We start from the raw sequence: 576,716 nt of genomic DNA, 5'->3' as shown, positions 1-576,716 counted from the left end.
TCTTATCTTACTTTTTCTTTCTTTGGGGATAGTACACTGCAGTATCTGTCAAAAAGCCACATGAGCATGTGACAAAGACATAAAACAGATAACATACACATGCTTTGACAATATTTTCCTGTGTGTGGCCAAAACTGATGGTTAAATAGGGTCCCTCCAATACTATGACACTATGCAAGGGTCTAGAGATGAATGATAAACCAACAAGAAAGAGGCTTCCTTGTTTGTGCTCAAAATCTGAAGCAAGAATTCCCTTGATGCAGTTATCCTTGATCTGTTGTCCCTGGGGCTGCTGAATTTAATGCATTGCCAGATGGTAAATTCCACATAGAGGTATGTTGTAGCAAACAAATTCCAACGAAACAAAATCTTGCAATCACAAAAGGGGTTATTCATTCTGCAGCTCTAGACATTCCAGAGTACTGTAAGAGAAGAACTGCTCTCTACAATACTTTGGGAGCTTCAAACATGTGAGGAATTGGTAAGATACTTCAGGCAGAACACTACGACCTCAGAATTCTCTCTTAATGCCTGCAATCAAAGACAAAAGTGCAGTTCTGTGTAGCAATGTGCAAACTCTCCCATCTACATTTCTGTTTACTTTTTTCAATCTTTCCCAGCTCTTCAAGAAACCAAAACCAAAAAGACAACAAGCCCTCAGGTTCTGGGGGGCTGCTTTGCAAAAAAAAGAGAGAATGAATTGTTTTGTTGTTGTTTAGTTGTTTAGTCGTGTCCAACTCTTTGTGACCCATGGACCAAAGATGGAGGGCACAAGGAGAAGGGGACGACAGAGGACGAGATGGTTGGATAGTGTTCTCGAAGCTACCAGCATGAATTTGACCAAACTGAGGGAGGCAGTGGAAGACAGGGGTGCCTGGCGTGCTCTGGTCCATGGGGTCACAAAGAGTCGGACATGACTAAACGACTAAACAACAACAACAACAATCACAACTATTTGATACATCCTACATTCTTTGTTTCATTGTATACATAACTTTGGGTACGTTACGGAGAAAATGCCAGCTAACTTTAATAATTAAACTTTTTCAGTTTTGACTGTGCCATATTTCACCGAAGAGGTCCTGCAACTCTACTATAGTTGTTTGTTACTTCTCTGGGGCTTTGTCATTGGATAGGCTTCTTTAGCGATTATGTATTTTTATTGCAATGCGATAGTTTTATGCTTATGCCAGCATGCCATTCTCAGTGGTTCATGGGGAGAGATGACAAGGGAAGAAGCATATTATGTTATAAGTTTTGAAAAGCCTTTTGAGAGGAGCTGCTTACTTTCCCCTACATAATAAAGCTGATCTGAGCGAACTAATTTCTTCTAGGTAAATAGCAACTGGAACATCAATTTCCTGTCAACAGCAGCAGCTTCAACAGTTTCAGACCTTCATTCAAATGTGTGAATGCTTTGCCTAAATTGCACATTTTTCATTTAGCGCACCTTGAAGGAGTTTTCTGTCATTCACTCATAAGCTCAGCAAAGGATATTTGGCTGTACACTGGATGACCCTAGGAAGGATCTGCAAAGTAGCTAACTGGAGACATTAAAACATACCTAAGTCTGGCACTCGTAGGGGCTCTATTTTTGATAATAAAACACCCAGCAACTTAATTTGGGTGGGCTACTAAACTTGGACGAAAAACCATATCTTAAGCTTCTCCAATTTTTATAATTCCCACACAGCTCCAAGCATCTTTCTCAGTATGAAAAGTTCCATCTAAAAACAATTTGGAGAAAATTTAAATTAGAAAGCCCCAGGAAAGGCTCTAAAGTGAAGGTGTGGAAACTACAAACATTTTATTCCTTGTAGAACGGGCCTAATTTCCCCTACCCACTGTCATGAACTAGCAGGACGATGGGGTAGATCCCAGAGAGGGGTGTAGTGGGGACTGGGACACACCAGGGAAAGCAGAGGATGGGGAAGGAAGTACTCACAGAGTGATGGAGGTCAATGTACAGCAACCAGAGCAGCAAGCAGGACGCATCAGCAGAGCCAGAGGGGCCCCTGCTCCACGAACACAGTGGGCTCTGAGGCATAGGGGGCAGCAGGAGTGGTGCTCTAGGAGGCTGAGGCAGGCAAGGGTCCACAGCCCAGCTCCCTAGTTCCCCAGGTGGGGCTCACCAGCTCTAGGAGGAGAGATGTGATTCCTCAGCTGGAGAAGGCCTGCAACAGCATGCAAAACGCAAAAGGGAAGCAGAGCTGAGGTGCTGTGTCTGCTCAAGTGCCCATATTGATAGGCATTAGCTTGCATGCTACTGGACTTAATATGGGACTGTGCTTCGGGTTTGACTCTGGATTGGATTCCAACTGCTAGACTTCAGACTTGGCTACTTGGATTGATCCTCGTTTGTGTTTCCTGATCTTTGGACTTTGCTTGTGTTGCTTGACCCCCAAACTTTGGGCTTGATGTGCAATGCAAGCTACCATCTCTAATCTTCACTACAGTTCTCTGTCAAGGGATCAGGTAAATTATTTCCCATCACGCATCAAAAAGTATTAATGTTTTTGTTTTTCTTGCTACCTTTTTGTTTGCTTTTTTCCTACTTTGTTTTTTGCTTAGTGTACATTTTCTCTCTTTTTTAAAATAGACTGCAGAGCAAACACACACAAAATCACAGAAACTTGTATTGCAGGTCACACATTGAAACTCATAGTTTGCAGGCCTCCGGAGACTGATTTTGCCAGACAGAGCCTAGTAATGGCTTTGATATGCCTACCATGCATTCACATTATTTCTAAATACATACACATAATCTTTTCTAAACTGATTCCGCCCCCACTCAAAAAGAAGTAGTCACTAGTGTCCAAGTCACTTAGGATATTCAGGAGGGTGTTCCTAACTTACCACTAATGATCTCACCTAGGGAAAGGAAATTCCAGTGGAGAATAGTTTGACAGGTAGGGCTTCTTTTTAATGAAATTTTTAGTATTCAGTCTTGTGCACTTGACAGTGAAATTGCTCATCCTTTATTTATTCTACAAAACAATGAGAAGAAAAGCATGAGGGTAGTAGAGTCCTGGGATTAATTATTAGGTTCTTTATCAACAGTACATCAATGGAACCAATCAACTTGAACAGTGCAAAGTATTTCTGCCAAGAAACTGGTATGAATAGCATGGCATTGATAGTCTTTGATTCACTAGCAGTAAACATTCCAAACTGATAGAAGCCAAACTGGGAATCCTTAAACTGGAATTCTTAATTCTATTTTTAAATATGTGGGATATAGATTGATCAGTACCTATTAGGCATGATAGCTAAGTGGAATCTCCCATCTTCAGAGGAAGTATTCCACTGCTCAACAGTTGCTCAGGGGAAACTATGTGGGATAGTTGTTTTGTTCAAGCCCTGTTTGTGGATTTCCTGGAGGCATGTGCTTCGCCACAGTGGAAAACAGGATGTTAGACTAGAAGGCCTCATCCAGGAAGGCTTTCCTCATGTTCTTATGCTGTTAATTAGCAGCCAAAAAATAGGCATGTTTGTGGAAAGTCAGTGAGGCAAAGCATCCAGGATCACAGAGAAAACAAAAAACTGAAGCAGAGAAAACTGGTTATACTTAAAATATTAAGGACTGTTCTTTCCTGAAGGGGAAAAAACCCTCCTCCACTACAACTTGTGGGACTGCAAGTGGCTGTTGAGGCTGGCAGTGTGGAAGGCCGGGATGCCAACAGTATGCGGACCTAGAACCAATGACAGGCAAAGCTGACTCGTTCTGGGTTAGCCCCCCTCCTCCTCCTGAGTCCTTTCCACAAGGGCAACAATGGGAGTAAGGAGATGCAAAAAAATTCATTCAGCTTCTCTGCAATCTCCTTATCCTCATTTTGCACATCATTGACTCCCTTGTCATCCAAGGGTCCAACAGCCTCCTTTGATGGTCTGCTGCTACTAAGGCATTTCAGCAGTTTTTTGTTGCTGGCCTTAATGTTTTTAGCAATGCACGCCTCATTTTTGTTATTGTCCACATGCATTTTTTTATTTGGTCAAATTCTGTGTTCCTTTTTCTTCTCCTCATTTGGTCAAAACTTCAATTTTTTTTGGGGGGGAGGAGAAACCTTCTTGCCTCTAATAGAGGCTTTGACTATGTAAACTGCCCAGGGAGCTCTTCTTAGAGCAGAACTAATTTATAAATAAAATGTTTAAAAACCTTCAGTATTCCTGCCATAGTTGTTGGCAAGTAGTAAATGAATCAATACAAGCAAGGGGGAAGAAAGTAGAGCAGGAAAAGCTTTGAACACAAGATGCCACATCCCCCCTCCCCTTGCCTGCCCACTGTTGCTATTGATACAAGATAGGTGTTGAGGATATCCAAGCAAGTTATTCCACTTGGGAGGGACAAAGGTCAAGCAGTTTAAGTGTAAAAGATCAATGAAGTGTTTTATAAGAATGCATAGGGGGATGGAAAACGAGTTTGAAGTTTAACAGCCCTGGTGTCAAAGAAATCCCTGATGCTAAGACATTACACTTCAGACATATATGTTCATGTCACAACAACTCTTATTCCCAGTGGGAAGTAGCTTCAGCTGACTGTAAAATCAGTAAAGTATCACCCTCTTGGTGCTAATCGGCACACAAAATGAATGACCGCAGATACAAGCCAGTTAGGAGAAATGAAAATGCCTTGGTTCAAGTGGCAAAATATTCCATAACAGAATTTCATAGAATTGTAGAGTTCGAAGTGAAGCCAGGGGTCTCCTAGCCCAACCCCCTGCAATGCTGGAATCTCAACTAAAGCATCCATGACAGATGGCCATCCAACTTCTGCTTAAAAAGGAAGGAGAGCCCACTATTTCCTGAAGGAGTCCATTCTACTGTTCAACAGCTCTTGCTGTCAGAATTTTGTTCTTGATACTTAGTATCTCCTTTATTGTAACTTTAATCCACGAATTTGAGTTTTACCCTCTGGAGCAAGAGAAAACAAGCTTGCTCCATCTTCCATGTGACAGCCCTTTAGATATTTCAAGATGGCTATCACATCTCTTCTCAGTCTCCTCTTTTCCAGGCTAAACATACCCAGCTCCATCAACCGTTCCTCATAAGGCTTGGTTTCCAGGCCCTTGATCATCTTGGTCGCTCTCCTCTGCATACCCTCATGCTTGTCAATATCCTCCTTAAATTGTAGTGTGCAGAACTTGACATATTATGCCAGATGTTGGCTGACCAAGGGAAAATAGAGTAGTACTATGACTTCTCTTGATATGGATAATAGACCTCTGTTGATGCAGCCTAGATTAGCATTCAATTTTCCAGGTCACTAAAACCAGCTAAGGTAAGCTGCAATTCTAAGCAGAGTGTTCTCTGTGGCCACAAGTCACTGAAATCACTAAAGATTTATATGTGTATAACAGTGTGCAGTGTTGCTACTATAAAATTCATTATTTCATTAATAATTCCAGATCCAATGCAAGATTTAGTTGCTGTGAAATAAAGTACATAAAGCAGAGCTGTGACAGTTACTAACCTTAATTTACTACACTTATGAGTATTGTACTGAGTGTGCTCACTAAGACAAGCCAGCAGCTCATGTGACCTTCCACTGTGTTCCGTAACATTATCAGTGGACACTGGAGGGCCACAACAAACGTGACACTGTTAATTTTCAGGAACTGACAGCTTGCATTTTATGAGTCTCACAGGGGATCAGAAATGGCAGCAGCTTTCTGTGGGATGGAGAATGGAAGAGAAAACAGCAGAGGTACCAAGGATAGAGCAGGAAGAAGGAAAAAGCAGCCAAACAGATAGTTCTCGAGATAGGATGGACAGAGGCAGGATCTGATGTGAACAACTCTTAAGTGTTTATGATTCCAGGAGGAAGCTGGACTGGACTTACTTAACTCTGGGCTCATCCACACTTCTGCTTGGTCCATATTTTGATTGTATTGCGTACCGACTAATTCCCCTGGATCTGAGAGCTTTACTTGTTGTTCCATGGCTGTGTCTTGCAAAAATCTTATCTTAACTCACTGAATTGAAGCTTGCTTTAGCAAAATCTCTCATTGGATTTTCCATGCATCTGATAAGATCAGATTCAGCAGATAAGATCGGATTTTCAAGGGCACAGTTGCAGAACAAGGGGGGGGGGAGCAAAAAAAGCTCCCAGACCCAGGAGATTTAATTCGTACACAATACGATCAAAATACAGGTCAAGCAGAAGTAATAATAATGTATTAGTTATACCCTGCCCATCTGACTGGGTTTCCCCAGCCACACTGGGCGACTCCCAACAGAATATTAAAAACACAATAAAACATCAAACATTAAACTTCCCTAAACAGGGTTGCCTTCAAATGTCTTCTAAAAGTCAGATAGTTGTTGATTTCTTTGACATCTGATGGGAGGGCGTTCCACAGGGCGGGCACCACTACCGAGAAGGTGTGGATGGCCCTCTTTGAAATTCACATATGATCATACACACCAATGGCTGCTTTGATTTCTTTCCATCCACTTCTGAAGACTTTCCCAAAACTGCTTCCAGTGGTGCTGTCCCTGTATTAATCTGGCTTCTGCTCCAACTATTCAGCTGAGACTATTCATATTCATAGCCGTTACTCAAGTCTTTTTTTTTAATCCTCCTTCAGCTTTTCATACAGTTGATTACTCTATTATTCTCACCTCCTTGAACTCTTTGCATTTTCATGGCCAAGTGCTTTCATAGTTTGTATCCTCTCCAATCACTTCGAAGCAGTAAGTTTTCAGGAATTGGTGTGGTTTTGCCACTTGCATCAACACAGGTAACTAGACCAAGATGTTAATTCTGGCCTGATGCTTCCATCCTATCTTCATAAGAGAGATCTAGAGAATATTCCTTGTGCTGGAAACAAGTTTTGGATCATGGGGCACCTAGAGGAGGCCACGCTAAAGCCCACAGGATGTATACAAGCCCAAACTTCAATTAGAACAGTGTTTCCCAACCACTGTTCCGCGGCACACTAGTGTGCCGCGAGATGTTGCCTGGTGTGCCGTGGGAAAATTTAAAAAAATTGAAAGATTTTTTTTTTAAGTCAAATTTTCGATTGGGGCGCCATCACTAGATGACCCCTGGGGTTCCCTCCCTCCCTCCCGCTCTGCGCCTCCCTCCTCCTCCTCCTCCGGGGAGGCCCTTCCTGGCTCTCGACCAAGGCTTGGCGGCTGCCACTCACTCACTCGCTCGCCCACCCGTCCTTCCATCCCTGCACCCGACCTCTCCCCTTCCGTCCCCGGCGCGGGGGCTGCCGGGATCCGTAGTCCCCTCGCCCTTGGGCTCCGCGCCCGCGCGGGGTGCACAAGCTACGTTTCCCAGCGTGGCCTGGCGGGCCGGGCGTTTTGTTTGAAGCGCTCTTCTCCCGGCCATGGAATGAGCGCGGCGGCGGCGGCCGGGCGGGCAGGGGCTCTTCTGCGCAGACCCCGCGCAGCCTGCCTGCGCCCCCGCGGAGATCGGGCGGCAGGATGGAGCCCGGGGATCCCCGCGGAGGCGGGGGCGGAGGCTGCCCCCCAGGTAGGGCTGCGTCGGGGGGGTTTTATTTTTGCAATGCTGCATCCGCGCCGGAGGGGACGCATCGGACCGCGGGGAGACCCCTTGGTGGACGTGCAAGGCAATGCATGCGTGCAGGCGTTGCATGGAGTGCAGTGCAATGCAACGGCAACACGGCGCCCTGCATGCATGCATGCAACTTCCACCGGCGCTCCGGACTTGGCAGGTGAGGGGGGTCCCCAGTGGGCGGCAGAGAGAGCCGGGAGGGCGAAGGGGAGCTGGGGGGGAGCAGCGCTGCTCCCCGAGCCGAGCCCCGGGGGAAACTTCGGCGTCGTTGCGCCGGGTGTTGGAAGCGGAGGCTGGCGGGGGCCCCTCACCTGCAAAACCTGGTCGCCTCTCATATATTTCATGCATTGCATTCATCACCTGCTTTCTCCTCCAAGGAGCACCTGGGGGCGCGCGTGGTTCTCCCCGTGTTATCCTCGCAACAACAGCCCTGCGAGGTGGGTCAGGCGAGTGGCCCAAGGGAGCACCCAGGGATTGTCCTGGCCAGGTGGGGTGATTTGAACCCTGCTCTCTCCCCGGTCTTCGTCCTCATTTAGCCCCCCACATGTGCATGACTGTGCATGACTGAGGTTTCCCCCCCTCGTCTTGGCTATGGTGTGAGTCTGTGCTGTTAATTAATGGGGTTCTGCCTTCGGAGAAGATGAGCCAGCCCTCAAGGAGGTGATTATGTAATTTGCTAGCAATTCATGTCCCTCCCGGCGTGACGCTGCGCGCTGACGTCACGGGGCTGTAATGGTGGTGTGCCTCGAGATTTTTTTCATGAAACAAGTGTGCCTTTGCCCAAAAAAGGTTGGGAAACACTGAATTAGAACAGTGATTGCAGTGACACATGTTACGATATGAGTGCAACGCAGCTGTAAACCAGTAGCTCGATGTTGACATCACATGATGTGACTAGTCCTGGTATCTATATCTTGCATCAATACATACCCATCTTATATAATCTTTGAGTCACTTTACATAATTTTTATGAATTTCCTTTGGGCCTGCATGTAGAGGCACATGTAAGTTATTCTCATTAATATTAAATAAAAATATTCAACTAGGTTTTAGTTGCAGTGAGCACTTGTTTTTTTCCTCTCGTTGCATATTCCATTTGGTTTCTCTTGCTGATGTCTGTGTTTGCATCAGCTCCTTCTGTTCAGCAGGCAGAAAGAGAGAACATTTTGCTTTGAAGCTGGTGCGAACACTATTCCATAAATCATTCAGTGGAGGCTATAGCAAAGCTGCTCTATCATCCCACGGCCCATGCTAGAACTCGACTCTGGAATCCATTGCCAAAAATGTGAACAGTACAATATGTCTCTTTAGCCAAGATAAGCAAGGGGTTGGTGAAGCTTACAGTGAAATATCCTATAACCTAATCTGATCTACACTATAATAAACCCTACTTAATATTCACAAGGTTCCATTTTAAACACAGTTAATAAATTGAAATCACAGATTTATCTCTCTAGAGAGCCTAAAAATATTTTCCTCCATTGTACTGCAAATGGAAAATAATCCTCCAGTGTCCAGGCACATTCCACTGGAGATTTTCTCTGCTTTAAATCAAAGCAGCAAAAACAAGACTTTTATTGTAGCTGCCCACAAGGGAAGCATCATTTCCAATATCATGATTCTTTGCAGCTGCTCACACCCTACGGATATAGGCTGGGCATAATGCAGTAACAAAACAATCCCACCAATTCTTGCTTCCCCCCACCAAAAAAAAAAATGATCTATGGATCTTTAAACCCCACACTTTATGTTCTAAGAGAGTGAAGATTAGACATCCACAGCAACCTATTAACATATTTTATGAATCAGAACAGCACCTTTCCAGTGACATTTATTTCCACTCTCTGAAACTGAATGCTTTGCAGTTCATCTATATGAGCATTACACACACACACACACACACACACACACACACACACACACACACACACATATTCTACTAAGGATAAGACAGAACTTCAAATAAGGGAAAGTTAGAAAGCAAGTGATGGGAACTTTGCTCAGAGTTTAGAAAATTATACAACCAGCAGCACAAACATAAGCGTATTTATTCAGCAGTAAGACCCACTGAGTCCAATTGGATTTCCTCTCTAGTACACATGTGTGGGATTGAAGTTCCAGGGACAAGTTTGGTGTAGCTATTAAACTGTTGGATTCCGTAGTGTAGTTTGGGAGTAGTTATTAAAATGCTGGATTTGAAGATGTGGCTTCAAATTCACACCCTGCCATTAAGATCACTGGATGACCTTGAGTCAGTGACTCTTAACTGCACCCCCCCCCAAACAATGTCAAGATAAAATGGGTGAGCTGAGGAAACCATTGTGCCACAGTGAGCTCCTTGGAAGCGTAAAACTGTAATAAATAACATGTATACATTAAATTAATGCTGATTTATTTCTGAGTAAACATGTGCAAAGGGATGCGGGTGGCGCTGTGGGTAAAACCTCAGCGCCTAGGACTTGCCGATCGCATGGTCGGTGGTTCGAATCCCTGCGGCGGGGTGCGCTCCCATTGTTCGGTCCCAGCGCCTGCAAACCTAGCAGTTCGAAAGCACCCCCGGGTGCAAGTAGATAAATAGGGACCGCTTACCAGCGGGAAGGTAAACGGCGTTCCGTGTACTGCGCTGGCTCGCCAGTTGCAGCTTGTCACGCTGGCCACGTGACCCGGAAGTGTCTCCGGACAGCGCTGGCCCCCGGCCTATAGAGTGAGATGAGCACACAACCCTAGAGTCTGGCAAGACTGGCCCGTACGGGCAGGGGTACCTTTACCTTTACCTTACCAAACATGTGCAAACATAACACATTGTATAGTTCCATGCTTTTAGTTTAACCTCTAGAGAACTTTTACTTTGGAAACTTCAACTTTAGATTTTCTCCTGGAGCAAATTATCCTGGAGGTTTGTTGTACTTTCACAAACATTTCAGCAGAGATGTTGTCAGGTGAAAGCATAAATAAATACCATAGCATCTGTGTGGATATTATATATATATATATATATATGCAGGTTTTGGTGTCTTCGGGTGTCTTCCCGTGTAAGAGTCGGGGTGTCTGTGCGACGTTTCGACGAGGTCTCACTCGTCATCTTCAGGCTGGTGCTTTCGGCTTCTTGTTACTGTTCCAGTAACAAGAAGCCGAAAGCACCAGCCTGAAGATGACGAGTGAGACCTCGTCGAAACGTCGCACAGACACCCCGACTCTTACACGGGAAGACACCCGAAGACACCAAAACCTGCATTCCTGTACCCGTGAAAATCTACGAAAGCATATATATATATATATATATATATATATATATATATATATATATATATCACTGTGTCATGCTTTTTGAGGAGAACATTATCAGCAGTGCTGGAGGCCTTGTCCCAAAGCAAAGAGAGACGTGGGTGAGAACATGGACTTACTGAAATCAATGGGAGGGAAATTTTGTGCACCAGGTCTAGGGGGCTGGAGTAAAACTGAACTATTGATAAATACAGTGGTACCTCGGGTTAGTACTTAATTCGTTCCAGAGGTCCATACTTAACCTGAAACTGTTCTTAACCTGAAGCACCACTTTAGCTAATGGGGCCTCCCGCTTCTGCCACGCTGCCAGACCACGATTTCTGTTCTCATCCTGAAGCAAAGTTCTTAACCTGAAGTACTATTTCTGGGTTAGCGGAGTCTGTAACCTGAAGCGTATGTAACCTGAAGCGTATGTAACCCGAGGTACCACTGTACAAATACCTCAAGTGTCCCGGAAAAATTGGGACACCCCGTTTGTTTATTGTGAGAGAACAGTAGCCATTTTGATTGTCGCGATCTCGTGTGGTTCCCCCTCTGAAACAGCACTTTTTGGGGGGCCACAGTCATGCCCAGCCCCCCAAAATGCATGTTTTGGGGTGCCGTGCCCCCAAATGTGCACCACGGTGTGAAATCACATGGGATCATGGCAACCAAAATGGTCACTGTGTTCTCACAATAAAAAAACAGGAAGATGGTGTCCAGGAAGATTTTGCCCCGGATTTTGGCTTCAAAGTGTTGGAGGGTTTGGATATGTGAATGTGGAAAGGGATATAGGATGCAGATTAAGTGTGGTCCTCTCCTGTCAATCCCTATACCACTCAGTATTTCACCCAATTTAAGCTATTCTGCCATGGGCATATTCCACTGGATTTAATTTTTTTTAATGGCAGTGGCATATATAGCATTCAGATGATTTAGTTGTACTCCTATAGCCCCTCAGCCAGCAGATCTTCAGTATAGCATCACACCCAAAGAGGTCTCAAGGTAGCTGTACACATATCTGATAGCATACCTCAAATATGAATCAAACTACCTTTCAAAAAGTTCAGTTATGTCTTGTTAAAGATTTACAGGTAGTCTCTGCAAGTGAGATTCCCCACCACCACCCGTACATCTAAAATATGAATGTTGACAATAACTAAGAAGCATTCATAAAACATGCCTTGGAGTGATTACATTGTCACAAGTTGGGAGGAGCAGGCGATGAAGAGTGGATTCAAACCGTGTTTCCAAGTCTCAGTCAAGTATTATTTGTTTAAATCCCTTAGAAATCATAATGAAATATATATATAGAGAGAGAGAACAGGATTTGGAATGTGCTCAGCATAACTGCTGGACCCACCAGACCTTTACTTACATCCTGAAGCATTTTATCTCATTATATGGTCCGATTTTCATTCCTCACAAAGCTCCTTGCATCTTATGAAAACACCCCATTGGAGTTTTTAAATAGATGTTCAAGCCCATATTCTTTTATTTATTTCAATTATTTATATGCTGCATTTCAGGATACAAATCCTTCAAAGGAGGCTTACAAATAACATTACCAGTAAATTGCTTTTTAAAAAAGAGAGGAAGAGGACACAACAAACAAGTAATACATAAGTGTTATCAAGATGTTTCTCTCAGGACAGTTACTGGTATAAAACGTTGGGGCAGGTGGAATCATTCTGTGGAGGCAGGACTGAGGTGCTCTTCACATGCACCCTTCTCTCTACTGGAATTCTTTCTATGGGGCAGCAGGGGGCAGATGAGCTCGTGGAGCCAGGGAATCCAGCTAGCACAGGCACTGAGGTTTGGGGTTTTGTATTATTATCAGTTACCATTGCATCCCATCCTTCCTTAAAGGAACCAAGTTTGACATTCGTGGCATTTCTCAGTCTTGCCAATAAAACACCCCATTTTGGTTAGATCAAGAGAATGACTAATCTTAGGTCACCTGTCAGGGAACTGACATCAGAGGAAAGGGAGTTGGTAGGGCTCCCAGAGACTGGGAGAGAGTCAGCAGCTAAAGCAGGGACAAGGAGGGGGAGCGAGGGGTCTCTGGAGGAGGATCTCAGTAATGCTGAGAGAGACGCAGCAGCCCAGGCAGGAAACAGCAGGGGAGAGAAAGGGGTGAGAGACACATCCAGCGAAAATAGCGGGGAGGTGTCAGAAGCAACTGCAGGGAGACCCATGCTTCGCCGGAAGCTGCCACGTCGTGAGTCCAGGAGACGCGTTTCCGTTAAGGAACTTCTTTGCTGGAAGCGCTTCCGCAGGCAGCCACTGTCAGACTCTACTAGTGACTAGAGCAGACATGTCTGAGGAGCTCTGTCACACACAGAGGTTTGTGGGGCCGCACAAACTCTGAAGGGGCACAATTTTAAGCACAAGCAGCTAATCATCCCCTGACAGCAGTCTGACAGTCTTTGTACGCTGCCTGTGCAGGAGAAAGCATCATGAGCAACCCAGCCGGAACCGGAGAGGCAGGGGTTGGAGCTGGTCCAAGCTTGGAAGAAAGGTATCAAGCTCTGGAGGTCCAACTTGCGCTGCAGACGGCGAGGCTCGAGGAGAGAAGGGCTCAGGATGCTGACAAAAAGGGGAGAACCACTCAGTTCCCCAGAAAGGTACCAGGATTGGTGCAGAAGTTTGGGGGGGACCCCAAGGATTACCATGCCTTTAGGACCGAGATGCAATATGCCCTGAATGTGCAGTTTGATGAGTTCCCTGATGAGGAATCGCGAGTTGCTTTCGTAATTGGGCATCTTGAGAAGGGGGCGCGGGACTGGGTTCGACCCCTGATGGCAACGCACAACGATATCCTAAAGGACACTATGAAATTCTTTCGTGCAATGGATATCATGTTTTCCAGCGATATTGAGGAAGGGGTGGTGCGCAGACAGCTAATGGCTTGCAAGCAGGGAAGCAGATCTGTCCGTGAGTACTGGACTGAATTTACCATGCTGATTCACAGATTGGGGTGGGATTTATCGGCAGCACCCATTCAGATGCTATTTGAAGAAGGTCTTTCTTCGGCTGTGAAAGACGAGCTGTCCAGGAGCCCCAGGGCGGTGTCTATGGATTAGCTGACCAAATCTGCGCTGACCATTGGAGCGCGCCAGGAGGCAAGAGCCTTGGAGAGGCGGGAAGGGAGAGGGGAACGTTGGAAGGAGTTACGCATTCCAGACATTCCTGAGCCAGCTTTCCCGCCGGCAGAGCCGATGGAAATCGGAACAGCCCGCGCGCGCGCAGTTTCAAAGCCCAGTGAGGGGGCGAAGAAGGAGGGAAAGGGAGCCTGGAAATGCTATCTCTGCCAACAGCCAGGCCACTTTGCCAGAGTCTGCCCCCAGAGGAAGGAATGGCAAGGGATGGTGGGAGCAGTTGAGGGGGGAGAGCAGGGAGAAACGGAGCAGGTAAAAGCCAACGCCTGGTTGACAACGTCAGGGCACTGCAGCCAGGCCAAAGAGCAGTGAAAGTGCCCGTGCCAGAAGCTCCTCGACCTGCTCTAGTGATTGAAGTGTCGCTAGAGCTGCAAAATGGACACCCCCTAAAAATAAAGGCGCTGTTGGACTCAGGCAGCTCCTGCAATTTTATGAGCAAGGAGTTTGCTGCTGAACATCAGATACAGACTATCCCTTTAAGCAACCCCCTGCAGGTGACCACGATCGATGGCAGGGAACTGTTGGGAGGAGGAGTTAGCTTGCAGACCGTCCCAATGATAATGAGGGTGGCAAGGCACACAGAACTGATAGCGTTTAATGTGGCCACCTTGGGAGGCGCTCCCATTATTTTGGGAATGAGCTGGCTAGCCTTACATGATCCGCTGGTGGGCTGGCATCAAAGAGTGGTTTCCTTCGGTTCAGCACATTGCTTAGAACACTGCAGGGGGGAAAAGGGGTCAGCAGGGGCCCAAGCCACCCTGGCAGGGACTGAAGTAATGGGGAAGGGGAAGGTGCCACCACAGTATGCTGATCTCAGCGACGTGTTCAGCGAGAAGGAAGCTGACCAACTACCCCCGCATAGGCCCTTTGATTGCCAGATCAATTTACTCCCTGGAGCACAGCTTCCTGTAGGCAAGTTGTATGCCATGTCAGACAGGGAAATGCAGGAGTTGCGAGCGTTCATTGACAAGAACCTGAAGAGAGGCTTCATCAGAGAGTCCAAGGCAGCGGGGGGTAGCCCAGTGTTTTTTGTGGATAAAAAAAACACGGACAAGCCGAGGCTGGTATGTGACTTTCGGCGGTTAAATGCAGTGACAGAGCCGGCGGCTTTTCCTATGCCCAGGATTGATGATATTTTGACCAGGGTGCGAAAAGGAAAGATTTTCACAAAGCTGGACCTAAGGGGGGCGTACAACCTGATACGTATAAGGAAAGGGGATGAATGGAAGACCACCATGTTCACCCCTTTGGGGGCATTTGAATACCTCGTTATGCCTTTTGGATTACAAACAGGCTCCGCGTGTTTTCAAGCCTTCATGAACCACGTACTGGGGCCTTTGCTCTACAAGAATTGCGTGGCCTTCTTAGATGACGTGTTGGTGTATTCGGAGAATGAGGAGCAACATGTGAGAGACGTCAGAGAAGTGTTGAGCAGGCTGCAAGCCAACAGACTGTGGGTGAAACTGGAGAAGTGTCAGTTTCATACCAAGGAGGTGGAATTCCTGGGGTACCGCTTGTCAGACAAGGGGTTGGCCATGGACCCCGGCAAGGTTCAAGCGGTGCTGGAATGGAAAACACCCAAGACCAAGAAGGATGTGCAGAGGTTCCTAGGGTTTGGAAACTTTTATCGTAAGTTCATCCGAAACTTCGCCCACCTGACGGCGCCCATCACGGACTGTCTCAGCAGTAAAAAGAAGTTTGTTTGGACGGGGGAGGCGGAGCGAGCGTTTGAGGAACTGAAAAGGGCCTTCGCCTCTGATGAACAACTTCTACATGTGGATTTACAAAAAAAGCTGAGGGTCGAAACAGACGCTTCTGACAGAGCCATAGGGGCGGTGCTTCTTCTGCAGCCGGGGAAGGAGGGGTCAGAGTGGCGACCGTGTGCCTTCTTTTCGCGAAAGCTGAACAAATCTGAGAGGAACTACACGGTGTACGACCGGGAACTTCTTGCGATTCATGAGGCCTTCCGGAGATGGAGGCACCTGCTAATTGGTGCACAACAGAAGGTGCAAGTGTGCACGGACCATAAGAATCTAGAGTATTGGAGAACTGCGCGAGTGCTCAACCAACGGCAGTTGAGATGGGCCCAGGAGTTCTCCAAATTTAACTTTGAGATTTGTTACGTACCAGGCCCGGAGAACGTTAGGGCGGATGCTCTCTCACGCAAACCTGAATATTTGGAGGGAGAGGGTGCACCCGAAGAGACCCATGTCATTCCCGAGGACCGCTGGGTGTGTGGGGCGGCATTGGTGGGGCAAAGGGAACTGGTAGAGGGAACGGTTCAGGATGAATACGCCCAGGACAAACTCAGGGGTCTCAGGAGGGAGGGAGACAAACCCGGGGGTTTTGAGGAGAGAAACGGGGCGTTGTACTACAAGGGAGCGTTATACATACCTGAAGGGGAATTGAGGGAAAAGGTACTCAAGCAACTGCACGATAGCCCCACAGCAGGGCATTTTGGGCAACACAAAACCATGTGGCTGGTTACCAGGGAATTCTGGTGGCCCAAGGTCAGGGAAGATGTGCGGGAATATGTGAGAGGGTGTGACCAATGCCAACGAGCCAAGGGGGAGAGGCGGGCACCGGCAGGTTTATTAGAACCACTACCCACGCCGGAAAGGCCATGGGAGGCAGTGGCAATAGATTTCATGACTGATCTGCCCAGGTCCAAAGGGAAAACAGCCATCATGGTTGTGGTAGACCTGTTAACCAAGATGGCCCACTTTATAGCCTGCTCACATGCGGTCACAGCGGAAGAAACCGCTAAATTGTTTGTGGAAAATGTGTTTAGGCTGCATGGCGCCCCCTTGAGGGTGGTTTCTGACCGAGGGAAACAATTTACTTCCAGGTTCTGGAGGAAGCTCATGAGCTTATTGCATGTAGAGGTGAATTTCTCTACTGCCCGTCATCCAGAAACCAACGGGCAGGCGGAAAGAGCTAATGGTGTCCTCCAGCAATATTTGAGGTGTTATGTGAATGACAGAGAGAATGATTGGGTGGAGAAGCTGGCGTTGGCAGAATTTGCCTACAACAATGCAGAGAACGTGTCCACGGGGATGAGCCCTTTTTTGGCTAATCACGGGTGTCATCCCCGAGCCTTCCCAGGGGGGGAAGGGGAGAACTGGAGCGTTCCAGCCGCAGAACAGTTCGTTGAAGAAATGGAAGCGATCCATCGCCAGCTCCAACTTAATTTAAACAGGGCGAAGGAGGAATATAAGAGGCAGGCAGACAAAACCAGAAGGGAAGGGGAAAGCATTAGGGTGGGGGACCAGGTGTGGCTGTCCACCCAAGGGTTACCATTCAAAGGAGGTTGTAAGAAGTTAAGACCCAAAAGGCTGGGCCCATTTGAAGTCACGCAACAGGTCAACCCAGTGGCTTTCAGACTCCGGTTACCGAACCACATGAAGTTGCACCCAGTGTTCCACAGGTCGTTGCTGTCACCGTATATAGGGGACAGAGAGGGGAGGGTCAATAGGGGACCAGCTATGGAGGAAAAAGAACACAGCTACCATGTAGCGGAGATTCTCGATTCCAGGTGGAAGGGAGAGCAAGTAGAGTATTTGGTAATGTGGGAAGGGGAGCCGGAGTCGGAAAACACCTGGGTCAGGGCAGAGGATGTAGATGACGAGGTTTTGATTGAAACTTTTCATCAGAGATTCCCTCGTAAACCCCAGCCAGTGGCGAGGTTCCGGAGGGAATACTTCGCCACCACCGACGAAGAAGAAGAGTTGGAGGGGTTCTCTGATTCCGAGGTGGAGGAGGATTCAGCGAGTCGGAACGAAGACCGATGGAGGGAAATGTTCGAGACGTCTGAAGATGAAGAGGATTCTTTTCGGGGTTTCAGCTCCTCACCGCCCAGAGGAGAGAGTAGGGGCGGGGGAGAAGGGGGCCCTGGAGGGGAGGTGGATGTCAGGGAACTGACATCAGAGGAAAGGGAGTTGGTAGGGCTCCCAGAGACTGGGAGAGAGTCAGCAGCTAAAGCAGGGACAAGGAGGGGGAGCGAGGGGTCTCTGGAGGAGGATCTCAGTAATGCTGAGAGAGACGCAGCAGCCCAGGCAGGAAACAGCAGGGGAGAGAAAGGGGTGAGAGACACATCCAGCGAAAATAGCGGGGAGGTGTCAGAAGCAACTGCAGGGAGACCCATGCTTCGCCGGAAGCTGCCACGTCGTGAGTCCAGGAGACGCGTTTCCGTTAAGGAACTTCTTTGCTGGAAGCGCTTCCGCAGGCAGCCACTGTCAGACTCTACTAGTGACTAGAGCAGACATGTCTGAGGAGCTCTGTCACACACAGAGGTTTGTGGGGCCGCACAAACTCTGAAGGGGCACAATTTTAAGCACAAGCAGCTAATCATCCCCTGACATCACCCAAAAGACTTAGGTTGGGATTTTCACTCAGCTCCACCAGTCAACCACCACCACTTTATCTACTAAATCCAATTGGCTTCCTCATATCTGTAGAGTGTTCCTGGACAAATGTATTTCTAACTCAGTTTCTCTTATGGTCTCCTTGGCCAGACTGAAAACCTGAAAAATTGCCTCATTCACCATTTCACTGCCCCTTCACCCAGCCTGTGGAGAGTTTTTTAATGGTCCTTTAGTGGTGTAGTGCTTAGAGTGTTGGAGTAGGACCTGGGAGAGCAGGGTTCAAATCTGGTCTCTCAGCCAGGGTCTATGGCTCCTAGCGGCCGAGCCCTTTGCGCCCAACAATATTTTTGGGGTGGGGGTCAGGGCCCCCAGTGTACAAAAAGCACAGAGGCAAAGCGCAGAGCCAAGCACAGAATGGCTCCAGTGACCAGTTCCTTCTCCTCCTCCTGCTGCTGTGGCAGGGAAGGGGGCCAAAATCACCACCTGTCTGTGGCAGTGCCAGTGGGCAGTAGAGGAGGACCTGCCAGCCAACAGAACTGTGCAGCTGTCACTTTCGGCTCTGACCCCATGGCTCCTGATGTCATACGCACATTGGGACTGTGATGTCACACACGTGGCGTTGGGTCCCTCAATCACCCCCACAAGCTGGCGCCTCTGTTCTACCAAACAAGGTTGTTGTTGTGAGGCTAAAACAAGGAGGTAAAGAACCAATTCTGCCACTTTGAGCTGCTTGTTGGAAGGGTGGGATCTCTCTTGAGTTTACAAGGAAGGTAATGTCACCAGGATGTTGAGCGTATTGTTTTCTCATTACTGGTTCCAGTGCTCGGAGCCACTGGCTTAACATTGGCCCTCAGGGAGCTGAATCAACTGGCTGAGTTCCAGTTTGTTTATATAGAAGAGCTCATTCAATATAAAAAGCAATGTGATCTTCAATTATATTTTCCTTCCCAGAATGTTTGGGAGAGGTATTACAAGTATGTAATGCAGATCAGATTCAGAAGGAGGCAATGTGTTGCCAACGCCCCATGGTAAATTCACTATTAGTAATGGCATCTGGAATAAACTCAGGATGAACTGAAGTACCTTTGCATTGCCAGCACTCTCTCTCCTGTGGGTTAAAGGATATGGCTTACGGTAAATTATTTAAGTAGCTTTAATAATTCTAGAGCATTGTTGTTATGTTAATAAATTATTCAACAGATTTAAATGCTTTGGAACTTTTAAAAATATCTGCTATCCATTTAGGAAAGGAAAGGAAAAATAAGCAGATCACTGCAAGCTAGACAGAATTAATTTCACTGCGAAGGCTTGTGGCAAAGATACTGAAATGTCTTGGTGAAATGGTTACAATACAGCTTCCCAAAATGCCTGCATTTTCTCTGTGTAAAATATCAATTTTCAAAGGATTCACAGTACACCAATAAACAAGATAAAGGGGTCTGTTAGTATCGATGCAACTCTGCGCAGTATTATTAGTATTGAATATGGCATATTGATAGAACTAACTTGCTTGAAATATTAACAGTGAAAGAATCCCCGGGTTCACCTTAGACATAAATGTAGCATTCAACACTGCTAAGTAAATATAGAGCCAGCTCAGCAGAAATACTCCAGAACTGGGCATTTTCAGTGATCACATTTACACACACATTCATGGACGGTCATGCATAGACTTTCCTCAAAGAGATGATGACTAATGTTATGCAATTATCATACCTACAGGCACTAAAAGTAAAGCAGTGGTGTATAAACTGTGATTACTGTCTAGAGATAAAGATAGATTTCCTTTTAAATTACATGTTTTGCTTTTAGATTCTGCACACAGTAATTGTCAGGGATGTTAGGGTCATGATTCAGTGCTGTGCAAGCAAAATCAGTAGGAAAGGAAAGATGTTGAGGAGTAGTAGCACATAAGAACATCAGAAGAAACCTGCTAGATGAGGCCAAAGGTCCATCTAGTTCAGTATTCTGTTCTCACAGTGGCCAACCAGATTTCAGTGGGAATCCCTAAAGTAGAACGTGAGTGCAATAATACTCATATCAACCACAGTTCAGCTAGGATCCAGAGAGATCAGAGGACATCAGAAACGGACTCAACTGAATGCAAAATTCAGAACTGAGTACAGGCATCCCTCACAGGCGGGAGAGAGCTGGAGAGTCCTCATGGCTCATGAGGAGACCCTTCCCAGAATCCAAAGAGGATGTCAATGAGGGGGAAGAAGCCCCAAAGAGACTGGAGGCACAGTGGGGCTTTGTTTGGCTGTTCATCCTCCCTGCTCAGCCATTTTCCCATGTGTACTCCAGCCTCCAGGAGGCTCCAGAGCTTCAATTCTAGTTGTGGATATTTTTGGATAGAGTATTTTTGATATGGATTGTAGAGAGAAAGTGGCAGAGAGGGCATTTAAAGGGTTTTTAGAGGGTGCTCTCCAACAACACGATTTTTGCTTATGCTCATGTGGGCCTGGAACATAACAGGGGGCGTGCCTGTACAATACACAGGAAACTATATTAAACCAGGTACCAGGAGGCTATGGGAACATTGGATACATACAGTAAGAGGCATTCAGGAATAAGGAGATAAGGTAATATAAGACAGAGGCACAGTGGGCCTAGAGGAGGTAGATATGATGAAATTACCCAGATATGAATCATTTTTGGTTTGTGGCATCGTCTTGCTTCGGGTACCATTCAATACAAGGCTGTTGTCAAGAGGCAAACAGCTGCAGTTATTTAGCTGGTTTCTGTAATGCTGTGAACCACTTGTGGGCAGTGGCGTAGCGTGGGGGGTGCCAGGGGTGCCGGCCGCACCGGGCACAACATTTTGGGGGGCGCGTTTGGCCGGCCCTCCTCGAGGAAGCAGGAACCCCACTGTCCTCGGACCTCCTCCGAAGCCTGGCGGTGGGGCAGAGAGACCTTCTCCCCGCGCCAGCCTTCGGATGGCTGTCCTGAAGACTTGTGGTGGGAGCAGTGGCGTAGCGTGGGGGGTGCAGGGGGGCCTGCTGCACCTGGCGCAGCTTCTGGGGGGGGCGCGGAAGAGACTCGAGTGCTAAAATCCACGGGTTAGGGGGCGCAAATTACTTGCCTTGCCCCGGGTTAGGGGGCGCAAATTACTTGCCTTGCCCCGGGTGCTGACAACCCACGCTACGCCACTGCTTGTGGGACAGGCAAAGTGATTGTAGAGAGCTCTAGAGAGGCAACAAGTAACAGGAGGCCATAGATCAGGCATAGGCAAACCCTCCAGATGTTTTGGGACCACAACTCCCATAATCCCTGACCACTAGTTCTGTTAGCTAGGGATGGTGGGAGTTGTAGTCCCAAAACATCTGGAGGGCCGAGTTTACCTATGCCTGCCATAGATGCAAGAAGGGTACATATTACACATTGTGCCCACTGTATGCGTATTTCTCTGGCTAAGCAGAGAATTCAGACACTTGGAAAAGACTCAGGAGATCATGGCAGGTGGACCTGAGGGAAGGCTGCCTCCCTCAGGTCAGGTCCCCATGCCCTGTCCCCCCGGCAACTGCTGCAGATTGGGTCATTTGGGTGGACAGGTTTTGGCGGGAACCCGTGAGCCGCTGAGGGGGACGGGGAGACAGGCAAAGATGGTGTGTGTGGCACACCCGAGGGGAGAGGAGGGGCCACGTTAGGCCACAACCACTGCTCTCCAGGAAGGGCAGTAAACGGCCATTATTGTATACTGCCTAGAAACATATGGCAAGGCAACTCAAATAATAATAAAATAATTTGCCTTTGTCCCTTATAGCACAAAATTAAGTTCTACAATGTATTATTGGTGGGGAGAGAAAAATCTCTTGACAGCCACTCTTACTGCTTATAAAGTGCAGAACCAGCTGCTGCTTAATGATATAAATGGTCCATCCCACAAACATCAGCTACTCCTTCCATAATATAAACCAAGTATATCACGCCATTCTTACGTACCTCTCAGGCCTCCCCTGTTCTGCCCTTCCCTTAGCTCATCTTTCAACCGCTTCTTCATTCTCTCAGTGCCTCAGCCAAGGGATTTGCCCACGTTCCTAACCAACATATGGTGGGGATGGCGGGTAGCAGTTTTCCCATGCTTTCCCCTGTTCCATCTGCCTCGGTGGATGCCACCATTTGCATGAGGGAACTAAATAATGGAAGCAGCTGCGAGAGATCTAATACAGACATCAGAGGGCTTTAGCAGTGGCTGAGAGACGTCCCCCCCCCTGTCCTCTTACTCCTCATGCTCATCTGTAGATTCCTTCATCCTCTGCACAAGACAAATAGTGAAAACATTCCCAGTTTTCATAGTTATAAAGCAGGGCATGTATTTACACTCATTTGCTTTCAAAAGCTTACGCAGCTCATGTTTATGCTGTTGTGTGACAAATAGCGTTCTGTAGCAAAATCACCCAAAAAGTTCTATAGCAAGACTTGACAGGAACTGTGCAGCTCCTTGTGACACAGACATTGAAACCACAATTACGACAATGGTGGCACCCATCTCTAATTATGCAAATCAGCAGTGCAGTGCTGCCACAGTAGTTTGTTTAGAGAGGATGGACAATAATAGAATTATGACCCCTGCTCAGCTACTCAGTGTGACACAACAAAATGCTTACAGCAAAACACCATTATGTATCTGGCCTTTGAGATTCATCCCAGGCCTACTCCCACCCTGCCCAGGCCACCACCTGCTTGCTGGTTGTCCTCCACACCTTCCTCAAGTGCTTTTGCTTGGATGGAATATGTATTTGAACTGTAAGAACTGCAATTACATCTTTGTGTACATAAAAATTGACTTTTAAAGGCTCCTATATAGACTATTGCACCAAGTCACATCTCTTGCTTTGGCCACTTTTGCCTCTGGCAAGGTGAGACAAACACCTCAGGCAGTAGGGTCCACCCAGGACAGTGGATCCAGATGTAGATCTTTCTTTTCTCCCTTGTTCCCAGTCTAGATCTTCCCTGACCCTTTCTTTCCTGGTGGAGAAGAGGGCAGCACCATTTTGTGGTCTATCTCAGGAGCCAAAATATATTGGGCCTGCCATGCCCTGCACTCCACTGGCAGGTACGCCCCGTAAAGTAGTGCACGAGACTGATGGAGACTTCCCTTTTCACTTAATGTGTACTTACGTTGAAATACTTTTTTAAAAAAGGAGAGAGAAATTTGTAAACCATAATTTTTGGGAAAGCCATCTCTGCTGGTCAGCCATCTCTTTTGTTACATATATTTTGGGTTAATAACCCCAAGTGGTCCTGGTGATAGCTAACCGTGAAGAGATTGTTTAGCTATTTCTCAGCATGTGTAGGAATAAAATATTCATCAGAGCTTGTGGAAGCAGATACATGCACACAAATCCCAGGTAAGAGGAAGGAGCAGGTGTTTATGTAGAAACACAGAGGCAGACAGAATATGTGAGTTGGGTAAAGCCTCCTTGAGGGCTTTTCTCTGAGACTGATGTGGGGCAGCAAATCTGCTGCCCTGTAGGAGTGCCAGCTAAGCACCACCACTTATGATCTGCTTGTATATTTGTAAATCAAGCAAATATTGGAGAAACACCAGTGATATTTCAGTCAGTGCAAACCAAACCTTACAGGTTGCATCTGAAATGCCTCACCTCTCAGGGAGGTGAGAAGCAATAGACCATAAGCCTCATATATGTAGCTCCACACATTGAACAATGTGTGTGCAACAGCTCACAATCTGGGTCAGTCACTGCCACACAGTTTTCCTACAAGCCAGTGCAAGGTATACAAGTTAGAGATGTGCAGGGGAAAAGGTTGAATGGCATGTGGTACATCATTACACATGAATGGCTTGCTGTATGGTGCTACGCAGAATGTAGCTTCAAGTGACCTCCATTGGGGAACCATGGCATATGATGCAGGATCTCGACTCAATTCATCACCTTTCAAGACCCTCTTGTCTGAAGGGCAGACTCTGTAGGCCAGTCATACACTCTGTAAGCCTGTGACCCACCAGTCATAAGTGCAGATGCAGCAGTGAGCAGTGCTGAAATATTACTTGAAGGATGAAGAAGTTACCTAAATTGTAAAATTATGTTCATTAATTCATGACCTTCTAAAATGCTCTATGACTTCAGCTGGATTATTCATGAGTGTGGAGAGATTGAGGTCAATATTTGCTAGTTATGCCAATGCTTCTTGTACTGTGATCTATTGCAGGGTACCTTTTACTTTTTAAAAGACGTGATTAACTGATTTTTCCTGATATCGCCATGTGAAATTGGAAGTGAATAAAAAATGTTGTTTCAGCTAGAATGAAGAGAGAGAAATTAAACTGGGCAATAAATTATAAATTGTGCCTCGTTTTAAGGACAATAACTGTGAAATAAGTCTCACAGACCTGAAATTGTGCAGAGATTATGCTGCAATACCTACACTATAACTGGAATTAACATCACATGGTGTGCATTTTTTTAATGTATTAAACTAATTTAGGAATGTTTGCAAAGTAAGTTATTGGTGCAAAAAATAAAATAAAATTCAATCTCCAGCAGTTCCAGTTGTAGAAAGTATTATTTCAGACTGATGCTGAGAACTGATATAGTAAATAAACCCTGCCCCTTATTCCCAGCTGGGATAGTACAGTTGGTAGAGCTGGAGACTCTTAATCTCAGGATTGTGGGTTTGAGCCCTATGTTGGGTGAAAGGTTCCTTCATTGCAGGGGGTTGGACTAGATGATCCTCGTGGTCCCTTCCAGCTCTAAAGTTCTATGATTCTCTTGCCTTAAATAGGCAGCTATGGAATGAATATTGATTCTCACCATTGGTAGTCAAGCCCCTGACCTACCCTTGTATGTCTTTATCATGACCTAGGAAACATTAGTTTGTTTTTAACCAGCCCATTAAGTAATCTAACCTGGAAAATGAAAATGATTGATTTGCAAAACACACCAGTCAGATCCTGGAAATGCCGCTGGGCAATGAAACAATTGCTAAGCTAATAAAATGTGAGTTCAAACAAACAAGAAGGAGCCTGCTGCCTGGAGCATGTCAGTTATTAAGCTTTGTGTCTTCGAACTTCAGCCCCCGCCCCCCCCGCGCGCATTGCTAAATAGTGACATCCTGCTAGCACTACTAACTCCCCTTATGCGCAATCCCGAAAAGGGGGGAAATAACTCTGCAGCATTTCCAATAGTTACAATTTGGTTACAGAGACACTCCAAATAGTTTTATGATCATAAGGTCCATATATCACAAGGCTTTATATCAAGTCAGGCAGTTGGTCCATCTAGCTTGTGTATTTAATGGCAATGTAAACTTCATGTCCTGTGCCTCAATCAGTATGCCATTAATTTTGTGATATAGTAAGTTCTTTGAACGAGCCATTAGTTAGCAGGGACTAATTTATATGAAAACGGCCATTTCAGGAAAATGCTGCTCAAGTTGGTATAGATCACAGTGACAGATGGCAGAGTTCTTCAGTGAAGAAACTTCCTCAGGGTTTGGTGGCATGACCACAGAAGTGAGCAATGTAGTGAGTTGCCTTTTGAAGGCTCTGTGGTGGAAATCATCCATCTAGCCCTTCCTGTATGAACATGCATGCAAAACTGCCTAGCTCTTTCGGAGTTAATGGAGAGCCATCTGGTTCCTAGAGGTGTTTGGGGAGTAGAATCTGCTAGAAACATTCTAAAATGGTTGTCTGTGTTGGAGTGTGTGAAATGCCATAGTGTAGCGGTCATACCCCGACCCACGCTACTTCCCATGGCTTTCAACCCTCTGACAATTCCCACTTAAAGTTAAAAAGTAATCACTGTCTCCCTGATGATAGTTGTTGTCACTTGCCACTATCGCCACGGATAGGACACTGCCTTTTCTAGCAATGTTTCACTTTCACATCTAAATCCCACTCCTACTCCCGGCTAAGCTTAGCAGTCATGGAATAAGAGGAGAGGTCCTCTTGTGGATTGGTAACTGGTTGAGAAATAAGAAGCCGGAGTAAAAGGGCAGCTCTCCCAATGTAGGAATGAAGTAAGTGGAATGAATCATCCCCTGAGGATGATTGTTGTTGTTGTTGTTTAGTCATTTAGTCGTGTCCGACTCTTCGTGACCCCATGGACCGGAGCACGCCAGGATGATTATTAGGACTTGTAATTTTTAACTCATTAACAAATCAGCTAAAGTTAGGAGTGAACCTGTAATGGAGCTAGGTTTGCAGACCATAACAAATTGCTCAGGGTGGTTAAAACAGAATGGGGTTATGAAGAGCTCCAGCCAGGGCCAGCCCAGCCATGAGGAAGAGTGAAGCAGCGCTCCTCAGGCAGTGGAATCTCATGAGGTGGTGCTTCTACAGGTACGCTCCATGCCCCTGCTGCCTCCGGGGTTGTGTGGTTGCGGCAGCTGCTTCCGGAGAGATCTTGCTTGATTTCAAATCTCACAAGCTCTTCCTAGCACCCACAACAGCAGTGCAACCCATGTAAGCGAAGCTTCGACGGGGTGGGGTGTCTGTGTGCCCCATGGCCAGAACCTTTCTGCTTTGCCTCAGGCGGCAAAATGGGACAGGGTGCCCCTGGCTTCAGCTGGGACCACAGCGGAGGGCAAGGCCTTGAAATTCCTGCGTTGGATCTAGACACGTCAAAGCAGCATTTCAGTTCAATGCTTTGTAAACTCATACAGAGAAATCAGTAGGGAAAGATGGGACTCCACAGCACCATCTGGTGTCACAGTGTTATATTGCGTATACAATGCATATAAAATGCTTTTTCTTTACAAATCTAGCTGAGTCCCTGTCCTCTCCTCACATGGGTTCCAGTTTAGTTCAGCACCCATGCAATTTGTAATTGCCAGTCATACAACTGGTGTCTTGTCTAGATATCCACATTTTTTTACTGCACCAAATGGCTTCTAATAATGCCAACACATAAACATAGAGGTTGAAAAGTTTGGTGTGAGAATATTGATGGAACCAAACTTTTTAAAAAGAGACACACACAGGGAGAGAGAGAGACTCAGCTAAAGAACACCTACAAAAGGAATAGCAAATGATTCACTGACCTCCTCTCTGTCTGAGGTTATTTCCCTTTCTGTCTGAAGGATAGACATATGTGCTGGGGCATCATGACAAAACTCAGTGGGTTCGAGAATGGGATGTCTCAAGGCCATCTTCTGGAAACCTTACTGCAGTATCTGAAGTCTAATATTTCCCTATTAGAAATAAATTTCCAGGCCTTACTGCCTGCTGATAATCTGAAGACATTACTTCAGAAGACAGTGTGAAAGTTTGGTGTGGAAGGATTTTATGAGTGGAAAATGAGAAATTTAGGTACCACATCTGAAAGAAGCCCATGCATATGGGTAAAGCAAGCTGTGCAAATAGAGAATACTAAATACTTTAAAACTGAATAAGGCCACGTGATTGATGGAGTGTCATGACCGATATATTTGCTTATGCTCTACTATTTACTGGTTAAGTACTTTTGTTAAGTACTTTGTTAAGCACATTGACAATTGAGACTGGTTGATATTATCCCAGTTTTAAATATAGGAAACTGAGGCACAGTAGACATTTGCACAATATTATCCCAATTTTACATATGGAAAACTGAGGCGGACATAGAAATTTGACTAAGGCAGAAGACTGGGAATGAGTAAAAAATGAGAAGTCATATAACACTTGTAAGATGATTTACATGAGAAATGTATGGCCTTGGTTTCAACGAATGGCATAAAAAAGCCCCCAAACAGCTAGCACCTACCTAGGAATTAGAGGTCACTTTCTAGCAAAGAAGGTCCTACAAAGATTTGGTGCTGCTAATCAAATCTGGTTACTTAGTCATTCATTTATTTAAGGAATCCATTCAGTGCTATTCTCTTGCACAACCTCAGGTTTATTACTAAAAAGCTTCAAAATCATTTTATGCAGACAAGAATGTACAGCAAAATCAAAGTGAAGCAGAACAACAGTCACGTTAAGACAATTATGTGGGATAACATTTCTTCAGCTTTTGCATTAACTGGATTAAATGTGGCTGTCCTTCCTCGCTCTCTCTTTTAAGCTGCCTTACAATTTTAGACCACTTTTGCGTAACTTTCTGAGACTTGCCTCTACATGCCCAAAGCTAGTTAACATTACTGTCCCCAAACCATTTCTCTGTATTATAAAATGCAAGATAAGCTGCAGACTTTAGTGGGGAACGAATTTTCCATTTACCCTAATTTTGGCATGGGCCTAGCTAGCTAGACCAGTTTGGAGTGGGAGGTAATGACCTGGATTGCCCAGGCCCAGCATGATGACGGAATTTCAAAAAATAATTACTTTTCCCTTCCCTTTCCATTTTTTTTAACACTGTACCAAATCATCTCACTTTCCAGGGGGGAGTCAAGTGGTGACTATACATATTTGGCAGCTCTTTCTATTCATGATATGCGGTTGAGCATATCCACAAAGGATATATAAAGGTACAAGATGGGAACCATTAAAGAGAAAGCACCATATAACACTGAGCTGGAACCTGTAAAAAAGAGAAAAGAGGATTCAGTCAGGAGAAATGGTCCGCTGACTGAAAATTCAAAGCTGACAAAAATATACAATCTTTGAGACAAATGTATAGTAGGGAGAGAGGAATCTAAAGAAAAGAGATGGGCAAACAGAGCCTCTAATAAAAGGAAATGAATCCAGTACCTTGGTAGGACTGGGATTTTTTTCCACGGTATGTTAGGCTCATTGCCAATGGTAATAACTTTCACTGAAGATCAGCCTTCAATTCACTGACTCATACAAATAAGAACAGTAGTGACTTGGCACTACAAGGCCATAAATTCAAAATAGAAGAAAAGAGCATTCACAAGAGGTCAGTTTAGAATATATTTTCAGATGATGCAAAGGCATATTCTAATTAAAAGACTGCAGGAGGGGAGCGGGGACTCTGAGGCTCCATGTTTTGAACATTTAACCTGGAGGGTGTTAAGCAACAATTGAGAATTAAAAAATTATTTAAAAATATGTAAAAAAATATATATGACTGCCTCAAAGAAAAGCTCTCTCCTTGAAAAAGGAGAACAGAAAGAGAAAAGCATAGCAGCTGCAGAAACAGAACCATTTCCCTTGGCTGAACTACAGCGTAACAAAATTGCCCCCTTAGTCTGAAAGACAGGTGACCTTTTTCAGGGCACATCTGGGCCATTTTGATTGGCCACATTTTAGAGACTATATAATACTAACCAGATATAAGCACCTGGAATACCAATGAATCATATAGAACTTGGCAGGGGGTTGGACCCGATGGCCCTTGTGGTCTATTCCAACTCTATGATTCTATGAACTTAAGTCTTCAAGAAGAAGAAAAAGAAATAGTGATAAACCTGAGAACAACAAATCGTGTCCTCACTAAAAGAGGGCATGTGTTGTGGTGAGACCTGGAGAATGACTTCCTGTGTTGTGGGTGGGTTGCATTGGTTTGCCACAACACCTGACTGGTAGGTCCCTCAATGTTGGGTTCAATCTGACCAATGGGGCACAGTCCAGACGGATCGAGGGACCTATTTATACCCATGCATGTGACCCAGAGCTTCCTCTTTCAGCTCGTGCATTTGGTACTCCATCCCACCTCTCCCTGATTTTAGGGATTTGTGCAATTGACCTTGCTATGCTGTCGTGTGTCTGTCATTGGGACAGGGGCAGGGTAGGAATTTCCCCACTTGGCTGATTGGCTGTTGCCATTTGGGTTTTGCCTGCCGCATAGCAAATTGTCACAACTTGTAAGGTTGCGGATAGGCACTGGTTCAGATGATAGGGATGGGGGAGCGGTCTCGCCATCCCTATGTGAAGGGTATTCCGTTAAAGGAATCCAGGGACTCAACTGGTTTGGTCAACCCCTGAGAGGGGGTTGTGCCCGTACCTGAGTCCAGGGGGGCTTCTGGGTGGTGAACAGTCTGTTCCTGGCTTTTCACCTTCCCAGGTGTTCACCCTTGGCTGACCTATGCTGGTGCCCTGGGTCAGCGCTGCCTGCAAGAGTTCAGGAAGCTAGTCGAACCTATTCAACCACTCACTTTCTGTAATCAATAAAATTGTGGCCTAAATTCTGCCAAAAACCAAAACTAAAATTTGAGTCATGTGTGAATTTATTTAGGGGGGAGGTTTTTGGGTCTGAACACGCAAATAAGGAAATCTATGAAAATCCACTCTTGCCAGTTCAAATAAAGCTGCTGTCTTGAATGGGACTTGTAATAGCTCAACGGTGTGCTGCATTAATTTATTTTATGGTCCTTGGAAATGGGTTGAAGGAGTGGGTTCTGTTTATCTCTCCTACGCCAAGATAAACTTGGCTGTATTTCACCATAATTTCATCATTCTCAGGAAATACAGAAAGCAGTCATCTTCTGTGAATCTGCATTTAGCCCTGTTATTGGCAAGTGTCTAAAACATGTAGAAACGGCATTGAAAAGATATGAAGGCAGACTGACTCATACACTGTGATTAAAAGGCAGACTGCAGCTTACTCTGCATTTTCTGAAAAGTGGCAGACAGTAGTGATTGTCCAGCCAGCTGCATTCATTTGGTGTGCATGAGAAGTCATGAGAGTCTCATAATTTCTCAAAACTTGATTTTGGCAATGCAGCAAACAACAGTTTGCTGGAGATGCCTGTGCTAGCTCTGTGAGTAGCTTATGATAAACAACAACAACAGAGCTATCTTTGCTCATCATGTGCACTCTCATTTTATTTTGTCCACCAATAGAGCCTGGTCAAATGGTTTTTCCAACTCTGTCCCAAAGTTATGACCCAATGGAGCCTTGCCCACATCACAGTGCCTATTGAATCAAACTCCTGTTTATGCCCAAGTTATTCATGCATTGTGAGTTGTGTGTGTTTTAATATCCTGGTTAATTATATGCAAAAAATTGTGGAGGTATTTGATAGTCCTGCTTTGTCAGCTTTGTACATGGCGACTGAAATCAAGAAAATAATTAGATTTCAGATTCTGGTTTAATTGCAGTGGTATGAAACTGCTTTGGACATCATCGCTGGAGAGAATTCTATCCCTATGCCTTATTTCATAAACTAGGATGTTCCTATTGACTTGAAATATGAGTATTCATTTCTATTTGGCTCCTCGGGAACAGAATCCAATATGGTGCAGAAGTGTGCAGTATGTGTGTGGGAGGCAGTGCAAATCAGATGTCTTGAACTATGTCAGCAGAAACATTTTCTACCAAGGCAAATTTAGCACTGGATGTAACCTATGGTATCTATGTCACTGAATTTACAAAAAGGAAGGAAAGAGCAATGATTCAGTCTGTCCATTTACAATAAAATACATACAAATGTTTTCCAAAGGGGGGGGAGAGATGTATGTTGCCACCTAATATATTATATGCTTTTGCCTTGGACATCATGATAGAAAGAAATAAGTACAGAGCAGACATAACCAATGAGAAAGAGGTCTCTGAAAGGTCATGTACTTCATGAAAAAATTAGTTTCAAACTTAGGGGGGGAAAAAGCATTGCAACCGAGTAAAATCAAAGATAGCATATATTCTGGCCAGTTAAATGTCAACATTCAATAAGCCTAGATGAGAAGTAGCTCAAAGACCTGCTCACTAAAGACCAAATAAACAAAACAAAGTATTTTAAAATTTTCATTGGAAGCATGAAGCTTGTCAGAAAATTGGTGGGGCCATTAAACATCCAAGATGTAAAAGGAGTCTTCAAGGACAAAGGTATTGCAGGGAAACTAAATGAATTCTTTTCATGGTTCTTCATTCCGGAGACTTTTGGGAATTTATCCTCATGTAAGCTTTCCTTTTAAAGTGATAAATCTGAATAATTGCTTGAAGTTGAAATGCCGGTTGAAAACGTTTTAAAGAAAATTGATAGATTAAACAGTGATAACTCATTCAGAATTACTGTGGGTAAATGTAAAAGAATGGTAATCTGTCCTGAATATGGTACCAACCAGCATAGCTTCACTTCTTACTGTAGAGGGAAATCTTCAATGTGGGATTAACAAGAGAAGAGAAGTGGGTCCGTCTCTGTCATTTAAAGGAGTTCAGGCAGAGAACCTGGTATGCTAATTGTAAGTAAGACAAGTAATACTGAAGACATTTGTTCAGTAGAGGGTCTCCGCATATCATCAAACTAACATAGTGCCCTACGGATGTTGTTGGACAAACTTCCATTGGTTCCAGTCAATGGTGAGAAAGAGTGGAATGACTGACGTCTAGCAATGTCTGGCCAGCTCCAAGTTGGCTACCCCTAATTTCAACCAATGTTCACAGTAGAACTACAACATTAATCCAAACTCTAGAAACGACAAAAAGTATACATGCCCATTCTAATAGGGAACCTTCCCTGCTGCTTTTTCACTGGCAGTATGTAATGGAGGACAAAAAACAATAGCACGGTACCCCAATGTTGCACGTGGCAGCAGGGCATTTTTTCCAGTGGGAATTCCCAGAACTCAGTTCCTGCACCTCTCAGGTGGGTGCCATTGCCAATCTAAGTTCCGGAACCTCTTTTTCTAGAAAAATAGCACTGTGTGATAGTACAGTGGTACCTCGGGTTACAAACACCTCAGGTTACAAACACTTCGAGTTACAGACTCCGCTAACCCAGATGTAGTACCTCAGGTTAAGAACTTTACCTCAGGATGAGAACAGAAATCGCGCGGCAGCAGTGGGAGGCCCCATTAGCTAAAGTTGTACCTCAGGTTAAGAATGGTTTCAGGTTAAGAACGGACCTCCGGAACGAATTAAGTTCTTAACTAGAGGTACCACTGTATTACTTTCCCCAGCTCAAGTTTGCTACTGCTACATTTGATGGGCTGGGCTAGACACACTGATATATTAACAGGAAAGCAGTATTTCAGAATTTCTTCTGGGCACTATGCTTCACATCCCAACTCATCTCTAAATCTACTGTTGGTAAACAGAGTTGACAAAGGAAAAATTAAGCTTCTAACTTTCCCTAAGCATAAATGCTCTTTCTTGGTTGCCTAGAGTGTATCCATAGTACACATTTAAACTGGGTTGAAACAGGTTAATTGTTACAAAATCTTTCAAAGCCCCTCAGGTATCGACACTTTGCAGGCCTTCAGAGGATTCTTGTTACAGATCCCTAGTCCTTCACAAAATTACAATTCTCAGAGTACCTTAGTTGAAAATCGCATTAGGCTTCAAATAGGCTTAACGGTCCTATGCTCGTAAACAAAGCACTTTACTAATAAGATAGTAGGGTCAACCCTGTGGGATCAATGCCAAATTGTTACAGTTTGGGGTGTTCCTGGTTAGGGTTCCAGCTAGCCATGCCTCCCCTCCCCTCACAATTCTCCATTCCATTCCCTCTTTCACTCCAGGTTTTCCATTCCTCACCCCAACATACACTCCGATTCTGTGGCTACTGGATCAGTCCACATTGGGTTGTTTGGGGAAAGTTTGCCACTTCAGTCCTCCCCCTCAATATATTGTTTCTACTTCTACAAATTATGCAGTTTCCCGGGCCATACTTGTTTATAAGTAGCCACATTTGGGCTAGACAGCTGTCATAACTCAACATTTGAATTTGCTATATATCAGGGGTATCAATCTAGTGCTTTTATTCATTTATTTTTCCAAGCAGTCTGCCATCAGTTGCCACTGGGAGGACTGCTGCTGCTGCTGCTGCTGCTGCCACTGGTGAGTTTCACTTCACCTCCAGCTTTGCACATATTATTTCCTCCTCACCCAACTGATGGGGGTTTCATGTAAGAACTTATCTCCTACACAGTCCTTTAAAATAATAATAATACTGAACCGCTAACATCTCCTTATCTTAATTACATACTCTACTGTGTTGTTAAATGAGAGTTTTCATCCTGTATTACCTAATATCTTCTGTGTTGTCTGTTGAATCTGACTCAGGCATTTGCGTTCCACATAATTTAATGGGCTTAATAATGGAGTTTTATACAACCTTTGTGGCAGGGCCTCTCAATGCCAGGAATGCTGCAGTTTCTTACTGGGCAGAGAGGGAATGGCAATCTGGGTTTCTATCTATTTATTTATAAAAGTGTTTATGTACCACCATCTTATAAAATAGCAGGGCAGTGTCTGTTTGTAATAAAACACAAAACACCATTTAAAAACAGTACAAAACAATCATTAAAATAACTGGCTTATCAAGGTTTTCATCAACTGTGAAAGCCTGTGAAGATAAAAAAAAGCCTTCCAATGATGCCTGAAAGTCAAAAGCCTGTCAGCTCTATGATTCTATAACTTTTTGCAGCCAGTGTTCTACATTATGGTGATACATGGCAATACTTATTGCATGGCTTCAAGAAAACAGCTCTGAGCATGCTCAGCTCCTGAGTCCGCCAGATCAGTTAACCTCATAGGTCCTGGTTGGATTGACATCATGACAAGAGAAGGGGGTGGGAAAGCTGCACAGTTGGAGCAAACTGGATATGGAACAACTGATTGGTTCAAAATTGGGAAAGGAGTACGACAAGGCTGAATATTGTCTCCCTGCTTATTTAACTTATATGCTGAATTCATCATGCGAAAGGCTGGGCTGGATGAATCCCAAGCCGGAATTAATATCGCCGGAAGAAATATCAACAACCTCAGATATGCAGATGGCACAACCTTGATGGCAGAAAGTGAGGAGGAATTAAAGAACCTTTTAATGAGGGTGAAAGAGGAGAGCGCAAAATATGGTCTGAAGCTCAACATCAAAAAACCGAAGATCATGGCCACTTGTCCCATCACCTCCTGGCAAGTAGAAGGGGAAGAAATGGAGGCAGTGAGAGATTTTACTTTCTTGGGCTCCATGATCACTGCAGATGGTGACAGCAGCCACGAAATTAAAAGATGCCTGCTTCTTCGGAGAAAAGCAATGACAAACCTAGACAGCATCTTAAAAAGCAGAGACATCACCTTGCCAACAAAGGTCCATATAGTTAAAGCTATGGTTTTCCCAGTAGTGATGTATTGAAGTGAGAGCTGGACCATAAAGAAGGCTGATCGCCGAAGAATTGATGCTTTTGAATTATGGTGCTGGAGGAGACTCTTGAGAGTCCCATGGACTGCAAGAAGATCAAACCTCTCCATTCTTAAGGAAATCAGCGCTGAGTGCTCACTGGAAGGACAGATCGTGAAGCTGAGGCTCCAATACTTTGGCCACCTCATGAGAAGAGAAGACTCCCTGGAAAAGACCCTGATGTTGGGAAAGATGGAGGGCACAAGGAGAAGGGGACGACAGATGACGAGATGGTTGGACAGTGTTCTCGAAGCTACCAGCATGAGTTTGACTAAACTGCAGGAGGCAGTGGAAGACAGAAGTGCCTGGCGTGCTCTGGTCCATGAGGTCACGAAGAGTCAGACATGACTAAACGACTAAACAACAACAAAAACAACAAAATAAAAATTGGAGGCTGATGGGTGGCACCTCCTGGCTGCAGCAATGCTTTTGGACTGAGTGGTGCAGAGAGCTGGTTGGCCAGAGAATGGGAGATTGACAGAAAATATATCCAGGACTCTCTCCACATGTATATTATAGAAGGACCTGTGGAACAGAAAAGAACAGGGCTTTGAGATTGGGGGCAGGCTTTAAAATAAATTGCTGGGCGTTTCACTTAGTAGGGCTCAGCCTTAATAGATCAGCCTCTGCTGATGTGGTCACATTGGGGAATAAACTGAAGCAGAATAAATCTACCAAGGATGCATTATTATGTTGCAGAAAACACCTGGGATAAAATACCTGTCCTGGGGGCGGGGGCTTTTAGTGTTTCATTCCACCTCCCTTCATTGGGGTCTGAGCAACGCAAATCCATTTTCATGAAATCTTCAAATTAAATCGAACATCTGCCCCCCCCCGCCCCAAAATATGTGGAAGTGGCATTGCACTTATGAGAGTGGTAAGAAGCAAAGGTTGTCCAGAGGATAACACCAAAAGGAGGGAGAAGTCCTGTGCTCTTCACTTTCCTTTTGCCATGCAAGGAGGCAGGGGATCCACTGAACCACCTTCCCACCTTGCAGCGTACAATTATCTACAAAGAGGGGGGGAAACATTTAGTATTTGGCCAGGAGCAACAGAGCCAAGGAGGTATTTTTATTCATACTAAATGTGTCTATTTCACTATTTGTGTGCGATTAAGGTGAGATTCTCAGCTGCTTGATGCATGGTTTTAAAAAACAAGAAAAGATTTCTCTTTCTCTTTTTCTTTTTGGCAATGGAGGGTGTCTTTGATGTAGGACTCCACTGTACTTTCCAAAGGAGTAAGAATGTCAGTGGGAGGATTTACAGCTGTTTGAAGTATTCCTCCACCCCTGCGATTGATTTTAATGGAAACAAGTGAAATAATATCCTGTACACATGCAAGGGCTGTTCTGAATTGCTGGCCTCTGTACGGAAGGAAGGTGCTTTTATTAAAGTAAAAATAGGTTGCGATGATATCTGTTTCGGAGGGTCTGCTGAATTTAAAACTTGCTAAGGGGAAGAAGGAAAATCCGCTTGTTCAGAAAAAAAGAAAAAAGACAAAAGGGGCCACTCTAAAGTGGTTTCCAGTCATGCATGAGATTATTGCCTTTTTGTTGTTCTGGAACAACTCTTCATTGAGTGGAATGGTGATTTCTGGGGACCTTGTGCTGGTTAAGTATTTCTGCAGGAATATAGCAGTGGTTTTAATGTGCAGTGTTCCATTTTAATAGCCAATTGAAATTACTATTAAGCTGCAGCATTGCACATTTAGTTTCTATGGCCCAAGTAAATAAGACTGCCGAATGTGTGTAGTCTCCAAAAAGCACTATTCATCTTAATGGAGAGGTGCTGCCTGTAACAAAGGGAGGAAGAAGAAAAACCCTTAATAAAAACGGAAAATGGGGAGGAGAAAGTCAGCAAACTAGCGAGACTGTGCCCTGTTTGCAAGAGAAAATTCTATTTGCTCTGCATTCCTAGCTGCTGAAACCTCTTCACATTGGCCTTAGCCTGCTATTTTATTGTGTTTTCTATTGAGGAAAATGGTAGTCTATAGCTGCAAGGTTTCAGCGCCCTATAGTGCTCAAGTTACACTCTAGTTGGAGTACAGAAGGTAATAAAATGTGATACTTGTCTTAGCTGATATTTCTGGAATACTAATGTGTTTGTGTGTCTCCAAGACCAGTATCTATGGGGTTCTGTTTTGGTTTCATTGCCTGCACAACGATACCACATCCTAGAGCAGAGGTGATACTTCCTCTCCAGTCAAGGCAAAGACCTGGTTTCTAATATTATACAAAAGTCAAGTCTCTGGTTAGCTATTCGCAGACATCAAGCAGATATTTGTAATTCTAGCCAGCTGCTAATAGTTTAAAGGAATGAAGATGTGAGAGGTGTAGCTAAAAACCTGGACTCTGATATTACAAGAAGACAGTTCTGGATGCCATTAATGTGCAACACAGTTTCCTACTGAGTAGAATCGATATGGTCCAACTGAGTCCTGTAAAAGTTGCTTTCAACCATTTTACAGCAGTTCTTATTTTCTGTATGCACACACATGAATGGAGAAAACTAGTAAGTCTTCTTTTTTTTTAACCACAAGAGCAGAGGCATTTTTGAATGTTAAAAGCAGCTTCACATATATTATCTCAGTAATCCTTACAGCAGTGCTGTAAAATAGATAGGTTTGTTATTCACAAACTGAGGACAAGAGTGATTTCCAGCTAATGATTTCGTGGTTGAATGTAAGATTCGAATGCAGGACTTTAAAGCAAACAGTCCACACTCTGGCAGTGGAACCCGATGGGCTTATTCTCAGGTAAGTGTAGATGGGGTTGCAGCCTTAGTCACTATAACTAAGCAGTGTTTCGATTATTTGGAGTTGGTGCAGATGTTACTGTTACCATAAAGCACCAATGCTGCAGCAAGCAAAGGCTCCAGCAGCTCAGTCAGCTGCTTGTGGCTGGAAAGCCAGACAGGATGTTTGTGACTGTTGCCATGGAAACAAAGGGGCAGTCCATTCTGTACTGAGCACCGGATGTTAGCTCAGTGTGTGTGTCATATGACCCGTACTGGAAGTACATGGGAGGAGTTTCTTCTTGCTGTTGTCGAGTGCAGACATGTTTCTCTGTACTGATATGAGAGACAGAAATAAAAGATGTAAATAGTTTTCTGTCTGCTTCTTTCCCCTCCTGGGGGACACCAAAGGGGAGAGAGGATGAACGGTGTGTTCCTCTCACATATCTGAGATGAATCGCCGGGACCTCGCCTGCTTATCAGCAGAGTGGAGACGCGGGGAGGTCGACAGGAATATCTGCCGGTGCCTACGCTGTGGCACATTCCTCTGACCCAGGCAGAATTCCAACAGTGGTAGCAGAGGATGGTTGCTGTCCATCGGACATCTGCATGAGAGGCTGGTGAATTGTCCTCCTCTGCTCCATGGAAGCCTGAAGTGAGAGGCTGATTCTCTGCAGCCAGAAGCTGACCAGAAGAAGCTGACAGCTAAGCCGATGCTCAAGGTATGAGACTTTAAGGGCTTAAAAGTGTGAATGCAGCTTGATTCATTCTCTGCTTCACGGAGGAGCGAGTGTGGGAAAGCAGCTCCAACTTAGAAGAGGCCTGCATACCAGGCATTTTTGTGGTTTCCTGTCCGAGGAAAGGAATGCACTGTTGCTAGGCAACGTCCTTCAGAAGGCTGTGCCTCAGAGAGGAGAAATGGAAAGTTACTCGAGAGGGCTGGACAGTCAGACTATGCTTCAGAGAAGCGAAAGCAAAGTTTTGTTATGACTAGGTCCTCACGAACTGCTGGAAGGGATTTTCCAACGCAGCCAGTGTCAGAGTTGCCAGGTGTCAAGAGTGTAAACAAGCCAGCTATTGGATTTTAGAGGCTTGTGTTTTGAGAGTCGAGGCAAGGACTCAAAATGGATGCCAAGAAGGGGGGAGGCTTGCCTTCTCCACCCCTCCTGACCAATGACAATTATTCATCTTGGTCTGTAAAGATGAAGGCGTCAAGCAAAAGCCGTACCAACTGCCAGGTGAAACCTGCAAAGGCTATGATGGCGAAAGGAACCACGCCAGATGTTGGGAACGCATTCATAATCGACACGGGCGCCACGAAGCATCTATGCCCACACAGAGAACTGTTTTCGACGTTGAAGAAGCAAAGCTTCACAGTGAAACAAGCCAACGGTCAAGAACTAGAAGCGACCGGAATTGGAACTGTGTATCTTGAGAGTCTGAACTTGACTATAAGCGATGTTTACCTGGTTCCAGAACTGAGATTTAATTTGCTGAGTGTGTCGCAGATTGCAAAGAAGGGACTGAAACTGTACTATGATGCTAAAAGATGCAAGATCTACAAAGATGGAGAACTGTTTCTTACTGCCAAAGAGAAAGATGGACTATATTTGTTGACTTTTGATCAAAGTGATTACATGAAATGTAATACTTCTGATTCTAACGAATTTTCTCTTACAGGTGTGACCAGTGTGAACACCAGGAAGGTGTCTAAGAAGGTCCACAGAGCTTTTCAGCGGGTGTATGCTGATGTGATTGGTCCTTTAGAACCATCTAGAGGCGGTGCAAAATATTACCTTGTGTGTGTTGATTGTTACACAAATTATTCTTGGGTTTATATGATGAAGAAACCGCAGGAAACTTTAGAAAAGTTTCAAGAGTTTTGTGACAAGGTTAAAAGTATGCATGATGCTAACATTGATTGTCTTTTCACAGATGACAAGCCAGTTTTTCTTTTACAGGATTTCCAGAGGTTCCTGGATGAGAAAGGGATAAGACACAAACTTGCTAGTTCCGAAGAAGCATGGAAGAAATGTGTCTGTGTTAGGGTGAACAAAGAATTGCAAAAAGGGATGCATGCGCAATTGCTAAGTTCACATTTGCCACATGATTATTGGGCCGAATCTTTAGCGTCCTATCTTCATGTGTGGTTGAGGAAAGTCTCAACAGAGTTGGGATGTTCTCCTTTTGAGAAGCTGTTTAATAGAAAACCTTCTGTTGCCTACTTCAAGGTTTTCGGGTCTCATGTGAGAACAGAAACTCCAAGTGGGGTAAAGAATGCCAGAGGCATCTTTGTAGGTTATGAAAAAGGTCTCTACAGAGTAATTTTGTCTGAATCTGGTCAGGTGATTCTCACAAAATTTCTAGAGAGTGTTCCTGAAAAGGAAAGAGTGATAGTTCAAACTTTTTCCACAGATGATTCTGATGATGATGATGATGAGTTTGATCTTATTGAGTTCAGTGGTACTGATGATGATGACACTGATAGCTCAGACAGCTCAGTTGTCACAGTCATTGAGAGGAAATCTCAAATAATGACTAAACCCTCAGAAAAGGAGGATAAACCACAGATTAAGCTTAGTACTGGTTCTCCAGAGAGTTCAGAGGCTGAACCAGAAAGCAGAGAAGAGCAGCAGCTCTTAAGAAGGTCTGAGAGAGCAACGAAGGGTGTACCACCCAAGAGGTATTCAGAGGAGTTTGCTAACCTTGCATATGTTGCTGTTGTAAACGATCAAGGACAGATTGAAGCTGTGTCTGAGTCAGAGACAAAGGCACAACAGAAAGTTGTTAACCAAGGAAATGTGAAGTCACACAACCAGAGAGGTACATTGGTTAAACCAGTGGCGGGTAGTTCCAAGGGTGGAACTGAAACAACAGGGGAATGTTATAAGTATAACAACTGTTTGTTTTCTTCTCTGGATGACGCTTTGCTCGCAGCACGCATTGATACTTTAGGGGGAGTATGTTACCATAAAGCACCAATGCTGCAGCAAGCAAAGGCTCCAGCAGCTCAGTCAGCTGCTTGTGGCTGGAAAGCCAGACAGGATGTTTGTGACTGTTGCCATGGAAACAAAGGGGCAGTCCATTCTGTACTGAGCACCGGATGTTAGCTCAGTGTGTGTGTCATATGACCCGTACTGGAAGTACATGGGAGGAGTTTCTTCTTGCTGTTGTCGAGTGCAGACATGTTTCTCTGTACTGATATGAGAGACAGAAATAAAAGATGTAAATAGTTTTCTGTCTGCTTCTTTCCCCTCCTGGGGGACACCAAAGGGGAGAGAGGATGAACGGTGTGTTCCTCTCACATATCTGAGATGAATCGCCGGGACCTCGCCTGCTTATCAGCAGAGTGGAGACGCGGGGAGGTCGACAGGAATATCTGCCGGTGCCTACGCTGTGGCACATTCCTCTGACCCAGGCAGAATTCCAACAGTTACCACAGCTAGTTTAGCTACATAAATAATGATTCACACAAGTCAGGAGTGGTGAATCAGGCCCAGGGCAGAATGTGACTCTCCAAGGCTCTCTCTGAACCTTGGAACTTCAGGCCAAGCCTCCTTGCAAAGGTACACTCCTCATCACCTCTGCTCCACACACTCCCCAAGTCATAGGTGTCAACTCCTAGGGGTTCAGCTCTTGCCAATTTTGGGGGGGGGGAGCCAGCCCCCATAATGTTCAGGCGGTGGAGGAGGCTGAGCATGGCACAGCTTCAGTGACCAGTGGCTGATCCTTCTGTTAGTGCTATGGAGGAGAAGGAGGGGAAAGCCGCTCTCAGCCAGTAGCAGCAGCAGCAGGAGGAGGAAGAGGAACTGAGCACGGTACAGCTTCAGTTGCTGGTGGCTCCTTCTCCTTTATAAGAGAAAAACAAGGGAAGCAGTCCCCAGCTGGTGGCAGCAGCAGGAGGAGGCCAGGAGTGTCATAGGCCCCCTCAATCTTAGGTTCAAGTTGGTGCCTCTGTCCCTAATGCTTTTGTTTGCCTGGGTGGAACCCTGGTATTGCTTCTTGTTTGCCTGGATAGAGGATAAACTCAGGGGTGCAGCCCTGCTGTGACAAAGTGGGAGGCTGTTCAGAGGTGTCTCTGAGTAAAGAGAAGAGGGGAGACTTATCCCCAAAGATGAGTGCCTGACTACAGGTCAGGAATTCCCACAAGGACAGGGATTCTCACAAGGAGCTGAACTTTCTCTGCCTCTGCTTAAAAGCTTGGCAGATAGGTGGGGAAACTTGCTGGAACAACTTTCAGTCTAAATACGCTTTCTACCAATTTGGATTCCTGAACCTTGGCCTTTGCTCTAAGACTGGCTATGAAGTTGATACTCCTTGCCTTGTAAGATCACTTGGATTAGATTCTACGACTTCCTCATCACCGGATTTGTACTATTAGACTGCTGTAATAAAAGTTTACTGCTTTACTTACACATAAACACCTCTGTGGTGTGGCCTTGGCCTTTGGCAGGGGGTTGGACTCGATGGCCCTTGTGGTCTCTTCCAACTCTATGATTCTAAGAGCCAGTACAGTATCTGGAATCCCAGATGGAACTACACTTGCATTTAGGTCAACATCTGCTCTGTGTTTCCACACCAATTGGGACATGGTGGTCTGACATTTGAGAGCAACAGAGCCTTTCTGGTTGCGGCACCTAAACAATGGAGCATGAGGGACCGATCTGACCGCATCAGTGCTGGTCTTCATTGGCAGGCAATGAAGATGTGGCTCTTTCAGCTGACATTGGGGTTGTAAATTAATTGACACAGGATTTGTTTGCTCCATTATGGTTTCATCATTGTTTTTAATTGGGTTGTTAATTGGCTTTGATAGCCTTTTTAGCTAAGAAACATGGGTATTTCAAGTAGAAATAAACAAACAGAAAAAACTCTGTCATGTGGTTAATCTCTAATTGCACGATGTGAGAGCACTTTCTGAACAAATACTTATGCAAAAATGATGAAGTTGTCTCAGGGTTGCTCTACCATGACAGAAATAAAAGTGAGAATTGGGTCTAAGACAATGTTCTTAAAATGAGATGGCCTTGGCTGTGTCTCAAGAAGTGAACTAATTAGCAGAGAGCAGTGGAATGAGGGTTAAAGAAATGTTACAGATCTGCCTTGCTCCTACAAGTGCACATTAAAATAGCAGATGGTGGGCATTTTGAAACAGGGTCAATTGCTTCTATTGCAAGGTTCCATTTTTAAAGTGCCTATTTTTATTATATGGGTTTGTTCATTCTTACTAATTAAATATTATATATATATATATAGAGAGAGAGAGAGAGAGACATTAAATGGCTGTCTAGAAATTAATTCGCATTCTGAAATTAGGCAAACATGAGACAATGTGACCTCTGTCTTTATTATTATTATTATCTAGCAACTTCCCAGGAATAATTTACTTTTTGCTTCTGGCTTCTTCTTGCAGTTGGGCTTCATATTGATTCTGCTGTACATGACCATTGATATTCAACATAACAGATTCAAAATGTGGGTGTGATCAATAGGTACTTGGAAGTTCTTGCTCCTCTGTGGTATATGGGAAAGAGGGAAACAGGGCAAATGATTGCTTTTCTTTTGAGCTTTAAAAACAAAAATGTTTTGAATGAGTTTCAAAAAATAGAGCAGAAAGAAGCCCCTTTTTTAAAAAATAAAAAAGGCACAACTCTCTCCTTATCTAGCTCCTCTGGGAGAACTCTTGTGACAGTTTGTCAGGTGTGAGTATCCTGTATGCATATTAAAAGTGCCTGACTCATCCTACTAAGCAGAACTGCCAGGCAATAGTATTTAAAACACAGGGATATGATAAACAAGCTGCAGACTCTGCAAGAGGCTCAGAGAAAAAGAAGGGGGCAGAGGTTCTTGCAAAGCGTGTCCTCCCTAAAAGAGGTGAGACCTGGAGACTGACCTCCTGGTTGTGGGTGGGTATACTGGATAGCCACAACCCCTGACTGGTAGGTCCCTCATTGCTGGGTTTAATCTGGTCAATGGCGAGCTGTCTAAACAGACCTATATATACCTATGCACGTGACCCAGAGCTTCCTCTTTAGGCTCATGCATCGGAACAGTTAACAGTGTGTCCTCTGTGCAGCCGAGAGACTTGCCTTTGACGATCGTCTTGGTGATATCTTTCTGTTATCCCCTTCTTTTTCTTTGTTAATTCATTTCTTTAATTTCCTTCCTCCCCCCACCCCATCTCAGCCCAGCCACCATTTTGGGTTCCCTTTTGCTTGGGAGAGGTCCCCCCCCCACTGCGTGTGGGCGAAGTGGTGCCTGAGTCAGCACAAGGAGGGTTCTCCAGGGGCTTGTTATTGCAGGATGTTCAGCTTTCTGAGGGGGAGCTATTTCTCACCATCCGAAATTCCAAAATGGACCAGTTGGGCAGGGGTGCCTTGATGAGCCTGCCTGCCACTGGTAAGCCCAGCCCTTGTCCAGTCAAAGATGCCAGGAAGTATTTGTCACGTCGTCCCTTCCTGGAGATGGTCCCTTCCTGATTCACAAGGATAGGAACCCATTAAGGAGGCATCAATTTGCTGCAGTAATGCACAAGGCGCTGGGAGCGTGTGGCCTGCTGGGCAGTGATATTGCACCTCATTCTTTCCGCATTGGCGCAGCTACTACCACTGTGCACTGGGGTCTTTTTTTTTTAAATAATATTTATTAAGAATTTAATAATTACATAAAGAAGAAAAAGAGTTAAACAAAGCAAAACAATACAATACATAAAAAGCAAAAAAAGAAAAACACTGCTTATCTTAACAAAACAAAAACAAAAGCAAAGACAAAAACAATTAAAAACACATCCAATATTTTCATATCTTGCCTTTCATTTACTTGTTTCAACGACCTCCTCACACCTCCCTTTTTTGTATTCTAGTTCAATTAGCTATTTAAGCAAATCCTTTCCATCTTTCCCAAACATATGTTTGCAAGCAATTTTCTCTGCTATAAAGTCTTGTGTATGTTTTCACTAACATGCATGTTTTTTAATGCACACTTTTATCTAATATAGGCTAAGTAAAACTATTCCTTACCTCCTACCCTCCATCTTCAGGATACAGCAAACCATGCAGGAAGAAATTCTACCCTTATCCTCCAAAGGTACAGCCAAACATTTCAATATTACCACTAACAGTGGTGTTATCAGTAGCAGTAGCAGCTGTAGTACATCTCACTGCAGGTTTTTTTTTTTTTTTACCTTACTGCTTTAATTGTGTCTAAGGTGTAAATGTTTACAGCAAAATCGATATCATCCATACTGCTCTAATCTGGTGACCATAAATTTTTAGATATGGTTTGTAAACCTGTCTGAAATTTATATCCCTCTGTTTGGGTTTATTCCATATCCTTAGCTGGTGTGGATGTATGAGAAATATCCTGTTAGCTCTGTTGTCAGCATGTTAGGACACTCTGGCACAGGAAAAAATAGATCCTCATTCTTCCTCAAAGGCCAAATATAGGGCATTTTGTTTATTACAGAAATGCTACGGAGCCATATGCATAATGGTAGAAAAGATAAATTGGATGATGTTTTCATTCTGCTGCTCATGAAAATCTTTTTCTGACTGCAGAGTATTTTTCCAGTGTTTTGTTGCGCTGGCTTAAATTATAGTCATTGAGGTTTCTAGTACTGCCCTTGGAATGTGTTTCCTTCATTTAACCAATCTGTTGGCTGTAGAATATTTCCAAACATTAAATTCTGAACTCATATTTTTCAGTCTGATGCTGCTCTTCAAGTAATTCCACATAATCAGCAGTACAGATGTAGTCTCTCTGGCTATTGCTACAAACACTTGAAGAGTGAGCGTCAGGTCTGTATTAAACATTTGAACTGCTGCATCTCTGCAGCACCAGCCCAAAGCTACATTTTGTGACATTTGGCTGAAGTCAGTGGGAAGCTACTATAGACATGTTTGAATTGTTCCCAGTTTAGGGATATATTGACTAGCTCATTTCGTTAATTGTTGTTTAAATCGTTTTAGTAAACATGTCTGTTTTTAATAATAAAACTCATTTTCCTTAATATAGCCCACTGGTGTCTCTAAAAGTCAACAAAAACCCTTAGACAACTTTCCCTCTGCATTACAGATGGAAATGAATATTCACAGATGAACGTCATTTTCAATTAATTCATTCATTTACATTTGATGATTGGACAAAGTAAACAAGTATGGAAAGTAAAGTTCAATTTGGCTCTAATTATAATGGTGACAGTTTCCTATTAACTTAAGAGGAGATTGTTAGACCTTGTTTGTATATTGACAGAACTACTTTGCTGTGAGGATATGATTTATTTTATCTTAAATTCCTTTGCTGCAAACACTGTCATAGATTAGATTCTATACATGCAGACCAAATACCCTTTCTTTTAGTAGCAAAGGAATGAGAAATATGTGCATGTAGTAAGGCTATTTCAACTATGGGCTAAAACGAGTATAGTTAACATTTGTGTCAAAACAGGAGAGAGTTTAGACTTTTAATTTTTACAGGGAAATGTCACTGCAAGATGAAAAACTCCTGCTGATTCTGCCATGGTTGCTTCTTCCTATAAATGAAGAAATAATAGGTGACACTTATTTCACAAAAGTTGGTGACAGAGAACAAATTCAAACGAATGAGTAAGCAAATGAATTGCAGATATTTCCTACCTCCTGGTGACACTTTCTTGTAAAAAGAGATAGTTTGAAGGTAGAGAGCAACACCAACCTGGCAGAGTTAAACAAATCATGGCTAAACAAAGATGTCAATATATAAAGGCAATGCCTGGTTGAATTACAAACCTGGGATAGCAAAGCTCATGGATATGCCAGCCAGACTTTCTTGGCACCATTGCTAATGAGGTGGTTGTTGGGTCGGCCTTTGTGCCAAGTGAGTCTGTTATTCTACCAACACTATTTCAGTTTTCTTATCTGCTGGGACACAGGCCTGCTCTCTTCCTTGGGAACAAACCCTTCCAGTTCTGAAGCGAATGTTATTCTTCTCGCATTAGTGCCATGTGCAGAAGGCAGAGGTTTTCCACCTTTAATAGTTGTGTAGAAGGATCTCAACTATTAAAGGTGCCTGCAGGTGCACTGTCATCTTGTATCTGGCTTAAAGTCTCTGAAAATCCCAGATGGAAATTATAAAAATAACTAATGGCATTCAGCCATACATCTTTTTTTAGCTGGTGACAAAGTGAAGGCTACATTGCATTGTGGCATATTCCATTATGGCTGCATACAGAGTCACTGGGCTTGCCTCCTCTCCCAGGACACCTCCATCCTTGATTCGGCCTCATTTCGGAGAGCATAAAGTTTCCCCACTTGACAAGGTGTCCAGGCAACAAGCAAATCAGGCAAAGTGTATGTTCAGCACCAGTATGACCTAACAAATCCCAAGCTCCCCAAACCTCTCAGAAAAATAATAATTGTAATAATAACCAATTTAAAAAGGTAAAGGGACCCCTGACTGTTAGGTCCAGTCACGGACGACTCTGGGGTTGCGGCGCTCATCTCGCTTTAATGGCCAAGGGAGCCAGCATACAGCTTCCGGGTCATGTGGCCAGCATGACCAAGCCGCTTCCGGAAACACCGTTTACTTTCCCGCCAGAGCAGTACCTATTTATCTACTTGCACTTTGACGTGCTTTTGAACTGCTAGGTGGGCAGGAGCTGGGACCGAACAACGGAAGCTCACCCCATCGTGGGGATTTGAACCTCCCACCGTCTGATTGGCAAGCCCAAGAGGCTCAGTGGTTTAGACCACAGCGCCACCCGCATCCCTAATAAATAACCAGTTTAGATGGTGTTAAAAAGAGGATAAGACAACTTTGCGCAGGATGAAGCTATCAGTGGCAGCTACTGCAACAATATTATTTATATTTATTAGTCACTTTTATTCAGAATAAAGAACTCCAACCAACTTACAAAAACCATTTAAGTGTAAAAACAAGAATGAAATGCCCTAAAATACATATGCAATATTATGCTGGATGGATGTGTTTTACCTCCATAGCTGGAGACAGTATGCTTCTGAATACCATTTGCTGGGTACCACAGGAGGGGAGAGTGCTGTTGTTCTCATATCTTGCTTGTGGGCTTCACTGGTTGGCCGCTGTGAAAACAGGATGCTGCAATAGATGGACCACTGGCCTGATTCAGCAGGCTTTTCTTACATTTGCAGTTATACGAAGGGTGCAACCCTATCCTTAGGTGGGAGTTGAACACCACATTGAACCAGAGCTTTTTTTCCCCCTGAGGGTACTCAATGGTACAAAGTGGTACCGACACATTTTTATTCTAAAAGAAAAGCACTGCATTAAACATAGTAGTACTTCTAAGTAAGTATGCATAGGCTTGTGCTGTAAGGTTACCTTTAATGAAAGAAGCAAATAATACATGATTTTTGAAAATGTCCATGCTGTGTAGGATTTTTAGTGATACTTGGTTAGACATCTATAAATATATTATACCCTTGGAATACTTTGTAAATTATTATTATTATTATTATTATTATTATTATTATTATTATTATTATTATTAATTCTTGCATTTCTATACTGCCCCTCATCCGAGGATCACAGGATGGCTTACAATATATACATATATGTCTATACACATGTAATTTTTAAACTAGATTAATTTTAATGATTGATCTCTTTCTGAGATTACCCCGATGAAGCATGTTTATGTTAAAATATTCTGAGATCTGACATTTCCTGAGAATAACCCTCCAGACCAGCTCATTGAAAAACCATGCAGTTTTTTGTTTTTGTTTTGGGAGGCCTATAAAAGTTTTTGAATATATATATTTAAGTGCTAATCCTATTCCCAAGATTGCTTTTTGACAATCATTTCTGCTTTCCTTTCCATCCATTTATTTTTCCTGGGCCATTTTGTACCATGCTCCTTCAAAAAGGGATTTGCCACCAGCTGCATGATGACAAGCTCCTATGGATACACATTTTTTCTATATATATAAAGAAAACCTCCCACTTCCTTGGCATTTTAGCAGCGAACAATGACTAGCTCTCAGAAGGCAGGAAACTGTTACATAGCTGGATGAAATCCTCTTGTCCTTGAATAGGAAAATATAGCAATACAAATATGATGTGTTTAGTACATAGTCAAAGCCACTTTCATTCTCTCACTCTTTGACATGATCTAACCCAAAACCTTCTACTTCAATAAATAAAGTAAGAGAATGTTGTGGCTTTTGCTGCAACACACTAGCACAGCTACTCTCAAAGAAATGTTACTTTTTTGAAACCCCAGAGCCTTTAACTTCATTGTTATAAAGTTTCTGGCTCCTTCATCTTACGGCTCATCAACATTTCTGCTTGTCCTGTGCCTAAAGAGCGTGCCTCTGATCGGTTTTCCCTTTGTCCAGCTCCTTTCCCAGCGAAACCCAACTCTTTAGCTCTAAACTGGAGCATACAGCAACCCCTGGAAAACCCGATTGCAGTTTGATCTGATTGAACGCAAAGTAGCAGTTTTACCCAGGGGAAAGCAGCGGGGCAAGAGAAAATGTGGATAAGCCCTTAACACTGGAATGTGAGATGTGTAATTAATTGATTATTTATAAAGGTTTATTGATGGTTAGCATTGATTTGTTTGTGGGGCAAAAAAGACCAAAATAAAAATAAAAATTAGGGCTCTGAGGCAGAGAACCTATGGCCCTCCATATGTTCTTGGACTCCCAGTTCCCTTCAGCTCTAGCCAGCACGACTAATATGCTGAGAGTTATGGTCCAAAACATTATCGGGTGGGGGGTGAGTCTTGTATCCCTGCTTTAAACTACATATTAAGCACAGAAACTACTTTGGTCACCCTGTACAATTACCTATATCAGGAGAGAGACAGATGTGTGACCCCAATGATTTTCCTTGATCTCTCAACAGCTGCAATACCATCGTTGATGGTATTCTTCTGAGGTGATTGTTTGAACTAAACACACTATTCTGTGGTGGTTCAGCTCCAGTCTGGATAGTGTAGGAAGAGGTTTTTTTGGGGAGAAATCCTGAGTCAACACAGGCCATCATCCCCCATGCAATTTAACATCTCATTGTGTAGAATCACCCAGCGGTTGGGTGTGTTGTGTCATCAATATACTAATGAGGTGCAACTGTGTTTCTCCTTTTCATCTTCAGCAGGTATGGCAAGCTCAACCAGGGCTTGCTTGAAGTAATGGACTCGGCATTTCATGGAATTTGAAAAGTTTTTAAACTTGATTTTTCCACACATGTATCTGTTTATCCACAGATACATTTGAAGCACATTTAAAATATGTGGCTTTCCCCCAAAGACTCTTGGGAACTGTAGGAGGAGTTTGGATTTGATATCCCGCCTTTCACTCCCCTTCAGGAGTCTCAAAGCGGCTAACATTGTCCTTTCCATTCCTCCCCCACAACAAACACTCTGTGAGGTGAGTGGGGCTGAGAGACTTCAAAGAAGTGTGACTAGCCCAAGGTCACCCAGCAGCTGCATGTGGAGGAGCGGAGACGTGAACCTGGTTCCCCAGATTACGTGACTACCACTCTTAACCACTACACCGCACTGGCTCCTGTAGTTTGTTGAGGGTGCCAGGACTCTGTGGCATCCCATTCTTGGAGTGTGTTGAACTCTGAACAAGGCAGACCCAATGACCAGAAGAACATAGCTCCCAGTCTCTTATGAAACAATAAAGAAATGTCTGTGGTAGTAAATCTGGCCAGTAAAAAAGATAAAGGGACCCCTGACCATTAGGTCCAGTTGTGGCTGACCCTGGGGTTGTGGCCCTCATCTCGCTTTATTGGCCTAGGGAGCTGGCGTACAGCTTCCGGGTCATGTGGCCAGCATGACTAAGCCACTTCTGGCAAACCAGAGCAGCACACGGAAACACCATTTACCTTCCCGCCAGAACAGTACCTATTTATCTACTTGCACTTTGACGTGCTTTTGAACTGCTAGGTTGGCAGGAGCTGGGACCGAGCAACAGGAGCTCACCCCGTCGCAGAGATTTGAACCACCAACCTTCTGATCAGCAAGTCCTAGGCTCTGTGGTTTAACCCCCAGCGCCACCTCTGGCCAGTACCCATTCATAAATAACAAATAAGGAGAACGCAGCCCACCCAGGAAGATTTCTTTCACCCTTTTCCTCTTCCAGGTATATTCATAACTGCCCATTATCACTTGTACTATGAAGGCCAGTCACAAAGTCAAAAGTGAGTAGAGCCTGTCCAAGTCAGATTACTTAAGGAGTCAAGACCTGCTTCCAAACTGAGAGCAGCATTGGCACCACATCAAGGCATGCCAAATATAGATCTGAGAAAGAAGGACTGAACTTCTAAAGAGACTTTAAGGCCTGGAAACCATATAGGAGCTCCAAAGAGAATATGAGATACAATGTTGGCTCTGAAAACCGAGGGGAGGGATTTCTTGCCCTTTGCAAATAAAAAATACTATTGCTGCAGTACTTTGGCTTTAGCATTTCCCAATTTCACTAGGACTCCAGTTATCTGAGTCATGATACCAAACAACCAAATATGTATATGGATTAACTTTATTGAGTCTATAGTCAGGCAAGACCCAAGAACATCTAACCTTCTTCTTATAAAATGTTGTAACCAAATTTCTAGCAAACAATGGTTAGAGATTCAAATCCAGTCAGTGAATGCTTAAGACCCAGGTGTGTCTGTGAGATCAGAACTGCATCTTCTGCATAAATCTTTCATTCAAAGTAAGCAGGTGAGCAGATCTGGGAGCACAGAGAGGGCAGGTCAAGCAGAGTCCCACTTGTGGCTTGTGGTTACTGTGAGAGTGTTCCACACACAAGCAGAATTCTATACCCAGTTGCATCTGCTGCTATCCTATTAAACTGTCTTTGTCTGGCAACCTTGTTGGCAATCTCTGGAAAGAATCAGCTACTGAAAGGACATGGGGGGCAAACCACATTCTTGTTCTCTAAGTGATCCTGCTAAATCAGAACTGAAAAAGGAAGCTTGCAAGAAGTTTAAATTGTCAGAGTCAAATGCAACACAGATTTTGCAATCTTTAGTGGTGTCAAAATTGATCTGCTTTAAGTTTTTACTATAAAATAATTCATGTTGATTTCCTACCCCATCAAGCCTGTTTTGAATGTGTTAGCTATTTGGATACTGTTAGGAGGGTACTGCTTAAGGAGACATGGGACTGGTCATAATTGTTTTTTCTGTCTTTCTGTCTGCATTTGGCTATTTTCCCTGACAACAAATATTTCTGCAGTTATTGCTGTAAACAATTAAATTAGCAAAAATGTTTCAGTTTTATATGTTGTACAGTGGTACCTTGGGTTAAGAACTTAATTCATTCTGGGGGTCCGTTCTTAACCTAAACATTAGGTAGAACTTCCTGACAGTAAGAGCTGTTCGACAGTGGAATTTGCTGCCAAGGAGTGTGGTGGAGTCTCCTTCTTTGGAGGTCTTTAAGCAGAGGCTTGAAACCATATGTCAGGAGTGCTCTGATGGTGTTTCCTGCTTGGCAGGGGGTTGGACTCGATGGCCCTTGTGGTCTCTTCCAACTCTATGATTCTATGAACCTGAAACTGTTCTTAACCTGAAGCACCACTTTAGCTAATGGGGTCTCCTGTTGCTGCCACGCCGGTGGAGCATGATTTCTGTTCTAATCCTGAAGCAAAGTGCTTAACCTGAGGTCCTATTTCTGGGTTAGCGGAGACTGTAACCTGAAGCGTCTGTAACCCGAGGTACCTCTGTATTCATGTTCATTACATGTTCATTCAAGCTACAAAATACTGGGAAACTAAAACTCTTAAGGGCTATGCCTTAAAGGTTATGCCCTTTAGAGATGTGCCATTTAGGCAAAATTGATGTGATAAGGTTTTATGCCCTGTGGTTAGTTCAAGCTTCACCAATACTTTGTAGCTGGATGACTCTGTGTAGAGTGGTAAAACAAATTTGCCTGGTCATTGCAAAGGACACCTGAAGACTATACAACTTAAACCTACACTAAATAACATGTCAGTGCAACAGCTGTACCCTATAACTGAATGGGTTCAAATTTTTCCTCTTTAAAAAAAGTGATTATTTGACCTATTGATAACATTGCTGTAGTTATCAAAAGGTAATCACAAAACAGCTCTTAAATCTTCCACCCTCCAGAATTTTCATGGGCTGCAACTTTCATTAGCCTGAGGCAGCATGACAACAGTCAGGGATGATGGGAGTTGTGGTCCAACAATATCTGGAAGCCACTACATTGGCAGCTCCTGCTTTTATGCCTTGCTGTTAATAATGTGCTGCCACCACTAACAGGGAAGGTAAAATGTGATCTGGAATGGAATCTTTGAAAGTTACAGGATAGGGTTTTCTTAGAGGGTCTGAAGTCATGAGGATACTATTCTTCCTAGCGGAGTCCTCCTACCTGTTAGTTTTGTCTAACTAGATTTTCAGTGGACCTTTTGAATTGAAACATTTTTTAAAGGACTTCTGCTTGTCTGAGTCACTTAGCATGCAGTGTGGAAACATCCCACACTCTGTTAATAGAAGCACGGGAGTAGACCAAACTGCACAATGATTCTTGAAGAGCCTGACAATAGCTACAAAATGAAATTATGCTTTTGTGTTGCCTTATGCATTCATCCCATTTGTCTTAATTGCATGTTTTCAGCATGTTAATTATCAACGCACTATACTGTACAGTTGGTCTCTGGTGAGACAGAGATTTGACTATGAAACTATTGTCTTGCAGACAATTTGAAGTAGATGCGATTTTTCTTTTGGCAATAAATAAAATGAAATTCCAGTATTTTACACATTTTACAAATATCATTTTGCAACCCAATAAAATATTTAATAAAAATTATAAAAAAATAAAAATATATCATTTTGTAAAAACAATACATCATTGTGCAGCTTCAGGGGCTGTCCCTTGAATTCTACCATTGATTTGTCAGCAGGTAGATCACTGAAACCAGGGAGGTTTTTTTCCAGCTGTCAGTGAAGCAGTAAGATCCAAAATAAGAGCAGTAGAAGTCATTCAGATACTGGATTCTTATCAGATTTCTGTGAACAGGGATATCACTGGGGAACTGATATTCCCTTGCCCCCTTTTCAGGAAAGCCTTGCAGACTTCAGTGTTGATAGCACACAATATTCATGTGGTGTGTCCTCATGGGAGTTAAGATGGCCTAATAGGGTGATGGTTAAATGAGATGGCTCATCTTTATTCCTCTCCCCCATCTAGCCTGGGTGTGTATAGAGTTATGTCTGCAGTCTGTGAGTCAGACAGAGTTAGGGCTTAGTATGCAAGGATGTGAGTTGTTTGTCTGGAGAGCTGGTGTGGGAGCAGTGGCTACTAACTGTATGCTGGTGTATTCAAACAGTTCCTCTACTTATGCTCAGCCTGCATATTTGTAAATAAACCCAAATACAAAATGCCAAGAAGTCTCTGTGCCTTCATTCCAACAGGTCCTAAGTCCAGGCAAGTGTGCTTCTCTGAATTTCTTACTGCTCAGAGAAGTGTACTTAGCATAGCCGTACATCTGTAGGGCTGCTTGGTTTTTCTTTTCTTTTTAAAAATGGTATTCAAAATTCCCTCACATCATCTTCTCCATATAATCCTCTGGGGGAGGGGTGCATCCTGTTAGAATTGTCTCCAAAAGGCTCAGCAGAAGAGAAACTTAAATGAAGGAGTAACTGTGCTCACACACTCCTTAGGAATTATAACACATCATTACAGCAAAATGAGCAGCAAAGCTGGCGAAGTCAATCAGTAGGATACCCTTAGGTAACGTAGCAGCTCCTATTGATTTTTACCTCTTGTGCAGAAGCTGTGAGGTGCTGAGAGCCCACTTCAGATTAAAGCAGCTACGAGCTGGATATGCTTTTGCTTCTACCAGATCTGGCTCAGCATCTCTCAGGATCCACAGCCCTCTTGTATAAATGGGATGGAAAGTGTTTAAAGAAAAGATAAGCATGGAGGAGGATGAAGCCTGAATATTTATATCTTCCTAATTAAGCAAGTGCTTGAGGAGAAGCAGATGTACATGTTTTCGACATTTGTAGCCAGTTAAATCTGTGCTGCTGCTAATCAGAATCCGACTGGTTTCAACCCTGAAGATATGTGATGCAAAAGATAGCATTGAATAATTCAACAAACAGTAGTCCTGAACTCACGTTTTGTTTCATAAGGAAACACCTCAGGCAAAAAGTTTCAGTCTATCAGGCCTTGGTTATTCTTTTCACGCCTCTGCTCCTAAGTGTAATGTAAGCGTGAAAGGCTGTATTACTGTATAATTTTGCTGGGATCCAGCTTCCAGGTGCCTGTTTTTGCTTCACTTCCATACAAACAGACACACCCAAATCGGAATCCTTTTCATTTCCCGACAATAGACAATTTTGCTCTAATTATTCCCAAAGTGTGAAATTTCAAAGAATGGTGCTCAAGTGATTTCTGATATTTCTCTTATCTACACATGAATAAAATAGCAATGCATTTTCCCATAATGAACTTTGAGATAAACAACTGAAAAAAGTAATTTGTTTTTTTGACAATGCTGAACCTTTGAATAGAGAAAATCACAGAGTCGAACACAAGAGTGCAGTCCTGTGTGGTAAGTGGTCTCCATAGCAACCAATAGATTTTATGCTAAGTCTGGCCTTTAAAAACATTTCACGTTTACCACTGAGAAAAAGATGGCCTTGATTTAAAAATGATACAAGTATCTCGAATGAGCATGCTCCCCTGTTTTCTGCCGCAAATAAAATTAACAGCCATCTCTTTAGCGTGGAAGCATCTCAGTGCTCGTGTGTGTCACCACTGATGCCCATGTGTGGCCAGTTTTAAAACAATAAATTGGCTTTTTCTTCTTCTTTTGCTGATGACTGCATGATAGTAAGTGTGCTTTTGAAATGAAAACGAAAACATTGCATTCTGAGCAAAAATAATCAGCTCTAATCTTACTCTGTGGGCAACTATAAAAAATATAATTTGCTTATTGATTTACTTACTTTGCAAGATTTATATACTGCTTGATTGTAAGAAAATCTCAAAGCAGTTTACAAAAAAACCAGTAAAATTATCTGTAAAAAAAAGTTTAAAACAACTATTTAAAGTTTTCCAAAAAAAATTATTAAAATCAACAATAAACTGTGGTGGTCTTGTAGCAAGGTTAAAGCTTACTGGGAAATGATATATAATGAATTAAAAAGGATGTTCAAAATAACTTTTATTTTTGGAATAAATAAGCTTTTCTTTTTGGAAGGGACAGAACTACCTAAATTGTATAGAAATTTATTTATGTATGCTACTACAGCAGCAAGAATGTTACTTGCCCCAAAATGGAAAGAAGCAGAAGTCCCAGTAAAGGAAGAATGGATACAAAAACTTATGGCAGAAACGGCAAAACTTACTGGAAGAATAAGAAATCAAGATAACACACTTTTTATAAAAGAAAGGAAATGGCATATTGAATATTTACAGATAAACTGTAAACAGATAAAAGCATCAGTAAGATTATTGTAACAATCTGCAGTTTTATAAGACTATATATTTACAGTAGATAATTAAATGAGCAAGTTAAATTAATTTGGATATGTAGAAGATATGAAAAAATAAATTTAAGGAACCTCAGAAAGAGGGGGAAGGAAGTCAGATTTCGAAATGTTAAATGGATGGTAAAATTAATGAAATGTATATATTTGAAAAGTATAAATAAAAACCTAAAAATAAAAAAATCAACAATAAGCTAAAAACCAGATTAAAACACATGTCAACTTTTTACATGTCCAGATAGGCTTGCCTAAACAAAAATATTTTTAGCAGGTTCTGAAAAGAGTACAGTACAGGCACTTGCTTGACATCTATAGGCAGGCAGTTCCAAAGTGTGGTTGCTCCCACAATGAAAGATGGATGTCTTACAAATGCAGAATGAGTATTATGGAGCAGTTGTAACAGCCCCAGTTCCACAGATCAAAGTGGTCAAGTGGGCATATGCGACGTGAGGTGATCTCACAAGTAAACTGGTCCCATCTTACTGCAGTTCCATTCCTCAAGGCTTATAGTAACTGGCAATAATAGACGCAGCAGTAGTAACTATAGCTACAGAGCCTGTGACTGCCTAAGCATCCCAATTCACTTTCTCTCCACATCCAAATAACAGAGTGCCAAGAAAATGAAATGTGTTTTTAATAAGGGAGTCCATCTTGAAAATTAATTGATATATAATTACTGATAGTGCATGTAACAGCTAACCGCAGTGATAATAATGATTAGCACTTAAGCAGGAAGTAAAAGGGTTTGATCAGCACTACAGTAGGATAGAAAATCCGTGACTTAACCAAGCTTGATTTGCTATTTAAAACACAGCTTTCTTTGATCAGTTGTCTCTTGGGGGAAGTGTTCTCCTAGGTCGTTTTATTTTGGACAGCTCAAATCTGTAAGCTGAAGATTCTGAAACTGAAGGATCCACTATCAAGAGATTTGTGAATGTAAGGGCCCCATCCACACCATGCATTTAAAGCACTCTTATACCAGTTTAACAGCAGAGAATTCTGGGAACCCAAGTTCATTAAGGATTATGGAAACTGTAGCTCTGTGAGATCAGCACCCTAAACAAACTACAGTTCCCAGATTTCCCCATTGTTAAGGTAGCATAAGACTACTTCAAATGTTTGGTGTGGATGTGAACATAATGTTATTTTACTGCTATTGTTATGAAGGCAGCTGACCAACACCAAAGGAGACCTAGCACACAATCATGTATATTTATTCTAACTTCGACAATTTAAGCAAAAGCAGCTTTGGGAGGCTGCCAGTTAAGGCGGAGAGAAGGCTAGAAGCAGAGGTATTTAACTGTTTCCTCCTTGCTGTTGTACTTCTCAATTACCTCCCCATAGTTGCTTTTTATCATGTGGGAAAATCACATCCAGTTCTTCCTCCTGTCAAAGTCTCTTCTTGTGCATGCAGGGTACATGAGGGGAAAGTCCAGCCTAAAACCATTCCCTCATGCGCTGGCCTTTTAAATACAGAGCATGCTTGATGTGTATCTGCCCAGTGTGGTGTAGTGGTTAAGAGCGGTAGACGCGTAATCTGGTGAACCGGGTTCGCGTCTCCGCTCCTCCACATGCAGCTGCTGGGTGACCTTGGATTAGTCACACTTCTCTGAAGTCTCTCAGTCTCACTCGCCTCACAGAGTGTTTGTTGTGGGGGAGGAAGGGAAAGGAGATTGTTAGCCGCTTTGAGACTCCTTAGGGTAGTGATTAAGCAGGATATCAAATCCAAACTACTACTCTTCTTCTTCTTCTTCTTCTTCTTCTTCTTCTTCTTCTTCTTCCCACCACCATCACCACCACCTTCTGAAGTGTTGCAGTCCAGAGAGACTGGGATATATGCATTTTTTAGATAAACAAAAGTTGGGTCTGATTACATAGAAGGAACATAGGAAGCTTTCTTATGGCCGTTGGCCCATCTAACTCTGTACTGTTGACACTGGCTGACAGCAGCAGCTCTCCACGGCTTCAGGCAAAGTCTTCCCAGCCCTACCTGGAGATGCCAGGAATTCAACCTGGTATGTGCTATGGCCCTTTTCATATTATGCAGTGGGAAAGTTAAACTGAACATAGCAATCCTGTTAAAAATATGGAAGCATTTAGGTTAATTTTATCCATACTAACATAAAGAAGGCTGATCACCGAAGAATTGATGCTTTTGAATTATGGTGCTGGAGGAGACTCTTGAGAATCCCATGGACTGCAAGAAGACCAAACCTCTCCATTCTGAAGGAAATCAGCCCTGAGTGCTCACTGGAAGGACAGATCCTGAAGCTGAGGCTCCAATACTTTGGCCACCTCATGAGAAGAGAAGACTCTGGAAAAGACCCTGATGTTGGGAAAGATGGAGGGCACAAGGAGAAGGGGACGACAGAGGACGAGATGGTTGGACGGTGCTCTCGAGGCTACCAGCATGAGTTTGACCAAGCTGCGGGAGGCGGTGGAAGACAGGGGTGCCTGGTGTGCTCTGGTCCATGGGGTCATGAAGAGTCGGACATGACTAAACAACAACAAATTATATTCACCCATCTCTTAGAATAAACAGTTTCAGGATTAGTTTTTAATGCTAAAAACAGAGGATGGAGAGAGATGACGAGAAGTCATAGAAAGCATAGTATAGTGGTTAGAATTTTATACTAGGGCCCAAGATACCTGCATTCTATTTCCTATTCAACCATGAAGCTTATGGGATTAATCTTGGATCTACCATTACATCTTTGCCTAACCTACCTGCCAGGCAAGTGAGGTGGTACCACTCTCAGTGCAGCCAGTGCACTCTCTGGTGCATGACTGGACCAGAAATGGTGGGGTGGTTGAGGCATCAGTGGATGCTCTCCTGCTTCCACTGCAGCTGTGTAAAAGGTAGCCTGTTGAAATGGAAAAGGAGCACAGCAGAATTTCAGTCAAAGAAGATGCTAGAGGTATGTTCATAAATGCTAGCTGATACATTTGGCGAGGGATACAGGTTTGGAAAGCCTGGCTGCTACTTTTGCCCTGCACAGCTACTGATGTACAGTAGAGACCCAATGGAATGCTTACTCCTCCCCATGTTTAGTACTTCCCTTCCAGTGGTATTCTCAGTTCTTTGTTTCTCCTTGTCCATGCAGATCAGGAGTGGAAAAACTACGGTCATCCAGATGATGTTGGACTTCAACTCCCATCTGCTCTGGCCAGCATGATGAGGGATGATCCACAAGTCCCCCATACCTGATGTAGATTGGCAGTGTCTCCACAGCTCATGAACTGTAGGACACATCATAATAGGCAATAGATATAGTACTTCCTGCCCTTGTTCTTCCTCAGCTTTGACTGAAGGAAAGAATGCTAATGCAACAATATGAGTGTCTTCTGTTATGCCAAACCTCATGCAAGAATTGGGTCACTACCCAAAGGTACCCGGTGTTCCATATTATATGCACCTGACAGCTCTACCTGGACTTATTAGTCATGAACTTACTAGTTCAATATGGAGTCTTGGGGCAGATTCACACCTTGCAGGTGCTGCCCCATAACAAACTATAGGTCCCAGGATTCTTTGGTGGGGAGTCGGGTGCTTGAAATATGCACTGGGTGTGCTTTAAATGTTTGGTGTGGTTCTGCACACAGTTCCTCCCCCCTCCATTCATTCCAAATTAACGTGAGAAAATAAAACTTTCCCAAGTATAATAATGAAACTGCCACCAGTAGACAATAAAAACTACTAGCCCCAAACAGAACTTTCATAAACTATTTTTACATGACCAAACACTTTGGATCATGTGACCCTGTGCTATAAAAACAGTGTCATCATAAAAACAGTCAAGTCAGATTCAATATACCAGTACATAAATTCCGTGTTAAGTGTTGCTCTTCAAAGGCAAGCAAATAGCTCTCTTTGCCCAGTGGTGTGAAAGTTGATTGTTTCACACTGTGAATCATAAATCCTTCAGCCTTAAGATTCTGTTAACTTTTACTTATAAACTGTTTTAATGTAGAAATGTCAGGAACCTGTGAAAATAATATGTAGTGACAGGTTTAGGATTAAAACATTCTCTGGCAGTTAGGATGCTGAGTTAGACTGCAAGCTAAGTACAAAGAGCAAAACCATGATACAACAGGAGCCTCAGAAGGTTCCTAAAACCCGACACCCAGCATGGCAGCTGAATGCTAGTAATTCATCTTAATTATTTGTCAGCAAAGCTGCCTTAATAGGATGTGTCTTTCATTTTGATTAAAATGACCCACACAAATGCAGTCTTCATACAAAGCTGTCAGCCAGAAGTAGAAGGTTGAGCCTCCTGGCACTACCAATTTTATGTCAAGAAACCAATAAATGAGTTTCTAAATATGCATATCTAACTAGTCATTCTTGCTTTGCTTAGTTTGGTGGATTTCTGCCCTGTGACATTAGAAGAGTTTTGCTGTCTCTTCAGTGACTGAAAACTCACATGACAAACTGAGGCTTATTTGACACCCATCTGATTTCTACTAGTATCCCTTTCTGCAGCATCACTGCCTGGCCTTGTCAGTGTACGCTCAATGGTTCCATAGAGTTTGACGCTATTTAAGTGCACTTAAGATTCAACATTTTATTTAGCAATGCTTATGTTTCTGTGTATCCCCTGCCCCCGCTGGATGGATTCTTTTTTTTGGGGGGGTCACATTTTGTGTTAAGTCAGTCCCTCATGCAAGAACAGAGTGCGTCCTCTTATCAACAGTGCCACCTCATTGACAGTCAGTGCTGGGTGTGATCTCAACTCTCTAAAAACAGTGGACTACAAAGGGTCACTTCTCACACATTGTTCCAGCCAAAAACTATAGTGTTGATCTTTGCCATTGCTTCCTCATTCCTTCTTCTCCAGCTTCAGCCATTTCTCCTCCTTCTTCTTCTTAGCACTGTGCCCTTGTGCAATCACATGGGCAAATCCAAGTCAGTTCAGAATTATATAGTAAAGGGGACAATGCAACTTGTCAATAGCCAAGCAGCTTTGGTTACTGTACAATGTCACTAAGGGCTAATAAAGCCAGTGTGGAGTGATAGCAATGCTTCTTACATTAGTCACTTTGCTGATTCCAGCCTATTAGAGGTGTTGTCCTCATTCTGAATAGGCTTTGTTTGTTTTCAGTGACAGTGTCAGATCTGATAGTCACATTCATCATCTTAATTTTTGCAGACAGAAAAGTAGGAGACCACTGCTGAATTCCAGCAGTTGAGGCAGTTCCTCAGCTGTAACTCCCCTCTAAATGTGGAGTCTTCCATGTCAACCATTGTGCAGATTTTCCACCCAGATTTTCAGTTCAGAAGCCTGATAACTCTCCTCGGATTCCCTTCTTCTGTCACAAAAGGCCTTCTATGACAGAAGCCTTTCTTTATATTTCAAATAGCCCTTTCCTCAGCTAACACTTCCTTACTTCCTCCTTAAATTCCTCCCTGGGGCATTTTTACTCTCTTTCCTGAGTCCTCTGGTTTCCATGACAACCTGTTGCATTTCTCACTATAACTTCTAGATGGCCGCTATTTATACAGAGTCTACTGGGCCCCACTTAGAATCTGTGGTTAGCAATGTCCAGTTAGTCTTACAACCTATCTAGATGAAGCAGAAATACATTTATGAGGTAAAACCTCAAGATCATATTGTAGCTGGAACAGATATACTGTATGAACTAAGCCTGTGCTGGTCAGGGCCCCTGTAGCTTTTCACAGTTGCAGCTGAAGCAATTTCAGCAGCTTGTCATGTTACAGCGCTGCCAGGGTTGAGAATATGCACCTGCAAAAATCACTCTTCTAATAATATAGAGGCACAGGAACTGTAGTGTTGACAGGATGGACTTACCTGCTCTGAGCAGAACCTTTAGTTGCAATGTGTCAGTTTTCCTCCCCATGAATTTTCCAGAATTTAGTGAGACCGCTCAAAACACTCTTGTCAGTAACCGAGGCTCTATTTGGTTCTCTGTCCTTCACTCTTTCTTCCTGATTGGTGTTTTCAAACATCTTTACACCCTGTTGATTTGAGATCATGATTTGACTTAAAGGATAACAATTCTGACAGCTACTTGGTGGTAGAATTGTATCTGCTCTTTGCCTATTTTATTATTCAGAATAACAGTAGTGTTTTTATTCTGGTAGACTAAAATGTTCACCGATTTTCTTTTAACTGTCCCCCCCTCCCATTTCTACTCAGAGCTTTTTATTGCCTGTGTGCTTTTGCTTCACTGCCATTTCATGGCTGTTTTTTTGTTTTGTTTTTTATCTTGGAGGGATCCCAGTCTGTGATGAATCATAATGAAGTCATGAAGCTATGTAGACAATGTCACTGAGGGCAAGAAAAGTCAATTCAGAGTGAATGCAATGTTATAAAATAAGCATTGACCTCATTCTGAATGAACTTTGTTTACTGCCACCCATCATGTCATCAGGTGGCACTATAATTCTGAAGGCAAATATTTTCATTTCCTTTTATCCTGACATTCAAAAAAATTACCAGTGGACGAGTATTTTCACAAAGTGTCCACCTTGTAGTTTAAAATATTGTTTCTCCTGTTTCCTGAGACAAGTTCTGCCATGGTGCATGTATCAATGTTACTTAACAATATCATTCCTGTTCCAAGAAATCAAAATTGCCAATTATTGTGTCTTCAGGCAGCATGGATAGTGTAATGCAGAGACCACAAATTGACCACTGTGTAATTCTTCCAGCTAGTGCTTAATATCTGGAGAGAGAGACATTCATTGCTGCAGTTTTTCTGGAAGATATACCCACAGTTAATCAGAGATATGGCTGTCCTGTGAGAGTGCTTCATTCAGCAGTTATGTTTTCTTCCTCTTGACTCCATGTATTGTGACTTTACCTTATTCTTCCAATCTGGGGCCTGCAGTCTTAAAATTATTTACAACTGTTGCATTAGTGGCTTAACTACTCCCCCCCCCCGGTAATAATTATAGATGTGAGAAACAGTTGCACATTAGTGTTCCTTTGTACCATCTGGTAAGTTATTTCTAGGTCTACTGAAAACACAATATAGTTTCCAATTATAACCTTTTAAAAATTGTGGAAAAGAATCTGTTCAGACTTCTTAAAATAGAATATATTTCTTAAGCACTGACAGCCACTCGACCTGATTTTAAACTTTAGATCCCACCTTTTCCAGTTTTTTGAAGTGGGATATAGTTTAAATAATTGTAAGCGTGCTATGAGCACTTCCAAAGCACAGCATAAGTTTAAAGGCCTCACTGGTTCCAAGATAGGCAGTGTCCTATGGCCCTTCAGAAAAACATCACAACTGCAGGAATGACCTCTCACCCTCCTTTGTTTCCAAGCTCAAGAGAAGGGTTGGGGCTTCCACTGTATTTTAAATGCATTCCAAGCACCTCAAGGGTGACATTCCTCCTGCCCCACTCCTCCTGCCAGCTCCAAAATCAAGAAGGCAAAGGGACACTATCCCATGATGAACAAACTTGTACACCACCTCACAGAATTTATATACGTATACAAGTATAGGGTTGTATTCAAGCAAGACCTACTTTGAGTAGACCCATTGAAACTAATGAACCTAAGTTGATCATGTCAATTGACTTCAATGTGTCTAATCTGAATAGTACTAGCATTGTTCTACCATTGTTCATAGATCTTACCGATGCTTGAGGGGGCGGGGAGATTAGAGAAAAAGCATGTGCAGAAATAGTAGCATAGAAGTGTAAATTCCATAGATGAGGCAGATTGTGTTGGGTCTTTTGACCACTGCTGGTGGCAGGATGGAGAAGCTGCCTGGTATTCTTAAAGATACAGCTAGACAGGAAGGGGGGGGAGAGAGAGAGAGAGAGAGAGAGAGAGAGAGAGAGAGAGAGAGAGGTTAAATAAAGCGAAACATGGTTACCCTCAAGTATTGAATGACAGAATTCAAAAGAGGGAAATTTTCGTGTGAAGTAGAAAAAGACAGGCAATAGATTGGCACGAGGGAAGTTTTCAAACACACTGTTCTTCAGCTTTGACCACTTTCGTTAAATTGATGATACAGGTAAAGTGACGAATGGGGCAAGACTAAAAAGTACCAATTTCTGCGGCACATTCAATTATTTCTCATCCTGTGCAACTTTTGAGGTTCTCTGTACTATAAAACCAACTTCAGTCAACAGAGGAAGTTTCAGGGCTATTGTCAGCCCATTATAATTCAGAGCATATTCTTCTTCTGCATACCCAAGAAGCTTCAATATTCTTTTATTCCCTTGTTTTCAGTATTCTCCTTCCTCAAGCATCAAAGAGAATCCTGATGGTGAATATTGTTTTTTAGATTACAATGCTGAGCATACGTATTTGATAGCAAATTCCTTTGGAATGCATTTTGGAGCCTCAAGTTTGTTTAGATGGTTATTGAAATAAATATTGCACTGAGCTTGAGTGGCAATATAAGAAAAAATATTCCGGGCAACTTTTCTATGCACGTAAAAAGCAGCAAATTTAGCTTCTTGTGTTCCAGTATTCCTTTTGCCAGCTGTTGTTGGCAAGATTGAGCTCCATGTATGAAACTAAATCTCCCCGCCCCCTCCAAGGACAATAAGAACGAAGCCAGAAATGTTTCAGTGAACTTCAGGTTTTGATGTGCTTACTGTTTATGAAATTTGTCATTTTGCTGCTTTTCATATCTGAGAGGTTGAAGGTAGAAGCTCTGTATCCTCAGCAGTTTATATACATGTTGATAAGCTAAGTTCCTCAGAGATTCCCCCATGGTGCTGCAGAGCAGAAACACTACTTGTGTAACAGCCTGTTTTCATTTACAGCAGCAGAAAATTCAACATTCTCCATGGAACTTCCATCTATCTATTTTACAATTAGGTAGAAAAAGATCAAAGAATTCCAGAATATTGAATTAGCAATGCTGAATACTGATTGCTGTGTTAATGCATTATCACATCTCTTCTGATGAGTTTTTATCCTTAACATAAAGTACCCAAGGACATAGCATAAGTGAAGTAGTGTGTGGGGTGGCGCTCATACACTTATCACAGACTAGGTTCATCACTGAGCTCATGCACAAGGTTCATACTGGGTTACAGAGGGAAATGCCTGGGGGGTCACTTGGGACATGGACAGGTACCATCCAAGAAGCATTCCTGTTAAATCAAGAGTCACTTGAATGTTCACAGATATGCCAAAGAACCGCTAGGGCAGGGAATGTGCATTGTCGGAGCCAAATTTGTCATACTTCTGTGCAAAGAAAGCTCTGTTCTGCAGCTTCTCGTGCAACACAAACCTATGCATATTTACTTGGAAATACAGCCCAATGATTTACACGGCACATAGTCCCCAGTAGTAAGTGCACAAGCTGCAGCAGTGATGGAGAACTTGTAGTCCTTCAGAAGTTCCTAGACTTCAACCACCATCAGCCTCAGCCAACATGGCGTGGGTAGGAGTGGTAGTCCAGCAATATTGGGGAGGCGTGGTGGTACAGACTAAAGGCTTGTTTATCTTATAACTGATTATGTCCTTTCTAACCATGGAATGACAAGAAGTGACAAAGGGCACCAAAACTTTCCTCTGCTGTTTCCCAGCCTTTGTACTGGTTTCTGAGTTTCCCAATTTATTGCCTATAAATTTCTAAACCAAATTTGCAGCCATGACAACTAGCATTTGAAAGCTGAAACTCCCTGGATGCTTAATATCACAAGGAGTATCCTGTGATTTTATTTATTTTTTGGCAATGTGTATGAAAAGACAGAATAGGCAAAATCAGTATAGTTACACAGAAGCAGAAGAGTCCTACCATCTCAGAAGATGTCTGGCTGCAGAACTAAGTACATTTCCTTGGAAATAAATTCCATTTAAATAAGTAGAGCTTACTTTGAATTAAATTATTTCTGCCTTTTACAAATAACACAGATTTATTCATTTTATCTAGCCAAACAGTGTGGGCCTAGACTCATTTTTTTGTGAAGCACTGAAAGGAAGAATTATAATTCCTGAGATTTACCAAAAGGTGCCGAAAGCAGCTTACTTTTTCTCTTTTGACAAGAGAAAACAGTTTTTTAAGAAAGAGAAGAAGCACTAATAGATTCCCATTTATTTCATTTTAGTGGGTTTGGGGTTTTTTGCCTTCATTCTTTTTCTGTTGTATCTTTATCAAGGGATAAGGAATGGTTTTCAAAGAAGGAGGTGGATTTTCAAGGCAACACAATAAGAGAAGAATGGGAAGCGCTCAGTGGGGCCCCTCTCATTTTGTACAGCTTTGGACATTTAAAAAAGGCTGCCTGAACAGCCTGTGCTATGTGTTCATTGTTATAAATCACATGCAGACATTCAAGACACTAAATCAATACTGTTTCTAAATTCTGAAAGAGAAGCCTGCAGTCAGCGAGGAGGGAGAAATGTGCCTGCTGCCCACACTGCCTGTCCTAAATAGGCTTCCTAGTGAGGAGGATCACCCTCCTTTGCACAGACATTCATAGAGCAGGGAAGTGGAGGGGGAGATTCCACAAGTTATTGACACCCGCTTTCCTGACAGTACACAGCAGAAGCAAAAGATTCACCTTCCAGTAATGATTGATTTGAAGATTATGCTTGGAGCCGTATAATTGGCATTTCTCTAGCAAACACGTTCTTGCTTTCCAGGAAAGACACTGAAATGGGGGAAGACTAGAAAATCCCAAAGAGCAAGTGACTTGGATCCTAAGATAGTTAAACTTAAGGAAGCAAAGGAATGAAAAATCCCCTCCCCTTCCTTCTCCTACAGTCAGTTGCAGGCCCCCCAAAAGCCTTTCCATGGCATTGAGGGCCTTTCCTGAACTATGTGGGATGGAGCAGGGGACAGGCTGCCAAAGGAGGATAATATGAAAAACTTATCTTTTGTTAACTTTTGCATTTTCCTTCTTAAAATGTTAAAAATTAAAAAAAATACGTCCACCCTGTTTTTCAGATGAAATACATGGTGAGTTGCATTTTTCTTAAAAAAAGGAATAATACAATACTCAACAGTTCAACCAAATCGCAAACAAAATATTAGCATTTTAAAAGCCTCAAAATACAGTTACAAAGCAGCTACCAAAATTCAGACATCAAAATATCCAAAAGAGGAAACGTTCGTCTGAAGGCCTTTTAAAATGGCCAAGTCTTAAAGACAGCGTAGACTGGTGGCCTGATGCAGATCACTAGCCAAGGTGTGTGCCATTAAAGACAGGACCCTAGCCCTGGTCACCACCACGTGCCTCAGGATATTGAAGGAGCAGGATCCAAGGTGATAACTGGAGCATGAAGAAGGGGGGGGTTCCTATAGAAAAAGGTGCCCAGTTCCCAGGTTGCTTTGGAACCTTGAATTGACCCAAGAAACAAACTGGCAGCCTGTGGAGATCACACGAAACTGGTATGATAAACTCAAAGCAGTAACATTCATCAGCATCTTAGCTGCAGCATTTCACATTAGCTGCAGTTTATAGATCTTCAAAGGCAGCCCTGCATAGAGTGCACATAGGATTCAAGTTAATAATCCTTCCAATCTGGGGTGGGGGAGGATGGACGAGTTATTGACATAAGACCAGTTATTGATGGAATATAGCTCAGCATAGCAAGAAGCCCCATTGACAAGTATGGTCACTTGGATACAACATGTGCTATGGCTGGTGATCATTGGATGGTAGGGGCTTATCTAGCTGACCTCAGCTCCAAATAAGCATTGTGTGAAGTGCTTTTTGCGAGCAACCCTAGAGGCCAAACTAAGTGTGCAAGAGAAATTCAAAATATTCCCAAGGGAAGCATGTTGGGTGGGAGGGACAAGCCCGCCTCATTTCTTAAGTGTTTAGAAACTGCTGATGAAAAGTTTTTCTCCTAACTTCCAGTCTTAAGATGCTCAACCTTCACAATCTACTGAAACAATCCAGACATAAAAGTATTGAGATAAAAACATTTGCATTTAGATATACTTAACCTCACCACAAAAATGAATAGTATTTTAATGTGTGCCATGGTTATAAGATGTTCAAGGTGAGTTGTGACTCATGGGACATTATGTGCTGGCTTTTAAAAAACTTTTTTTGTACATCAGTAACTGATATTGCTGCTATTTTCCCCCCCTAACTGCTTAACTGGAACAAGTACATAAATGAAGCAAAGCTATAAAGGCTGGAGGATGAAAGAGATAAAACTGGGCATTAATGTACTCACATAAAAAAGCGGGGGAGACCCAGACAAAAATGGTATATCCAATAAGTGTGTTAACTTGCTCTAAAATGTTCAACTTGGATTACTTTATGGCTTCGATCACAAACCTATTTACCCGTAAGCGTTCCTAGTAAAGTAAACAAGGCCATTTTGCTATAAGTAAATGATGGTTAGTGGTATGATATGGTCATGGTCCACAAAGCAGCTAAACTAAAATGTTTGACAAGTGCTATAGCAAACATACTGTAGCACACCACCTCAATCTCTGAACAGGACGAGATTCCAGTGGTTCCAGGCGATTACCCAGGGTTCTTGTTTCCTTTGGAATGAGATACAACAGAGACTGCGGTGTCTTTGTAATATATGGTTTATTTACACACATATACAACCTGAGTTATACCCCAAAAAGGTCTTACTTCTTCCATAGCTGCAGCCTATGGATTCAGGCAGAAATCAAGCATCACTCTTACTCTCTGCCTTCCCAACCTACCGCTTTCCCGCTTCTAGCTTCTAGCTCACACCAATCAACTCTCAGCTCTGGTCTTTGTCTTTCTAACTACCAGCAGATTGAAGATGGGGGTCATTTGCTGTCTGGCACAGAGTCACCACCAGTGTGGTGTAGTGGTTAAGAGCAGTGGACTCGTAATCTGGTGAACCGGGTTCGCGTCTCCGCTCCTCCACATGCAGCTGCTGGGTAACCTTGGGCTAGTCACACTTCTCTGAAGTCTCTCAGCCCCACTCACCTCACAGAGTGTTTGTTGTGGGGGAGGAAGGGAAAGGAGATTGTTAGCTGCTTTGAGACTCCTTAGGGTAGTGATAAAGCGGGATATCAAATTCAAACTATTCTTCTTCTTCTTCTTAATGGTCCTAGGCTATCACCTCACCAGGAAGCTAGCCTTGCTATTCCAGGAATTTGAATCCTTTCTTATATTTTAACAGGTGCTGGATCCAGGAGTTTGAAGGGTCTTGGCATACAGCCTGTCCCCCCCCCCAACCTGCCAAACTCATAACAATACAGTGGGGCACTGGGATAGCACCCAGCCACCTACAGCACCTCTGACCTCTTCATACTTGTCATATAATCTACAAGTGTGTACAAATGGCACTTTATTGGATCTGCATGTGTAGGACTATACACACACCAATGCAGCCAATGTAAGAACAGATTTGATCAGAGTGAATATGGGAAATTACAGACCTGTCAGTCTAGCTTTTGTCTCAGATACATTGATAGATAGCAGTATTCAAGTTGAAATTGTTTTTAAAAAAACTTCCAAGAACAAGCCTTGCTAATGACAAATCAGCAAGATTGTGCAAAGCAAAGTCCTGCCTTGCCAAACCTTTTAGAATTTGTTGAGAATGACTGTCAACAAACAAGTTAATGGGGCAAACTGGTAGTTAATATATACTCTAGTTCCTAAAAGCTTGTTAACAAAGTGCTTGATCAAAGTCTTCTTGGTAACTTAACAAACTATCTAATGGTTTAAAGGGGCAGAGTATAAGAATACTCGGTAAATGGACAGCTGCTGAGACTGCTGCTTTTCAACATACTTAAATGATAATCCACAGTCAGAGGGGAGTCATGGAATATGCAGATTAGCAGATGGCATCAAATTAATCAGGATGGTGAAAACTGAAGCTGCCTGCGAGGAGCTCCAAAATGATCTCTCCTACCTGGGTGAATGTGGAATGCAATGGCAAATGAGATTCCATTGGAATGAATTTAAAGTGATGGACCATTGGGACAAAATCTCCTCTCTTTCGCTTTCTCCATCTCTCTCTCTCTCTCTCTCTCTCTCTCTCTCTCTCTCTGTGTGTGTGTGTGTGTGATCTGAATTGGCTTTGACTACCCAGAAAAGACATTTTGAGGTCAAGGTGGACAGCTCACTGAAATGAGCAGCAGCAATACAAAATGCGATACTGTTTCAGGAATTATTAGGCAACCAGCTAAAAACAAAATTGCCAGTATTATAATGCCTTCATAAATATATATGGTACAGCCACATCTGGAATACTGTGTACACCTACTGTTGCCGGGTCTCAAAAATAGTATCTTAGCATTGGAAAATAGATAGAAAATTGCATCTAAAGATATGAGGAAAAGCTAAAGCAATTGGGGCTTTGTGCAGGAAAATGATAAGGGCGTCTGCATAGTAGAAGTTTATGATGTTATGAATGGTACAAAAAGACTGGGTAGCAATAGATTTTTCTCCATGTCATCATAATAGAACGTAAGGTCACCCAAGGAAAATTATTCAAATTAGAGAGACCATCTACTTGTGAGTCCTGCAAGACCTGATCCCTATTCTTTTCTACCTAGCGTGGCAGGGTAGGACTCTGAGTCCAGCTACAAAGATCCTTTCCGCTGCTCAAAGAGTCTAAAGTTTGTCATGATGTGGTCTTCTTTGTGGGATGCTGCTGGGGCAACATATAGTTTTGGAGTGGTGTAATTTGTGCTGTTCTTTAGAGCATGTTTTTGTATTTCCAGTGTTAGTTCTTATAATACATTATTAGTGGATTTTTGATATTTGTAGATGCCTATGAATATCAGATGTTCTTATTAGCCAAATAAGACTTGTATGACTATTTAATTTTTTCCTCTTGTAACTCTCCATGCATTGGCTTGAATTTGTTGCGTAAAGTCTTCTAATGTTGGGAGATGCTTTGAGAAGAATTGACTGTGGAAAACTGATATATAAATAAACGATGGTGGTGATTCAGAATAGATAAAAGAAAGTACTATTCCATACAACAGAGAGCTAATTTATGGAATTCATAGCCACAGGATGTTGGGACGAGCTTAGAGCACTTTTCAGAAGATCCATTAATACCCTTCTTAAAGCCTTTACCATTGATAGTCTTTCTACTCCTTTGATCACATATAAAAACATTAGACACATTCGTGGAGTGTAGGTCTATTAGCAGCTATGAGTCATGATATTTAAATGGAAGCAACATGGTCAGAGGGAGTAGATTCTTTCTACCAGATGCTCTCAAGGAAGGTATACAATGATAAGGTATCTTCACAGACTGCTAGGAGGGTTCCCGGCAGTCTTTAACTCACTCTTGCTGCAAACAGGATGCTAGGCAAGATGTAATCTTGGCAGGGTGGTCATGTGTCCTTTTTTAGAAAGGATATCCCTTTATTTGGAAGAGCCCTCTAGCCCAACTTAAAAATAAACACAAATCAGATCAAAGACCTATCTAGCATAACATTTTGTTTTCACAGTGGCCAACCAGATGCCTATGGGACGGCCACACTCTTGCTGCTGTTCCCAGTAACTGATATTCAGAGGTATGCTGCCCTATCTTCCATTAATTTGCTAATCTACTTTGAAATACATCAATGATGTGGCCATCGTTACATTCTGTAATGTAGAATTAGGGCTGCCATATGTCTGGATTTCCCCAGACATTACTGGGATTTCAAAGGTGGAATTGACATCCGGGGGAAATTTCCAAAAGGTGATGCTCAAAAATTTTGGGATCTTCCTAAAAAAAAAGCTTGGGATGTCCTGGTTTTTACTATTTGAAATACGGCAACCCTATATGGAATTCCATAATGACAAAGGAAATACAATTTCCTTTTGTATTGTCTTGCATTTCTCATTATTCAGTCTCATGGGATGATCCCAGGTTCTTGTATTATGGGAGAGGAAGAAATATATTTTTCTATCCACCTTCTCCACAGCATGCATAATGCAATGCACTTCTGTCACGTCTCCTCTTACTTGTATTTTCTCTGAATGAAAATGTCCTAAACATTGTATCCTTTCCTCAAAAGGGAGCTACTCCATCCCCTTGATCACTGGCTTTTCCAGCATCTTTTCCCTCTCTCCGGTTTCCTTTTTGAGATGAAATGACCAGAACTGAGGACGGTATTCCAAGTGTGATTGCACCATAGATCTGTATAAAGTCATTACAATATTGGCAATTTTGTTTTTTGATCCCTTTCCTAAAGAAAGGAATTTTACTTATTTCACAACCACTACACATTTTCACTGATAAAGATAAGACAAGAGCCTTGAAGCTGCTCATCAACAATTTGAACTTCCACCTAGTCACAGTCTTCCTCACTAGGAATAGTGAGGAAGTAATATAGTTCTATTTAAATCATAGCAATTATATCTAATTTTGTGCCTATACATGTAAAGGAGCATATGTAACTCTGGGTCCTCATTGTCTCGTTTTCGGGTGCTATATAAGTGGCCATCCTAACTCTGATCTAATAGGATTCTTGTTGCATATGTTCTTATATTCTTGCAATGTAGAAAATAGATGCACAAGGCTGGAAACCGGGCAGCCTGGCCCATGGCCCATATGCATTTACAATATTCCATATGTCAAACATGTTTATACGTCCTCTGTATGAGATTTAAAACTTTCACAGCTCAATACTTACTGACTTACAAATAAGTTCTTTTCAAGATGATCCAGCTGCCAAGAAAATATTTTTAGGCTCCTAGTGTTAGCCTGCATGGGAATTATATCTTAAGTGCTTAACTGCATATTCCTTCATGAAATGTGTTCATTTTTAATTCGATGAAACACAAGTGTTATTCCCTGAACAACTGGTCCGATTTATTTCTTTTTCAAATTTGTATCACATTTTAAAGATTGTAGCAGCAAAAGAACCTACAGAGCATATCACCAGGCCACAAACTTCCTCCTTGGCTTCCAGTGAAATCAACACATTTGAAGTTGGGCTGCAGTCAAACATTTGAAAACTAGCCGTGAAATTTCCTGGTCACTTTTAGCCCATTGGAAAGTACTTCTATTTTATGTTTTCTGATTAATCTGAATAGCCTTTGAATGCTTTTCACCCAACTGTAAAATACTATTAAAAGTCTTTCTGCTCCATTTGTAGCATATCGTTGCAGTGACGCCACCCCAATCTCCGAGCAGTGCGAGATTCCAGGGGTTCCAGGCATTTACCCAGGGTTTGTGTTTCCTTTGGGAATGAGGCAAAGCGGAATCTGTGGTGTCTTTATGATATATGGCTTATTTACACATATATACCATCTGAGCCCACAGTGGAGGGGTTCACAGCATCAACACCCCAAAAGGGTATTGTTTCTCCCATAGCTGCAGTCTTGGATTCAAACAGAAATCAAACATGGGTCTCCAACATTGCTTTAAGACACACACTCTCTCTCCAGCTTGCTGCTTTACTTCTAGGTCACATTCTGCAGTCTTATCTGCAGAATTTAGAATTTTTAGGGGAAGAATGTCCAAACTCAGTCTGACTGTTTAAGTTGAATGAGTAGATGCCATTCAAAGTAGGGGAGTTAGCAGGGCTTCAGCTTCATGAAAATTGGATGCCAATCCACCATAATAGAGATGGACCATGGAGAGGCAAGGGCTAAGGCCAAAATAGCTGGGATCCAAGGCAACAGAACTTGTCAAACTGGTGAGGCTTAAGGTTGAAGTAGTTTGGATTTAATAGAGCCCTAGTAGTTAAGAGTGTTGGGCTTAAACTAAGGAGACCTGTCTAATCCTTCCTAGGCCACAAATCTCCTAAGTGGCTGTGGGCCAGTTACTGTCTCTCAGTCTAACCCTTCCTCACAGGATTATTGTGGGTATCATGCACATTACCCTGAGCATTGCCAAACAAAAACTAAGTGTAACATGTAGTTTCCCCCTGAGATCATGGAACAAATGTTTTGGATATAGCAGTACCACTTAGGTGCCAACTGTGAATAATCTCCACCAGAAATACCATGAGAATACAGTATTGTGGGGAACAGGCCTGGAGGCACCGGAACCAAGTAATGAATTCATCCGGAAACAGCATTTGTCAGTCACAAAATAGCCCTGGTCATTGGCTAGAGCTTAGGCAGCTTATGGCAAGTCTATAAGAAACACTGTACCAATTCCTTCCCCTTAGGCAAAAAATGCCTCTTGCCCCTGATGGATGATTATACACTGTGCTGTCTGTTTAAAAGGAAGCATTGTTCCGCTTGGAGAAACCCAAATAGTTTTAATGAGCATACACATGAAAAGGTACTGTGTTTCGTAGCATAGTTCTAACTGAAACCCCTTGAGCCCTTTCCTCAGACACACATGCCTCTGTTGTTTAAGTATTGGCATGCTGGAGTCCAACAAATTTTCATTTTTGTCGCCTGGAGTTACACATGTCCCATTCCAAATGCTTCCTTGGAATGCATCCCAAACTGATTTCTCTACTGTTTATTTTCTTTCTCCGCTACTTTGCAAGCCCACCCACTCCCCTTCCCTCTCCCAGAGATCTTTGCACTTGGAATTTCACATTGGTGATTTTCAGGTCCAATTAAGGCCCAAGGGACAGCCTTCCTGTTTGCCCCACCACCAATCGCTGCTGCTAAGAGGCATAAATTTTGGGAAAGAGAAAAGACTGGGAGCAGCTAGGAATGGGCTGAACTTATTTACAAGTCTAGTCATGTTTCTAAAGGATTTTGACTGAAATCAGAAAAAGCTTATTATTTCTGAAATGTGTTTTGTTATTCCAAAACTTGGCAACAACACTATTATAAATGCAGACTTGGAAAGACTCTGTGAGGCAAAATTTGCCCACTCCAGAAAAGATTCAAATAGTGCCCATGAAAGTCCAGTTTAGCAGTTGAGTATCAAATATGTACTACAGTAGATACCAGAGTACTATATGTACTTTAGTACCGCACAAATTCTTGTGTGTCCACTCTTATGCCACCAAAACAACACTACTGGCTCAAAAGAGTGAAGTGGCTGGAACCCCCCCCCCCTTCTCTCACGCACATACACACAAACAAACAAACAAACAAAAAATAAAGAGGGGAATAAAAATTAAACATAAAAGCAACCCAGTGATTCAACATAATTACACTGAGGAATAATGAATGGGTGAGCCTGTCAGTTTTGGTTTCTCTCATTTTCTCAGCTCTGCTCTCCACATTTTCACATCAGTTTGTCCTTTCTAAAAAAAAAAAAAATTAAAATCCTCAAAATTCATTAGCATTGTAGTGTGAATTTCTCATAATACACCCATTATTATTGCAGTTTCCCTTAATATAACATTTTGCATTATTATGCTCACTAATGTGTACATTTTCATGCACACTTGAACCTAGTACATGCATGTTTGTACACACTACTTGGCCGGAGAACTGCATTATAAAATTCAGAGAAGTGTGAATTTTGAATAATCACTATGTTTTGGTTTGCATATTCCTTTGAAAGTGAGGATTTGGTAGGTGAACCTTTAGTTGTGAAACAAATCAAATTTCTCCTGTATCCCTTGCATGATCAGGACTGATAATGATTATTGTGGGGAAATGTTGTAGTGGGGAAACCAAAACCCAGTGGGGCGGATGGAGAATAGTGGCTGAACTCTGCAAGGCCCCATTTGTCTATAATATCAGTTTAGTTGGATGCTGGTCTATTAAGTGGAATAACATAATACCTTTCAGTTCAAAATTCAGCAACAAACAGGTTCATTTCTGTGGGTTGCTTCAAAATGTCAGATATATATAAATATAAAACCTGAAGAAAAACATTTTTTTTCAAAAATCTTAAAGTTCACTTGCTTCCCTCCTCACAGAATTATTAAAAGGTTAAAATGCCCAACTGATGTGTGAAACCTTTCCTGACTCAGAATGACATTTAAATGAATTGTCCTTACTGCTTTTATACGAAACAAAACAATGTGGTTTGGCAGGTCCTTTACAAATGTTCGCTCATCTGATTTACAATATACTATCTCATTCTGATTATTTGGATAGGGGCATTTTAAATCGTTTACATGCATGACACGAGTAATATAACAGCAACACCTATCTAGAGACACCTTTTAAGTCACAGTAATGGTGCGATATGGTAGTTTTACAAAGCATTATTTGACGGCTCACTTTAAATTCAAAGCCATTCTAAGTCTAGAATTGTATGCTGAATCAAACCCGATGTCCTTCGAATGTTCCCTCAGTTGGAAAACTGCAATGTATTGTGAACATCTAAGAAGCTCATGAGCATGAAAATAGATATTAGATAGGGATGAGAAGATGAGAAACAAGGAAATTCTAATGCCTGAGGCTGACTCCTTTCTGGGAAACTTACAGCCTGCTAAAATGTTCGACTGTAGTTTGGAAAACACTCATTCATATGAAAAGGTATCATCTCTATGGCATAGCTAAAAGAACAGGGGAACAAGCTGTACCACAAAAGTCTGTTTGTATCTATGGAGAGAAAGAAATTGCATGCCCTTGCCATGAAGTAGAATTGTATAAATTCCATATTTGAAAAGAGCAAGAGCAAGATAGTAGAACACCCTCATGGGTCCTGACACAATGGAGTAGGAAATTTGTGGTGCCTGGAACCTGGCTAGTTTTACCAAGGCCTGATAGTTATTGGTTTGTGCTAACATGGAAGTAGGCTTTTTAACTGGTAGCACCAGTGTCATGGTATGCCCTCCCTGAAATATGAGGTGCCTCATCTGTATTGGCATTCCACCGGCTCTTGAAGACACACTTGTAGAGGCAAGCATTCTCTGAACTTGAACTTTTTGATCTGTTTTCATTGTTTGTTTTAACCATTTAAAATTGTTGTGCTTTTTAACAGACCTATTTTATAGTATATTTTAGATATTGGTGTTTTTATTATTTAATATAGTATATTTTAGATATTGGTGTTTTTATTATGTATGAATTTTATAAATGATTTTATGCTTGTAAACCACTTAGAAGACATTATGACATTTAAGTGGTATATAAATCAAATGATGGTGATAGTGATACAATCTAGTCTGCCCAGACGTGTGCATGTTATTCAAATGCCTATTTAAATGTCTGCAGTTTTTTTCAATCACAATTTGGAGAAAACAAAATATGAAACAGGAAGCTTGTGAATGTTCCTGCCCCTTATCTTTTTCTTTAAAAGGTAGATCCAATTTGAACTGGGGCTTTGGTAGTAGAGAAAGCAGGGGGTCTATCCTCCCTTTGCGCTGCAGCTCTGATTTTGATTTGCTGTTACTGTAGCTATGTAGGGGAAAACAAAAAATCTCTGACAAGAGAATAGAGGAATAAGAACTATTTGTAGGGCAGTGTGGTGATCACGCAGGGTCCCCGGACGTTTAACGGTCTGTTGAGACCTGTGCCACCATTGTGCTCACTTCCCGGCTGCCACCAACCAGGTACTCTCTGGTAAAACACTGAGTCCAGTCAGTTGAGTCCAGTGAACAAAAAACCCCAAGTTTATTTTACAAACATTAACAAGTTTATGGTTTCTCAGATAATATTCTTGTCAGTATCTTAACTTTAGTTTCTTTACTGGCCTATGCCTTCCTAATACCTTCTGACTGATTATCTCAACTATTTGACTGACTCCTCTTAACAAATTGTCTCACTCTCTCACACCAGACTAGCCCAACCCACAGACTTATCTTCTCTGTCTCTTCTAACTCCAGACTGTCTTCTCAACCATCCTAACTCTAACTCCTAACTCCTCCAAAAAACCCTCTGTGCTTAAACCTTATACACAGTTAACTCTGCCCCCTGGGTTCCCATGGGTTAGTCATTTTACAATTAGTTAACCCTTTCCTTATGAACCCAGTATGATGTCACACACCTAGGAGGGCAAACGCCACAGGCAGTAAAAATGAAGAAGTCCAATAGGTGATCCTTGGAGATACCCGTGTTTTCTGGGGAATGAATGGTTGCCAGCCTCAGAAGTTCAAAATGGCAACCGCTGCTACTCTCAGTAATGAATCTACATAATAATAATAATAAAAATTATTTATATCTCGCCCTCCGCAGCCGAAGCCGGGCTCAGGGCGGCTAAGAACAATAAAGTAAATATATCAAGGGTGGTTTAAAAAACAACAACCCTGTAACAATATAAGTCACTCTAAATGACATTTAGCTAACCATGCAGGTGTTGGCTTCAAGAATCTGCAAAAAAACCATGCGAAAATAATCAGTGAAAATGGCAGGGATTTCTATCCATGCAAAATGCATATCACATTAATTTGGGTCTTGGCTGATTCTGAGACAGCTTCTATTTTTCAGTGAAACTATAATCAACATAATTAAAAGCTATGCATCAGACCGTGATCATCTTCAAAGCCAGCATGGACTACTGCAGCCACGGCAGAGCCATATCCTGTCTTTTGCTTAATCTAATCAGTGACTACTCTCAGAATATTGGCAGTTTGTTAGGATGGGTACCTAAGTCAATCTGTTGCTCACCTGAATAAATGTTCTCATATTGTTAGACTTTCAATATATGCCATTCGCTTTTCCTGTGGTTGCTTAAGACAGCACATTTCCTTGTAACGCTGTCTTGCTTTTCATGCTTTTTTCTCCACCATCACCCTCCACCCCAGTATTTTCACATTAGGTCAGTGTACTGAATGCTGATGAGATCATAGCTAGTCTGTCTCCAACCTTGACTTTATGTGCTGAATATCTGCCTTTTTTATTTTCTAGTTTCAGGGAAATTGCCTTGGGGCAAATCACATATCTCAGTGTGCACAAAGAGTTCAATAGTTTAATTGGGAAGTCTGGTGTCCAAAATTCTAAACATTGGTGCTGGCATGTCTGTATTCAAAACAAAAGAAAATTAGGAGGGCTGGATTGGATGCTGTTTCTCCCTGATCTGGCCATTATGCACAGAAGGGAATGAGATTGTTGCTGACCTCTCTATTCATACCAAATACTCGCACCACTTCCAGTATTCTCAGGCAACCACTTCAAATGCAATCTGCCTATGCATGTGAAATCCAGCACATCTTAGCTCAGAATACTCAGGGTTCTTCAAGGTGGGACCTTAATATGCCAACCGGTTGTTGGGAACAGGTAGATAGATAGATATGATTTCACTGGAAAGGTTCGATGTGGATTAAATGAGGTTGGGTGAGAAATACAGGTTGGCATTTTGAAGTCAACAATGCTATATGGATACGGCAAGAAGCACGACTCCATAAGGAACATCAATCTCACAATAAATACCAGTCCAGAAGCATTTGCAAGATTATCAGATCAATTACCTGATTTTCTCATTATATTTATAAGGTGAGTTGCAATTGAACTGCATTATCTTTTAGACTGAGGTGGCTAACCCCTGGTCCAAGAGCCTCAGTGAGTCCATCAAAACCCCACAGTAGCAAAAGAAAAAGAAAAAGCCGGGGTGGGGGAGAGTTATAGAAGACACAGCACCTTTCCACCCAACCCAGCACCATGATGAAGAAGCAAATTGTCTCTTCACGGGTCATCAGACTGATCTACATGGATCAGCAGTCCTGTGTCCTGTGTGTGGTGTGTGCATGAGACTGTGAAGTAGCCATGTCCACCACTGGCATGAAGTAATTAATGAATGCAACTACGGATGTGGAAGCAATTTGATTTAGTCCGCCATTATAAGCAAACCTACCTAACTCACACTTTCCAAAACAGTATGTGAACTGAAATGTGTGTGTGGTAAAGAGTGCATAAAGTGCATATATTTGTGAAAACAACATGCAAACCTGCATGACGCAAGGGGAAAATGCTTTGCAAAAGAAAAAAGCCGTGCATTAGACAAAATTGCATAGAAGCACTGCATAATAGGAGCAAACCACATTGAAATGCTGGTGAATTTTCAATAGGCCTTTAAAAATTAGACTCAAATCTAATGTGGGAATGTGGAGAAATTGACACATCGGCTGATCACTAAATGCAGTCCTCTGGTTCCAAAAAAGGCACCCCTGGTTTAGAGATATACATTTATTTTGTATTGATTGTGTCGTACAGGTTTCAGCCTGTACTTTGGGCTTCTATTCAGAGGGGAAAGTAGGGTACAAATCTTAAATGAAAAGAAAGGAAATGACCACACAAATGATGGGCCGGTGCAGCTAGGCTGCATCCATTCAATGCCCTTTTCTATGTGTTGTGGGACAAGGGATTATTGGTTGGTTTTTCTTCTCATTTTTATGATATATTTTGTGTTCTTTACGTTGTAATTTTATATTGTGAACTGCCCTGAGATCTATGAATATAGCCCAGTACACAAATGTAGTAAATAATAGAAATAACAAAATTCAAGGAAGAATCAGTGAACTGGATGCAGTCTTTACCATAGTTAAATAACACAGTACCCACTGAAATGAATAGGGTTTAGGTTAGTCCCATTTGTTGCAGTGGGTCTGCTCTAGGTATTGCTAAGTCTCCCTTCCATCTGTATTTAAGATATTCCTGATTTAGTGTATTTGACCAACACAGCTATTCAGCCTGTATGCTGCTGTCGTGAAGCCAGTCTGCCACACACTTAAGGTCCTGTAGATTTGTTTTCTACCACCTTGAAAGTCAAAAAGGCATTCTGTCACTGGTTTCAATGACAAGATCAGCTCCTTACGCTGATCAGAGAGAATCCAAGGAATCCCCCTCCTGACCCTCAGCAATCCTCCTCCTCCTCTTTGCATTCATGAGTTAAGCTCATTCTTTCCATGCCAGACATATCTGCAAATCAAGCAAAGCTGATAAACATTGCCTCCGGATTTTTTCCCCCTTTGGCACAAAATAAAAACTACACTCTCTGAATGTGAGTTGGAAAGATAACTAACAGGAAAATAAAGCCTGATTGCTAAGGCACCTTAGATCTGGCAGGATGTGCATAAGATTAAAAGAGAAATTAGCTGACAAGTATCTGCTCCACTCCATGCACAATCAAACATCAAACAGATCTGAAAAGTTATTAGAGCTATGCTTTGTGGAAAGAGTGTATAATATGCCACTTTAAAACATGCTTTCATTACTCAGTAGCTCATTTTGTGGCCTTGTGTCATTATAATATTCTCTCAGAATCCATATGCCAAACATTGGGAAGAACAGGAAAGAGGACTGATTGGGGACATTAGTGTTTGGGTTGTCTTTAAGAAGTTGCCCAAAATGGTTGCTGCAACTCCGCAACTGCTCCCTGCTCCCTGCAATACCCAGTGGGAGGCACTTTGGCCCACTGTTCCATTCCATTCTGCCTCCCATCTGATTTTCCAGGTACCTCCCAACAGTCAGGATGCCATGACACCTGATTGCACTTATCCCTTCTCATTGGCTGTTTTGAGGTTCTTCATCCAAGCAGAGTCCCCTCCCCCAGCCAAGTTACCTGCTGATGCCTTTCTCTTGTGTCTGGATGATGGGGCAATTACATTGTTCTCTTCAGAGCCCATGTCTTCTTCATACAGTGATCAGGGTGGCCAGAAGTTACTTATCCTGCACAACACAAACCCTTTTCTGAGTGGTCAGGCTCTTTGATAAAGTTGAGCCAGCTTGCTGTAAGGGCTTTACAGTTATTATGCAAAACACTAAATCTGCCAACTTATATTTGGAGTATAAAACTGAAGGAGAAAGATATAACATCAAATTGGGGACAATTGCTTTATTAAAATTTGGCGGAGACCTAGCGTGGCAAGGTGGGACGCGCAGATGCACTTGCCTCATGGATCACTATTTGGCCATCCCTGATTGCTATCATACTGCACATTTTGTAAAAAGTTCCCCATGTCTTTGTGGTATGCCACAAAGAAAGCAGTCTAGGCATACAATCGTTTCGATCCAAGTATAACACATGGCAAAACAAAACATTCCAGAATATGGATAATTGCATAGTTTGACCATATCAACTATCCATTTTAAAGCTGTTAATAAGCCCTAATGAACAAAAATCTTAATGACCTTACATTTCATCAAAAGACTTGGAAACATCTAAAAGGTCAAGTAGAAACATTTCCTCTTCGTTTTATTAGATTAAGGGCAAGCAAAGGAAATAGTAATCAAATTACAAGATGATTACAAAAACTGTAACTAGAGAAATCATGAATACCAAGTGACATTTGTTACAAGGAGCCTTGATGTAGTCTCTTTATGAAGACAAATAAACATAAAACAAGATTAGGTGACTAGTAACCCAGGGAAGTAATTTGCATCTGCTGAAATTGCTCTTTCATTTTACTATATATTTAGCTGTACTGTTCATTTATAAACTGATGAAATGTTATCCAAATAAAAGAATGTTGCTTCCACCAAAGCAGTGTTCTGGATAAATACCCAAGGATACTATAGCCCAGAATCATATCATGTGTCCTGTTTGCTACATTATGTAGACAAAATTACAGGTCTTGGAATTTCAGCTGGTTAAAAGATGTCTTAAGAATTTTCCCATGCCTTCTTGCAACTTAAGGAGTAGTCCTTGGAGCTATTATATCAAGCCATCAGGCTAGTCACTCATCACTGGAGCACCATTGTCCTCTGCAGCCCCCACATCGACTCCCTTCCACTCCCGTTATCTGCATACATTGTGTCTGAGAAAAATCTATCAAACTGGATGAACTGTCTTCCCTGCTATTTATGTATCCAGAGGAAATTAAAAAGCGTTGCTCACTGCAATATATTCAAGATGGTCTGTATTCAAATAGGAAGGTTAAATACCATAAACTTTTGTAGTAATGACTAAAGCCCCTAATTTCAGTCACATAGGTCATATGACCATTATAATTCTGTGTCAGATTGCGGGCAACCAAAATGAGAATACCCCAGATTCAGGAGGAGCTTGTGTGGAGAGGGCAGTTTCCATGAGTGGGTGCTTATCCAGGCAAGGCTAGTGAAATTCAGTGATACAGCTTGGTAATTTTAGACCAGGAGTGGAGAACCTCAGGGTCAGGGCCTGAATGCAGCCCTCCTGGCCTTTCTGTGTAGCTCTTGAAACTCTTCCCAGGCCACAGATGGCTTTAGCCTGGCTTCAATAAGAACACAAGAACATAATAAGAGCCTGTTGGGTCAAGTCAATGACTCGTCTAGTCCAGTGTTTCCCAACCACTGTTCCGTGGCACACTAGTGTGCCGCGAGATGTTGCCTGGTGTGCCGCAGGAAAAATTAAAAAATTTGAAAGATTTTTTTTTAAAGTCAAATTTTTGATTGGGGCGCCGTCACTAGATCAGTGTTTCCCAACCTTTTTTGGGCAAAGGCACACTTGTTTCATGAAAAAAATCTCGAGGCACACCACCATTACAGTCCCGTGACGTCAGCGCGCAGCGTCACGCCGGGAGGGACATGAATTGCTAGCAAATTACATAATCACCTCCTTGAGGGCTGGCTCATCTTCTCCGAAGGCAGAACCCCATTAATTAACAGCACAGACTCACACCATAGCCAAGACGAGGGGGGAAAACCTCAGTCATGCACAGTCATGCACATGTGGGGGCTAAATGAGGACGAAGACCGGGCAGAGAGCAGGGTTCAAATCACCCCACCTGGCCAGGACAATCCCTGGGTGCTCCCTTGGGCCACTCGCCTGACCCACCTCGCAGGGCTGTTGTTGCGAGGATAACACGGGGAGAACCACGCGCGCCCCCGGGAGCTCCTTGGAGGAGAAAGCGGGCGATGAATGCAATGCACGAAATATATGAGAGGCGACCAGGTTTTGCAGGTGAGGGGCCCCCGCCAGCCTCCGCTTCCAACACCCGGCGCAACGACGCCAAAGTTTCCCCCCGGGCTCGGCTCGGGGAGCAGCGCTGCTCCCCCCTGGCTCCCCTTCGCCCTCCCGGCTCTCTCTGCCGCCCACTGGGGACCCCCCTCACCTGCCAAGTCCGGAGCGCCGGTGGAAGTTGCATGCATGCATGCAGGGCGCCGCGTTGCCATTGCATTGCACTGCACTCCATGCAACGCCTGCACGCATGCATTGCCTTGCACGCCCGCCAAGGGGTCTCCCCGCGGTCCGATGCGTCCCCTCCGGCGCGGATGCAGCATTGCAAAAATAAAAAAACCCCGACGCAGCCCTACCTGGGGGGCAGCCTCCGCCTCCGCCGCTCCGCCTCCGCGGGGATCCCCAGGCTCCATCCTGCCGCCCGATCTCCGTGGGGGCGCAGGCAGGCTGCGCGGGGTCTGCGCGGAAGAGCCCATGCCCGCCCGGCCGCCGCCGCCGCGCTCATTCCATGGCCGGGAGAAGAGCGCTTCAAACAAAAAGCCCGGCCCTCCAGGCCACGCTGGGAAACGTAGTTCGCGCACCCCGCGCGGGCGCGGAGCCCAAGGGCGAGGGGACTACGGATCCCGGCAGCCCCCGCGCCGGGGACGGAGGGGGAGAGGCCGGGTGCAAGGATGGAGGGATGGGTGGGCGAGCGAGTGAGTGAGTGGCAGCCACCAAGCCTTGGCCGAGAGCCAGGAAGGATGGGCGGCTGCATCCGCGCCGGAGGGGACGCATCGGACCGCGGGGAGACCCCTTGGCGGGCGTGCAAGGCAATGCATGCGTGCAGGCGTTGCATGGAGTGCAGTGCAATGCAATGGCAACGCGGCGCCCTGCATGCATGCATGCAACTTCCACCAGCGCTCCGGACTTGGCAGGTGAGGGGGGTCCCCAGTGGGCGGCAGAGAGAGCCGGGAGGGCGAAGGGGAGCCAGGGGGGAGCAGCGCTGCTCCCCGAGCCGAGCCCGGGGGGAAACTTTGGCGTCGTTGCGCCGGGTGTTGGAAGCGGAGGCTGGCGGAGGCTGGCAATTCATGTCCCTCCCGGCGTGACGCTGTGCGCTGACGTCACGGGGCTGTAATGGTGGTGTGCCTCGAGATTTTTTTCATGAAACAAGTGTGCCTTTGCCCAAAAAAGGTTGGGAAACACTGGTCTAGTCCAGCATCCTGTTTTCACAGTGGCTGACCAGATGCCTGTGGGAAGCCTGAAAGCTGGACCTGAGCACTCTGCCCACCTGCGATTCCAGAGGCATACACAGTGAAGGCAGAACATAGCCATTGTGGGGCACTGCTCCATGGCCAGCCTCCCAGCATCAGTATTGGTGCCATTGATCGAGATGGAATGGAGATGGGTCAGTGGCAAGGTTGGGAATCTGCAGGTTCACTGACAGGAGTGCTGAATTGCATTCCTTGGTAGCAGCGCAGTCCCAATCACTCTGCAACCCTGCCCCAGCTCTGCACCATCTTGTAAGCAAGAGTGATACTGCTTTTAGGAAGGTGGTGGTATTGCTCTGCCCCATCACACCAGCTGCTGCTGCTGCTGCTGCTTCTGGGCAGATGACTTCTCTTGCACAGGCTAAGCTATATAGAGCATGAGAAAACATATTTATTTATAGAACTGTACCTGAATTCAAGATGTCAAAAATGTAGGCTGAGCATGCAGAACAGGGTCAAGAGGTAGCAATATCTTAGTGCAGCAGTTCTGCAGAGGCAATAGTTTGAAAACATTTCCCAAAGATAACAAGTCTGGTTCTCTTGACAAAACACTTATAAACAGACAGGTTGTGTGATGGGCTGCCTAAAGTTTAGAAATCCCAGATGCATTCATTTCATTTATTAAGTGCTTCCCATGAAACATCCTGAAGCAATTAACGATAAAAACATTGACAATGAAACACATAAAAATTTCAAATCCAATGCAGCTACAATCTGCATTTAAAATGTTTGTTGGAGAATGAGACATTTTCAAATATACTAAGGCTGCAGTCTGACAACACTTTTTTCCCATTTCCCCAACATTTCCTTGTCTGACTTATTTCCACTTATTTGCTTTGCCAGTGAGCAGCAGTTGCAGCCCTATGTGATGCCTCCTCTACCAGCTCGGGTGCACCACACTATATTGCTGCGGCGGAGGCTCACAGGTTCCCGCCAAACCCGGTTTCAAATTGGGCCAATCCTTGGTGACCTTGGGTGGGCGTGGCTTGGCAAACGGGCCTGAGTTAGGCAGGCTTCACTCAGGTCCTCCCACCAACTATATATCCCAGCCGACGCTGTGCTCTTCATCCAGTCCGCTGGGAGCATCACCCACCCTTTCCCTCTCTACGTTAATATCTTGCTGCTTTAACCATTTTCCTTTTCTTATAGGAGGACTTTGCTTTGGTCTTATGATGGCTGCCAAATTCGGGGCTGGGAAAGTGTTATGGACTAAGCTTGGATCCTAGAACAATAGGCAACTAGTATCCTAGAATGCAACGACTGATTGGCTTGCAGGAAAAGACCAATCAGGCTATGGAAGGGAAGCAGAATCAGCCAATCAGACGGGACTCATTGTGTAAATAATGTATATAAAGGCCTGAGGTTTTTGGGGGGGGGGCAATTCAATCACTGTTTTACAAGCTGCAATAAAGAACATGAAATCACTACAGGGCTCCGAGTATATTTCAAAAGGAATTTTTGCCTTCCCCTTAACACTAGTCACAACTTGGCGGTTTAGACTTTGGTCAGAATCCTTTAGTCTTTCATCCAAAGAGTGTGGTGAAGTGGTGACACACCTACCCCTCTGCGGCAGCAATAACAGGGTATCCCATTAGAGGAGTCTGGAGAGAAGTCTCTGTCGAAGGACCCAGTTGCGTAGGCCATAGTGGGCCATAGAACTTCCCTCCACATTTCGGCAGTGGCGAGCTTCATGCTCCAGCACCGGGGGGCAGAAAGCAGGCAGTGGCGATTGGTATGAATACTCCTATAAAGTTTTCATACCAATCAACCACTGTTTTGTGACTGTAAGACCATTGCCCTTGGGGCAAGGCAAGGTTGCAAGCAAATGTTCATTGGCAAACAATATTATAATGTGTGTGCACGATATGGACTCCAAGTTGTTGACATACCATTCCTGTCTCATTAAGGCAATGTAGTTAAAAGCACACTGGTTTTATGGCTTTAAAAAGGAAGGGGGGTGTCCTTAGCAAAACAGTCTAAGAACACTGTCTCCAATCAGGAATGTGATTAATTAAGAATACCAGCTTTGTTTATCAGGAGAATCTCTTATCATATCTTAATTCTAATAGAGTTCAGGCTGCAAAATGGATCTAAGAAATTAATTATCCTTTATGCATCAGGAGGCAATGAAGAGCTAATAAGAATCTCTCTACTGTTCAACTTGTTAAATCCAAGTTGTTCGTCCATATCATTTCAATTTGAACAGCTCTTCAAAGGTTATCTCTGGGTCTTTCCCCTTGTGTTTATCCATAACTTTCCAATATATCTTCAAAGGCTGAAGTACCACAAAGCCGCCAAATTTAGTTTTTATATATTTATTTTGTTCTGCTATTATAAACAGCTGGTCAATAAATAATTCAATTGGAACTATAAAACAAATTCTCAAATGTTTTTTAAAAAATCAAAAATCCACCCAAACTTCTTTTCTTGCTTCTTTCTTTGATTGAGAATCCAACTGCCAAACCAAATTTTTAATTAAACGATGTTCTATTTCTAGAAGTGGTCATTGTAGATTTTATCTGCTGTGATATTACTTCTATTAGTTTTAATTATTTTTAGTCATCTCAGAGTCTTCATAGCAGGGGTGAAACCTGTGACCGTCTGGATGCTATGGACTGAAACTCTCAGCAACCCTGAGGACTGTCTGGCCTATCTAGGACTGATGGAGATGGAATTCAACAGCTCCTGGAGGGTCACTAGTTCCCTATGCCTGCTTTATGGAAAGGCTCATCAAACAACCAGAATCTTTTGTGGAAAGTTCAAAGCAAGATAATATTTCAGAAACTGAATGCTAGTATCTGGTCACCTCTGGTATTCACAGAATGGGAAATCTCTCTTAAGGGAAATCACAAAAAAACAGAAGCAAAGGATGCCTAGGCCTACTTTCACAAATATTTATGTCAAAAAACATTTTGATCAACAAACAGCAATCTCTTCTCCAATTGTTGAATGTCTAGGTTTTCATTACCTTCAATGTTTTTTTTTAATCTGAGCTAAGGCTATTATCTTCCCAATACACGTAATAAGCTAAATCTAAAGCTAAAGAGATTGAGTGTTAGCTTTGTTGACAATCCCTTAATCATTTTTTCCATGAGTTGGAATGAAGATGAATGTGCATGTCTATGCGGTGGAGTGGGGGGGGGGAGGTTAGTATTTATTGCCTTGTCTCAGCACATATATTATAAGTTTTTCTGAACCTTTATCCCTTCTCCCCTTCATAACTTCCATTTATGAGGTTATTCACCTTAGTATTCACAACAGTGCAAAGAAGGTGGCTTGTCCATCTTTTCCCTTTCTAATTAATCCCACTGTTCACTCTACAGAACTAAGTTTTTCCTACAACAAGCTGTGTGCTGAAATGCAACATGACCCTGTCACAGGTATGCATTATTAAGAAAGCTTTGTTATTGTGTGAAAGCAACCAGCACCAACGGAGGTGGGCTTACTAACTACCTTGGAAGTGAGTGAGTGAGTGAGTGAGTGAGTAAGTAAGTAAGTAAATAGCTAGTTGATAAGTGCTAGGAAATGGAAGAAGTGGTGGTTAAATCTATATTAATAAGTTATGTCATGATTGTTTGATTTGTAAATAATAAGAGGGAGAGAGAGAGAGAGACTAAGGACTGCACACCTGCTTTCTTTGCTCACCAACCCCACCAACCACCAATCCTGTCTACTCATCAACCACCACCCACCCTACTTGTCAAAGTCACCCACCCCTATTTACACTTCACCACGGCCACCTCTCATTCCTCCTCGTACTCCTCACCAAAGTGACCCCTTCATCTTACTCCCCCCCCCAGCTTCCTGCTCCCCACCTGCCTGCCTCCATCTCTGTTGCCCAGGGCAACCCAAAGTGACTCACAACCAAACAGACAATAAACACCACATTAAAAGGAAAAGGAAAGAGAAATACGTCAAAAACATCCCACCCATTTCTAAAAGGCTGGTAGATGGCTGAAAGCCGAAAGCCCGGTTACAGAGGAAATATTTTGCCTGCTGCACCTAAAGATGGCGCCTGGTGAGGCTGCCTGGGAAGAGCATTCCACAAACAGTGAACTGCTGCAGAAAAATACATTTCTTGTGATGCCACCCTCTGGACCTCTCATGGAGGAGGCACACAAAGTTAGGTTTCAGATGATGACTGCAGGGTCTGGGTTGGTTCCTACTGGGAGATGCAGTCCTCCAGGTATTGTGGTCCTGAGCCATTGAAGGTTGTGCAGACAAGGTCACCTTGAGAGTGCAAAAATATAGAAACAGAGGTGTACGTAGCTTTGACCCAAAACATTTTGGCATGAAGCAGCAACTGGGTTACATAAAGTGATGGGGAAATGTATTCTGTTAATTGAGCCTGTGGAACTGGTGTTTCCCCAAACCTGCTGGAGATTTTTGGGATTGTACAACCAGCCATGGTCTGAGTAAAGGGGACTGTACCTTGAAGGACTGTTTGGCTGCACTTGATCTAGATGCAAGTTCATACCGAGTTTTCCCCTTCCCGTCTTTTCTGAGCAGCATTTAAAATGAAGCAATAATGGGCATTATAGTAGCCATTTATCTGTCAAATAAAGAGCAAGTATAGTAGTTATGATCCTCAGGCAAGGCTGATGGTGCAATTCATTCTTATCTGACTTCTAAAGAATTGCCATCAAAATCTTTACTGGTATTATAAAACTGAATTTTTGAAAAGAAGTTAGGATTTCTTTTAAAGATCTCAAAAGACAAAGCTGCCATTTCTCAAGTGCAAGCCTGTTTTTTCTTTTTCTTTTAGAGTTGCCTAAAGAAACCAACTTGTTATTGACCCAAAGCGTGGACTGCTAGAAGCCATAAGCAAAGGGCTAACCATTTGTCCACATAGCTCCTGTCTCTAGATACAGACTAGCATGCATGAACTATTTATTGAAGGACTAGCGTAAATCCCAGTAGAGTTTTGGAGGAACCATATGTCTAGGGTAAGTGGTTTGCTGATTGCATCTGAACCACAGGAAGCACATCTAACCAGTAAGGCATGTGTTCCTATAAAGTATTCAAGAGATTAGCACTTCAGGCTAGGAGTACATGACAAAACGCCTACTCGGAACAATGTGAGAAGAACTGTGCACACATTAGAAAATGGTGTGGTAGCAGCTTCCCTGAGGCAGCTTTCCACACTGGTCTGGTAAGATAGTAATGGAGAAACCACATGGGATGGATAGAATCACATTGTAAGAGTTAACTAAACCTTAGCTATCATAGCCATTATTGGACAGATTCAATCCAATCATCAAAGAAAAATGGTTCTGTTTGTGTCTGGAGCTCTTCAACATCCAAGAAGTAATGTATAAAATAATACATATTATGTCATATTTACATTAATTCTATATTGTATGTATGATTGCAGAGTTGCATACAAGGGCACAGCTCTATATAACAAAAAGTGCTGAAAGGTGTGCACGACTTTAACAAAAATACGTTAATGATGAGAATATATTTACAATAAAGTGGAAAAATATAATTACAATTGCGAAGTGTACATTTCAGCAAGGCTGGCAGCACAGTCCTAAATATTTCTGCTAATGCATTCTTGGGGTTGGTTTAATGTAATTTGCTGGTACAGGTTTTTGTGCCCTCCTAATACATACCCTACCCAAATATAAGTGCTGGTGGTTGGGCAGGGCAGGCAGGGCAGAGAGAGAGAGAAAAAGAACTGATACATTCTCTTTGTCACCTGCCTGTGAATCAGCAAAGAAATATTCATGCTGTAAAATAGTCAGGATTGTTTCTCTTCCTCACTGCATCCCCTCCGAGGCATCACCTGAATTCTGAAGAGGAAGCACTAAACAAATTTAGAACCTTAAATTAAAACCATGCTCAGTAAACTCTAGGAGCAGCCAGACATTAATTTTGTCTTGGAGGAGGGGGGAAACAGTTCTCACTTGAAATACAAGAAATACAAGACATTTCATTATTAGAAGCTGTCTGCAACCCTTGTGCCACTTGGCTTAACTATCATTTAATTAATTTAACATTACGAGGAAAAACCCAACCTAGAGGACAGTCAAAGAACATGAAGTTGGAATGGAAATAAATAGAAGTATGTTTTATTTACTTCCATCCCTCCCTAACCACTGACCCACCCACCCAAGAAATTTGTCAAATACACTGGTACCTCGGGTTAAGTACTTAATTCGTTCCGGAGGTCCGTACTTAACCTGAAACTGTTCTTAACCTGAAGCACCACTTTAGCTAATGGGGCCTCCTGCTGTTGCCACGCCGCCGGAGCCCGATTTCTGTTCTCATCCTGAAGCAAAGTTCTTAACCTGAAGCACTATTTCTGGCTTAGTGGAATCTGTAACCTGAAGTGTATGTAACCTGAGGTACCACTGTACAGCTTATTTTAGTCAATACATCTGCACTAATTAAGAGCATCTGGAAGCAAGAGGAAAGGCCTCTTCTGCTGTAGTGCCACTTGGTAGATGTGTCTCTGCTTCCAGGGCACAGAAGGAGTGAAGGAAAGATTATTTTAAATTATTTCATTGATTTCAAAGATTGGTATGAGGTACCTCAAAGCAATCTAGAGCCTGTACATAACCAGAATGTAATTCAAAACAGGACAATTCTTCAGAATATGGGATATGTCCATTTGTAATCACAACTTTATGAAGAACAACTTTTCTTCTCTCCTACATGTATAAATGAAACATAAAATGGACTCTTCTTATCATCTAGGTTTGTAGCTCCATAAAAAGACATATCTTCCAACTGTTGAAAACCACTATCTTGAAGCTACAACAATAGGAATTTGAATTTGAACTATGTCAGCAGTGTTGTGCCCCATTTTAGAAGCGATCTTGAGCCTCAAACTTTATTTAACAGTAGCTGGGATTATTTTTGTTTCTGCATGAAAACTGATGGGTGCACACAAGCAACATGTACGATCAGCCATTATGTCAGAGAGCATGGTTTACTGCTGCACCTGAAGTAAACAACATAGGTGATAAAATATCCCTGCCTTTATAAAGACCTGAGGAATGAGATTATCACCCCTTTTTTATTGTCCATTCTGGGTCGCCCACAGTGTCTTTCCTCCTGGCAGATCAAGAGGAACAGATGACAGCAAAAGTTGCAAGGTTTCTAGCTGGGGCAACCAGAATAAGGTCCACTATTTGGCTGCTGATTCAGGACCCTAAACAGTGTTTTATAATTGACTTTTTATTTTGTTTTGTGTATATCACAATGTTCTTTTGTTGCTATGGCTGACGCAAATAAACTTTCATTCATTCATTCATTCATTCATATCCCTGCCATGTGTTCCTCTACAAAAGTAGAATATATCTGAATCTGCCCCATCTAGGCTACACACACTCACCTGGGAGCAGATTCTGGTGAAGTCAGTGGATCTTACTTATGAGTAGACAGGTACTAGATTGCACTGTTAATGAGATTAATGAAATTGGATTAGCAACTAAAATCTTGATCCATTTCATGCCATACCTATTTTACTTAAAACCTGACAGATGATCACACTCTAAATTTCTGAAAGCTTTTTCCACATAAAGGAATAATAGCTCAAATGCCTTTTTAAAAAACTTCCTTTTTATGTGAATTATGACCAAGAGGTTTTGTATGTACAGTGATAATTTATGATTTCTAATAAAGCTTGCCTGATCTTCTGGAAATATATTCATCATTAATTACATTCAGCTATGCCCTGTTTCAGAATATCAATTATTTTTGCATCTTCCCAAGTTTTTTTTGGGGGGGGATATGCTTTTGCATTGTTTATTCAGTGCAGTTAAGCAGAGATGTGATAATAAATTTAGGAATACTTTTAAAAAATTGAGCAGAACACCCACAGGCTTGCTTCCCCCCCAAATGCTATGATGATTTAGCAATTCCTCTGTTGTGATTGGATCTGGCAAATTTTCAGTGTCCTCTGTAGTTAGAGGTGGGCATTCAAATTAATTTTCTCTCAGAAATATTTATTTCCTTCTTTGTGTAGGTTCTCTAAAGTATAGTTATACATACTTAGAGGCCGTAACACAGTAAGTACAGTGGTGCCTCGCAAGACGAAATTAATCCGTTATGCGAGTCTCTTCGTCTTGCGGTTTTTTCGTCTTGCAAAGCACGGCTATTAGCGGCTTAGCGGCTATTAGCAGCTTAGCGGCTATTAACGGCTTAGCGACCATTAACGGCTTAGCGGCTTTAAGAAAAAGGAAACAAACTCGCAAGAACTCGCAAGACGTTTCGTCTTGCGAAACAAGCCCATAGGGAAATTCGTCTTGCGGAAAGACTCAAAAAATGGAAAACTCTTTCGTCTTGCGCGTTTTTCGTCTTGCGAGGCATTCGTCTTGCGAGGTACCACTGTATCTTATTTCCCTCCTTCAGCCCAATTATTGTGTGTGTGTTTTAGCAATGATACTAAAAGCCTACCTAGTTTATTGTCTCTCTCAAACGTTCATTGTTTTAAGACAAATGTAGGTAATTTGGAGTCCCATCAGCCCCAGCCAGCATAGTTAATGGTTAGGAATGATGGGCACTGTAGTCGAAAAACTTCTGAAGAGTATCCCACTGGATACTCCTGTTTCAAAAAATGTAAACTCTCCCATCTGTTTCCATCTGAGTACAATTAATTAAGTCCAATTATTTCCTTACAGCCTTAAATGTTTTATATATATTTTCACTGAGCATGCTTCTTCATGCTCTAGCTCCAGCTGGTAAATTTGTGTAGGGAGATCATTTATATTCCACCACCAGCAGCAGCCATTCCGGCTCTTTTTTTTTCTTCTTCTTCTTTTGTATAACTTGATTCTATTTGAAACGTAATGTCTCCTTTATGAGGCCTCCCATATCATAACATTGTCTGTGTTGGGGGAATAATTAATTTGAAGTGTTTTAATATGTGTTTTAATATGTAATATGTACACAACTTCTTAGTTTCATAAAAGTACATTGTCCCTAACCCTAGCAGGTTTCTCCCTGCCATGTGGTCATTCCAGATTTTCTTCACCAAATGTGTTAAACATAGTGAGGTAAAAAAAAGGTTTCTTCTTGCTATAGAAGAGCATTTAACATGAGATCTGGTTGAGTTCTGGTTCATGGTGCTGCAGTAAAAAAAAATAATAATTAAGGCTGAGAAGGAGCAAAGCAGCTCTAAGCTCCTCTCCAAGAGGCATAATATGGGAGTTGTGTGGACCACCATGTATCAATAAAATGTTTCTGTTATAATTGTTTTCATAAAAAAACCCTGTACATAAATATCCATCTTGACGAGCACATCTTCAACTTTCTAACTTAGTTGATTCTTCACTGTTAAATGATCCATGCTATCCGGCAGTCAGAGGGCATGGCATAGTTGATGCAACATCTAAAAGATCAGGAAAAGCAGTACAGTGGTACCTCAGGTTACATATGCTTCAGGTTACACACTCCGCTAACCCAGAAATAGTGCTTCAGGTTAAGAACTTTGCTTCAGGATGACAACAGAAATCATGCTCCGGTGGCGCAGCGGCAGCAGGAGGCCCCCATTAGCTAAAGTGGTGCTTCAGGTTAAGAATAGTTTCAGGTTAAGAACGGACCTCCGGAACGAATTAAGTACTTAACCCGAGGTACCACTGTATCAGCTATTCCATCAGTGGAAGAAAGCCATGTGCCACATTAGCCACTGCGACAGAGAAAATCTCTTTGTTCTTCATCTCTGTCTAGGATGAAAGGGATGGGGGGCATCTAATCATTCAGTGAAAGGTGGGATGTTTAAGGGGGCAATTTAAATGAAGGAGAGGCTGAGATAGTGCAGAAAGGAACTGAGCAGGAATGCAGTCTATTCTGTATTGTGGGTTTTTGAGGTGATATTTATTTAGACTTTTCACAGGCACCATAAGTGGTATAAGTGGGCACAAGCACCCACAGGTGTCATGTTGGTGATTCCTGCCATAGTAGACGTGCACCCATAAGACATTTTTACACACGAAGCAATAAATTCCACTCCCTAAGCCATGTAACTACAAAACCTACATTGGCTAGAATGCTGCTTCAAATTATGCATGCCTCCTTTCCATGTTTTAACCTCTGCTATCAATAATCACAATAGCACTGGAGAGGCTAAACAGTAATTTAAACTTCTTGTCTGAAAACATCCATTCGTGCAGAATTTCCCTTCATGCTGCTTTAAAAACCCAAAATATGATGACTTAGAGCTCTGTGTGGGGAGTATAAACATATTCCAGTCTCCAAAAGAATATGTGAAAAATATGTTTTCCTATTGACCTCAAAAAATGAAACACCTTAAAAGCCCTGCTGTGATATTAAAACACACACACACTGAGGCAGCTAAAATGCCTTCTCAATAAGTGAAACAGGTTTCCAGTTCACCTGTATGCTGCCATTGGTATGTATTACACACTTCCACCAAATTTTAGTCTTGTAGGTAAATAGGTTGGGTAGAGCTGGAAGCAGAGCAATGCAGACAACTGCAGAATTTTTTTTAATATAAATGCTTTCAGGTGATTTGAAGTCAGGTCACTAATTGCATTCATTCTGTAGACAATAGAAGTGTGGGGTGGAAGCTGAGAAGGCAATGAGAAATCAAAGTATATTTAACAGAGTGCCTGGAGAATTGACAGAGTAAAGGGAAGTCAGCATTTATGCTAGGTGTGTGCAATGACTACAACATTCCTCCAGTATCTGTAGCATTTGGGAGCAGTCCGATCTGTTTCAGATCTATATTGTGTTGCTACAGTTCAATTTGCTATTCAGGTCTGAATCTGATCTGTTAAATCCAGAGTTCCATTCTGCCTCAGGTTACATACGCTTCAGGTTACATACGCTTCAGGTTAAAGACTCCACTAAGCCAGAAATAGTGCTTCAGGTTAAGAACTTTGCTTCAGGATGGGAACAGAAATTGTGCTCTGGTGGCACAGCGGCAGCAGGAGGCCCCATTAGCTAAAGTGGTGCTTTAGGTTAAGAACAGTTTCAGGTTAAGTACGGCCCTCCGGAACGAATTAAGTACTTAACCCAAGGTACCACTGTAATGAGCAAACTAAAAAAGTGGCTATACCTTTTTTTCCTTTCTGTCTAAGTAGTTGTAATTTTCAAAGGAGGCCTTCCAGAGTGGATTAAGCCCCTCAGTTTTTCTTGCAGAGACTTGCGGTGTGTGTTTGTGTGTGTGTGTGTGTGTGTGTGTGTGTGAAGGAAGTCTGAAACTTTTTTGCCAGAATTGGCTGCAAATTGCAGGCATGGGCACTTCTGAGGGGACGAGGCCTGGCATGTTTCAGAAAGATGGGTGCAGAGGTTTTTCCAGAAGGACAGTCTTTACTGCTTAGGAAGGTTTGCCATATTTAAAAAAGTAAAAACCAGGACACCCCGAAAGTTGTTTAGCTTTTTAAAGGAAAATGCAAAAAAGAAAGAAAGAAAGAAAGAAAGAAAGAAAGAAAGAAAGAAAGAAAAAGTGAAAAGGAGACAAAGAGGACCCGGAGTTAAATATGCTCCTTTACATGTATAGTCACCCCATAGTCTAAATCTATTCATTACACTCTACTGTCATGGCCTGAACTTGGAGAATGATGATCCACATAGAATCATGGAATTGTAGAGCTGGAAGAGACCCTGAGGATTGTCCAGTCCAACCCCCTGCAATGCAGGAATATTCAGCTGCCCCATAAGGGGATTGAACCTGCCACCTTGGTGTCATCAGCACCGTGCTCTCACCAGCTGAGCTATCCAGAAGCTGATAAGTGTGAAGAACAACTCTATTTAATTCAACATCGCTCGCCCAAATCACTTTGACTGGAGTGGCCTCAGAAAATGTGAGTAAAAGCCTGACTTGTCTGTCAAAATGAAAGGTGCTCACACCCACGCTCCCATCTACTCTACCTCTCAGAAAATAAAATGTGGGAATGACATGTGTTTAACTTTTTTTTTGGGGGGGGGAACAAGGCCAGAGTGCCTTGGAAGCATAGGGGGATACGTGATCCACCTAGGCATGCCTTGTTAATAGTATGATTTGAGGTAGGGATGTGAAATCATTACTTGAATCATTCATTTCACCTCTTTATTCAGAGTACAAACAAAGCTGATGCGCACCCCTAATATGTACTTCATTCAACCTAGGTCTTCCCAGTAGAAAACCTCTGACATGTATCCAGCACCTGCCACCACAGATTTAAGTGTGCCAGGGAGCCACATATGTATATGTGGTTGTGGACAGTGTCTGCACTGCTTCAAGAACTGGCAAGTATTCACTGGTGTGATGTAAAATCCAGTGGCTTTTGTTGAAGGCATGTTTTGATCCTAATAGAAGTATGCTTCGCTCAATGAACAAAACTCTCCCCCTCCTGATTCCAGCACAAAGTGTCCCATTAACTAAAAAGTACATTTTAAATGTAGAAAGGGAAGTAAAAGACTTTAAATTTTGCTTCGTTCAATGAAGGGAAAGGTTTCTTTTATCCCTTTGATGAATATGCCTTGCAGGGGATGGTTGCGAGCAGATATCTGAGAAATTCTAGCCTGTTTGTTGGTTTACTGTCAGGGATTTTATTTTATTTTTCATTTTCACTGTGCCCTTGTATCTCCAAATAATAACTATGCATCTTTGCTGTTGATGAAATGTACACCCTGTCTTCCCAGGAGATCACAGTTATATAACTGCATTTTGCTCTCAATGATGTTTTACTACAGGATGTGTGTAGATGTCAGGGCAAATTGTGATCCAACCCTGCAATGGAAAAAGCAAGCGTGAATTGACTAACAATGGACCAAGTAAAGCTGTAGGCACCCTTTACAGAATGGAAGATTCTCCTCATGAACAATCTTTTGCACGCTGCATCTCCCACACTGGGAACAACCACACTTTGATCACAAAACAAGTTGTTCAGTTTGGCGTGTATTTTCCCCACCCAAAGCTCACACCATTTCCACAGATGTGGATAGGAATGGGGGAGAAACTCATTCAGTGTGGAGTTTACTTCAAACCTACAAAATTCATGCTTCATTAACCACCATGCAAACCAAACCAGAGCACTCATTTGAAATTGAAGTTCTTCTAATTTTGTGATCTAATTTTTAGGTCGTCAGTTAAAATACACATACAAAAATGATTTCTACTGAGGAGAAATTGGATACAAACTAGGCAAAATTGTGTGTATATTAAGAGGAACACACATGAAAATGCTACAAATTCTCATGTGAACTTTTTTTCCTAAATCAGACATGTATGCAGAAGTTGGGCAAACTTAAGATGGGGGCGGGGGGACGGAGAAACTGTGAAAAGCTATGACTGGCAAGATTCATTCATCACTAAGTGTAGAAAGCCCATTTTGCAGTTGTTCTGTGAGATTTAAGTGAGTTATGGCCACTGCCAATCACTCTTGGTATCTTCTTCACATGGTCCCTCTTGCTTCTCTAGAAAGCAACTCTAACCCATTTCCAAGTAGGAAAAGGTATAGGCCTTATATCAGTTTCTTTTCTCTCTCCCCTCCCCCCTCCCCTTAATTGTAGTGAACAGAAAATCATGATCAGGAGTTCAGCAAGTAGAGAGGGATGTTTTTTATCCTTTCACCCCCCAGGCCCATTGAAAATCACCACCTCAACATTTGGTATTAGAGAAGTTGGCTACAGATTGTTATCTGAATCCCAGAAGTCTAGAATAATTGCTGTTTCAGTTACAGCTTACACCAGTAGAGCAATGATGGATGCTACTAAATCATCCATACCTGGAAGCATTACTTTGCATATTGGGGACCCTTTCTGTACAATTATGCCATCACATTTTCAACTACATTAGAGTAGGAAATCATAAATGACATATATTGCAAAAGATGAATGGCAGCCTGGATTTCAGCGCAGAAAACATTACCAAGCTATATAGAAGTTCAATCGTCTGAAATTGATTAAGAAAAATATTTAGGACCTAACAATAGCAAGACAAAACAAAAAGTATGATCTAAAATATGACCAAAAATAAAAAGGACAAGTACAAATATTCCATATTTTCCCAAAAAATAATGATAATTATAAATGGGAAATGAAAGATGAAGAAGAAAATAGAAACTCAAAGCAGAATTAGCAAGAGGCGAAGGGAAAGTGATCTTCATGTGGAGAAGGTTGGGACAGCTCCAGACCTTGTGAGGAAGACCTATAAATGCTAATCCTTGAGACACTATACCCAAAGTATAACTGTGAACATCATGCGGTTGTAACCTGAGAGAATAAATCAGACCTAACAGAGAGGGAATTGTTTTATAGACCAGCTGTCTCACCATGACTTCAAAAGATGAGAGTAATGAGCCAGCATATGAAATGCTTGTGAGAGCACCCATAAACTATGATGAGTGGTTTATGCCTTGATCCCTGAATTCTCTTCCCTAAAGGCCAGCTCACATGACCTTTCAGTCTATGGAGTGAATGCAAGTACTTGCAAATCAACTTGGAAGTGGAAGAGACATGGTAAAAGTGCAAAGGCATTATCTAGGAAGTCCTCAGTTCAAATTCTACCATAGCTATGAACTCCTTAGGTGACCTTAGGCAAGATTCTATCTCTAAACCTCAGGCCCAAACTTAAGAACAGGGATTTTAAGTTTGACTTACCTTAAAAGATTATTGTAAGGTAGGGTTGCCGTATTTCAACAAGTAAAACGCTAGGACACCCCAAGCAGAGTTTTTTCCTTATTTATTATATCTATATCATCTAGATCTACAGTATATATGGCTTCTTTTCTGAGCTGGCAGGAGTCAATCATCCAGCTACAGCTATTAGGGCTAGGGGCTGAGCATAGTAAGAGTACCCAGTCTAGATCAACCATACTCCTAAGAGGCTTCAGGAGTCTTCCCTCAATATCTCAGTGTTGTAGTTGGGGCTCACCTTGTCATTGTCAGCTGTTCATTTACCGTCTATAAATGAAGGTCAAAAGACCACTGTGACCCTTGGCTGGCTGTTAGGTCCTCCTAGATTGCATTCAATGTAGTGCTACAGCTAAGCTGAAGATTTTCCTCCTGCTGTGCATCCCCTAAATCTGCATAGGGCAGTGGTGGCCAAACTTGGCCCTCCAGCTGTTTCTGGACTGCAACTCCCATCATCCCTAGCTAACAGGACCAGTGGTCAGGGATGGTGTGAACTGTAGTCCCAAAACAGCTGGAGGGCCAAGTTTGGCCATCACTGGCATTGGGGAAGGAGAGATGTCCAGTTGTATGTGCAACTGTTTTGTTGAATACCACCTCCTGGATTGTCTCTATTGAGGTCTAGCTCAGTGTCCCTCATTGGCCCTAACTCTCTGTCTGGGTCTTCACATTGTCAGCTACCATTGTTGGAATCAAGGGTCATAGTTCATGTTGGGATAAATATAGAAGAAATCACAAATTGGAGTGAGCCATTTCCTTTCCTGTTGAAGAGCAATTTTCTTGAAATCTTGTGGAATTTATATAATTGGCATTAATTTATTCATTGGATTTATGTTTTCTTCCTACCTAATTAATATATTCCATATGATGGTAGCAGAAACTCCAGTCACAGGATGAAGTGAATTATGTTTCCTTGACCAAATCATACTTTGTTTATACTTTCATGAGTGATGCTTACTTTAGTAATGCCCACATACCGGGGATTAAAGGAATTAAATGAGATTCTCTTCTGATTAGACATGTCTTGCAGAGTGGCCACTTACACATCATCAAAAAAGAGGAACATCAGAGGGCACAAAATTGCAGAACATTTGCATATACTATTTTTAATCTATAGAAATAATTATTCAAATCATTTTGCCTGGAAAACAAAGGAAGGGTCACTGGTTGAACTGTACTGATCGCCTGCCGTTTGACATTGTTATTCAGAGGAATTTTTAAAGTAAGTAAATACTTGGGAAATGTTCTTTATCTTCTTGAATATATCTGAGAGTGGTCTTTAGATCCCAGATCTCTCGTCTCCTCTCCAGATATGAAACGACAGCCCTGGTTGGTTTGGGCTTCAGCTGTGCAATCTATTGGTGACAACAGCACAGCATGGGATCTTTGAGGAGGTTTACCTCTTATCAGGATGGAGGTAAACATACGTTGGAGTGTTGTCTCCATCATACCCTGCTTTTGAGTTAAGCACATTTGAATAGCCAGTGCCGTACAGAGAGTTCTGATATGCTTAGTCCTGAGGTTCATTAAACTCAAACAGCGTGTATTTATTGCAGGGGTACTTTAATTCCATTCCTGTCTGTTGCCTTGTGTTACAGGAATTGCCTTATCTTCTGCGCAAAGGAAGCATTTCACTGCCGTGACTCAGCAAGATTCCAAGAGCAAATAAATTTTGTGACGACTTCAAGCCAGCGAAAAGTGTGTTTGCAAGATGGAAGGGGAAAACAAGAAAGTGACAGAACCTATCACTCCATTCCCTCAGTGTATGTGCATGTGCATCCCTGAAAAAGATGCTGTAGCCACAGTATGATCGAAATTTCAAAGTGTTGATCTAGTGAATAAACACTTATCCATCTATGATAGCTGCCTATGTGGTGTTATTCTCATTTCTATTAAAAGCAGTAAATGTGTGTTATAATTTACACACTATTATCCAACAAGTAAATTACTGTCCTCAAGGAGGCTCCTGGGTAATGGATCAGAGGATCTGTGTAGTAACAAAATTTAATCTGTTTAATACCGAACTGTAGAAACAAATTGGAATAGGCATACCTTGGAAAGATACACTACTTTGTACCTCCTAAACATTTACACCAAAGGCTGTTTAGATTATGTCTGAGCACAAAAAAGAAGGAATGTATTTGCAACAAGATGAAACCTAGCCAAGCCAGCTTCCTTCTTTTGCTGCAGAGGTCAAGCTAGACATTAACTTCAGAGAGCCATGACCAGATCTCCCTTGGTTTATTTAAAACTTAAAACAACCAGGGAAAGAGGAATCAAACTGGTGTTGATGTGTTGGGGGAGGCAGAGTTAACTCTTCTGTCCCACACCATTTTCTTGATCTAAATTGCCCTCCTCTCAAAACTGTTGTTTACCTCAGATGGAAAATATAGAAGTTGCCTGCTTTGTATGATAACTGGCATATCAAATGTTTTTAACAAATATTCTTTTTAGTTTAACAGAACAATTGTCTTAAAAATCTTCACTTCTGAATCACCCAGTCTTCCTTTCATCTGGAAATCTTAATTTGTGATTCACTTTTCTGGAAAATGACCAAATGGAGGGAAAGGATGCAGACCTCTTTATCTATATGAAAGCAAATGATGTTAACTCAACTACTAAATACTGAATTGTAAAAAGTGTAGATTTGTAGAGTAAAAGTGAAGTTCCCCCATACAGTCAGACCACATTTGTGTTGAATGGCACCTTTAAAATAAGATATACTCTTATCCTAGCCAAACAGGTTCAATGATTTGCAAATTACTATTGTATTCCAGACCCCATCTAATTAATTGAAACTTAAAGTCATCACATCCTTTTAAAGGATGCCATTTTTCTGGCATTAAAACATCTGTCATCTTGTCATGGTTAGGAACATTTTTTTTTCCTAATGGTCAACTTGTCATAGTTAATTACTTTTTAGACATATGAGCAGTCATAAACCAATGTGACTTTGAAAACCCTGTTTCTAAATAACTATAACATCAAACACTACAGGAGGAAAGAAGACATGTGATTGAGTCTTTTGTAGAGTCCTGATGTTTTATGGTAGTGATAGCCCGCTACAGCTACTCAAACATGGCTCCAATAGAGCGAATAGGTTATTCTGTTTGGGATCAGGAATGGTCTTGTTTTCCTTCTGCTTTTTACATCCTTCCTACGGAGCACCACCAATTATTTCAACCAAAAACAGGAGTTTGTTTGTACCTTGAATCATCCCATACTATTTCCTGCACATAACATGATTTGTTTTGTTCTTTTTCAAGGTTTGATTGAGCCTGTGTGCACACCATACATTTAAAACACTTTTGAAACACATGGCTCCCTGCAAAGAATCCTGGGAAGCTCTCAACGAGCTACAACTCCTAGCACCCTTAACAAACTACAGAGTGGTATCCAGTGAAGTTTTATTCATATTAGATCATTGAAATTAATGGACCTAACTTAGTCATGTTCCTTCATTTCAATGGGTCTATGCTGAGTAAAAAAAAAAAAAAAGCTGTCTACCACACAGTTTTCAACATTGTTTTGGGGAAGTCATGTGCTTTAAATTTATTATGTGTACACAGCATGACTGGTGGTGGTCCAGAAGATATTTCCTCCCCAGTTCAGATTGGCTAGAAGAGATTCTGGAAGGTTTTGTTGTGTATTGGTTGTTGCTGCTTTGTTCACTTGCTGAGTCATTTTGGAACTCACAACCTATAGCAGTCCCTGGTGCAGCATCTTTTTGCCTGTGAGTCACTGAGTTGCTTAGATGATAGGATAAGTGAATATATGCTGCAGCCTTTGGGTCGATACTGTTCAATCAGCGTCCTTTGGGCTTGTGCTCTGTCCAGCACTACAGCTCTATGTCTTGCCTTCATTGCCTACCACATCCCTGTTCCAAAAAGGATGGCAAGAACCCCTCGCACTATGATCCATCTCAAAAGAAAGAGATTTTAAGCTGGGTGGTTGGGCAAACCATTCTATTCCACAACAAAGAGGACTGTCAATAATACTCAGGAGCAAGATTCCAGCCAGGGCAGCTAACTCAGCAATGCATCTGCTGCTTGGGAGGCCTCCAGCCTCCCTCTTGAAACAGAGTAGGCTGACCCATCTGCTGAACCAGTTGATCTGCCAGATGAGGAGAGCTCCAGCTGAAGCAGAAGACTGGAGCCCTCCCGGACAGCAGATCTGCTTAAGATTGAATGTCTCTTCACGCACCACCATTGCAGGGATAGCGAGTTCATATTTTAAAGGGAGACTAAGGAGTCTTCACACATTCAAAATTGGTGCACTGAACACATGTGAAAAGTCAGGATCACAATGGAGGGCCATTGACAAAACATACGTACTTTCATCTGAAGACAGGAAGTGTCCTTACAGGAGTACAGTTTTCACAGTTCCCCACCTTATGCACTGAGCCCACAGGTACACACACAGTTTGTACACATGGAGGGTCATTTCTTACCTTCAACAAAACGCATGTAGGTTGTGGGCAGGACTTTCAATCACAATCCAGTTCCCATACACACACATTCAATGTCCCTACCTACATTAAGAGGGGTGTATGGGGTGTAGTATATCGGGGGGGACATGTCATGCTCTTTCTGGGGTAGTTTGTCCACCTTTGGTCCCCACCCTGTACTTAGCAATCACCTGTGGCTCCTAGAAGCTGTCAGCATGAGACAGCAGCCACACCCTGGGAAACAGCTTCAACTGGCCACTAAATGAGGTGAGGGTAGTCTCAAACCCTTAGTGCATTAGGGACTTCCCCTACATGTGAAGACAGGCTCCAGTGGATTGAGTAGACAAGTAGGTCCAACAGTCAAGAAGCTTTCTGCACATGCTGTAGAGCAGGCTTCCTCAACCTCGGCCCTCCAGATGTTTCTGGCCTACAACTCCCATGATCCCTAGCTAGCAGGGCCAGTAGTCAGGGATGATGGGAATTGTGGTCTCAAAACATCTGGAGGGCTGAGATTGAGGAAGCCTGCTGTAGAGGGAAGTTAGGGGCAGATGGGGCTTATCAACCTGAGAAGGTAGCCAATCAAGGGGAAGGAAAACTCTGATCCTAAACCCCTGCTCCCTTGCTGGATATCTTTGGCAGGAGAAAAGGCTAAGGAGTAAATCCTACACAATTTCAGAGTGGAGTCCTTAAGACAGTTGAATGGCACCTTGTACACCTCCTTCCAGCAATTACTGCAGCCAAACTGGTGCCAAATGTATTGCTCTGCTTTCCTTCAGACCATATCAGCGAGGCTGAGAGGAGGGGCTTACCATCTGGGACCCCCATACACTGCCCAGGCTTGCACTTCAGTGCTACTAATGCAGCAATTTGATTTCACCCCCAGAGGCACACGACATTATCTCTTAAGACAGATGGATGCCAACAACATTGAAAGTGTGGTGAGTTTTTATTTTTCTCTCCAAGCCTGGAAAGGAGTCATTGATGCAAAAATATTTTTAATGGTGCCCTTCCACTTTCCATCCCACAATACTATTCACTAGTGCCTCATTGCACACTCAAAGGCATTCTAAGCCACTTGTGAAAATAAACCTTGGGTCAGATTTCCTGCTCATTCCACGAATTTTTCATCCATATGATGAACGAACAGAAAACGAGTGATCCCCGCACCCCCCACTTTCCTGCTGGTCTTCCTCAGGCAGCATTTAATTCACACAAAAGTCCCCAAAGATGGAGTTATCAAATCTTTTAGAGGACAAAATGGGATATTTCCCTATAACCACGATTCAGTTTTGTATGGAGCTGCAGTCGCTTTAACAGCATTTCCCAGTCCTGCCTTGCAGCAAACTCTCACTTCCAAATCAGACATTCTGCATGTAGCCCAGCTGCTATAGATGAGAGATCACCAACAGAATTGCATCCTCAAAACAAGTTTTATGAATCAAGCGCTGACTTCTGCTAAAGCTTCACATACACTTAACCACAGATTACATTAAATATTTGGATTCTAGAATGGGTTGCCAAATGCTGGGATAACATAACAAAATGAGGAGCATTAATAAAATGGAAGCACAGTGCTGAGAAATGCATACGCAATGGGACATCTGAAATTGAAATCTAATGGATGTATCCTCATCTGGTGTAAGTCACTTTAGTTCGTTTTACTTCTGTTAACTTTTGCTGACAGCATCCAAGCATCTAGCCTGCCTTTTCCATGTTCCCCCCACCTTGTTCACTTACTCACTCACCTGGTGATGCATTTATTATTAGTTAGACACCATCCTTCAGTATTCTGCTCTCAATGTAGCTATCAGTTAATAAAAGCAATGTAAGACATCAAAAATATACTGGAACGGCAGAAGCAGTAAGAGCATCTTAGTGGTAGGAAAAGTTAGTTAGGTTGTCGATATGCCCTACTGTATGGAAGGCAGTCTATTTGAAAGAGTTCTCAGTCTGAAGAACTGTCTGGTCCAAGTTGAGATTTAAAGATAAAGAACTACAAGAAGGAAGGGTGGAATGGGCTTTGAAGTTGCCCATCGACAGTTAGATTCTGTAAGCCGACTGAGCAGGCACTACAGGCCAGAGTTTTTCCTCACTGTGGTAAGATGTATTTAAATTGCAGTAATTATAACTACAGTGGTACCTCAGGTTAAGTACTTAATTCATTCCGGAGGTCCGTTCTTAATCTGAAACTGTTCTTAACCTGAAGCACCACTCTAGCTAATGGGGCCTTCTGCTGCTGCCACGCCGCCGGAGCATGATTTCTGTTCTCATCCTGAAGCAAAGTTCTTAACCTGAAGCACTATTTCTGGGTTACCGGAGTCTGTAACCTGAAGCGTATGTAACCTGAAGCGTATGTAACCCAAGGTACCACTGTACTGGACTCCATATGATAAAACTTGTAGTCCAACAATATTTTGAAAGCCACAGCTTTCCCACACTTTTGCACAGGTAATTGTTGAAATATCTCTTTTGCCCTTCTTACCTGCACAGTACATCTAAATAACTTAGTTGAAGGGGTGCAGATTTGTATCCAACTGCATTGGATTTTTAAAGTTTGTCAGCCAAACAAGCTTCTACTTCTCACAGTCTGTCTCGATCCCAGTTTCAAAACTGGAAGGGTAAAGGAAAAGATTAATCTCATCATCTGGTTCCACAGTACATGTTAAAGAGAGTTTTTTTTATTAATCTTTTCCCTTTTGTCTCTCTCTTTTTTTACAGTAATGCCCAGGTTTCTAAAGAAGCTTTTCATGGGGGTTACATAACTGGTACCATTCTAGTCTGCCACAGTAGAACCCTCTTCAGCTTTCTTTCTGCCCCGATTTCAATAGACTCAATGAGAATTTTCTCCAGGGGGGAAATGAGTGACTTTTGAATAAGATCCACACCTTCCCTCGCCACCCCCTCTTCCGACTCCTTCCTTGTCAGTGGGTTACTGGATGCTGCTATTGCAGGGATTTTGCAGTATTATCGAAGCCCTGCTGAAGTAAATGTGATACTTTCAATTTGCATTGATGCAAGATGAATGAAGGCCCTAAAGTACTAGGTTCTTATAAAACTCATGGCTGTATGTTCTTTTCAAACAGTCTTCTGATCCATTCTTTCTATATTTGTGATGCATTTGTGATGCACTTAAGATGACTTTCACCGTAACTCCCTTTATTCCAGCTGCCATTGTTTCCTCCTAGTTGAAGAACAAAGAGTTGTCTATCAAACTAATGTACTTTGCTCACACAGCAGGCCTTAAAAACTTCCTTTTTCACAGATATATATGCATTGTGGGCTAGTCACAAGTACTGCATTCCACTGGTAGCAGGGGTGGTACAGGCCTCCCCCTCCTCTTCTGCTTAACAAGCATACCTGCCAACTCTCAGCTTTTGAATGCTTTTATTTCTATTTCAAGGCATAAAATCTCATTGATGGGGCTTCCAGAAGATGTTTCTAAACATATTTCTGCCCTCAGCTTCCCCTGTACTTGCATCACATCAGTTCAGTAAGCAATGGCACAGTATGCATCTTTAACCTAAAAGTTGTGGTGGGGAATAAGCTTTGTGTCAGAGGAGGGCCACAAGGGGAGAGAGAGAGACTGAGAGAAAGAAAGAGGGACGCCTTAGTAGCATGGGATGAAAACCCTAGAAAAAGTTGCTGAAAGGATGTGGCAGTTTGGTCCATTTCAATTTCAGGGCTCATCATCTTTTGTCTCCTGAATCACGGGGCAGGAGTGGGCGGGAAATTGAGGTCATTGTAGATAACTCGATGAAGATGTCGACCCATGTAGTGGTTGTGAAAAGGCAAAATCCATGCTTGGGATCATTAGGAAAGGCATTGAAAATAAAACTGCCAATATCATGTCATTATACAAATCTATAGTGCGAATGTATTTGGGGTACTGCGTACAGTTCTGGTTGCCTCACCTCACAAAGGATATTGCTGAGTTGTCAAAGGTTCTGAAAGGGCCACCCAAATGATCTAGGGTGGCCCTCACCCCGCTGCCCCACAATAAGGAAAGGTTGCTGCATTTGAGACTTTTTGTGAAAACATGATAGAACTTTATGGAATTCTGCATGGCATGGAGGAAGTGGATAGAGCAAAACCAGAAACACGTTGTTCATGGTTCAGCCTTTCCATTCTCAGCTGTAGGCTGTTTACCACCTCACTGTTCGCACCTTAACTCTTGGCACAGTTTCTTCATTCAGAACTAAGCTCTTCTCCCAGGTACAACAGGTGAGATGATGCTGCCAGTTGCTGGGTCCTAGTGTTGTACCTCTCCCTCTCTTCTGTCAAATAGTCTTCCATGACTCATCCTTGAATAGCTTCCCCTTGGGGAAAGGATGTAGTTCAGTAGTAGAACATCTTCTCATTCAGAAGGTCCCAGATTCAATCCCAGTATCTCCAGCTAAGTCTAGGAGGGACAGCTGTGTGGTGGTGGGTTCTTCTGCCTACTCATTATAGGGGGCCCCTTCAACAGCCTTATGGTGGGGAGCTCTAGCTCCCTCTGTCCCCACTTTTGTGGAGTCGCTGCTATCATGGGCTACACTGGTCAACAACAAATTTGTTGTCTGCATTTTTTTCAGTTGATTTAGGATGAATCTGATGCACTGAATCCAGAAATCACATTGGTTTTGCTCAATCAGGTCAAGTTTTTGAGCTATGGCCACATGTCGTTTTTTTAGGTTTTTGTTCACATGTACGCTTGTGTGGAGCATTTTAGAAGAAGTTGGTGGGGGTAAAATGCCATGTCGAATAATTGTTTTGATTGGAAATGATTATTTTAATGACAAGAAGTATTCAGGTACGATAGTTCTGGGTGATTATGTCGAAAAGGGATCAGTTTGAAGTCATAAAACCTCGAAATCTTCCATAAATTGGTGAGGGAAAGCATAAAGTTGGGGGATCAAAACTAAGTTAATGGGGCAGCCGCCCCACGAAGTATCCTGATCTTCAATCAGCACGTCGTCCTGTAGCTCATTGTGATGAAATTCCAGTGCCTATCTTAGGAGAACTTCCTGACATTAGTGAGGAAGATGCCTCCAGTGTTGAAGGACATGAAGAAGAAGAAGTGGTTCTTGAAGATGATGCTCCACATCCATTTTCCCAAAAGAAGTTGAATGATCTAGTTCGTGACCTCAGCTTGTCAAAGGACTCTGCCGAACTGTTGGCATCCAGATTGAAGAAAAAAAACCTCCTCTCTGACAGTGTTCGCATCAGCTTCTTCCGCAACAGGCATCAAGAATACCTCCGTTTTTTCTCAGAAGAGAAGGACTTGGTGTACTGTGCAGATATTGCGCAGCTTCTGCTCAAGCTTGGAGTGCCACAGTACGAACCCAAAGATTGGAGACTGTTCATTGACAGCAGCAAGCGATCACTGAAATGTGTTCTGCTACACAACGACAACCAGTTTGCCTCTATACCCCTGGCTAACTCAAGTACACTGAAGAAGAACTATGAAGCGGTGAAGTATGTGCTGGAGAAAATTGGTTATGATCAGCATAAGTGGTTTATTTGTATTGACCTGAAGATGGTGAACTTTTTGTTGGGACAACAGTCTGGCTTCACCAAGTACCCATGTTTTCTGTGCATGTGGGATAGTAGAGACCGTGCTCAGAGATACACGAAGAAGGACTGGCCTGTGCGGGAGGAATTGGTGCCTTGCAAAGAAAGGAACGTCATCAACGACCCTCTGGTGGACAGAGACAGAATACTCTTCCCACTGCTGCACATCAAGCTCGGCTTAATCAAGCAGTTCACCAAGGCTCTGGACAAGGATGGTGACTGCTTCACTTACTTGTGCCAGGCTTTTCCAGGATTGACCATGGAGAAGTTGAAAGCTGGCATCTTTGAGTCTTCAGGTCCGTCAGCTCATCAGAGATCCAGAGTTCGGAAACTCAATGAATGAAGCGGAACTGGAAGCGTGGAAGGCATTTGTTCTGGTAGTGAAGAACTTTCTTGGCAACAATAAGGCCAGAAACTACGCAGAACTTGTCAACAACATGCTGACTGCTTTCAGAAACCTGGGCTGCAACACGAGCATCAAGATGCACTACCTATTTTCACATCTGGACCGGTTTCCTGAGAACCTGGGTTCAATGAGTGATGAGCAGGGGGAGAGATTCCATCAGGACATGAAAGAGATGGAGACCAGGTATCAGGGTCGCTGGGACGCAGTCATGATGGCTGACAACTGTTGGACTCTGAAGAGAGACCTCCCTGCCGCTGAGCATTCCAGGAGTTCCAAGAAACAGAAGTTCAAGCCCTGAAGTTTGAAAAATGGTGAAGCAACATGCAATTTACGTGTACTTACCTTTATCAATGCCCACCATTCAGTGTACAGCAAACCTGACCTGATGGAGAGAAACGGATGCCATTTCCTGATTCAGCAGTGCAAAAATACCCTAAATCAGTTGTAGAAATCTAGACAACATTCAAAAACTGTTGCCCAGTGCTATCTATTCAACCACTGAGGGGGGGTCACAATAGTTCATTTTCACTTGTAATGTTGGCAACACTGACCTGCTTAGCCAGCTTTGTGCTAACCTTCTTTTTCATCATTTGCAGGAAAAAATCATATAATCAGTGCGCATTCAGCAAGTGGTATATGTCTGAGTGATGGATCCATGTGTGCAAATTTATCACAGTACATGACAGGGATAAATCACAGATGGAAATTGTACATCAAAACCATTCTATAGGTAAAATTTTAAAAACAAGGTATTCAATAGTTAAACAAATGGGGGAGGGGGGTGGCAAAGATTCTCTGCAGCCAGAGCACCATTTGGTCTGGAACTGGCCTTGCACATCATCATTACCTATTAGTTTCTCACTACAAAAAAGTCTCTGACTTACCAAAAATGTAGTACAGTCATACCTTGGAATGGAATCCATTTGACTTCCAAAACTTTCGGAAACCAAAGGACAGCTTCTGAATGGCTGCAAGAAGCTCCTGCAGCCATTCGGAAGCCACAGAAGCCCTGTCGGAAGTTTGGCTTCCAAAAATAGTTCGCAAACCAGAACAGTCACTTCCAGGTTTGCGGCGTTCGGGAACCAAAACATTCGAGAACTAAGCTGTTCGAAAACCAAGGTACAACCGTATTACACATAAAGGGAAGAACTGTGCTGGTAATCACTGGCAATGATACAGGAACTATCTAAGTTCAAAGATGAAGCTTTGATGGTTTTGATGACCTAGAGAGCCCCATCCAACTTACTTTATTTATTCATTCATTCATTCATTCATTCATTCATACAAACATACATATATACATACCCCGCCCATCTGGCTGGGTTTCCTCAGCCACTCTGGGCGGCTTTCAACAAAAGATAAAAAATACATTAAAACATCAGTCATTAAAAACTTCCCTAAACAGGGCTGCCTTCAGATGTCTTCTGAACATCAGATAGTTGTTTATTTCTTTGACATCTGATTGGAGAGCGTTCCACAAGGCAAGCGCCACTACCGAGAAGGCCCTCTTCCTGGTTCTTCACTTCACTTCACTTCTCACAGTGAGAGAACCGCCAGAAGGCCCTTGGCGCTGGATCTCAGTGTCCGGGCAGAACAATGGGAGTAGAGATGCTCCTTCAGGTATACTGAGCCGAGGCCATTTAGGGCTTTAAAGGTCCGCACCAACACTTTGAATTGTGCTTGGAAACGTACTCAGAGCCATTGTAGGTCTTTCAAGACCGGTGTTATGTGGTCTCGACAGCCTTTCCCAGTCACCAGTCTAGTACAACACAACACAACACAATATATAATAGATGCCTGAGACTCCCTTGCACCCAAGTTCCATGCAGTGATGGAACAGTAGAACAGTGATGGAACACTCAAGATCTCATTATCCTAGCAGCATAAATTTGAGTGCTGGGAAAATAAGAAGTCTCAGAAACAAAAGTTCTACCTTGATGGAATATGCATTTCATGCATAAAAAAAGCAGCAGTTATCATTTATTATTGATAAAAGTTCCTAAGCACTCCAAGTAATAAATTGAAGAGGTCCCTGTGCAAGTGGGTTATAAACTGTTATTGTGAAATACACATTTCATTATTTTTATTTGTTTCATTATGTGAACCACCTTGTGTTGTAAGCTGTGTGTAAATGCAAAAAAATAGGGAATCTTCTCTTTCAGAAAGGATCTGGCACACTTTCCTATATATTTGCTGCTCTATAATTACTCAGGCTGAACTCGAGAAATGCCTGGTTCTCCAGCCTGCGCTGCTCACCCTGTCCTTTGTGTTTCAAGCACAGTAGGTCTGGTAACTGCTTCTAGAAGTGATTCCCTCCACTAGTCATTAACAAGGTCTTCTATTAAGTGTGACTATTCAAGTCAGCAAGAAGCCAGCTGTCTGTCAAGTAATTCTTGTTCAATAAGATGTGAATGCTTTCTGCAAATCCCACTATCCTGATCAAATATGAAGAGGTTAAAAATGAGACGTAAAGAAAACGTTGCACTGTAAAAACATCTAATCATCGTACAGACCCTGACCTTCTGTGGTATTTTTTTGTGGCTGAATGATGTTCTAAACTAGGAATGCCTTCAACCTATTTCCTTTTCTCATTTTTGTTCCTGTTTTGCTCTACCATTCTCTTCTAGCGCTATTCAGAACCTCTGATTTTTCATGCTTTGCCTAATCCAATTTCCCTTTAAATCACATTAAGCCCTTAAGTATGTCTTACAGAGATCGACAGGGAAGAATGGTCACCTTGCTAATAATACAGCAGAATGGGTCTCTCCCATCAGGAAATGTGACTTGGTTGACATCCCAAGGTACAACTTTTTTCATTTTTTATATAGTAAGCAGATAGTTGCCTTAACTATTTTGATTTTCTGAAGTAACTTGCTGGAAAACTGCACATTGCTTGTGTTATCTTGTCATTTGTTTAGAGACCACACATAGAACAAAAACAGGGATAGGATGAAGTATTTATAGCATTAGTGAGTGACATCAAGGTAGGACTTGGGGGGCAGAAGTACCATATTTTCCCATGTATAAGACGACCTTTTTCTGATTATTATTATTTTTTAGATAAATTGAGGGTCATCTTATACACGAGCCAGTGTGGTGTAGTGGTTAAGAGCAGCAGACTTGTAATCTGGTGAACCGGGTTCACGTCTCCGCTCCTCCACATGCAGCTGCTGGGTGACCTTGGGCTAGTCACATTTCTCTAAAGTCTCTCAGCCCCACTCACCTCACAGAGTGTTTGTTGTGGGGGAGGAAGGGAAAGGAGAATGGTAGCTGCTTTGAGACTCCTTTGGGTAGTGATAAAGTGGGATATCAAATCCAAACTACTACTACTACTACTACTACTACTACTACTACTATTCTTCTTCTTCTTCTTCTTCTTCTTCTTCTTCTTCTTCACATGCTAAGTATGCAAGGGCTGGTGCGGTGGCGGTAGCAGGGAAATGTCAGAGAGGAGGCTGCTTACCCACTCTTCCCAGCTTAGGAGGAATATTAGATGAGTGCCAGTATGTGGTGTATTACGGCACCAATTCCATCAGCCAGAGTAGGAGGTCAAGGAAAAGCTGCCCAACAGCTCAGCGAACTTCCAAAGGAAGCTCAACAACGTGGGGTCATGTTATACACGGAAAAATACGGTATATGGCACCACTCAGCAGAATGAACAGGGGGCAGGAGAGGTGTTAAGATCCAGATCATTTCTCTTTCCCCCTCCACACACATGCACACCTAGTTTGTCTTTGAATGCCCAGAGCTGCAGGCCTTTGGGCATCTGTGAACATCCCTCCTCCCCAACTCCACAATGCAAAATGGCTCACCAGCACCATTTGGTACAGAATAATTTGTCTTTGTGATACAGCAGCATCACCTTGGCAACATAAATATAACTTAATAAAATCATGTTTGTACTCATGCAAGGGGAGATACTGGCCACATGAAATACTGACAAACACCAGGCAGTTCCAAAACAAACCTGATACCAATTTTATCTCAATTTCGCCATGGTAGTGTTGTTCTCACTCTAGGCTCCATTTTGCCTAAGTAGTTCTTGGCAGTAGTATTGTGCCAGCTGGAATGTTTATGGGAAATGATGTGAGAGCAGCAATTCACTTCATACAGACCATTGAGCATCATGGTCATCAAATGCCCACAAGTCCATTATTTCCTTGACCAGCTCTGAATTTCAACCCATATTGTGTTTTTTTAAAAAAATAATCAGGTAAATACGAGTGATGTTTATACAGGGCATCTTTGACATGGAGCTTTGCAAGGGCACATACTAAGCTATAATTAATATTTTAGAGAAAACTCCCCCTCTACTTATTTTGGGAAGGGGGGGAAGTGTTAAGCTTTTTTCTTATGTGGTGCACAACTTGAAATATTTCCTTTGCATTTGAAGCATATGACATCTTGCACATAGAAAACGTGACATGTCTCCCAGATGAATATTCATAACTTTCGTAAGTGTGTGCATTGCAGATGTGCCAGGATCATCTTCAAAATGTTTTGTGCAGCGTTTTCCATAGGATGCTTGCTTCCTTGTTATTAAACTTATTGGTGGAGGGAGGGAAACAGACATTTTGTGAAACTGACTTTTTGGTTTAAACAACAGCATGACCATTTTCTTTCAGCTAGGCTTTGGGACATACTCCTACTATGAATGTAGAGATGGTCAGTGGAGAATTGGACTTCTGTATGTACCATACTGTGGACTCATCTACACCTGTTGTTTCACAACGTTAAGGGATTGTTAAGGAATGTTTATAACATGCATAAGGGCAAACTATGTTCTGCTATACCTTGTCTTATTGTGTTATTGTGTTATTACCTTGTCTGTTATATCACTTCATTTTAATAATTTTGTAGTGTTTTACCTTTTTTTCTGCATTCAAACACTGATCACCATCCAATGGTATTCAAGGGGCAGTGTTAAGTTTCTCCTCCTGCCCTTTGCTTCCTATGTTCTAGCCATTAGTTCTCACTTCCAGTTTCTCTTTTATAGTCTCTCTCTCTGTGTGCTGTGTGTCTGACCTCTATGGGAGCTGTGTGTGTGTCTGTAATTTTTTATGCGAAGCGGATGTCTGCCCCGCGCTTGGGGTGCTCTGCTTCAGGGTGCAGTCTAGGGAGCCACAAGCTCGGGGGACAGCGGGGAGGTGGAGCGCCGCCATACCGCTGTTCCCCGACCTGTTTTGGTTTCCCCGACCTGGTTTGCGGGGGGGAAATAAAGGGGGGGGAATTTCCTTTATTTCCCCCCAAAAAAACTAGGTGCGTCCTATGGAACGGAGCGTCCTATGGGACGAAAAATATGGTAAGTTGAGAGGTAGAAGGCTGCCCCTGAGCCGAAATATGGCATGACCATGAACAAAATGCAGCCTACATAAAAATATGAGGAATTGGCCCTAAATACTGCCTTTGAAAGTGCTGCAATTCTGCCAATGTGCTTAGAGAAAGCTGCTTGTCATCCATCCTTATAAACCTGTATATTCTACATGTGAATCAGTGAACTGTACATTTTCTTAGACTACCCTTTCCTCTGCACTTCCCAGATGGTGCAGCTTGTTCAATTTCTCGAGATAGATGTTAGCCTTGTTTCTGAATAACTCACTGGTGTAGGCTAACCTGCCATTAATTTTTCAGGGTCTCTGAAAAACTAATTTTCCTGGTGATATTTTTCCCCTCCCAGGCAAGAAAGTTCAGAGTGTAAATGTGTTCCCTGCATTTCCGTGGTCAAGTAATGAATATGTTTCTCACAGCCCAATTCGCCGTAATGCTACTTTTATACCATTCAAGATTATAAATACCTCTCTTTTGGACCACAAATCATTGCATGCAGGGCGGGGGGGGGAGCATTTGGCAGAGTATATTGGGATAGACAGATGACTTATCTTTTAAATCACTTTCATTGTATGGCACTTAGCCTGGAAATCTTAAAAAGAGGAGAGTAGAACGTAATTAGTGATGCTACTGTTTTACCCTCAAAAAGCAGAGTCATTATCTTTTTCATTATCTAATGTGAAAACTCCAGTGCTCTCATTAATGATGGCTTGAGAGAAACCACCATATTTAACTTTGTTCTACAGGATGGGTTTCCAAATACAAGAATAAAACCAACATTATTTGTTAAGATTGCAAGCTGATAGATACTTATGTGAGAGGAAGCCCCACTGAACTCAACTGTACTTCCTTCAGAGTGCACATGTATAGGGCAACAATGTCGAACTCATCTTCAAGACCAACCATTACATGAGAGATAAAGAACTTGTGACCCCCCAAAATGTTGCTGGACTTTGTCCCGTCAGCCCTGGCCAGCATGGCCAATGGTGAGGGATGGTGAGACCTGGAATCCAACAACATCTGGAATTCCACAGGCTCCCCACCCCTGTAGAGAATTAAAACTAAACCAAATGCTACTGATGTCCTGAAGAGTTGGGTTGCCAACTTTCTTTCTGGAAGGGCTCCTGTGTCTTTATTGGGACCAAAGTATACTTTATGTTAACATGCCACTCCCGCCCCGCCCCCCCTCCCAAAAAAGAAGAAGAAGCAGTTGAGCAATATGAATCACAATCGTGGTCCAGACTAGCTCTGCCCCCCACATGTTTCTTCTCAAATATCATACGCACCTGATATTTGTCCCCAAGATTCTGTTTGCAGGAACTCCAGTAACACTAGAATGCATAGGGTTGATAACAATAACATTGCCAGATGCTTTGAAATAAGTGAATAAACAAAGGAACTCCTCCAGACTGGTTCATTTAGCTTTCATTCTGGTTTGCTTGCGCAAAGATTACATGGAGGTTATACGATGTCCACGGTTTACTGAGCATTTGTTCATATTTGTTTGCAGAGATATTATACAACAATGAACATTCATCTTGATTTGCTTGCACATAGGTCATACGTCTTTCCATCAATCTATTGTTTATCCCACTCATTTTAGTGTATTTCCCTGTAGGTCCAGTTTAAAAAAGAGAGAGAGAGAGTAGATTTGTTGCTGCAAAATGCTTTAATGCACTGTACTTGCAAAACCCTAATTTTTTTGTATGCAACGAAATTCTTCCCATAAAGTACTGAAAGTCTCAAGATGACCAATGATGGTATTTCAAAACCAAAGGAAACTAAACTAAACTAAAAATAAGCATATAAGGAAACCATGCTTAATGGGTGCAATTTCCCCATTTGTGTGTGTTTATTTGTTTTTGTTTTTTAAAGCCAAAATTAGCCTGTACAGGCTGCAATGTGAGGTGGGAAGAAGGTAGATGGACTGAGGCTGTGCACCTTTTCCACTATGGCTGCTCAGACATGTACATTTCTCCCCGCTTCCATCAAGCACCACCACCATCAAATTGAAAGTCAATATTCTCTCTTCCATTTAATCAAAATCTGTATTTTTCATAGAAAAACCTATACAGTACTTTTAAAAAGGAGGCATGAAGAAATCCTGTTACCAACAACTTGTTCTCATTATTAAGCCCGCATGTGGAATATCATAGTCAATCAACACGCTATTTCCCTAAAAAGGATATGGCTGGTGTAAGGGGAATCTGCTAATTCCCCTTACCAGACAGTATTAAGATGTGTCAAGAATGTTTGTGCAGGAAATGCTCAGCCTGATAAGAGTCAGTATCCTGTTTGCCTCTCTGAATCAGGCACCTTCCTGTGAACGTGACTTAATTTCTACACCTGTGTAAAGCCAAGGCGAAGTGATGCTTCTGTATAAATCTGTGTCATCTCTAGGACTGTGATGGGTTGGGTTCCTCAATGGCCATTGGTCTTTTGTCAAATACTGTGCATTTCCTGTGATGGTGGAACTTTTTCACTTCACTGGCAAGCATTCACAGCAGCATTTACTCGACAAAGCATGCAAAACAACAACAACAACAACCCAACCCAAAACCCTCCACAAGGAACTCACCAAGTCATCTATCTAGAGCAAACATATCCTAAATCGGAGCCAATTTTTTTCCTGAGTCATTGTGTCTTTATGCCTTCTTCAAAGTATATCAGGGGAACAGCTCCAGGTCTCACTAATATGCAGATATAATTAACAGACACAACATTTGAAATGCATAGTATGATTATTTGGAATCAGAGGAGATGCATTCCTGGAAGTCAGACAGGTTTTCCCTGGGAGATCATCTGTCAAAAGCAAACAATATGCATCGTTCACATTTATACAGAGTGACAGTGAGCAGACTGAGGGTGTAGCCCTGCAAAGTGTTTCCTGTTCTCACCTCACGTGGAAACACTGAGTTGCAGGTGTTCCTGACCTCATAATGCTGAAGTGAAAGAAATAATTTAGGATTTAAAGATACGACTCATGATGCCGTCCAAATAGTGACATGTTTTATTTTTAAGAAGGCAAATTAGTTAACAAGGTTTAATTAACGACCATATGTAGGCTTAATTATTGGCTTCCATATCCTGTCGGCAAAGGCTACACAACAGGCTACAAACAGCAGCAGTCTTTGCCTGATCCTGTCATACGCAATCAGGACACCACTTTCTGGAAGGCCTTGTCACCATGGGCGTCCAGTGATGGAGGGCAAAAGGGAATCATGCCTTCAGAGGGAATCTGTGGGCCCCCTTGACAATATATGTGGCTCACACAAGGAGAAAATAGGATGAGGACTCTTGTACATATGTTTGCTCATTTTTGAATGGGGTTGATGGTGTGCGCAAGTACAAATATATATTTAAAATCTAAGCATCAAGCAGGGAGCAATCATATTCACCAGAAGCAGGGCCAGCCCTAGCATTAGGCAGAGTGGGGAGATTGTTTCAGGCATTGGATACTGGGAAGATGTGGCAGCAGCCCCCTCCCTCTCCAGCCATTCAACTCCAGCCTCCCCACCACCACCACTTCCCGTCCTCCTAAGCCAACCTTCCAGCAATGGTGACATTTGCGTGTTTGCTGAGCTGACCAGGTTGCTTCGCCTAGTTGAATTCTCCCAACATTTCACACTTGGTCCTTATTGACCAAGCGGTCCATGAGGAGCTCCTCTGCTCCTTTCTACTTTCTCCTCTAACAACAAACTTCCAGGGGGAGGGATAATCCTGGGAACACTAGATACTGAGGCTACTACTACTACACACACACCACACATGTATACACACCGTACAATTGAAACAATTCCTCCAAAGAATCCTGGGAACTGTAGTTGACCTCCACACAGAACAACAGTTCACAGCACCTTAACAAGGCACAGTTCCCAGGATTCTTTGGGGTGTTTGTTTCAATCGCATGGTGTGTGTATGCAGCCTAAGTCTAAGGCTTCTCTCCTATTGCATCTGCAGCATGTTTATGCATGGATGGGAAAGGCAGGGCCTGCTTTCCCTTTTCTAGATCTGCCTCACTAGATCAGGGCAAATAGTATTAGACTGCAATGCTCTGAAGAAAGCTAATTTGAAAGTATGCCCCCCACCCCACCCCTGAATGCAGCATTTTTCATTTAATCCCATTACTTACCATGGAAGAAATACCTTCAACTTCCCTACTGCCTCCAGCACATCACTGTCATAATATTGCATGCCACCCACTTTCATCCCCAGCAACATGGAAGACGTCCCATTTGCACAGAGGCTGTGTTGCAGTAAAGATACACTGGAAGTTTTTATGCATCCCTGAAGCTCCCTTGAAGCTTTTGCTCTGCTTTTGGGAAAGCAAGCTCCAAAATGATCCTGAGTTTAGCATGCATTGTGCCTCCTTCCCTAATTATATAATAGATTATATGAATAATTGGCATATAATTGTCACTCAATCCCTTCTTACAAATTCCTGATGACACCAAAGCATTTTGATTGATTCATTCTTATTTTCTTTATGAAAGAAAATGGGTTTTTGAGAAACTACAAATGGATTTAAACGCTGTGGGAATCAAACAACACACCAGTAATGGAAATTTAACTTGGATGAATTAAAGAACTTCACACTGGTGAAAAGTAAAATAATAATAATAATAAACTAAGCAACTCGCATACATTGACGAGTGCTGAATTTGCATGCTTCTCGAAAGGAAAATAAAAAGCAGCAGCCAACATCATGAGGAGAGGGAATAGCAGCCGGTGAATGCCTTGGAGGAGGAAATTAATTAGAGTAAGTTAGATGTTTAAAGGTGACCAAATTCATTATTTTTTTTTAAAAAAGTAAAGTAATTCTAGAATTATGATCTGCATACACAACTTAGCTAGGGGAAGATGGCATCCAAGTATATGTGTACTGGGATAAGTTACAGCTATGGTAGAAAGTAATTACAGTGGTACCTCAGGTTAAGTACTTAATTCGTTCTGGAGGTCCATTCTTAACCTTGAAACTGTTCTTAACCTGAAGCACCACTTTAGCTAATGGGGCCTCCTGCTGCCGCTGCGCTGCCGGAGCATGATTTCTGTTCTCATCCTGAAGCAAAGTTCTTAACCTGAAGCACTATTTCTGGTTAGTGAAGTCTGTAACCTGAAGTGTATGTAACCTGAAGCATATGTAACCTGAGGTACCACTGTATTTCATGCTTTAGGAAAGCAACCCTTCCACAACAAAATGAGGCGAACCAAACTACAGCATATAGTTGAGCCAGATGATATATACACACTGGGAAACATACATGAGCACAAAACATTAGATATCCTGTAACTAAAATGTCCCATTCTGAGGGGCAGAAAGTGGCTAGAAATGTGTGCCATCTGGTCTGCCCTGCAGCCTCTATAAGATAGCTTGCTGCCCTAAGGGTGTGATGGAGGGCTCTGTTCTGACACTAGTGCTGGTGTAAAATTCAACTACCTGTCTAGTCAGATTTTGTTCACTGAAAGGGGAATAAAAATAAAAATAAAATTTTCTTTATATCCCGCCCTCCCCAGCCGAAGCTGGGCTCAGAGCGGCTAACAACAATAAAAGTAACACAGTTTACATAAAATCACAATCAATTAATTGAAATACATTCTAAAATCAATTCATTCTAAAACCAATGCATCTTGTCCTTCACTTCAGCCAGCAAAATAGCTTGGGCTGCTCCTGGATTTAAGGGTAGGGGGTAGTCCTTTGCATAGCCAGGGCCCCAAACAAGATCAAACTTGCACATTGGATTGAACTCAGAAAGTAAACACAACCCACTGAAGTAGATATATTTTGATATGGCCATAAACAAGATGGTTTTGTTGATTTTGGAATGGTTTTAATATGCATTTTGGGTTGCTGTCCATCGATCCCATCCTCGTCGCCAGTGTTGAATAGTGGGTAGACATAGCAGACGACACAGTAATTTCTCCAAAGCAGCTCTTTATTTGTAAGCTGTCACAGAACTGAACAGCAAACAGCTCAGCCGGCCTGTCAACATTGTAGCAACAACCACCCAGGGTTTCCCACCTAAAATAACTGACGTGGACCTGAGTGAAAACTACATACACAATACTCCTGGTGGCCAGGGTGAGAACTTCAATACATAACAGGTTGGGTTTCATTGTATGTATATTTTGTTATTGTAAGCCATTTTGAGCAATTTTTGAGGAAAGAATAAGCAAGTTTTTAAAATAAATTATGCATGTGTATCTGTGGCAAGATTTGTTTTCTCCAGAAAACCTGAAGTAGGCCTTGGCTGCCATCTTATATCCAGGAGCAAAGCCTGACAGAGAAGAGCTCTGAAGCCCTGCCCCTAAGCAAACTGTGTAGAAAATACAAATGATATTAAAGTACAGCACTTCAAATGGTAAAGTGGGGGCTACAAAACATTTAGAGAAATGAGACTCATTTTGAGATGGAGTGTGTAATATTTATTTGAATAACCAAGAAATTCAGAGAACAAGTTCACATTGTAACGGTATACCGCATTTGAACTCTGTTGCTGGAATTTAATATATTGGCATTCTAATTGCTTGGCAATTGCTGCTACTTACATTTGGGGAAGTATAGGAAGCAGTAATGGAACCAGTCATCATATTTTGTAACAAATAGCTTTATGCTTTTTCTTTGAATTTGCCCAGAAGAATCTCTTGCCTAAGGCAAAATAAAAATAAAAAAAATGTCTTGGGAATATAGCAGAATTGAACATCAAACAGCAAAACATGTTGGTATTTCAGGAGTGAGAGAAGTGAAAAAAATAGCAAGAAGCTGATGGCAAAAGGGAGAAAAATAACTTGAGATTGCTAAGAGATGTACAGTGAGTACCTTCTCAGTTTTAGAACATTATTTATGTTGATACTAGAGCTGCAATAAATGTTTCCCTGTATTGATTCTGCGAAGGAAAGTAGTGCTTTTGGAGCAAGACAAAAAATCCACAATCACCCCACCTTGTTTATCGTCCATCCCCCGATCAGCTGCTACTTTGGCCCTATTTTTGCTTGAAAACTTGAAAGTTTTATTCCAGCGAACAATTGTTGTACCCAAATCAATGATCACATATGTGCCATCCAAATCTTATTCCACACATTCAGTGAAAATGCATAGAGCAGGCAGAAGTGGGGTTGCACCATTTGTTCTGCACTTGGTGGTGTCCTCTGCATGTAGAACTGAAGGCTGAAAAGAGATCCCATGCACATATACCTGTGCACATGTTGGACTCCTACTCCCATGAAGTGCATGGGTTCACAGGTGTATGTGCACTGACACCCCCTTTCAGACCTTCAGCTCAATACACAAGGGTCTGGACGGGGCCAGGAGATGCAATCCTGGCTTCTACCGCCACCTCCACCCATTCACTGTTAGCAGGGGGAGGTCTGAAAGAGGCTAAATTGAGTGCAACGGCATCAACATACAGTGGTACCTCAGGTTAAGTACTTAATTCATTCCGGAGGTCCGTTCTTAACCTGAAACTGTTCTTAACCTGAAGCACCACTTTAGCTAATGGGGCCTCCTGCTGCTGCTGCCGCGCTGCAGGAAAACAATTTCTGTTCTCATCCTGAAGCAAAGTTCTTAACCTATTTCTGGGTTAGCGGAGTCTGCAACCTGAAGCGTATGTAACCCAAGTTACCACTGTACTAGGTAGCAAGTCAGATTTGGCTGTGTGGCAATGTCTTAAAGCCACCTGAGAATAAGGTCAATAATGAAAAGTTTCCAAATGGAAGGATACTTTTCATTGCTACTGAATTGGTTGTTTTCCCCCAAAGCAGCTTCCCATTGAGTTCATCACTAGTTGATGCATAGCAAGTTCAATTATTTCAAACTAAGCTCCAGATGCTTTATGCAGGCTCCATAAAATGGGCCTGCTCTGCAATGGACACAGCCTGGACTTGGAAAAGCAAGCCATTTCCCAGCTCAGCTATTAACTCACTCAGCCCCAGTACAGCTTCACTGACTCAGTTCCCTCTCCTGCAACGTGGGAATGATTGTGGCTAAACACATTTCTAATGTTATTTGACTAAGAGAAACTACCAATGGGATGTTTCCTTTGCTTGAGTTCCATCCATGCATCTTCATTAGAGCCGCTTACCACTTTATCAGGAGCATCTACTTCCAACAAGTTGATACCCACCCATTTACATCTTCTTCCAACCCAGGAGTATGGAAATTGCTGGTTTATAAAGCAAATCAACCATCACCAGTCAACTTTTATAGTGCACATCTGTTTCATGCTGCCTTTTGAACTAGAACCCATTTTTCACAGAAGGCACTAAATAAAGCTATTACTTTTACCATTTCATATATTATAGGAGACAAAATGAAGTCAACCTAATCCATGTACTATGCCACTTATAATGTATATACTAGGTCTCTCTCTCTCTCTCTCTCTCTCTCTCTCTCTCTCTCTTTCACACACACACACACACACACACACACACACACGGTTGTGAATTCAGATGCTTCATTTGTAAATATTATTAGCCTACCTAAGTTACTACAGTGATTCTTTGCTGAAGCTCCCAAGGAAAAGTGGTCTTATTAAAATAACAAAAGCTATGCTTACAAGTTTGATACATTTTTATTTTATGTGTTCTGTAATCTGTCATCTTTGCTCTGCTCAAGATTTTTCAGCACCCCTGCCTCCAACAACTTTTCATTTGCTCCATCACGGGTGGTTGGGCATATGTAAATTCCTTATGTAGATCATTCCTTCAGGCATTACAGTACAGTCCACAATTCAGCTCTGAATAATAATGTCAGGAATTACATTGTTAGATACAAAGAACAAATGAACAGTGGTCCATGTTCAACCACGTCAAATGTCTATCTCTATCTTCTTCAGGGATAGGGAACCTGCAGTCCTTCAGCTATTGTTGAACTCCAGTTCCCATTATCCCTGACCAATAATCATACTATCTGGGGGCTGATGAGAGTGGAGTCCAATAACATCCAGAAAGCCACATGTTCCTCATCCCAGAACTATCTTATTCAGTGTACTGACAGGAGACCACAGGGAAGTTCAGAATCAGGGTATGACGACAACATCAGTGTCCTGCTATTAGTCCCCAGCATTTATTAGTAGTCAGGGACATACCCTCTCTTAAAACAGACATTTCAGTTTTGATTATTATGGGCAATAGCCACTGACACAAATACCTTCCATACATTTACCTACACTCTTTATTATAACGCAACTTAAATTGTGATCTCCCTTTTTCTTCTTCTACATTCCCTAATTTGCTTGCATAAATAGAATCAACATGTGCAAGCACAAGACAAGTGATGCTTGAGACATATCATTCATATCTCCTAAGTCATCAGAGAAATGAGCTGGAATGCACAAGGCCCACATACTTGCATCCCTTATAATAGCAGCAATTTTTCTTCCTGTGTTGTTATTTTCATCTACCTGTTGGCAGAATCAATCTGCCACAAATGCAATGTCCCTCTCTCATCCTTGCATCAAATATGCTAACCCCAAATGTGAGTGCAAGTTAACTTGTTTTTTATCTTTCTTCCTAAAGATAGCAATATCAGAATTTCCCTGAAACCAGTAGAGAAAACATGACAGACAGAATGATTTGCAAGGCGCCTTAACATAATCTGACAACAATCGAGATAGTAGTGCTACTAATCACTTCTGTATGTTTAATAAAGAGGACTTTCCTCTCAACAGTTAAAGGACCCCTGAAGTTCAAAATAAAATGTATTCTAATTAAGCTTATCTAATTTAAACAAAACATAAATTATGAAAATTATACTTGGAATATAATATGCAATTATTAGTACTCATTAATGATAAATCAGGAAACTACAGTGCACTGGGTAGTGTTTCCTCTGGTCACAAAGGTTTGCAGCTCATTGACCTGTTTCTGCTCATTAGTCTAGGGCTTCAAACAGCAAGTGGAAAATGAATGGGATCTCAGCTATAGTGTGGAATTGGGCAGGAATAGAATAATATGATAGAAAAATAGCAAAATTCGAGCTTTTGGGCTGAGACTGTAAGGTAAACATTTAACTCAAGCACACAAAATGTTTGATGCTTTGAAGCATTAAGAACTTTAGCCAACTATTATTTATATTTATTATGTCCTCAAAAGAATTTTGTGTAGTGCTGTTACTGACAACTGAGGCCACAGCTGTTGCAGACAGTGGCAGTCAGTCAACATATTGAACCAGGCAGAGGACCTTCTTGGTGGTGTTGCCCACCTTGTGGAACACCCTCCCATTAGACGTCAAGGAGACAAACAGCTGCAGTATCTGACCTTTAGGAGACATCTGAAGGCAGCCCTGTTTAGGGAAGTTTTTAATGTTTTATTCTGTTAAATCTTCTGTTGGGAGCCGCCCAGAAGGGCTAGGGAAACCCAGCCAGATGGGTGAGGTATTATTAATAATAAATAATAGATAATAGATAATAAATTATATTACTGCCACATGTGCATTGCTCGTCTCTAATACCTCATAATGTTCTGTATATTGGACACTAGAATATTATGTCCTTTAACCTGTAACTTACGGGGCTGACATGCCATGATATGCATGGCATTGCTTCTTTATCAGCTCTTGTTGTGGTCATGCATCACAACGATATGAAACAGATTACTGACATTATTAAATGCTGCAAAACTAAACTAACATAGGTAATGGCTAGCACAGGGAACCTGAGAGAGGTTTAGGAGAGAAGAAGTGGCTTATTACTATGTATGTGAACAAAGTATGTGAACAAAACAAAATAGTTTGCATTCTTTAGACTAACCCTTCCTGTTGTGATCCATAAGATTTTATTTCATTTATATTTTTTTGTATTTAGAGCAATTTAAAGAGCACCTAACCAGAAGACTCTCCAAATATAATTATCAGTAAAACACAGGTAAAATCAACAAAACCTAACAAACATAGGTAACTAAATTACACAGCTGGGTAGTTGGTTTGAGCACACCCTTTCAGAATCTACCTGGATCCAACTTTGAATCGTCAAGTGGGGAAAACTTTATGGGTCTCCTTCTGAAAAAGTGTTGTCAAAAAGAAGCAACTGGATTTAGGGGCCTGTATGGAGGTGCACAAGGGACGCAGGTGGCACTGTGGGTTAAACCACAGAGCCTAGGACTTGCCAATCAGAAGGTCGGCGGTTCGAATCCCCACGAAGGGGTGAGCTCCCATTGCTTGGTCCCAGCTCCTGCCAACCTAGCAGTTCGAAAGCACATCAAAGTGCAAGTAGATAAATAGATACCACTCTGGCAGGAAGGTCAATGGCATTTCCGTGCACTGCTCTGGTTCGCCAGAAGCGGCTTAGTCATGCTGGCCACATGACCCAGAAGCTGTACGCCGGCTCCCTCGGCCAATAAAGCGAGATGAGCGCCGCAACCCCAGAGTTGGTCACAACTGGACCTAATGGTCAGAGGTCCCTTTACCTTTACGGAGGTGCACATTTTTACCTCTTGCAAGGTGGCCAGTCTTCAGGTGGAAGGTATTTGCATTCCCACAGCCATGTTAGACACTAGCTTCCTCACTTCCTCCAGTGTTACACATCACTTGGGAAGACAGGCAAACTAATACCAGTGTACTGGAAGAAGCAAAGATCACCAGTGTTGAAGCAATGATTCTTCAACATCAACTTTGTTGGACTGGTCATGTTGTGCAGATGCCTGATGATCGTCTTCCAAAGCAACTACTCTATTCCGAACTTTAAAATGGAAAGCGTAATGCTGGTGGTCAACAAAAGAGGTTTAAAGACTGTCTCAAGGCAAATCTTTCAAAATGTAGTATAAACACAGACAACTGGGAAACACTGGCCTGCGAGTGCTCCAGTTGAAGAACAGCCTTTACCAAAGGTGTCATGGGCTTGGAAGACACTCGAACTCAGTATGCAAGGGAGAAACGTGCTAGGAGGAAGGCACACTTGGCAAATCCACACCGTGATGAACTCCCGCCCGGAAACCAATGTTTCACTGTGGAAGGACGTGTGCATCCAGAATTGGCCTCCACAGTCACTTACGGACTCATTGTTAAAACCATTTTTATGTAAGACAATCTTACTCAGCTACGAGTGATCGCCAAAGAAGAAAGAAGAAGAAGCCTCAAAGAAAACTGTTTAAGGCTGCAATCCTAACCCCACTTGCCTGGAAGTAAACCACACTGGATTCAACAGAACTTACTTCCAAGTAGACATGGTTAGCATTGTGCTGTTAATCTTTTTCTTTTCGTTAAGATTAGATTTCTAAAATGACTTATTTGGATACTACAATTGCATAATTCCCTACAACTTCAAACCCCTGTGTGGTAATGGGTACTGACAAAGTTAAATATTGTCTCCAGTTAATATTGGTTTGGAACTAAGTCTTTGTTCATGCTATCATATACTGTGCACTCACTGCAGTTTCCAATGCTGGATTTTTAATCTTCATGTGATGCTATCCAAAATGCATATGCATTCTGTTCTTTGTTATATGCTACTACTGTCAGATGCATTGTTTCTCAAACCAGTTTCGCATTAATTGGAGTTATTAAGCTTTTCATTTTAGCCAAGGTGCGAACACCTTTGCATAGCGTAAAGACATCCCTGCCCTGCCACATCAATGTTGTGTACACAAACAGAAATAAATCGACGCTGTGTTGCTGTGAACAGCTAGGGGACAAAGGGTTCTGAAATGCACCAGTGGGTGAGGAACTTCACTTCGCTTCACTTCACTCTTAAGGCAGTAATGTGAACACACTCTAAGACTGCACCCTTTAGTTTGTCCTGGTAATTACTTTGTTTCCTATGCAGTTGTGTGATGACTTGTTCTTCAATAAACAGCCTCTTGTTCTGGACCTACAAAGTGATTAACCCTGTTATATTAGATAAGAACTTAACAACTTAACAATTGCTGTAAAATTACAATAGTAATATGCCAAATTAATCACTGTGTCCCAGATATCATTCTTCTTAGACCTATGACTCAGTTATTTTTTTAAAAAATTTTTTTTTGCATATTACTGAAATGATTCTCTATTCTTAGGGCCACATCTAATCAGAGAACTGGAATGATGAGCAGTTCTCAGCTCTAGACTATGAATGCTGTATGATTAGTTTATCTCCTTTTAAAGCTGCAGACACCTAGAATATGTCACTACTGGGGTGGGTAAAGCAACGTGTGTGTGTGTGTGTGTGTGTGTGTGTGTGTGTGTGTGTGTGTGTGTTTTCATTTTATTACTGTGAGGGGAAAATTAAAAACAGATAAATTGCTAAACACAGGGAGAGTGCATTATTTACAGAAAACACATAAATCATTCCCATCACATAAACATCCTTTTTGTTTTGTACTTGGCATGCATGAAAGATTCATAAACTCTCCGTGACTTTTGTACTCTCATTAGACAACAAAATACTCATCAGATATTTCATGTGCAACTAGAAGCCTCAGCTGGCTTTGTGGTGTGAATACCCTGTTCTGCTATAAATTAGAAATCAATCCATCTTGATAGAATTTTGCAAGCTAAGTGCTATATCCATCCACCCACACCTGGGGCAGCTCAAAACTGGTTATACAATTTTATTGTATGTAGAACACTTTACACAGAGTCACAGCAATGAACAAACTATACAAGAGGGCTAAATGTTATCCAGGCTATCTATAGGATTGTACATACTTAAAGAACTGAAGCTTAGCAGGTCCATATACCCAACACACAAGAGAAACCTCTTTTCCTTTAATTTTTTTCTCAAGCAAGTTTTCTAAATTTTCAAAATAAATATATAACAGTGTTTAAAGGAGAAAGCACTCCTATATTTTTTGTGATTCTGGGTGTTGAGTTTCTCAGGCTACTCCCAGGGCAACATCTAGCACTGCAGCCTTTGGGTGGCAAGATCTTCAACGTCTGCCCCACAAAAAAGGTCATTCACTAGCATTTTCCACAATGGGTGATCTTAAAGAGTAAGCAGTGATAGGTCCCTTGGAGCTACAGGGGGAAAGAGTTTATCCACTTCTTGCAGAAAGAATGTCTCTGGGCTGACCTCTACCTTCTGGACCGACAGGGCCAAACTCTTCAGTGTACCTCTCCATTAATGGTCCTGAACAACAGTTCAATATGGTGTTACCATGAAAAGAATATAGTCATTGGGACATGCAACTATGAAATCACAACTCTTTTTCTTAACAGTGACTTGTTTATGCATGATGCAGGGTATTTACATACATTTATAGTAAGGTTACCAGATTTTTTTTCAATGAATCCAGGGACACTTTTCAACTTCAATTGATTTACAACTTATTTGTAAATCCGGGAACTGTCCCTGGGAAATGGGGACATCTGGTAACCTTAATTTATAGAGCAATCCTATCTCACGCCACGAGATTGTGCTGTTAGTCTTTTTATTTATTGCATTTATACCCCAGTAATTCCATCGAAGGAGATCAAGGTGGCATGCATCATTCTGCCCCTCACCAAATTATCATCACAACAACCCTGTGAAGTAAACTAAATTGAGGGACAGGGTCTGGTCCCAATGAGCGTCAGCAGATGAGTGGATATTTGAACCCTGGTACCCCAAGTCCTGGTCCACCACTAAGCACTAGACCATGTTGTCTCTCTCTGGGTAGGACAGCCCTTAATGAAAGATTCGTGTCAAAACTCTTAACTGCATGTATTAACCAGTAGATGTAAAGCACCACTTCTTCATCTTGAAGGGGAATTCTATTGGAAAATACAGAAAACTGAAAGATTAGCAAGTAGAAATAGGAGCTTAATCAAAGGCTGTTTAGTGTATTGCAATTATTAAAAAATATAAGAGAGCTATTCAGATGCAATTACTTTCTGCTCACATTTTATTCCTGGATATTGGATAAATGTTTATGTGTTAACAAGTGTAGATATACTGCCACCCTACAAAATAGCTGATTCTGCTATTCTGCTCCACGAAGCAGTCCGATTTTCTATTGGCTAACAGCTTGATTCGTGAAAGGCGATTCCTTAAATGTAGGAGACTCGGTGACTCCTTTCCTGTAACAACACAACAGAAACCTCCCACTGACACTCCATATCGATTTATAGCTTTGATGACTATGAGCCAGTAGGAAGAATAAGGCAATAAGGAGAAAAGCTGATCTTCCCAGCAGCTACAGCTGAAGTTTAATATCTGAGAAGATAAGGATAATTTCTTAGGATTGCTTTATCGTTTTTTAAAATCCCCTTTGAGGATTTTCGGGGCAATACATCTAGGATAAGAATATATTGTACAACCTTCCCTACCTCTGTCATATATACCTATTGCAGTGTAAGAACTTTTAAAAATAATTTAAAAAGATTTTTCTTCTAATCAAAAATAAGCTTGCCCTGTACCTTTTGTAGATGGATGCTTAAACCAAACAAGGACATTCAGCCCATAAGCAGAGGGTATATCAGTGTGTGTGTGTAATTGTGGGTGGTGGAGACAGGTGGCAAGTTATCTCCCAACTACAGGACTTTGCAGGAAGCAGGCTGAGGGATGAATAACAGCAGGAATCACCCAGCAGTTTTCTGATATGTGTCTGAGCCAGCCAATCCATGCAAGGAGATGGACCTGCCCAGCCAATAAGGAAGCAGCATTTGCAGACCAAGGGTGTGTGTTTTTATCCTCAAATATACAACTGCATTATCTTGGATTTGGGTCTTTTTGCACCTTTAAACTGCAGATCTCTTTGTTGCATGCTGCCAACAGAAATATTTGGCCACTCTCACTCAGTGTTTTGGGAGACTATTTCATCCTGTGCCATGCTTTGCCTGGTTGGCTGTGTCATTTGGCAAGCTCTGGGAAGCTGCTTTCAAAATCCCAATTATAATGGAATATTTATCAGTGAGACCCCAGTCTGAAACTCTTGAGAGCCACAGCCCGTTATTGTAGACAATATGGAGCTAGATGGACCTATAGTCAGACTCAGTATAAGGCAGCTGCCTATAGTTCTTAGTGAACTAGTTCAGTGTTCCCAAACCTGGTGCCCTCCACCTTTTGGTCTATAACTCCCATCAGCCTCAGCGAATGCAACAATGCTCGTTGGGGCTGATGGGAATTGTAGTCCAAACTATCTTGCGGTCACCAGGTTGGGAAGACTGAACTATCTGGACCATTAGTTTTACTTGATATAAGGCTGCCATGTTCCTATACCCAGGCAAAAGTCCCACTGAAGTCTATGAAGTCATCTCTTGGTGAAATGAAAGACAGGCGCAGGAAAAAGTAAGACAGAAGATTTGTACCTCAGGTCCAAACCATCAGCCTTGACTCAACAATTAACCTCTTCCATTATCTCTGCCATTTGTGTATTTCAGTGTATTCAGATTAGGTGAAAGTGTAAACAAATATGGAATAAAATTCAGCAAAGGTCACCGTCTTTAAAATATAGCTTGCTGGGACGTCAAAAACAAATAACTATAAAAAAAATAATTTTCTTACACAGCTACAAAGAAATGCAAAAGGTTTGCATAGCTGGAATATGTTCAAAGCATTAATTTTGAATTTCTGAAGATCAAGAAAGATAGGTTCCCCCACACACAACGGTGAATAACATGCTGGAGGCTTGAGGATGCATCCCTTTTGATTAAAGATATGCTTTTCTGTTCACCATGTGTTCCTTGCTTTTATGTAAAGGGAATTTTAATCATATTCTCACTGGACCCAGGGAAAGCCAAAGAAAATATCATTTCTACTTACCAGCCTGAAAGAGGATATCATTAGACTGTTCAGTTGAAGCTTATCTATTGCTACTACTTAAGCAGCTAGTCACGGCACTATTCATTCAAAACAAAATAGCAGATTGTAATGTGCAGGCAGAGATCTGAAGGCATTTCATGTGCACATTCATATGAAAGCCTAAATTTCACACGATAACTAAAGGGATTATCTTTGAACTAGTTACCACATTGTTTCCCCCCTTTTTTATTCTGTTTGTAGATTGTGAAGAAACTGAAAAGCTTCCGTCTTGTGAGTTCCCCACAAACCCTGGTCTCCTTTGTTGTTATAGGTATATCAGCTGTAATATACCTGAAAAGCAATATGCAAAATTAAGATCCTTTGCAAGCTGTGAGAAAACAAATACTTGTTCAATCCCTGTAACAAGGGGAGAAATCACAGATCAAGCAAATCAAATTACCAGGCTTTCAGGTCTGCCAGCCGGCAGCCAAGGATATTATAAATGACAATTATGTCTGTCCTTATTCTGTTACAGTAGGATTGTGAGCTCCCCCCTGCCCCCCACTCTTTTTCTACACAGATCCAAGAGGAGCAACACTTGAATATGCTGAAAGATGAAAAATTTAATTTGACACTTGTCACTACATCTTAAGCTTGAAAACAAGTGTTGTTCCTAATCGGAACTGACAAAAGTGGTGTAGCAACTGATGAATATTACAGTTTCTAACAGGTCTGTGTAGGACCATTCTAACAGCCAAATTTCCAGGTCCTTGTTGACAGCAAGAGCTTCTGGAAAATATTGCTGGGCACCCCCATGCATGTAGGCGCTTAATTATGACTTCACCAGAGAGCCATTCATGAGATTATGTACTGTTGCAACAGAATTAACTCTCTTGTCTTTCCTTCAAGATTTATCTGCAATGTCAGTGTGTTTGGGCACCACGGGATTCCCTTAACACCGCTCCTTTTCCAGGTCTGCTGTGTGGCAGTTCTTAGAATCGTACAGAATGCTCTGTGATTTGATGTATTTTGGTACCATCTAATTTGCTATAAATGAGTGAAAGGGTAGACTGCTTATTATCAAAATTTCCCCCTTTCAGAGTAAGCCTCATCTATATAATTAATTAGATATCTGCATACTTTAGCCACCTGCTGAAACTTCCAAACCAAATCTAGAACTGTAATTGGTAATACAAAAGCAATGGCTCTGATGTTGCAGCATGCTGTCTCCCGTGCTTGCTGGTGCAGCATTCTTTAGATGTGGTTTCTGCCAGTGGGTGCATGCCTGCAGAGTTAGTAAGAAAACAAAATTACATTTCCTCTCCAAATACCCACAAAGTTGTGGACCTTTTAAATGTGCTGCTCAGTTGCTTCTTCAGAGCACATAAGCATCATTCCATGCTGTTTGAAGGGAATAACCAGAACTAAAGCATGTTAACTTTAATATATCCAAGGCATGAGAGACAAGATAGAGAGGCAAGACAGAGAGAAGAAACTGTAAGTAGAAGAGAAACAAACAGTCAGACTTCATGCCTAGACTTCCAGAAAGGTTGTTTGTTTGTCTTTGTTTTCTTTTGGTTCCACTGATTGCAATGTAAAAGAGCGGTATAAAAGCAATGTTCTGATATTCTTGTTTTAATGTTTTTGTTTTAATTTTGTTGTGTTGCAATTGAACTTTTTGCAAGCCATCTGCAAGCAAATTTAACTCCCTCCCCCGACCTGTTAAAGCACAGAGTATAACTCAAATAAACAAGCAAACCATGAAACTTAACATATTCTGAATATTCTGGGGTTCTTATGCACACACTTTCTGAAGTCATATCATGAGGACTTGAAAGCTTGGGATGATGTCCCCCTCGGGCAGGTTTATGGGGTTAGAACTTAAAGGCTGAAGTGAAAATTACATGAGAAAAAATCTCAGGAAAATGGCTTGGTCTTCCCAGTCTCTCTGGATGAAAGACAGAACGCTGCATGGCACCCACCCCATCTCTCTGATCCATATTTCATATGAAGTCTAACTCAGATATCATACACAGTACATGCACCCCTTACCTATCATTTCCACAAAAGGAAGAAACCCACCCATATCCCACTTAATCTTGTTGGGATACTGCCAGGGAGACAAAGTCCATCATGGCCCCCAAGCCGGCTGCCGGACGATCCATCGATCTCCTGTAGATACAGTATCAGCAATTAGCGACACGAGCTTCCAGAAATAGCTTGCCACATTCCAGAGCTCATGCACACTCTATCAGCAGATAATGCACAGCAAAAGTCGCACTCAGGAGAGCATTATTTACAAGTTTTATTCAGCGTTGATCAGAACAAAAAAAACATGACTGCCTGCTTCAGTGTCTCCAGACACACAGAGAGAAACGAAAGCAATAGAAAACATAAACATCCTGTGAACAGGAAATGCGCAGACTCTGTGACTCACAAAGCCTGCTCCCTTTTAAGGTGGAACAGAAATATCCTAACACCCCTTACCTATCATTTCCACAAAAGGAAGAAGCCCACCCATATCCCACTTAATCTTGACATGAATCTTCCTCAGTATATAAAGTGATAAAACACCATTGGCAAGACTATGTTTATTATGTGATTTTTTACATAAGGTGGTACCACAGGTTAAGTACTTAATTCATTCCGGAGGTCCATTCTTAACCTGAAACTGTTCTTAACCTGAAGCACCACTTTAGCTAATGGGGCCTCCCGCTGCTGCCGCGCCGCCGGAGCATGATTTCTGTTCTCATCCTGAAGCAAAGTTCTTAACCTGAAGCACTATTTCTGGGTTAGCGGAATCTGTAACCTGAAGTGTATGTAACCCGAGGTACCACTGTATACAAAAAAAAAAGTTTAGAAAGTGGCATGGCTGTTAAATTTAGCTTGTGAAGGATTATTATGAGGGGAGGACTAATTTCCGCACCTTAGTACTATGCTTGAATATGTATAGGTAACATCCACTAAATTGTAGAAGATGGTTGAATGACATTTCCAGGGTCTCAGGTTTACATCCACTGCTGTATGCACAAAGTTCCACTCAAGGAAGAGGACTTCATTTACTCTCCTCTCTCTGTGTGTCCTAAAAATCTCTTCCAGAAGGTCTTCCTAACCTCTAGATCATATTTTGAGTGTGCAGGGGCCTGCAGTGGCAAGGAGGTAAAAGTTCTGTTGTGTCAACTGAACTCTACTGCGCTAGTGGATCAGCAGATTGGATATGGCTCTCATTGTCTTGCATAGTTCATTTCCTTTCCCCGTGGATATCGTAAGTTCATAGAATTATGCAAAACAAGCAAACACTTTTAATTAGCTATACAGAATCCAACTCTTTTCAACAGAGAATTTGTGCCATCTTTAAGCCAAATCTTGATGTTTTCTCAAGAACCATGACAACTAAATCCTTGAACTGAACACAAGGCTTCTGTCCCATTTTGTCATCAGAGAATGGCTAACACACAATTTTCCCAGTTCCCTAATAAGAAGCTAGATATTGCCTGTAAGAAATCCACTACACATCAATCTGTCCCTGCATCCAGCTGTTGTAGATGTAAATATATCAAATGTACTTTGAACAGGCAATTCGTAGACAGAGCTCCTTGTTTGGGGGTCCAGAAAGACTTTGTTTTACCTATATTTTCATGGGAACAAATATACTTGCTCTTCTTTAAACTGGTATAATGCATGGCTTCAGACAACCCCCTCATGCAATGAGAAGACAAGTGAAGGACATTAAGGCATTGAAGAAAGGGCTCTATGAATCTATATCCATTAGTGTATGGGAGTAGGGCCCTTTCTCACATGCTCCAAGCACATTTGGTAAGGCATAGCTGCTGGACATGGTAGCGGGGTCTTACCCACTCAGACTTGTGATCCCGTTCAGGTCATCCCAAGCAGATGGCTGCGGGTTCAGTCTCTGCTTGAAGACCTCCAGGAAGAGAGAGGGCACCCCACCAGGCATCTAAGCCCCATCTGGACATTGCATTTAAAGCAGTATCATGCTAGATTAGTCATGGCTTCCTCCAAAGAATTCTGGGAACTGTAGTTTCTTAAAAGTGCTGAGAGTTGTTTGGCGATCCCTATTTCCTTCACAGAACTACAATTCTCAGAGTGGTTTAACAAAGTGGTTTAGGGAACTTTGTGAATTGAAGGTCTGTGAGTAATAGTTACCAGGATTCTTTGGGGGAAGTCATGATTGTTTAAAGGAGTACGATACAAGCTTTAAATGTATGGGGCAAAATGGGCCACAGTAACTATTTCATTTGTTATGTTTCTGACTAGAAATGTTTGATTTATCAAGATGTACCTCACAACAATCAAACTGACAGTGTTATGAACGCTGTTATAAGAAGCAAGTAGTATGGCTTACAACTGTGAGAAAAATACCAGTCTCTGGAGAAAGTTTAGAGACATTGATTTGAGACTAATGTGGCAACACTAAACGAATTCTTCACATTTTGGCTTCACCACTACTCAATATGACGCTTAATATAATGTCTAATCAGTCCCAGTGTTACTAGAAGGCCATTGGGATTTACTGAACCAATGTCATAAGAGGCATAAATTCTACAGAAACCCCTTAAAGCCCTTGCCGCTACACAAGGGCAACACATACTCAAGCAATCTCAGGCAGTTCTGTGGTGTTGCGCAAGGAGAGAGGCAGTCTCTGAGGTAACAATACTGGGTTTTGAAAACACCCTTGAATGCCTAGCAAGACAGCCAGCGCAATGTTGCACATTATGACAGTGTGCTAGCACAGCAGTTGTCATTGTCCCCACCCCCCAGCCCCCCAAACCCATTTTAAATTCATACATGCTAGTACAACAGCTTGTGCTACTGGACATGAGTTTCATACTGAGCACAACAATAAACTTCATTGAGTATTCAATACCTTCTCTAATTATTTAGGAGAAATTTAATGGGCACACTTGCAAATAAGCCTCAGTGAATTCAGCAGGACCTATACGTAATTGCACTGAAAGTGCATTTGCAAATGTACCTAAAGAAATATGAAGGAAATATCTCTGTTTGCTTTCATTACAGAGGGAGGACTCACACTTACAGTTGCTAGGGCCACACAGAGAGTTGATTATCTTCTTTCATGGCTAAGAGAGTTTCACTTATCCTCTGGTTACCTGGTATTGTGACTGGGTGTAAGCGTGGAAGAAAATTCTCCTCACAACATGAGAGGACACTACGAATGCGATGACTGTATTGTCCCTCATGTTAACTCAACACTTGGTAAACGTTCATCTGTATTTATCCTATATTCTAACACAAGGACTGATCCAATACATTTTATTTTATTTTATTTTTACTGCTTAAAGTGGAACTCTGCCCCCTGCTCCCACAGTACCCAGATCCAGCCAAGTTGTTTTAACAGCAGAGGCAGAATAAAACATTTTCTCCGCTCCCTAGCAGTAAAAACAAAACAGACGACGATTTGCTGCCCCAAATCAGCAAAAACACTTGTTTTGAGTAGCCATTATTTTCTTCTGCGCACATTAGAACATCTGCTTCCATTAACTTTAGATTATGCATTCTCATGCTGGCTTTCCTTCATATGACCAGGAGTATTTTCAGTCTGGGTAAATCTTTGAGATTATCTTAATTCTTTCTACCAACCATAAAGTGATTCATTCACAATAGCTTTTATAGCCCATGTTTTCAAATACAGGAGAGGGTGTTTTCCATAAATCACTGCAAACCGTAGTTTATGTATTTCAGAGGCTGGCTTTGATTTAAAACATTGGGGTTTTTTGCACAATATTTCACTTAATTATTTCATTATATTAGCATTCATTATTATTTTGACTACTGCTGTTACATTGCAGGGTTAATGAGAAGGAATGGCCCCACCAACCCACCATGGGCTCCAGCTCCATCCACTTTGAGCTCCAGAGATTACCACTGAGAGAATGCAGCCCAAACAGGACAGGAAGGGTGCAGAGGTTGTTCACCCCTAGTTTAGAACCTGGGGCCTTATCTGTTCTATACATTTAAAGCCATATTGTACCACTTTAAGCAGTCATGGCTCCTCTGGAAGAATCCTAGGAACTACAGTTTGTTAAGGGTGCTGTCATGATGATGTCAGTGGCTCCCAGCTGGTTGCCCAGGAAATTATAAATACAAGTTTCTTACAGTCCTTTTTTATTTCAATCTTTACAGAGAAAGGCTATAGAACCCAGCCTCTTGTATAATGGCATTGTCCCGAATGAATCTCCACCCACCCATCCCGTCTCTCCCACTTCCTCATTCGTCATTCTCATCATCTCCTCTACGGGTGCTGCTATGAGCCCTTTGTCTTTGAGCTCTTTGCTCTCCTACTTTTAAGGCTCAACAGGTTCTGGGAGATGGAGGGTCTGGAATGTTTTCTAATGACAACATGTCAGCCAGCTGTTCTGGCTCTCCCACGAATTCCCAACTTTCCCCCTCATCTGCCTCTGTGACCTCCTGCAAACCACTGTTATAGATCTATATTGTCTTCCTGTCCCCACCATTCTTCCTCTGCCCAGTCCCTGTCAGGTGCTGGGACATGCTAGGAGGTCCCTAGTCCCCTCACAGAGCTACAGTTTGCATGGTGGTTTGGCAATCAATCCCTCTTCCCCGGAATGTGTAGCTCGCTGATGGGAATATGGGTCTCCGAACAACTCTCAGTATCCTTAACAAATTACGATTTGCAGGATTCTTTGGAGAAGTCAGGGCTTTTTAAAAGTGGTATGATGCTGCGTTAAAGTGCAGATGGTGCCTGAATAGTCAACTGAATAACCAACCAATAAAGAAAACATTAGGAAACCCAAGACAAAAGTGTTTCTGTAACGGGAATCATTTTAAAACTTTGTTGTTCTTTCTACTGCTCCTAACAGATGTTTGGGCTTCGCTCGTGTTTTGTTCTGATGATTCTTAGCCTCTCTTGTAATGCGCATTTGCTGCTTCACTGCCACAGATGCTGTGGGCAATAAGTGTAGATAAATAAATAAATGGAAAGGGGGTAAGGGGAGTTTATGAACCATTCTTCTTTTGGAAATGCCAGCTTAGGTTTGCCTGCAGCCGTGTTTCACATACACGTTTCACATAATCTTTGCTTTAGAGGGGGTGGGGAGCTTTAAAGGGAAATGGAAAAAGGAAAACAAAAGCAACTCAAAGGAATTAAGGCCCTAAATTTTTGAAATTAGAAACATTGTAAGAAAATAGAATTCAATTATTTATTTGAACTATTTTATGCTCCCACCTCTCCAGGCTCTCAAAGTGTCTCTGGCAACAGCTTAAAATGAAATCTGTCTTAAAGATGAGAAATCAAAAGAAGGGAGACCAGGGACCCCACCAACAGTAGAACAACAGATTGAGCAAGCAGATTGACCATGGTCCTCCCCACTATGGGTGAGCTGCATTGAATTTATATTTAAATTTAGTAGGGTCTGTAGGCAGCACAGTGGACGCTCGGGTTGCGAATGTGATCTGTGCGGGAGGCACATTCGCAACCCACAGCACCGCGTCTGCGCACACACGGGTCGCGATTTGACGCTCCTGTGCAAAGCGCAATTTAGCACTTCTGCGCATGTGCGAGTGCCGAAACCCAGAAGTAACCCGTTCCAGTACTTTTGGGTTCAGCGCGGTGCACAATCCAAAAACGCGCAACCTGAAGGGTCTGTAACCCGAGATATGACTGTATTTCAGATATTTGGGGTCTAAGTTCTTTAGCACTTTGAACACTAATACAAATTGGGCCTGAAAATTAACTGGCAAGGAGTGCAGCTGTTGTCAAAGAGGGGTTGTGTGATGTGGCTTCTAAATTGAACCCCATACAATAATCTGGCTAGTGAATTTCAGAACAGTTGAAATTTCTGAGTTGTCTTCAAAGGCAGCCTCACACAGAGCATGCTGCAATAATCCAATCTGGATGTCGCCTGAGCATGGAGTACAATGGCATAGTACTCTCTGCCCAAACAGAGCCACATCTGGTGAGCTAACTGGAGCTGGAAATAAGCATTCCTAGATGCTGGGCATCCAGTGACAATAAACCAAATACAAAATACTGTAGCACCATTTAACTGATAACTGGAATGCTAATTTCATCTGATGTAGAAGCAACCTACAGCTACATTAGTCAAAAAAGTGTTTTGAATGCAAAACTAAATGGCGCTGGAGAGCAAAAAAAAATTCTTTGCAGTTTTTCCATGGCATTTTTTTCTTTTGTTATAACGATTTAATTTCTGACTTCTTTATAGTTTTTTTCCCCTGTGTGTAGATCTACCCATAGACTACCTGGAATGTCTTTCTTTGACGTCTCTCACTTGATGTTCCTTTTTGAGTTTTAGTTTGGACAAGCTGGTCAAGGGCTATAATAGGTTTTGTTTGTTTGTTTTGGCTGGCCCTGACTTAGATATTTTGTCTACCAAACAGGTTCAGGAGAGAACAGGAATGCCAACTGTCAAGGCCTTTTTTTCAGCTATATTTCAGTTAATCTGGTTTTGTAGGCAACTCACTATGAATCACTACAGAGTGATTGCTCATGTGAATAGCTTCAAGTATGGGCAGAGATGCAACAGCATAGACTTAACATCTAACAATGGCTGCGACTGAAGAGTTTACAGAGCTCACTAATGAACAGTACGGTAAGTTGTCTTAAGAATGAACACATTTGCACAACCAGTTGCCATGTGCTGAATCAAACCAAGCTAACACACACACACACAAATAACAACCTGGTTTGGAGCCATCCTAGAATACGACTTTGTCTCCTGGGTCTTAAATCTGAAGCAAGGACTCATAGCAAAAAAATTGTCAGAACTCACATACCAAAACTTTGAAAATATATTTAAATAGAGAATTTGTTAGAAAGAAAGAAAAATACAGAACAATTTTTAATTTCTCTATCCCCTTTTGTAGCTTTAGAGACATGCAGGCAGAAGAAAAGTTGATCCTTAGAAAATGAATAACTCAATACTAAACAGTAGTTTTATATTAAGTTCAAACAACCTGCAATCCACCATGCATCAGTAAATAAAGCATGACAAATGTTCATTCAAAAGGAATCTCAAATTAAATTCCAATCTGATAAAGGTCATTTGTCTTCCCCATGACTCATATCCTGGAATGAAAGGAATATAATATAAATTCTCTTTGTCGTGAACCTTTCTTGTTTCTCATTTGGGGATGTACATCAGATTACTGAGTACGGAAACACGACAGAAAGAAATTTTGCCAAATGCATCACCCCAATCTGCTATCACAAACTGAGCTCTGAATAAAATTGAAATTTTAATTAAGCCACTTAGGTAGCAGAAAACTAAACAAAAGAAGAATCAAAGCCAATCTAATTTATAGGTTTTTCCATCATAATATTACCAACCACCTGTCCTAGCTTCTGCCCAGCATATGCAGGCAGAAGCTTTTACTTATGAGTAAGAAAGATAGCTCCACTCAGGCAAGTAACAGTAGATGCTTGGCAGCTGAAACAATGCTTAGAAGTTGGGAACTCAGGAGGAAGGGAAGAAGTTCAGATCTGGATGGAAGTGAAAGAGAAGGTTTCCCACCACTTCTACCATGCTTTTAAAGATGTGGCCTGCTTAGTCGTGAGGCTGTCTCACCTTGTGGAAATGCCAAGATTGCAAGTGTGTGCTGTGTCAGGGCAGATGGTTCCAGGTGACAAGACTGCACCTTCTTCCTGTTCTGGCTCCAGTTCAGACACCTCTTTCTGTTCAGCCTGCTCAAAGTCCTCCCCAGCTTCCACTGAGACTCTACAGTCTGCAGGAAGATTGTATTGGGAGAGCCAGCAAACTTAGCTCTCTCTTCCAAACCGAATGAAGTTGGGACCAGGGAACAGAAGGTTCACTGCTGTGGAAGCCTCACACAGCTGGCTTTTCAAGCCTCGCTGCCATGTTGGGAAAGGCAGCAGCAAATGTCTGGCCAGCCATCCAATTGACCCAATCAAAGTTGCACCTTTTTGCGAGAAGACTGCCCCTTAATACCACCGGCTGAAGAGAATTTCCCAACAACAGCCTGCGGGTGAGCACGTTCTGACTGCCAGGGATGAAGGCAGAGCACGAGGGGCAGCAATTGTTACCCCCCCCCCCTGGAAGCGGTGAGCGGCCATTCCCACCATCCAGTCCCCCACCCCTCTATTTCTTCCTTCTCCTCTTTCGTCAGAGCCAGCTAACCCAAGAGCAAAAGGGAAGCACTTTAGACAAAGCAAAATAGAACCAAATAAACCAAAGCACGTGAACTCTCACTAACTATGCTGCTCTTTTATACTAATTATTACTGGGTGTTTTGTCTTGTACTTGTTTTTAATGTTTATTTCCCCACTGCTTCCCCCCGGGGATTGCCATTTGTTCCAATCTATCACTAAAGAGCAGATTTTCCCTTGGAAAGGAGCAGGCCAAAGGAGATATCACTCAGACCCATGCCTAGAAAATGTGGGTCAAGCAGAAAACCACTTGGCCCCATGCTTTCTAGGCATGGCACAAGTATCGAAGAACCCTAAGTCACTGTGAGTTCACCTTTGTGGAGAGGAAAGCAAGCAGTAAATATAAATAACAACACCAGCACCCCAGGAAGGGGGGGGGACCATCAGCCAATCAGGACCAGGACAAAAGTCCCTTCCCAGTTAGAAAAATGACCACCCAAAGTCCAACGTGCTCCTCAGTCCAAAAAGTAGCAGGAAAATGGGTTGTGATGTTCTTTGGCCTGCCCAGGCAACACCCTTTAGCTGTGACTACTGCATTGTACAGGGTGAACTAGATGGTGCTTTGAGCCTCTTTCAACTCTACAATTTGTGGTTCTGTTATTCTGAGCCTCATTGCCGCCTCTCTTGCACAGCCCTGAAATACCCTAAAACGATGCAGTCCAGCGTCTTCCCTGCCACAAGGCATCCTATGCTGCCTTTTTCCTGCCCCAGCAATCTCTCCCACACTGCATTCAATGTTGTGGTGCTTAGGGGACCTTTTTCCTTTACTGTTCAGCTGGCATGGACCACCAGCTTTCTAGGAAAGGGATGTACGTGTGTGTGCTTTCTGTATAGTATCCATCACATTGCAAGTACAACAGATGCTTTTTTAAATAAAAAAAAGTAAAAGTATTTTTATTGCTATTATAGTAATAATAAAAGAAGGGTACTAGGAAGACCTTACTGAAGAAGCCACTTCAAACTTCCTCATCAAAAGATCAGGACCACTATAGCATGTTTGGGGAAATGTAGGATGCTTTGATATAAAATTTTAAGATCAATTTTGCTAGGTCATGCTCAGCAGGAATTGTAAAGTTCTTCAGAACTGAAATGGTGGGTGTGGACCTTCAGTGTCCCAGGCCAGGTTGGTTTTGGATGAAAGAAGAGTGGGTGACATAAAGACTCAATACCAAATGCTATTACTGATGACCTATGCCTGTGATTGCAATAATAGCAGGGTGGGGAATAACACCATCAAATTCATTGCTGATACTTAGAGCAAATGATGACAAGTAATGTAAATGGATTCAGGAGGATTTGGATAATTTAGGTAATTAAGCTGGCAGATGGCTAATGCAATTTAGTGGAAAAGAATGTTAAATAATTGGTTTGGGAAACTGTACCAAATGGAACAATCATATAGTACAATGATTAGAAGGGGAAAGATTCTAGATTACCGAGAAACAAAACCAGAAACCACGTACAGACAAGTGATTTATTTTCAGGAGAACAATATCTAAAATGGAGGAACTGCGGCTGAATTGCTTTATTACTTTCTCTCCAATAAAGGTGTATCAGCTGCAGCCCCCAAGGACAAATACCATCCAGATGAAATTCACAGTTGAAGTGAAACCCCAGCCAAGGGCTCATCCCAGTTATCATGTGCCTAGAAAACACGAGTCAGCGCGGTTTTCTGCTTGTCGCATGCTTTCTAGGCATGGGTCCAAGTGATTTTATGTTGCCCAAAGTGGACGGGCAGAAGCTACTGCTGGTTGTGTCCCTGCTGGAAGTGCCAATCAGAAACTACCAAAATGGGGCATTTAGGGGACAAGAGCAGAGTCTGTACAGGATCCTGCTGCTGTCATGTGTTAGCAGTGGGCCCAATCTGAACCTCTTCTCTGCACCGGCCCAGAAGCTGGTCTAGTGCAAGAGCATTTCCAAGCCTGTCTAGTGAGGTAGTGGCTGCTCCATTAAGCCCAGTCCCTGCCAGCCAGGGATTGATAAATACTATGTAAACAACGTTTGAGGCTGTAAGCACAAAGGAGGGAAAGGAGTCACTGACAAAACCATCTCCACGCTTGCTATGAAGGGGGTTTTTATAGCCGCAGAATAGAATGACCTTTGGACAAAGATGATTTATCAAGATTCACATCTCCTCTCTTCCTTTTCCTTGCTCACATTTCTATCACCTCATTTTTTACAGAGAGATTTTATTTTCTGATCAAGACTCCGACTCTTCTCTCACGTGCCTTTCCAAGGATGCTGGCTACGGAGAAAAAGAATTGACAATTTGAAATAAAGGTAATGATAGGTAATGGCTCACCTAACTGCACCAATGCAATCAGAGAAAAGCACTTAGAGTACTTACGAATAATATATCTAGTTGAAAATATAATTAGCAGGGTAGAATGAAAAAGGGGTATTAATGGTTATGGGGCAGATCCTTCCTGTTGTAGTATAAGAATCGGCAGCATTACCATGAGTAACATTATGTCTTTTGTTATGCATTATTCTCATAATCTCGTCTCCCCTTTTTCACCATGTCGTTAATCAGCCTCATTCTTTTACATCACGGGGGCGGAGGTGATCTGCTTATTCGAGCATGGAGGGCCACAGCAAATGTTCACATATTTCTCTGCATTTAAGTGGCAAAATCTGCACGCAATTTGCATGCTTATGGGACAAGCTTTAACACAATGGCACCGGAGCTTTCGCCCCTTGAATCCCCGCTTTGGGTGTCATTTTTTATTCTAGAAAACAATTCCTGGAATATAGAGAAGCATGTATGCTATTCCTCTTGGGCCTTCTGGCTAGCTGGGTTGTTGTCGACACATTATATTTGAAATAATGAGATGTTACCAAATGTTGAGTAGAGAGCTTCATTTCCGAGTCTTGATTGAAATGTTCTATAAACTCTACAAATGCTGGAGATCAGTGCTGGAGCTTCACATCATGTGTGGCCATATAATCATTCCAGAAAACCTTGCTTTCTGGAATGTTGATTTTAAAGGGCCCTGCACTACTGAAGGAAAGCACTGGAGGTGTTGTTTTTCATTGAAATAAATAAAAACAGCTCTCAAACACCTTTGTATAGTTCCTAAGCTCATGGATAGGGAGCAGAGGCATATTTAGGGTAGAGAGATTGGTTTCACCACATTGGGTGCTGAGCCTAGAGGGTGCTGCAAGGCACCACAAGTATGACATATAGTGAATTGAGTAGAACAGAGGGTGGGGGGCACTGAATTTGGGCCTTGCACTGGGGCCATTGAAATTTGAAAGACCAAACTCCACCCCTGCAGAGAGCCAATGGTCCTCCAAATATTATTGGACTCCAACTCACATTAGCCACAGCCAGCATGAAAAATGGTCAGGGATGATTCCCCATCCTTGTCTTAAGGTCAGCCCACTCTCCCCTGCTCCTTCCATCAAAATGTATCCTTTAAAAACAAAGTTCTATTCCCTCCTTTGCAACTTTTGCTCCCATCACCTTTGAAGGGTTTAATTAAAAATCATCTGAAGCATCAGCACAGCCCTTAGCACTCAGTGCCTCAGTTCACTATTCAAAGGCGAGATTGGTCCACATTTTACTGGTTTTTAAGTGCTGAACTGATCTCGTGAAGGGCTGAAGCCACATCTGTCACATGATCCATCGCATCCTGGAAATTCTTCCCAAAACCTAAGACTCAGCGTGATGTAGAGGGGATACATTATAGACTATAGAGTTTGTATTGAGGAATCCTGACTTCAAATCGCTAGATGGCCTTGGGCTAGTCATTGTTTTCAGCCTCAGTTACAGTTAAAATGGAGAGTGTCTATAAGAGAAGTGCAGATGAATGGCTTAATCACAGTTACCTGGGAGACAGTTCCATTTACTATATGGGATACTGAATGTAAAAAACCCCACACTGTTTCCACACTTTCTGTGCAGTTTAGGAGTTTACTTTTTTTTAATTGAATAGCAGCAGAATAGAATAGTGTTTGAACAAACATGATTGATTGAGATTTACAACTTCTCCCTTCCTCTTCCTTTTTCACATTTCTTTCAGCTTATCTTTATAAGTGAAATTTTATTTACTGAATAAACACAGTCAGGATTGTACTGCACAGCACTTCACATACTAAAAAGGTGCTATTTTTAAACCAGGATACAACTAACTAGTCACACATTGGCACATTTATAAGACCTGTTAAACACATCCGTAGCCATTGAAAAAGACAACTTGTGTTCTCTCAGCCCTATTGACAGTGGCCATTTGAATTGGCCATAAGTGTTATATTTGGAATTAGAAGGAAGTTTCCTCAGATCACATTGTCCAGTAGCTTGAGGCAAATGGATGTATTTTTCTATATCAGTCTTGCACAACTGGTGAGCTTTCAAGCCAAGGATGGGTTAGACAGCAAACTAATAGCTGGGGATGAACATATGTATCAGTTTCAGTTTCTCATTTTTCCAATCTTAAAGTTCCGTTCCCTACATTTCCACACCAGTTTGCAATTTTTGTTATAAAAAACTTCTCATGAAAATTCATCAACATTTTAGTTCGATTTTCTCCTAATAGCCACATTTTGTATGCAGTTTTGCCTGATCTACACATTGAAAAGGATTTTCTTCTAATATAATTCTGTATGCTATTTTCAATATTATGCGCATTCATATGCATTTTTGTACATATTACATGGCTAGAAAACTGCTTTGAAAAATTCAGAGAAGAAGGGGGGGAATCAAAGGATGACTGTATTTTGGTTTTTATATTGTTTCAATAAGTGCAAATTAGTAAGTTCATCTTTAAATGTGAACTGAATCAAATTTCTCCCCCTTATTAGCGGCCTGCCTTATGTTACAAAACCTGTATGCTGGTGGCAAGTAAGAAAGAAACAAGGTTGGTTCACTGTGATTAACTTGATGGGTTGCAGGTTATGCAAACCTGTCCAGTTTGGCTGTCTCATTCCATATTGAATCCCCTTGCCCTTAGGGGTGGGCTTTGGTCTTTGAAATTTCAGCGGCACCTTGCACGAGGCCAAACTTCAGCGCGCACACCCGCCTCTCACCTTCCGTTCTGCTCAATTCACTACATCATAGTTGTGATACTCTGCGATGCCCCCTAGGTTCAGTACCCAGAGTAGTGGAAATGGCTGCACTGCCCTAAATCTGCCTCTGCTGCTTTCCAATCTTGGGAGCACCACTCTTGACCACCACCACTCCTTGGTGTTTCTCTGCAGATGCTTAAATGATGTGTGATATGAGATGAGGAAATGGGTTAATCAGTGGTGCAGTTAGGTAATTTTAGACCCTACACTTACTGGTCTTTGGTGGGGGGCACTTTTGAGATGGTAATGTGCATTACTTCACTTACTTCAAAATGTGGTAAATCAGTCCTGCTGTGTTTTGGGGGCTCCTGTTACTCTTTCTCCTTGATGGGACCCTGGATATATGCCCCAAAGTCCTACTTTGATGGTGCCACTGAGCTTAATGTATTGAATATGTTTTAATCCAGAAGGCTGGGTAAAATGACCTTCAGGAATATAGCTCTGTGACTATACTGAAGAAGAGGAAGAAAACAGATCTCCACAACATTTTAGCTCATGAGACATGTCATCCTAAAATCTTTTTTTTTTTACAAAAAAAAGACAGGAGTTATGTTTTATCTGTCAAATTCTTTTACGAGCCATTGAATGAGTTGTGAGCAATTGATGTTAATTGAATGGTATCTTCTAGCTGAGCTGCTACTGGTGACACTTTGATGACCTCAAAGTGATCTTATATTTGAATTTTTTTTCAGGGTGTGTGCCAGAATGCCTAACCTATGCCGATGTCTGGCATGCTTCAGCTGCTGCTGTACGTGTATGGAATACCATTCAAATTTGTAGTAACATACACTAGGTAGCTAAACAATGTGGGAAATTAGCAGATACAGAGAACAGTGCAGAAATAGATTAGAGACTAAAATGTGCCGCAGCCCCAATTTGGCTGTCTGATACAGCCAAGGAAGCTAACGGTGACTGCAAATTGATAGGGGCATTGACAGATGGACGATCGTGAAGGGGAGCAAAGTGAGTGCAGCAGAAATATGTACTCCAGAAGTCTGCTTTTTATACACAGTGGCCAAGGTTAGAAAGTCTGTACTGCCAATGCAAAGACTAGGGACACAATTCTTCCTCGTGTAAGCTGCAATAAAGACGGGAATGGCACACAGTGCATAGAACTGTTGTTGACAATCACAAGGAGGGAGAGCACTGTTGCACTTGGATACTGCTTTCACACTTCCCATTGGCCACTGTGGGAATAGGGCACTGGATGATATGGACATAGGCCTGATCTAGCAGGGCTGTTCTTACGTTCATATCACTTCCTGTTTATGACTTAATACACTCTCAGTAGGCATGTGCTCATTGGCCATACTGCAGAACTTGGTGCCTTTGTGAATCTTCCAGACCTAATCTTCTTGCTCTTCTTCCTTGGAGATTTTTAAGCAGAGGTTGGATGGCCATCTATTATGGATGCTTTAGCTGAAATTCCTGCATTGCAGGGGGTTGGAACAGAAGACCCTCGGGGTCCCTTCCAACAATTCTATTCTGTGATTCTTCCGAAATAGCACTTCTGGCTTTCAAACAAGCATTACTCTGCAGCTACCTGCACTGTTCTATAAGGTGTTGCTATAGGCCTTTCATGAAACCTTCCAGTGGCTTTTCCAGTTTTTCTATTGTCACAATGCTTTATTCTACTCAGGCTTAAGCCTACATATGTCCTATGAAAGAGGGAGTTCCAGTACTGCATGGCAACCGCCCATAACAACTCTTTGTTTAATCTGTCCCTTCTAACTTGCCAGAGAGAGCAAGAGACTCTGTTTGAACTGTCAGTCTGTACTTTTTGCATTTCGTTTCCCTCTGACCTCACTGCTTACAACTCCTCACCATGTGTCAGCTGCAACTGAGAGTAACACTTCAGGCATCTAATGAAGTGGACTCTAATGCACAAAAGCTTGTGCCACAACAAAATTTGTTACTCTTTTAAGATGCCAAAAGGTTCTTTGTCGTTTTGCTGCAAACAAGGGCCTACCGTTGGCTGACTGCACAGACTGCAACTGAATAATGGAGAATTGTCTCAATCTTTCACACTTTGCATGTGCATCTGCAAAAACAAAACTTGTGCAGAAGCAGAATTCCTACCTAGGGATTGGACAATGGGGGTGGTTTTTTTACTCACATATTAATGCAGATCTACCTAATTTACACTACCAAAACCAATAGAGACCCCCCCAAAAAAGTTATCATTCAAAATTTGCACTTTGCATTTCATGATGCCGTTCTCCAACCAAAAACAGAGCAGGAAAAAATGCACACATGGGACACTGTAAATATATTATGGGACATGGTACCCAAGACGTATATATTAGTGAAAATAACGTAACATTATATTAGCAGAAATTGCCCTTTAAATTGTGTACAAAAACACATGTGAAAAAATCACAGCATGGGACAAATTGACAGATTTCTCCACTCCTCCTTCTACCTATGCATGGACTTTCCTGCTCATTTCAGCAGAAGGGGCTGCTCTGCACAAATATTCTTTTGAATTGAGCTCTCCCCTTCACTGAATGAAGAATATTGCTAACTTGGAATCACAGAGTGCTCAACAAATAGGGAGAACTATATTTGAAAGCAAGCAGAATACATGGTATTTTGCAAAGTATTCCACTGAAAGCTTGGCTAAAATTGCCTAGCTGTTCAAGTCTGAAGACTGTAGTGGTAGAAGAGATTTGAAAAAATAGTCCCATCTTTGATCTGTGTTTTCAGTCCAATGCACAAATGTGTTCAGCCACAGCTATATTCCTCTTTTCATACTACAAAAGGCCTGGATAGATATCTGAAGTCTTTTTTTCTTTTTTTACAAAATGTTATCTGTTACTAATACCAGAATACAAAGTAATCAGTGAAAGCTACAGGGAGTAATATACCCACACAGAGAGAGCCAAAGGAAAACATCTTGGAGAGATGAGAATGTCAGTGAAAGGAACAAGGAAAGGGGAGATCTGAAAATATTATTGTAGCTAATAACATTGTACATTAGCCACCACTATGTGAAAGATCCCACACTTGAATAAAAGCACATCATTATTTTAAAATCACATTGGGTAATAATCCACCATTGAACAAGCTTTCACTCACATAAAGAGACTTCACTTTCTTCACTTCTCCCCTGAAGCCCTCTGCACACCCTATAATCAGCTTCGGGGGGGGGGTGTCCCAACATTCAAGAGCAGGTTGGGGGAGCAGGGAATTGCATAAGGGAGGAGAGGGAGGCGAAGTCCCCTTGTGTGAGTAGGAGTGCATTCTACTCATGCACTGACAGCTTTGCATACAACCTATTCACTGGATATGGTGAGAGTGCAAATTCATCCACCATCTGTGAAATTTGAAGTGCTGCGCTTTGACATTTGTTCTAGCTTTTGTATCCGAACACTTAAGTACAGAACCTAGATGGTGGTCTTGTTTTGAATTATATCTCTTCTATACTTCACACGCTTTTGAATATAATAAAAATGGTTTCAAATTATAACAAGTAGGACTTCTGAAAAACTTCCAAGCCACCTGACTTCACTTTTATACTCCCTAATCATAATAACTAAGGCTTACTTCAGTCTTGTTCCCTGGAGTTGTAACCTGCTTGCCCCCTGTGTTGTATGATGGCTAATTTTATTCATCATCACCCCAGCAATGAAAAGCTGGAATTCAGGCACTGTCTGGGCAGGGAATACAAATCTAGCACTGGTATTTTGAGCAGCCATCAAACAATTATATATTAGCCACACAAACACCCCAGAACCTTCCCTTGTTTTCACCAGCTAGAACAAGCATGTTTTTAAAATAGCAATAAAATACACCAAACCAAAATTATAGCTGCAGAGAAACATCAGTTAACTACAGATGACTAGAGATAATAAAAAGAATTCTAAATTATTCATCATCAAATTTCTATCTTGCCCTTCCAAATGGAGCTCAAAGTGTCAAACAGCAAAGTAGTAAAACAATGCAATTAAAAATAAGAAATCCATTTAAAACCTTTTTTCAAAACAATTAAAGACAATCTAAAAATAATTAATAACAGCCACATACCCTCATAACAAATAACTTCAAGAGCAGTATTTTCCAGTTATCAAATGCCTGGGTAAACAGGAATGTTTATACATTCCTCCTGAATGTTAATATTTAGTGACAGATACACCTCAGTAGGTGAGCATTCCACAAAAAGAGAACCACCACTGAGATGGATCTGTCATTGGTCAGCACCACCCAGAGAGCCCCCATGGCAGCAGCACCAACAGGGCCACCTCTGCTCATCCTAGGGCATAGATGGTTGTGTTTCAGTTACTCAAGGCTCAAGGATGTGGACAAGGTGCTTGGATTGGTTAGGGTGACCACTTGCACTCGGACCCTTGCCCCTCTTGGCTGATAAAATCAAGCAGGGAGGGGACAGCTGGCTGGGCCAGAGTGGCGATTAACGCCTACTTACTAGTGCGGGTGGTCCCTGTCTGCTTAAAGGAGGCACTGGTAAAACTATTCCTCAAGAAACTCTCCCTGGATTTAGAAAATCTAAGTAATTACTGGCCAGTTGTCAATCTCCCCTTCTTGGGCAAGGTTCCTGAGTGGGTGGTCAGAAACAAGATCCAGGCGCTCTTGAAGGAAACTGATTTTCTAGATCCATTTGAAATGGGGTTTAGGTCTGGTTTTGGCATAGAAATTGCTTTGGTTTCCTTGTATGAGGATGAGAGACAGAAGAAATATGTCCTTATTAATTCTCAAACTCTCAGCGGCTTTTGTTTTGTGGTGGTTCTGGTCCTACTTGGATGGTCATTTCCAGAGGGTGATGCTTGGGCCCCATGGAGCCTTCAATGTTGGGTTCTTCAGGATTCAATTTTACTCCCCAAGCTGTTTAACCTCTACATGAAATGGCTGGGTGGGATTATCCAGAGGTTTGGAGTGTGATGTCAGCAATATGCTGATGTCACACAGCTCTACTTCTCCTTTACATATGCAGGTGAGGCAGTGGCTGTGCTGAACTGTTGCCTTGCCTTGGTATTTATTTATTTATTTATTTATTTATTTATTTATTTATTTATTTATTTACGGCTATTAGCCCATAAATTATGTACAAACATAAAAAAAGCACAAAGGCTTAAAAACCGAAATATCTGACAACAGAAGGTGAACACTGCGATGCAAGGGTGGGTCATTGGGCAGAGCCAAATAACAGGATGTGGCCCAGGATGTTGCCTTGGTAAAGGACTGGGTGAGAACCAACAAACCGAAGTTCAATCCAGATAAGACCGATGTACTGAGGAAAGAAAGGGGAAGAACAGAGGGAAGAACAGGGCGGAACGGGGCCAAAATAGAACGCGGACAGAATGGGTGGTGTAGGCTTATGCAATGTGTGCATTGACCTAAAACGCAACACCCATGGAAATGGGGAGTAGCCTGTAGGCCTTTGAACATGCACAGCAAAAGGAAAACTTCTGGAATCACTGAAAACCATCAGATTCCAATCGATGCATCACCAGCATTGGAATCTAGAACAATTTCTGTATACATCCCGCAAATTTAACAGAATCCAGATTGGAATATCCAGGTCTGTCATACTTATTTCTGGCTGAAATCTGTGGGTCTGGACTACAGTAGGGGAGAAAAAAATCCAGAAAGCAACACTTTATTTCCAACTCTGACAGACTTGAATTCCTATAGGATGTGTAGCATTGAGGTAAACAGTAAGTAAGGTGAGCCTACAAAGAACCACCTCTACTGTCCCTCCCTCCCAGGCATCCTCATGTCAGCTGATGAAAGAAGTAGCTCAAGTCCTCCTATTTGTAGTTAAACTATATAGCTTTAGTAAGACTGAAACATCTAAATTCCTATGTAAACAGGTGCATATTTTAGCTCTCCTTCCCAGGGGCATAGTAAGTGTTATTAAATATAGCGCAGGCAGCAGATTTTCTTTTATGAAGATTTAGTTATATCAACAGAACTCTGAAAAGATTTGCAGTAGAAAGCAGTGAAGTACTAAAATATCATAGTTCTCTGAACTGACACGTTGTTATCAGTCTTACGACGGCTTTCTTTAGGGCTGTCATTGGATTATGGTAATTTTTCTAAGTAATGGATCTCATCAGTGTAGAAACCTGTAAACTATTGAGAGCTCAGGAGAAGCAGAAAGAGAGTGTGTGGGAGAGAGCACTGTGGTATAAATAGCTGTGCACTCAAGAAATTCCAAACTGGGTTAGAAATTCTGCTCTCTTCCATACACCCCATTCGCCCTACCCAGGAGAAAATAAGGAAACAACTTCCAAACACAATTCTTTTCTACACCTTCAGCAAAGAGTGAAAAAGACAGGAGTCCCCACCTCCAGCAATTTAAGCAAGAAAAAAATATGCTCTCAGAAGATATCTGTCTTTATGCGTTTTCTGTATCTTGGTTAAAGATGCCAACTGGGAACACAATGTGAATTGTATTTTGTGCTGGCTTTAACCTTGACAGAAACATAGGATTGGTTCAAAAACTGTTATTTTGCTGTCTCCATGGAAGCGTCTGAAGCTTGCGGTGTGAACTGGGCTGTGCACAGATACAGCCTGCAACAACGTCTACAAGTCTGAAACCACTCCCCCCCCCAGCTACCACAAACATGGGGTTGGTTATTTCTGCCAGTAGGGAAGCTTCCTCTAACACGAACTTTCTCCACTGTTGTGTAGAAGGGAACCTTTGGATCCCACTTGTGGGAAATGCTGTAGCTTTAACTTTTCTTCATGTGGTTGTGGATTGGGGAGTGAAGCTGTGGCTCCTTACATGAAGAAGCCCATAACTGCATGATCAAACCCACAGCCTTTCCGAAATCAGTTTTTAGCACAACAAATGCACATTTATTTCCCATTTGTAGTTCAAAGTCTAGATATCTTCCCTCTGCATTGCAATTCTGTTAAGCACCCCATATATGATTTTTTTTCTAGCAATAGATGCACTCTATTTTGTAGCTAGGAAACATGGACAGTTCTGCCATTAGACAGGGTGAGATCACTCACTTCAGGGGTACCATTAAATTTCCAATTATTTAGCTATTATAATATTTTTACCATTATGGAAGAACATTTGGATGTTATATCTCAGGCAGCAAAATCTCCTGGGTCATCACTTGTGGAAAAATGTGATTATTTCCCCAGGTATCACAACCATTTATATTGAAATTGCTGGGTGGAACTTAGCTGCTTGAGTGTCATAAGTGCTTAATGGATAATGCCAATGATGTGAATAATATTAAGCAGCACACAGTATCTTTATCACCTACGCTCAAAGGACCTAACTAAACATGACACAGGAGATATGCCAGTGGATCTCCCAAAACCTTGTCCTCTTCCTAAAACCAGCTGCAATATGAGTGCCTGTATGTTTTTTCCCTGCACAGTTCCAGTGCAGGCAATTCTGATCATCATGGAAGGAGAGGGTTAAGTGCACCCCATCATGTCACAACTCCAATTTAAATCCCCCCAGCAGCTTCTTTTAGCAAAATTTAAAATGTTGGAAGGTGCATTCATGCATCTTTTGTGCCATTTCATTCAGCCCATAGGAAGTTTTTTCAGGTATTTTGTATCTTAAAGCAATACTTGACGGGTTCCAGCATCCTGTCCCTCTTCATTTTCATCCTAAGGAAATGGTTGCTTAGCTGGAGTTGTCATATCACCACTCTGATGCTGTGCTAGAGAAGCCAAGCTGGTATTGACTGAACTGTGACAGGGAAGATTGCCTGCACATGTACTGGACTCTGTGACTTAAGACATATTTGGGCACTCAGCTCAGATGCCTGAAGTGCTATTACCCTTCTTTGGCCCAAAGGAAAATGCCAGACACAGATGCAGGAAAATCTCCAGACATAGTAATGTAAGACTTGTCATGGACCAGGAGTCAGCTTCACCTGCTGAGCAGCAGCCTGAAGGAGCAGAAATCAAAGTGACTCCACCTGCTGTTGATCAGCCTTCTTGCTCCTGATGAGAACCAGCTGGCTCCAGCTTTCTTAAGCAGGGCTTCCAGCTTCAGTCAGTTGCTGGAAACAATATGGTAATTGTCATTCTTGACCAGAACTTGTTGCTTCTTGCAACCCTGGACCCTCAGCTTTCTTGACCCCTGAATCATCTGACTACTGAACTGAGATACTTCTGGTCTTAAGACTGGACTGGTCCTTGTATATGGACTCTGCCTCCAGGCAAGTACCCCCCTGAAATTTGGCAGGCTGGCTGGCTTCTCCCTCCACTGAGCTCTGCAATGGTTGGCAGCACAGACCCACGGCAAGACTGCCAGAGCCATACAAACAAAGCTTCAGATTTGCAGTCTGAATGATACTCTGGGTTTAACTGGCAATGATGAAGGTAAAATAATTTCCTTTATCTTAAACTTGGATAAATTATTCAATTATAAAATATCCTTCCTTTATCTTAAACTTGGAGAAATTTTTTAGAAACCAAGCATAAGACGATTCAACATTTCACTTCATCGTTCCATTTAATGAATAAATGGAAGATGACATATTGCCCTTAAGCAAACTATTGTCTTACCACTACTACTGAGCAATCCAGACATTGTAACAAGGGTAAAAATACACAGCCTAGAGGTGTCACGCACCAGGGAAACCCAAACTGTTTCATAAATGGGGGCCATTCCAAATGTTCCAAAATACAGAAAAGCACTTTCACATAACGTGAGACTACACGCTCCGGCCCCCCATGGTTTTGTCTCATCTTATGGGCGCACATGAATGCATTTTGGAGAATCTGTGTATTCCAGGGAACAATAACTTCCCAGGATATTTTATTTATTTGCTTACCCACTGAATACATATCTATCCTGCTTTTAAGCAGAGTTAATTTGCGAGGATATTTCAGTGAGAAACCCAGAAACCACAACAAATATTAATACAGTAAATCAAAACAGACGTCGGCAATAAAGCACAGAAATCCTTTCTTACAGATAGGTTGGCGAAATAAAACAGTTTTAACCTGGCACCTGAAACTCAACAGCTTCATTTGCAGGCAAAACTGTGAGGAGAGTATTCCATAACAGTGGTGCCACCATATTAAAGGTTCTGTTTTTGGTTATTGCCTGTGAAGGCACCTGAAGAAGGGCCTTTGAAGATTATCTTAATAGGCAGCCAAGTTCCTATGGAAGCAGACAATCATTTACAGAGCCCAGTCAAAACCAACACTTTGAATTGAACCCAGAAATGCACAAGAACATGTGCACTCCTGGTGCTGGTTATTACTTTTAAATTGTGGTGCTTGGTGTCCATTGGGAGTGGTAAGGTGGAAGGCAGGGATACCAACAGTAAGAGAAGCCAGAGTGAATCGTAGGCAGAGCCAACTACGGTAGTTCCAGATTTGTTCCCATCTTCCGTCATCCTTAGTTCTATGACATGCGTAGGCAAACTAAGGCCCAGGGGCCGGATCAGACCCAATCGCCTTCTAAATCCGACCCGCAGAAGGTCTGGGAATCAGCGTGTTTTTACATGAGTAGAATGTGTCCTTTTATTTAAAATGCATCTCTGGGTTCTTTGTGGGGCATAGAAATTCATTATTTTTTTTCAAAATATAGTCCGGTCCCCCACAAGGTCTGAGGGACAGTAGACCAGCCCCCTGCTGAAAAAGTTTGCTGACCCCTGTTCTATAATGTCAACACTGAGAATAAGGAAGGAAAAGCCAATAGGCAATGTTGCCCTCTGACTGGTTGAAAGAAGGCAGGCAAGCAGGGGCTGGCTGAAGGCCAACTGAGGTTGGTGTGGCAGTGTCTGATTCACCCTCGTGCTGCTTTAAAGCCCTGAATGGGTTTGGACTAGAATATCTACAGAACTGCCCATCTTCTCCTGCCCATATCTTAACATCAGTGTCAGAGAGTCTGTTGCAGTGCCGACAACTGACTGATGGGCACACAAAATTTGGCCTTTTTCAGCATTGAAAATTCACTTCCAACAGAGATCAGGATAACTCTTGTCATTTGAATCTTTTCAAAAAGCATTAAAAAGTTATCTTTTCACTTTGGCTTTAAATGCAGAATAAGGGTGAGGGTCATAGCTGAAAAGTTTGCTGGATTTATTAATGGTGGGGTTTTTTTTATTAATGTTGGTTTATCTGTTAAGTGCATTGTATTTGTCATTGTTTGGTTAGGAGGCATTGGTTTTATTGTAAGCCACACTATGGAGGAAGTTCCTAAAAAAAACACACCACCCAAAGTATAAATGTTTAAATAAATTAATTTAAATGTGGCTGCATATTGCAAAATTATATGCGCAGTTGTCACATGTGATTATCTACATTGCGAGGCTTGCAAGCTAATGCCTTCATATCAGTGCTTTCAGTGTTTTTAGTTGTGGGTTTTTGTTTTTTTACAAGTCACCTTAAGAGAAAGCACTGGCAATATAAGCCTGTTGACATGGTCTGCTGCTGTTTGTGTATTGGACCATGCTGCCCAACCGCTCAAGGCCTATATCAGATGGCAGGCAGCATTCCTGCCAGTAGATGTGTCCTACTTCCTTCTTAATATGGAAGCAATCTTGCATGGCAAACAATATACAAAGACTTACTTTAAAAACCTATAAATCTGTATAATCCCCATTTGCCTTCAAACTCAGAATGTGTTTATAAAAAATACCTATAGATCATGTAAGCAGAGAGGTAAACATACAAAACACAAAAAGTAAAAAGACAAGTAATGGACAATTTAAATCAATGAATAACACCACCAACATTAGATACTACTGTATTTAAACTGAGGGGGGTGGAGGGACTACATAAAAATTGCAAAAAATATACAATGAAATTTACAAGTAGCAACATTTTCATTCAATTTTTTCTTTAATTTAAAATCGGCAGTTATAGAATGATTTGGTATCATTCATAGTTTGAAGTTAGTCCTTACCCAGAGGCACAAAGTGGTATCTAAGGAAAAATACCACTTGCAATAGAAACATTTGTAATTACAACGGTTAAATAAAATTGTAAAAAAATTTTGGGTTATAATTGTAACACACATACAGACCACCACATTGTGATCTCAGTTCATTAAGTTCCAGTCCTTACGTAGAGCCAAAATAGCATTTTCCATGCATAAGAGGGTATAAGCTTGGCCAGCAGCATGGAATGGACAGCGGCAGAAAATTGGGAGCAGGGCGGAATGGATTATTCTGGAAAAGGAGGACAGAGGAACAGACACATTGATACAAAAAAGTAGGTGTATTTTATTTTTTAAAAAATACAATGAAGAGAGTCTTCTCATTGTTTGGGCAGGTCATTTCTGGTTCATACTGAGAAGCTATTTTTAAATGTCACCGGGGATGGAAATGAGAGCTGTCCATGGAAATAAAACATAAACTGATGTGTATCTCTGAGTAAGGGGTGTGTGTGTGTGCGCGCACACACGCACGTTATAAGGATCATGACAAGGGATAGGGGAAATTTGATTCACTTTACATCTAAATCTGGATTGATCAAATGTACAATTTCCAGGAAATATGAGGACTGAAACGCCACCATCTTTCAAAAGTCACACTTAATCTGAACTTTGCAATGTTATTCACCAATAAACCAATGTTTACGAACAATGCATACATTAGAGGGAAAGGTGTATAAAAATGAATATTATTTGTGAAAATAACACACAAAGATACATTATGTTAAGAGAAGCAGATTGCAAAAATGTGTGCATTAGCTAAAGCCGCATACTAAATCTATTTATTAAGAGAAATTCCCACTAAAATTAGGATTTTTATTTTTAAAAAAATTGCTGCAGACATGTGAAGAATGAACTGAAGACTGGAAAAAATGAGGAATTGAGGGGACCAAAACTTCTATCCCTAATCAGGACCATAAAGCATGAGGGAGCAGTTAACCCTTTCCTTCCCTGTAATGGCCCCAACAAATTTTACTCTATTACCTCCATCCTCCATCTACCATGCTTCCAGTTATGATCAGGGCCTCCATAGCTGCTATTTAGAGAGAAATGTTGATTCACATAACTTGAACGGACACTTTTAGCATCCATGTGTACTTTGGCCCTTAGTCCAAGACCATTGAAAACCGATAGATAATTTTCTACTAAACTGAGCACTGCACTGATTTTTAGAATGGTTCCCAGTGTTAAGTCTTTGAGGGACAAAGGCCCAAAAATGTTCTACCGTTGTTTTTAAAACTTAAAAATAAATGTTACATGAAAGATGTCTAGAATAATTTACTGTTCTATATAATGTTTCACTGAACAATTTACTAGTTCAGTTCTGCTATACAAAGAGATGCTATCTTTAATAAGGATTCCTGTAAGAGCCTTCGTATTTTCATTCTGGTCATTCAAGTCTTTGATCTTATTATACAGATTTTGCGCTATGTCATCCATTCCTTTGAAAAACAGAACAGTTTCAGATTCAGTTTTCAAGCTTAGATTCAAGTAAGTCCAATGGTGACCTGAGGGCATAAACAGAAGAAAGTATGCTCCTAATAAAATTCTGGAAGATTTTGTCAAATAAGACAGATAACAATTTTGTAGCTGAATAAAAAATACGCCCCCAAAAGAGAAGAAAAATGAATTACAATAATGAAATGGGATTTCAAGTGATGGGTGAACAGCCAAAAAAAACAACAAAAAGCCGTGTCACCTTAAAGATGAGGAAATTTAACGAATTTTGCTTTTTCTTGCTACCACTGGCTACCACAGCTATCCCTCTGGAAATTGTTACAATGGAAAATTACAAAAAATACTTTTTTCTGATTAATAAAGTCAGTGGTATTTATAGCTACATGAATACTTTAGGACTAAGAAGTTGTCTGCCTCAGTTAAGAATGCATATACTTCATTTAGTCTGACCATTGTCAACAACTCTGGAGACATTTCATGAAGGAATAATTGTGAATACAGTAATCAATAACCTAACCAATCCTCAACCACAAAGAATGCATTTCTATTTACTGATAATATTTATTCAACAATTACAACTGCATTATTTTCTCACAAGTAGCGGATGGTTGGTTTTCCTTTACTGAAAAGAGATGGAGTGGAGGTTTTTGTGTATGTGTGCCAAAAGTAGGATTCTGGGGGCGGGGGGGGGAGTTTTAATCCCTTTTGACATCGCTCTCCTTTGAAGAGGGGATAATGGCAAATCCTGGGATAATGGGAACATACTGCTTCTCCTTTTTTGTGCTTTATCCCAGGATGTCACTGTTGGCATGGGAAAGGCACTGAGTCAAGAAAAGTGTAAATCCATCACTTCAAGCTTCTCTTGGCATATGCCTTTTAACTAAATTGTTTTCAAGAACTTGAAATCTCACAGCAGCTAAACAGGGAGTACCCTACAATGTCTATATAATCCAGTTGCCGCTCCAGTTTGGCTATAAACAGCATGCATTCATAATTACTCACATATTTGTATGGGTGCATATATGAATTGGTCAGGCTGTCTCATTTATTTGGAATATAAGAGCTATAATCTCTTTATGCAATACTGCTAGAGCTGCCTCTGGTTATTTTAAACCAATCAATAGGCCCATTTATATTTTGGCTTCAGAATTTGGCATTGTAAAAGGTGTTTGCATTGGAATGAATTAACACTTGCATATGAGCAATGTAGACAGGACCCCAGGACAGGAAATATTGCTGCAGGCAGGAATACAAGGACATCATGAGGGGAAGCAGAAGGAATCCAAGAGCCGAAAGAATAGCCGTAATATCCGAACTACATGCAACCTTAACCGTGTAGTTAAACGCGCTGAGTGGTTGTTTCCAAATAGTCAGTCCTGGATTCAGTCTTTAGGGTGGTGTGTGGGTAGGGAAGCGTTAACCATTGTCCTCAGAGTAGTCCTAATGTGAATCCCCACACATGCATAAACACACAGTCAATTTGCATTGGGAAAAAGTCCCATTCATTTCCATCAAACTTTTCTTCTTTTTTTTTGCAATGCAAACAGCTCATGGGGGGCATACAGAGTGGGAAAGAAAGGGTTAAAGCCCCCCACTACCTTTACACTAGAGTACCAATCTGAATTAGATTCCCTGTTCTGGCAATCTATGGGTAAGAAGACAGAACTATGCCATTAACTCGGTGGTTCTCAAGCTTTTTTTCTCTGGGCCACACTTTCAGAATAAAAATTTCCTCATGCCTCACCACAATCATAGGACATGAAGTACAAAACAATGCAGCTACATAAGAACAGGAATCATTCCCAAAATATACTGATAATTATAAATGAGCTTCACAATATGTACCTTAAGGATGTATACAAACTCAGTGTGAGCTTGCGGTATCACTCTTGCTCTCATTTTGAAAAGATACCTATCCATATTCTGCAAATAAATAAAAAAATTGATACTATACTATACTGAAATTTTTAAATGTTTCTCTGATGTCTTTGAATCTTCCTACTACACTTACCATCCCCTTCTGCCACACCCTTTGAGAACCACTGAGTTAACTTCATGTAGACTGACCCTCTTTGTTGTTGCTTTCTCTCCCAGAATTTCAGTTTACATTAAATACTAAATAGATGTCACAGATACGATAATGGATCTGTTAGGCCATTCTAGGAAATATTTCAAAGTATGATTGATAGTTACATTCCTGGCAATTGCAACCTCATTAGTCTAATGTCCGTCCTTGGCAATTTGGTGGAAAGCATTATAAAAACTAAAATTATTCAGCTTATCAAAGACTTGCTGAAGAAGGAACAGCATAGTTTCTGCAAATGCAAGTCCTGCCTCAGCAACCTTCTAGGTTTATTTAAGAGTGCCAATAAGCACGTAAATATCCAGTAGACACAACATACCTGAACTTCCCAAAAGCTTGTGACAAAAACAGTAGAGTTTCCTGATTAAACCAAGGTGATAAATGGCCTTTCCCCTTATGAACTGGTAACTCATTAAAGAACAGAAAGCAGAGGGGCAGTTCTCACAATGGAGGGAAGTAAGCTGAAGGATGATCCCACAAGGTTCTGCATTGAGAATATTGCTATTTAATTATTCCATTGATTTTGAGTCAGGGGTGAGCAGTGAGGTAGCCAAGGTTGACTCCTAATTATTCAGGATTGTGTAAACCCAAACAGGCTGTAAAGAACTCCAGAGATCTGTATAAACCAAGTGAGCAGGCAGCAAAAGAGTGCAAAATCATTTACCGTATTTTTTGCACCATAACACTCACTTTTTTCCTCCTAAAAAGTAAGGGAAAATGTCTGTGCGTGTTATGGAGGGAATGCCTACGGGTAGCATGCCTACGGATTTTCCTCCTCTAAAAACTACGTGCGTGTTATGGTCGGGTGCGTGTTATAGAGCGAAAAATACGGTAATTTGGATTGTCCCTCTCAAGATGGCTCCCAACATGTTAAAGGCAATCTAACAACATCAGACAATAAGACTGTAGGTGCAGTCCTGTGCTTGTGTATTCAGAAGGAAGCCCTTCCTATTCTCAGCTATGTGTGTATAGGATTGCAGCCTTAATGTAAATACTTGTAAAATCCCAAGAGTTTTCAGCTGGCCTCTACCGGAGGCAGGATGCTGGACTAGACAGACTACATGTTTGTTCCAGCAGGGCTCTTCTTACATGCTTAATCTGATTCCTGTGAAGTTGAAACTGATTCAGTTGAACTCATTTATGCAGCTGACATTAGAAGCTCATTTACCTCCTCCTGTGGTGTTTCCCCTGCAAAACTGGCACATAACAGGCACTCTACCTCGGAGTGATTTCAGGCAGCTCAAAAGAAAAGGGAGGGAGTGCATTGGTGGGGGAAACACACATAATCAGCAAGAGACATGTACAGAGCAAGCCCAGGTTCTCCAGTACAATCTTACCACTGGGCAGAGATCAAGTAGCAAGCAGAGTCAATTAGCCCTTTGGTAGCCAGAGCAGGGTGTCATAGTGTGATTGGAACACTGAAAATAGAGAAGGAGATTTGAGGAGGGGTGGGGCCGGTGGGTTTCTTCCTTTCTGCTACATTCCCTGTGCAAAACAGCTGAAGCATACTGGCGTGTAAATGCATATGCTGGTGAAAATAGCATTTAATAATTATTATTTATATTTATATATATACAGTATACTGTTTGGCGAAATTGGTTTGCAAAAAGGGGCATACAGTGGAACCTCGGTTCTCGAACATCTCCATTGACGAACGTTTTGGAACCCGAACACCGAAAAGCCGGAAGTAACTGCTTTGGTTTTCGAACGATTTTCAGAAGCTGAACGTGTTATGCAGCTTCCATTTTGAGTTTCCCTATTGAATTGAGGCTCCAGCTTTCAGTTTTGGGACGTTTCAGAAGTCAAACGGTCTTCCAGAACAGATTACTTTCAAAAACCAAGGTTCCACTGTATTGAGTAAAAAAATGCATATTAAAATAACAATCACAAACTCATCCGGAAATGTCCAGTCACAGGCAAGACCCAGGGTTGCTTAGCTTTAGCAATGTGGTGACCTCATGTACCTTCCTACATATCCTGGGGCCCTTACTGTGGAGCAGGTTTTGTGGGGTATGCTGGGGTAAGAAGGATATTTCGAAAATTGATTCTTGTTCTTCTGTTCCAAGAAGCCTCCACTGAAACAAAGAGCCTTCTGTGAATGGAAGGACAACATATATAACTCATTGTATTGTGCAGCATTCCTCTCAGCAAAAGCCATTTAATAAGGAAGAATCTGTCTTCTTGCTGCGTTCTGGTGTGTATTTCTTTGTCATTCATTTCTCCCACTTTTTCCTTCCAGAAGTTTAGGACAATGTTCTTGGGTTTTTGTTTTCTTATTTTACCCCGACCACCACATTGTAAGGTAGGCAGTTTTATTCGTTCGTTCGTTCATTTACTTAGGGGAAAATCTATGCCACCCTTCAGAATCATGGTTCCCCAGGTGGCTAACAAAATGAAAACCATTAAAACAGTCATATCAATTATCAGATTAACCACAGTAAAACAGCAGGTGATGAACGCCGGAAAATTACAGTGGTGGCGAAAAACAAATTCAGCGGAGATGTAACAACTGTGTGCTTCTCTGTCAAATGGAAAAGACAGTGTGATTTGGTACAGACAAACCTTGGCCTCAAATGTGAGTGGCTCACCTATGAAGAAAAGGTTGCAGCATTCAGGACTTTTTAGTTTAGAGAAAAGGTGACCAATAGGAGTAGCATATAATTATGCATGGTGTGGGGAACGTGGAGAGAGGAAAACAAGTTCTTCCTCTCTCATAACACTATAAGTCGTGGACATTGTTGTTGTTAAAATTATGTACAGTGGTACCTCTGGATGCGAATGGGATCCGTTCCGGAGCCCCGTTCACATCCTGAAGCGAACACAACCCACGTCTGCGCAAGCCACGATTTGCCGCTTCCGCGCATGTGCGTGACATCATTTTGAGCACCTGTGCATGCGCGAGCAGTGAAACCCAGAAGGAACGCGTTCTGTTATTTCCGGGTCGCCGTGGAGCACAACCCGAAAACACTCAACCTGAAGCTACTTCAACCCGAGGTATGAGTGTGCCGTCCTATATCCACAGGTCTCAGGGCAGTTCACAGGATAAAATCAGAATATAAAACCACAAAATACATAATCAAAATAAGAACAAAAACAACCAAGTAACACACACACCCAACACATTTTAAAAGGGCATAGGATGTCAATCAACCCAAGGCCTGGTTAAAGAGGAGCGTTTTCGCCTGCAGCCTAAAGGTATATAATGAAGGCACCAGGTGAACCTCCTTGGGGAGGAGCATTATTCCACAGGCGGGAGCCACTGCAGAAAAGGCCTGTTCTCCTGTTGCCACCCTCTGGACCTTTCATGAAAGAGGCCCACAAAGGGTCAATGAAGCTGAATGTTGGAAGATTCAGGACAGATAAAAGAGAGTTTCTTCTTCATGCAGTGCATAGTTGGAACTGACTCCCACAGGAGACAGTGATGGCTTTAAAAGAGGATTAGGCAAATTCATGGAGGTAAAGGCTATGAATGGCTACTGGCCATTATGGCTATGCTCAACCTTCATGGCCAGAGGCAATAATGCTTCTGGACATGTTGCTGGAAGCTGTAGGAGGGGAGAGTGCTCTTGTTTTTGGGTCCTGCTTGAGTTTCCCACAGCCACCTGGGTGGCCACTGTGAGAACAGGACGCTGCCCTATGCAGAGCATTACCTCCTTCAGCAGGCTATTATGTTTTTATGTTCTCGGCACTTACGGTTCACTTACCATGTGATCTTATGCATGCCAACTCAGAAGCAAAGCTCCTACTGTCTTCAGTGAGCCTTCATCCCAGATAAGTGTGTATAGGATTGCAATCTTAACTATAGTATTTGGAACAGATTTCTTGTAATGGTAAATACCTTTTTAAAATATATATATATAACTCCCTTTAGCATATGCCTCTGATAACAACAAGGAGTAGGGAAGGAGCACACATTTCCACTTGTTCCATTTAAATGAGACAAGGAACTGTTGTGATGCAGTAAAGAGAAGATGAGTGGTCTAAAATGTCATTCTGCTCCAGAAAACTCTTTTAAAAAGACCAGTTGCTCATCTGCTATTGCAATTTCAACAGTTATTTAAAAGAACAGTAATTGGTTATTGAGTCACCATTATTATATAGTGGATATCTGGCTTACTACTTTAAAGAAAACTCCACACTGTTGCTAAAAAAAACCCCAAACACCCCACTCAGCTAATTACAGACCAAAGCAAAACACACACACTTGAATCCCCAATATAGGAATTAACCATTGCTGCACTTCTACACTGCATTTAATACATCTTACACACAAGCAGTGCTTTTTCTTGGGTAAAAAGCCCGTAAACATTTTGTGAATCTTTGTACTTTTGTTCATTTACTGTATTTATTTTCCCCGATCTGAACTGTAAAATGCTGGTTTTCTTGAGTCAAAATGAGAGTATCCCCTAAACATTTTTTAAGAAAAAAAAAAAACATGAGAAGCACTTTTGTACTTCAGGGGAATGAAAAACTTATGCAATTAATCATGGCTTATAAGTCCAGGTATACCCTTCATATACACATGAAATACCAAACCGTGGCTTCCCGTTGTGTGAGTGAGACTTGGGCATTTGCACCTCTTTTTACCTTACCACTCCCTCCTCCCTTGGCATAGTCCTATTTTCTCCCTTTCGTGGCAAACCAAAGTTTTACATTACATCTATAATGGCAAAATATGCTTTGAGCTCTCCCTTCAAACCAGGATTGAAAAACCATGGTTTGTCACACAAGGAGTGTGCACAATGTGGAGGAAGTACATAAGCCCCAGGCTCCCACCTGTTACTCCAAACCATGTGTAACCTGGTTCTTCTGAACTGACCTATCAGTGGTGGAGGAAGGGGGTGTGGTAGGGCGAGTCACCCCAGATGTCATCACTGAGGGGGTGACGAAATGACAAAAAATATGAGATAAAATGGGCTCATGAAACTTTTTAGTTCAGTCAACAAACTCAGTGAAACATGGCTGGCACTGGGTGCCACACTGCAGGGGCTGGCACTTACCATGGGGCCTGCAGCGTGCCTGAGCTACGCGTCTCTCCTGGGAGTGACGTGGTGGCTTGAGCACCTGCAGGCTTGGCACAGCCTTAAACGGCAGCATGGAGCTTGCGTCTGTCCACAGCTTCTCCCTCAGCCACCCTACAGCTGAGGGGGGAGGCTGTGGAGAGGCTCCACATAGCCCGCCCTGCCCCCATGGGGCGCACTGGGCACCCAAGCGGCTAGCTATGCCACTGCCTTAAAGGTAAAGGTAAACGGACCTCTGACCATTAGGTCCAGTCATGGCTGACTCTGGGGTTGCGGCACTCATCTTGCTTTATTAGCCGAGGGAGCCGGCATACAGCTTCCAGGTCATGTGGCCAACATGACTAAGCTGCTTCTGGCGAACCAGAGCAGCGCACGGAAACGCCGTTTACCTTCCTGCCGGAGTGGTACCTATTTATCTACTTGCACTCTGACGTGCTTTCGAACTGCAAGGTTGGCAGGAGCTGGGACTGAGCAACGGGAGCTCACCCCGTCGCAGGGATTCGAACCACCAACCTTCTGATCGGCAAGTCCTAGGCTTTGTGGTTTAACCCACAGCGCCACCCGTGTTTCTTGCCTTCTATGTAGAAGCTGCCAAAACCACCTTTTCTCCAGAAAAATTAAGAATTGCATTTATCTTCAGTGGTATTCTGCTTAGTTTCCATTTATACTTATGTACAGGATGTGATGCTGGAGTCTGCACACTCTTTTTTCCTTGTTTGCTATCATTAAGTGCTCTTACAGTGCACAATGTGGGACTGATGCTTTAATAACAGCATACTAAAAGAATGAAGAGAAAGTGCAGTGCATCAATTGAAGTTTCTGAGGAATATTCTTTGTGAGTTAGCTGCTGCTCCTGCTGCACAACAGCCCTGATTAACCCCTTACTGTTTTAACTTTAGTTATTTTTCACTTCAGTAGCGATTTTGCTCAAAATGTTGCCTGCAGGTTCTATTAAGCATGAAGATAATGAGATCTGATGTTACTAAATTGGACCCACATAAACTAGAGTATGTTCACCAATGCACTGTATTACTGTCACTTAGATTCTTTGGAGGTGAGGGGGAAGGGAAATAAATACAAACATATATTTAAACATATATTCTAAATAATGTTGACAGTCTTGAATTAAATCATGTAACAAAAATCAGTACCCATATCCTGGGGGACAGATGGAAATGAATCCAAGAATATTGCAGCCCCTAAGTAATGTCTGGAAAGTCAGGACAGGTTTGAGCAATATCTGTAATCCCATATTGGAAGAGTCTTTGTGGACCCAGTTGCAGGAAGCACAAAGAAGAGGTGAAATAAGACGCATTACATCAGTGTTTGGGTTGAAACAGGCTGCAACTTCAGGGGTGGCCAACTCCCAAGAGACTGTGATCTACTCACAGAATTAAAAACTGGCAGTGATCTACCCCCCCCCCCATCATATCTACTTTGCCACTGCTAATGTTCTAGGCGTTTGTCCGGTCTTCCAATAGGAACCTGACATAGTGAGCCTCTGATTTTCCCGGGAAAGGTACCAGCAAGGGTAATATCAGTTCAGCCCTGGCTTGCTCATATTTTGCACAGTGCAACAAAATATGTTTTATGGAATTGATGTCTTGAGCACATGAGCAAAGTCTGTCCTGGTAGAGAACTCCTCTCAACCTGCCATCCAACACTGCAGAAGGAAAGACGTTTCATAGAATCATAGAATCATAGAATCATAGAATCATAGAGTTGGAAGAGACCACAAGGGCCATCGAGTCCAACCCCCTGCCAAGCAGGAAACACCATCAGAGCACTCCTGACATATGGTTGTCAAGCCTCTGCTTAAAGACCTCCAAAGTAGGAGACTCCACCACACTCCTTGGCAGCAAATTCCACTGTCGAACAGCTCTTACTGTCAGGAAGTTCTTCCTAATGTTTAGGTGGAATCTTCTTTCTTGTAGTTTGGATCCATTGCTCCGTGTCCGCTTCTCTGGAGCAGTAGAAAACAACCTTTCTCCCTCCTCTATGTGACATCCTTTTATATATTTGAACATGGCTATCATATCACCCCTTAACCTCCTCTTCTCCAGGCTAAACATGCCCAGCTCCCTTAGCCGTTCCTCATAAGGCATCGTTTCCAGGCCTTTGACCATTTTGGTTGCCCTCTTCTGGACACGTTCCAGTTTGTCAGTGTCCTTCTTGAATTGTGGTGCCCAGAACTGGACACAGTACTCCAGGTGTGGTCTGACCAGAGCAGAATACAGTGGCACTATTACTTCCCTTGATCTAGATGCTATACTCCTATTGATGCAGCCCAGAATTGCATTGGCTTTTTTAGCTGCCGCGTCACACTGTTGGCTCATGTCAAGTTTGTGGTCAACCAAGACTCCTAGATCCTTTTCACATGTACTGCTCTCAAGCCAGGTGTCACCCATCTTGTATTTGTGCCTCTCATTTTTTTTGCCCAAGTGCAATACTTTACATTTCTCCCTGTTAAAATTCATCTTGTTTGTTTTGGCCCAGTTCTCTAATCTGTCAAGGTCGTTTTGAAGTGTGATCCTGTCCTCTGGGGTGTTAGCCACCCCTCCCAGTTTGGTGTCATCTGCAAATTTGATCAGGATGCCCTTGAGTCCATCATCCAAGTCGTTGATAAAGATGTTGAATAAGACCGGGCCCAAGACAGAACCCTGTGGCACCCCACTAGTCACTCTTCTCCAGGATGAAGAGGAACCATTGATGAGCACTCTTTGGGTTCGGTCAGTCAGCCAGTTACAAATCCACTGAGTGGTAGCATAGTCAAGACCGCATTTTACCAGCTTCTTTACAAGAATATCATGGGGCACCTTGTCAAATGCTTTGCTGAAATCAAGGTAGGCTACATCCACTGCGTTCCCTTCATCTACCAGGCTTGTAATTCTGTCAAAAAACGAGATCAGGTTAGTCTGACATGACTTATTTTTCAGAAATCCATGCTGACTATTGGTGATCACAGCATTCCTTTCTAGGTGCTCACAGACTGTTTGCTTAATGATCTGCTCCAGAATCTTCCCTGCTATTGATGTCAGACTGACTGGGCGGTAATTATTTGGGTCCTCTCTTTTCCCCTTTTTGAAAATAGGAACAACATTTGCCCTCCTCCAGTCTGCCGGGACTTCGCCTGTTCTCCAGGAATTCTCAAAGATGACTGCCAGTGGTTCTGAGATCACATCTGCCAGTTCTTTTAATACTCTTGGATGCAGTTCATCTGGCCCTGGAGACTTGAATACATCTAATCTAGCCAAATATTCTTGTACTATCTCCTTAGTTATTCTGAGCTGTGTTTCCTTTGCTGAATCATTTGCTTCAAATTCTTCAGGTCGGGCATTGTCTTCTTTATCGGAGAAGACTGAGGCAAAGAAGGCATTGAGGAGTTCAGCCCTTTCTGTGTCCCCTGTTTGCATTTCACCATCTTCTCCTCTGAGTGCCCCCACTGTTTCTTTGTTCTTCCTTTTGCTACGAACATACCCATAAAAGCCTTTTTTGTTGCTTTTAACCTCTCTAGCAAGCCTGAGTTCATTCTGTGCTTTAGCTTTTCTGACTTTGTGTCTACACGTGCTGGCTATTTGTTTGAATTCCTCTTTGGTGGTTTCCCCCCTTTTCCATTTTTTGTACACATCCTTTTTTAATCTTAATTCAGTTAAAAGTTCTTTAGATAGCCACCCTGGTTTCTTTAGGCACCTTCCATGTTTTCGTCTCATTGGTATTGCCTGACGTTGTGCTTTTACTATCTCCGTCTTAACAAACTCCCAGCCATCATGAACTCCCTTTCCTTTTAGTATTGCTGTCCATGGGATCTCACCCAGCACTTCCCTAAGTTTTATGAAGTCGGCTTTCTTAAAGTCAAGAAATTGAGTCCTAGTATGCTTGGCTGCTACTGTCCGCTGTATAGTAAACTTCAGAAGAGCATGATCACTCGCGCCTAATGATCCTTCCACATCTACCCCACTAACCAGGTCATCAACATTGGTTAGGACCAGGTCTAAAATGGCTGTTCCTCTTGTTGCTTCTCCCACTTTCTGGACAATGAAGTTGTCTGCAAGGCCAGTGAGGAATCTGTTTGACCTTATGCTCTTGGCTGAGTTTGACGTCCAACAAATATCCGGGTAATTGAAGTCCCCCATTACTACTATCTCCCTTCCTTTTGCATGCTTGGCCATCTGTTCCAGGAAGGCATCATCTATGTCCTCCGTTTGGCTTGGGGATCTATAGTAAACTCCCACAATGAGGTCTCTGTTATTCTTCTCTCCCTTAATTTTGACCCAAATGCTCTCACTTTGGCTTTGAGGTTCTAAATCTTGGATCTCTTCACAGGTATACACACCCCTGACATATAACGCCACTCCTCCTCCTTTCTTGTCTGGTCTGTTTCTCTGAAATAGATTGTATCCCTCCATTATTACATTCCAATCGTGGGACTTATCCCACCAGGTTTCAGTGATGCCTATTATGTCATATTTAGTTTGCTGTACCAAGAGCTCAAGCTCATCTTGTTTATTTCCCATGCTTTGCGCATTAGTGTACAGACATTGAAGTCCATTAATCATTCCCCCGTGTCTCTTATTTAAGGATTTTTTCCTCCCTCCACTAGGTCCGCGTGCTGTTTGCTCCATTTGGTCTATGACATTTGGATGATCATCTTCATTAATTGATAGACTCCTACCTTCAGGAGCACTGTCTCCCTCCCCCACATTAGTCAGTTTAAAGCCCTCCTGATGAGGTTTCTGAGATTTTTGGCAAAAACATTTCTCCCAACCGTTGTGAGGTGCAGCCCATCACTTGCCAGATGTCCATCTTCAAGAAACTGCAGTCCGTGATCTAAGAATCCAAACCGTTCCTGTTTACACCATTTGCGAAGCCAGCTGTTCACTTCCACTATTTTCCCCTCTCTCCCTGGGCCACGTCGTTCAACTGGGAGGACAGACGAGATGACAATTTGTGCATTTAGTTGCTTCAATTTCCTGCCGAGAGCCTCGTAGTCTCTTTTGATCTTCTGGAGGCTATTGCTTGCAGTGTCATTGGTTCCCACATGAACCAAGAGGAAGGGGTATTCGTCAGTGGGTTTTATGATTCCTTGCAGTCGTTCAGTTACATCTTGGATCTTAGCCCCGGGGAGACAGCACACTTCCCGAGACATCTTGTCAGGCCCACAGATCACTGCTTCTGTTCCCCTCAGTAGGGAATCCCCTATCACCACTACACGCCTCCTCTTAGGTTTGGTCGGGGTTCTTCCGTGAGCTGTCCGTTCCAAGGTCGCCTGCACATTCCCTGAGGACTGACTTTGCTGCTCGTCTTCATATACCTGATCGACTGTAATGAGGGAGAGATCCTCAAATGGAGTCTGCTCTTCGTCTTCCATGCTAGGGGAGAGGACCTCAAAGCGATTGTGTATTTCTAAACAATCAGAGTGAACCCTGGGCCTCCTACTTCTTTGAGTCACGTTTCTCCATATATCTGGCTCCTGTGTTGGTGAACTAGCCTCCTTCTCAGGGGAGTCCCCTGTCTCCTCCCTGGTGGAGACGGTGGTGGAGTCTGGCTTTGGTGAAAAGCCTTTGATAATTTGGTACTGCCAGGTTTTTAATGTAAGATGTTAACTTAAAGACATGCCCATATTGTACTCCTACTGCCAGCGGACTACAGACTTTGTGTGATCGAGATAGCAAGTCACTGTGTGCATTATCCCATAATCTTTGCTTTAACGTCTTTAGGGCGCCTTCATAACCCAGGTAATACAGTTGGGGGGCGTGACAGACCAATAGAGGTGGCTTTTTTAGCCATGGTTTTCTGCCATTTGCTGACAAATTCCTCATTGGTCAGGTGTTGGTGCAAACCCTTCCCTAGATCAAACACTTTTATTAAGGAGTTCGAGGCTAAGCTGTTGGCCATTTTTAGGGAGAAAGGGGAACAGCCACTCACCAACAGATCACTGGGGAAACAGACAGCCTCACTGAGTAAACAACTCTTTCCATTCTGCAGATCGTGCAACAATGGAGGGCAGGCTGAGGGGGCAATCTGCTCCTCCCAATCTGCTTCCTCTTCTCTCTCTGACCACTTCTTGTCATCCCACCACCAGTCCCCTGGCCCTGAGCCACCTTCCCTCGAGGGTTCCCTTGGAGGTTTTCCCCGCTGGTGGCTCCCAACACTCCTCTGCATCCGGCCAGTCCATGACACCCCACAATGGAGACATGGAGAACAAAGTCCCCAGTCTGGGCTGCACCTGCACCAGGATGCAAATCACCCCTGCCCAGGACTGTCTAGATGAGTGGCCATTGTGCAGGTACATATGGGGACCCTACAGGAGTTTGTGAATTTTCATGTGGACTTGGGAACACCTGCTCAATTACTTAAGATGCATGCATACATGTGAAATGTATGGTCAAATTGCATGGCCTGTATGCTCAGCAAAAATCTCCCATTGATTTCAGCAGGGCTTGCTCCAAAGCAAGTGTGCATACAATCGCAATGCTACTACTTTAAAAATGTATACCATTAATGTTAAGGTATATCCAAAAGATTCTCATTGTTCCAGTGTGAGTCAGAACATGGTGGTCATAGAATCATAGAATTGTAGGGTTGGATTGGACACCAAAGGTCATCTTTTCCAGCCCCTGCAATGCAGGTCGTTTGACTATAACTCCTTGAAGTGTATTCCTGAGACACCCAGTAATGCACATACACTGCCATGTACTGAATTCAGCACACATTGTCAAATGCTCAAAACAAGTCTGCAGTGGTGTGAAAAATCAATGGGACTTATTAGTCATGCCTTAGTTCTCCTATTGATTTCAATGGAACTAAAGTGTGAGTGAATCTGCATCCACTGTATGCAACATTGCTGTACGAATCAGTCCTGTGGGGCTGTAAGGACATGTTCCTTAGGAAGCCAGGCAAATAGGTTGCCTAAACCACACCAGTCTGTCCAGGAAAATGCTAAAGCACCTACTTTCATGTTCTCCAGGGACTGGATGCATTGAAGCAGCATGTGCAGTTTGCCAAAAGCAGACCAGTCTGAAATCTCTGCTAGTATTCAATTAATGTTAATTTATTATTATAAATTATATAATTATAATTATTTGAGTTAATTCAAGCTTTTTGGTTTCAGGAAACCAAACACTTCCAATGGACTGAGGCTCAGATTTTGATGAACATCTGGGGAAAGATGCTTCTGAACCTGCAGACTAACAGTGCAATCCTAAACATATGTACTCAGAAAGGGAGTCCCGTTGGTCTTAATGGGACTTACTCCTAGGTAGGTGGGTATAGGGCTGGAGCCAAATGATAGCCCTAGTCACTTGAGTGCACTGTAGGATATTTCTGGGCTGGCTGAGGATAAAGGTGGGCTTTTAGCCCCACCTGCAACAACTGTGCTTCAAGAGTGTCCCAGCATAGGCGCCGACTCCATGGGGCTTGAGGGGGCTTGAGCCCCCTCAAAAAAAATTTTGGGGGGGCTCAGCCCCCCCAATAATCTCGGGCGCCGCCGCCGTCCCCCGCCTCCTCCCCACCTGCTCCCTCGCCAGCCAGCCAGCCGCGCGCCCTAGCCAGAGAGCCCCGGCCGTCCCCCGCGAGATTAGGGAATCCCCGGGGGCGGGGGCTCCAGCCTCTAGCCCCAGGTTTCCCGCCTATCAGCTGTTCCGGAGCTGATTAATAGGCAGCAGCACGCTCTCCCCTATTCGCTCACGAGGGGGCGATGCCACTTTATTTGCATATTCATGAGCTTATTTGCATATTCATGAGCTTATTTACATTTCACGAGCTTTCCCGGGCCCCCCCAATATTTTTTATAAGTCCGCGTCCCTGTGTCCCAGTCACATGAAGCGCCTATAGATTTCTCTGCAGAGAACCAGGCATAAGACAATGTTGGGATGAGGCTAAAAGTATGGCCCTGCTCTGCAGTCAACATATAAATGTCCCACTCTTGACTAATGTGTGAATAAGTCATAAGTAATGCAAAGGAAACTCGGTGCAAATGGTGGCAGTGGGAGGGAAACGTAATCAATTACATAATGCCTGCAGACTGAAAGCACCGACAGCGAATACTGCATTTTCTGGATTGATTTCCATTCCAGACATGGGACAAATAAGTAAACATTGGCAATTTCTGCTCCTGCTCTCCATTTTCATTGAAATTTCCCAACACCCCTACCGGGAAGTGAGCCCAACTCAATTCATTTTGGTTTACTTCTGAGTAGGCATTTGCAGGATTGCATTATGTGAATCTTTAATTTAGATACCTTTAAATTAATTGTGATTTAACAGATGCAGTTCAAGTCCTTTCCCCTGCCTGGTTTGTCTGCATCTCTGCCCCGGCTCCCAGTCCTCTCTGAGAATGACAGTCACATTCCCAAGAGCGTCAAATAGTGATATAGTGTGGAGGTGAGAATTATACTTTGCCTGACTTAAATACACTCACGAAATGCTTTACTCACATGGAAATCATTACTCCTTCCATTACATGGACAACGAATCCAGCCTGGGATATTTATATATGCTAATGATTATTTAACTAACAAATTGCTGATTAATTAGTCAAATGCTTGTGCTGTGCTTTGAAGCTGTAAAGTGCTGTGGAAGTGCTAAATATTATTATTGTATATAAGGGAACGTGTGACTAAACTGTGAAAACTGATATTCAAGCGGCCGGGGGCGGGGAGGGGAAGGAGAGAACTTTGCATAGGAAAGGGCTGCAAATTCTTGCTCCTGAAACAGCAGCCATTGCCATTGCTTGGCTGCAGCTGTGTTAGTATTGTATTATTGCATTGCAAGTCTGCAATCCAACTGGGTGTGACCCAAAGTTTAAGGGAACCAGCTGTTGCCGAGCTGGCACCAGATTTTATAGCAGGTGTAAGTACTGAGATGGAATCCCTTACCCCATAACTGGCTTCCCTGGGCCTGCTTGAGGTTGAGCACACACATGTTTTATATGGGCGTTGTTTCGCTGACTTTGCCGGAGGCTCTCCTAAATTACGTCAATTTCACTCAAGTCGGAATCTGTGGGTTAAATCCTCAGCTGCTTCGGGGCATTAAACTACTTTCCACTCTCTAGGGTGCTAAAGGGCAGGTTGAGGTTCAGTACAACATGCAGTAGCCCAAGGCCTCTTCTAAGTTTCACCTTCCCGCAAGGCCTCTTAAAGAGCTGCTAAAATCATGATGTGCCAGGGGATTATACATATATAGCACCTGTGTGTTGCCAAGGCAATCCCAGAATTTAGGCACTGGTATCTCTGGTATAGATTTCTTAGTGCTTGCGACTTAGGAATAGATTTCTCAATATAAAATTGTTGGGTTTTAAAAAAATTTTGAGGTGACTTGCAGGAGCAGTCCTGTGATTTGTGGAGGTGTTCTCAGCAGATTTCAACAAATGGAACCTGCTTAGTTTGGCCATGCATGCACTGGGGATTATCTGATTTTTCACAGTTCTATCTGTCGAAACACAAGAGGAGCCAATCGGCTTGGTATTCTGCCAGCTCCTGAAGACATGCCTGTTTAGAGCAGCATTCCCTGATCTCCTTACCTAAAACTGCAGGAGAAAACATTTCTCTATAACCAGGCCCTGGGCTGGTTAACATTATATGGCTTTTTAAATGTGCTTGTGGGAGGTGGGGTGTTAATGGTTTGTTTGTGCTAAATTATGTGTTTTGTGTTGTAGACCCGCTCGCATTGACCCCTCCCAAAGGAGCAAGGCCTAGCCTGTGAGGGAGAACAAACTGGACAGGACAAAGTTGTGTGACTTAAAATTGGCCACAACTTTGATTCCAGATGTAGGAAGGTTTGGGCTTGGGCATTGGGTGTGTTTCCCTCTCAGACCCCTTGGTGGAAGGCTCATGCATGACAGCGTTGAGGCTAGGATTAATGGGTCCTTTGTAAGATGCAGGTTTAAATGGACAGCTTTCCCAAGCCGCTGAAGGAAGCTCTATGGCCCATCTGCTGCACGCTTCGGCTTGGGGACAGACTTCCAACGAGACTCCTCTAACGGGGTACCCTGTTATTGCACTGTTCTGAGGTGGGGTGATGCACCACCACACACACACACACACACACACACACCACACCTGATGTTAGACTAGAAGGATTCCACCCAATGCCTTATTTGCCAAAGTTGTGACCATTGCTATGGGAAAGGCAAAACCTGCAAACAGGCCAATCTGTTTGCCGGCAAATTCCTTGCCAGCTCTGAATACGGCAACCATTCTAGAACCACAGCAAAGCCAATAAGCACAATGCCCTAGGAAGGAAAAGGTTAGCAGACAAAAACCCACAGCATTACTAAATAGGGTGGGAAGGGAGGACTGCAGTCCCTGGGGTTGGGCACAGCTTGCCTTTAGGGGTCCCAAACCTCACCCACCCAATCAAGCAGCTGGCGGGAAAGCCCACCAATCCCAATGGCCAGTCAGGGAATTTCCCAGTCTGCTGGCTGTTTAACCCAAGAGCCACTCCTGGGAGATGGGAGCCACCCACCCTGTGACTGGATAAGCAGCAATTCTAATTTTTCAAGCTTGTTATTTGATGAAGCTATTCCAGTGCTTGGACTGGGATTGTACAAACTCCCCAATCCCATAGGTTCCTATATCATAGCAACTCACGTTGTTAAGCATAGAATATATGCTGTTCAGGCCAAAGGCCATATGCTGTTATTTGTGGCATGTCCCCTTAGCCCACATCTCCTGTCTCAGCTGCTGGACATATCTATACTGCAGTTCAGCTATTACTGATACTTCCACAGAACCCTGTAAATTCCAGCCAATTCCAGTTCCCACGGTTGCTTGTGGGAACCATGACATTTAAACCAGAAAAGCTTGTCGGATAGACACATCTGTTGTCTCAAATGCAATCTGCTTTTGCCTGTACTGTGGTATTTTGTCTTTTGTCCTGTATTAGTTCACAACTAAGTACACAACACCAACAGTAGCAATAATACAGTTTACAGCAGAACTTGTACGTGGGACATCTGCACATTGCAGAAAAGCTCCAGGAGTTAGGTGCAAGTCATGAGAAACTTCATCACCTGCTGTGAGGCTCTTTGATTTGTTAATGGAGTTGGTTGTAAGTCTAAAGCCTATAGAAGCATATTAGCCTTGTTCCAAAACCATCAGTTTCAGACCCTATACTGTGAGCCATAGAATTCTTAATTCACTCACACCATGCTGCACACTTATTTCAACTGATGGTGGCTTTGAGAAATGCTTTGGGGCTTAAAAACTGCCATGAGGCTAAAGCCCTAAATGGCTTAGGTTCAGGATACGAAAGGGACTGCTGTCTCCTGTACCAGCCTGCCCTCTTTCTAAGATAATGGAGAGAGGCCTTTCTCTGTATCCCATTGAATGGGAAGGACCATTTTGTTGGCATGAGTGAGCGCCTTCTTGGTGGCTGTACCCAAATTGTAGAACTTGGATGGCCTGATGTCATCTTTCACTTACTTGTAAAGATGTCTCTATCATGGAATACTTTTGCTTTACAGAGCACAATTGATCTTTCCTCTAAAGGTACGATCTGTGCTGCCATTCTCTTGCCTCTTGTATTTTACTGATTTCCAACACTCGTGACTGTATATTATGTATTGATCCTGGGGTTGTATGGCGTTTTTAGGGTGCTATGCCCTCAAAGTGCTTTTTCCGGGGCCAATATATCATGCAGGTGACATGAAAACACACAGGATTTCAGACTGGGAAGATGGTGTCCAGTGGTTGCTGGATCCAGGAGTTAAGAGGGATCTTGCATACAACCTACTTCCTCCCACCCCCAAAATTCATAACAGTATTATAGAAACAAAATGGGAAACTATGTTGGATTGCAGAGTATATATGGGAAAGCTGTTAATTTTTTCTTGTTAACAATAAATATGAGTTACATGATCTTTATGTGGCCATCTGATTTTGGTTGATCTATTTTGTCTCCCATAAATTGCTAATGGCTTGGCTGTCTGAAAGAAAAAATAATGAGTTATTTGTTCTGCTCAATGCAGACAGAAAAGAGTGAGTATATGGCACTGTGCAGGGGAGCGGTGTTTCATGGTGTTTTGATTCTATTTGTTCTCTTGTATTCTTAATGTATACTGATTTTTTAATTTTTCCTGCATATGGAGAAATCAGCAGCATAAAAATAATCCAAACCAATAGATTTTTTTACCGGCTACATGGAAATAAAGGAGCCAGAAGCATTAATATTTCATTGTGACCCTTATTTTTGTAAAGTAATTGTTCTTTTCCAGTCTTCCTGAATGATCATTCCATCCAGTACATTTCTCACCATGATTACCAGAGACCTGATTTCACAATAAAAAAAAATATAGCTTCAAATTAAGTAGGGTTGCAGTGTTTAATTGATTAAAATATCTTGATCAACTAAAAGGTGCCACCAATTAATCATACAGCACATTTTAAATTATATTTAATAAGTGTGCCCTTCACCTAAAGGTCCCAGGGCTGGTTACATAAAATCTACAACAATACAAAATTGAGCATCGCAACAATGAGTACAGTGCATCAGGACCAGTGGCGTAGCGTGGGTTGTCAGCACCCGGGGCAAGGCAAGTAATTTGCGCCCCCTACCCCCTAACCTGCCGCCGCTGCCAGCTTCTTCTTGCTGCTGCCTGGGCTGGGCTGGTGTGGTTCTCTCCTGCGCTCAGCGCTGCGCAGGGCGGCCGCTGCACTGTCCCTCCCCCAGATAGTCCCTCGCTCTCTCTCCGCACCGCACACCTGGCACCCCCCTCCACAGTGGGCGGCGACCCGGCGGCTCAGATCAGATTCGCACAGCCAGCACTGCAGTGAGAGAGAGTGAGTGAGCCAGGTAGGGACAGAGAGCTGAGAGTGCGAGCGCCCCCCCCCCAGATGTTGCGCTCAGTGCGGCTGGCCCCCCTGCACCCCCCACGCTACGCCACTGATCAGGACAATAGAGTCACTGACTAAATATCACTTTAACCCACTCCTCCAAAAGCCTAGTGAAAGAGGTGTGCCTTGGTCAACCAATGGAAGCCCCTCAGAGGGGAGGGCATTTCACAACGATGAGGGCTGGGGCTGCCACTCAGAAGGTCCTTCCACTCAAACAAAACTGTACGTACATGCCATTCTAAGAGGCATTCCCTCCACTGTGATGGTGAAGGGGACCGTCTCTCCTAACAAACTTCTGCAACAACATACAGCTGTCCCCACACCAGTTCATGGCTGGCATTCAGAAACACTCCTCCCCCCACCATCTAACCAGAACAGAAGAGAGTGTACATAGGCGGTGCTTCAGAGTAAAAAAAAAGCTCCCAATTTGAACTCCATTTCTTCACTTCTAAACTCAAGCCTTTTTGACCTGGGAGAAATGATTCAAAATGGTGGGTGGCATCCAAACTTTGGCAAAGACTGCCACTCCCACCTCAGGAAACCTTGTGTCCAGATTAGCACTTGAAAGATGACTGAACAAATGGACAGACCACTTTCCAAAACATATAGTAGATACAATATATCATTTATGTGGTGTTATTCACATTTCTTGTAGAAAATTGTTTTGGTCAAGCCTACATGACTCAAGTCTTGATCCAAACTTGTTTCATATCTGTTTTGATAGAATCCATTTTTTTCTCAACCAATATAGACATTAAATCATCATAAAATACATATGTAATGACCAATACTGAGTTAAATACTCCAAGAGGTTCTGGTGATTTTTGCTATGCCATTAGAAACAGGCTATCAAAGGTTTGCAGTGTGTATGCTAAAAATCAATGGAACAGTGTGGAAAGCAACTTTCCAAAGAAACTTGTTATGTGAAGCATTTAAGTTGCCGCCTACTCTACTGTTTTCATGAGCGAATTAGGCTTTCCTGTATAAAACACACAAAGCAAAATGCATACCAGCATGCTTTCTTTTATATCACTTAGGATAGTTACAATCAGTCTTATTTCAGTGTAAGTTGAGATTCCTCCTTAAATCTCCTTTTATGGGTCCCTGCGTAGAAAAATTTATTTACCTATTAATCAAAGATAGTATGGAATTTCTTTCAGCACCACTAACTGGTTAGTAAATTGCCATTTATATCTACACATTTAAAAGCTTCCTGCCAGCTTTGCATATGCCAAGACCCTGGATCATAAAATTTTAATAAATTGGATAATCTCTTAAATTTAGACTGGCTCTTTCTTTTTTTTTAACTGCAGCATGGGAAAGGAATTCAGTATGAGTGGCAAACAGCATAAAGGTAAAGGTAAAGGTACCCCTGCCCGAACGGGCCAGTCTTGACAGACTGTGGGGTTTGTGCGCCCATCTCACATTTATTGGCCGGGGGCCAGCGCTGTCCGGGGACACTTCCGGGTCACGTGGCCAGCGTGACATCGCTGCTCTGGCGAGCCAGAGCCGCACACGGAACGCCGTTTACCTTCCCGCTGGTAAGTGGTACCTATTTATCTACTTGCACCCGGGGGTGCTTTCGAACTGCTAGGTGGGCAGGCGCTGGGACCGAACAGCGGGAGCGCACCCCGCCGCGGGGATTCGAACCGCCGACCTTTCGATCGGCAAGCCCTAGGCGTTGAGGCTTTAGCCCACAGCGCCACCCGCGTCGGTGGCAAACAGCATAGGCTCTGCAAAAGGATTGCTTTATCTTTCTCCAGTTATCTCCAGTGAGGTATTTTTCATGGCATTGTTATGTACTGGGTCAGTAACAGGACTGAGCTGTAGGACCAGGTCTGCCTGCTGGTAAAGACCAGGTGGGGATGAAGTCAAAAGGAGCACCAAGTGCCCAGGGGTCAAGCTAACTTCAGAATATGTATGCAGGGATTATTACAGAAGTTCAGGTAAGGATAAGACACCTCACCAAAGGGTTCAAGTCCAGAGAAGCTGATTGCACTAGATACAAGCAGACACTAGGGATACCCAAATTAGAGTAGAAATAAGGTGGGAAACTGATGGAAGCAGTGCAGGCAGTTGCTAAGAAACAAAGGATGCAGAGATTCTTAATGCAAAAAAGGCAAAGAAGATCAAGGCTGGTAAATATGAGTAGGTCAGATGCCATGGACCCAAAGGAGCTTTGAAAATAATTAGTCTCCGTGGCAAGGAGAACAATAGGAGACATACAAAACAGGGAATTACTGCTATATGAAGGGCTTGAATGTGGTTTGTACAGTCAGGTGTTTGTGTGGGGGACAAAAGAATCAGCTTAATAATGCTTAATCGTTGGATAGAGAAATTTCCCCGACTGTTTTAATAGCTCTGTGGCCTCGAAAGTAAGGTGTTTGCGTCACCCCCAGTAGGAAAAAGGCTAAAAACCAAGCATATGTGAAAGAAAATGCCACACTCATTGGGGCTGTAAACCCGAGATTATTTGCCAGTGACTAGAATCCGCATTTGGCCACTGTAATATGATAGTTCCTGTACTATTTTAACAGGGGCAAAAATCATTGTTTTCCTGCTGTTTTCCAGGGGCTTATGGTGGTGGGCCATTTTAACTGCCTCCACATTGCTGGAGAAATTGGAGGACAGAGATCTGTCATGGCCCAATTGCAGTCACACGTCTTATGGGACTATGTTGACAAGTTTCTTTTTTGCAGCCTGCAGCATGTATTAATTCCAAGAAATGTTCATCAGTGCATTAGTCTAACCTGAAGGAATAGACCCATTGCGTAGAGTCAGAAATAATAGAGGTACCACAAGCCTTCTGTCCACACACTTTATTTCTTCCGCTGCATTGTTTTGCCGAAAAGCTGCAAAAACCCATAAAACGTGATAGTTGGAAGTGATTGTTGTATGAACAAGCTGCAATCAACAGAACTTAGGTGTTGCATTTGCCCTGAAAACAATGCAGAGTGCAGACCAGAACATGCCTTTTCATTCTTTCTACAAGGGAACACAATAGCCACTCATACCCTATACGCAAGGGTGAAAAGTGTTCTGTGCAGTATTTTGTATATTTATGAAGTCCCCCCCCCCAGTTCTCCCGTTTCAGCATCAATTCCTGAGATGTGCCCCTCAAAGGTCAAAAGCCCTCCTGAGCATCACGCTATAGCAGTTTGAAGCACACCAGTGCAAGTAGATAAATAGGTACCACTGTGTCGGGAAGGTAAACTTTGTTTCTGTGCGCTCTGGCACTTGTCACGGCCCTTCATGCACCAATAGTGGTTTCATCATGCTGGCTATGTGACCCAGAAAGCTGTCTGTGTGTGGACAAACGCCGGCTCCCTCAGCCTGAAAAGCGAGATGAGCACTGCATGCCATAGTCACCTTTGATGGGACTTAACTGTCCAGGGGTCCTTTGCCTTATCTTTTTATTAGCAGCAAAGCGTTGCCATGGGGAAGAAGCACATTACGTGGGCATATCTGGATCATGGCATGTAACTAGAATTATGAACGGGCAAAGAAACTGAGCAGATTCTTCCATCAATTATTCTGGCTTTACACATACAAGATTGTATCTAATGCCTAACAATGCATAAGTATCTGTTGCTTAACCATGCAGGCCGCATCAATTGCAAAAAGGCAATTGAGAGACCTGAGTTTGTTGTAATTTGGTTTATTATATTTGATGTATTCAAGATACTGGAGCAACAATGCAATTAAACATTCAGCACCTCTTGAGGTACGGTGTGACATTACCTCAAATTTGTCAATCTCTCTATGCATGAGAAACGTTGTTCCCTGGGTTTGACCTTTTTCGTAATTTAATTTAGTGCAGCCTAGGAATTGTTTTGCTTAGGGTCCTATTTATTACAGGTTTCAGAATAACTGGGAGATATAAACTTCCTACCTCTTGTGAGTTCTTTAAGAGAAATGCTTACTGCTAAAGTTTTCCTTTTAACCAAGTTATTTCCCTCTCAACAATGAATCTAAGCAGGGATGGATGCTGGCGGGAGCATCTTCTAGTTCACACAGTAGCCTTTTAAATCAAGAATTATTACTGCTGGGATTATTAGGTACCAAATGTATCATGATACTTGGAGTGTTCATAATATTCTGCACTTTCTTCTCTCAATTAACAGATAAAGCACAGCCAGAACAGACTGCTTTGGGAGGTAGTGGGCTCTCCATCACCAGAGGTATTTAAGCAGAGACTGGACCATCATCTGCCACGGATGCTGTGGTTGAATCCTGAAGTGCAGTTCCTGCATTGGCCAGGAGACTGGACAACAGAACCTCACTCAACTCCTGTGATAAGTAGTGTAGTGGCAAATTCAGAAGTGCGGGACTCCTTTACAGCCATGTCTGCTCACTGCCATACTCTCTTCTGAGATTATGCAACCTTCTAAGACCCTAGGACTTGCCAATCAGAAGGTCGGTGGTTCGAATCCCCGCGACAGGGTGAGTTCCCGTTGCTTGGTCCCTGCTCCTGCCAACTTAGCAGTTCGAAAGCACGTCAAAGTGCTTCCCAGCGGGAAGGTAAACAGCGTTTCTATGCGCTGCTCTGGTTCGCCAGAAGCGGCTTAGTTATGCTGGCCACATGACCCGGAAGCTGTACGCCGACTCCCTCGGCCAATAAAACGAGATGAACGCTGCAACCCCAGAGTCGGCCACAACTGGACCTAATGGTCAGGGGTCCCTTTACCTTTACCTAAGGTTATACAATAATACTTTATTCAATAATAGTGATGAAAGATGCATAGCAATGATCAATGTGCTGCCTTTCAGCTGGACCAACTGTTTTCTGTGCGTGTACATGGGCAAATGCTTTTGGAGCGCTCCAGTATTTATCTTCCAGAGTTACTTAAGTAGGGATCAAGAAGGTATGTGGTCAGCCCAAAGCCACAAGTCTTCTCTCCTCCTATGACAGGGCCAGCCCTGCCTAAGAGCCAGCATCGTATCTCTCTTTGCCTTCATGCATCTTTGTTCCACCCAAGCTCAGCAAAAACAACTGAACAGCTATCGGACGAGACCTTTTAACTCACAACTCTTGTTGCTTCAGAAGATTAAAAGCAATCTGCTGTGTGGGGAGCTCAGCAATGGCGGCTCTGAACCACACAGCACTAAAGCTCTGGAGTATCATTTTCTTTTATAATGTAACCTCATTAAATTGCTGGTAACCTATAAATAATCCTGCATTTTGCAGAAATCCCGCTATGAAAAACAGTGCCCTGCTGGAATTTAACACTTGAGACTATTTTTAAAATGTGTTTGATTAAAGAATTAATTTTAGACTAACATTATAATGGCCTTAATACAAGCTTTATATTGTTCAACACCATTCTCGATCAGTTCCTCTCACTGAAGCTTCTCATATGATTTGAGTGTCAATGTTAATTGAAAAATGTGGCTGATCATTAATGTTGTGGCATTCAGACAAATCACTTTGATGTGTGCGTCACAGATCAGATAATTCCGCACCCCTTTAAACAATCTTCTTTGTATCTATTTTTGCTTTTGGTGGATTTGCCAGCTGGAATCTTAAAACTGCCAATGAATCTGTGGAACTGAAGCATCATACTAGGAAAGGGATACCTTTATGAGCAACTTCTGTGTCTGATGTAACTTTTACATCGTAAGTGAATTCTCACAGTGAACCACAACAGTACGACGCATTGGCTTTAGAAACAATAAATGAACAATATAGGCTCTTAGCATGCCCTCTGAATTTGGAGTCATGGTAATTAAGTTCTCAATCTGGACCCATGTTATGTGAAACTATACACAGAGGAAATTTGATAGCTCTGACCTTACATATGCAGTCATAGATAGTCTGAAACAAGAGTTGTAACAAGAGGTGATGCTCTTAACTTAGGAAATATTAGATCTCTGCCACATAGCCTGTTCCGAAATAACGTTTTATATCCATAGAATAATTTCTGTGGATTCACAACATACCGACTTTCCACTAGAACATGTTATCTGTGCAACCAGAATCAGATTATTAAAATCAAAAGATTTTGACAAAATACAAATGTCTGAGCCCTAAAACAGCAAGAAATCCATGCCCATTTTTAAAGATAGTTAAATCCTCTAAAATCAAGGGGAACCATAAAAACTGTTAGTTACAAACTCAGATATGAACTATTGATGCTTACCTATAACAACTTAAAAACACAACTTTTTCAAAAACAGATCTATCATTGCTGAGCAGTACCATAATGCATAGCTGAGCCATGAAATTCACTCCCAGAGGGACTGATGGTCACCAACTTGAATGGCCTTCAGTGTAGGCTGTTCCATTAAGGCAAACAGGGCACTGCCCCACCAACCTCAGTTTCAGTAAACACTCCCCCATTACATACAACCAACCCATGGAGTGGCCCTGGCTATCAGCTTCCTCCCCCTTAGTCTCAGTTTTGCCCTTGTGTAGAACTCAGCACGGAGGAGGATAACGCCAGGACTAGAGTTAGTTTTCTCCATTTTTCATCGGTTTTGGCTCCACCTATTGTTGGCCTCCCTGGTCCTCATGGGCACCAGTCTCCGCTGCTGATCTTGTAGTAGAGAGCTCTTCTAAATCGGAATGTACAACCTCATTTTGTCTATTTTTGAGCGGGGTTTAACCACTGATATTCTAGCCCTGTTAAAGTAAACTAATTAAAAGCCATATGACTGAATTAAATGCTTCATTTTAAGCAGTCAGGTGTCCTTTAATTATTACCCCTTAGCCATTAGTTCTTGAAAACACAATTTAGGTAGTATGCTGTGTATCATACATTGAATTTTAATTCAACAAGTATGCTGTGTATCATACATTGAATTTTAATTCAACAGTTTAAAATACATATGTGAACTCTCACTTTAACTGGTATGTTACCTGTTCAGACCAAACTAACACCATAGGAGTATACTAAGGTAGATGAATGTGATTTTCTTCTGAAGTCTTTGCAGTTCTGCGGCACCAATGGTGTCCACATATGTCCATATATTTGTAGGTACAGTTTACCTTTTAATATTTTCATTTTGGGGAAAACTTTGATTCCAAGACTTAAGAAAACCATTTGGTAGTTAGATCTTTTTTATCTATTTCATAAATTGTAAGTTATTCTCTCAACCACAAGTTTCAGAAAATATTGTTTCCAGGTAACAATAAGATTTAGTCTACATCTGATTTAGTCTACAATCCCATAATTAGTAGCAAGCCCCTCAGAGCTCAAAAAGGACATACTGTATTGTGTATACTTATACAGGGTTTTGCAGTTAGTGATCTATAACTCATCAGGTAGGTTTCTTAGGTCTGCTTCTGAATATAAATGCTTGTTTTGTCATCATTCATTGACAGCAATTTGTAAATTTCCTAAGGCTGCCAACAAACACCGCAAGTCCTTTTGGGATTAAGATAACATAGTATAAGTATGTATGGTATTGGCAACAGAAATGAAGGACTGGTTGGATTCTGTAACTTAAAATAAAAAATTACAAAGAAAAGGTGGCCAAATACATCACTGTTTCAGGCTGTCATCATAACTGAACAATGGTATCACAATATTTGATATCATGGCCAAGTCTATGATCTGAATTTACTCTGCAGAGTTCGTATCATCCTACTGATTCAACTATTAGCTTCAGATCCGCAAAGGCAGGATAGAGATGTCATTACTCTGCCTTGAGCCTTTTTGCAAATTAAATGCTCTAAAATGAGAATAGTTAATTGTGAAGCATCCTGACCTAAATTTACCTGGATCTTAGCAAAATAATAAAACGGTTATTTGCACCCCAATTTCCCAGCATGTATCATTAAAAAAACGCATTAAAGTTGCATTAACTGATGGGGCAATAGCTGCAAGGTTAGTTTGGGTTCCCTTTCATACAGATTAGAATAATAATTTGAGAATTCCAACCCCTTAAGAATACAGTCACCAGAACTAGTGGAAGCAAAAAGCTTAGGAAATTGCCTTGTTAAAGGGGGGTGGGGATTTTATTAGTGTCACTATCTGCTAGAAATGGCTAGGATTCAAACATATTAAAGTCCTCATTAATACCTAGGTTAGCACTTAGCTAATTAACAAACATTTTTCTCAACTGCAGTTTGGAAGATTGGGCATTGAACAGCAACCAGCCTACTGTTGATTACCTAAAATGGATTTCAGAGGGATGCAGGGGGATTGAAAATATGCTGCATTTAGTAGCCCAGGTAAGAAGCGCTTGCAGAATTGTTCATCAAGCCTGTATCTCCCTTCCCTATTGCAGCCCAATTGCAAACCTTCCCTTCTCCCCACTTATTTGAATAGGGTTCCCACCTGCATCTTAAAAAGCTGAGACATCACCTTGTCAACAAAGGTCCGTATAGTTAAAGCTATGGTTTTCCCAGTAGTGATGTACAGAAGTGAGAGCTGGACCATAAAGGCTGATCACCGAAGAATTGATGCTTTTGAATTATGGTGCTGGAGGAGACTCTTGAGAGTCCCATGGACTGCAAGAAGATTGAGGGCACAAGGAGAAGGGGATGATGGAGGACAAGATGGTTGGACAGTGTTCTCGAAGCTACCAGCATGAGTTTGACCAAACTGCGGGAGGCAGTGGAAGACAGGAGTGCCTGGCGTGCTCTGGTCCATGGGGTCACGAAGAGTCAGACACGACTAAAGGACTAAACAACAACCCACCTGCAGAAATCCAGCAATTTTTTTTTATAATAATATTTATTACTTTTACAACAATTTAAACACTTACAAAAGGAAAAAAAGCAATACATTATAGTACAAAAACACTACATAAAATTTAAAAAACAAAACAAAAACACTTTAAAAACACATCCAAAAAATAAAAGGAAAAGAAAAAACTTCCAATATCTTATCTTTCTTTCCCATATTTCCACGGCCTCCTCACACCTCCCTTTTTGTATTCCACTTCTATTAATTATTTCAGCAATTCCTTACCATCTACCCCTGTTTTCTATCCTATAATTATCTTAACACCTTTTAACCTTATTTTCCTTTATTACTCTATTAGTCTATTTATAATTAATTCCTTATAACATTTCTACTGAAGCCATATAATTTCATTCCAACATTCTTCTAACATTCACTAATTTTACAATATTTCTATAAATAGTCTTTAAACTTTTCCCAGTCTTCTTCCACCGACTCTTCTCCCTGGTCTCGGATCTTGCCAGTCTTTTCCGCCAATTCCGTCTAGTCCATCAACTTCATCTGCCATTATCCAACACTTCAGTGCTTTTAAAAAACAGCCATTCTCTCAGCCAGCAAAAAACAGATGATTCACAACAAAGTTTAGGTGTCTGGCAGAGCAGGTCCACCTCCTTCTTTAGCATCTGTCAATATCTTAAGTTTTACTCGAGGCTTCCTGCCCTGCCAAACCAATCCAGGAACATCCCTCTGCCACCTCCTGAAACAATCCCTTGCACTTTTTGGCACAAAAGCAACATCCCCGGCAACACAGCAACCCTCATCCCCACCACAACAGCTCGGCCCAACCATAACAACTTCAGATTTGTCCATATTTCCCAATCCCCCTTCTCTTCAATCCAACATTCTTCACAGTTACCCTTAAGTAAATTCACATTTTTGGCAGTCCTATTGACCCCCAAAAATCTCTCTTTCTCAGCCGATGTTGATCCTATCTCCTCCTGAAGCTCTGTCAAGCTTTCCTTTCCCAGTTCTGGTGGGGTTCTGATCCTCAAATTCATCTGTTTTTCTTTAAACTCCATCCTAGCAAATGTCAGCTTATATTCGGCAAGTTGCTTTTGAATGTATGGGGCTCTCTCACACTCCAATTGTGTTGTTTTACATTCAGCAGCAAAGGTTTTCTCCCTGACTTCATCCGCAGTTTGCCGTATTAAAGTAGATTCCTGTGTCAATTTCTGGGTGGTTTCTGTGTTGGTGTTCACCTTTTGTCCCAGATTATTTAAACTTTCTACAATTAAATCAATTTTATTATTTGCAGCGTCCGCTTTCACTTTCATCACTTCTGTTTTCTTGTGAAGCTGTTCCAGCGAGTCATTTATTTTCAATAATGCGACCACTAAGGCCTCTTCTGTTGACATTTCATTTGTTCTTTCCTTTTCGTTTGCCATAACACTTAAGAGATTCAAGGTCAATCCCAGAGTCAGACAGTTTTTATCTTGCAGCTGGAAACTCCCCTAGCCCAGCTCTTATGAAGTAACCATTTTCAGAAACTTCCACTAGGGGAAAACAGTTTCTATTTATAATAGCAAGAATGTCACCTTTAAGCACAACTCGTACAATCCAAAGTTAGTTTCAGTTTTCAGTTACTTTATTATTCCTTTTTAGAAGCAGCCGGAGACAGTAGAAACAATATCTCTCTCTTATTCTTCTAGCTGTCAAGGAACGTTCTAAGTGCTGTCAATGGACATTCCAAAACGTCAGTCCTACTAGCAGCCCGTTTCCAGGGTCAGAGCGGCAGTATTTTAACTCTCTTTACTCTCTCCTGCAGGCATACTCAGTCCACAGCTTCCCCCCCCCATCTTCTCCTGCCTCCAAGAGGGATTTTATACTCTTTACCGATGGAAATTTAATCTTTTACAAAAGGCTTTCCAAGACTTCAGCTTACAGACTCCTTGCCTCAGTCTATTTACAAATAGGGAAGGCGGACTTCCTGTTTTGAACCTCCCCGTTTCAATGCCAAATTAAACTTTTAAAATCCGATTCTCCCGTATCAGCTCTACTCACAGGTAATTACTTTAGAGTCCAATTGTCCACAGGAAAAAGTCAGTGCTCTCCGGCAACAGCTATGCGGCTTCGCTCCGTGGAAAAAGCAGACGATTCGAAGCACTGCGCCACTCACCCCATGTTGCTCCGGGTCCCTGAAATCGGGTTCCCCCGCGAGTAGGGGAGGCGCAAAAGGTGCCCGCCGAATCCCACGTTCACAGGCTTCTCCCGCCTGTGATTTTTATGGGTCTCCACCTTCGTCACAGCAGTACAGACCCAAATTCCCACGGGGCAAGTTCCTCCCGATCAGAGGAACTCCACCATTGCCGGAGGCACCAACCCGGAAGTCCAGAAATCCAGCAATTTACCATGACCCTCCAGGCAAATCCACGCCAATTATTCGAAGTGCATTCAACGCACATTTAAAGCACATGCCTTCCCCCAAAGAATCTTCAGTTTCCCTCTCACAGATTTACAATTGCCAACATCCTGATCAAACCGCAGTTTCCAGGATTCTGTGGGGGAAGTCATGTGCTTTAAGTGTATGACACAAATCTGCCCTGAGACGGAACAATGAAGAAAGCTTCATTTGTTAAGCTTCTACGGTATATATGATCGTTGTCCGGACGTGTCTCTGTGACTGGGTATTTTTAAGGAATGCAATAGCAGGCACTGTGAGATAAAGAAATCTTGCTTAGATTAACATTCTCCTAGTGATCCCAGGATAGCTCCTTGTCTTAATCTCTTCCTTGCTTCTGTTGGTTTGCTACATTTTTTGTGTATTTTGTGCCGCATAATTTGATGGGTAATATACTTTTATTCGATTTTTGAGGAGCAATTGAGCTTGAATATTTTTATGATCAGTGATATTACTTGGATTAAATAGAAACAAAATCAGTAGCAAGCAACAACCCAATAAATAATAGACTTTTGCTTCTTGCTATTCAGATTGCTGTACTTTAATAGCATATTGGCCAAGAAGGGCCTCTCTTAAAAGGTATGCATTCCTCCCTGACTGTCGCAGGTTCCTGTTTGTGTTTATAGAAAATTAGGTGGCCCAGTGGAGTCATTCTCTGCTTATAATTGGGCTATGCTGTATTCCTGGAAAAAATGTTTTTTTCAGTTTAGAGCCATAAAGTGCACATCATGACGCTGAACTTTTGTTTTTGGTATTGGGCTGGATATGGAGAAAAAGCTGAAACTATCCAGAAAATATGGAGGCACTATTGGAGGGGGGATTCCGTAGATACAAGTGCATTTGGCCTATTTCAGACAAGGTTGCATTTTCTCTAAAGGATCAGGTAGGCAGCTTGGCAGCACATCTGAATTCCAGGTCTCCTAGAGACCCAGATAGTGGCAATGCCCAGGAACACTTTTCAGCAGCTAGAGCTGATTCACCCCTCTCATTCCTTCGTAGCCAAATTGGACCTTGCTACAGTCACTCAGGGAAGTGGGTGGTGCTGTGGTCTAAACTACTGAACCTAGGGCTTGCCAATCGGAAGGTCAGTGGTTTGAATCCCTGTGACGGGTGAGCTCCCGTTGCTCAGTTCCAGCTCCTGCCAACCTAGCAGTTCGAAAGCATGTCAAAGTGCAAGTAGATAAATAGGTACCGCTCCGATGGGAAGGGAAACGGCATTTCCATGTGCTGCTCTGGTTTTGCCAGAAGCGGCTTAGTCATGACCTGGACAAAATTGTCTGTGGACAAACGTCGGCTCCCTTGGCCAGTAAAGCAAGATGTGTGCTGCAACCCCAGAGTTGTTTGTGACTGGACTTAACTGTCAGGGGTCCTTTACCTTTTTTTTACAGTCACTCATGCACTTTTTACATGTACCTTTGTGACTCAGACTATAAACAAGGTAGCCAACATTGTGTCCTCTAGGTGTTATTGGGCTCTAACTCCCATCAGCCCTAGCTAGCAAGTCCAACGGTGAGAAATGATGGGAATTGTAGTCCAACAACATCTAGAGAAGAGGCTGACTACCACTTGTCTACAGCCTTGAGCAAGTCACTAACAGTGTGATAAGTCCTATACATGACTACTACTCAGAAATAAACCCCACTGAGATGAATAGGATTTACTCCCAGGTGTACAGAAACTGTGACTCAAGTTGAGCTGAGATTTAAAGGTCAGTGGCAACTTACAGCTGTTAAACCACACCCATTGCATTTGTTTTGTTTTGTTTTACATTGGGAAGCCAAAATGTTTGTTTGTTTGGTTGGCTTTTATTTTTGCTTCTCTTGGTGAGAAGCATCAAATCAGGCTATCAATTTTATTGCTTGCCTTTTCCTTGCCATGTACAAATCTAATACTGGGATCGAGGAAGGCTGTCAATTGAAAGGACAAAAAAGGGGCCATCTACATGATATCATCAGACAACCTCATATTTGTCTTTTCAGTCAAGCAAAGTTGGTTGCCATATTCTGAAGAGCCAATATTTGCCATGAGTAAAAGGCTGTTACAGAAGCCAGGAGACTGGCCTCATCTGCCTTTTTGTTGTTGCCTGCAATGTTTGACTTGGCTCTCAAATTGCATCACCAGGAGTGATCTGCTCTGCAAACAACCTTAGTGTCTCGCCCCCACTATCTCTGCTTGTCCTGGAATAAGAAGTTGATGAGAAAGAGGTGGGGTGGGGGCAAAGGAAAGAAGATGGCAGGTGGTGCTGTTTTGGGAAATAGTTGGCTTTTTAACATTTTCCCAGTCTACAATCTCATACATGTACTAATGATTAAAAGAATACAGACATAACAGTAGAATAATCTGGTACATTCTTTTCATTAATGCTGTTATTGCAATTAAAACAATTAATGGTTTTAATAAATACTAATCATCTAGGAGCTTGAAAACATCTCTTAATGTTTAAAAACAGTCCCCATTATTCTTCCTTAAAAGACACACACACACACACACACACACACACACACATTTGGCTTTTAATATGATGGGATTTGTCCCAAAGCCATACTCTCCCTTTCAAAATCTAACAGAGGTCCAAGCCTATCCTTATCCCATATGCTGAAACAAAACACTCAGGAAGCATACCTTACACTCTGAATGCTGCACACAGAACTCCCACAAAAAAAGGATAAGTATGTGTGCTAAACATAGCTTTCAAGAAACATGACTTTAGAGGTTTCTCCCTAACACCATCGAGTGAAATTCAAGGTCTTCTTTCATATGAATGAGACCGTATGGTTTAAACCATTACATTAAATAACAGAACTTTCGTCCTACATCAAATCCCAATTTACCTCTTAGGCATTTTTGTGAAATCCTAAACCAACCAGCTCAGATTCACTACAACATGCACTTTGTACCCTGCCCAAGTAGTTATGCCTACAGTTTCCACATATTTCATAATAGTCCTCCTACAATATTTGAAACCGCCTGCTGTTCCTGGAAAGAACTCCAGTTATGTGCATCTTTGTCACCTAAAACTCCACGCTAATCCTATTTCACGATATATCCTCGTGTGACCCCCATCTTAAAGTTGACAACATTCCCTTTTATCCAGACATCCCGTTATCTACAGCTATAACAGGAGTGTGCTCACTGAGTTTTTAGTTGGGTATTTAGTATCTCTGGGAATGATCCTAGCATTGAAAGGTTTACACATCTCCAGTTCTAAAATAGGATTTAAAGCTTTCTAACAGATGCTTAGTGGTATCTCCAACCACAACCCCCGCTAAACGCACACAGACACTGATCAAATGCATTGGCCTAATTTGATAATTCATTAGCAGGACCAATTAGTACAATCGGCCAGGGCAGAAATTTGTAAGTAGATCTCTGTCCTCTCCGCCCCTTCTATTTCTAAGGCTTTCCTAAGACTAACAGCTGACAAGAATGTGGGCAATCTTGACTATTTGCTTTAGTACTGCTGCATTCCATTCACATTTTTCTCATAGCACATTATTCTTCAGGAGCACACTTAGAGAGGCTCCACCAGTCCCAAGATACTGCTCTCAGGAGTGAGGTGGTCTTCCCACTAATCTATGACTATAACACTACTCTAGTTGCAATTAATTACATTACAAATATTGATCCTTTGCTAGTCCAATGTAATCTATGTATTTCTTTTACAAACATGCTGCTCTCTTCTTGAATTGCATGCTTGGAATGGTTTTTATGAATACACTCTGAATTTTCAAAATGACACCCAAGCATCTAACATTCGGTTTTATGAAGTATACTGTAGAAGGGAGGAATCTCTCTCTCTCTCTCTCGCTCATTTGCCCTAACCCTAACGCAAAGGAGGAACCTTGAGATGATGGCAACCAGTGGGTTCAAATCACAAGAAAACAGATTTTGACTAAATATCAAGAAGAACTTTCTGACAGTCAGAGCTCTTTGACAGTGGAATGGACTTTCCTCAGAAGGTGGACTCTCCTTCACTAGAGGTTTTTAAACAGAGGTTGACTGGCCATCTGTCAGGAATTCTTTAATTGTGATTCCTGCATTGCAGGGCGTTGGCTTATGAGGCAACTTTTTGGTATTTAGTATCGTTGGGGAAACAAGAGAAGAAATATAAATCACTTTTTAGAGGAACTAAAATTACATCTTGATGTTATTAAGTATCCTGAGAAGATGCTCTAAAAAAATAAATCCCCGCAACAGTAGAAACAATACTACCAAGCAAATCCCAGTTTAGCCCCAAATTTAAAGTTATGTTGAAAACAATAATTTGAAAAATACATTTCATACATTTCCTAATGCCCAACACTTGGGAGGTCTATTATATATGTTAATGTATAAGGGTTTATGCATGGAGAGAAAAGGACAGGAAAGGGTTAAGTGAGCCGGCATTTGGCCTTTACTTGAAGTGTTCTCCTTTAGTGGGTTGGATGTGTTACTGTGCCTTCTGTGCATATGAATGTTTTCAGCTTTTGTTTTAGTTTTATATTGGCTAGCTTTTTGTATTCTGTGTATAATCTGCTCTGAGTTCACTTTTCATTAAAAAGTGACTATTAAGTGCAATAAATTATAATAAGGATTGTTATTAGAAAATGCTTTCCCAATGAGGAAAAGCCACCATAGGATTCAATGTAGATACACAGAATACAGATAATACCAGTTCTCCTTTGGAAGTAGCTGAACCAGCTGTGTCCTAGTTTGTTAGGTGCTTGACTAACTCATCTCCCTGCAAATCCCATTGGCTTTAACTCATCCCCCCCCCCTATTTTGATTTTAAATTGTCATAAACCACCCTTAGTGGTGCAGAGACACTAGGACTGCGGAATAGAAACATTTTACATAAATAAATAAAATAAATGCCTAACATTCCTCACCACCTGACCTAAACTGACAGAAGACCCCCATACCTTGGCAAAGAAAGTTTCTGCTCCAGTTGGTAGACTTCATCCAGCAGTAGTTGAACCCTAAGTTATTTCCAATGTTGAAATAGATGCAGTAGATTACTGTTTGCCAATCTAGTCCCTGGTGGCTGGGACTGATGGGAGACGCAGACCAAATCAGCTAAGGATACAGGCTGGCAAAGGCTAACATACATACTGGGCCTCTTTTGTGATGAACGCACAAACACAGCCCTGTCCCTATGCTGAATAAATGTGTTTGTGCATATCTTGTAGAACTGATTCACAACACAATGCAAAAGGCACACATCATCTGATGCAACACTAACCCAGACACAGGAAAGAACAGGGCAAATACCATGTAGAATTTAGGAAATACAGCTTTATGATTTCTTCTGCATTCCCCAATAATATTCTACTGCAGAACCTCTGTGGTTGCAATGTAATATTAAACTTGAAAAGAAAGTGATAGTTTCCCATTCTATACATTATGCTGCCTAAATTAAAATGAAGAACAATGGCTGCAGTTCTATACACATTTACCCAAGAGTAACTCCTATTGAACTCAGTGCAGCTTACCTCCAAGTAGAAATGCATAGGATTGCCCTGCATATTTATGAATGTGTTGGTTTTACTTGTATCTCCCTACACAATGCTAATTTCATGTTTACAATTGGCAAAGGATTTTTTTTTATCAGAATAACATATTTTTACACTAATACTCAATCCTGTGATAAACTGGATGTGATGAGACCTGGATGCTGTATAGATGTCTCTGCTGTGCTGGACACAGAGCTTTTCGCACAATAAAAAAAAACAAAAACCCAGAAACTCTAATAAACCTTTCAAGGCTCTGCAACAGCAGATGATATAAGATCCAAAATGGCCCTTTTTTCCCTTCCAGAAGTGTCACTGAGGGATTGCTTCCAATCCTTTTATTGCTGCAAGAACAGTTTGGTTCATCCTGCGCAGGATGAGAGAATTTCAGAAAACAAACAATCATCAACTTGAAGTCTGGATGGAACAGTTAAATGTAAACAAGTATCTGCTGCATTTAACTCCCGGTCTGGTAAGGAGCACCAGTAATTTATAGAGAATTATAAGCATACATTTATCATTTCTATAGCACTTTTAATATGAAGAATGCTTTACAATCCATACCTTATGTCCCTTGCTTTCTACACGCCACGTTAATTTCATATACTTCATAATTATTTGCAGCCAAAAGCAAAAAACTTGGGCTATTATTCTATAGAGCACTGTGCCCTTTTCTAAAGGGGGGGAAAAGTGTCCTACCCTGTTTCTGCAGCTTTTTTATGGTTCGGGGAATGTAAAATATTGGCTGGGGCCTTGTGTACTCCACTGTCCTCTACTGGATAATATCACAGCTACTGACTCAAAGTGCCCATGACTCATCATCTTTTCAAGCAAGTGTCCTACAAAGATGACACAAACAGCATCTAGTGCACATTCAAGTGAAGCCTCAGGGGGCTGGGAATGTAGATCACAGGCCTGTTTGTTCTGTTCTTTATGCCATTTACCTGTTCAGCTGGCACCTGTGGTATATGCTTGCACATTTGTTTGTACAATATTAAAGTAGTGTCTATAACTGCCTTCAGTCCCAACTGTGAAACCGCAACCCCGTTTTGCCAAGTACATTCTAGACACTGATCCAGGTGCTAGCCAAAATCTTCACAATCAAGTCTAGTCAATATATATGTTATACATGCCACAGAATTATTTGTGGGACACCTGGGGGGGGTATTTAGTGTGGGCTGTACCACCACTTTGGGCTGCAGGTAGAGTATGTCATTTCTTATTATTATCCTACATTTGATGACAACAAAAAGTTCATTGCAGGTAAAAAGCTAGCCTATCAGGGAGCAAGGTTCTAACCGAGTTGTTCTAGTTTTCTTCTTACATTATTTGTTCACACAAGGGAGCATTACAAAATGTGATTTCCAATCTGCTGTCTGAAGTCACACAGTCCAGGCAGACCTCCCACCTCATTCTGCTGCATATGTAGACCCAGCCTCATCCTGGTGTTTTGAACTGAGATAAGGTCCACAAGCTCTTTCGTTTGCATGTGGTCTTGGGGGGGAAAGTCTCAGGGTAGCAAATAGGCAAGAAATAAGTTAACAACGGCAATACAGCAATAGTATAATAAACTGTGTAATATAATGAGAGTGTAATAGCTGTGTAACAGACTGAGAGAGGAAACGCTAGCACAACTTGTACCTTACCTATTGAATGTCCATCTTTTCAAGGACATACAAGAGATCAAGCCTCAAGATATCCACTTACGGAAAAGAAACAGCGATTCACTCCCTTAGGGTAAATGACAGAGAGAATAATGTATTTCATTTATAGGAGCCTGCCTATTAAAGTATCCCAGCTGCTCCTATAATAAAACACCTACAAGTGACTGACAACATACCACAATGATTATGCACATATTTTTGTGATGGAACAGACACTTCCACCATGAAACAATACCAGGCCAAACCCTGATAAGATTTAAACAAAAATGAAATCATCCCACAACAGCTATAAATAATCTTGAGCATATCACCATTTCAGCATGAAATTGTTTTGCTCACATTACAGGGAGATGCTCCGGTGCTAAAGAATAGAATTTCCAGATAAATTACTGAACTTTCCATTGCATGATTTTTTGTGCAAGCCGGACTCGTCTGGTGCATGCATCTTAAAAAGTATAATTTCCGTGCTTTCACGTTTACTGAGTACCTTGTAAGATTATATCTCACTTGAAAAATAAATGCACAGTCAGATAAGGAGCAACGGACATAGGAAAGAGGATTCTGTACGTGAACTGGGTACAGAGAGAGAGGTGAACCAGTGGAACAGGCAGACTACTTTACAGAATACTGTACTGCCCTAGGTTCCTTTTGATGCCAGACCACAGGCACCTAATTTTGCACCCCACCCGCCCACCTGCCACCAGAGGGAGCGTGAACCATCGGCCTATATCCACCGGCAGGAATGGCTGCAACAGATCAGCTCGCCCTCTCTCCGTACTACTCTCCCCATTGGACTTGGAAGGGATCCGTCCCGGTGCACCACGGGAAATGTTTTTTTGCTTCCCTTCGTTTCCTCTAGTCCGCGCGCGGTCGGGACTGCATTTCCCAGGAGGCGCCGGAAGAGGAGGTGGGTCACCTGACGCCTCACAAACTCCGAGCAAAATGGCGGCGCCCGTGCTGCGGCGCTGCCGGGTTTGGCTCGGGACTGGGCATCGCAGCGTCGGGAATGTCGCCGAACTGCGCGGCCCGGAGGGTCCGGTGGCCGCTAGCGCGCTCTGCCGGAGTGCGAAAGAGATGACAGAGAAGCAGAAACGGTACGACAGGGAGGAGTAGTAACCGGGCTGGGTAGAGGAAGGACTCCTGCCGCATATGCTCGCCTCCATCCCTTGCAATGTTTATTTGTGCTTCATGCAGTTCGTCTCCCTAGGGTGATAGTCTACGTTTTTGTCAGCCTTCCCCGTTCTCTTTTTTTCCCCTTTCACGACGCAGAGCAATTTTTAATCTGACTGTCGCAAAGGTCTGGATAGGAGCGGTAGTAGAATAAGGTAGCTAACAAACCGCAATCCCTGGCCCCCCACCCCACCCACTGCTCCACACAAAAAAAAGCTTGTTTCTCCAAGTTTAAAATAAAATGAAGGTTTATACAAATAGACTGAGGACCGTGTCAAAAAGTATACATTTCTTACCCATTTTTAAAAACCCAATACTATGGTTTTTTTAAAAGTGCAAGTGTTCCTTTTACCAGTGGCACAAGTTTGGGGAGGGCGAAATGTGCATCACCTGGCCTAGAGGAGACGGTTCTTAACTCAGTGGTAGAGCAACTGCTTTGCATGCAGAAGGTATTGGCTTCAAGTCTCCAGGTAGGACTGGGAATACCCCATTAGAAACCCTAGAGGACCACTACCAATTAATGAAAGTAGTACTGACCTAGATGAAGCAATTGTCCGATTCAGTGTAAGGTTCCTATGTTCCTATGCATGCATCACACAAAAATAAATATACAGCACGTGCACATTGGATTATTATGTCTGTACATCTACACTGCCTTCTTTTCCTATAACTGTATAATAAATGACATGTTTGGAGCAGCCTTTAATTGCAGTTTCAAGCACACATGAGAAACTGTTTCATTAAAACCAGCTTGTTGTAGTTTTTAAGCCATCAACAATACAACAAAGAGTCTTGTGGCATATTTAAAGATTAAAATACAAGCACCAGTTTTTTGTGGACTAGAGTTTACTTCATCAGATGTGTCACCAGAGTATCATTCAGTCAATAAAGTCAACTCCAGTCCACAAAAGCTAATAAAACAATAAATTTGTTGGTCTTCAAAGTGCCATGAGAGTCTTAGTTGATGTTGCAGTAGAAACCACAAGCGTAGCTATCCCTTTGGAAATTACACTAAGACAGACATCATGCCAAGATCATGGTGCTCTTTTACAGAAGGTACAATTTGGGATTCCCACCCCAACCTGTAACCCATGGGTAGGCACAGACGGTCTGGGAATCAGCGTGTTTTGAATGTGTCCTTTTATTTAAAATGCATCTCTGGGTTATTTGTGGGGCGTAGGAATTCATTCTCCCCCCCCAAAAAAAAAATATAGTCTGGCCCCCCACAAGGGGGGGGGGAGCTCTGAGGGACAGTGGACCGGCCCCCTGCTGGAAAAGTTTGCTGACTCCTGTGTAACCTTTGTGGCAAAATATGCCATTTTAGTTCTAATGTTTTCTAAATGCATGTTGTTCCATAATTTATTCTGTGAAGTTCCGTTGAATAAATATCCCAGGGAAGGGGAACCTGTGGCCCTCCAGCTATTGTTGGATTTCAGCTCCTATAAATCTGAGCCAGCCTGGTCAGTAGTCAGGGGTAATGGGAGTGAGAATCTGGTAACACCTGTAGGGCCACAGGTACCCCACCCAGATATATATCTTTTGCATCCTTTTCCCCCACCAATATGTTTTGAATTTAAGCAGAATAGTAACTTAAAACAATATTCAACAATAACTCCTAATTACTTTTCCTAATAAATGAGATGAGAATGGGAAGCTCACTTTGTTTGAATAATTCCATTATAGAGAAACAGAACTTTGGTCTTGGTTGGGGTTTTTTAAGTGTTTTAATGTTTGAAAGAAGCACTATATTTGATGTATTTGCTTAGAGCTTTTCTGCTTTCCTAATCTCCCATCTTGATCTAAGTACTTCTGTCATAGCTACGGCGTAAGCTTGACTTCACCAGTGAAATATGATATTTGTGTCTTTTCTTTGTACAAGTCCAGATAATTACTTCCAGAACCTGTCAAGCGGTTCAGGCAGTAAAGGTGACTGTTCTCTTGCTCATATAAAGATTATGGATGTGAGAGCTGCAATTACTTTTCAGCAGATAGGAAGGTGCTTGTTCTTCCTGTTCAGAGAACCATCTCTTGAGTTGAAAAGATGATTTCTCTATTGCCAGACTACTGATGTTTATGCTAATCCAGTACTAATAGTGCTCTGTAGACCCACCTTTCCCAGCTTGAAAGTGACCATCTGACAGCATATGCATAATTGAATATGCCACCTGTCTGTTGGAGAGTTCTCATACATAGAAGGATATCAATTAATATTTATTTTCTATTTCATAATCTCCGCTGGGTACAAAATTGGATACCTGTCCAACAAACCCTTTCTGGATAAAATTAACTTCTGAAATGCACTTTAAATCAATGTAAGGCTTTCAGGATGTGGGTTTCTTTTTGCCTTCTAACATGCTGCTTTTTGTACAATTTTCAGCTGTTTATGAAAACATTTCACAACATCTTTCAATGTTCATTATGCAGCAGTTGTGGGCATGTAGTGTGCTCCAGCATACTGTTGAACTCTGATACTTTTGACATTTGTATTCTCCACCACACCACACCCCAGCTGTTTTAGAAATTTGAATTGCATCAACCCAGCTAGTGAATATTTCTTTTGACTTTCTTTTAGGAATGTTCCCTGGGCAGCAGTGGTAGGCCTGGAAATTCACGCACAGATCTGCTCCAACTCAAAGCTTTTCTCTGGTTCACAAGTCCAGTTTGCAGCAGCACCTAACTCCTTAGTATCTTTTTTTGATGCTTCTCTACCAGGAACTCTACCTGTAAGTTTGAATTGAATTCTTATATTAGTATTGAATTTTCAACAACAAAGTCTGTCTTATCAAACAGGAACAGGTAGCCACCATTAATTCTTCAGGTAATGTTTAAAAGGGATACTAGACGGTTGAAACACTTCTATCTAAGAAGGAACAAGCAGCTTGCAACTGGCCACTTAATTTCCCTCTACCTTTTCCCTCCACATTGATTCCTTTTTGTGTAATCTTGCCTTTTTAAATTTGTAAACTAGAGGGCAGTGCCTCTTGTCTCACTTTCTTTTTTTAAATATTAGTATGAGCTGGTTTGGCATACAATATTTGTCTAAAAAGCAGGATACAAATATAACCACTTCAGATAAATGACCATTATTTAACAGAGCACGATCCATGTTACATGTACTTATAAGAAGCTTAATAACAAAAAAAGGACAACTGTCCTTGCAGCTGACTCACATGCACCCCCAAGACTTAATAGAAGTTGTTCCTTTGCTTCTCCTCCTACAACAGGGAAAGTAATATGGGTTTGGTTCTCTGGACTTGGTAGAGCCACTGTCTCCACATCAGGCTCTGATTTTCCTTCAGCTTTAAACACTGCTGGCCTTTTACGGCAAGGTGGTGTTTCCCTGCTGCCATAGCACTCTACAACGTGAGCTTCGGGTAGTTTGCCATCTGAATGCTTACTTCGAAACTTGCCCTATGCCTGCAAGTGAGTGGAAGATTGTGAGCCTTCCTGGCTGATTTCCTAACCAAAGTATAGAATTTGGCCAAGCAGTTTGAAATTATTGACTTATTTAAATACGCAATATTAGGTTCTGGCCTTTTAGTGCTCCAGCATAGGTTCTTTGGTGGGATGCAGTAAGATTACATCTGCTTGTGTTTATCTGTAGGTATGTATAGAAACATAGGAAACTGCCTTACACCAAGTCAGACCATTGAGCCAGCTAGCTCACCATTGTCTGCTTGGCCTACTTTTCCCCAGTCCTTACTGGAGGTGCTGGGAGTTGAACTTGGAACCTTTTGCATACAAAACATGTGCTGTACTGCTGAGCCATGTCCCTCAACAAGAGACTGGCATCTGCTGCAATGAGATTATTGGATATTGAACAAGTTGCATGTGGAGAGAGATACTGCTAGGTGTGGCCAAGCAGCTTTCAGCATAGTGTAGTATTGTTATATTGGACATATATACTGTTATTTTGGACAGACTAAGTATGCATGAAGAAAAAGCCTTAACCCTCCTGGGTGGTATCCAATGGTGCCTTTTGCCTTTGCATAAAGTGCTTCCATTCACGTAAATTGGGACACCCCCATCTTTAGCCGTCTCCCCCTAACCCAATTAAGCCAACTGTTCTCTCCCTTCTAGTTGCTAATGATGGTTGAACCCAGAATGGGATACAGCAGAGAGGGCTGCAGTAAGTAGGAGGGATTGGCAAGAAATTGGTATCATTTTCCACTAAGGGTATAAATGGATAAAACCCATTGATGGTTTTGTTGTACGTGTATGACAGTTAAATGTAGTTGGACCTCTTCTGGGAAGCAAAGATGACCTTTATGCTATTTTTTATTTGTAACAGAGCCTGTGCTATACAAACAAAAATTCCTGGATGCAGCTGTTGATGTGTCTTGTAGCAGGGTCCTGGGTTATAACTGAGGAACACCCCATCTGAAGTGTTGTAGAGCTGTTGTCCATCAGAATTGCCTACATCGGTCAAAAATGAGTGTGTGTTGTGGTACAGTCTATTTTTGCTGTATCTATACCAATAAAGTTGTATGTTGTGAGCTACCTTGGGAGGGTTAGCCCTGATAAATATAAACGTACACAACACCTTAGAAGTGCCTAGATAAAGAAATAAAACAAAATAAAGTTACGTGTGAAGATTGTCCCTAAGCACACACGGGATATGTGTGAGAGCAGCCTGCATGCATCTTGCCATATTCTTCTGGATTTCTGTACATTTTAAGGAGAAATGGTTGTTCCTTTTACAGCTTTTCCCTAGTGAGAAATCTTGAGCCTAAGCTGAAACAGCCTTCCTTTGAGATAAGAGTTCCTGATTAGTAGTCAGCTTGATGGCTAACCTAATGAAAAATTCGTGATCTGCTCTTGTTCACCTCCAGCAGAGGCTTTTATCTGTGCAAGGAGAGGGAAAGAAAAAAATATATTTTCCTTTGCAGTTTTTGGTAGATAAGTTGAAAGTGGATATTTAAAAATGTTAGTACTTGAGTGTCAGAATGTGATACGGAATTCTATTTTTATTTATTAGTATTACTGCTTCATAGGTTTTATTTTATTTTATGGTTTTAGGCAAGAGTAATGGTACCTTCCTCGTTTTAACAGGGTACTTTAGTGTGCATGAACATCTTAATGGTTGCACAATTTAGTTAATGGAGTATTATTCCAGATGTGATTTGGCATCTGTTTTAGGCTTAAAATTCTGTCTGCTTGAAAGTTAACAGATGGAAGAAGTAGTCCTTTAGATACTTTATCTGCATATGAAAATTTCAGTTGTTTTAAACACAAGACTGTTTATATTTATGCAGTAATTGCTAAACTTTCTTATAGCAGATTCAAATAACATGTTTCCCAGCACTGTTGAAGGTTGGAAAACAGACACCAGGAGATCTTCTAACTAATCACTTTTGGGGAGGTGGGCATTAAAAGCAGTCATGCAGGAGAGGCAATTGAGACTGATGCTGGAAAAGATGAGATTTAACACTTTACCTGCATCATTGTCCTAATCTAGATCACTCATTCAAAGCTATTATCCCCATAGGAGGGGTGAGTGGTGAGAGAACATACATCGTGCCATCTTTTCTGCTTTGAACTTCATTGTACTCTCAGACAGACCGAAACAAAATGGAGAACTCAAGGACACACAAGAAGGGATTGTTTTAAGTGATTTTAATGCCTTTAATGTTATGTTATGTTTTGCTTTATATGGGTCTTGGGAGGCATTTTTGCCAGAAGGACAGCCCGTATGTTTCCCAAAAAGTCATACAGCTCACACAGAGATATATGCCCACTGGTTGGGCATTAGTAGCAATGGTACACTGACGACGCCTGATGCACACAAAGTGAGAGAGTGCTACAGATTGGGGTGTCTCCAGCTTGAATTTCGCTATACCATGAAATTAATCCCTTGTTTGGCTACACTTTACCAAGTTGGCTGTTTTGCTTTTTAAAAATTGCATATGGCCACTGGGCATTTGCTGGAATGAGAGTTTGGTCATTCGTGCCATGGATTTGATGTTCCTGCTTGAAGTAGCAAGCAGGGTCTTTCATGAAATGGGTGTATAATATTTAGCCAGCTTAAATCTACTCGCTCGGTTACTATGAATTTTATATTGATTTCAACTTCAGTAGGTGCCAAATGAGGTCAACACTGAGACTTTTGCAATCCTAGTTGTGTGCCAACATTTTTTATAGCTGGGGAAAAGTTAAACCAGGAGAGTGAAGAGCTTAATTATTTTGAACCTGAAGTTCCATATCAATAGTTAATTAATTTAGATTAATCTGTCACCTGGGGAATGATGTCTACAGCTGAACGCCGAGGAAGAATCATTTTGTTTACTGGAAAAGGTCTTGTGTCTGCATAGGGATTTTTTGTGGTCTTCATTATTCTGTACTACAGCATCTAAATATTTCTTTGATCTGTCTTAAATTAGTTTTGCATTGGCAGAATAAAAAATAAAGAGGACAGTTCATTATTAACTTTGGCAAATCCCTTATGTAATTATTAATGGCACCTCATTTGAGGTAGCAAGGGATTGAATGTGATGGGTTATTTATCTGGAAGAAGGATCCAGCCCATTCACTGAACTAAACCAATACATGCACATTGGTGATTAGCACTGAGAACATCTCTTTTTCCAATTTGTGCTGGTAATGCAGGACTGCCTTTATTGAATTTCTCTTTTCCACAAACGCCAATATTTGAGGGCTTTATTATGCAAGAGCTGCTTTCTAACAACACAGTTGTGGTAGATTAGTGAATCAATAAACTTGTAATAGCTCCTAAACATCTATATTAGATTTAAGTTTCCTTTTTTTTTTTTTTGGTGTTTTAGTTTTTTTTTCCTGTAAAACCGTGGATTTTGGGAATCCCAAATTGGAAGTTCATCCAGTCTGGGATTAAAGATCTCATCTCCTCTCCTCTCCACAGATACACAAACACACACGTTTGGCATCAAGCTACTTTGCCAAAATAACCCATTGGCCTACCCTAAACACACACATGTATAAACAATTGCATATTGTTGTCCTTCTTTTCTTGTAGGATCAGTATAGCAGCTGCCCAAATGTGCTTGCTTGTGCCACTAGCAGACATATTGTTTACATACCTTTTACTGCTTAAAGGTAAAGGTAAAGGTACCCCTGCCCGTACGGGCCAGTCTTGCCAGACTCTAGGGTTGTGCGCCCATCTCACTCAAGAGGCCGGGGGCCAGCGCTGTCCGAAGACACTTCCGGGTCACGTGGCCAGCGTGACATCGCTGCTCTGGCGAGCCAGAGCCGCACACGGAAACGCCGTTTACCTTCCCGCTAGTAAGCGGTCCCTATTTATCTACTTGCACCCGAGGGTGCTTTCGAACTGCTAGGTTGGCAGGCGCTGGGACCGAACGACGGGAGCGCACCCCGCCGCAGGGATTCGAACCGCCGACCTTTCGATCGGCAAGCCCTAGGCGCTGAGGCTTTTACCCACAGCGCCACCTGGGTCCTTCAAGGGCTACTGAGAGTGGGGGCTTGAACCCCCATGTGGGCAGAACACAACAGATTAGCAATTCACCACTCAGGCTCCTCATTGCAGGCAGATTTCCAGCAGCCGTCCCTGCTTACTTCCCCCCAAATTAATAAATTATGGTTCCCAGGGATGTGTGCTGTTGGTGTGGAAGCACTGTTTTCACTGAAACCCACAAAAGTGGTCAGAAGCTTTCAGCTAAGTTCTACATAAGTTTTACCCTTTACAACTCTAGAAATACTTTTAAATAGAACAGTGATGAAACCCAAGTGGCAAAAAAAAGGCTCCAGTTTCATGCAGATACTTAAGATAGCTGAACAGTTAAAAACCAATGTAAAATGCCAGGAGAGAGACAATTATGGATATTCTTTTATTTTGTAGAAGAGAAAATTTACAACTGACACCAGAAACACTTCCTGCATAGGAAACTATTATTTTGACACTAAAACAATTTAATACTTCAACAGTGTTGGCAATCTCTCATTTTGGTCTACAAGTCAGGACTAATTGGATCCTGTTCTGCTGCTCTTTAAACATTTCTGCTGTATTTTACACATTTTTATTTTAGGCTCAACAGTTTTCTCAAATGTATAGCGAACACCCAAGAAGCCATACCAGTTACACAAAAGGTTTAACAGCATCCTAGTTATTTGTTTGTTTGTTTGTTTGTTTGTTATATGCCATCTTTCCTTCAAGTGTATGTCTGTATCTCATTACCTTACTAGATTCAGATTTTGGGTTGCTTCTGTTGTTGTTAGTCGTTTAGTCATGTCCGACTCTTCGTGACCCCATGGACAAGAGCACTCCAGGCACTCCTGTCTTCCACTGCCTCCTGCAGTTTGGTGAAATTCATGCTGGTAGCTTCGAGAACACTGTCCAACCATCTCGTCCTCTGTCGTCCCCTTCTCCTTCTGCCCTCAATCTTTCCCAACATCAGGGTCTTTTCCAGGGAGTCTTCTCTTCTCATGAGGTGGCCAAAGTATTGGAGCCTCAGCTTCAGGATCTGTCCTTCCAGTGAGCACTCAGGGCTGATCTCCTTAAGAATGGAGAGGTTTGATCTTTTTGCAGTCCATGGGACTCTCAAGAGTCTCCTCCAGCACCATAATTCAAAAGCATCAATTCTTCGGCGATCAGCCTTCTTGATGGTCCAGCTCTCACTTCCATACATCACTACTGGGAAAACCATAGCTTTAACTATACGGACCTTGCTTCTAGGACTGAGTTAATTCTAAAGCCAAATCATTGAATTCCTTGGGGCAGGGGACTAAGACTTGACACATATAATAGCCAAGTGGTATATATCTCGGGAAAGATTTGGAACTGTGCATCCTATTTACAGACTGGCTTTTTGTTTGGAAAGGGCCATTGCTCAGTGGTAGAGCATCTGCTTTGCATATGCAGAAAATCCCAGGTTCAATCCTCAGTGCCACTGAGTACGGCTGCAAAAGTCTAAAACTCCGAAGAACCACTGCAAGTCAGTGTAGACATTATTTTATTATATGGACCAATGATCTGACTAAATACAACACAGCTTCTTACATTTCTACACATTGACACTCCTGTCCTAGAAAGCACGGGCATTACATCCTCCACAAAGAAAGCCATGGCAGAGGGGAGGAGGAAAGAAAATGTTTGAAGTGGAGGAAGTTCCTTGCAGAACAGCAATAATTTCTTCATCTTGCTATTCCAGACACCTATACTATGATGGAGCACAGAATAATGGCAGTTCAGTTGCCATTTGAAATCGGTGACAATAGGCACACGTTGAAGCTCCATGTTAAAGGAAGCTTGGTGATTTCTTTCCGTTTAATTTAAGGGAAGGATGGAGAACTTATGGCCCTCCGGATACAACGGCAACAGCGCTGGACCATTGACCATGTCGGCTGGGGCCGACAACAGAATTGGAGCGCAACAACATCTGGAGGGCCGCAGGTTCCCCAAGCCTGACTTAAAGCTGTATTAACCTGGCCTGAACAAATAAATACCCCTGTCCTTATATTAGAAGAATTTTGGAAATCTGATTTTGAGCGTTATCAAATAGTCAGTCTGAGTGTCCCCCTCCCCTTCCACTCCAAATCATGAGGATTTGGAAGGTGAGCATTATCAAATAGTCAGTCTGAGTGTCCCCCTCCCCTTCCACTCCAAATCATGAGGATTTGGAAGGTGAGTTGGCACATAAATAAATTGACATCCCTTGGCATGAGAATGGAGAGTAGGGCCATGCCCACAGCATACACTGAAAGCACTGTTATACAACTCATGGCTTCCCTCCGAGAATCCCAGAAACTGTACTTTAAGGGTGCTGAGAGTTGTCAGGAGCCCCTCACAGAGCTACAGTTCCCATCACCCTTAACAGCTACATTTCACAGAATTCTTTGGAGGAAGCCGTGCTTGATAAAACGGCTTTAAATATATGGTGTGGATAAGACCTAGGTTTCGACGCTGGATTTCACTTTTATTTATTGCGTGATGTGAGGCTTATCTGTGCCCCATGATCAGAAATGATTTTGTGCAGTGTCAGAAATTACACTTGCTTGCCTCTTACCCTCTGTGTATCCACACTTTTCCTTGGTCTTTCAAATCCAAATGGCACAAAGAGAATGCCTGGAAAGATGTCCCATGTTGCTCTGGTCCTCAATTGCCTTCTGAAGCATTTGGGCTTTACTGTAGCGCTATAGGAACCCCTTCCTGCGAGTTGACTCTTGCCTGTTTTTCACTTACATCAGTAACTGGCAAGGGTGGGAACCAAAACCTTAAACCTGGGATGTGCCATATGTTCAAAGCATGTTTCTGTCCCTGAGCAGCCGCTTCCACCCCACTCACTCTGGCATGGGAAGATACATGCATAATGCTCCAGCGTCTTGCTGCTGAGGCTGAGCTTCCCACGCACGAAAAAGACAGATAATGCTTCTTGAAGGCAAGCAAAGTGGAATGTGCGCTGTTTAAAAGGCAATGTGTGGGAGAGGCATTTGTTTCATACTGGGTATCTGAGTGAAGTCATCTGTCATGTTTCTTTAGGTTCTCAACAGGAGATGTGTAGAAGCCGCAGTGATGACAGGCCTTGCGCTGAACTGCACCATAAACAAGAAGTCCTTGTTTGACAGGAAACACTATTTCTATGCAGATCTGCCTGTGAGTATGTATTGAGCTTTGTCCCTCGGCAAATCGGATGAGGGGCAAGCCTGGAGAACTGATGGGGAAAACAGGCTGGGAGAAGAGATGGTTTTTTGTTCTCTGCCACTGTTTTGCCCATCCAAGCACTGAGCCCTGATGAATAGGCAGCTGTAGCCAGGCTCTTTCTGATTGAAGGTGATTGTCCTGATTGCTGACTGCAGTCCTGCGCCTCATGTTTCCAATGGCTTTGGATAATTAAATTGAGAGAAGGCGCTGCTAGGGCCAGACTTCCTCTATTCCCTCTAATTGTCTGTTAGGGTTAAGACAAACAGTCTGATATTGATATTTGCGTTTGAAACAAATGTATTACAAATCTGCATTATGGTCCTGTAGACATCACAGGCATTGGTTCTCATTACTTTAAAGGATCTGAAATGCAACATCCTGTTTTTACATGTCGCTGATCGCAAAAGCAAATGAGGAAGACTTTAAAAAATCATGCAGTATTACCTGCTGATATTACAGATGACGCTTATATTAGGACCAGACTTGCTTTTTCAAACGTAATGAGGCAAAGCTCAGATCTAAAGTGAAACCCGTCCATTCACATTCATCAAACACTCAGGATTTATCGTTTTAGAATTTAAATAGGGGCCTTTGTTTTTCCTTGAAGGCACAATTGTAATGCTAAAGATCCGTGATAGTTTTTTCTGCTCTCTGCAGAAAATACCTGCATCAGGAGTGGAGAACCTCCAGCCAGCCTGTGCCCACCTGGCCATTTTGGGGAAGCCATGACCCACCTAATATCATGCATCCATTTGAAGAAGCAGTTTGGATATGTGCACTGCAGTGTGCCTTTAAACCTCCATTTTGTGGAAGTTTGAAGGAAGAGCACAAGGGCTCTTTGAAAGCCCTTTGTAAACATTCCTGCGAGCAGTGTGGATTGTTTACTAAGGACTGTTTGAAAGTCCTACCAATATGGTATTCAGAGGGCAACATCACCTGATATCACTATAAGGTGAGATGATTGACAAGTGGTTGGCCTCACCTACTTGGCAAATTTGGCCAGGATAGGTCATAGAATCATAGAATCATAGAATCATAGAATCATAGAGTTGGAATAGACCACAAGGGCCATCGAGTCCAACCCCCTGCCAAGCAGGAAACACCATCAGAGCACTCCTGACATATGGTTGTCAAGCCTCTGCTTAAAGACCTCCAAAGTAGGAGATTCCACCACACTCCTTGGCAGCAAATTCCACTGTCGAACAGCTCTTATTGTCAGGAAGTTCTTCCTAATGTTTAGGTGGAATCTTCTTTCTTGTAGTTTGGATCCATTGCTCCGTGTCCGCTTCTCCGGAGCAGCAGAAAACAACCTTTCTCCCTCCTCTATGTGATAGGTTCCGCACCCCTGCCCCATATTCTGGGGATGGGATGCAATGGCAGGAAGGGAGTATCTCCTTAGTTCGAAAACCCCCTACTAAGTAAGTTGCTGTCATTGTTCACTTCAACACCTGTAAATAAACCAAGGTAGATTAGATTAAGAGATAGAGGTTGCCAAAGGTCACCTAGGCCAAACTAAACATGATGTGGGAGATCTCTAATCAAATCACCTGGCCTTTTTAAAAGTATAAAATCTGCCATGGGGAAGAGTTGTGGAGCTGGGGAGAAGGTGATTAGCCTTTCTTGCTATGCTGTTTTCTCAGTCAGAACTACTGGTCCTGAGGCTGATGAGGGCTCCACTGGGAAGAGGTGCAGTATGCACATGCAGAGACCACAAGTGGTTTTTAGCCTAAAAACAACGGGGGGCGGGAAGCCATGCGGTTCCTCTTAAACCTTAGCAAGTGGGTGGGGGGTCCATGATTGTCTACTTTGACTGTTGCAAGTTTATATGTGAGTGGGAATTTGAAAGTGTGCTCATGGTACCGTATACAAAGACCATATGAAAATAAACAACAAAATTCCATTCTGGGTGTTGATTAAAGAGCGGTTGACTGCCAATTCTGTTTGTTATTTTTTGAGCATTTTAAAAGGGGTTCTGCTTGTGGTTCAACTTGAAATAGAAGAACTATCAAGCCATTCATTAGGGTTTGGAGTTTCCCTTTGAGGTTCACACACACAAGCCTTAATTTTAGCCAGGGCTCCCTATAATTTAGCCCCACAATCTATATTCAGTACATTCACATATGACACACAAAAGGATAATAAAGTATTATTACACTGTAACAAAACAATAGAAGTCACATTTTGTTAGCTCAAAACACATGCAGTCTGCCCCTTTTCTCTTGCCAGACAGTGTGTTAAGTGTGCAATGCCCAGTTTGTTATGACGCAGGGTGTGACTTATGTGAAGGGGAGAGATAGCAGGCGGGACAGGATACTTGACCCTTCTGTCAGCCAGTTCAATCCTACTCCCCAAGGTGGTTTTTCTCATGCAAAACTGCCCTAAGCTAGCATTATCAGAGCCTGTAATGAGATTCATAGTTTTATTACACATGTAGATAAGATAAATGCTACTTTGGAGATCTTTGGACGGTTGGATATGAAAAATGGGGCTTCAGACAGAAAATGGAATGCCTGTTTCTTCTTGTCACTTGTCATCTGTTAGGTTTAAAAAGTAATCATTTTAATGGGGAATGGTGGAGGGGAAAGCAAAGGGGAAAGATTACACTGAGTCTTTAATGTGTATTGCATGAATTTGTTGTTAATAATTGCTTAGAGAAAAGGGCCATCTACTGGAATATAAAGTTGATATATGACCATTTTAAAATTGTTGATTGCTACAATTTTAAATGCAGGCTGGCTATCAGATCACTCAGCAAAGGCTTCCCATTGCTGTGAATGGGAACTTGTCATACATTCTGCGCATGGGGAAAAACCAGAATGAAATGGTAACCAGGAGTGTGAGGATCAAGCAGATACAGTTGGAGCAAGACAGTGGAAAGAGTCTTCATGATGATTTAAGGAGCCAGACCCTTGTGGATTTGAACAGGGCAGGTAGGTTTGATACTCTTTTGTCTATGTAACTGTTATTTATCTTTTTTTAAAGGGAAAAGGCAGCAGCATTCTGTGCTTCTATCTGGGGCTGTCAGTGTAACCTCCTGATGCAAGTTGTTCTACACACACAAACACAAACTGAAAGGCTGGCTTGATCAAGGCTGGTCTGCATGTCTGGCAGTAAATCCAGGGATGGGACTCTGGCTGATAGTTGTGTTTGCCATTTTCTAAGGTGAATCTGGATCCTTCATACACGCTCAGGCACACACAGAGAGAGCTTTTCTTCAAGCCCAGGTTCTTCCAGACATTAGTGTGAATGGAAGAATGTGGCTTTAGACATGAACTGAATGGAAAGTGTGAGATGACAGATTGATACAATATCTTGAGTGTGACACGATATGGCCTAGATGCTGAACCATAACATCTCAGCCCATACATACATGCTTACTATTTTGAGTAGGGGAAAGATTGAGGTTTGTTGGGGGAAGTTTAAGCACCTTCCACCTGCTGGGTCTTGCTGCCAATTCTGTTTTTCAGTGGCCTGTGCTGCTAGGCCTGATTTATTTTATTTTATTTTTTGCCAAACACATTAGAGAGGATTTGCTGTCTCAGAACCTTCTCCTAGCCCAAATTAGGAAGTGTCTTGGCAATACTATGGGTTGCTGACTTTTTTGAATTTTATTACTTGATGAATTTGTTCTCGTCATTTGCTTTTACATGCCAATGTGTTTGATTTTACAGTGACTGCAATGTTTGTTTGTTTGTTTTAATGCTACTGCGATTATTGCAAGCCTCTTTGTGCTCAATATTTTGTTGCTGGAAAAGCGGGATACAAATATTAAATCAACTCAACACTGCTTTTGAGCTGTCTGCTTTCCCCTTGAAAAATGTTGGACCTCGTTTTTTCTCTTGGTGATAGAGGGAAATGAGCGTTCGTGTGCCGGTTCTGCAGATCCAAGCGTTTTGACAGTGATTAAATAATAAATGGTTACTAGTTTCTCCTGACACAAAAGCTTAAGCACTTTTCACGTGGGCTCTTCATTTTTAATGTCTGAACTGTTTGCATGAGATCAAAAGCTGCTGTTCAGAATTTCTTGTCTGTCTCTGGTAGGAGTTGGCCTCATGGAGGTTGTCATGGAGCCCGACATGCGCTGTGGGGAAGAGGCAGCTGCAGCCGTGAGAGAGCTTCAGCTTATCCTGCAGGCTCTTGGGAGCAGCCAAGCAAACATGGCAGGTAGAAGAGACCTAGGAGGGCATGTTTATCATTCCTCAGCTGTAATTTTCCTCTCACAAAGGCACTTTCACGGCATCTTACTTACTTTGCCTTCCAGCTGCTTATCGTTCGGTATTGTTGTGGTGCCGTGTTGTGTTTTGGTTCCTTTTTTCCTTCGTCAAAATCTTCTGATTCTGAATTAAGGTCACTTGCGCCTCTGGTGCCTGAGAGGGGCCCAGCTGCCTCATCTTCAGCTCAGATTCTTTTGTACTCCTAGGCCTTTCTAAATTTTACATAATAAATCTTAGCAGGAAGGGAATGACTGATGGCTTCTGTGCTGCTTCTCCCTCCCCCCTCCCCTTGTCTGCTTGCCTTCCTTCCAAGTGATGCTGTGATGCAGAATCTTTGGAAGAACTGCAGTTGCAACCCGACTATTAATCTCAGGGCTCACCTCAGCTATGTGGGAGCAATCCTGGGAGGAGTTTGGAGGGAGGATCAAGCGATGCGGGTAGCAGTGGATGTTTGATATCAAACACTTAACATGGCAGGGTATACAGTGGTGCCCCGCAAGACGAAAAACTCGCTAGACGAAAGGGTTTTTCGGTTTTGCGTTGCTTCACTAGACGAATTTCCCTATGGGCTTGCTTCGCAAGACGAAAACGTCTTGCGCTTTTTTTTTTTAAGCCGCTTGAAGAGGTGCAGTTGCGACAGACCGTGCTTCGCAAGACGAAAAACATTGCAAGACATAAAGACTCGCGGAACGAATTATTTTCGTCTTGCGAGGCACCACTGTATGTGTATGTATACATATGCCAATTTCATATTAGGATTCGTCCAGCACCTCAGAATTAATTCTAGATCAAGGTCCCCACAAACTACTATAGTGGAGCTCATGAATAGGCATCAACATCTCTCACACTCAATTCCTCATTATATTGTGTGCATCTTGGCACCTCCCCTTTTCCTTCATACTCTCGTCTTAGCATGCAGCCTCACAGTTGCTGAAAGCAGCAATAATTATTTAGGAGGAAACACACTGTCTGCTGTGGGCTCTGTGCTTCTGAACAGTGGTCAGCAGCGTTGCTTATTTCTGCCCCTCCTCTTCAGAAATCATCAGCAAAGAAAAATTGTAGCCACTTAAATAGGCCAGCTGCCTTCCAAATAAACCCTCAGTGGGGCATGGAGTGGATGATGGCGTCTGCCACTCCTTGTCAGTTTACTTGAGGTTTCCATTGCTGTCTGCTGCCTTCCCCAACACCAATTCCTCTGCTTACAGTTGCAATAGTTCCTGTTGCTGATGGTGTCAGTTGCTTCTAAGAACTTTTTCAGGAAAGCAGCCTTAACCTCGAAGAGGTTTCATTGATTTTTATCCTTTTTTATTATTTATTTGTTTCCATTTGTTTCCTGCTTTGGTATTGAATGGTGCCCAAGGCGTCTTTTTAGGTATTCTTTGTGATGGCTTCTTTTTTTATTTTCAACACTTCACTGAAGTACCAAGCACCCATAAGCCTTGACACGGAGCATATTCCTTAAGATATAATTTTCAGGGAATGCACATTAATTTGCATCCCTTTTTTCCAATGGTGGATTTTTAGCTGTGAAATTCTTGTGGGGCTTGCACCATTTGCTCCTCTGTCTGCTAGTGGTATTTTTTTCCTGCAGTCTTATCAGATTCAGCCACATTCATTTTTCAGCCAGTGATACAGAGGCTACTTTTGTATTATCTGAGCTATTTCTCATTGAGGATAAGTTTGCCCCTTCCTGCCTTATCTATCTTCCAATTGAGTGTGGAGACAAAGGCTGAATTCAACATCCATCCTTTCAGTAGCAAGTACCTGCAGTGTGCCTAGATCAGGTACATGACTTCATTGCAAGATAATCAGGAAAGGTGAAGGCATTTGGGGGGAGATGCTAGCTGTCTGATTGCCATGCCGTGCCCTTGGGTCTAGGAGAGTCTCCAGGAGTAGATTGAGCACATGGTTGCTACCTACAAGAGTGGGACTTTGAAGTCAACTAAAAATGAAAGTGAAGGTATGACCTGTCAAAGGGTAAGCAATAAGTAGTTCATCTGTAGCTAGGAGTCTAAGAACATGCAATTGCTTAATGGACACTTAATCCAGAAAGAGCATTGTGATAAAGGACATAGCAGAACCACAAATGAGCTGTGGGCCAAGGGAACAGGTAGTAGAGATTCACTTCCACTCAATACAAATACAATTTCAAGTCTTAGGGAATGCAGGCAGAGTTTCAGTTACTCTACAGTTTCATTATTGCCCTGTGGAATTTGGTCCTGGGCATAGAATATCTGACAATATTTGCCTTTTTTTTAAAGAGAAATATTTCTAGTCCTCAGGATTTGGGGAAATGTACTTACATATAGCTCTTGCCAACCTAGCAGTTCGAAAGCACGAAGTGCAAGTAGATAAATAGGTACCACTCCGGCGAAAAGGTAAACGGCGTTTTCGTGCACTGCTCTGGTTTGCCAGAAGCGGCTTAGTCATGCTGGACACATGACCTGGAAGCTGTACACCAGTTCCCTCGGCCAATAAAGCAAGATGAGCACCGCAACCCCGCGACTGGACCTAACGGTCAGGGGTCCCTTTACCTTTATCTTTACTTACATATAGATATTTTGTAGAATCATAGGAGTATGAAATGTGTCTCAAGGACAAGATGCAGATTTTTTTGTTTGCTTGGTTGGTGCTGAGTTTGGGTTCCTGCACTTGTGCAATACATACACAACCACAGATTTGGTTGTGTATATAGCTCTCAATATAAGCAAGAGGTCCAATGGCTTCAGTCAGTGATGTTCAGGCCTTCTGTCTTGAGGGAACCCTTTTTACATTAACAAGCCTACCAAGGAACTCGTGTATGTGTTGGCTCATGAACATCTCCAGATAGGTCTGCCTGAAACTATGTTGAGTGGACAATACTGAGCTAGGTGAAACTTCATATCTTCCTTTATTCATAAATTAGCCAATCAATTTATTGAGCCAATCAGTTTATTAAGCAGTCTAGCTCTCTGACAAATGTGCTTGTTTGATAGACGTGCTTGCAAACACAAGTTTGTTGTATTCATGCAATTTCATACTTCACACTTACAGTATTCATACTTTACTATAATATAAAAATTGCCATGTGTGAAGTATGCCAGAAGCTGTTGATCAGAGGGGAAACAGATCCATACCCACAACTAAGCCAGCAGCATGCAGTCATCCATCATTCTGGCAATGAGATTTCCTTGCATCCATGCAGTTTTTTCCCCCCCTGGGGGTACGCATGCCCCTAAACATTTTGTGAATATTTGTACTTTTTTCCATTTACTGTATTTATTTTCCCCCAGTTTGAAGTATAAAATGGTGATTTTCTTGAGTCAAAATGAGAGTACCCCCTAAACATTTTTAAAGAAAAAAACACACTGCATCCATGTGCATGTGCTTTGTGAGAACGCCTTAAAAGGAAGGGTGCTGTCCTCCAGCACTTTCCTGCCTAGTGTTCTTCACAAAAATTTAGAATGGGAGCACTCGTGTTTTTGGAAAGTGCCCTTGAGAAGACTTAGCTCTGGCTGGACAATCAGTTTTTATCCTTTACAAATGCAATTCCAGTGCTGTTTACTGCTTTGTGTAAATATCCAATATTTGCTTCACTTTAAAGGGCATTAACTTAAGTGTTGATAAGAAGGAAGATGCAAAAGTGTGTGTTCTGTGTCATTTAGCAGGATGGCATTTATTGGGGAGGGTGTTATATTGGTTGCCCGACTGTTAGATACCTGTTTTTAAAAGGATGTGGAAAAGCAAAGAATAATAACTCGAAAAGGCTTGTTGTGGTGTTTCTACCCCAGCTTTCTCTTTTGCAGGAGATTGCCCTCTGCATCACTTTCTACAGGGCTATATGTATGACACTTTTTGGCAGCTGGGAAGGCTTTGAAATTGTATTTGTGGCAAAGATTACAGATCCTTGCAGGGAAGGCAAAAACAGGTTTCTGACACCTGTCCTTGAGGCGTAAATTTTCAAGGACACTTCAGTAAATCTGCCCTGAGCAGTAATTGGCTTTGTGACAGAGCCATGTGAACTCCTCAAATGATAGTTTCATACTAGACAAAAGCCATATTCTGTCTTGACGTTTTGTGGTTTCACTGCTTGCCGTTAGGGACTTTGGTCAGATTTCTCTTCTCTTCCTAGAGAGGATCATCAAAGGACCTTCATGTACAACTATTAGTTTGGTTAAAACCTCAAGAAACAAAGTCTGATTAAAGGAGGTGTCGCATTGCACAAAGTTTGCACAGTAGATTCCAAATGTTGTGCCGCAGTTCTCTGTGCTATGCAGTCTTGCCAGGAATTTGTATCTGAGCTACAAAACCTTAATGGGGGGCATGTCCTCTATTTTTTATATTAAAAAAATAGGCTATGGCTGCACAAATCCCATATAGCTCTGAAGCAATGACTTGAAGTCTATTCAAAATGAGTCTAGAAGCTTGGAAATGATGTAAGAGCATCATTCCATTTGATTTCTGAAATGGTTGGGTATTCTCTCAATTGCTTCTGTGTCTTAAGATGTATGCATCTGCTATCTTGAGAGGAATGTCCATGTACTTGTTTCACAGATAAGAAATGTCGACTTGGGACAAATCTCTAGAAGAGATTCCAGTGTGTGTGTGTGTTGCCTCTGACAGAACTGTCAATCCCTTCTTGTTAGATCTTCAGGTGTAGAAGGATGCAGGCATGAAGGAAGAAATGGCCCTTTGATTCTCTTCAGGGACAGCTAATCCATGTCCCTGTCCCAAACTTTTTACTGGAAGCCCTGTACAAACCAATTGCAGATAATGTCGGATTAATTCCATTTGATGAAATCTCATTCTACTGCTGATATCGCTTTAGAGGGTCAACTGAGAGTAGATGCCAATGTATCCGTGCATCGCCCTGGAGAACATCTTGGAGTGAGGACTGAAGTGAAGAATATCAACAGTGCCCGATTTCTTGCCAAGGCCATAGGTAAGTGAAGCGCTTCCTCCCAAATGAAGATCTGGGCAGGGAGTTTGGAATCCCATGCCAGAAAAAAACCACATCAGTTTCTGTTACTGGGCAGGTTATGCTAATAATATATACAAACCTGCTACCTCCAAGTTGCATGCATTGTTTTGATGTTTTTAGCCTAGCTGAAATCCATCATTGTGAACTGTAATAATGTTTTGCGTTAATAGCGGTCTCTGTGTGTAGAAACCTTTGGCTTTTGTGTGACTGGGGTGTAGCTTTTGCCCCTGGCCACAGATGGTCTAGAAATACAGTGATTGGAATGAGCCTTTGGGGGAGGAGACCTTGACCAGGAATATAACTTCTTTGCTGCCTTTCTTGTTTGGAATGGCTGCTTGTACCGTCACTTCTGTAATCAATAGGACCAGGTGCCTGCAAACTACTTAAACGGTACTTAATTGGCTGAAATGCAAGCATGCTGGTTTAATTTGTTCTTCTTAATTCTGTTTTCCTTGTTTTAAGTTATTACCTTATATTGCATGTTAGCCCATTAGGTGTGCGCACATGCATGAAATGTGGTGTTATAATACAGGGAAAGTATAATTTCTTGGCTGGCAATTGATTGGTGGGTTTTTGTTAGCGGGGCCTCCTCTGCAACAAAGAAAGCAAAATGTAATGGCTTGCTGTTTAGCCCATGACAGTTTTAGTTCCATAGTAGCACAGCCACATTCTCTTAGATGACACAAGAGACGCAGTTGGGGGGGGGAGTGTGTGATCCACAGAGAATGTGTATCTACAATGTGAGTGTCACATGGATGTTGCTGTGTTTCTATGCAAGAGAATTATTGGGCTCAGAATAGAGAAAGGAAACATTTACATAGAATCATAGAGTTGGGAGGGAGCCCAAATATTGTCTAGTCAAAACCCCTACAATGCAGGGATATACATACAGTGGTATCTTGGGTTACAAATGCTTCGGGTTACGTGTTTTCAGGTTGTGGACTGAAGGAAACCCGGAAGTACTGGAAAGGGTTACTTCTGGGTTTTGCTGCTCGCGCATGCGCAGATGCGCCAAATCGCATCACGAGCATGCGCAGAGACGTAGCTGCAGGTTAAGAATGCTGCTGGTGTCTCCGTCACGGATTACATACGCAACCTGAGGTTCCACTGTACATCATTTTGTTCGTATGCTGCCTTTCCATAGATACAACCATGCTCAAGGCCACTTACAACATGGGGGGGAAACCATAATCACAAAACGTAACAAAAATAGTCATAAACAATCAATAAAACATCAAAAAGTACACCACCAAATTGCTCAGTTTCCACATAAATCATAGTAAGATCTGAAACAAAGACTCAAAAATAGTAATATAACAGCAACAACCCCCCCCCACACACAACAAAAACCCCTAAACAATACCTCAGCCCAAGAGTCTGTTCAGCAGCCTAAGCTTTTGTAGCTGGAGTCAGTCCCAGGCCAGGTGCGGAAGCATGTCTTCTAGGACTCAGTCAAGATTTATGAGTGCCACTATATGTTAGAGGAAGGGCTGTAGCTGAGTGGTAGAGCGCATGCTTTGCATACATAAAGGTCAGTCTGTGGCATCTCCAGGGAGAACCAGAAGGACTGTAGTTTAATCCTGGATTGTAACTGCCAGGTGGACCAGTGGTTTCACTTGGAGTAAGGCAGATTTATTATATTTCTGTATATGCGGGTTATTTTTGCATCTCGGGGTGAGTCAAAAAACACAGAACTTGCTCTTGATCTCTAAAAGAAATTAGTCCAACAAAGGCCCTTTTGAATAAAGGTGGAGATAAAAGTGTGCAGTCAGTCTTATTCTGTATGAGAGCGGAATGACTGTTTCAGCTGTATGTCTTCAGGGTGTTTTGGAATGTGTTGAAAATTTATGCCTTCCAAAAACGGTATAAATTAAATGTCAGAAAGCAATTCAGTTTATTTGTGATTCTCTAATATTTCTGTTAGGCTTACTTTGGCATTGATAAGCGTTTTAAAGTGTGTGTCTCCCCCCTTCCCCCCGGTTTGAAAATTTTAAATAGGCAAAGGTGCATCAGAACTAAGCTTAATTTATTTGTTTTGTTCAGACTATGAAATACAAAGGCAAATTGAAGAGCTGGAGAATGGAGGAACTATTTTGAATGAAACCAGAGCCTTTGACTTTAAACATGGGTACGTTTTTCATTCTACCGTTGGTGGGGATTGTTTGTTACATATTGGAAGGACATACCCACCCCCACCCCCAAAAAAATCTCAACTGAGAGGAAGGCAACATTATTAGCCACAGAGCCACCCTGAACATATCTGATGCTCAGTTCCTAAACAAAATTATTTTGAATTATGGACCCATGGCCTGTTCATACAGCCACTGGACATGTGGTAGCTATGAGGAAAGTACTTTGAAATTCTGTGTGATGGTTCTTGCCTGTAGCAATCTGACTTTCTGCCATATTTGTAGTTTTGGTTTTCTACACATTCTCCTTTTTGTGTTTAAATGCTGAAAGTCAAATTCTACAGAGGGTGGACTTGGCATACAACCACCAAAGCGCCTAGGTTTCTTCCCCCCGCCCCCTGCTACCTGTTACATACTGAGATAATTGTGTGATTATGCCTCTGTGAGTGGGAAGATTCCCATGTAAAGACGCTGAAGTCGGCAGAATAATAATAATAATAATAATAATAATAATAATAATAATAATAATTTATACCCCGCCCATCTGGCTGGGTTTCCCCAGCCACTCTGGGCAGCTTCCAACAAAATATTAAAATACAATAGTCTATTAAACATGAAAAGCTTCCCTAAACAGCGCTGCCTGTTCAGGAGATAAGCATTTAAATTGCTAAGAGCACAGTAAATATGCCAAACTATCTGTTAGGGTGGCCATGAGGAACCCATGGCCAAATTAGATCCAGCAGGCTGTTTTTCCAAGCCATGGCCACCTGCCCCCACACCTGACATCAGGTAACCATGAAGCTGCAAAGACGAATTTGAAGCTTAAAATGTCAGTGAACCCGACTTGTCAAGGAGCAGTCAGCTAGGTTGGCGGCAGGAGGGGATTCCTCACTGTCGGCACCAGTCAACCAACCTAACTTCTTGTCCTTATTTTTTTTAGGCGCACCATAGCAATGAGAGACAAAGAAGGAAAACAAGACTATCGGTAATTATCTTTAGATTGTTTCTGAAGGAAGCTCTTCGTTGAGCACCTGCAAGTTGTGATTCCCTTTTGGCTTCCTCAGACCTGACAAGTCATTGGTGATGGTAATTACCTCACAGAGTGATTCCTCGGAGTTGAGAGGAAGCTGAACAGAATTAGTCACCTGCTGCCCTCCGGTTTGGCTTACATCGGGTGCGGGGAGGGAGGGTATTGCTCTGATGCATTTATTAATATTTTAACAGTGAAGTTTATAATTTGTAATGCTGCCATGTTCCACTGCCAAATCACATTGAGACTAGCAGGTAGCATGAGAGAGGGCCTTCTCTATAGCAGCAACCCTCCTTCTCCCAAGACAGGGTCAACTGGCCTATTCAGTAATGGCCTTTAGTCAAGATATGTTGGCTTCTGCAGGCTTCTGGTGGATTTTTATTGTCGGTTTTCTTTGGAACCATAGAACTGTAGGGTTGGAAGGAAACCCAAGGGTCATCTAGTCCAACAGGCAGGTGGCCCGTATGAACTCACAACCTTGATGTTATCAGCACCATGCTCTAACTGTTTTACTGTTCTCATTTTTATTGTACCAAGACTATAGTGTTTTGTTACTATAAATGTAAACAAGCTTGGAGGGCCCAGAGGGCTGAAAGGCAAACCAGAAAATTTTCTATAAATGATCCCAAGACAGACCACTGCTAAAAATAACATTCATTCTTGTTTGCTGGTCATCAGTCAGGACTTTGCAATCTATCCCTGGCTGCTAGAAGACAGAGTTGTATTCCCGAAAGTAAACCCATTGAAATTAATGGAACTAAGTTAGCCATGACCTATGGGTCTACTGAGTAAAAGTGAGTTGAGAATATATCACACTCCAAGCTGGTCTGTTCTACTGTCGGATTGCTCATACCATCATGAAGTTCTTTCTAATGTTTACTCTTTAAATAATTTTTTTCTTTTTAAAAAAATCTTTCTTTTTCTTTTACTTTGAACCAATGGGTTTTGCTCCTACCCTCTGGAGCAACAGAAAATAAATCTGATTTGTTGTTTTCTGACAGCCCTTCAAATATTTGAAATAGCTGCCACCTCCTTAGTATTCTGTGCTACAAATTTTTATTACCAGCTGAAATTTGTTAAAAGCCCACTTCCAGGTATGTTCAAAGCTGCATAAATAGCACTTCCAGTTGTCCATCATCATTTGATCATAATATCCTTGCTACATGGATAAAAGTGGGTGTACTTTTTTCAATAGAGTTTTGATTTTTCCACAGCTAATGCAGTTGAACACTGTAGCTAATGCAGTGCTAACCTCTTTAGACCTCATTTTCCTATATCGCAGGATACTGTGTGAGGAGAGGGCTGTGGCTATTTCATTAGTTCTTTCCACATCTGCTAGCCTCAGCCTGTTTCACTGCTACAACTGATGAACTTGAATGTTTTATTTAAAATAAAATAAAAACGGGGAGAAACAAAGCATGGATAAATCAATTCAAAACCTATAGTGAAATTTGCTTTTTAAACTGTGCTTTTGTTTATTGAAATCTGGATTTGAAAGCAGTGGGTGTAGCTTAAGTCTAACGTCTTCAAGGAATGCATCTCAGCTGTTTGCAAAGAGACATGGCAACACTTTAATTGTGTTTGCAAATCCATCATTTGTTCGTGCAAGGCAGGAGTTGGCTCTTTAATCGCCATGTTTTTGTGGTGGCTTGAATCAGCCCCTTCTTCGGCGCAGCCCTTGTCATTTGATGTTGTCACTCAGATTTATTTGCCATGGCACCCCACTGAAGATGGCAACTTGGCTTTTAGCGCGGTTTCCTCCTTTCATTGAAACTCCTCTGACTAATACGAGGGAGGTTGCAACCTGCGTGGAACACTGCTAGCATCTGGCTGTCACTCTTCCTTTTCCCCTTTGCCAGATTGTACTCCCAGTTGGTCTGAAATCACAGGTCCTGTTTGGCACCGAGGACGATAAGCGACATCTGCATTTTGTTTGTGTTTTTTGGGCGTAAAATGGCTTAAATTTATTCCTTCTCCCCGTTGCTGGCTGTTGACAGCCAGTGGCGGATCATCAAAAAAGAAAGGCCGCTTGAGGCTATGCACCTCGGCACAGGAGCTTATCTGTTGCTGCTGAGAGGACTTGCACTCAGCTGTGGACTCCATTTGGTTTCCTTACGTTAAGTCCCATAATTGTTCGGAGAAGGAGCAACTTCATGACAGGTGGCTGGGATGCGGCTCAAGGGTTGAAGTGAAAAGGACAGCAGAGGAGCCTCCCTTTGTTTTCTCCCAGGTTTATGCCGGAGCCGAACCTTCCTCCATTGATTCTTCGTGATTCTAAATCTCCGCCTGCTCACACAAGCGACCGGCAAGTGGTGAATATTGATTGGCTTCGGGAGAGGCTTCCTGACCTCCCCAGTGCGAAGAGAGCAAAGCTTGTTGAATGTTATGGGATTCAGCCTCAGCACAGTTTCACCTTATTGGTAGGTCTATTGACTGAACATTCAAGTAAACCAAGAAACATCAAAAGATTCAGTGCTTCAGAAAACACTCCTAAAAATGTCATATTAGCCAGCTGTCAGTTCTCATAGATTTTTCTTACGTACAAAATGAGTTCAACACGCTTGGCTGTTTCTGCTCAGATAATGTACACAAGAGGGTCTCTGAAACTATACCTGCTTTTTTTTTTTGGCATGCATCCATCAGCATCATAGTAAATTGAAATATATAGCTAGTTATTGTAGCCTCAAAACCCTTTTTGTCTTAAAAACATTCCTGTATTGTAATTTTTTCAGTGTATTTGCCTACAACACTGCTCTCTCTGGAATGCTGGCATTAAAGTATGTGCTCTGTGAGCCCAGTTGGTGCATCTCATCCTAATGTACCAGCTCAATCAATCTTAAGAGCTGGGCCAGTAGGGCTTTTTCCACATTATTCTTCAGCTTGTGGCTATATTCCGTGGAGTATCGCTGTCTGTAACATTGAAAAGTCGCACGCCAAGCAGTTTTAAATTTTTTGTTAACCTTCTCTTGGATGCATGACCTTTGGACCACCCTTGTAGCTTAAAGGGGGAGAAATTCATAGAAAAGAACAGCACCATATGGCTTTATGACATTTGATCCATTATTCTACCATAAACGTACGTTAATGCACTCTAAATACTAGAAAGAAACTGTGACACTTTTCTGGAATTTAATCATGCATGTATCTGTCATAAGCCTACTATATGAACAAGCCCTTTCGTGTAACATATATGCTGGCTCCAGGGCTTCTTTTTAGCAGTGGAAATAAATGAGACTGCCTAGCCTAACCTTAGATTCCTTTCATTCTGCTGAGTACTCAGCTTTGACTAATGTTAGCCTTTTCTCCTGTGTTTTTTTTCTTCCTCATCTCTTTCTGTCTAATGTGTCTTTCTGACACTTGGACACCAGGCCTATTCTGGAAGCCTGTATACTTGAGCAGAAAGTAACAGGTGCTTATTCTGAAGATGGTACCAACCCACTGAGCCAATTGAGCCAACCCATTGAGTACTATCAATGTTTTTGGTCCAATAATGACTCCCTGCCATCCATTCTCTCTACATTTAGGTCTTGGGGAGGGGGCGGGGTATTGTTCTACAAACACTATTTCTTTTCTTTTGATTTACTGGGAGTCCAGCTAATCTAAATTCACCTGAGACATCTAGTTTCCGTTGGTGTTTTAAGCTGACATCAGGAATACAAACAGATTGCTAATGGGGAGGATGCATAAATCTAATGAGCAGTCTTTCAAGTTAAGAGTGCCCAAGCGTGCTCATTAAATAAATGGCATAGGTACTGGGACACCTTCAAAATGCAAGATCCACACTCCCTGCCAACTTGTTAGCGGAAGCATTGTGGAGGGGAAATTGCATTAAAATAAAGTCATACTTCAGTAATGAAATATTATTATTATTCTTTGGTTAGTTTGTGTTGCATTAATCCTTAGGGGGATTTTGAAGTATGTATTCTAAATTTCCACCAGGCTACATTATCTGTAACAAGCCCCCAAAAATAAAAATAAAAATAAAATAATTAGAGCCTGCGCATAAAACAAACAAACAATATGCAGCAAAGGCAATAAATTCAGTGTTGTACATGTAGCTGAAGCAGGTATGAATAAGGCATTGTATGGTGAAACACAGATCTAAATAAGGGTTAAAGTTATAAGGCTTTAATGTATGTATATAGTTTGGTATCCTTTGGACTAGGTTGCTGTTCCACCAAGACCTCTAGCATATTCAGTGAATATAAAAAATAAAAGGAGCTCTGGTTTTGCTCTGCTCACAGTAAGTAATTTGGCTCCCAGTATTTTCAGCAGTGAGAAAATCCCACACTTCCCCAAACCACTGAAAAATAGCACATTTCGCTAGTGAAAAGTGATACCTACTTTCTGAAGTTTAGCTTATATTGCTAAAATTTCACCAAATGCTTTTAATTTCACTGAGCTGTTCACATACTTTTGCCTCTGCTTCAACAATAACAGCTTTTTATACATTACATATGATAGTTACAGCCTTATGGGACGCATTGGGTGTCTAAATGTGAGGCCCCCTTTGATCTCAAGGCCCTGGACCAAATGGCCCCCCTTCCAATTGGTTCTGCCTGCACACTGCTGGTAATTGCTCTGAGCTCCTGCTGAAATCTCTCCTTCGACTGAATGGACACTAGGCATGTTAGTGTTGCTGTGGGTCCAGGGTGTTATTTCCGATACATCCCGAGTATTCTCCCCAAACATCTCCTGACATCTTTGACTTGCATGCAAGTGTGTGTATGAAATTTAAAATGGCAGCAGTAGTAGACAGATCCACATCGGTGTACTTGTTAAATATGTAGGCTTTCTACCAGACTGAACATCTCATCAAGCTCTTAGGAATATGTGTATAATGTATGCAGTAAGAAAATTGAATCTCCTGACAAACTTGCTTTGAACTGAATGGGACTGGATAAGGGTTAGGATTTTGGAGACGATTGCACTTGGCACTGGATATAAGCAAGTTCCGTTCAAGGGTTGCCTTGTGTGTGAGCTTATTCCCTAAGCTGACAAACTGTCTGAGAGAAAAATATTCCTCCTATGAGTCATAGGATTACTCCAGCCTTCTGTGCTGAGTGAGTGCTAGTTTGAGTCTGCCATGCATTTTGATCAACTTTCCGGCAGTAAAAGCTGTCTGGAAGCAAACGACTGCTCGAGTCTTGCTTGCAATACAAAAACTGCAAGAACTAGAAGGCAAGGATTCAGCTTGTCACTCAGGAGGAGTTTTGATTCAACTTAAAACACACACTCTCATTTGACAGAAGCATTTACATTGTGACTAATGATGCTTGCTGATCTGCCTTTAATTACCGGATCTCTATATAATCTGTTTAAAGATTATAGAGTTGTGTGTTTTCCTCTTGCTTTGTGTTTGTCTGAAATTTATTCTGACTGTATGTGCCAGTTCTGGTTCAGATGTTGGGTGGGCTGTTGTAGCCATATCTATTTCAGCCATTTTAGAAAGCATCAGTATAGAGTATTATGAAATTGGACAGTAAGCAGGGTGAGTCCTGGCTGATCTTTCATACTGGGTTAACAGGAGTTTTGCCAAGCTCCTCCTTCCCCACTAGACTCAATAACTGTGCCTTTCTTTAACTGCCTAGTGACACAGATACAAATTTTTACCACCTGTTTACACATCTCTCCCTTGGGACAATCCCTTATAATGTGAGTGCTCACGTGCTTCTGTGATGTCATCAGATTTCACAGGGAAGGGAAGAAAAACTATGCTATGCTTTCAGGGTGGGTCGTGCCGTTCTGATTGTGTATGTATTTGGTGGTCTCAGAACACTAAAAAGAGCAGCCTAACTGAAAACATACACACACACACACAAGCAAAAAACTTCACGAATTATAAGGGTATACAATTTCTGCAAAACTAGCAGTGGAGAGGCTAAAGTCATGCCTATCTTGCTATTCTATTGAATACTCATGCAGTGGCAGTTTTTGGAAGCATTGTGAAGTTAACTTGAGGCATGTTGATCAATTGACTGTTGCGAATAGCTGAGAAGCCAAGAGGTTAAGAATATTCCACATGTGATAAGACCCGAAAGCTCATGGATATGAGTTTTTATTTTTTGGTTTTGGTTTTCTGGTGGTATGGATAGCTGGTTCGGCTGCTGCCATCTTAACACACCATTTTGTCTCTGAGCAGAATGAAGATGGATTAGTAGAATTTTTTGAAGCTGTGGTGAATGCAACAGGAATGGCTCCCAAAAAGGTCGTTGGCTGGATTATAAAAGATATTCTTGGCTATTTAAAACAGTATAACCTTGAAGTAAAGGAAAGGTGAGGCCTTTTAATGTTTATACTTTTGCGCAAGCAAATCTGTACACAAATATTAGTCTTCGATAATGGTAAATAATGTAGTCCTCTGTTACCACATGGGCATCTGAATAAACTGTTCAGTGATTAAGGATTCCACAGTAACCTTCAAGGTTCAGTTTTTTACATAGTAGTTACTGTTGTTCAACTGATGCATAATAATCATACTGAACCTTCTTTATCTGATTCTACTAATTTGCAAAAGGAAGAGGGGTGAGATCAATGGGTGAAGGAGAAAAGTATTTTGCAAGATATAGGTGAACAGCGAAGAAAAGAGGGTGAACATCCATTAGAATGTGCAAATGACTACAGATGTCAGCCAGCACTACAGTACTCTCTGTGGGATGCGTGTTCCCATTTGCAACTAGCACATCTCCTCCTGTTTAAAATTGCATGAACAAAACTGGATTAGGATGGTCATGGGGAAACCTAATGTACAACCCAGGCAAAACAGTTGGAGCCTTTTGCTCAGATGGTTTTCTGCACATCCCAACTTTGATACAACCATATTAAATGTGATGAGTAGCTTGTGCTGTATTTCTGCATCTCTGCTTATTTCAATTCATTTTATGTGGTCTAGTCCAGTCAGTCCTCTTCTTTTGGCTGAACTTCTGAACCTTCTGGAAAGCGGAACGATTTCTTCCTCGGCAGCCAAACAAGTGAGCATTCCTCTTTTTAACATTGCCTTCACCATGAGCTTGTTTGTGTCACGGTGCATTTGCGTCTTGAATTTGTAAAATGTTATATCTTGTTTGGCCTTAGTTTGAAAACATGCCCCCCCTTTTTTTAAAAAAAAAGCTGTTATCTGTTATCTCAATAATCCTCATTTTTGTGTTCAGTTACAAAGAAACGACAAAAGGTAAAGGGAGCTTTGTTTGGGCCTACTTGTGTAAGGCTGATCCTGTGCGTATGTATTCTGAAATAAGTCTCACTTGAACTTAGCTCTATTGAGCAATGTGGGTAGGATTTCAGCATTGGGTGAAAATCATATGTGGCGGTGATTCTCTACTTCCACACCCCCACTCAAAATTTGCTTTTGGAGATGGGGTAATATTAAATCTTCCTTCTTGGCCTGTCATCAACCTTCAAATAGCCAGCTGCCCACCCAATCTCTTTTTGTCTCTGTAGAGGAAGATAAAATGTATCCTTTTGTTTTTCTCCATGGCTCGCAAAATGGCTGGCATGGGGGGAAGGACACATTTTAGAGCTGAAAAGCTGCCAGAGTTCATATTCCCCTAATGCTAGATTACTATTGGAGACTGTAGCCTCAGAGGCCACTTTAAGTGAAAATAAATTATTGATGGGGGTTTGGACGTGGAGAAAACTACACAGGATCATTACCATGTGTACTCCAAACCTCAGTCCCATATAAGAGATATGCAAGCTTCTTCAAAATGTATTTTAAATAACTTTTTGTTATTTTGTGGTTTGCTGTTTGTAACCCTGAGCTCCTTTGGGAGATGGGATGGGATATAATTTTAATTAATAAATGAATGAATGATTTAAACATTTTTATACAGCATGTGTGTGTGTTTGGCTTGTTTTTAACTTGTGACTATAGTTCATGGGGCATGTACAGTAATCTTGGACTTGTCTGTAACTGAGACTGAATGGCAGTTTTGTCCCTGTGAAGAGGCATCAGTTATATGAACATTATTGGCAGCTAATCACCATGATTGCCACTGCGATATGACCTCTGTTCTCTTCTGCAGTAGCAGCCTAGCAAAGGATGGGACAGTATTTTTAAGAGCACTGAACCATAAGAATTTGAAAAAAATGTATTGTATGAAGCAGGTTGGCATGGTACCATTACCCAGTGTCCTCTGCATGCTTTTTGCAGAAGTTCCATAAATGCATTGCTATTTGGTCACCTATCAACGCTCTCAGTGGTCCACTTCACATGTCACAAACTATGGTATAATGTGATTGAGCTTTGCACACTACAGGAAAGTTCCTTATGCACTCCTTCCTGCTAATGAAAGTAGCCAGAGTCTGACTCGTGTGTCATCCAAACCTAGGCTCATGGTTTGTTTCTTTCCAAACAAACCATGAGTGGTAAACAAAGTACAAACCTTACCTTTCATGGTTTGTTTGGAGAGAAACAAAGCACAAGCCCAGGTTTAGATGGCACATCAGCTTGCACATTGTGTTTATATTCACATTAAAGCATAGTTCGTTTTAAAATCTGTAAACCAGCTCAGTGTCTTACAGAGAGAGTTTAGATTTCTAATATTTTTTTCTCAATTTGTCAAAACATATATACTGTGTTCATGGGAGGGAGGGAGTGGTCTGAACCACAGAGCTTCTTGGGCTCGCTGATCGGAAGGTTGGCGGTTCAAATCCATGCAATGGGGTGAGCTCCCATTGCTCTGTCCCAGCTTCTGCCAACCTAGCAGTTCAAAAGCACACCCATGCAAGTAGATAAATAGGTACCGCTGTGGCAGGAAGGTAAACTGTGTTTCCATGTGCTCTGGCTTCCATCATGATGTTCCGTTGCGCCAGAAGTGGTTTAGTCATGCTGGCCACATGACCTGGAAAGCTGTTGGTGGACAAACACTGGTTCCCTCAGCCTGAAAGCGAGATAAGTGCCGCACCCCATAGTTGCCTTTGACTGGACTTAAGCATCCAGTCAAACCTTTACCTTTTACCCGTTGGGGGAGGACATTTTAGCTTTCATCTGTTTGTAATAGAACTCGTATTCTCTGTGTCTTTAAATTAGTAACTTCTTCAAGATTTATACCCACCTCAAATCCAGGGTGGGCTTCACAAATGCAATCTAATAACCAAAATAATGAAGACACCAACTAACAATGTCATTGTTTGGCTATTATTGGTTGATCCTGTGAAAAACAGCATCCTTGATACATTTAGAAGAGGACGTTGATGGGCTAGATGTCTGAAGAATAACAAATGTTTCTAACGATTCTCAGCAGTAGGCAGGGAGATTGGATGGCCTGAGGGCACAAATAGCTATATACACGCATTCACAACAGTGAATGAATTGCTGCATTTGAGAGTGGGGTGATTGAACTGCAGCACTGATGGGCTAGGCAAACTGAGACACACGCACACAGGCAACACATGTACACATTGTTGGAAGCTTCCAGCAGGGTTATTGCTGCTGCTGCTGCTGCTGCTGTTTCTGTTTCTGTTGTTGTTTATGCTTTCTGCGGATCAGGAAGCTCAAATTGTGAAGGGCTGTGAGCCTTATTAGAAATGGTATGTTCTGTGGCCATGAGAGGAAATATGGCTGCATTGTGTAATTGCAGCACTCCCAAACAAATCTTTTTTCCAAACCTATGCACACAGTAACCAGAGAATCTTTCCAGGTGTGTGCTTGTTTGCTTACTGTATAGCCAATTAATTCATATCTACACAACAGAACCTTTCAGGTGAGATGTGTTTTCCTTGATTAAGAGCTCTGACAGGGAAGCTGCACAAATCCCAGCTTTTATAGATAGAGAGGTGCCTCACACTGAGTAATGTCAGTGGTCCATCTAGTCGCATACTATATATTGTCAACCCTGATGAACACAGGGTCTTTATCCTATCTCTTCTCTGCAAAAGATTCTGATATGCTTACTTAAATATATTTAACACCATCACATGCCTTGACTGTCTCAGGAATGAGACCAAGTTGCACAGTGGCTATGTGAGATTGCTTTGTTATGGCAAATTTTGTGGCCTCCGACCAAACAAATGCAACTGCAAGTTAACAGCTTGGAGACTTGGTACAAGGCAGATTAATTTGAAGAGGGGCTCAAATAGTGTCAGTGTGTAGTTTGCCACATACCTGCACCGTTACTTTGGACCAGGTGATCTTGTAGCCCTGGGAGAAATTTCATCCGTTGTGGGGGAAGATTTGTAACTTTGTTAGTTCTCCCCCATCTCGTTTTGATCTTGTTTTGTGTAAAGCAATGCTAATTGTGCTAGGGAGCGTTACATTAAAAAGCACTTCCATTTTCTTAGCTTTGGTGAATTAGTAACATGGAATTTCCAACATGACAGTCATTTCTGCATTGGCAGATTGCAATTGCCCAAACATGCAATTATGTCTTCAGTGCAGGAACGAACAGAAGCAGCTGTTTTAAAAGGTCTCTTTCTCTCCTTCTGCGCTCTCTCTCCCTCTCTGCCACCATCTCTGAAATAAGAGCAGAGGGAATACAGAAAATGACTGCCCAAAGAAATTGCTTTTTTATAAATAGCCCCATTCTCTAGGGTTTTTTCCAAGGTATCAGAGCCCAACTACAAAGCACTGTAACTTTAACTAATAATTATTCCAGACAGACACTTAAGTTCATCCAGCTGTGCTTCACAGTGATGGATAACTGGGCTAGAGCTGCCACAGGGTTCTGCATTATAACCTTCCACACCTCTGTGGTCTATGACCTGCCTTTATGTAGCTAATCTCCTTTTTCTCCCACTGACAGTCAGCAGAGTAACAGTTGCCTGGTTAAATGGTAACTCTATGGGAGATTCAGAATCATAGAATTGGAGAGTTGGAAGAGACGCTGAGGATCATCTAGCCAAGTGTTCCCTGCAATGCAGGCATCTCAACTAAATCTCATTTTGCAATTTCATTTATCCATACTCCATGGAATAACAGATAGGGTTCAGATGGTGTGCATATGCAAAGACCACACCCTTAATAAGTATTACCAGCTATGCAGTCCCAACGCAGTGTGGTATTCACAGTTATGGTCAAAATCGTCATGGTACGCAGATGAGCAATCATTGAGGGGCAGGGAAAGAGATCCAAAAAGTACCTGGAATATGTATTCAATCCATAGTATTAGACACACACTTGTACACACCAGTTTGTTATAACCAGTCTGCATTAGTAATCTTAACTTTGAACAGTACATTTGAGACCAGACTTCCGCTAAGAGTGCCCTTTTTTAACCAAAAGGAAGATGCTGCATTTTACAGACTTAAAGAATGGACATGAATTATCCCTTATAAAGGAAGAAAATATGAGAAAGATTTTCCACCAAGCCTGATCAATAGACATTTTATTGTGGCACATTATTGAACTGTGATGAGCCCAAATGTGAGATGCTTTATTATGTGGAGCCTGCGAACAGCATTAGGAGCCAGGAGAAGTATTCATTTAGCCTAGTGTTACTGTTTTGGGCAGTAACTACAGTAGTACTCAATACCGTAGACCCTAAAGTGTAGAGGTGTTTATGTTCAGGCATGTGGGACAATGGGACTCTTCTAATGACGCTTTTTATGATTGGACAAGGGTCACCAAAAATATCTTCTCAGTAGGATTGAGACTTAGCCTTGCATACCTGTGCCACAATTAAAAAATACCTGCTTGGCACATGAGACTAAATATTACCCTGCTTTCTAAGAGAACTAGAAATGCAAGTCCAAAAAGAGGCGATCATGATTTTTCTAAAGGAAACTTACCTGAGAAGTAGGAAACTTTACATGCATTGCACATCTAGATATGGGATGTCATCAGTAGATTGATTTCTGATTTTGTGTCAGAATGGGAGTCATTATGCCCGTTAATACGTCTTTGCCTTCTTCTTATTGCAAACGTCATCCTTGCCTTCTGAGAGACATGTTTCAAGCGCTGATTTTCCTTTATCTTGATGCTGCAGGTGTTGGAAGTGATGTGGAAGGGGGAAGGGAAGACTCCATCTCTGATTGTTAAAGAAGAGAAGCTTGAACTGTTGCAGGATCAGAATGAGCTTGAGTGCATCTGTCAGACTGTGATGGGAGCCCATCAGAAAGAGGTGATATTGATAGCAACCCTGGGAAATTGGGAACAAGAGACTTTGACTCTTCAGGGTGGGTGGTGGAGATAAAAGATTTAAATTGCCACCTTCCTTTCATGTTGCCCTTTTGTTTGGAAACTCTTCAGAGAAAATGGGAGGGAAATTGCATTGTGACACCTGAAGTGGCTGCAGGAGATGGCAACTTAAATCCATGTCCCCTTGACTCCAGCAACTCTACACTAACGTGAATATTCTGTATAGACTGTACGCTTGCAAAATAGCATTTGCATGGAATAATAGGAGCAAAGTAGAAAATATCTCCACCTGAAGCTTCTAATTTTACAGTTAAATTTTTTTTATTAAAAAAATCCTTTCAAATTAAAAGAAATCCTTCCAAAGATCCAGAATTAGCTTTATAAAGAGTAAGTGCTTTTGCGTTCTCTCCAGAGCACAGATTGGAAAAGCAGCAATGAATGGCTTAACGTTAAGTAAAATGTTGTCTGGTTACATATGCAGTAGGGAAAATGCTAACATCTATCGAGAACAATGCTACCCACGCCCATAGCCCTTCAGTGGAGGCTAACAGCTTTGCAGAGAGCTTTTGATAAATAAAATGAGCGTGTGCTAGGTCTGTCTGACCTTCATCGTGCTAACTAATTTGCAGTGGCTGATGAAAGTACCTCTGTATTTTCCAGCTGGTACTGAAGCGCAAGCAGAGACAGTCTGAGCATTAGAACAGATCAAGGAGCACAAGTGTTTTTTGTTTCAGTAACAACATGGATTTTGAGTATTTAATTCTTTAACTAGTATTCTAGTGGAGGCGGGCATGAAAAATCAAAGGCTGTTTTGATTCTGCTTTTCTAAACTATAAGACACTATTTAAATTGGTGACTCTATGCTCACACTACCATGAGATCTTATGTATGAGTTAGGACTTTTTCCAGATAACTAATCGAAGTATTTGCCACAACGGCTTCAATATCAACAGGATAATCCTGCAAGCCCTTTTCCAGGACAAGTAAGACTGTGTCCAATTCCTGTATAATAGACAAAACACCCACTACTGGAACCATAGTCTTTTTGCAGAGAGAGAACTATTCAGTTCCAAGAGCAAACCAATCATGCCACAAAACGGCAGAACATAGCTGGATGTTTGGGAATAGAAGTAGGGGATGGTGAAAGACCCTTTTTGATACATACTGCCACGTAGCCCCTGTAAGTGATTTTGAAGCAATGTTTATTTTAGAGTCACAAAACAGGATAGGGAGAGTTGTGTCGTATCACTGATGCCACTGGGACTATCTAGCAACCTTCTATGTGCTATAAATCTGCAACCACCTCCTCTGTGGCTTTGGCAATCGGATTAGAAACTGCAGTGCTAGCCCTGAGGAAATATGTTATTTTGCCCCAGCAACAGAAAGCTATGTTTTGGGTGCTGGGAAAATTAGATTTTCCCCTCAGCAAGCAAGCATTACCTGAAGAGAACTTACTTGGTTTTCCAATACTGTGGCAATAACTGTATTGTTTATAGAATTATTTGAATAAGCCCTTCAGCTTTGGTTACACTTGTTGACAGAACAGGTATCTTGCTTTAATAAGAGCTTTTAACTGGAAGAGTGAAAGAATACCTTACATTCTGAACGGTTTTGAAAGATCGCTTCTCAGTTAAGCATAATAATAAGTCCCATAAGTCATCTGAAAAGTGTCTAGGTGTTGCAGAAGCTGTGCATGTGTTACAGCCACAAAGCAGATGCCATATCTCTTAGTACTACATACTAATTCAAGTGCTGGCAAACACTCAGTAGTGGTGTGTTTGGGTCGGGTCCTGGAGCCCCCCTCCTGCCACAGGCACTGCTGCTCCCCTTTCCTAGGGACCAGTGAGGTTGCCCAAGATTAGTGACTGTCCCCCAGTGCCACCATACAGCCCTGTTGGCGCCCTTGCCCAGGTAAGCAATGAAACCAGTGTCCACAGGGCAGCTCTACCCCATCACACCCTGAATTAGTGTATAGTTGTGAGATTGAGTAGCTGCATTTTTTCTTCTTCTAAGTCCAAAGATTACTCCCTGCTCAGCCTAAAAGTAGGATGCAAGTTCTGAATGCACTGCTTCCCTTCAATCCAGTCCAGTGGTACTAGTTACGATGTCTGCTTGCAGCTTCCAAGTTCAGAGTCAGGGTGCTACTGAATACCAGCTGCTGGGGAACAACAATAAGGCTATTGCCTTCATGTTGTGCTTGTGGGCTCCCCAGAAGATCTGGGTGGCCACTGCCATCAACAAGCGGATGGACTAAAGCAGCCTTTCTCAACCTGTGGGTCCCCAGATGTTGTTGAACTACAACTCCCATCACCCCTAGCTAGCAAGGCCAGAGCTCAGGGACAATGGGAGTTGTAGTCCAACAACATCTGGGGACCCACAGGTTGAGAACCGCTGGACTAAAGGAACCATTGCTCTGATGCAGAAGTGGGATTCATATGACCCACCAAGCCAAATGCATCTCAGCTAGTGGGTTTATAGGACTCTTGTCTTACCTTACAAGACTAGGAAAGGCTGTGATTTCTTTTGGCGGATCAGAGTACATGGCTGGTGGGCTGTGGTTGACATAACAGTAGCAGGTTCTACAGACCTGCTTTATTCTTTCCAAAACTTTCATTGCTGCTCTTTTAGTGCTGAGAGCTTCCTTTCAAACGAGTGGGGCCTGTAGTAAAATGGTATCCCGACACTCTAGTTCAGGCCTACGGAACATGTGGTCCTCCAGAGGATGATGGATTCCAATTCCTATCAGCTCCAGTCAGCACAGCCAATGGTCAGGCGAACATCATCTGAAGAGCCAAAAGTCCCCCATATCTGCCTGAATAGCAGTGCTCCAGTTCAGAGTTCGAGCCAATCATACCTCCTTCTGGGATACTGTTAAATTGCTAAGTGCTCAAGCAAACCAGTTCACTCCCCACCCCACCAGTTTTCCTGCTGAGCAGGAACTTGTTTCAGAATTCAGAAACAAACAAACAACATACATGGGTTAATGTATATTTTTTAATCTGTGAAATCACTTATTGCTCTTGAAAAACACCATGTATATATCTAAAAAAAAAAAGTTAATGGAGAAATATCTGCTGTACTGGTGAGATAACTTGTTGGTCCAACTAACGGAAAGTTATGCACTGCCTCTTGTAACCGACTCCATTACAAGCCTGCTGTAGAGTGCTGTAATGTTCCTTCACCTCATTAGTGGTGAAGACTGATCGGGGCAACAGTCTAATTTCACAATGCATGCTCTCAACACCAAGCTTGCTGTTAGCAAAAAAAGAAAGTCCAGCTTAGCTTGCCATTTTGTGCTGCACAACAACCTTGCTTTGCAAATGTGGAATCTTTAAATCCTGGTAGACCTTAAGTTTGCTCTATAGAAACGTGAGAAAGGACACAAGGATTGTACTATTTAATATTACGATAATGAAATAAAATCATTCTAAGCTTCTGGGTTGCTAAACTGTCACGTTTTATGATGTCACATCAAGAACAGAAAATAACCTGCCAGTTCTCAAGGTTTGCTCTGGTTTTTCCGGTCGTGAAGACCAGGATTTAGCAGCAAGTCTCTTCAGTGTGTTTTTGCTTTAGTTTGATGTTGCTCAAAATTGAGTTTTGTTTTGTAATTTTTCTTTCAAGGTGGCAGACATAAAGAAGGGCAACAAAAAAGCACTGAATAAGCTTATTGGACAGGTTCAAAGAACAACAAGAGGACGCTCAGACCCTGTCCTGGTGAAACAAATACTAGAGAAGCTGCTATCATAGGAGCCTGCGGTGAAAATTCCATATCTGATATTCGCTGCTGTTATCAGAGTGGTAATTACTTGATACTTCTATCTTTCACAATCAAGCCATTGTACTGACTTCATTCACTTCTTGCTTACTGTATCAAGTTAACTGCAGCCACTTTCTGTAGTTTTTCAGCTTTACTCAGGCCATCATCCCCTTAAGCAGAGGTAGGCAATCTAAGGCCCATGGGCTGGATGCGGCCCAATCGCCTTCTCAATCCAGCCCACTGACGGTCCAGGGATTAGCGTGTTTTGACATGAGTAGAATTGTGTCCTTTTATTTAAAATGCATCTCTGGGTTATTTGTGAGGCATAGGAATTTGTTCATTATTTTTTTTTCAAAATAATGTCCGGCCCCCCACAAGGTCTGAGGGACAGTGGACCGGCCCATGGCTGAAAAAGGTTGCTGACCCCTGCTCTTAAGTGGCTGTCAAACTGGAACATAAGGTATGCAAAGAAAGAATTCAAATGGTATAATGTGCAAGTTTTCTGTATGAAAGCTTCTGGTTTTGTAACATATAATGAAATCTTTCTTCCAATTTATTAGTAATATTTTTCAGAAGTAGCTTAAATACTTCTTAAGGTATTTTCTGGGTGAATGATCAAAGCAGAGCATTCCTAAGTTTGTAAAGTACTCAAGAGACTTAAAACCCACAATTGCTTGTATGGACAGTTGTTCAAAAGCAAGCCTTTTGTTATAGGAGTAAGGGAATGTAAATAATATATTAAAGGTATTATTTCAGTATTGATGTTTCATTAAGCAGACCAGACATGTCATCAAACTTTGTTTTATTGGGGGGGGGTGGTTATTTTTTACTGTAATAAACTATGCCCTCTCTGAGGAAGAACTCTTTTCATTCTAATGTAATTTTCAATAATAATAATAATAATAATAATAATAATAATAATAAATTTATACCCCACCCATCTGGCTGGGTTTCCCCAGCCACTCTGGGTGGCTCCCAACAGAGTATTAAACAGAATAAAACATCAAACATTAAAAACTTCCCTAAACAGGGCTGCCTGTAGTTCCACAAACAACTATAGAATGAGGTAGTCAGTTCTTCTGATTTAGAAAATAAACAAAACGAAGAACCTTAATAAAAAGGGGGGGGGAATTGCCAATCTCTTGTGTTTAGAATGATCACAGTTCTATATATTTGGGTGGGGAGGGATAACTGTCAAGCAGCTCAGCTGCCCATTTCTGGAATTTTAAGCTAAGTCCTTCTAAATGACCCCTTACTCTAGGCTTCAACCTAGAGTAAAATTGTTTTGCTTTTGAAGCCAAAATGATGCTCTTCAAACAAATTTCAGAGACTGCAGGTTTTCCCCAATATCTAAAGGAAACAGCCTGGCATTTCAAGACACTAGAGTAATGAAGATTGTAACATTTGTACATAAGAATAACTATTTATCAGCACTAAAAAAGTAACATTTAAATGGACTTATTTTTGCTGGGGAGAATTAAATCACCTTCAACACTTTTTTAAAAAGTGGGTTGTCAAAGGCTGCATTTGTATCACAGAGCTGCATGGCTCCATGAAGTCAAGTATTATAAGCAACAGATGTTGCTTATGGTTTGGAATTATATATTTTTGTAATAGCAGGTGGCCCATAGTGCCTATTGCAGTTGCCTTTTGTTCTATATTGGTTCAGCTGAGATGTAAGCTTAAGTGAGTAAACACACATGAAAGATGAGATCCAACAGACCAATGCTTCCAAAAGGTAAGAACACCAAATACAAGTTATAGGGGCAATGTGCAACCATTCACCATTTCACCGTTGTCCTCAGATTTCAGCCCAGTCTGGTCACTGCCTTAAGGTAGAAGCATTAGTTGTGATGGTGATGACCTGACAGTGGACATGAGTTTATAATCCATCAATTTCTGCCAAAGTGGGAACCCAAAGTAATGAGAATGGAAATTGTAGAAGACACTTCTGCAAAGAAAGCTTTGTGTTTTAATGTCTCTTGGTTCACATTACATTTTAATTAACAGTGTGTGGTTTATACAATTTCCAGAGGGGTTCATGTGCAGCAAAAAACAAAGTCTTGTGGCACCTTAAAAAGACTAACAAATGTTACGGCATAAGCTTTCATAGACTATATTCAGCTGCATTCTTTGCTAGACGCATGGTGTGTTTTCCTCAGTTGCAGGTATATAGGTCCATACAGTAGTTGTAACAGGGGTTATAAAACAACACACTCAAAACAAAGATAGTGGCAATTAAATTCCAGATCAAATGTATGGGGGGGAAAGCACAGTGGAGTGGTCATTTATGGCGACGATCATAGGTGATATAAAACCTCATTTGACTCATAATACCAGACTCCTCTTTGTTGTCTTATATTATATAGCCCGCACCCCAAAGTCGCCTTTGACTGGACTTAACTGCCCAGGGGTCATTTACCTTTTACCTATTATATAGCCATTTTCATGCTGTGTCTACACCATACTGGCTGGCTATAATAAGCCATCACAGTGTCAAAATTAGAGAAGCCATAACACTTACCAAGTTAAATACAAAGCCTTTTGTGTCTTATTTTTTAATAAAAACTAGGTACTATTCTGTTCTATAGAACACCTGTCTGTCCCTGTAGGTATTTTGTACTGTTTTGAATGAAACTGATGGAAACCATCACCCAGTGTGCCCTATGTATACTAGCAGGCTTCTGTGTTGGGTAGGTGATTCAGATGTACATCTAGATATGTACAGTATCTCCATCCTAGGCAGAAGCTCTTTTCAGGTATCTATGAACTATCTGAATGAATATTCCTATATGAAAGTAGCAATGAATTAGGAATATTATGCATAGTACCAAAATGTAACAATGCTATGCATTCAATAAATCATGGGTGGATAGATTTGCCAGATTTTAGTGTTTGAATTACCATTTTCAATACAACTCTGGCAATAGGTGCTTTGGCTATATAAGAATAATTTGAAACAAGTTATTAAGATTGAAATTGAACTTTGGCATCAACTCTTCTACCAAAAGCAACCAGTAAGATTCATAAGCCTCTTTTTGTCTGTCAAAATCTGTGGACAAAGATAGCGTAGTTAACAAGCAACCAGGTTTTTTAAAAAGCTAAGAATTAAACATGCCGCTTCGTTGTTTTTCTTGTTTGGTGTTTGACCAGAACATGAGAGTGCTAGCCATCAACTTTGTGTAGAGGAAGTGCTTGCTTGGAATGTTGTTTTACAAGTTCCAGGGAGTTATTGTACCTTGAGCTAGTTCCAATCTTGTACCATCACCCTGGTTCCCAATGGTGTTACTAAATCTTGTAGAGGTTACTGACCTTATTACAAGGATACTATGTGCTTAACTGCCATAGACGCCACATTGTAAATACAGTGTCCACGGTAGTAGGAGCTTTGGAAAGAACCACTTTTTTGCAGCTGTAAAAATCTACTATTCCAAGAATATATTTGGGGGTCTGGAAAGTTAGCATAGGCATGATGTGCATACATTATGCCTTGTCAAGTCTAGCAGAAGTGGGTTTTAGCAAAGGTCATTTAACAGCATTAATTCTTGAGGGAAACAATCTTCTATCATAAATGGGTTCTTCAGAAGGATGCTGCTTTTCCATCAGTAATAAAAGTAATAATTTGTAGCACTTATTCCTGTATAACTAAACATGCAGCTAACTTCCCTAGAAAGGAGACAGGGGATACAGGTGTGTATAATTGGCTGTATTATTCTTAGTTAAAGACTAATATTCAGCCTCCCCTTTTTAGAAAAGCTGCTTAAGCGATAGCTGAGCAAACATGCTTGGATATAGTATCCTCACTAAACTTCTTCCCCTGCAAATTGTGGCCTAGCTGTGGGACTCATTACTGTGAAGGTGGTATTAGTGAACTTAATGGGTAATCTGCTTCTGAAATTAACAAAGATACTATCTCACTGATGATTGAGTTGGTACTCTCTGCAGCTCTAATATCATAGATTAAATTATAGCTAGGGGACTCTAGACAAGACTCTAATGGCTTGTATCTTTTCTATCTCACCTAAGTCAACAGTAAGTTAGTAGAAAGACTACTTCAGTACTATAAGAAACTGACCTGAAGTGTTCTGAAAGGCTCTGGTTTATTGACATTGCAGTTTAACGTTGCATAGTTTCTGGAGAAAATCAATCCAAATTTAAGTATGGTATTAATGAATTAGAGGGACGCGGGTGACACTGTGGTCTAAACCACAAAGCCTAGGGCTTGCCGATCAGAAGGTTGGCAGTTCAAATCCCCGCAATGGGGTGAGCTCCCGTTGTTCGGTCCCAGTTCCTGCCCACCTAGCAGTTCAAAGGCACGCCAAAGTGCAAGTAGATAAATAAATACTGCTCTAGCGGGAAGGTAAACGGCGTTTCCGTATGCTGCTCTGGTTCACCAGAAGCGGCTTAGTCATGCTGGCCACATGCCCCGGAAGCTGTCTGCTGGACAAACACTGGCTCGCTCGGCCTATAAAGCGAGATGAGCGCACAACCCCAGAGTCGTCCGCAACTAACGGTCGGGGTAACTTTAACTTTTTATCAATGAATTAGAAGCATCCAGCTCTACATTTTATTAACTAGGTATCCACAAATTGTCCTTTTATTCGGGAAGCAGCAGCAAGTGGATGAAAAACTGACATTGAGTCAAGACAAGAAGGAGTAATCCCACCAATCTTGATCACTGTCCTGTTTGTTTTTAAAGGTGAACAGGTTTGGAGCTTGACAGTTCTCCTGGACAAAGTGTGAGTATCCAGGAATACATTTTCTTAGCTGTGTAAGCTCTGTCCCCTTTTAGAGGCATGAGAGCTTGCCACAGTAATATGTTGGATGCAAGGCTGCCCTTGAAAGATGACATAGGAATTGCAACTGGGGTGAAATGCTATAATTTGCATTGTAATGAAGAGGCAAAGAGAAGAAAACATATAGCTGTCTTGTGATAACTTCAGCCTTACCCTAAAAGTCTGTAAACAACCTACTATATTTTGCATGACCTCTTGTCAGGAATAGGTGGTGTTGAGAATGTATTTTGTATTTTGTTTTGTTGAAATCATTAATTGGAGAGTGGGATGCAGAGAACTGAAAGGATACATCCAAATATGTTTGAACCTATGCAACAGGGAGACTCTAGAGCAGACTTCCTCAACCTTGGGCCTCCAGATGTTTTCAGACTACAGTTCCCATCATTCCTGGCCACTGGTCCTGCTAGCTAGAGATCATGGGAATTGTAGGCCAAAAACATCTGGAGGCCCAAGGTTGAGGAAGCCTGCTCTAGAGAACAGTAGTTGATGTAGCAGCATGTTGAGGAGCAGTATATTCATAAGTTGCTTTGTGATGTAGGGAAATGTCTTTAAAGTGCTTAGAATAGAGAAACTAAAGACAACTGAATTCAGATTCATTGTATTAAAGTCTTTTTGTGCTGCAAATAAATAAGCTGGAAGAAAACACACAAATGAAACCCACAAAAATTGAGAGTACAGTCCTCCTCATTTTCTACAATTAAGGAGATAAGGTGTGTAAAGAATATCATAAGTATATAAAAAATTACGTTGTAGCAGCAGCTAGGCCATAGTATGCCACACACTAATCTTGGTGCAAATGCAGGAAGCACATTAGAGACTTATTTTTTCCCCTCCTTTAATATTGTAAGATTGCTAAGAAGCAGTAGGGTGTGTCATTTTAGGGGATGAAACTTAAATTTTGCAAATTTCTTCAGTGAGGGGTCTTAAAAATATGTTTTTGGGTGTGGAAAAAAATAAAATCTGCTATTAATTTTGTGATTGGACAACATTTAGCTTGGTAAATCTATGTTTGATTAAAAAGCACCCAAACTGCTGTTGGAAAATCAAAGAATGATTAAAAAAAATTAGTTTCTCTGCATACAGCATCTTTGGGTTAACATTCCTGTATTCTGCAAGGAGTAGAATTTGTCACTGTTTTAAAAAGTCAGTTTTCACATAGTCCAACTAATTAGAGTAGCTGTGGCACCTTAACGACAGATAACGTGACGGTGGCATGAGCTGTCAATTGTGGGAAGAATGTACTCGCATAGAGAGAACTGTAGAGACAGGGCAATGGAATATATTCTACTTAAAACCAAAAGTGGTGTTTTTTTAAAGCCAAGCCTGAACACAGAGGCCGAATGTGAGTGTTAAATCAATGGCCACAAAGATCCAGTCACTTTAACATATGCACAACAAACCCTAGTAGAATGGTAGTCAAATCAGCAAAATGCTTAATTTGAGCTGACTTAAGGAAAGCTGTTAACTATTCCCGCTGCAGAAGTATTTTAGGGCTAGCTTGCTTTCTAAATGCCTTTTTGGGCTAGTACCCATCACTAAATTATTCCAAATAGCTTACTTATGCAAAGCAATCCAAAGCCACATTAAGCAAGATGCAATTTTCACTTTCCCTGAGATGGCATTTATATAGGAATAATTACAACACTACAGCTTGAATTAGTGCTATAATCATGGCTTGGATAATTACACCAGAAGACTGCAGCACTCAATTTCAGAGATGTTTGGAGGAGTGGTTGTTGTTGTTTTTAAAAAAAAAAAAAAGATTTGGGTGCCTTTTGCCATGAAACAAGCCAAAATAGCAAAGTCTTTGTATTTTGTACTCCTATGTGTCAAGGATCATCAAGCTTATCAGCAATTTGTAGCTGTCTTTTTTACTTATTTGTGTATATCATTCTGTGGTTTTCTATTACTAACCCTCCAAAAAGTCACTGTAAAGACTGTGTATAGTAATTCTCCAATTCATATTTTTAAATTTTATTAAAATCCACAGAGACAAAATATCCCCTCTCTACTCTCAGCAAGAACCTAACTTCACAAATGTTAACAGTGGCTTAGATAAGAGAGGCACAAAGTATCTCCACTGAATGCAGCTCAGAAGATTGGTGAAGGGCTTGAGGGCAACTTGACTTAATAGCAGAGTTTAAGACAGGAATCTTTCCCAGTCTTACCTGGAGATGCCAGGGATTGATGCTGAGACCTTTTTCGTGGAAAGCACATGTTCCGCCACTGAACTATGGCCCTTCCCCAATTAATATAAGATGCCATATCCTGGGCCTACATTTCACTGACTGACCAACAAGTGGAATCTGCCCTTCCTGCTGTAATCATGATTCAAACAAAAGATGAATAGTTTCTAACAAAGTAATCTGTTATACTTTTCTATACCACTATTAAATGCTCTGTTAACCCTTGAACCAAGCCTAAACATTGCGAGGTTGTGTGCACATGATTGCTCCCTTTCAGCAACAAGCTGTCAAAATTTCATGAAACTACTACATAGTCCATACTATGGTAGCCTTGCTTGTTTTCAAATGTCCAACGTTTTAAATGTCTGATTTTCAAATGCAGCAAATATAATCACATTTTATGTGATTAACACACCCACGTTATTTAAAAAACCTCACCTATCTTAACTTTAAATAAGAGCATGAAAATACAATGTCTTTTCAGAGCAATTTAAAAAATTATGCTACAGTTAACACATACACAATTAATCAGTCAATCAAAAGGATAGATCGCCTCCCACAGAGAAGGTAGCAGGACTAGAATTATGAGATCATTTTATTTTTTATGAAGATGTCACCAGACATGGGGAACGGGCCAAGTAACAGGACTGGCAGATCCTTCCCTGCGTAAGATTTTTACAGCTTGCAATGCTTTGAGAAGCTAAAGGAAGAAGCTCTCTCCTCTTTGATTTCTATGGCCTGCAGGATTCTAAATCCGCCCATGGATGATGGTGGGAGAGGAGACTAAGCAAATGGACCCAGTCACAGTAGGCCAGTGGAGCAAGAAATGGGGACACTGAAATCCCTCTCTTGCCATTATTGCACTTCTAAACAAATATACACACCATTTTAGGCAACCCTCCCGAAAGATGTCTGTGAAATTCCCATTTGCTCAGGTGCCATGTTCTAGCATAGAACATGCAAACCCCAACTGCTACTGTTAGTACCTCAATGTGGAATTTACAAAGAGGAGCAAAGTCTTGTCTTCAGATACTGTTTTCATTGGTTTTGGAGCAGTTTGTCATATTCACCTACTGTAAAAGAAAATGAAGGCTTTCAAGCACAGAGCCACTATTAACACAAAGCCAACTTCAGCACTGGAGGAACAATTACTCTTACTAGCACAAACTGAAATGCAGCTGTAATGCAGCAATTCATCATGTTTGGACCCGTTCTAATGAGTCTCATTACTCACAAAAGAAAATGTTCTTAAGCTATTGGACAGCAGCTGCAACAGGTTCTAGTGTATCTGTCCCAAATAACATCCTCTTCTCTGCTACTAGGGAGCAAAACATTTCTGCCATCCTTCAAAAGTGCAATGTTAGGACAAGTCAACATACATCATAAATAAACAGCTAGTGTTTTACAATACCACAAAGCTTTCCTTGAACCAAAATAACATTTTAAGCTAAAAAGGAAAAAAAAACACAGCTTATAAAGGCAGGCTATTTTTTTCAATTTTGTTTAAAAAAATAGTACTTAAAAAATAAGATAGTAACAACTCCCAGATGAAGGTAACCTTTTAACACTACTCAAACAATAACTGGAGTATTTGTGTTCAGCTTATCAATAAAAGTGTACAAATATGGTCTACCAAAAAAGGCTACGGTTTGCATAGAAACATTTCATTGTGTGCAAATATTACTAAAATTTAAGGCTTGAGCATTTAGTTTAGGTAGAGATCTAGCACTTTCAAAGAATGCTGAGAAATGACCGGGGGGGGGGGAGGGAATTCCATACAGTCTGCACTCAACATCCATTTACTCATTTCATTTAAACTTCAAAGGAATCAACAGCTGAGAGTGTCAGACTTGTCCACAGTGTAAGGCAATATGGTATGTATTGAGCACAGCACCTGCTTCTAGCAAGTCGCAGGCTTATATTTGTTGAATCCATTTGGATTCACAACTCCAGCCACTCACAATGCTGAGAGTAGGGAAGGAATTGTGACCCTCCCCTGGCAAATAGATACCTAAAACGTTATTTGCATAAAAGGCTTATCAGATTTGACATGCTCATCCTGGTAAGCACTCTTAGGAAGCAACCAACTTTCCTAGATAGAAAAAACAACAACCCACAAAAGCAAATCACCTTTCAGCTGGTTACACAATTGTGCCTTTTTAACCAAAAGTGTCTATAGCAGAGTTTAAAAGAAGGGATCTCAAGGTAAGGAAGTTGAAGGGTGGGAATATGGTAAAATAAGAAATCGTTCCATTAATACATCAAGTGTCTATGCTGCACAGTATGAAATAAGGCCCAAAATAAAGGTGTAACAGTTTCTCCCAATCAAGTATTACCAGGAACATAAAGTAGAATTTTCCTTTATAAGTAGATCTCTGTGGTTTTTTTTAAATTAAAACATCCTTAAAAAAAAAAAAGTCTTAAACCTAATAAAAATTCTCAAAGTCACCAAATACTTTGTAACAGAGTATGGAGTGTTCCTGTGCAAGAGCAGCCAACTCCTTGAGAAACTCTGGGAAGAGGGCAGCTGCCAGGATGGCATTCCGGATGTGCAGGGGGGCGCTGGGAAGAGCCATTCCTTTCTTTGCCTTGCTTCCAAAGAAAGGTTGCAGGATGACCTGGGAAGCCTCAGAAACGTTTCTGCCTTTCCCCAAAGCATGGTTGTGCTGTGCATTCTCTGAAAAGGAGAAAGAGAAAAACAAATTTGTTTTGGTGCAAAAGTGATAAAGACAATTGCAACCCAAGTTTAGTACATGGAACTCTAGCCCAGAATCAGTTTTAAATAATTCCTATAGCACTTTCAAAATCTGCTTTACAATTCTCATTTTCTTTCACCCACATAACCACCCTAGGAAGTTCAGTCGTAAGTATTCTCATTCCACCAATAGAGAACCAGGACTGGTAGGCTCTGAATTCTGGCTTTACCGCGTTTTTGTGTGCTCTGGCACATGTCAAGGTGTTCTGTTGTGCCAGAAGCAGTTTAGTCAGGCTGGCCACATGACCCGGAATAATAATATAATAAATATAATATAATATAATATAATATAATATAATATAATATAATATAATATTTATACCCCACCCATCTGGCTGAGTTTCCCCAGCCAACCTGGGCGGCTTCCACCGAATATTAAAAACAATACAGCATCAAATATTAAAAACTTCCCTAAACAGGGCCACCTTCAGTTGTTAAAAGGAAAATATTGCCTTGACATCTGCTGGGAGGGCTTCCATAGGGCATGCGCCACTACTGAGAAGGCCCTTTGCCTGGTTCCCTGTATCCTCACTTCTCGCAGCAAGGGAACCACTAGAAGGCCCTCGGTGCTGGACCTCAGTGTCGGGGCTGGACGATAGGGGTGGAGACGCTCCTTCAGGTATACAGGACCAAGGCCCGGAAGGCTGTCTGTGGACAAGCGGTGGCTTCTTCGGCCTGAAGCAAGATGAGCGCCACACCTCATAGTCAACCTTGACTGGACTTAACTGTCCAGGGGTCCTTTACCTTTACACCTTACAATATAGCTTTCTAGTCTCCAGTAAATACATTTCCTACATGCACATGTTTTCTGTATGCTCTAATCTTAAACAAAATCATCGTCATTAAGGCTGAATATAAATCCGTCGGTATTCAAAATGTAAGGTGGTGCCAAAAAAATTCCCCATATACATATACAAACCACATTTACTTTACAGCTCGAGGAAGAAAAGTGTTCATTTTATTGGTAAAATTGGATCTGAGCATTCCGCCATAACCTAGGCACAGTTCAAATAGTCTTGTATATACCATTACCACAGGCCATTTCTACCTTATATTCCCTAATTGACATAATGATACAAGTTGATGGACAACTGGCTGCAGGCACTGCAATTTGATTGCTGACATTATGAGCTTGACTAAGCGCCAAACTTGCAGCTATCCAGGCATTTGTTTATTCTATAAGCCTTAATATGGTTGTGCATGTTGTGGGGGAAGGGGCAGCACAGGCAGTGACTGTAGCCTGTGCTCAGATTTATGAAAAAAACATGCAACATCTTTGCAAACGATCAATCCAATTTTTTAAATAATAAAGGTGCTGGTGTGTGTGTGTGTGCGCGCGCGCACGCGCTTGTGAGAGAGAGAGGAGAGATGAAGAACTAAATAATATGAACCAAACTATAATAATATTCACTGAATATTGGGACTTGTTCACACAGCATGAATAAGTGTTTTGGATAGATGAAGTGATGTTAAGAATACGATAGGAAAATATCTCATAGTGAGCCCTAAGGGAAGACCTAAAACGGGAGCCAGGATCCAAAGGAAACAAAAATATAATTCTATGGCCTCAAGGGAGTTTGAGGCTTGTTTTTCCCCTTTAAAAGCATTCCTCATGCCCCCATGAAGTCTCATTTTGAAACCTAGGCCTGATTCAAATGCAGTTTATGTTATAACCTAGGAGTCAGCCATAATGGAAGCCATAGGCAGGAACCTAAGCAACTGCTGATCCCAGTCATTGGAGGTTGGGTTTCAAACCCAAAATCCATAGCTCAAGCTACAGTGCCTCACAACAGCAAGCTTTTCTGTAGTAGTTATCTGAAACAGCTTCCCAAATCCTATGACCTCTACTAAGCATCTTATTTACTGCACACGCCCATGATAGGATAATAATACATTAAGAAGCAGGCAATGATCTTGCAAGCTCCATAGTATATTAGAAGATGTCAGTATGTCAATTATAAATGGAGCTACATTAAGATGAACCCTCAAAGGGAGGGGGAGGAGACATTGGCCTCTGCTGCTTCCCACAGCACTACTGAAATGCTTCAAATTAAATCAAGCAGAAAGGCAAGGATTTTACTTCCCAAAATAAGTGACTTCTTTACACATACTACTGGTAAGCAATTAGTCACTATGGTTACTGTGCTCATCAGATTCTGCACATTTCCCCATTACCCCCTGAACATAGCTTCTAATGAAAATTTATACCCATAAGAACAGTGCTCTGATACAGTGATTCTAGCAAGATAAGAACCAGGGCTGGGGGGAAGGGGCAGGAATTTAATTATGAAAGCAGAACACAGACCAACTTCAGTCTACGGAACATCCACATTACTTCCAGATGATTCAGGAAACAGAGGTATATTGTCTCTGAAGACAGAGGTTCCATTTAGGCATGGCTGCCAAACCTATTATCTATGCATTGGTCTAAGAGCAATCAACCACCACATCTGTTGGTGGTCATTATACCACATCAGCTTGTGATGGTCACTGAATGCTGTGTGAAGTAGTGCTTTGATTTGTTTATCATCAACTAAGCAGACATCATCAGTGAGGTGTAGGAAGAGGAAAGATACCCTTTCCCCACATTTTTCATAGTTTTGTAAACCTGTGACTTGCTTCCTCTTGGTCATCTTTCATCTCAATTAAAAAGACCTCCAACACAAGGACATTCTTTATAGAGAGCTCTTCAAACACTGCTTGGGATGTCACCATCCTGATTAATTTGGGGTAGGCAAGAAACTGTGACTGTCATCATCACCTCTGACTATGCATCTTTGTGAATAAGTAAAATTGCACCAGTTCAAACAATCCTTGAGGAGCCTCTGCTATTTACTTCCCTTCACTTTGAGAACTTTCTGTTGATTCCTACCCTTTGCTTAACAATCCATAAACAGATATCACTTCTTTTGCAAGGGACCTCACCGTCCCTATTTGAATAGTTTGCTGACCCCCTCAAACAAATAAGCACAGGCTTTTCTTTCAATCAGCATGGCTTGTTTCCAGACTTTGTCATGCTTAGTACAGACCCCCTGAAGCCTATGGGTTTATGTTAGTTAGGAAAATCTGATATCTCTGTGGCAACAGCTCTACCTTGACAGGTGACATCCAAATCCTAGTACGACAAATAGAGCTACTCATTCAGCACACTAATAACTGGGTGACAAGGAACTCAAAGTCCCAAATTTAAGAAGCAGTTTGGAGATTTGGTACAAGAGCTGTTTAAAGGAAGTGACCTCTAGTGCACATGGATAGTTTTATCTCCCAAGTTTCCTTTTAAACAGCTTTTGTGCAAAAAAAACCAAAACAAAAAAAAAACCTCCAAGACTGCATGGTTGTAAGTAGGCAGCCTGGGAATTCTCTGCAAGAAGGTCTGGAGAGAGAATAACAGAAAATGTGCATACCTTTCTCAGTCACAGGTAATACACTCTACTACACATGACCCTGCTTGTGCTTCGGTCGCAGTAATAAAAGTTGACTGGCTAACGCATGAGAACTGGTGGTAATATATTCAGGAGGCAGCTGCAGATGGGGAAGCTGTTCCGCATGATAAGACCAAACAACTCCTCCCCTCACCCCCAGGGAGTTATGGAAGGACTTATTTTTAACGTGGTCAACTCCACTTGAGAGAGCACATTCATGAAATGTTAGACATGCTCATCTCTCACGACAATGCATAAACTGCAGAGGTTCCCCCCCCCCACTAGGATTCCTAAATGAATGTTTGCAACCACACTCCTCATCACATGGTCATTCTAAAAATAAAACAACTCACACACATATTACCAGTTACCCTTCTGCTAGTCCTGAAAAGAAGAGAACATGGTTACTCCCTTCAGGAGTTAGAAGTTATAGTGAATAGCAGCTGTGCCCTTACAGATATATTTTAAGGGAGTGCGGTCCGTTGTCATAAAGATAACTGAGTCAACCTGGGCAAGTTATCTATCTCAACCTACCCTACCTTGGGGCCTTGTAATGAGGATAAACCAAGACAACCAGGTACATTGCCCACAGCTGCTTGGAGGAGGAGGAGATGAGGAAGGGGAAGAGAACACATCTCCAATGTGTGCAGGAGATTCCGAGTGTAATCAATGGCATCACCAGTTAAAAGGATAAGATAGCAGGGGATGAGGAATACAGCTGTCCCAGATACTGGGGAGCTGCTGCCAGAGTAGACAGTACTAAGCTATATATGAAAGTAAGTCTGCCCTAATTAGGCAAATTCTTCTGTTCCTATAAACTTAGCAGGGTATCTAGATTTTGCTCTTGCAGACAAGGCAAGATTGTTGCTTCACCCTGCTTCTACAAGATAGCAACCACAGCCTTTATGTATGTCCTTACCCAGGTCTCTCATGATAGGATAGTTCTGCAGACACCTTTGATACTGTACCATAGATCTTCCTGAAGGGCTCAGCTCAGGCACCCCAGGGCCCAGTGTGGAGTGACCCATACACCCAGTGTGAAGCAAACACACAAAATATTCCAACCTTCTGTATCTAAACTAATATATTGTATTTAATCCCAATATATTAAGACTACCACATAGTTAAAGCAAACCCAAAACATGCTTTCATAGGAACATAAGCATAGTGAACATCTTACTAATTTGAGATCTTGTTAAAAATAAGTAATAGGTAGTAATACATGTTTTTTTAAAAAATAATTTTATGCTTTTAAGAATAGTAGTTACTTGCCTTTAGTCAATGACTCCAGAGGAATATCTGACACGTCCACCCGTAAAAGCAGGTATTGCTGGGCTTCTATGAGTAGTCCAGGGAAGTCCTTTTCAATGGAAGCAAACTGCTCAATTTTGTTTTTCACAGATGCCAGCACCTGCCAAAACAATAGCAGCAATAAATCTTTATATTGTCATTTGAGTTGTGTCCCAAATCATCTGTTTACTGTGTCCTTTGCTCTCAAAATCACATTAAAGGCAGCTGTGGTGCCAAGCTCTGCCCAACAGCATTATTAACGCATCAACTTTAAGGCACCATTCAGTGGCAACTAAAGAAAAAGATCAGGGTAAAGTATTTTGCAATTCTTTGTTTTTAAAGGAGGGGGTGGCACAGGGAGTCTTATTCTATTGAAGTGTGATTAGAAACAATGGAAATTCACAAAGGAGATCTCTAGATTTCTCATTGCAGCCTTGTGGAGTGAGGCCCAATTAGAGTTAAGCTGTAAATAAAGGTAAAGGGACCCCTGACCATTAGGTCCAGTCGCGGATGACTCTGGGGTTGCGACGCTCAGCTCACTTTATTGGCCGAGGGAGCCGGCGTACAGCTTCTGGGTTATGTGGCCAGCAGGACTAAGCCACTTCTGGCGAACCAGAGCAGCGCACGGAAACGGCGTTTACCTTCCCGCCGGAAGGTATTTATCTACTTGCACTTTGACGTGCTTTCGAACTGCTAGGTGGGCAGGAGCTGGGACTGAGCAACGGGAGCTCACCCCATTGTGGGGATTTGAACCACCAACCTTCTGATCAGCAAGTCCTAGGCTCTGTGGTTTAACCCACAGCGCTACTCGCGTCCCTAAGCTGCAAATACGCAGGGATATAAAGTGTAGAACAAACTGACGCTAAAACCCAACCACATTTGCTTGCATTCATTCCTTATTCCCTTTTCCTCTTAGAAGGACGACTATAAACTCCTTGGAGCAAGGACCTTGCTGTTGCTTATGTCATTCTAGCATTCATGCATAATGATGGCACTATATACCAAGAATGTTTAACAACAAATTATATCTTCAACCATATTAGGACTTCTGTCAGACAATCATGAAGTACCTGGTACAATGACCGCACACTAGGCTGGAACACCATGTTGGTATTGAGCAGAAAGGAACGAAGGAGGGGCTGTGGGTAACTTGCCAGATGAGTGACAATGCCAATGAGCAGCAAGTTGACATGCAAGGAGTTCTCCAACATGTTTTCCAGCTTTGAGAGCACCACACTGATAAATGGACCTGCAGTTTTAAAAACAGGCACACACACAAGCGATTAATTGCTAAAAGAACGTAAGACTGAAGAAAGGAAAGGTGCTGTAATGATAAGAAGCATTGTTTTCCAGCCCATTTGGGCCTTTGGGTAAGCTCATTTTGTGCTGGTTGTAGTGCTACCAGGGCAGGCTGTAGTGGAGTCCAACAATGGCCCATCTGCTTGCATCAGACTTCCACAGAAATAAGCCAAGCTCCTTCTCCCAAAAATACTTAAGAAGTATCACTTATTTTCCCTTTCAAATAGCCCCCTGGTTAAAATCCTCTCCTTCCCACCCATTCAGCCTTCTTCATTTACTTCCATTCCACTTATTGGGCTGACTGGCAGCAGCCCTCTCGCTCCAGCAAGCCACAGAGGACTTCCTTCTCTTCTCCAGCAGCTGCCCCCTGGGGACGGCAGTTTCTACAGGGCTAACGCAATGTCAAGTAGCCCTACATTTCCCATGGGCTACATTGGCCTAGCCTGAAATGCTTCAGAGAAAGTAGAGTCTCCCTCCTCCTTTCTTCTCTCTCCCTGCAGCTTGACATGACATGCCAAGAGGGAGGGGGTCAGGAAGGGAATTCTGCCCTGTTTTCAACCCAGCACAATGGGCACTTCCTGTCTCCTCTACCTGCTCCCTGCTGTGGAAACAAGGGAATTTTGACTTGGAGATCAGCCACACATAGCAATGCTATGATGGGCTGCACTAATGCAAGGCTGCACTGCTCTAAACATAGAATTCCCCCACCCCTCACTTGGGAGGACACAACTACCACCGGCACCCAGCCCAGGAATTGCACAATGGCATTCTTACACATATCCTTTTCCTAAGCTTAGGAGGGAGTACAGACAGTGACAGCCTCGTGCTATTTTAGCATGGTCTTGGAGCTCTGGCATTTCACAGTGACTACTTCATAGAGGCTTGACCAATTAATTGATATAAAAGGGTTTGAAATGGCAAGCAGGGCACAGCTGGACATCGCTGCCCCACTTGCCATGCCTAAGATGCCACTATGCAGCATAGCATCAGAATCAGGTTTCTCAGCCTTCCTACACAGCAGTTAAAATCCAGGAAGTCCATCAGAGATGACTGTGACCTTTTAACCTCTGCTGCGCCAAGAAAAGTTTGCATTGCCAAGGAAGGGTATTAAAAACTCAACACCTTTTGTTTAGCATAGCCATGTTGCTATATGCACAATGTACAGGAACCATAGAACTGTAGAGTTGGAAGGGACACTGAGAATCATCTAGTTCAACCTCCTGCAAAGTAGAAATATGCAGCTGTCCCATACGGGGTTTTGAACCTACAACCTTGGTATTATCAGCACCACGCTCTAACCAACTGAGCTATTCTGTGAAAGGCTGTGACTCAGAGGGCGAGCATACATAAGGTCCCATGTTCAATCCCTGACGTCTCCAGGTAGAGCTGGGAGAGACTAGCAGTAGGATTGCTTGCAACCACTGCAAGTTCTCCCATGCAATCTTGCAGTTCTTAATAATTATGGGCCTGTCCTGTGAGCTTCTTATTTAATCCCCTTGTCCTACTGGAACAATCTTTTTCAGGCGCTGATGATTACTGCTGACATGATCCAAGAGCAAAAGCTACGCAAGAGATTAAGAGAAAAGTATGGGGGTGGAAGATATTGAATGGTAAACTATTCTGGAAATACATAAACGGCTTTAGTTGCAAAAGGGTTCTTGCTGCACGATGAGTTGCTTCCAGAGACTTAACCATGGTACATATAAATGGCCCTGTCATCACTAAGCTAGCTTCAAGCATCTTGTTAGATGAAGAATCTCAGGTGACAAGTGGAGGTTTACAAGCTTTGCAAGAGGAGTACCACGGACTAATTAGATCAAAATTAATGATGTTATACAAAACACACCGTGCAGGCAGACATAAAACTAATTGGGGTCCTATTCATAATAAAAGTTTTATTTGCCACATTACATTCCCATTACTAAAATACTGATAGTGTCCTTGACGGTGGATGAATGAGTTGGGATTTGAATCGCAATAAATTATTAGAAGGAGCGCGTGCTATTTTTTTCTCAACGAACACAAAACATTAGTACCACATACAAAGATCGGTTCATTGTCCACCTTGAGTTCTGAACAAAAGAAATCTTATTCCTTGACACAGAAACTATGTTTCAGTGCTACAATCCTATGGGAAAGGAGGAATTAACAGAATTCTTTATGCTGGCTGTGTTTCGATGATAAAATTGTGGTTTAACAAACCAGAATATAGACAAGCTCTCTGCATTTACATGCAGCTCCTTCCTTTACATAAACGGGGGGAAAAGCCAGGAGGCCCAAGGCTTACTGCAGCTCATCCTAGTAATGTTAAAATATGGTTTACTGTTACATGCCAGCTGGGCGAACTGAGAAGGAAGATGCCACTCAAAGAGCTGTGGATGTATTAATACAGCAGTAATGTGAAATGTTAACTTTTCTTAATTTGACTGACCCGTGTGGGTTTTGGAATATCAAAGTTACCACCAACTGCTACTGTTCAGAAGCCACAAAGCTCCTGGTCTTTTAGCAACACAAACCCAACTATTTATGAAGTTTTTTTGCTAAGCTGATTATTTTTCACAGTGGCCAGACAGCTGCACCAGTGGAAAGGAAATTATTTCCAGACCAGAATAATAAATCTGATAGCAATATGCTTATTCAATTGCATTACTCAGTTTAATTGATCGATGGAGTTATGTGACTTGTAGCCATATTTAACATTCTCTTCTTCCCCACCCTTTCCCTGAAAAGCATTATCCGGACAATTTCTCAGTTATGTTGTATTGCCTGGATCCTTATGGGAACAGAAAAGTGCTGAAAAAATACAATTTTAAATTAGTAAGTAACAATAAATGGACATTTGCTTTAGTTATTTGCTTTTGTCATTATGAGCACATTATTTGAAATTTCCCAGCCATTTTACCACCATCATTTCCGTCCCCCCAATAGGGCGAATATTCATATCATGTCATTCAGAGGAGCTGAGATAATTCAGAACAGATTGTGTTCCAAGAGCTACCAAAGTTAAATAAATACCAAAGTGTTTTTAAGCCCAAATACAATGTGTCCTGCTAACATCATTACAATAAAATCCTTTTAGGGAAGTGTGATATTGAAAACAGGATGAATTCAATTCAGCAGTGCTAAGCGTTTCACAATTGGTAGGGAGCAAAATGTCTCAACGTGCAGGTAAAATGGGGCAGATGCACAGAATGGCGGCAGAGCTGCCATCTAGTGATCAGAAGTGACTAAGACATTTGCAACTTTAATTTTACAGTGAATAAACCAGTGTTTCCCAAACATTTTTGGGCAACGGCACACCTGTTTACCGGAAAAAAATCTCGCGGCACACCACCATTAAAGCCCCGCCCCGTGACGTCAGCGCGCAGTGTCACGCCGGGAGGGACGCACAAAAGTGAACGTTTTTTCCCTTCCCCTTGCCGGGGTGGGAGGAGGCAGCAGAGCGAGGGACTGAGGGACGGCGGCAGCTGAGGCGGCGGCGGCTGTTGTGGTGGTGGCGGCGATAGCGGGCGGAGGAGGAGCCGTCGCCGGGAGTTGCTGCTGCTGCTGTTGCTGCCCAGACATGCCGGCCTCCTCCTCCTCCGCTGTCTCGCGCTCCTCCCTTTTGCGCGCGCTGCCCCGCCGCTCGGCACCACCACCGCGGAGCCGGCCCCGGCTCGACGCGGATCCTCGCCGCCGCCTCTCGCCGCCCGACTCGCCCGCCTCCCTCCCACGGCACACCAGCCGGTGTCTCACGGCACACTAGTGTGCCGCGGAACACCGGTTGGGAAACACTGGAATAAACAAGGTGTTGTTGTTTTGTCTTACCAGAAATAATTGTTGTTGTTTAGTCATTTAGTCGTGTCTGACTTTTCATGACCCCATGGACCAGAGCATGCCAGGCACTCCTGGCTTCCACTGCCCCCCACAGTTTGGTCAAACTCATGTTCGTAGCTTCGAGAACACTGTCCAACCATCTCGTCCTCTGTCATCCCCTAGACAGAGGACGAGATGGACTAGAAATAATAGCTATTGTCAAATCTTTTTGTGGCAATTGCTCTTTAGCAGTGCCTGCTGTGAAAGTTTGATTATCCCTTTTCCTAAACTATGTAGGGATATTTTCTAGAATTATGCTGCTATCAGAGAATTTCTGTACAGGATATATTGAGAAGTATATTGGTCTACTTCGATTTCACTGGAATGAAATCCAAGCCAAGAATATTTCTACACTTAACAGTCAATGTCAACATAATCAGTAAATCTCTTATTCACATAGCCCTCTCCCCCACCAAGAACATTATTGTTTAAAAGAGTTTTAAGTGACTTGATTAGAAAATTTCACCTGTAAATGGGATGCTCTGGGTCCTTGCTGGATTGCCGGACCATACATCTTTTGGTCCAAAAGGTGAAGGCATACTTTCTGCTGATGGTGTGTCGGCTGAAAAATTTTCAAAGTCTTCTTCCTCTTCCACAGGAGAGATTGGTTCAGGAATAAGCAATTTAAGTTCTACCAACTCTGTAGGGGTAGAATCCAACTCCTTAATGATGTTATCACACTGGGAAATAAAATCCTCGCTTTCGGGGCTCAGCAAGCTTGTGTTAGCATTGCGGTCTTCTTCTAGGCAAGACAGCTTCAGTTCCAAGTCTGGCTGCGGGGTTTCAGCAACGCTGTCATGGATTTGTTTGACTGTTGCATGCTGGGTCAAGTTTGAATTTTTCATATTGTGTTCCTCCAAACTGGAGTCTGTCTGGGGACTTTTAAGGGGACCATTGGCAGGGATCATCTGCTGATCATCTGTGCTTTGAGATTCTGACACCGAAGCTTCCTTGTCTGCTTCCTGAGCATCCTTTTCAGCACATAACCTATAAACCATGACATCATCCTGAAAGTCTGATTCTTCTATATATGACCCTTTGATCAGCATGATTGCATTTTTCTTCATTTCCTGAATGTGCTTTGGTGGCGCTGCAGGTGGTTGTGGGTCTACATTTCCTAAAGCATTATCATGCTGTGGAGAGCCCGAATCAGATCCAGGAGAGATCCCCGTATCATAGCTGTCATCCCATTCCAGCTCCAGCTGCAACTTTTCTCCCAAAGGAGTTATCTGAGAGGAACTTGTATTACTAGGTGTTCTATGCTGAAATCGGAAAATGGGCTGATCTAGGTTTTTACCATCCTCGTCAGCTAGTGTTTGGATAAAGGTACGTGGATCAGGGCTTTCACCATCATATGGAGCAGACCAAACCTGGCAGTCTTTCATACAGTGGAGTATGAGGGATTGAGCATCCCAAAGGTACTGCAGGTAACTGATATCAACAGTCTTCCCATATTCCACAATACATGTGGAGTCTGCAGTACCTCTGCTGCTGGACTCTTCAGTTGTACCTGGAATGGAATGGCAGGGAGTCACAGTTAGGGTGTCGAACAGCAACACAAACATGCATAGAAAGATCCTATGAATATGCTTCTAACTTATACCTTGGTTACACAACTATCATAGTCATGTGGCACATGAGTAAATAGCACTATTCCACAAGCAGGCAAATTTACAGAGAGAGATGTGGCTATTTAGATTAGACCAAAGGAAGAAGATTTGCCAGTTTCCCTAGACTAGATAGTCCCTGTTTTATGCAGACTAGTTCAAAGGTCCTTAAAACTTGGAAGTAAGCTCCTGAACCACAAGATGCTATCAGTTAACAAGCTGCAGCGGTGCAGAAGAGTGATTTATGCAACTGCTGCAAACTCACATCCTGTCCCTGGCAAGTGGGGCAAAAGGAAGGACCTCTCCCACTCAATTTTAACAAAACTCTCCAAAGCAAATTAATGTTGAGATATGTTGCTCCTAGAGGCTGCCAGATTCCACAAGATGCAGTAGAGAGAAACCTGCCCTGTCCTGTCCGTAATGGCACACAGTTTTGTGCTTCTCAATGGTCCAAGAAACAAGGTCCCTTGCCAAGCCTCTTCTAAATCAGTTCACCATAGCTGGTTGAAGGAACTCTACTGAACACTACTACTGAACTCCTATTTCAGATCTTGCTATAAGCTCAAGGGAAAATCCTCCTGCAATGATCCAGCTGAAGTTTAAATGACTCAAGGAAGCTCCATGTATTACAAATCAAACAGGCAGTACTGAGCAACAAAATAGCCAACTGATTGAAATTTTTTAGACAACAGACAAACAAATGTGGAGAAAGCCTGAATTTGGCAAAATGTAATACGTTTCTCTGTGGTGTGGAATGTCCTTTATTTTTATGGATGGCTCTAAAACATTTAGCACAACAGTTTGCCTTGCAACAAGAAGTTCAATGGATCCCCCCCCCCCACACACACACACAATAAAAAGGTGTATTTTTTCATTGGTATTGCAATACTTCCTCGATCTGACTGAATTGTCAGCCATAAACACAGAAACAATGAAGTGTTAAAGATCATGTCACTGGTCACCGGAAAGGCAATTTCCACCAAATTTCCAATAAATTTGTTCAACTGACCTATGACCAAGATGTCCTAAGATATTTATGATGCTCTTGTAGACAAAATACAAAAGTTTGGGGCAATCGACTCAAGTTTTATTAGGTTGCATAGTTGACATTTCTTTCCAATGGGGAATGGTTTTACTTTTGATTGATTTGAAAGAAGGGGCAATGCTCCCCTTTACTTAGGTTTTATTTCCTATCTCAAAAACTCCAAGTGTGCTATAATACATATTTAGCTGTATTTACTGTTACAACCACCTCCGAGAGGCAGGTTAGGTTGAGAAACAACTGCTTGAACAAAGGTACCTAGAGAGGTATGTAGTTGAGCATGGGTGTGAAACTTTGGTTTCCCATGTGCAAACAAGGGATGGGGGAAAATTTGCTCAGTTTCCATTTTAATACTAACTCACTAAAAATGGAGCTATGCTTCAAAAGTTGCAATTTTCCAAATTTTGCAAGGCAGCTCTGAAACCAGATATTGTCTACAAAAAGCATTTAAATGCACACAAATATTTATTGATTTTCGTGAATTCTTTTCGACTTGCTAAACTGATGCAGAAATGAGACAAACTGAAGTTAGGCTGGAAAAAAATGAGAAACTGAAATCAACAGCCATCCATTCCTAGTGTGAACCCAGTAGTAATGTGGACCACTTGCTGATACAGTGGTACCTTGGTTTAAGAATAGCCTTGTTGACGAACAATTCGGTTTACGAACTCCGCAAAACCGGAAGAAGTGTCCCAGTTTGCAAACTTTACCTCAGTCTAAGAACGGAATCCGAATGGTGAAAGTGCACCGGTGGCGGGAGGCCTCATTAGGGAAAGCGCACTTCAGTTTAAGAACGGACTTCTAGAACAGATTAAGTTTGTAAACCTAGGTACCACTGTACTTGCACCTCTTTTCATGTTCTCTCGGAATATTAAAAGCCACCACATGGCAAAGTAACTGTTTACATAAGGTAGGAAGAAAAGACAAGGGTTCCCCTCCCCCACCCACCATCTTATGGTGGACATTGGAGATATCTCCTTGATTACAGTATGTTATTGTATACTATTTGCATGGTGTGTCAATGTAAATTACTTTCATTCACAGTATTCTGAATGCTCTTATGGGTGAATAATGCAAATACAATCAATATGTCCATAACATTTCTTGTTGTTTATACACTGTAAATAAAAGAAAACCCTTTTTTTAAAAAAGCCTTTCAGAAGTAAAGAGTTTTCCATATTTTTGCAAACAGTCTGCATCTTCATGCACACACACATTTATTCCTGAAACTTCCTCCTCCTGATTCTAACTAGCGGTAAGGAAAATCCACACCTAATAGTGTATGGTGTGTGTAATCAGAAACTTAGCATCCTACACACAGGTATTAGTAGTAGTAAATAATCAGCTTTTCAATCCAAATGCTGACAAAAGTAAAGAGGTTTTCACAAAATCTCATGAGACTGGTGTAAGAGAGAAGGAAGCATTTGCCTGGAACACAGAAATTCTGCACTAAAGTCCTCACGCTGCTTTAAGTGCATAGCATGGATGTGATGCAGGGAGGGTGTTTGTGTGTGCGTGTGTGTGTGTGTGTGTGTGTGTGTTCTTTCATTAGTCCAGTAGTATATGAATCTAGCCAAATGTTACACGTGGGAGGAATTAAGAAACTTAATGATAATCATGAACTCAATGCCACTGAATACACTACGAGGAACGAAAGAGGAAAAACAGCCTGATGCCAACTTGTCCATTCAGAAAATAGGTGAAATATTTACCTGCCCTGTGTATGTTTTTCCTCCACAGGATATAATCTTTTTCTTGTTTTTCAAAAGTCAGAGTAATCCCACTAGAGCAGCAGACTGGAGTCAAGGCAAGCAATCTAGCAGCAGATACAGAATACCAATCTCGTTCCCTCACAGCCCATCTTTGGCTGAACATGATGTGATTACAGGGTATCAAGTACCTAGGAACAGAGGGTTTCATTAATTAAGTGCCACAACATAGCTCCTATAAAAAAGTTATTCTCCAGCCCTCATTTATTCCTTAAAGCTAAATCACATAGATGAGCCAAATTTTATAATACCAGCTGTCTCAGGTCTGATGACTGAACTGCCGAGTTGTTACTTGTCTGCAGGATATGGAAAATACAACAAGAAAGGACTGCGGAAGAGTGGACTCCAGTTTGTACAGGATGGTGAAGGAACCAAGCTGGTTCACCATCGTCATAGGAATACTAGCAATTGGCATAACACTACCCAACAACCAGGTACTCAAGGTGCCGATCTTACAGGGATGTATCTGACTGGTAAGTTGTTGTGAAAGTGCAGCGCCAAGCCAGCTAACTCTCAATAGGCTTCCTCAAAACTATTTTGTGAAAAATGGATCATATTCTTCCTAATGCACTCACAAACCTTAGGAAGTACTGACCCTTTTCAGAAACAAGGCACATCACTCTGTATGCAGAAGAGCCTCTGTCAATTTAGTCCGAATGAATGTAAATTCCTTCACTCAGTCTGCTAAATTTGTGGAAAGTCTACTTTCATTCTTCTAAGCGGTTTGTGATTTTTAAAAAATTCTCGTTTTTCATTTTTTCGGCACTAGACATCTAGGATTGACAGTGAGCTTTCTGTACATCCTAAAACAGAAGTGTGTGATCTTCACCCACAACAGTGTAACACATACATCTCCACCTACTCACACCATGCACAGCATGGGTAAAACAACAGGTATGAAGCAATCACAGGATACTAATCATCAGGGAGGAAATAGCAGGGCAACATCAGGAAAAAGAGTGTTTGATTCTACCTTAAAACTAGCTGTAACATCACGTCTTCACAATGCAAGCTGATAAGTGTTCTGAACAATGCCAGGGACACCACACAGAGCTAAAAAAAAAAGATAAGCAGAGTCAAAATCTGTAAATCTCCATGCTTTCCTAAGGTAAAACATTATTTTGCATTAAAGCAGCTCACAACCTAAATTTTAGCATTTTTGAGAGATGAGATGTATGTTTTAGTTCACCTAATAACATCGTCTGACAAATTAATTTAGCATGCCCCAATAAAGCCAGATGTAAGCATAGATATATACTATAATCCTTTCAGTAATGCAGTAAGGGAGAGAAGATTCCAATTAGTCAAATATGAATTTTTAAAGAGAACTGAAATGTGATTAACCCCAAACCCTCATGTAAGTATTTTTTTCTCTTTCTTAGACAGAATTATTATACAATCATCATACACAGGGTCAAATTCTGTTGGAATGGTATCATGTCATAAGTCTGGGACACTCTGAAAGAGCTGGAGGCCTTTTAAGAAAAACGGTTCTGTTCCTCAACAAATGCAGAGAAACTCAGGTACCAGTCAGGTACCATCATATATTTTTTCATCAAAAATGGCTTCCTAAAAATGGGAAAGGTTAATGGTTTTATGCACACCTTGCATAGAACCATTAACACTCATGCCATGTTACCAAATACATTTTATCTGTAGTTTACTAGAGGATAAGGACTAAATACAGTGGTACCTCTGGTTATGAACTTAATTCGTTCTGGAGGTCCGTTCTTAACTTAAAACCATTCTTAACCTGAGGTACCACTTTAGCTAATGGGGCCTCTCGCTGCCGGTATGCTATTTCTGTTCTCATCCTGGGGCAAAGTTCTTAACACAAGGTACTACTTCCAGGTTAGCAGAGTCTGTAATCTGAAGTGTTTGTAACCCAAGGTACCACTGTATTGGGAAAGATCTATTGTGAGAGCCACTGTATTTCACTGAAGGTAGCATTTAGCTGCATCTGGAAGTTTGAATACTGGGGACTTGGAGTCTATTTAGATGTTTAGGATAATTCAGTGCACATGATGCATTCCTTGATTAACATCAACATTTCAAAATCACCCCAGCTGCTGAAAGCTTATGGTAGGGATAAAGTTGCTTCCATTCTGTGGTGCTATACTCAAATGGATGACATTATCTGCAGCTCAGGTCATGTTTTCCCCCTTCCTAAATCAAGGAAGTGCATCTCAAGCCTCTCTAATGGCAGCAGTTCTCTAAAATCGGCTGAGCACACAAACGCCTGACCTTCAGCCCTGAAGCACTATAGGCACAAAAAGGGTTTCCTCTTCCTGTCAAGTTAGGCATGATATCCTCAAGACTATCTCTTCTGTTCCTATTCTTGTACTGTCTGAATCACTGCTGCCTACACAGCTGCACAAAGAGGTGAAGGCGGACTGCTGCTTTGCCTAGAGTGCCAAGCAAAATTACATGCATAGCCTTGTTTGAGAGAACCGTTTGAGGCACTTTAAGAAGGTTCACCTCATTGGTTTGGACCGCAAGGCAGAATTAAATGAAAATTCATGTGGGAAGATTATTGATTAACAGGACACTAAAACTGGATTCTGTAAAGGACCGTCATAAATGGGGTTCTGTTATGGTATAGAGTTTTTGTTCTTGCCTAGTGCTGTAATCTGTTGAAGCTGTGGAGAATACAGTGGTACCTCGGGTTACATACGCTTCAGGTTACACACGCTTCAGGCTACAGACTCCGCTAACCCAGAAATAGTACCTCAGGTTAAGCACTTTGCTTCAGGATGAGAACAGAAATCATGCAGCGGCAGCAGGAGGCCCCATTAGCTAAAGTGGTACCTCAGGTTAAGAACAGTTTCAGGTTAAGAACGGACCTCTGGAACGAATTAAGTACTTAACCCAAGGTACCACTGTACACTGATCAAAATTATGGACCTATAGTTTAAAGGAATAGGATGTTGGGGGGAGTGACCAAAAACATTCATGGAGAGAAACGGGGGGTCTTAATTAGTTCATTAGGCGAAAGGAAAGCTGTTTTATATGTGTTCCAAGTGGACAGAAGCGCTTGCACGTTTAATCCTATTAGGTATTGCAAAACCTTTCTGCAATAACAACAGTGCTATGGTAACGTGCCGAAAGCTGTGGGGCTGGTTTCTATACTTGGCTAAGTTATACAGCAGAGAACTCATTTAGCATCACTGATGCATTTTGGCGGCGCTCCTGAGTTGCTCGTGGCTGGAGAATTCTTCGCAATACCCACCCCCTCTTGTCTGTGGAACAAATAATTATGGTACAGGAGAGACACACATTAGCAAGTTGTAAGCGACTGAAGCAGCTTGGGAGTTTTCAGAGAGTTCATCTGTTTGGAGCTAGAGTCACAGCCGCGAGTACGTGCAGCTATGTGCATGCCCTCCACTACATGGAAATGTTTATTTGGCGCAAGGTGTCGTCCTTAATACATAAACGTAATACACACGTTGATCATTTGGCTCTGCCTGCCTTTCCACCCATATGCTGGAGTGCATCCTCCATCATTTAATACTGAGTAAGTGCCAGCCAAAGAGGGGATCAGAAGTGCAGCTTGCTGAATGCAGACCGCAGCAGGTGCTTCAAGATTAACCTGCTTGCGAAAGGAAGCTCCTAGTAGCTTAACTATTTCTGTGGCTTAATTAACATGCCACAATTATTTTCAGAAGCGGCTCTTGGCAGTCCACTCAGTACCACAGAAATACTTTTATGTTGCAAAAACCAAAGGAGTGATCAAGCTGGCTGCACTGATAGCATTATATTGACATCATACTGAGCAACATCTGAATACTAAGGCAAGTGTTTTGATGCTGCATAGAGGGCCACTTCACTCTACCTCTCTAAACTGAGACAATGAAAATATGAAAGCTTGCTTGGGGACAAGCGAGTAACGTTTTGGGAAGGGAGCGAGTGACTGATTCATAAGTCTGCATAGTTAATTTCGAACACTCAAAAATATGGTGTCATTAAATTTTTATAAAAGCCTGCTTCTGAGATACACACTTCTGCAGTTGATTACTTAACGCACGGGGAATAACCAAAAAACAAACTCCAATTAAGTGGCAAGAAAAACCACTCCAAAACTCCAATTCGGTTTTATGCTGCTGCAGGGCTGATTTTACTGCTGACTCATTGATTTTATTGTTGTTTACATTAATAGTTTTATTGTTTTAATTGTTTATACAATTAAATTTTATTGTATTGCTATGGTTGTTTCTAATGCAGTGGAGTTGGCTTGAGGACTTGGTATAGGCGAAAGAGACAAGCAATAAACTTAAAATAAAGAAACAAAATAAACTCAAATTAAGTATCAAAAACAAATTGCAAAGAGGCAGACACGACATCACACCCAGCATTAAAATAGCAATTTAAAATACTAATACCAGTTCCATGATTTATCTGAAACAGTGTTATATTCAGATGGCTGAATTCTTTAGAACCTCCAAATTTGTTTCAATGGAAATGTTTCTGCCTCTCGCGCCTTCAGGCTGTGGCTGTGTAAAGGTAAAGGTAAAGGTAAAGGTACCCCTGACCATTAGGTCCAGTCACAGACAACTCAGGGGTTGTGCGCTCATCTCGCTCTATAGGCCGAAGGAGCAGGTGTTTATCCGCAGACAGCTTCTGGGTCATGTGGCCAGCATGACTATGCCGCTTCTGGCGAACCAGAACACCGCATGGAAACACTGTTTACCTTCCCGCCAGAGCGGTACCTATTTAGCTACTTGCACTTTGACATGATTTTGAACTGCTAGGTTGGCAGGAGCTGGGACCGAGCAATGGGAGCTCACCCCGTTGCGGGGATTCGAACTGCCAACCTTCTGATTGGCAAGCCCTAGGCTCTGTGGTTTAGACCACAGCGCCACCTGCGTCCCCTTAAAAGTAAAGGACCCCTAACAGTTAAGTCCAGTCGCGAATGACTCTGGGGTTGCGGTGCTCATCTCGCTTTACTGGCCGAGGGAGCCGGCGTACAGCTTCCGGGTCATGTGGCCAGCATGACTAAGCTGCTTCTGGCGCAACGGAACACCAAAACCAGAGCAGCGTACGGAAACACCGTTACCTTCCTGCCGGAGTGGTACCTATTTATCTACTTTCACTTTGGGGTGTGCTTTCGAACCATACACACCATATATTTCAAGCACATTCCACCCCAAAAAAAAAGAATCATGGGAACTGTAATTTGTTGTGTCCTGTTGTAGATCTGAGGAGTAAAATACAGGTCCCAGTATTCTTTTGGGGGGGCAGTCATGTGCTTTAAATGTATGGGGTTCACAGCCTGTAACAGAATAACTGGATAACAATGAATACGCCACCCAAAAGCAGAATTTATGCAGCTCAAACTTCAGATGGGAAAAAGTGCTCTAGATGTGCAGAAACTGCTAAGGAGAGAATAGTTCTTATATTGGGGATTTGAACTGAACCCAGTCTGTTGTAGATTCACTGGGTGAGCTTTGGTACATCACTTCCTCCCCCAAACATCCCAGGTTATCCCCCCCTCCCACCACCTTGCAGCTCATTTCATTTTATTCCGTGGATGCCCTGGATGTTGTATCATTCTGAGGTAAGGAGAAATTCTGCGACAAATTCCCAGAATGCCCCTGAAGAATAATAATCATATGGGCCACTTGGTGAAATAAAATGGTAGTTGTCATTGCAGTATTATGTAAGAGATGACTGGAATTTTCCTTATTTTCTTCTTCTTCCCTCCATTTTTCTTTTTGTATTGAGTCTATTAATTTGTAAGCTTGAAAACAGGGCCAGTATTGTTTGTAGGTGTGAAGTTTTTCAAGAAATTTTAAGCACTTTCTAAAGAATATTAAAGTAGCTAAATTCACAAAGGCATAAGCAAAATAAGCTTGCAGTTGTCTAAAACAATCCCACAGAGTAAAAGACGGCCATGTTCCTGTTATTCTCATCTCACCCGAAATGGAGTGTTTATGCGGCTTGTGAGGGTGTCCAGGATGTGCACATTCTCATGGCGGTGCAGTAAGATGAATCGGAGGAAGATCTGTAGTAAAGCTGGTTCTGAAACACTCCGCAAGAAGAGATCCAAATAGGCAGTTGTAGTCATTACTTCCTCCACAGTCACCTGGAAATGAATACACAAATGATTACAGACCACATCAACTTTGCAGCTCTGATTATATAGTCTATGTGACCTCCACAACGACCTTGCAATGGGATATATAATAAGCACAGTTTGTTTGTTTTCTGTGGGTCTAAGCCAGCATACATAAAAACAAACATTGGTGTGCTAGTTTGAATATTTTGATTAGCTAATGATAGTGGCAGTGCTAAGCTAGGAAAGATGGATGCAAACAACCGAACCATTGCACAGTTATTTGGAACATTCTCTTCCAGTACTTGACTTCCTCTTGAAGATGCTGTTTGCTAAACACCAAAAGGTCTGCTATTTCACATTCAGAGAAGGTGCTTGCAAGAGATACAGGGTTTTATAAAAATCCTCCTGCTGCATTATATGTGCTCTCTACTTTTCCTGACTCTTTGCCCATACTGTGTTATGAAGAAAAATCACACTTTTCCAATCAGTTGGAACAAATTCTTGTGAACATGTTTCTTCCAGTTCAGTCAGTCACACAGCACACCTATTTCTTTTGTCTGCTACGGATGTCAAGGAGCACAAGGTAGCCTACGAAAGCTCACTTTGTTTGTAGCAAACCCTCCCACCATAGATTGTGCCACTACATGTTGCCACTTGGTTGCTGCACTAAGAGACATCGGCAGATTTCGACATCTAGCTAGCTGAGGTTTATTGTAGACACCAATAGTGCCTGGTCCCAGAAGAAAAACAGATTTGTTGTAAATACCCCAAATAATGGAATTTATGTACTAGCTATAAACTTTCAATTACACCTCAGCCTCTTGTGGTGAATGTTCCGGTTTCTACTAGTGAAACAACTTACTTTACTAATGCAGTCCCTAGATCATTCGTCAGTAGGTGTCTGATATTTTAGATCCAGCCTTTGTGTTGTGCACCAAAGGGTGCAAAGTCAGCATTTTCAAAAATAGTTACGTGCAAGCTTAATAAGCTTAAAAGCACAGATACAAATACATACTGGTCTGCCTATATGAAAAGGAGCATTAAGCATCTTTTGTTTAGTATTCTTCATTGGATAAATGAGGAGGGTTCCCCCCCCCCTCCTTAAGAAAGAATCAGGTAAAGGAGAGACTCCAAGCTGTCATTTAAGAGCTAAGAGGATTTGGAAAGTACTCCAGTAGATGGTTTTGCATAAAATGTGTGTGCGCTCTCTCTCTCTCTCTCTCACTCACTCTCTCAGTCTTTTCATGCAACACATTAGCTGTTTTGTTAAGCAGTTTAAAGATTGTAATCAAAAACATACGTATTAACATCAAAGACCTCAACTAAAGAAAACTACTTGTTAACACTATGTTTACGTTCATATTTACATACTAAATAGCATCTAACAACTAACCTGTGGACTACATTTGCTTCAAAAGTTTGTGCAATTACTTCTGCAGCATGTTTAGGCGTTCACAGTCATATGATTAACCACAAGCTACCACAGATGCAACATGAGCAGTTTTCATTATAGGTGCATTCCCCACCCCCCTTAATATAAGTTCAAAATAGAAACAAATAAAAGCACATCCAACCATAAAAAACCTGATCACCTCAGTCTTCCTCCGAGTTACATTCATCCTCTAGAGCCACCGTTATAGGCTTCTCAACTTAAGCAATTTCAGAGAGGAAAAGACAGGAAAAGACCATATAATGTATTCTGTACCCTGCATATACTAGATTGACAGTCCTCAGCAATACATTATTTATGAGAGAGGGATGTACACTCAGCACTCTCCAAATTGGCTTGAGGACCTGGTTCCTGAGCAAATAAGCTTACAGCCTAACCTTGATTCCAACAGCAGTGTATACACATTTTTAAAAGCAGGAATTAAGAGCTGAGCAGGCCCGAGCTTTGGTTGCTAGCAGTTTCCTATGAGATATGTGTATGTGTGTTTGTTTCAAACCTTATTGAAATGCTCTCATATACACAACAGATGTTATTTCACTTAGCCAGGTGAGAGGGCAAGCAGGAGTTACAGAGGCCTCAGAGCATTTAAATCTGTAAACGCAACTTCAGGTGAGGTCCTGATAACCCACAAATTCAACATGCTCTGTACTCAACAAAAGGGATTTCTACACTAATGTGCCTTGTTAGAAGCTGCCTCCAACATGAATAAGCAATAACAACAATACTCAAGATCCTTAAAAAAGGGAAGAAGATGAACAATAAAATCACCAGAACTTCAAAGAGGAGTGTAAGATGCAACTTTTGTTGGGATAGAAGTCAACAGCTACAAGATGAGCAAGTCCCTATGTGGACATCTTTAAGCAGGAAACTGCACAAGACCCTATTTGTACATAGAGAAGAACACACCACAGAATACAGGCAGCCTTCCTAACCTGGTGCCTTCCAGAGATCTGCACTGCAACACTCACCAGCCTCAGCTAGCATTGCCAATGGTCAGGTAACATGTAGTGCTAAACACTTGGAGGGCACCAGGCTATAATGAAAAGGTAAGACATTCTGCAGGAGAAACTTGCTAACAGTTTGGACGAAGTTGTGTTGTATACATAAATGTTGGTTGTCTATAAACGTTTTTAAAGTAAGGTAAAGGGACCCCTGACCGTTAGGTCCAGTAGTGGACAACTCTGGGGTTGCGGTGCTCATCTCGTTTTATTGGCCGAGGGAGCCGGCGTACAGCTTCTGGGTCATGTGGCCAGCATGACTAAGCCATTTCAGGAGAACCAGAGCAGCGCACAGAAACGCCATTTACCTTCCCAACAGAGCGGTACCTATTTATCTACTTGCACTTTGACGTGCTTTCGAACTGCTAGGTGGGCAGGAGCAGGGACCGAGCAACAGGAGCTCACCCCGTCGCAGGGATTCGAACCGCCGACCTTCTGATTGGCAAGTATAGGCTCTGTGGTTTAACCCACAGCGCCACCCACATCCCTTGTTTTTTAAAGTACAACTGTAGTTTTCCAGAGAACTTGCAACAGTGGCTATCTATTACAAAAACTTTTGAAATGGAAATGCTTGCACTGGGGAATTGGGGGGGGGGGGAGCCAAAAGCAATATTGAATGTAAACACGGGCCAGGCTCTTGTCACCACTGCTGACACAGCAAAGGACTAATAGAAAAGAACAATAGGGATAGCAGAAACAGAAAATGCTGCAGCAGCTGTCATGGGAGAGGAAGATTTAGGAAATGGGCTGAATTCGCCCTGTTCCCAACACTTTAAGACAGGGGGTGGCCAAAGTGTGGCACACAGTCAGCATGGACTTTGACATGCCTGGACAGGACTATGAAGGCTTGCACAATATGCATAAATCTTAATTTTTGCAGGGTCAAGCTTATGAAACTACATTCATAAGGAAGATGGGGGAGGGGGCAGTGGGTTTTTTATTGTGATAGACGAATGTTTTATTGACCTGTTTCATATTCTTCAGTCACGAAATGCCTGGGCAAAAAGAAATGTTTTCAAATTCCTCCTGAAAGTTAGTCATGATGGAGACAAACACATCTCATTAGGAAGGATATTCCACAAACTACAGTCTGGGTCAAGAGAATCCTTTACACATGTAGTAGAAGCTTTTGGCTCACAGAACAGCACCTTTGGATGCAACACATAGGCTACAACTGAAGTGCGCTGACTTTAATTTACAAGGTCTGATCAATCATGATTTACACCAACTTCCACCAGTCTGGTACCCTCTAGGTTTTCTGGACTGCAATATCTATCATACCTGACCATTAGCTGTGCTGCATGTAGCTGATGGGAGCTATAGTTCAAAACATCTGGATAGCACGAGCTGGTGAAGGCTTGTTTAGACATTCTGGATGAGGAGGGGCCTCCTGCTCTGCAGAGGATCATAATTAGCCTGAAGGATCATGTACACAGCCTGGGAATACTCTGGATTCAGCTTTGCTACTGAAGACTTAAGGTGATGACAGTGTCTATACAAATGGTTTTCATTTGTTGCAGCTATTCATTTATTTATTTACAGTATTTACAAACTACAGTGGTACCTCGGGTTAAGTACTTAATTCGTTCCGGAGGTCCGTACTTAACCTGAAACTGTTCTTAACCTGAAGCACCACTTTAGCTAATGCGGCCTCCTACTGCTGCCACGCTGTGGGAGCACGATTTCTGTTCTCATCCTGAAGCAAAGTTCTTAACCTGAAGCACTATTTCTGGGTTAGCAGAGTCTGTAACCTGAAGCGTGTGTAACCTGAAGCGTATGTAACCCGAGGTACCACTGTATACTATGCCAGACACACCTGAGGCAGTGTCCAAGCTTTAAAAGCTAATAAAAGTCACTATACTCTATGCGACCAAGGCTGCAGCAAAACACTACCATTCCCATATAAAAACCTCAGCAGCAACAGAGCTTCTGCTCACTCACTGATAAAAATGGTTTTAAAAGCAAGGGAGTTTTTACTTGCTGGCAGAATGACATCAGGAATGTCCTTTGGGAGGATGTTTCATAGAGATGGTGCACTGTTGGGAAATAGCACTGATGCTTGCTCAAAACAGTTTTACATGAGTGGAGAACTGAAAACAGAGGAGACCTTTCCCCCTCTGTTTGCAGTGGAAGGGAAGGACCTATGGGAGGATACATCCCCTAAGGTGTGCCAGCTATCCCCTTACATGGAGACCTTGCCATATTCATTCTCCAGCAGCCCTGAGGATTTATTATTGTAATAAAAGGGCTAGCTTTGATTACTGCCTGGAAGCTGCAGCAAATGCTGAATACTCTTGCCTACCTTTCTGTTGCAGCAGGGCGGGGGGAGGTGTAATTTAGGCAGCATATAATGTGGACCGAGTTTCCAAGTAAAAAAAGTTGAAGTCTTATAGCCTCAAATGCAGAGTAGCTATGGCATAAAGGTAAAGGACCCCTGACAATTAAGTCCAGTCGCAAATGACTCTGAGGTTGCGACGCTCATCTCACTTTATTGTCCAAGGGAGCCGACGTTTGTCTGGGTCATGTGGTCAGCATGACTAAGCTGCTACTGGCGCAATGGAACACCAAAACCAGAGCAGCACACAGAAACGCCGTTTACCTTCCCACTAGAGCAAAACCTATTTATCTACTGGCACTTTGACGTGCTTTCGAACTGCTAGGTTGGCAGGAGCTGGGAACAAGCAACGAGAGCTCACCACGTCATGGGGATTCGAACAGCCGACCTTCTGATTGGCAAGCCCAAGAGGCTCAGTGGTTTAGACCACAGCACCACCCGCGGCATGCCTTTTGTCAAATGAGGATCATATTTCAAGGATGACCCAAGCCAGTGCTATATTCCTGGGAGGTGCAGCTTAGGGTGCCCTGTAGATCTGCACCAAGTTGTCATCTGTTATATTATGTTGGGTCTGTCACCTTCTCTTTCACCTTGTGGTAGCCTTAAGCCCATGCTTCAACTTTCAGTACTTTAGCTTTTTACACTAACTTTCAAGACCTTGGGCTGCATGGATTTTTTCCCCTTCCCACTTGCTGCATTTTATCTTATTGCTAAAACTAGTACTGGGTAACTTGTTTTTACAAAACTGGTATTTATTTTTTTTAATATATGGGCTCTATCTCTCAGTCATGAGAAAGTTTCTTAGATAAAATGACACCTGCCTTGAAATAGAAATGGCTTTAGCCAAGGGAATATCTCGCTACGTAGCTACAAAGATGTGGTCGCCCTAGAAAAGGCATCATATATGTGCTGTATTAGTACAACTGGAAGCTGGCTACTTTCAGACTGTTCGTTGCAGTACCTTCTGCTTAGCAAAGCTCCCTGGTAAAGCTCACAGAAAGTTCCAAGTTCAATCTCTGATATATCTAATTAAGAGGGGACAGCTAGTAGGTGATAAGAAAGATGTCTGCCTGAGACCCCAAAGAGGGACCATCCATCAGATTGGATAATACTGAGCTAGATGAACAAATATTCCAGTATAGACAGCATACTAGGTTCCACCTTTTCCTCCATAGTCTGTGTGAGCATGCTGAGATGAAGAGCGCATGGAAGCAGGTTGAAGGTCCAGATCTGTTCACACACACCATACCTCTAGTAGGAGTTCACACTTCAAAAGTAACTTAACACATGCAAGTTCCAAAAGAAAATCAATCTTTGTCCTATATGCCAGCCCTCTGGTTTCCAGCTGCTGTTCCTGAATGCCAGGCTGTCTCTTATATAAGACCACTCTCAGCCCTGATCTGATTATGGATGAGGAGGCTGATCTGGTCTGTATCACTGAGACCTGGTGGGTGAGCAGGGTGGAGTAACTATAAAGTAATTACAATAAGCAAGACTGCAAGTGTATTTTGTAGGCTGAATTTCGGGAGAGTGGAGACTCCATATTTCCCCACCAGCAAAATGAGTACCAGAGAAAAATGGGACAAACTATGGCCTAACAGTTATACAGCAGCCTCTGTCATTCAAAATTCAGTATTCTGAAAATCAGTGCATACTCACCAGATTAGAATACTATTATAACGTGCTTCCATTTACGGTAATTTAGTAAGTTGAAGCGGGGGGGGACACTAGAAATAGAAATTGGGTGAGATCTGGAATGTCCTTTTTTTATTTATCCATTCTATATATAAAAAAAATCAGGTGGGTGAGAAAGATAGCTAGAAAACACCATCAAGTCAGTACAAATTACTTGGTGATTACAAATGGTTTGGTAACATAAAAAAGAGTTGTCCTAGAATAGTGAAAAAGTGTTCCATATCTGGGTCAGCCAGCGGCTGTCTGTCCTGAATGCAAAGGTCATTACTGTGTAAGTGTCACCTGTTTGGTATTTAAACAAGTTTATGAAAAAAGCAAATAAAGTGAAGAATCCACATGCATGTTTAGTTAACTCATTTATATCTGATGGAGCATTTTGGTTTCAGCCACCTCTTTTAGTTTCTGCTCAGATCCACTAGATGGCACAATCCAACCTTCTCTGTCCAAGATGTTAAAAAAGATACAGCAAATGACATTGCTAAAAATTAACATGTGATCAGCATACATTGGGGTAACAAGGGCAAAAAATGATCTAAGAATACCACCACTTTTAATTAAATCCAGTAAGGGATAAGAGTTATCAGCTGTTTGATGTCATCTGTCTCTTTATGATAACAGCTACAGTTTTGGCTGGGGGGTAGGAGGGGACCCCAAACATTTTTTTTTATTATTATAACAATTCTTATTGGGAGGTTCTAATAACTTACCACTGAAGTGGTTACATAATCATCCGAGCAGGTTTTACACCAATCCCTCTATTATTTCCCCCCCAACTCAGGAGGTCTGATCCACACAAAATAAGAATTTGGCCTTTAGTGTTGTGACACAAATGCTTTGAAATAGCCTCTCACGGAATATTAGACGGGCAGCATCTCTGTTGTCTTTACAGTGCCTTCTTCTTTCAAAAAAACCTTTTTAAGTTGAGATCCTTCCCAGTCTACATATGCACTGGAACTGTTTATAAGATGCTTTATTATTATTTTATAAATTATTGCTTGCTTCCCTGCGCTCCTCTGGGAAGAAGCGTGGGGTATAAATTTGATAAATAAATGTTGTATTATTCTAGTGCTAGATTAGACAATAAGCCATTTACAGTGCAGTCTTGCTAATGTCTACTCAGAAATAACCCCAATTCAATAGGACTTACACCCACGTAAGTAATGATTATAGCTGCAAAAGTAATTTTTTTTAAAAAAACAAACACCATGCTGAAGTGAAAAAGAACCACTGAGGTTGGTGGTAGCTCATCTCTGGAAGTGGCAGAAGTTCTAACTGAAGACATTCTGCAGATGTTAATATATTTAATACAAGGAAACAGAAGGCACTTTTAAAATTCTACATTAATTACTAGACAGCAAATTTTATTCGCAGGGGACACTGTACCCTTTGACGACTTCATCTATAATTTGTCTTACCAGTAATGAAATGATCACAAGTTTCATTACAAACTGGCCTTTTGGACTTTGGTGCTTATTTTTCCTCCTTTCTTCATTTACCAAAGCTTCAGTTAGAAGAAGCATTGGTATTTGTACCATCTGGCCATATAAAATAAAAAAGCGCTCAAACGTACTTCCCAGAAGTACTGCTCAAATGTTTCTTTTTTCTTTTTAGTAGAACTTAGCCACTTAAACAGGTAGTTCTGGTGTTCAAATCACACAGAATCATAGAACTGCAGAGTTGTGAGGGATCACAAAGATCATCTATTTCAACTCCCTGCATTTCTGATCCAGATGGAGGGAAGCCCTTTGAAGGTACTGCCAATGCCTTGGTTCACATTCACTCCTAGGATTTATTTATTTTTCCTCATACCCAGAAGGAAAGTTTTGTTTCTCTGCAAGTACATAAACCATTTAAAAACACATACATAGACATTTAATTTTATTTGTACTTGTTTTGTGCCAACATGGTGATGAGACAAGAAAAGAAAGAGCTCAAAAGTCTTGACAGGTAAAGATGACAGGACACACTGACAAATCCAAAGGAAATAAGGACACTTTTTCGGCAATATTAATAATTCTATTAATTATCTACATGGCAGGCTGAACTGAGAGCCTTTCAAATGCTAATGAGACTGTCACAGCAATCTCTCATTTAAACAGCTGAAGTGCTCATGCTGCAGCAATGCGACAATGCGCTGCCGAAATACCACTCCATGCTTCAGATGTGCTGCCAGGCCCCAGGTTACGTTCTCCCCCTCGAGTTTGCCAAAGCATAACTTGATAAGAATAATGGATTGCAGTTGGAATATATCACAATCATTTAGGCAACACATCCAAAACATGTTTAAAATGGGAGGGTGTCATGGATAGAAGATATGTGAAGATATAGGGCAGATCCCTGTCCCTGAACTAAATCCCACAGGAAGGGGATCTGAGGAACTGAGGCAAATAGTCACAAGAACCTTCCTCACAAAATAAAAACGAGCAAAGCAAATACTGACAAATCACCAGGTCCACTCAAGAGTTCTTAAGGAATTCAAAGGTGAAACTGGGCGAGTGAGCAGAAAAATGGCAAAAGCAATTCAATGACACCTGCGAGGGAGATCCTAATTTCATGGATACTCTCATGGGGTCTGAACTGGCCGTGACTGACAAGGAACGAGACCTTGGGGTCATAATACATAGTTTGATAAAAACACTCATCCAGCGTGTGACAGCTGTGGAGAAGGTGAATGCCATGCTAGGGATCATTAAAACGGGAAAGAAACTAAAACTGTCAGTGCCGTAGTGCTGTTTTACAAATCTATGGTGTGACCACGGTTGGAATACTTAGTGTACAGCTCTGGTCACCTGATACTGTAGAACTGGAGAAGTTTCCCAAAAAGGCAACCAAGGGGACAGAGCAACTCCTCTATGATGAAAGGTTACAATTGCGCCTGGGCAATATTGATATATCGTCCGGGACCGGTATGTGGGGGCAGACTGTGATGACAGCTTCACTCAGTGGTATATCGCTGGTGAAACCATCACCACTCTTGAGTACCTCTGCCTCCAGAACCCTGAACTAGCTGAGAGCTAGAGGCACTCAAGCGGCGGCAGTTTCACCAGCAATATGCCGCCATCACACTCTGCCCAGGCAGAGGGAGAATCAAGCTAATCAGCGAGGTGCCGATACAGCTTGTTTCTTCCTCCCTCCGCTTCTTTAAACTGCTGCCCTTGCCTCAGCCAAGCAGTTTTACAGAGCTGCCGATCTGCCATCGGCTCGCAGCAGCAGGATGGGGGCTCCGTTAAAGTGCACCCCCTCCCCAGCTGGCCCCTGCTTGCATGTGAGTAGGAGAGGGATCGGGGCTGCTCAGCTAGGGAGTACGAAGCCTCCACTTCCCCAGCTGAGAGATCCCTAGCCGTGATTGTACATGAGTAGAGCGGGATCAAGGCTGCTCAGCTGGAGAGCACTAAGGATAGGGTGCCTTTGCACGCCACGCCTTGCAGACCACGCCTGGGAGGGTGGGCTGTGTCATTCCTGCTAGGGCGAATGACCCCTGCACACCCGTGTGGGCAAAGGCGAAGGCAGTCGAGTGCACGGAGCGTGACAGGTTCCATGCACTTGGCTACTGCTGCTTGGTCCGTCTTCGGGGAGTGGATGGCAAGCGGACAAGGTAGCTCGCCTGTCCCCCATGCCAGCGAAGACAGAGGGAGCTTGGCAAGGAGCTCCAAGGTCTTTGCTGCTCCAGTGCTGGGGGCAGGAACCTGTCCATCTCCCCTGGCTGAGCAGCAGGCTGAGACCAGCTGTATTGGCCACAGCCCGCGAGGCGCTGGGGTGAAAGCACCTCAGCTCCCACAATGAGAGCTGCGGCAGTTTCACCCGGCATCAATGGAGCTTTTTTCAAACCACGATGTTTGGCTGGCGAAAGCCCAACGTCGCCCAGCCCTAGTTACAATTTTGGGTGCTTTTTAGTTTAGAGGAAAGGCAAGTAAAAGGAGAGATAACAGAAGTGTAAAAAAAATGTGCATGGTGTAGAAGAACTGGATTCTAGAACTCTGGGACATACTAGAACTTAATGGACCATCAGTGACTACTAGTTGCAGTGATTATGTTCTGCCTCAACTGACAGAGGCAGAGTGCTGTTGTGTTCAGGTTCTGCTTACTGGTTTCCCATAGATAGGACTCTGGTTGGCCACTGTGAACAACCATTTGACCTCTTAAGACTTTTATCAGCAAGTCAATTTAAAGTCAACTATTCAAATATACTTACTTCACTAGCAGAACTACCTGCCATGTTTCTCTGAATTACTATGATTTCACCCAGCCAAACATTTTGTATTTCATTATAGATCAAATAGCAACTCAAGGGATGTGACCTTCTGCTGCTATATCAGCAGATGTCTAATGAGTAATTCAAGTAAAGAAACTAGGTTAAAGTAGTTAGGCTTAGACTGGTCCATCTTCATCACACGCATAATATTCTTAAGGCACTGAAAATGGCTGCTGGTTTTTTTTTAAAAAAACAAAAACATACAAAAAACACTGACCTTATGCAATGCTGGGGCCATAACTGGTACCAGAAACCCATTATAAATGTAATTCACAAGCTGCATCCGAATCAAAGGATGTGCTACCTGAAGAAGTGAAGGGGAGAGTGATCATGGGATTTCAATCAAAAAGGCATCTACGGTATCAAACTCAAGTTATGATTTAATGTATTTGTCTGAAGTTCACAGAAAAATTATATATTAATAATAATTAACCTCTGATAAAGTCCTTTACATAAATGAAGAGATAAACTATAGCTTATATCCTAATCACAGAACCCTATTAAATTCAGGATATGCTTATTTGTGTATATAAGCATATGTAGAACTGGGCGGTATATTCAAGGGAAATTAATTCATATGTAAGCAAAGATCAAAAGGCTCATATCCCTATGTCAAACAATTTAATGGTGCAAGATGATAGATTAATAGCCACCCAAGTGTACATTACAGCGTACTGAGGTCATTTTAGAATGGCCAAGCTACTATTAAATTTATCAAATTATAGTGAAGCAAGAGAAAGACCATTATTTATGTTTCAGCTTTTCAATACATAGCAACATTATTTCAATAATTCAAACAAACCAGTTTTTCCGCAACTACTATTCTGTAGTGAGAGAAACACAGAAACAGACCGTGTGAGGCACCTGGTGACTTTTCTGGCAAATACACTTTTTCAAAAGCCTTTTTATAATACAATACATTTAGTCAACTTCATAATAAATGTTTGCTATAGAATAGACAGCTTTCTGAATTTGGAAGTCAAAAAAAAAGAAAGGCAAATTGAGGACCCTTTCCCCCTACATGGATCACTTTTGTAAAAAGAATAAAAACAGGAATTTTTCTACATTGCATATACATACACTTCCATCCTGTATTTTCACTAATGAAACTGAGCAAAGTTGCATAACTCAGATAAAGCTATAGATACTGAACAGCCTTGCTGCAATAAGAATCCTAAGCACAGCATCAAAGAGATATAAAATGTGATTTTATCATTAGACTGGAGAAGAACAAAGACTCAAAAGAGCGAAAATCTAATTAAGAAATAATCAAGAACAAAGAACATGAGAAGACCAAACAGAATTTAATTTAGATTCGTGAAACATACTTAACCTCCTGATCAGCTCAACCACAATGAAAATGGTTCACAGCTATTGGGGTGCATTTGTGTGCATGCATCTTACTGTTATGAGAACCTGATCAGAAACTAGCATAATTAGCCCAGACAACCACAATGTTCTGTCTGAGAAATAAATCTTTGATTTTAGAATCAATAAAGGGTGTTCAGTCAACCAGCTTTAGGAAGAGGGCAATGTTAATAAAAAGAAATATGTATCTGATTTATGAGGAATATTTGTTATGTAAATCACAATTATTAATATTTGCCTATACTCGCAAGAAACTTGCTCTCTCTTGAAATCAAGACCGAGTAATTAATTATATGAACTGTAAGTAATCACAGCATAGGGTTTGATTCTACTATGCCCCTAATGTGGACAGAACGCCTTCTGTTCATCAAAAAGCATTTGATCTCATTAAGACCTCTGGCAACAGAAGGGAATGAAAACTATTTACACCCATTTCTCCTTCCCCCTCCCATGCTACCTTCCCCACTGTCCCCTATATATATATATATTTGGAAAGGAAGGAGAGGGATGCAGGGCGGAAAAGGAATCAGCAAAAATTGCTTTTTGCTCGCCATTTGCTAGCAGAGGACATGGGATTAAAAATCCTCCAACAAATGGAAGAGAACAAATGGACATCATCCACATATTTTAAAAGGCTGGTTTCATAAGCAGGCTCTATTCTTGAGTCCAGTACCTGTATTACAGCATTGCAGAACTCGAGGGAGTTCATGAATTGGACAAGAGCTGGAGAAAGAAGCCAGTCGTCTTTCAGCAGACAGTGCCATTCTTCTCCTTTGTCTTCCAACTTTGTAGGCAAAGATGAGTATAGGCCACTTAAGCCCGTGGCTAGCACCTGAATTGAAGAACATAAAGGGAGGGGGAGAGAAAGCAACTATTTAAACATAGTGTTTGCATCATTGATAAGCTTTTCATTAAGACAGAACTGAGATTTCTTGGAATATAAGCAAACAAGTTAAGTAAACAAACAAAGAGAACTAGTTGTTAGGAGCACTAAACATCGAAAGGGAGACACATGTATGTAAACTATCAACAACATGTGGGCAACACACAGGATACTGAAATAAAAAAGTGGCTCCCTTCTTTTCATCTGCTGCAAGCTTGAATGTTTGAAAAGTGTAAGATTCACACTTCCAATGTAAGCACCTGTGTAGATGCAGGAAACACATTTGATGAGTATGATGTAGGTTAGCCAATAGATCAGGTATGGGAAACCTTTGACCATCTGGATGCTGCTGAATCACAATTCCTATCAGCCCCAGAAAGCAAGGCCAATACAGTGGTACCTCGGGTTACAGACGCTTCAGGTTACAGACTCCACTAACCCAGAAATAGTACCTCGGGTTAAGAACTTTGCTTCAGGATGAGAACAGAAATTGTGTGGTGGCGGCGCAGCAGCAGCAGGAGGCCCCATTAGCTAAAGTGGTGCTTCAGGTTAAGAACAGTTTCAGGTTAAGAATGGACCTCCGGAACGAATTAAGCACTTAACCCGAGGTACCACTGTAGTAACAAGCGTTGTAGTTCAACAACATCTGGAGGGCCAAAGGTTCCCCACACCTGCCTTCGTGTTTGTATAGCAGAATTTGTTGCTCTAGATGTTTATAACACCTCAGCTTATGTGATATGTGGTTGATTTAACACAAAAACGGAAGGTGTGCTTGTTTCCGCAATTTGTATTTTTCATCTCTTTCTAAAATATAAACTGTAGGTGTCAATGAAAACAACGTACTCACAGAAGAGTTTATGTGATTTGTTCTCACAGCCTTACCACCACCTTCTGCCTAGAGAACAGTGCTACTTCTGGAATGGATATACAAAATCCATGCTCAGTACACTAACCATAACTGTATATTTATACATGTCGATCTATATTACTATGAATGCAATTGACCCTTGGACCAACACAAGCAAGACTTACTAAAATAATACTAGGTGGAACATTGCAGGTTTTTCTCTGAATGTAAATACCCAGTCTAGGAAGAAGCCATAAAAGGAATTATGTGGGGTGTGTTTTTTAAAAAACCATTATAGTTATTGACGGGAAGTGGTGGATGTAAGTTCTTAGCCTTATTCCAACAATCAATGCAAAGACATGGGAAGAATAAATATTACGAGTCATGCAACTTTAGTTTTACAAGAGCCAGTTAAAGCTATTCTACTTGTAAATCATTTTGAGTACTGGGATGATAAGCCTGATTTTCTAGAGGCACCAAGTTGAAACATTAATTTTTTTTGATTGACAGGCATAAAAAGACTGCCAATGTGTGCTTCTCTGCATCTATTATGTTCTTTACTCGCTTATTCCATCACCCAAGCTACAATTAACAGAACTATGGGGGTGAAAAGAAGCTATAGTCTGTCAGAGTAAACTTTTAGAAAGACTAACTATAGCAACATTCCTGCATGGTTGGGTTGCACGTTAGTCATATAGACAATCCAATAAATACACAACAATTTTATTCCCCAACGTAGCTAGTGCAGACAGCTACTGTTTGCCAGTAGTGGTATTATTGACAGTTGTCAACTTTCTTCCTATCCTGCCCCAAGTAACCTTTAAGTTATTTAAAATGGAACAAGAAAAAGTAGAATACACAAAGAATTCTCCCCCAAGTATGATACATTGCTTTTCTCTTCCCTACTCATGCAGTTCCCCAGTTAGGAAAATGCTTCAAAAGTTAAGGTAACCCCCAGCTTGCCCGTGCAGCAATTTTGACCTTCCACTCTGCTTATCCTTTGTTTCTTGCATGATGCCAGATCTGCACAGCTCATCCATCAGATATTTAATACAGTGTTGCAGGATGGCTGCAATCCACAGTACTCTAGACCTGCTCAAGGGTGTCCCTGCACACAGGGGGCTGCTAAGAAGTCCATAGCATTAGAAGGGCTGACCTGCTTTTTCAACTAGTTGAAGTTTGCATAAGGGCACACATTCTGGAATGGCCTAAAGTTGAATGCTTGCTTCTGCACTCTAGCTATCATTATTTTAATTACAGGGGAGGGATTTTGACATTCAGTACAATATCACGCCAAGCTTTCTTTTAATTGAATCAGAATTTAGATTATTTTATTACATTCACGGGCAAATAGCAGTGAAAGAAATCCTTTAATCATTCTGTGTTTTTTGCCTGAGTGAACGATGGATGCTAACCAGATCCCTGCGGCATCATTCTGATTTTTCGCGAAGGCACTATAGAACTCCCCAAACTGCAAAGATCAAACTCACAAGACCAACACATTATGGGTCTTTAAAAAGTGAGCAGCCCTCAGGAGCGGACTCTGATATTTTATTATAGACTTGGGCTAGCTACCTTTTACACACTAAGACAATCATTCTAATTAGGAATGTGTTTTGTCACTCAAGGCCCCCAACTGTTTGAAGGTTAATACAGCTTGCTTTAATCTTCAGAGTAAAAAGTCATTCTAAAAATTAATTGGCAAATGTAATTATGGAAGTTACAGCATGGATCTAATAAGGGTATCTACCTTGGGGACAATTTTAAAAAATGAGTACTCTTTAGATGTATCAATTTAAATGAAGTCAACAAGAAAATGTCTATGCTAGAGACTTATTGCTCAGTGCTTGCAAGTAAAACTGTAATCTTTATATACATTTAAAGAGATTCATTAGAAACAGGTTAGAAAGTTGTTTCATAATGTGCCAATCAATTGTTTACATGCTGTGACCACATTGTACCTCTCGACACACACTCTTCCAGGAGGATCTTTAAAATTATGTCAAAAAGGGCTGAGGCTACTATTGTGTCAATTTTAGACTAAAACTTTCCTTAACTATGCAACTTATTTTGAGCTTATCCGATTTCATTTCTTTGTATAACAGGGCAGTGGGGGAGAAAGAAAAGCATTCTCAGATATTTGGACCTAAGTGCCCGTTGTCCTGGAATAAAGGGTGCCACGTCTCGCCTCGTCACTTGATGTGAAATGGGAAGTGACACCTTCCCTTCCCTATTGCCACCTCCTACCTGCTCTGCCAGTGCCACGGCCTGCTGCATTCGCCAATGACAGAGAAGCGCCACTGTCATTGGCACCACTTTTTGGAAAAATCAGGCTGATCTGGACGAGATCTTGCCCAAAATCACATGAGATATTGTATTCTCCGCAAGACTGGTGCCAATAGTAGTGGTGTTTCCCTGCTGCTTGTGGAGGCAGTGGGGCTTCTGCCACCTGAGGCAATGGCCTCATCCTGCCTTATGGCTGGGCTGGTACAAAAAGTACGAGGGAAGGTTTGGATCCAGACATAGTTGAAACAGAATGCAAATCAACTCATTACCAATTTGCCCCATTGATTGCAGCATAGAAGCCAACACCTAGGGGACAAGGTCCCTTTGCCCCGCCCCTCTAAAATATTGGAAGGGGCCGGGACCCACCAAAGTTGATGGGCATTGTCATTCAGACGGTGTGCATGAGCCACATCTTGTGATCGATTATGCGGGGTGGGGCCTACCTGGGGCCCCCCAATATTTCATTCAAGTTGGTACCCCTGGATTGCAGTAGGAACGAATTTCAACTAATTTAGCCCAACCTAATGGCACTTGGGAACAAGCTGCATCAGGCAGTTGCACCAACTGTTATCATAGCAAGATCAACTGCAAAGGAAGATCAGTCTGGTCTTCACTGGATCATCTTCAGTTCAACACTTTGTTCCAGTTATCAGTCTAATCTGGCCACCACTAGAAACACAGATACACAATTCATCACTTCATTCCAGCATTATCAAAGTGCTCTCCCTTCTCTAGCTCCTTTCCCTGCCTAATTCTTTTTGACTGATATTGTCAGGGGTTCAGGAGCAGAGGCAAGGGAGGAAACAGAGAGCGAGGGGGAGGAGGCAGAAGAAAAGATGAGTGATGACGACGACCCGAGATCTCCGAGTCTTTCCAGTGAATCAGAAGATTCACAGAAAGGAGCACCAGTGGCCAGGGCAAGGGGGGAGCCTAGGGGGACACCCCAGGAAGATAGAGCCAGAGGGGACTCAGAGGGGAGCAGTTGGAGATCGGGACCAGCGTCACCGCCAGAGAGCAGGGAAGAGGAAGGGCGCCAGGGATCAAGCGCTGGCAGCTCACAACAGGAGGGAGGGCACGAGTCAGGAGTGGCCACACCTCCATCGGGGAGCGAAGAAACGGTCAGACGGAAAGTGGAAGGTTGGGCGCGCGCGCCAAGTTCAAATGCACAGGAAAGTGACGCAGTAGGCAGCCCGGAGAGGGAGCCAGGTCCTAAAGCCCGGCGCAAGGAGACAGGAGGGTCCGGGGGGTCGGCGTCGGAGGAGTCCCGGAGGGAGGAGACCCCGGGGGGCAGAGGGACCCAGAGGAGAACAGTCAGGCGGAAAAGGTGGAGCAGGGCTAGGATATTAAGTTGGTGCACAAGGGGCGGAGACTCAGACGGAGCTTCGCCAATCTAACCATAAGACGTAGAGTTGCACGCAGCAGCTTGAGAATGGAAACTGTAACTCAATAAAGACTTTTACTTAATGATCGCTGGCTAGCGTGATCCTCTGTGAGCTAGGATCGGGGAGCAACTCTGACAGTAAGCTCCGTCTCTTAAATTGTGGGCATCTACGGCCTCAAGGAGAGGAGAGAAAGCGGGTGCCTACTAGCGAGCTCACGAACGGCAGACAACATGACGGCTGAACAGCAGATAGCGGAACTCAGAGAAGCAGTGACACGACTGAATGCTGAGGCACTTGCATCCAGAAAGAGAGAGGAGGACGCAGCTGCCGCCTACAGGGATCTCCAGGTCAGGTTGGAAGTGCTTACTAAGCAAGGGCAACTGACACCCAAACCGGAGGGGATTGGGTTGGGGAGACGAACAGGCGGTCTGGTCTCTCACTTCGATGGGAATCTGCAACAGTACCCCAACTTTAGAGCAGATGTAATGTGTGCACTGCAACTGCTGAACAAAGACTTTAGAGATGAGCAAGAGAAAGTGGGATTCATCATGTCCCATTTGCAAGGAGATGCTAAAGCATGGCTGCGCAATTTGTGGAGGGATAAGGATCCGGCGCTCCAAAATGCGGATGCCTTTATTAAAGCGATGGATGGGTGCTTTTTATCAAGCATTGACGTGGATCTTGCTCGGCAGCAGATACATGGACTGAAGCAAGGGAGGGCCAGCGTAAGGCAGTACCATGCCCGCTTTTTCGCTTTGGTCAGTGCCCTGGAATGGGACAGAGATTCGGCTCCTGTAAGAGACCTGTTTTGGGAGGGATTGCACGGCTCGGTTAAAGATGAAATTGCGAGGGGGGAGAGACCCCGGACCACGCAGGAGATCGTTCAGAGGGCGCTGGCGGTGGGGGTGCGGCTGGAAGAACGTCCGTGGAGCAGGGACGAAGGGCGTGGAGGGCGCGAACCGGCCAGGGGCTCCTCCTTCCTTCCCAGAGAAGCAGAGCGTGCGCAATCCACGCCTCCGCCAGGAGGAGGGGCGGAACCTATGGAGGTTGGAAGTGCAAGGGCTCAGTCAGCAGCCAGAGCCCTAGCACCGGCAACAGTGAAAGCGAAGCCTCCTAGAGGGAACAGGAAGTGTTATATCTGCGATGATCCACAGCATATGGCGAAAGAGTGTCCCCGGAGGCTCCACAAGCACACTGCAGCCTCAGCAATGGTAACTGCAGCAACGCAGCAAGGAGAACCACAGCAGGGAAACGACGCAGTCTGGCTGGAGGAAGAGGCACTGGGGCCCAGCCAGACGTGTCAGTGAAGCAGTCCCCAGAGATTTTACCGCCCATGGACCCCCTCCCGCCCAAGCCAGTAGTGAGGCTCACCGCATCGCTCCAGCTGCCCAATGGAATCACCATGGACGTGCCAATCACCATTGACTCAGGAAGCAATGCGGACTTTATAGGGCAGGACTTTGTCGACCGGCACGCCATACAGTTGCTGCCTGCCACGCTACCCCTGCAGGTTGTCACGGTGGATGGCAGGGAGCTGCTAGGGGGGCAAGTGGTGAAGCAGACGCCACCAATGGTGATGCGACTTGGGAATCACAGGGAAATCATCAGCTTCAACGTCACTCAACTATCGGACACGCCCATTGTATTGGGCATGAGTTGGCTGGACAAGCACAGCCCGACGCTGGCTTGGTACCAGAGGCAGCTGACCTTCGGCTCTTCCTTTTGTGCTGAACACTGCATCGTGCCCCGGCAGGAAGGAGAGGAAGAGGAGTCACAGCTGCAGCTAGGCACGCTGCAAGCGGTTCCCCACAAGTACGCAGACTTTTTGGAGGTTTTCTGCGAGAAGGAGGCAGACAGGCTACCCCCCCACAGACCATATGACTGCAAAATTGACCTGCTGCCGGGGGCGGCGCTGCCCAAAGGGAAGCTGTATTCCATGTCTGAGGACGAACTGCAGGAACTCAAAGAGTTCATAGATCATAATTTGGAGCGCGGTTTCATCCGAGAGTCCAAGGCAGCGGGGGGCAGTCCTGTATTCTTTGTTAAGAAGCGGGACACGCCCCAAAAAAGGCTTGTAGTGGACTATCGCATCTTAAACAGTGTGACCAAGCCATCGGACTTCCCCATGCCCCGAATCGACGACCTCCTCGCAAAGGTACGGAAGGGCAGCGTGTTCACCAAGTTGGACCTGCGAGGGGCGTACAACCTCATTCGCATGCGGGAAGGAGATGAGTGGAAGACAGCCATGTTCCCGCCCCTGGGCACCTACGAATATAGAGTTATGCCTTTTGGATTGCAAAATGGCTCCCACGTGTTTCAAGCGTTCATGCATCACGTGTTGGCGGGGCTCCTCTACAAGACGTGCGTCTGTTTCTTGGATGACATCCTGATCTTTTCGGAATCGCAGCAGGAGCATGACAGACACGTCAAGGAAGTGCTGAGCAGGCTACAGCAGCATAGGCTTTACTCCAAGCTGGAGAATCATAGAATCATAGAGTTGGAAGAGACCACAAGGGCCATCGAGTCCAACCCCCTGCCAAGCAGGAAACACCATCAGAGCACTCCTGACATATGGTTGTCAAGCCTCTGCTTAAAGACCTCCAAAGTAGGAGACTCCACCACACTCCTTGGCAGCAAATTCCACTGTCGAACAGCTCTTACTGTCAGGAAGTTCTTCCTAATGTTTAGGTGGAATCTTCTTTCTTGTAGTTTGGATCTATTGCTCCGTGTCCGCTTCTCCGGAGCAGCAGAAAACAAACTTTCTCCCTCCTCTATGTGACATCCTTTTATATATTTGAACATGGCTATCATATCACCCCTTAACCTCCTCTTTTCCAGGCTAAACATGCCCAGCTCCCTTAGCCGTTCCTCATAAGGCATCGTTTCCAGGCCTTTGACCATTTTGGTTGCCCTCCTCTGGACACGTTCCAGTTTGTCAGTGTCCTTCTTGAATTGTGGTGCCCAGAACTGGACACAGTACTCCAGGTGTGGTCTGACCAGAGCAGAATACAGTGGCACTATTACTTCCCTTGATCTAGATGCTATACTCCTATTGATGCAGCCCAGAATTGCATTGGCTTTTTTAGCTGCCACGTCACACTGTTGGCTCATGTCAAGTTTGTGGTCAACCAAGACTCCTAGATCCTTTTCACATGTACTGCTCTCAAGCCAGGTGTCACCCATCTTGTATTTGTGCCTCTCATTTTTTTTGCCCAAGTGCAATACTTTACATTTCTCCCTGTTAAAATTCATCTTGTTTATTTTTGCCCAGTTCTCTAATCTGTCAAGGTCGTTTTGAAGTGTGATCCTGTCCTCTGGGGTGTTAGCCATCCCTCCCAAGTGCCAGTTCGACGTGACGGAGGTGGATTTCCTGGGCTACAAGTTGTCTGACAAGGGACTCGCCATGGACAGCGCCAAGGTTCGAGCAGTGTTGGATTGGAAAAGCCCACGCAACCGGAAGGAGGTCCAACGGTTTGTCGGCTTCGCGAACTTTTATCGCAAGTTTATCAAAGGCTTTGCTATGCAGACGGCGGCCATCACGGACACGCTCAGCTCCAAGAAAAAGAAGTTCATCTGGACAGAGCAGGCGGAGCAGTCCTTTCAGGCACTCAAGCGGCTCTTCGCGTCGGAAGAGCAGCTGCTTCATGTCAACCCCAGCAGGCCGATGAGGGTGGAGACAGACGCCTCGGACAGAGCCGTGGGAGCAGTCCTGCTGCAGAAAGACCCGCAGGGGGTTTGGAGGCCGGGAGCGTTTTACTCCAGGAAGCTCAGCAAGTCCGAACAGAACTACACCATCTGGGACAGGGAGTTGCTGGCCATTCATGCAGCGTTCAAAGCGTGGAGGCACTTCCTGATCGGCGCCAAGCACACGGTGCAGGTCTGCACGGACCACAAGAATCTGGAGCACTGGCCCACGGCGCAGTTCCTGAACCAGAGGCAGATACGTTGGGCTGAGTTCTTTGCGAACTTCGACTTCCGAATAGAGTATGTCCCGGGGGACACCAACATCATGGCGGATGCTCTCTCCCGTAAGTCGCAGTATCTGGAGGAGGCAACGCCAGCGGCCGCCATGCACATCTTCGCACCAACAGTGTGGGCGTGCGCTGCGGCAACAGTTGACCTGGAGGCGGTGCGACGAGCGTTGCAGGATGACTCCTTCGCGCAAGCAAAGATGGCAGAGGTGCACAGAGGCACGGCAGCGACCGACGAGTTCCAGCTGCGAGATGGATTGCTCATCCGTAAAGGGGCCATCTACGTGCCAGGAGACGAACTTCGCGCCAAGGTACTGCAGCAGCTGCACGACGCGCCCACTGCCGGGCACTTTGGCAAGGAGAAGACGGTGGAATTAGTCGCAAGAGACTTCTGGTGGCCCGGAATGAGAGGGGAAGTCGCGGACTACGTGGCGAGGTGTGACACCTGCCAGAGGGCCAAACCAGTGCACAGACCGCCAGCCGGACTGTTGGAACCGCTGCAAACTCCGTTCGAACCATGGGAGAGAGTGGCCCTGGACTTTGTCATGGATCTGCCCAGCTCGAGGGGCAAGACGGCCGTGCTGGTGGTGGTGGACTTGTTCTCCAAGATGGCACATTTCATTCCGTGTGCTAAGGTGGCCACGGCGGAACAAACCGCCAAACTGTTCATAGACCACGTGTTCAAGGTTCACGGTCTGCCGCGGTCTATTCTGTCCGACCGAGGGCGACAGTTCATCTCGAATTTCTGGCAGAAGCTGATGGGCTTCCTGAACGTCAAGATCAACCTGGCGTCGGCTAGACACCCGCAGACCAACGGGCAAGCGGAGCGGGTCAATGCCATCATGCAGCAGTACCTGAGATGTTATGCGAATCAACAGCCTGCGACGTGGGTGGATTACCTGCCTCTCGCCGAGTTCGCCTACAACAACACGAAGCACGTGTCCACGGGGGTCACGCCGTTCTTCGCCAACAACGGGAGGCACCCCAGAACCTTCCCGGGACTGGAAAGAATGGGGGAGGGGGAGCCGCAGACAGCAGATGCGTTCGCGTCAGAGTTGCAGGAGGTCCACGATCAGCTGCGGCGGCACCTGGAGCTGGCCAAACACGCATACAAGGTACAAGCGGACAAACACAGAAGGGTTGGCGAAGAGATCCATGTGGGAGACTGGGTCTGGTTAGCAGCCCACGCAGTGCCGGCCAGGTCGTTGGCGAAGAAGAAACTAGGGCATAAGCAACTGGGGCCCTACCAAGTCGAAGAGCAGGTCAACCCGGTGGCTTTCAGGCTGGCGCTTCCGGAGGGTTCCAGGATGCATCCGGTGTTCCACAGATCGGTGCTCACTCCCTACAAGGCACCTCACAGATTTCAGGAACCAGGCACGGCACCAAGTCCGCTCCGAGAGAGAACCGAGCAAGGGGGAGTGGCACCGGAGGAACGCATCAACGAAGTCACAGAGATTTTGGACTCTAGATGGGGGGAAGAGGGGGTAGAATACTTTCTCGCCAGGGAGGGCACCCCGGCCAGTGCCAACAGCTGGGTGCCGGGCTACGCTTTAGACGAACCTCTGCTCAAAGAAGAGTTTCATGCCCTCTTCCCACACAGGCCCATGCCAGCTGATTTTTTCGACGACTGGCTTTTCACGCCCACGCTTTCAGCCAGCACGTTCCGGGGGTTCGACTCGGACGAGGAACCGACACGCGACGCACGTTCCCCGGAGGGGTCACCCTCGGGATCTGCCTCAGAACCCTCGTATTGGTGGGACGATAGACCAGAGGAGCAGTGGCGCAGGAAGAGGCTGGAGGGTCCAGGACGAGCGACGCCCCCGGGAGGAAGCGAGGGAGAGACGGACATGGACGTTTTCGGGGACGACCCGGGTTTCGAGCACGGCGGCACAGAGATGGAAGCGGAGGTGACCGTCGTCGACGAGAGCAGGGAGGAAGAACCGGAAGACTTCAGATGGAGGCCCGCCACGGGAAGCGAACTGTATCCGACATTCGTCCCCCTGACACAGCAGCACCCAGCTCCCGCACCGGAAGGAGGGGAGGGGGGAAGAGGGGGCTTCAAGGGGGGGATGGATGTCAGGGGTTCAGGAGCAGAGGCAAGGGCAAGGGAGGAAACAGAGAGCGAGGGGGAGGAGGCAGAAGAAAAGATGAGTGATGACGACGACCCGAGATCTCCGAGTCTTTCCAGTGAATCAGAAGATTCACAGAAAGGAGCACCAGTGGCCAGGGCAAGGGGGGAGCCTAGGGGGACACCCCAGGAAGATAGAGCCAGAGGGGACTCAGAGGGGAGCAGTTGGAGATCGGGACCAGTGTCACCGCCAGAGAGCAGGGAAGAGGAAGGGCGCCAGGGATCAAGCGCTGGCAGCTCACAACAGGAGGGAGGGCACGAGTCAGGAGTGGCCACACCTCCATCGGGGAGCGAAGAAACGGTCAGACGGAAAGTGGAAGGTTGGGCGCGCGCGCCAAGTTCAAATGCACAGGAAAGTGACGCAGTAGGCAGCCCGGAGAGGGAGCCAGGTCCTAAAGCCCGGCGCAAGGAGACAGGAGGGTCCGGGGGGTCGGCGTCGGAGGAGTCCCGGAGGGAGGAGACCCCGGGGGGCAGAGGGACCCAGAGGAGAACAGTCAGGCGGAAAAGGTGGAGCAGGGCTAGGATATTAAGTTGGTGCACAAGGGGCGGAGACTCAGACGGAGCTTCGCCAATCTAACCATAAGACGTAGAGTTGCACGCAGCAGCTTGAGAATGGAAACTGTAACTCAATAAAGACTTTTACTTAATGATCGCTGGCTAGCGTGATCCTCTGTGAGCTAGGATCGGGGAGCAACTCTGACAGATATGAACCACTTTCAAAGTATTTGTCTGAAAAATCCAGATACGCATATAATAAATAAATGATGAGGCAGCAGGTCAAAGGATAGCAGGAACTGAATGGAGGCAGGGAGTAGAAGCAGTAAGTGTTCACACTTGCTTGGTTTGAACGCTGCTAGTTTCTGACTTGAAAGAATAAAAAGGATTCCTTTGGGAATCACCTTCCATGAACTCATAGGAACTTATTCAAGTTGGCATGTGTGTCGTTGTGATAGGTAGTTGGTGGAGCAGAAGGAAAACAACTAATTCTTGGCTACTGTGAGTTCAGTAAGATTGAGTTGTAGCGAAATAGTTTGATTTGTTTAAAAACGAAATGTAACTAGCTTAACTGAAGCATAACTGGAGAGATTTTTGAAAATTTCAGCACTACAATTTTAACACCTAATGCAAATGTTTTATTCAAAAAACTGTCTGATCTTCAAATGGCACATTATAATATCATGTTAACATTGGTATACTAATACCAACGTTAATTAGACCCAAATGGCCACCTAAATATCATACTTTGATACTTTGATATTATCCCCACTAAATGGCATGTATTTAGTCCTTAATTTGTTCATTTTGCTCCTGATAAGTTTTCAGTTGAGGAGCAAATTATAGTATAAAAATGACCACAATTAAATACAGACTGGTTCAGAAAGATATAGCCTCCTGATGTCACCACTTCCCACTTCTGCAAAACCGTAACAAACCGTACCAAATAAATTCAGTTCTGCTTTGTTGGTGGGGAAAATATCAAGGGGGGGGGGTGTTCTTTAGAGGGTAGGGTCAGAAGAAGCAACTTACCGGACAGAAGTAAGTGTTTTCTACTATATGATTAGCAACAACATTGTTTTCTGCAGAAAGTGACATTATAAAAAGCAGTGCATCACGAGCCTGTTGGCCCACAGTCCCTTCTCGATGAATGAAAGGAATCAAGAGAGAGAAAATTAGGAAGTTTGCAGCTCCTTGGTCCTCGCTGGTATGGAAAAAGAGTTCTAAAATAGATGGATCTTTGGCTAGGATTGAGCACAGCTGGTTGAGAAGCACCACCAGCTCAGCTTCCACGGCTGGTGTAGTAGTTCCTGAGCAAGAACTCAGCAACATCATCAAAGGTTTCAAGATGGGCTTGTGATGCAGCAAGGGCTGGTGGGACTGAGTGACAAGCATTTCATACATCTTCAACTGTTCGATTTTCATCTCATCAGTGAACTCCCGTCTGAGACTCCAAAGGAAGAGTTTCTCCATGATATTCTCGGTAACAACAAACTCCAGGATAGGTCCCATGGCAGCATCTTTTGCTTGTTCTTCGATTAACAGGAAGAGCATGTGTTCTACGTAATTCTGCACAGTGCTGGCCTCATCAGGAGGAATTGCCCCATATTTTGCCTGAATATTTTTCAAAGGGTCATGCTTCTCTAATATTTTCACCACCTAGAGAAACGTGAAACACATTCTCGTTATCAGAATGAAGAGGTTCTTAACTAACCTTTTAACTCAAATCCTATTTTTCACTAAACTCAGTCTTCAAAATTGCTAGACTTGAATCAGTGCTTTAAGCTCCCAATGTAAAAACATTTACTGAACAAAAAATCTATTGAACAAATGCAGCGAAGTACCTCTCAAAATGGACCTCACAATGGATTGCAGAGATTAATAATTTAATCAAGTAGCAAACAACTTATAAATTAGCAATAGGAATAAATTTATGAAAGCACCTTTAAACAGCTCACACACTACTGTATCTAATGGGTTTGTTAAAATATTATTTATTTAACGTATTTATATTCTGGTCTTCAACCCCAATGGTTCTTTAATTGCCTCATAACATTATGTAGCAAGCTACCACTGGTCACAATCCTTGTAAGTAAAAACATTAAAATTGGGAGTGCTGGCCAACCAAGTTACAAATACCAAATTCAGTACTGACAATGTCTTTTGCTAATTCAACTTCTGGGAGAGCTGGGTAGCTGAAGCCATGATTAAGTGGCATCGTTTGCTTGTATAAACGCTAAGAGGGTGTGTTAGGTCAATCCCCAACATTACAATGGAGGATCTCAGGTGACAAAAACAGAGGAAGGCAACTTGACTGTAGACATGTGTCAGTCAATGTGAACAAAACTGGATTAAAAGAGATCGTTGCCTGGTGCTGTAAAATGGGTCTCCTTAGTCTGCACACCTGCACAAAGCCCTGCTTCAATAGGATTTAAGCAGCCTAACCATGTGCAGCTTTGCATCCAATACTAATATATAATTGAGCCTTATCTTTAAAATCCACTGGACCGTCAAAGCATGATAATTCAAAGTTATATTCTAAATTTTATCTCCTTTCATTAAATCTAAATCTCCCAGCTCTTTCTCTAGCCCATCCATCAAACAGAGCTATGCCCCTTTATTATTACATGTGATGTTAACTAAGTAATGGAAGAGCAAGATTCTACCATTTTCCAGAACAAGAACAGAAAATGCACTTGAGTGTTAGGGAACAGACTGCATGCTGTGTATTGGCAGTTAAAACCAACTTCCAATCTTTTTGTTGTTTCTTGATTGTTGTTGTTTTGGAATGGATTCTTACCAGTGCAACCAACTTTAAAAACCCATTGAAGAAAAGCTTCCCTGAGCTACTTTACCTGTGCCCAGTGAGTTTTAAACACTATCATGCAGGTTTCTGGGTCAACACCTTCGAGGCTCACAGCCTGATGCTTTTTCCTGCCACTCGCACCTGTGGACATCATAAACTCTCCAAAGTTCAATTCTTTGAGGCCATATTCAATTTCCTTTGCTCTCTTCTGCTGCTGATCACTGCATCACAAGTGTCAAGTCTGGAGAGCATCTTTAATCTGCAAAGAAACCAAAAACAAAATTCATAAAGAAAAAAACATATGGGATTTAACAGCAATGTAAAGCAACTTAGATTTTAAAAGATGTACTGGGAATAATGTGATATTATACACATGGTCCTGGATCTCTTGCGACACAAGTCTGCATCTTCTCATTTCTTTATACTATTACATGTCCCTGGCGGAAAACAGCAGAAGAGGGATATTGCGTTCATCTCTTGCTAGTGGGCTTCCATAGACATCTCATTGGACGCTATGGATACAGGATACTGAACTAGATAGGCAGGCCTTTGGTTTGATCCAGAAAGGTTCCTCTTACATTATTGTTTTACTAGATTAACCCATGTTTCTGACAAAGTGATCATTTCTTGATTCTGTGCTCTTTGCAGCACACCATAGTCAGAAGTATGTTGTGGGAAAGGTTATCATTCCTCCCCTGGGGGGGAAAGTATGGTGAAGGACGTTTATAACTAGAATGGGGTCCTTGGCTTAGAAAGGCAAAGAGCTTTCGACAGGCTTCTGTGGGAGCTACTAATTGGAAGAACACAAAAGCAAATTAAAGCTAAATTTGGTACACGTGAAAATACATCATGCCTTTTCCTATATTATCCTTGGTAACTAAGCAATACTAACAACAAAAGCTGAATACATATGCAAGGTTGAGGGCCTTTTAAAAAGATTTCTGACAAAAACAGCTATTCATTCAGAAACACGACCTTTTTTGTTGTTGCTGTTGTTAATAAGAGCAAACTGTGTGAAATTACAGGATGTGAAAGAGCGCAGGGTGCTCACACTGTGGTTTGTACCAATGGTAAAATGCCATGAAAATAAAGAGAAGTTCCTACATGTAATCAATGCATCATTTTGGTCAGATAAATGACAGCATACCACCATCCTGGTCACATTCACACATAATGGGAAACCATGATTTTGCACTAGTTATAATGAGCCTGAGCCAAGCTTTGGGTTAGTGTGCTCGCATGCTCTCCATTCTCCTCCCACATAGCCAGGAGAAATAGCCAGCGTTTCATTTCACAAAATCTTTGCTTATTGTGTCATAGTTTATCACAAACTGTTATTGAATAAATCAGCTTCATAGCCCAGGAAACTGACCACACACATGGCCATGCAACAATAAATTCATTAATCAAAGGTGCTGCAACAGACTAACAAGAGTTAGATTCTTGGACTCAACAGACAAGACAAAACAATATTTATTTATTTGTTTGTTTGTTTGCTTGCTTGCTTGCTTGCTTGCTTCCTTGCTTGCAATTTCGGTTGTTATTTGGCACATGGTGCCAGCAGTTTTATCTGGTTCTTTGCATTTCAGAGCAATTAATGGGAATGGGTGAGGGATGTGTTTTGCTACCCAAGTAATACATCTTAGGACTCCTGCTCCATATATAGTCCTTGGTAAACCACCTTGGAAGTGGTCCACCTTAATTACTGTGCTGCTTAACAAGTATGGGAATTAAGACAAATTATGCTGATTTCAGAAATGTGCTTGACATTATGAACAAACCAAAAGACCTTTACAACTGCTGGGAAGTAAATATTAACTTGCCTCATCATGCTAATAATCCCCCCAAAATAACTTTTCGTAGCAAAATTGCCCAGCCAACATTTGGTTAGATAATAAAACCGTTCTGCAACTAATTCTATATGTCTCTCTAATACAAGTGTGGGAATCCTTTGGCCTTCCAGATGTGGCCATGCTTGCTGGGCCTGATGGGAGTTCTGCTCTCATCTTGGAGGACTATTTCTGCAGTTGATACTGGCACTACTGATGGCCCTATTGATTTCCACAGGATTCTGTATTGTCCTTTGTGCTCTTTAACATCTAAGATATTGCTGGGATAAGTCATTCTGAAATTTGGGGGAAGATTTTATCAATTTACTGATGGCACCCAGCTCTACTTCTCTTTGTCAGATTAACGTAAGGCAGTGAATGTGCTGAACCAGTGCCTGGAATCAGTAATGAGTTGGATGAAGACCAATAAAAAAGCTCAGTTCCGACTAGATGGAAGTTCTGAGAGTATACAGTTCATCTATTCAGGGAGATGGCGTTCTTTTTTACTATAATAGATTCTCATATGAGCTAAGTGCAACCAGAAATATTTGGAGAAAGAAAGAGGCAGGTAATTTAACAAGGAGTGATCTGGACAGTGGCAGGGTGAGCAAGAATACAATGAGAGAAAAGGTTTTCTTCTCACTTCTACTGAGTGGGATTGTTTTAACAATCAACTTTATCAATTCAACTTTAACAATTCAACTTTATCACAGAGGGGCAGAGTGTTTTCACTTATTCAGAGCCAGAACAAAAACAGAGAAATTCCCTTCTGTACACTAGATTCCCAGTTATTTTGAAACTAAATAGAATGTGGATTACAGCCTCCCTTCAGAGTTTCCAAAAAGGTTTGCATGATTGTTCCATTTGCTGCAACCAACCAAAAATAAGAGTTGTACGGCACTTCTAGAGATTAACAAATTTATTATAAAGTAAAGTTTCATGGACTACTGGACTAGAGTCTACTTTATCATGAGGCTGATCAAATGGATTGACACAAAAAATCAACTATACATATGTTCACTTTAAAGTGACTCTTTGCATTTCTTGACATCACAATATTTTCTCTTCCTCACAGCTGTTTAACAGGAAACATGTGTTCACTGTAGCCTGTTCCCATCCTGATAAACCATGGTTCATTGTGATATCAAAACACAGTAGCAATCAAAAATCTTTTCAATTTATTCAGTCACAACTGCTGAGGAATATTTATTGTGCAAATCAAAATTACAGTTCTGCAGACTCAATTGCATATGGTATGTCCTTTTACCAAAATACTAAGTTTGTTTATGGGGGGGGCAGGTTTCATCCACCAATTTGAGCCACTGCACCTGCTTTAAAATGAATTACAATTTGGTTCACATTTTCAGTGAAATGTTTTTCTCCAACACATTCAAGAATAAAGCAGCAAGCACACACAGATTTTGCAAGGAAATAGCAGCCCCTAGGAGGATAAGACAAGTAACTGCATGAATTCTTTCACAAATAAATCTAAATTCAGAAACACTGTGCCACATGGGTTAGGAAAACACATGTGCATGTCAAAACTCTCTTTCTCTTCACATTGTCTCACATTCATCTTTGGATATGTGCCTCTTCAAGTTCTTTCCACTGCTTTCTGTTGTTTGCTTTCTGTATCCACAAAAGCCCTACTGTTTCAGATTGTCCACCCTATAACATAGGTGCTTGTGCCCTTGGTCTTAAAATTGTAGAGTCTCCACACTAGCACTGAATGTCAAAGCTAGCCTCTAAATAATGTCTGATCAGCCACTTAGACTATTGATATAAGAAATGGAGTTTCTTTCACACTCCAACTAAGGAAGGAAGCTGGGTTTAATTGGTTTCAGATTCCTGTCAAGATTTGTGGCATTACTCTCCATCTTGGTCATCCAACAACCAACAACAATATCTACTGGGTTTGGGTGACATGAATCCAAAGTTTCTGTCTCTCTTTACTTTTTCTGACAGTTGGGTTGAAGGGTGGATTCAAACTCCCATCAGTCCCAGATAAACATGGCTGATGCTCAGGTGTGATGAGAGAGTCCAACAATATCTGGAGGACCATGGCCAAGCCTGCTCCAGAGACATAGCACATGTATCTATCTTGAAAGCACAATAAAATGTTACCTAGTCCCATATTAATGTCATCTTTAACAAATAGCCATAAAGCATTTAATTTTGAACAATGTTCACAATTATGAGATGTGAAGGATTGCTATACACTTCCACTTTTTAAAAGGGCATTGGAATACTTGTGTAAAAGAACAGTTTAACCCTTAGATTCATTTGGAGGCAATTTTAGAGGTATGGTACACTGCTGAAAATTGCCTCCTTTCTTGTTCCAGTTGATTCCCTTCCATCAGTAGAAAATCACCGCTGGATATTATTATATGCTCTTTTGTTCTATCGTCTTTAGGAGAATTACTGCCCAATAGCTTTTAACAGGGTTTTATCTGAAAGTAAGTTAAAATATGCTGGTCAAGAGAAAATAAATTTGAGCAACTGCTGTACTTGTAAACCAGCCTAGAAGTGTTTTAGGGCACAAATTGGTTGTAATTCAAGGACACTCTACCTCATTACTTGGAGGCACTACAAATTCCAGTGGCACAAGAGTTCATTTCTGTTGGAAACAACTATTAAACAAAATCAGAATACAAGTCCTGTATAAATGCAACTGGCTCTGTTACATATTGGCTCTATGATATATTGGGTGGCCTCCTTGTCTGAAGATACTTGCCCTTAGCAAGCTGGCATGTGAATTCGTAAATCTGTGGATATCCGCCTAATACTCCATCTGTACAGAACAACCATTTCTCATGAATGCTGACAAGTTTCAAATCTGAGGCAATCCAGGACACATGCAAGTTCAATGGACACAGGGTTACCATATGTCGTTTTTTACGTGGGTATGTAAAGTGACATTCACCATAGCGATCCATAGTTAAAAGTAGAAGTTGACAAATGTGTCTTTTTGGCTCTTCAAAATATGGCAACCCGAAAATGACATGAATGCTTACCCAGGAATTATGCTGTTCATAAGTTCATTGATCCCACTAACATTAACTACCCCAGAAGAAGCTTTAAATTTAATAAAGGAATATAATGTTTGTTAAGGCACTCATCTCCTTACTGTATCAAGAGACAGTAGCAGCAGATTATTGGACCATTACAAGCAGCGCACAGCTCTGTTTAGAACTAATAAGTGAAACCTGCAATTCATTATGCTGGTTAAATATGCACATATACCTTCTCTCAATGTTAAGCCTAGAGTGCAATCACTTCCGTTTTAATGTTAAATTTCAAATCACGGTAACCTTTATTATAAGCGCTATTAATAATGCTTGAAAAGTTTAATTTAAAAGGATAACATTAAACTTTATCAAGTGAACAGTATATTAGAATCATGCTTATTTGTGCAACTATTGCTTGAATAAATGGAGCAGTTATTGGAAGGGAGGGAGGGAGGACAGTGCCTTGCTAAAAGTATTTGCTAAGAATGCCCAAGATTATTATACAGAATACAGAACAGCATATATAGTGTATAGAACCAAATAATGTTTGATTTCTTATTACTAGTAAGTAGTTCATGTATAGTTTTGCCCTTTCAGAATATGTCAGAAAATACATTATATTTTAATCCCCTTCTGCCCTCCAAGCAGCTAACACTGCTTCTCTCACTCTGAATTCCTTTTAGCCTTGTAAGGTTGGTCAACTAGAAAGAGTGAGTGGCCTGTGATTATTTTATGAATAATTAGAACAATTATTTTTTTTAAAAAAAAGATTAATTAGTAGGGTGGGGAGGTTAGCTGTGTCTTTTGTAGACATGGTCTTTCCTAGGAATAATATTTTTAGTCCAGGATGTGAGTAGATGCAGTAGTCAACAGAGAGGTAGCAGAAATATAGAAGCATGGCCCAAGGCCAAAGGCATGATGTAAGCAAGATTCAGGGGCGAAAACTAGCAGCCAGAAAGGATTAAGACCATCCATATAGAAAAATACTTCCATAGATTCTGTTCTTAGAGAGTTTGCACAGAATCAAGGCAAGGATGAGTATAAATCACATCCCAAGTAAAAAAAAAAATGAAACAAAAACAAGACAGGACCTAGCCCAGGAAAATTAGGGAAAACAAGTAGTAGGCAAGAAAACTGGGCAGGCAGCAATTCAAGGAAAAACCCCAAAGAGATACAAGACTAAAACGAAAAACAAGCTGCATGGACAAGCAGGAAGCTTAAGCCTGCTTTATTATAGTCACTTACCAAGAAGTATATCCCACCGCACTCAGAAGGCTATACTGTGAGTAAACATGCATAGAACTGCACTGTTAGAAAAGCACCACTTCTTCTTATATGCTGTGATGGACAAAACCAGGGCACCTAAGTGTCAGCAGGAAGTCTTAACCATCACCATTCTGTATTATACTTGTTTAGGAAAGGCCACATAGCAGTTTGAAGATTGAGATTTTCATTATATATGGTTTCAGCAGTTTGGGGCAACTGCTGAAACCATATATAATGAAAATCTCAATCTCTCCTAAATGGCTTGAGTTTATTTGGCAACAAACCTGAAGATAGGGCCTTGCTCACTGGATTTTGTAAGTCACCCATTTGTAGACGTTTTAAATGAAAATTTAATCAGATATGGTGTTGAGGGTGAAAGGTCCACCAAACCTGCTCTCCCTCCCTTCCTGTTTCACTGTCACCAATTTCCATCTAATGTCGACAAAGTAAACAGAGAAAACCATTATTGCCAAGGGTAGGAAGCGGATTTTTAAAGGGTAGGAAGCGGATTTTTTAAAAAAAGAGTGAAAGATTAAGAAGGTTATTCTGAATATAGGCTACCTGCTGTCTGCATTTATGTCTATCAAGCAAATTTGGCTCACCAGAACCAGACTCAACACTGAGCCAGCACGGAAAATGAATCACTCCAGGCTAAATTCTCCATCCTCACTAATAAATTTCCTGAGCCTAGAGATCCACATAGTCAGAATGACTAATATTTGCATTAAGGAAATGTATTGCCATAGTAACAGAGACACTACACAGCTATCTACCTGCCACAGCCTGCTAAATTATTTAGCATGCCAATACTACAGTGACACTGTGTAAATGATCACGTTCATTAACGTAAGCCTCTGCACTGGAAAACTGTAAACACATGACATCAAGATTGATTGCTATTTATTAAGAGAAAAACCCAATTGCACTGATGATGTTAAAGCAAAAGGTATAGTGCTGGAAAGGGGTCGAGGAGATAATGGAAGGTCAAGCTATCTTAACAGTATGAACCATGTTATCTTAAAGTGCTTAAAACTTATCATTCCTTCCCACTGAGCCAACAGTTCTGAAAAATTATAGGAAGTCAGCATCCTGGCCAGCATATATCAGATGCAGGACAAGTGGATTTTTTTAAAAAAATTAATTATTATTTATTTATTTATTACCTTCCCTTCCCTCCAAGGTCCTGGGGCAGATATTAAAACACAATATTAAACTCTATTTAAAACAACTTACGATCCCCAAAATAAGGTGGGTCCTAAAACTATGTATCTCAAGTGCCAAAAGCTAGGGTAAAATGTGCATCCTCAGCATTCACCAGAAGCTGTATAATAAAAATGCCAGGTGTACCTCTGGGGTGGGTTTCCACAGCTATGGGGCTGCCACAGAGAGTGCCCTTTCCTGGGCCACCACACCATGAGCCTCTGAAGGTGGAAGGACTACCAAGAGGTCCCCTCTGCTGATTTCAGCACCCTGGAGGGTCTGTAAAGAAGCCTGAGTCATTTAGTGTTTTAAACACTAATGTGAACACCTTGAATTGAGCCCAGAAATGAACTTGCAACCAAGCGCAGATGTTTTAAAACAGGGGTTATATGATATCTAAATGGAACCCCAGCCTGTAACCTGGCGGCTGCAATTAGGACCAACTGAAGTTTCCAAGTCATCTTCAAGGGCAGCCCCAGATAGAGTACACTGCAATAATCCAATCTGAAAGTTAAAAGAGCCTGAAGTACAGTGGTCAAATTATCTCTTTCCCAAAGGCAAGCTGGTAGCTGGTAAACCAACCAGAGCTGGAAAAGGTACTCCTAGACACAGAGGTCACCAGCCAGGAGCACCCCCAAACTACAAACCTGCTCCTTCCAGGGGAGTGCAACCCCATCCAGGGGAGGCCACCTCCCAGCCATGAGAATCTGGAACACATAATACCTCTGTCTTTTCAGGATTCTGCTTCAGTTTATTGATCCACATCCAACCCATCACCACCTCCAAGCACTGGTCTAACCCCTCAACCCCCTCTCCTGATTCAGATGAAACAGAGAGACAGAGCTGGATGTCATCTGCACACTGATGACACTTCAAATCTGATGACAGCTCCCAGAGGCTTCATAAAGATGTTAAATAGCAAGACAGAATCCCGTGGGACAAGATAGAATCCTGTGGGACACCACGGGACAATTCCCATGGTGCTCCCATGACAACTTTCAGGAAATGACTCTAGAGGTAGGAGTGGAACCACTGAAGTACAGCGCCCATAACCCCCACCTCCCTGAGATGCTTCAGAAGCATACTATGGTCAATTGAAATCATCACTGATGTTCCCAAAGTATGCAAAAATAAAAAGCATTTTAAAGGGGGGGGGAGGCACCATACCAATAGAAACTGAATGTGATCAGTGGCCTCTAGGGCCAATGGAACAAAAAATGGAAAACCAGAGCTTAGAAAAATGATGTGTCATGCTTGATCCTACGAAATCTCTATGTGCCTCCTACGAAATCTCTATGTGGGACAAGAAGCTACAGTTAGAACTGGATATGGAACAACTGATTGGTTCCAAATTGGGAAAGGAGTACGGCAAGGCTGTATATTGTCTCCCTGCTTATTTAACTTATATGCAGAATTCATCATGCGAAAGGCTGGGCTGGATGAATCCCAAGCCGGAATTAAGATTGCCAGAAGAAACATCAACAACCTCAGATATGCAGATGACACAACCTTGATGGCAGAAAGTGAAGAGGAATTAAATAACCTTTTAATGAGGGTGAAAGAGGAGAGCGCAAAATATGGTCTGAAGCTCAACATCAAAAAAACGAAGATCATGGCCACTGGGCCCATCACCTCCTGGCAAATAGATGGGGAAGAAATGGAGGCAGTGAGAGATTTTACTTTCTTGGGCTCCATGATCAGTGCAGATGGTGACAGCAGTCACGAAATTAAAAGACGCCTGCTCCTTGGGAGAAAGGCGATGGCAAACCTAGACAACATCTTAAAAAGCAGAGACATCACCTTGCCAACAAAGGTCCGTATAGTAAAAGCCATGGTTTTCCCAGTAGTGATGTATGGAAGTGAGAGCTGGACCATAAAGAAGGCTGATCGCCGAAGAATTGATGCTTTTGAATTATGGTGCTGGAGGAGACTCTTGAGAGTCCCGTGGACTGCAAGAAGATCAAACCTCTCCATTCTGAAGGAAATCAGCCCTGAGCGCTCACTGGAAGGACAGATCGTGAAGCTGAGGCTCCAATACTTTGGCCACCTCATGAGAAGAGAAGACTCCCTGGAAAAGACCCTGATGTTGGGAAAGATGGAGGGCACAAGGAGAAGGGGACGACAGAGAATGAGATGGTTGGATGGTGTTCTTGAAGCTACTAGCATGAGTTTGATGAAACTGCGGGAGGCAGTGGAGGACAGAAGTGCCTGGCGTGCTCTGGTCCATGGGGTCACGAAGAGTCGGACACGACTAAACAACAACAATGCTTGATCCCTCTACAGTTTATAGAATGCTGAGAAAGTCCAGAAAAAAATGGTGACTGGAACCCTGAACAGGGGCACATTTACTTTTAGCTAACACTTCAGAGTTATAAACTTATTTCACACATACTGGTGCTATTATGTCAGTACTCCAGTCAATGCATAACTCTGCTATGGAAAGAAGGTTTGTCTGTTGCATAAGAGCAGATCATGCAAGGCAATTCTTGGACAAGCCACTGATGGACCAATAAATGAGTTTCTGGAATACCATGGCACTGACCTTAGCTAACTAATAGAAGCACAGTACGGGACCAGAGCTTATGGACCATTTCCTCAGTGTACAATGCTAATCTAACTTCAGTGGGACAAGTTTATCTGTGCTGCAGCATCTGAAGTGGCAACAGAGAACCAGATTCAACTAATCTGATGTGCTAGAAGAAACTAGTACAAGGACTTCTGCTAGCACACACCCCACACAACCCCAAAATCTGTTCTGGAGGGTCAGGAGAACCCTCAGAATACTGGATGGGGGAGCAGAGAGGATGTCATTCTGTCAGGTAACACTTGCAGTGACAGAAGTATCACATTAGCACAACACTGAATTCCACCCTTAGTGATTGATGCTCTCTGATGATGAGCCAAAAGCAATTTCTCGATAGTTCTATCTCTGGTTGAGAAAGGGAGGGAGTACAAAGAAAGGGAGATGCTATTAGAGCATGGTCTCCACAAAGACCAAGAAGTTTGTGGCTGCATTTATGTACAGGATACTTTTAAAAGTTCATAAGATTATAGTCCAATATAATTCTAAAACATCTCTAAAAGGTCTGTGATTATTTAGTTTAGGATTAGCCACAATGTGATCTTCTTTTAACTACAGTGGTGCCCCACAAGACGAATGCCTCTCAAGACGGAAAACTCGCTAGACGAAAGAGTTTTCCGTTTTGGAGGTGCTTCGCAAAACGAATTTCCTATGGGCTTGCTTCGCAAGACAACAATGTCTTGTGAGTTCCTGCTGGGTTTTTTTCCTCCCCCCCCCTTTTCCTAAGCCGCTAAGCCGCTTATCAGCTGATCCGATCAGCAGATAAGCCGCTAAAAGCCACTAAAAGCCGCTAATAGCGTTAATCCTTCAATGGGCTTGCTTCACAAGACGAAAAAACCACTAGACAAAGAGAATCACAGAACGGATTCTTTTCGTCTTGCGAGGCACCACTGTACTTAAATACATACGGATATGATTGGAAAGGATACCTAGGAATGAATTCATTTATATACAAAAAGTCAAAACTCAATACGTTTTTAAATTCTATATATTATTTTAGCACTTTAAAAAATGTACTCCTCTTGGGTTTCCATCTGAGATTAATAGTCCCATTTTGTTCTTTAAATTCAAAAAATCTTTGTAAACAAAACAGGGCAGGGCACGCTTTCTCTTCATCTGGAAGAAGAGTCCTTCTTATTCTTCAGCCTGCATGTTGTTTTTTATTCCACTTTTTCTTTCAGTAAGTCTCTCTTAGGGCCTCTCATATGAAAACCTGTTCAAGCAAATAAACAAACTAAATCCAAAATGCAGCGTTGGTAACCTGCCAATCTGAGCACTGCTCAAGTGAATGTCTAAATCTAAGCACACAAGTGCAGTTCACTCACTCAGGAATAAGACAGAAGTTAATCTCCTGTAGTCTTCTCCAAAGTTAGAACATTGTTAATTTACACATGAGAAATCCTATAGTCCACCTAACTATAAGCCAGGAATTCACATTCTGTTTTTAAAAAGACAGACAATTCACTTCTTGTTTTGTATTTATAGAAGAACACTTTGTACCAACCAACTGGGCAGACTGGATCTCAGGAAGACTGAAACCAGTTGAAACTTTCGGTCCTTATTATTATTATTTTTAAGATTTTACATATTTGTTTGGGTTTTCATATTGAGTCTGTCTATCACTATACAGACTTTGCATGTGGTTTGCTCTTTATTTAGTTTGGTTGCCTTACAAGCCTTACCTTCTTTGTTTCACTAATTAATACTTGTATTTTTCAGATAAGGAGCTGAAATTGATAGCTACTGGCCTAGGTCTAACAATTTTTTCTCTCTCTACCCCAAACCCAGTTCATGCCTAAGACTTGCATGAAAAAACATGGAGGAAGTGCTATTGATCACATTATCGTCTCTTCTTCATTTTTCACTTTTGTGAGCAACTCTGAAGTGTTAGAACCCCTGACTATTAGGTCCAGTCGTGGCCGACTCTGGGGTTGCGGCGCTCATCTCGCTTTATTGGCCGAGGGAGCTGACATACAGCTTCCAGGTCATGTGGCTAGCATGACTAAGTCGCTTCTGGAATGCATAGGTAAAGGTAAAGAGACCCCAACCATCAGGTCCAGTCCAGACGTAAAAGTTTACTATAATAAATTGATACTTGGGTGGTGATGGAATAAAAGGTAAAGGGACCCCTGACCATTAGGTCCAGTCGTGGCCGACTCTGGGGTTGCAGCGCTCATCTCGCTTTAGTGGCCGAGGGAGCCAGCGTACAGCTTCCGGGTCATGTGGTAGAAATTACCAAATAGGGCCTGAGCTCTGTGACAATTTGCTGGAAGGCATCAACAAGATTTGCTCATAAAAAGTTGATACAATTTTATCTTTACAATTCGTGGAAAATTTGATCACAAGAGTGCTCAAAAACTGAAAAGTTGAATATACGAAAACTCAGTGTCAGGAACTGGGAAGAGAGGGAACAGCTTTCAACTACACTTTAGCCATCCTGACTGCAAGTACAAAATATGTGATCAAAATATACAGTAAGTGCTCCAGAATGAGCTTCTGGATTGTAACATCTCTCAACAGAGCCAACATCTCTTCCATGCTGTCTAAATTAATGTTAAACAACATCAGAATCAAAATACCACTTGGATCTACAAGGAACAGGAATTTTCTGGAAGAGGCAGGAAGCGTTAAGTTTCAAACTGACTGATTACTAAATACTTAGAAGTCGTAAAAGGACATGTTTTTCAAGACTACATTATTTTTACTGACAGCATACTTTTATCATTTAAAATGAAATGTTGCTTACAGCATTGTTCAGTTTCATAACCAGTGACATTTTTGAAAAGTTTCAGTTTCAATTTCTTTTAACAGCTGTCATCCATAAGGAGCAGGAATAGACAGAACACCAAGTAGGAGTTCATCTGATGATACTTTTGTGAATTTGGAATAAGGAAATTATCAACAGCTTAGCACTTCTTCATCTGCTCTTCTCATTTTCCCATGCAAAACATCTGATCCAGCCAAACAACATTTTCATCTGTATCTAGGATATCATGCACAGATCAAAGCAGCATTCAACCAGCAGCAGGTTGTTTCATAAATGTCAAAAGGAGAGCACAAAGCCTCATTGTATATTACTGCATATAGTAGCATGAGCCATTGAACTAGATATCAGATTATAATTGAAAACTGCTGATCTGTGTATTCTAAAAACAAAACAACACATACTACAAATTTCAATCAAGAATTCTCTCTGACAGGAAAAGCATATGGACATCTGACTCACTAAATCAACTTCATCAGAAGACTTTACACCCAAATTCCTTTATATAATAGATTTTTCTCTTTGCTATGTACAGAATAATCTGTTCTACTTCATAGCTTTTACAGCACGTCTGCAAATATTCCCATAATCCTTGGACAATTTAATCTAGTGTGCAGATGGTTTAAATCTCACCAATCTAACTGCTTTGCTTTTGGAAAACAAAATATATTGTCCTGTGCCAGTAGTATAGCAGAAGCACATACTGAACTATCCAATGCATAATTTTATAGCCCTGTTCCACAGCCAGTTTTTGTTGTCATCTATATCATTTAGCAGCAAGCTCTGAGACACTGCCTGTAGAATGCAAACAGTAGGGTCCAAATTTTAACAATTATTCTGTATATCTCAGCAAAGGCCTTAAATGTTAGTTCTGGGGGGGGGGAGGATTTCATTCTTAGAAATAATACTTAGCATTTATATTTGTTTATTTAATTAATTTCTAAAGCAGCCTTCAATAAGTATGGTGGTACCTTAGTTCTCAAACTTAATCCGTTCCAGAAGTCTGTTCCAAAACCAAAGTGTTCCAAAACCAAGGCACACTTTCCCATAGAAAGTAATGCAAAATAGATTAATCTGTTCCAGACTTTTAAAAAAACCCTAAAACAGCAATTTAACATGAATTTTACTATCTAATGAGACAATTGATCCATAAAATGAAAGCAATAAACAATGTACTGCAGTCACACAATCAACCAATCAGTAGCTGAACTGGGTTCCACACAGTAACCAAAACAAAACAAAAAAACCGCAGAAGCAAAAAATACAAAATAAATAGCAAAAACAGAGACCTCAACGTAATACTCAAAACAGAAGAGTGGCACTTAAAATGGAAATGTGGCACTCAAATCAGAAGCGTAACACTCAAAACAGAGCATGTTTGGCTTCCAAAAAAAGCTAGCAAACCGCAACACTTACTTCTAGGTTTGCAGTGCTTGGGTTCCAAGTTGTTTGAATACCAAGGTGTTTGAGAACCAAGGTACCACTGTAATTCCAGAGCCCTAACACAGGCTGCTCTATGCAAGCATAGTCAACACTGGGTCTAGATAGGGGTTAATAAGAAAATAAAATATAAAATATAGCAGACTGAGTACTGCAAATAAACGTACTGTATATCCAAGACCAGAGATATACCGGTACTTGTATTCAGCAATGCTTGGGCGGAGCAAGGGGGCGTAACCAAGCACAGGTAAGACTGTACCGTCTACGTCATTGGTCACAGCTCTGGAGAAGAACAGCGGCCGCATCCGACATTCATTTGACAGGGATGCGGTGCGCCCCAGGTACCAGCACACAGAAGCGGGCAGGTTCTTGCCCAGTACGGCACAGACAACACAGAGGCGGCCGGCGTGCAGGAGAAAAGAAGAACCGCTTTCAGGCCGCTCATCCCATCTCCTCCGCCGCTGCCCGCCTCTGCCGCTCGTAAAAGCAGGCATAGGAGCCGTGTTTGGGAGAGGCACAGCGCAGCACAGCGCCTCTCCCAACCGCATCTCCTGTGCCTGCCCTTATGAGAGGCGGGCGGCGCAGGTGGGACCAGCCACTGGTCCCGCTGCCGCCACCTCTCGCACCATAGGTTGGCTGGGGGGAGGGGGGGAAGAGAAGCCCCCTCCAGTGCGTGTGTGTGTATGCACGCACACACACACACACAGTCCAGCCTGCCACGCAGTCTGGGGAATGGTCAACCGGCCCCCTCCCAAAAAAGTTTGCTGACCCTGGATAAGTGGGACCCTCACCTCACTCGAGTATACAAAATGTGCTGAAAAAGTCGGCTTATGCACAAGTATATACGGTAATTACTTTTACAATTTAGATACTCCATTGTATCACTGAGCCTTTATGTTAGCTCGTCTATATGCATTCCCTTCATCTGTTTTGTTCAGAAGGTTTTAAAAAAAATCCCCTTCCAGAACAGATTCTGCTCCTGTAATAAGAAAACACCAGATACAATACATCACATAATTTTGGATTGCCCTCTTCTCGACACCTTCACAGAAATCTCCTAGTGACTCCTTTACAGCTTAAAATATCGATTCACAAAGAATCTGTAATCCAATATTTGTTGAGGGATGATACTCCTGAAACTACCAAGATTGTTTCAGGGTATCTAAAGCTAAAGTTGCCTGATTTATTCAATGGTGGCTATCTAGTGTTTGGATTATCAATGTATTTGGATGACTTTCTATGATTTTATTGTTTAAACTTATGCCAATAAAGACCAATAACAACATATGATAAATCTTTAATCCTTTTCTATATTGGTCCTGTGTTTGTAAGTAGCTTGAGCATCACCCATGAGCCTTAAAGGATTTGCATACATACATTTATGATTCAGATGGTGAGCCATTAACAGCAATATGCCCAAAAGAGATTGATTGGGAAAACAGTAATCATCATTAGTTACCTCTGCCTTACATCATTCTCCTTCCAATTCCTATGCAAACACTAAACTGTTTATTCCTTGATCCTTCTTTAAAATTCTGGGTTTGTACAGCATGTTGGTTCTCCTTCCTTAGACAATACCCAACTTGCAAATCAGAAAAACGGAACAAGTCATAAGAACAGTGAAAGAAAAACATATGACATGCTTATCCATCATATATATCATATTTGATGGACAGTTATTTGACAGCATTTCTCCACAGAAAATAGTAAAAAAAACCCATTAATGCTATTCTCAGGTCCATAGCTGTCAACTTACAGATTTGAAAATAAGGGACCAGCAGCCAAAATAAGGGACTTGCAGCCTCACTTGTTCCAGGCACTCCAGTCTTCCTGTCCTCCTGCAGTCTGGTCAAACTCATGCTGGTAGCTTTGAGAATACTGTCCAACCAACTTTGTAACCAGAGGTTCAACTAAATAGAATCTGAATCACATGCACCACAACTTAAGATGGCTCCCCGGCCTGGCTTTGCACTGAAAGTTTGCAGCAGCACGTTCAACAAAATGGCGTCCAGCATTCAAAAACCCCCTCAGCTTGCGTTAACTAGCCACAAAAGGGCATGCAAGCTCCACCCCCCAGTCGTTCTTAGACTTCTTATTGGGTGAGCAACACAGCCAAGCAACACAGTTGGAGCCTCCCTCCTCCCTGGCCGGCAGGGAGGGAGGGAGAGGAGCTGCTTCCTTTGAAATTTAAGGGACATCATTTAAGGGACATCCATCAATAAGGGACAGCAGTGGGACATGGCACTGGAATAAGGGACACTAGACAGCTATGCTCAGGTCAGGATCCAAAGCACTGCTTATTACTCAGAAATTAATTGGTTAAAGTTCCCATACTATTTGTCTCTGCAGAATAAAACAGAGGACTTGAAGAGATGTAGAGATACTGCTGAAACATAGAAACACCAGCATGCAGAATGCTCCAAAAATACAAGCAATCTAGAATATTTAACTACTTATATTCTCATGTATTGTTTCAGTATCTTACAACAGACAGAATTGAAAACCAAAGTACAGGCACCTCCATTCCCACCTTCAAAATATTGGAGCGCTTGCCTTTGGCTTCAGCTAACAATTCTACCGTACTATGCACCATTAAAATGCAAAGAGCACTCTCTTGTTAATTTTTCACTTCAGGAAACCGCAGCTCTTCTTTGAGAATTCATTTAGCAGAAGCTCTTAGAACACCCTCTCTTTAATTATATCAATTCATCTTTCATTTCTACCAGATATACAGTGTTCATTTGCAACTCAATTTATAAAAGAATTTGACCTTAAAAAACACAAAGGAAATAAAAGGCTTTCTGGCCCATATATCCTCCTACCTGACCCAATGCCTAAATTGATCACTCATTAAGTTTCTTTTAAGACAAAAATCTGCCTATGAAATCCGTAATTCCAGATCTGTAGCTCCCTACGGAAAATAGATTTGCTATAGTATAATCATGAATAATATAACTTTATAGTAGCCAAAAACATTAGAATCAAACGGACACACAATCCACACTTTTCCATTTTCAAGGTAAGACAAATAAAAAATATACCAGAAACTTGAATGAGACAAAATTATCATTATTGTGATGCCACAGATATATATAGCATAAATATGTCAGGCTTGAAGATAAATTAATTTTTAAAATGGCATAGAAAGAAGGAGCAAATTAACTACACATCAAGTCTACAAGTCTACCCATTCATCTCAATTTTTCCCATGTGTGAGTCAGAAACATAAGGCATATCTCATAAACAGACATTTCCATGTACAGGTTTTTATCAACATGCTTTGCATAAAAACTGGGAAGGTATCAGTTTCCAAAACAATATTACCTAGATTCTAGAACAATCTTGCCCAACTTTTGGTCTAAGACAGATGGAGGGTACTAACTCCTATCAGACCCAGCCAGCGCAGAACAGCCCAAAACAGCTGGAATGTACCAAGTTGGGAAAGGCTGATTTAGAAGTTGTATGAGAAACATGATTGATTAGGTTGTTGGGCTATTCTGGCAACTTTGCCATTTCACATAAATTCCACCAATTACATTTGTAAGCAACTGAAAAGGCAAATGCCTTCCATGCCACTAACTCTAGAAAATAATGGTGCAGCTACATAGCTTTGTGTTATGCCAACAGGCCTAACTAAACTGAAATCTAATACAAAGCATCATGTGGCCTCATGCCAAGATCATCCAAGCAACAAAATCTGGATTTGGTTTTGCACATGGGTTAGAAGCCCTCATTCGACCTTGCATATGTGCTTTCTTTATTCACTCCACCAATCCTTACATCTAAATCAAGGTAGAGAAAAAATTGATTTGCATTAAAAACAAGTTAAACGCAATGGTTTTTAAAAAAATTTGAACAACACTGTTCCAGGAACACTTAAATCTGCCTGCAACCAAATACCTATTTCTTTATATTAATTTAGAAAGGGAAATCATGTATGCCTTGTCAATGTTTGTAAACAAGAATGTCCTATGAAATAAAATAACTTTGGTTTGCTTTATCGGGTCAAAAACAAGACACAACTTTTTAAAATCAATGTGGCATAGTTTTACTACATATGAAACATCAATAGAACATGATTACAAGAGTCCAACAGCACATAGAAACTTGTGAATGATATATTTGTTTAAAAACTGAAAGGACTTAAAAGTTTACTATAATAAATTGATACTTGGGTGGTGATGGAATGGTTGAATGTTAATTGCTGTTCTTTGTATTAATAAGTCAAAATAATAATATTGAGAGGGGGGAGCTGTGTGTCTGCACATTTCCTCCTCTCTTTCCTTGCCCATTTTAGCAGAAGGTAGGCAGAAAGAGTCATGTTCTCTTTAGCTGTGTAAGTGCATAATGAAAATTAGCTTTCATTACTGGACAGAAAAGATACAGATAGGTCTCAACATGTGCATACTCCTTCCTTCAAACAATCAGCTTTGGTGTTTATATTCTGGCTTGTTAAACCAGTTTTCCATTATATCCAAACCAGAAAAATATGGTTAAACCCCTGCTTCATTGTTCTCTGATGTCCCACAAGAACAGCCAGAAAGGCATCGAAGGACTTGCTTCTGATTATATACACACACACACACACAGAGAGAGAGAGAGAGAGAGAGAGAGAGAGACGCCTTCATTATATATTTTTAGGCGCCAGGAGACAACCATCTTCTTCAGGCCTCTGACTAATTAATATTCCACAGCCTTTTAAACGTGTCTGTGGGAAGGGAGGGGTCATTGTTTTGCTACATATTTTGTTTTAATTCTTTACTTGTTTTTATCCTGTATTTTTTCTGTGAACTGCCCTGAAATCTTATTATGAAGGGCAGTATATAAATACAGTGGTACCTCGGGTTAAGTACTTAATTTGTTCCGGAGGTCCGTACTTAACCTGAAAATGTTCTTAACCTGAAGCACCACTTTAGCTAATGGGGCCTCCTGCTGCTGCCACGCTTCCAGAGCACGATTTCTGTTCTCATCCTAAAGCAAAGTTCTTAACCTGAAGCACTATTTCTGGGTTAGCAGAGTGTGTAACCTGAAGCGCATGTAACCTGAAGCGTATGTAACCTGAGGTACCACTGTAATAATAATAATAGGAACAGATGAAGAACAGACTACAACTCAGTATCCTAAGAGCTACTCCCCATTAAAAGAAATACAACACATTGCATTCAACCTGCTTTTGCTTGCCATTTTCAGCAAACAGGAAAAGGAAAAGCCACATGTGCAATTTAGTGGCATGGCTTTTCCAAGCAGGAACTGAAGCACTGAACAACTTACACTGGCGGTCCAATCTTTAAAGAGATAGGATGTGTACCTGTAATAGCTGTGGCAGCACAAGACAGATAGGAAAGGAGGCCATGATAGTTTATCTTGTCCTTTCTTAACAAGAAAGTCAAGGCACCATACATGGGGTTCCCATTTTATCTCACAGCAACTTTCTGAAGTACATTAGGTTGACAGATAGCAACACGCCCAAGGCGACAGACACAATGAGCTTCTTGGGGAAGTGGGAATTTGAACATTAATTTCCACACTCAGGCCAAATAGTCTAGCTACTTGCACTAGCAGAGTACCTGTTTTCTACTTCTTCGCTCACCAGGGAAGTAATTGCTATCAGAGACAAACAGCAGTGATGTAATGCATACAATTTTCCATTGAAAATTTGCTAAAACATATAATCTCCAGTGCTTTATTCTGCTGCAGAATTTTCTTTTCATACATTCATTAGTAGCAATGATTAAATGAATGTCAGTTGCAAATACAATATTAGCCAAGCTTAGCAGTTTCAAAGTTGTAATTAATTTTTCAGGTGATTAATCCTAACCAGTATGTGAGTTGCATATCATGCACAGTTCTTTGGTTACTAAACATTTATTAGTATGTCAACAGTTTTCAGTTGCTGAGGTTTTTTTTCTTCTTCAAAGTAAACAATGTCAAGGAAGTAAATGCTAATGTCTTTAAATATTTACAAGCAGTCTTCTAGCAAAAAGATTCTACCTAACACCACATTAAGGATGTTTTTAACTTTCCCTCACTCAAATATTTCAGGTTGAATATCTGTAGTGTACTGAGACAAAAAATTAACATGAGGTTCCCAAACTACTGTGATCCATGAGCTTCATTCAGGTGGTCCATGGTGTGTCTGTGAATTTGTGGCTGACAATGTGAGACAGAGCATCCAATGCATTTAATATTCATATTGATCTTATTGTATTTCACTGGTTTTTTATTTCTTATATTGTATTATACCATTTGAGTTTTGTGGAATTCAAATTATGTATTGTATTTTATTGTACTGCAGTTTAGAATTTAAATTGCAATACCATAAAATAAATAAAAGAAGCTATAAAAAGACATCTAAAATAATACAGCGTCTAGCACAGAGCGATACAATTGCTACCTTCATTTAGTGGTTTGCTAAAATCCTTAGCAATTTTCCAGTGGCCTGTGGAGAGGAAAGTTTGGGAACCATTGCTCTAGGGCATGAGAAAAATTTCCAGCAAAAGCTGTAATTTTTCATTCCAAATTACACTACCCACACTAACCTACTTTAAATAGTAATACTTTCCACAAAACAGTTCAATTCATTCCCCCCCCCCCAAAGAAAACCCACCTATAGAGCTCAGTAGCAAATTGCATGGCAATATTTTAATTAAACAGATTTGTCCTCTCCTATTGGGTAGGTGGGTGGGATTTTTTAGAAAAAACTCTGCTGAAGCACAAACGAGCTCTCACATGATTGCCAACTGAGCAAAGCAAACAAAGGTTTGTGGATATATCTTAGCATCTTCATGTTCATATTGGTTCATGTTCCTAACTTGTCAGCAGGGCCAGATTTAGGTTTGATGAGACCCTAAGCTACTTAAAGTAATGGGGCCCTTTATATGTCCTTTGTCAACAACAAATTGTCACTGTTTCGGAACACTTTGATTTTGGAACAGACTTCCGGAACAGATTAAGTTTGAGAACCAAGGTACCACTGTATATAGAAATGAGCAAACCAGTGATATTTTAGGGAGCAGGCTAGCAGGCGGAGCCCATTACTTACATCATGGGAGCCTACTCCACACAAAACACTGTTGCTGTATGTAGGTTTTATTTTGTTTTTATCTTATATTTTGGAAATGTACATCCAGGTGTGTGTTTTCTTTCATTTTTGGGGGGCCCCCAAGAGAGTGGGGCCCTAAGCTATTGCTTGTTTTGCTTATACATAAATCCAGCACTGCTTGTCAGCATGGTGGGAAACTCTAGGTTCAGCAGGAATCACCTAGACAACTCTAGTCATTAAGACAGAATCAGGTCCCTCAAAGCCATAACATGCCCTTGAAATACCTGCATTACACCTCCTTGCCAACTAGCTGCAAAAATCAGATTTCTTTCTCTGTACCGGCCACACTTCCTTTTTTACACACTCTGTTATAATTATTTTAATCTTTCAGTCCCCATCCAGTAAGATGGTACCTGTTCAATAGCTATCAAACATCAAAGGATGTAAATGCTTATGAAGCACATGTCTTAATCAACCTATACAAAAGCACCTAGAGGTTACTTTGGTTACTCAGTGCAATCACTCTAATTCAGTAAGAATGATTACAACATTACAGCCGACATCAGGTTTGAGCTATTATCTTTGGAGGCCGTCTCAAGAACCAACCTACAATGTTGTAAACATTGTAGATGCCAACCAACATCTTATTATAGTAAGTTACAGTTTTGTCCTAAACTTATCTTATGCTCTAGCTTCTGGGGGGTGGAAAAGCAGCTTTCGTTACTGCACAGAAAAGCTAGAGAGACGGCTCCATATTCACAGATTCAGGTTACCAAAGATTTATAATTTTTGAAGCACATGTTGATCTGTTTCATTTTTAAAGGAGATTTGCAGCAAAAGTCGTGTTCCAATATAACTTTTCATCCACAGGATATATTGAAGTTGCCATTCCAACCACACATACCAAAAACAGTTTCTAGAAACTGTTGGAAAAGATTCTAGAAAATCGAATTCATATCATAACAAGGCAGCTATTTATTTTAACATTTTTTAAAATAAAAACGTGGTCATACATTTACAATGAAAATCTGCCTAAACTATTCTGAAGGCAATCTTATTTCACACACAGCATTGTGTGAAATACACTGAATAACAGAACTGGTTTTTCTTGAACATTCTAAGCAAAAACTGAAACTAGACTCGAACCGATATTCACTTCCCTTATTGTCCCTATTGGCTATTCTATTGCAGAATTCTACCGGCAGGCCACACTTCTTGAAATATATTTGTGCCTGCACGTATTATTGATTTAGTCCACAGTTCCCTTCACAGACAAGCTGGTATGCCTTTGCTTGGATGAACCACAGAAGCAGGATGATATCGTCCCTTTTTTCTCCTGAGCAAGAAACCACTTTTATTAAAGAAAGGCTTGACTACAGTCTTCTTCAAGCTCCGGGAAGGGTCTCCTCACAAGCCGGAGGCAAAGCGGGGCTTTGCTGAGGCTGTTCAGCAAACAAAACTTTATGACAAATTTATGTGGCTGGATGGAAGGCAAAAGATCTATACTAGTTATGTTACTTTTATAACAGAAATACACCACTATTAGACCAAGAAATGTGGACTAAACTAGGAAACTTACAAATCTCTTGGCTATAACTCCATCAAATCCACACTTTTTTACTTTTTTTTTTGGCTAACCTAATTACCAGTAAGGCAGCCACAATGTTACTAGCCCATCTGAAACATTTGTAATATGGACAAGTCCAAGGCCCAGGTATAATACAGTGGTACCTCGGGTTACATACGCTTCAGGTTACAGACGCTATAGGTTACAGACTTCGCTAACCCAGAAATAGTACCTCAGGTTAAGAACTTTGCTTCAGGATGAGAACAGAAATCGTGCCCTAGCAGCACGGCCGCAGCGGGAGGCCCCATTAGCTAAAGTGGTGCTTCAGGTTAAGAACAGTTTCAGGTTAAGAACAGACCTCCGGAACGAATTAAGTACTTAACCCGAGGTACCACTGTATTCGCAATCTATAAAATTATACTCAGTGCATAAGAGAGTTCACTCAACCCTATACATCAACTTGAATGAGGTTTTGGCTATGAACATGACCCAGATCAATGGAACAGACTTTGGACAAAAAAAACCCTTCAGCAATTGAAAATTAACCCTAATACTCATATATAGGTGGTACCCCTAGGAAGCTAGCCATGAACCACCTTGGTGCCTCACCACATTGCTGAAGGGGCTGTTCCAGACCCAGCACACATCTCCACATGTGGCAGGAATGTACAAAACTCCAGCCTTTCTGGAATTTGTAATTCCAAGAAATAGTGAAACAACTGGAAGTCAAACCATAATTAGCTTTATCAAAAATATTTCAAGACAACAACCTAGATTTACACAGTGTAGAATTAATAAGCCATTTATTACAAGCAGTGTGACACACCATAAGCAGACACTGGAAAGACCTTTCTGGCACAACAATAAACAATTGGCACAAAACAGTTTGGGAAACAGCATTCCTTGAGAGATCAACAAATAAACTATGGTGGAGACATGGATGGATCAAGAAAGATGGCTTTACTCCAGTGTGGTTTAATTTTATAATGTGTGCCAGTATTCCAAAAAAAAGGAACAATCCCCCCATCAGCATTTGACTCAAACTGATTGATCTAAATTTAAATTATTATCTTCATTTGAACCATACGTTTTAGATATTACTGCAAATTTATTGTGCTATTTTTGTGCTATACAAACGACATGAGAAGATTTGGTCTGTTTATTTGCATCATTTATTACTCATATGATCCTTGCTCATAAAACCCAATAAAAAGGTTATTCAAAAATAAAGGCTATATCTACACAGAATCACATAAGTCATTTTAATTTAGCACATTAGCAACCCAAGTCTAAAAGCACTCCACTATGACCTTCTGAAAAATCAAAGGCTTCTGACTTTAGGCCAAATGACTTAACAATTGTAAATGTCTCATGAGACAAGAGAGGTGAGAAAGGAGGAACTTGAAATTGGATCCAAGCCAAAGGTCAGGAATGTACTTATTCCCTCTTGGCTGCACACTTGTCCTGGCAGCATATAGGGAAGCACTGCTTTTTTTAATCCAATGTCAGAGCAGCAGCTTTTTGACACAATGCACATTATCTTTGATAACAGTTTTGAAATAACATTTTTGGTTCACTTTGCCTGGTGACACTTTCCACATTGTTGCAAATGAAGGATTTAAACAGGTATGTAAAAAAGCAGCTCAATTATTATAACTAGAGGCATTAATCAATTCCCTCACCATTATCCTTCTCCAGAAAACCAAGCGTACGTGACTTCACAACTTTAGGTGCTGTATATTTGAAGTTACACACACTTAGGTGACTTCCAGTGCTGTCAGACTGCTTGCAGAATGGAAGGAGAAACTCAAGGTTGCAGGGGGATGGGGGGGGGGGGAGAAGCAGCGAATTTCACAGCATCCACCAGTGTGATGCTGGATATTGCCCAATGGAATAAAGCCACTGTTTTCTATGTACAATCATCATGAGAGATGCCAAGTCACCAACTGAATCAAATCCAGCATGCTGCCTTACTGTGTATTAGCTTCATTATGCTCCTATCATAAATTAAAATTTGACTTAATATGAGTATCTTTACAGTTTTTGTCCATCAGCTCAGTGGGAAGAATATTTTCTACATCATAACCACTTATTCATATATACCGGCAGCGACCATTTTGTGTGGGGATTCTGTTCCTGGCGCCCTCACATATTAGCGGAGTGCATTACACCCCTTTAGATGTCAGCAGAGCACCCAAAAGCCGGTTACGCCCCCATTCGTCCCTCTTCCAGGTCCAAAAGGACCCACACATTGGTGGACGCACCTAAAATGGCCACCACTTGAACTTTAATACAGTCCTGTGAGACATAAGCCATATAAATTCACAAATCAGGGAGTCCTATTTCTTTAATGTCGCATTTATAATAAAACATTGTGCTAATTTAATACATGATATTGTGCTAAGTGAACAGTGTACAAACTGACATATGCTATGATGTCATATATTTAACTCAATAAATTTAGATTAGTGTTAACTCATTAAAAAAAACCCTTTTAGAACCATTTACTGGTTATGAATAGTAGGCTACATTCTCACAAGTTTATGTAAGCACTGATAAGTGATGCATACATAATATAATTACACTAGTCTTGTACAGTATTAAATTACATTTTAATCACTTTCCCCTCAATACCCATTTGATACAAAGAAATCACAATTTCAATTGAGGAAAGGCTGAATTTTACGGCTATGGATTCAACCAGTGAAGTTCCAAACTATTTCTAAATGTATCAAAAACAAACTATTTTTTTATATACTGTAGGTAACATGCAAATATTCTTCATAACTTTCAAATGACTATCTAAATTTCTAGAAGTATCCAAAATTCACCATGTTTAGTTACAGAGGGAATTCAACCCTGTAAATACAGTATATAGAAATTTACTTGGCAGCCAGTCCCTTAAGGCTTCTGTCTGCGTTGACACACACAGGAATGCACTGTAAATATTTCATATTTTAAAGAGCCAAACCTCTGAACATATATTTATCACTTCCGTAAGCATCTTAAGACTTTGTATTGACAGTTAACATACCACAAACTCAAATAATGAAGGCGTGTTTTAAAGTGCCTTCCCTGTGTGCTATGTACTAAAATGAAACTTGGTGGAATGACTCAGAATATTGCTAGCTGGAAATTCTGCATGTCTCTATCTTCATTAAATGAGTCAGTAATCGTCCAGTCCTCTCTTGTATGTGGGATACGTATAACTGGCTATTTAGATGGTATGCTTGTCTAGTATTCCAGCTGCAGCGCTGAGACACAACTGACAAATCTCTATAAATCATATTTAATAAGCAACATCTCAAGTGAACTTTTGTTGTCGTTTTCACAGACTTCTCCACATTTTTAAGCTAGGCAGGAGGATGTGTGCAATAGCAGAAACTAACATCCTCAAACTGCCTCCAAACAAAGAAGGTAAATAAAACATTTCACTGCATACACAGAGAGAGCTGAAATGTGTTCAGCTGTGTACAGAACAGAAGTACAGGCATAATCTTGGAGATACTGTGGGTTCAAGTTCCAGACCACCACAATATCGCAAAATGCAAGTCACACACATTTTCTGGTTTCCCAGTACATATAAAAGTTATGTTTATACTACACTGTAGTCTATTAAGTGCGCAATAACATCACGTACTTTTAATGCTAAAAAAATGTGAACCATCATCTAAGCCTTCAGCAAGTTGTAATCTTCTGGCTGATGGAGGGTACTGCCTTGATGTTGGTAGCTGCTGACTGATCAGACACCTGCATCCCCATAAGGAGCAGCTGGGCAGGCTCCTGTAGCCTCGTCTCCAATCCACCACCAGCACCAGCAGCTCCTCCAGTGCTTCAATTTGTAAAAAAAAAGTACTATCTATGATGCGCAATAAAACTATGCACAATAAAGTGAGATATGGCACTATATTTATCTCATGAGCCAAGTTGTGCATATATGGACCAAGTGTACTATCAGTTCTGTTTCATTAAGTAAATTCACTTTAAAAAAATAATCCCTGTTAAGGCACAAACCACCCTTAATGTTATTAGCAGGCAAATATCATCAACACTTGATAGCTGTGTATAATGAGAGGTTGTTGTTTAGGTCCAGTAACTGCATGTGATAGTATTCCCATTAGGCCTGAAGTAATTACAAGAAATTTAAGTGAGAACAGAGGTTAAACAACCTTATACCCTCATGTTTATTCTTCATAACAAGGCAGAAATCAAGCTGTTGCTGTGTTTTATTTGCCCTGTGGTGTAAAAATTTATACAGTCTTCACAAAACTCCCATCTTGCACCTACTAAAGACAGAATTTTAAAAGATATTGGGTGGAAAGTGTTGAATGTATAACTAATATCAGTATACTGAACAATTCTGAGATTCATATTTTAAATGTACCTTGGTTCTTGAACGTACGGTAATCCATTCCAGAAGTCCGTTAGACTTCCGAAATGTTTGAAAACCAAGGTGCAGCTTCCGATTGGCTGCAGGAGCTTCCTGCACTCAAGTGGAAGCTGTGTTGGACATTTGGCTTCTGAAAAACATTTGAAAACACTTACTTTCGGGTTTGCGGTGTTCAGGAGCCGATTTGTTCATAACTAAGCCGTTTGAGAACCAGGTTTCCACTGTATTCAGCTGAAAACCTTTCTACATTCAAGTATGTGTCATCTTTATTCACCTATATTTTAGCAGATGACAATGCAATTCCCCAGTTGTATCAGATGGAGAAGGATAGGTCTGTCTTACTCCAGACAGTAAGAGCTCCTTTACAATTCCCCATTTTAAATGATAATGTATTAATGTCAATATTATGCCTCCTAAAACTTTGGAAATATAATATAATAACAACAACAACGCACTCTAAAGGATCAAGCATCTTAGCAGGGTCATAAGATTGCTCTACTGGGATAAAATTATACACACACACATTCTGGAGTAAATCCTACTGAAGTCAATAAGACCTGCTTCTACCTAGCAAAGGTAAAGGGACCCCTAACCATTAGGTCCAGTCGTGGCTGACTCTGGGGTTGTGGTGCTCATCTCGCTTTATTGGCCGAGGGAGCTGGCGTACAGCTTCTGGGTCATGTGGCCAGCATGACTAGCCCGCTTCTGGAGAACCAGAGCAGCGCACGGAAATGCCGTTTACCTTCCCGCTGGAGCGCTACCTATTTATCTACTTGCACTTTGACGTGCTTTCGAACTGCTAGGTTGGCAGGAGCCGGGACCGAGCAACGGGAGCTCACCCCGTCGCGGGGATTCGAACCGCCGACCTTCTGATTGGCAAGTCCTAGGCTCTGTTTTTTAACCCACAGCGCCACCCACTTCCTTACCTAAGGACCCGTTTCTACCTAAACATGCACAAAATCAGAATCCAAGCCCCTGCATCCCAAAAAAGAGAAGTCTCATGGTATTAGTGGCATTATTTATCATTCACTCCTCACATTATATTTAACAATTATTTGACCTTTATACCGCCCAACAGTTTTGAAAAAGCATAGCAGACTATTAATCTATATTTCTGTGGATTGTTGTTATTTTAATGGTTTGGAGTAAATCCTATTAATCTTGTTGGCAAAAATTCCCCAGAGTGCTTTCCCGAAGGGCTTTGAAACGAGAAAGAACTTTGTACTGACTAAAAGCAAACTAGTTATAAAACCCAGCGTTTTGTTTCATGAGATCTTCACCCACCCCTGCAAATCTAATTTAAGGCAAGGAAACACGGGGGGCGGAGGGGAAATGCCAACTGCCTTGTATTGAAGCACAATACCTCATGCGCTTTCTCCCATTTACAGATTGAAAGCAAATAATATAATAAATATAATATAATATAATATAATATAATATAATATAATATAATATAATATAATATAATATAATATAATATATATACCTAGTCCATCTGGCTGGGTTTCCCCAGCCACTCTGGGTGGCTTTCCTTCAAAATGGCTGCTTTTCTCTTATATTACACCCTTGGGGATGGTCAAAACTCAGTGGTAAAGGGGATCTGCTTTACATGCAGAAGGTCCTGGGCACAATTCTCACATCTCCAGGTAGGGTTAGGATAGACTGCCTGAAACCCTAGAAAGCTGTTGCTAGTCGGCGTATAGAACCCTGAACTAGACAGTCAAACCAATAGCTTGACTCTGCATAAAGTAGCTTCCTATGTTCCACACTGATGTTAGTAACTCAGACATATAAACTAATCACCAAACGGCACCTTAAACCTAGGTTATGGTCACTACAATGGAATGCCTAGGCATTACGGTTTTTTTGCAATAACATTTTATTACTACTACTACTACTATTCATTTCATTTCTATACCATTTATATTTTAAAGAAAAAATTTCAAAGTACCGTATTTTTCGCCCCATAAGACGCACTTTTCCCCCTCCAAAAATGAAGGGGAAATCGGGGTGCGTCTTATGGGGCGAATGCCTGCAAGCCTCGCGCGCCCGGCAGGAGGTCCCACCGGGTGCGCGAGGCTTGGGGCGGCAACAGACTCCTGGTGTAGCCCCGCGGCTCTCCCAAGGCTAGCAGACTGCTTGCGCGCACCTAGAAGCTTGGGGCGCGCTGAGCTCAGCACGCCTCAAGCTTCTAGGTGCGCGCAAGCAGTCCTCTGCCGCCCCAAACCTCGCGCACCCGGTGGGACCTCCTGCCGGGTGCGCGAGGCTTGGGGCGGCAGCGTACTGCTTGCCGGCACGCAGAAGCTTGGGGTGCGCTGAGCTCAGCACGCCCCAAGCTCCTGGATTAGCGCAGGGGTCCGCTAGCCCTGGGAGAGGCGCCCGGCTCTCCCACGCTAGCGGAGACCTTGCCGGCACGCAGAAGCTTGGGGCGCACTGAGCTCCGCATGCCCCAAGCTCCTGGTGTAGCGCAGCGCACCTGGGGGGGAAATAATTTTTTCCCCCTTTATTTCCCCCCCAAAATCTAGGTGCGTCTTATGGGCCGGTGCGTCTTATGGGGCGAAAAATACGGTAGTTTACAACACATTAAAACATCAAATAAAAAATTCAGAATAAAACAAATTCTGGAAAATTTTGCTTTCCCCATTTATTTACCTACTTAATTTATATAGCTGCCCCACAGCAGAAGTTCTCTAGGAACCCAGTGTGGTATAGTGGTGATGAGTATCAGACTAGGACCTGAGAGATCAGGGTTCATATCCCCATTCAAGTCATGAAGCTCATTGGGTGACCTTGGGCCAAGCACAGCCTCTTAACTTACCTCACAAGGTCATGGTAGGGATTAACTATGGGGGAGAGATGAACCATGCACTAATTGGGGAAAAAGGTGGGATATAAATGCAATAAATTAGCTCTTCTGTTTACCTGCTTAAGAAAGCTGAAGGGAACAGCCACATGGAAATGTCAGTTGTCAAACTGGCATCCGAAAATCTCCATGTTGTTGCAACTAGACCAGCACAAGATGCAAAATGCACCTGGTGAATTTTTTTTTTAGTAATTTTTATTGAGTTTCCCACTAAATCATATTCACATTTTATTACATAATTCTATAACTTAATATATTACTATGTAAGAGCATCGACCTCCTTCTCTCCTTCTCCCACATAACTTTCCATATTCTTTGCATTTCTATAAGCACTTATTTACCCTTTGTCAAATTATAATATTTCACCTTATTATCGGTAAATCAGTTCCTTATATTTACATTACAAAACATTTCAATTCAAGCCTACAAACATTTTCAAATGTTTACAATTTTCTTTCATATAAAATATAAATTTGTTCCAGTCCTTTTGAAACAGTTCGTCACGCTGATTCCGGATCTTCCCCATCAACTTGGCCATCTCTACATACTCCATCATCTTGACCTGCCAATCTTCCAGGCGAATTTCTAACACTGAGCACAGCACATTATAATTGCTACAATAGGCAGAAAAACCATTAAGTGGTCCACCAAGACCCTCATCAACTTTCAAGAGGCCCAATGATGGGGAAAATTGGGAACCACTGTCCTTTGAGAGTGTTAATCAATGTGCAGATGAGGATAATCCAGTAGACACTGTGTACTTGGACTACAAGTCCCATCATCCCTGACCATTTCCATGCCGGCTGGGGCTGATGAGACTTGCAACATCAGAGGGACCAAAAGTTCCCCATACCTGGGCCTGTATCAAATAAGAATGGCTTCTAGGTAACCAAGTAAGAAAAAACTTGTTTTAGCAACTTGAATAAAAAAGCGGGAGAGCTGATGGGATGCTCTGCTGTTCAACGCGCCTTTCATCAGCAGAGGGGTACTAATTGGCTACAACCCCAAGACTGCACAAGAAGCACAGTTTTAGAGGATGTTATTTGTATCCTGGCTTTGGTCAAATCTATTTTCACAACCTGCCAACCTAGAAGTTTGAAAGCACGAAGTGCAAGTAGATAAATAGGTACCACTCTGGCGGGAAGGTAAACAGCGTTTCCGTGTGCTGCTCTGGTTCGCCAGAAGCGGCTTAGTCATGCTGGCCACATGACCCGGAAGCCGTACGCCAGCTCCCTCGGCCAATAAAGCGAGATGAGTGCCGCAACTCCAGAGTCGGTCACGACTGGACCTAATGGTCAGGGGTCCCTTTACCTTTACCTTTATTTTCACATCCCAAACATTTTGAAAGACAACTTTGTAGAGAAAATGCTATCCCTATGCAGCTGTTGCCACAAAATTATAATACCACTAAGCAAACTTCAGATAATACTGCAGTGAGTATGAATGGTGGCAAACTGTGACAGTTACTCACTGCATTTGCCACAACAGAAAGGTAACATAATACAGTGGTGCCCCGCAAGACGAATGCCTCGCAAGACAAAAAACTCGCTAGACGAAAGGTTTTTTCATTCGCGATTTGCCTCGCAAGACGAATTCCCCTATGCGCTTGCTTCGCAAGACGAAAACGTCTTGCGACTTTGTTAAGCCGTTTAAACCGTGCTTCGCAAGAAGAAAAATTCGTTAGACGGCAAAAATTGCGGAACAAATTAATTTCGTCTTGCAGGGCACCACTGTATAGCCTCATAACAAGCTGGAAATTTTCCTTTGAACCATTAATGATTTCTGACTAAAAGAAGACTCCATCAAGGAACAGGAGATACATTAAAGAGGTTTTCCATAAGCAGTTGGAATAGCACAATACATAGTCCTATTCTGGTAGGTATCATGGCATGCAAAGAAAGAACATATTATTATTTAGGCTGTGATCATGGTCGTTGTTCAGTCGTCTTAATCATGCTCAACTCTCCGTGACTCCATGAACCAGAGCATGCCTTGGAATTTCTTATCAAAGCTTCTTCTTTTGTCCATGGAGTGTTCATGGCAAAATACTGGAGTGGGTTGCCAGTTCCTTCTCCATTAGGCTGTGATACAAAGCAGCAAAGTCCATTTAACTCAGTGGTGCTTACTTTCAATACACTGTTCTTAGGATCAAGGAATTAAGCTTGAAATTTCTGTAGCTTTCTTTACATTCCTGCTAACATGTCATGGCAGGCAGTTTGGGAGAACAGTCAAAAGTTCAGTAGTTAAAGCGAAGGGAAAGGAGAACTGCCAAAAACACACACCCAGAATTACATTGTATGAAAACTGCTTTTCCCTAAACTGGACAGTAACTTTGGCCTTTTCAACTTACCCAACTTTACTGTGACCCGTACTGAATCACACCAGACAGGTTAAGATTTAACAAGCGAAGTTGCTCACAATGATAAATCTGGAATGCTGCCCGTCTGCAAGGCCATGTTCAGTTGCTGAGTAATATACATTTATTTCCTTTATATTTCACCATGTAAAGGTTTTGCAAAAGATGGTGTGTGTTGCCATTACAAGTAAGTTTGTCCAAGGCCTCTGCACTCTGGGCTTTTCAAATGCAGGTTACACACCCCATAGACAACAGACAACCATTTTCCTCACTGAGCCACAATTCCAGAGTAGTGTAACTCTGGGAACTGTAGTTCTGTAACATGAATATGGGTCTCTCCTAACAACTCTTACAAACTACACTCCCCAAGATTCTTTGGGGGTAGCCATGACAGCTATAGTGATATAGGATGGCAACACAAGAACAGGCCTTTTCTGTGGTGTCTCCCCATTTGTGGACTGCTCTCCCCAGGGAGGCTCACCTGGCGCTTTTATTACATATTTTTAGGTGCCAGGTGAAAATGATCCTCTACAACCAGGTCTTTGGTGGATTAAACAATCTATGGCTTTGGAAATGTGTTTGTAGGTTGTTGTTGTTGTTATTGTCGTTGTGTTCTGCATCTTGTGGGAGCTTTTTGCGGGGTGGGTTATGTTGCAATCTTCAGATGAAGGGCCATATACAACTTTAATAAATAATTATAATAATTATAATAATAGTGTTTGAAATATATAGTACAGAAAGAGCCTGACAGTGATCATTAAAGTAACACAAAGGTCCCCAAAAGGAGTGTGGAATGGGTGGAATGTCAAGCTGGCTGCCTCCTGAACCAGTCATATGATTGCTTTGTCAGGTAGCCAGCTGCAGTAATGTACCCAACTGACATTTTTGGCATATTGCTCCTGCAAGGGAATTCAGATCACAACTGGAAGTTCCAAGAGGAAGCCTTAGGGATTTCTACATAGTAAATATTGAGGATTAGAGTGGAAGTCCACAGAAAGCACAGGCAAGACAATGGGTGATGAAAACGGTAAGGACAGTGGCTGGCACAGAGGAAATAACTCTGAAATATAAATACCTGTGCACAAGCATAGCAAAGTTTTTACTTTTCAAGATAGTCCTGTTATTGAAAAAAAATAAGACACTTAAGACTGGAAGCCCCAGCCATATGAAGTAATGCAAAGAACCGGCAACACATAATCAAACTGCGCTTGCAAGAAAAACAGAATCTAAGAAGTTATAGTAGCATGAGAAAGCAAGGCAATCAGAACAGCACAGTAGGTATTTGTGCTTTCAACAACTTAGATTGACCTTGTTTGACACGGCACTAAACCATGACTTAGTGCTACATGAATGAGCTGTAGGAAACCTCAGGCTCATAGTCTCACCCATCCCTCAACAAGCATGCTTTAGACCGGCCTACATGTCAAATACTAGAAAGTCCTGAAACCTTGTCACAAAGTTTTCTGCATCAAGTAATGATCTCAGATTTACTGTGATAACAACACAAGAATGTCCTGGGAAATCATTAAATCTAGATAACGATAATGCATTCAAAGGCTCAGTTATCATTATTTGAAAGCCAGGTGGCAGAGTAAATGCACAATTTTAAAAGCTGTGGCTATTCAATGCAACTGGTTCATGACCTTTAATATTCCTATTAATTAAATGCATGACCGCTTAGGAACAAGTTTACAAATACTAAGCTCTTGAAAATATATATATTTTTAGACAGAAAGTAGACAACAACATCTAAACACAATCACGTGTCAATTAGTGGAGAACAGCATCACTTATGGATGCCATTATTACTAGTTTCCTTAATCAAGCATGAACCAAGGCACTGGAAACAAGTGATCAGTAAACAACTTCAAGTCAAACAACATTCTACCAGCCAAGAATTGTGATCTGCCAAGTGCTTCACAACTTGCCTTTCTGTACTATAGTTTCAAATAGACAGCAAAAACAGGTGTTTTGTCAAGACTCTGATATACCACCCTACATGGCTGACTGCTTAGGTCACAGACTTCACACAGGCCAGCCAGTCTGTGTCAAATCAGACTACAGGTAACTCTTCCCACCCCCCAGTTTCACAAAATTAAAGTAAGCAGTTAAGCAAGCCTATGTTCATCAATACATTTTTTAAAAGGCATACTGTGGTTTTAGAAGCTCATTTGCTGAAACAGCTTTTCTAGGCCTTCTTCACCCCCACAGTTATGTGCCTAGAATAATAAAGTGACTTAGCTCACATGATTTCCAAAAAACTTATTTAACTATTGTTCCCCTTATCTCTCCAGTCATACAATATACCTAAAGAAAGAAATTAACAATCAATTTTAGCAAAATAAATCATAGTGTCATGTACATGTTTACTCATAACCAAGGCCAACTCTGATAGCTATGAATCAGGTTACAGCCTAAACATGTAAGGACCCTTCACTCACTCACTCACAAGCTTACTTTTCACCCAGCCAAACTTATTTGATAGTAAAGATGCTTAAGCTTGTGCCTTAAGATTCATTAGGCATCAAACTGCTGAAAGTAAAACTTCAAGCTTATTTTAAAAGTTGTAATGAAGAACTTCACTAAAATGTATCCATGTGATGACCTTATACGCGCCAGAATCAAGATTCGGAAAGCCAGCCAGAAGTCAGTTTTTAGGCACCCACTCTGAGGGAATGGGAGACAGGGCCACACAACCTGTTGAGGATCTAGGAATGAATTTACATGTTTAACAGAACCCTTCTAGTGTCTCCCACAAAACCCTAGAAACATCAAAGTTTTATACTTAAACCTTAGAAAAATAATTTGGACTGCAGGAGTCTGATCACTAGTTCACTTGTATACATGCAAACTTCACATCAGCCTTCACAAACCTAGTGTCCTGGGTTGGGAAAGTCTTCCATACATACATGGACTCATTGCATCTCTCACCACTATTTGCAGCTCCCCTCTGCTCTCTAAGCCAGTATATCTGCTAGCAGAGGTTCATGCTGCATGCAACTGATGAAACAATATGCATGCATTTTTAAACAACTAACCTGTATATTCTTTGATGAACTACAGGTACTATAAATTATTCCTAGATCACATATTACTTTGCTGTAATTCATACTGGCTTCAAGGAAGGAAAACAATTGTGTAAATGGGATCATTCCTTGCTCATAAAACGTTTGGGAAATGTGCATCAGATGTCTAGTTCCAGGAAAATCCAAAACAAAGATAGTTTATATAAAAGTGCAAGAAATGAGGAAAGAAAGAAAAAAATCACTATAAGCATGATTTCCGAAAAGAGCCTTACTTTGATCAAAACAGCCATCTCTATGGTAAGCGGAAACTCTTTTCCCTCTTAGCCAAAAAGATAAAGGCGATTAAGCTGGAATTATTTCCCAGTGACCTATATAATTTTGTCAGCTTGCCAGTTACTATTAGTGCAGGCCATCTAGGGATGGAATGGCAATAACCACAACCTAACCCTTTTCTGGGGGCAATGGGAAAGGGTCGATCCAATCAATTTTAAAACAGAACAGTGCTGTAATTATTAGCAGCGATGTGAAGTAAACAAAGTTTGCTGTAACGTGTTGCTACCTTCCTCTAGCTAAGAAAGTCGCTTCCTTGTTCGCCCCTCCCACAGCAGCAGCATCCATTCCCCAGCAGGGAGAGGATTAAGTTTGTTAACTCAAGAGAGAGACCGGTTTCGTCTGGGCAGAGTTTGACAGAGAGGGAAGACTTTTGAGTCATCTGCCGCTCGCGTTCTTACAAAACCCGAGGCAAGCAGCAACCAACCCTCTCTCCTGCATTTGCAAATTACAATGCTTTGTGCGGGCGCCTCTTGCAACCAGGCACGCTGACAATTCACTGGGGGAGGGAGGGAGGGAGCGAGAGAAAACTCCCGGGTTCCAAACGTTTTCTGAGAAGCAACAAGTGTTTCAGAAATACTTTCAGGCGCGGGAGGAGGTGGTGAGGGAGAAACCCGACAAAGGCGGGAAGACCTCTCCAGACTTTCTTTTCTTTTCTTCCTCCCTTTTCAAGCTTTGCAACAGGCGCGCCCCTCCTCCTCCTCCGCTGAAACCTGAACTGGCCCATCACCTCTGAGAGGCACAAGAAAACGCCGCACGCAAGCAAGCGCAGCACCCGGCTCCTTCCTAGGCCGCAGTGGTAATTCGAGGTCAAAACGGCGTCATTCCCGGGGGGTCGCGACCCACTCCCCATGGGAGCAAAGCATCCTCCAGCCCGGCGCGACCCCTCAGTCCGGAGTGAAAAAACGCGACACTCCCCTGAAGAGGAAAATTCCTCTCAGGAGAAACACGTGGGTGGGTGAGCCGCTGCCACACCAGATTAACACTAAAGAATTAAAAGGAGCGAAGGAATACCTGGGCGGCCTCGAGCGCCTCCTCGGCGGTTGTTTTGCTCGGCGGTGCTGCTTTATTTAGAGTAGTGAGCCTCCCATGTCCGGAGAGCAGAAAGTTTTCTCCTCGGCGAGGCGCGAACCGCCCGCTTCCCCCCGACGCGCACACGCTCCCCCGAGCGGGTTCCCTGGGAGTTGGCTCAGCCGCGCGCAATCCTCTGGGCGCCGCTGCGCTGCTGCCTCTGGGGAGAGAGGCGGGGAGGCGCTGCTAACAACAACAACAGCTCCAGCAGCAGCAGCAGGTAAATCCCTCCCTTGCGCTGGAGCAGCCGGCTTTGAGCAATAATCCTCCAAGCAGTGGAGGGAAGGGCGGGGGAGAAGGAGAGGCTGCTCCGCCGAGTCCCTGCCAGCCCCTCTCCAGAAAACAGAGTTGGAGCAGCAGCAGTTTGACTGCGGGCGGGCGGCGCAGAAATGGAGAAACTGGGCGGGCGGCGGGGTGCGTAAGGAGGCAGCCAGCGCGGGCTGCAAGCGGGCCTCGGGTTTTGGGGCGTGTGAGTCACGAGGAAGAAAGAGCTGGAACATGTAACGTGAGTGTCTTCACGCACCTCTGGGGCTTAACTTCCTGAGCCTTGATTTCCACCCGGTTTTAAGGACCTGGCCTCTGCGGAGTCCCATCATGAGCTGCCTGCTCGCTCTCTTTAGGGATGGGCGCCGAGCTGCCCTGAACTCTGGCGCAAACGAAGCGCCTTTCTCCTGACGCCTCGGAGCAAGTAGGAGGTGGAGACCTCTCTGTTGTTGCCCCTTTGCTCGCTTAATATTTCTGGTTCCTTCTAAGTCTGCAAAATGTCAAGGAAGTCCAGGGAGGAGTATCGTCGCTACAATAAAAACTCGCACATGGGATCCAGTTGGACTGCCAATGCCAGCTGAAATTCGGTCACTAAGGGGCAACCTAAAAGAGTAAGAAAAAGGGGAAAGAAAAAGGATTGAGCTTTAGTGGTTTAATATAATATGATTCAACAAGTAACTGCATAGAGCAGGCACCCCCAAACTCGGCCCTCCAGATGTTTTTGGACTACAACGCCCATCATCCCTAACTAACAGGACCAGTGGTCAGGGATGATGGGAATTGTCCCAAAACATCTGGAGGGCCGAGTTTGGGGGTGCCTGCTGTAGAGCATAGGATACAATTCAGGCAAAATTAGGAGCTTTCAAGTACGACGTAAATCCCCTGGCAGGATTCTGCCTACAGAGTTATCAGGTGTTCATGTGTATGATCCAGAAGTCCTGTGAGGTAGGTGGGACAAGGGTCTTTCCTTGCTCACCAGAAATAATGAGAAAAGCAAAGCGAGATTCCTACAGCTAACAAAAGTAGCAGAAGTAGCAGGGACAGCCAGCGGCGTAGCGTGAGTTGTCAGCACCCGGGGCAACGCAAGTAATTTGCACCCCCTAACCCGGGGCAAGGCAAGTAATTTGCGCCCCCCGCCACCGCCCAAACGACGCCGCTTGCCCGGAGGAGGAGGGGGGCAGAGAGGCGAGGAAAATGCAACGGCCCAGCAGCTGCAGCAGCACCGGCGGAGGCGGGGCTGTGAGGAGGGGCTGCCTGGCGCGTCCTCGGCGGCGAGCGCTGAGAGCCGCTGCCTGCCGGGCGCCTTCAGCCCGGACGCGCGCACAGCTTGTCGGTTCCGCGAGACATGCGGCTCCGCTACAGCCTGCGCCCGAGGCTCTTCGGCGACTCCGGAGGCAGCGAGCGCCCCCCCCCCCCCCCGATGTTGCGCCCGGTGCGGCCGGCACCCCTGGCACCCCCCACGCTACGCCACTGGGGACAGCTAAGAAGGCAAGCATAGACTTTCCCTTTTTGTCTCAAGCAGTAACGAAAGGTTAAGAGCATAAGAAAAGTCCTGGTGGATCAGACCAAAGGCCCATCTCCAGGATCCTGTTCTTACAGTGGCTAACCAGATTCCTATGGGAAGGCTGTAGGCAGCACAAGTAGCTGTTGCTAGACCTGTTCCTCCATTAATTTGTCTTTAAACACCATCCAAGTAGGTGACCATCATTTTACATTCTGTGGGAGCAATTTCAATAGTTTAGCTTGGTATTGTGTGAAGAAGTTTATTTGGTCTGTCCTGAATCTTCCCACAGCCACCTTTGTTGTATGGACCCAATTTCTAGTATTAGAAGTGCCATTGGGGGGGTGTAGAACAAGCCCCCACAAATTTTCAGGTAGGACTGGGTCTCCTCAATATTCTGTGGCCTGCAGCGGGCCCTATTGGGCTTTCCCATAGCTGTAGTTTACCTGTGACCGCAACAGGTTTCACAGGGCCTACCTGCAACCATCCCCGCCAGGGCTTCCCGCAGCTGCAGTGGCCCCCGCCAAGCCTACTTGCATCTGCGGCAGACTCTGCCGGGCCTTGCCATAGTGGACACCGCCAGGCCTCCTACCACTGCATGTGTCTAGTTTTGTGTGAGAGAAAAGCCTCTCAATATCCTACCCAGTATCTTCATGGCATGCATGAACTTATAAACATCTATCATACCCCTCCTTATTGGCCTTTTTTCTAAACTATCAAGCCCCTAATGCAGTGGTATCTCGGTTTTTGAACGTCTCCGTTGATGAACATTTCAGTTTTCGAACAACGTAAACCCGGAGGTAAATGGTTTGGTTTACAAACACGCCTCAGAAGTTGAACATGCCATGCGGCTTCCGTGTTGAGTTTTCCATTTTCGAACATTTCAGAACTCGGTCTTCTGGAACAGATTATGTTCGAAAACAAAGGTACCACTGTATAGTGAAAATGTGCAGGTCACCCAATACTGAATAGCAATTGCTCCCTTGCTGTAACCTGCCCTGGGACATTATGGTGAAGGACAGGCAAGAAATCTAATACATAATAATGATGATGTTTGTAATCATAGACATTTCAGGGTGTCTCAGCTGCTGGAAGTATTTGAGCATGGATTTGCATAGAAGGTTTAATGAAGTAAAATGTAAAAATAAGCTTATTTTTTAGAAATTCGGGGTCACTTGGCATTCAAATGCACAAGAAAAGAAGAAGTAGAATCCTGTGAATATTTCCTCAGAAATAAGTCCCATAGTAAGTAAGTGCATAGGATTATAACTTCTAAATTTGGTTAAAAACAAATTTTCTTTGTCCCAGGATGAGGTAAAAGAGACAAACATAGTTGCCTAACATTATTTATTTATTTATTTATTTATTTATACATACATACATACATACCCCGCCATCTGGCTTGGTTCCCCAGCCACTCTGGGCAGCTTCTAGCAAAATAATAAAATACAATAATTCATCAAATATTAAAAGCTTCCCTAAACAGGGCTGCCTTCAGGTGTCTTCTTAAAGTCAGATAGTTGTTTATTTCTTTGACATCTGGTGGGAGGGCATTCCACAGGGCGCGCGCCATTACCGAGAAGGCCCTCTGCCTGGTTCCCTGTAACTTCGCTTCTCACAGTGAGGGAACCTCTAGAAGGCCCTCGGCACTGGACCTCAGTGTCCAGGCAGAACGATGGGGGTGGAGACGCTCCTTCAGGTATACTGGGCCAAGGCCATTTAGGGCTTTAAAGGTCAGCACCAACACTTTGAATTGTGCCCAGAAACATACTGGGAGCCAATGTAGGTCTTTCAAGACTGGTGTTCTGTGGTCTTGGCGGCCACTCCCAGTCACCAGTCTAGCTGCCACATTCTGGATTAGTTGTAGTTTCGATGTCACCTTCAAAGGTAGCCCCATGTAGAGCACATTGTAGTAGTCCAATGATTAATGGTTGCTGTTGCTCTTTGATAAATGGAGCAAGGAAAATAGTTACCCTATATTAGCAAGCTCCATCTTCAATGGCGGACTTTGGGCCACCCCCTGCACTCTGCTTTACACAGCATTGTTTTGGTGCCCCTGCAGCATGATGCCCCATGTGCAACCACACCAGTTGTGCTAACCTAAAACCTTCTCTGTCATCTTCATCTGATTTTTTGAGACTGGAGAATCTTCTATAGTTAGAAAACTTCCTAGTAACATGGACCAATCAGTGTCTCAGGCAGATGCTTTTGAAGCCAATTAGAGAGCATTATGCTAACACAATTTCTATTGCCCATGCTTTAAAAAGAACGTGTTGCAATGTCCGCCATGGGTGTGGCCAAGTGGGTGCAGGGGAAGCACCTACTCCCCCATCAAGTAAAACAATAGGAATACTTAACTGACCAATCACATAGGTTCTGCCGCCCCAACAAAAGTCCTGGCTATGCCCATGATGTCAGCCAGAAGTAGGAACGATATAATGACTAGTCTTGACTGCAATTAGAAAATTCCTGTGTTTGTAGACACTGAAGGTTAAAGGGAAACAATTAACTAGGCAGGGTGGGGAACTGAATCCAGAAGAAACGTGACACAGGCAAAGGTGTCATAAAAGATATCTTATGTCCTGTTTTGGATTAAACTACTTAACAAATCGTTCTTTTACAGTTCTGTAATGGCTCTTTTTTTCTTTTCTCAGGGTTTCAGTTATTGGGCTTATTTCCCTTTACTCTTTGTACACTTCCTCTTGGCAATCTGGTTTCTTTTTTTGACTCTCAGTATCCTACTGACTGAGGATGCGGGATGCGGGTGGCATTGTGGGTTAAGCCACAGAGCCTAGGGCTTGCCGAACAGAAGGTCGGTGGTTCGAATCCCCGTGACAGGGTGAGCTCCTGTTGCTCAGTCACTGCTCCTGCCAACCTAGCAGTTCGAAAGCACGAAGTGCAAGTAGATAAATAGGTACCCACTCTGGTTGGAAGGTAAACAGTGTTTCCGTGTGCTGCTCTGTTCGCCAGAAGTGGCTTAGTCATGCTGGCCACATGACCCAGAAGCTGTACACCGGTTCCCTTGACCAATAAAGTGAGATGAGCGCCGCAACCCCAGCGATGTCCGCTACTGGACTTAATGGTCAGGGGTCCCTTTACCTTTATCCTACTGACAATATCTAGCTCTTCACCCTTCCCGCCCCCGTTTCCTCTTCTCTTCTCCTGCTGTTTTTACCAATATGTCTAATCTATATCTGCCTGGATGTTGGATCATTATCTCAAATTTAATATCTAATATGTTTTCCACGGAGAGCAACTTATCTTCATAATATTGCTCCCTTCTTATTTATATTCCTCTATTCTTCCCAGGACCTACATTCATCTAACACTAATCTTTTTGGTAAACTGACACACCCTTACTCTGTTCCTTGTCTTTGTTCTTTCTTTAGTTATCTTGTGGATGGAATATTCAGGTGACAGATCCTCTCTTGTATTTTCCATCTTAATGCGTTGTTTCAATTTTCTGTTTCTTATTCTGAAGTTAATTATTGTATTTTTGTTCCTACTCTCCTTTCACTTTTCCCCAACTTGTTCAAAGTTTTCATTTCTCTTTAACTGCCCTCATGTTTAGATTCCAAGCCTGCAGGCAGGTTCTTGTGGGTTTATAATTATTATTATTTCTGTGTAGTATCTAGCGCATATTGGGCATTCTGTAAATTATAATAAATAATAAAGTTCTTTCTCTAAAACTATTAAGACAACAGTAAGATATACATATTTTCCATTATTTTTAATATTTTCATCCAGCAAACCTATGCTTTGAATATACATTTTCATTATTATTAATAATATTATTATTAGTATTATGCAGGAGGCACTACAATTTACTTTTGAGGAATTCCAAGGTCATAAACAGTCTTTTATGAATGCACAAATAGCTGTCAAGATGTCAGCTCACATATCCTGGATCAACTCATTTAAGAAAGATTTCCCACGACATGGCAAACTATGATCCACCTAAACATTTCACTTTTTATGTCTGTTCTGTTGTCCTTGGCCAGATTTTCCCCCGTTTGGATTACAGCCCTATTTTAAGATGGGTGTACACTACACTAAGAAAATATTCACAATTGTATGACTCAGACCTGAGATCATCTGTGACATAAAGAGTTATTTATGCATTTTTTGTTATTTTGAGTAACAGCGTCTTCCTATATACGTCTATTCAGAAGTAATCCCTGTTAAGTTTGCTAGGACTTAGTCCTAGGTAAGTGTGTTTAGTAGTTTGTAGCCTAAGAATTATTCATTTATTCCAGTTAACTCAGGTTCTATCAAAGGTGCTTCTTGTTTCTCAAATATACTGCAGTTGTGCACTGTTTCTTTAAAGCTCATGCCCCTCACTGCTAGCGACATACAGTGGTACCTCAGGTTACATACGCTTCAGGTTACACACTCCACTAACCCAGAAATAGTGCTTCAGGTTAAGAACATTGCTTCAGGATAAGAACAGAAATTGGGCTCCGGCGGTGCGGCAGCAGCAGGAGGCCCCATTAGCTAAAGTGGTGCTTCAGGTTAAGAACAGTTTCAGGTTAAGAACAGACCTCTGGAATGAATTAAATACTTAACCTGAGGTACCACTGTACAACATAGATATTGGTATCTTTTGTTGTGTGAAAAAGTGCTAGAGGGGGTAATTTTTGGCTGTGAGGAAAAGGACTAAGAACCAACAAGACACACTGTTTCTGTGTTTCAGCTTGCAACTTTTCAAGTGTGTGTCTCATTTTGGAAGAAAATAGAACTGAGGGATTTTGTTACACATATCTGTGTATAATGTATTGTTTGCCCCTAAAGTGATCATCAATTGAACTGAAATAGGAGGAACTTTGGTTAAGTTACAGGCTCTTGATCCACAATTGAGAATAAAACTAAATAGCAATTGTAAAAGAAAGAAAGAAAAAGAAGCTGGCCTCTGAGGAATCAGTTACACAATGTACCTGAATCTGTGCCAGTCACCAGATTCCATGTGCTTTGTGTATATTTTCTTTCTTATATTAAAATGGCTCTGGGTTGTTTTCAAAATCTTGAGATTCCAACAATACACAATCAAATTGCTGATTCCAGCAGTGGGCGCAACTAGCATCTTATATGACCATGACTGACCATGATAATATTAACTCTCACTGCTTTTGGGGGTGTTGAATGAAAAGAGTAAAGAACATGGCATGAGAATAAAAAGTAAAGTGCTACATATTTTGCCAATTTATAACTAGCAAGGGCACACTAGGGAGTGGAGATCCCATATTTTTGTACTTGTTTTCTCTAAGCAAAGTATTTAAATCTGTCAATAATTATTTATTCTATGCCTTCACAGCTCTCAACCAAGCTGGCATTATTTGATGTGCTTTGGCTATGTGCTTAATAATGTGCTATGTAATTGGCTTTCTGCCTGATGGTTGTTTTAAGGGCACAGTAGAGCCTGTGAGCTCCCGTTGTTTAGTCCTAGCTCCTGCCAACCTAGCAGTTCAAAAGCACATCAAAAGGGCAAGTAGATAAATAGGTACTGCTCTGGCGTGAAGGTAAACTGTATTTCCGTGTGCTGCTCTGGCCACATGACCCTGAAACTGTCTGCGGACAAACATCAGCTCCCTTGGCCTATAGAGTGAGATTAGCACGCAACCCCAGAGTCGTCTGCAACTAGACCTAACGGTCAGGGGTACCTTTACCTTTAGAGCCTGCTCACACACACACCAAAACCTTTTTTTAGTCTTAAAAACTCCCACTGACTGCATTCAACTTCACATATATATGGTTCTTATGTACATCAATTGGGTGCTCAGCCTTATTCTGAATGGCGTCACACTGACCCTGAATAAGCAGGTAAGTGGTCTGAATGTGCTCGTAGGTCCATCATTATCACTGGAGGCACAAGTGCTATTCATGATATTGAGTGCCTGCTTTGAACTCTAGCTGGTTCATCATCTATGGTAGTTCTGGACCAAGATAGCCTGATCACAATCCTGCATGCTCTGGTGATATCCCACCTTGACTATTGTGGTAAGCTCTACATAGGGCTACTGTTGAAGATGAACGAGAAACTAGTGCAGAATGCTGCCACTCAAGAATTTGCTGGGTTTTGGGTGCTATGAGGCCTCACACTACTTGTGTTGAATTTGCACCGATTGCCTATATCTTATTGGAACATATAAACCCTTAAGTGCTTCTTCCTAAAGTAGAGGGGACAGTGTTGCTCGGTGTGTGGGGATGCCAAATACAACCTTCTCATTCATTATGAGACCCCAACTTCCTCCTGGAAGCATGGATGAGCACATCAGTGATGCTCTGTCATCACCAAATGAAGACATCATCCTCTTCCTCTCAAGCAGTGCTTTTTTTCTGGGGGTACTGAAGGGTACACCAGTGCCTTTTTTCTAGAAGAAAAGTACTGGTTAAAAGTGTGGCACTTACTGGCTTCTGGTTCCAGTCTGCCTTCATGGAAGCAGCCCCCACGACAGTGGGAGAGCGTAGGAGATGCAAAAACAAGGATGATGGAGGTAAATCATTCTTGCAAATTCCCCCCAGGGCTGCTTCACTCGCAGGCCATCTCGTTACCTGGCTCTCACTCCAGCATGGAATGCAGGGGCCAGGGAGGTGCTGAGTGCAAAAGCACTTTGCCTGGCGAAAGCCCTCCTACGCCGCCATTAAGAAGCAGAGGTTTTCCTGTTGATTAGAGCTTAATTGGACTAAAGTACAGGTGCGTGCGAGAAGAGATGAGATCACAAACTGGAACAAACCAACGGCAAGGACTTAAGGTTTGTATTTGAGATAAGACTTCATATGGTGCAAAAGATGGGGGGGGGGAGCCTACGGTTTGTTTATTTAAAGTTTTCCTCTCTACATTTATGAGAGTTGAAAGTTAGTTCAAATTATACTTGTACAAGTGAGGATGGAAGAAATTGGATTAACAATATGGATTATAACATCAAATGGAACTGTGTGTGTAAAAAGGGGGAGAGCTCTTTTGCAAAAGGTTTTATAAATCATTTAATGTATCAACACAAATAGAAGTTATTAACATTGCAGCTGCTGTATAGGGAATTATTGTTATGACTGGAATGTAATTGAAACTACTAAGATTTTGGAACGCAGAAATAAAATCAGAAAGCCAGCAAATTTAGCACGTGGGGGAGGCACTTTAATTAAATGATATAATTTGGTACTTGAATGATTGGTAGTAATAACTGTATTATAGATTGGCATTGTTATAATGAGGCTATTATTGGAATGTAATCGAAAACTAATAAATCATTATCTACAAAAAAAATTAAAAATGTGACACTTACTGTAATGATTTCATGGTCAGTACCGGCAGTACCGTTTTTCTCGAAGAAAACCACCGATTGTAGTACAGATATTTTATTGCTTGGGAAACCGCTTTGGGACAACTGTTGCAGTATAACATCATGAATAAGTACATAAAATAAATACAACCTTATTTGACTAGCCAGATAAAGAGAGGTTTCCAACAGGTATAGCTTGCATGGCAAAGCCACACCTGTTGAAATTCCTTTTCTACACAGCTATTGAAGGTACAAGAGCCCTGTCCTCATTTCACTTTGCCATACCTACTTCATTCATGCCACCTTTGGATTATCCAAGTTTCCATACTTAGAATTTGTGCATACTTGTTCAATAAACTAGAGCGCTGGCAAATCTCACTGTTAAAATTCTGTAATATGAACAGCCACCCAAAAATGGCTGCTTGTGGTTTACAGACTGGATAGCAGACAGCTTGTGTTTATCTAAATTTTGTTTTTGTTTTTCTCAGTTCTTTTTACTTTTCCAAGAAAATGTGTAAAACTATTCTCTCTCTCTCTCTCCAGTAAATCTTTTGACACCCAATTCCCATGTCTATGGCTACAGGAAGTATCCTAAAATAACGTCCACATGGGGTGGGAAATGAAAATGCAGTATTTTTACTACAGTAGTCTTCTAAATTTAGCATACTTCTGTAACATTTAGGCAGATTTCTAGATAATTAGTGCAATTTGTATTTAGCATTTTATATATAACGTAACATATTTGTAGCGTGAAGCAATATAAGATGTGGTGGACACATTGCTGAGATAGTGTGCATGATTAAGTGCCATCAAGAGGCTTGCAGCCCTGTTCTATGCACACTTACTTTGGATTTTTGTTACACTGATTTTTAGCTAGGAAGCGATCCTCACTGATGCAGCATGCTCTGTTTTGCAGGATCTCGCAGCATGGTCAGAGTACATAATCATACTGACTTGAAAGTAAGCACCATTGAAATTAATGAGATTTATTAATTCTCTCTCTCTCTCTCTCTCACACACACATACACACACACACCCCTCTGCTGTAAAATACTAATGTAAGGTGAGCTGGTTTGTGCTATATTAATGTATTTGGAGAATTTATGCAGCAAAAAACCAAATCACAAACAAAAACTATACAATTTACTTTGAAATTCAAACATGCACCTAAAAATATACTCAAATCAGGTACAAAGGCAGAGATATAAAAGTGCACCAGAGAAAATAAGACCAGTTTTAAAACAGAGGCATAAAATACCTGGGCAAATAAAAAGGTCTTCATCTGGCACTGAAAACTGGTACCCGAGTTACCTTGGGGGAAGGGAATTCTGAGGACTAGGTGCCACTCCTGAGACTTGCCTGTCGCCTATTATTACCCACCTTACTTGATTGGATTGGGGTTGGAGAGAACAATTTCAATACCTTGGCAGGTTAATCATTCTGAATACATCCCTCGTTAAAACTTGGGATTAATTAACACACTGAGGAGGTTTCATTAATTCTAAAAACAGCCTATTTATGTAATCCACTTCTCCATTTTAGAAATATGGCATTTCATTAGGATATGAGAGGAAGAAACAAATTATAATAAATATAAGTGACTAAGTACAGAGGAAAGTATATTGGGAATGTAGAGGTTTTAATTAACAGAGGCACTAGGACTGGGCATTACTTATAAAGTCTTAAAATTTAACACTTGTTTCTAAAATGAGCCAGGTTTGTTGTCCTTGAGGCTTTCCCCAACACCACCACAAATAATCAGCTTGAGTTCATGTTGATGGACCTGAATATTTTACTCACTAGCTCTGGCAGATGTGAACTATTAAAATAAAAGCAAGCATCTCTTGCAGTTACAAAAGGCTTATTGCTGAGAATTTATCCCTTACAGATCAGCTTTGTATACATGATTGTAGTCATGAACTACAGACATGAGCAAACATTAACTGCCACAGAAGTCTGTTATGCGCTGCTATTCATAGCTCAATTCTGTACATATTTACGCAGGAGTAAGCCCAATTGAATGTAGTAGGACTTAGCTCATTTCCCGCCTAATCAAGATAATGAGTTTTTAGCTAACTATAGGTGTTAATTAGCTGACAAATGCCAGGATGCTTGCTTATCATCACTTCTTTGCTGATGGTAATTATTTTACATACATTTTAGCTTTAATATAATTATTACAATCTGTATTTTTTTATTTTAAAAATCCCTTTGATCTAACTGTTCAGGCTATAACCCACAAGGCCATGTATGTATATATTTGATCTCTGGATAAAATTTAATGAATCTGCTGAAGTGAACTGAAATCCATGATAGCTGGTGCTTTAACAAATTATCTCATATTCAGTATATCACAAGACTCATCACTGAACTTGGGAAGTATTGCTGGTTCAAGAGCTACAAACAAGTGGTGTAAAGTATAATGAAAATTGCTTTTCCTTGGTTGCTTTTTTTTTGGGGGGGGGTATTACTTACAAACTGCAAGAAGATCAAACCTATCCATTCTTAGGGAGATCAGCCCTGAGTGCTAAGACTCCAGTACTGAAGCTGAGACTGATCTTGAAGCTGAGACTCCAATACTTTGGCCACCTCATGAGAAGAGAAGACTCCCTGGAAAATACCCTGATGTTGGGAAAGATGGAGGGCACAAGGAGAAGGGGACGACAGAGGACAAGATGGTTGGATGGTGTCTCGAGGCCACCAGCATGAGTCTGACCAGACTGTGGGAGGCAGTGGGAGACAGGAGTGCCTGGCGTGCTCTGGTCCAGGGGGTCACGAAGAGTCGGACACGACTAAACAACAACATTACTTACAAAGATTATGAAGTTCAGTATTCTCAACTATAGAAGCTTCATTTGGCTTAAATATGTACTTTATTTGCAACTAACATATAAGAACTCGTGCAAAATGCATCTGTCAGAGTACTGAGCAGCACAAGAAACTGGACCAATAGAACACCAATTGTTCAGAATCTGCCCTGGCTACCTATACACAACTGCCCCTTGTTTAAGGTATTGATACTACCTTATAAAGGAGTTGGGCCACACCTTGAGATCTGCAGGTGAGGCCCTTATCATCTGTATGGATTTTGTCTGCTGCTATATTGATATGAGGGTTTAATTGTATTTCAGTATTTGATTTTTTTTATTGATTTGTGTTTTCTATTGATTTGTGAATTGTAAACTACGCTGTACTTTAATCAATGAAACTTTAATGGGAACTTTTGCCATCCTCAAAGACAAGCAGAAAAAAATGTAGACAAATATTGTAACAGTGATCTTCTGTTGTTTTCACCAACAAATCACTTGTTTGCACTAATTACAGCTCAGAAATGACATATGACTTTTTCTGTATTGATATTTATTTGACGTATTTATTATTAACGGTATGTCAATAGAACAGAGTGCCAGCAAAGAACCATGTACGCTGCTTTGAGTTCCTTGGAGGAACCCCAGAATGTAAATTTAGTTAATATTAACAATAAAAACTGTTAGGGTGTCCGGAAGAAACAGTTAAATATGATCATGATGGTGCTAAGGGCTACTCCACCTCAGCATATAAGGCTCCAAGGAGGCCTCGGGACATCGCTGCTGCCGCTTTGCCGGTGAGTCTTGGGGAGGACCGCTCCCCCTGCAAGCCCATTCTCCACCTTGGGCCTGGGGGCGGCCCCCATACTCACCACCGCCACAACTCTAAGGACACTGCTGCTGTGGCAGCAAATGTTTAAGCGTGTTATATATTTTAAAGTGTTTTAAAAGTGTTTTTACTTTTTACTTTGTTGTACCACCAAAAACGGTGGTTTTTTATTCATGTATTTTTATTTTGTTTTGTTTTATTTCGGACTGGGGTGGGATGGTTTGTTGAGTGGGGTGGGGATTGGTTTTGTTTGGTGTATTTTTTTTGTTTGCTTTTATATTCTGTAAATGGAGGCGAGTATGAGGCTTGGGATTCCTACTGTGGAGGGGCGAGGGAGGTATGGCGGTGGGGGCAGATGGCATAGGCGAAGGGGATCGAGATACGGATATGCTCGTACCCCTTCCAATCTGCGCCCCATCCCGAGAGACGAGGGTAGGGTGAGAAAGGATTACTCACCTCCGTCACTGGTGTTGTGCAATGCCAGGTCTATAGGCAACAAAACCGCCACCCTGCGAGATTTCATCATCTCGCAGGGGGTCGACCTGGCTTGTGTGACGGAGACCTGGGTGCGCGAAGGGGATACTGTTACCTTGCGAGAGATGGCGCCCCCGGGTTTTTCCGTCCTCCACCAGTCACGGACTGTGGGCCGGGGGGGAGGGGTGGCATTATTAATCCGAGAAGATTGTTCTTTCAGGGCTCTACCACCGCCATCGATCCCCGGCATTGAATGTGTTGGCCTAGTGTGGGGCTCCGAGGTGAGCTTGGCTGTCTGGCTGGTGTACCGGCCACCTAGCGCACCAGCAGCCACCCTGTCAGGCCTGCTGGAGGCGGTGGCCGGCTGGGCCTTGGAGTTCCCTAACCTATTGGTATTGGGGGACTTCAACATCCATGCCGATGCCACTCCCTCCTCACAGGCTCTGGACCTGGTGTCTTCCATGGCGACACTAGGGCTCTCCCAGTTTGTTTCGGGCCCCACACATCAAGCAGGCCACACGCTGGATCTGATCTTTGGCGTCGGTATAGATGTGATCATGTTTCCTTCGATGAAGGTGCCATGGTCTGATCACTATGCTATGAAAGCCAGGATTGACATTCCACCCCCACCCTGCTTAGGTGGTGAGCCGATTTGGGCTCGCCCGCGGAGGCTGATGGACCCTGATAGATTCCGTCAAGCCTTGCGGGACCTTTCTCCCCCTGGCGACTCATTGACTGAGCTTGTTGAGGGCTGGAATACCCAGCTCCTGGCAGCCATCGATGAGATCGCACCTAAGCGCCCTCTGCGACCCCGCAGAAACTGGGCTCCCTGGTTTACTGAGGAGCTCCGGAAAATGAAGCGGGACCTCAGACGGCTAGAGCGAGTATGGCGGGGTGCCCGTGACGGAGCCTCAAGAACATCTTATAGGGTTTTTATGAAAACCTACGAGATGGCAGTGAAGGCCGCTAAGAAGTCCTACTTCTCGGCCTCCATTGCATCCGCTAGCTCTCGCCCGGCACAATTATTTAGTATAATTCGGTCTTTAACGTCCCTCGAAGGACAGCCAAATTTAAATAACAATTCGACACACAGCTGTGAGGCATTTGCGAGCTTTTTTGCGGAGAAGGTCCTGTCGCTCCGCCATGACCTCCCTGCCAATTTGGATACAATAAAGGAACTGGAGGCCCCTCGACTGTCCTCTGGTCCAGTACTGGACCACTTTGACCGGATATCCCCAGCCGATGTGGACAGACTCCTCCGAGCTGGAAAGCCCACCACTTGTCCTCTCGACCCATGCCCGTCTTGGCTGATTAGAGCATGTCCAGACGAGGTGCGGGCCCCCCTGGGGGATATCATCAATTTGTCCCTTGGCACCGGGACATTCCCAGGGGAACTGAAGGAGGCAGTGGTGCGTCCGCTCTTAAAGAAAACATCATTAGATCCCTTAGATCTATCCAATTACCGCCCAGTTTTGAATCTTCCATTCCTGGGTAAGGTGATTGAGAGAGCGGTTGCTGAACAGCTTGGTAGGTTTCTGGATGAAACATCGGCTCTGGATCCATTCCAGTCCGGCTTCCACGCTGGTCATGGGACCGAGACGGCTCTGGTCGCCCTAACAGATGATCTTCGTAGACAGCTGAATCGAGGCGGGTCGGGGCTGCTGATTCTTCTAGATCTGTCAGCAGCTTTCGACATGGTCGATCACGAACTTCTGGACCACCGCCTCGCCGACGTGGGGATCCAGGGCACAGTCCTTCAATGGCTGCACTCGTTTCTCTCTGGTCGCGGACAGAGGGTGGCGCTTGGGGGGGAACTGTCATCCCGCCACTCCTTGGTATGTGGAGTGCCTCAGGGTGCAATTCTCTCCCCGATGCTTTTTAACATCTTTATGCGCCCCCTCGCCCAGCTTGTCCGGAGTTTTGGGCTGGGCTGCCATCAGTATGCTGATGACACCCAACTCTATCTGTTGATGGATGGCCATCCTGACTCGGCCCCAGACACACTGATCAGATGCTTGGAAGCTGTGGCTGGATGGTTACGTGGGAGCCGGTTGAAGTTAAATCCTTCGAAGACAGAGGTCCTCTGGCTGGGACGGGGCGATATGGGATTGAGGGGGCAACTCCCATCTCTTGCGGGGGTGCAATTAGTGCCAGCACCGTCCGTTAAGAGTTTGGGTGTAATCTTCGATACCTCCCTCTCCATGGAGGCGCAGATTGCAGCTATAACAAAGGCGGCATTTTTTCATCTCCGCCAAGCTAAGCAGTTGGCCCCTTACCTCTCTCGCCCTGACCTAGCCACTGTGATCCACGCGACGGTCACCTCCAGACTGGATTATTGTAACTCGCTCTACGTGGGGCTGCCCTTGAGACTGACCCAGAAACTCCAGCAGGTGCAGAATGCCGCAACGAGACTCCTCTGTGTATCTGAAGAAGTGTGCATGCACACGAAAGCTTATACCAAGAACTAACTTAGTTGGTCTTTAAGGTGCTACAGGAAGGAATTTTTTTATTTTGACTATGGCAGACCAACACGGCTACCCATCTGTAACTGGAGCCAATGTTAAAGTAAAGGAACAATTAGAGCAACACATAAGCCACTGCTAGGGTAATTTTACATAAGGTCAAAGAGATGAAAACTCAAGGTCAACAGAAATGTGGTTTAACGTTGAGCGCATTAGCTGACTTGCATTCTGGATCATTGTATGTAATGTCATTAATGTAGACATGCTATAGAGATCATTACCATTGATATTTAAACAAAACAGGATCGGTCTTGTTTCCCACCACTGGATATTCCATTTTACAAGTTGTTTTAATTTTGGTGCAGTCACATGATAACATTTTGTACAGGACAAAATCAATTGGAGACATGCCGTTTGTTTACGGCAAGTAACTGCATCATCTGATTTCAATTATGCAATTGCACAGTAGCAAACAACGGCAGCCAAACTGAGTTTGCAAGACAACTTTTCTGTTTTTTACTATCGTAACATCATAAGACCAATTTTTATTTATATTTGGCATGCAATATATGTGCTTGTATAATACCATTTTAACTTGCATTAGAGTTACTCTGTTAACAACAGTAGTACAAGCACATTAATAATACATTGCTGCAAATGGCATGGTGAAAATCAGATATCAAGTGAGTTGAAAATTTCTGTTTAGTATTTCTAATTAATGAAGTAATTACTTCATTAAGATGCTTCTGCACCAGGGAAATCCAGCTGTTTTCCTTGAAACAGGTCTCAGGACAAGTGACCATTTACTGTCATTTTATTTCAGCCAGGAGCTACCAGGAAGAGTGGGGGTGTGGCACCAAGGAAGAAAAGAAGAGCCAAGGAACAGAGGCTATTAAGTTCCCCACCCCTCTAAGTACTTGTTGATACCAAAATGGTTACTAAAGCTGTTCAAATAAAACCACACTCTGCTTAAACCACTTTTCTGCATTTTTATGGATCCCTGAAGGATCTTACGTCCAGTATTAAATATTTTTGCCAACAGATAGATGACATCATAAACTCTATTCTCATGGTACTTAGTATTTCTACTACAGCAAGAGCTAATAGAGTATTATGGTTCAATCGAGATGTAAGGCTGCTAAGGAAAGGTCAACCCTGCAAGGAGAATTTTCAAAAGATTCATCATTAATTAAATCTGTTGTAGTTGGGGGAAAAGGGGGGCTATAAATCTGTCTTGAAAGCCAAAAAGTTCACTGACCAGAGACATATTTGGTTCTGCTTAGAAATTGCAATTCAGACTAAGAAGTTTGCCAACTTTTGTAAATTAGTAGAGATTGTAAAGAAAGGACTAACGGTACTAAGTAATGGGTGACCCTATGTTGTACAAACGGACTGTTCTTCTCCTCCCACTCAAATCTGCTCCAGAGAATCCCTTAACCATTTGAAACAGATTTGAAGGGATACGAGAAGGAAGCATCCACTTGTGAAAGTAGGAACCTACTATGCTCAAGGACTAACACAACTGGATATAGCCCAATGGGATTGTGTTTGGAAACAGCATTTCTTCACCATCTTTGTGTTCTCCAAGTTAGGTCTCTCAGGGGTTTAATAGCAATCTTATGTCTATGACCTCTGGCCTGCTGTCATAGTCCCAGTGTAGGGACACGGGTGGTGCTGTGGTCTAAACCACTGGGCCTCTTGGGCTTGCTGATTGGAAGGTCAGCAGTTCAAATCCCTGTGAGAGGGTGAGCTCCCGTTGCTCTGTCCCAGGTCCTGCCAACCTAGCAGTTTGAAAAAATGCCAGTGCAAGTAGATAAATAGGTACCACTATAGCGGGAAGGTAAATGGCGTTTCCGTGCACTCTGGCACTCGTCACCTCCATGCGCCAGTAGCGGTTTAGTCATGCTGGCCACATGACCCGGAAAACTGGACAAATGCTGGCTCCCTCGGCCTGAAAGCAAGATGAGCACCGCAACCCCATAGTCACCTTTGACTGGACTTAACCGCCCAGGGGTCCTTTGCCTTTACCTTTTTACCATAGCCCCATAACCTGTGGCATTGATCACCCAATTTTCTAATAGCAAGTCTTTGGAAAATGATGGCAGGCGTGAGCTATTTAAGAACAGCTTAAAGGATGGGCTATGATTATGAGGAACGATTTTGATTTTATCACCCAATTCTGTTGTCTGCCGCATAATAGTTATCATCTACAAGTAGGAGCACAGCGTCCACTCCTCAAATTATAGACATTTGTACGTAACATGGAGGCCAACTATGAAAACTATCTAGTTTTGCATCTTGAGAAATGGTCTTCCAATATATATTTTTTACCAAGGAGGAGGATAGTTTCAGATCCAGCTACGTCACAATTAATAATTATGTTGTTTGCCTATTTTTTGCATAAATATGTGTATGTGTGAACAGCTTCCTAGTTCATTACTTTTGTGGTGCTTTCAATACCATTCAAATAACCTTTCTAGATCATCACATATTTTTTTTGTTAGTGTGAACTCTTTACAATAGTAATAGCTTGAAGGTTAGATCTGCACCTTCCAGTATTGCTTATACACAACACTGTATCCCTAACCGGTATATAGTAATATGGAAACATGGATGTGTACTTCATCCATTCCCATGTAACTTCTTTATAAACAATTATGCCTCAAAGACCAGGTATGAGAAATTCATTCCATCTGTCAAAGGGAAAAGAAAGCTCTCTTCACTGCTTTATGCAAACAACATGCAACCCTTTTCCTTCACCAAGCAGGCCTCCATCTACTGCTTAGAAGTAGCCTAAAGTTCTTTTTGCAAGGAGAATCTGCTGAACGTTAATTACAATAAAACGAAAGTGGATACCTTAGGGAATAAAAGAGCTCTCCACACCTGGTGCTTAAATTCCCATATAATTGAACAAACAGAATCATACCAATCCTTTGGAGCACTATTTTCCAGTGCTGAGAAATGAGGAAATTATTTCAGTGATCAAATACGGGGAGTTCTGAGGCTCATGAATGGAGGTGGCTTGCCTTTTTCAGGCCATATTGACCCATGGTCAGCCCACTGGGGGCTGCATATCAAATGGGGCATGGCTGAAGTGTAAAAGTAGGTGTGGCTGATTTTTAATTTTTTCTTTTTTTAAAAAAGGACATGTTTTGGGGACCATGGGCAGAGTCACAAAGAAACTTCTGGCATCACAGAATTGCAGTAGGAGTCATCAGTAAATTATTTAAAATTATTGGTTCAAGCTAACATATTTTGCCAGAGAAAATTACTGAAAGTATGTTTGTTAGAACAGATTCAACCCAGCATGGCTAAATTAGAGTACCTAGTATATATTATTTACTCAAGTTATGGAGCATTTTTCCTTCGATAAACTGCATTCATAGATAGAGGAATTCTGTTCCTAAGCAGGAATTCAAAAACAGCATGATAGATAAATAAACATAGTTTTTCTTGGTCCCCACAAAGCTTGCCCCCTAGTTTTTGTTTGAATGGGTACACTCCAGGAAATGCTTTAATCTGGCTTGGATTTCAGTTTAATACACAAACAGTTTCAGAGAGAGAAAAATGTCGTACTCCTTGCGCTCTGTGGCATTGCATGTGCAAAGATGGGAAGACAGGATTTGCCACAATGTTATTTTGCTGATCTGTAACATAAAATAGTAAAGGTAAAGGGACCCCTGACCATTCGGTCCAGTCGCGAACGACTCTGGGGTTGCGGCGCTCATCTCGTTTTATTGGCCGAGAGAGCTGGCATACAGCTTCCAGGTCATGTGGCCAGCATGACTAAGCCGCTCCTGGCGAAACCAGAGCAGCACATGGAAACACCATTTACCTTCCCGCAGGAGTGGTACCTATTTATCTACTTGCACTCTGACATGCTCTCAAACTGCTAAGTTGGCAGGAGCTGGGACTGAGCAACGGGAGCTCACCCTGTCACAGGGATTCGAACTGCTGTCCTTCTGATTGGCAAGCCCTAGGCTCTGTGGTTTAGACCACAGCACCACCCGCGTCCCTAATAAAATATTAATTTCAAATTCCTTCCTCACTAAATTGCTCAAGGAACATGAGGTTTGGTTTACAAAAACTGATTATTTGGTTTGTGGTCAACACTAGTTTCACTCTGAGTAGCCCCTTGAAATTAATGTGTTATATCTGTCAACTACCCTGAGAAGGTGTTTCCATGCGCTGCTCTGATTCACCAGAAGCGGCTTAGTCATGCTGGCCACATGACCAGGAAGCTGTCTGCAGACAAATGCCAGCTCCCTCAGCCAATAAAGCAAGATGCGCGCGCAACCCTAGAGTCGTCCGCGACTGGACCTAATGGTCAGGGGTCCCTTTACCTTTACCTTTAACTTCTCAGAGTAGAGAAGGACTACCACCGTTTGCTTTTAGATAAAGTCTGCCAGAAAGTGAAAGAGAAAAATGGTTTACGGATTCAGGTGCTTTATTGATATTTAGGCAATGGGTGCACTCTTATCTAAGCTGCATATCACCTTGCTCTTTACCTTTTAGACACTGTAGGTTCATATACAGGTATTAAAATGTGGCTAATGAGTGAAACAAATAAAACCGAAAAATTCTTATCTGGAATATTATTTGCATTAAAGTTATCTTTTCCTCTAGGTAGATAAGACAATCAGCATTAGCTGTGTGGACTAAATAAGATAAGCAAATCAGATCAAATATTGTATTTAGAAATGCCAACTCTAGTTTTTCTCCTTTTCACTTCACTGGAATATCCTCATATACTATCTAATCTTAATTAGTTTAACTTGCAGTATCTCATGTCCTCTTATTGTTTCCATTTTGCAACTAAAAACAGAATAGGACTGAGAGCCTAGTTGCAGAAGGGAATGCTTGACCAGCTTCTGCTTGTTTTTGTTGTCATTCTGCCACTCTCTGGTCATTTGTGGAACTACAGCGTTCTCTACTAAAACCAAATTTTATTGCAGTCCCTTTATATGGCTTGGTTGGAGCCTACTGTATTTTATTACTGTATATATTAAGGGTAGCCAACTTGGTACTTTCTGGATGTTGTAGATTACAGCTCCCATCATCAATATTGACTGAGCTTATTGGGAGTTACTGTCCAAAATATTTGGGGAAACCATGTCATCTGCCTCTGCGGTTGATTTTTTAATTTTAGAACTCTACTAATACTACATCATCATCATCATCATCATCATCATTATACCACTTTCCATGTTTTTTTCTCAAGGTGATGCATATAATATGTTAAAACAGCTAAACAGTTATATAGTTTTGTAATAGCAAAATTGCACTCTGTCGCATCAGTGGATTGACTTGAAAATGGAGGGTGGGATTTCAGAGGTTTCCCTTGTAGGGTGGGCTGGAGCAGGTAACCGTTTCTCAGCTCTACACCTGTGAAATGTTAAAACTGCAGCCCAGCTCAGAGGGTTCTCAGGATGATGAACTACAGTGGTACCTCGGTTTACGAACTTAATCCATTCTGGAAGTCCATTCTTAAATCGAAACCGTTCTTAAACCGAGGTATGCTTTCCCTAATGAGGCCTCCCGCTGCCGGTGGCCTTCCACCGTTCAGATTCCATTCTTAGACAGAGGTAAGGTTCACAAACCGGAACACTATTTCCGGTTTTGCAGAGCTCATAAACTGAATCGTTCTTAAACAGGACTGTTCTTAAACCAAGATACCACTGTACAGCTACAGCAGCTGGTGTTTTTAAAGTGCACAATGTGCCACACACTGAATATTAACAGTATTTTAACTTGGACTGTCATTTCTGTTTGGGCTTAAAATGAGAATTTGTGAAGAGTAAAATACACACTTACAAAAAGCTGAAATTTAGTTAGAGCCTTAGTTACATCTATTTTTTCAAATGATTACCTTTACCTTTACCTTAGTTGTTTGTAATGTTTATTAAGAATAAAATAGTTTTTGAACTAAGTCTAAGGACATATAACTTCGTTTGTGGATATCATTCTCCTGTTACTTTTCCTTCTTTCTGTCTTCCCCCCCCCCCTCTCTCTGTTGTCTGGTTATCTACTGAAATTTATAATGTTAAGATCTTTGGGGCAATAATCTTATTTGCTTATGATGTTTGTTATTGTGTTGTGTGTGTACATCAATGATACTTTTAAAATAACAACATTATTGATCTTAGGCGGTGGTGTTTATACTTGAAAATACAATGAAAAAAAATAATTCCACGGTGCATGTGCAAATATCCTTTCCATTACTGTTATTCATATAACGACAATATTCCCCTTAGGAGCATAAGGAGTTCCAATGCAGAGCATTTAACATCAAGGCAAGATTCAACCCTAGCACCATTTTAAATGTTAAGCACTTTGGTCAGTTTACTGTAATGAAGCTGAAAAACTCTGGCATTGATTTTCATCCTTTTAAGCTAATATATTTATCCAGAAAGAGAGTATAATCTCAAGTTTGTGCTTCAAGGGATGAGTTACTACACAAAGCTTGATCTGATAAATATCATATTTCATTTGAGCCATGATAAGAGCCATTTCTTTCATATAGAATAGCATCACTTTATCTCCAAAGCATCAAGGAAAGGGCTTAAAGTCAAGAATAATATAATCTGATAAATGCTGGTATAACTTTATATTTAAGAACCATTAATCCTCTGGCCTCAACCCCCCTGAGCAAAATCATCCGAAGCAAAATAATATCCTGCTATATCAAGGGTTCTCCCTTGCAAACTCTCCACCTATATAGAATGCCTTGGTAATGTACCTTGTCACATCCTCTTCCTCCTCCTCCTCTCTAGAGTTTGTAAGTTTTCTTCTTGAATATTCATGGACCTCGATTAAGCCTTCAGGCAGAAGCATTTTATAATAGTGTTATTTATAACAGATGTTCTGTGGAACTACTTTGTGCTTGCAGTACAGGTAATTTGTTGAACTTTCAAGGCAAGAGAAGGCTCTTTGAAGAAATCCACACAATGCAGTCCTCTGCAATCTACAGAAATGCTTTCAGCCATAGAAAAAAGGGGAAAGTTATACCATCCGTCAGAAGTGGATTTAATGAGACAGAGGGTGGCATGTAGTATATTGAGTCAGGCTTTTAAAGCTGCTTGCTCTCACTGTCACTCCCAGGATTCTGGCTAAATTTGTCTTTTATATATTTGGTTGACTGGCGAAGCAGGAAGACGTCTCGGGAGCCATGGAGTGAATGGAATCCCTTGGGGCGAAAATGGCTGTCTGAAGGTGGCTTAATCAAGTAGCATCAAGCTAAGGTTGTGCTGCCCAATACTGAATGAAATGACCATTACTCTGACTCAGTAGTCCACTTTAGGCATTCAAAAGATTGCAAACTATGAAGCTGCCTTGGGACATGTGCATTAGCTATGCCTCTCCTTATTTTCATACCTTGAAGAGAAGACAAGAAGAGAAGAGTTTGGATTTGATATCCTGCTTTATCACTACCCGAAGGAGTCTCAAAGCGGCTAACAATCTCCTTTTCCCTTCCTCCCCCACAACAAACACTCTGTGAGGTGAGGGGGCTGAGAGACTTCAAAGAAGTGTGACTAGCCCAAGGTCACCCAGCAGCTGCATGTGGAGGAGCAGGGAATCAAACCCGGTTCACCAGATTATGAGTCCACCGCTCGTAACCACTACACCACACTGGCTCTCTTGAAGAGTACAAAGGTCATAAGGAGATGCTAACCATGTTTAGCTGAACACGATTAGGCTAGCTTGGAAGAGAATAGTTGATTATACAGGATGCGGCAGATTCTAACCATGGTATTCTCAATCCATGAAGGATTATCAGTGTGTAAACATGTTATGGGAGCTGGCATGCAGAGAGATGTTGGAGTTGGGGGCTTTTGTGCACCTGCTCCTTACCTTTTTTTGAATGCCTGAAGAGGGCTACTCTGTATCTTTCATATGTTTATATAGCCTTCTCTAGTTCTCTTATGGCCAGAATTTAATGAGTTGGAAAATAAGCTGAATAAAATCTTAAATCCTAAAATCTTTGCAACTCAGCATTTCTCCAGATTTCACACTCATCTTTAAGAAACTGAACAGTCCTGAGTTGTGAAGAAATGTGTATATAAGCAACTAGCTGGATTGCAAATCAACTTCAAATAGCAGGAGAGAGTTTTAGGTATATGGACACTGCTAGTGATTTTTCTTAAAGGCTTGACATGTATAGCTCTGAAACTACTTTACTGGATAAGAGATTAGTAAACTCCAGTTCTTGTGGATATCATTTTTAAGCGGATTATGTTGGTTCACTGAGGTCTGTTTACTTCATTTTATGTGCAGTGTATATGTGAAGGGATTACTTCCTCCCTCTTGGTCAACTACTCAGTTTTTGGAAATGCATTGCCTTTTTTGAAAAGCTCCTATTTGCTTTTCAAAAAGTTGTTGGAAAGGCTGAAATGTATATTTTAAAAAACAACCTGTTGAAATTTGTTGGATCAAGCTACAGGAATTATGATACCAGTGTGTACAGCTGGAATATGTGTCTCCATCAAGTTTCCTGCCTGAAAATGTTTTCCCTTTGGACATTGCAGTACGGATTCAGAACATTACAGTAGCGTATCAATTAGTGAGACCACTGAGCAGAAACAGGCAAAATAAAAATGACCACCCAAATATCTCTTAATGTTCTGGAGAGCTGTTGCCAATCAAGGGTTGGTAGTATCAGGATCAATAATATGACTTAGTGCAGTGCTCCTCAGCAGATCATCTCCTGCCCTGTTTAAGAAGGATTTTGAGGCTAGGGAAGAAGGTGCTATAGAGAACCATAAAGGTGCTACAACCTGGTACAGGTTAAGGCTCCATTGCAAATCAGTCCCCAACCCCCTCCTGTGCCTGTCACAATATATAACAATGCTGTTTGTAGATCTACTCTAGATTTCTCTATGTATATCTACTAAACTGATTTAATAAATCTTCTCTTTCTTAACTGATCTTACCGTTGGGTGGGCTTCAGAGCCATTACCCCTAGAGTAAGGGTAAGGAACCTGCAGCCCTAAGGATGCTGTTGGGCTCCCATTTCCTATCAGCACAGGGCAGCATGGCTGATGGCCAGGATTGATGGGAACATCCGTGCAACACTTGATGGGCCACAAAGTTCCTCACCTTTGTGCTAGGGTATGTCTTTGGACAGCAGTAATTGACCTCCGCCTTTCACAATTCTGTTTCTACTTATTTATTATTTTACATTTATCCTCATAATTGTGATGGTGGTGATGATACCAAGATGCTACTCAGATGCCCTGAGGCAAAAGGCTGGGAGTACCATGTAGGATCTCCTCCAACATAAGATGTCTGGTTCACTCCAGACATCTAAGTGAGACTGTAACTCTAGATTTGGCTTCTATCCAAAAAGAAATTCCAGGTTCACTGACTCATCCTCCTGCTACACTGCTATTATATTGCCTGCTGCAGCCTTTTGGTAGTTGGCCCCTTGGCAGTGCTTTTTTTTATCAAACCTTAGTAGGATGATGACCATCACCATCCCAACTCCAGAATTAAGGGCCACAGTTTATTATGGGGCAAAAATAGTAGTACAAGCAAAAGTAAAATGCCACTGCAATGGACAATGGCAGAGGCTCCTATCCTCATAATAAGACTATAATAAAGACTTAATATGAAGCACCATTAAACATGAACATTAGACACCAGATTCCAGATTCCAGAAAGAGTGGGTGCCATTTTCTCATTTCCAGCCTCCCTTTCTCTATCTATGCTATTAAAAAAGAAAAGAAAAGCAAAGCAGGAAAGAACATATATAACTGTGATTCTTCACTGCAGATGATTTACAAGCAGGGAGAACAATCTGGTCATTCCTGCTAAAGGCTTAGAAACTGGACAGATGTGATTGCAGTTTCTAGTTTGCCAATATGTGAAACTTCAATACTCAGCCCTCTCCCATCTCCATAATCTTTTAGGCCTATCTGACCTTTCAAGACTTATCCTACTGCTTTCTACATGACTTGGGTGTTTTGCACAGTCTTACAGCAGTGGGTGAGGCATAATTGAATGAATGCATCATTTCGGTCACTGACCAGAGTGGAGGCATGACTGTGCAAAAGTATCCATGCATGTGTACACACCTGTGAAAATCAGCCTTTTGTTTCTTCATCCCTTTCTTTGTTATTTATTTTGTATATAGCATACAAAAGCAACAGGAGCATTAAGGAATAACAACTGACTCATATAACTGTATAATTATATGTAAGTTCCAGAGGAGTAGCCATGTTAGTCAGTTGCAGGAAAAACAACAACTGAAAAATGTTGTGTGTTACAGAAGATCACATTTATCAGAGTTCATCAGATGATTAGAAAGTGTGATCCTTAGGCAGTGGGAGCAGATATGTAGAACTTGGGAGTTAAAATGGCAATGAAATGTGAAAAGTACTGCCTGTACAATTAAGAGCTTAAACGTATGCAGAATAAGCAGAGTGATTCTCCTCAACAGCAGCTATTGGAGATAATTTGTACTCTGCAATGTCAAGAGTAATGTATTAACCCCTGTAGTGGAACAGGAAGGCATGGTCTCTCTTCAGTTCAAAATAAAGAACACTTTTTGATATGTTGTGATTTAGCAGTTTCATTACAGAATTCCCCTTTGGAGTTCCTTTGCTCAAGGATGGTACCTTGAAGTCAGTAACCTTGCATGTTCTGGTAGACTGAAATCTTCTACTGTTTCTGCATATTGCCAGTGCAGGTGTCAGATTTGTGATAACAGGGTACATGACACCAGTCAAGCTTGCAAAAATTTACCATTTGCCCGACAATAAATGTTGGAAATGTAATGAGACTGAAGGTACATTCTTTCACCTTTGGTGGACATGCCCAAGGATTAAGACATTCTGGGAGATGATTTATAACGAAATGAAAAAGGTATTTAAATATACCTTCCTGAAGAAACCAGAGGCCTTTCTCCTGGGCATGGTCGGCCAACTGGTGTAAAAAAAGGATAGAACTTTTTTTATGTATGCAACAACAGCAGCAAGAATACTTATCGCGAAGTATTGGAAGACACAAGATTTACCCACCAGGGAAGAATGGCAGATGAAGTTGATGGACTATATGGAACTGGCGGAAATGACTGGCAGAATCCGAGACCAGGGAGAAGAGTCAGTGGAAGAAGACTGGAAAAAGTTTAAAGACTATTTACAGAAATACTGTAAAATTAATGAATGTTAGATAAATGTTGGAATGAAGCTATATGGCTTTGGTAGAAATGTTATAAGGAATTAAGTATAAATAGATTAATAGAGTATTAAATGAAAAAATAAGGTTACAATGTGTTAAGATGATTATAGGATAGAAAACAGAGGAAGATGGAAAGGAATTGCTGAAACAATTAATAGAAGTGGAATACAAAAAGGGAGGTGTGAGGAGGTCATTGAAATAAGTGAATGAAAGATAAGTTACTGAAATTGTTTGATGTGTTTTGTTTTGTTTTGTTTTGTTAGTTTAATGTGTTAGTGTCATGTAGTGTTTTTGTATTGTATTGTATTGTTCATCTCTTTTTTGTAGTGTTTAAATTGTTGGAAAAGTAATAAATATTATAAATAAATAAAAAAGATTTGTGATAACAGTATTGCTGGCACATTATAGCATGCATTACATAGGAAGTGCCTGATGTAAACACTTAAGGTCACACCCAGGACTCTTGTAGACTAGTAAAGAAAAAGCGATTTATATGAGTTGCATGTGTGATATAACATTGTGCCATCAGATGGCAACGTAGAGTCCTGTTTTTCTCTACCCGTTTCCCCTGTTTAAATTTACACTTTAAACTGAAACACTTCTTTGATGAGTCTAGATCCAGCCCCACAATGTATATTTAAAGCATTCCTATATCGTTTTAAGTTATGGCTTCCTCCAAAGAATCATGGGAACCATAGTTTCTTAAAGGTGCTGGGAATTATAGCTTTGTGGGCACACTTAATAGACTACAGCTCCCAGGATTCTTTGGGGGAAGTAACGACTGTCGACGTGGCGTAAGAGTGCTTTAAATGTTTGGTGTGGATGACATTAGCTGTGATATTCCGTGCATAAGCTTCATGTAGAAAGTTGGGATTTGTAAGCAGTAATGCAAAGGCATCAGTGTTGCATCACTGAGAATGAGAAGACTGATATACAACTTTTCCGAGATAAGGGGGGAGGCGGATTTTTAAGTTTTAAAATACCAGATTGGTCTTTCCACTTGTAAGAACTGTACCAGCATTCCTATTAAGCCATTGTTCAAAATTACCACGTCAGGTCTTAAGGCCTAAACTTTGACTGAAACAAACAAACTTGTGTGTTTAATACAAATATTTGGTGTATAAATGTTGTTCTTAGCTCTTCTTGTTGCAATATATAGGAGAGTTAATCCACAGTGCTTATTTCTACGAGGGACGCGGGTTATTTCTACACTAATTTTTGTTTTGTATAAATTTAAAAAGTGGCACGCATCATTACTTGGGCACCTATCACCAACCCGGACTTCCTTACAGTTATTGAAATCATGATGTTATATGATCACATATGAAACCCAGAAATTCTTGGTCTATCCAGCTCAGGTGTGTCTATTCCATTGATGGGAAACTCTGCCTCCTCCCAGATGTTGTTGGACACCAACTTCCATCCGCCCCTGCCAGCATGGGCAGTGCTCAGGGAGGATGAGAGCTGTAGTCCAGAAATATCTGGAAAACAGGTTTAGTTACCCCAATCTACAGGTTTAGTCACCCCAATCTACACTGATTGGCATCAGTTCTCCAGGGTTTCAGACAGCCCAACCAGGGACTGAACCTGTATGCAAAACGAGCACATACACGTGCGCTCTATCATTGAATCTCCAAATTATGTTGCACAGAGTACATGCTACTTCTGAATGGAAACTGGAATCCATGTAGGAAATGTATCATATGAAATAGCTCTAATTTTCCTAACACATCAAACCTCCACTTTAAAGCCTTATTATGGTGTTTCACGAAACTGTAAGTTGTCATAATACATAGGAACCCAGATGACGGAGGAGACAAGAAAAGGCTGAAGACTATGGATATGTCATTGTCAAGTTTTTTTTTTTTTTTTTTTTTTAAAGCCAACAGGCTCAGTGAACCCACTGAACCAAACAAAAATTAAACCATCAGTGTTTGCCCTCCAGGAACCTGAAGTTATTCATATTAATTAATCTGCTGAACCAACCATTCTTCTGGACAGACCTTTGTGTTTAATCAAGTAATATCATAATAGTATCAATATTATTGTCACATTCATAAGTAACATTTTCCATAATGGAAAGGCCCCTCTTATTTCTTGGCTTTTCTACTTTCTTAATCCATTAACCTTTTGTTCCTTTGTGAACAGGGATTTCCCTTCCACTTTTAGATACATTAATTCCAGCCTTGGGCTGCCTCGGAGCCAGAAATTGATTTAATATTTAGGCTACGTAAGCAATTCTTAATCGGCGGCAGCTCAACTCTTCTTGCCATCACTGCTAAAGAGACATTTGCAGCGCTCTGATTTTAGGTCAGCTTTGCAGAAATGCTATTATGTTTGCAAGCTCTCTCAAACAGAAGTAGAATCCTTATTTTACTAATTTCCAATTAAAAGTTAATTTGAGGTGTGACTGCTTATATGGTCACATAAAGTGCCACTATCAACAAAGAAAGCTCAAAAGAGTAAGTCTTAGTAGAACAACGAATCAACAAAGTAACTATTTATACTTCTCAGACCACAGCTTTGTGCATTTTCCTTGTTCAGATGATTGCAAGAACCATCAAAAAGTCCAGTCAATGGATGCTGGATGTCCTTTCTCAGAGGAAGAGAGAGCTGCTGATGCTACAAAGCCAATCCAACACACAGTAATCTACATTAGCAATGTTGGAAGACATACATCATTAGTATCATTATTATCATTATTACTATTATTTATTAAAGTTCTGTACAGCCCTTCATTCAAGGATCACAGGGCAGAGTACAATTAAAAATAAATACATGCATACCATAATAGCAAACGAAAACATAATCCTCCACCCAGTTTCAATGGCTGTAGATGAATTAGCCAAAGGCCTGGGAGAAGAGAAACATTTTTGCCTGGCACCTAAAGATATGTAATGAAGGCGCCAGGCAAGCCTCCCTGGAGAGAGCACTCCACAAATGGGGAGCCACCTAGAAAAGGCCCATTCTCATGTTGCCACCCTCCAGACCTCTTGTAGAGGAGGCACATGAAGAAGGGCCTCAGATGATGATTGCATGGTCCAGGCCAGTTGATATAGGGAGAGGGTGCCCTTGAGGTATTGCGGTCCTGAGCCATTTAAGGCTTTGTAGCTAAAAACCACCACTTTGAATTGAGCCCGGAAACTAATTGGCAGCCACTGGAGTTGGGCCAGGACTGGTGTTATATCCTCAAACCATCTTGCCCCGATGAGCAACCTGGCTGCTGAATTCTGAACTGGCTGAAGTTTCCCAACAGTCTTCAGAGGCAGCTGCCAAGTTTAACATGTTGTAGTAATCTAACCTAGAGGTTACTAGAGCATAGGCAACAGAAATTAGGCTGTCCAGACAGGGGCACAGCTGGGGTCACTAGCAGAAGCTGATGGAAGGCACTCTGCACCACTGAGGCCACCTGTACCTCAAGCAACATAGGAAGCTGCCATATACTGAGTCAGACAACTGGTCCATCTAGATCAGTAATGTCCTTGCTGAGTAGCAGTGGCTCTTCAGGGTTTCTCTTCCAGCTCTATGCCAGTTTCTCCCATGGAATCACCTGCCCTTTTTTGGCTGGCTCATCTACTTCTTCTGTTACTTTCTTGCAACAGCCACTCTACAAACCAACCACGCAGTCAGCAAGCCACTCCTTGTGGTTTTTATATTCATCCCTTTCCAATGTTCTCTTTTTATTCAGGGCTTTATTTTATTATTCTTTTCTCTTGTTTTCTGCATTTGAAAGCCGTTGTAGCTTTAAGAGACACCTGAACTAACAATTCCTATCTGAAGTACTGCGTAGAAATTCTTAAGCGCAAAGGTTGGCCGAAGGATCAAAACCAGAATAAACAAATTCTGTTTTAACTCTCTGTCTTAGCTAACTCCTGTAATAATGTAAATAGAATTTATTTGCATTACTGCTACGGGTTCAGACAAAGAAAATAGTCTATGAAGACAGAAGCACAAGGTTCCGTCACAATTATAAATGGGAAAGAGCAACTTTGACAATCTCTGTGATCAGTTCTTTTGTGTCACTTTGGAGATTTCTAAGGCTTTTATGACTGACAATCTCTGGCATCATTCAAAATCTGGGACTATCTTCATTTCATTTCTGTATTTCAATTTTTCCGTCTACTGGAAAACTGAGCTCAATTTTTGTTGCTGAGCACAATGAAAATAAAATTTATGTTGATTTATTGTAATATACACAACAAAACCCAATAATTCTTTTTCCATATATTGGAAAGACCATTTAGCAGTTTTGGTGATTTCAATGTACTAGTTTTCCTGTCCAGTTTGTGTTAGCATTAAGAAATTCTGTTTTGTGCTGGAGTGCTTGAACTTGTGTCACCAGGCATAACACTCAGGTCATCTTCAGAGGCCTGCCTGGTTGTGCTACAACCTGCATATGTCCATCTAGCAACAACTAGGAAGAGTGCCTTCTCTGTGGTGGCACCCATAGTCTGGAATGGCCTCCCCGACAAACAAGTAGCAGACCAATGCAATTATAGTGTTGGCACATGATGAAGGCCTTTGCTAGTTCCTCATAAGAACATAAAAATAATCTGCTGGATCAGGCCAATGGTCCATGCTAGTCCAGCATCCTATTATCACGGTGTCCAACCAGATGTCTGTGGGAAACCCTGCTATTATGAGTGTCAATGTATTTAGATTACTTGTTATATTTAGATTTTAGTTTTATTACACATTGCTTTTTTACTGTAATATTTGATACTGTTATTCTACATGCCTAGAGATGCTGGCACGACAAATGATACATACATACTTTAAACAAACACACTACTGCTTTCAAACACAAAGCAAAGGTTGCAAAGCATGCAGACCCACACAGACTTTCAATCTTCTATCTTAAAACTTTTAAAATTGGGGACGCTTACAGATATGTCTTCACATAACTTTCATTTGGCAGAGACACACATCTGCCAGAGTGACAGCTAAAATTCAAGGTTCTTGATTTGCAAAGTCCTTCCAGATCTTAGAATCATCACAGAAACATGCAACTCCCTAAAAGAACTCTAGTTTAATGTCACAGCTTGCAAAATGTAATGGCATTTCACTTAGGATTTGGTTATGCTAAATCTGTTCTATTGTATCTAGCAATTTGACATAGTATGCTTATAACTGAAGGCAGGAGTGCCTGGCGTGTTCTGGTCCATGGGGTCACGAAGAGTCGGACATGACTAAACGACTAAACAACAACAACAATGCTTATAATTGTCTCCTCCAGACAAACTTTCAGACAAAATGCCTCGTCCAGACAAACCATTAGCCCGAGTTCAGAGAAAATGCTAAGCCAAACCATAGCTTGGCAAATAGCAGCCAAAGGACTGAGGGAGGAGCACAGCAGCTGCAATCTCCTCTCTGGGAGCCCTCATGCTTGTGCATTCACACTAAGCCACAGTTTGTCTTAGAATTATGTTTGAATCAAACAGCAGAAGTTTCCAGTGGCTCTCAGCCAGTATAGTGTAGTGGTTAGAGTGTTGGACTAAGGCCTGGGAGAGCTGAGTTCAAATCCCAACTTAGCCATGATGCTCACTGTTTCTCAGCCTAACCTGATAGGGTTGTTGTGAGAATAAAATGAGGTGAGAACGAGATATGTAAGCCTCCTTGAGCTTTTTGGAGAAAAGGTGGAATACAAATGTAAGAACGAATAAAATAAAAAATAATCTCTATAGACCACTGGGCGGGGAAGCAGGAGACAGGACTTCAGGTTCATCAGAGGAAAATAGGTGAACATGGCCCGCTTCACCCTTTGCACGTTGTGCAGGGGGCAGATAATGTAAGGCTGGGTCAGAAGAGAGATCAGAATGGAGACTGCTTTCCTGCCCCACTGCTGGAATCTTTGGGATTTCTCCCCTCCCACAAGGCTCCTAGCACTTGCTATGGCGGGATCTCAGTTCCACTGCAGTGGGGGAATGAAGAGACAAGGCTATTCTCCCTGCAAGCGAAAGAGAAAAGGCTATCCACCCTGCAAGCTGCATTCCCAGTGAAATTTTGACTGCCTTGACCTGTAATTACTTCCAAGAAGAACAAGAGACATATCTGCATGCTACGTAATTAAGTGAACGTCATTATGGCATTCTGAATCTTTTAACTCTACTAAATGAAAACCAAAGTAAACAAAACCTTAATGCTTAGGTAATCGCAAGCTCTTGGAATTTTTATGGGTGCTAGAATCATTGTGTTCATTAGTTTTATCTTAGGAATGTAGACTAAACTTCTACAAATTTGTTTTGCAAATCTATGAGTCTCTGGGTGTTGGCAGCTTCTGTGCTAGTTGTGGAGCAAGTGGTGAGGCTGGGATTTATTTTGCTGTGTTTCCTGAGCCTTTTTTGATTTTCTTTGTATGTTATCTTGTAGGTGTGTGCAGGTACCCACAACAGTAAATCTCACTTTGCCAAGACAAATGGTAATGGAAGCAAGATATGTGGATGTACAGAAGAATGATACATAAGCTTCTGTTTGCATTTCCTGGTAACTTCTTGTTATCACTGAATGGCTCTGGAGAATATCTCAGAAAATACTACTGTTATCAAAAAAATTTTTCTTGATGAGCCTCTTACAAAGATCAGGAATGCTAGACTGTAGCAACCTGAAAGGCGACTTGCCACCCTCTCAAAAATACTGTTTTCACCCAGTGGCAGCTGCTGCCTACTAGACTTGGTAGAGCTGCCAGGTCACAGGCATATGGCCAATGAGGTAATGGAGACATTGCCAAGTTGCTCTGGTTTTCTCCCCATCCTGCTCCCTTGCAAAAAATTGTACAACTACTTGGCACCTAAACTGAAAGGTATCTTACTTTGGTTCAGAAGGCGTCTCTGCTGTCACAGTTGCTCCTCTGCTGAGAGAAAAGTTGTAGGGTCTCCACCTCTTCTGGTTCTCTCCCTATCTTCCTCCTTTGCAAAGAAACAGTGGCTCCTTAAACATTTCCATTTTATTAACACATAACAACTAATATAAGTGTTTTTCCTCAGTTCATGAGGATTGTAATCTCATCAACATTATCCCAAGGAAAATATATCAGTCTACTTAATTTGTATTTACTGTTCACTGGGACCAATACAGCAGCAAATACCTATACCATGTTAACCATGGGCTGCTTATTCCTTTGTCTTTCTTGCAGCCATTGTGTGGGCTGGAGGCTTTGCTTACTCATTTACCACTGGCAGAACTTCACAGTGTTAATGAGTTGCATGATAGCCACCTCTCCTGCTTTGAAATGGTGACTGCCATACTGTAGATCAGGGGTCGGCAGAGAACTTGTCTACTGGTAGTTTTCTGGGTGAGTGAAAGTAGTTTGGCAAGGATTTATGACTCCCAAATATTTAACAATAGCAACAACTAAATGAGTATCCCACCACCTAATAAAGACAGTTTGGTGTAACAAGGAGCTACTTTTTCTGTGAAAGGGGCTCAGTTCAGTTCAGGTACTTAAAATACTGTATATATATCAATCTCTGCACTCAGAAGCCACCATGCTCTTTAATTCTAAGTGTATGTTTTTTCAAACCTGACTGTAGTTGGCAGCTCTTCGCGGTCTAATAAAACAAAAAGCAAATTCCACAAGCCTGAAGTCTGCCTCTCCATGCACTGGATACTGGAGAGAAAGTGGTAAAAGGGATAAGAAGCCTCACTGGAAGGAACTACGTATATATTGTTGGAATAAGCTAGAACTGGCGTGATGGCACAAAGAACCTTCTAGGGCACAAAGCCTCTAGGGCACCACCAGTATTTCTAGGTTCTGCGCTTTGCAGTTTAAGAATTACATTCCAGTTTTTTCTTGCAGTGTTACACATATCTTAGCATGCCAAAAGATCCTGAGGCTGGAGTGGGGTGCTTTTGTGGGGACATCAACATGGGTTGTACTAACATAGTGGCAAGCAAGATGCCACTGGTGCTGTACATCTTATGGAAAACTACGTTAATTAACTTTGGAGGGTTCTGGTTAACATCTCTTGAGTAGCAAATCCAGGGCACAACACTTGAAACATGTGAAGGAAAGAGAGCTAGGAGACCATCCCATGAAATCCTGAAGCCTATTATGCCTGGCTTAACCACATTATAGCCAAATCATACCCTTCTGTAACCTCCTTAAAAACAATAACTGAGGGTTATTGAGCATTGGCGTGTTGGCAGAGGTGGTTTTTTGTGTAAATGTAAGCTGCACAGATGTTGATATGACGCCATGATTCCAAAACAGGGAAATTCCTGCTTGTGGACTTCCCATGGGCATCTGGTTGGTCACTGGGAGAACTGGGTCCTGAACTAGATGGACCATTGGCATAATCTTGCGGCTCTTCTTATGTCCTTATAAAAGACAAAAGAACATAGGTCCATCTACCTCAGTACTACACGGTCCAGCAGCTGCTCTATAGGGTTTCAGCCAGGGAACACTCCCAGTCATACCTGCCAAGGATTGAACCTGCATCGAAAGCCAGTCGCTCTACTCCCTACTACTGTAAACCACCCTTGCAATCTTCAGATGAAGGGCAGTATAAATGTGATTAATAATAATAATAATAATAATAATAATAATAATAATGCCACTGAGCAAGGGCTCTTCCCTGAGAGCCTCTCAAGACAGGAGCCATTCACCATGGCAAGGCCTTGTTTTTCTTCTTCAATCTCTGCTGAGGAGTGCTGTTTATTTTTGCGTTGGGAGGAGCTTTCTGAAATGCCTTTAGGCAGCGCGCCTTGCCAGAATCCAGAAGAGAGAGGGAAAGGGGTCCCAGATTATACCATTAACTGGGGGGGGGGGTGATGCGCTTCAGAGACCACCTCTCGCTGCCTCTTTCCCTCCCTGCCCACCTCAGCCACGAGGCCGCTCTCCCCTCGCCTTCCGCCGCCCTGATTGCTGCTCGCTGCTCCAGGTACCTCCCCCTCTTCGCCTTTTGTTTTAGTGTCAGGCAGCAGCCCAGTTTCCTGTTGATACCGGAATGTTGTGAATGGGCAGGGAAACGCCACCTTCTCCTGCTTCCCTCTGCCTTTCTCTTTCTCTCCCGGCCGCCACAGCTGGGAGAGCCTCTCTTGGCGTTCGCCCTCCCAGCTCCTGCCATTCCCCAGCCGAGACCAGAAAGAGAGCGAGGCCTTCGCAGCCTCCCCGAGAGCGCGCTTGAAACTTTCGAGGAAGGGCGAAAGCAAGAAGCGGCGGCGGCGGCGCAGGAGGGACGCTTTGCCTCCTCTCCAGGCTGCGGGCGGCGCGAGCGGCAGGTGCAGGCGAAAGGGCAGCTCTAAGCCACGCCATGGAGGAGCAGAGGGAAGCCTAAGAAAGGGGTCCTCTTCCTCCTTGTCGTCGATGGCTGAAGCCTGGAGGCTGGAAGAAGAAGAGGAGGAGCTGAAAGAGCTCGGCAGAAGGCACAGGAGACCCAGCTTGAACCCAGCAACAGGTAGGCGCGAGAGGGCAGGGAGAGGTGCGCCGAGGGAGCCCGGCAGGCGAATCCCGGGGCAGGGGTCCCAAGTGGGGAAGGGAGGCACGTGCTGGAGGGGTGGGGGGAGAATTCAGCGCCTATATATATATATATATATATATACAGGAGTTAGGTTCATGCACTTCAAAGAGCTGCAGATTTTACTTCGATGCCCGCTTTTAGAGGTTTTTATTGTCTCTGGTTGCCTTTCCCGACAAGCAACTCCACATGCTTAAGTCTCTCTCTCTGGAAACTGAAGGGATTGCAATGTGACATGGCAAGGGGTTGGGGGACAGTCAAGGTGTCTCTGGTGACAGGATCAAGCATCCTTTCTGATTCTGCCCTCCTGTTTCTGAATGTGCATTTAACCTCCTTTGACACCTGTGGACGTTCAGTGCAGAACACACTGGTGCTCATGTGGGCCTGGCCCTCAAATCCAGTCAAGACATGGGCTGTTATGTTGCACCATAGCTGTGCCCCAGCAGCATACAGTTTGGACTCTGTCAAAAAGGGAGTGCAGGCGCACTGTCTGGAATACGTGCATTTGGGGTTCCCCCACCCCATTTCTCAGTGTATGCAGCGGTTTGACCTAGGGATTGGTTTGCAAACACTGCCTTCCCTGTGGTGCCCTCCAGATGTTTTAGACAGACAACAGCTTCAAGCAGAATGGTCAGGCGTAATGGGAGTTGTAGTCCAAAATATCTGGAGGCTCCATTTGGGGAAGGCTGCTGTAATAGATATGCAGAAGTCTTGTGGATGGGCTCAGTATTCAACTGTGGTGTTGCAAGCAACCGAAGGTTATGATGTCTGGGTCAGGGAATATCCTTCCCAGTTGGCTACTAAACAAAGGGGGAGGAACGTTATTGGGTCTTTGTGGAAGAACATTCTGGAACCACATATAATCTTATCTCATGGTGTGTCAGATGTAGTCACTCATGGTTCAGTGAAAGGATCATATTCCAATACATTTTTTCTTCCTGGTTGGTGTAGTCTACTGTACACTTGAACATTCCCTTTAGTTCTTTAGAATTCTGAACATTAACTTAAGGCACATCCAATGTATCTCTGGTAGTCAACATTGCTAAGTTTTTCACCAAAGATTTTTGTCCTTAACTATTTCTCTGTTTTAAGACCAGAATGTGGATCTTATGTGAAATAAGTATTCCTCCTAAACTTAGCAGGAGAACACTTAGTGATACATGTTTTGCATGCAGAGAATTTCAGGTTCAGTCCCTGGGATGCAGGTCGGGCTAGGAATCTCCCCTGTCTGAAACCTTGCAGAGCCACTGCCACTTGGTATAGAGAGTAATGAGCTAGAGGTGCCATTGGTGTATTTGTGTAAGCTTTCTATGTAACTGCATGCCTGAGCCAAGCCACACATAAAAGGAGAGGGAACACTGAAGGGTCATCTACTTTGCAATTTGGCATACTTCAAGGTTTACACTCTGTTGACTTTGGACTGCTAACTTTGCTGACTTCCCAGAATTATCAGTAGTTTCTGTGTTTGAACAGTGGTAGACTATTCCATACCCAAAAGGTGTTACTGTATTTTCTTTCCTCACCTCTTTGGCAGGGAACTTCCTTGTCTGATACCCTCAGAGGTATTTAAGAAACCTTCACTGATAGTTATACAGTTGTGGATTCTTATTAAGCTGGAGCAGCGTAGTTGCAGAAATTCATTCTATGGATTGCAGACTTGTAAACAGATTGACATATTTCTACACACACACACACACAGAGAGAGAGAGAGAGAGAGAGAGGTGTCCATTCACTGGCAAGAAGACTGACTTGGGATCTTTTGTGTTTATGGTGGATCACAGACAGAATCTATTTTATGCTCTTGTTGCCTAATTAAGCAGCTGCATTTGGAGCATTTTGGGCTCTGTATTGTAGAAGGGCAAATGCAACTTCAGCAAACAAACAGTTTTAATTAATAAGCCTTCTACCCGTACAGTTTACTTTCAGCAGTGGAATCATGTTCTATCCAGACTATTCTCTGGGTTATTAGTGGCATGCCTTGAGGAAACAAAGACAAGAATGTGTGCTACAAAAAGGTACAATCCAGGAGCTACCTGTAAGTATCAGGTGGTCAGTGACTCATGCCACTATCAGTAATAAGTGAAGAGTCAACTGGCAAGGAAGCAGGCCATGAGTAACCGCTAGACATTAATCTAAAACAGAACTACAGTATGTGTAATGCATGGCTGGGAAAACTCAGGCCAAAGGCAGTTTTCGATGCTGCTCTTCCAGATCCTCAAGACTTTCTTCAGACCACTCCCCAGGTCACACCCCCTTTTCCCAGACCACAACCCACACTGGACTTGCTCCATGTCCCTTCCCAGTAATTTTATATAGCTGGAATGTGTCCTTGAACTGTGATACCGCCTCTTCCTTGCCTAGATGGATTGTGTATGTGTGTAAACCTCTGGCTTTTTGCATGGCCTACTTTAAAGGGTCATGTTCATTGCTGTCTCAGTCTTCCCTCTGGCCCTGTCCACCACTGACATGTGGCCTCCTGAAGATTGTGAGGAAATGTGGCTCTCAAGCTGGAAAAAAGTTCCTCATGCCTCAAGTAAAGCTGCCCCATGCTGTTTGTGCAGATGTTCCAGGAGCCCTTTGCCTTCAGGCTGCAGTTCCACAGAAAATTTCCTCAGCATGATACTAACTGCTTGAATGTGTGCAGAATCATTGCCTAAATGGTTGTAGTCCTAAGCATACTTACTAAGGAGCAATTCATTTTGGCCTGGTATTTATTTATGAGTAAACATTCTTAGGATTGTGAAGTTAAATGTGTGGATGGATGCATCTGTCGTTTGTTTAATGTCCTGGATTTAGCTCTGGCCTTGTGGTGTCTATGAATGTTGCAAAACAGGCACTTGCTGTACTTATAAACCCCCTGTTTATGTTATGCTTTTGTTCTAAGGCTGTTCTTTTAAAAAAGTAATTCTTTATAAACTCATCAGTCACCTTTTTGTCGTTCAGTTTTGTAAGGGCTAGTAAACTGGCAAAATAATTTGTGTCCAATTTCCTCTAAAGCAACATTCAGTTCATAGCAGCATTATTTAATCTTAGCTCCCACATTAAACTTGTTCTAACTTGATTTCTAAAATGCTAGCTGGGTTTTGGACAGCAAAACAAGGTTGTATCAGAGAGATTAACTCACCAGTCAAAATATAATCACAGAAATTACACAGGTGAAGGTAAATTGGCTGAAGTGAAATCAGAGTTGGAATAGAATACAATTTTGAGAAGCAAATTTGCTCTATGTTTTAAGCTACTTGGTAGTGTATTATTCTAAGAAGAATCCTGATTTCTAGATATATGTATTTGGGAGGTGCTAGGTTGTATCTCCTCAGTCACACTTACTTAAAAAACACATACTGTATATGTGGAATGTTTTACTCTTTTTTTCCTTTCCTTTACACAGACTTTCCTTCTGTGAATAAATATGGCAGGGGCCAATGTTGATGCCTCCCTGTCTCCAATTGATGGGGGCTACTGGGGAGCAAATGCATGCCATTTTGTGGTTCTGCCTCATTTTATGGCCACCTTTTTGTTTTACACCACTATCCATGGCAGCCATTTTGTGACTAGAGCCTTTGTCACTTTATCAAAACCCCAAATGTGCCCACTGGCCAAAAAAAAGATGGCACCTCTTCTCTGGAGCACCAGAACATTCTTCTACCAAGAAATAGGGCAATGTATTTTGCCAAATAATTTATTTTGGGGGGATTTTGCTTCTGCTTGGGATATGGCTGATCATAGACAATGATTAGAGACTGTGTGCAGTGTGGTGGTGGTGGTGGTGGTGGTGGTGTTGTTGTTGCTGCTGCTGTTGTTGTTGTTACATCTTCACCTGCAGCATGTGACTGAGCCATTTGGATTTGTTCTACAGCAGTAATAAAAAAAAGATAGGATCAGAGAGTTGCAGAATACATGATGCACCCCACCTTCTTTGCTGCTTTGTAACTCCCTTTCTGCATTGCACATGCTCCTTCCTCTTAACATTTATGTGATCCAGATTGTATGGGTTGATTTGTGAGGGGTTGCTTGGTAGATAATCTTCCTTTTAGGCAGAGGATTAGATTATGTGTGCCTTTGATCCCTTTTAGTTCTTTGATTTTATGATCCACAGTTCTCTTGGGTAGCAGTGATTATACATATGTACTGAATACCTGGCTGCATCTAAGCTAAAAGAATTGTACTTGTGAGTCTGCTCCAGAATCCAAGGAAGTCAGTAGGAAGAATCCATTGAAGTCAACTGGCTGCAGACCAAGCACTGTTGGAATAAATTAAGGACGGTAACAGAGGCTCTTTTGCTGTTATCTGCTGCAGCTTGTCCTTGGAAATGAACCAGCATCACTAAGCATAAAGTGTGTTTTTATTTTACAGAAAAGCACTTGTCTGCTGACATTTGTACCAGGGCGCAAATGGAACCATAAAAGTTGCATTTTTCAAGCATCTGTAAAAAATAAAAATAATCATGCTGAAAAATGAAATATTATTTTAAAAAAAAGGTTTAAAGCTTAGTAATTAGGAGAAAGCTAACTTTTTTAAAAAAAGAAAAGAAAATCCAAGTTGGCCTCTCGTGTATATAATGAAAAGTATCTTGTTTATCTGGGCAGAGTCAAATGAGTTGTCAGGTTACCCTTTTGGAAAGTGTTTGACTATGAGGAGTATGACCATGCTCCAGATAAAGTCTTCCTCACTCCACATGCGCATGCCAATAATTTACATTAGAACGCTCTTGCATCTGTCCACAACAAGTTATTTTAATGCTGAAAATATAGCATGCAGTATTGAGAACATGGTCTATTGACGTATATTTACAAACAGATGCTGCAATACGAATAAAGGAGATATAAACAGTGGTGTAGCATGGGTTGCATTCAACTGCCGAACGGTGTCTGCATCACCCAGGAGATCACAGCTGCAGAGATAAGAAAAAAGTTGTTCCGTTGTCTGGAGAGGTCACTTTCTAGTTTGCATGAATAAGCCGTTTTCAGTGGAGCCTAGAGACAGTGTGCACAGCTGTATTGCAGCAGCACTGGGTGTTGAAATTTTGAACCCCTAAGAATTTTGTGCCTGGGGCAACCGCCACTGTGGCTCCCCCGCATGCTACACCCCTGGATATAAAAGCTCATGAAAATGTGCAGTAAAGGTGTTGGTTTACTTAGATTTCATTATTATTCTTCCTCCCCCTTCTGAAGCAAGCCATCGGGTCTTGTGCAGGTGTTGGCCATGATCTAACACTAACCAGGGCTTTCTTTCAACTGGGATCTCTGACCCTTGGACAGGCATTCAGCCAAACATGTAAATATTTATAGCAAGGGCCAGCAACCTTTTTCAGCCATGGGCCGGTCCACCGTCCTTCAGACCATGTGGGGGGGCCGGACTATTATTATTTTTTTTTTTGGGGGGGAATATGAACAAATTTCTATGCCCCACAAATAACCCAGAGATGCATTTTAAATAAAAGGACACGTTCTACTCATGTAAAAACACGCTGATTCCCGGACCGTCCACAGGGCAGATTTAGAAGGCAATAGGGCCGCATCTGGCCCCCGGGCCTTAGGTTGCCTACCCCTGACTTATAGTGTTCTTAGTTCCAACCTTGGCCTTCCCTCCTAGAACTGGAAGGGACTCCTAAGCATGTTCAGCTGAATGTGCTTAGAACCTTCCTTGCAATCTGGAACCTTGAGTCGGGACACATTGTGCATGGAACTATGTCAGTTGGTGCCCTCGTGCATTTGGCTGAACGTCTAATGTCTATTCCAATGTAGCCCCTTGTCATATTTAAAACCAGTTTGTGGAGGTTCATGCATGATATGGAAGAGGCTGATAGGAGCAAGCATGCAATAGTGCATTTTAAGCCTGATCACCGTGTGTATTAGATTCGGAATTTTTCTAGTTTCTGAGCTGGTTCAACCTTTGGTACATCACTTGGAGGTGCATTACTTACGACAATCAGCTAAATGTGTAAACTGCTTTTCTTGAAAAGCACTGTGTCTTATATACTAGAGGTGATATGTTGGTCTTTTTCAACATGCAAGTTGAAGTTGCTGTCATTGTGTGTAATACTGCATAAACTTGGTCTTTCTCTTCCAGCCCCCCTCCCACATGCTCCATCATCACCTGCCTCTTGACAGGAGGTTTCAAGAAAGTAAATTATGGGATGTTTCCTGGTTAAAAATACAGGGTGGATTCATCTCCCCTTTCTGCCTGCTGCATGGGTTTGGTTGCCAGTTAGCAGCACAACAGAGCATGTTCCATGCCACTTTAGGAGAAGTATTGTTAAATAGTTTATTTCAAAGCCTCAGGTTGCCTGCTTTTTATAAACCCTTTAAGTGTGCGAACCTTCCTCGTTAATGCATGTTCATTTGAGATAGGTGGGAGATTAAGGCTACCTCGTAGCAAAAGCATAATGAATGAAAGGCTGTTAAAATAATTGTGCATTGTGGACTTGAGCAGCAGCTTTTTCAAAAGATCCCAACATTTTTAGTAGACTTCTTTATTTCTCCCTGCAGAAAGAAGTCTGCAATTGTTATTTCAGTATCTAAGTTTGCATACCTCTCTCTCTTTCTCTGTTTTTCTGAAATATTTAAAAAGTATGTTTACATTTCTGAAGTTCTCTTGTGGTCAGGAAGATCAATTTCAATGTTTTATATAGGCCTTTACAATTCACATTCCCCTTAAATTCACTTGAAAACTGGTAAGTTAATGTGTTAGGTGCAGGTTTCTAATGTTTCTTTCGCAGTGGATGGTATCCATTGTGTTGGTAAGTGGAAAATCTTAGGATGTCAGCAAAAAAATGCACTATAGCTCTATTGCAGTTAAAGATGAATTTTAATACAATTTATTGCAGATGTAGTACATTTTTTTTTACGACAGTAAGTCAGTGATTCTGAAAAGTAGAGAATTAAGGCATTTGTTTGGTTGTCTTCAGGGAGTTCCATTGCTGATTGCTGGAAAAAACAGGCTGGTTGTCAGGGAACTGACATCAGAGGAAAGGGAGTTGGTAGGGCTCCCAGAGACTGGGAGAGAGTCAGCAGCCAAAGCAGGGACCAGCAGGGGGAGCGAGGGGTCTCTGGAGGAGGATCTCAGTAATGCTGAGAGAGACGCAGCAGCCAAGGCAGGAAACAGCAGGGGAGAGAAAGGGGTGAGAGACACGTCCAGCGAAAATAGCGGGGAGGTGTCAGAAGCAACTGTAGGGAGACCCATACTTCGCCGGAAGCTGCCACGTCGTGAGTCCAGGAGACGCGTTTCCGTTAAGGAGCTTCTTTGCTGGAAACGCTTCCGCAGGCAGCCACTGTCAGACTCTACTAGTGACTAGAGCAGACATGTCTGAGGAGCTCTGTCACACACAGAGGTTTGTGGAGCCGCACAAACTCTGAGGGGGCACAATTTTAAGCACAAGCAGCTAATCATCCCCTGACAGCAGTCTGACAGTCTCTGTACGCTGCCTGTGCAGGAGAAAGCATCATGAGCAACCCAGCCGGAACCGGAGAGGCAGGGGTTGGAGCTGGTCCAAGCTTGGAAGAAAGGTATCAAGCTCTGGAGGTCCAACTTGCGCTGCAGACGGCGAGGCTCGAGGAGAGAAGGGCTCAGGATGCAGACAAAAAGGGGAGAACCACTCAGTTCCCCAGAAAGGTACCAGGATTGGTGCAGAAGTTTGGGGGGGACCCCAAGGATTACCATGCCTTTAGGACAGAGATGCAATATGCCCTTAATGTGCAGTTTGATGAGTTCCCTGATGAGGAATCGCGAGTTGCTTTCGTAATTGGGCATCTTGAGAAGGGGGCGCGAGACTGGGTTCGACCCCTGATGGCAACGCACAATGATATCCTAAAGGACACTATGAAATTCTTTCGTGCAATGGATATCATGTTTTCCAGCGATATTGAGGAAGGGGTGGTGCGCAGACAGCTAATGGCTTGCAAGCAGGGAAGCAGATCTGTCCGTGAGTACTGGACTGAATTTACCATGCTGATTCACAGATTGGGGTGGGATTTATCGGCGGCACCCATTCAGATGCTATTTGAAGAAGGTCTTTCTTCGGCTGTGAAAGACGAGCTGTCCTGGAGCCCCAGGGCGGTGTCTATGGATCAGCTGACCAAATCTGCGCTGACCATTGGAGCGCGCCAGGAGGCAAGAGCCTTGGAGAGGCGGGAAGGGAGAGGGGAACGTTGGAAGGAGTTCCGCATTCCAGACATTCCTGAGCCAGCTTTCCCGCCGGCAGAGCCGATGGAAATCGGAACAGCCCGCGCGCGCGCAGTTTCAAAGCCCAGTGAGGGGGCTAAGAAGGAGGGAAAAGGAGCCCGGAAATGCTATCTCTGCCAACAGCCAGGCCACTTTGCCAGAGTCTGCCCCCAGAGGAAGGAATGGCAAGGGATGGTGGGAGCTGTTGAGGGGGGAGAGCAGGGAGAAACGGAGCAGGTAAAAGCCAACGCCTGGTTGCCACCGTCAGGGCACTGCAGCCAGGCCAAAGAGCAGTGAAAGTGCCCGTGCCAGAAGCTCCTCGACCTGCTCTAGTGATTGAAGTGTCGCTAGAGCTGCAAAATGGACACCCCCTAAAAATAAAGGCGCTGTTGGACTCAGGCAGCTCCTGCAATTTTATGAGCAAGGAGTTTGCTGCTGAACACCAGATACAGACGATCCCTTTAAGCAACCCCCTGCAGGTGACCACGATCGATGGCAGGGAACTGTTGGGAGGAGGAGTCAGCTTGCAGACCGTCCCAATGATAATGAGGGTGGCAAGGCACACAGAACTGATAGCGTTTAATGTGGCCACCTTGGGAGGCGCTCCCATTATTTTGGGAATGAGCTGGCTAGCCCTACATGATCCGCTGGTGGGCTGGCATCAAAGAGTGGTTTCCTTCGGTTCAGCACATTGCTTAGAACACTGCAGGGGGGAAAAGGGGTCAGCAGGGGCCCAAGCCACCCTGGCAGGGACTGAAGTAATGGAGAAGGGGAAGGTGCCACCACAGTATGCTGATCTCAGCGACGTGTTCAGCGAGAAGGAAGCTGACCAACTACCCCCGCATAGGCCCTTTGATTGCCAGATCAATTTACTCCCTGGAGCACAGCTTCCTGTAGGCAAGTTGTATGCCATGTCAGACAGGGAAATGCAGGAGTTGCGAGAGTTCATTGACAAGAACCTGAAGAGAGGCTTCATCAGAGAGTCCAAGGCAGCGGGGGGTAGCCCAGTGTTTTTTGTGGATAAAAAGCACACGGACAAGCCGAGACTTGTATGTGATTTCAGGCGGTTAAATGCAGTGACAGAGCCGGCGGCTTTTCCTATGCCCAGGATTGATGATATTTTGACCAGGGTGCGGAAAGGAAAGATTTTTACAAAGCTGGACCTAAGGGGGGCGTACAACCTGATACGTATAAGGAAAGGGGATGAATGGAAAACCACCATGTTCACCCCTTTGGGGGCATTTGAATACCTCGTTATGCCTTTTGGATTACAAACAGGCTCCGCGTGTTTTCAAGCCTTCATGAACCACGTACTGGGGCCTTTGCTCTACAAGAATTGCGTGGCCTTCCTAGATGATGTGTTGGTGTATTCGGAGAATGAGGAGCAACATGTGAGAGACGTCAGAGAAGTGTTGAGCAGGCTGCAAGCCAACAGGCTGTGGGTGAAACTGGAGAAGTGTCAGTTTCATACCAAGGAGGTGGAATTCCTGGGGTACCGCTTGTCAGACAAGGGGTTGGCCATGGACCCCGGCAAGGTTCAAGCAGTGCTGGAATGGAAAACACCCAAAACCAAGAAGGATGTGCAGAGGTTCCTAGGGTTTGGAAACTTTTATCGTAAGTTCATCCGAAACTTCGCCCACCTGACGGCGCCCATCACGGACTGTCTCAGCAGTAAAAAGAAGTTTGTTTGGACGGCGGAGGCGGAGCGAGCGTTTGAGGAACTGAAAGGGGCCTTCGCCTCTGATGAACAACTTCTGCATGTGGATTTACAAAAAAAGCTGAGGGTCGAAACAGACGCTTCTGACAGAGCCATAGGGGCGGTGCTTCTTCTGCAGCCGGGGAAGGAGGAGTCAGAGTGGCGACCGTGTGCCTTCTTTTCGCGAAAGCTGAACAAATCCGAGAGGAACTACACGGTGTACGACCGGGAACTTCTTGCGATTCATGAGGCTTTCCGGAGATGGAGGCACCTGCTAATTGGTGCACAACATAAGGTGCAAGTGTGCACGGACCATAAGAATCTAGAGTATTGGAGAACTGCGCGAGTGCTCAACCAACGGCAGTTGAGATGGGCCCAGGAGTTCTCCAAATTTAACTTTGAGATTTGTTACGTGCCAGGCCCAGAGAACGTTAGGGCGGACGCTCTCTCACGCAAACCTGAATATTTGGAGGGGGAGGGTGCACCCGAAGAGACCCATGTCATTCCAGAGGACCGCTGGGTGTGTGGGGTGGCATTGGTGGGGCAAAGGGAACTGGTAGAGGGAACGGTGCAGGATGAATACGCCCAGGACAAACTCAGGGGTCTCAGGAGGGAGGGAGACAAACCCGGGGGTTTTGAGGAGAGAAACGGGGCGTTGTACTACAAGGGAGCGTTATATATACCTGAAGGGGAATTGAGGGAAAAGGTACTCAAGCAACTGCACGATAGCCCCACAGCAGGGCATTTTGGGCAACACAAAACCATGTGGCTGGTTACCAGGGAATTCTGGTGGCCCAAGGTCAGGGAAGATGTGCGGGAGTATGTGAGAGGGTGTGACCAATGCCAACGAGCCAAGGGGGAGAGGCGGGCACCGGCAGGTTTATTAGAACCACTACCCACGCCGGAAAGGCCATGGGAGGCAGTGGCAATAGATTTCATGACTGATCTGCCAAGGTCCAGAGGGAAAACAGCCATCATGGTTGTGGTAGACCTGTTAACCAAGATGGCCCACTTTATAGCCTGCTCACATGCGGTCACAGCGGAAGAAACCGCTAAATTGTTTGTGGAAAATGTGTTTAGGCTGCATGGCGCCCCCTTGAGGGTGGTTTCTGACCGAGGGAAACAATTTACTTCCAGGTTCTGGAGGAAGCTCATGAGCTTATTGCATGTAGAGGTGAATTTCTCAACTGTCCGTCATCCAGAAACCAACGGGCAGGCGGAAAGAGCTAATGGTGTCCTCCAGCAATATTTGAGGTGTTATGTGAATGACAGAGAGAATGATTGGGTGGAGAAGCTGGCGTTGGCAGAATTTGCCTACAACAATGCAGAGAACGTGTCCACGGGGATGAGCCCCTTTTTGGCTAATCACGGGTGTCATCCCCGAGCCTTCCCAGGGGGGGAAGGGGAGAACTGGAGCGTTCCAGCTGCAGAACAGTTCGTTGAAGAAATGGAAGCGATCCATCGCCAGCTCCAACTTAACTTAAACAGGGCTAAGGAGGAATATAAGAGGCAGGCAGACAAAACCAGAAGGGAAGGGGAAAGCATTAGGGTGGGGGACCAGGTGTGGCTGTCCACCCAAGGGTTACCATTCAAAGGGGGTTGTAAGAAGTTAAGACCCAAAAGGCTGGGCCCATTTGAAGTCACGCAGCAGGTGAACCCAGTGGCTTTCAGACTCCGGTTACCGAACCACATGAAGCTGCACCCAGTGTTCCACAGGTCGTTGCTGTCACCGTATAAAGGGGACAGAGAAGGGAGGGTCAATAGGGGACCAGCTATGGAGGAAAAAGAACACAGCTACCATGTAGCGGAGATGCTCGATTCCAGGTGGAAGGGAGATCAAGTAGAGTATTTGGTAATGTGGGAAGGGGAGCCGGAGTCGGAAAACACCTGGGTCATGGCAGAGGATGTAGATGGCGAGGTTTTGATAGAAACTTTTCATCAGAGATTCCCTCGTAAACCTCAGCCAGTGGCGAGGTTCCGGAGGGAATACTTCGCCACCACCGACGAAGAAGAAGAGTTGGAGGGGTTCTCTGATTCCGAGGCGGAGGAGCATTCAGCGAGCCGGAACGAAGACCGATGGAGGGAAATGTTCGAGACGTCTGAAGATGAAGAGGATTCTTTTCGGGGTTTTAGCTCCTCACCGCCCAGAGGAGAGAGTAGGGGCGGGGGGGAAGGGGGCCCTGGAGGGGAGGTGGATGTCAGGGAACTGACATCAGAGGAAAGGGAGTTGGTAGGGCTCCCAGAGACTGGGAGAGAGTCAGCAGCCAAAGCAGGGACCAGCAGGGGGAGCGAGGGGTCTCTGGAGGAGGATCTCAGTAATGCTGAGAGAGACGCAGCAGCCAAGGCAGGAAACAGCAGGGGAGAGAAAGGGGTGAGAGACACGTCCAGCGAAAATAGCGGGGAGGTGTCAGAAGCAACTGTAGGGACACCCATACTTCGCCGGAAGCTGCCACGTCGTGAGTCCAGGAGACGCGTTTCCGTTAAGGAGCTTCTTTGCTGGAAACGCTTCCGCAGGCAGCCACTGTCAGACTCTACTAGTGACTAGAGCAGACATGTCTGAGGAGCTCTGTCACACACAGAGGTTTGTGGAGCCGCACAAACTCTGAGGGGGCACAATTTTAAGCACAAGCAGCTAATCATCCCCTGACACTGGTGTTACATTATTCACTTCACAACTTAATCCTCTAGAAATATGGCAGACTATTGTAGCATTTGAACAGATGTAACAGCAGGTTTGTTTTTGTTTTGAATTTGCATGCTTGTTAAGTATGGCCTATGGCATTGTAACATAGACTGAAAAAAGAAAAGCTGTTAACAGAACACTTTCCTAGCTTTCCCCCCTCTTGGCAAGATTGTAGCTTTACTGCTTCCATTATTGGCCTCTTTCACACATAAAGTAAACATTAAGTCAATATTTTACTGCAAATGTACTGATCTTGTCCACTTTGCTCCTCCCTGCTTACACTGAGAACAAACAAACAACAATGCTTAGCATAATGTCCAAACTACAGTTTGCGGTTTGTTTCACTCTCTAAAAACCACAATAGTTATTGGCTTGCTTATTCTCGTTCACTGCAGCAAAACAAACCATAACCTGTGGATTGGGTGTAATGCTGAAGTAAGGATCATGAGCTTTCCCACCCCTAAACTATGGTTTACTATTATGTGAGAAATGGGCCATAGTGACTGTGGACTAATTCGCAAGATGCCTGGTGTGGGTGGCACTTTCCATTGTACTCATCACAAAGGAATGCCAACCAATGTAGCTACGTAATACCATTGCCCATTTTGTCATGGTAAATAACGCTATTGGTCAGCAGCCATACTGAAGCAGCTGTTTAGATATTCTGTGGAGGAGGCCTGCGGAATGCCTGGTTTGGGACTTTTAAAGGAATGCCATACTTTTCTTTGGTTTTCTGACGGGTAGGTTGCCAGCTTCTTGGAGGCAACATAATTAGTAAACAATGGGCCTTGTTAGAGGGAGCTGTCGCCATTTATTTAATTAAGGAGTCAAATTCAACGATATAAGCTATGCTAAAGGTCAGTGTTGGATAGTTTCCTTGCTTTTGATATGTTTGGTAGAACATTTTCAGCAGTTCTGAGATAATGAGCAGTTTGTAATCCACAGCTCTGTGCTGCTTCGTTCTTATTAATTCAAGGGGAAACAGCGGTTGGTGCACCATGCTAATAATTGTTCTAAAGCTATCCTTTTATGCTCTTTCACCGTATTGTAGAATTTATTAGAAAGAAACTGAAGTCAGTTGTGAACATTTCAAATATGCAGACTCACTTAATATTGCATCTTAACTCCCTTCCCCACCACCACCCAATATTCAAATAACTGTTGTAATAGAGTGCAGGAGTGTAATTGGCTTAGCTTAATCGGCAACCTGTGAGGTACTGTAGCTCAGTGATGTAACTCTAGCGCAAGTCCTGCATATGGACAGTCCAGGTCCTGTAGAAACAGTTAATAATAATAATAATAATAATAATAATAATAATAATAATAATTTATTATTTGTACCCCGCCCATCTGGCTGGGTTTCCCCAGCCACTCTGGGCGGCTTCCATAGAAACAAGAAATACAGTAAAAAATCACAGATTAAAGGTAGAAAACCTTGGAAAGATCCCGATCAGAGACCTTGGAACTAGAGCAGCTCCCCAGTGATGAAAATTTACAGCATTTTGGGCTTTTTAGTCTGGAATAGAGGAGGGATGTGAGTTATATAAAAGTATGAATGGTCTCATCTAATGAAACTTGAATATAGGAAGATGAAAGGAACAACATCTTCACACACTGGGTAGTTAAGCTGCGGAATTTGCTGCCACATGGTATAGCGATGGGCACAAACATGGACGGCTTTAAAAGGGGTTTAGAGAAATTTGTGGAGGATAAGACTGTCAATGGCTGCAAGTCAATATTGGAGGCAGTATACCTATGAATACCAGTTGCTGGGGAGCATAAGTGGGGAGAATGCTGTTGCCCATGGTTGTGGGCCTTCCTTGTGCATCTGGTTGTACATTTTGAGAACAGGAAGCTGAAATAATGGGCCTTTGGTCTGGTACAGCAAAGCTCTTATTCTTATGCTGCCAGTCAGCTGTCTACTCTTAAGCAATATTCAATGGGACTTACTTCTGAGTGGAAATGCATAGCACTGTGGAACCATGAAGTCTCCAATTCAAGTCATGGTTGTGCTATAAATTCACCAGGTGAACATAGGCACCCTATCCTCTCTGTCTCCAAATCCCAATTCCCTGCCACCAATAATAGCACAATATCATATGTGTGGCAAAATTTTCATATCTTACAACCACTATGTAATTAAATGCTAAGCCTGAAGTTTCCCCACCCTGGATTGAGAGTGCTGTCTGCACTATTAACTATGATGCTGTCTCTCCCTGACTGTGCTGCATTTTTCAGCAGAGTAACCCAGTCCCTGATAGTGGTCCATCCAGATACAGTGGTACCTTGGGTTAAGAACTTAATTCATTCTGTAGGTCCGTTCTTAACTTGAAACTGTTCTTAACCTGAAGCACCACTTTAGCTAATGGGGCCTCCTGATGCCGCCGCGCCGCCAGAGCACGATTTCTGTTCTCATCCTGAAGCAAAGTTCTTAACCCAAGGTACTATTTCTGGGTTAACAGAGTCTGTAACCTGAAGCGTCTGTAACCTGAGGTACCACTGTATTAAGGGGCTATGCAAGAGAAGATGCATTTGGTGCCCTTTAAGGGGGGGAAAGATGGGGTCATGCTGCCCTCACAGGGCCAGTGCTGTATGGGTGGGATCTAATTTGTCCTCACAGCACTGTTGCAGCAGCAGAGACAGACGAGGCAAGGGGAATTTTTGCTCAATTTCCTCTACCCCTGTAGCTCCCCCTTCCCTGCAAGTCTTTTCTCTCCTTTCCTCCTTTGTCAGCAGACACTTCTGCTGAGTCAAAATGCCAATTGTATATACAGCCTTGTGTCTGTGGAAGCACAGTCCTTGTTGGTTTAAGGCAGGAATTGGAAAGTGTGGAAGTCAATTCTTTCTTGAAACAAGCTGTGTTGTGCTGCTGTCTGCTTCCCTGCAACATCTTGTTTCTTCACTGGGTGGACTGAACTAATCCTTGCTTGCAGCGAAGGAAGATGAGTGAGGGGTGTGCCCTGGGCTTGCATGAGCTGGGTGTTTGGAAGAAGTAGATCTGGTCTCCAAAATCAGCCTTATGCAGATCTGCTCATACAGTGCCAAAATGTAACCTATGTCCAGTTTTAGCAGAGTATGTTCTCAGTAGTTTCCTGAAAAGAAACTGTTTTCATGTGATAACTGATTCAAGCCACTGTGTCCTGTAGTAGGGTATACAGTTGTTAATGTTGGGGGGAGGGAGGAGAGAGAGAGTTTGCAAACATGTTATGACAAAGCCTGGTTAAAGTACAGTGTACACAGCATGGTATCAGAAGCATTAGGGAAGTATGCTATAATGTTCCCTTCAGGGCAGGCTTTATACAGGGTTGCCAAGTGACTAATCCTGCCCACTGTTCAGATTAAGATTTTGCAAAACCCCTGTTGATACACAGCTTTCTAGTACGGTTTTACTCTTGCAGTATACAAAAACTTACATTTCCCTCTCCTCCTCATTAAGATTTTAAAATGAAAGTATTGTTACATACTAATCACCGTAAGACGAAATGTGTAGATGAGCTATACAATTAGGATGCAGTTTATTCCAGTTAATGTTGTGTGTAATCTCTTTATTATTTATTTCTCATAATTGCACCGTCTTGCAGTTTGTTATATTTAGGCTTGTCCACTTCCATAACCAAACAGAAATAACTAGTGTCCGAGTTTCTTTTCTGTAAATAAATTAAGCAATTACTCCTAGGTTTCAGCATGCCACTTTAAAGAGGCACTACAACACATACTTACTCATTGGGGACTAAATGGGATTCATTTGTGAGTAAACATGCATAGGATTGCTCAGAACAGAAATTTCTGAAGGATCCAATGTAGTTTAAACATTGGACCAGATCCAGAGAACCACATGATATCCCATCCACTTCTCCCCACTGAAGCCCCGCCCCACCTGAAAAGCCTCCTTGGAAGGTCAAATGCAACATATGATGATGCATTGGTACCGTATATACTCGAATATAAGCTGACTTTTTCAGCATATTTTTTATGCTGAAAAAGCCTGCCTCGGCTTATACTCGAGTGAGGTGGGTGGCTGCGGAGGGAAGAGTGGCGAGAAAGGAGCTGCACTGTGCCTCTCCCAAACGGGCTCCTGTGCCTGCTCTTGCGAGCGGCAGAGGCGGCGGCGGAGGGAAGAACAGCTGCTCCTTCCTCCACCACTGCCTTTTCCGCTGTTGGCGGTGGCGGAGGAGGAGCGAGCAGCCCGAAAGTAGCCTTTTCAGGCTGCTTGTTATTCTTCCTCCGCTGCTGCCGCCACCACCACCAGGTTTGTAGTGTGGTGAACTGGCTTATACTCGAGTCAATAAGTTTTCCCAGTTTTTTGTCCTAAAATTAGGTGCCTCGGCTTATATTCGGGTCAGCTTATACTCGAGTATACAGTGGTACCTCGGGTTACATATGCTTCAGGTTACATATGCTTCAGGTTACAGACTCCGCTAACCCAGACATATTACCTCGGGTTAAGAACTTTGCTTCAGGATGAGAACAGAAATCGTGTTCCGGCGGACCGGTGGCAGCAGGAGGCCCCATTAGCTAAAGTGGTGCTTCAGGTTAAGAACAGTTTCAGGTTAAGAAGGGATCTCCGGAACGAATTAAGTACTTAACCCGAGGTACCACTGTATATGATAACTACTGGTGGAAGGGGTAATTGACCAACATCACAGTAGAGCAGTGTTTCCCAACCACTGTTCCGCGGCACACTAGTGTGCCGCGAGATGTTGCCTGGTGTGCCGCGGGAAAAATTAAAAAATTCGAAAAAAAAAATTTTAAGTCAAATTTTCGATTGGGGCACCGTCACTAGATGACCCCTGGGGTTCCCTCCCTCCCTCCCGCTCTGCGCCTCCCTCCTCCTCCGGGGAGGCCCTTCCTGGCTCTCGGCCAAGGCTTGGCGGCTGCCACTCACTCACTCGCTCGCCCACCCGTCCCTCCATCCCTGCACCCGGCCTCTCCCCCTCCGTCCCCGGCGCGGGGGCTGCCGGGATCCGTAGTCCCCTCGCCCTTGGGCTCCGCGCCCGCGCGGGGTGCGCAAACTACGCTTCCCAGCGTGGCCTGGCGGGCCGGGCGTTTTGTTTGAAGCGCTCTTCTCCCGGCCATGGAATGAGCGCAGCGGCGGCGGCCGGGCAGGGGCTCTTCCGCGCAGACCCCGCGCAGCCTGCCTGCACCCCCGCGGAGATCGGGCGGCAGGATGGAGCCCGGGGATCTCCGCGGAGGCGGAGTGGCGGAGGCGGAGGCTGCCCCCCAGGTAGGCCTGCGTCGGGGGGGTGGTTTATTTTTGCAATGCTGCATCCGCGCTGGAGGGGATGCATCGGACCGCGGGGAGACCCCTTGGCGGGCGTGCAAGGCAATGCATGCGTGCAGGCGTTGCATGGAGTGCAGTGCAATGCAATGGCAACGCGGCGCCCTGCATGCATGCATGCAACTTCCACCGGCGCTCCGGACTTGGCAGGTGAGGGGGGTCCCCAGTGGGCGGCAGAGAGAGCCGGGAGGGCGAAGGGGAGCCGGGGGGGAGCAGCGCTGCTCCCCGAGCCGAGCCCGGGGGGAAACTTCGGCGTCGTTGCGCCGGGTGTTGGAAGCGGAGGCTGGCGGGGGCCCCTCACCTGCAAAACCTGGTCGCCTCTCATATATTTCGTGCATTGCATTCATCGCCCGCTTTCTCCTCCAAGGAGCTCCCGGGGGCGCGCGTAGTTCTCCCCATGTTATCCTCGCAACAACAGCCCTGCGAGGTGGGTCAGGCGAGTGGCCCAAGGGAGCACCCAGGGATTGTCCTGGCCAGGTGGGGTGATTTGAACCCTGCTCTCTGCCTGGTCTTCGTCCTCATTTAGCCCCCACATGTGCATGACTGTGCATGACTGAGGTTTTCCCCCCTCGTCTTGGCTATGGTGTGAGTCTGTGCTGTTAATTAATGGGGTTCTGCCTTCGGAGAAGATGAGCCAGCCCTCAAGGAGGTGATTATGTAATTTGCTAGCAATTCATGTCCCTCCCGGCGTGACGCTGCGCGCTGACGTCACGGGGCTGTAATGGTGGTGTGCCTCGAGATTTTTTTCATGAAACAAGTGTGCCTTTGCCCAAAAAAGGTTGGGAAACACTGCAGTAGAGGAACCTTGCAATATAGAGACATAGAAAGCTGTTGTGCTGAGCCAGACCACTGGTTTGTCTGTCTCAGCCTATGATAACTTTCCAGAATTTCAGACAATAATCTCTCCCGGTCCCTCCTGGACATGCCAGTGATTGAAGGTGGGACCTTCTGCATGCAGAGCTGTTGCACTACCACTGAGCTACAACCCAAACATCTCCTACAAACTTCTTCCATCCTTTTGGACAATTTCCCACTGCCACTTAAGTTACCAATGTCTCATCCTGCACTGTTCTGGAGTATCAACCAACCTGCCAAAAATGAGTTTCAAGGGGCTGCAAACTTAGCTTTCTCCACCTGCTTTACAGTTCTCATCGCTGGACCAATTATATGATAGGGAAACAATGGATCGTACTTGTACAGAACAGCCTTATGCATGTTTCCTTGTAGAAAATCCTATTTAGATCCCAAGTAAGTGTGCATTGGCTTGCAGCTTTAAGCAGCCATGCTACAGGCCAAACTAAGTATATATGGTATTCAGTAATTTCTTTACGGAAAGTAAAATTAATTATTTTAATAAGATACTGGAAATAAATGTCAAACTTCCTTCTGCTTCAGGTTCTCTGGATCCAACCCAATGTCAACAACAAAATGGACTTTGTTGTGAAGCTGGCCTTGGAATTTTATGAACTGAATGTTAACATACAATAACAGAACTACCGGGGTCTGCTTTGTAGGTTGGCACCAGCCCCATCAATTTGCACAGGGAGAGTATTTCGTCTTTTATTAACTGTGTAGTCATTGTTTATATGCTCCATTTTTTAAAAAAAAAGTACTCAAAGAGGTGTACAAAAAATAACAGTATAAGTACAATAATAACTTACTACTTAATAAACTTTAGCATATTGGTACAGCACTAACAGTTCAACAATTAGTTTAAAACACGTCAAAGAAAATTAAGTGATCATAAAGCTTACCAACAAGCTGTTTAATTTCCAAAGCTGTCTTAAAACTAATGACAGCAGTAGCCAGCAACCCACCCATTTTATATACCTAGACCATGGGTAGGCAAACTAGGGACTGGGGGCCGGATCCAGCCCAATCACCTTATAAATCCGGTCTGTGGACGGTCCAGGAATCAGCGTGTTTTTACATGAGTAGAATGTGCCCTTTTATTTAAAATGCATCTCTGGGTTATTTGTGGGGCATAGGATTTCGTTCATTTATTCCCCCCCAAAATATAGTCCGGCCACCCACAAGGTCTGAGGGACAGTGGACCGGCCCCCTGCTGAAAAAGTTTGCTGACCTAGACTCAAAAGTCCAGAACCCCCCTCACAGTACTTCTGGCAGCTGTTCCCTTATCAAGGCTCCTGTAACAGGTGGATGAGGCATGCTAGGTGTAAGCAGCCATTCCCTGCCCCTGCCCTATAAGGTATTTGTCGAGGGCTGGCAAGACACTGACAAGTGTGCACCAGGAGAAGGGGGGCTGGAGTCTGACTCAGGAGACTAGGACAGTGATCTCTGGGGAGCTGTACAAGCCAAGAGGCAGGAATCAGAGGCAGGGGAAGCTTCAGAGCTGGGGGAAGAGGAGGAAAGGCAGGCCAGGGAAGTGAAGGACCGGGTGCTTTCCCACCCTTCCCTGCACCACGGTCTCTTTGAACCAGGAGAGAATTGAAGCAAGAAGATCAGAAGCAGTGGCGTAGCGTGGGGGGTGCAGGGGGGGCCGGCTGCACTGGGTGCAATACCTGGGGGTTAGGGTTAGGGGGCGCAAATCCACGGGTTAGGGGGCGCAAATCCACGGGTTAGGGGGCGCAAATTACTTGCCTTGCCCCGGGTGCTGACAACCCACGCTACGCCACTGATCAGAAGCAGCTTCCATTCAGGTGTAGTCTCCAACAGTGTACAACATATAAACATTTGCTAGGAATGGAAAGATAACATGTGGTATGCTCTGCCAGAACTTACTGGCATACTGCTAAGATTGGCACATGCCCAATAGAAAATCCTGAAGAATGTTTGCATACTGTTGAGAGATTGTGGTGGTGGTGGTGTACCACCTCCATTGATGTGAAAAATGTCAACAAGAAGCTGTTTGCTAAGTTGAACGTGGCATGGTGGTTCCACTAATGGATGCTGCTGTTAAGCAGCATATAAAGAGAGTTACCCATGAGAGGTTGGTCACAACTGGGGGCAGACAGTGCTTCCTTCATTCTCCAACACACTGGGTCTGCACTCGGATTATGGGCTTTCTAGAAATCAGTCCCTGAGGTTTCTCAGATTTGCTATGAGCTGCCCTCTTGTGGCCACACAAAAGGCTGTCAGAAGTGCTGCAAATTGGGGGGGGGGCAGAGCTTTCCATGCACAGCTCTGCTCCCTCGTGAGGGGAAATGGTCCGGCAATTAAGTTCAGTAACCTGAAAACATTCAGCATAGATGCTTATTAAATTAAAATCTAATACCGCCTTTTAAATGCCAAAGTTTTACTTTACTTTTGTGAACCTGTGCAGAATTATATATCCAGTTAACATAGGCATATTATTGCGATCAAATTTCTGCAAATGGCTATTGTTTGGTTGTTCAAAGATACCTTGGTGTGTTTTAACTATTTCAGGAACTGTGATCGTATAATCTTGCTTCGCACATGAGTCACCATGTGATAGATATACCACACTCAGAGAGAGAAAATTATTTCAGTTGGCTGCACATGTACATACATATGTGATTCACATTGTTGTTGCTGTTGGCATCCATCTGTCTCGAGAGACAATGGAGTAAGCCTCCGGGGTGAAGTGGAAATGCTGGGTTACAGGGTGCAAGCCTGGGCAGTGTGTATGAAGGTCCTGGGCTGACCAGACAAGATCACCTGCATTCATTCTCACTGATGTCGTCCAAAGGAAGGGGAGCAACACGTTTGGCACCAGTTTGGTTGCAGGAGTTGCTGGAAAGAGGTGTAAAAGGCACCATCCAACCTTCTTTGGGACTCCAGATTTGTACAGGGTATTGGTCTCTTCCGCTCAATCCTCCGGAGCTCGTCGTCACATGCGGGGGAAGTTCCTAACTCACTGATGGTTTGAAACTCAGCAGCTACCTTCACATGCACCATTGTAAATATATGTGGTATATTTGTTGGTTTACTCTTTATGAAAGGTTTGCTGTACAATTTCACTTTATTGTATTGTCAGACCTATACAGTGGTATCTTGGGTTACATACGCTTCAGGTTACAGACGCTTCAGGTTACAGACTACCCTAACCCAGAAATAGTACCTCGGGTTAAGAACTTTGCTTCAGGGTGAGAACAGAAATCGTGCTCTGGCGGCGCGGCAGCAGCAGGAAGCCCCATTAGCTAAAGTGGTGCTTCAGGTTAAGAACAGTTTCAGGTTAAAAGCAGACCTCCAGAATGAATTAAGTTCTTAACCCGAGGTACCACTGTACTGACTCTCCAGAGCTGTACTGCTGTCTGCTCTCAGCACGACCCAAAGCCACCAGGGGTGGAGAGGCTGCATCTGTATTGTGGTGTACATAGCAGTATCACTATCTAATCCTTTGGACTTGACTTTTGGCACAGTTGTCAAAAACTTTGGCCACTGCTACGCTTCTTGAAGAAGTACATTTCTTTTCCAGATATGGGAAATATTTCAGATTCCAATGTGTCAGACTCACATTTTTATGTGCCTGAGATTTATCTGCCCTCTTTCTGTATATATTAGCAGCAAGTTGTGGGACTAGTACAGCTATAAAAGTTTGGTTTTATAGAATGATTATCCTGTGTAAAACTGAAAATCTGTGTGACTTGCCTTTAAAAACAACATTCTTTCTCGCCAGAATCAAGTTAAGCAAAATGTCTATGCATTGTTCTGAATGTATATACTGTATTTAAACTGCACAGCATTTTATTTCTTGGGTAATTCTCTTTTTTTAAGCTCCTTTTTTCTTTAAAAAAAGAGTTTGGACACTGTTGTGTTTCACGTGCTGTTCGTCCTCCCGTTTTAAGCAGCAAATTGCAACTCCATCTGAACCATTTCCTGTTTAAACAAAGAATGAAAGGGAAAAGGGAATAACATTAACTTCCTGAATGACAGCATTCCAGTTCTGAGACTGGCCACGATGCAGCTGCCAATCAGAAACAGGCCTTGGAGGGAAGTTCTGGGATGCTGTTTACATGTTCTGTGATTTCTCCTTCTCACTTCTGATGTCGTCCAACTTGGAAAGTTATCTTGGTTTGTTGCTGTTACATGTCTGTGTAAATAGCTAGGACTTTAATTCCCACATCAAATGGAAATCGAACTAAAAGGAAAGGGCTGCTTGTACCTCTGTAGCTTCAGGTAAGGCGATTGCCAGGTTAAATTGTTGTGATGAAAGAGAGAGCTTTTTCCTGTGTCTCTGAGCAGCTTTTTATGATTGTGGCTTGAAAAGTTGTCATTAAACAGCAATGTTAGTTTTGGTGAAATACAGTGAAAAGCATGTCAGAAATAAAAGGCAGAAGTGTTGTGTTGCTGTAGTATAGATGTAATATTGGTGTTTATAAACTAAAAATGTATTGGTTGCTGGGGAATAGGTGGTAAATCACTTAATTGTTTTGTCTAGCAAAGTAGAAAGACCAAATAAAGACTGAAAACTACAGCAGAACTAGAGGCAATATTTCATCTGTGCAATGTAGATGAATGTGCTTATATGTTGTCTTTGTGTGCATAGTGTTAACATTTATATTAATGCAAGATAGTGTTTTTTTAAAAAAATAAACCTGGTTTGACATGAACTAAAAGAACTTTTTTGGTTAAGAATTTCATTAAGTTAGAAAAGCATTTTTACAAGATTGGTTTTGATATAGAAAAGGAACATTGATTGGTATGTGTGTATATATATTTGTTGCATTTATAAAATATAACATACTTATATAGCCTTCCAAAAAGGAATGGAGGGGGGAAATTGTGGGCTAATGGAAATAAAGGCATTAAAAATAAATGAGCCTTTGTCAATAAACTGAGGGATCCAACCAATCAAATTTGTTGCAATAGAACATTGTGTAATTCTCTTTTGGGATTTACAGACTGGGAAGAGTTTCTCCCCCAAATCCCTGTCACACTATAGTGATTGGGTGGGTCCAGTTATAATGAAATGAACTACATATTCTGTCGCCTGTGCAATGAAAGCATTGTTTGGATTTCTGAAAATAAATTTAAAAATGCTTTGAACCACAGTATGCCTATAGAAGCAACAACGGAGCAAGTTAACTGGGCTTGTTAATGGTGGCTGCCTGTGCCTGTTTTTAAGAACATAAAAGGACTTCGGTTAAGGCAGTCTGTCTTTGCCGGAATGGCTGCAGCCACCACTCATTTCTCTCAGCCTTTTAGCAGAGTCTGCCAGCTGTGATTCATGGAATGATTTTTTTTTTTAATTTGCTGACTAATCCAGTGGTTTTCTTTTCCATTGCTCCCTCACTTTCTTTGCAAAACAAAAATCTGTTTCTCTTCAGAACGGCAAATGTCGAGCACAAAAAGTAAAGTTAGTAAACATGGACAAAGTTGTGTTTCAAAAGGCTCCCCTTAACAAATGCTGAAATTGCAGGCCTCTTCTTTGCTCTCAGGCAAACGGCTCTTAAAGAGGGCAAGCAAATCTACCTTCTTCTTGACAGGTTTTTTTAAAAATGTAAAGTGAATCGTGATTGTGTGCTTTACTTAAGCAGTTCTAAATTTAAACTAACACATTTCCCTGTATGTCTTCTCTCTTCCAGATCGTTCTGAAAGAAATAAGCCCGACCACCGCTCTTCAGGGTGAGATCTCTGTTACTGCTTTTATTTCTTTTCAGTTGTACTTTTTGTGTGCTTTTGAATAGGATTGAAATCTGGAAAGTAAATATATATTTAAAAAATCAGTTTTCTATTTTAGTTTTCTATTCTGTTCCAGTAATTTAAATAAGTACAGACTGCCACATTGAACCTTTTAATTTGTTTATAATAGACCAAATGTTTCATAGGGTCCAGATGTGTTCTCTTTCCACTTCCTGCCCCCATTTTAACTTTCTCTTCACTGTACAGGAAAAACAAAAGGCTTACTTTAAAAGGTGCACAAATTTAACAGTTAGTGACCAAATATTTTTTTGATAATATAAGAATTGAAATAACAAGTGGACTCTCCTTCCTTGGAGGTTTTAAAGCAGAGGTTAGATGGCCATCTGTCATGTATGATCTAGTTGAGATTCTTGCATTGCAGGAGGTTAGACTAGATGAGTCCTGTGGTCCCTTCCAACTCTACAGTTCTGTGATTGCAAGTTCTGTTTTTAAGCAAAAGAGTGAAACTAGGCAGTAATTATTGGGGTTCATCAATAAGGTCCACCACAACCCCAAACCCAATCATTAAGCTATAAGAGGAGTGTGCACATCCATAACATCTCATAACTTTTGGATTCTCATTTGAGCTACTTGTTTACCTCAGAATAATTCAACTAATTGTTTTAAGACCTGAGGTTGTATCTAACGCTGCAGCTCTGCAGGTGCAAGGGACTTTTGTGTATACAGTCATACCTCTGGTTACATCTGCTTCATGTTACGTTCTTTCAGGTTATGTCCTGCGGCGACCTGGAAGTACCAGAAAGGGTTACTTCCAGGTTTCACTGCTCGCGCATGCGCAGACGCGCAAAATGACGTCACGCACATGCACAGAAGAGGCAAATTGTGACCCGCAGGTGTGCAGACGCGCCGCTGCTGGTTGCGCTCTTTTCATGTTGCGAACGGGCCTCCGGAACGGATCCCGTTCACAACCAGAGGTACCACTGTACAATGGAATTTTGACCCTTTGGGTTTCTTTCCAACTCTACAGTTCTGTGATTCTTCTTCCTCTCCTCCCCACTCCAGACCTGAAACAGATGAGGGCAGGGGGCAGAGCTGGGGTGGGATAAAAACAGTGCAGCACTGGATACAATCCCTTATATTTTATCCTAAACATTCGTGTTCTTTCTTTTGCTCCTGCTTCTTACTTTTTGTACAGCATTGCACTTCCTGCCCCCTATTCATTTACTCCTATTTTCATAATCAAACTCTCCCTTTTTGCGAGAGAATAAATGAAACAGTACGAATATGAAACTGGGAAAACTGCACTCACGCAATAGTCAGCTGACATCTGCTCTCTCAAGGCCTTTCCTCTACTGAATTCTGGGGCCGAGTTAAGTTTGGCTTCTTTCCAAAGTCTCCAGCGAATTCCTCTTGGCCAAATCTCACAGCCAGCACTCGTCTAAGCTGTGGTGGACAAACAAATTGTGTGTTTTAGGAGAGGGCCGACCTTTGAAAAGTGCTAACAGGGTAATGATGCATGCTACCACAGGTCTCTGTTGTTGGTGGCAATATTGTCAACAAAGCAGCTGGAGCAGATAGCTGTGCCCCTGTATCCAAACAATGCCCCTTGCTTTCTCTGTCTTGTCACGGAGGTAGAAAGAATAGGAGGAACGATAAAGCAGCAAAGAAATCTATGTCTGCTGCTCATTCTCCTGCTTTGTACTATCCCTATCCCTCTCATCTTTAGGATTAGGTTTCCATACTTATTCTGTTTCTTATAAATATTCATCCTGATCATGCAGATTTTAATACGGAAAAATGATGGAACACAGTGCACCATGTTAGAGTCACAGTGTTCGGTTGAAAGAGCCAAGGAACTGTCTATTGCCATAGGCTTTAAAAAAACCCAAAGAGCAGAAACAGGTTGGGGTGACCTGGGGTAGGGATTTGTTTCTGTTTCCAGTAATGGTAGTTAACGAGGTTCTGAGTGTGATATGCATTCTATTCACAGGAATGAATGCTAAACCTTTCTAATGTATTTATTGTATGTCAGCTATGACGCTTGTTGTTGGCATCATCTGTCTCAGAAGACAGTGGAAGAAGGCACCTTTGAGGGTAGAGTCAAACCATTGGAGAGTTCAGTGCCTGCTGTGGGTATGGAGACCGATACGGGAAAGACATGTTTTGTTACAGTAGGGGCAGATGAAGGCATCCAATTTTGCTGCTATTGGCGTTTTTTCCTCTCTGTGCTCCTCCCAAGAGTTATTCCTCCTCTGGTTATTGCTGTGCATACATGACTTGACTGTCTGCCTCCAGGCACCACAATTGTCTACAAAGGATTCTCATACATCCAGGTTAATGTTGCCAGCCTTCATGTCACACTTGCAGACATAATTGTAACGCAGAGTTGTTCTGCCAACAGACCTAGTACCTGAAGCCAGCACCCTGTCCTTGCTGATCCTGCCATCTTCCGTTCTGTATACATGACCAAGCTGGCATAGACATCACTGAGACAGAAGTGTGAACGTGCTGGGAATGTAGGCTTGGGATAGAGCAGCTTTGTTTGAGACTCTCTCCTGCCATGTGTTGCCCACAGTCTTTCTGACCCAGTGCTTGTGGAAGGCATTGTTGCCCACGTCTGACTTCTATAAAGCAGCATGCTCAACACACAAGCCTAGTAGACCTTGGTCGTGGTCATTAGTATAACATTCTCTCATATCCTTTTGGAGATGCAGTTTGTCTAGACCAGGGGTCTGCAACCCGCAGCTCCGGAGCCGCATGTGGCTCTTTTACACCTTTGCCGCGGCTCCGGGGTGGATACTAGCGAGGGGAGGAGGCGCATTGTGCGCCCCGACACTCCCCACTGTGGCGGGCGCTGTACTGGCTGTGACGTCGCATGGGGGCGGTGTGTGCGTTAGTCACGCACCGTCCCGACGTCACCTTCCCACTCGCCCGCCCGCTACATTTTAAGTGGCATGTACGCTGGTCACTGCATTGAAAGGGGGCATGTACGCTGGTCACTGTTTTGAAGGGGAGTGAAGAATACACACACAAAAAAAAGGTAACTTGTTAATTTAACGTTTATTTCTATGAGGAGGAGTAATTCTGAGGGGTCAAACAAAGAAATAATAAAAAAGTGAGAAAAAAATTATTTTTATAATGACGAGTTTTGCGGCTCCCAGTTTTTTTCCCCTTTGGAAACGGGTCCAAGTGGCTCTTTTTGTCTTAAAGGTTGCAGACCCCTGGTCTAGACAATTGGTTTGTGCTTGTAAAAGTTTCTGTCAAGACAAGATACAGCTCATATAAGTGATAACACCAAAGGCATAAATGGGCAGTCTGCTTGTCTGGCGAGGAGGGTTGTTTTGGAATTTTTTTTGCACAAACTTAATTCTACATCTGTCAGCCGAAAAGCTAGAATCTTAAAGGAGGGTGGAGTATCCTGTAGGGAGAAATCTATTGGGGGGGGCATGACCAAGCTATAAGGTGGTATTCAACTGAGTAGACCCACTAAAATGAATAAACATGACTAAGGTCCATTAATTTAAATAGGTATATACTCTGAGTAAAACTGAGTATACAAAGCCCTTAACAACTTGTGAGCAGTTTACCTATAAGAGCCGTCTTTCCCATAGGGCTTAGTGGTGCGTTGCACCAGGGCGCTGGCCTCTCAGGGGCGCCCCAGCAAGTGGTGGAGCTGCACGGCTTTGCTAGCGGCCTCCCCTTTCCTTGCACACCCGCCAGCTGTGCACCGCCAACCATATGGCTGGCGGGGGTGCACCTTCCCTCCCAAGTCTCCTCAGGAGGAGAGCGATCCCCGCAGAGGATGGAAGCTGCACCCCACCAACCATATGGCTGGTGGGCACGCAGCTTCCCTCCCAAGCCTCTGCAGGGATTGCTCTCCTCCCATGGAGACTTGGGAGGGGCGCAACTTCACTCCCAAGCCTCTGTGCGGATCGCTCTCCCGCAATGGCATGGGGGAGAGTTGCGGCCCCCCCCAATAGCTGGCAGTGCGCAGCTACGGCCACCCCAACACTATCTGTGGTAATTTGGGGGCACTAGGCGGATATTTGCACCCTGGCACTGCATCTGCTGAAGACGGTCCTGGTGTCTGTCTAGTTGGCTATTTTGCACCTCCACACTGCTTTTCTTTCTCTTCCACATAAGCGTTTGCTGCAGAACTTTGGCCTCTTTCCCCATCTTGCCTTGTAGTGCCATTTAGAAAACATTTTTGAGAGATGAGTGCTCTCTGAAGAAACGTCATCAGATCATCAGTAAGCAAGTTAAAGCAAAGAGGTCCCCCTTTTCTGTCTTCTCTAACCCGTCCCCAAGAAAAAGTTTGTTCCAGAGGGTTTCCCACTCCAGTTGGCTACAACCCAGTGATTTGTACTTTTTAAACAGACACTTAAGCTTAGAACTAGAATCTGCTTGCCTTTGGCTTTTTAAACAAAATATATTTGAGTTCTTTTAAAGCTTAACATTTAAAGAATCCCCAAAAGTTTTTGTTTTGAAAAGTGTACTTTCAGAAATCACTTTGTTAAATATAATCTGTGGAGTACTGTATAATCTATGGAAATATTTCTTTTTTTAAAAAAAGATAATCTTTGTACCTATTAATCTTATTTAATGTTATTTCCAAAATGCAATTGAGCACTAAGAAATACGCAGGAAGGGTGACTTGAAATACTTTTCAGAACATTCAGCTCCATTAAGAAGATGCATACTAAACAATACTGTAGCCTCTTTCCAGTTTGCTTTCAGCATATTATTAGAGATACATGTAGTTCTCCAGAACAAAAAAGAATTGTGATTCCTTGCTTGGTATTTTACCTTATAATACAGTACCGTATATTATTATCTAGTCCAGATGACATTCAAATAACTGGAGTTTTGTTTGAAAAGCATCGCTAAAATGAATGGAGAGCTGTAATTTAGGAATGCATAAATTGGAACAGAAAGAGAAGCGAATTTCCAAGGCAGATTATTTGATGACCTCCTGACACCATAGAATAGAGGCCCTCTCATAGCTAACATTTTAGGAAACTGAAGGCAAAATTACTTTCTAAAGGCTGTGTTGAAAGTACATTTAAGTGCCCAAGAGACACCTCTGCTTTGAATATTTTGATACATGCAATTATCATACCATCTTTTTCTGTGTATAAGACTAGGTTTTTCCCCTAAAAAAATAATGTCAAAAATTAGGGGGGCATCTTATACATGGATATATCTCCCCACATTTTCTTAAATTTGAGTCCCCCAAAATAGGGGGTGTCTTATACATGGGAGCGTCTTATAGATGGAAAAATATGGTAATTTGGCATTTCATTTCCATGACCACTGTAGGTATCAGATGCAGTTCAGGGACACGTTGTTGGTATATTGATCTTCCCATGCCCCCTTCCTCCTCCCAGACAGATGCCTCTGATGCTCATAGGGCTACTTCAGCCTAAATATTTCTGGCTGTCCTGCTGTATGTGGAAGTGGAGGAAAGATAGTCAACATTAACAGTTTTGATGACTGCATTTCAAGTTGGGGTGTAAGAGGGTTTTGCTTTGTTAGAGGTATTTTTCTTTCTGGTGGATATTCCTTTCTGGTATGGTAGAAATGTAGTCGTGGAGAGTTAGCCCAGCAAAGTTTGGCATTTCATTAATACAGCTCTGCATGCAATGTTGCTGCATCTGGAAAGGCAAGTTTAGAAGAGGTGTGGTTGTATTACACCAATTTAGAATTTCTGAGCCAGGCATCTTCTTCAAAGGTCACACTCTGACAAGTTTGTGTTTCATATGCCATAAAGGGTGTAACTCAACTGAGTCAGCAGCTACTTGGAACAAGTTGTTGCTGTGTGGAGAGATAACTTTTGCTTTTTGAAATACTGGTTCATCTTAAAGTATCACTGGTAACAGATTCCAGAAGGCTAGCTAGGTTAGTCTGTTGCAGCATAAACAGTGTCTCCTTTAAAGACAAAATTCAAAGGCAAGAGGAACTGGTTGCTGGTTGGTTGATTTTGCAAGCTCATTTAGAGAACTCCTTTTTGCACATGACAAAGACATGTTGGGCTCTGGTGCACAAAACTATGCTTCATGGTATCATAAATCTGTCAACATTTTATAGTGGCATGGGACTTTGTTGCTAAAAATAATTTGTTTGTTTTTTTCTTTTCTATTACGCACAAATTGGGTGGAATACCATTTTTGTGTGTGTGATGTTATTGTTACCAAGACACATCTGTGTTATTGTGGTGATGTTGGTGTGCAACCCATGGTGTCTAATATAAAGCTTTTATCCCAGTGATTACTGTTATTGTTGCACGACGTTGAAATGGGTGAGGGCTTATGATTAATGTGAGCCTTTTAATAGTGTGCTGAAACCACAAACTATTCAAGCTTGAACTAGTGTTTAAAAGCTAAACTAATCAGGGTAGATTGCAGCTAACACTCACAAAGGGCAATACATAATTATATACACTCACAGGAATATTGGTATACAATGGAAACAGAAAGTATATAGAATACAGAAAGTAAAAAACGTTTACGACCCTTATTTGCAAACTAAAGTTTAACTGGAGTTATAAATTGAATTGTGCAAGAGGTAAAGGGCCAAGAAACCACCCAAATGACTCACTCCTGTGAAAGCCAACTCAAATCAATCACAGGACTGTTTAACCCTCTCGGTCATCATGGGAACATCAACAGATGTTTTGGCATAGTTTTCTCCCCTGTTGCTTGGAAATGAGCAGCTCCGGTTTGTAAGGCTTGTGTGTGTTGTTGTTGAGGGGAAAGATCCTTTCGTCTGCATCACAGGATCTGATTTTTGCCTGGAGCTGGCAGACCGTACTATTTGTGATTGATGGTGAGAATACCATTTTGTGGGGGATGTGGCAGGAAGGGAATCCTATAAGAAAACACATCTGATTCTAATATAGCCTGCTGCCTGTTGTGCTACTTTTCTGCTTACAGGGAGCTGGGGGTTCAATAAAGGAGCATTCAAAAACATTGTCTACTTTCAATGTTCTACCTCCACTGTCAGAGGTAGTATGTTTCTGAATACCAGTTGCTGGAAACCACAGGAGGGGAGAGGGCTGTTGCATTCTGCTTGCATGCTTTAGCAGAATGGTGGACTCAATTGGTCATTGGCCGGATCTAGCAGAGCTCTTCTTACATTCTTAAAATGTGCTACTGCACTTTCAGTCTGAAGTGTTGCATTCCATTGTCCCATCTTAAGAATTCTAGCATTAATTCTGTTGCATGAGAGAATAGTGATCTGGCAGACCTTCTGCTCACATTTAGAGCAGGAGATTTTTTAAAAAATCTCTTCCCGCGTTTTGGAATACAAAACTGAAGTTTATTTAAAAGGGAAGGCACTGACTGTCCCAGACTCTGTTGCTCTTCACTCTGGCGACAAGGAAATTAAAATACATTTTGCTTGTGTCTCAGTTGTACAGGGGAAAATGGTTAAGTCTTTGGGATCTGTTATTATGTTTTGGATCTGGTTGCTTTTCACCTCCTTGAGGCAAAGAAAATAAAAACTGAACCTAGTACTGAACAGACCTAAAATAGGACTTTTATCCTTGTAAGATAGATATGGAATTTAAATTTTAAGTCCTGAAATGACTAGGACATCAAGAACTCATAGGGGTACAGAGGTAGAACAGTGAAAGAAGGATTTTTTTATTGCCTTCTCCATGTGAGGTCAGGGGGACCTGACACACCAAAAGTTGAGTAATTGTTATTGTAATAATGGCGGGATATAGCTCTCTATTCCAAATTAAGTAAAGAGACTGAGGCTGCCAGTGCTCATTATCTCAGAGCAATCCCTGCCTTATTCCTAGGATTTATCCCTGAGTATAATGTCTTGTTTCAAGCTGTTGCATACCCCATTAAAATACTGGTTTCCTGAAGCAGCAGGTTTTAAGATTGGATGCATACAGCTTTTCCAGTACCCAATGGAACAATCCCTACATCTTTGCTGGGGCTTTCCATAGACAGTTTTGGTCAGTTTGTGAACTTCGCTCCTATAAACAGGTGTTGGCAAGCTTGAGCTCATAAAGGAGCCTTAGCACACCGGTATAGGGGAGATGGAGCCCATTGTTGGAAAGAATAGTTCTACATAGTTCCATTTTTCCTTGCACCATATCCTCTAGATTTTCCATTGAATACTTTTTTTAAATTTCCCATTAAAGGAATGAGGGCTTTTGAAGGAAGTAGTAAATGGAAAATGTCATCGTAGCTGGAAAAAATGACTTTGAACTGCAATCAACCACACTTGTTAAAATTATCAGAAAGAGATAAGACTGGTCTTCTTTTGGTATTGTGCAATGATTCCACAGTAGTTTCCCTACTTTTATTTACTTCAGTAAATAAACTAGAATTTCAGTTCGCTACAAAATGAACAATTTTATAGGTAGTGATAATTAGGGATGTGTGTAGAAGAATTCCCTCCTGTTTTTCTGTTACCTTTTAGGACAATGGGTACTGATGTTTTGTTTTGTTTTGTTGTCTTCTCCTTTTCAAGCCAAGGCCCCCTGTCATCCATTAAAGCAGCAATCAAGAGAAGTAAGTATACTTTCAGACTGCTCTCTACACCTTCTGAGCAGGTGTCTTAACTTTTATGACAACGAAAATGATTGTAGCTTCATTAAGCAGATTGCAAATGCATTTGTTTTGTCTTGTAGTTGTTGAGAAGTAGCTGCCAAACTAACATTTCTTTACCTGCACCGTGGCTTGAAGTTGTCTTGCTTCCACAATTAAGATAAATACTCAAAGGACTCGGACAATTAGTCTGAACTGGAAGTGAAAGTTTCCAAACTCCTCCTCACTGCTGTGCTAGAGAGGGAGGAGAAAGAGGGAGTGTACAAATTCAGGGGTTCTTAAGAGCAGTGTTTCCCAACCTTGGGCCTCCAGCTGTTTTTGAACTACAACTCCCATCATCCATAGCTAGCAAGACCAGTGGTCAGGGATGATGGGAATTGTAGTTCAAAAACAGCTGGAGGCCCAAGGTTGGGAAACACTGCTTAAGAGCCTAGCCAGACTGATCTTGTCTCACATTTTTTACCCACCATGGCTCACCACTGTGCCTGTGGGAAGCTTAAAGGAGCACAGGCTCCTCAGTTAAAATGGTTGAAAGGAAAGGTCTGCCCCTCCCTGCTAAGCAGAATGGTTGGCTTCTGTTGGGAGTCCAAGAAGGCAAGGGTTGGGTGGTAGCTTGTCTAGGCAAGATAATGGAATGTCCTTACTTTCTCTCCCCATCCTAAGCGGCTACATTAAAGGCCATTTTCTATTCTTCTCACCAATGCATGACAGAAAGTGGGAGCAATGCTGCTCCACTTCGTTTTGGCTCGACATAAAACTATCCTCCTACTTCTCAGGCAATGTAGAACAGGCTTCCTTAACCCTGGCCCTCCAGATGTTTTGAGACTACAATTCCCACCATCCCTGACCACTGGTCCTGCTAGCTAGGGATCATGGGAGTTGTAGGCCAAAAACATCTGGAGGGCCGAGGTTGAGGAAGTATGATGTAGAACTATGTCAGGAGCACTGTTACATCAGTACTTCAAAAAGTCACTCACATACAGGCTAGACCTGTTTGTAGAGTTGGGAGAAGAAGATTCTTCCAAAGAGAGCTTCCTCTCCTTTCAAGGAAGGAAGGAAGGAAGGAAGTTATCTAAGTGCCTGCCTGCCACCTCTCCCAGCTGTACGAACCGTACTCTAGCATGAGTAAAGATGAAGCAGCTCTGGCCTAGAAGATTGAAATACGGCCTGTGCCATCTATGCTATGTGGGATGGGATCACACCCTACTTTGATGAATGAACTGCAGGCTCACCCAGTCTGGCCAAGTTTGAAATGAAACTATCCCACTTTCTTTCTCCCTTTTCACTCAACGATTCTGAACTCTCCCGTTCTTTATATCAGTACTTCATTCTCTCTAACTAGCTGGAGTTAATGCTTACCAGGAATTACTTCCCTTGTTTCATTTGTTTTGTCTTGTACTAACCATATTTTGCATGCAATGTATTCCCCATGACTGATTCCATATAAAAACAACTTTTTCCAAACTTTTTTTTGCCTGTGTCCAAGAGTTACTCTAGTTTTTGGTCCCTATTATTACTCTGTAGATAGGTGGTGCTGTGATCTAAACCACTGAGCCTATTGGGATTGCTGATCAGAAGGTCGGCGGTTCTAATCACCGCGATGGGGTGAGCTCCCGTTGCTCAGTTCCAGCTCTTACCAACCTAGCATTTTGAAAATATGCCAAAAAGTGCAAGTAGATAAATAGGTACCTCTCCAGCAGGAAGGTAAACGGCATTTCCATTCGCTGCTCTGGTTTCAGTGTTCCATTGTGCCAGAAGTGGCTTAGTCATGCTGGCCACATGACCCGGAAAAAACTGTCTGTGGAGCGGAGAAACGTCGGGTCCCTCGGCCTGTAAAGCGAGATGAGCGCCACAACCCCAGAGTCGTATGTGACTGGACTTAACTGTCAGAGGTCCTTTACCTTTTTAGGTGAACTAAATACAGTTTCATAAAATTAGGTATCAAAATAACATATTAAGATGTATAGAAAATTGGTATGAATAAACCTATGTTTGTTACAGGATTCCTGTTCTGGATATTGAATAAATTGGCCTGCAAAGAAAAATGTTTCACATTCCTTTTATCATGCATCAAAGTTCCTTTTCCCATGGATAATATTATGAACTGCCCTTCAGTAGCAACTGATATTAGTAATAATTTGATGCCACTTGCTTATACACGACTTAATCCATATCCTATAGAAATTAAAGACTATACTGTGCTGCTTTAAGCTAAGATGTGGTTTGGCTTGTTATAAAGTATGTGTCTCGACCCAGTTTTCTGTGAGCAGGTTCAGTATTGATTTGAGAAGGTTTGAATTCAGGAAAAATTGCAAAGTACCTGCTCAGGTCTTAAGGCATACTCTGAACTCCCAGCCTTCATCTCTTGATATCAATGCCAACCAGGCTGCAGAACAAAAACTAGAAAAAAACTTCTGCTTCAGAAATAAGAGTATTTATTATTTATTTGAATTCATATCCCACCCTTCCTGCCAAAGGAGCTCAGAAAACAGATCCACAACTTAAAACAAAAACAAAACAAATTACAAGGCAGTTAAAGCATTCTAAAAATGGTTACAGTCATACCTTGAGTTAAAGTCGCTTCAGGTTGAACGTTTTCAGGTTACACTCCACAGCAACCCAGAAGTAACGGAACACGTTACTTCCGGGTTTCGCCGCTGGCGCATGCGCAGACTCTCAAAATGATGTCACGCACATGCACAGAAGCAGCAAATCGCGACCCGCGCAGATGCGGGTTGCGTTCTGCTCAGGATGCAAACGGGGCTCCAGAACAGATCCCGTTCGCATCCAGAGGTACCACTGTACAGCTAAAAACAATGCCCCACCCAGTGATATTTGGGTTGTGAGGACCAGTATATTTTAGCCACCCAATGCCTGGGTAAACAGAAACTGTTTCAAATACATCCTCAAAGTTAATTATGATGGCGACAGAAGCACCTCACTAGAGACGGTATTCTGCAAATGGGAAACCACCAGAGGCCTTGCCATGAGTCAGTGTCAACTGGGCAGTGCCTCCAACAAGGCCTGATCTGCTGCTCATTGGGTCCAAGATGATTGATACTGAGGGAGGTACTCTTTGGGCCCCAAGTCATTCAGGGTTTTATTCTAACACCTTGAATTGGGCCCAATAGCTCACTGGTAGCCAGTTCAGTGCTTTATAAGTCAACAGGCTCCTAGAATGGGCGATGTACAGTGTCACATCAAGCATAACATAGTCCCATTGGTCAGTGAGTATATGGTTAAAGTGTGGCATAAAAGGAATGTTTTTTAATCCTCATCTAAATCCAAAAAGGCTTCTTTGAGACTAAAGGTCAATAAGAGAAGGACCTAAGGATCTGTTGCTGATACCTGCTTGAAACAATCCTTTTATCTCCAGTGGCCTGTTGCCATTCTTTTGAATAGCAGAATCAAGCACAGCAATTTTGAATCATATTAGATAACTTTTTTTTATTCCTGGGAACTCCAAAGCAAGGTCAGTTGAACCTGATGAATTCTACTGTTGAACCAAATAGGAAGGTGCTGATTTCTTTTGAGGTGGAGAAAGAAGCCCCATATATATATAATGGTAAAGGGACCCCTGACCATTAGGTCCAGTCATGGCCGACTCTGGGGTTGCGGCACGCATCTCACTTTATTGGCCGAGGGAGGCGGCGTGCAGCTTCCGGGTCATGTGGCCAGCATGACTAAGCTGCTTCTGGCGAACCAGAGCAGCGCACGGAAACGCCGTTTACCTTCCCGCCAGAGTGGTACCTATTTATCTACTTGCACTTGGACGTGCTTTTGAACTGCTAGGTTGGCAGGAGCAGGGACCGAGCAACAGGAGCTCACCCCGCTGCGGGGATTCGAACCACCGACCTTCTGATCAGCAAGTCCTAGGCTTTGTGGTTTGACCCACAGTGCCACCCGCGTCCCTTCATATATATATAATATTTTTTCTAAATTTTAAAATTGGCAAATGATTGCTGGAGTGTTCCTTGGAGGCAAGGGGAATACTACAGCGACATCTTTGTGTGACTAACAATAGAAACCCAGTGGATCTTTACTACTAGCATGGTTTATTCTTTCTTTCCTCTGCTGTAACCCCTTCTTTTTTTCCTTCAGCACTCATGAATAGTGCACATCAAATATGCCCCGTGGAAGAGGTATGTCTGCGCTGTCCTTTCCCAGCTGCTGCTTTGCTGATTTTTGCTGATCCATCTGCAGTGGCGTAATTAGGGTAGCTTGCTTCTGCACGAGAAGACCAAAATTCCTCTCTTAAATTCCACTGCTGCAGAAGCATCCTCCTGGTTAATTCTTTGTTGTATTATTTATATAAGACCTATGTAAAAGGATGCATTCAAGTACGGCTAAAATATAATAAAATAAAATTATTAACCCCAAATTCTGTGATTTCCAAGGGGGATCTTCATACAGATACCCTCCATTTAAAGCGTTCCCTCAATAATTTAAATGATGGAAAGCAGTTCTGGGCACACATACGTTTGCAGTTAAAGATTTTCTCTCTCTCTCTTGGAAATTAATCTGGCTTCCTGACAAGCTCAAGAGATCTGTATGAGCACTGGACTGGAGCATTGCATCTGTATTTTTTCATAACCTTGTTGTTCAAGCGTGCAGCCTTGTCTTTTAATACCGCGTTACAAAACCAGTTTCGGATTTAACATTTTTATGTTGTCCTCCAAACCGTGAGATGTGCTTTGTGAAAATTCTTTTAATTTCAGTCGAGATGCCATTCAAGGACTAGCCTTAACAAACATATTTTATGTTGAATTTAACAATCCCTGTGAATGATTTTACTGATAAACAAATTTCACTACAATCAGTTTCTCTCGAGTAATTTGGCAAGAATTTGGATATTGAAATATAAATGTTATGCCTGTACTAGACCAAATTAACTGTTGATGTCTTTTCAAACTAGCTTCTCGGACATCTGGCCACAGTGAACAACAAAGAGAGAGAAGGTAGGATGTGATAATTGATATTTCATTCAGTTCTCCTGGTAATAAAATGTGTTTGAGAATGTATGTCTAATCCTGCTTTTGTTGTCAACTGGTCTCTCTTTCTCTCTAATCTGTGCTCATGTTTCTTTATCTCTCTCTCACAAACACATTTGCCTTGTAAAATTTATTTTAAAACCTGTTACTCTTCCAGTAGAGTATGCACTGGACTGAATGAACTGAAAGTATGCCTCAGTGTGTAAAAAGTTGGCCCTGTTTCCTATGCTGAGTTCCTTTGGAACTCCCCACTGCTCAGATTGTGTTGGCTGCTTCCTGATGCATGCTTCTACAACCTTTTGTTCCAGATTAATGACATGGAATTAACCAGGAAGAACCTCACCTGTTCCTAAACCTGCCACTTGGCAAACATGATTTTTAAAGGTTGTGGAAAATCATCTTTTTATCCATCTTTCTCATCTGCAAGTACAAAAGTGTGCTAAGGGACAAATAATCTACATTTACATGTTTTGGTTTTGTATTCCCTTGACTTCTCACATTTTCCTCTTTTCCTTTCCTTTCCTTTCCTCTTCACTTACTACTTTTCTCCTGTTTACATACCCGAATGTCACAATATAAAAACTTTTCGTTGTAAAACTTGAGCTGTTCGATTGTTGCCTTAGCCTTTATAGCAAGTGCAGGTGGTTTTGTTTTGTTTTTTCCATATGAGTTCATAGGAGGACTATCAGTCAACCAATATTTTTAAAAAACAATAATTTTGTAATATTCATAATAAATCATTTTTCTAGTGATAATATTTTAAGCTGCAGTGCAAAGTAATTCCTGCACTCTTTAACCTGTTAATACCATTATGTGATGCTGTCTGTTTCATCCTGTAGACTCCGTTACACTTCTTAAGTATGAAATACATAATTTGAAATGCAAATACTTAATATTAGCATGGGTGGTTTATTAGGAGATAAATACTCTGTATATTGCAGGGGTTCGTGAGCATGCAATGAATTCCAGTGTGTGAAAAGAAGCACTGAAATCGTCCTCTGTAGGCTCTCCTTTGGTAGTGTCTAGATGTATCATTGCCGTAGCCACAAAATAGTTCTCCAAGTACCATAGCAACAGATGCTCTTAACCCCAGATAATTTGCTTTTAGAAGTCTTATGGTCTTTCATGGGTGGACACATCAAAATGTATGGTAATCAAAATGACAGAGGGCAAAGATTCGAGAACTCTGTTGATATCTGTGGAGTTCTTGGTTATTTGCAGAAAGTAGGAAACTGTTTCCTGCCAACCTAGCAGTTTGAAAGCACATCAAAGTGCAAGTAGATAAATAGGTACCGCTCCGGCAGGAAGGTAAACAGTGTTTCCATGCGCTGCTCTGGTTCGCCAGAAGCGGCTTAGTCATGCTGGCCACATGACCCGGAAGCTGTACGCCGGCTCCCTCGGCCAGTAAAGTGAGATGAGTGCCGCAACCCCAGAGTCGTCCATGACTGGACCTAACGGTCAGGGGTCCCTTTACCTTTACCTTAGGAAACTGTTGTTTGATAGACTGGGTGCCCAGAGGAGTCCTGTGCTTGGTCTGAAGATCTACGTAAAATACATCTCCAAATTACATCAATAGCCATTGGTTTAATCTTTCTTTTTTACCTTTTTCAGGCGCCCTGAAATCACAATAGTTGCAGCTGAGCCGCTTGGGCCATCCTCCTGGTTTCCTGGTGGAAATCATGTCCCTCAACAAGGGCTAGGTTTTCAGTCGTCTCACACCCAGGCCCCTTGGAGAGCAAATGATCTTGTTTCAGCCGAGGTGAGGAAGTTGAGGGTTTCCCTCTAGGCTGATTTTAATGTGGTGACTACGATATGGTGATATGACTTCAATATCAGAATTAATAATTATCCTCAGCGCTTGGGGCATGGGACAGATTTGTATGCATGCAGAAATGCTCCATTTGCGAAACAAAACCACGCCATGTGGAATTTGCATGTGTTTCTTTTGCAGCCCCCTTCCTATGAGCAGGTAATCAAAGAGATCAATCGAGTGCAAGTCAACACTCCTAGCAACAATAATGCTTCCAGTGCTGTTAATGCTAGATGCACCACTACATCTTCAACACAGACTGACTTTCCAGAAGAGATAATCAGCAACTTGCCAGGAACAAATGTGAAAAGTAATCTGCATGGTCACTGTGAATGCGAAAGCACTCCAGGTATATAACTCTGAATTGCATTTAAAAGCAGCTGCGTGGGTTCAGCTGTATGAGGCAAATCCTATTATGAAGTGTTCCCTAAAGAGTTGTTGGAGATCCAGTTCAGACCAATGCAGTATCTCTCTATGCGTGTGTTGCATTGCTGTGGTTGAGTTCACAACTGGAGCCCATTCACACAAATGACTTGCATGTGAACATGCACCGACAAGAGCCAAACCACTGCTCACAAAAATGAATTAATGGCATCACAGGGGGGAAAGTGACATAAATAAATGTGATTAGTTAAGATGTAGCAGAATTAGGGATGCCACACAACAAAAGAAAGCTTAGCTGGTTAATATGAATTTATTAGTTGCTAGATTAAATTTGCATATAGGTGGAAAACTATTGTTCTGAAGGAAGAAACCTATTTCTTTGTTTTTATGTCTGTGTTGTGTTAGGCATTTTCTTGAAAAGAATAGCCTTCCCTTCCATGTGAGAAAATGAATAATGCCTCTTTTTAGATGGTGTTTGCAATCTGCAAGTGGCTTTTTAAAAAATAAGATCTTGTATCTTTTCCCCCTCTAAAATTCGTTCAATGAATTGGAGGTACCGTTTGTTTTGCAGCTGTACCAATTCCTCGAAAGCCACCTAGACCTTCATCATCTCTGCTGATCAGCAATCCTTCCAAAAATGAGGAACTTCTAGTTGTGTTGGAAGAGGAGCAGGCATGTCAGGAGAAGCCTAATGCTGTAATATGTCCTGTTCCAAAACCAAGATCAAAAGGCAATCTGAAACCTGTTGTTAGAGATACTCAAAGCAACGCACAAGACAATCAGGAAGAAGCAAGCCAGTCAAGGACTGAAAAGGACACACCGGCAATTCAGCTGCTGTCCTTACTAGATGACAGCCTTTGGGACACTCATATGGACAGTATGGATAAAGATAAGAGCCAAAGTAGCATACTATCTCGGATTAAAGCTTTTGAATCGCAAGCAAACACCGAAACAAAGAAGCCAGAAATATCTCCACGCTCCTTAGGCCCCAAACCCATAATAAGTGCAAAAAAACCTGTGGTGGCCCCAAAGCCAGTGGCCAACAGAGCTTCAGGTGAGTGGGATTCGTGGACAGAAAGCAAACTAAAGGTCATTCCCCAGGAAAGGCAACCACAACCTCAGGAAGCTGGGAGCAACATAACCAAGCCTGAATTGCCAAAGAAACCCAAATCAGGCATTGTAAAAAGCAGTAGCAATGGACTGCTTAGTTCAACAAGCCAGTCAGCTTCAGAAAATAGTAATGGACAGAGAAAATCTCCCATTCCTGCTCCTCGGCCACTTGTTCCCAAGAAGTCGGTTTCTTTTGAAAGTCCTGCTCTTCCTATGCTTCCACTAAAGCCAATAAGTGCTACTCCTAGGCTCACTGTAGCTGCCCAGTCTAATGCCTTTCGATCCCTGGCGGAGCCCCCTGCAAGCAGCCTCTCAGCACCTCCAGGGCAGGGCAAGCCACCTGCGGAAGGAGATCTGATTAGCTTTGATGATGATGTTTTACCCCCTAACTCAGCCGGGACTCCTCAGGAACTTACGCCGTCAGAATCCGGTAAGATTTAAGAAGAGGGAAGGATTTCCTATAAGAATGATTACAGTTTTGAATATGCATGCCTGTTTTTATCACAACATTGGTATGTTTGGGAAACCTATCAAATCAAGATCAAAATTCATTCATTTGAGCTGTATACAGGTGAGTGTGTCTGCCTAGAATCAGGAATTAAAGTTTGATTCCATAAGCTTGCAGGCTTTCAGGGTAGTGGAACTGAAACATTACCAGTAAAATAATATTCTAATGTATTTCAACTTCATCTCAGGCAATGTAGATATAGACTTGTACCTTTAGTATATGTTTAAAATAATTTTGCTTTACAATTCCCTAAATCATTCTTGTTTTAATTTTTGAGTACAAAAAAGAGTATTTCTGTTCTTTTTCTCTATTTTTATTCCTGTCTTCTTAAATTTTATATGATGTTATTCAATATAATCTTGTATTTATTTGGCTTCTGGCAGCAGTGCTCTTGGTTATAGGAATAGATTTGAAAAAACAGGGCTACTGGAACATTGGCATAACAACTGATCCATGATTGATGGTTTCAATAATTACATTTATGTAGTAATGTACGTTTATGTAGTGGTTATATATAAATTGTACTGAAGGAAAGCTTGAGACCCGAAAGCAAGTGAGAATTTTGCCTTGGGACTGGGAGCTGGTGTTCAAAGAAGTTTAGAGTGTGAGTTGCTAAGTACACTGAATAAATAGCATATATGTGTATTGGGAGTGCCCAATTAAAATTACCCTTGCTTGTAAGAATGATTGTGACATTTTGAGTAGAGTTTACACACACACACACACACACACACATTTGTAGTTAGAAACTTTAACGAGACATTAGTTTATCTAGCATTTAGCCTCTATAGATTTATAGCACAAGATTTGCAGGCATTCTTTGCATGAGGATACATTTGTGTTAAGTATAAAAGTGCCATTACATGTTGATCTTTTGAGAGATCACTTTCATCACATGGCAACAGTAGTGATCCCTCCATTCAGAGGAACACAGTTGATATGTTTCATAATTTTTATATTCGGTGTGTTTTGTGAATTTTTATGTGTGAAATTACTGCTTTCTGGCTCATACAAAAATCTAAATGCTGCTGAAAGGTTCCATGAAAGGAGAAATATAAGAGATAGGGGGAGAAGACCCCTACTTTTCCCCCAGTGGGTATCCAAATGTGCCTAGTGAGATATGCAGTACAGGAGAGTTCTGCAGTTAATAACAAAACTCCAAACCCTATGGTGGCAAAAGCAAAAAAAACAAAACAAAAAAACCAAACCCAAAACACAGCCCAATGAAGACTGAGCATGCTCAGAAGCCATTGAATGTTGAGTGTCAGCTGCAAAATAAAAACGGAAAAACTGCCAGGGCTCAGAATGGGAAGTGCTGCTTCTTCCTATTACAGTGGTGCCTCACAAGACGAAATTAATCCGTTCCGTGAGCCTCTTCGTCTAGTGTTTTTTTTGTCTTGCGAAGCAACCCTATTAGCGGATTAGCGCTATTAGCAGTTTAGCGGCTATTAAAGGCTTAGCGGCTATTAAAGGCTTAGCGGATAAGCGGCTAAAAGGCTATTAGCGGCTTAGCGGCTTAGAAAAAGGGGGGAAAGCGGAAAAAATCGGAACACTCGCAAGACGTTTTCGTCTTGCAAAGCAAGCCCATAGGGAAAATCGTCTTGCGAAGCAGCTCAAAAACGGAAAACCCTTTCGTCTAGCGGGTTTTCCGTCTTGCGAGGCATTCATCTTGCGGGGCACCACTGTACAGCGGTGGTGGAGAACCACCAATCCACAGCCCAGAGTCCTAATTTGGCCCACTAGTCTGTTTTCCCAAACCACGCTCACCTATATCACACTTGACATCAGGTATGGGACGGGTAAGGATGTGGCTGTGAAAGAGCAATCAGGAGTTTAAAGTTAGTCACTTAGAGACCTTTTTTGTAGTAAATGACTAATAAATCAAGTAGACAATAGTAGTAGTAGTAGTAGTATGTACCTTCCAAATAATAATAAAAATATGCACTTCCAATTGTTTCTTGGGAAGTGGCACTCTTTCTTATTTGAAGAAACATACAGGACAAGATCCAGTGTCACGCCAGCAAACAAGAACTTTCCCCACCTCCCAACCTGCTTTGGAGGGTCCCCTAATGCTCTGCAGCAGATTTTAGGGGTGCACAGGAGGGAGGGGACATTCTATTTACACATCGGATGCTGCAATAGGATCTTGCTCATAGTTTTCCAAATACTTTATAGGGGTCATATGGTTCCCCTCCCCCAATAATATTGTGTAGATTTCATGCATGCAGAGAATGTGTTTTCAAAACTGAAGGGGGGAGGCGATTTTAGCTTCTTGCCTCATTTACTACTAAATGCTTTCAGTTGTGTGGGTTGTAAATCTGCGCTGGTAATAGGGTATAGTTGTCACAAATGAGTCTGTATTAATGATGTTTAAGGATTGTGTGTTCTTATTATGTCCTGTGCAGTGAATTTTGATGTACTGTACTGCAACTTCCTTTCCTTATTGCCTTAATGAGGCCTTGGCAGATTACAGCAAGAAATGAACTGTTGATGGTTTTTTTGTATATACTTGAAACCGGTACCTTGAGTCTAATGGTGTTTTTTTGTTTTTTTATTGCTGTACTTCTAAATCAGATTAAATATGGAAATGGAACATGCATCGCAGAGCAGTGTACTGAAGGAGAAAAGCCATATGCACCTTCTCTCATCATAGTCAGCATATATTTTGCAGAGAGGTGGTGACTAGAAGTCTTGGGCACCATGGTTGTGAAAAAAATAAATTGTGATATACTAATTATTATAATACTGTGGGGTTAGTGTTTGTGCTTGTTGCTATGCATAGGGCAGGGAGCTCAGTATGTCTTGCTCAGCGGTGGCAAACATGTGGTCTTCCAGATATTGCTGGACTCAAACTGCCAATAGCCCCAGCCAGCACCGAGATCATGAGAACTGTAATTCAACAACATCTAGAAGGCTACAGGTTTCTCCATTTCTGATCTAGATAATGGTTCCAAAATAGGAATAGAGCACACTGAAAGATGGTAGGATATTCTGCATCTGTAGTCTGTAGGAAAGATAGGAAGCATCTTAATATCTTATAGAAATGTGGCAAAAAGCATTTGGGGGCGGGGAATACTTCTTAGGAAAATTGCATACTGCCCGTTCTTAGTCTTACACTGTGCTCTCAAAGCTTCGTACAGTAATAACCCTTTGTTAGTAAAGGTAGTCAGATCCAACCTGTGTGAGGTTCACACTCCTAAATAGAATCGGATTATCGCTAGAGAAAAGTCTTTAGCAAGTGCATTAAGCATTTTGCTTTCTCATTTTTATGGATTGTGCTCAAGATAGCACTGAGTATTTATAGGTTGCCAGCCCCTTTGTTTGCAGCTGCATTCGTCTCTCTAATAACACACTTAGATGGCAAGTGCCAACAGGAATGAAGTTTAAAATGGATCCACTGAGAAATAAGGAGATATCTTTCCCCACCCCCAAATATCTTTATTGAAACTTAACATATATACATAATAACCAAAATTCCCAATGATTCTCTCACATAAAATATAATATCTAAATTACAACAGCTGCATAATTATACACTTAATTATAAAACCCACCACCCACGAGAAATAAGGAGATATCAGCATGTTCAGAGAAATCCCAAGGTTTGCAGAAGTAAACAAAACTCTTTAAAAAACACACACCCCCAAAACCTTGATAAAGCTGCTAGTAAATATAGCACAATGATCCTTAGCCATGGATTGTTAGGTGTCAATTGGAGAAGGAGAACAGAAAGGCAGGGCAGTGGGAATTCCTCTTAGGACAGAAGCCCTGAGCATATCATTCATAATTAATTCAGTGTACATGCTTCCCTTCCTCCCAAAGGCACTCAGAGCGATAGATATCTTAGGAGGAGCCATAGCTCAGTGGTAGAGCACCTGCCTTGGATACGGGGAGGCCCCAGGTTCCATCCTTGGCATCTTCAGGTCAAGCTGGGAGAGAATCCTGCCTCAAATCTTGCAAAGCTGCCGCTGGTCACTTTAGACAGTACTGAGCAAGATGAACTCGTGGCCTGACTCAGGCCCATGCAGAGCTTGTCTGAGGCCCAGCTAGGGGTGGCAGGGTTGTAGGCTTGTTAGAATAAAGTTATAAACTCAACACAAAAATGCAGCCGGTCCCTGGCAAGTGTCCCCAGCCAACTTAGCCCTCCGAGGCCTGGGGCAAGTATACCTAGCTGTCTGCCTGGGCCTGGTCTGGACACACTATAAGACCGCCTCCTATGTTCAACGTTTTGTTTTACAGTGGACGCTCGGGTTGCGAATGTGATCCATGCGGGATTCACGTTCACAACCCACAGCGACGCATCTGCGCACACGCGGGTTGCAATTTGGCACTTCTGTGCATGCGCGATTTAGCGCTTCTGCACATGCGCAACCTCTGAAACCCGGAAGTAACCCGTTCCGGTACTTTCGGGTTTCGGTGGTCCGTAACCCGAAAAAACTCAGCCTGAAGCGTCTGTAACCCGAGGTATGACTGTATTTAGAGTTGTTTACAAGCCAGTTTTTGTCACTAATCCAGTTCTGGAAATGGAAATGACAAAAGTAAATCAATTAGTTTTTCCTCACAGAATCATTTGATACAGCAACATAGATTTAGTTCAAATGAGAGGGCCATAGGTGACCTTCAGCAGACATTCAGGAACAAAGGATGGGGTTGTCTTCAGGGGTAACCCTCCCCCCATACAAAAACCTCTGCATGTCTTCACAGTCAAGATGGCTACAGAATTAATGTACAGTAAGGGTACAGATTTATCCTTTCAGCAACATTTCCATAATGAATGAAGTTTATGGCATTTTCTCTGGAACCGGAGCAAGATAACATGCTGAATTTTGTGTTTTCCTTAGATGTTGTCACTTTGCCCTCCAAACAAGAGCCTTCAAAAGAACAGGCGGTTCAACCAGCTGTTGTGCGCAAACCCACTGTGATCCGAATCCCAGCTAAACCAACAAAAGGTAACATCCAAGGGTGAAATCCAATTATATTTGTCTGTGAGCAGAACAGATTTTCTCTCCCCCTACAGGCCCCTATGTCTCCTAAAAAATCTGCTCTGGAGGGTTGGGGGGGGGACCATCCAGAGCAAATTTGAGTCGGGCACAGAAGGATTGTGGGTGGAAGAGAGAAAGGACTCTGCTGCAGAAGTGGAAGTATGCTGACATTACATTGGATGCCACCCCTAGCGCTTAACTGTCTTATGCAGTGGTTTAATTTAGGAATTGCACGCCACTGGCATATGCTGAGACTTCTTGCACAGTTCCTTGCACAATGCTAGTTTTCTAACACATGGAGAGATCATTGCTCAGTCACAGAGCGCAAGCTTTGTATGCAAAAGGTCATAGGTTCAATCTTTGGCATCTCCAGTTTAAGTTTACAGGAAAGACCTCTGCTGAGACCTTTGAGAGCCACTGATTGTCAAAGTAGACAGTTCTGGGCCAGGAGGACAAATAGTCTGGCCTGACAAAAAGCAGCTTACGAAGAGCCGTGCGTCTCCTTTATTCCTTAGTGCACTGGTGTAAAGATTTAGCAAAAGCTTTCTCATAATGACAGAACAGTGAAAGGCTTCTGGGTAGAGATACCTTAAAACATACCTATTCTGTCTTAGAGTTCATTCCATGCAGTGAGCTGTTGCTTAGCAACATGCACATCTGCCTTCATTAGAACGATATCTCCATTTCTAGGGTCTTTCTCCATTCTTTTTTAAAGTTCAGGTTGACTGAACAACACTATGAATACTGAGTATTTTATTTTTATTTGTCAGGTGTTTACCCTTGCTCTTTATCCAAAGAGTTCAAAGTCACTGCATATATTTGGTAGCATACAACCAAAGTTTGAAAGTGGAATATTTGACCATGTGCCAGTTATGTTTGTGGTTACATTTTCCTTTTTTCCATAAAGGAAAAAAAATCATCCTATATATTTCTCCCTTCAGATCTTGATGATCTACATTTCTTGCTATAGCTTTATGCCCCTCTTAAAGGTAAAGGTAAAGGGACCCCTGACCATTGGGTCCAGTCGCAGATGACTCTGGGGTTGCGGTGCTCATCTTGCTTTATTGGCCGAGAGAGCCGGCGTACAGCTTCCGTGTCATGTGGCCAGCATGACTAAGCTGCTTCTGGTGAACCAGAGCAGTGCACGGAAACGCTGTTTACCTTCCCGCCGGAGCGGTACCTATTTATCTACTTGCACTTTGACGTGCTTTCGAACTGCTATGTTGGCAGGAGCAGGGACCGAGCAACGGGAGCTCACCCCGTCACGGGGATTCGAACCACCGACCTTCTGATTGGCAAGCCCTAGGTTCTGTGGTTTAACCCACAGCGCCATCCTCATTACTGTCCTCTGGCCTAAGAAAACAGTCATGCTCTGATAGCAAGAGGAAATAGGCAGTTCATTTGTGAAAGACACAGTCTTTATAGTTCTGAAATGGGAGGTGTGGAGTAGTATTTCTATGACACACTCCAGCATCTGTTGGAAAGTCTGACATAATGCCTCCTCACCAGTGCGTCCATATCCCTAGTGAAGAGGCCCATACCTTTTTGTACATGGGTCACTGGTTTTGTTGTGGCGTTCACGTGTCATTTCTTGAAATGGTGAAATCCCTTGGCCAGGATGAAGGATCTGTTGTGATTCCGTTTGATCGATCAGATCCACTGATGTTTATGTTTTTTAGTGTATCTGTATGATGTTTATGGCGATGTTTATAAAAGCACTAATATTTTTTCAGCTTTAAATGAAGTTCCAGAGAGCCCTCCTCCACTTCCTACAGAAAAACCAATAGGGAACACATCTGGCGTTTCGGCTGGAAAACCCAATAACAACAAAGCAACAAAAAATGTGGTAACTCATTCTTCTTTGTTTATAATCTTTGAATTATCCTTTTGTACATAAGGTGCCATTTTGAGAATTAAGACTCTAAATTGTTTTCTGTTGAACTTTAGGAGAGAATTCTTAATCATAAGAGCAGTTCAACAATTAAACCAATTACTTAGAAAGGTGGTGGGCTTCTTCTTGCTGGTGGTCTTCAAGTAGAGGATGAATAGCCATCTCTTAGAGTTGCCATAGCTCTGAAATTCCTCCATGGATATGTATGTATGTATGTATGTATATCCTGTAGCTTACAGGATGACACACACAGCTCCATGATTCCATCTTGGTTTAATTTCTCTTTTACAACCCTGTTATGCTAGACCATAAAATCCCAAGCTGTGTGTCAGAGCACATTAATGTACTGGTGTGAGATCTTCTATTGTAGGTGTCACCAGCGTGGAGCCCCTCCATATGTTGTTGGACTACAGGCCCATCCAACCCTGACCTTTGGTCATGCTTGCAGGGGCTGATGGGAGTTGGTATGAGAATGAAGGCATCAACTATTTTTACCTCAGAAAAGAAAGGATGCCTTGGCTATCAGCATGGAAACACATTGCTTTGATACAGAAGGCCATTCTCTGTGTTGGAAAAATACAGTTGTATCATTTGTAGTTTCTGTTTCCTTTCTTCAGCGAGGGCTGTCCCTATATCCTACAGTAATACACAAAGTTCAACTAAGAATTTTTATCTCTAATGTGATTTCTTTGAACTAATTCCACTTACCCTTTTGAAAGTGCATCATATCTCTTTAGAAAGAAAGATCTTCTGTCCACCACCCCACCACACTGCCCCACTGAATATCACAAAGATGGAAGATATTAGTCTTTTCTTCACTAGGGAAGAATTTGGCACTAGCTTTTCTTCAGTCACATTGCGTTATTGTACAACATTAGACATATTTGTTGTTGTTGTTTAGTTGTGTCTGACTCTCCGTGACCCCATGGACCAGAACACGCCAGGCACTCCTGTCTTCTGCTGCCTCCTGTGGTTTGGTCAAACTCATGTTAGTAGCTTTGAGTTAGTCCAACCATCTTGTCCTCTGTCGTCCCCTTCTCCTTGTGCCCTCAATCTTTCCCAACATCAGGGTCTTTTCCAGGGAATCTTCTCTTCTCATGAGGTGGCCAAAGTATTGGAGCCTCAGCTTCAGGATCTGTCCTTCCAGTGAGCACTCAGGGCTGATTTCCTTCAGAATGGATAGGTTTGATCTTCTTGCAGTCCATGGGACTCTCAAGAGTCTCCTCCAGCACCATAATTCAAAAGCATCAATTCTTCAGCATACTTAGAGACATAGAGTAGACCACATGAAATCAGTGGACTACTTGGAGTATGTCTGACATTGCCATTGTGTATTGAGGCCCCTAGTTTACAGTAAACAGGCTTTACTACATTTTATTCTCAAATAGTTGCCCTACATTTCTCAAAATACTAATAGCACAAGTTGTGCTAATATTCACCAGGAGTCCCTCGGGGGGGAAACCAAAATAATAAAATCTCTGTAGTGAAATCTTAATTTAAGTTTTCCCTTGAAATAATAATAATAATAATGTTGAACTTTCAAATCATGCTGTCCAAATAATAATGCAAATTTTATATTCCAATAGGAATCTGAGCATTCTAGTTTGAAACAGTCATCAAAGAATGAACCCATAATGCCCCCAAGGTGAGTAAAGTATCAATTTGTCCAATAACCATACAAAAAGGAGTAGAAAGAGATGGGGGAAAGTCTTGGTGTAGTAAAGATGCTGCCGTGTGTGTGTGTGTGTGTAGTTCATAGATTGGTCATGGTCACTGATCCATCATAAGAATGCATTCAAATCATTTTTCACACTGCAACAGTTTCATTTCCTTTTAACTGCAATGGCAATGAACCCTCTATACTGTTGACACTGCCTCTTGAGTGGAATAGGAACTCCTGCTGTTCCTCTCTCTTTTGTCCCCATACATTAGCAAAGTCAGAGCTATCCCAGGCTCCCTTGAAATGTATAAGGGAATATTAGACAGAGAATACTGCATGCCCAACTGGTTTTGCTCAGGGGGACAGGAATAATTAAACTACCTTTTGCCACAACCTCTGGTTCAAATGCACTAAGTCAACATTCTGAAGGTGAAACTAAATTCTGGCAGTGTTCTTCTCCCAGGGAGGAATGTCTAAACCGGAGGCTTTGTTTGGGCTTGTTCCCGTTCATGCACTACCACTAACCTATGGTTTAGCCTGATACACTTGCCTCTTTCTATAGCTAGGAATAGCAGCAGATTACTATTGGCCAAGTGTGAATTAGACAGCAGTAGGAGTGCATCTAATAGTAAGTTGCTCAGTTTGAGAGCAACCCAGAAAAGAACACTCCGGTCATAAATATATTATTGAAAAACCAAATCATATAAACACTGTTACACATCGGAAGCTGCTTGCATGAAGCTGCTTCGAAACAGGATCCTCATGATTTCAGCCTTGCCAGTGCAGTCCTTTTTTTTCATGAGCTCCCCATGTGGGGAGCTGCTTCCACACAAAGCAGAACAGCATTTATATGATTCCACTTTCAGACTGGTAACATAGTGCTAGTGCAACATAGGAATTGGGCCCTAGGGAAGCTTTTATGACGTTCAACTCTGTAGCAGATAAACCGTTCGGCCAGCTATTCCAAGCAAGGATACAGTAAATTAGAAAGTGTACCTCTGCTCTTCTGACATAACTATCCTGCATTAGACAGCTTGAACCGATCATGGAACTGGATCAGTCCAGTCTTGCATAGCAAGAAGACAGAGCTGTCTTTCAGCTCCGAAATCTTAAGTTGCAGGAATGATGATAATAGGAGTAAACCCGAGAGCGTTGTTGCAGGAAGACTCGGCTAATCCCAAAGGAGATGAGTCATTGTTGCTGTTGATATAAGCATGGCTTTCTTTCTTTATCTCTCTCTCTGTTTTGTCAGCTTTGTTATATTACACGTTTAACCTGTTGCTTTTGTGTTTGTTAAGATCGTAATAAATATATACTTTGCATCTCTCCTTTTTGCTTAAACAGTTTGTATTTAAAATATGTTTAACATGGTGGCAATGTTCTTTTAATATTTTTAGAGAAGTAGTTTTAAATGTTTTAAGGATTATAAGGAATTTATTTTTTTATGATGTTGTGCAACTTCCCTGGTCAAATATAGAGAATTAGGCACAACAGGTATCATTATTGAAATGAACGCTGTAAAAATACATATCAAAGCCCTGCCAAGTTATTCTTACTTATTACAGTGGTACCTCGGGTTAAGAACTTAATTCGTTCCAGAGGTCCGTTCTTAACCTGAAACTGTTCTTAACCTGAGGTACAATTTTAGCTAATGGGGCCTCCAGCTGCTGCCGCGCCGTCAGAGCATGATTTCTGTTCTCATCCTGAACCAAAGTTCTTAACTTGAGGTACTATTTCTGGGTTAGCGGAGTCTGTAACCTGAAGCGTCTGTAACCCGAGGTACCACTGTACTATTTTGACAATTTCCCAGTAGCTCATATCAATCAAATTGTTTAGTGGCCAGCAGAATGACATTTGTGAGCTAAAAACCTATTTGTTCCTATGGTGTTTTAAATATTTGGGAACATATAGATGGGAACATATTTACCAGTACAGTGGTACCTGGGTTCTCAAACTTAATCTGTTCCGGAACTCCATTCCAAAACCAAGGCGTGCTTTCCCATAGAAAGTAATGCAAAATGGATTAATCTGTTCCAGACTTTTAAAAACAACCCCTAAAACAGCAATTTCACATGAATTTTACTATCTAACAAGACCATTGATCCATAAAATGAAAGCAATAAACAATGTACTGCAGTCACACAATCAATCAGTCAGTAGCTGAACTGGTTTCCACACAGTCACAAAAACACACACACAAAAAAGAGCTACAAAAACGTAAAATAAATAGCAAAAACAGACAGACCTCAGCGTAACACTCAAAACGGAAGTGTGGCACTCAAAGCAGAAGCGTAACACTCAAAATGGAGCACGTTCGGCTTCCGAAAACAGTTCGCAAACCGGAATACCTACTTCCAGGTTTGCAGTGTTTGGGTTCCAAGTTGTTTGAGTACCAAGGCGTTTGAGAACCAAGGTACCACTGTATGGTGTAAACATTCTTTCTAACTGTTTATAATCTGATATTCTGTCTAGCTGGTTCAGCAACCTTGCACATGAGGCAGCTCAGACATGGTGCACATAACTGCCCTCGGCAGCTTCAAACAAAGCTCTTTAATTATGGTCTGCCTTCCTGCAATAGCTGGTTGTCTGTAATCAAAACTGGTCAGCAGAAATTGAATTTTCTGTTTAAGAGACTAGGCTATTGGGGATATTGCAATGATTGTCCACTGCCCCCTCAAAAAATGCTTCTTGCTTTTTTTCTAGTACTTTCAGATAATCCAGCCCTGAAGTATTTTTCTACATATCTGAATGAACTATGCTTTCTGTTATATGGTTTATATTCCTTGTTGTCTGTGTAACTTCTAGGCCTGGTGATAGAAAAACCACACCAGCTCGACCTCCTCCACCTAAGGGTGCCCCTGGAAGGCCACCACCACCAAAGTCTACCAAGGCCTCATCGCAAAAGGAGAGATTTTCTCGCTCATCATCTGACATGAACCTCCATAAACAGCCAGGCAAATCAGGGCCAGGAGTCAAGAGAACAAAGAACGATACTGCTAAAAATCAAGACCCAGCTTTACCTCCTCGACCCAAGCCAGGCCATCCTCTCTACAGTAAATACATGGTGAGGAAAAGAACAAAATTGGGGTTTGATAGAAGCCACCCTATTGTTTCGTAACTTATGTAAATAGTAATGTTATCTGCTTTTAGGTTGTTTAATGGATCTGTGGGTTTTAAAATAAGTGTTATTGTTCCTCACCCTGAGATCTTATGATGAACGGCAGGATAGACACATTTTTAAGAAAGAAGCAAACAGACAAACAATGAATTACTGTATTTTTTGCTCTATAAGACTCACTTTTTCCCTCCTAAAAAGTAAGCGGAAATGTGTATGCATCTTATGGAGTGAATGCAGGCTGCGCAGCTATCCCAGAAGCCAGAACAGCAAGAGGGATCGCTCTTGCTGTTCTGGCTTCTGGGATTCAGAATATTTGTTTCCTTGTTTTCCTCCTCCAAAAACTAGGTGCGTCTTATGGTCTGGTGCGTCTTATAGAGCAAAAAATACGGTAATACGCTGCGGTTTTCGCACAAAAAATTATGCTCCAAAAATATGGTTGATTCTGTATCTTTCAAATGCTTAATGCTTTTAAAATATGTTGCATATTTTATTTAAAATGCTTAAAATGTATTTTGATTTTCTTTCTTTACAATATGTAATAAAACATTAAGTTGTGTAGCATTTGACAGGAGCTATTCTTGGACTGAAACGTTTGAGTTCTTTGTCTTAAGCTTCCTGTGCCTCATGGAATCGCCAAGGAAGATATCTCTCCACAAGATCCCAGCCATCTCTCTTGCAAGGTAAAGCTCTTTCTTGTGGCTTATTCATGCATATGCACATGCTGCTTGCTGAATCATGAACCATCTAACGGCCTTTTGTTAACTTTAAAGCGTGGGGATGTGCTTGTGCTGGTGGACCATGTTGACAGCAGCATCATTGAATGTCAAAAGGGTGAAGAAACTGGCAAAGTTCATTCATCCCAGATGCAGATAATAACTCCACTGGATGAGAGTTTGAAAAGCAGACAGAGGGTATGAATTTTAATATACGTATCAAAAACTGCCCAGTTGAAACAAATTAGAAAAAAACAGACAATTATCGAGAGCTGTTCTGCACAGGGCCTATAGCTTCCTATACATTTCTGCAAGATCCTAGCATGCTTTGTATTTTAAAATTTCTTACTCCAGGGCAACACCATTTCACTGGAACAGCAGTTGGTAAATCCTAATCCAAAACATAATTTTATTATCTTAGTATAGGATGTTAAGCATCTCGTGCTATTAGGTTACTCTTAGAAATATACCAAGAGGCCTTTATCTGTGGCTCTTAACAAATTAAAATGGATATTGTGTTTTGAAATGGTCAGCATCTTTTGCTCATACTTCCCAAGGGGATTTACTGTTATTGTTGGTGCTCTGGAGTTAGCCTATCTGAGAATTAGTTAGAAAACTTTGCAAATAAGGAAAAGGCTTAGACAGGCACACATCTCATTTACAGTAGCAAAGCAGTGGCTTGCAGTTTTCAGAGATGCGATTTTCTTTTCGCTGATGCATGTACTGCGCTGGTTTAAGATCATTGATTTTCAATGAGATCAGGTGGTATTAAAATCCAGATTAAATGAGAAAAGAAGCAGGCCCCACATTTTATGTCTTAACAGCTAACAACATAAATCGGTGGAAGGTTATATTTAAATCAGTGATGGATGATCCACACAGAAATTAGGGCTCCCAACAAATAACAAACACCAAGCATCACAATTTCCAAATCTACTGTGTTTTAAGGATTCGGACAATATGCAGAAGATTTCTGACCCACGTGTTCCTCATGCGATAGTGCTGCATGATTTTCTAGCAGGTAAGTGCAGTTCAGTGGTCGCAGTGTAAATGGAAACAGTTAAAATTGTGGGCTCTTCTTTCTTTTTGAATCATGTTTACAGATTTTAGCTTAGTTACAGATTTTAGTTTACTGGTTCTGCTGCATGCCAGAACATATTGACAGTGCTTGGCTGTTTCTTGCTGGGAAACGGCAACATGCTTGAAGCAGTTTCCATTCATAGTTTTCAGTTTATTGCTTATAAGCAAACACAACTAAAGTGATTGCTGCAAGGGACACAATGCAGTGGCTAAGTGAGAAAGTTTAAAGGGGATGAGGATGAAGAAGAAGAAATTGAAAGGATACCCGCGTAAGGCAGAAAGTGTACACAGGTCTGCCATGCCCAGAGTCACTCACTGAGTTACCTTTGTAGAAATGGCTAGATAACCATAAACACAGTTACAAACCTGGTTGGCCTGTGGGCATTACAGGTTTGATAGGCTTCTGGGGTTCCTTTGTGGGCAGTTTTCAGAGGGATATGGTGTCAAAGATTTATGTGTAGATGGGAGAACAGGGGAAAGGGGCCCAGTACGAATTACTGCAGCTTGCCTCTTGTGCACAGCTACTGTTTTGACATACGACGTGGGTAGATGTAATGTTCTGGCACTGCCAGAGACACACACAGAAATGGTTCATGGCTTAAATTAAACTGCACACACTCTGGATTGCAAGAAGGTAAGCACAGAAGGACTTGCCCCAAAGTTTCCAAACTCCACCTGCACCCCCCATTACCTCCCCCCTTTAAATGAAAATAATTGGCTTCATTTTGTTGATATTAATATGCCTAGTAGACTATTGGGAGGAAATTTAGGCTCATAGGATGACAGCCAAGTAAATTAGACCCATTGATTTAGCAGGCAGGTTTTATGTTCATAGGGAAGATGTAACCTAGCTCCTCTCTCTGTGCTATTGTAAGGGGCTGTGCTGGCTCCAAACTCCAGTATGTTCCCTACTCCCAACCCTAAGTAGTTTATGTTATAGTATTTTTCAAACTCTGGCTTGTTTTTGCATACAGTGTTTGTTTTAAATGAGTCCTTTCTTAGCAATATTCAACATACTAGGCTACATGAACAGGTATAATTTTTTGTTGTCCACAGAACATACTGATGATTTGGACCTCTATTCTGGAGAGACTGTTTATCTTCTGGAGAAAATAGATGACGAGTGGTACAGAGGAAAATGCAAGAATTGCACAGGGATCTTTCCTGCCAGCTTTGTCAAAGTTATTGTAAGTAGGCCACTTCCGGTGAAATATGGTGCATTCCATCTATGTACACATCCCAGTTCTAATTTAATTTCTCCCCTGTGCATTTTATTGAGCATGCCATATAGATAAATCTTGCTTGAGTGCACAAAACCAGATATCAAGTTGCTTGTGAGGTGCAGCAAATCTATTTAATCTCGCAGCTCTGCCTGGCAGTTTATGGGCATCATTTTCATGATAATTTCAAGTTAAGTGAGAACACATCCTTTACTTAATTCAAGTGTGTTCATAAATCACCCAAGAGCATATTGTGCAGTTTCTCACAACAGCAGCCATGTTACTTTAGGGCTTCTTCTTGGTACATCAGATCAGATTGTCTTCCACTCCTACACTTAAATAACATGGCCACCCATTACGGGCTTCAGTGTGTCTGTATATCTCCTAAAAAAGGAATGGGAATGTCAAAATCTTACAAAACCAGTTCTCTGCAGCTGATGCTGTGGTTGTATCAAGCAGGGTTCCAAAATATGCAGCACTGGGAGAAACAAGATGTAATTTAAGGGACTCTGCGTGCGTTTGTTATTTGTGCAACTATAAAGCAGGAGTGGCTAACCTGTGCCCGTCTAGATGTTTCTGGACTCCAGCTTCCATCAGCTCCAGGAAGTGTGGTCAGTGGTCAGAGATAATGGGAGCATGGAATATAAAAACATCTGGAGGGGTTCCAGGTTAGCCACTCCAGCTACAGGCAAAGGAATCTAGAATGAATGGTGGCCAGGGGAACAGAAGATTGCAGCTTGCAAGAGTCTTACGGCTGCTCTATGATTTATCAAGCATTCAGCGACAGTAAACTATTAGCTTCTGCTCCACAATTCACCTTGTGCCTTACCGCCACACCTTGTGAATCCATTGAAGGATTTAAGAACTTTAGAAAAAAGAGAGGAGCAGAAGAGTGCTTCCTGCTTCCTGTAGGACAGCGGTTCTCAACCTGTGGGTCCCCAGATGTTGTTGGACTACAACTCCCATCATCCCTGAGCTCTGGCCTTGCTAGCTAGGGGTGATGGGAGTTGTAGTTCAACAACATCTGGGGACCCACAGGTTGAGAAAGGCTGCTGTAGGGGAAGTATAACGAGCTGTGCCCTTGTCTACAACAATCTGTTTTGCAGGGTCCGTCTGTGTGTCTGTCTGTGTGTCTAATCTATCAATCATTTGCTCTTGTGATGGTCTGAAAACAACTATAAATTGTAAAACTATGAGCCTAGAGTGACTTCTTTATCTAATGTTCATAAATGTGTTTACTGAAGGGGGGAAATACTTTGGGGGTTGGCAGGATGTTTTTAGAATCATAGTATTGTAGAGTTGGAAGGGACCCTGAGGATTGGATCGTCCAGCCCCCTGTAATGTAGGAATATGCAGCTGTCCCATATGGGGATTGAACCACAACCTCTAACCAACAGAGAATAATAGATTTTAAATCGGAAGATTGAACATCAGTCTCAGGATAGAAGGGCGGGGGGGGGGGGAGTCGCAGCATGTCTTTTGCAGAGATTCTGTATTTCCAGCCTTAGAAACATTTGGTTTTAGTAAGAAGCAAGGGCCATAACCAAGAAGCTACGTGAGTCAGAAAAAAACCTGGGTCAGCCCATCTGAGAACACTGGGATTCATTAGCCATATGCGCTTGTTAGAATTTGGAGCGTATTTCAGTAATTCTTCAGTTTACACATTCTCCAGAATATTTCCACGTTTAACATATTTAACTCAATTTGAAATAGGAGTTGGACACCAGTTCCATGCAATTACTTTTTTGGGTAACTTGGGGTGCCTGCTATACATGTACAGCAGATAAATAAAATATTCATCTGGAGGAGGAGAGGTACCTATTTATCTACTTGTATTTTGACGTGCTTTCGAACTGCTAGGTTGGCAGGAGCAGGGACCGAGCAACGGGAGCTCACCCTGTCACGGGGATTTGAACCGCCGACCTTCTGATCGGCAAGTCCTAGGCTCTGTGGTTTAACCCACAGCACCACCCGCATCCCTTAAATAATGGCAGTGCCATAAATAATGGCATTTACCTCATGGAGCTGCTAATAAACCCATCTCCGTACAATATGTAGGCTTCCAACACAGGTTTTGAGGTAAATGGGTGAACACACCTGAGATTTCGACATGGACTGTTATGATGCCAGTGGAAGTGCAAAATTCCTTTGTGTGTACGTCTACATATGTATGTTATTTTCCATTTCCAACCGTTTAGATTGAAACTATTTAGGTGAAGATTCATTGATCATTCCAAAATATTTCTATTAGGCAGGTGAATTCAAAACCAGAAATGAACACAGATTTTACATAGATTTCCTGATGTGTGGCAGAAGAGATTGCAATTCTGCCATCTAATAAGAAATATTGGTTCTGGAAGCAGTTACTGCTTTGCAGTAAAAGTTTACAACACTCACCCTAGGGTTTCTGTGACTGTTTATCTCATTGAGTATAAAACCAAATGCATAGTGGGAGAGCCTCTGGATAATAGATTGTTTCATCCATCTTCTTAAAATTCTACTTTTGTATGAATAAAGTAGTAGGCTTTGCGACATATGTTTATTTGTTTTGGCTTGCAGATGGTGAGATCCAGGAAATCAAAGTCCTGGAATGGATATGTCTGAATAATTATTCTGACTTTTGTGACACGAACAAGCAGATAATAGACTGTAATATCAATTAGGAGAAGGAGCCAAAGGCAACAGCATGTAATTACTGTACTCTCAGTCCTGATTTCTGCCAGTCGTGTGTGCAGCCAAGAGAGGACTGTTGATACTGAAGTATGGTATTGGGAACAAACAAAAAAAGTATAGAACATGGTGTGTCTTCCAGAATATTGAATCAGAGACTGATCCTGCAAGAAACCCCTTTGGTTTTGATCCGTGACCAAAATATTCTAATAACTGAGCATTGCCACATGAAGGCTGCAGGTGGAACTGCAGTTTTATCAAGCAAGTCTGCATTTTTAAGAATTCTGTTTTCAAAGCAGAGCAAACCTCTGAAGCTGGACACTTACATTTTCCTACGTCTTCTTCCTAGGTTGATATTCCAGGAGAAAGCAACAGGAAAAAAGGGCACTTTTCATCATCCAGTATTGTGTAAGTTTTCACAGCAATATGCAGTAAATGTCTAGAAAACCACAAGCAGAGTTCTGCTCTTTGTCAACAAAGCAGCTGAAGCTCCTTACACTCACACACACCCACATACCCAAAAACCCCTCTATTCTTCTGGGTCATGGAATTATGTGGAATAATGTCTAACGTCTTACAGGGCACCACAGCTAGAGATAGCAATAAAAATCAGACACTCACATGAATAAAAATGCCTTCCACTCACACTAGGGTTTCTATGAAACCTGCAACCTGATTCTAAAACTTCATGCACCAGCAAACAAGTTTCTTAAAATGCCATGATATTACAAAATAATGTAGCAGGACTCTAGGCTCTCTCATATCGTGTCAAAAGTATGATTAGTGAGACAAATGATACAGTGGGAAATGTTCCACCTGACTTTGTGCTGCTTGATTCTTGCAAAGTACTTAAAAAAAAATCAGTATTGTTAATTCAAGATCAATTACAACGTAAGGTAAAGAACAAGACGTTTTTTGTGTGCAGAATATAAACATTAGTTTGATTTGCAATGATTAAAGGAACTGGCAGATGGCATCATCCCTCAAACGTGTTTTTCCAAGGATTGATGTTAATTTGTTCTAGATGTAGAGCCTGTACTTGCGAAAGATAGGCAATAAAATGTCTGAAGGTAAAAAACAGTAACCTATTTTGATTCTCATTAAAGACTGAGTTATGTGAGGAAGGTAGCAATTGCAAATTTCTTATGTATCTGTGAGGTCCCTGCTAAATCAAAACATTTGCATATATCCAGTGACACAGTGGATCTGTCATTTGAAATATTGTTACATGGCATTTTAAAATTGCAATTAAGGTACTGGATTGATTACACTCAGTTGTAGAGTGTCTGCCTACTATAGGATTACTTTTTACAATTCTTTTCCATTTTTAACTCTCGAGCTATAATTTATTGTTCTTTGGTAGTGTGCAGAAAATTTATTTATTGTGTACAATAATCATTCAGTAGGTTAATGGGAACATCTGTCTTTTTATTTATTATTAGAATTTTGATTACGGTAGGAAAAATATTTAAGAAGGCTGGACATTTTACTTTATATTTCAGACGATAAAAAGTGATTTGAATTATTTCCATTTGTTATCAGTCTGGAGATAAACCACCAGCTGCCAATGTCATTAAAATAATATTTCAGTGTCATCTGCCCTCCAACATGGCTTTAACAATACCTTACTTTGAATTTACTGTGTTGCTAGTCTCACCCCCCCCCCCTCGCTTTGCATATATCCTTTTTTGTTCAGCCAGTGATGAAAACAGAGACTCTAAACTGCACACAAACTAGAGATATCACTGAAACTTTTTTAATTTTCTGGCTTGGAAATAGGTACCTCAGGGCTATAGCGGTCACTTAAAATATCAAACATTATGGCCCAATAATTATTTCCCACCTCAAATTTTATGAGCCAGAGAATTCATGTCCTTCCCAGACAATCCATGAGTCCTTCCTGCCCACTTACGTGGCTGCTGGCTTGAATGAAGGCAGGAGTGTTTCCTTGGAAACCCTCCCTGGCACAGGTGCATTTATAGTAATTCATTTTTCCAGCCTGGTTATGACCCAAAGTGATGGGTTGTCCCTCTGCTAATAGTACATGCTTTGCCAGCTGCGAATTGCAGAAGCAACGTTGATTTCCAGCATATCTGCACTTCCTGTTCTGAGCCAAATAACTGGACGTAATACGAGCTGTTTTCTTTGTTTGGGACCACTTTGGAAATCTCACCTTTCCACCCACATTGAGATCATGTAGGCTGGTTTGAAATCACATGCAGAAATGTTAAGTTGAGCTCTGTATTGAGGTAGTTGCATCAATTCCTGCTGGCAATGTCTGTGCACTACCCAGTTTACATAAATGGATTTCTATGCAGCCACCCACCTGTATCCATGATCCCAGTGAGAATTTGCATTAGTCATACCTCGGGTTGAAGTAGCTTCAGGATAAGTATTTTCAGGTTGCGCGCTGTGGAGTGTGTTACTTCCGGGTTTCACCACTCGTACATGCGCAGTCAAAATGACGTCACACACATGTGCGGAAGCAGCGAATTGCGACCCGCAGACACACGTATGCGGGTTGCGTTAACTTCTGGATGCGAACGGGGCTCTGGAATGGATCTCATTCGCATCCAGAGGTACCACTGTATATAAACCAGCTGCTCAGGTCTGAGCATTACGGCCATCTTCACAACCTGGCCTCACCGAAGACTAGATACTGCATTGCTTAACAGCTGTACCGACACAGCACCTACATAGTACCTGTTTGTGTCAGATATGGGTAGAGATTTCCTGGAATGGGCTTAACATCAATGGAAAGAGGCAGGCTGTTTTTTCAAGTCAGCAGTCAGTGCATACATGTGGTGAAGGGGGCTCATTTAGAATAAAGCTGTTGCTCCATTCTTAATGTGGTTGATGGTTTGGAGCAAGAGTGGGGGGGGGAGCTATTACTGCTGTTCCTTTGAGCTTTGTTTTGTTATCTTTGTTATTTTAGAGGCCCTAGATGTATAGCTCGATTTGAGTACATCGGAGATCAGAAAGATGAATTAAGCTTTTCGGAAGGTGAAATTATTACTTTGAAGGAATATGTAAATGAAGAATGGGCTAGAGGAGAGCTGAGAGGCACATCTGGAATTTTCCCCTTGAACTTCGTAGAAATTATTGAAGATCTCCCTGGACCAGGTAATACAGAAAGCAATTGTGAGTAACATTACAGTCCAAACCCAAGGTTCACTGAGATGAGAGATGCTGGATTCGCAGAGCTTGGGCTTTCTTAGTTGAGCCAGGGCATAACTCCCCCATCCTGACTCAGCCAGTGGAACATACACTGATTCAAATCTTGGAAGCAGGTACTGCCTTAACTCTTAATCTCTGTATAGGGCTTAGAAAGTTTAGGTGATTTATAAGTGATAAATAATAATTCTCTTTATCATCCTCTTATGTAGATGGTGGAACATCACTGAATAAGAATTCTGTGTCTGCGTCACAGGTAATCCATTTAACATATCTGCTCTTCACATGTTTGGTAAATATGCCATTAGGTATACCTTTAATTAACATGGATGGAATCCAGTTTTCACACCCTGAACAGCAGCAGAGGGTAGGGTCACTGAAAGTGGAAGGGAAATAAAATGCCCTAGTACACATGTGGAATGGAGGTGGTGAAATGGGGCTTGAAGCATTGTGAAAAGAGATGAGGGACATAGGGAAACCCACCCACCCACCCCCATAACTCCTGACTGATTCAGTCCAATTGCTTAGAAAGTTTTAAATTATACAAATTTCAAGGAAATAACAGATTTGCGATTAGCAAGAAAAATCCAAACATTTTTTCCTGGTTTATTTTAAAACACTTTTGTTCCGCCAACAGTTCTTTGAGTTGCTTATTTCCCTGACAATTAGATTTTTGTTTCTGATACTGATAAAGATGCCCTAGGTGTGCTTGTAGAGATGAGTAAAAAGCAGTCTCTCGTTGGTGACAACTGAGAATTTATGGCTGCACAGAAGCACTGGACAATTAATATAAAATGAAAAGAACTGAGAGCTTGACTTCTAAATAAACAATACCAGTAATAATAGCTTTTATCAAATGAACAAAATGTTATTTTTAGGGGCTGGGTAACCCTCATTATCATATTTTGCAAAATAGAAAGCGTTATTATTCCTGGGCACTTCTTCATAGATTCATGCTAAACATGCTCATTTATAAGTAAAGCACACCAAATTCAACAGCTCTTTCTTCTGGCATATATGTTTAGGATTAAAAACCTGCAGTGATACATTCTCAAATATGGCCAACATCTTCAGATGCCATCATAAAAGGAAAATGGAGTCAAGAGAAGGAAGCAAGAGCAGATTTGCAGGAAGCCCATTCATTTCAGAGTTTCCTCTTGCTGTTGCATGCCCAGGGGTCTGGGTTGGAAAGCAGTTATATTTTTCTACTCATTGGGCTTCCGCTTTCTCCATAAAAGTCAATGAAATAAGATGCGTGCACTCAGAACGCCACATTACCTTCTGCCTTTTAGTGTAAGAAGCGCACAGAGAAATAAGCTACTTAAACTGAGCCGAAAGATATGCTATCTTTTCTTTGTGCTTCACAGGCCAGGATTGATATAAAGCTTTTTTCACCAGTAATCTGCTTTAAGCCTATTAAATATTATGTACATAAGTAATGGGGGCTGGGTTGCTTTCCATACAGTAATAGAAAAGTTCTCTCTTCCATTTTTGCAGCTGGAAGGACGTGCCGGACAGTGGTGTGATGCACTCCATGATTTTACAGCAGAAACGCAGGAAGACTTGTCCTTTAAAAGGGGAGATCGCATCTTGATATTGGAACACTTGGACTCAGAGTGGTACAGAGGGAGACTGAATGGAAAGGAAGGAATTTTCCCTGCAGTGTTTGTTCATGTTTGCTCAGGTAGTGCTGAATGGAATGTAAAATGGGAGTTTCTTGATCTAGTTCTGTATAAACTTTTAAGGTTTTTAGAAATGTATGAAGTGGATTCAAACATGAAGGGCTTATAGTTCTTTTAGGCCTTAGTGGGTACGTGGAAAGGGGCTTCAGGACATGGGTAATTTGCATGATCCACTACGATAGATGGACACGTGGCAGGTTGCACACAAATACATTTCCTGAAATGCCCATTCTACATGATGCAGTTTGCTGCCAATCAGCTTTCTTCATCAAGATGCTGCCCTTGAAAATTTTGATGCAGAAGCTCCAATGCTTCCAGGGCAGATGAAATCCCTTTGAATTAATTTATAAATACTACCACACTTCGTGCTGTTCTAGATTTCTATGCAAATGCCACACTTTAGGTAGCTCGTTCAAAATGGAAGGCAGTTTCCCAACACTCAAATGCGCTCCGTTGCAGTGAGTTTGCAGATAAGCTTATTATGGCAGCAATTAGACAGGCAGACAGCCTCAGTTGGTCCTTGAAGCGTGACACATTCTGCCATGGATCTAACAATTAGTCCATCCCTAGGAGAGGCTTGGTTACATTTCTAAATAAATCACCACTCTCACACACAGGGCTTAGTATTGCAAAAAAGAAAGAAAAAGCAATGAACTCTTAAGGGAAAACATTTGTTTAGACAGAGAAAGCAACTTAAATTGACAGAGATGGATGAAGAGTGTACCTGGGTGATGTACAATTGTCATAAATTCCATGGTATTTTTGGTACCCAGATCCTAAAGCTGCAGCATCATTTGGGATACAAGCAGCGCAGTCCCAACCTGTTATGCTTATAAAAATCCCACTAACCTGCTGTTTGAGTGTCTTGGGACAGTGCCAGTTACTGGCGCAGTAGCACTGACATAGGCCACAGGTTTGACATTATCTCAATAATGTTTTGGGTTCTATCATGCTCACGTCTCTTCAGCTAGGGGGCAACAGGGAAAGAGTGGTTCCTAACCTCACACAATGCCTCAACTTGACTTCAACTAACTCCATGCTTTTAGAAACCCTGAACAGTTTCCAAAACTCCCACTCGTACTTGTATTTCTGCTTGGAAAAAAGATGGGGAACAAACCTTTTTCTTAGGTATACAATATGCATCCTGCTCTCGTCTCCCTTTCCACTCAAATTTTAGACGAAAGTAAGAAATATGGTAGCTAATGGGAAACAGTGTAGTACAATTGCCATCTTTGCGATGAAAGAATAATACTGTCATTCTGTTTTACAGGAGGAACACAGTCATCACAACCTCCAGGTACTAAGAAACAAAAAGCCAAGGCTTTATATGACTTCCATGCTGAGAACGTAGATGAACTTTCCTTCAAGGTATCTTTTCAAATCCATCCATTTTGTTTATTTGCCACACTGCAGTGTTAAAGGTGGCACTGTGTAACTCTTAAAAATATTGATCTGCATCTCTTTTTCAGTTGGTAAGTTGAATAAGTATATCCAGAACAATTCTCCACTTGATAGAGCTACTTCTGAAGTATTATTGTTACATCTGAGCCAGGGAGTTGGCTTAAGACTGAGTCAGAATATAGGTCTAGCTAGCTTAGTATTGACAACCATAGCTGAAAGCTGATCCCTAAGGTTTCAGTCTTTCCCATCCCCATTCTTGACCCCAGGGATTGAACCTAGGGTTTTTCAACCACTAAGCTACAGCCCCTAAAATATGAGGTCATTTTTTGTTGTTGTTGTTGTTTAAATGTTTGGGCCTCCCTAAACTGATCCAGTGGCCAGTGGGGTAAGGGACATAAACTTAAATGTGCATGGAGACAGGAATGCTCAGATTTAGTTCCTAGCATATATTAATAGAGTTGGGTTGTTTGAAACCCTTGAGCACCTCAGCTAATCAATGTACACAATGCTAAGCTAGATATACTGATGGTCAAGGCAGTTCCTATAGTATGCTGAATACAACTGAAGATAAGAGTGAGGTGCTGTTGAAATTGGTGCCACGATCAGCTACCTCTCAGCTGACAAAGAATATATTGGCAAAAAACAAAATACCGCCTGCAATTTGGCTAGTCAAGGAAAGTCTTTATTTTGTGCAATAAGATTCATTTCATCCAACCTAAAGGAATGGCAAGCGAATATAGAACTTCAGCAGAATGCCACTAGAAGACCATCTATGGGAACTTGACAATACTGAAAAAATGACACCCTTCCAGATTTATATTTACTTTAACTATTCCATCAGGTTGGTGATATCCTAACTGAACTGGAGTCTGTAGATGAAGAATGGGTGACTGGAGAGCTACATGGCAAAACTGGAATATTCCCCAAAAACTTTGTCCAGATTATACATCCCTCCTGAAGATAAAACCCAGTTTTGGACCACCTGCCTACAGAAGCCTATACAAGCAAATACCTTACTAGCACAAAAGCACATTACTGCAGGCAGCAAAGGTTGCCTTCTATGATCATACGATCTACTCTTTGACTATCAAATGCATTTTTGCACTATTTTTATAAAGGTATACTAGAATATACAACATTTTGTAGACTACACAATATTTTGTTTCACGTTTACACTTATTTAGAAGTCTTGCTTACTCGTTCTTCCAAGAAACGGAATTTGGTACAATACTTGACTGCTGGCAACTTGCATTTTAGCAAATGCAGCTAAATATTCAAGCTGCGTTTTTCCTTTCCAATGCCATACTATACTTAAATCAGTAAACACTAAATAGCCACTGTGTGAAAACATTAGCCCTGATGTACAGTCTGATCACTGTAAGGTACAGGGTTTGGTGGGTTGGGTTTTTTGTTTCAGAAACCATGTTAAACTACTTATTGCTTACTCCATCACTTAGTGTTAAAGGAATAAAATATCATGAAACACGATTCTAGAACAGTGTTTCTCAAACTTGGGTTTCCAGCTGTTGCTGGACCTCACCACTGGTCCTGCTAGCTAGGGATGATGGGAGCTGTAATCCAACAACAGCTGAAAACCAAAGTTTGAGGAAACGCTGGTCTAGAAGGTTACTCAGTTATATGAGCAGATGAAGGTTCTTATACCAACCCATACCATTGTTCTGTTTAGCCAAGTACTATCTACTCTGACTGCCAGGGGCTCTACATGGGCTCAAGCAGTAGTTTCTTGGTTCCTATCTGATCTTTAACTGGTTTTATAAAGGACTGAATCCAAAACCATATGTGTGCAGGGCACATGCTTCACCACTAAATTATGCAGACAAGTGGCTCATTATCTAGTAATTACAGTATAAAAGGTTCTCCTATTCAGAATGCTGCCTTCAATTCAACCTGGTGCTTTATACCCTTCACTCTTTCATATTGTATTCAATTTTTTAAACCATTTGCTGACTTCCCTTGTCATCTTTTCACCATATTTTCTTGAACTAAGAGTACTTTTGTGTTCGAAATAATGTTGCATGTGAAAATATGCCTCGCTATAGGTGACATCCAACTAAGACATGCTCATAGCAGATCTGCAGAAATCAATGACTTGTTTCATTGAGTCAATGCTATGCCTTAGTTGGATACCACCCTATATGACCGCTTCTTTATAACAAGTTAGACATACCATAGTTTTGTCAAAAATCTGTATTGCTGACCATGGATTTTGTCTTCCTGTGTGTCTCTAAAAAGTGTGTAACTTACATCTAAGCTGCATGCTGGTTTGTTCTTGCCTGCCTTTTTCAGAGTTCTAAGATGAATCTAGTTAAGATGATAAAGGAAAAATAGCAATTTGGTGGCTGTATTATACTTATCCTACATCTGTAATGCAGGTCTGTGCTGAATAATTTTCATTACACACCCACACCCAAGTTAGTGTAGGAAACAGCACTTTATGCATATACATTAAAAATCTGATTAAGCCACAGGCAACTAGACTGAATCTAAACTGATCAAGAAACCGTGAAACTGCAAAAGCAATTACATAAAGATTTCAGTCAATTCAACCATCCTAAGTCTTTCCCTGGGCCGTTCACTGACACTCCAAAATTGTATCTTCAAAAGAAGGAACCTTCCAATTGCATCCAGAGCAGGTACTAGGCATTTGAATTTTAACAATGTTTTTCAGAGACTGACTAGAACTTTTGACTACTTTTTCATAACATCTTGCTCATAACAAGTTGAGTTCTCCATAAATTAATGTCTTCACTTTCTTCCAGCCAATTGGGTAGTTGTATGACATAGGTACAAATAATTCATTTCTGCATGGGCAGTAGATACCCAGTCTTCTTCAGATCCTTGCTATATTCAGCTTCAGATTTTAAAACCAAAACTTTGTTAAACACGAGGATACTGAAATTACAAATACCCTCCTCTGAACAATATGAAACAGAATTAACAGTGCCTGGATATGCAGGAGGCTTGCTTCTCATCCAAGTATACAGAAAGCTTCAAGCAGCTACAGGTTGCCTTTAACTGCAATTCTTTTGCAATCTGGTCAGTTGAGGACTGAGGTGATTAATGCTGATCAAGAACTTACTCAAATTGACTTTGTAGGTGGCTTTCTCCAAATTTTATCTCCTAATCCATTTCAAAGTTCCCCTTTAAAAACAAGTCAAATGTCAACTGGTTATTTTTACACAGGACTGTCCCTGGACCCAGGATAGTAAACCTTGTTGATATTAGATGAACAGATCTGGAGAAACCCCATGCTTACTGTAAATTTCTTCCTCCTTCCCTTGAGTAAGGCAGTAAGCTGAAAAACTGTTCATTCTGATAGAGAAGTGACTTTAGGCTTAGCACTGTACTAGGAAAGGTACTAGGCAAGATTGTTTAATTGTACCTAATATGTTATGATTGACCACTTTCCATCTCATGGAAAGTTTTATGTATGCTACCTAAAAGGTGTGCTTAAAGAAAATTCGGGTTATCTAATCTTTATAAGAACAAACTTACTCTGTGCCTTTTCATAGATGAGTCATGCATACTCACCCAACTTGCTTTCAGTGCAAAATGTATATAGACTACTATATGAATTCTCACACCTAAAACAGTATATGGGGCTTTGCTAGTATGAAGACAATACAGTGGTACCTCAGTTTAAGAACAGGCCTGTTTACGAACGATTCAGTTTACGAACTCCGCAAAACCAGAAGCAGTGTCCCGGTTTGCGAACTTTACCTCGGACCAAGAGCGGAATCTGAATGGTGGAAGGACACCGGCAGCAGGAGGCCTCATTAGGGAAAGCACACCTCAGTTGAAAAACTGTTTTGGTTTAAGAATGGACTTCTGGAACGGATTAAGTTTGTAAACCGAGGTACCACTGTACCAGCCTTTTCATCCAGCTATTATGGATTCTCTAATAACAAAAATTTTATTATTTATACCCCACCCATCTGGATTCTTAGTTGCTTTCATACTTTAGCGGAGCAGTATATGTCCTATGCAAAAGCCACCTTTTTCACCATATAGCCCTGGCTGTCTTATAACAGCCATTAGCAGATTCTCATTCTATCAAAGCTATATCCTGTGCAGTTACTAGCTAAGTTACTGAAGGTCACTTGAAGTGCCCACTGAAAATCAATTCCAGATTCAGGGTAATGTTTACTTATTTGTTGAAAATGCCTGCTTTTCTAATGATTTCAAAGAAATATTGCCAACAAATAGAGATTTAAGTATTAAGGCAGTTGGGAATTGCTGACTTTTTTGGCCTCTTTAATGAAAATGCATTAATTGCTTTTTCCTAAATGGGTATTATATCTATTAGCATCTCATTAATTTAAATAGGCAACTGGCTGAGCGTTCTTTTATTCTCATCATTCTGCATACCAAGATTGCCAAATGCAACAATCTCATCCCAACAGTGCCATCTAAGAGGGTCATAATACAGCTTTAATGATTGAAACTTGAAAAATACTCATTAAAAATTAAATGCATGACTAGTTGACATCACTTTCCAGAATGAGACTATGAAGTATTTTAGATAATGATCTAAACTCCACAGCATACCATTCCGTGGGAAAGCAGGATAGGGCAAATTAGTCTAAAATATATATGCAATCATAAATGTAAACCAGGGACTGTTAAAAGTATACGAGTTGATTTTAAACCTGCAGGGATTTTTAAACTTACAAAATCTGCATACAAAAGCCACTTTACCTCTGGACATTCAGTGTACTCCCCCTCCACTTTATGGTACCCCATGTTTGTTTAACCAATAAACTTTTCTGTTTGACTGAAACGGTGTAAAGTGAAACAACTGACTGGACAAGGGGAGCATCATGCGAAGTTTGGTTTCATGGATTTGTAGAGCTCCAAGCTCTAGCCAACTGGGCTATCCAGGCACGAGTAATCGTAAGTTCAGCTAACGTGGTCCAGAAGCTGCTAGGATGAAGGCATCATTTACAGAGTTCAAAGTTTACTGCTTGCTCCATAAAAACCAACAAGATTTACTGTGTTTTCCAAACCCAGAAACAAGCTAGGCATGGCCATTTTGATTGAGAACTCTATGGAAACCATGAGCAGGCACAAAAAGACCACTTGGCTCGGGCCTCCGATTCCAAAGGGGGCCTCGGTCAGCATATTCACAATTATTTATATACTTACTTATTTATAAGACTTCAGTTATCCCCAAGCTAAAAAAAAGGGGGGGCAAATTACTACCTGGCCCGGGCCTCTGCCTGGCTCTGACCATCAGACACAATCTTATACTTAACAAGATCACCAAGCAAGCAAATATGGATTATCTTTTACTTCCATTTTATGTTGTCCAAATACCTACTCTGTCGTCACAATAATGTGCCTACTAAACAATACCAACATTTCCCAACCATTTTCTTCTTCTGTAAATTTCAAGATACTTGTTATGCATAATCTCTTGTATATATTCAAAAATAAAATTTGAATTCAAAAATTGTTTCTGTGTAAATATGCGTAAGACGCAGCCTTAGATAAAGGTAGTGGCGATTAAAGCTATTTCAGTGGGCTCGGTCTTAAGTGTCATAGTTTTAAGAGTGGGTTCATTTATACCAGTGGTGTCCAAACCTTTTTCAAAGAGGGCCAGATTTGATGAAGTGAAGAGGCATGGGGGCCGACCAAAGTTATTGAGCGCTTTTTTATCTTTTCTTTTTTTAGGATTTTACCCCAGGAAATAAACTGCCACAGGGGCTGGATTAAACCAACCAGAGGGGCCAATTAGGCCCCCAAAACGGACTTTGGACATGCTTGATTTATACTATTATTAAACCAACAAAGTTTCCAATTTAAAATTTTCTAATGTTAATAGTCATGCTTCTGAAAAAACAAGTATTTAACTGTGCTTCTGTAAAACTGGTTTTAATAAACCTAGGAGTACAATCCTAAATCTTTCAGTACATAGGCATGCTCTTTTGTTGCAAAAAAAACTTAATATGCTTACATACAAGTGACAGAATGTCTGCCTCTCTGTGTAGTTAACAAGCAAAATCACTTGAAGAGTAACTGACTTTGTTTAAGTTACTACCTGAGCTGAACCTATATATATTTAGTTCAAAGCCACCCAGATTGCCTGGGGCAACCCAGTCAGATGAGTGGGGTATTAACAATACTAATAATAATTTCTGAAAGTTTATTTTGCTGAAAGTGGCTTGATTCGCATACTATTTGCCCAAGGTGTAGGGTAGGAATTTCAAATACATCAAATATTAAGTAGAAATTGCACACTGGTTCTTAACATACACTGCAACCCTTTATATCAGCATTTGATTGACAGTTCACAATTCAACTTGTTAACGTCCATATTTTCTTACCAACTAGTTTGGTGATCCAGACTAAACTAACTTGAATGGGAACTACAACTCAACTTACTGCCTTTAGAATCTTCAGTCTCTCAAGTATTAATTGACAACATGCTTTCTAGATAGAGAAGCAAACACTGAATAGCTGTGCAAGCATTTTTCTTCAAGTGGCTTTAATTATCTTACTCAACCATAGTCACTTTGTTCAACTACTCCTACCTACAAATCACTCTAATATCTGCACCCCATCGTCTATACCTTGAAGTATAACGGCCAACTGTGTTTATAAAAAAGAAAGACACAAAGCCCATAACCATGCCATTTATATTAAATCTTTTTTTTATTTTTGTATCTGATTTTAGACAGACTCTTGCACAGGGGGCTCATACCCATCAGCTCGCTCTACCTTGGCACCAGTTTCATCACCTGATGGCTTTCCAGCACCACCACCTTCGCCATGCAGCTCCATCAGCTTGCCCACTGCAAATAATAATGCAACAGTTTGAATTAACACAGAGACAATTTTATGCTAAGATTCTACATTTAAAGTTAACAAAGTGCTTCTAAAGAATGAAGCCATGTTTAAAATTAAATTGACTTGCTCAATACACTTTTTGAAAACAATCAAGACTTCACCTTTTATGATTTATGGGAATGTCAGAATTTGAAAATAGTAATCATTGCTTCATCTGGGACCGAAACAAATTGTCATCATTCATTCCCAACCAATGAATATAGCAAAAAAATATTCTTTAGATAAGATACCAAAATGCTTACATTCAAATTTGGGCTTCTTAAGCATCTTGACTTTACGGACATAGACATCATGAAGGGGATAGATGGACTGACACGCTTTTTCTATGTCTTTCCCAATGCTGTCTGGGATGCTAGAATGACAGGAAATAAAGTTTGACTTATTATGTTCAAATTAAGAATCACAGTATTGAAAACCCCCCAAAAGTAGTACCATTGTTTTTGGTAGTACCATTACATATCCCCCCAAAAGTAGTACCATTACATATCCCAGAAAGCAGCCATTATTGCTGGAGCCTGAATGGAGATGACAGTTCTCCTCCACTGACTCTGCACCACAATGATAAAAAAGGATTGCAACTGAACCTGTGACTCCACATTTGAGCCAAAAACTTAACTGCCTCTGATTATGGAGGCAGTGCATAGCCATCCTGATTGGCACATTGGCAGAATTATGCTCCATGAATTTGTCAGAAAGATCTCAAGGAGCAAAGTCACACTGTAACATACCTCCACAACGGTAAATCTACTAAGGAATTTTATGGTGCCTGTCTCACTGAAACCCCATCACAAACACATGAGATTGCTACACGTGACTAGCAAACAATTCAAGAAAATTCAATATATTTGCCTAAAATCTGGAAAATTTTGGATAAAATTTGATAAATTATTTGGATAAAACAAGTATTAAGATACAACGAATGAGTACTATTGTTTTCGTAATACAGAGGAGCTGACAGAACAACTCTCCCACCATAAACTGAAGCTGACAGGACTGTGCTGTATGGAAATGGGTGTTAACGGTTGGCCTGGAACAGCTAAAATCTGCTGGAATATTTATATACACTGCTATGAAAATTAAAGCTAGATGGAATAAAAAACGCCTTCCTAAACATGGGGCACAAATTTTAACCTACAGTTTATTGACAACTTCTTTCAGGTCATTTGTCTGCACTTCTCGTGTCATGATTTCCACCATCTTCTTGCGGATTTGGCGGACTTGCTGGTGTTGGGCATAGGAAGTCTTGCGAATCTGGTTAGTTCGCTTCTTGGTGAAGCCAACACAGAAAAGGCGCAGAAGATATCCATCTGTAGTTTTTACATCCACATGGGCCTCAATCATTGTCTGGAAAAAATTAACAGTTGTTCAATATACCCAAATAATGTACTTGAGTAAAAGTGTCTACTATAAATCTTGGACCAAGCAAAAAGATCAGGTGTTCAATGCTCAGTGCAACAAAGGAAGGATTATATCAACACAGTCATCCAAGCAGCCACATCTACAAATCAAGGCCCCCATATCCAGTTACCGCGTTAGAAACGGAATGCCTGGTTTTCATTTTTGATCCAGACAGCTCAAAAGTCACATTTTTCAAGACAACTTTGGTTCTTGAAATTGAAATTCATTCTGATTGTGCAGATAAAATATAACTACAGGGTGTATTGCTAGTGTGTGAAAAGTCAAGTTCCATGGATCCCCAGACATGCACCTCCAGATGGTGGAAACATCAGGCGCCAACCCGGCGCCTGGGCACCTTCACTTGGTTGCAAGAGGCCAATAGCCAGGTGAAAGATGTGCCTGGTAAATTTCGAGTGTTACCCAGTTAGCTAGCAATCTTTCATGATTATAAAATTTCAAATATGAATTTGGCATTGTGGGTATGCTGTGAAATCTTTATTCACTATCCAGTCGGACTTTTTTAAACAAATCTGCTTTTATAGTTCCAACAAAAAAAACAATTTTCTCCCCTTGAGAAAGGGGAGTGTGGGGAGAATATTCAAGGTGAGAGCATAGAACTGGATCCAGCAATAGGGCAAGTTGATCCTGTGATGCTAAGAGAGGATTATCCAGTACCTAAGATTTCCACCACCCTGAAAAAAGCAATGAAGTGCAGCATTTACAGATTAGCACAATTACATGCAAATATTACTAACCTGCCATTTTTTGACCATCGAACACATTTTGTCACGTGTGAGATCCATTCCATGAAAGTTTGTCAGACAGTTTTTCCCTTGCACATCTTCTGTAATCAGTTTGAATTTACGGAAGGCAACTTCGTCATTCTGCAGGTCAGCAAGACTTACTTCAAATACTCGACCCTTAAGTCCATCTGAGGCAATTTCTAAAAACACAAAATAATGTTAATGCGTCTTTCATGCAGACTCATAATAAACTGTTAATGTAATAGCTAGAATCGAAAGTGTTTTGCCAATTTATTTCCTCCAGGGAATATGCACAGGAGTGCAAGCTTTCCAAACAAACTGCCCTATAGACACTTTCAAGCAGTTTTGAATTCTTTTGCTTTGCATTTCACAAAACTCCCAAGGCAGATAAGAATTCAACATCTCTGCAGTTAAAATTAGAAGGTTTGAGGCCTTGCTTTTAGAGTTGAAACATGGCACATACCACAATTAGTTTATAAATAAGTAGTAGCACCTATCAACTCAGCATATTTTTACCTAGCAAGCCTTAGAATAAATCTTTTTTCAAAATTATGTAGCAGTTTTCTATCTAGGTAACTTACTTGTTCCCTGAGTCCTGGTGACCAATGTCTTCCCAATGTTTCGAATATTGAACATTGCTGGGGCCTTGACATCATACCAGTCCTTCTTTGAAAAGGGATCAACCCTGATTTCCAGGAAAAGAGAAAAGCTTTGTCAGACCTGCAACTTCCTATAATTCCAGAAACATTTGGAATACAGGAAGATAGATGTCTTATACAGAATAAAGATTTCTGGGTCCATCTAGCATTATCTATACTCGGCAACACATCTCCAGGGTTCACCTTCTGCATGTGACTACCTTGATATCCCAGCAAAACACCAAAGTTAAAATTTTATGCAGTTTTCACCCATCTACGCTGCCTGAACTGGGCCTGCAAGCAAGTCCTGATTCCAAAAACTCTGCTTTTCATCCTTCTAAGTTATATCAAGAAAGGAGTAAACGGTGCTGAATTAACAGCACAGTCCTATCCGTGTCTACTCAAAAGCAAGCTCAATTCAAGGAAAAGTCAGGTGAGGCTAGCAGCGTTAGTCAACTGCCACTTTACATCCCTGAACTACACTACCAGGCAAATGATCGCCAGTACGTGACAGATGCCCCAAGATGCTTCTTTGAAACTCCCCATTTTATTTCAAAGCTCTGCTTATAGCAGGGTGCACGCTTAACTGGGCCCGACAATTACTAGAAGGGAAAGGCCGGACGGGGGCCCCCAACTCAGCCCCCCCCCAAATCGGGGCTCCAGGCACGAGATCTGCAGCCCTGCCCCTCCCCGCCCCTGGGGAACTCGCACGTGCCCGTTCTAGAACGATTCCCGCGCGCTCCCCTGCCCGCCCGCTTCCCTTAGAGAGCCGCCATGTCAGCAGCGCTTTCCCTACACCCACCAACCACTCTCCTCAATCCGACCAACATCGGAGGCATCCGACGTTTGCGGGCCGCGGCTCCCCCTCGGCTGCGCTCCGGCTACCCCGAAGCTTCTGCCCCGGCCTGACTTACACTTTCTTCTTGGCGCCTTTCTTGCCTCCTTTGGTGAGGCGCTTGTTCTTTCCAACCGCCATAGTGCCGCGCCGGGAGAAAAAGAGGCCGGAAACTCGACGCCCCGCGAGATTATACGAGAACCGGGCTCGCGCGAGATCTAATGCCGCTTTCCGCGCGTATCGCGAGAAACGGAGGGTCTCGGAGGAGCCAGCATGCGGCGGGAAGTCACAGCGGCCTCTGGCGGTAGGTTGTCTGCTTTGCACTCTCAGGCGAGTTAAGGAAGTACGTCCTGGACGCCTTTCCCTTGTTGAATCAGCAATGTCTTTTCCACGTGGTACAGGCTGAAAATCATCAAGGATTTATCCCTGGTAAATGCACGCGACACCCATGAAAAAAAAGCCGTATCTCTTCCGCAAAGTTGCTTTTTCGCAGAACTCCTTTCCAGCAAAAACCAGGAGATTCTTATAAAAAAATACAGCCCACCACGGGAAGTTCGGTAGTACAGTCAGCGGTTTTTATGGCACAATGCTACTTTCGATTATTCTCACAAGGTATTTTATTGTTGCTTTTAACTACAAAGCAAATTACAGTAGTCGTTAGAATCTGAGCTCTTCAGAAGCCCTCTTGAAGAATTATATTGAGGGTTTACATACAGGAGGAAGCAGGGAAGATGAATACAGTGGTACCTCGGGTTACATACGCTTCAGGTTACATATGCTTCAGGTTACACACGCTTCAGGTTAAACGCTCCGCTAATCCAGAAATAGTGCTTCAGGTTAAGAGCTTTGCTTCAGGATAAGAACAGAAATCGTGTTCCGGCGGCAGCATGAGGCCCCATTAGCTAAAGTGGTGCTTCAGGTTAAGAACAAACCTCCAGAACGAATTAAGTACTTAACCCGAGGTATCATTGTACAGTATGCTTGCTGCTCCACTAGTTGGTGGGCTGCTGTCTAAAGTGGGAATGCTGCTTGCACTGACTCGGTGGATGATGCAGAATCCTGATTTCCAGGGTTCTATCAGAGGGTCAGCGGTTCAAATCCCCGCAATGGGGTGAGCTCCTGTTGCTCGGTCCCTGCTCCTGCCAACCTAGCAGTTTGAAAGCACGTCAAAGTGCAAGTAGATCAATAGGAACTGCACCAGCGGGAACAGCATTTCCGCGCACTGTTCTGGTTTGCCAGAAGCGGCTTAGTCATGCTGGCTACATGACCCGGAAGCTGTATGCCGGCTCCCTCGGCCAGTAAAGCGAGATGAGTGCCGCAACCCCAGAGTCGGCCACGACTGGACCTAATGGTCAGGGGTCCCTGTACCCTTTACCTTTACTATAACATGAGAAGTAAGTACAGAAAGTTCCCCGCTTCACATGCTTTGTGGAGGGTGAGGAGAATCTTGCAAACCTACAAAAATTTACTCTAACTAAAAAAATCAAGAGAAATGTCACTTAAGGGAATTACAGCATTTCCCCCAACTTTTTTTCCTAACAAGATAATAGGTCTTCATAATTTCATTACTGTTATTTATTAAATTTGTAAGCTGGCCAAAGACCTCAGAAAAGTTCACAACAGTAAAATACAAAATGAGTATACAAAATACAAAAACCAACCAATAGTGTTGGTTTTGGGTTTTTTTTTTAAAAAAAAAAGAATGTTGATCAGCCAGACAACATTCTCTGATTGAAGAGAAACCTGGTACCTAAAAATATGTAATGAAGGCGCCAGGCAAGCGTCCCTGGGAAGAGCATTCCACAAACAGAGAGCCACCACAGAAAAGGCCTGTTCTCATGTTTCCATCTTTTAAACCCCTTGTAGAGGAAGCAAACAAAGAAGGGCCTCAAATAATGACTGCATCAGGTCAGTTCATATGGGGAGAGGCTTGTCCTTGAGGTATTGCAGTTGTGAGTTGTTTAACCAGCACTTTGAACTGGGCCCAGACACTAATTGGCAACTGGTGCAGTCAGTTCAGGATCAGTATAATATGCTAAAACGGTCTTTCCCTGTTGAGCAACCTTGGCACCAAATTCTGCATCAGCTGAAGTTTCCGAAACATCTTCAGACCTTCAGATGTAAAAGACAAGTAGAGCTGTGTGTTGTGGGCATATTGCTGACAGCATACTCCAAAACTCTAGATAACCCCATTCAGCTGTTTCATGTAGATGCTAAACAGCATAGAGGATAAAATTGAACCCTGAAGAATTCCACATTGATGGTTCCACAGGGCCAAAGAGCACTCCCCAAGCATCACTCTCTGGAAACAACCATCCAAGTAGGAGTTGAACCACTGCAAAGTGGGGCTGCCTATCCCTAACTCAGATAGCAGCTCCAGAAGGATACCATGGCTGATGGTATTGAAACCTGCCACGGACAATTAACAAGGACACATTTCCGCTGTCTCTCTCCCAGCAGAGGTTATCATACAGGATTACCAAAACAGTTTCTGTGCCAAAAATGGGCCTAGACCCTGATGGCAATGGATCTAGGAAATCAATTTCCTCCAAAAGTGCCTGGGTCTGGTCTGTGACCACCCAAAAAACCCTGTCCAAGAAGAGGAGATTGTAGCTGCTTAGATTTTCTGAATCCAGGGACCCTTAACAGCCAAACCATAAACCCAGCCCTTACACTGTAATACTACTAGTTACAGCAGTACTGAAGAATCTGGATTCTTTTCTCTTTCAGCAATAGACTGTGCTGGTGCAGCTTCCTGTTTTTTTAAAAAAGGACAATGCGTATGTTACAAATAGGATCAATGGACTACATTTAACAATGTGACCATAGGAAGAGCAATTGAATGCACAGAACAGTTCAGTTGTCATTGCCCACATACTTTGAGATGTGAAGGCCTGGAAAAACCCAGAAATATTTAGAAGAAAACCATTTTTCTCGCTTTTATTTGTTTTCCTGGCAAAGAAATTGGTTGTTTGTGGTAAAATAAAAACCACTCTTGTGCAATGTTTTCCCTTTCAAAAAGTTGGTTGAGAAATTTCCTTAGCTAGCACTTCAAACACTGCTGCAAATTCCTACATCCAAGATTCAAAAGGTAATAACCCCTATTCACTCGCTGGATCATCACCTTGCCGTGGTGAGTGGGCCTGCACATTCCTCTGATCTTTGTGAGCGAAGCCATCGGGAATCTCATACTCCCAGTAGGGTCACACAAGGTGGTAAAATATATAGGAGGAGGAGGAGGAGAGGGATTACAACAGCAGGCCCATCTCAATCCAAGCATTAATTCCATGGAGTTTACAGTTGTAAAGCTGTGTCCCTTTTATTTGTTTTTACTTACCCATATCCCACTGAAAAGCACATAAATTGTTTTCATACCGCATTAGGAATAGTGTTATACAACTCAAAAACATTTTTCAGATTTGTATGAGTTATAGAATCAAAGAACTGTAGAGTTTGAAGGGACCACAGGACTCATCTAGTCTAACCTCCTGCAATGCAAGAATCTCAACTAGATCATACATGACAGATGACCATCCAACCTCTGCTTGAAAACCTCCAATGAAGGGGAGTCTACAGTCTCCCAAGGGAGTCTGTTCTACTATCAAACACCTCTTACTTTCAGAAAGTTGTGTTCAGTCAGAATCTCCTTTCCTGTAACTTGAATCCATTAGTTTGGGTCCTGTCCTCTGGAGCAGGAAAAAAACAAACTTGCTCCATCTTCCATGTGACAGCCCTTTGAAGATGGCTATCATATCTCCTCTCAGTTTCCTTTTTACCAGGCTAAACATAACCAACGCCCTCAGCTGTTCTTCATAAGGATTGATTTCCAGACGTTTTATCATCTTGGTGACTATCCTCTGCACACGTTGCAGCTTGTCAATATCCTTAAATTGTGGCGCCCAGAACTGGACACAGTCCAGAGGACTTAGTTGGCTAGGCAACCCAAAAGTGTTCTAAACAAATAAATGAATGAATGGGGGGGGGGGGGACATGTCTGCAGCTTCCCCTCTTTCCTAGCCATGTATTTGATTCCACTTGAGGCTTTTACCTTGCATTTCAAAGCATGGATTCAGATCATTAAAAGGTGGTGGTGGTTCTGCCTGTTGAAAGACCACTTGAAGCAGGTTGTGCAGCCATGCAGGCTAGCCTAGTCCCATGCCCCTAGGTTGCTCAGAAAGGGCTTTATAAATGTGGTAATGTATGGGGGGTCCTAGCCTAATCTGGATGCCCTTTGTATGGAGATGCTCTTAGCCATCAGTGAGAAACATATGGCCCTCCTAATCCCTGGGCATTGGTCATAGTTGCTGGGGCTGATGGGAGTTGTAGTTCAGCAACATCTAGAGCAGTCTTCCTCAACCTTGGCCCTCCAGATGTTTTTGGCCTACAACTCCCATGATCCCTAGCTAGCGGGACCAGTGGTCAGGGATGATGGGAATTGCAGTCTCAAAACATCTGGAGGGCAGAGGTTGAGGAAGCCTGATCTAGAGAGCCAAAGGTTCTCCAGCCCTGTTCTTCAAGCAATACAAATTTACTTGTATAAGAACATGAAAGCAAATATTTTCAGGGTTTTCAACTTTGTTTCTAAGCGCCTAGAAAATTTACATAAGCATACCTATCCAAAACCATTTCCATTGCTCACATTCTACATATCTGGCATGCAGTTGCATAAAAATTTCAAGTTAAGTAACTTGGAGGGAAGGTGTCATTTTGGATCTCTTATGGACACCCAGCATTTAGTCCAAGCGCTTCAAATTATGTCACTTGAAGAGAAGGGAGAAATGGCCTGAGTTGCTGATCTGATAAGATTTTATCACTCGAGGAACCAGAATTTCCAGTAGGACTGGGGAGAAAACCTGGCTAGTAAAAATTCAGAAGTAGTAGCACTTTCAGTAGTGTTAGACATTATGGCTCATGTGAATGGAATTTGGTTGATTTCAAAGAAACAGATTCCTTGCTGCCTTTCATCCCCATAATTCTTCACAATAATGCTTCTTGTTTTATAATGTGTGGTTCAAGTTTTAAATGTTGGTGAACTGTACTTAAAGGAGTTTCCTGAAATTAATGGTCTGTTTTTAGGACGAGAAAGACCTACTGCATAACGCATGATACACGAGAGTTTTAAGCTTACATTCCAATATAAACGTGTTCAAGTGAAACATCTACAGAAAACAACATGCTGCAACACTGGTGGGTCAAAGCAAATGTTAGTCTCAGGAATACAATCAGAACTCAGCCTCTTACCAGTCCCGTCCCACCCCCAGCACCATTTGGGACCCCAACAGTGGCACTGTGCTGCTGTAATTGCAATATATATATATATTTTTCCTATATACTATGTCAGTATTATATAGAAAAATACTTATTAGATAGGTGGTCTTCTAAATTTTAAAATGACAAAACCAAATTCACATATTCTTTCTTCATTCTTATCTTTAGAACAAAAGAACAGTTCAGTAGAATAAAGGATAGACATTCTTTTTCCAAAATGGATTGGCTGCATTCACTCATAGCAGACATTTTTATTCCTGGGTGGGATCTAAGCGTATGCACCTGGACTGGGTGTCAGCACTGTTGGCATTCAAAAAAAAAAAGCTCTGACTTTAAAAAAATGGATGATTCACAGCTATGAAACATCAGAATTCCAGTTCTGTTTGCTCAGCTTCTAACAAACAATATATGCTTCCTTTTCCCACACATTTTTTGAAAAAGAGCTAGATGCTGTGCTGTGTACATCTTAAAGGCTTAATTGACTGATTTTGGTGGATTAGTTCAGAGTATGTTCTTATGTAAAAGCATTTGTCTTTGCAGTGCTAAACAGTGCAAGTATTTTATATACCTCCAAAGCTTTGTAATCATGTAACACTCAGTGCTTGAGTCTCTGCATGTATACTACTCAGAAATGTAGTGTCCAGGTCAAGGAAAGTCACCACTCATTTTTGTCTTGGTCAAACTACACCTGGAGTACTCTTTCTGGTTCTGGGCATCACAATCTAAAAAGAATATTGACAAGTTGCAACGTGTGCAGAGGAGGATGAGCAAAATGATCAAGGATCTGCAAACTAAGCCTAATGAGGAACAGTTGAGGGAGTTGGGCATGTTTAGCCTGGAAAAGAGGAAACTTGAGATGAGATATGATAGCCATCTTCAAATATTTAAAGGGCTGTCACATGGACGATGGAGCAAGCTTGTTTTCTCCTGCTCCAAAGAGTAGGACTTGAAGTAATGGATTCAAGTTACAAGACAGGAAGAACCTTCTGATCCTAAGAGCTGCTTGACAGTGGAAAAGACTCCCTTGGGATGTGACGGACTCTCACTCTTTTGAGGTTTTTAAGTATAAGTTGGGCAGCCAGAAAAGACAGCAAGATCAAGGAAATAGAAGAGAAAGAAACAGAAAGGTTAGAATGCTATGAGTTACATGTTGCCAGGCAAAAAGAAGCAGTGGGTTCCCCAAGTTTCACGGCGACCCAGGAGTCTGGGGCTACAGCTGCATAGCAGGGACCTTGAAATGGCTACACATGGACACAAGACATAGCCTACCCTTCAAAGTTTGCAGACTGTGCTTCACCCAGGAAACTCTGCGTGGTGGAGAACCCACTACAGGTGGTTTAAGGATGGAAAAGTTGTCACATGGGAGTACACATGACTTCATGTCCCCTTAAGGACCTCAACTAACTTGGAGAGAAGAGGCAAGGGAAGAGAGTAGAGGAGCTACTAGGGGTGGAAATTGTTCTGGAGCCTCCCATTGAGATTGGGCAGTGATGGGGCCCTTGGGGACAAAAACCTAAAGCCCCAGTTTAATGAGAAGTGTGTGTGTGGAGGGGGTCCCTGAGACAAAACATGAACATGATTGAGACTGAGGCTAAGGAGGGAGAGGATTCAAAAACAAAAGGTTGCCAAGTAACTGGAGACCTGTTACCTTCAATATTTTTGCAAGTGGATGGAAGCATAGTTGAGCCAATCCAGACAGGTATAAGTCAACAGAGACTGTACTTGACCTTGCATGTCAGGTGTTAAAGAGTGGTGCACCAATAGATATCCATGTGAAAAACAAGGGTTGAGGTCTGTGGCTGATTTAACCAGAAGGGGCAGTGTTCATCAGGAAAATTTATTTGTTCTCTTCAGTTCAGGGGTGATTAATTGCCAAATAGAGGTTCGTGCCAAGAAGACCAGATGCAGAGTTGGGCATTGCATGCATCTAGAAACCTTGCTCCTCTTCTAGGGCTTGCCAGTCTTTTTGGGCCACTGAGCAGATCTGTAATATGCTTCTGAACTACTCCCGTTGGAGACACTGATCACTGATGGCTTTCCATCACCTAATTAACAACACATCTGTTCTCGCAGGATTTCATGGGTTTTTGTTTAAGCTTGGTTTTAGGATTTTCTGCACTGTAATTACTGTTGCTGTTAATTTTTGATGATTTTAATTGTGCTCCTGGTTTTAAATGCTGTCTGATTTCATTATCTTGGGAACCACTTTATGACCAGTGTCACGAAATGTGGTCTAAAGAATATTACTAAATAAATCAATAAAATGGGCACGTGTTTTAAAAATACATTTGGAGGAAAACAATCCATTTTAAAAGACATGAAATAAATAAACTACAAATGCAGTCAAACTAATGACACACACACGCTTTTGTCTCTGGAGCAGACATTGCATGCAGAGCATTAACACAACTGTGTTTGGATTTGCTTGCAGTTCAATATCTTACGTGCTCATGCTTTTATCAATTTATTTATTTTTGAAAAATGTATTTGAAAGGGTGCTCCACTGGGTCCGGGTGGGGTGCTGCCTCCTTGTTACTTCTAAAGTAATTGCTTCTTGGCACGCCAATGAAATGTATGTGGGTATTGCAGCTGGTGTAGATCAGACCATCTTTCAGAAATTCCAGTTCAGTATCCTGTATGTTTATGCATTCCTTCAAGAGCTTTTTAAAACATTGGGTAAACAATGCGTAGCAATGTATTCATTTTCCTTTTGGCTATAGAACTGAGAATTTATCATTTTATTTACCGCACCACTTTTATCAGCTCTGAACCAAGAGAGATTTTTGCTTTATTTTATTTTTGTACATGGTGTACTGACATTCTGGGTGCAGATTTCCCCAAAGGCAGAATAGCGTCTCTTTTTTTTAAGGACTCACTTGCTCTCGCTAATATTATTATGCTTGAATTTGTTCTTTAAAACAGCCCAAGTGTAAAAAGTGACACTATGAAAATGTCACACGGTGTGATATAGCACATTAGCAGCTGATTGGTTGTTGTAAAGTGAACTTTTGTAAACCACATTGAAGTCATTATACTCAACCCAAAGTACAGTGGTACCTCGGGTTAAGTACTTAATTCGTTCCGGAGGTCCGTTCTTAACCTGAAACTGTTCTTAACCTGAAGCACCACTTTAGCTAATGGGGCCTCCTGCTGCCGCCACACTGCTGGAGCATGATTTCTGTTTTCATCCTGAAGCAAGCTTCTTAACCCGAGGTACTATTTCTGGGGTAGCGGAGTCTGTAACCTGAAGCGTATGTAACCTGAAGTGTATGTAACTCGAGGTACCACTGTAAACTGCTTCACCTCCACAGCTGCAATCCTATGCACAGAGTGGGCCATAGTAGTTTAAACCTGAAAAACACTGCAGAATAGGTAAACTCTTGCCTTTATTCCAACCGACACATTTTCATAATCACTAATTCCATATAAAGGATTAAATTTATGGTGGGCAGGCATAGGTCTTTATCAAAGTTTCCTGTCACCAATCACTAGTGGTTTTTCAACTCAGCAAGAAAGACTGAATTTTATAAAGGTTGACTTTACTCTTGTAATTGTTCATGTGAAAGTTCACTTGCATAACTATGCTGGATATGACTGAGTTCAAAATTATTCTTGCTGCAGTGCGTTACCATATCGGCTTGGGAACAAAAATCCATCCTGGCAGTTTGTTAACACCTTCTTCTGCCTCTACTGCTGCCTTTAATGATCAAAGTTTGTAAGGAACCATTTATTTAGCTCTGAGAAATCAGCAGCAGATGATGCAATGAAAGCTGGCACTGCTGTCTGAAAAGGTAAACCGTATTAGATAGCTACTGAACTGTGAAGCTTAAAGGACTAGAGCACACTCAAAGCACCTGAACTACAATAAAGTCCTCTTTTTGTAAGACATTTTTATAGTTCCAGCTTTTAAAAACTTTTTTGAACAGTAACGATGGTGAGGTTTCATAGAAGCTCCACCACATGTTGGAAGCACGTGATAGGGGGTCGTGTGGCTAACCAGTCTTCTGCCCTGCTACACATGCTAGCCACAGAGCTTACCATTAGCTGCACATCTGGCAGCCATGAGAAGCAACCCTACACATACTGGGTCCTCTGCATGAGGGTGAATGCTGATTGACCCAGGATTCCCTGTTGCACACATAGGCTTGCATCACATAGGGTGGATCTAGACACAGGGGGAAAACGCTATAAATAAGTCAGAAATTGGATGGTTATAACGAGAGAAAGAAATCCCTATGGAAAACAGCATTTTAAAATTTCCTGCTCTCTGCCGCCAACTAGTGTTGTATGTTTACAGCGCATTCAGATTGCTGTTTCCTTACTAATGTAGCTGAGTCCATAGTTGTCTAATGCAGGGATTGTCAACCTGGTGGGCATTTCAGGATTCTAGGCAGGGGTTTCTATGGCACAAGCTGAATCCTCTTTCCATCAAGCACTGGTGGGCAGTAAGGAAATTTTGCCACCAAGAAACATCAAGAAAGATGCATTAGTGGGCGGTAGGTATAAAAAGGTTGACTACCCCTGGACAAATGTGTGGCTGGCGGGGAGAGGATGACCCTGCTGCAGTCGCCTCACATCAGTGCACCAAGAGACTTCTGTGAACCCCATTAAGAGATTATTCCAACACTCACACACAAATATATTTATGATGGCTACTTGGTCACTGAAATTTGTAACATACACAGCCCAACACATTACTGGAAAAGTTTGGAAAAAGTTATGTCTGTAGCCCATAATTTCCAACATGCAGTTTGCAATGAAAGTGCAACCAGGCCAAACAAGAGGAGCCCCACCTCCAGTGCAACGCTTGAGGGAAAGAGAGTGTACTAATGTAAATGCTCCACGTGAGGTCCTGCTCCATCCAGAGGCTCTTTACATGTGCACATTGGTACATGCATAGAGCCCCTTGTCCTATGGAAAATAACAGGGAATATGGCTGGCCCCTGAGGTCCATCTCACACATTCCTTGAATGCTGCTGCTGCTGCTGGTAATCTGGACTCCCCTATTGTAAAGTGGCTGGAAAGGCATATGAATTTGCTGATGAAGGAGCAGAAGACAGCTGAAAGAGACTGGCTGTGTCCCAAATCCCTAAAATGAACCAAATGGAAACAAAGTTGTAAGAGAAAATATCAAACATTTAAAACATATAAATAGAAACATAAATCTGAGTGACCTTCCAATATTGAAATGTCAAGTGCACAAACCAGAGGGAAATCATATCAATTCCGTAGCTCTCGAAAATCTAAAAATAGATAGAAAATTATGTTGTGCTTGAAGTTAGACATCTGTATAATTTAGCTTACTACTACTGCTATTTGAGAGAAAATGAGTGAAATGTTTAGATTCATATTTGATTACCAGATACAAACATATTCCTGAAAGCAAATTCTAATTGGAGAATATTTATGAAAGTAAGTAAAGTACACATAGTTCTTCATAGTATTGCTGTGAGGTTTTTGTGTGTGTGTGTTTTTTTTTGTGAGGTTAAGCTGTATGCCTGAGTCCCTTCTAAGTCCTGGAGCCAGCAAGGGTTAGAATACAATAGAGGATTTCATTGCTTGAATAGCCAGGCCAGCTTCTTGGGAATGGCTCCCTAAGTATGGGTCATTAAAGTAACAAAGGTAGCGCGTCCGTGCTAGAGAGAAAATGGGTCCCCCAACTGGTAGTTAGAAGGCCAGCAGACAGAGTTCAGGTGTGTGAGCTAGAAGCTAGAAGCAAAGAAGCAGGATAGGCAGCTAATAGAGCCATGACTGATTTCTGCTGGGATCCAAGGCTGTGGCTGTGGAAGAAGCATAACCCTCTAGGGGTGTTAATGCTGTGAACCCCTCCATTGCAAACTCAGGTTGTCCATATACATAGATAAACCACATCTCCTAAAGACACCAGAGTGTCCACTGTCCCTGATTCTGAGAAATCAAACCCTGGGCAAGCACCTGGAATCTTGCGCCACTCGGAGCTTAGGGTGGTGTGCAACAGAGTATATAGCCATCTGTGATCCATGGGATACAATAGAACTTTTCAGAGATGCTGAACATTTAACCACACTGTTGCAACCACTTCATTTTGTCACCTAAAATGCATGTTTTGTGAAGTGTGAGAATCTGATACTGCACAATGAAGCCGTTTTAGAGGAGGATGGGGACAGATGAAATTACAACCAGCAGAAAGTCACAGCAAGGCCTGTATCCAGAACGTCACTTTTAAACAAGTAAAGAAACTGGCCCCCATCAATAGCTTCATCTTTAATAATAAAGGCAGTTTTCATCGTCTTGGTCTGCTGCTATTGTTATAAGATGGTATGGGAAACTGTTAAAGTGCTATGGGTGCTGGATCCAGAGTAGCATGAGTGCACACACTGATCGTAAAATGGGGCTTCCCCACTCCTTCCCCGGAGTAGTGTTGAAAAACAGCTCCTGAAAGACGGTGGGCTTTCTGGAACGGCATAGGATGTGGTACAGAATGCTGTAATGGGAGAGGAGAATTGGTAGAAATGGGACCAGGCACCTGCCACTCCAGAAAGTCTCTGGACTGTTGGGACTCAGGAGTGATTACTGGGGAGTACAGGCAGCACGGTGGTTAGGGGCGAGTGGAAAAGTGCCATTGCACAAATGGTTTCAAGCCCCACTCCTCTGGATCCATGGGCATAGCCAAGGGGGCAGCTGCCCCCCTAAATCAATCAAAATCAATGCAAATCTGAGGTTGTGCCCTCCTCCAACAAAAACCTGGCTACACCCATGTCTGGATCCAAGCTTATCTTCTTACTTCTCTAACTTTAAGTAGGAATATTGAGTATGATTCAGCTGAAGGAATTTTTGACCTATGTTGCCTAGTAGTTGCATAAAGGAAATTTCAAAAATCTGTAGTCTGTATCTGGCAAAGTTTTCCCATCAACTATTAAAAATATACCTATTAAAACTCTATGTTGAAAGTTTGGCCCTTCCTGTCCTATTGTGCTTTGTACAGTATATAACCACATAACATAACAGAATGATTTCCCATACCTCAAAAGACTGCATCTGCAGTTTCAATATTGCATAGATTTATGGGCACAGCAAACACTATTTTATTTCCAAGGAGCAAGGTAATACAGGGGGTGGGAAGGTTATCTTTCAGGATCGAACTCTTGATTTAAGAATCAACACAATGATACAACAAAGAAAGCATAAGGGCATAGAATAGTGAACAAGGCAGTGGTTAACTTTAGCAGTCTGAGAAATTATGTTAGACACAGTCCTGATTTTAAAGTGCAAAGCTCAGAAAGAAAGCTAAATATGTTTATCCATAGGCCCATGGGAAACTGTCTGATTACTGTCCCATTTATCACAGGCATCACACAGAGGGGAGTTCTGGGAAGAAACATTACAACTGCTGTAGAACAATACTATCTCAATATTGACGTGTCAAAGAACATAAAGTATGTCCAACACATAATAAGATCTGGACAGGGAAGATCTGGATAAATGAAACTATACTGCCTACACATACATTTTAAATCAGCCTTGCACGCTGGGAATCTCTTCACCAGGCTTTATGGGGAAAATTTATGTCAGACCTAAATAAAATTATGGCAAATTGTCAAAACAACAGCGCTTGTGGCACATTACTCCTGCCTCTAGAGTGAGAATGTATTTCCATATACACTGTTCGTCTTTCCACAGACACTATTTGAATTGCAGCTTCCTCATTTCCTATTCTCATGACAAATTCTGACTGCAGATGTACTAATCCAGACTTACCAAGCCTTGGAACTATTTATAGCTTTCAGATTTCTGCAATATAGTTTCTACAAGAGGCTATGGACACTAGCACAGAGCCCTTTCTTCTACCCAGTGTCTTGATACAAATATATTTTGCCATCATAAGAGGTGAACGGGCAACTGTCATTTAGCTGTGACGGTTAGTTATCAAGATCTGGCTTAGTTAAGCTGGCTAATTGTATTAACCCATGGCTTGCAATATGCTGCATAAAACTTTGATTGTTTCTAGATATACAGTGCTACCTCGGGTTACAGATGCTTCAGGTTACAGACGCTTCAGGTTACAGACTCCGCTAACCCAGAAATACTACACTACACTTGATCTTAGCCAAAAGGCCGAGAAGCGATAGTACCTCGAGTACCTTGAGTTAAGAACTTTGTAACTTTGTAACTTTGTTAAGAAATAGTACCTCGAGTTAAGAACTTTGCTTCAGGTTGAGAACAGAAAGTGAGTAGTGGAGGCGACGCAGTGGCTCCATTAGCTAAAGTGGTACCTCAGGTTAAGAACAGTTTCAGGTTAAGAACGGACCTCTGGAACGAATTAAGTTCTTAACCCAAGGTACCATTGTACTATGCTTGACTTAACATATACATCCAAGAATGTACATTAAGCACAGCTAAGAATTAAACCAAGGATGAGCACAAAAACGAACGCTTATTCAGAAGGAAACTGCATCAAAATAAACAGCATTTGACCAACTATGATTGTGGTGCTTGTAAATTTATATGCAATAAAATACTGCTGAAATAAACCAGGCCATTTCCAATTAAAAGCAAAAGATGAAGCTTCTCATGCAACACAGACACTTTTATCCTCAGATAAAAGTGGAGTTTTAATCCTTATAACTGGACCCATTACTCTACCTCTGATTTCACAACCTTACAGCAAAAATCAAACAAATCCCCAATTGTTTTTCTACAAAAAAGCAAGTCACACCTTTTGAGACAATGTTTAAAATCTCCCCTAAACCAGTCATATTCTAGGAAATCCAGTTGATAGGGAACAAGATTATGAATATGAATTGTTGGGGTTTTTAATACCTCGTCACAATTAACTGCTATCAGACTGTGAATCAAAGGCTTCAGTTAACCCACTGTACTAATGAAAGCCAGAGCAAGGGCTCCCACTAGTGCATTGCGGCTTTTCCTCTTCTGCCCCTTCCCCAAATCTGCTCTTGTGGGTCAGGGGAAATCCCAGAACAGAACATAGGGGAAAAGAGGGGAAAACATTCCACCTGACAAGTAGAAATGATTGTGCTGATGCAATGAAAAGAAGAATACAACATTGAATATGGAGAGGACACCATTTGATACAGGCGACAGCATTGACTTGGTTTGTACCAGACAATACAGACAGGTAAATAGGTAATGGTACATAAAGGCTTGGGGAAGAAATAGATTTAAGGCTGTAAAAGAAGTCAACAGAAGGCACAAATGCAGATATATGTAAATCAATAGCAGTGGCAGCTCCCAGTTAGAACTGTGGCTCAGGAATGCTTCAAGATAACATTGAGATGAACCACAAAAAGTGCATTCCTTAATTTATTTTCTGATGCTTCCCAAGCATTCAAGACACTACTGCAGAAGTTGGGAGGGAGAAAGTGTGACTTGCTCTGCAGGAAGAAGAGAGGTCTCTTGTTCAGGAGTCCAGGTTTTGTTTCTAATTCTTCTGGTTTCAAGTGAAATGAAATGAAATATGAAGCCAGCATTTGGTAAAGTAGATGAGGAGCTTCCAATGGTCAGCATTTTTTTTTTTACTAAGGATTTCTATGGAAACAACTGAACACAAGAACCAAAGATTTTCTAGCAGAGCATCCTATTCTCACAGTGGTCTACCAGTTGTCTCTGGGAAGCCTGTGAGCATAACCCAAGTGCAACAGCACTCTCTCAATTTATGACTCCCAGAAACTGGTATTCAAACGCATACAGCCTCCAACAGTGGAGGCAGAATAAAGATATAAAGGCTAGTAGCAACTGAATACCCTCTATGAATCTGTCTAATCCTTTTTAAAGCCATCTAAGTTGGTGACCATCACCACCTCTTGTGGCTGTGAATGCCATAGTTTTACTATGCACTGTGTGAAGAAGAATTTTGTTTTGTCTGTCCTGAAACTTCCAACATTCAGCTTCATTGAATGGTCCCAGTTTCTACTATTAGAAGAGGAGATAAACTTATCTCCAGCCACTTTCTCCACACCATCTAAAAAACTTCTACACCTCTAATGTGCCTTAGTTGCCTTTTTTTCTAAACTGGAAAACTTCAAATGTTATAACCTTTCCTCATAGGGAATTTGCACCAGCCCTTTGATCGTTTTGCTTTCCAAGGGCAGCCAAAACCCTTTTCCAGCTTTTCCAGTATGGTGTCACCAGAGATTTGCATAACAACATTAGGAATTTGCTTGTTTCATAGCTGATGCATACTGACTCAACATCTCCATCAATTTATCCAATATAATTGGCTGCTCTTTTTTTCCTGGTCACTCACTGTTGTTTTAGACGCTGTTTGTGTATATGTGAAATTTGTGCATGAATCCACGATATATGTGTTTCCTATCTCATAGTTTAGAGTTCAGCATATAATACAGATCCTATGATAAATGTAAACACACACCTCATACATCCAGGATTTAAATATAAGGCAGGAAAACCATATTACATGGATTCTTTCAGGGACCTTGAAAAAATTGATTGTTTAATACATTTCTCTTTCATCTCTTAATTAAAAAAAAATACTGGTTTTGAAAACAAACAAAAAATCAATAATACAATAGCATTACTAATTTTCAGCACAATAAAACCAGTAACACATAGGAAACTGCACAAAATAATCAGCTACAAAACAATAAAAAACTTGAAAGCAGCACTAAAGTTAGCCTCACTAATCATTAAAAACCTAGGCAGATAAATGATTTTGACGTGGTGCCCAGAACTACAGTATTTGGTGTCAGGTGAGTTTTCTCTGGGATGGGGTCCACAGTTGATATCACCACAGAAAAGGCCCTCTCTGTGTCACCTGCCCAACTTTCAAAGGCAAGGTGACCTAAAGAAAGATACTAAGAAGCAGCAGGCACATATGAGTATAAGCACCTACAGTAGGTCCCAATAATGGAGCTTTGAATTTTGCCCCAGAATGCTGAGGAAGACTGTGCTTTAACAACAGCAACATAAGCTCCATGCATCTAGTTCATGAGAAACATTTGGTTGCCATGTTCTGCACCAATTTAAGTTTCCATGTAGAATTCAAGGGCAGTCCTATATGTAACGTGTTGCTGTAGTTTTACCTGGATGTTACCAACGTATAGATAAGCAGAGTATCCCTGTCTGGTGTGTGTGTGTGTGTGTGTGTGTGTGTGTGTGTGTCAATTAGTGCACCAGCCTTAGCTGGTGAAAAGCACTTTGTGGCATAGATGCCATCCAGGAATCAAAATTCATATCCAGCTGAGTTACCTTAGGACTTTTGTAAAGACATTAAACAGTGTTGGATTCCTAATCTGTGAACTTGTTCTTTAAGTGTGGCTGCAAATCTACTCAGAGATGAACATAGCCTCTTTGGTCAGACTGATCACCCACAGGGTTGTATAGGTTGACATCCATCTGTCTGGAGACACAATGGATGACTGCATCTTTGGGGGAGAGGTCAAGATGTTGGAAGGTTGCAGCGCCTGCTGTGGCTAAATCTCATTGGGATTAACATTCAGTTTATTTACCCTCAGTGGGTTTAGAACTTTCTGTCTTACCTACTTGACAGAGACCCAGAGAACACCTGCCTATTGATAATAAAAAAGGTAAAGGTAAAGGACCCCTGACAGTTAAGTGCAGTCGCGAATGACTCTGGGGTTGTGGCGCTCATCTCGCTTTACTGGCTGAGGGAGCTGACGTTTGTCCGCAGACAGTTTTTCCCTTACCTCAAATCTCCAGATTGGTTTCTGTGGGGGTTTCATTAAGATGGTAAACAGAGTATTAGGACTTCTCTTACATAGTAATGGTGATGACGTGGTAAAAACAAGTTCTGACACAGCTTATCTTTATCTTTTAATAGATCAGTTTGTTCACACACCTAGTTTAGCTTCCAATACATTACTGGTGGGATACTATTAGAAGAGTTAGTCACTGATTGGTAAGACTGATAGACTTCCTTGCTTTTCATTTAAAAACCTGGACAAACATGCTTAACTTGATTTACTAATATAATAATCATTATAACATATAAAAGCAGACCTTGCATAGAAATAAGTCAATTAAGAAGTCTCAGCACAAATGAGATTTGCAAGTTCCTGCATATCGTGCTGAAGATCTGCAGACTTTTCAACACAGGAAAACAACAACAGGAAGTTCAAGGTGACAAGAAAAGGCAGACTATGTGGTTTTGCACAGGCTTATAGTTTCCTCACGATGTGCAATAGGATTATGAATGATTACATTGGAATAAATGAATTATATACAAATATAGCTTTGCAAGTCACAGAATTCCTTGCCATATTATAAAGAATATTGCAGATAATAGTTAAAGTCTTAAATACTGACTGCATATTCTTTATATTTTTTTGTGAAGGTTCTTAGCCAGGCCACTATAGTTTGTGATTCTGTTTGTCTAGAAAATTAATTTGAGCCTAAGCAGTATGTGAGTAAAAGACCTCAAGGGGAAAATCAGGACCAACCCACCCATAAAGCAAGGGGAGGCAACTGCCTCAGGTGGCGGGATCCACAGAGGCAGCAAATCTGGCCTCCAATGAATGTGTCAGTGGCAGTGACAGCTCAGGTGCGCTCCTTGGAGGTTGGATCTGCTGCCACCTCAGCAGCCCCCACCTGCCTCTACAGCAGCACTTCTGGTCTCCTCCTACCCTTGTTTCCAATGTAAAACTTTGTTCCCCCCTTATTCCTGTTGTAGATCTCCACTCTCCCCTTCTTCCCTGATTTGGGGAGAAGGCCTTTTCTTGTTTGCCTCAGGTGTGAAAAAATAATACCAAAAGTTACAATGATTATGAAACTGAGCCAATCATTGCATGGTGTAGAAAGGCTACTAATTTAGTAGGACAACTTTATTGCAGATGAAAGATACAACAAATTTATAATGCAAATAAGGATATGTTCAGATACAGTAGTAATAAACGTGTTTTGGTATTTACAACCACAACATTTTATTGCAGCTCATTTGACTTAATATTGGGTCATTTGCACGGCAAGCAGTTACACTGAACAGATAAACCATTGCAACTATTGCAAAAATAATAATCTGTTATCTTCTCTTTCTCCGTTAAGTATTTTCCCTTTTACAATTAAGGGGGCAGGGGGATAGAAGATCAATTCTATAGAAATCTGCAATGATATGAACTACATGAAATGCAGTGTATGAAATGTGTTCTTTTGCCATAGAACTGTAAAGTTGGAAGGGGCCACAAGGGTCATTATTACTATTATTTATTGAATTTATATACTGCCCTATACCTAGAGGTATCAGGGCGGTTCAAAGAACATATAATACAACACCCTGCAATGCAGGAACTGTTTTGCCCAACATGGGGCTTGAACACACCAACCTTGAAATTAAGAGTCTCATGCTCTACCAACTGACCTGACCATACTGATTTTGTGGATTCTGATAGCTGTAACTTTTTATTCTTTCAAGTGCACATGTATGGGAACTAGACCAGAAGTAGCCAACGTGGTGCCCTCTAGATGTTGTTGGACTCCCAACTTCCATGAGTCCCAGCCAACATGCTTAGAGGTCAGGTATGATGTGAGTTGCAGTGCAGCACCATGCTGGCTGTATTCGGTCTAGACCAGGCTTCCTCAACCTCGGCCCTCCAGATGTTTTGAGACTACAATTCCCATCACCCCTGAGCACTGATCCTGCTATCTAGGGATCATGGGAGTTGTAGGCCAAAAACACCTGGAGGGCCGAGGTTGAGGAAGCCTAGTCTAGACAACCAAGAAACCAGTGAGAGGAAAATAAAGGGATTGTGGCTGGAGTTTAGGACCAATTCACACATTACACTTCCTGCATTTTGGAAGTCTGATTCTAGCAGCAGGAGAATGTGTGATGGACAAGTGTTGCTTTGGCTGACCTATGTACAGGCACCTCCCCACTTGCACATGATAAGCAACCATTGACACACATGCCAGTTTGGGCACAAAAATGGGTCGGAACAGGGTGGGCCACAGGTAGAATGGGAGTGGAACGTGCTAGAACTTATTTCTGGGCAGTGACTCGGAACAGAACCCCCATGTAAGCAGGGATTCCCCTGTACTCATAATACAAAAAACAAAAAAACAAAAAAACAAGCTTGCAGTGCTCTTTACACATTACAGCAAACCCAGCTTCCCCAGACCTCTCCATGTAGAAGACTTATATTTTGCGATTTTGGAAGGAATAAGGACCCAGCCAAGTCCAAAACAAGTGGTACACTCTGAACAATATATGCTAATCAGTTTATTACTTATTTTAAGCAGAGTTACAAAACTGACATTCTATTTGCCTCATACTCATTTTATAGTGGAACTGTGCTACTGAATAGTTCCAAGTAGTTTGAGGCCTCTTAGAGTTAACCACCCAACCACGTGAACTATTTTTGTATATTTTCATTGCATTATATTAACAAATGAATGCAGATGCAAGGTATCCATGGCGTTTTACAATTTAAACTGCAGCATTCATACAAATTGTACAAAATATTATTAGCTAAAATGTTCTGCAGGAACTGATGGCGCTACCTTGGGCTTCAAAGGTTTTGCCTTCCCTTTAGGAGAAGCAGGTCTTAAGTAGCCTCAGGTAAGGTGGAGGAGGAGCTGCCCCAACAGGTCCTTCTGGCCACTGATGGTTCTGTCAGGTGTTGATGGCAACATGCTCTTTGGCATACAAGCGTCATTGGAACGTGTATAGTCTTTATAAAAACTAGGAACAGTGAGTCAAAGTGTTGTGTTTTTAGCTTTTTCAAAACTATTGTTTGACGGTTATGCAACTTTATACAACTATAACCAGGACTGATATGATCATGTACGAATCTTCATTTTGATGCAAACTAGAAAGCAACAAAACGCCACCACTACAAACTGGCTTATAAGTATAAAACCAAATTTACTAGAATAATAGAATAGAGATAGACTTGTAACCATTCAAACAACAAACATACTAAGGTGCCATGTGCAAGACAAAGCCTGGAGATACATTATACAGACTGGTTAAACGAACCGTTCAACAAGTAGCGTAAGTCCAATCACAGAACGGCAACCCCGTGCTGCCACAATGTCAAGGGTAGCACACTGGAGAATATGAAAAAGTTTTTCAAAGCTGTTTTTCAAAGATTGAACTGGATGAGATGTTCTTCAATGGATCCTGAGTTGGAAACACAAAGCTGTATGCATGGATCAATCACGGGAAGGCAAATCAAAGCCACCACCCTGGTGAGAATAATGCAAGTGGGCAAAAGGAAACCTGTTCTCCGGATATATTACAGGTTTCGCTACACGCTTCATCAGTCCGGAAAGCCAATCATACAAAACGGTTTGCTCAGGATAAAGAAAGTATACTCCTTTTGCCCACTTGTGTTAAACGGTTCATTTATCCAGTCTGCATAATGTTTACTGCAAATGTAACTTGTTAAGATAGAGTTGTACATTTATCCACTCCATGTTTACAGTATTCTCCAGGCTTTGTCTTGCACATGGCACCTTAGTATGTTTGTTGTTTGAATGGTTACAAGTCTCTCTCTATTGTAGCTATTATTCTAGTAAATTTGGTTTTATACTTATAAGCCTGTTTGTGGTGGTGTTGTTTTGTTGTATTATTATTATTACTGTCACCACATTTGATACTTTGTGTATATACTTTGCAAACTAGAAAGCAGCCAAGAACAATTAAGAAACCCAGTTGAACGTTGTACCCAGTTCAGCAGAGGTTCCATTTTCGTATATTACCCACACCAGTGCTAAAGGGCATCCGCTCCCCCCGCCGCCTCCCTATCTCAATCTACACCGGACCACGTTTCCCCAGAAGTGGTCCTGAATTCGACAGGACTAGCCCCTCAAGTCACCAGATGTCCATAGTGCGTGAACACACAACAAATAAAATGACGCTACTAATTCCTTGCCTCTCAGGTTTCCTGGACCTATCTAAAAAGGTAGGTTTGCAGTTTCCTGAAACTGCCGCTTGCCCTTCAGGTGCCTTGCCCGAAACTAAAAAAAAGAGAAGAGAGGAGATAACACAGCTCCCCTTCGTAGCGACGGCGCAGCGTTTCCCTTGCCTCGAGGAGAACAGACGGGAACCTTCGTTCGGGCTACGCCTGCGCCTCACCTGGACACACCTGTGCTCACCTGAGCCTGCGCGGGCGCCTCCTCCCCCCCCTCCTCCAAGCCCGCTGCCCTCTCGCCTCCCTGCCCCGCCCGCTCTTGGCCGCCGCGCAGGCGCACTTGCCGCTCGCCCGGCAACACTCCCGGGGCTCGGCTCAGCGCTGTCATGGCGGCAGAGAGGAGCAGCAGCAGCAGCAGCAGCCGCCGCAGCAACTGCTAAGGCAGGCAGGAAGCGATGGAGGAGCTCCTGGCGGCGTCGGCGGAGTGAAGGAGCTGCACAGGAAACTTCCAGCCGCTTGCCTGAGGTCGAAGTTCTTTGCCCATCCCTCTTCTCTACCCCGGGGCAGGTAGAAGCCAGGCTGTTGGTGGGGAAGCACCGGAGACCCCTCCCGCCCGTGGAGCTGCCTGGGGTCGGGAGAGCCTCGTCCCTCCCCGCCGGCCCCGTCCGCGGCAGAGGCGAGGAGGAGCAGCAGCAGGGCTGGGTGAGGGGGAACTTCTTTGCCGGCCCTACTTTGTCCTTGCACCTGTGACTGTGCGTGAAGGGAGGAGCGGAGCTTGCAGTTACCTCAGCCGCTGGAGCACAAGGACGGCGGAGGGAAGCACTGCAGAAACAGAGCGGGGCAGGGGAGAGGCGCGCCTCTAATAATAATAATAATAATAATAATAATAATAATAATAATAATAATACAGAAGTAAGCGCCTTCGGGAGTCCCGAGCTCTCTTCTTTGCAGGCAAGTTTAGTGCCTGACAAAGAAAGGGGCTCACCTGCCTGATGCAGTTGCACCTGCCCTCATTTTCTGGGCTGAGGGGGGGTGAGTGCAAAGAGAGAATGGGGTAGTGTTTCTTGATTAGTTAGATGACAGGCTTTTTCAAATGTTTTCAACAAGCTGCGCCTGCTACTAATTTTTTAATTTAATTCTTCTTTTTTTTTTTTTAGTTTTCAGATTAAAGAGGCCGCTGTCCTTGTGCCGAGGGAAGGAAAACAAGATTATCTCAGCGCTCAGAAACTGGACCCGAGGCTACGCATTGAACTCTCTTTATTTCTGGGGTGCTGGCTTCTGCTGGCAGCCTGGAAGTGAACTAAGCTATGGCGAGTGAAGACAAACAGGTTGCTTCTCCTCGGCCCACAGGTGATGATGGAGGAGGGGGAGGTGGTACCGGAGGAGGGAAAGAAGGAAATGTGGCCGAAATGGAGAGCAAGCTGCAACCTTTGAATCCAGGAATCCCTATTCGTGGTATCAGGATGAAATTTGCTGTTCTGACAGGACTGGTGGAAGTCGGAGAAGTATCCAACAGGGATATTGTGGAAACTGTGTTTAATCTGGTAAGGCAATCACCTTTCTAACTCTTTAAAGGAGAAGGATGGTATGTGGTGAAACATAAGGAAAGCAATACATTCTACCCACATTCATATTACTTCATCCTTACAGTTAAGGCTGCCCGCCTACCTATTTGTCACAGGGTGGTGCATCTGGTAAGCTATTCTCCCGGAAGGGATCCTTACTTAGGCCTTACTTAGTAACCGTGAGGCTGCAATACTTTTTCCACTCAGTTGTTCCGTTTCCTTGCTTTCCCGAGGTATAGCTTCTATCAAGGAACTTTCCTGCTATTTACACCTTCATAGAAGTCATTTGAAAGCACTTAGGTTCTAAATAGTTGTGCTGTCATATCTGTTTGCAATGCTTAAATGTATTTTGGGATTTTAGGCTAATTCACAGTTGGAATATACCATTGTTAACACACAATTGCTGGTGCTGCAAATTTTAGGGCTCTGATGTAAGGCTTTGATTCTGCAGAGGTATGCCTCTTTTCTCCCATGTGAACATTTTAAGCCCATTTTCAGTAACCATAGCAATATAGCTCTTTGTAGATATTTCTACCAATTTGGGTAGAACTTGAAACATTGTGCATCAGTGTTACTTACCTTGGGAGCAGTCAACTTTTCCTAGTATTAAGAATTTGCTTGGAAAATGACAAATGCTACACCAGAACAGAAGGATTTGTTTAACAGTAAGATTATGTTTGAATATTACAATTGTAATGGCAAAGGATAGTAATTATGTGATATTCTGAATAGTGGTGCCTGTTCAATGTACATTTATGTAAACATTAGATGAGGATAAGTTATATTGCTGTCTCAACCATAGGTAAGAATGGTTGAGTTGAGAAGGCTGTACTCCAACACTGCTTAAATGTAATCTGGCTTTTAAAAGTGGAATGGAAAGCTCAAAGGCACAGTGTATAGTGTTCCACATGTGTGTAGGTATCTGGAGACCGAATTCTTGATCCTGCAAGAATTTAAGTTCTTTCGCAAATCATCTGTGGCCCTACTGAGGGTTGTTGGTCGGTGCAAATAGAACTGATATCCCTTTAGAAGTTAAATGTAGGCAATGTATTCACAGTGTCCATAGAACTTGGTTGGGTAAGACTGCAGACTTTTATTTGACTTAAATATTGGTAATGTATAACTAGGGTGGAACGAAAATGCTCTGCCTAGGAAAACTGAGGTCTAGACCTGCTATGTAGAATAAATAGAAAGCAATTATTCTGACTAAATAGTGCAAAAACATATGTGCACTAGGCCTCTTGTAACTTTTTACAGCTGCCTGTAGCTTAAAAAGCAAAACAAAACTTTTACGTGTTTTCCTGGAACAGAAGAAAAAACAAAGCAGTTGTGCCACATTAAACTGATCAAGAAGCTTTAGACAACCAACTGTTTTATAATACAGAAATCTATTTAAGTTTCTGAAGCATTGCAGCATCTGTACAAAGTATTGCTAGCGTGTGTGATCAGTCATACTACAGAAGTGAAGTACTGCTCTGAAGTTTCCTGCCCACTCATCGTTCTCCTATGTGTAGTGAAATAACTATAAAATCTTTTTTTTTTTAAATCTGACTTCTGTAGATAAATGCTGAAATGTTGTACATTGTGGAAGCTGCAGAAGAAATAGCTTCCATGTTTTGCACTGAAATAATAATGCAGTTTTTATAGGAAATAGAAAGCTGTCTTCAAGAAATTCATTGTGTGACCTAAATAACAGGATATTCTGCAAATTTTCCATCTGCCTGGAACCTGAGTAGAAAGATAGGAAGAACAGTTTCCTTTAGAACTGAGTTTCATTAAATACACCCACAACTTTATTAGAAATTTCTGCAGGATGTGTGTGTGTAGATAACTCATGAACATGCCAGGCTGCACTAAGTTGGACTGTTGATTTAACCAGTGCTGTCAACTCTGACTGAAAGTTGTTCTCCAAGGTGCCAGACAGATTGTGTCCCCCCCCCCCAATCCCTGCTACTTCAGAACATTGTAATGGAAAAGGCTAGGGGTTGAAACTGGGGCCTTCTGCATGCAAAGCATGTCCTCTGTCTCTCATCTGTGGTTTGTATGTGGATAGCAGTGGCAATGTATGTCTTGTTTGCTACTCTCTTAAAGTTCTCCACCCTATTTGTGGGTAGAAAACTGGGTGGACCATCTCACTATTTTTTTAAAAAAGAATATTTTCAACATTTTCATGAGGGTTGGACTCTCTGTTAGTAGTGGTTGTAGCACAGCTTCTTTCTCCACCCCCAAGCTCCCCCCCCTTCGAAAACCGTATTGTTAGCCTTGCAACCATTTTGCATCCTGTACAATTCGCCTGACACAGCATCATTCTGGAGCAGGGTGTGTGGGGTGAGGAAGGGGTGGCAGCCACCGTTAAAAAATTGAATAATACAGTGGTACCTCTGGCTATGAATTTAATTTGTTCTGGAGGTTCGTTAAGCTGAAACCGTTCTTATCCTGAGGCGCGCTTTCACTAATGGGGCCTCCCACTACATGTGCGCCTCTGGCGTGCGATTTCCGTTTGCATCCTGGGGCAAAGTTCGCAACCAGGAGCAGCTACTTCTGGGTTACTGGAGCTTGTAACCTGAAGCGTTCATAGCCAGAAGCATTCGTAACCAGAGGTACCACTGTATTGGAGAAAAGGTCTGGGAAATGTTCTTTTTCTAGGGAAGGTGAGGGGAAAAAACCTCCCTCTTTCTTTTGGAAAAAGTTTTCTGAGAAATGTCAGCTCTGCTTTAGTTTGAGCAAGCAGACTTTGCATAGTTGCTGGGAACAGTAAAAATGGATTGAACACATGTAGTGTTGAACTGGAATCCTATGGCTTTGACACCCTACTTTAGCCATAACATTGTAAAACGGCAAAGCAAGAAAAAAGATCCCAAACATGTAGTAAGAAGTAAGTCTTAGTGCGTCGAAAGGGGCTTTCTCCTAGGTTTCAATCCTAACTTCATGTACCTGGGACTAAGATCTGCTGATTCAATATGTTTTCCTTCTTAGCGGACAAGGTTAGGACTGCAGTCTTGGACTTTTAGTCACTATGTTATGCTGAGCTGGGCACTAAAAAGTTACTATTCAAATATGATTTAGTTTTGTGGGGATGAAGTAAACAGGAGAAAGGTATAGTTGAGCCTCTATTCCAGCAGTGTCTTTCACTTTTTTTGAGGAAAAGCGAAGTGTTGTAATTCAGGAAAGTGTTACACTGGGAGATACTCAGTGCTCCTGACCCTTGGTGCCTACAGATGAGTTAGGCACAAATTCATGGTTTCCCCCCAAGACTTGTTGCAGTCCTTCCTCCTACACCTGTTTTGCCTAGTAGCAACTTCTCTTTGCACTTGTCATAACATAATTTTTGTTTTTGGGCAGTTCATGGAAATAGCTCTGGTGTTGCATGTGTCACATTGTAAGTAATCATAGGGCAGGAATGGCCAGATATCATCATAAACAAAATATGTTACAAGACTGATTCCAAAATTTACATTTTTATTTTCATAAATCTTAATAGATAGACCTATGAGTACTCTCACTGCCTTTTTATAGCTAGTGCCTATTTAAAGTATTTTGATTTCATGCCATACTTATTCTCCAAAAGCAGGTTAATTACTCCAGCTTTTTTTTTTTTTAAGTGGCATTTGGATTGTGAAATTAGATGCCTTTCACTTATAAAGTGACATAGAACTGAATTTCGGGTCTTCTGAAAATAATATGTGATGCAAACCTTAATAATGACAAGTTCCTAGGTAAAGGTATGTCCGCTCTCTCATCAAGTACAAAGTGAGCATGGGAGGGATGGGGAGCCACGCAGATTTGTACAGGAAAGAATAGCAAGCTTGACATATCTTAGATGTGGCTGTGTTTGGCTACACTAGTATAATGGAAGATCTGCAAGCCTGTTATCTTCCTGTCTCAATTATGTACAGGTGTGCTTGCTAGAAAAGAGCCAGCACCAGCTGAAGTGCAACTTACTGCTATTCAATGGCAGACATTGTTCTGCGTTTAGCCTCTTGCACAACTTCACCACTGCCTAAATGTAGATGGGAAACTTTTGAGCAGGGATTGAAATTTTTTATTCACACCTCTCTGCCAAGTTGTATAAGCTGCTTGCCAGAGCATGACTTAAGGAGGCTGGCTAGTTCCCTGGTTATGCCAGCAGTGTATTAACCGTAGCTTCAGTTGTATTGCAGGTTGCAATAATACAACACATTGCACCTAGGGTAAGAGTTTCTGATGGAAGGCTCTCCAGAATTAGCATCACAACTACTTGATGCATTCATATTGCACAAGGCTGTACTGCAAATAAGGAAGTTCTGCCTGTAGTTGGATTCAACCTCTTTAACTAATCTTTCCCTTGTTCCAATCATGAAAATGTCAGTTATAAAAAATATTACATCAGAAACCCTTTTTATTTTTAAAAGTCCTCGATAAAAGACTGCTATAAAGGACTAGACTTGTACTCTAGTCTTTAAGGTGAACTGAGAGAGTTCTATAGATAACACTTTTTTTGAGAACACATGTACTTCAAGTCATTTTCAAAAATTCTTTCATTCCAAAATCCCTTTCCCAAAGGTCATGTCAAATGTAAAAGACTGGTCTTTTGCCAAGACATTTTGCCCTTTTTCTTATCTTAATGGCCCATCCATTTCTTTGAAGTGATAAACTATGTGACTCAAGAGCTCTTTGCTCTTATAAGAATTGTGGTTAGGAGAAAGTATTTTTATCCCATTAAGAAAAGTTTAGCTTCAGACCAGTGCTATCATTCTCTGAGACATGTTAAGATTAGCTAATCCTAAATGAGAACCTTAAATTAGTTCAGTGTCCTAGAAGCTGATTGGGGACAGGACCCTTAAACATAGCCCTTCCTTCCTTCCTTCCTTAACCATCTCTTGAAACCATCCATGAAAACGGTCTTAACAGTGAGTTCGAAAGTGACTATGGAGGCCATTTCTGGATCCATATATCCTTCCACAGAGGGGACATAGGTTTCTGGGTGGGAGTTGATCACGGTGAGGGTTTGCCAAATGTGCCTTCCTCTTAGCTTGTTTCTCCTTTCCTCTCTGAGTTCGTGCTTCTAAAGTCCACAAAACCTTTGGTAAAAGCTGTTCTCACACTGGAGCGCTCACAGGCCAGTGTTTCCCATTTATCAGTGCTTATACTACATTTTTAAAGATTTGCCTTGAGAACATCTTTAAACTTCTTTTGTTATTTCCCCAGTATTTTGCTTTCCATTTTCAAGTTGGAAATAGAGTAGTTGCTTTGGAAGACGATAATCTGGCATCTGAACAATATGACCAGTCCAACAAAGTTGCTGTTGAAGAATCATTGCTTCGACATTGGTGATCTTTGCTTCTTCCAGTACACTGACATTAGTTGCCTGTCTTCCCAAGTGATGTGTAAACATTTTCAGAGACACCATTGATGGAATCTTTTGAGGAGTTGGAGATGGCATTTATAAGTGTTCCATGTTTCACAAGCATACAGTAAAGTTGGTAGTGCAATAGCTTTGTAAACAAGCATTTTGGTTTCCCTGTGGGTGTCTCGGTCCTCAAACACTCTGAGCTTCAATTGGGAGAAAGCTGTGCTCATGGAGCTCAGGTGATGCTGGATTTTGGCATCAGTGTTGGTGCTTGTGGAAAGATAACTGCTCAGATAGGAAAATTGGTTGACATTTTCCAACGTTGCACTATGGTTGGATTTGTGGTGCTGCAGAGGGGTTGTTTTTTGCTTGTTGGTGCAGCACTTGGTTTTTTTGGATATTGAATGATAGGCCAAGCTTTCCAAAATCTTCTGCAAAGATATTTAGGATGGTTTGGAGGTCATCCTCTGAGTGTGGAAACACTACGTTGTCATCAGCATACTGAAGCTCTATGAATACCACTAAGACAAATAAATATAGGGAAGGTGTGGGGGGAGGAGGGAACTCATGCCCAGAGAAACTGTAAATGTTGGAGGACTTGCCCAAGGCTGTAACTGCCAATCAGGCTGCTCTGATCATGATGTGGGCTGGTATAGATGGCTCAAGCTTTCAGCTTTTGTTAGAATAACTCTTTTGTTACTCACCCTTCATCATATGGTGCCATGGAGGGTTACATTGAAAATATAATATAGTGCTATTCAATAATAATAATAATAATAATAATAATAATAATAATAATAAATAAATAAATAAATAAATTCCAAAATACTGTACCATATAAATGCATATCTATCATCAAACCAGATGATATATAGGGGAATAATAGCAATAGTTCAACTTTCAGAAGTTATACGCATGAGCATGGCATGTTCTATATGCTTTAGCCCATTACTGAAGTCTTCTCTCTAACCTTGGACACTGTTACAGTAAGTACCATCAATAGTATGTGACAGAAGCACAGGGGCAGGCTCCTCTGCAAATGTGATACTCAGACTTGGTAGAAGAGTAGAGAGGTGAAGCTTTAACAAAAGAAAATTGCTGGACCTTTCTAAAAGTTGGTCTGAATAGTGACTTATTGTGAAGTAAGGCGCATTCCTTACTAGAAGTCTGTTAAATAATTAACCCAGTAATTGTGCTTCGCCTCTAAAATTTGATCTGGAGCGTATTCTTTGCATGTTCTGTGCATTGTTTTTCCTTGAAAATCTTTTACACTAGCCTTTTCAAAATGAGGAAAAGGATTTTTATGTGTCTTTAAATATTATGTGCAGTTTTCTAATTCTGTCTTAACCATTTTCTATAAACAATTTAACCATAAGTTAATATAAGGTCTAAAATGGTATATCAAGTATATTTCTAATTGAAGCTGCAAGTCTGTGCACATTTACTTGGAAATAAGTCCTCATTGAACCAGATTGGCCTTACATCTGTGCAGATATGCATAGGAACATGAGCTCGTTTCTGGTTTACTCCACAGGTCTGAGGGGGAAAGTGGAGTGGGACTTAACTCCTGCTTTTATGTCTCCTGCTCACTTACACCCCTCGCCATCCATGTGTTGAGGGCATATCTATCAAGGTAAAGCTTGACAAATGCAGGGCTCTAGAACATGGAGAGAGCCTATGTTTGTTCGGCAGCCTTTCACTCTGCTGGTATGCCCCCAACACCTAGATGAGAAGGGGGAAGGGTTGGAAGAAGATGCAATGTCTGCATCACCTGGCGTGGCCATATTATGTCTTCCATGCAATTGTAAATCACATGAGGGGGAATGCTTGAAATGTGCAGTAGTCTAATTGCTGCAGCATAAATCCGTCTACTTGTATTAACACTGTTTCTGCTAAACTACAACTTTAATTTTTAAAAAGTGAGAAGATGTACTTCAGCAGTGGAATGTGCAAGGCTGCTATGGAACAGTGTTTCACCTCTCAAAATGTTGTGGGTTTTTTTTTGCTATCCCAACTTTTTAAGTAAATCCATACATTCTTTAGGATGCTATTGTACCTTTTCCATGAAACTTATGTAAGTCATTCTTTTCATTGCATTAACAAGACTTTCTAATGTTGGTGCTAAGTGAGGAGATCCAACTAGTATTTGGCAATCACTTTGTATTCAATGGAAGTGTGCATAACTGTCATAACGTAATCTCTTCTAGGTCATTGGTGAATGCACCTCTAGCTCTGGTTATCCTAGTTCTGTCACTTCAGTCTATGTATTGTGCCCATGATAAAGTAAAGCTGATTTGAGGTAGGTTTCGTTTCTGGGCTTAGTAAAGGACCTGGCTTTGTAGTGACTTACAGCTGTGGACACACATTATTGCAGGAGTAAATGAGGAACACCACTTAATAAAGATGAACCTTCAAATCATCTAAAGGTTTCAGTGATCCCCCCCCCCCAAAATTTGAATCCTTTTTGTTAAGCAATGTTAGTTTTGGGCAATGTAATCGCTTCGCACTGCAGGGCAAGTCTTCAGGTAGCTATATGGGAAATCATATTAAGCTTAACTGCTTAAACCCACTTTGTTGAAAAGGAAAAAAAAGCTTTGTGAATAAACTGGTTTAGTTGTAACACCTCCTAACAAGTGATACTTTTTTATATCTCGTTCTCTGCTTTATATGTCTCACATTCCATACAGTCTCATCCTGTTTGTCTGCTTTTGTGATTCCCGTCTTTGTACCTTCTGTCGCATTGCTCTCCACACATTTAAAGCCCATTGCTTTTTCTTCTTTTCAGGCCATTTTCCTATTCTTCGTTGAGTTTCTTCTCAAAAATCCACTATATAAATTTGATAAATAATAATAAATATAAATACAACACACACAGACACACACACACACACAGAGAGAGAGAGAGAGAGAGAGAGTAGAGCTTTCCTTAATTTACTGGATCTCATCCTGGAATGTGTTGCCACTTCCTGGGTTATCCAGTCTTGCCAATCTTAACAGCAAGATCAGGTGGTTAAGTGCCCACGGCATTATTGGAACCAGTGAAAGAAAATGGTCTTGACATATGCTGGATAATCCAAGATTTTAGCAGAGGTACAAAAATACATTTTAAAAAATAATAGAAAACAACTTTCAGGGGGACAACCGCACTCAGACAACTCAGTAAGGATTGAGTATGCTTACTACTCATGGAGTGTTGAGAAAAGAAAAACAGGAAATGCGGGGAGAATAATGGAATTGTCTGTTACAGAAGGGCTGGCAGGAACCCAGGAAAGAGGGTGGGGGAAATACAGTGCAACATTTGTTGCATGTTCCACTTGTCTAATGTAGATTGTCCTTTTTTGAGGAGAGCAGGAACTCTTTTTCATTGCTATATGGTGCTTTGCATGCTCTTGGCATTGAAAACTTCTGGAAATCTAGAACTTTTAGCAATAGACAAATTAATACAATAATAAATTTGCAATTAACCAGCACAGGCAAGTTGTGCATCCCTTAGTTCAAGAGTTCTTCTACTGTGTTTCGAGAAATAAGTCAGAAGTAGGAAATAGATCAGGACAGCTTTTCAGACCACATTTGTTTCTTCTGTGCTATGAAAGTAATGGATGTGATGCTATCTAAAAACCTTCTGAATATACTCTAATAAGGTTATATGACTCATTGTACTGATGGTTATATGCAAATAACAAAGTTTAAAAAAAAAAAGATATACCCAGGTTAATAAAGGATGGAAAGGCAGACAAAAAATACTTGTTAGTGAAGTACAAAATATTTTTACATGTACTGAGGAAAGTTTTTACAGTTATTTTGTCTTACCCTTGTGGCAAACTTCGTTAGGACAGCCTTGAACTCCAATGTTTAAAACATTTTGGCTTGAAACCATTGTACAAGTAAAATATATTGGGTATAGTCTTGCATTGTAAATCCTATCAAAGGGAACTTTGGCTACAAGTGAATTTGTAGTTGAATTGTCTGCCTTCATGGTTGAAGCTTAAAACTTTTGTGCAATGCGACATAAAAGACAGCTTTAGTGATGCTTTTTATCTGGTGAATTTCCAGTTTGGGGCAAAATAAGTGGATACTCTGAATATTTTTGTGAAAACTTCAGTATACTTTTTAAAGTTGAGATGTAAAAAACAAAGCATATTACTAGATATAATAAGAATTTGTATTCCTTGAACCTGCTGTGGATTAAATTCTTGCCTATATTGTCATATATCCCCATTTTTGTTACTTTTGTTTAATGACATCCCTTTAAAATTCAGATGCCTGAGATGAATTTGCCTTTTTCCATGCCCCTGGATTCTTTAAATGGAACTATTAAAATTGTGAATTACACCTTGTTCTAAATCTAGAGGGTGATGAGACTGGAAGGAAACAAAATAGTTTTTATCCCCTGATTGCCTTCATGTTTGCAGTCTTTTAGAAACTTACTTCCTCAAGCTACTTGTTACCATCTGTGGTGCCATATGCAACAAATGTAAGATGTTAAGTTAGATCTTCACAGTAAACAGACAAAAATAATAATGCTGTCATTAAGTGATGGCACATATTTTTAAGTAGGAACCTGAGCTGTTCTTTTTCTCTTTTCTGATTTTGCCCTTCTGAGAGAAGTACCTCTTTTTTTATTAGTTTCTTTTTTCCTACCCCAGTGGTAAACATTGCTTAGGCTATGATCAGATCTATCCATTTCCACAATTTCTTGAAACCTTTAAAGCCATGGTAATGACAAGGATGATTCAATTATTGGTTTTCTACAGTTTGTAAAAATAGCAGTTCACTCTTTCAGATTTTCTTGCAAAGTCTGTTCTTTTTGGAGTACACAGATGAAGCATAGATAATTGCTCTTATTATTAGCCTTTTACTCTAGTGTCCTAAAGAATTACAGTACAGTAGTCTCTTGAGTAAAACATATAAATGAGACCCAAATACTTGTCCATGTTGAAAATGTGGTATAGTTATTTCAGAAATTAAACTAGCCTTGAGCACTTATTGTCATGAAACACTGATTAAAAAATTATTAATTAGACTCTCTATAGGCCTTATAACTAATCCTTTTTCCAGCAACCATGGGTTGCATCCAGTACAGTGGTACATCGGGTTACATACGCTTCAGGTTACAGACGCTTCAGGTTACAGACTCTGCTAACCCAGAAATATTACCTTGAGTTAAGAACTTTGCTTCAGGATGAGAACAGAAATCATGCTCCTGCGACACAGCGGCAGCCGGAGGCCCCATTAGCTAAAGTGGTACCTCAGGTTAAGAACAGTTTCAGGTTAAGAACAGACCTCCAGAATGAATTAAGTACGTAACCAGAGGTACCACTGTACTGCTCTAGTGGAATTCTGCTTCCACAGTGGGACTTATCCTGCCTCTCCTTCCTGCTGTGTGCACACGCCAACAACTGCTTCAGAGAATCTGTTGCTCTTGTGCAGTGGCCGTGTTGGATACAACCTTGTTGTTTTTAGACAGCAATCTTAGTTTATTTACTGCAGATCGTATTGAGCAAAGGGTGAGTTACTTCTGCATAAATATGTATAGGGTTGTGCTGCTAGTATCTGAGTGACTCCACACAAAGTACACCAAGGCTGCAATCCTATAACTGCTTATCTGGTGGTAAGACCTATGCTGAGTTGACTTGTATAAGATTGCATTGTAATGCTATCTGCATTATCCAACCTAGTGCTCTCTAGATGTTTTGGACTACAACTCCCATCAGCTTCTGCGAATATGGCCATGATCAGGGATGATGGCAGTTGGAGTTAAAAATATGTGGAGAGCAATAGGTTGGGAAAGGCTAGGCTAAACTGTAGCAATTAGGAATTACTTTCCATTTTCTGATGAATATATTTCTGGTATATTTGAGTCATGTACATCCTAAACAAACATCAGTATTTTAGGGAAAGACTGGCAGGCCACATGGAGACACCTGGAAGGTCAAATTTGGCTTGTGGACTAGTCTGTGCTGCTGCTATACAGGAGAACCAAACTTGCTTGGCATCCTACTGGCTATTTTTTGCTTTAGTTTCACAACAACACCTGCAAATGCCCTTTGAACACCAATAGGTCAGATTCATGACAAGCCCTCTCCATAAATGCTTCTATGTCATGCTGTTGATTACTATACTAATATATTTTTAAAAGTCCAATGAAGTGTTACTGAAACAAAACTTTGCAAATTTGTCCTTATGCATATAGTTTAAATTTTGTTCTGGACTTTTCTCCAAGGAATAAATAGTCTGGTGTATTATCCATAGAAGATACACTCCGGTTCTAAAATACATTCCTACTAACTGTCACCAATATGGATAAGACATGTTTCCTGATTTTGTGTCTGCCACATCCATAAATATTTAAAGCATTGACATATCACCAGCTTTCAGCAATTTGTTCTGGGTGTGGAAATTTGATAGCATGCAAGGAGCTCCTCTACCCTGACTGGTTTCCTCTTTAGTTTCAGTGAATGACCTCTATCTGTATATTCCATTTTATGAAATAATTTGAGTAATACTCTTGAAATGTGTAAGTGCTACCATGGTAATAAAATAAAATAAATCTCTAGGTCACTTTTTTGAATACTTTGAAAATATTTAAATTATCAATAGATGACCACTGATTATTAAGTAAATACACTGCAAATGGCTATTAATTGCTACCATTATCAGTAGGTTACAGAACATTTTTTAATGTCATTGTGAGCCAGGAGAACAGAAAATGATATGAGTTCTAGGTTTGTCTTGCATAAATTGCACCTCAAGGCATGGTAAGGTCATGTATTGGGTTTGGGGAGGTTTCTGTCAGAGGAGAGTACAGTGGTACCTCGGGTTAAGTACTTAATTCATTCCGGAGGTCTGTACTTAACCTGAAACTGTTCTTAACCTGAAGCACCACTTTAGCTAATGGGGCCTCCTGCTGCCGCTGCGCCGCCGGAGCACGATTTCTGTTCTCATCCTGAAGCAAAGTTCTTAACCTGAAGCACTATTTCTGGGTTAGCGGAGTATGTAACCTGAAACGTATGTAACCCGAGGTACCACTGTATTTAACAAGATATTTTATTTATTTTGCATGAGTTGTGGGTTTTTCAAGCAGCAAGAGACCTAAAAAGGTAGTAGAACAGGTCACTTACTCATTACTTTCAGAATAACAGATAGATGCCACTTCCTTTGCCAAACTGATAGAAGTTGCAGTCCCCACCTACCCCTTTTAGCACTACTGACTTTCTAGCTTGCAGCTAGTTTATCACCAGTCTTTAAGGGCTACTGTATATTTCTAAGATGTCTTGCTTTTAGATGTCTTGCTTTTGGTCTTGATGTCACAAGATACTCTATTTTCACTATGAAAGCACAATGGACACCAGTATCTTACAGCCGTATGTCTCATTATACTAACCATTGTGTAAACCCAACCCTTGAAAACAAAATCCAAGATGACCTTGTGAAACATGTGTTATAAGGAAGACACACAGAAGGCAGTATGATCTGAGACTCATACTACCCCACCCCCAGTAAAACCTTACTCTAAATTTTGCAACCTGGTTTTTCCCAGTCTGAGTAAGGTTCAGTACAGACTGACATACTATGTTTCAAGGAAACATATTTTCGTGTATTTCTTGGGGTTTGTTTGTTCCTTGTTTTCAATCCAACCTGACAGAACGCAGGAGGTTTTAATGCATTTTCTAGCTGTGCTGTAATCTTTGACATGGAAATAACAATGATCTTATATTTTTATTGATACAAATTGGCTCTTTGGCCAACTGTGAATGTTTGACACAATAATTGGATGAGTTCTTGATTGTTCTTCCACTTCTTGTAACTATTTTCTGACTTGTATCAATGAATAAACAAAGCCTCGTCAAAATTGATTTGACTGTCTTGTAGCCTGTGCATCTGATCTCAATTAACCATTTTCAGAATAGTCTTTTTCATGTTCTCTGTAACTTTCAAACCCTTTGCATGCTCTTCTGTTACAATTGTACAGACTAGGACAAGACATATTGTCAATAAATTGCACAGCTTGTTGTAATGAAGTAGCTTGTAGTTATCAAAGACCTACTTAAACAGCTTAATTGTTCTCAGCGCTTTCTGCTAGAGCATTACTCCAAAAATGAGATGCCAGTGCTTTAAAATTGTACAAATTAGTGTTTTCTAATTAATTGTCTGTCTTAGTCTGTACAGCCCAGTATTGTTGAAATAAGTAAAGGTAATTGTAGGGAGCTGGTGACGTTGCGGTCTAAACCACCGAGCCTCTTGGGCTTGCTGATCAGAAGGTTGGCAGTTCAAATCTATGCAATGTGGATTTTAGCATTGCACAGGGCACTGAAGGAAATTTGAGAGCCCAAAGTCTGCAACTGCTGTCAATGTTCAATCCATGGTTAGATTTGGCTCTCCTGTCTAGATATGTCTAGATACCCCTAGCTATGCCTAGGTATATTTCCATTTTGCAGTCTGAGAGACTCATGTCTATTTAGTCTATTACCTCTTTAAATGTGGAAGCTGATCAAAATGTGTGTGCAAATTGCACCTTCATTCGCTAGATATTTCACAATTTGTAAATAGTTTGAATATCAGCCAAAACTAGTGTTACAAAATTGTTCACAAAATTGTGTTACACAATTGTTTCCTTGTGAGTTCCAGGGGTGGAGTACTGACTCAGGCTTCCATACCCTAATAGGCCTTGTTCTCAACAGAGACAGGGAGGCTCTCAAAGAGGCTGTCCCTTTATTGGGAAATAGTACTAACAAAACATACTAATACAAGCAACTATCACACTGGTAACAGACAGAGAACAGCTCACAGCTGCAACCAGAGAGACTAAACCAAACCTGGCAAGTAACAAAGGGGAATTGGGACTGTTGCATGACAGTATATTAGCAAGCCAAGTTGTTGGTTACACATGACAGCAATTGATTAAGCTGGTGGAATCCCCTTTGGTAGATCAAATCCCTGCTTATGTTGTAACATTGCGTGTTCAAATTTTACCCAGAGTAAGTTTTACTCTGAGTAAAACTCAGTTGAATGCCACCCATAGCACATGTTCTTTCATAAGCCTTTAACTCCGATAACAAATCAAGAAAAGGAGTATTCTTTCATTTTCAACAGAATTTATTTTAGATTTGTTTTTGTTTGGTTAGTTTGTAAATACAATTAAATCTAATTTAGACAACTTGAGCATTTACTTGGTTTGCACATCACAGTTTGCACACAAGCCAAGCTGTAGCTTATTAGGACCATACCGGGCCCCGGAGAGAAGCTTGCAGCTGCTTTGCTCCTACCTGGTCTTTTACTCCTGTGCTGTGCCCTAGGTTTTCCACTAACCCTCTGGATTAATTTTTTTGTTGGGGGGGGGGAGCAGGGAGAGGAAGAAGTTCCATTGCACAGGCAGAAAATAAAACCCACAGTAAACTATTTTGTTCACTTAATGTGGCAGTTTGCGCCTCTTGAGTTAACAACTTGAGTTAATTGAATTGTGCATACCAGCACTGGAATAAGGCCGTGACCTTGCATAACAAGTATGTTCAAAATGGCATATTTCACCCTCCGTTTATAATGTTCCAGGTTCCATGCACTTGATTTTTCAGTGAGCCATATGAAATGCTTTGCAGGTAGTCTTCCTCGTTTTTGGTAGAGAATCTAAAGCTCTGTAAATTGCTTTGAATTCTGAATAAAAGAAAGTGTTTTGTATGTCATACAGCTTTGAAAGGGAATCGGAGTAATTTATGGAGTATGCAGTAAGTATTAGCCACAATGTCTATGCTGTACCTCCACTATGGGAGCTAGTATGCCTCTTGATTACTGGCTTCTGGGAATTGCAAATGAGAAGGGTATTCCAGACCCATTAGTTGGCTTCACATAAGCATCTGATGGACTGCAGAACTAGTTCATCCTTTGGCTGGATGCAGCAAGGTGTTTCCTACCTTCATACACCATAACTTATCGACTTCCCCCTTCTAAACTTATAAAAATTATATAGATCAAGAAGAATCCTCTCTGCATGTCATGTTACACTTAGGTCCATTCAGAGGCTACTCACAACCAGGGCTTTTTTTCAGCCAGAACTCAGTTCCAGCACCTCTCAGGTGGGTTCTGGTACCTCACTATTGCTATTCTAAGAGAATGAGGTATGTGTCTGTAGTGAGTTCCGGCACCTCTTTTTCTAGAAAAATAGCACTGCTCACAACACTGATGGCTTTAGTTCAAACATGTCCATTAAATTAAAGAGCTCTATTTGGAAGTGCGTAAAAATATTTTGTTTTCACAAAGCTATGCATTCATGTTTAATTGTTAATTGGTGCAGACTATTGCGAACATTTTCCTAGCATCAGAAGTTGATACAGTTTCCTTTTGTGAACACTTTCATTAATGACAGACAGCACCAGTGTATAAACATGCATTGTTATAATCATTTCCTCTAAGAGTATGTTGCCAAACTGTTATGGCAGTAGACAGGTGTTTGTAACTTGAACTGACACAGAAGCTGGTGTGGGACTTCTCTGAGTACTGCTATTACTGGGTAAAATTTCAGGTCAGTGGGTACTGGAACTAGTACTTAAATTAGTACACGTAAAACAGATAGCTTAAAGGAAATGAGCAAGGGCCATTTTTGTGAAATAAGGAGTACTTTGATCAAATTTAATGGAATTAATTGTATTTTTTTTCTGTTCACTATTTTCCTATACTGTACAAAATTAAGAAGGATATTGTGAAGAAGCAGAATTAATTTACTTCCAAAGCAAAGTGTGCTTGATAAAATAAAGTGCTCTCTCTCTCTCTCTCTCTCTCTCTCTCTGCGTAATATATATGCAGCCTAGAATAGCATTAGCTTAGTGTTGCGTTTTCTCGGGTTAAGAATGCATCAAACCCGGAAGTGTTTACTTCCAGGTTTCGCCACACGCGCAGAAGCGTTCTGCGCGATTCGTTCATGCACAGAAGTGCTCTATCACACTTCGCACATGCGCAGAAGCGCCGCTCTGGTTACAGACTTTTCAGGGTGTGAACAGCACCCCAGAACGGATCGTGTCCACAACCAGAGGTACCACTGTACTAAATTAAGCCAAGCTTGACAAAAAAAAGTTACCTTGGCACCTTCAGTGGTGTGTTCATATTTCTGCCCACCCCTTTGATAACTAATGGGCTGCAGTGCAATTCTATGCATGTTTACATGAAGATAAATCTCACTCTGTTTACAGGTACTTCCAATAGGGATTGTAGCTTTGGTAATCTAAAGCCTGTACAACATTTCCTATAGGATTTAATTGATTAAATTTTACATGCTACCAGTATATGTTTAGCTTAATGGTAGAAAAGCTTTGTATAGTTATGTGAGTTCTTCTCTTAAATTACATTTTAAAAACCTGTTAAAATATTAGTATACTTCTGAAGAATTTTAGAGAATCAGGTGGAGATTTTCCCATCTGAGTACAGTGGTGCTTCGAGTTACAAACACCTCAGGTTACAAACGCTTCAGGTTACAAACTCCACTAACCTGGAAGAGTTATCTCAAGTTGAGAACTTTGCCCCAGGATGAAAACGGAAATTGTGTGCCGGCGGCGCAGTGGCAGCAAGAGGCCACATTAGCGAAAGCATGTCTGTAGTTAAGAACAGTTTCAGGTTAAGAATGGACCTCTGGAACGAATTAAGTTCGTAACTAGAGGTACCACCGTACAGGAGACTTGCAAATACGTTTTTTCTTCTTTCATTACCTCCAATGCCCATGAGATGGTGCTCATTCCCTTTTGCTTTTTATGTGGCAGATTTTTTTTTTAATGTTTATATGTTTGACACATATAATTACATACATTTTAACTTAAGACAGGGAGAAATTAGTTGTGCTGATCAAAGTTACATTGTTATATTAATAAAAGAATACCTGAAGACATTGTTTAATTGTGGAATAGTCATAAGTAAACATGACCAAATAACTAGTTCAAAAATGCAGCAATACATTAGTGAACAGTGGTAATTAAAAGTATTGGACCATTTTCAAGAAATATCAGTATTGTTAAATTAATTAGAGAGCATTGTTGGGTCATTGTGGACATACTATCGCACCAGAATGCTGTTTAACAGCACGTATTCATAACAGGGCTTTCTTTAGCTATGTGTGTTACGCTCTTTAATAGTACTGTAGTCATATTTTGTACTCCAAAACCTCCCCCCTCACAATAGGCATTTCCCTGATTAAGTTGATGCAGAAACTGTGGTCGTTGTATATTTGTATTGTGAATGGCATGTGTATATTGCATTACATCCATATGCATGCATACTTTTAGCACCACATTATTTATGTAATTGTAGATTGTTTTAAATGTTTTTAATAATATATTTTATTTTTAATATTGTGTTTTAATTGCTGGAATCCATCCTGGGAGCATATGGTGAAGGGCTGGTAGTAAATTGTAGTAGTAATTGTCCTCATCCTCATCCTTCATAATCTTTGAATGAAGGGCAGTATAGAAATTGTTATTATTATTAATAATAATAATATAGAAACTGACAATAGGTTGGATCCAGAGTTGTTCTGAGTAGAGTCCATTTGCAAAGTAGGTTTTTCTTACCCTTTCGTGCCCCCTGTACCCTCCCCAAAAATATCTGTGAAGGAACCCAGCAACAGGTCGTCTGAAAGAAAAAAAGCCTGACCACCGCTCTTCAAGGTGATATCTCTGTTCCTGTTTTTATTACTTTTCATTTGTATTTTCTGCATGCTTCTGAATAGAATGGAAATCTGGAAAGTAAATATAAAAAATCACTTTTATATTCTAGATCTGTTCTGGGAATTTTAAGTAATTACAGACTGGCACATTGGACCTTTTTATTTTTATTTTTTTCTAATTGGCTAAATGTTTCATAGGGTCCAGATGTGTTGTTGTTCCACTTCCTGCCTCTATACTTTCTCTTTACTGTGCAGAAAAAAAGAAAAGCCTTGCTCAAATGCAACAGCTGGTGACAAAAGATTGACGAACATAAATGGCAAGTGGACTCTCCTTCCTTGGAGGTTTTTAAGCAGAAGTTTAGATGGCCGTCTGTCATGTAAGATCTAGTTAAGATTCCTGCATTGCAGGAGCTTGGAATAGATGACCCTTGGGGTCCCTTCCAACGGTATGGTTCTGTGATTCTGTCCTGGAATAACTAATGGAGATTGTCTAGTCTGGCATCCTAACTTAAAATACCATTGCCCCAAACATTCACTGATACAAACAGGTTGGCACATCCTGTGATCTAGCACAATGTACTTGGTGTATGATTTCTTTGTTGGTTTCTGATGTCATAGTCCTTTGGTCACATAATTGTGTACCTAGGGACAGGATCACTTGGACAAGTCAATTAAGTTTTGTAGCACCTTCAAGGACCAAACAGATTTAATGTTAGTGAGCTAGAGTCTTAGGGTTGTGGTTTTTTTAAAACCCCTTAATGCTTAATGCTTCTACCCAGTGCTTCTAGCTTTGTGCTGTTGTGAGTTGACAACCTGCAGCACTGACTTTCCAATGTGTATCTCTGGAAGAAGGGAGGATGTGCCCACATACAGAACTATGGGCTGCACAGTGTGTCATTTCCTGTAAGAATCTGGCAGAAGGTTTGCTACAGTGTAGGATTTCAGCATACTGATGAGGTCATCGGTGCAATCTCCAAACAGAAGCATTTTTTAATTGCTCAAAGTAATTACGGTACTTCTCCGTGTAGAAGTCGAGCTTTTTTTACTCAAAAATAATGTTAAAAAACTGGGGTCGTCTTATACACAGATAGTGCATAGGGGGGATAGGTGATTGGTTGCAGCCGTGAGCTGCAGCTTGTAAGCGGTAATTTTGTGGGTGATTGGTGGCTGTGGCAAGGGCTGTTTTGGACCGGCTGCTGCTGCGGTAATTGGGTGGATGATCGGGGTTGCTGCGGAAGTGTTGCTGTGGATTGACTGGCGTGGCAATAGGGGATGTTGTGAGTGGGCAGGCGCTGATATGATTCTGTAGCGTGAGCGATTATGAGCGTTTTGTCTGTCGGGTTGGTGATTTTCTACATCCCCCCCCCAAAAAAATGCTCCACAACTATGGGCAATCCTCATCAAAAGAAGCTCAACAACTTTGGGCAATCATCCCCTGAAAAAGTTCAACAGCTCTGGGCCATCTCCCCCCATTTTCTTAAATTTGAGTTCCCCCAAATAAGGGGCCTCTTATACACTGGGGGGAGTGTTATACATGAAAAAAATATAGTACATAAATAGTGGGGACAGGGGTAGGGTGCAGAAGCTGTAGTTTTTCAGGCAGTGGAAATCCTAAAATAAAGTTTACATTGTGTGCAAGACTTCTCACATATGCAAGGATGTGCTGACGGTGCATTGGTTTTGTGTTATATCATGGTTTATTTAGGGGTTACTGATAACTGCTTTGCGCAGGAAGTATACTTACTAGGACATACAAAATGTAAAGTAAAAATAACATTTGAATAAACTCTGGATAAAGTCTGATTACATTTATAGCAAGGCGGAGTATTTTAACATTTTGTAACCTATGCTACGTAAGAATAGGGTATAAATTAGTTTTGAAGAAACAGTTTTTAAGAAACAAGAAAATGCAATTTTTCACAGCTGTGATTTCTAGGATCAGAAAAGTTTCAAGGAGACCTAAATTTAAACAATTAGCTAAGCAAACTTGACCTTTTAAACCTGTATTCTTAACATGTCATCTTAATGAAAATATTTTTGTGTTTAAATGGGATGGAATGGTTCCCAAACTAAATTCTAAGGCTGTGTATTCATCTGTAATGCAGTGTACACACCTAAACCTATAAGCAGGGTGTGTGTGTGTGTGTGAGAGAGAGAGAGAGAGAGAGAGAAAGAGAAAGAGAAAGAGAAAGAGAAAGAGAAAGAAAGAAAGAAAGAAAGAAAGAAAGAAAGAAAGAAAGAAGAGTGAGTGAGTGGCTTCATTTTTCCACACAATGATCTCAGATACTGCAGCTACAGCTGCAGCCTCTTCCTTTTTTGCCCACCCAATATCCTGCGTTGTATTATAGCCTAAGACAATTGCACTGGGCACTAATTCAGAATTACTAAACCTTGCATTTTCTTGCCTTTGTTTATACTGGACCATATTTTATGTGGCACTTAGTGGAGTGCTTTCCACTGTATAGACCAGGGCTAGGCAACCTAAGGCCCAGGGGCTGGATGCAGCCCAATCGCCTTCTCAATCTGGCCTGCAGACGGTCTGGGAATCAGGATGTTTTTACATGAGTAGAATGTGTGCTTTTATTTAAAATGCATCTCTGGGTTATTTGTGGGGCCTGCCTGGTGTTTTTACATGAGTAGAATGTGTGCTTTTATTTAAAATGCATCTCTGGGTTATTTGTAGGGCATAGGAATTCGTTCCATCCCCCCCCCCAAAAAAAATAGTCCGGCCCACCACATGGTCTGAAGGACGGTGGACCGGCCCACGGCTGAAAAAGGTTGCTCACCCCTTGTATAGACTGCAGACAGTGACATGCCCTTATAATCTGCTCTCCTGTGCTAGTATTGGAACAGTATGCTGAGTAAAACATCCTGCACAGTATATTTCTTCTCTGTATGGTGTCAAATGCACTAAGCATTGTACCCCCCCTCTTTCTCTCTCTCTCTCTTTTTGCAATAGCTGAGCAAGCTTACTTTGTGCTAATATTGAATTGGGGAAAGGATAATTAGTAACCATTGCTTTGCTTGTTTATATACTAAACAAATATTGGTTATTCTGCTCATGATGGGCTCTTTTTAATCCTTAAACATTGCAGCTACTGTTTTCCCTCTAGGCCTGATGATCCCTTTTCAAATGCCTGGGGTTTAAAGTGTGTCTATGACTGAGAAGTGCGCATCAAAGGCTCATCACCAGCTACTCATCACCACTACTTCAGACAATTCCCGTATTCAGTGCAAATGTCCAAAGGGTTTTTAAGCATGTTCCAGTGAATGTGCTTAAAATTCCTCTTCATAGCTTTGCAATGAAATAAGGAATCCCTGAAGTGCAGTTGGTATGGGGTGGGAAATATATTGTATGTTGCAGGGCGCATGTTTACCCCACCCTCATTTAGCAGCCTACCTCTCATGCATTTGCCACCACCACCCCAACACTTGAAAATGACTTTTTACCTTGTAAAGGAAGTCAAACAATATAAAAACAAACACTAAGTTCCAACCAAAATAATTTCAATCCCCAAATGTTCTTTTGAGAAGCCATGTAACAAATGACTATAACCAATATGTAGAGAGGCAGATTTTTAAAAAATATATTTCTTCATGAATTCATTCTGGGGAAGCTGTGGAAATGTGGCTTGGATTGTGACAGATCTTGAAATTAACTCTGGACTAGGCAGACGTCATCGTGGTCAAACTGTTCTAGATTAGGGCTGTACATCCCTAGGAGGATCATATTCACAGCTTGACAGTGTTTCTTGATGGCCAATGGAACTTTTACTCAGCATTAGCCATGCCTATACTTGGAGGGAGTAGATAAGGACCATGGTCACAGATCCCTTAATTACATCTAGATTAGATTCTGTAACACATTAAAGGGGCCTATCCATGAATATTGTTCGAAAATGTCAGCTGATTCAAAATGCTGTTGTGAGTTCTGACTATTGCCAAATTTGGGGGCCATGCTATTTCCTCATTGTACCAGCTGCATTGACAACTAGTACTTAATTTAATGTGCTGTTGTTACTTTTAAAGCTCTAAATGGTTTAAGATCCCAGTAGCTAAAGGACTGCTTCCTGATGTATAAATTTGCCCAGTACTTTGGATTGTCTTGTAGTGAGACTTTCCTGGCATCCCTTTTATGGTTACACAGTGCAAAATATATTGAGCAGCACCGTCCACATCACCTTACTTTCTTTTTAATTTGGGGAAAATGTGCATTGAGTTCTGAGCCATCTAGTATTGTTTGTATGCAAATGTCTTAAACACTAGGCAATTAAAATATGTATTGTACCTTTTTTAAAAAGAATACAAGGCAAAATGTTTTCTTCTTCTCTAGTTAGCTATGGACAACATAATCTAATTATACCTATAAATATGTTTTTTCTTTATTCCTTGCAAAGCATTTGGATGACAAATGCATGGAAGTTAAACAAATGTGTGATAACCACTTGACTATTGGGTAAATAGTAGGTGACTGGCTTCATACAAAAACACATGTGCAGATTACACAGTTATCTACAGAAAAGTTTTGGTATCCCAAATGGTGGTAAATGTAAAAGAATGAAAGCTAGCAAAAGTAGCAGGTCTGAACAGCTTGTCACCCACAAAATGAAATACAACCCACCAGCTATATATGGCTGTCACCAGGGGAACCTCCAGTTATTACTCCATGGCTGGCAGGGGGATTATCAATCACGTGGCAGGCCACAGTGCACAGCTAGCTAATTTTATTTGACTTGGTGGGTCAGTTTGTGCAGGCCTAGAGTTGGTGGGCCATAGTTTGTCAGTGTTTTGAGTACCTTGTTAAGGGCCTATCCAAAGCATACATTGGTGCCCCGCAAGACGAATGCCTCGCAAGACGGAAAACCCGCTAGACGAAAGGCTTTTCCGTTTTTGAGCTGCTTCGCAAGATGAATTTCCCTATGGGCTTGCTTCGCAAGACGAAAACGTCTTGCGAGTGTTCCGATTTTTTTCCGCTCCCCCCTTTTTCTAAGCTGCTAAACTGCTAATAGCCTTTTAGCCGCTAAGCCGCTAAGCCTTTAATAGCCGCTAATCCGCTAAACCGCTAATAGCGCTAATCCGCTAAGCCGCTAATAGGGTTGCTTCGCAAGACGAAAAAAACACTAGACGAAGAGACTCGCAGAACGGATTATTTTCGTCTTGCGAGGCACCACTGTACTTGTGGGTGATCAATTGCTATGTTCCTCCTGCATTCCATTCCATTCTGTCTTTCTTATACTCATTTGTGTGTGGGACTGTTAGAACATTGGTGTGAGAGAGAATGCACACTATGGAAATGTGTAGATTGGTGTAGCCCTACTAAGTGCAGGTGTTATGGTCCTTCCCATTTATTTTATTGTATGCTGTTTGTTGCCATATAGCTTACACAAAACTAGAATTCTTGCACAAATGGTTTGTCAAAGCCTGACAAGTTGGAGTATATTCAGTGGCACCTCCATCACAATGGAGCACAGGATGATAAAATAGTCATTAAAAACAAGCCATTTTCTGTATCCCTCTTAGAAAGAACATTGGGGAAAATGTTATTGTAAGCCTCATCATTTGAGAAAACAAAACAAGGAAATTTTGGAGAAGAAATACCTATTTGTTATTTAAAAATTCATAAAACTGCCATTAATTCAATGTAGACAGTGGCTGAAAAAAACACTTTAAACTTTTGTACCTTGAGGTTGTTTTTTTAATGAACGGATATCTTTCCCATTTAAAGATTGAGGAAGATCTGAGTGTGATTTTTCAATTAAGTGGTTTGTCTACCTTTGCCAGTTATTTCATTCAAGCATCTCATGTGGCAGGTCTTTTTGAAGGTCATCCTCTTTCAGTAAAAGCATCTTAGCTGGTCTTGAACATTTGGTTTTATCCAGTTGTGCGCTAGCAAGATTCCACAGGTATAACAGGAGTTCTATTTGTGTGTCAAGACCCTCAAGCCAACCCCCCATTAGAATAAAGAAATTCACACAGACACAGATTTTTTGTTTAAGGTTACTGGGCAAATTTTGGCCACAACTTTATTGATTACAGGAAATGTGAGCGGTATTGGCTTAGGCATTGGCAAAAGACTATATTGGACTCCTGCCCCTCTGCAGGAAGTCTGTAAGGGTAAACCACCCAAAGGGGAGCTGCTTCGGGGGAACCCACCTGCATCTTCCCTGGTGTTCCCAGAGGCCTGACATGGCCATAGCCCCTCAAGTGGACTTCGGACAGGATCCAGATTCCTTTAATGGAATACCCTTGGACAATGGAGGGGCAGGCGTTGGCCGACCTCCCCTCCCCCACTCAACAATAAGCCAATGCCTAACCGTCAAACCTTACAAAGCTGTGACGATTGCTAAGAGTTAGGCAAAAACCAAGTGGCCAGTGCCAATTTGCCAAATGGAAAAATTCCTACCTGGTCCCCGTCCCAAGACAGGCAACCAACCCAAAGTCCAAAGCAAGGCCAGAGGACACCTAAATTAAAGGGAGGGTGGGCGGGTGTTCGGCAGCATGAAGCAGGTGCTTGGCGCACGTCACCCTGCCACTTTTATACTCCCCCCTCCACGGTCACCCCACTCAAATTGATTAGGTGATAGCCCTGGGTAATCGTGGTGCCACCCTGTCGTGGGGGTAATGGCTCCACCCACACCAGGATGGGGGGACTGGGTTGAGGGCCTGCCCGCAACCAGGACCATCTATTAAGATGATCCCACTTCCTCTCCCCCCCCCTTGGAGCTGATTTTGAGGTTGCATGGGAAGTTGGAGGGGATAGGAGAGGAAGAAGAACGCTTGTGGCTTGCATGGAAGCTTGTTGCACCAGTCAGAGCTGCGGGGTTAGATATAGCCCACAGACTTTAATAGGCTTTGGTAAAACAGTATTGTTTCTGCTGAATATAAATTTTAAGGTCACTTTAGGGTAGCCCATTGGTTACCTCTTCTTCAGGAAAGTTGCTAAAAGACATCATGACAGTTGTTATCTTGAGAAAATGTCCACTGTTTGCTTTCAGCCTTTGTTACTTCCAAGTTTGTTTATTGCCATTCATTTCTAGGGGCTGTATCGCTATGTTTTCTTTTTGTCTATTATTATGTTCCTAATGAAATGTTGAGAAACCTCTATGAGTAGGCCTGTAAATTGATGTGGTGTACTAACAAATAGCTTCCATATATTCCTAGAGTGAAATGAACAGTAGGGAAACTAAAATAAGCAATACAGTACAGGGTGTTTTTTTTTTTTTGCTATGTGACTTTCATGTTACACAGAGTTTAAATTTAGAGTTATGTAACTTGAACTGCCTTTCTAGTAGATGTCATACAGTGATGGATTTCTGATTTTGAAAATATGTCACAACCATAAATCAGTAGTTTGTGAAGATTGCGCTAGCAAGCTATTAAAGAACATGGCGGTATTTACTATAGGTAAATGCAAATTTTTAAAGGACCTCTGTATCATAGTTTAAGTGATTTATTGGCTTTCAGTGCTCATGTATGAATCAGTGATGTAATGGATTTTGGAAATCTCATTTCCTATAGGAAGGCACATACTTTGCATATGACTTTAGGCAAGAATTTTACCTTGATGTACTTATATTACTAAGGTTACGAATTTGGTTATTTTGTGAGAGTGGGTTTTATATGTAGGGTGGTTCAATGTGGAAATTTGAATAGAAGGATAATGGATATGTTTAATAGAACAGCTTAATGTAGGATATTAAAATTACATCAAATTTAAGTAGCTTTTACTTCAGTCTCTGTAGTTGACTTGAAGCCTAAGACAAGGGAACAGAAGTGTGCTGCTGCAACACGGTTTCCTATTGCAGTCTCCTGCACCTTCTGAAAAACTCCTCTTAAAGATTGGGTGACCTTTGGGAACCACATGATAAGGAGGCACAGGGCAGATCAATGAAAATCAATGCTTTCCACTCGTGCAATAGCACCGTTTTTTGGATCCAATTTCCAGAAGGATAGACATGTTCAATCTACTGCAGCAAAATCAATGAAGAGTCTTAAGATACCTTCAAAGACATGCCATAAGCTTTTATGAATGAGAGTTGGCTTCAGCAGATGTGTTTAAAATAAATGTGACTATTGTGTTGTTTCAGACTTAACACTAAACCAAGATTTGACACTACATAAATGAATCTGTGTCTTACGCTCCCTTCTCTTGCCCACTAGCCTCACATACCCTGCTTTCCCCTCTTCATTTTGATTTTAACAAACCATTCATAGGCTGCTGTTATATCTGAAGTGGGCAAACCATGGTTTGGGCAAACCCTAGGGTGTCTGAAACCTAGAGTTGCCCAGTTTATTGGTGATGGTGAGAATTTTGGTTGTTTCTATGGTTTGTTATTCTAATTCTGTTATCCCTATGCTTTCTGTGTAAGATGATGGGGCAGGAGAAAGAAAACTGAGAGGAGAAATCAGAGTACAGTAGGTTGAAGAAAGCACAATGTGCAGACTTCAATAATTTGTGTACAGCCAGACCATACTTTGTATTTAAGTCTGAGTCAGCTGGTGTGAAAATTAACTTTCATTAATATCAGCTAGGTTGTCTCTTTTCTTTTAGCTAGAGATTCTGCAGCTTGCAGGGATTACCTTGTATCTTGGATTAGGAAAGTTAAGATTGGCCAGCAGTCACAGATGTTGGTATTTATCATAGTGCATGCACCTTTTATGGTCTGAAACATTTGTATCTTCCAGCATTTAAACCTGACATGAAAAACCCAATGAGCCTCAGGCATGTCTTGCCTTGCAGTTTACATAACTCTGATCTGGGTAGCAATACATAATTTTTTAATGCTAACCAGTCACTTGCTGTTTCATTCTAGTTTCAAGGTGAAATTTGACTGTGTGCATTATGCATACGTGTGTGAAACGTAATATAGAAAGTTGTATTTGGAAAACATTTATGTATATTAAATTCTTTATTACCATTAAGGAAAAGTTTACGGTGTATAACATAGTACCTCTGCAGTGTTTTAAAATGTAGGGTATTTTTTATACAACTTGTGTTGTGTGTTTCTGTTCGCCTCTGTGTATATTATTGAACTTTGTGTGCTTTTTTAAAAAGAAAGTTTCAAATTGTTCTTATGTTTCCGTGCCCCAGTCTGGGTAACTAAAGGAACCTAAATTGGTATCTTCAAACAATGTAAATGACATCGTTATTTACTCTGTTATTTCAGAATAAGCACACTAATTCTCATAATAGTTTATTTCAGTGGGGTTTTCTCTGTTCAGTACTCAGAACAGTTGCACCTTCCTTCAGCTCATACCCTAAATATATCAAATAAATATGTCTTAGATTGACTGGAGTTCACTTTCAGACAGGTTTTTGTTTGTAAGGTTCCTCAAATTAATGTCACATTATCACAGTAGCTGTCATTAATTTAAAATCCTGTGACTGATATTTTGAACTCATAAACTGTTAATTAATAATGTAGATAGATAATTGGTTTCTAGCTCTTAACTTGCCTAATTTTGCCTAACCATTATTTTGGTATATAATGATATTAGGTGTAAAGAAATCTCCCTGGATACCAGAGATTTTGGAGGGGGTGGAATTGGGGCTGAGACCCTTAATCTACAAATGTAAACTACAAAAGGTTGTCATTGCTTCTTGAATTCATGCAGGTATTGATATATTTATGACTTATTTAAATTTACGAATAGCCAAGGCAAATATTAAAATGAAATGTAAAACTTATGAAGATGTATTTGAATGCTTCAAATGTGTTGCTTTAAAATCACTGCTGTATGCTTACACATTATACCACAATCTACAGAGCGAAAATATTATGCCACCCTGTGGGTTGTTATAAAGATTGTTTATGAAGTTGAGCCTAAGACTTAAAATACATTGAATCGGGGAGTTCTGAAAAATGAACTGCATGACACGGGAGACCAAATCATGCTAAAGTGCAGGGAAAGACTATACATCAGTTCAAAGGCTACATTATTCAAAAAAATACAACCATAAAAAAGGTAATAAGATTACATCCTCACACTTCATGGCTAGTAAGGTGCATTAGGCTGCTCAGATATTCATAACTTACTGTGACATTTCACGAGATTACATTTTGCTCTGCACAGCCATTACTGCAGCTCGGATAATAACTAGCCAGTGTACGGACCAGGATTACGATCCCTGTCTTTGGCAACAAATTTGTGTCTTGAAGGTTGATCAGTCTCAAATTGCCATTAGAAAGGGTTAATATGACATACTGTATAGGTGTGCACTTACGTGCATCTATAATATTTTTGCATATTAACAGTATATCAAATTCACTACAAATTGCATGTAACTGTTTCCCATATTTTCTTAAAGTAATTTCATAAAACACTTAAATGAGGGAGATTTAAGTCTAGTGTCTGGTCCTAGGAGTGTTCTACTTCTAACGCTGCTGAATTATTTGTGTTTTGCAGATTAGATAGGAAAACTAATTTGTCAACTTCTTGGATGGGTAGTTACTGACAATAGTACATGTAGCCAAAAGTGAAAGATGGGTAGTAGAGAATTGAGGTGAAGGTGAGGTCATTTTAGTTAACAGCAGAATGTATGGCCTGTAAAGTGTTGGCATGGTAGTTGATGGTCACTTAAAACCAAATACATTAACTCATAGAAATGAACTTTAAGAAGCTAGTGAGCCAGGGATTTTTTTCCTAACAACTTTGCACTGTGCTTGACATTGGCAGAAAAGCTGAATAATTCCATCGTTGGTTCATAAGCATAAAATCATACATGGCTTCCTTAAATTTTTTGCTTTCAAGATGTTGGTAGTTCTTTGCATGAGTCTGCCTTTCTACTGAGCCCAAGTACTTGATTGTTGCTGTTGCATGCATAAAATGGCAAGGGTAGGTTTTCTAGCCAGAAAACCACCATTACTTTGTTATCACTTGTGACACGGCAGCAATATGTCAGTCAGGAGTTGCTCTCTGATCTGGGCACTACAATGGAAGGTAGTGAAAGTAGTCCTTTAGTTTCACTGCAAACCCTCCTAGGATTTATAGGTAAAAAAATAGCTTTAAATTGTGCCTGGATGCTGTTACACGATGTGTGTCTATTGACCATCCCTCCTAGGAACCTTCACTATCAGCAGCTTTCAAACACACCCCTAGGACTGACCCTCTCACCACTAGGCCAAAAGGTCTAGCCGGCCACATTCCAATTCCATTCACTTGTTTGACATTCACCACTGTTGCTAATGGAGGCGGAAGAAAGTTATCACCTGCTACAAGTTGTTACCTGTGCCATTCTTCCTTCATTTCATTAATGAAGTAAGAGTGAGAGAGGAGAAATATTTAAAGTGTTTTATTCATTCATTCATTCTTTTCCATTATACGTGTATTCTGTTTAGGAATCTCAGATACACTCGCTATAGCTTTCTAATCTTGAGGTGCATGACATCGTTGCTGATTTATGTTAAGAATGCTGAAAAATGTGCTTCCCAACATGTATATCTCTAACACTTCAGATCTTGAGTAATGAGTGGGAGCTGCTGGGATTCAGGGAAAAGCCAGGAAGAGTGACTGTTTTGGCAAATCTTATATCTGAATGAATATATTTTTAATGAAAAAATCCTATCTGATTAGTTTCTGTTTAGTAATAGATCTCTGCTGCTAACCCTCATATACCCAAGGGGTGTCATTCACTGAATTAAATACAGCTCTTGTGTGATAAACCCTGTCATCAGACGAGCTGGCAGGTGACATTGCAGGCTGGGTATTATGAGGCACTACTCATGATGATCTGTTGAAGAAACCACCAAGTGCTATGTAAAAGAACATAGCTAAGCAAGCCAGGAGTATAGATACACGGGTACTGACTGGAGTCAGTACAATGGGGCAGTGAGAGCAGGAGAAGAGCAATGTGTATAGGATTGTTGTATGTTTACTTGTCAGTAGAGTCCCACTCAGATAAGTGTGCAGGGGATTGCAGCCTTAGTCACGTTAGCCCCCTCAAAATAAGTGCAATGATCACTTTCCTAGCCAATTCAATGGAACTTAAGTTTGGAGTAGCAACTGGGGAGTCACCTGTCAGCTCAACCACAATATACAGCAACAAAACCAGGAACTTGTGATCTTTCTAAGGCCTCATTTCATACAAAAATGTGGTACTATTCTGAATTCCTAAACATTTTAAAAAAGTAATCTGTTAATGCCAATGCGCATAAAGTCCATCATTATTATATCCAACTCTGAAGGTATAGTACAGTGTTTTTAACCTGGTTTCAGTGGTGAGAGAAAAGACATTACAGGTGCACCAGGCAGATGGACAGCAGTCTATCCACAGAGAACAAATGGATGAGTATACCCAGAATGCAAGTTTAACAGGGACAGGTCTACCCACAAATGATAGTCCTATTATCTGATGCCAGTTAGGTTTGTTTGTTTGTAGCATTCACCCTCAAAATTCCTGTGGATACCTGTGGTAACCTACCGGTCATGTGTCAAAAGGAATGTTTCTAAAATTGCTCATTGGAAAACAGTATTTGGGATCATATTTCTTACTCCGACATTGGCTTCCGATATACATTGATCATATACACTGATGCCTGTTGCTAGATGGTTAACGTAAAACGATGGAAACACATGCGAGTGTAAGACCCATTGGACTCAATGAGTTGGATTCAAAACTAAGTGCATGTAATAGGGGGATTCCTGAAAACTGGGCAGAAGCAACTTCTTCAAGCAGGAGCTGTCGAGTTGCAGCTCGGCATCCAAAGAAAAATCAGTCTCGCACCATGATGGGTTCCGAAATATGGCTGCTCATAGGGCTAATGCAGCACAGCTTTTATTGTGTGAAATCAGAAAGATACAAAATACAAGCCAAGCAATTTGTTTCTAGCCAGCAGATAAAGACCTTCATGCGAGCATCAGGCCATGCTACGTTAGCCAATCATATAGGACAGCACGAGCTGTTCACGCGCTGTTCATGCTCCAAGGATGCTTCTAGCTATGAAATCACCCTGCAACAATAAGAACTTTGCTCATGCTCTCATGTACAAGCAATCATTTTCCCACATGTCCCCTTTTCTTGTTTATATTATTAGAGGAAAAGAGGGACCATTAGTCCAAATCGTACACTTCATTGCCTAAGCGTCTACACTTACTTACTCACTTACACTTCCTTACACTTACTTACACTTACTTACTCTTGTAACCCCTGTGGTGGGCCGTGGTCGGTACCACCATGCAGTGCATTGGGAAATCAAAGAGGGTATGCATTGAATGCAACAACACACCATAATGAAGCCAGCAATACATGCAATTACAATCAATAATATATTTCTTAACCATAATCCATTAGGCAACTGTCAGGGCTGCTACCCAGTCCCAGCTCACATAGGACCACGCTACCAGCGTTCACGTTATACAGGTTCCATTTTCAAACTGCAATGTGCAGCCCTATGTCTTCTATGTCAGGCCGGCGAAGATCCGTCTGAGTTTCCGCCTCTAGCACACCAGCTTAATACCCTAGCCTTGCTCCACCTCCTGCGCCTCTCCTTAACGTCTCTGGGTCCTTCTGCCTGGGGTTTCCCCCTGCTCTCCCCCCTTGCTCTGACCACTGGCGCTCCCTTCTGGGAATCCCCGGACTCACTGGACAGGCTCGGGGATCTCGGGTCGTAATCCCCACTCATCCCTCCTTCGTATTCCTCCCCCTCGCTCTCTGTTTCCTCCCTTCTCTGCGTCTCTGCTCCTGAACCCCTGACAGCAACCAAGAAAATAAGCAATCCCATGGATCAAAACCTTCAGGTGGATTCAAAGGATTATGGGCTATCATTTGTTCCATATAATCAATAGTAGCAGAGATATTGGTCGATTGATCAGTTATATACATACAGCAATGAGAATGAATTAAGGCACAAATTTCACCTTTAGATGCAAAGATTACATTTAAAGCATAAAAAGTTTATAAAACAACTTCTCTTATTTCTGACTTAATCATTTTTAAAGCCAAGATGGTGGAATTGAACAAATTTTCTGTCCAGTTTGCCAATTTATGCAGATCACGGTAGTTCATGGCTGCACCTAAAGAAGGCAGAAGGGACCTAGAGATGGCTGTCCCTGTATATTGAGAAATAGGTGATTGTACTTCCCTTCTGTTACGCAAACGGACCGCTGGGAGCTTATCTATTTTATACACCAAGGGTACCACTATACCTAACGTGCAGGTACCAGAAAAGGCAGAGGGGATTTCTTTGTAGGCACGTGTGCCACAAAGTAACCATAAATCAGATTGAAGCAAACATGTAGTTCTGCTGCTCTTTCTCATCCAGTCGAACCAAACATAAAAGTCTCTACACGCAGCTTGTTGTTCATAGGTCATGTAAGTTGTGACATTATTAACTAAAACCTTTGGTCTGCCACTCATGGTTGTAACATTAAGAAAACAAGAAGATCCATTAACATACTCATAGGTCCAATTACAATATGGATAATGACCTAAAATTTTTTTTTGCTATTATGATTAAAACGAAAACAATAAGGAATGCTATTTCTACAAGCGATAGAAATACAGGAGGTAAACTTATGCGATTGTCCTTCATGTTATTGCTAATCTTATATGAAGCATTTATAGGAATGCTAGAATACCACCACCAAAAAAAGGTTCAAAGCTTTGAGAAGCTTTTTAAAATCATTTTTCTCAGCAGCTAAAAGGCACTAGCCAAGCATATTCCGCTTGCTGTAACTAAAAAGATTGCAACAAGGTCGAAAACAGAGCCCATTGTCGCAGGCCTTGCTAAAGAACCATATTGCAACTTTCTGTCCGGGAACCATGCCAAAGCACAAAAATGAAACAAACTGGAACACACTGAAATTCCCTCACCCCCTCCCTTGCCAAGAGTCCACAATAGTTCCAAGACAGCCCTCTGTACATGCTCAGGGGAACACATCATAGGGCAGGACTCCTGAGGGAGGAGAAAAAAAAAATATCTGGGGGGTAAAATCCAAGTGATGTCAATAAGGATGAGAATGGTAAATTAGTCCAATGGCTGTTTCTGAGCAACCTGTGTGATATTTCGTAGCTCGATTATTGGCATGTAAAAACCACAATCCAGAAGAAGTCACACAACCATTTCTGCAGATACAGGAGCCCATTTGCTGTAAATAGGTCTGATGTATTGCTCCTTGTACTGCTGGATCCTTATGTCCTTTAAGGGCAGAAAATAGTGGAGACAAAGTGGAGGTGGGCAGGTCCAAATAACTCTTTATCCAATTCAGCTGTCCAAGGATTTGTTGTAAATCCACCAGTTTAAGATGACCAGGAAACTGTAGTTGAGGTGTAACTGGAATGGCTGCAGATGCTGTCAGCTTGTGTCCCAGGTACGTAATGCGTAAAGTCCGCTGGATTTTTTCTTTAGCCACTGTCAATCCAACAGGTTGTAGCCTTTGCAGGATTTTGGGACACGGCGGAGGACAAGGCCGTGGCTAGCAGGCTGTGGCTAGCAGTGCCCACTGACTGGCAGGCTTTAAGCATATCAGCAATGGCTATATTTGATGTTGCCATTAGAAGGCGCAGCTCTTGCGTACAGTGCTCATTTGCATTATCAAACACAAGCTGGCGTACAATCGGTTCTTGTGCTGCCAGGTCCTGAACTTGCCACTTGAAGGTATTGTACAAGCGATCAACAAATTGTCCATAGGGCTCTGTAGGACCTTGTCTAACGCTCCCCAATTGGCCATTGCGCTCATTCCTGTCATCAGGGACAGAAGCTAAAGCCTCCTGAGCAGCAGCCGTAGTGGCCTCCCAATATTGAGGATCGAGAGTTAGCTGTTGGGCAACAGTAAGAAAATTGCCTCCTCCCGTTAACCCATCGAGGACATCAGCTTGGGTTAACATGACGGGGGGTGGCGGTGGTGCGGGAGCAATCACAGGGAAGAGATTTGGAGTATCAGCATCAAAAGGCAGCAACGGAGCGGTGGCACAGAGAGATATTTGAAGAGGAGCGGTGCCAAATGCCTTGGGCGGAGGAGGTAGAAGAGCTGGGGGTGCTGCAGAATTTGAAGAATGCAGGGGAGTGACAGGAGGAGCCGAAGGGAAAATGTCCGGCGGTTTAGGAGGTAGGTTTGAGGCAGGCAAAGCAGGAGCGGGGAGGGCGGGCGAAGAAGTTGTGGCAGCAGCCAGAAGAATGTTTGAAGGAGTTAAGCACGACATAGCTTTGTAGACGTTACTCCAGGCATGCAAAACCTTGACATCAATCTGAGGATGATTTTGAAAGAAGTGTCCAATTTTTTTCCAATCGTCTAACTCCCAATTTCCGTCTTGGGGGAACCAGGGGCAGTGAGTGTCCAGGGCTTTTATAAGGGACTTAAGGTCAGCTTTCCGAACAGCAAGGTTGTTACTGGCCAAAAGGAATTTAAGGTCTTTATAAAAATTTTTCTGTGGTGCAGAGAGAGACTTTCCCATGATTGCAAGAGTTGCAAAAAGAGCAGGGAGCACTTACCGGAGGGATCCTTAGAAGGATGAGGGAGGCGCCTTTTTGCCCTGTCCGGGCGGAAGTAAGTGCTGATAGGTCCGTAACGTAGTCCAGAATCACATTCACACGGGAGCTCTCACCAGGGATCCACTACGTGGATGAACGACGCGTCTGCAGCCCTTGCCAGGCGAGGTGAGGCTGAACGTTGTTTAACAGCATGAAATCCAAAAGAAATCACACGGGAGCACTCACCAGGGATCCACTACGTGGATGAACGACGTGTTGGTGAGTGCTGAATAATGAAAAACAACGTGAAATCCGAAGGCAGTCACACGGGGCACCAATTGTCGAGTTGCAGCTCGGCATCCAAAGAAAAATCAGTCTCGCACCATGATGGGTTCCGAAATATGGCTGCTCATAGGGCTAATGCAGCACAGCTTTTATTGTGTGAAATCAGAAAGATACAAAATACAAGCCAAGCAATTTGTTTCTAGCCAGCAGATAAAGACCTTCATGCGAGCATCAGGCCATGCTACGTTAGCCAATCATGTGGGACAGCACGAGCTGTTCACGCGCTGTTCATGCTCCAAGGATGCTTCTAGCTATGAAATCACCCTGCAACAATAAGAACTTTGCTCATGCTCTCATGTACAAGCAATCATTTTCCCACAAGGAGCTTCACTCATGGAAGGTGCCATGCCCAGTTTTTTTTGTGGGGGGGGGTGCAAACCTCATGTAGTAGAGTCCCTACCCCTCAGTAGAGCATTTTTGAGGACCTGGGGAATGCTGCCATAGGGACGAGGCATGGCTAGCTTCCACCCACCCCATTATGTCCATATACCGGTAACTCTGGATTCCACCCAGTAACGCTTATTTCTAATTCGGCCTGCACTTACTTGATTATGCAATCTAAATTTTCTAGTGGTGTCTGCTCATATCCTTACTGTGTACCCCCCAAAAAGGAATGCTGCTATTGTATGTTGTAAATCTTTTAAACATATAATTCTGGAGATAGAGAAAATCACTAATGTCTATTCTTTTCAAATTGAAGCTTGTAGGAGGTCACTTTGATCTGGAAATGAACTTTATTATACAAGATGGAGAGAGTATTACTTGCATGGTGGACTTGTTGGATAAATGTGATGTCACTTGCCAGGCTGAGGTATGGAGCATGTTTACAGCCATCTTGAAGAAAAGTATACGAAATCTCCAAATTTGCACAGAAGTGGGTCTTGTTGAGCACGTGCTCCAGAGGATTGATAAAGCTGACAATATGATTGCAGGTATGAATTGCCAGTCAGCCTAAAACTGGAAGTAACTGTGGTAGTGTCTTTAATTGACACAGAATCCTTTTTATAACATTTTTTGCTGGTAAAATAAAAAGTTGGGTATTAATCTAAATCTAATAATTTGTTTTTCTTAGATCTCCTAGTTGATATGCTGGGAGTATTAGCAAGCTACAATGTGACAGTTCGGGAGTTAAAGCTGTACTTCAGCAAACTTCAGGGAGACAAAGGAAAATGGGTAAGTAGAACACTCTGCATTATCCAAAAAAGAGAGAAAATATGTTTATTTCACTGAAACTGATTTCATTGACTTCATACATTGATTTCATACATAAGGTTAATGAAAAGATTTGAACCTAGATGGAAGGCTGTAACCAGGCCCGCGTGTGGTTGTGTGACCTTGTACTTGTTTGGAATTTTGTTGTTGTTGTTGTGAATTGAACATGCAGTTTAACATGTTCACTCAAGCACCAAAATCCCTGAAATGACAAATCTTAAGGGCGCATACCCTTAACAGACACGTTATTTAGGCAACATTCGTATGGCATGGTATGGTGCCCTATCATGTGGTTGGTTCACTACCTTGGCACTGGATGGCAGAGGGGTGGGCCTAAGTCCCATATTCTACATTGTAAGAATTCAGCTGGCAACCAATACTATCCACTCAGAATGATGGTTCTAGACATCCAAGGCAAATAGGATTTATTTGTGTATGATAGCATTATTGTAATGTGCAAATCAGCAGAAGTGTTGTCTAAAGTTCATAGTTAATATTCAATTGTTTTGCTGAATTTTATATTCTAATACTAAATACATGAGAAATCGTTCTTTAAATAGCCACCACATGCTGGAAAGCTGTTGTCTGTGTTAAAGCACATGCCTCAGAAGTATGGTCCTGATGCCTTCTTCAACTTTCCAGGAAAAAGTGCTGCAGTAAGTAGTTATTTCCCCTATGCTTCTATTCTTTTTGCTTTAATTTATGTGTTTGGGTTGTTTTTCCTACATGCTTTCATTAGGCTCCTTTAGTTCTAAGCACACTCAAATACAAGGCAGTAAAAATAACACAAATCTGCCATCCTCCCACTCCCAGGTTTTAGAAACTTTAACATACACACATGTACATGAATGTTAATTTTTTTATGTTCTTGATAAACATTTTATTGCTCAAGTATTTCTTTCTCTATGATAGTGGTTTGTTAATACCATACTACTATAAGGGCTTCTGTCCATTAACTAATGAAAACTCATTTTATTGTATTGAACTGTTTTAAGTATAATGGCTTATAAGAACCTCATGGGTGGTTTGCCTAATTAAATGGACCTCATTTCAAGCCCTAGTCTCAGTAAGCAATGCTTTGAAAACACTTTGATGGGAATATTGCAACCATTGTTGTAGCTTTTTAAAATATTTTCAAAACAAGATTACTATACTGTACTGTGCTGGTGTGTGTGTGTGTGTGTGTGTGTGTGTGTGTTGCCTTTGCTGTTTCTTTGTGCTTCTTGATAACTTGACCAAGATACCTCTGTTTTGATGAGCAATATTTTCCTGGCCAAATTCCTAGGGAAGCTGCCACTTAACTCCAGGTGTTCTTAAAAAGAGCACGCTTTGCACTAGGTGCATCTTACACTTATTAGAGTAAGTGACTTCTTTAGATAGTTTGCCAAGTTGCTATGGTGGTTCTTCACTCCTGCCACAATTTGATAATAGGTAGATCTTCAGTGCCTTTCAAAAGGCCTGGAATATGGCAGTCTGGAAGTCAAATGTTAATGAATTCCAGAACTATGGTATATTTTGTGCTGCTCCCTTAATTACTTGATGGCTTTATAAATCATAACCAAAAAAACTTACTAAAAAGTAAAAATAAAAATTGTACAATAGTTATTTTTACCCTTATGGACTGGCTTGGGGAACTTCGTGTATCACATTGAAATAAAGGAATAACAATATAAAAACATAGTAATATGTATTGAACTGCAACATACAGATATTTTCTAATGTTTGATAGGTGTATAAATAAAACATAAGGACGAAATATATTAAGGAATAGTGTTTAGGTTAAAATGTTTTGCCCTCATGTACTTCAAGGAATGTTTTCCTCAGACATGTGAGTGGGTTACTGGTATATCCTCTCTAGAACATTTATGGCATTGTTTTTGGGCAGGAATAGCGACAGAGTTTAGCAATGTAATGCAAAGTCTGCTGACATTCAGGTTCTTTGATGTTTGTGTTCATTTGTATCGATAATGTTGTCAGCATCTTTAAACCACAGAGTTACAGAAACCTTTCAGAAAACTAGTTTTTGATTCGAAGATTTGTCCTTGCAGCTTCCCCCTTAATAAAGGCAAATGCCTTCATGTCTGTGCTATCTTTCAGGCTTCAAAAAAAACAAAACAAAACAAACAAACAAAAAAAACTGTGTTGCCATCACTTGGGACAAAAGGGGACTTTTCATGTGGAAGAGCCCAATGATATTTTTTGTCTCACTATGATTTAAATGTGAAGAGGCAAACTTTGGTATCAATACTGTCACATCTAAATTGTATACACTTTTCCTTTGCATGCTTTCTGATTATACAAATCAAATGACATGCTCTGAAGTACCTCACTGCTTTATATAAACTTATTTTTTTTCTAGGCTATTGCCTTACCTCCTATAGCCAAATGGCCCTACCAGAATGGATTTACTTTTCATACTTGGTTAAGAATGGATCCTGTAAATAATATCAATGTAGACAAGGATAAGCCTTACTTATATTGGTATGTATGCATTATTATGTTTTCTGAAATTTGTTTCATCTATGTCTACTTTTAAAGATTGCACGCACCAACTACCTGTGAATAAATGGTGAATATAACCATTTTTAAATAAATTGTTTCAGTTTTCGAACAAGCAAAGGACTCGGGTATTCTGCTCATTTCGTTGGAGGCTGTTTGGTTGTGACCTCAATTAAATCAAAAGGAAAAGGCTTCCAGCACTGTGTGAAATTTGATTTCAAGCCACAAAAGGTGAGTTCAGATGTGTTGTCCTGCAAATGCCTATTAAATGCATGCCATTAGACATTATTTTTAAGTCTCTGCTCTATGGGAATTAATGGCCATTGGCTCTAGTGGTGCTATAACATTTTTTGTCATCTGGATATTCTGAAATTTGGCTTTGAGGAGAGAAGAGAGAAGATTCTGGCATATTAGTTTACAGTTAAAGGAAAGGAAAGGAAAAGACTCTAAATGTGGTATAAAAATAACGTTTAAAAGTAATAATCTAGAGTCTAGGCTTTCTGTGTGCTTTACTTTTTCATATGGCAACCTTTCTGTGTTCTTTTTATGCAGAATATTCAAGTTGAAAGGAGTTTGCAGCTTTACCACACTGTTGATTAATTCTGAAGTTTTCTAGTTGGGCAGGCTCTTAAGTTTGAAGGGGTTTACCTCCTTGTAAATACCAACAGCACAGCTAGATACACTGGTGAAACTATTCAGGGAAAGAGTATAAGAGCAGTGCCCACAAAAAATCAATCAGTTTGGATGTGTTGGTTTGGTTTATGGTCATTATATTTTAAGCATTTTGGCGGCAATATTGCTGTTTATTCTAATGAGGATGGCCATATGTCCTACTTTACAGAGGACAGTATTCTATTCTCTGTAGCGGGAGGCCAGTCTTCTGTTTGAGGGCTGTACCATCCAAACCTGATTCTAGATAAGGAACCTTAAAAAGAGAGGTTAGGGGCTGTGACATTGCCAATGCTTTGCAGACTGAACAGCAACCTAAGTCACCTGATGCCTTCTAAATTATGGTGAGATGTATTTCTAATTAAATTACAGCAATTATTTTAGAATTGACGCACACATATAAATTACCATATGCAAACTTTGTGTCTTCTTTTGTCCCCCTTGTTTGGGAAGTGTGTGCGATGCCAATTCTCTCTATATTTACTAACTAACGCACAATTTTCAACAGGTGAAAAAACAAACTTCTTTAAATTTAGTTTAACTCTTCTAAATTTCTTATGTAGTGGTACATGGTTACTATAGTGCATATCTATAACCGTTGGAAGAACAGTGAACTCAGATGTTATGTGAATGGGGAACTTGCATCTTATGGAGAGATAACATGGTTTGTCAATACCAGTGACGTAAGTAACTTGCTACACCAAAAGGTGTCCCTCTCTTTCTTTTTGATGCTTAATTTGAGGTAGAATGTATAAACGGGAATTAAAAAACCAAATCCCTCACATAGGGTTCTGCAAAGTGCCAACACTTGGATAATTAGCAGTTCTTGCAAAGCCCAATACAATACCCAATGATCAGATGATCAGTACTTTGAGGGCTGTGTCTTTGCCCTCAGAGTTTTATTTTAAATTGTGTGAGCATATATTAGTCACATGATATCAAATGTGGTGGGTCACCGGGAGCGGTGTGTCCCATTTCACCGCATGAGGCAAAACAGGAAGTACCACTCTGCCCTGCTGATGATGATTCCTGCCCCACTGCTGCCACTGCCAGTGGAGAAGCAGTACAATCGGCATGGAAATGGGTGAGATCTTGCCCAAAATTGGCACTGATGCCAGTGGAAGTGGCAGGGAAGGCAGGGTGTCCAGAGGGGCGCCTCCTGAAGCCTTGCCCCAGCTAATGGCTGAGCTGGTACTGTTGGTGACCCTCATATGTCATCCTTAGCCCTCCAAAGGTGGAGGAAGTTAGCAATACTGCCCCCTGGCCAGATTCTGTTCTTCACCCCTATTCTGCCAGTTCTTGATATCTCCAGTTTTGACTACATCAGTCTGCCTAGTGCTTTAATCTGCCTTTGTGATCTTGCATATGAGCCCTAAGTTGTCTCCCCTAAACACCTCTTCCATTGTTTACTTTTGTCTGGTCCCAGTCACTGAAGTGAATTACCATATTTATTCACCCATAAATATGTATTGAAGTTGTAGGGATGATATGCTGTTTCATAATCTGCAGCTAAAAGCAGGTAAAATTGTGGTTGCATGACACAAAGTTAATGTCTACATCCTGGAAATATGAAAGATTGCCCTGGATATTTTAAGAATTGCTACAGTGTATTTTGTGTCTAAAATGATTTTTAAAAGTCAGTATAGTCTGTTACAAATGGCAGCAGCTCTTTAAAATCTTAGGCAGAGATCTTTCCTGTTAACTTGATATATATTTTTTTAAAAATGTGAGGGATTGAAACTTGGACATCTCATATACAAAGCATATGCTCTACGCCGGAACCAAACTTCCCCATCACATTGTACTTAATAGTCAAGTGTGAAGAGGGATGGAGAATTAACCATGATCAAATATAATTTTGCAGGCTATATCTTATAGCCCTAATGGATTAGATCATAGATGTGCACATGAGCACAGGGGACTTTCCCCTTGACTTCCATGTCAGTTGGGTTTTCACATGCACACCTCACATAACCTACATGATGTTGATGAGAGTGGGTAAATCCCTTCTCTGCCACAACGCCTGGTATTCATGTATGTGCATCAAAGCCATACATCATATTGAAACTTGGATGTATATTCTTACCTTCCAAAAGAGAACCACGCTAACATAGATCCCATTTATATTATTCCTTAATATTTTGTTCTCTTTCCTAGACATTTGATAAATGTTTCCTGGGTTCTTCAGAAACAGCAGATGCCAATCGAGTGTTTTGTGGCCAGATGACAGCTGTCTATCTTTTCAGTGAGGCTCTCAATGCTGCTCAGATTTTTGCTATTTATCAGCTTGGTCTTGGATACAAGGTATTTATTGTCTCAATATAGTCTCAGTACAATCTTATTGTATTCTGGTGTTCCTGGTTTCAGCAAAGAGCTAATATAGACACTTTAGTTTGTAATGCATTTTCCTTAAAAAGTTTTAAACTCTCCTATGAAAGTTATCTGTGGATTGTCAGATGTCTTGTTTTGCATTTGTGCAAACCACCTGCAGAGCTATCAAGCTAAACTGCAAAACAGAAATAACTTTTTACATCCAAACCACTGTTATAAATATAAGCAAATAAGTTTTTATTCGTGACTGTGGCTAAAGATACTGTACCAGTCTTCTTTTCTGTTACAAAATAAGAAAAGGAAAAACTTACATGCTTTAAAAGAAAACACTGTTTAAAACATATGTCTAGAAAATTAAAAGAACTGCAATGACCTTGGATCACAAATCAATGAATTTTATTTAGAAAAATGCACCTCAGATCTCCATGGTTAAGCGGTCTTGAAATATTTCACGTGTGGAAGTTTTATTTCCAGTTGGATTCTAGCCTACTTTACCTTTTGTTTCTATTCTAGGGAACTTTTAAATTCAAGGGAGAAAGCGACCTCTTCCTTGCTGACCATCACAAACTGTTACTGTATGACGGGAAACTTTCTAATTGTATTGCCTTTACGTACAATCCAAGGGCTACAGATGCACAGCTCTGCCTAGAATCATCACCCAAGGATAACCCTTCCATCTTTGTACATTCACCACATGCCCTCATGCTGCAGGTATTTTAGCATTGGTTTCAACTTCAAGGAGGAGTGGATTTTCTTTGTTTTCTTTCCCTTGGATACTTTTGTGTTCTGTTTGACTGTGAGTCCTTAAAAGCACTCAGGTCCATCTGTTTTGTTTATTTATTTAGATTTACAGCCTGCTCAGTCGCCAAATGTAGTTGTTTTGTAGAGTGCAGTAATAACGCTCTCTCTCCTGCCTTCCTCAAAGCTGAACAGGCCCAGTGCCTTGTATTTCTGATAGATTTTCCATTCCCGAAGTTGTTTTAACTGCTTTTCTTTTGAAGTTTATTGTCACACATCTTTAAGTTCCCCCACACTCTGTGTCATTTCAACAAGGTAACCATTTAATTTTTAGAGATCCTATTGAAGCATTCAGGTCACATTTTGAATGCATCGAAGTAGTTAAACAAATGCAATATCCATTTGTAATTTGTACAAACTTGGTATTAACAGGATGTAAAAGCAGTCATAACCCATTCAATCCAAAGTGCAATGCATTCAATTGGAGGAGTGCAGGTGCTTTTTCCTCTGTTTGCACAACTGGACTATAGGCAATATTCATTGGATCAACCTGACACAACTGTTTGGTAAGACCTTTTATTTGCTCTTCAGATTGCCAATTTGTTTTGCGATGTCTATTGCATTCTAGAGAAACTAGCACTCTCCAGTAGTAAACAATTTCTTATGCCTGACCTTTCAGTTAGCCTATTAACTGTTATTCTGCCGTCTAAGTTGGGAGAGGTGTTTTCTAGATAGAGTAAGCTGACAATAAAATGCACACTAAATGATGGACATGCACATCTAAGTATAGCCAAGGTGAAGATGTTGTGAGAGGAAGTTTTCGCTTATGGGGGGAAATTACCTCCAAATAATGCAATTATATTGCAGCATTGGGAACATTATTTATATTTTCAAGGTTAGATCATTTTAAATCTCTTGTGCAGAGAAGACCTTGAGATGAAGTCAAGATTACTGGCACCAGGTCTTCTACACAAATGTGTACATCATTCAGTAGCTATGTAATTTATGGAGTAGTGGGGATATGGAAAATCTCTTTCTCGAGGATGAATTCCTTCCTGTCAAAGGGGGGGGGGTTGCTATTTTTTACAGGGCTGCTGGTTCTAACCAAGGAGAGTTTATCTTCCTGGCCCAGTGCTTGATCAGTGAAAGATGTCTTGTATATCTAGACTACTTCAACTTCACTATGGGACTGTCAAAAGGAAAGGCTAGGTGTTTTCAGACGACTAATGATGATGTTCTGTGGCAAAAGCCATAAAAGGTGCCTGTATTATAATGTGTGTGTGTGTTTTATACAGTATCTTTCTAAAAGTATTGCTATTTCTAACTGTTGTAGAAAGAACAGGTTAAGGAAAAAATGTTAGGAATGCGGAGTGTGACTCTTAAAATTCCTGAAAAAGACAGCTACGTAAATCCCTTGCCCTAGCCTTCCATTTATACTGTCATTTGCCTGTCAATTCAAGCTTCTGATTTTATGCTTTTTACTGTTACCTAAGATTTCTAAGGGGGACGCGGGTGGCGCTGTGGGTAAAACCTCAGTGCCTAGGACTTGTCGATCGTATGGTCGGTGGTTCGAATCCCCGCGGCGGGGTGAGCTCCCATCTTTCAGTCCCAGCTCCTGCCCACCTAGCAGTTCGAAAGCACCCCTAAGTGCAAGTAGATAAATAGGTACCGCTTTATAGCGGGAAGGTGAACGGCATTTCTGTGTGCTGTGCTGGTGCTGGCTCGCCAGAGCAGCTTCGTCACACTGGCCATGTGACCCGGAAGTGTCTCTGGACAGCGCTGCCCCCCGGCCTCTTAAGTGAGATGGGCGCACAACCCTAGAGTCGGACACGACTGGCCCGTATGGGCAGGGGTACCTTTACCTTTACCTTTAAGATTTCTAAGGTCATTGCAATCATTGAGCCTCGCTTCAGATATTAACAAATCAAGGAGGTAATTGGAAGTGTATGCTTTTGCAATTCTTACTTCCTGTGCACTCTTCAGTTGTCCTTTAGGAGACTTAATGAGACTGAGAATAAATTGTCTATGATACAAAAGTGCTCTTTAGTGAGTGGAAAACCTCTTCTGCTTACAGAAGGGTTATTTCTGACTTTGCTGATGATCACTGCATGGGAATAGTGACCTGAAATCCAGAGATGATGATCCTGTTACAGCAATCCCTTCTTACATTTGTTACAACTATTTTAATTCCTTACATGTTTACAAAGCAAGTCCCAATGGATTTAACACAAATATTACCCCATTGCAGAGCAATATTTGCCTTGCTTTGTAATAGAAAACATTTATAAAACACGGGACATCTCTCATATACCTAGATATTGCCGTCTGAACCATGTATCATGTTTTGTGTACTGTGATGTACTCGATATTTCTATTTCTTTGAATCCAGCAATCACCATTGGGTGATTGTGGGGATATGAAGAGAAACTAATAGGATGTATAATTTAATAATGTTCAAAAAGTAGTATGTGAATTGAGAAAATAGATTGTTATTACAAGTCTAATGTACTAATCTGCTATTCAACACTATAAACTGCAGTATTTCAATGCAATGTGTCTTCCAGTTCCATTCTGTTGGCTTTCATCATGGAGTTGCTGAAGAACTCAATTGCTATGCAAGAACAAATGCTTTCTTGTAAGGGCTTCCTTGTAATAGGATACAGTCTTGAAAAGGTAAATGAAGCCTGTTGCTTGCTTTTCTCTCTCTCTTAATCTGCATGAAATACGTTTCATGTTTTGGTCACATGAATCACTATCTACATGTTGTCTTAAACAATATTCCCTTTCTCTTTCTGCAGTCTTCCAAAGCACACATTAGCAGAGCTGTTCTTGAACTCTGTCTTGCCTTTGCTAAGTATCTGAGCAATTTGCACAATGGTGTGCCCTTGCTGAAGCAACTGTGCGATCATATTCTCCTTAACCCGGCAATATGGATTCATACTCCAGCCAAGGTAAAACATTTTCCATTTGTGGGGATAGCATGAAAGTATCTAAGGTCTTGTAGACATCTTAGACCCACGTTCTAAGCGAATATTTCCTTTACTCATGAATTTACTTAGCTTCCTTTTATTTATTATGTATATTTATTAGTCACCTGTTTAACCTAGTGCTACATGATTCTAGGATGTGGGTGGCGCTGTGGGTTAAACCACAGAGCCTAGGTCTTGCCAATCAGAAGGTCGGTGGTTCGAATCCCCGCGACGGGGTGAGCTCCCATTGCTTGGTCACTGCTCCTGCCAACCTAGCAGTTCAAAAGCATGTAAAGTGCAAGTAGATAAATAGGTACCACTCCGGCAGGAAGGTAAACAGCATTTCCGTGCGCTGCTCTGGTTCACCAGAAGTGGCTTAGTCATGCTGGCCACATGACCCAGAAGCTGTACGCCGGCTTCCTTGGCCAATAAAGCGAGATGAGCGCCGCAACCCCAGAGTCTGCCATGACTCGACCTAATGGTCAGGGGTCCCTTTACCTTTACACAATTCAAACCAAATACTATTAAATAAGAAAGAACATAACCCCTGTGTACATTGCAAGCTTACTGTACATGTCTACCAAAAAGTAAGCATCACTGAGTGCAGTATTGTAGGCTTACTAGCTGGAATTACCCAACCTTTACTTGCTTGTGGTTCACCCTGCCATGTGTATGGCATCTTATATAACCTATTTCTATTCTCAATTGTCTGATACAGGTTCAGTTGATCCTGTACACTTACTTATCTACCGAATTCATTGGCACAGCCAATATATACAATGCAATTCGACGAGTAGGAACAGTTCTACTGGCTATTCACACATTGAAGTACTACTACTGGGTGGTGAATCCTCAAGATCGCAGTGGAATTATTCCAAAAGGTTTAGGTATGTGAAAAGTCCAATGCTACTCATCAAAAGTATACCACAACAATCACACAGGGGTTTTTTATAATGTTGTGGATCGTGGTAGGGGCAGAATTTGTGTGTAGTGAGACCTTACCCTTTCCTGGATCCATAGAGACCTGTTCCATTATGTGAGATATGGAGGTGTTTATAAAGGAAAAGGTGACCTAATAAAGTGTAACAGGGTCTTGCCACTTCAGTGGAAAGGCTAATACTGGTGTCCTTTTCAGTGAGGTAGCTAGGTGAAAACACAACAGTAGGTACAGAAAATACTTGCCAGGTGCATATGGAAGATCCAGAACAAGCTTATTAACTGGGGGTTGGATCCAGAGAAGTGTGAGCAGATGTTTTCCTGTAAATCTCATGATGCTTCTCGTGTGTGTTCTCAATTTGTTTTTGTTTTTGGGTGGTGGAGGTGGAGGATGATGATTTAATGTTCAGAGTTAATGTATTAATAGCGAAATTATTACCAAGCTGTGAAGTATATAACGTGTCTCTTTTAAATTAAGATGGACCACGACCCAATCAGAAAGAAATTTTTTCCTTGAGAGCCTTTTTGCTGATGTTCGTTAAGCAGTTAGTAATGAAGGTAAGCAGTCTACAAATTGGGGCTGGGCTCTGCAGTGTGTCTTGCATTGTGCTGAAGCAGTGCTTATCCCAGAGAGGGAGGAAAGAGACCTGACGCCTCTGGCTAGCTGGGAAGGTGGGTGAGGGACCTAGAAGAGAATGTAAGTTGCAGCAACTTTTTTGTCTCCTCTTAGTACAGCTGCATCCCTCTCTGGCACTCAAGGTTTACAGGTTTACTCAACTAAGTGTCAAGGGGTCTGCAGGAGTCTTTCGTTTTAATAATTTTGAGATAAATAACTTTATTGGGTCTTTTCAATCAAAACACTAGAACAGAAACATTTAAATAAAATTCCTGTCAGGCTGGTCCTGTTTTTCCCCTGAAGGCTGATTATTTTGCAAAGAACTCTTCTGTGCTGAGCAGAAAGGAGGTGGTGGTAATGGTGGCAACCTGGATGGATTTCTTCCAAGAGAGGAGGAAGAAGGGGCTATTTGGGTTTCAGATCTTGTACTGGAGCTGAGGCCTAGCAAATTGCTTAGTCTTAGTGAACTATAATTTTGAAGATCTTGCCTCGTGAGCCATGGTATTACATAGGAAAAGCACTTATTGTGAATGGTGGTAAAACTAGAGGTTGCTTTTTTGTGTGGAAAAGGATTGCACATTCAGTTGGCAAACAATACTGCTGTAAATTGCTTAATTTCTAGGAGGTACAGGCCTGTGTGATAGTCGTGCCACATCCTTAATTATAGCTATAAATTGTTATTATTTTAACTTAGACCACAACTGCCATCACAACTTCTCACAGTTAATAGGGTCATTCATGACAAAGTGGCTAAAGGACTGAGATCTAAAAGAATAATATACAGGCTATGCATGAAAACGATGGAGAATATGTAGGAACAGTTCTTGGAGGGTTTATATCTTGTAGTGCAAACCTGGAAAAGTTCTCTGTTTGTGAATCCTGTTGATTTCACAGGCATTTCTCTAGAATGTACCCTTTGTGTTCCGTTGTTAGGTTTAATTTATTTAATTCCATTTGTGTATCATTTCCCATAAAGTAGCTCAAGATGCTTTATATGCATGACTTCTTTGTGTTATGCCACTTATTTTATTTTATATTTTAAGGACCATGGAGTAAAAGAAGATGAACTACAGGGCATCCTCAACTATCTCCTCACCATGCATGAGGTAATCTTAATTTTAACTGTTTTGCTTCCAACAACTGTTTGAACAAAACAGCCCTTCTCGCCACAAGATGGCTTTAAATAAGAAGCATAAAATCAACTGTTGGTGGAAACTACAAATAGTGAGTGATGATTTAAGAAACCTGTTCAATGGTGCACTGAAGTTCATTAACGTAATAAGTTCTGATAGTTTCCTATTCAGTTCATTGAACTGATATATTGAGGAGAGTTGGTGTAGAAAACAGATGGCAAAGCTGCACGTATAAAAAGCTGTTTTATGTGGTTCAAGTAATTTTCCTCCCATCTTGTTTTTTAAGTAAAATAATTCTTTCTAAATGTGGATTTTAAAATAAACACACTAATCAACTCTAAGCAAAGATTGTAAACATAGTTGGAAATAAACATTACCATGGGGATATCTACATCTTCATATTTTAGCACCAGGCAAGTGCTTGATGCCAGATGTAACATCAAAGAGTTGGGAAATAGGAACATAAATCTAACCAAACTAATTTCTTTCAGGGTGCTTGAAATGGGTAGAATAAAGAATTAATTGAATTTTTCTTTGAGAAGTATAGATTTCCCCCCTCTGTTGTGTTTTCACCTATAGCTGCATTTATGCTGGGAGATTGCACTTGAAAACAAAACTGCCTCCTTGAGATTCAATAAATGACTTTCTGGGCAATACCTAAAAATTAAACAAATCTGGAGAATACATTATTTACGCAAAATTGCAATATGTAAATAAGGATTTTTGATGGTTGCCTACTTTGCATAAAAAAAAGCCAATGTCATTTTCTTGGAGTGTGTTTTATTGTTTTTCCATTTCTTAACCTATTCCTGGATTGTAATAAGAAATTACCGTATTTTTTGCACCATAACACTCACTTTTTTCCTCCTAGAAAGTAAGGGGAAATGTCTGTGCGTGTTATGGAGCGAATGCCAACGGTTGGCAGGGGGGATCTGCTGCAGTTGTGAGCAGAGGATCCATGGATCCCCTTCCTTCCCTCCTCCGTGGCTCGCTTTGAAACAGCAAAGCGGGAGAAGAGTCGCTGAGTGGGGAGGAGAGAGGGACAGAGAGCCTGCTTGTTTTAAAGGAGCAAAGCGGGAGAGGAGAGGAGCCGCTTACACGAGTGTAAGCGGCTCCTGTCCGGTTGGCTCCTTTAAAGCAAGCAGGCTCTCTGTCCCTCTCTCCTCCCCACTCAGCTCGCTAAATAGCATTATTAGCAGCATCCTTCTCCACACACCCCATGTGTGCTCCTTGTCCCTTGAGTGCTTTTCCTTCCCTCCCCACTTAAAACGTGGTTACAAAGCACGGATCCACATGGATCCTCAGGATTTTTGCACTGGGTCACCCCAAATTCACCATCAGATCACATAGCATGTCCATGGCTACACCTTGCACCAAAAAAATCATGCACCCACTGTGGCCTGGGGCTGCAGTGGTGCAAAAACGTGGTTACAAAGCATGGATCCACATGGATCCTCAGGATTTTTGCATTGGGCTACTCCAAACTCACTGTCAGATCACATGCACAGCATGAACCACAAAAATCATACATCCACTGTTTCATTTAGAATATTTTTTTTCTTGTTTTCCTCCTCTAAAAACTATGTGCGTGTTATGGTCTGGTGCGTGTTATAGAGCGAAAAATACGGTAATATTTCTGTAATGGAAGTACCATTTTTTTTAAATTGCCAAATAGCTTGCAAGTTACATTTTCTATACACCATTGATTTCTTATTTAAATGCTGTTTTCAATATCCTACGTAATCCATGAGATCCGAATGTGATTGCTATATATAAAAAACAGTTTCACACCGAAAGAAACCTTAAACAGAGCCTATCTTGCAAATTCAGGATTGCAGCCTTGAAATAGTTTGTGTATTTGATTTTTCCAATTATCCACTGGGACATTTTTCACATAAGTGATTTCAGAGTTAGGGTTAAATTCAGCAGGAACAGCCTTGCACTTAGTTATTCATGGCTGACTCATTGATACCAGTGGAATTTACAAAAGCTGAAATACAGAAGTTGTGTAATTTTTTTCCTTTGACATCAACTCTCCATTCCCTATTTATCAAAACTGGTGGGCCCTTAAGCTGGTATATAATGGCTGGAATCCAAATAACTACTTTAGGCATAGCTAAGAGTTTCAGGTATTCCTGGTGGGATCTCCTCCGCTCCACTTGCTCTATATTAAAGTTTCTTTTGAAGTTCTTTTCTGCTTGGTGGTGTTTTTTGTTGAAAGATACCAAGTTGTTTGGGTTTTTTTAGATCCTGACATGTATGTGTGCATGTGTGTGTGTGTAAATAAAACTATATAGCTACTATTCATGCATTTTTTAAAAATAAAAATGCCCCATTTCACACAGGGTAAGTGTACTGCTTTGTGAATTCTGAGTTCTTGTTAGGGTTGTCCAGTTGTTGTTTCAGGTTAAGCAGTCCTGGCAATGAACTGGAACCAGATTAAAAGCTCGCATAGAAGGCTGGAATAGCCTCCTTTGCAGTGTGGAAAATGGTGGGAGGGGGTGTAGGGAGAGAATTGGCAAAAAGGTGAAGTCTGGATCAAACTTACTGGGCTTTTTTGGTAGTCATGCCCCCAGTCACATATATTTATCCAATATTTTTATTATTTATGTATGTTCTCTCTCTTTGTCTTCAACAAAGTTGATTTGGATTACAATTCTATATTCTCTTATCTGGAAGATTGCACTGATAATTCAGTGATTATATGAATGTGGATCTCCATTTATATTTAACAGGATGACAATTTAATGGATGTCCTACAGCTACTTGTTGCCCTTATGTCAGAGCACCCCAGCTCTATGATCCCAGCCTTTGATCAGAGGAATGGATTACGGTAAGAGTTACATTTCAGTCAAAACAGCCATAAATAAGAGTATTCGTATCATTTTATTTGCCACTGGAAGTCCTACTTGGATACCATTTGGATCCTATTTGGATACCATTAGAGTCTCCATTGCAGAGTAATTTCCTCTGATTTTCTCATCTCAGTTAATGTTGTGGTTGCATTGTGTAAACATATTACAGGCAAATGTGTAATGACTCCAGATTTACGATAGGGGAGCTATTAATATTGGGCGTCTCCCAAGCCATGTGAATATGCAAGCATGTGGGCTGCCATAGAGGAAATTGTGACTGCTACTGCTGCACTGCTGTGAGCTAAGCCATGTTTTGACTTAGCGTGTCATCCAAATGTGGGTTTTCTCTTATTCCACACAAACCACTATCTGCAACAAAACTCTGTTCTTGATTTACATACCATGGGTTTTTTGTTTTTGGTTTAAATGAAAACTCAGAGCCTGGGGCACCCATGAAAGCCTTCAAAGTAAGGCCAACGTGATGTGCAGTTTGGGCTCAAGCTGCCTATTGTGGGTGAAGCATCTGTTGACTGCAGAGGGTTCTTGCTCACTTACTCTTGGTGGGGTGTGTCAGCTGGTCATTGTAGGGCCATCTGTTTAGAAAATGGGGCTTTGGGGCTTTGTGTGTACATAAACTGGTAAAGGTTCAGTCTGTGCCAGAAAGGATGTGCATAAAGCAGTCGTTCTTGAGCTGCCTGCTTCTGCTTAATGCCACACACCTCCTTAACTTTCTGTTCAGTAGACTGGCTGAGCAGCACTCAAACTTGTGCTACTACACTTGAATCCATACTCATTAAATGACAAACCGGTGTTGTTCATTTGATGTGTTTTATTAAAGTTGTGTGTGCCTTCAGCCAGCACTGTGTGTTGATTTTTTTATCCACCTCCTACTTGTGCATTCAACTATTTATATTAGTTGGAGGTTCATACTCCAGTTTGGTTTGAAAATGTCACCATTTAGTTTATGGCTCCATGGGTGGCCACAGCGTTGGACCTTTTCTCACTTAAAATTAATTCAGAGTTGATGCCAGTAGAGAATGCAAACATAGAGTCAAATAAGAGAGTTACTGTTAGAACAGTTTTGGGAGCAGTAATTCATTTGCTGTATAAAAAAAAGCATTCTCATTTCATATGTTTTGTCACAACTATTGCTTAACCTTGGGTTATATCATATTACACATTACAAGTTTTCCTGCCTCAAGAGTCACCTGATCTTGTTCATAATTGCCTTCTCCTTCTCTTTACGGCTACTTTTTTGTGGTGCTGGCTGTTGTGATCATTTGTATGGTAATGCAGTATGTGCTGGAAACTAATAAAACACTCAGAATAATGAATATCGTATGAGGTCTCCTATGTATTACTTTGCTTTTACTTAAGTGGCAAAAGGCAATCTTTTTTTATTAGCTAGCATAGGGTAAATGTATGTGTGCAGCTAGTTTGCTGTGAGAAATCACTTATTTTCCCGTTTGTTGATGTGTGTTTTTTTAATTTAAAAATGTATACAGCTTTGATGTCATTGTATGGTAAGAAGTCTGCTCTCTTTATATTCTTAACATGTAGCTATATGGCTAGTTAAGTGTTCTTTATACTTAAACATGTGCAAAAAAAGTTTTTAAATATTTGTAGTTTGGAAATAAAGGTCAGTTGCTTGTAAAGAAAATCTGAGAGTTAAGATACTGCAGACTGTCACTCCTTTAAGGGCCCTTTTATTAATTGAGCCTGTGCTCTCCTTTACTGTATATTTCCATCTTCCAATGAGCTGTTGACACCAGGAACAAAGCATTATGTGTGTGTGGGGGGGGGGGTCCCTTACTTGTGTGCATTTGGACGTACCAGACAAAATGTCACTTTGCAAAGATTTGTTCATCGGTAGAGAGGTATATAGCATGTATGTTGCTGTGTCTGGTTATCCGGAGCTCCTCAAAAATTGCCTGTCTGCTGTATTTGAGATTAATAATAGCATTATCACAGCAGGTCTGGTTGATCAGTTCTGATAGCAAACTTTATGAGAGCATTCACAGTCTTTGCATCTTATTAAAATTGCTTCTCCAAAGGCTGGATCAGTTTGGTAAAAGTGGCTGCAAATGAATGGTTTATCACTTCTGCCTATTCTTCCTCTCTTTAGTGCAGAGCACTCACACTAGATGACATTCATTCCTTGGGACAGGGGAAAAAATATTCTTGGCATCTGCTAAGAGGTACCTAAGTCAGAATAAAACTCTGAATTGTATACAGCTGTTTTGAGCTGAATCATTCACCTGTGCAGGACATATCAATATGATCTATAATATCTGGCTAACGTAAACTTGTTCTCAAAGAAGAAGAATTCCAGTGGGAATGATTGGTGCAAGAAAACTTTTCAAAAAGTACTTACCTAGTTTACTATATCTGCAAATCAGTTTGGCTAAAAAAATTCCAGCTTCTTCTGCTCTCTATATGTGTGCTCAGTAACTGATAATTTCACATTTTAATCAAGTAAATAAGATAACAATCAAAGCACCTAAAGCAAGGGTCAGCAAACTTTTTCAGCAGGGGGCCGGTCCACTGTCCCTCAGACCTTGTGGGGGGCCGGACTATTTTTTTGGGGGGACAACTAAATCCTATGCTCCACAAATAACCCAGAGATGCATTTTAAATAAAAGCACACATTCTACTCATGTAAAAACATGCTGATTCCCGGACCATCCGCGGGCCAGATTTAGAAGGCGATTGGGCCAGATCCGACCCCCGGGCCTTAGTTTGCCTACCCATGACCTGAAGAGTACTGGAATGTATAGGTGTTTATTTGTTCTGGCTTCTGGCTTCCTTGTGAAGGCCACTTGGTTTTAGCTGAGAAGGTAGTTAATTTGTTGTGGTTGCATTTTAGTTCTTATTTTATCTGCAAACTCAGTAATGCAGATTGATACATGTGCACATATGTAGTCTGAATCTTTCTCACTGCATAAAGACCTGATGTGTTAAAGAAAGCCAAATAAATGAACAAAGCTTTGTCTTCCTTAACAAAAAAGCAATTGAATAGACTTGAATTTTTTTAGTAAAGTATATCTCTATCTACTGATTGAGATGCACCTCAGGTCCATTGGTTTTGAAAATTAGCAGAAATCCATCAGGGCTTGTTGCAGACAGAAGGAGCAGATTCATTTTTCACTTGGTTACGGAGGCTTCCCATAAGAATCGGATGAGAGGCTAGAAAGCTTGACTTGGTGAGCTAGTGCTTCCCACAGGAAAGCAGGAACAGCAGGTTGTCTACAAGAGACAGAGTGGTGTTGAAAAGCCTCAGCCAGCAAGGATTCAGATATACAAGGTCTCTCCAGCCTGCAGCCAGTTATTTAGTGTATAAACCTTCAGATTATAGTTTTAAACCGAATTTTAATCTAGCTCATACTTAGCATGTTCACTCTTTAAATATAGTAAATGCCACAATATAAATTGTGACTGCAATAGATATTCCAACTCTATGAATGATTCTATGATTCTATGATTCTATGATCTGGCACCCTATGTAAATTTGGTAGGCTCCACAATGAAACATGGTTCCCTTGGTGCATGTGTGCTCCTCTTATGGCTTGGAGGAAAAAAAACACAATGACGTTAAGCAGTATGTGTAGGATTGCACAGCAGTAACTCATACAGAATAATGATAATTTCCTGTCAAATTTGTGATGACCAGAAATTCAGATAAGTGCTTCCTTTCGTGTAGTATTTTGCTAAACATTGGATATGCAATTTTTCTGGTTGGGGATTTGTCACTTGTAGTTGTAGTGAAAAAAAACAATGGTGGCAGCTGCTTTTAGTCTTTACATATGTCGTAAAATAACCTGTTTGTTTTATACTTGATAAGAAATGATATTTAAATAAAAACGAACACCATGTTTTGTGTTGTTTTTTTAAAAAATCTGACTAAAGAGATGAAACTGAGGGACTAAAAACCAAATTATGTACACAGAAGGGCAATACACACATCTGTAACACTGCATACAAGACAGCTCTGCTAGGATTGTAATATGTATAGAATTAACCTTTTTATGTAATAATTTCAAGCATAGTGTGTGAGTAAAAAAGAAAAGGATGTCAGATGACAGAATTTGTTTCCCCCCGTCTTCTGAAAGCTGTCATAAATGACTAGCAAGGGACACATGTCAAATATTACTGTTAGCATAAGTTTCTCTCTTACATGAGACTGAATCCTTTAAGAGCTTTTTAGTCTGTCACTTGGAAATGTAGAAGTGCTAATAAATGTGTTTTCTTACACTGCAAGCCGAGTGAAAGGAATGAATAGCAAATATACTGTTTCGCCCAAAGATTGTGCTCTTTATAAACTGATGCTTTGGAAAGCTAGTATTATTATTTTTAAATACATGCTATCTTTTAAATTCATTTCCAATCAATCTTCTATTAATATATGTCATGTCATTTTAAACATTAATGTATTCATTTACCTGTTCTTTGGCACAAATCCAGCTAAAATTACTCTAAAGCACTTTATTGACTTTTAGGCATACTTATTTCATGGAATTATTTGCCCCTTCTCTTCTTTAGTGTTGTCTATAAACTTCTTGCATCAAAAAGTGAAGGGATCCGGGTACAAGCTCTGAAAGTGTTGGGGTACTTCTTAAAGCATCTGGCACCCAAGTAAGTGTTTGGTAGATTCCCCACAAACTTGAATCACAAAAGGCAAACAAGCCCTTAAATATTATTTGTCTGGGCTGTATATATTACTTGGTGTTACTGCTGTAGGGGGAGTTAACAACAGACTTAATTGTTTTATCACTGGATTGGAAATATTTTTGCTGTTGTTAAATGTAGCTGTCAAATTTTCAGAAGAAACAAATATGTCTTATGCACATCAGTATCTGTTAACTCATTATTTTGTGAACTTAAATTGTAGGCAAGTCAACCCTTTATTATACTAGATTCAGGGTTCTCCCTTTCCTTCTTCTGCTTTTTGTTTTTGATTATCATAGTGGACTAAAATTATAGCTTCCAAAACCCTGCAGACATAAGCTAAAACAGCAGAATAAATTGGGGTATTTCTGGGAAGGGGGATTCCAGTCTCAAAACCACACTGGGCCCGAATTTGATCAAGTTACTTTTTCAGAAATGTACCATACAAATTAACAGACGTGCTTCTCTCCCCTCTCTGTATAATATTAGGAGAAAAGCTGAAATCATGCTTGGACATGGACTGTTCTCTCTACTGGCTGAGAGGCTCACACTTCAAACAAGCTTAATAACCATGACCACATATAATGTGCTATTTGAGGTACTAGAATTAAAATCCTTTCCCCCCCCTAATGGTGTAGGCACTATTGCAAAATGAGCTTTTGGCCAAATGAGCTGTGCCAAAAGTGATGCCTTGCCACCACTCTTCTGACATGTGTGACAGTAGTTTGAGATGTTTGACATCACAGGATGTTTGACATCACAGATGTTTGACATCACAGAATGAGACTGTAAAACTCTTCAGTAGGCAGCTCTGTTACTTTGGTCCAATCTGTTGATACAACGAATAAGTTATATTAAGCTTGCTCAGTTACTTGATGTGGGCACGGGGTGGAGCAATGAAGAAATTTCTGAAATAACAATGGGATATCAGCTTCACCAGAGGCATAATGGATAACAGCAACAACCGGGAAAAGATAGACATAACATTTTACAAGGACAGGAAGAAACACTACAGACAGAATAACTGCCACACACAGGAAGAATAAGGATATAGTTTCAATGCCTCGCTTATAGTTTTATAAATAATTTAATGTGTCAACACAGATAGAAGTTATTAATATTGCAGTTGTTGTATAAGGGATTATCATTATGACTGGAATGTAATTGAAATTAATTAGATTTTGGAACGCAGAAATAAAGAAAATCATCAAAACATCAATAATTTGGTATTTGAATGATTGGTATTAGTAATTGTATTATAAATTGGTATTGTTATAATGAGGCTATTATTGGATTGTAATTAAAAACTAATAACTAATATATATATGCTTTCGTAGATTTTCACGGGTACAGGAATGCAGGTTTTGGTGTCTTCGGGTGTCTTCCCGTGTAAGAGTCGGGGTGTCTGTGCGACGTTTCGACGAGGTCTCACTCGTCATCTTCAGGCTGGTGCTTTCGGCTTCTTGTTACTGGAACAGAGCAGAATCTGGTGTTTGAGTTTCTATAAATACTGTTGAGGGGTGTGGTGTATAGCCTCCAACGTTCTGGGCAGAGAGGAAGTTCCTAGATTAGTGTGCCTTTTCTTCTTTTGTTCCTTAATTACTTGAGGGATATCTTGGGTGATTTCATGAGTGATATTCTGAATACCACTGGGTGGGTCATTAAGTGTAGATTAGTTGCTAAAGCTTTCGTGTCTTGACCTCTTGAGCTTGTGAAGAGTTTTTCTGAGAAGATGGCTGTGCTGCATTTAGTTGTGCTCTGGCTTGGCTTCGTGTATAGGGGCGAGCTGTGATTTTGTGCCTTGTGCCAGCCAGATCTGTGTAGGGATTGCAGGGGGGTGCAGCATCCGGAGGTGCCACTATAGTTTGGCTACTGGATGGAGTCTGTAATATGTCTGTGGAGAGGGTCTGGGTTTGGGTCTGGTGTGGTTGATTGGTGACGGCGTTCTGTGTGCCTCTGGTTCTGGTGTCGGTTTTTGTGGGGAGGGCTAATTTCCAGGTGTCTGGCAGGCGGGACGTGTCGTCACGCTTGTTCATGTTGTGAGGGTGTTTCTCTATCTCGATGGCTTCCATGATTATTCTCTTGTGGTGATGTTCCATGTTAAAGAGCAATTTGGAATCTGCAAAATTAATTTCGTGTCCTGTTTCTTTCATGTGTTGGAAAAGAGAGGAAGTTTTTTCTTCTTTTTTGACGGCATTCTTGTGTTCTGCGATACGTGCATTTATTCGTCTGTTTGTTTGTCCAATGTACGTGGCTGGGCAGACTTTGCAGGGTATTTCATAGACCCCTTGGTTTTCCAGCTGGATTTTGTCTTTTGGGTTTCTGAGGATATTGGCTATTTTTTGGTTGGTGCAGAAGGCAAAACAAAAGAACAAAAGAAGAAAAGGCACACTAATCTAGGAACTTCCTCTCTGCCCAGAACGTTGGAGGCTATACACCACACCCCTCAACAGTATTTATAGAAACTCAAACACCAGATTCTGCTCTGTTCCAGTAACAAGAAGCCGAAAGCACCAGCCTGAAGATGACGAGTGAGACCTCGTCGAAACGTCGCCCAGACACCCCGACTCTTACACGGGAAGACACCCGAAGACACCAAAACCTGCATATATATATATATATATATGTGAATGAGAATGATGTGGGCATACTCATTTTCTAAAGTAACTAATGTTTCTTAGTGCTTGCTATACATCTAAAAGCAACATTTCTTCTCAGTTCAATCCACTCTTTTCTATGTTTAGTCATGCTAGAGATATGCAGAAGTTTGAAACATTTTATGAATGGAAATAACTCTTTGAGGGATCATTACCTATAAGATGCACCCATCAGAGTAACATGTTCTTAAATATTTGAATTTTGCCCTAATAATAATGCCTTCTTTTCCCCTAGATACTTATTGAGCAGATTTGTACTCAAGTGATACATAAGCAGCATCCTGACCCAGATTCAACAGTGAAAATACAAAATCCTCGTAAGCATTATGTTCTTTTAATTAGCTCCAAAGCAGTTCTAAAGTAGCTTTGAAGTCACCAATTACACAAATTGGGGTTAGGGATTAGTCTAGGAACTTGTGTCTCTCTTTAAATTATTTGTTTGGGTAGAATTAGAAATCTAAGGCTCACCACTTGGGGATTGTTGGCTGTGTGGCATGATAAGTTTTTTTCTATGTTCATCAGCGATAGGAAGTTTTAATTTTAACAGCCATTCAGATTCTACCACAAATCTGATTATCCAGTTTGGTATGACATCACTGTATAGTGCAAGCTATAGCAGAAACATTCCTAAATTACCTTTATTGCACGGATGGGAAGTTGTGCTCTTCCATATGTGCATCTACACCACCCAGTGTTCCTGGCTCTTGGCCTTGTTGGAGGAAACTGGTGGGAGTTGAAGTCATTCAACTAAGCCTTACTGGGAGTTGCAGTCAGTCAACTAAGCCTTACTCAGCATAGATCAGTTGAAATGAATGAACACGACTGTGTTCCATCAGACTGTTTGCCTGATGGAACGATTTGCCCTCTGCTCAGCCCATGCACTGCTCTGAAGGTTCTCGCATACTCCCTAGCTATTTCGGAGTTGAGGTGTGCGTGATGTGGGCGGGGGCTTCTGCTAGTGGGACTACTAAGTTGAATCTGGCCCTAAGTTAGGTCCATTAATTTCAGTGGGTGTGCTCTGAGTAAAACTTAGCTGAATACCACCCTCAATTCTTGCTAATCTGTAGCAACAGGCTTATAATATTAAGTTGCTGTACTTTTTTGGCTGATTTTTTTTCTAAACAAAAACATTATTATTAGTATTATTTAATAGAATTATAGAATTGCAGAGTTGGAAGGGATTCCCAAGAGTCCTCTAATTAATAAGTTACAGGTAAAGGGACCCCTCACCATTACGTCCAGTCGTGACCGACTCTGGGGTTGCGGTGCTCATCTTGCTTTATTGGCTGAGGGAGCTGGCGTACAGCTTCCGAGTCATGTGGCCAGCATGACTAAGCCGCTTCTGGCGAACCAGAGCAGTGCACGGAAACGCTGTTTACCTTCCCGCCGGAGCGGTACCTATTTATCTACTTGCACTTTGACGTGCTTTCGAACTGTTAGGTTGGCAGGAGCAGGGACCGAGCAACGGGAGCTCATCCAGTCGTGGGGATTCGAACCGCCGACTTTCTGATCAGCAATTCTTAGGCTCTGTGGTTTAACCCACAGCCCCACCCACGTCCCTACCCTCTAATTAATACTATGTATTAATTAAATTAACATTGCAGGGGGTTAAATTAACATTGCAGCCGTGCTCTGGTCTATGGGGTCATGAAGAGTCAGACACGACTAAACAACAACAACAACAACATTGTATTGTCTGGCTTCCAAATGGGGCAGTGCAGCTAGTCCAACACTCTTACCCCTTTCCTACCCTGAACTTCCCACGCCTTCCCCTCTTGGTTAGTGTCAGACACTCTCCGTGTCAGGAAGCTAGGGGGCAGCTCCCAACCTGCCTAGGTTGCCCTGCTGACCATTGCTAGATAAGAATATCAGTGTCTTGGTTGCTGGGGCTGAATCTAGCTTCAAGTCCACTCTGTCCATGCAGAAAAGTCTACATTCAAAGTAACAAACCTCTCTGCATGTGACAGCACCAGATTCCTCTTGCATAGTTGGCTGTGTATAGACTAAACATTCAGTAGCAGAGTAGCAACTCATTTTCAAAATGGTATTTCTGATATAGGGCAAATAGTTAATTGACACACACTATTCTTACTAGTTCAAAATGTTAAAAAAATGGCTTAAGCTTGGGATAGCATTTCTACCAAAGAAATATACCTCTGCAAATAATTGGACCAGATCCTTTGTGGTTTTTTCAGGAGATTACTTGTATAAATGCAACTAACTTGGGATGGTGACAGAAAAAATGTTCTTAGCTTTCCTAAGTCCTGTTATTTAAAAAATAATAATTTTAGGGAGAAGAAAACAAAGGAACTAAAACCAGGCAATCATATAAACATATGTGCAGGAGGAGAAGCAAATAAATTTAAGGAAGTCCAATTAATATTTTATTGCCCATAAACTATTTTTCAAGCTTTATAACCATCCAACCCCCTGCATTTTATATGTTAATGATAAATAAAGGTTTTAAAACTTTCCCCAACTCTACCTTTCCCAGCAATTCAAGTAGAAGCACTAATGGATCTCTTGGCAAAGCACTGTTGATTATTAAGTTTCTTGAATCATTTCCCCAGAAATTTCTAACAGGACAGAACCAGATCACTAACTATAAAAGTCCCACTTCCATGTCTCTGAATTAGTGCCATTGTGTGGCAGAAAAGTATACTTGGAAACATAGGGAGGAATTCCATGTAGCACAATGGCAACCCTTTCATTAGCACAAGCACATCAGCCTGCCAGGCGGAACGATTGCCCCCCTCCTCCTGCCACACACTGTTCTGGGTCTTCTTCTGACCCCTCTGAGGTAATTTTGTGGAAGCACGGTGGAGAGAAGGGGAGAAACCCCCCCACTGTGCTGCTTTCTGCTAGAAGGGCTTGTTGAATCAGACCCATTAGAATTATTTTGAAAGGATCACCTCACTGCCCAGCTTGTCCTATTTAATAACAGAGGTTCGCCGGGTGTGTATGTAAACTCAAACAGGACAGGAAGCAACTGAGTTCTCTTCCTTGTGGTGTGAGTTCAGCATCCAATCATCAGAGACTTACTGTTTCTGAGTATGGATGCTGCGGTTTGTTCTCATGTTTAAATTGACACTGCAAGGTGTGTGATACAAGGAACCAGTTTGTTTTGATTTTCCACAAAACTTGCACATGGAGAACATCTGGATCTTCTTGACCAAATATTCAACACAGTTTCTCCCATCTTCCAGCCTTCCATTTCTTTCCCACAAATAAATCTAGCAGTTTCTGCTTAGTTTTCCAGTACTGTACATAACTTCATTGCCCTTGTGTAATTTGAAGAAACTAGAATGAGAAATGATGCATCTAGTTTTCAGATTATTTGATAAATTTTTTTTTGAAAATATTTTTTACAGAGGTTCTAAAGGTTATTGCAACCTTGCTGCGTAACTCTCCACAGAGTCCAGAAACTCTGGAAGTCCATAGAGTCTTTCTCTCAGATATGATAAAGCTTTTTAATAGCAGCAGAGATAATAGGAGGTAAGTACATGCTTGTGTATACACAACAAGCCTCATAAAACTTTCTTCAGTTTGAATAACATCAAACTAATTTTTGAATTGGTTTCAAATAATCCAACTCACTTTTAAAATATAGATAAATTTGGTAATATAGATAATTAACAAATTATGTTCAATCCATGCTGGTTTATTTATTTTTTGCCTTTAAAACCTAAGATATCTTGAGTTCTAGTATGTTTGCATGTTTCTAACTTACAATTTATCAATGTCAACAATTTTGCAGGAGTTTACTACAGTGCTCTGTGTGGCAGGAATGGATGCTTTCACTTTGCTATTTCAATCCCAAAAATGCTGATGAACAGAAGATAACTGAAATGGTGTATGCCATTTTTCGGATTTTACTTTACCATGCAGTCAAATACGAATGGGGTGGCTGGCGTGTTTGGGTAGATACGCTAGCAATCACACACTCAAAGGTAAGTTATACAAAGAAAATTTATTATTAATTATGTATTTTTTCCCAGGAAGTCTCAGATCATGGTGAGCCCAGAAAAAGGGCTGAAGCACAGTATCTGAATAGGTAGAATAAGGGAAGAGCTACATTTTCATAACACAGAATAATTAAATTTGTCAGACTATTTAAATAATAAGTTTAAGCATGCTCCTTGCCAACTGTAATGTGACAGCTTGGTACTAGCATGCTTAATCTGACATTTCAAAGAACTATGTGTTTTATGAGGCTTTATTGTGGAATGTATGTGCAGTGGAATTACTTGAGTTTGAAACACAAGGTGGCGCACCTCGTCTGTTTCTAAGACTAAAAGATGGCCTTTACTAACACCAGTGGTTGTGAAATAAAATCGCTAAAGTCTAAAGAAGAAACAGGAACAAAATCTGCTTTCCAGACAAACAAAGAGAGGAAAGGGAGCTAGGGAAAAAAGTTGCTTTGTGAGTAAAGGAACAAATCAAGTTTCCTAGTATGAGGATAATTTTTTGCAGCTATAGCAATATTGTAATGGAACGAGGTTTGTTTTTTTCTTTTTAAAACGGTGGTAACTTTCCTTCAATTGAAATGAAGATCTTAGAATGAAGTTGTTATAGCTATTGCAGTATCTCCTTTGCCGTGCCTTCCTTTTGGTACCCCCAAACATTTTTAATACTGTTTTGGGTGAGCTTCCAAATGGGGACTTGCGCAACTTAAGAAAAAAAAAGGTACGTTTTTCTCCTCAGACACCAATGCATGCATTTTAGGATGTCTGGTATATAGACCGCACAATCCAGGTATAAAAATGGTTATTTCAGCTATATTCATAGGTGGGGTACAGTTGAAGACAGCATAGGTAAAATAACAGATTTATTTTTCAAAAGTCGTGATTACTTTTTTTAAGTAGCGAGAGAGCTGCTTTAATTGAAAATAACGAAATAACATTGATACTGCTAGTTGATAATCAAGTCTTTTCACTTTTCAAAGTACAACACTAGCATTTGTAGCATATTTGCTATTTTTAACTGAAATTCGGGCTTGAATTCAAAACATTGAAATCTCTGAATTACAGAAACTGTAATAACAGTTAATAGATTTACTATAAAACAGAGCTTTCCTTACGCAAGAGGGATGTATGAGCACATAGCTTAAATATGGGTTAGTAAAGTTTTACATGGTCTTTTCAGCTATATTAATGGAAGTGGGTCTTTAACAGGGCAAAATCTGCAGGTTTGAATAATACATATTTTCTAGACCTAGTAATGCCTTTCAGAAAGCAATACATATCTTTGCAGATTGGGTGTAATCAAAATATTTTCATAACACGCATATATCCCTAAAAATAGTATTTCATGTTCTCAAAAGCTTAAGTAGATGATTACAATTTGTCGCTGTTATTTTTCCATGCTTCCAGTTCCTATAATTCTAAGCTTTCTACTTACTAAAAAATTGTTTGGGTTTCATGACCAGCTCCCCATATTTCTTCTTCTTCTTTTGCTCCCCATCTCTTTCCTTACTAGCTCTTTCATGACTGCCTTCCTCCATCTTTTTGTGGCTTTCCCCCATACTGTACCCTTGTTTCTTGGAAACTTGAACAACACATGACAGTTTCAGGTATATTTGCTTAAAGCTGGCCCTGCTCCAATAAAGAGGGAGAAGGTGAACCAATTTAAGAGCAAAACGAGGCTGCAGGTGAGGAAAGACCAACCACCCTCCACAGCTCTTTCCCCAGCAGCCGGTATCCAAATTTTTTTTCCCCCTCCCCTCTCCTCCACCACCCCTCCCTAGAGGCACTGACATTGGAAGTGAGCCAAATGAGTGGAAAAGTGCTTCACCTTTTGTAGAGGGAGGAAAGCAGTAGGAAAGTGAAGCCACAGGAACAAGAAGAGAGTTCAGCTGTCCTCAACCACATGGTTCTTTCACTTTTTAAATTTTTTGATTCCCATCATTCTGTATATATGTGATGGTTAAAATCTGTGCCTGCGCAAAAAATGTTTTGCTGTCATCACACGTGGTTTGCTCTTCAGTGTCCCCTGGCTCTACTTTTCGTCTTTTCATCAGTGTATGAGCCTTCCTCAATTCTGCTGGAAACATCTAAATTTGAGGCTATTAACAACAATTCTAGGTTGTTGGGGTTTTTTTTAACATGGGGTATCAGAGTTTTTAGGGACTAACCATGCTGGGATAGTTGGGATAGCAGGCTTGTTGGTTTTTGAATGTCTGATGTAGATTTTTTCCAATTTCGTTGTTCTGTATGGGACAATGACAATAAAGATTATTGTATCGTAAAAAGAATGACTTTCTGTCCCACTAGAAAAGTGAAATAGGAGCAGAGCATGTTTATGCCACATTGTCGTTTCTTCGCATCCTACTCAGTTGAATTGTATTTTCCTAACTGACTGTTGCCTTTCTTGCACTCCGTTGCTCTGCCTTGAGTTAAATTGCCGCTTCCCCTTTCTGTCTTAGCATTTCAAGGGCTAGTGCATGCATATGTTGTTTGGAAGGTATTTGAACCCATCAGCCAGATGGAACCTGGTACTGGGCTTAAAGAGTGATGAGGACACAAATAGGTTGTACAAGATTGCTGAATTGAGATAGTTAATTCACCCAGATCTCAAGTTCATCCTTGCAAGGTATTCCCTGGATGCATTAAGATTTTCAATTAAATGTCTCTATTGATATTCTGAGGACAAAGGGTCTTGAAAATTGATATTTTTTCCCTTCCTAAAAATATTTAAATTGGTTACAGATGGTTTTTATTGGATTCAGATAGATCCGCAAGGATATAAGCTATGTGAACAACCGATGTGCAATTTTTGGGTTTTTTTTATTAAAGCATTTCAAAATACTTGTATTGAGACAATGTTTTCTTATATTTAGTTCCAGGAGTAGCTTTTTTCCATTTTTTTCTTTAATACATCTTGATGCAAAGTGCTAATGAATGGGATTAATGTTCCTTATTTCATTTTTGCATCTACCGCTAATTTACAACACTGCTTCCTGATAAAAGTACTAGCGTGTAAAAGAAACGAGTGTTGCAGAATTGGTTAGGTTTTGCAGAGCTACACATCAAGATACATGCGGCTGCTATAAAAAGCCAAAGAAACTCAATTGCAATTTTATTGTCCAGTTTGATAGATTTCCTGCCACCTTTGTAGCAGGGAAGCTGTTTGTCACTGTAGCCCTCTTCTCCAACAGCTACACTACGCTTTATAAGCAGCGATGGCTTTTGTGGCATAATTGCACTACATTGCTTTCTTTTGCTCTCAGGATTTAAAGGTGCGCATAATCCTCTTAAAGCTAAATTCCTTTGTAAAGCCTTTTATTTCATTTTATTTTAAACTGCTTCTTTCCCCCTTGCATCTGCGATACTATTATTATAAGAGAGAATTTGGTTTAACCTGAGTTTTTCAGTAGCTGTGTTAACTGTGTTAAATTCTCTAGCGGAACTTGATTTTACAATGAGCAATTGCCATATTAATAATAAATATGTATTTTGGGGAGCCTTTAGTGGGGGTTAATAAGAAAGGATGGGCGTATTACTGTTTAAAAACAAAAAGTTAAAATGGCAACTTCAGTGTATTTATGTTGTGATATTTACTTTGCTATAATCTTTGCATTTTTGAAGCAACCAAGTTAAAATATATATATAGGAAATGTTTTTTTTTAAAAAAAATTGAGGGTTTTTAAATTTTTGATATTTTTTTAAATTACTTCATTATGGATGGTCATATGAAGTGTCTAATGGGTTATATTTGTAGACTTCAGCTGTACGGCAATTTGAATAATGTACCAGAGTATATTTAAAACACTGCTTCATGATAGTTTAATCTGCTTGTGTGATATTTAACTTTTCCCCCTATATGTACAGATTTCTTGGAAATTATCCTCCTCCGAAACAGCAAATAGGGATTTAAATTGCCATAAATTAAAACATAAAATAATTTGGGTTTCACTGTTTAATACTATGAATAGGCACAATGTTCAGTAATATGCCAGGTAGTATCACTTTGTAGAACTGACGTCCATTAAATTAGGCTGAATTGTATAGTAGCTTGCTTGACTTGCCCAGTCTTGCAGATGCAGACAAAATTCAAAAGAGAAGGTGAGCAAAAATGATTCGTTAGCTAAACTTGATTTATGGGGAATTATTATAGAGTTTAAAGTGCCACAAGAGGTGGCTATATCACGCAGTGGGCAGCTTTATCCCTGGATTTACCACAAAGGTCACAATGTTTCTGGGGACTGGGATTTCCTCCCTCCTGATGGTATAACTAGAGGGATAGAGGTATTAGGACTAATCTTCCTATATGTCTTCAGTTTTTAAAATGTTAAGAACAGAACTTGCATCCTTGAAAGCTAGTCCTAGGTTAAACTTTGAGACAAAATTTAAAAGACATTGGAAAAACATAATAGAAGATTGGGGACAACACTGCAGTCCTAAACAGCTGCTCCAGTATCTCTTTACTGTATTGTCAATTCACTTAGGACACATATAACATGGCACAGTTCTGTGTTACCCTAATGTTGATCTGCAAGAATGGACCAGTTCAAACATAATAGTGAGGCAAACCATGGCTTAGCACAAATTGGAAAGTATCCATATTCCTGAACTGAAGCATTCTTCTCCTGGTCCTCTGGTTATCGTGCCACCTGAGGTTAAGCAATGATTTGACATTCCATTACTTCCGAGTCCAGGCTTGTGGTTTCTCTCACACCAGACAAATCACGAATTGCAACCAAGGTTTGTTCTTGGTTTCATCTTTTGTTTATTCACATAGGTCCATACTCACTTTTTAGAGTAAGAGTGTGTTACAACTACGTAAAATATCAGTACAGTACGATCACATCTTACATTGGGTTTCAATTCCAAGGGTTCCACGTATACATGAAAATTGTGTATACCCAAGGGGGTTAACTTGTGTAGTTTCAGCCAGCCTGCCTTGAACCATGTATGACTGAAATTGTGCAAGTTAAATGTCCGTAAGATGTGATTGTGCTGTATTAAAATCCTTTAAAAACAATTTACATCAGAAGACTAGCCTTTCCAGCGTATGATGAAAGCTATACAAAGAAGGTGCCAGTCACACCTGTGGGATTGCAGCGCCACAGCTGGCAGTTTTGAGAAGGCATAGGAGCCTGCCCCCTTTTTTCCAGCATGAGCTGAGCACAAGCCTGGATCCTGCCTATTAAATGAGTGAGCTAAGGGGAAACAAAATACTTCATTAACTGAAACAAAGAACCATAGCCCAAATCAGGAGGGAAATATGAGCATGCGAGATCTTAAAGAAAACTGTCAATGTAAGGAACCACTTGATATGGAAGCTTCTTTACATCGGGTTGTATCCAACTAAATCCTTGCACATGCGAGCACAGCATAATGTCCCCTCCCTCTCTTTATCCATGCCCTCCTCAAATCTGCTATGAGGTTCCCCTAATTCTGCAGAGCAGATTTTTGACTGGTGCAGGTAGTGGGAGCAATAATTCCATTGTGCTTGTAGAAGTTGATCTATGAGCACAAAGATTTTGTTGGATGCAATTCTAAATCGATTGAACATGAACAAAAAGTTTCAGACAAATCTCATGTGAATTTATCTGAGCAGATTATTCTGTTAAAGGATAAATAGTACACACAACCTCTATATCCAGATTTAAGTCTTTCTTATGGTGAAATGAAATTATATTGGATGGATAGGAGCAAGAGCACTGAGGAACATTGGCCTTGCCCACACATTCAGTAGAAAATGTATCTGGTTCACAACATTATGTGAATCCTATTCTAGGATTTGTTCACACGTTGGCTTGCAATTGAATCCAAGATTTGCTTTCTGCCAATAGGAGCAGGCTTAATTCCTAATGACAGGTATCACCAGGGTCTGGCAACATATTTAGATTTCCTCTTTATCGTGGCCCTTTATAATTGTCTATAACTGCCATTCACTACTATGGAGAAAGGAAATTGTGCTCAAGTACAACCATGAGCCAGTGTGGTGTAGTGGTTAAGAGAGGTAGTCTCATAATCTGGGGAACTGGGTTTGCGTCCTCACTCCTCCACATGCAGCTGCTGGGTGACCTTGGGCTAGTCGCTTCTTTGAAGTCTCTCAGCCTCACTCACCTCACAGAGTGTTTGTTGTGGGGAGGAAGGGAAAGGAGAATGTTAGCCGCTTTGAGACTCCTTAAAGGGAGTGAAAGGCGGGATATCAAATCCAAACTCCTCCTCCTCTTCTTCTTCTTCTGATGGGGCCTCATACCTACTCCCCACCCCAAGTGTTGTCGCTGGCAAAATCAGGTATACTCCAGAAGGCAATTAATTGCTGTCTTTCTGAACAGAGCCACAATGTTGAAGGAAGATGGCACTGTGTTTCTGCTGCTCAGCTTGCACCAAAAAACAAAGCAGAGGAATTGGATTCAGGATTGGGAGGAAAGGAGAGAGGAATGTAAAATTTCGAAAGACGATCATAATCTATGGGGTAGAGCACATGCTTTGTTGCCAGGTCCCAGGTTCAATCCTGCTAGGTAGCAGGTGAAATGAAACATGTCTACCTGAAATCTTGGTGGTTGTTGCCAATCAGAGTAGAAAATACAGGGCTAGATGGCGACATATGACAACAAGCTTTCTGCTTGTTCTGAGCATTCCTCTTCAAGGGCTAAAAGCCAGATTTGTTCCAGGATAATAGGACAGACCAGTCTCAACCAGAATCTGGTTTTGTTAATGGTCTCACTGATGATGGCTATTTCTTCCCCATTTATTTAAGCCTCTCATCAACCTGTTAAAAAACCCTGTTTCCCCACACCTGCCCAGCCCCTCCTTCCTTTACCCCTGACCCACCCCCTCATCTGTTACCCCATAAGTCACCCAAACCTCCTGTCCTACTCCCTTCACCGCTGTCCCCTCATAGCTCTCCCCAACTCCTTTTAAAAGAGTGGGGAGGAGCTTCAGAGAGCCATTTGGCAAAATGACTCTCTGAAGTATTTCCCCATCTCTGTTAAACAGCTTGCTTGACCCTCCTGCCACCTTTAGTGCTTGCCTACCTTCCATTCTGTTGTCATGTTGGAGTTGGTGTGACTGCTTGTTGATGGCCACACAAGCTGCGGTGTGATGACAACCTTATATTTTTATGTATATAGAAAGATATATTTCCACCCTGTCTTCCTACTGAAGCGCTCAAGGTGGATTGCAAAACCTTTCTTTTGTATTTCTTACTTGAAGCACCACAACCCTTGTGTATTTCAAATAGTCAACACCCATTTCCTTTCACCTCTCTTACCTATCTATCTATCTATTCTACTTCCTTTTCAAGCTTCAATACAATCTTTATCCTGTAAATCAGTGGTGCAGAACCTCTAGCCACTGGACCTTTCCATTTGGCTCACAAGACCATTTTAGCCAAGTCCTGCTCACTAGTCTTACACCTAATATCATATATAAAGCAGGTGTGGGGCAGATAAAGACATAGGTGGGCTGAAAGGCTTGGAGGCACCATGCGCAAAGCACTACAGTGGTGCCCCGCAAGACGAATGCCTCGCAAGACGGAAAACTCACTAGACGAAAGAGTTTTCCGTTTTGGAGGTGCTTCACAAAATGAATCTCCTATGGGCTTGCTTCGCAAGACGAAAATGTCTTGCGAGTTCCTGCGGGTTTTTTTCCTTTCCCCCCCTTTTTCTAAGCCGCTAAGCCACTTATCAGCTGATCTGATAAGCCGCTAAAAGCCACTAATAGCGCTAATCTGTCATTGGGCTTGCTTCGCAAGACGAAAAAACCGCTAGACCAGTGTTTTTCAACCACTGTTCCGCGGCACACTAGTGTGCCGCAAGATGTTGCCTGGTGTGCCGCGAGATGTTGCCTGGAGGGAGGCGGGCAAGTCGGGCGGCGAGAGGCGGGGCGGCGGCGGCGAGGAGAGGCCGCCCAGCGCGGGGCTCTCGCCGTCTGCCTGCCTGGCTGCCTGTGAGCTCGGCGGGCAGCGCCTCTGTCCGCAGCGCCCGCCTCGCGACTCTCATTCCCTGCCCCTGCCAAAGCTCACCCAGCCAAGCTGCGCTCTCCTTCCTGCCTCGCTTTGCTGCCTCCTCCCCCCCCCACCCCCAAAGCTTGGAGGTTCCCCGGCAAGGGGGAGGGAAAAAAATTGAAACTTACACTTTCGTGCGTCCCTCCCGGCGTGACGCTGCGTGCTGACGTCACGGGGCTGTAATGGTGGTGTGCCTCGAGTTTTTTTTCATCAAACAAGTGTGCCTTTGCCCAAAAAAGATTGGGAAACACTGCGCTAGATGAAGAGTATCACAGAATGGATTCTTTTCGTCTTGCGAGGCAGCACTGTACATACCTGACTTTGCAAGCCCTGACAATTATTGGATCATCAGACCTTGCAGATCCTGGCTTTGCAAGCACCTGGCTTTGCAGTTCCTGACGATCTATGCATGCGACTTCACCAGACCTGATGATCAGCTTATTATAGGATCTTGCAGAGTGCTGTTCACTGGACTTTGCAATAACAAACAAGTCAGCTGATTGCCAGCACCAATGAAGTCCTGTTCATGGTGCTCTGCATGCCCTGTGAGGCTTTGCAAACCTTGGTTTAGTTCAGCATGGCATGGCAAACCATGGCAAAGTTTCTCTATGGGAGACCACAAGTTTGCACAGTTCCAGGAAACCAGAGTTTGGCTTACTATGATGTAGAAACCAAGCTGCTGTGTGCCCTCAAACCATAGTTTTAAAAATTAGTTGTAGTAGTAATTACATGGGATTTAATTTCTAAACAGTAACCTATGCAAAGCAGTAAATATAGTATAATAATAGGAACATATTAGGAACATTTGGCATGATGGATTAACAATATTTAACTGGATTCTGACTTTCCCATACAGGTAAGTTGAAGTACAAGGCAATGGTTCATAAGACAGGGTCACAGTGCACCAGTACACACAACTTGTGCATGTACTGCCCATACATGCAACCAAAGAAAATATGAAGGACTGTGGGGAAATTACCTGTCTTCTTAAAATGGGCTCATTTGCTTCTGAGGGCCATTATTTGCTTTATAACACTTGAAAAAAATATTACCCACAAACAATGTAATTCACACCTTGAATACGTCACAATATGGTATGGGTCATAATAGCTAAAGTTGTCAATTAAAACATTTTAATGCAATATGTATATGAAAAAAGTAACTTCATTTGTGTTTTGACAGTTAAGCTAAATGGCTTGGACTTAATACAGTCTTTTGATCTGTGTTGTAAGAAGCTTGCCAGTATGGGGGCCAAATGATTTGTTATGCTGGGGAAGGTGCCAGAATGTGCAAAGGCTTTTGTGTGTACAGTACCTCTGTTCCTCTTTGACGGATTCATTTCCCTGGGATTGATATCAGCAGGTATTGGTGCCTCCAGTCAAAGTTGATTTGTTTTCTGAATGGTGTAGAGAGTTTCCAGGCCTGAACTGTTAGCGTTGCTCCTAGGAGGGTGGAAAAACAAGTCAATAAAGCTCTCATTAGGATAAAAAATAGCAACATTTGCTGGAATTATGAATAGCTTATTGATGGAGTTTAGCAGCACAGGAGCTAATTTCCAGTAAACCTTGTTACATACAAAAAAAAGGTGTTCTGTTGCTTGGCTGAACAACCAGCCTCCCTTTCTCCTTGAGTCTTGACCTCATTGTAGAAATGTGATATAAGCATAAGATATGGGGAATAACAAATGTGAAATCTTAATAAATAGCTACTTTTTGATCAATGTGCACTGTAGTTCTAATACAGAATATGTCACCATAACCTTTTTGTACAGTGCATTCTAATCTTCATGTCTAGCAATTAGTGAATGTTGAATGTCAAATTAAGTTAAAATTAATGGCAGAAGGGAATGTTGTATTTATTAGCTTGCAACTGTCTTTAACTAGTAGTGCATAGAGGAGCTTTCCAAATGTTGCAAATGGCTATGGATTAGGCATCAAATGATGGTGAAGATTAATGAATGGCCTTTTAGCTTGCTAATTTAAAGCAATATTTGGTAATTAATTGTGAATTACCAGCTTCACAGCAGCAAGCATCTAGAGGGAGATATAAAAAGGCCAGATACAGGTAAATGTGAAACTCTCTTGGCTAACATTACAACTTTCAGATTGTTGCTGCAAGTTTAAAGACTTGTTAAAGATTTGTTAAGACAGAAGTTTTTTGTGTGAGCTAGAGCCTACTGAAGTAGGGGCACCTACTTGAGGTGAAAGCTGGTCCATGAAAGCTTATGCCACAATACCAGTTTGTTAGGGCAAATGCAGGAAAAACATGACTCTCTGAAATTTTGTATCTGTGGCAAGCTATAGAGAAAACTAAAGGTACTTGACTTTGGAGGTTTACTGGCAACTCAAGTCAACTTTCCAGTAGCTGTGTGTGGAGCACTTCACAAGCCTCTTCATTAGTGGCTTATCTCAGCCCGCTAGATATTACTGGATTACAACTCCCAAGAACCTCAGTCAGCATAGCCAGTAGTCAGGAATGGTGGGAGTTAACAACATCTGGACCGGGCCACATTTCCCCATTCTTGATGTAGGTTCTTTACTAACCATACTATGAACCCCTATTTTAATATAGCTCAGTGGTAAAGCATAAGCTCTGCATACAAATGGTCCTTCATTCACTCCCCTGGAACCTCAAAGTATGGCTGGAAAAGGCTCTGGCTTGAAACCTCAGAGAGCTGCTGCCAATCAGGGTAAACCCTAAGAAACAAGCTATGCTTCATGGGCAGAATACCTGGCATCTCCACTTAAAGGATCTCAAAGGGCAGGGCAGGGAAGATGAGCTCTCAAGAATCACTTCCAGGGGCTGTGTCCTGCCTAACATTCCACACATTTCCCAGCCCTTATTATTCTTGCCCAAGATCACAAGCAAGTGAGGCTTTCCCAGGCAGATCCTTGAGATCCTATTAGCCTTTTGTGTCTTCTCCTTTAGTTGTTCATTGCATTACAGAAGCTCCAAGAATGTCTAGGAGAGCCTCATAGACAACAGTCACTTTTTAACTATAAACTGCATGTGTGCAAATAGGCAAAATTATAACAAGATGATTCACAGTCTAAGCAATGAAATAAGTCGGACAAGTTGATTTGTGGAACCTCTACAAGTTAGGGTAGACATTCCAATGTTCTGAGTTTGTATAAGGCAGCCTATCTGGGAATATCTGGGTCTCTCTCTCCCCCCCCCCCCCAATTTATCATGAGTTAATAAACTACATCCTGTCTTGAGAGTTTTTAATTGAAAAAATGAATGTGTGTGTGTGTGTATGCACCCCCCCTCTCAAAGCCAGATTTTAATCTAATTAGTGATGGACTATTGTCCTTTTTGTATCCTTTTGTTATGTATAGTTCATTCTGAAGGGGGAATCTTACATGCTATATATTTTGCAATGGAATTTGTGGTTTTATAAAAATAGAAAATATTCTGGCTCTTTTTCTGCTACTTGTTATTATTCTGTACACTAGGCAGGCACACTCTTTCTTATAAGAACCAAGTGAAGAATATGTAATGTGTTACTGAATGAAAAGGTGTCCATGAATATCCTTGACAAAGCTTACTGTCCTGAGACTAGTTTGCCTAAGGGAATATTTAATGCTGTAGATACTAAGTTAGCTGATGGAAAAACTCTGCAGGGCTTAGGGCATCTCTTTGGGAAATGAATCTTAAAAACCTGAGCTATAAATCTTTCAACTCATCACACCTTTGTCGGAATGAATGAAAAATATATTGCTGACATAGAAAAGATAGAGTGAACTAAATGGAAGAGTATGAATGCATGACAGGACCTAGAAGCAAAATACTGATTTGCTTTCGTTTAACAAACAGCCTTTGCCTTATGTTCAATCAGGGGTGTGTGTATCTACCTAAGAGATTTTACTTTACTTTCACCCCATCTATTTTCTCTGATGTTGGTGATTGAATATGCAATATGAATAACTCAAATTTTTCTCAGGGAAATTATTCATACTACATTGACATTATCATGTCTCCAGCATGTCACCTGAATTGTTACTGTAGTGTTATATATAGCACAAAAATAACAAATTCGTGAAAAAATACATGTGTGCTTGGTTGAATTTAAGAAAAATACCTTTGTGCTTTAGTATATTCTGAGTACAAGCATCTAATTCCTCTATTTTAATAAGTTATCCACTTACAGTATATACCTCTGTTGTGAGAAATTCAGTGAGTTCAATTCCTGATGTACAGGCACCTCTCCATTTGCGCACAATTGCTGACATGTGTGCCGTTTTTGGCACCGCAGGGGGGGGGGCTTACGCACATCCGCTGCTGCACATGGTGCTTCGGAACGTAACCCCTGCGTAAATGGGGAGTTGCCTGTCGTTAGTATCATTTAAACCCCCTTAACCGCCTTTAATGTAGTCACTTGCCTAGTTTGCCATGTAACTGTATGTTGGTGAGTGAGTGGGCCAGAACAATCCTCTTTACCTTACTCATCTCTCCTTTGCTCCTTTGCTATAAAGAAACCAAATAGGATGCCAGAGGATGCCCTCTCCTCTGTATCCAGCACAGAAATGCATTTCTCTGCCAGCTTCCAGTAGGCTATTAACTTTAGTGGACTGATTTACAAGGCTTCCTTTGGCCACCTAAATAGTGTCAATTGTTTAAGATCACATCTATAGTAAGGAGCCTGCGGATTGTACAGGGATTGTACAGGGTTCCACAGTATGGAATACTACCTGGCAGTTTCCCTGTTGCTTATGTGATCTCTAGTGTGTAGGCAGTGTGAGTTTGCTGAGATATAATGGCAGGGCAGCCCAGTTCTCCCTTTCCATATGATTGTAACTACAGTCATACTTTGGATCCGGAACGCCTTGGTACTCGAACGCTGCAAACCCGGAAGTGAGTGTTGCTGCAGCTAATTGGAAGCCGCACTTTGGTTTCCGAACGTTTTGGAAGTCAAATGGACTTCCGGAACGGATTCCGTTCAACTTCCAAGGTACGACTGTATGCAATTTAAATGATTGTGTTTATGTGTAAAGGTTGCCTTGAATACTGAAATGGGTTCTAAATTTAAACTCTGTGTAAATAAAATATCAAAAAGTCAATAACATTTAATGATTCAATCTGCATTAATACTATAAGGGTCAGCACTCGGTTATCTTGCATTATGCGGTGATAATTACAAATATTTAAGATCACTGCGAAGTTGTAGACCTATCCATTTGGGGGGGGGGCTTTATAGCAGAATTTGTAGGATACGTTGTAAATGTTTAACATTTACAGAATTGAAATCATTCTTTTCAAAGGTAACTTTTGAAATACACAAGGAGAGCCTTTCTCAAATGTTCAGGGAATATCAAGAAAAAGGAGATGAAGACTCTGCTCCTGGTCCATCAACTCTAATTAGAAGTATCTCAGGAACCAGCAGGGAGGCTGAAGTTACAGGAAGGCAGCAGCATCTGGAAATAAAAGAAGCCGGTACTTCTGCAAATGATGTTGGGAATGGTAATGTAGAAAACAGCACTCTGAACGCTGAAGGTAGATCACCTGATTTCGAAAAACAAGCTAACTCGGAAATGAACGCAGAAAAGCAAACAGAAGGAGAAAATGGTTGGAGAACTCCTGATCTAAGTAAAGCACCTTGCTTAGAACTTCCCCTAAGGGCTGAAGCAATAAAGCAAGATTCAGAAGCTGCTTCTGAAACCACTGAAGCAAATCATGAGGAAGAGACAGTCGCCGCCATTGCACAATCCCCTTCACAAAATGTTGAAGGAGACACACTTGAAAGCCCAGAAATATTAGAAAAACTAACACCAGAAGTGGAGGAGGAAGAGGAAGAAGATTTTGTTGATTTAAAAGAGGAAAGCAGCCTACCTTTTACCTCAGAGGAATGTGCTCCTAAACTCAGTAAAGATCATACCTTGTCTGAAAGCCAGCCAGCACCAGCAATACAGCAGAATACCGCTACAATGGAAGAACCAGTTTCAGTTGCTTTAGAACCCAAAGTTGCTGAGGCATCTGTGGAAACAGGACAAGAGTCAGATGCTTTGCCAGAGACCAGTGCTTCTGAAATCAGTGATACGAAAGCTCAACCAAATGCAGATATTACAGAGAAGGCAGATGAACACAATACTGATAACCTTCAAACCAAAACAACGGTAGATGATATGCAGCCACATATTTCAGAAACGGTGGTGGTTTCAGACAAGAAAATAGCAAAGCTTGATGTTTCCAGTGTGGCATCAGATACCGAAAGATTAGAGTTAAAGTCCAGCACCAGCCTGGAAGTAAATCAACCTCTTCATTCCCTCCCTGAGGTAGGTTCTGTACCTCAGTTACTTCATCTAAAAATGTTAAGTATATTGCAGGATTTTAAGGTGTTTGATCAATTTACATAACTTTTTTTTAAAAGGCCACAGTTCTCTTCTTAGTAGGTATGTATTTCATATTGACAACCAACACTTAGCTGGAAAAGAGTTGGTCTAACCCTATAGAGCTGTAAAAATAAATTTGATCATTGGCTACAAATATTGAGATCAGAGTCAGAGTCTCTACATAACATAATTTTTTATCAGTTAAATAAGAATTGGCGTAAGATGTGCATCACTCTCTCATCATACTTTTAGCATCCGGGTCAGTGATGCTTACTGATTTAATATTTAAATAGTGATGGACTTAAGTGCTTCCCTCCTGCAGAGACATCTTCCAATGGAAAACCATCATCCTACACCATACTTCCTCAAAGGAGGGAGATCACAGTCAGCAGCAATATATTCACCCTATGTGGTAAGGTGTAGCAGCTGCTGCTTATGCTTGTCTTGGCTGGCAGAAATGGTGGTACAATTGCTCTGTAGTGTGTAGAATCGGTATAAACTAGTTGCCATTTTTGACTTGTAGTTCCCACTCTATAGGATTAGTTAGACATAATTTTACATTTTAGAGCTATACAAACTTTTTAGGTTTGAGGTCTTCTGGAATATTTCAATTTGAACTTTTAACATAATGTTTCAATACATTTTATTTGTATAGACATCAAGACAGCAAGATGCAGCAGGCCAAGGCACAGGAGCTGCCTCAGATGGACAGAGAAGGGATTCTAGGTCTACCATGTTTCGTATTCCTGAATTCCGATGGTCACAAATGCATCAACGCTTACTCACAGACCTACTGTTTTCAATAGAAACAGATGTACAGATGTGGAGGAGGTAATGTGCTTTCTCTGAAATCCTAGGCATCAGATTCCTCAGCATAATGATCTCTGCTAATTAAAGAAATAGGACAGACTGTGGGTGGCGCTGTGGTGTAAAGCACTGAGCCTTGGGCTTGCCGATCGGAAGGTTGGGTGCAAGTAGATAAATAGGTACTGCTCTGGCGGGAAGGTAAACAGTGTTTCCGTGCGCTGTTCTGGTTTTGCCAGAAGTGGCTTAGTCATGCTGGCCACATGACCCGGAAGAACTGTCTGTGGACAAACGTTGGCTCCCTCGGCCGGTAAAGTGAGATGAGCGATGCAACCCCAGAGTCGTTCATAACTGGACTTAACTGTCAGGGGTCCTTTACCTTTTTTAAAAAACATTTTGAATGGTTAAACTGTAAAATAAAACTGCAGAGAATATTAGTAAACTCTTCTTTATGTGCATGTCCCAGTCATTTGGGCTGTGAACAGATATTAGTTGATTGATCACCTGACTTTTAATTTATTATATTTAAATAAATAAATATGCATATTACAGTCTTCTGAAGTGTAGATTATTCCATCTCAGTGCTGTAGGTGCTTTGCTTAGTTGAATTTTGCCTTCTATGCAACCTTTGTAAATGCAGGAACTTCAACTTCGCAAGCTGTCTTGCAAGGAGAAAGGAATCCTTTAACTTAGGATGTGGGTGTGAGCATGTTTTTGGAAGGGGGGGTGAGGATTAATGCTACTCCCTCCCTCCACAATTTATCAAACATACTAGCACGTAAGCTGCTGTTGTTTTCTTCCTTGCTCTATTAAAAATAATACTGAATGTTGGTTTGAGCTGTTACTACAAGAAAGATCAGAGTCAGCCAGTGGCGTAGCGTGGGGGGTGCAGGGGGGGGGCCGGCCACACCGGCCGCAACATCTGGGGGTTAGGGTTAGGGGGCGCAAATCCATGGGTTGGGGGCGCAAATTACTTGCCTTGCCCCGGGTGCTGACAACCCACGCTACGCCACTGGAGTCAGCCCAGGATATGTCCCATGCTGCATGAAGGGTGCTGTTTAAATGGTGCCATCTATAATATTTGGGAAGGGGGAAATTGTGCACTATAGACTCTGGGAGCATACTTGTCTAATCTCACCTTGTCTGTTGTCCCATTATTTAAATATAAGCCGATGTTTGGTAAGATATAAAATGTGTAGTGTTTTTGTACTAGCATATACAATATAGGTGCTGTGAGGAAGGGATGATAGAGGCCAATGCCATGGGAGGAAGCTAATGTGTTTAAGTTGTTGAAACAGAAGTTTTTTAAAAAATGTTTTATATCTTTACAATCGTTTTTTGCTTAAAAAGGGAAGTTTGTGAGTTCTTCGTAAGATACTAGTTTCCTCTTAAGAGACTTGAGTTCAGATCTAGTTTATATCTCAAGGGAAACTTCTTTGATGATTTATACAGTGTCTTTTGCTGCAGTAGATAATCAGGCTTCATAATAATAAATAATTATTCACCACACACTTAGACACAGTTGCCAGTCTGTGTTCTGGAGAGGATTAGAAGCATAAGGAAAGGGCATTTTCAGGTCAAGAAGAAGGTGCATTGACAGTTTAGGATCCTGGTGTATAGTTCCTAGCTATCGGATAGATTTCTGCTGGTATATGACTAAAAAATAATGACAAATAAACACTTCATAAATGTGCAACTGAAACTGCATGAATCCTGCATTTTTATACTGTGTTTTTCATTTTGATCAGCCACTCTGCCAAGACTGTGATGGACTTCGTCAATAGCAGTGATAATGTCATCTTTGTACATAACACAATTCATCTCATCTCTCAAGTGATGGATAATATGATTATGGCTTGTGGTGGCATATTACCTTTGCTTTCTGCTGCTACATCTGCTACCGTAAGAAATTCACTTTCCAATGTAGAAGTGGTGACTTGTGGGAGGATGCTTCACCATGTGCTTTGAATTATAGTACACTGACTGCCATGTTCAGACTGAGCTAAGAATGAGGAAGGGGAGTTGGTCTGTGGGGCAGCACAGGGCAACCTGGCTTTGTGGTGTTGACTGCAATCTACTCCTCTATGGTACTGGACAAGATGGCTTAGTAAGATCATCTCCATCTGGTCCAATTCTAACCTATTTAGTGGTCCAATTCTAACCTATTTAGTGGTCAGGGACGCGGGTGGCGCTGTGGGCTAAAGCCTCAGCGCCTAGGGCTTGCCGATCAAAAGGTCGGCGGTTCGAATCCCCGCGGCGGGGTGCGCTCCCGCTGCTCGGTCCCAGCGCCTGCCAACCTAGCAGTTCGAAAGCACCCCCGGGGGCAAGTAGATAAATAGGTACCGCTTACCAGCGGGAAGGTAAACAGTGTTCCGTGTGCGGCTCTGGCTCGCCAGAGCAGCGTTGTCACGCTGGCCACGTGACCCGGAAGTGTCTCCGGACAGCGCTGGCCCCCGGCCAATAGATGTGAGATGGGCGCACAAACCCCAGAGTCTGGCAAGACTGGCCCGTTCGGGCAGGGGTACCTTTACCTTTACCTTTTTACCACCACCACCCTGCCAATTTGCTGCTATGCCTTCACTGCTGCCCTTCACCCTTTTGCTTAGTGTTCTGGTGCTGCTTACTGTCTGCACAGCTGTTGGGTGCTCATGTCTGTTCAAGGAAGAAATTTTGGTCTGAAGTACCAGCCAGTAATTGGTGGCCTGTTCCATCCCACCCCCCAATGTTTCCCTACTTTTGTGAAAGTGCTACTTTTGTTGGTACAATAACCATTTTTGCTTTGGCCAGGGACTATGCCTTTGGGGGGAGATGGTTCGGGGCACCTCACAATTACCCTGGTGGACCTCTTTAGGAGGTCCCAGTAGTTTGGGAACCCTGACTAAGCTAGTAGCTTGCATAGTTCTGCCATCCCTGGGAAAGATCCTCTCTTTATTTCTACCCTATATTTTCAGAGAAAGTTTGGTGCATTTGGCTAAGCTCACATGTAATGCTAAACTACAGTTCAGATCAGAGTGAAGCTCACTGGCTCCTTTCATGGCAAGCTATAATTTACCATTACATCCAAACAGAAAACCCGTGTCTGTTGGATGTAATGGTGCTTGCCTTGCGCTTGCCTTTCAAACCAAAATTGCAAACCATGTGTGCCCAATGTCATGATTTGAACCATTGCATTTATTTTCCTATTTCTTACCTTTGTCTCCACATTCTGATTACTAGCCCCCCCACCCCTCACCCCCCACCCCCAAAAAAGGCAGGCCTCCTTGCTAGTCACTTGAGGTAAAGGACGAACTCTTCATTTTAAAATAATTCTGCCTTGATCCTCTGGAGGTCAGTGACTAAACAAGTGGTTGTTTTCAAACTTGTGTTAATTGGATTTATCCACTCCTCACATCCCCACCTTATTAGATTCCTGGTCAAGTGACATGAGAAATTTCAAGGGGCCACTTCCAGTATCAACACACACCAAATAATAGTGATGATGCCTAATTAATGTATAGAAATAAAAGCTGTCCTTTAATGTTCCACTATGCAGCATGAATTGGAAAACATTGAGCCAACTCAAGGACTATCCATAGAAGCTTCTGTAGCATTCCTCCAAAGATTAATTAGCCTTGTGGATGTGTTAATATTTGCAAGCTCCCTTGGATTTACAGAAATTGAGTCGGAGAAAAATATGTCATCTGGTGGAATTTTACGACAGTGTCTTCGGCTTGGTAAGCAGATAACTGCTAAGCATTAAAATACATTTTGCTGAGTAGGGTTTTTATGAGAACTCATTCTGAGTGCTACCTGAGGTAGACTCAGATTTAGTATGAAATAATATAAAACTTCCTAAGAACAATGAGATTTTTTTTAAGGCTAGAATTAGACTGAAGGGATAGCTCAGTCGGAAAGCATGAGACTCTTAAGCTCAGGATCATGGGTTCAAGCCCATGTTGGGCAAAAAGAAGGGACCATGAGTGTCATCTAGTCCACCCCCCTGCAATGCAGGAAACTTGCCCAACATGGGATTCGAATTCACAACCCTGAGATTAAAGTCATGCTCTACCAACTGAGCTATCCCCAGCATAAGTATGATTGGTTAACTTTCATTTGTTTGCCTTCACATCATTTCCTGTGACTAAGGACAATTTAGGTGGAAGTTAAGTCATCCTAAGAGTTTGCATGTATTTGAGGCTGATATCTTTAAGAATGGAGCAATCTAACAGCAACAACAAAAGAAACAAGGATGAATAAACTTTGATCCTAAACCTTTGTACTAATATACCTGGCTTAGATTAATTTTGCAACTAATAACCTGACTTTCATTGTGTAGCTGATATTGTAAAAAAAAAATGCCTAAATCTAGTTCTTGAGATACTGGCTTAGAGTAGAGACCTCTCATGTTACCCTTACAGTATCATTATATAGTAATATATATTGGATGGACCCAGAGTTGCACTTCTGTGAATGGAAGGATTCCTTCAATTTGTAAATGGGACTGAGCTCCACCAGAGGCTCTTGTTGGAGGAAAAATGCAGGAAACATTATTTTTCCCGGTTCCCCCCATTTCTTCTGCTGTCTGCCATGCTGCTGCTCACAATATTCCACAGTTTTTTCAGGAGGCTGCTTGTGGGGGAGAAATCTTGGGATATTGCTTTTTGCCCTGCTCTAGCAAGAGTTAAGGGACATGGGTGGCGCTGTAGGTTAAACCACAGAGCCTAGGACTTGCCAATCAGAAGGTCGGCGGTTCGAATCCCCGCAATGGGGTGAGCTCCCATTGCTCGGTCCCTGCTCCTGCCAACCTAGCAGTTTGAAAGCACATCAAATTGTAAGTAGATAAATAGATACCGCTCCGGCAGGAAGGTAAACGGTGTTTCTGTGCACTGCTCTGGTTCACCAGAAGCAGCTTAGTCATGCTGGCCACATGACCCGGAAGCTGTACGCTGGCTCCCTCGGCCAGTAAAGCGAGATGAGCGCCGCAACCCCAGAGTCAGTCACGACTGGACCTAATGGTCAGGGGTCCCTTTACCTTTACCTAGCAAGAGTTATCCTGTGACCAGATCTGTCTATGGCAGGCATGGCCAAACTTGGCCCTTCAGATGTTTTGGGATTCCCATCATCAATACAATTCCCATCATCCCTGACCACTGGTCCTGTTAGCTAGGGATGATGGAAGTTGTAGTCCCAAGACATCTGGAGGCCAAGTTTGGCCATGCCTGGTCTATGGGGAAGTCTGGAACCAACCCAGTGTAGGTGAAATTACAGCCTTGTGAAACTTTTCATCACCCCACAAGTAACAAAACAGTGCCAGGATTTTTTAATGTAATATTTCTTAAACTTTGTTGGATTATTGAATAGAAGCAAACAGAAGTGTACTCATTATGAGCTGTGACTTTTCTCTTCTCCCCCCCCCTCAAAAAAGGGTTTGTTTATATATTAGTTTTGGAAAAATTGAAACTTATCTTTCTGCAGCAGTAGGCATGCAGATTCAGCAGTGTTTATACTTTAGACTTGCTATGTATCCTTTCATTTCAGTGTGTGCTGTGGCAGTCAGAAATTGCTTGGAATGTCAGCAGCAACAGGCACTAATGAAGCCTAGCGGAGAAAATGTTAAGTGTCAGAAAACAGTACAAAGCCTGATAGCAGCAGGAAGGTCTGGAGCAAAGGCAAGTATCTTCTGACATTAAACGTAGGCAGATGTTGATACTGTTATCTCTGTGACCTGATGGATAAGTCTCTGGAGCTTTCTTATGGCACTGTAGTCATTACAGAGAAAAACAGGGCAATTGAATAACATGAGCATTCATTTTAAGTTGTATATACAAGTTGTTTAACTTACGAATGCAGTTGCTTGGGAGGGTGAATGTGAAGGGGGAGAGCAAAGAACAAAAGATCTGTCCTCAATGTTTCTAGATTCCTTGCCCAGTTTTCTTTCTTTGGTACAATCTTGAGTGTCTGTCATTGTACTTGATTTGTGTGTAACGCCAGTCCCTAGGGGCCCTTCCAGACTGATGGGATTTTTTGTGGGCGTTTCTGCAACATGTCATTGATGCCGTAATGGTGCATTAGTGGTGGATTTATACTGGAACATCCACACATCATTCCACTTTATTAGGTGTCCTGCAATTCTTTCCCAGTGTTATTGCATTATTGCCATCTGGAGAAGGCAGTCTTGCTCTATAGTACAAAACAACACCGACCCCCCCAAAAAAAATTTATTTGTGGTATAAAAAGTTACAGGATAACAGAAGGAAGTTGTGAGACATAACCAAATTAGAAATGAAGCAACATGTCCATCTTGAAACATTTGCAATCACAAACTATTGAAATCTGATTGTATGTGACTAGCCCAAGTACTGTCCTCGTTAGCACAAATAATCGTGATTGCACAACTAAAAAGGAAGTCTGGAGGGACCCTCGGTAATGGTGGTTTTGTAATGTTGTGGAAATGATAGCTTTGGGCCATCCTTTGTGCTTATCAAAACAAAGTAATATACAAACTCTTTTATTCTAAACAGAGCCCAGTTGATATTGTGACTGGAGGGATTTCTCCAATAAGGGATATTGACAGACTCCTACAGGATATGGATATTAACCGACTGCGAGCAGTGGTATTCAGAGATATAGTGAGTTAGCAATTTTCTCCTACCTACTGTTTTTTTGTGTGGTTTTTTTTGCAGCCTGATTTTCTAAGCCAATATCCTTATGCAGTTTCCTGTGGTGTTAAAATCTAATGGAGTGTCTAAGAGAATCATAAAACTCTGTGGGAATAGCAGACCAAGAATTTGGGGTCAGGATGAAAGGCTTAAGTTTTCCATAAACTGTTGTCCCTGCAGGTGGTTTCAACTTCATATATACTGTGTCCTTTCCCTAGTTCATGGAATGTGAATTTTCCAGTGTATTGCTTTTATTCCTGAGGATAGCATGTGTAATCTGTCCATACTCCATTCCCAATTCTAGATTGCTAAATTACTTAACTCAAAATTTGCTTCCAGGGTAAATGCTGGTTCTTGCTTGTAGTGCTGCACCATTTTATATCATTGGAGCATTTGGAAAAATGGGAGTGTAGATCAGCCTTCTGGTGAGATTCCAAAAATATGACCTGGGAAAAAGGGTGGAACAGTCTTGCTGAGGGAGGATGAACCTGGGGCTTCCAGGTGGAAGACTGAACAACCTGGGGCTATGATGGGCACTTAGTTATAGGAATAAATTATCATGAATTTAATTTTTTTTAAGGGATTTCATGAAGGGCTGAGTTAGACTTGAATATCATAATAAAAGGCTCAGATGATGAGGTTTCATGGGTCATCCTGGATCATCAGCTAAGGGGTAAAACAATGTCACAAGGTTGTCTCTGTCAATCAAATCTTATTTTTAATAAGATGATCATAGCCTTGTTATTAAAAAAGCAAAGAAAAAAGATTACTTGGTTTGATCACAACAGGATATGCTATTGGGTGGAATCCATTCATTCCTGAGGACTGATTGATAGCTGCATCACATGTTGTCTATGTTGGATACTGCATTGATTTCTGGGATTTGATTATAAATATAACCAATTCCTGCATAACTGGCATGAACTGGGATCAGTTCCTCAGAGGAAAGCCAAATCACACATGTTGTTCTGAGACATGTGCAGAGTTCTAGTTAAATAGAGTTTCTCAGTAACTGCATCTAACAAAATTTTAAACATCTAGTTTGCTTTTTTCTATCTTTATTTCTTACAATATTTTTGATATGTTAGACCAGCGTCCCCCAACTTGATGACCTCTAGAACTTGCTGGACTACAGCACCCAGCCAGCAGGGCCAATGATCAGGGATGATAGGCATTGTAGTCCAACAACATTTGAAAGTACCATGTTGGGTAAACTCAGTGAGGTAATCTTCTTTATGAAGTAGGGTCTGGATTTATTGCAGAATGTGGCAGAAGAATTTAAGCACTCAACAGATGATCACAGTTTTGGTTAGTCCATTGAGTTGTTTTTAAAACTCAGTGCAAGCAGAAAGGTAGCACAATATGGGGAAGACTGGGGTAGAATTTTTCTCCCTTGTGTACTAGTTTCTTAATGCGAGAAATTCCATGTATGCAAAAGGGAGAGCTGAAGTAAACAGTCTATGCTACTATCTCAGAATCCTTCTTCCTGAATATGCCTATGTAGATCAAGCTTTGAGTGCTAGTAATTAAGAGGTTTTACTGCTGTCAAATGATGATTATTTATACATAATCTACAATGACATTGTAACTGCTTCTAGTGCTTCACTCAAAGAAATAAGTTTGTAGCAGGTGATAGAATAATATTCCGATTAGAATGGAATTTGATAGGCTGTATTCATTTATTTTTACAGGAGGATAGCAAACAGGCACAATTCTTGGCTTTGGCAGTAGTATATTTCATCTCCGTCCTCATGGTATCAAAATATAGAGACATATTGGAACCTCAGGATGAACGTAGGCGGCCTCAGTCTGTTCAGTCACTCAAGCCTGCAACAACAGGTTAGTGACAATTCAGGCTTTTAAGACCACTGTAGATTCTATTCAAACTATATGTATATGTAAATATTCTGAAATGTATACTTGTCCATAGGCTCTGTGAAAGTGGTTCTGATGAGAACATAAAGATCTAACAGATGTACACCTCATGGAATGTGTGTGTGTATGTTTTTTAAATGTACAGAATCAAAACACTTACTAGATTTAATATACTGTTTTTGAAAATTGATGTAAGAAGTCTCCTCTAATTACTACTTTTAAATACAGAATTTGTTCCCAAGTATCCCTCAGGGCTAGTTAACTATTAGGCAGAATTTATTTTTTATAGATGCTTTTGTTTACTGCCCAGAACATTAATTTTTAATATTTTTGTTGGCGTTCCTTGTGATGATAATACTGTGTTAGTGGTAAACTTCCAATAGGATTCTTCATCTTTAAAAATTCCTTTTATACATGACTTGGTTTAGCACATTTCCATTTTTGATGGGGAAAGTATGGCAGGATATTAACAAAATGCTTCCTTCCCCCCAGTCATTTCGGTCATAATGGATCAGTGATGATAACAATATAATGACTGCTAAATTGATAAAAATACTTATATTCACATTTTGGCGCTTTGGGCCAAAATGGAGGACAGTTTGGTGTGGAGGTGCTTCCAAATGCAAATGGCTAAAAGGCCATATCAGCATAGTTACATATTTTACTGAATTGTGTTTTCTGCTGTGTTTTATTCTGTTATTTTGGCATGTCTGCCCACCTATACCCTTCCATCCCTGCGTGTGCCCAAGTGAGTGTGTGAATGCTCCTCTTAAGGGCTCCGACACACAACACATGCTGATACCTCCTGCTTCAGTGGTGCGACTAGCACGACAGGCGTGCCCTTGATTTTGAGTAAATGTGGTTGGAATGAAAGTGTAAACCGGAGTCAGCAAACTTTTTCAGCAGGGGGCCGGTCCACCGTCCCTCAGACCTTGTGGGGGGGCTGGACTATATTTTTTTTGGGGGGGATGAACGAATTCCTATGCCCCACAAATAACCCAGAGATGCATTTTAAATAAAAGCACACATTCTACTCATGTAAAAACATGCTGATTCCCGGACCATCCGTGGGCCAGACTGAGAAGGCAATTGGGCTGCGTACGGCCCCTGGGCCTTAGGTTGCCTACGCCTGGTGTAAACTACTGTTTCTCTCTGTGGTATCTCCTTTTTTGAAACCTCTTTTCATTATAAACTGACGTTTGTTGAGAAACGTATTGCTGGAACCTTAATGTAAACTTCTGATGACAATTTCCTTCTGTGTATCTTTCAAGATGCAGAAAACCCATCTGCAGCTACTACCGCCGTGGCTCCCATACCTGCCGAGGAGTTGGAAAGTGTTGCGTCTGTGCAAAGAAGAGATTCAGGTATTGAGGAGGAAGCACATTCCGGATTAGACCACAGTTCTGAAGCTGCTACAGAAGCAGAAATACAAAGCGTCATTGCAGGCCCAGATGCAATCAGTGAAGTACTGTGTACGCTTTCTTCAGAAGTCTATAAATCTCAAGAAAGCAGAAGTGAAGTGCAGACTGAGATGGACACTAAAACTGCATCCTCTGTGCAAACGGCAAAAAATGTCAATGTGAAAGATATCCTAAGAAGTTTGGTCAGTGCTCCTGCAGATGGGGCCACAGTTGACCCGGCAGTTCTTCCACCAGCTTTTCTTGGAATCCTTGGGGATGGTGCTGCCGAACAACCTGTACAGTTTCGATCCTTTGACAGGTAAGAAATATTGCATTTTAAATCTATTTTACTTAAAACTGTGAACAACGTGAGGGTTTTTTTTTAAAAAAATAATCTGGTGTTGTGATAGCAGCATAAACATTGTTTGGGACTGTTTGCTTCAGAGTCTCTGCAAATAATTTTACACAATTCTGTAGAAAAAATTATTTGACGTAACAATGCAGATAATTCTAAACTAAAACAATATGTCAGACATTTTCAGGGGATTGATTTCATTCTAGCATCCAATTTTACTTAACATTACACTTAAGATAAAGGGACCCCTGGCCATTAGGTCCAGTCGTGACCGACTCCATGGCCCCCAGCCTCCACTTAGTTCAAGATTGCATCATGGTATAGCCATCCCATACAGTGTAATCAGTTTTGTACCACATGCCGTATCCTGCAGCTGTCTGTGTCTCCCTTACATAATGTCCGGTCCTCAGTATCAATGATACTCACTTCTTTATATTCATAGGCCTTTGCCAAATCATCTCTTGATCTAGCTGTGCTAGCAAGTGCTCAGTTTAATGTAGCAAAGACTGAATGAAGTCAGTGACTGTAGACTCAAAAATACATTTATGAATGATGTCTTGCTCTTACTTTTTCCATTCTATGGTCACAAGTTACAACCTTTTACTCTTAAGATTTATTTTAATACACTATGCACTTGTTAAGTGTAACATGGATCTTCTTAAGATCCTGAATCCAAAACATTTTATAGATTAGAGAAGGTAATCAAGACATTTGTGGGTACAGAACACCTATTTAAAAATGTGAACAGCTAAAAAAACCTGCAGCTATCAGTTTTAAAGTCATCCAGTCTTGATGCTGTAAATTTGGTGGGAAAACATGTTTTCTTTCAGATGACATCTAAGGGTCTGTTGCAGTTCTGGGGTGAGGGTGGATAGAATAGGTTATGACCTTGTATTCAGGAAACTGGAGCTACATTCAAAAAGAGGTTTTCATCTCCAGGGACACACCAATATACTAACATTACAGTGGGAAACTTTGGACAAGCAGACTTCAGGATGCTCTGTATAACTTAGTGTGTCTGGTTTATATTTAATATATTGTCTGGTGCAGAACACAAAGCCCAGTGAGTTCATGTTTTTCATTTTTTTCTGTGGGGGGTGGAGAGGTGGGTGAGTTGGAAAAGACACCTTGTTAAAAGTTTTTTCCCCCCATGTAGCAGTTTTACGGCAAAGCATCTCTGGGACTTTCAAAGCATCTCTCTGATCCTGCATTTATCTCAGGAATGTTGTGTCAGAAATCAAAACTCTCCTCATATCTTAAGGATTATCAACTTTCCAGGCATAGCTGGAGAGTATACAGTAACAGCTATGTGAGTGAAACCTTGCTGAAAGAGTGCCAGGTTGTGGGTTTTTGCAAACAACAAGGTGTGTGCGCTCATTCCCATGCCAAAAATTACTCTTTTATCTTATGTGAAGATCCAGTCTGGTGATTAGTGGGTGACAGGGATTTATCTTGATAAAAGTTCAAGGCCTGGTCTGACTCTTTCATTAAGCCAGTAGAGACACTGAATTAGCAGCCTATTTGCAGTGTTTTGTCCTCTGTAACCTTTCAGGAACAAAACTACTTTTTTGTTGCTGTTGTTGTTACTGTAAAGACATTGGTAGTTAGTTTAATAGTCCTGATGAATAATATGATTCTGTTTAATTGTGACTAAAACCCATATTTTATAAGGTCAGTACTGTTTATGGTTTTTGTTTTGTTTTTAGGAAGTAAAGATGAGAGAAAGCTGCAACATTGACTGCTCTGTGCAGTGAAAACTTGTTCGAAAAGCACACATGCTCTCCAATTTTATAGGTTTCATTTTTTAACTTAATAAATAAATATATATGGTGAAGGCTTATAGGCTCCTCCCTCAAAGGCATGAGACCATTAGTCTCTGTCAAATGCTAGAAACTAACTGAACTATGACATTGTTCTTTTATTCCTTTGTCATGTCAGATTAGGAGTGGCGAATTGACAAAACGCACAAGGGTGACTTTAACCACCATCCTTCACCCTTTACATGTTGCATGTGGCTTATTAACAATTTTAACAAGTTTCAAATGTGTGCTGCCTTGTTTCTTCGTTAAGCTTACTCCTACAGAGGTGCAATCAAAGATTGGGTTGTTTTTGAACTAGTAGAGTAAAACCAGCCCCTATTACCTATCCCCCCCCCAAATTCTAAAGAGCCGCACTAATTTTCAGTGCTCTGTGACTGACCTTTCACCTTTGTATAGGCCAGCCTCCTTCCAACCAGTCCAGTCCAGGAAGACTCCCAAGTGTATGTTGCTGGTTTTTCTGCAGAGGGTTTTGGCATATACTTGTATTTGCTGAGTGTTGTGGCGGGTTTTGTGGACAAGGGACAGGTGCAGAAAGTTGTAACATCTGCAAGCGCTGTTCAGAGGGAATGAAAAGGTCAAAGTCAGAGGCCCTTTAAATGTTACCCCATGCTGATCCAGTTCCTGACCATACAGATATCCCCCTGCCACTGTACAGTTTAGTCTCTAGGTTTCACTTTGCACCCTCAGGGCTGCTTCAGATTTCCTGCATGTGGTTCACGAGATTGCATCCGACCTTTGGGATACTGGATGCTCACACTAAAGTCTTCTCTCTTTTTATAATTCATTAGTTGGATGAAGTGATATTCAAAGGAGTACCCTTCAAGCTCCTACTCTGTACCACCAACAGTCTTTTCAAGCCTGTCCTTTAAATAAAACAGCAGCACTCATTGCCTTACCGTGGGGATTTAATATATTTAATAATACATGTAATAAATGAACTAATTCAGTGATTCTCAGCTAGCTAATTATTGAGGACTCCTTATTTTTCAAAATCCAAGCCACGGAACCCCTACCTTTGAAAATTTTGTTAATTCTATGGTAGCTACCTCTGCAAAACAACATTTTTGAACAAAATGTGAGGTAGCCCCCTTAATAAGCAAAGGAATTTAGGTATACAGTGGACACTCCAGATACGAACTTAATTCGTTCCGGGGTCTGTATGTACCCCGAAAAGTATTCAAGTTGAGGCGCCGCGGCACGCGTGCAGCAAAACCCAGAAGTATACACTTCTGGGTTTGCCGTGTTCGCAACCCAAAAGTTACGTTACCCGAAGGTAACGTAACCCGAGGTACCACTGAAAAACAGACTAAGGCTGAGCAATAACTGGTTTTCAACATGTTGATATATCAGCAGCTAAACATCACTATGTCTGAAATTGGAGATGAAGCAGGCAGATGAGGGAAGGAGCAGTCACAGAGACTGGGCGGGTGGGTAGGTGGATGTGCCGATCAGGCGTGGGGATGAGAGAAGGAGCAGCTGTGCTGCATGTTTTGAGGGCGTAGGGATGGGGCAGTCAGCAAGGATACACATCCACTGTGGCTGCTGCTGCTTTCCTGCTGACTGAGAAAAGTGCACTGAGGCAGAGCAGCATTATCATCATGTGATATCGGTGTGGTGCTTCAAATCGGTTGCCCTGTTCTCCCTCATGCAAGGAGCAATATATTGCTGTGTATTGCTGGGTCAAAATCGTTATCGTGGTGTGATTTCAAAACCAATTTTGCCAATATATTGAAAAAAGCACAGTGCTAAAACAGAACACAAAATTTGTGATATTACCATGCAAAAATGTAAAAATTTAGTTGGGGGAAGGCAAGGGATGGGGATGGAGACCCCCTGGGTGTTTTCTGTAGACCATCAGGGGCCCCCAGACCCCTAATTGGGAACCATTGAACTAATTTATTATAAAGTAAAGGGACCCCTGACTGTTAGGTCCAGTCGTAGCCAACTCTGGGGTTGCGGCGCTCATCTCACTTTATTGGCCGAGGGAGCCGGCGTACAGCTTCCGGGTCATGTGGCCAGCATGACTAAGCTGCTTCTGGCGAACCAGGGCAGCACACGGAAACGCCATTTACCTTCCCGCTGGAGCGGTACCTATTTATCTACTTGCACTTTGACGTGCTTTCAAACTGCTAGGTTGGCAGGAGCAGGGACCGAGCAACGGGAGCTCACCCCGTCGTGGATATTCGAACCGCCGACCTTCTGACCGGCAAGTCCTAGGCTCTGTGGTTTAAACCACAGCACCATTTTCCTAAATATCTAGACGCAGATTATTCACAAATGTCACTATCACTGTCTCTGTACTATATCCTATTCTAAAACCAAACTGAAATGGATAGAGAAAATAAATGTATATACTGTACCTAGAAATATATTTCAGTTCAGTTCAGTTGATCTAGCCAAAGGCCATGACAAACTTGTATTAAGCAATACTATTCATAAAATAGCACGAAAAATCCATCCATAATAGAAAAAGCTGCAAAGATATTGCCAAGTTCCTGAGTATTAAAACAGTTTCCCTCCAGCATCGCTTACAGCTCCAATTCTAATGAATTTCCCCCCTTTTAAAATCCAAGTTGCTAACATCCATGATGTAAAAGAGAGAAGTTGCCAGAGACATGAACAAACTCAGATCCAGCTTGATTTCAACAATTTATAGTGATTTCATCTACCGTAATTCATTTTTCCTGATTTCTTTTGCAGCCAGTGCATAGAAAGCCACTTGGTGTGCTACGAAGCTTTTATTGTCATTCACAATATGAATGACAATAAAATGGCAAAACCATTTCTGCCAGGGTGTGCTTGCTTGCTTGTATGAACAAAGGTTTTAGAAAGTGATCTCTTGAGTCTCTATATAAAGGGCAGACTAACAGACAATGAGTGATGTCTTCCACCTGAGGTTGACGACAAATACAAAGTCTTGTCTGAATATGGGACCTTGTTGTTGCAGCTGTCCAAGACTGCAGTGGGCATCACTTGGAAACGCATCTCAGAAAGGCATTTCTTAAGGAAACTGGTGAGAGTTTAGTCAAACAACTAGCTCCAAAATGCTCTGTTCTCAAGAGTGGATACCAAGGGGAAAATTTGGTGTTTCTAACGAAATTAGTTGCAGGTCCCTTCTGGATTCTACCCAGAAGAGCCAATCCCTTAGTTGACACTTATGCAGAAATATATATTAAATCCCCCACCAGTATTCTTAAAAGTTTCTAATTTTGGGTGCATATTTGATCATCCTTATTGTAATCACCTCATTTCTGTTTTTAATTCAGACATAAATTCTGAGTATCAGGATACTGAATTTGGCTAGCTATGACCCTAGTCTTTATGTACACATTTAATTTAATTCAGTGCTACTCATTTGTGAATTTAGGATCAGGTCCAGAGTTCACAAACACATTGGTATTAGTTTCCTTATGCAGTGCATTTGTTCAGTGCAACTCTACGTATATGTGAGAAGAATTCATGGTTTTAAACACATTCTCTTGGCTTGGGGCTCAGGTGGCTGTTGCTTCCATCTTTTAGAGTATAGTTAACATTAGCAGTCACCCTTATAATGATATGGCACACGCTGCCATGTCTATAGTGAATAGTGTTCAGAACAGTTAGTTAATCAAGGATATGGTTTAGTGTTATTATAATAATAACTGGGACTTAAAATGAGAACAATGAAAATTTGTCTTTTTAAAATTACATTTATAAAGTGTTGAAAAGTTTTTTATATATCGTATGTGAACTTGGAGCTAGTTTTAACGCACTTTATTTAGAAACTGAATATATTTTAATGCTATTAAGGGAATACGTTCAACCTGTACTTACAATACTGTCAACAGAAGATGTGATTAAATAAATTGAATGTTGAAGACTTTTGGCTTATAGTTAACACCAGGTAATTAAAAGGAAGCACTGCTCTGGGAGTGCACAATATATCAGCTGTAGTCTTTAGCTCATTAGCTGAGGTTTTGCATGTTTATGGAGCTAACTTGCAATTAAAAGTGTCTTTAGCGTATGTTTAACTGGGCCTTTTAGGTGTTTGGAATAAAGCATTACTGTTTAATTGAAATTGGTTTGTCATAATTATGTCTTAGTAATGCAAAAGATATTCTTTTCCCTGATGCCTGAAACAGGAGTTGTATTCAGTTTTGAGTAATCATGTGAGACGTATTAATACAAACAGGCCATTGATTTCTTAGGTCATTTCTGCAATGAGTTACCAAGGAACTGAAGATTCTAAGGAAGAGATTTAGTCTTCTTATGTGTATTCTCCTATTGTACTTCTCTTAATGTACTTTAAGCAGAAGTGTTTAAATTTTTGAAGTAGCACTGCCTCCAGTGGTGACTGCTATGCTCTAACAAACAGCATTTTTTGTTTACTATCCTTTTGGAGCAGTTAATATAAAAATGTGGGATGTTATCATACTTTCTATAACAATAGCCTTGCAAAAAGTAAAACTGGTAATGTCGTAGTTGGTCTCTAAGGTGCTACGGGACAATTTTTTAATTCTTATTTATTTATTTGGTAATATATGAACCTTCAAACCTGGCTGAAAGCTTTTGGTTTGCAGAAATCGGAATTTGGAATATCATAAGACTATACTCAGATATCCTTAAACATTCAAGGGTTCTTGAATTGTATGTTTTTTCTCTCCCCTCATAGGAGTGTTGTTGTGGCACCAAAGAAGTCCGTGGCTGCCTCTACATCCACTATAAATTTGCCCAGAAATGCTGTCAGTGTGGTTTCTTCTTTGGATTCTGCCCAAGCTCCAGATGCAATGGGAGGTTCTCCTGGTAAGTAAGGAGAAATGGAGATGAATTGTGGAAAGCAAAATTGCAAATAAATGTGCTGTAGTTCTTATTTATGGTTCATTTGCTAAGTCCCTCACTCACCATCCCAGAAACCATGACGCTCAGATGCTTTAGATGAGGAACACCAGGTGGGTTACATAAGCCACTTTGGATGGCCACTTGGTCCATCTACCTGGAATTGTCTATTTGCAACACATTTCCAGGGTCTCAGGTAAGGAACTCGGCATTGCTGCCTGGCAACGCTAGGGACTGAGCTAGAACTGTCATCATGCAAAGCAGGTGCTTTACCACACATTGCTCACTTACGCAGCCACATTCTGAATGGCAGTGAAAATGCCACCTAGGGGAACAGTTGCAGTTTCTCCAGTAACAAGTAGGTAAGGAAGGTATGGTGTCCCCAGAACATAAATGCCAGCTCACGAGGCGATGCCTGGGCTTCATGCAATGAATGTGTAAAACTGAACATTCCAAACTGATGGTTTGGCAGTGGTGGCCAAACTCGGCCCTCCAGCTGTTTTGGGACTACATTTCCCATCATCCCTGACCACTGGTCCTGTTAGCTAGAGATTATCAGGTGTTTGTGCAGGAGCCAGGTCCTGTGTCCAATAGGTCTTTGCAGGACTGGGGCCTTCCTAAGTTTGTTCTGAAGAGGCAAGGTGTTGCCTCACAGGTGAGGCCAATTGGTAACTCACAGCACCTGTTGGCAAGAGCTGGGAGGGGACATAAGGTCAGCATTTCCCTTCGGCTCTTTGCCACAGCAACATGCTTCCTGCCTTGCTGCGTTTGGCTTCTTGCTTCCTGATCCTTGAACCTCGGCTTCTTGACTCCCTGCTTCTTGATCCTCGGAAGCTTGACGTCTTGACTCCTTGCTTCCTGTCCCTTGGCTTTTTGACTCCCGGCTCTCTGACCCTCAGACTCTTGGCTCCTGTCTCCTGACTCCTGGACCCCCGTTCCTGCTCCCACCCCGCCATCTTGCCCCTGGTCCTGACATCCCGGCCGGGACTTCGATCGCCCATGAACTGGACCGTGACAGAGATGATGGGAGTTGTAGTCCCAAAACAGCTGGAGGGCCAAGTTTGGCCAACAGTGGGTTAGGCCAGGGTTCCTCAACCTTGGCCCTCCAGATGTTTTGAGACTACAATTCCCATCAACCCTGACCACTGGTCCTGCTAGCTAGGGATCATGGGAGTTGTTGGCCAAAAATATCTGGAGGGCCAAGGCTGAGGAAGTCCGGGTTAGGCAATTCAGCTGCTGAGTTATGCTGAAGAGTAATGATTGTGCCCCATAGGGTTTCCTTAATGTTGCCCTGCTTGCTTGGAAGGTTTTTGCAGCAAAATAATGTTGTGCACTTCTTGGTATAGAGAAAAGGATTTCTTTTTTTAAAGTAAATAATAATTTATCTTTAGTAGTTTAATTTTTTCTTTGTTTACTCCCTGTAGACTGGCCCAGAAAGTTTTGGGCAAGGAAACCAAATCATTGCTTAACTAGATACTCCTTTTAAAAAAGAAATCCTTTGTTTCTGATCCTTGCTGGACTTTGTTAGACAAGGGAGGCGGGGGCGGCTTTTTCTAGTAGCTGTGGCCTTGTCATTAAACTGCACATTAGGTATCACTTTTCTTTGCATATGTACATTCAAAGACATGCAAGCATTTTGGGAGCAGCACTTCCTTTTAAGGACAGTTTATTGCTAGAGACATTATTTGTTTAGACCCTTGGGGACCTTGAATAAACAATAAGCTTTCACTAGAAGGGTGCGAGACAGATGATCTATTTGCATTTTCTTTTATGTCCTTGCAAATGTCTGTAAAACTGTCAGTTTGAAGGAGCCAGTTTATCAGTGAAAGGATAAGAGAGATAAGTCACTTTGGTTCCACATGTTTGAAGTAGCTACCGCACTTACTTGCATGTGTGTTTTAGATGAAAACATGCTTCTGAAATGTCTCTTTTCCTCTAAATGCACAAAAGCTATCCCTTAAATGAAACCTGTAGTTGAAAACTACATTTAGTCCTTATTCAAAGTGCTTTTACATGAAATACTGCTTTGAAGTCTTCTGCAAAATAACATGTAATTGGCATTTTTGTTCTTTGCCCATTTTTAAATGATCTTGTTTGCTGAAAGAAATATGTTGCCTTGGATTACAGTTTTAAAAAGATTGAGATTATAGGCATCATTAGAATATTTGTTGTTGTTTAAAAGTGCTTTTGGGGAAATTTCCCTGGTGGACAACATTTTATTTTCTTGCTATCAAAAAGTCAGTCTGTCCAACAGTGACCCACAATTCAAATTTAAAAGCAAAATCACTAATCCACAAGCATGACACACATGGATTTTCCATAAAAATCATTTGCTATGTCCCCCCCCCCCAGATTGTGTAGCGTTTCTTTGTATTCAGCTTAATTTGATGTCATCAACCTCTGTTTAAAGCAGATGGTTGTTTTCAAATGTTCTGGCTAGACCAGTGGTTCTCAAAGGGTGTGATGTGCCATACGGGTGTGGCAGGAGAGGGTGGCAATTGTGGCTGGAAGATTTAAGGACAATCAATATTATATTTTGGGAATGATTCGTGTTCCTATATAGCTGCATTGTTTTATACTTTCTGGATGTCTCATGATCATATTATAAAGTAGTTGTGTTCTGTGTTATAAATCTAACACTTCTAGTTGTTGTTTCCTTGTTTCCCATTTCTTGTCAATAAAAATATTGGTGTGGCATGAGAAGATTTTTATTCTGAAAGTGTGGCTCAGAGAAAAAAAAGTTTAAAAACCACTGAGCTAGACAAACCAGTGCCACTATTGAGATAACTGGTATAATTAAGTGATAATCATTTAAGATTACTGCCAAGATGCAGGCCTTGATTGGGGGCTTACTTTGGGGATGAGACGATTGTGTGGACGCTTTCCCTTTCCAAGGTAAAGTACAGATGAGTTTCACTGCTGCATTTATTCAGCTGATTCTAGCTGCATGGGAAATGTAACTTGAAGCAGCATGTGCCACAATAAAAAACTTAATTTTAGCTGGAAGTGTGCCAGGTTTTCTATCATAAACCTATTTGTTCAGCTAGTTAGAGTAACTAAAAGCTGTATTGCTTATTCTGAATGTCCAAAATCAAGGGCTGATATTTTAGATAGCTTAACATTATTTCTTTTAAATTTATAGTTATATCCTGAGGGGTCAGGATTGTTAACAACTAAAAAACCCGAAACCCAATAAAACATATTTTTGGACTTACTGGTTTGCCTTCTGAAATGTGTGGTAATATCTATATTTGGCAAATTAAAAAACATTTTAAATGCTACAGTTGAAATTTTCAGTTGTTTACTAGCATTCTAGCAATATTATATGCAGACTATTTCAGATTTGTATTTTTGCACAAATGTTAGAATACACATAACTATTACTACTACCACCTCTGACATGGTCACAAGGAGATTGGAAAATTTTTAATTGTCTTAGATTAACTACAGTTTAGTGTGTTCAAAAAGGTAAAGGACCCCTGACAGTTAAGTCCAGTCGCAAACAACTCTGGGGTTGTGGCGCTCATCTCGCTTTACTGGCCGAGGGAGCCGCCGTTTGTCCACAGACAGTTTTTCTGGGTCATGTGGCCAGCATGATTAAGCCACTTCTGGTGAAACCAGAGCAGCACACGGAAATGCCATTTACCTTCCCGGAGTGGTACCTATTTATCTACTTTATCTACCGGAGTGGTACCTATTTATATACTTGCACTTCGACGTGCTTTCGAACTGCTCGGTTGGCAGGAGCTGGGACTGAGCAATGGGAGCTCACCCTGTCACAGGGATTCTAGCCTCCGATGTTCTGATTGGCAAGCCCAAGACTCAGTGGTTTAGACCACAGCACCACCCGCGTCCCTAAACTGTGATTAATCTTAAGTATGGCTAGTGAAAGCAAGCCAACTTCAGAAACTATGGTTTAAAGTTGGCTTCTTTCCGCTAAGTATAGTTAACATTAGTCATAGTTGGCCAGGTTTGGATGGCATGAGAAACTGTGATTAATTAAAAACAGAAGGAAATTCTTCCAATCTCCTGATGGCCATGCCAGAGGGCAGTAGGGAGTGTCTGAGCCAGTGGCTCAAATTGATTCATTAGGTTATATTCAACTACGTTTTACTCAGAGTAGTGAAATCAATGGACTGAACTTAGTCATATTAATTAATTTCAGTGTTTCTTAGTAAAACTTAGTTGAATATCGCCCATTGTTTTATTGCTAAACTGCATGTTGGCATTGCATCAAAGTCAGCCTACCATGTTGCTGTCTACTGCAAGCAGAAAATGAGCACAACTTTCTACTTAGACTGAGTCAGATAAGGGTCTGGAAGCCTTGTGAGCAACAGTTGAGGGAGTAGGGTATGTTTAGCCTGAAGAAAGAGAAGACTTGAGTAATGGTATGATAGCCATCTTCAAATATCTGAAGGGCTGTCCCATGGAAGATGGAGCAAGCTTGTTTTCTCCTGCTCCAGAGGGTAGGACCCAAATCAATGGATTCAAATTACAATAAAGGAGATTCTGACTAAATGTTAGGAATAGCTTTCAGATGGTAAGAGCTGTTCAACAGTGAGATGGACTCGCCTGGAAGGTGGTGGACTCTCCATCATTGAAGGTTTTCAAGCAGAGGTTGGATGGCCATCTGTCATATCATGGGTGCTTAAGCTAAGATCCCTGCATTGCAGGAGGTTAGATTAGATGACACTTGGTGGCCCCTTCCAACTCTACAACAATACGATTCATTGCACCTCTTTTTATGGATTCTTCACCTATAGATTCCCCACCTATTCACTGCCATTTACTGTGTCTGGCATTCTTCTACTCATTAGGAAACATGGCAGCAAAAACTGGGGCAACAGCAGAACAAAATCATGGGCAGAGCCTCAAATAATAATTAGAAACAAATCTCAAGCTTTGTGTTGTCCGTCCATCGTATGTTGGAGAAATAGAGGCATCCTATTTTGATAGATCAGGTCATTATGGAATTGGTCTGTTCCTACCCGCACCCCAATATTTGAAGCTTTAGGAAGGTTTCATTCTGCTACATGCTTCAGCCCCTCCAGTTACTATTTGATACCTGGCAATTATGTTTCTGAGGAGCAAACAAATTTTTAAGATCACAGGTGTACTCTTATTGGAACAACTTTATCTTATTCACTTTGAACAAAAATACTAGTAGGGTTTTTTGAGGTTATTTCCTAGGCCTGCTACATAGAGGCAAGTTTTAACTGATAGCAGTTCATACTTTTTGTCAAAGTTAGCTACCCAAGGTGGTTAGGAATGCTTTCCCTTTGGAAGAAAACAGATTCTTTGCCTGATAGTGCTTACTCTTAAATTTTGCCTAGGGTTAGCAAGCTCTAAACAAATAGGATCCCCAAAACATTTCAAGTTTCCAAAGGAAAGAAAAAGAAGTGGGACTTCTTTCTTCCTCCTCTCCATCTTTCCTCTCAAAAGTGCAACTAGCATGATAAACTGTTAAGACTCCATACATCGTTACTTTTTCATATATCGGTCCAAGGTACAGAAAAGGAGTCAGGACTGTCTCACAATTGGAGAACCACTATTCCAGGTCTATATTAAGAATTAAGCTATGTTGTCCACACAATAGCAAACACATGTGTTTGTGTATGTATAAGCGTATGTGTGTGTTATACTGTGTGCCTTACCCTACATGTGCCCACTCAACTGCTTCAATTGGCACAACTACAGGTGCCACATAATACCTGTTCTGCATTTGTAAGAACTCGATTGTTTACTGTGGCAGCGCCTGCATTTTGGAACTACCTGCTTATTGAAATCAAGCAGGTGCCTTCACTGTACTCTTCTTAGAGCCTACTGAAAACATTCCTGTTTAGACAAGCCTACCCAGGTGCTTAGAAAAGTTGAGGTCATTTTAATCAGTTTTAGTGTTTTAACTTTTGTATATTTCAAAGTAGGGTTGTAATTTTCTATCGATTGTACTGTTTTTGTCTTTTATAAACTGTTTTGAGGTTTTCTTTTTACAGTCAATCGGTATATAAATGTTATGAAAACAATCAATCTGTCAGTCAACAGTCTCTGACCTGAAGGAAGAGATGTTGGCATTGATGCTTCTGTTGGAAAGTCCTGCAAGCTATTAGTGGAAAAAATTATCTCAGATTTTAATATTATTATTGATTAAATTTGTATACCACCCTTCATCCGTAGATGTCAAGGTGGTTCTCAACATAAAATTACAATGTTTGTGTGTGTGTGGTGTGTATCTCACATAATGAAGCTAAGAACAATAGCAAACCATTATTGCCCCCTCCCACAGCATCTGGCATCCTTATTTTAGCCCTTTGTTGTGTCCAAAACATCCGTGACCTGACTTTCCCTGATGAAATTGTCCCTTGCATTGTATCACCCTTTTCCCCCAACCCTCTCCTGTCCCCAAGGTAGACTATTTTTCAAAAGATATATGTGATGGAGGACATATTTCTGAAGCACCACCACTGAAGGCTGAGTGCCTAGAGATGGCTGCATATGGAATGCTAAAGAGGTACTAGTGTCATGGCAGGTGGTAGGGTATGCAACAGCAACATGTTTGCAAGTGTTATCCAGGATGTCTTCATATTTATTGCTGACCTTGTTTCAGTGGTTCAGAATTTATAGTGGTTCAGGCACACTTCTGGCAACATGGAGGACTGCTAGTTGATTTGCGGTGGACCATGTAACAGAAGTGTACTGCAAACTTGCTTAAAAAGGAAGCCTGTATCTCACTTTGTGAGAATGCCAGGCCTTTGATGCACAAGGAACTTTGTTAAGCAGCATCTTTGCAACAAATGTTGCAAAGCTAGAGAGGGAGCTGTGTAAATCAAATAAAAATGTGAAAATTAATACAGGTAATATCAAGCCCACATGTGCATTTTGGGGGCATTCATTGTGTGAAAGCATGGAATTAGGGTGTGTGACCTGTCTGCTTCCTGTGCAGATACAGACAGGGCATAGCTTAACCCTGTCAAGGAAGTTGATCCCAACAACCAGATCCTTATCTCCCCTACATCCCATTTGGACTGGAGGGTGGGACCACTCACCTGACATTACAGCAAGTGATGTGGTGCTTTGAATCTGATTGTTGGGACTTCAAAGCACCACAGGGTTATTTGTAAGGGGCTTGCAAAGACTGCTGTTCTCAGAAGCACTGTACATGATTCATCTGAAGCACCAATCATCAGCTAATAGGCATTTCAGAAGCTCCTTTTGGTCCAGGTGCCTTTTACCCTTCCTACATCATATGTCACTTGGCAGGTGGGCATGGCTTGGCCGTAATGGCCTGGTTTTCCACTGATGATGTACATTTCAGTCACTGGTATCTTGAGCTAAAAGGATCTTGGATAATAGAACTAATGAAGATCTCTGCTTAAGGCTGTGGAGAGCTGTTACCACAGAGTATTGTCTCAGTAAACAGCTCTGAATTTGATGGACCCATGGTCTGAATCCATTTAAGGAAGCTTCATATGCTAATATGCTATCTAAGCTCTATTAAAATCTTCTGCAGGCAGTGGATCGTCAAATTCAAGATTACCATCTGTTCCTACAGTTTCTTCTGTGCCTGAGGATTCTGCTTCAAACATGAGGTATTTTTTAAATAACTTTTAACTTTCTTGAACCGGGGTGTATCACTTTCCTATTTATTTAAGTAATTATGGGACTCACTCTTCACTTCGGAGTGGATTGTGCTCTTTCATTTGAGGTCAATAGGAAGTTTTAGATTTCTATCACTACTACTGTAACTTAAAAAGAAATAAAGCACAGTGGTGTTTAGCAACTGGTTTGGGAACTCCTGTTGATGCATTTTGTACTTTTGTGCACATATATTCATATTCTTTCAGCATTTTAGCTTCCTGGGGTCCCCCTCTTCAACCTTGTCAATCTCTTAGCATTACAGAAAGGCTTGAGCATGCTTTGGAAAAGGCTGCCCCACTTCTGAGAGAGATATTTGTGGATTTTGCTCCTTTCCTGTCACGTACTCTTTTGGGTAGCCATGGGCAAGAGCTACTGATAGAAGGTACAAGTAAGTTCCCCCCTTTAATTCCTTATAAGGTTAAATACTTTAATATTTAAAAATGCAAGTTTTTAATGTTACTTTTTATGTAATGGAATTCTTTAAGCAATACCCAAATCACACTAGAATTTTCTTATTAACTTCTATGATATTCTATTATCTAAATCGTAGGATTATTTTTCATCTACTATGGGTAGGCTCTCCAAAGGTTCATAAGGTGATATATACATATTGGAGTTGTCATTTTTTCCCCTGTTCATGTTGCAGACCCTCATGCTACATCAAATACTAAAAAGGACAGTCTCCAAGAATTAGCCTTTTTGTAGGGTGTAAGGGCCAGCATTAAGAAAGCGGGTGCTGAGAACTCCAGTGTACATGCACAACTACCTGTCTCCCGGTCTTTCTTCCTCCCCAGGAACTTAAATGCCCTCGTTCTATCTGTTAAGCTGTTCGTTCCATCCACTTCTCCTTCTCTAATGTTCTTTTTAAATTGGTTCTTCTCATGGCCAACCCTCTCTTTTTGTCTCTCTTGTTCTCCTTCTCTGCCATTACTCCATTAAATCAAAGATGTAGCCTATTGTAGCTGCATTGGCTTCATGTTACAGCCATTCTAGACTCAGAAGGGCTTGTATACTTCACCAATTTCATTTAACAGCCTGGTTCTCAGTGTTTCAGGTTGAGATACCCTTGCCATCATTCTAGCTGTCTTAGTCATTGATGGGGAACATCTGACCCTCCAGATACTCTTGAGCTTATAACTTCTATCATCATGCTGGCTAGAATGATGGGAATTCGAGTTCAACAACATCTGGACAGCAACAGGTTCCCCATTCCTGCTATAAGTTGTAGGAGGTAGGAATCAGAACAGTATTGGGTGGCATTAGTCTTTAAAAAAGGGGGGGCTATCATTTTTCAACAGGCATTCATAGGCAAAGTTTAGCAAGAATTCAAGTTCACTGGTAGACTAGAATTTTTGTTGAACTTTTGCCTTTGACTGAAGCATCTTCTCTTTATCAATGCCATAAATAGGATATAAGATTAGATTAAACCAGTTCTTCTATTCCTTTGTGACTATTGAATAGCTTAGTGCCTTTTAAAGAGCAAAATTCCTTCTTGCATATGATGGCATGGGTTCTGTTCTGATTTTAAAGGGGGTGGGGGAAATGTATTTAGCATTGCTTGTCCAGCAAAAAGTCTGTATGATCTAGATGCGCTGTCAGTTTCAAAGGTTGAAGCAGCCAAGTGTATCAAGATCAATGTAAGGTACTGTATAGTTTTAATATCAAAGAGGCTGAGAGCAGGTTCTCTTCAGTATTTTGCAGATTGAATGAATAAGAAAAACTTCGTGCAAAAAAGTTCCAAGAGAAGCAATTTGTAGAGTGGAAAAACATGAGAGGGAAAGGCAGTTTCTAGAGAAACAGGAGAGCAGGAAACACACAGTACCCTTGAACATCTGAGACTGATTTGCACAGAGAAACTTGCCTTATAACAAAGCAGGCAGATGGTGGTCTTTTGCTGGGCAGAATTAAGATAGAGTATTAGGAGGCAGAAATGATTTGTGAACTAGACAATTTGGTTTAAAGGGCTTGTTCTCCTCTCCTGGATTGATTCTTAGCATACCATCATTCACAGTTCTGATTTCCCCCTTTGCCCGTTTCAATGCCCATTTTTCATTTAGGTGTCTAGTTTCTGTGATTCTTCCAGTAACTTCTACCATGCCTCCAAATTAGAGCACATAACAACTTCCATGGGGGTAAAGTGAGTGGCACTAGATACTATGATGTGTTCGTAGGCACAGATGTGGCACTCTCTTGTTGGAGAGGAGAACACTTCAAGGCAATTGGAAGTCCATTAGATCATAGAAACAAATATGTGGTTTCTCAATACTGGCATATTTCACTGTGATGCATGTAACACACTTCTGTTTGAAGCTAGAAAGATTTGGTAACAAAATAAAATTATGAAGGATTATGATTCCATCATAATTGGTTTCTTTCAACCATTTCACAGAACATGTAGTTATTATTTAACTAAGAATAGTAGAGGAATGTGCAATAAAAACTGGCACCGGCCATTTTGAAGACGCTTTCTTTACTGAGGCGTCTTTCAATGCAGAATGTTAATTGGTTTGCCCATTTAAAAAGAAGTCTTAAAACGCTTTCCTGTGTTGTAAAATTCCTGAAACAAGATTTTGTACATATCAAGTATGCTTTCACCTATTACTAAGCCATGGTTCTTGGCTTAATAAACCATTCTGTGCACATGCTGGTGCATGCAGCCTGATCACTCCGACTTTACTTCTCCCTTGGCATGAGCAATAAACAAACATGGAAGGGAACAGCTAGGCATTCACCTGAACCTGGGATCGTGCCTTGCTCTGTCCTAACAATTGACAGCCAGTAAGCCAACAACAAATCATGGTTTAAACCTGTTTAGCAGTTGTGGTTTCTTAGGGCACACAAACCATGATCCCAGGTTTAGATATAACACTAAGCTTTCCCTACTTTGATTCCCTACTCATTCCAGGGGAAAGGAAAAGTACTAGTGATCATGCTGCGTGTACCAGCATGCAGCTCATGCAGTTTAGTTTAGGCCCTTGGCTTACTGTTATGTTTGAATGTGGCTGTTGTGGGTATTTCCAGAACCAGCATTTGGTTCTTGAATAAATTTCAGCAACTGTTTCGAATACTAGTAGTTAAATTTTACAGCAATCATCTTTTTGAAAAGGTTTGTGTATTTCAATGTGTGATGGTGAAACAGATGTGCAGACTATATTATATTGCATTGTGAGTGGCGAGTTTCTGGTTTTATGTTTTTAGGTATGGTGCTTACAGTGGGAGCTACATTGTTGTGACATCTTGTTTAGAAGAATATGAGTAAAAAGGTGCCCTACAGCTTTAGCTCTATTGACTTTATATTTTTCTAACCCACTAAATGCTGAATATTGCTGACTTAGTTAGCTTTTCTAGTTTTATTAATAATTGATCCGAAAGAGGAGCAAAACCAAAACAAAACAGTTTTCAATATGTTGAAGCACAGGTTAATAACTAGAAACTCTACCATCTTAGGCTGTGATAACACCTTTTCACATTATACTAGGAAACTAGTATGAAGTGTGAATTGCTAATAATAACCAAATTAGTTTATAAACTAATCACAAATGTATAGGTACTGCTTGCACTCTCCTCCCCCCTAAGGTTTAGGTGAGGGTCAAGGGTCAAAGTACTAATAAGAGTGTTTGGGATGTCTGCTGCCATGAAACAAAATGGAAACTTGATTGATAGCTGGAGGGCTGAAGGGAGAGAGCTCAATGGAGAAAGCAAAGGTCATAGAGCCATTTCCCTTCTCTGCATATATAATGATCAACCCACTCCAAGGTGAAGAAATGTAAGTACTATAAATCAATATACCATATGCTATGTATGCGTTTATTAACTTGGAACACAAATATTTATGTAATCTCAGCTAAATAGCTCCAAGGCATCATTTTATATCAAAATACTGCATGGCAGTGATTAAAACTGGCGCCTGCTTTTAGCATGTTTTATACTGATATATTAGGATTGAATGCTAAAACAAATTGAAGCTGTAAGATTTCTCCTTTTGTTAATATAAACCATACTGACAATACAGAGAGAATACTAACAAAATAGACTCTTGGGTAGGATTTCCAGGAGGTACTAAATATGAATTGCAACATAAACCCAAGTAGATCACTATATATCTTTTATATTTTCTTTTTCTTTAGGTTTGGTGTGCATGAAATCTAGTAGTTCTGTTGTGGAGCTGGTCATGCTACTTTGTTCTCAGGTGGGTTACAATTGATTTGAGAGTGAGTTGCTGCTAAAAAAAATCCTTTACAATTGCAATTATGATTTGAAGCAGTAGTCTTTGACCTTTCTGGATTCACCTTTAACCCTAGCCTACATCATGAGGCCCTACTTTTAATTTTTTTCCATATATGACTGTCTTTTCTCTCTCTCTCCTCGCCCCTCCCCCATATTTTCCCTTCCCTTTTGCCTTCTCTTAAGAAAAAGGTCCAAAATGCATAGTGGTCCAAAAAGCATCCTTATTAGACTGGGGTATGACCCACCAGCTGAAGATAAAAGCTTTCCACGAACTAGTTTATCTCATGTGATCAGTTGGATAATGTCCTAAAATTTTGGTTTCCTTAACCTTTTCCAGGATTTTAATAATGGTCCATACATTGGATTAAGTAACTTTATATTTAAGCAGGTAAATCTGTGAAATAAAGGTTTTTGACATGGATTCAGTATAATTGTATTTCAGATATGTTGGAAGAAAAGGTTTTGCTTTTTTGTATTTGTAAAAAAAACTCTAAAATATATAGTGCTCCTTGCTGATCACTTTTTATTAGCTTGAAGGAAAAACTGAACCACAGTTGCCATCTATTTGAATTTTCTGATCTGTGAAACACAGTATGTCTGCTGCTCTGAAAAGCAGTGTTACACTTCACTTTGATTAACAGAAAATCTAATCTGAAAAATTAGAGTTGTCAACAAATAATAGTATGTAGTAGATCAAATAGCACTTTACTCATCTCCTAGTTTTCTCCATTGTAATTATATATGAGGTTTCTATCGAGCTTTTCTTTTTGGCATTTTAAAAATGATACCTTCCTGGTAGTAAATTCCCCTACTTAAAACTTTAAAATAGCCTTTTTTAATGGGAAGGTTATTGGTCTAGAGGTCAAGGGTTTTGACCCATTTCAAAACCTTTGACCTTCATTTAAAGCCCTTATGGTTTACTTGCCTGACGAATAAGGATAATGTAAAATTAATGTTTTTTTTACATCGATTTATTCGTTTTAGTGCTTATATTGCCAAATGTATTTAGACTGTGCTGATGGACATTTCATGAATACAAATGAAAGAATCATAGAAGGTGTGAAAAATCAATAACCTGCATTGACAATAAAGTGCAATAAAAACAATTACTTTTGGAGATTACACCTAATGGATTTTTGCAATGAACTAGTGAAGAGCCAGTTATGTTTCTAGTTGCCTTATTATTCAGCGATGTAGTCAGAACCATGTTGACAGGATTGCTTCTTCTTTCTCATCCTCCTCTTCCTCCTCCTCCTCCTCCTCTTCTCCTTGGAATGCATATAAGCTTGCTACGTGTTACTTAATTTATGTGTTACTTAATCTAGAGTTTTCATCCAATTTCAGTTCTTGTTTTCCATGACAGGGTTTGCTTGTTTGTTTTAAAAATGTCATCTTCCGAAGTGTAGATATACTACTTGAAATGTATTTTGAACATTAGCACTCAATGCATAAAAATTATTTGGGTTAAAATGCTCCTTACTGTATACTGGAAATAATAACAAAGTTTCAGTTATGTCCCCTTTGTTTCTTGGCTCAAAAAAGCAAAACAAAGTGTACCTTGAGAACTGCTGTGTCTCCACACTGGATAGTGTTGGTACTGATGCAATCTAAAATGGAATAAATGACATGCTCTAATGTGCCTATTTGTCATACATGTCACAGTGCTGTTTTAATGGTAATCTAATGTTAGAATATGGCAATGGGTTAGTTGAGTTGGTAGCAGTGAAACATAACGTTTTATATGAAATACTTGAAATAAACCAATACAGCAAACCAAACCCATAACATCCTTTTATACCAAAGAGTAGCTAAAATATTTCGTTGACTGTGCAAAAGTGGTGTAAGAAATCAAATTAGCTCCAGATGTATACAGATTTGATCTGGGGTGATAATTACATTTTTCACTCTGAATTTTCCTAATTCAGAGAGGTCAGTATGGCAATCACAGAAGTGATTTATTTTCTTAAGAGGTAAACTGTCTGTTGCTACATGAAAGCTTGAGAGATATGAAATTGAATTTCAGCTCGACATTTTACAGATACTGGAAGGAGATGGGGTTGAGTTTGATTGATTTTTTTTCTTTTTGTGGGACAAGGGAGGGGGGAAGTGAAGCGACCCTCTTGCTAAAAGTTTAATTAATTTTTTAAGAAGAGATGGAGAGGAAGGAGTGCCAAAGATCGAAAGATCAGGTCAAAAACTAGTTTTTAATCACATAAATAATACAAAGTAGTTACAAATAAGCATCTGCAAGCATGATTTAAAACTTTACAAATTTGTTGGACATGATGCTAAATTAGATCTCTGCTTTGATTAATACTTTTGTGATATGTACTTAATATTAATCAGTAATTCTCTCATACCTCATATTATTTACTCATACCTATTAGTCTTGCTTTACTGTTAGGCTTTGTCTGACACATCATTTCCCAAATACCTGTGGTTTGAGAAAAAAATGTTCATTATTTTGACAAGGATTAAAAAAGACAAGACAAGACTACAACTTTTGTTGAGGCTCTTGTAAGATTATTTTGTATTGTAGTACAGTAAAAAAATCCATTTTGTTCAGCAGTATTTTGCTGCCATATGTATCTTTGGAGTGTCTTAGCTCTCCCCCTCCCTGGGAGGGCAAAATTTTAAGTTGTTTAACATAGTATTGCTTTGCTCTGCCTAACAATCCAGCTGAATGTACAAAAATAACACAACATCCTAAAGCAGTTTTTAAAGTGACGTTCAGTTCTGACACTGATTACTTACCTTCCTAACTATTGCAACATAAGGAATTCTGCATTTAATATTAACAGAAAAGTGTTCCTGCTTATTTGACATTAATATCATTTTTGAAGGACTCAGCGTTGCATTCAAGGCCACTTTATAAAAGCATTGTGTTGCTCATCCTAATTCAGTCTGACATACATTCCAATAACACTACCTCCCCTCCAGAGTTTAAAGCTAAATTTATGGCTGAGCATTGTGAAGTGCATCATTTAAAAATGGTTTCAACCCAAAACATCTAATAAATAAATAATGTGTATGGCTACTCAGTAGTAGACTTTCCAGACTAGAAATCATTCCATCGGATACTCAACAGTCCACTATCGTAGAGGGCTGTCAGATAAATCTTATAGTAGCTGCATTTATGTCCTGTAAATCACATGTTATTGTCTGAGCCTTCTGCCAGGTCATCTATTCTTTTCCCATTTATCAGAAATGCATATAGTACATTGAAACTAGAAATACCATCTAGTCTGGGCCCAGCTTCCTGTCCAAGTAATTAAAACAGCCAAAAGAATGAAATCCTCAGCATTCGTGTTACTTTCAAATGAATCATGTCCTTAATGTATGTAGAGCTACTTCTTTGCTACTGTAGTACACCATTCTTATATAAAGGTATTGTTAGATTCTATTTGGAGTAAAAACACTGCTGATTTCTGTAGGGTTGCACATACAGATTCAAGTGCATGTAAGTGAAGATTCCCATGTGTACAATGATTTATTTATCAGATCTATTAACTGAGCTATTTCTCTGAATTAATTGTACTGAAGCTTATTAAAATTCAGTCTTTTAAAATACTCTCTGCTCTAAAATATTTGTGTTTGATGTTGCACATTTATTTGTATTTTAAACCCTTTTTTTGGAGAGGATATCAGGTGGTGCATATGACGCATCCAGAAAAGGCTGCGAGTTCTGTCATCCTATCTGTATCCTGTTCCTTTGGATTAAAACTGTTATTTTCAGATTACTTTAAATTAATAGGTGAAAATTCTATGTAACTCTTGCAATTGCAAAAGAAAAGACTTTTGTATAGGTGGTGGAAGAGCAAGAACCACTAAATCGCCATGGGACTCTCCTGTAAGATCAGCATTTTTACTTGAGATGATCTGATTTAGAATAAGCCCTCAACTTTCAGCTATAAGAAGTAAAATCCCTGCTCCAGTAGACCCATTTTTTAAAAAATAAATAAATTTCTTGTATCCTAGTTAGGATTATGAAAACTTACTTAATGCACGAAAAGGAATCAGAAATCTGCACTTAAGTGACTCCTAATAAAATACCTTGACTATCTGGCATGCTGCCTGGAAAAATCTGTGTCTCGGGTTCCCTCTGAAATTGCCCATGACTTGGTGTGGATACACCTGTAACTTAAAAGAAACATAGTGATAAGCTAAGGCAGGGTTAGGCAACCTAAGGCCTGGGGGCTGGATGCGGCCCAATCGCCTTCTCAGTCCGGTCCGTGGACGGTCCGGGAATCAGCGTGTTTTTACATGAGTAGAATGTGTCCTTTAATTTAAAATGCATCTCTGGGTTATTTGTGGGGCACAGGAATTTGTTCATTTCTCCCCCCAAAATATAGTCCGGCCCACCACATGGTCTGAGGGACGGTGGACCGGCCCACGGTTGAAAAAGGTTGCTGACCCCTGAGCTAAGGTACTTACT

The 576,716-nt window shown here is 41.8% G+C and overlaps 5 protein-coding genes and 2 long non-coding RNA genes across 20 annotated transcripts in view; 4 read left to right on the top strand and 3 right to left on the bottom strand.

Annotated features, from left to right (window-relative positions):
- Positions 1–196,419: 196,419 nt before the first annotated feature.
- On the bottom strand, positions 196,420–198,814 carry LOC309540730. Its single transcript, XR_014223437.1, has 3 exons — positions 198,686–198,814; positions 197,974–198,058; positions 196,420–197,821 (listed from the first exon to the last, which is right to left on the bottom strand). It is a non-coding gene; the product is annotated as an uncharacterized lncRNA (long non-coding RNA).
- Positions 198,815–198,897: 83 nt separating this feature from the next.
- On the top strand, positions 198,898–256,559 carry GATB (glutamyl-tRNA amidotransferase subunit B). Of its 6 annotated transcripts, none has more exons than XR_014223386.1 (15): positions 198,898–199,085; positions 201,734–201,884; positions 209,630–209,743; positions 212,523–212,721; positions 213,833–213,955; positions 218,813–218,926; positions 221,009–221,093; positions 222,035–222,079; positions 224,355–224,544; positions 228,267–228,400; positions 229,017–229,095; positions 234,049–234,183; positions 237,825–238,001; positions 242,660–242,699; positions 255,232–256,559. XR_014223386.1 is itself a non-coding variant. In XM_082237688.1 (13 exons), the coding sequence occupies exons 1-13, from the start codon at positions 198,934–198,936 to the stop codon at positions 237,948–237,950; spliced, it is 1,647 nt and encodes a 548-aa protein (XP_082093814.1). In that variant the 5' UTR covers positions 198,898–198,933; the 3' UTR covers positions 237,951–238,718. The 6 variants fall into 6 exon arrangements, 2 of the variants coding, with proteins under 2 accessions (XP_082093814.1, XP_082093815.1); XR_014223387.1 differs by lacking the exon at positions 255,232–256,559 and adding an exon at positions 244,747–245,181; XR_014223385.1 differs by lacking the exon at positions 242,660–242,699.
- Positions 244,511–331,757, bottom strand: FHIP1A (FHF complex subunit HOOK interacting protein 1A). Of its 2 annotated transcripts, XM_082237609.1 has the most exons (12): positions 331,609–331,757; positions 294,982–295,191; positions 293,159–293,785; positions 280,808–280,966; positions 278,984–279,070; positions 267,896–268,063; positions 262,955–263,034; positions 261,925–262,112; positions 258,030–259,073; positions 253,480–253,658; positions 252,392–252,530; positions 244,511–247,619 (listed from the first exon to the last, which is right to left on the bottom strand). In XM_082237609.1, the coding sequence occupies exons 2-12, from the start codon at positions 295,084–295,086 to the stop codon at positions 247,369–247,371; spliced, it is 3,027 nt and encodes a 1,008-aa protein (XP_082093735.1). In that variant the 5' UTR covers positions 295,087–295,191; positions 331,609–331,757; the 3' UTR covers positions 244,511–247,368. The 2 variants fall into 2 exon arrangements, with proteins under 2 accessions (XP_082093735.1, XP_082093734.1); XM_082237608.1 differs by lacking the exons at positions 244,511–247,619; positions 331,609–331,757 and adding an exon at positions 310,480–310,582 and having other exon boundaries at positions 250,605–252,530.
- A 9,568-nt stretch (positions 331,758–341,325) lies between these two features.
- On the top strand, positions 341,326–348,487 carry LOC309540731. The gene is made up of 2 exons (XR_014223438.1): positions 341,326–341,667; positions 348,103–348,487. It is a non-coding gene; the product is annotated as an uncharacterized lncRNA (long non-coding RNA).
- A 19,229-nt stretch (positions 348,488–367,716) lies between these two features.
- SH3D19 (SH3 domain containing 19) lies at positions 367,717–438,727 on the top strand. 5 transcript variants are annotated; one of them, XM_082237586.1, is made up of 22 exons: positions 367,793–367,852; positions 392,239–392,278; positions 400,784–400,824; positions 404,962–405,002; positions 405,776–405,818; positions 407,463–407,610; positions 407,803–408,010; positions 408,617–409,585; positions 414,505–414,612; positions 416,379–416,491; positions 418,123–418,181; positions 421,002–421,260; positions 421,926–421,994; positions 422,085–422,225; positions 422,976–423,048; positions 424,164–424,294; positions 427,347–427,405; positions 429,933–430,120; positions 430,384–430,427; positions 431,669–431,855; positions 433,124–433,221; positions 434,096–438,727. In XM_082237586.1, exons 4-22 carry the CDS (start codon positions 404,987–404,989, stop codon positions 434,210–434,212), a joined length of 3,030 nt encoding a protein of 1,009 aa, XP_082093712.1. In that variant the 5' UTR covers positions 367,793–367,852; positions 392,239–392,278; positions 400,784–400,824; positions 404,962–404,986; the 3' UTR covers positions 434,213–438,727. The 5 variants fall into 5 exon arrangements, with proteins under 5 accessions (XP_082093709.1, XP_082093708.1, XP_082093710.1 ...); XM_082237585.1 differs by lacking the exon at positions 367,793–367,852 and adding an exon at positions 390,577–390,829; XM_082237583.1 differs by lacking the exon at positions 404,962–405,002 and having other exon boundaries at positions 367,717–367,852; positions 416,379–416,488.
- A 1,183-nt stretch (positions 438,728–439,910) lies between these two features.
- Positions 439,911–443,991, bottom strand: RPS3A (ribosomal protein S3A). Its single transcript, XM_082237759.1, has 6 exons — positions 443,839–443,991; positions 442,868–442,971; positions 442,278–442,465; positions 441,260–441,468; positions 440,367–440,476; positions 439,911–440,069 (listed from the first exon to the last, which is right to left on the bottom strand). Exons 1-6 carry the CDS (start codon positions 443,898–443,900, stop codon positions 439,948–439,950), a joined length of 795 nt encoding a protein of 264 aa, XP_082093885.1. The 5' UTR covers positions 443,901–443,991; the 3' UTR covers positions 439,911–439,947.
- Positions 443,992–465,207: 21,216 nt separating this feature from the next.
- Positions 465,208–576,716, top strand: part of LRBA (LPS responsive beige-like anchor protein) — a 359,890-nt gene continuing 248,381 nt past the window's right edge. For 2 of the 4 annotated variants that reach the window (XR_014223382.1, XM_082237532.1), the window contains exons 1-34: positions 465,208–465,553; positions 466,009–466,395; positions 501,843–502,074; positions 502,215–502,315; positions 502,915–503,010; positions 504,714–504,835; positions 504,958–505,084; positions 506,086–506,205; positions 507,680–507,826; positions 508,367–508,564; positions 509,024–509,157; positions 511,156–511,264; positions 511,390–511,542; positions 512,279–512,447; positions 512,975–513,054; positions 514,156–514,218; positions 516,981–517,078; positions 521,640–521,732; positions 522,255–522,363; positions 524,658–524,739; positions 527,794–527,917; positions 528,180–528,372; positions 541,645–542,655; positions 543,368–543,543; positions 545,265–545,418; positions 547,049–547,229; positions 549,034–549,164; positions 550,017–550,124; positions 551,846–551,993; positions 553,301–553,748; positions 560,256–560,386; positions 567,927–568,005; positions 568,309–568,442; positions 572,182–572,243. Coding sequence is in view for 3 of the 4 variants with exons in the window: in XM_082237532.1 (XP_082093658.1) it covers positions 466,159–466,395; positions 501,843–502,074; positions 502,215–502,315; positions 502,915–503,010; positions 504,714–504,835; positions 504,958–505,084; positions 506,086–506,205; positions 507,680–507,826; positions 508,367–508,564; positions 509,024–509,157; positions 511,156–511,264; positions 511,390–511,542; positions 512,279–512,447; positions 512,975–513,054; positions 514,156–514,218; positions 516,981–517,078; positions 521,640–521,732; positions 522,255–522,363; positions 524,658–524,739; positions 527,794–527,917; positions 528,180–528,372; positions 541,645–542,655; positions 543,368–543,543; positions 545,265–545,418; positions 547,049–547,229; positions 549,034–549,164; positions 550,017–550,124; positions 551,846–551,993; positions 553,301–553,748; positions 560,256–560,386; positions 567,927–568,005; positions 568,309–568,442; positions 572,182–572,243 (5,550 nt within the window). In the remaining variant the exon portion in view is untranslated. The remainder of the gene's footprint in view (positions 465,554–466,008; positions 466,396–501,842; positions 502,075–502,214; positions 502,316–502,914; positions 503,011–504,713; positions 504,836–504,957; positions 505,085–506,085; positions 506,206–507,679; positions 507,827–508,366; positions 508,565–509,023; positions 509,158–511,155; positions 511,265–511,389; positions 511,543–512,278; positions 512,448–512,974; positions 513,055–514,155; positions 514,219–516,980; positions 517,079–521,639; positions 521,733–522,254; positions 522,364–524,657; positions 524,740–527,793; positions 527,918–528,179; positions 528,373–541,644; positions 542,656–543,367; positions 543,544–545,264; positions 545,419–547,048; positions 547,230–549,033; positions 549,165–550,016; positions 550,125–551,845; positions 551,994–553,300; positions 553,749–560,255; positions 560,387–567,926; positions 568,006–568,308; positions 568,443–572,181; positions 572,244–576,716) is intronic. The other 2 variants (XM_082237533.1, XM_082237534.1) reach the window with 2 other exon arrangements.

This window comes from Podarcis vaucheri (assembly GCF_965113315.1).
Source record: "Podarcis vaucheri genome assembly, chromosome: 9".
Taxonomy (NCBI): domain Eukaryota; kingdom Metazoa; phylum Chordata; class Lepidosauria; order Squamata; family Lacertidae; genus Podarcis; species Podarcis vaucheri.
This window is presented reverse-complemented; position numbering and strand designations above follow the sequence as displayed.

Excerpts from the sequence above, each read along its gene's own strand:
- GATB (XM_082237688.1), top strand. The coding sequence starts at position 198,934 with ATGGCGGCGCCCGTGCTGCGGCGCTGCCGGGTTTGGCTCGGGACTGGG. Across the intron at positions 201,885-209,629 it reads CTCTACCAGGAACTCTACCT|GTTCTCAACAGGAGATGTGT; the intron begins GTAAGTTTGAAT and ends ATGTTTCTTTAG. Across the intron at positions 222,080-224,354 it reads GAAGGAAAACAAGACTATCG|GTTTATGCCGGAGCCGAACC; the intron begins GTAATTATCTTT and ends GTTTTCTCCCAG.
- FHIP1A (XM_082237609.1), bottom strand. The coding sequence starts at position 295,086 with ATGATGTCCACAGGTGCGAGTGGCAGGAAAAAGCATCAGGCTGTGAGC. Across the intron at positions 293,786-294,981 it reads TTAAAACTCACTGGGCACAG|GTGGTGAAAATATTAGAGAA; the intron begins GTAAAGTAGCTC and ends ACGTTTCTCTAG. Across the intron at positions 253,659-258,029 it reads CCAGAGCATCCCATTTACAG|GTCCATTTATCAGTGTGGTG; the intron begins GTGAAATTTTCT and ends TTAAAACTGCAG.
- SH3D19 (XM_082237582.1), top strand. The coding sequence starts at position 367,762 with ATGGCTGAAGCCTGGAGGCTGGAAGAAGAAGAGGAGGAGCTGAAAGAG. Across the intron at positions 416,492-418,122 it reads ACAAAGCAACAAAAAATGTG|GAATCTGAGCATTCTAGTTT; the intron begins GTAACTCATTCT and ends ATATTCCAATAG. Across the intron at positions 422,226-422,975 it reads GTTTGAAAAGCAGACAGAGG|GATTCGGACAATATGCAGAA; the intron begins GTATGAATTTTA and ends CTGTGTTTTAAG.
- RPS3A (XM_082237759.1), bottom strand. The coding sequence starts at position 443,900 with ATGGCGGTTGGAAAGAACAAGCGCCTCACCAAAGGAGGCAAGAAAGGC. Across the intron at positions 442,972-443,838 it reads AAAGGCGCCAAGAAGAAAGT|GGTTGATCCCTTTTCAAAGA; the intron begins GTAAGTCAGGCC and ends CCTGGAAATCAG. Across the intron at positions 442,466-442,867 it reads CACCAGGACTCAGGGAACAA|AAATTGCCTCAGATGGACTT; the intron begins GTAAGTTACCTA and ends TTGTGTTTTTAG.